The sequence below is a fragment of the Lemur catta genome, chromosome 6 (genome assembly GCF_020740605.2).
Source record: "Lemur catta isolate mLemCat1 chromosome 6, mLemCat1.pri, whole genome shotgun sequence".
Lineage (NCBI taxonomy): Eukaryota > Metazoa > Chordata > Mammalia > Primates > Lemuridae > Lemur > Lemur catta.
The window spans coordinates 80,987,907-81,564,622 of NC_059133.1; the positions used below are offsets into that span (position 1 = coordinate 80,987,907).

A 576,716-nucleotide genomic window follows, 5' to 3' on the forward strand; every position below is an offset into this window, starting at 1 on the left:
TTTAAAAGAGATATCTAAGCTGTATGACAAATTTTTGATTCAGAATCTCTGGAGTAGGTATACAATCATATTTCTTTTTTAAAAAAAATTTCACAGTCAATTCTGATGCAAAAAGAATCCTTTAACCAATTGAGAATAAAAAACTACAACCTTTGGTATTCATTGTAATGGAGTGGCTGCTACTAGAAAGTACAATATTTGAATATTTGTTTTCATTCACTCTATTTCTTGTGCTGCTTATAGAGATGTGAAACATCTTTTTGTGTACCAACACTAAACAAACAAAAAAACTTATAATAATGTGATAGCTGATATATTATCTGACATAGATTTCACTTCTCCCAGAGAATAGGCAGATGGAATGAAGTCACATCTTTTAAAGGAGTATTGTACTCTCAAGTCAAAGACAGTTTTTCTTAACCCATTTCCATAGGTCCAATAGAAACTTAATGCATTCTGCAATATCTTGTCTGAAAATCACAGCTTGAAAATATTTGAATATCTCTATTTCTTCAGCAGTTTTTAATGGGAAATTGGAAGAAGATGCATTAGCATTGCTAGTCAAACACAATTTCAAATAATAAATTTAAAATTCTGTGAAATATATGATTTAAGATAAATAACAGATATCATAATAGCATACCTCCATCAGGCTAGATTTCAGGCCTGAGTAATATGGTCCAAATTGGTTTTAAAAAAAGACATCAGGCTTTTCTCCTTATTAGGCTATTAATCTCTCTTGTCCATTTTTTTTTCTTTTACCTCTACCCATACTCTAGTCACTGGGCTTATTAAAAGTTACAATTACCTGAGCAAATACTTTTTCTGTATTACATACTAATGATGCCTCTTGCTTTAAATTTATATGGATCATATATTCTAATCTTGACACATATTCTTAATTTTGCCCTAACAATGAACACTCCTGTTCCTTTTTATTTATAGTTTGTTTTATTATAAATTCATAGGCTTATTCATTGTTCCATCATAAGTAAAGAATGTGGGAATTCTCAATGAAAAGAGCAGGAACTACTCAAAAATAATGTCTTATTGAATCAATATAAAGTTGGTTGGAAACATAGCAACAGAAGTGATTTTCTTTCCCCTTAAGTACATGTTTCCCTGTCTGCTCCAGCAGAAGGTACAAAATATCCATTGTTATTTAAGGATTCCATGTTCACTTCATCTGTGACATTTTTTTCATTTTCTGGTGTCTTGGTATCTTTTCCTTCATATTTTTTCTTCATGGCCAAAATTAATACAATATATAAAATAAGTGCTGGGAATCTTAAGATTACACTCATTCCGAAGTATAACTTTCTGTGAAAAGAGAAATAAAGAGTAGATTATCATTTTAAATTGTGTGAACTTACAATGTTTCTCTGCAGTATATAGACCTTAAAGGAAAAAAAAAATGGAAATTATACACAGAAATAGCTAGAAGACAGCAAGTCTAGTGATCCTTTTCATTGGGACATAAGAATATTTTTATTATTTTGAAAGTATTATGAAGCCACAGAAACTAAACTCCAACTGTCTCTAGCCTTCCTTGTGCAGGGAGGAAAACGCACAGCTTTAGCCCCTCAAGACATCTTGTCCCACCTAAGAGGGAGGGGGAGAAACTGAAAAACATGATTGAAGTTCACAGGCTAGAGGTGCAGGCTCACTAAAGATTGACACCTAATCATAGGACTATAGAATGCTACCTCTCCTCCAACACCCTATACCTCACTACTAAAGGCTTGTTTATAGCAGTTCTTTTTAGCTAATACATTGTGTATAGCTGTCAAGAAAAAGCTATAAGTCATACTAAAAAGCAGAAAACACAGTTTAAAGAGAATGACTAAGCCTTAAAACCAGGTCCAGATATGTCAGGAATGTTAAAATTATCAAAATGGGAATTTAAAACAACTATGATTAATATGCTAAGGGCTATCATTGATAAAGTAGATAGCATGCAAGAACAGATGGGCATTGTAAGCATAACAAGATAAAAATTCTAAGAATCAAAGAGAAATGTTAGAAATCAAAAACTCTGTAACAGAAATGAAGAATGCCTTTGATGGGCTTATAGGTACATAGGACACAGCCAAGGGAAGAATCTCTAAGTTTAAGGATATCATAATAGAAGCCCTCAAAACTGAAAAGCAGAGATAAATGCATTGAAAAACAAAATATCCAAAAACTTTGGGACAACTAACTACACAAGTGTGTGTCATGGAAATACTAGAAAGGGAAGAAAGAGAGAAAGAAACATAAGAAATATTGGAAACATTATGGCTGAAAATTTTCTTTAAAGGAATGTCAGACACTAAACCATGGATTTAAGAAGTTCAGAATGAAGAAGCATAAATGTCAGAAAAATTACACTTAGGTGTGTTATTTTCAAACTACAGAATATCAAAGATATAGAAAACATCCTAAAAGAAACAAGAAGGAAAAATAAACCTTACCTATACAAGAACAAAAGATTACATCAGACTTTTCTTCAGAAAGCATGTAAGCAAGAAGAGAGTGGAGTGAAATATTTAAAGTGTTGAGAGAAAAAAACCACAAACCTAAAATTCCATACCCTGTGAACTTATCTTTCAAAGTGAAGTAGAAATAAAGACATTCTCAGAGAAACAAAAATTGAGGGAATGTTTTGCCAATTGACCTGCCTTGAAAGAAATGTTAAAAGAAGTTCTTTAGAGAGAAGGAAAATGATATAGGTCAGAAACTTGAATATACATAAAAAAAGGAAGAGCATTAGCAAAGAAATAAGTAAAGGAAAACTAAAAACCTTTTTGATTCTAAGTTGATCTAACAGATAACAGTTTTTTCAAAATAATAATGGCAACAATATGATTATATGTAATATATGCTTATACATATGTTTATATATGCTTATGTATAAGTGAAATGAATGACAGCAATGATATGAGGGATAGGAAGGAAGAATTAGGGTTACTTTGGCATTCTAAGGTACCCACACTACGTGTGAAGTGATATAATGCTATTTGAAAGTGAACTTGGATTATTTGTAAGTGTATATTGCAAGCTCTAGGGCAATCACTAAAATTTTCTTAAAAAGAAGTACAACTAATTAGCCAAGAAAGGAGAGGAAATGTAATCATGTAAAGTACTCAAATAAAACTACAACAGAGAGCAAAAGAGTAGAAGACAAAAATAGGATCAAAGAACAACCATAAAAAATAGAGAATAGTAACAAATATGCTCTATACTAATCCAACTACATCAGTAATCACTTCTAATGTCAATGATCGAAAAGTACCAATTAAAAGACGAAGATTGATAGAGGATTGGAAAAACAGAATCAAACTATATGTAGTCTATAAGAGACCCACTTTAAATATAAAGACATATATAAATGAAAAGTAATTGGATTAAGAAAGGTATACCATGCCAATACTAATCAAAAGAAAATAGGAGTAGCTATATTAATTTCAAACAGATCAGACTTCAAAGCAAGGAAAGTTATCAGGGATTTAAATGGGCCTTACATAATAATAAAGGAGTCACTTCTATTATTATTCTTTAAAAAGACATAGCAATTCTTAACATGTAAGCACCTAAAAATAGAGTGTCAAAATACATGAGGAAAAAAATAATGGAACTTCAAGGAGAACTACAGTTAAGTCCTCACTATATATATATTTTTTTTTTTGAGACAGAGTCTCACTTTGTTGCCCAGGCTAGAGTGCTGTGGCGTCAGCCTAGCTCACAGCAACCTCAATCTCCTGGGCCCAAGCGATCCTCCTGCCTCAGCCTCTCAAGTAGCTGGGACTACAGGCATGTGCCACCATGCCCTGCTAATTTTTTCTCTATATATTTTTAGTTGCCCATATAATTTCTTTCTATTTTTAGTAGAGACGGGGTCTCGCTCTTGCTCAGGCTGAGCTTGAACTCCTGAGCTCAAACGATCCACCTGCCTCGGCCTCCCAGAGTGCTAGGATTACAGGCGTGAGCCACTGCACCTGGCCTTAATATATATTTTTTAAATATTCTTTTTTATTATTCAGGATATTATGGAGGTACAAACATTTTGGTTACATGTAATGTGTTTGACCCACCCAATCCGGGGCTACAAGTGTGTCCTTCCACCATACGGTGCATTCCGCTTTCATTAGCTGTGGATTTACCCCCGCAACACCGTGCACCTGACTGGCACCCAACAAGTATCACTACCATGTGAACACTTTAGTGTTGGTCAGTTAATACCAATTTGACGGTGAGTGTATCTGTTGCATGTTTTTCCATCTTTGTGATACCTCACTTTGAAGGAAGGGCTCAACTCAGTCTCTATCCAGGATAATATAAGAGCTGCTAGATCACCGTTGTTTTTTGTAGTTGAATAGTATCCCATGGTATACATATACCACATTTTATTAATCCACTCATGTATTGATGGGCACTTTGGCTGTTTCCACATCTTTGCAGTAGTGAATTGTGCTGTTTATAAATATTCGAGTGCAAATGTCTTTATTATAGAATGTCTTTTTTTTCCTTTGGATAGATGTCTAGTAGTGGGATTGTTGGATTAAATGGTATCTTTATTTTTAGCTCTTTGAGGTATCTTCAAATTACTTTCCACAGGGGTTGTACTAATTTTCAGTCCCACCAGCAGTATAAGAGTGTTCCAATCTTTCCACATCCATGCCAGCATTTGTTGTTTTGGGACTTTTTGATAAGCGCCATTCTCAGTGGAGTTAGGTGATATCTCACTGTGGTTTTGATTTGCATTTCCCTACTGATTAGAGATGTTGAGCACTTTTTTTATATGTTTGCTGGCCACTATTCTGTCTTCTTTAGAAAGTTTCAGTTCATGTCCTTTGCCCATTTATTGATGGGGTTGTTTGATTTTTTTCTTGTTGATTTTCTTAAGTTCTATATAGATTCCAGTTATCAGCCCTTTATCAGATGTGTAGAAAGAAAATATTTTCTCCCATTCTGTAGGTGGTCTATTTGCTCTAATGATAGTTTCCTTGGCTGTGAAGAAGCTTTTTAATTTGATTAGGTCCCATTTGTTTATGTTTGTTGCTGCTGTGATTGCTTTGGATGTCTTCTTCATAAATTCTTTGCCTAGGCTGATGTCTAAAAGAGTCTTCCTAACATTTTCTTCCAGAATTCTTAAGGTTTCATGCCTTAGGTTTAGGTCTGTTATCCATGGTGAGTTGATTTTTGTGAGAGGTAGAGGTGGGTATCTAGTTTCAATCTTCTGCATGTGGATATCCAGTTTTACCATCACCACTTATTGAATGGAGATTCTTTTCCCCAGTGTATATTTTTGTCTGCTATGTCAAAGATTAAATGACAATATGAGGTTGGTTTTATATCTGGGATCTTTATCTTATTCCAAAGGTCTACATATCTGTTCTTTTGCCAGTACCATGCCATTTTGGCTGCAGTAGCCTTGTAGTAAAGTTTGAAGTCTGACAGACTGATGCCTCCCAATTTGTTCTTTTTGCTTAAGATTGCTTTGGCTATATGAGGTCTTGTCTCATTCCAGACAAAGCATAGAATTATTTTTTCTAAATCTGTAAAGAATGATGGTGGTATTTTGATAGGGATTGCATTAATTCTGTAGATAACTTTAGGTACTATGGACATCTTAACAATATTGATTCTACCAATCCATGAACGTGGTAGGGATTTCCATCTGTTTACCTCTTCTATAATTTCTTTTCTCAGTGTTTCATAGTTCCCCCTAGATATGTCTCTTCCCTCTTTTGTAAATATATTCCTAAGTATTTAATTTTCTTTGATGCTATTGTGAAAGGTGTTGCATCTTTGATTTGATTTTTAGGTTGACTGTTATTACTGCATATGAATGTCACTGATTTGTGTGCATTAATTTTGTATCCTGAGACTTTACTGTATTCATTTATCAATTCCAGGAGTCTCTTGGTTGAATCCTTGGGATTTTCTAGATATAATAGCATATCATCAGCAAAAAGTGAGAGTTTGACCTCTTCTGCCTCTTCAGACACCCTTAATTCCCCTCTCTTGTCTGATTGCTCTCACAAGGACTTCCAGCACTATGTTGAATAGAAGTAGAGATAGTGGGCAACCTTGTCTGATTCCTGTTCTAAGTGGGAATGCTTTAAAATTTTCCCCATTCAATATGATATTGCCTGTGGCTTTATCATATATGGCCTTAATAATTTTAAGATATGTCCCATCTATGCTTATTTTGTTAAATGTTTTTATCATAAAAGTGTTCTGGATTTTGTCAAATGCTTTTTCTGTATCTATTGAGAGAATCATATGATCTTTGTTCTTGCTTTTATTTATATGGTGAATTGCATTTATAGATTAGAGTATGTGAAACCAGCCTTGCCTCTCTGGGATAAAGCCCACCTGGTCATGATGAATTATTTTTTTGATGTGCTGTTGGATTTGGATTGCTAAGATTTTGTTGAGGATTTTTGCATCTATATTCATGAGGAATATTGGTCTGTAGTTTTATTTTGTTTTGTCTTTTCTTAGCTTTGATAGTAAGGTGATATTGGCTTTGTAAAAGGAGTTGGGGAGGATACCATCCTTCTCAATGTTTTGGAATAATTTCTACACTATAGGTATGAGTTCTTTTTGTAGGTTTGCTCACTTCTTCCCACATTCAAGGCAGAGCCTGGCATGTCCAGTGCAAAAGTCACTGGGCTAGACAAGGGGTGTTGCCCAACCACCAAGTGCACCAGTGTCTGGGGATCCCAATGATGAGTGCATCCCACTGCTGGGGAACTAGTGTTGGGGGGAAGCATTCAAGTTTGCCCACTGATATAGGCCCAGCTAGCCAAATCAACAGGTTGCGGATGTCTCACGGATGCATGCCAGCTGCACAGAGCAAGTGGCTTATCGCCCTTCTCCTACCTCCAAGGGCAGAGCCCACCGCACCTGGCATGAAAGTCCCTGGGCTGGTGGAGGGGTGCTGCCCCAAACCATAGCACACTGCAGCATCTGGGTTATGAACCCCCAAAATGGTGGCTGCCCATCCACGGAGAGTTAGCACTGGGGACGACTGCTCAAGAGTTGGCACATGCCAGTTCAGCTGGCTAAATCAACAGGACACCCATTGTCTCTTGTGTGTCACAGTCCCACAGTCTCACACCTGTCCGACAAAAATTCTTGCTCTTCTTGTCCTGCCCTGAGCTGGCTCAATTGTCAGCAGTTTCCAGGGGCAGAGCCCCCTTTTCAGTGCTCACCTCCTTTGTTCTGGCCCCACTAACTGCCAGAGTCATGTTATGTAAGTACTGGGACTTGGTGGTAATTGCTTTGAAGAAATTTTAGGGAGTATCTCACCACATGTCCTGGACATGAATGATGATTTAAATTAAAAATGAACCAGTTCTTAAAATCAGTAAGTTAAATTTATTAAGTTTCTGATTGGTAAATTTCTTCCCATGATTTTAGAAAATATCTCCCCAATGGGAGATTTGAATTTCAAAAAACTTTATGGAAATGTCTGGGAGGTAGTGAATGCTGCTTCAGTAGGAAAATTATAGAAGAAGCTGGATCACTATTTATTGAAGATGTTAGTGAATTTACACATCAAATAGAAGAAAATATTTTTAGTAAATTTGATCCAGGGAATTTTCTCCAGAGATCCATCTTGAACTAAAAAACTTACCCCACTTTCATCTAAATGATAGCATGCTCCATGGACACTAGTCAGGTTTTTATTTCACATGACAATATATATTGAAGAGAGTTCCATATCAGTAAACAAACAGGCTTTTCCTTTTTTCAAGATCTCAGGCCGGGCTCGGTGGCTCACGCCTGTAATCCTAGCACTCTGGGAGGCCGAGGCAGGTGGATCACTCGAGGTCAGGAGTTTTGAGACCAGCCTGAGCAAGAGCGAGACCCCATCTCTACTAAAAATAGAAAGAAATTATCTGGCCAAGTAAAAACATATATAGAAAAAATTAGCCGGGCATGTGGCACATGCCTGTAGTCCCAGGTACTTGGGAGGCTGAGGCAGAAGGATTGCTTAAGCCCAGGAGATTGAGGTTGCTGTGAGCTAGGCTGACGCCATGGCACTCACTCTAGCCTAGGCAACAGAACAAGACTCTGTCTCAAAAAAATAAAAAAAGAAAAAAGATCTCAGAATACTAATTTGTCTATATGTACCATTATTTATTTAATTGGTCCCCTATTGAGAGACATTTAGGTTGTTTCCAATATTTTACTATTATAAACAATGCTGTTATACACATGTGTATAATCTTATGTAGGTATCATTTTATATATTTGAAAGCATAGCTATCTGTAGCTATAAATTCCTAGAAGTACTGCTGCTGGCTCAAAGTTACATACTTTTGCCAACACAGTATATAATCAACATTTTTTATTGCTGACAATCTGGGTGAGTTTTAATTGTAATCCTGTTATTATTAATGAATTTGAGCACCTTTTTGTATGTTTCATAGGCACTAGTGATTCTTTTTCATCGGAAAATGTTTGATGATTTTTTTTAATAGATCTTATTTTTTAAGAGCAGTTTTAGCTAAACTGTGCAAATTATGGAGGATTCTCATATGCTCCTTGCCCCACTCATGCGGTTTCTCCTATTATTAATATCTTGCATAAGTGTGGTACATTTGTTATTAATACAATTGATGAACTAATATTAATATATTAAGTCCATATTCTACATTAGAGTTCACTTTTTATGTTGTACAGTCCTGTAGATTTCACAAATGCATAATGTTATGCATCCACTATTATAATATCATACAGAATAGCTTCACTGTGCTAAAAATGCCTTGTGATCCACCTATCTATCCTTCCTTCCTCCCCACTGAGCCCCTGGAAAACCCTGATCTTTTTGTTTTCTTTATAGTTTTGCCTTTTTCGGAAGATTGTAGTTGGAATCAGACAATCTGAAGCTTTTTCAGACTGCTTTCTTTCACTTAGCAATACACATGTAAGTTTCCTTCTTGTCTTTTTGTAGGTTGATAGTTCTTTTTATTGCTGAATAATATCCCATTGTATGAGTGTACTTTAGCTTGCTTATCCATTCACCTAGTGAAGAACATCTTGGTTGCTTCCATTTTTTCACATTCAAGTGCAGTTTTTTGGATGGACATGTTTCCAACTAATTTAGGTAAATACCTAGAAGTGTGATTAGTTAATCAAGTAATAAGTCTATGTTTTGCTTTGTAACAAACTTCCAGATTGTTTTCCAACATGACTGTACCATTTTACATTTCCACCAGTGAAATGAGAATTCCTGTTGCTTCATGTCCTTGTCAGATTATAGAAACATTTTTTTCCCTTTTATTTCCTCATTGACTCACGACCAGAGCCCGAGCTGATCATTTTATGTCTCCCTAGAGAAGCCAGAGGCAATTGAATGTGTGTGTGTGTGTGTGTGTGTGTGTGTGTGTATTTTAGTATGAGGAGAGTTCTGGAAACAAAACAGATCTGAATACAAATCCTAGCTATTTTTCTTTTAGCTCTATGACTTTTGTACAAGTTATTTATTACCCTTGAATCTCAGTTTCTTCATATTTAAAGGAAAAGGAGAAAATATCCATGTCCTAATACTGAATAGAAAATAAACATTCATTAAATGGTGGCTGTCATTATTAATATTATTATTACATTGAAAATTATATATTTTAGAAATTAATATAGTCAAAGGGAAAAATCAATTAAGGAAACATATTTATGACAACTTACCCAAATAATGTAGAGTTATATATCCTACAAGATCCTCGTTTCCCACAGCTGTTCATGGACCACTTCATACATGTTCTATCAATCAGAACCCCAAAATATATTGGAGCTAGAATTCCTCCTACAACATGAGATTAGAAGATGTCAATCCAAGGAACATTTTTTCCTTAGAAAAATATAACTAGGTGACATTTCATATTGATACATTTTGGATTAAGCGAAAGTTAATGATTTTGGGAACTCTTCTATCTGTTTGGCCTAAATCTACCCCCAAATCAAGATTATTAGGAATCTCAAAGGCTTAAATTATATGGTAATATTATAGACATTTTTTAACTATTCTCCAAACACACATGGGGAAGAAGGAACATTATACGCCTATACACTCTGTTCTTATAATAACAATTAACATAAGCTTGATTGGTAAAAAGGAGAACATTGTTAGTAAAACATGAAAGTTATGTTGCTTCATATGTAATTTTTCTTAGGCAAGAGGAGCTCAAATAGTGAAAGTAGAATTATAACTTTATGAGGAAAGGAAAAAAGCTCTCAGCTCAACTGCTGTAAAGGCAGGAGTTTTTCCAAAACTATTTTAAGTGAGTGCTTATACCAGGACTCCCTTCCCACCTTCAGAGAGGGCTCAGCTCTTGGCAGGTTGTACTTCTTTCAGGGTTCAGAGGTCTACTTTCCCCTTCTTCATGTCATCAGAGCCCACAGCCCAGAATTTTCTCTCCATTGATTTTGTGCATTTTTAATACCTCCTGATGTAGCCTAGGTTGCCCCAGCTGGGGTTTGAGGTGCTATATTTTGTTTCCATTAGTGTTCTGATCACATTGATGCATGTGTTTTCAGTGGTCTGTCCCTAAGCCAATTTTTATTTGTAGCAATTTTTATTTTGCAGAATACCAGTCTTTTCAGGGACATATATGTTGTTTAGAGTGCAAGTGTCCATCTACTCTTACTCCTATTTTAATAAACTCTAAGATTGACTCCTAGTTCTAAGCATAGATAATTTGATCAATATTTTGAGGGACATGCTAGTAGAGATCTATCCTTCACATGGTAGAACTAAAGTATTCATGATTTTACTTTGTGCTTTTTTGTATTTTGATGAATGATTTTCAGATTTTATTTTGCATATAAAAGTGATGGGGATTCATATATTACAATTTTACTGATTCCATTTACTTTTAATCAGTCTCAATTTTCTGAGAGTGAGAAATCTTTAGAATGACAAGGGACTGGTGTCTAATGCCAACGTATCTGAGGAAAAGTGGTACTGAGAAAGTGGGTGAGAAATTTGCAGGTTTCAAAAAAAAATCACAACCATCTTTTGAAAAATAAAAAATATATGCCAAAAATTTATTTTCTTCACATAATGCTACTGTTTTCAACACAATGAATTAAATTCTGTAAGTAACAAACTTGATCTTAATTACTAGAATTTTAAAATTCTAATAACCTATATTCTAAATAAATCTTTCAGTTTAATACACTATATAGGCCTTCCACAATTTACACATATATTGTATTCAAGATAATCATTGTGAATTGGAATTTTGAGACTCAGTATGTATTTTTCCCATAGAAGCATTTAGGTTCCATTGTGCCACATATTGGACACCTGTAAATAGGATGTTCACAATTAGGATGGCAAAATTTATTTTTTTCTAGTTTATGTTGATAAAAGAATTTCTTTCATTCTCGTAGTCTCATTTCAACATATCAGAAGGAATACTGCTACCCAGATTCTATTTTTAGCTTCTGTAGCCCAGGTTCTAGGAGTGAGGTGTCTTCATTGAATATGGAGATAGAAATCTGCCAGGATGTGCAGAGGCTGGAAGATTAGGGATACACAAAAGGGAATGCTAGGAAGAGAGCTGATGGGATCCTGCAGCATCTCATTTTCTTCTCTCTCCTATTCCTTTTATTGTTCTTTTTTGCCTTTGAGGATCTGTGACCTTCACCCCAAATACACTTCTTGGACAGCCTCTCCATTGTAATGTGGCCGTAGAATTATACTTCTTTCCTTTGCTTGCAAGAGTCCCGGGGATTGACCTCTCCCACTTCCCTTTCCTTCTGCTGTCTGTGGTTGCCTCTGGGCCGTAATCAATCCTCTGCCCCTATCTCTAGATTAATGATGCCTTTTTCCTATTTCCCATGAATAAGCATACAATGTTTATGGTTCTTACAAGGGGGTTAGGTTAGAAGTTGTTTAACAGTAGCAGGCATCTGTACTATAAAAATGGCAAATGGCAACAAGGGAGAAAGAGTAATTTCCTAAATTCTTTTCTTATCACCTTTGAATATTTAGAAATAGGCCTTTAGCCTCTGGAGTCTACAGTCCTACTATTTGCCAACATAAATCACAATTTCCGGAGCTTTCTTTTATTCAGAACACTCTCTTAATCCAAGATGCCCAGTTCTAGAGTCTGAGTTCTCATTCTCTTTTGCATTTTTAACTACTGATAAAGGTTATCTGCCCAGCTTTCCAAAACTAGGCAGTGGGAAGTGGCAGTTAATGTCAGCTTCTGTTGTTTTGCACCTCAGCCTGACCAGATTCCCAGGCCTCCCAAGCTGCTTTAGGCCTTCTTTAAATAATGCCCCAGTTTAGATGGAAGGCCCTCCAGTCTGAGTGTGTGCAAGAAATATTCCTATTTGTCTGAAAGCAGAAAAACTTGGGGGACCGCTTATCTTTCTGTTAGAAAAAGTATAATACAAATATGATGATTCCTTGGTCTCAGATGGACTTTAACTAGAATTAACAATCAAGTTCTCCTTTAGGTCACTCAGTTTTTGTTTGTCTCTTACCATTTTCAGTTACCACAAAATAGAAATGATTCTTACTTATTCCTTTTTTAACTTTTCCTATAATTGAAAATTAATTACATTTGGTCTTTAAGCTTTGACATGAATATTTATATCTTAAATTTATAATCTATGTATTTGCCTTACCTAGTGTTCGTATAAACAGTGTATGGAAACCCAAGGCAAGTGATTTCAATTCAGGTTGCACATTCCTGAAATAAGATAAAGGCAAAGAAACATTAAACATTGTTAAAATATCAAACTGAGTTCAATATTAAAACATCTCTCTGTATTGTTGGTCTTCATGATAGAATGAAAACCCTAAGGTGAATGGTTCACATTATATAAAGTTATATCTTCAATTGTTTTAAAAAGGCAAACATTTTAATGATAATAATAATTATTTTTTTATTTATTCAGTTCATTATGATTTCAAGACATGGTAACATTTTCACATTTTGTGCTTATGAAAATCCTATGAGAAAGTATTTGGAATGAAGTTTCTTATGGCTATGAAGAAACTAACTTCATATGATCTATCCAGGCAAGACAGCTCATAATAAAACAGCAAATACTTTTATCAAGGTATAGGTCTTAGCAGACCTCTTTTTACCACCTTATTTCTGTCATCAATGCTAACAGAAAAGCTTGTTAATATGATTCACACTTTACATAATAAAGCCAGAGGGGTCAATAAAGTTATCTGTATTCTAGTGTCTAGTGTATTTAACTGTCACCTTAAAAGTGGAGAGCACATTTACATCCTCACTTAGAAATTTGATCACTCTTGAATTTAAAAAGCTATTTCTACAATTCCGTTTTTCTGTCTTCCATGAGCAACACTACAGCCTCAAGCTCATGGTCTCAAGTGATCCTCCTGCCTCAGCCTCCTGAGCGGCTGGGATTATAGGAAAGTGCCTCCATGCCTGGGCAATTTTTAGTATTATTATTTTGTAGAGACGGGGTCTTGCTTTGTGGCCTACGCTGGTCTCAAACTCCTGGCCTCAAGCGATCCTCTCACCTAGGCCTTCCACAATGCTCAGATTATTTGCATGAGCCACTGTGGCCAGGTTTTTTATCCCCTTTCACAGCAGTCTTTTTCCTCTTTAGTACTACGAACAACTTGCAATTATGAATTTTATTTTAAGTTCATTTGTCTCATGTCAGTAAAGAAAGGAATGAATCCTTTTCATATATTTTTCTTTTGTCTATTAGGATATGACGGAAAACTAGATCAAAAGCCATGCTGTGAATGGATTAAAAGCTTTGAAATTCCATTATATACTGAAGTTTACATCTATATCTGATTCTCAAATGTCTTCTTTCAATGAAATCAATAGATAATATACCCTGACAGGCCCAACAAAATGCAAGGCAACTAAAAATTAAAAGTTATTTTAAATCATACAGAGATTATTGTACAATTGAGGCAACTGTCAATCAGTTTGTGTGTTAAGATTCTTGGTAAGAGGAAGAAGTATGTAATCTAGATTTCATAACGGAAGAATCAGAGGCAAAATTATTATTAATAATTATGACATTAAGTATCATTATAATTCTAAGAAAATACATTCTTAGAAAATTGAAATGTAACAAAATGTGAACTTGGGTTCCAAATATATTATGGAAAAATATGTATGATAAACACACACATTAGGTGTGTTTATAATCTAACATATATGTAAATCTTTTAAAAGGTCATACTTACTTAACAGCTAGCAAGATGTAGGTGCTAGCTCCAAGTGCTGAGAAAATAGAATTCAAGACTTGCACTGCTATATGAATGTAAAATTTCTGTTTACAAGTGTTGTCTCTTGGGCATTCACCCAAATGGGCCGAATAATTTCTGTTCTGGAAACCAGTTTCTTCCACACAACTACAATTATAAAACACCTAAAAAATAGTTTTTGAAATATTACAGAACACATTTACAAAACACAGCAAGGCTATAAATGCATTCCATCATATTTAAACAAATTTCATTCATTCAAATTATAATATTTACAGCTTAAAAGAATTCTACAAATGCAGTTGCTTAATAGCTGAAAGGCAAAATAGTTTTCTGGATTCCTTTCTAGACAGGAAAATGCAGTTCACTATTAACATTTAATTAATTCTCAATTTTAAAATTAAGAATGAATTGAAGAAATTAGTATCTGAAATTACATATATGATTTTCTTATTAACATACATCCCTTTTAATATTTCTCTTCCACCTATTTTTACTTTCTATAACACATTTATTATTCTCTTTAACAATGCCTATTAAATGAGAGAGGCATGTCCTGGGGAAGGATTACCCAAAGAATTCAGAAAATACAGCTATTTAGGAGGAGCCAAAATCTGGAACTAGAGTCACTCATGAGACTAGGTAGGGGTTCAGGGAAAATAAAGCCAGGCAGGGGGGCCAGAGTTTTATTTTAGCAGGTAAAAACAACATTCAAGCGCATAATGACAGGTAATCAAATAGATAATGTCATTACCAGTGAGGTTCAACACAACAGCATGTCTTGACTAATGAGTAGAGAGAGCACAGAAGGAGAAAACATAGTAACAAATGATTTTAGAGACTTAATCAAGCAGGAAGCTTATGTAAATAGGTGGCTTTAATAAATACTGTTCTGATTCTAGGATAAACTAAAATTTAAGGGAAGTTCATCTTGAACCTGTTAGTGCGAAAGCTAATTACTCAAGGAGGAATTGTAGAAGAGTTTGAATCCATACATGTATTGTTCTACCAAGCTTAATTTTTTAGTTTTCTACGTTTTTTATTTAACTAGGAATAATATGGAGGAATTCTTTATGGTGCAAACATATGGCCAATAAAACCAAACTTTGGTACAAAGAACATTAATTTAAGAAGAGATGGTTTATTACTAAGGATTTAGTAAAAGAACTTTGCAGTAGCCCCCAAATGGAATTGCCAGGATTAAGAAGGTGATGTCTCCATGGCAGACAGAGCTCTCCTTGGGATTTTAATTTTATGCCTCTTTCAGACCTTCACTAGGGGGCAAAGTGGAACATGGATTAAATGGGGTACACTCAAGGAAAGGCACTATAACCATGAATGTGAAATATGGGCTTTTAAGTACAGCCTTTGGGTCATATTTGTGTGAGGTTATTAAAGTTGTGGCTTATCTTCAAAGAACCTAGGGTGTTTTATTCTTCAAAGTTCTCCATGCCTTTCCATAATGCAATTTGTAAGACAATGGGCAAGGGAAAGATGGAAAATGAAAATCAAACATAGAAGTATGTGGCAGAGAGCAATAAACATAGCTGATTATATTACTAATGTTGGTAATAGGAAAGGGGCCTGAGAAGTATTTATTTATTTATTTATTTATTTAGAAATGTTGAGTGGATTGGAGGTATGGGGACCACCACACCTGATCCCAACTACTGGGGATGATCCAGGAGATTGGGGAGAACCCATAGTCCACATGAAAAGAATTGTTTGGAGTGAAGACACAAATGGAATTTCTGTGGGATATGTTGGCAATAAGCGAGCAGGATATTAAATTATCCTGGGTAGAAGTGCCTGCTTTGGGGAAATCAAAATTGGAAATCAAGAATTGGGCAGTCAAGTGATCATGAAGCCTTGATTTATTTCTTAGAAAGTCAAAAGAATAGTGAGCGCAGATCTAACCTCATCAGAATACAAAATTGCATATAGATTGTTCTCCTAGTGAGTTAGGTAGTACTGACAAAGTGTTAACTCAGGACCTTCTCCTAACTTATGAAGGGTAAACAATTCCAACTTAACAGAGATTGTATGCTTCAGTCAAAAGGAGGTGCTTCTTAGAGAAACTAAACGCTTTCAAATTTGTCATATTCTTACAATCTCAAGGGAATAAGATGGGGTAATCTCAAATTAGAATTCAAGTAACAGAAAAAAACCTTGATTGTGCCCTAAGCAGGATTTTATAGGAAGCTTTGCTTATACAACATTTCAGCCATCATACTGACATAATACTAGAATCTTTTTCTTTTATCTTTTTACTGGAGACCTTAGTTACTGAAAGATTTGATAAATAATTGTTAAATCTAATCTGTGATTTTGATTAAGGAGAAGACAGAAGGTAAAAACTAATACTCGGCCAGGTGTGGTGGCTCACACCTGTAATCCTAGCACTCTGGGAGGCTGAGGTGGGTGGGTCGCTCAAGATCAGGAGTTCAAGACCTGAGCAAGAGTGAGACCCCGTCTCTGCTAAAAATAGAAAGAAATGATCTGGCCAATTAAAAAATATATATAGAAAAAATTAGCCGGGCATGGTGGCGCATGCCTGTAGTCCCAGCTACCTGGGAGGCTGAGGCATTAGGATGGATTAAGCCCAGGAATTTGAGGTTGCCGTGAGCTTGGCTGACGCCACGGCACTCACTCTAGCCCGGGCAACAAAGCGAGACACTGTCTCAAAAAAAAAACCAAAAAAACAAACTAATACTCACCATAGACTTTTTACTGCCAGTTGAAGACTTACATCCTGCTAGACAAGGCGATATGTAAGTTATTCCATTGTTCCCACAGACTGGTTCCCATTGACTTTTATCACAATTGCAGTCTGAGTTGCAATAAGAAAGTGGTACACCTATATGAGATGTCACTGGATTATTTCTGAAAATAATAGGCACACATTATTTCTGAAAATGATAGACACACATCAAAAAGACAGAGAGAGAGAGACAAGATGAAGAAGGAGAAGATGAAGAGGGGAAGTAAAGGAGAAGGAGGGAAGAGAAAAGGGGAAAAGAGAAGAGACAAAAGAGAGTTTTCCTTTCATTAGATAGAGAAATTTGATTGGATCATGCCAAAATGACAAAGTTTTTGGGTTTTTTTTTAATGCTTATTCAATTTTCACCCTCCATCTTTACCAAGAAATGACTTATAACCAGAAAAAAAGTAAAACTTAAAAAGAAACCAAAGAAGTTAGGTCAGACTTAAATAAGAAGTCTTTATAATTCTACCAAGAAATTTCACATTAGATAAATCACTTAATTTTTCTGAGACTCAGCTTCTTTTTGGTAAGATAATGGCCTTAGACTGAGGGTCCTCCTAGCTCACTGTAAATTCCTGTCAATCTATAAATCTTATTTAACTAGGTTGAATTTGAAAATCTGTATTTTAGCTACATAAGAAAAGAATTTGATACAGTCAAAGCAGAACCTCTGGTGATTGAAAAATCAAGAATAATGGAATCAGCTGAAAAATGGCTAGAGTAGCTCTGTATATTTTTAAAATGAAACTATAATATGCTTTATAATGATTTTCTTTATAATATGGTTATAAATTATAACATAATTTTACAAAATGGCTAAAATGATCAAATATATTATGTGGGTAATGAATTTTCTACTTATAGATTTTAAAAATTATTCTTTTTGGTAAAATCTGATAATAATTGAGGGCTGATGAAACTTTTTTGACTAAGCAAGTAATTTAAATGAAGAAAAAAAGAAATACATTTATAATTCAGAAACTACATTATAAATAATTTCGTTAAAAAGCTTCTAACACCTTATTCTGCCTGACGAGACACTACTGGGAGTACTGGGAGTGGTTAAGCAGAATGGTTAATAAGTGCTATGGTCTGAATGTTTGTGTTCCCCAAAATTCGTACGTTGAAGTCCAACCTCTAATGTGGTGATATTAAGAGAGGTATTCAGGTCATGAGGTTGGAGCCTAATGGATGGGATTAATGACCTCTTGCCCCTTCCACCATATCAGGACACAGCAAGAAGACACCATCTGTGAACTAGGAAATGGGCCCTCACCAGACACCAAATCTGCCAATACCTTGGTCTTAGATGTTCCAGCCTCCAGAACTATGAGAAATAAAGTTCTCTGTATTTATGAACTATCCAGTCTATGGAACTTTGTTACAGCCACCCAAATGGACTAAGACAATGACCCAGTCCAGACATCGTAATCAGTCACTACTGTGTTTATATTAGTACTACTACATCTTAGCAATGCGACTACTCTTTCTGAAAACAGTTTTGCCATTTGTAACTCATAGATAATAACATCAACCTCATAGGGACTTTATGGAAAAAAAATTTTGTCGGTTCTCGAACAGTTTGTTTTCAGGAGTTCTTCAAACACTTAAAAAGTATTGAGGGTTCCAAAGGTTTTTTGTTTAAGTGAGTTATATCTATTGATATATACTGTATTAGAAATTAATACTAAGAAATTTTTAATACAGAAATACATAATCACACATATCATGAGCCATTAGATTGATGGCATCATCACATATCTTATAGCCTTAGGAAATATCGCTATACCTTCATGAGATAATGAGAATAAAAAGGGCAAAAATGTCTTAGCATTATTCTAAAAATAGTTTAGAATTTGTGGACGCATAATAAAGTCTTAGGGACTCCTAGAGATGTTCAGAGCACATTCTGAGACCTCTGAAAATCCATACTTTAAAAATTTACCCCAGTAACTGGCATTTCATAAATGTTGAAAATACTGATTCTGTTATTTGCTATCATTAAATTACAAGTTTCATGATGGAACTGATGTATTCTACAAATAGTCACCTTTAAGGAGGCACGCAATAAAATTCCCATAGAACTGTCTATTCAAAAGAGCCTCTATACTTTGAATAGACAGTACAGTTACTACACTTGTTTTTGGGAAATTTGCCTTAGGCTAAAGCATGCCCAGACAATCAGGAAGCCTTAGGAAATAATGGCATGATATAGCAGCAGTCTGGAATCATTGTATGATGGCAAACAAATTACAATTTCTTCAGGTCTCATATAATAAAGGAAGGGATATAAGAAGGTTGGACTGCATGATCTCTAAGGTTTTGTTTTTTTTTTTAACCTCTAAAATTCAATGTTCTGGGTACAATGTGTTTTGATTTGCTAGAGTAGGTGATGGTATATGGGAAAGATCAACAACAGTTCAGGATTAGGAGCATGTGGGGAAATAATTCAAGATAAGCTTGCCAATCCTCCAAGAATAGGATGATATTTAGATAAGGAAATGTGGGAAGATTTGATAAGCTAAAATCAATATCTCATAGGACCCAGAGTTTGAAAGCTTGACACTAACAGAAAGTAGCAATAAAGAACATGGTTATTGACCTGTGATCTGAGGATCTTTGTTTGTGGCTTGAATGTGAACCTTCCTAAGCTTAAATTGTCAGCTATATTCAGGAGATGATTAGATGTCTGCATAGAAATCCTGCCCTTGATTTGGGGTAGAGACTGTAGTATTAAAAACACTTTACAATACATGATAATAATGGAAAAGTAGATTCTCCATAGCCTAATATGCAATTATATATAGGCTATTTCTTAATGCTACTTCCAATGAGGACAATACCAGAAGAAATAATAGTTTGGAGAAAAGGTGAATTCAGTACAAAAGTGTTCTTTTATAATGATAGTTGGTAAACATCAAAATGAACTGTAGATAAAGGTTGTTCAGTCACTTTTGGAGAATGTCATTCGTTAGTCTTATGAACTACCATCTTATTCAAGATGGTAGTGGTTAAGCCTGAGTTTCGGAGTCAAAAACATCAAATTTGAGTCAGAATCTTAATGTTGCTAGCATTATTATCTGTGTATTTCTCTAATCCTACTTTCCCATCATAAAATGGGGACAAAAGTATCCACCACTCATTGTAAGTACCCCACAAATGATAGTTACTATTCTTACAACCTATGTTACGTTTATTTAGGGCAGAAATAAAAGAAGAATTATTTGAGGTCTTTAAGAAATGGACATTTTAGAAATTTGTAAATTGAAATTTCTCTCGATTAAAAGGAAGTTTAGGTAAAGTTGTTTTCTGCCCTATTTTACATAAACAGTCTTTTAATTGTCTGGTTAACATATTACAATTGATTGTAATTGATATAATGATGTATACAAACCCATCATAGGTCAAGGTTAGCCCGGCAACTGATTTGCTTTCACAGAATGTAGTAAAATTTAATAGATAAAAAATAAAGGACATGGAAGCAGTAAAAAATGAAAATTTGGCAATTCCAACTACGGTAAATTTGAATTTTTTAATGATATATCCTCCTGCAAACATTCCAACTCCAACAGTAGGTATGGTTATGGTTCCTAGAAATAAAAGAAGAGAAAAAGGTTGTAATTATGTACATGTAGTTTTCTGATATGGCTTTATATATGAAACACAGCAAATATCAACCAAATTCATCCAATCTTATTACTCCTTAAATAGAAGGGTGACAAGGATGGAGATATTGGACCAGTGTACTATATGAGAGTGACAAAAATAATTTCTTCCTGCTAATGATGAGGATTTGGTTTCCTCAAAGCAAAAGGTGGTGACTGAGAGTATTTGTGTGTCCCAACAGATGTCTATGAGTCATTTCCCCCCCCCCCAGGAAACAGCAACAGCAAAACACCATATTTCTGTCTATAATACTTTGATCCCATCATCCATCTAAAATCCTTTACATCTCTCAGAATAGAGTTCCAAACCTTAACAACACACTACAAATTTTCCCAGGGCTTTAGAATTGAATACTTGAATTAATATCTCTTCATTATTCATCAAAACACACACATACCGTGACATGATAAACAGATCTATATACAGCATTAAAAATGGTTGATCCCTCTTATAAATTTTCCATTTCATTGTCCTATGAAAGTTATTAAATTTGAAAACTTTTCTTAAAAAAATTCAGACTAAGTTATTAGGAGTCAAAACTAATCTTTAGTGTCTAAACTTTTATCTTAAGTTCAACAAGGATATCATACACAAAATACACACACACAATATTTCCAGACAAAGCCTGGCCCAATACTTCAGTACATTCATTTTCTAATAATTATTTTCTTATTTACTTATGACCTAGTTACATACTACTTGACAAATTATTTAATTCATCAAATACTAATTGAATGTCTACAATGTTTCTACAATATTGGCATTGTGGGAAGAATGATACAAGAAAACTTTTCCTTAATAAGCAGGTCTCAATATTCAATTGAAAATTAATATTATAGAAAAATATACTCTGATAGTTGTTTTGAACTATGCATATTCTGATGATTTATTTAAATTGACTCTCTTTTTGGAAACATAGACATCATATTTTTGTAAGTAGCTGAGTCTTGATATCAAAGTTCATGAATTATAAGATTACAATAATTATATTACAAAAGGATTTGTCTCAGAATCTCAGCACTAAATTATAAGATCCAATCATGCATATACCATGTCTAAAAGTTTCATTCACATGCAACTTAAAATGCAGAACAATGATGCTATCCCGATTGGCAAATTTGATAAAGTTTGAGAAAGAGTAAAAGGAAATTATACTAAAGTATGAAATTGCCTTCATAATACAAGATCACTTGAAACGCAATTATCAGTAAGTATTTCACCTATCAAGCAAATAAGTAAAATCATGGCTTACCCAACAAAAAGTTAGCCTGAAAGGCTGCGCGACCATACTGTTGTTCTATGTATTTGAAGATATAAGTAAAAGAACCGATAAAACTGCTTAACTGCAACAATGTCAAAAACAGGTATATAACATAAAGGGGATTGGTGAGGATGCTTTTCAAAGACTGGAAAAAACCTATAAAATTATAAAAATGATTAAAATATTACAATGCAACTTAAATATATATCAATATCTGAATCATAAATATGTTAAAATTACAAAAATACATAACACAGAAATTGAGTACCCTGCAATCCCACTTTTAACAGTTTTTTAATGTATTCTTTCAATATTTTCCATATATACCTTAATATTTGTTTGTTTAGTTCATTTTACCCCCAAATAGTATCATACATAAATGCTGTTTTGTAACATGTTTTGTACACTTAATATTTGGTTATCATTGGCACTTTACCATACTATTGCCTACATATTAAATTGCTTATTCATTAATTCAACAAACATTTGGTTTTTAACTGGGTATCAGGAAACATGCTAAGTGTTCAAGAAACAAAACTGAGTAAGACATGTGATGTCCCTTATTTATTAGCACTTAATAATATAATTATTATAGTAATAATAGAATTATTAAACATAAATTTAAGAAAAATAGCATAATCCAAAACTCATGGAAATAAGAACATTTATGTTAAAAAATGTTAAATATCAATTTAGTATGAGGTCTCAGACCTCTTGTTTACTGATATACAGCTTTTCTACCATAAAATACTGCATCAGTAAATCTGGTAGTATAATATTATACATCACCTGTTTTAAGATGCAAGGAGAGACAGGAGGATATAATGATGTAATGTCTCAAGTGAAAATATAACAGTTATTACAGCTAACTGTTGTACAGTTAGTACAGCAACCTATGCATAGAATATTTTTTCTTCTGACTATCTATTCTTAGTTATTTTATCCATTCCTAATAAGCATGTAACTAAGGTTCTCTTTACTATCCAGGTCACTACCCTACAAACACAGTTGCTAATATACATAATATTTACAATTGTCCTATTTTTGCACCTTCATTATCCTCTCTATTCTTTTGGGGCTCACAGTCAACCCTGGCCCTTAGAAATTTAGACAATGCACTAATTTTTGTAGAGTAGAAGCATACCATATACAAAATAAAAATTTCTTGGTATGCTGCTTTTAGTATGCATGTTAAATTTCAGAAACTTTTAACTCAGTGGTGTGTTGGTAAATGTTTAAGTGACTCTTGGGGAAACAAGCCCTGCTTTGTAATACTTCGCAATTTCTGCAGTAATAAATGGTGACAAGTTATCCTGTTATGGACAATTTCAAGCTACCAGTGTAGATGAAATTTAACAATTCTCTCTAATGAGCCAATACAAAGGGCTCCAGCCCATGACTGCTCTTAGATTAGCATGATGGAGAAGTAGAAAATGATAAAATGGATAAGTGAAAGAATTGATGAAAGAAGAACTTGGGCTACACCTGAGATTTTTAAATCTTACTTCAATGAAAACTTGAAAAATTTGCCAAGAGTTTAGGGGTTACACTGTTTTGGCTTTTACTTTCATCATTTCTTTCCAATCTGAAAACTGCTGTCAACACCTCACTATTTCAAAATGAAAAAGGAGAACATTACAACTGATACCACAGAAATATAAAAGATCATCAGAGACTATTATAAACAACTATATGCTCACAAGCTAGAGGAAATGGATGAATTTGTAGAAACACAGTCCTCCTGAAATTGAACCAGGAAGAAACAGAGCTCCTCACCAGAACTATAATAAGTAGAAAGATTGAATAAGTACTAAAAAAAATCTCCCAACAAAAGAAATCCCAGGACCAGATGGATTCACAACCAAATTCTACTAAACGTGAAGAATAACTAATACCAATCCCCCTGAAACTGTTCCAGAAAATTGACTACGAGGGAATTCTTTCCAACTCATTCTATGAGGTCAGTATTACAATGATACCAAAACCAGACAAGGACATAATGAAAAAAGAAAACTACAGACCAATATCCCTGATGAATATAGACACAAAATCCTCAAAAAATACTAGCAAATCAAATCCAAAAGCATATCAAAAAGATGATACACCATGATCAAGTGGATTTTACACCAGAGATGTAAAGATGGTTGAATATACACAAATCAATAAATGTGATATATCACATAAACAGAATTAAGGCCAAAAACCATAGGATCATATCAATAGACACAGAAAAAGCATTTGATAAAATTCAGCATCTCTTTAATGATAAAAATCCTCACAAACTAGGCATTTAAGGAACATACCTCAAAATAATAAAGGCTACACACAACAAACCCATAGCCAACATCATATCCAATGGGGAAAAGTTGCAAGCGTTCCCCCTAAGAACTGGAACAAGATAAGGGTGCCCACTCCTATTCAACATAGTACTTGAAATCCTTGCCAGAGGAATCAAGCAAGACAAAAGATAAAAGGAATCCAAATTGGAAAAAAGAAGGTCAATTTGTCTCTGTTCACTGATGACATGAACTTATATATCAAAAACCCTAAAGACATCACCAAAAAATGGTTAGATTTGATAAACAAATTCAGAAAATTTCAGGATATAAAATCAACGTATAAAAGACAGTAGCATTTCTGCATGCTAATAACAATCTAGCTAAGACTAAAATTAAGAGGGCAATCTCATTTATAACAGTTGTAAAATAAAATAAAATAAAATAAAACGTCTAGGAATGTATTTAACCAAGAAGGTGATAGATCTCTACAAGGAAAACTACAAAACATTGATGAAAAAATTGCAGATGACATAAACAAATGAAAAAATATCCCATGCTCATGGATCAGAAAAAATTAATAGCATTAAAATGACCATACTGTCTAAAAAACCTTACAGATTCAATGCAATCCATATCAAAATACCAGTGTCATTTTTTTCACAGAATTAGAAAAAAAAATTCTAAAGTTTATTTAGAATCAAAAAACCTGAATAGCCAAAGCAATCTTGAGCAAAACAAATAAGCTAAAGGCATCACATTGTCTGACTTTAAATTATACTACAAGGCTATGTAGTAACCAAAGCAGCATGATACTGGTGTAAAAACAGACACATAGATCAATGGAACAGAATGGAGAACCCAAAAATAAAGCCACATAGTAATAGCCAACTGATCTTTGACAGAGTCAACAAGAACATACACTGGGGAAAGGACACACTTTTCAATAAATGATGCTAGGAAAATTGGATTGTCAATTTTCCTCTATGCAGGAGAATAAAACTGGACCCCTATCTCTCACCATATACAAAAATCAACTCAATATGGATTAAAGACTTGAGTGTAATATGTAAAACTATAAAAATAATAGAGTAAAACCTAAGGAAAACTCTTTTGGACATTGAACTAGGCAAATATTTCATGACTAAGACAAAAAAATCACATGCAACAGAAACAAAAATAAACAAACGGGACTTTGTAAAACTACACAGCTTCTGCACAGCTAAAGAAATAATAAACAGAGTAAAGAGACAACATGAAGAATGGGAGTAAATATTTGCAAACTATATATCTGACAGAGCACTAATATCCTGAATTTATGAGGAGCTCAACAAAAACAACAAAATCCACAATTAACCCCATTAAAAAGTGGGCTAAGGACATGAGTAGACATTTTTCAAAAGAAGACTTCTTAGTGGTCAACAAGTATATGAAAAAATGTTCAGCATCACTAATCATCAGAGAAATACAAATTAAAACCAAAATGAGATATCACCTTACACCAATCAAAATGGCTATCATTAAAAAAAGCTAAAAATAACATATGCTGGTGAGGATGTGTAAAACAGGGAACTCATACACTGTTCGTGAGATTATAAATTAGTGGGAGATTTCTCAAAGAACTTAAAATAGAACTACCACATAATGCAGCAATGCCACTGCTGGGTAAGTACTCAAAGGAAAAGAAATCAATATATAAAAAAGATAGCTGTACTCAAATGTTTATTGCAGCACTATGACAATAGCAAAGAGATGGAGTCAATGTAAGTGTCCATTAACAGAGGATTGGATAAAGAAAATGTGGTAATATGCACAATGGAGTACTATTCAGCTATAAAAATGCAATAATATCTTTTGTACCAACATGAATGGAACTAGAAGCCATTATCTTAAGTGAAACAACTCAGACACAGAAAGACAAACACTGTAAGTTCTTACTTATAAGTGGGAGTTAATAGTGTGTACACATGGAAGCAAAGTATGAAATGATGGACAATGAATATTCAAAGATGGGCGTGAGAGAGGTCTGGATGATGGGTGGTTGCTTGGTGGGTACAATGCGCGTTGCTTCAGTGTATGCACTAAAGGCCCTGACTTCACCATAATGCAATATATCAACACAGCAAAATTGCAGTTATATTCCATGAATATATACAAATAAAAATTAAATGGGGGGACACCCCATTCTTTCAATTGTCTTGCTCTGTTTGCTGCTAGATCATTCTCCTGGTTATTGCTTCTCAATGGTTCTTCATTAGCCTCTAGGGCTTATATTAGAAAAAGAAGGCACTATCAAATGGTGAAGGATCCTAATTCATATTACTGACTCCAATTATCTTAATTACTACTGTTCCATTTCATTATTGAATATTTAGGTAAGACATATATGCATATGTGTATATATATATAAGTATAGATATATATTTTTAAATTATCAAGAAAAATAATCTTAATTTATTATTTATTAGGTAAACTTTAATTAAAGCAAGTTATAATTAAAGTTTACCTAGAGAGAAACCTCTCCTGACATCCTACTTATTCTCTTTCTCTCCACCTGAGAATTGTTAAGTTTAATCTTACCATAGTACTTAAAACACTTTACTGCAATTGTCTATATACTTCTCAGTACTACCTGCTATGTTGTAAATTCTTGAAAAACAGAGGCAATCTCTATCACCAGGACAAAGCATGGTGGCTAGTGTCATTTGTTGAGTAAATGAATGAATGAAATATTATAATCTTTTTAACCCTCATAGTTTACACTATATAATATTGAAATGAATATAAATTCTTTGGCTTATAAAGAATAGATGTTTTTAGCCTTTGGTTGGTTTCTCCCTGCTAAAGAGCAGAAACCTTATCCTAACCAGTTTGTTATGTTCTCAGGAAATATTTACTAATTTTAACATGAGTTTTAGAGAAATAATTCAACTAAATTTAGTGCAGAAGAAAGATAACTCCAGATAGTTTGGGTAGTATTTATTATTAATATTTTGGAGTGTCTATTCTTTCTTTTCATGACAATTAAGAATTTCAAGTTGACTATGAATGTAAAATACTTACCAGTCATATTATCAGCAACATTGTTTTTATGGTTGAGCAAACTAGCCGTTTTATTTCTTTCTTCATTTGTTTTGAGCACATGTGAAGATGTTGAAACTCTCCTTTCTTTTTGTTGTTCATATGGATTTTTGGGCAAGAAAAAGAATGGTATGGAAGAAATAATGGAAAATAGTCCAGCCACAAGGAAACCAAGCCACCAAGCACCAACCCAACGGGAGTCCTTAGGAGTTATTCTGATAGTGCCTAGAATAAATAATTAGAAGAAGCCAATCAACAATCATTTTGAAAACAGTAATTTTGAGGAAATAATGATAGTGATTGTTGTCCTTCATAGCTGAAGAAAGTAAACTATATATCATCAATTCTAGTACATTATTTTTTCTTTTCATATTTTTTTCATCTCTGAATCCAGGATAAGTCTACCATTAAATGACATCTTGCTATTGCTATTGTCTAGGAATCCATCATGGCATTTTTTGTAATCGTCTGAGCTTCTGTGAACTTGGTGGCTTTTCTGATTACATGATTGAACAACTGCCATCATTGGATATTTAAGCCTGCAGACCATTTAAGAACTATTTATGGAAGGAATACAAATTCTCATTATTGTTTGCAAATGTCTATGGTACCATCTGATGAAGTCAAGAATGCACCATTTGTTTAATACATAAATGAATAAAATATTACAATCCTTTTAACCTTCATAGTTTACATAATATTTAAATGAATATACATTCTTTGGCTCATAAAGAACGATGTTTGTAAGCTTTGGTTTAAACAAAAGTAGTTTTCAAGAAATCCTGAGTCAATAAAGGGGCTCTCCTCCGCAACTCGGAACCTGCATCTCCAGCTCTCTATACAGCATGAAAAACATACACACAATGAAAATTTGAGTTTAAAAGTAACCCAGAAGAGATGAACTCTTAATGTCATGGATAATTTAATCATTTTATTTCAAATACATTTTCCTTTAAAGGATGCATAAGAAAATATGTAAATGCTATATTTCAAGTATAAATGAGCCATTTTAATAGATATAAAATAAACAGTCATGATAAGAAAGCATACGTGAGATCTTAGCAAGATAGCAGAATAGGAAGCACTGGACTCTTTCTACCCTCACAAACACACTGATGAAATAGCAATACACAGATCTACTCCACTTGTGAGAAACCCAGAAACGAGTTGAGAGGCTCCTGTACTTCAGGCAAATGAAAAACCAGACACATTGAAACCCGTAAGAAAATTGGAGACACCCTCCTGCCATAATCCCCTACTCAGTATAGTGCCATACAATTGGGAAGAACTAGCAGTTTGAACTAGTGTGTGGATACTTGCCACAGCTCTTCTACCTAGCTCAACACAGAGTGAGTGGGTGAAAGAAAAACAAAACAAAACAAAACAACTCCCAGCTTATCCCTGGGAAGGGAAAGAGTTGGACTACACATCCAACATTGCAACTTTTCCAAGTGCTACCCAAGGGACATGCTTCTATCTCACCTATCTCAAAGTGCTGACAGGACCCAGAATATGCTAGACCTCTGGAGGTTACAGAGAACAAGTGTGGCAGTTTGAACTTGTATGTGGGCACTCAACACAGCTCCTGCTCCCTGCTCTAACTTAGTGCAGAGTTGGCAGGCAACAAAACAAAACAATGAAAACTGAGCTCTCACCTTCTGTATGGGTAGTGAAAGATTTTATATTTTCTGAATTTTACTCAAGGAACTGGCTTTCATCTTGCCTGTTTGGGGCCAGGTATATGCCAGACCCTGGGGGCCACAAAGAACAAAAAAAGTAGTTTAAACTAGCAATGAGCACTTGTCATATCTCCTCCTTGCCCCAGATCTTTGCAGAGTTAGGAGGTAAAAAAACCTCAGCTCCCAGATTCTTCCTGGGAAGGGAAAGAGTTGGGATGGCATGCCAAAAGTTCAAACTTTTCTGGGAGTTGACCAGGAGACTGGCTTCTGTCTCAAATGTCTAAAAGTGCCAATAAGATCCTGCATACTCTAGATACCTGGGGGCTCCTAAGAAAAAGACAGCAGTTTGAATAATCATGAGGATTTGAGAGGCCCACAGAAGCTCTAGCTGGGTTCATTGATAAATGTTTTCTACTATTCAAGGCCAGTCCATGAAGATTTGGAGAGGTGGAATTTTTTCATAATGCATAAAAAGTTATGAAAGATGAAGAAACAGGGAAATAAGATCCAAAGAAAGGAATAACAAAAAAACTCCAGAAACAGACCCTAATGAAATGGAGATATACAAATTACCTGATAGAGAATTTAAAACAACCATCATGAAAACAGTCAAGCACAGAAGAACAATGCATAAGCACAAAGAGAATTTCAACAAAAGAGACAGAAAATTTTAAATAGAATTAAGCAAAAATCTTAGAGCTGAAGAATGAATAGCTTAAGAATACTGAACTAAAATATTCAATACAGGATTTCAATAACAGCCTAGAATGAGCAGAAGAAAGAATCAGCAAACTTGAAGATAGATCATTTGAAATTATCCAGTCAGAGGAAGAAAAAGAAAAAAGAATGAAAGAAAATGAAGAAAACTTAAGTATTTATAAGATGCCATCAACAGTATAATCAAGGTGCTGAAAGAAAAAAACCCCTTTCAGTTAAGAATACCATACTCATAAAACTATCCTCTAAAAGGAAAAGGAAAGAAAGATAAAGACTTTCCAAGACAAACAAAAGCTGAGGGAGTTCATCACCTCTAGATCTGTCTTACAAAAAAAAAAAACTAAAGGGAATTCTTCAACTTGAAACAAAATGATCCTAAATAGCAATATGATGGCATAAAAAGAATAAAACTCGTTAATAGAGGTAAATACATAGACAAATACAGAATACTAAATTACCCTATTGGTTATGGGTTAATGATTTAATTCTAATATAAAAATTAAAAGACAAAAGCATTAAAAATAAGTATATCTAAAAATATATTAATGGGTACACAATATAAATAGATGTATATTGTAACTTCATTAAGATTAATTATTTGTGGAGGGGGTAGTAAGTATAAAGTTTTTGTATGCAATTGAAGTTATTATCAGCTTAAAATACACTGTTATCTGTTAAGTAAGTTTCATGTTAACAAGAAAAAATCTATGGAAGTTAAAAAAGGAAAAAAAGAGTCAAAGAATCTCAATATAAAAAATCAATAAATCACAAAGGAAGAGAGCAAGAGAGGAAAAGAGGGTCAAAGTTACTACAGGATAAACAGAAAACAGACAATCAACAAAATGACAACAGTTAATCCTTCCCTGTCAATAATTACGCTAAATGTAACTGGATTAAACTCTCTAACCAAAATACATACAGTAGCTGAATAGATAAAACAGAATACAATTACATGCTCTCCATAAAACTCATTTTAGGTCTAAGGAGACACATAGACTGATAATGAAGGGTTGGATAAAAGATATTCAATGTAAATGATAACCAAAAGAAAACAGGGGTGAGTGTGAATATATGAGACAAAATAAACTTTAAGTAAAAAAATGTCTCAAGAAGCAAAAAAGAATATATAAAATGATAAAAATGTTAATTCACCAGGAAGACACAACAACTATAAATACATATGTGCCAAACATTGACACATGAAAATATTATATATAAGCAAATATTGACAAAATTGAAGGGAGAATAGAGGGGAATACAATACAGTCATCCCTTGGTATTTATGCGGTGTTGGATTCAGGAACCCCCCCATGGATACCAAAATCCATGAATGCTCAAGTCCTTATATGAAATGGTATACTATGGTCAGCCCTCCATAATAGGCTAACTATACTAGTGGGAGACCTTAATACCCAACCTTGAGTTATAAATAGAACAACCAAAGAGACTATCAATGAGGAAACAGAAGACATGAACAACACTATAGGCCAAATGGACCTAACATGTAGAAAGCCCTTTATTCAATAACAGCAGGATATAAAATCTTCTCAAGCAGAAATGGAACATTTTCTAAGATAGACCACATATTAGGCCACAAAACAAGTCCTCAGTTGTTTAAAAGTGTGTTACTATTCTCATATTTGTAAATTTTCCATTCTTTCTTCTGCTATTGATTTCTATTTTTATTCCATTGTGGTTGGAAAAGATAATTGGCATGATTTTAATATTAAATTTGTTAGGACTTGTTTTGTGGCCTAATATGTGGTCTATCTTAGAAAATGTTCCATTTCTGCTTGAGAAGATTTTATATCCTGCTGTTATTGAATAAATAAATTGAATAAATAAATTATAGTGACAAATGCCTACAATGGTAGGGTAAATTTTATTCCTGTAGTCTACAAGTAGAGCTTATTTTCTCCAATTGATGGTCACCAACAGCATCTGGCATATGGTTTACTCTCAATAAACACTAACAAAATGTATATAATTATAGCAGTAAAAAAAGAATAGTGTCAAATACACAACCAAACTTTATACCTCAACAAAGTATAAAAAGAAAAATAAACTAAACCCAAAGTTAGCAAAGGAAAAGAAATATCAATAATAAAGATTAGAGGAGAAATAAATGAAATAGAGAATAGAAAACCAATAGAAAAAATTAACACAACTAAGAGTTGGCGTTTTTTGAAAAGATAAAAAAGTTGACAAACCTTACCAAGGGTGAGGAACCGAGGGCCTTAAGGCCACATGTGGCCTTCTAGATCCTTAAGTGCAGTCTTTGGAGTCAGTCAAAAAGTCAAAAGGCCACATTTAAGAATCTAGAAGGCCACATGTGGCCTTAATGCCACAGGTCCTCCACCCTGAAAGAAAAAAGAGAGAAAATTCAAACAAATAAAATAAGAAATGAATGAGGAAACATTACAACTGATTCCATAGAGATAAAAAGAATCATAAGAGACTACTATGAAAAATTATACACTAAAAAACTGGATAATTGAGAAGGAATGAATAAATTTTTAGAGAAATAAAACCTACTATGAATAAATCATAAAGAAATAGCCTGAACAGACCTACAAATAGGTCAATGCAAGATCAAAAACCTCCCAAAAATAAAAAGCCCAGGACCAGATGGCTTTACTGATGAGTGTTAATAAACATTTACGGAAAAAATTAATACCAACCTTTCTCAAACTTTTTCCAAGAATTGAAGGTGAAGGAAAAACTTCAGACTTATTTTATGAGGCCAGCATTACCCTGATGCCAAATCCAGACAAAGATACCAAGAGAAAAGAAATCTACAAGCCAATATTTATAATAAATATAGATGCAAAAGTCCTCAATAAAATACTAGCAAACCAAATTTAACAGCACATTGAAAGAATATCACATTATACCATAAGCAAGTGGGATTTATACCTGAAATGTAAGATTCAACATTTGAAAATCAATCAGTATAAAACACCACATTAACAAAATAAAGGACAAAAACCACATTATCATATCAGTAGACATATAAAAGGCAATGATAAATTTCAACAGTCTTTTATGATAAAAACTGTTAATGAGCTAGGGAATTTGCCTTAATATAATGAAGGCCATATGTGAAAAGCCCACAGCTTACATTAAATTCAAGGGTGAAAAACTGAAAGCTTTCAGGAACAAAGCAAGGATGCTTATTCCCACCACTTCTATTCAACATAGTCCTGGAAGTCTATGCCACAGAAATTAAGCAAGAAAAAAGAAATAAAGGCATCCAAACTGGAAGAAAAATAAAATTATCTATATTTGCAGATAACATGACTTTATAGAAAATCTTAAAGACTTCAAAGATACAAAAAAACCTGTTATAATTGAACAAAAATATTCAGTAAAGTTGCAGGACACAAAAACATCATAAGAAACCAGTTGAATTTCTATACACTAACCAAGAACTATATGAAAAGGAAATTAGGAAAACAAGTCCATTTACAATAAAATAAAAAAGAATAAAATACTTAGGAATAAATTTAACTAAGGAGGTGAAAGACTTATACACTGAAAACTTCAAAACATTGATGAAAGAAATTATAGAAGCCACAATCAATTGGAAACATATCCCACATTTATGGATTGAGAAACTTAACAATGGAAAATTTCCGCACCACCCAAATATGCCTACAGATTCAATGCAACACCTATCAAAATCCTAATGCAAGATGAATAGCTCTAGGGATTGCTGTACAACATTGTGCCTATAGTTAATCATACAGTTCACCTTTGAACAACGTGGGTTTTGGGGTGCCATATATACAATCTCTTTCATAACTTCCTGGATTGTCTCTATTGTGAATTCTGTGAAATCACACACAACTTCTGGACACAGTTTTCTCCAGCAGAATTTATTGTTTTTGGCTTAATGGCTTTCATGGTTGTTTAAATAACAATTATGGCATCTTCAAAGGTGTAATCATTCTAGACTTTTATGATGTTCTCTCTATTGGTGTTCTCTTCCATAGCATTGACAATCCTTTCAATAGTATCATGTGTAATCAGTACTAAAGGTCCTTAGGATCCCCTGAGCTAGAGGCTGAATTAGAGATGTTGTGTTTGGGGGCAAGTAGAACACTTCAATGCCATTGATGTTGAACTCATGGCATTCTGGGTGGCCAGGGGCATTTCCCAATATAAAAAGAACTTTAAAAGACTGTCCCTTACTGTAAGTACACTTCCTGGCTTCAGGAACAAGGTATCAATAGAACCAATCCAGAAAAAGATTTCTCATTGTTCAAGCCTTCTTCTGGTACAATCAAAAGACTAGCATCTGGTGTTTATCTTTTTCCTTCAAGGCTCGAGATTAGCACATTTATAGGTAAAAACAGTCCTGATCATAAACCCAATGGTATGTGCACGGAACAGTAGAGTTAGCCTGTCCTTTCCCATTTGAATCTTGGTGTTCACTTCTCTTCCATATTTATAAATGTCCTTTGCAGCATTTTTCCAGAATAGGGCACTTGTCTGCATTAAAAACATTCTCAGGCAGATGTCTTTTCTACTCAATGATTTTTCTCATGGCATCTGGGAACTTGTCTGCTGCCTCTTGGTTAGCAGAAGCTGCTTCTCCCGTTATCTTGACATTTTTCTAAAATTATCAAACCTTTTTCTAAAATTATCAAACCATCCTTTGCTGGCATTAAATTCTCCAGCTGTAGATTCTTCCCTTCCTTTTGCTTTAGGTTGTCATATAAGGGCTTCACTTTTTCTCAGATCATATTAGAGTCTACAGATATGCCTTTCTTGTAGCAGTGCTAGACAAACATACCCACATAAAAGCTGCATTTTCAATATGAGATAAAAAGGTATTTTACTAAAAGTGCAAAATTTTTGTGCCTGCTTGCATAGCTGCAGTGATAATTTCATAAATTTCCTTCTTTATTTTTATTTGTTTTTTGCAGTGGTCCTAAGGCTGGATTCATTTATATTGAAATGGTGGGCAGCTGCAGACCTTAATCTACAGTACATTTCAAGAAATACAACTTTTTCTTATGAAAGTAATGACTTTTTCTCCTTCTTAGGAACATTTCCAGCAAAACTAGTGGTAGTTCATATGATTCCCATGTTGTTATTTAAGGTTTACAGTATTGCACTAAAAAGGATGAAAAATATGGGAGAGCTATGAGATATCACTTTTTTGCCATTCATAATTTACTAGAGAGATCAACTGCTCATATGAAGATGATTAGTGTTATATGGTATTTTAAGCAGATACACTAAACACTTGAATTCCCCACAATAGCAGTAGGGGTGGCTACAAAATTATTACAGCAGTATAATATGTACTATCATTAAGTTTATGCAGTTATGATTTAATAATGAATCCTTTAAAATTTTTTATTTCAAAATATTAAGGAGGTACAAAGGTTTTTGTTACACGGATAGCTTTCATAATGCTTGAGTCAGGGCTATTAGTGTGTCCATCACCCAAATAGTGTTCATTGTACCCATCAGGTAGATTTTTGCCCCTTTCTGCATCCCTTTTCTTGATTTCCAGTGACTTTAACTTCCTTCTGTGTCGATGTGTGCCCATCAGCTAGTTCCAACTTATTAGAGAGTACATGTGGTATTTTTTTTTCCATTGTTTAGATACTTAACTTAGGGTAATGGGATAATGGTCTCTAGTTCCATCCAAATTGCTGCAAAAGACATTAATTCATTTCTTTTTATGGCTGAGTAATACTTCATAGTATACATAAATCACATTTTGTAAATCCACTCATGAGTTGATGGGCACTTAGATCGATTCCACATCTTTGCAATTGTGACTTGTGCTATAATAAACATATGAGTGCAGGTGTCTTTTTGATAAAATGAATTCTTTTCCTTTGGGCGGATACCCAGTAGTAGGATTGCTGGATCAAGTAGTGGGTCTACTTTTAGCTCTTTGGGGAATCTCCATACTGTTTTCCATAGAGGTTGTACTAGTTTTCAGTCCCACAAACAGTATGTAAGTGTTCCTTTCCCTCTGCATCCATGCCAACATCTACTGTTTTTTGACTTTTTAATATAAGCCATTCTAACAGGGATAAGATGATAGCTTACTGTGGTTTTAATTTGCATTTCCCTGATGATTAGTGATGTTGAGCATTTTTCATATTTTTTTTTTTTTTGGCCATTTGTCTATCTTCTTTTGAAAAACTTCTGTTCACGTCTTTTGCCCACTTTTTAATAGGGTTAATTTTTTATTTCTTGCTGACTTGTTTGAGTTCTTTATAGATTCTGGATATTAGCCCTTTATCAGATGTATAGTTTGCAAATATCTTATCTCATTGTGTAGGTTATCTATTTACTCTGTTGATTATTTCCTTAGCTGTTTAGAAGCCTTTTAATTTAATCACATCCTGTCTATTTATTTCTCTTGCTGCTGTAATTGCCTTTGGGGTCTTACTCATAAATTCTTTGCGTAGGCCGATGTCTAGAAGAGTTTTTCCTACATTTTTGCCTAGAATTTTTATGGTTTCATGCATTACGTTTAAGCCTTTTATCCATCTTGAATTAATTTTTGTGAGTGGTGAGAGATAGGGGTCCTGTGTCATTCTTCTGTATGTAGCTATCCAATTTTCCCAGTACCATTTATTGAATAGGGCTTCCTTTCCCTAGTGTATATTTTTGTGTGCTTTGTTGAAGATCAATTGGTTGTAGGTAGATGGTTTAATATCTGGGTTCTCTGTTCTGTTCCATTGGTCTATGTCTCTATTTTTGTACCAATACCATGCTGTTTTGGTTACTATAGCCTTGTAGCATACCTTGAAGTCTAGTAATGTGATGCGTTCAGATTTGTGCTTTTTGCTTAAGATTGCTTTGGCTATCTGGCATGGTTTTTGGTTCCAAAAGAAGTCTAGAACTATTTTGTCTATAATATTGCATCTTTATATTAGTTTGCATTTCTCTTGATTGCCAATGGTAACATGTATTTCTGTATGTACTGTTGTGCATAAATTTTGATGAATTTTAACTTTTTATAATAGGTTTACATATATTTTATGGTAGTAAATGATAAAGTAGACTAGTATCCACATATTTAATATATTTTATGCATTCATGCATACTTGGATTTTCTTATTTTTTTCTGTTTCATGTCTATGTGGTTTGCAAGTTTTTTCAAATTGTCAGAAATCTCCAAAAATTTTTCCAATATATTTATTAAAAAAAATCTGTGTGTAAGTGGCCATGCATAGTTCAAACCTGCGTTGTTCAAAGGTAAATTGTACTTTTAAAAAACTGTCAAGAGGTTAGATCTCATGTTAATTGTTCTTACCACAATAAAATGAAAATAATAAAAAATAAGAGGCCAGGCGCGGTGGCTCATGCCTGTAGTCCTAGCCCTCTGGGAGGCCGAGGCGGGTGGATCACTTGAGCTCAGGAGTTCGAGACCAGCCTGAGCAAAAGCGAGACCCCGTCGCTACCAAAAATAGAAAGAAATTACCTGGCCAACTAAAATATATATAGAAAAAATTAGCCGGGCATGGTGGCGCATGCCTGTAGTCCCAGCTACTCGGGAGTCTGAGGCAGTAGGATCGCTTGAGCCCAGGAGTTTGAGGTTGCTGTGAGCTAGGCTGACGCCACGGCACTCACTCTAGCCCAGGCAACAAAGCAAGACTCTGTCTCAAAAAAAAAAAAAAAAAGAAAGTATATGCACACAGAGACACACACACACATACACATACCATGAAAGTTTGAAGCATGATTTAATGGTGCCATTACTTTTTCACCTATGAGAAAACTCATTAACATGAGAAAACATTGACTTGATTTAAAACTATATGGAAATAAATTATTTTTAACTATGCACAGATCTGGGTTTAAAATTGATTTACATAATCATACTGTTTTATAGTCAACAACACAAGACAGACTTCAGAAAATGAGTGGTTAAATCAGTGACTCTATCTACATGCTGAATATTCATTCATCACCTGTCAGAAATGTAATTTCGATGACATTTTTTTCTTTCTTTCACTGGTCTACACATAGGAACTAAAGGTCACAACCTAGCTAGATATGGTGTGGCAAAGTGTTTTCCTTGGCTCACATACATCCTAAAAATTGGAAAATTCTACATAAAAATATTGGTAACTGGGTTTTCTTGAAAGCCAGTCAGAAGGGCTTGTCAATGCTTGGCCCAAATTTCTGCATGAAAAGAATAGGCCAGTGCTAAGGAGCATATGTGCTTTAGGGTGCACAGATCGAGCAGTCCACCATCACCAATTCTTCCCAGTCTAACCATCACATCCTAATTTCCTGTACCTGACACTCTTTACTCATTTATGTTATCTTTTTGACTCCTCTAGGAATTGGAGTTTGACAAAGTATATTTTATAATAAGTTCACTTCATACTCATCACTGAATTAAAGAAGATGTAATAAAGTCTGAATATTCAGTGGTAGAAATTGAATCATGAATTATAAGATATTATGAACAATTATTCCTGAATAGAATAGAGAAGTTACAAAACTATTACCCTAAAGACATTTACCGCTTATTTTTGCACTCTTAGTGATAAAAAACAATGATGAAATTGGAGATCAATGAGTAGAAATAATGTACATAATGTGCACCTACTCTAAGTCACATGTCTAAAATAAAAGATATAAAATATTTCATCAGGTACTTGCTTTAATTTTATATTAGCAAACAATTTCAGATTTGTGGCTACTGTTGGCCTACTGTGATGTCCACTTCATTATGGAAATGAATCCTTTGATCTCTTTGGAGTGATCTATTGAAGTCTTGGTGAAATAGTAAGTCATATTTGTATATTCACAAACACTAATTACTTATTATATGTTAAGATAGATACCATCTGTGGTATTCTAGAAGAGATGGCAGGTAAGTATTATAATATTTATGGCTCATTGTGATAAAGGCTACTGCAAGAGCATGCTCTTGGTGATTAATAGGAACACCTAATTTGGTGGAAAACACCAGTGGAAAATGGTGCAATAAGGCTTCTCTGAACAGGAACCACATTTTGGAATAGACTTTAGGAACAATGCAAATGAAAAAGAGAGAAAAATATTTCCAAGTGTAAGTAAATGCAGGGAAGTGTGAGATTACAGGGCATATTGAAAGACATGCAATTAATGTGGTGTGACTAGCACATAAGGTATATATTAGAGAAGAGATGGAAAGAAGTAAAGAGGTCAATAGCAAAAATGTAAAAAAGATCGTAGATTCATGCATGCCATTTTAAGGAGTTCTCCTCTTATCCTTAAGTGCAATGTGAAGCCATTGAAACATCCTAAACAAGAGATAATATGAATCGGGTTTGCTTAGACAGATTATTCCAGGAGCAAAAGAATGAATAAGACTGGAGGCAGAGAGTTCAGATGAAAGGTTATGCAGTAATTTAGTCAATAATTGAATTAAGGTAAAGATATTCATCAAGAAAGGGAATATAGGGAATAAAGTGTGGGTAAGATGATGAGCCCAGATTTTGACACATTGTGTTTTAAGTGTTTATAAGACATATAAGAAGGAAAAATACAAGTACTAGAAATACCAATTAAAACAAATCAGAGAAAAGTATTCATTAGGATTAGTAAATTTAGAAATTGATTGTATTTCATCAGTGGTAGAAGCCAGATTATAGTGGATTGAGAAAAGGATGGGAGGTGAGAAGGTGAGACATCTAATTTAGACAATTTTCTTCTGGGTGCTTGGCTCTGAAGAGAAATAGAAAAAACAGAAAGTCAGCCAGAAATTTGTTTGGGGATATCAAAAATTGTATATATGTAAAAAGGTGAGAGAAACTTCAGTGTGTTTGCTTATGAGAAAGAGAAGGGTGGAGATATAGGGGTTGAAGATGCAGGATGGATCAGGCCAAGGACTGATGGTACTAGATCTTGGAAGAGGTAGGAAGACGGAGTCCAAACCCCAGGTATATCTATTAACATTGGCTGAAGATGAATACCTTTTCCACCGAGCTGGAAAAAAGAAAGATGGATATGGTACAGGAATATTTGTAGGAAGGAAGGCCTGCAGTTGAGACAGTTTTAATAACATGTCCTTTATTTCTTGTATGAATTAATAAAGAAAGCATGCTCTTGAGAGCGAGGAGGAAGGTTCATGATGTCATTTATGTGTCCTCTTATGCCAAGCTCTCTGCAAGGACCAGGAAAATGACCATAACCAAGTGGGGTCCCACACAGTGGAGTCTCTCAAACCACTCCAGCCATAAGTCAGGGCAGCAGCCACAAGGAGGCTTTAGTAAAGTAAACTCTAAGCTCTGCACTTCTACATTCAAACCACCAACTGAAAAATGAAATTTACCTGACTGGGAAGTCAGTTATGGGAGAGGGGCATTTTAAGTTGGGTTATTTTGAATTAAGTAATCTAAATTAAGTTTGTTAAAAATTTTCTCATTTGCTACTTAGTTATAAAAACATGATATAAATAGGAGCTGGATTTTATTGTTTATCCTTATTATTAATTCATTTATTTCCTACTTGTAATTTTTGAAAATAGTCAGAAAATTCTATTGAAAGAGTTACTTCAATTCTTTGGAAGAATGGTGCCCTCTACTTGAAAGACACTATCATGGCAACTTGTTCTGATTGATTGTACTTACTCAAATCGACATATCCAATGTCCACGTACAGTTTGGCAAACACAGATCCCATTGTAAAGCCAAGGATTGGACCAATCATTCCTATTCCACCCAAAAAACCTGAAAATATTACAGAGCAATTTTTATCAGATGCCAAGAATACATGGGTCTTATTCAACATATTTTTATAGTAATATTACACAATATACTTCTCCAAATAATTTTTCCATTAAGTAAAAGAATGAGTTTAGTACACTATTATTTCAAGGGTAGACCCAGAGAAAGTAATGAAACAATGCAATATTTTCTGTATATTACCTATATAGACAGAAGAATATCCATCCTTAGCAAAATCATCAATGTAAGATATCCCCAATGGTCCTGTGGGAGTTTCCCCTATTCCACGAAGCATATTACCCAAGAAGACATATATCCACGTGTATGACACAGTTTCCCTTCCACAACCTATACAGACAAGAGAGTGTTTCATTTTAAACATCAATTTTAGCATTCTTATTAGAAATTCAACTACTTTAAACCGTTAATTATTCCATTTACTTTTTTTATTTATAATTGATTCATATTCACTTTGCAAAGTTTGAAAATACAGAGAAGCACACATCAAAACCAAACAAAGTAAAAATTATCTGTAATCACACTACACACAGGTCACATCAAATGTTGTTAAATGTCTTCCACACTTTTAGTGCACAAAAATATGTAGTCTTCATTATGTACATTATATACTTATTAATAAATACCCAGTTCATATTATAACTTGCTTATACAGTTAACACTATATTATGAAAATTTCCCCATGTTGTTAAGATTTCATTTATATCAAAATTTTAATGACTCTACAGTAGTGTGTTGAATAGCAGCTTCATAATTCATCTAATCAATCTCTGAATTTTAAATTGCAAAATATTTCTAATTTTTTACTTTGTTAAACAGGGTTGTCATGGTTATAATTGTAAATAAGTCTTTGCACATATTCCTGATTGTTTCCTTAAAATAATCAATAAAAGTAGAATTGTTAAGTAGGTATGTTTTTGTTCTTTAATATATATTGAAAATTAGTCTCCAGAAATAGTTGCAAATTTACACACACCCAGAAACACATAAAATGTAATATCTTTTTTCCTCCACCTAATTTTTTATTTTAATCTTTTTTATTTAATAGGTAGAAAATTTGTGTTGTTATCATTTGTAATTATAATTTATGATTTTTGTTATAATAGGTAAAAAAATTTTCAGTTGGCATAATAATTCACATTTTTCACAAAGAGCAAATTTTACATTATTTGCATATTTATGCCACTTTCTGCTTTTCTATTTTAAATGCATATGCTATTTGCCAATTTTCTACTGAAATCACTCTCTTTTCTTATCTACTCCTAAAAACTCTTTATATAAAACACAGTTATTCCTAAGTAAACACTGGGAATTTTTTCCAGAACCACCCTTGTGTACCCAAATTCAGACAAACTCAAGTCCTGCAGTTGGCTATGTGGAACCCATGTATAGGAAAAGTATAACCTCAGCACACACAGATTTTTGTATGCTGTGAATACTGTATTTTCAATTCATGTTTAGTTGAAAAAAATCCGCGTGTAAGTGAACTCATGCAGTTCAACTTGTGTTGTCCAAGGTCAACTGTGTATATTAAAACTATGATTTTGTCTGTATGTAAGGATCAAATATTTTTTTCTATTGGCTTTTAAATCAATTTTGCTAATGAATATCACAATAATTTTTATAGATGTAATTAAATTTATAAGTTTTAGAATACTTTTTATTGTCACTATTAATTCTTACCTTTTCCCACTATCTCAGGTGAGGTTCTATTGAATGACAAAGTTTGATTAGTTAAACAAGTTGCTAAGCTTGATGTTGAATTTTCCGATGGATCAGTATAAGTTTCTTTAGAATACCTGTAACTATAAGAACATCATTGGATTTAACATTTTGCTTATCTACTGAATATTTTCACTTTTCCCAGAAATACAGAGAGGTTTTCCCTTTTATCTGCACCACTCTCTTCTCCAAATCCAGAATCTTCTTTGTCAATTTCCCAGCCTGTATTTTGGGAGATGTTATGGGAAAAAGTGAAATGGGAGTGTCCACTAAGAAAGATCATTCAATACTCCCCTGGTAAGATGCATCATCACCTTGCTGTAATCCTGGGAGATGGTGCTAGAATAGGGACAAATGCTGATATCCAAAAATACTGAGATACCCTGTGAGCTTCAAAGGCAGCCTACTAGATGCCAGGCATTATGCTCAGTTTCAAAAAGCTAGAAATGAAACACAGTTGTTGTACCTAGGGAATCTCACACTCCCTAAGATGAACATATATGATAAAAGATTTAGTAAGTTTAATATACAGGGTACTGGGTTGTCACAAAGGAAAAAGAGATGATCAGCTTTGCTTGGAGGTGAGGCAGGTAGATCAGAGAAGACTTCACAATGAGAGTAATATGTAAAATGCATCTTGAAGATGGATAGGAGTTTAATAAGTAGACAAAGGAAGAAAAGTATTCAAGGCTGTAGAAACAGCAGGTACAAAGGTATGACATATTATGGCACATTTAGAGCAATGGTTCCCAAACTTTTTGGCACCAGGGACCAGTTTCATGGAAGACAGTTTTTCCACTGACTGGGGAGAGCGAATGGTTTTGCAGCCACTCTCCAGTGCTAACTAGCATCAGCGCCTCAGCTCCACCTCAGATCATCAGGCATTAGATTCTTATAAGGAGTGTGCAACCTAGATCCTTCACATGTGCAGTTTACAGTAGGGTTCACAGGCCTATGAGAATCTAATGCTGCCACTGGTCTGACAGGAGGCAGAGCTCAGGCAGTGATGCAAGCAATGTGGAGCAGCTGTAAATACAGATGAAGCTTAGCTCGCTCACCCACCACTGCTCTCCTGCCATGTGGTCTGGTTCCTAATGGGCCATGGCCCAGTATCAGGGCTTGGGGAGCACAGATTTAGAGAACTGCAGGCCTAGACTGTGGCCCTCAATTGAGTGAAGCAATGAAAGATGAAGTTGTGATAATTGCATTTATGGCATATTCTCCATACAAATCATGAAGAATAAGAAATTAATAAGATTAAAGAGGGAACTTAGGTGACACAGACATTAGAGTGTCAGAAGCAAAAGCAAAATATGGACATGAAGAAGAGGACACAAAGATAGGAAATGAATCCAGAGAGTATAAGATGATGAAAATAAGAAGGAGCAGTACCACAAATAAGAAAAGTTCTTATAAGGGTGAAATGTAAGGTAAAAAATAGAATTAATATTGCAACTAAAAGGCGTGATTGCTGGATTCGGCAATAAGCAAATAATTGGTGTCTCTGGCAGCAACTGCTCATTGTCCCTCAATATCCCTTCTTCTCTCCTTCCACAGTAACTGAAGTTGGGATTATTATCTGGGAACATGACAATCTGGAATAAAGTCTATTTTTTAAATGTCTTTTTATTTATGTGTAAAATGTAACTAACTTCCGGTCAATGTGAAGTCAGTAGAAGGGTTATGCTTCTGAAAATGTTTTTTTAAGCCTCAGCCCGTGTGCACTTTTTGTTTCTTCTTGTTCTTCTCTTCTTCTCTCCTTCTCTCCTTCTTTCCTGTTATCTGGAAATACATTGCCATAATTTGGACCATGAGGTCAAGGCCATGCAAGACAGAGCAATATGGTGATAAGAAGCAGTATCGTATAATCCTTGGGCTGGCTACATTAACTTTTGTGAGAAAAATAAGCTTCTGTCTTACATAGTGATTGCTATTTGAAGTTTTCTCTCATTATCATCTGGCTCTAATCATAAATACACTGTGACATTAGGAAGAACATCCACAGTGAAATGGTGGTGGGAAAACCTATGCCAACATGTTAAGCTGTGAAGTCTTATTGAGTATAATCAAAATCTTATAGGCAAAGACATGAAGTATATTATGTTATACTAAAAAGTCATAAAGAGCTTATTTATTCCAAATGAAACTATACACCTATCTAGTGTTATTCTTATTTCAAAGTCTGTGAAAACCATGATGAATAAAGCAATAAATTACTATGTAGAAAATATACTCCATTTCTATGCATTGTTAGCGGGTATCCTTCTCAAAAGGTAACTGCCTATTTAAGAGGAAAAAAAATGAAATTCCACTACTAATTTACAAGCTAATGATAATTAATGACACAGAGCTGTTTAATACTTACCGTCCCATGAAGAAATGTGGTAAAGCAATCAAAATACCTCCAATTCCCATAACTAAACAGCCAATTCCAATTATCTTTGGTCTGTGTAGTTTGGATCCAAAGTAACTTACAAATACAATGACAAGCAAATTTCCTAGAAAGAGCATAAAATTATGTTGATATGACTTGGTTCAATTTTGTGTCTAGCAGATTTGAAAGCCCCACAATGAATATAAATAGAGCCTAAGACAGTACTTCCCTCAAAGATCAATAATCTAATTGAGAAAGAGAATTCATCTGCATTAAGCCACTCATGGAAAAGTTGAATATCATGGTAGGTACATAACAGAAATTTAAAAAAAAACATGGTAACTGTCCTTAAGAAACTTACATACCAGTGATAGAAATTGATAGATAGAGGTGCTATTAGACCACAGAAAGGGGGAGCTTAGATTAATTAGGGGCTTCAGGAAAGTTTCCTAGAGGTGAGGCCACTTGAGATTTAATGTTGAACATAAATTATTTAGATTAAAAAGAGAAAGAAGAGCATTTCAAGTGGAGGGAGTCATGACCAATTCTGATCCACCTAGAGCCTCATGTATAACAATGACAGACAACAATGAGGAATTAGTGAACAATGATGGAAAAAAATAGCATGAAAAGTACCAAAATGAATCAGTAGATAAAGTAACGCAAGAAACACTTAAATAAGGATTAAACTAAAAGTAGTAGAAAATTTTTTTAAAATCCAGTTAGTATGTTTAGAGATACAATGGCATGTTGCTGCCATAAAACCAGAACTGGCAGACTAAAAATAATAAGAGAACAATAAAGTCTTGTTGTAAATTTAAAATATTATAGAAAAATGTACAAATTAGAACTGGATATGATAAGATGGAACATGGCATCTGAGGAGATTGATGAAATATAAAGGAAAAAGGTAGAAATTTAGAAGAAAAAAGTTTAAAGGCAAAAATACCCAGAAAATTTAATATTCATCTCATGTATGTTTCAGAAGGAAAGAAATAAAAAATAAATGAGGAAACAAATAAGAAACAGAAAATAAATTCCCATGATAGTCGCTACATCTCTCCAGCAGAAGTAATGTTTAAAAAAGATAGTATTAGACATAAACTGGTAAATTTTCTGAGATTCAGAAATAAAAAGGAGATGCATATTAGTGCATGAGAATCATACTTGTAATAATTTCTTATACACAACATTGAATGTTATAAAATGACAGATAAATGTTTTAATGTTCTGAAACAAAAGATTTTCAATGTTGAATTCCATGCCCAAATTATCACTTTAATATTATAGTAAAATAAATACATTTTCCAACAAGCAAGGGCTTAGAAACTATGCCATGTGTTCAACTCTTTCTTGACAAAATAACTACAGTCATCCCTCAGTGTCCATGAGAGATTGGTTCCCGGCTGCCCAGCAGATACCAAGATCTGCAGATGCTCAAGTCCCTTGTGTATAATAAAATGGTGCAGTATTTGCATATAACCTACACACATCCTCTTGTATATTTTAAATCATCTCTAGTTACTTATAATACCTAATACAATGTAAATGATATGTAAATATCAGTTGTCATACTGTATAATTTTTTATTTGTATGTTTTATTGTTGTATTGCCATTTTTTATTTTTATATTTTTTAAGTATTTTCCCTCTGTGGTTGAATCCACAAATATGGAACCCATGGATAGAGAAGGCTGACTATACTTGAAGATATACCCCAGGAAAACTAAAGATGAGACTTGAAGTGACAAGATTCAAGCAAAAAAATCAGTCAAACTTATGATAATGTTCAAATAGTTGCTTTAAACATTGCAAAATTTCACAAAAATATTGAGAATCAATTTCTTAATAAAAAGAGAAATATAGTGAATTAAAATTTAAAACTAATTACATTCTAATTCTAAAATTCTAGATGCATGAGAAGTGGTAGAGTGAGGGACATACGGTGTAATATCTTTTGAATCACAAAAATTGAGAATTCATAAGGAAAAGATAAAGAGGTCTTCCTTTAAACAATTACTTTTTAAAATACTTATTAGTTAAGAATACTATAAATAAAGTTAAAATGTAAACAGCAAAACAAATAATTTTGGGGTCCCTCAAATAATTAAAAAGTGAAAAGAAAAATCATGCAGAGGCAATGAGCTACCAATTCATAAAATCAGAAAGATAATTTTCAATAATTATATAAAACCTCACTATTGTTGAGGAAATCCAAATTTAAAATGGACACAACAAAACAATATCTTTAATGTTTTAAAAACACAAAAAGACTTTTATCCCCAAATCCTGTATCCAGTTAAAACAATAGAAATGTAATGTAGGTTGCTCCAAAGTGGTTCCTCTCTCCTCAAATCATAAGAATCATAGTCCTCACTTAACCTTCTCTTCACGCTAGGGCATCTCGAGAGAGGGGAGGTAAAGCCTCACAAAGTGCTAGTTTGTGAGCAATCATTTTGTGTCAGATCAAGGTTTTTCAACATCCTCACTATCAACATTTTGGGCTGGATAATTCTTTGTTGTTGGGTCAGTCCTGTGCATGGCAGAATGTTTAGTAGCATTCCTGGCTTCCAACTCTAGATACCAGTATCATCGCCTTCCATCCTCTGCCCAGTTATGATAACCAAAAATGTCTTCAGATATTACCAAATCGCCTCTAAGAGACAAACTTACAATTGAGAACCAGTGGTGTAAAGCATGTATGAACAGTTGTGATTTTTTTTTTAACCTCTGCAAGTCTGGCTATTAAAATAGAAAAAGGAATTAAATTACCAATTTCAAAGCCTCCATCAATTAAACCAGCAAGAGAAGAGGATATTTCAAATCTCCTTTCTATTTGAGTGATGGAACTTTTCATAAGGCTTCCACCTAGTCCCTTAGCAATATTGCAGAGTGATAGGGCTGCCAAGAACATCTAAAAAAAAAAAAAAAGCAGAAAGAAAAGGGAAAAATGGTTAATCAAAGGACTAAATTTTGTTTATAGGTATATGGAATTAAAACAACTTTTTTTCTTTACTTAAAGACATTATTTTTATCACAAAAAGCATATCCATTTTTCCCCTATGCCAATTGGTACTTCTCAGCCCTTTTAAAATTATTAGCACTATACTAAGAAAGCATCATTTTCTAACTTGGTTACAACATCAGATTATTAGAGCAGTACAGTTTGGTTTGTTATTTTAAAATTAATGTCATTAACTGATTTCTAGGAAGCTCGACACAGTTCTCAGGTGGCCATGACGGCGAGCATCTTTATGCCAGGCACTGTTCTTAAGCACTGGGGACACAGCAATGAAAAAAGAAAAAACCTCTGCCCTGATGAAGTTTACATTCTAGTAAAGGCAATGTACAATAAACATATACAGAAATAAAGTGTAAGGTGAGCAGAAAGTGGTGCTAGAAGTAGAATTATTGGGTCAAAATGTATATGCTTTTTTTTTTTTTTTTTGAGACAGAGTGTCACTCTGTTGCCCAGGCTAGAGCACCGTGGAGTCAGCCTTGCTCACAACAACCTCAAACTCCTGAGCTCAAGTGATCCTCCTGCCTCAGCCTCCCGAGTAGCTGGGACTACAGGCATGCGCCACCATGCCCGGCTAATTTTTTCTATATATTTTTAGTTGTCCAGCTAATTTCTTTCTATTTTTAGTAGAGACGGGGGTCTCACTCTTGCTCAGGCTGGTCTCGAACTCCTGAGCTCAAAGGATCCCCCCGCCTTGGCCTCCCAGAGTGCTGGGATTACAGGCGTGAGCCACCGCGCCCGGAGCTGTTCTTTATTCTCAAGTGAATAGCATATGCTGTGAGGGGAGGGGAAGTATATTCTCAAAGATAGCATTTCCAGGAAGCCAGCTGAAAAATAAACTTTGAGGAGGCAAAGGGAAATTCTATGATAAACAAAAATGACTGGCATTTGGTCTATGATGCAGTGGTTATAGATTTTCAATTTCATTTTAACAAAATGTATTGATTCATTCTTTCTCTTACAGCTCACCTCCACATCCATTATCAAATTTCTCTTTGTTCTACTATTAAAATCTTACCCTATTATAGGCTGAATGTTTTGCGCCTCCTAGATTTATATGTTGAAACTCTAATTTCCAATGTGATGGTATATGGGGCCTTTGGGAAGTAATTAGGTCATGAGGATAAAGCCCTCATGATAAGATTGGTGCCCTTGTATGAAATGGGATCTCTCTTTCTCTCTCTCTCTCTCTCTCTCTCTCTCTCTCTCTCTCTCTCTCTCTCTCTCTCTCTCCATGTGAGGACACAGCAAACCAGAAGAGGGCCCTCGCCAGAACCCAACCATACTGGCACCCTCATCTCAGACTCCCCAGCCTCTGGAAATATGAGGAATAAATTTCTTTTGTTTAAGTCACCAAGGCTATGCTATTCTATCAGCCTGAATTGACTGGGACACCACTTCTCATTGCCTTCTACACCCCCAGTGGTCTCCACCACCATCATATCTAGCCTGTTATTGCAATAGCCTCCTGATAACATCTTTCTACTTCTACTCCAGTCTGCTTAAGAGCCTCTTCTCAACATAGTAACTAACGAAATCCTTTCAAAGTGAAAATTAGATCATGCTGCCATTCTGTGTCTTCCCACATGCCTCATAGTAACATCAAATCTTTCCAACAACCTACAGGGCCCTAAATAATCTGTCCTAGCCTCTAAAGCTCTTTACCCACCATCATTCCTTTTTACCTTTCTAATGTTACCTCCTGTTACTCTTGCCCTACTCCTTACTCTTCAGCTACATTAGATCCTTTTGCTATACTTTGAACACTCCGAGTTTATTATATGGCCTCCGGTTCTTTATTCTTGCTTTTTGATTTGCAGGAAAAGCCCTTCCTCATAGTCATATTTCTATCACTCCTTCACATACTTAAAGTTTTTGTTCAACGTAACTTTCACAGTGAGGCTTTATTTGACCACTCTATTTAAAATTGCACCACTTTCTGCTCACATTAAACTTTATTTCTTTATATGTTTATTGTATATTGCCTTTACTAGAATGTAAACTTCTTCACGGCAGAGGATTTTTCTTTTTTCATTGCTGTGTCCTCAGTGCTTAAGAACATTGCCTGGCATAAAGATGCTCAAGAAATATTCTTTGAACTTTTATCCAACCAGAACCTTCCATATGTCTTTACACTAGGCTATGGTTGGGAGACAGAAATAAAAGGCCCCCGAAAATTCTTTGATAGCTATCAAGATGTGGCTATGTTCCTTTCTACATAAGGAACTGTCAAATGATATATACTATCAGTGAAGGTAAAAGGAACTAACGTTTTGACTCGGGGGGATGGGAGGTGGGGGGAGGGGATGGGGATATAACTACATGATGAGTGCAATGAACACTGTCTTGGGGAATGGACACGCTTGAAGCTCTGACTCAGGGGAATGGGTGGTACATGGACAATATATATAACCTGAACTTTTGTACCCCCATAATAAGCTGAAATAAAAAAAAAAGAAGAGTTGTTAAACGATAACATTTTAGAGACATCTAAATTTTTTTAGACAAAATATAGGAAGTCATCTAAGAATAAAGCATAAAAGGTAGAAGGGCATCAAAATTAGTTTTACTACGTTGGTGGTGGGAAGAACAAGACTCATACAAGAAAGATACTGAATTGGTCCATGGTAGTTAGACAAAAATTATGAAGATTTTGTTCAAGGAGAGTCAGTTCCATATATCCTGTAGAAGTACGTACATCTTTGTGTCATATAACAGTAATAATCGTTCAGGTCCTAATTATTTCAAAAAATCTTGTTATTAGTGTCAGAAATGAAGAACTTTGAGAGGAAATGACATCAGCCAGATGTCCAAATAGGAAGCCATGGATCTTTATTTCCCACAAGAAACATATTTAAAAACAACAAATATACTAAATGTTTCTACGAGAACTCCAGAAACCAATTACAATGTTCTTGCACCCCCAGGCTAGCATGAAGACAACCACATGGAAGCCTAGAAAGAAAAGTCAGGATTCTCTCCATTCTCTCTAACCAGAGCCCCTCCCACCCCACATTGTGCAATGCAATTGGGAGGAAATATCTAAATATGAATCTAAAAAACTCAAATTGAAAAAAAACTGCATGCAATGTTTTGACATTTAGGGCAGCTGCCCAAGGACTGGTTTCTGTCTTGCGTAAATCCAAATACTGATAGAAATTGGGCAACAGGTTGAGTTTCTCTCAGAAGATAATCAAATGTGTCATAATTTGTAGTACCAAAGAAAGAGGCTAGGTGGAGCTCTAACACCACAATTTACTACAGCATAAGCAAGGCCACAGTACTGCAGGCACCAGCAGAGGGTCCTGAGTAGAACCCAGCAAAACTTTTTAAATAGAAAATTACACACACAGGCCCAGAGGAGACAGAAAGGAATGCCTACTCAAAAAAGCTTGAGAGGGCTCCAGAATCTCTAGCCAGGGTCAGTGGAGAAAGTCCTCCCTATAGAAAACCAGACCACAAAGTCTGGGAGAGATGACCAATTCTTCAAATGCTGAAATCCCAACAACCAAAAATGAAAAGATATATAAAGAACAGGGAACCCTGGCACATTTAAAGGAGCAAATTAAATCTCTAGAAACTGACCCCAAAGAAATGGAGACATAGTAATTGCCAAAGAATTCAAAATTACTATCAAGTATGCTCAATGAACTAAGAGGGGACAGATAGATAACTAAATGAAATCAGGGCTGAGTGCAGTGGCTCACACCTATAACCCCAGCATTTTGGGAAGTTGAGGCAGGAGGACCACTTGAGGCCAAGAATTCTAGATCAGCCTAAGCAAGGGTGAAATCCCTTCTCTATGAAAAATTTAAAAAGTAGCCACGTGCACTAGCATGTTCCTGTAGTCCCAGCTCTTCAGGAGGCTGAGGCAGGAAGATCACTTGAGCCCAGGAATTTGAGGTTGCAGTGAGCTATGATGACACCGCCACACTCTAACCTGGGCAACAGAGTGAGAACCTGTTTCAAAAAAAAAAAAGGCAAAAAATAAGACATAATGAATAAACTAAATGAGAATATCAACGAAGATGTAGAAACTGTGAAGAACCACACAGAAATTCTAAAATTGTAGAATATAATAACTGAATTGTAAAATCCACCAGAAAGACTCAATAGCAGACTTGACCAAACAGAAGAATCAGTGAAATAAAAGACAAAACTTTTAAAATTACTGAGGCAGAGGAGCAAAGAGGAAAAAAAATATGAAGAACAGTGAAAAACCTAAAGGAATTATGGGACATCATCAAGCAGAAAAATATGTGCATTATGGGAGTACCAGAGGAGAAGTAAATGAGAAAGGTGTAAGAACTTATTTGAATAAATAATGGCCCCAAATTTTTCAAATCTCAGGGGAGAAATGAATGTAAAAATTTTTAAAAACTCAAAAAACTTCGAATAGGATAAACCTAAAGAGATCTACACCAAAATACATTATAATTAAACTGTCAAAAGCCACAGAAAAGGGAGAAGCCCAAAAGCATCAATAGAAAAGCTACTTGCAGCTGGGCATGGTGGCTCACGCCTGTAATCCTAGCACTGTGGGAGGCCGAGGCAGGCGGATTATTTGAGCTCAGGAGTTCAAGAGTAGCCTGAGCAAGAGTGAGACCCTGTCTCTACTAAAAAAATATAGAAAGAAATTAGCTGGACAACTAAAAATCTATATAGAAAAAATTAGCCAGGCATGGTGATGCATGCCTGTAGTGCTAGCTACTTGGGAGGCTGAGGCAGGAGAATCACTTGAGCCCAAGAGTTTGAGGTTGCTGTAAGCTAGGCTGACACCATGGCACTCTAGCCCAGGCAACAGAGTGAGACTCTGTCTCAAAAAAAAAAAAAGGAAGAAAGAAAGAAAGAAAAGAAAAGCTACTTGTCAAATATAAGAAAGCTCCTCATAGGTCATCAGTAGATTTCTCAAAGAAATCTTAAAGACTAGAAGAGAATAGATTATATAGTCAAAGTACTGAAAGAAAAAAACTGTCAACTAAAAATGCTATATCCAACACAACTGTCCTTCAAATTATTAGAAATCAAGATTTTCCCAGATAAGCAAACACTACAGGAACTCAGTAGAAACTACAGGAACTTAGTAGACCTGCCCTGCAAGAAATGCTGAAGGGAATCCTACAAGCTGAATCAAAAGGATGATAAATAGAAACATAGAATCACACAAAAATATAAAATTCTCTGGTGAGAGTAAAGATACAGACAAATATAGAATCTGGCAGTATTATAATATAGGTGAGTGAGTAAATCACTTATAAATCTGATATAAAATTTTTAAAAAGCATAAAAACTAATTATAAAGCTCTGTTAATGAATATATAAAATGAGGTAATTTGCGTCATCAATAATGTAAAGTGAGAGGGGGTAGAAATGTAAAGGAGTAGAGTTTTTATATACAATTGAAGTTATCAGTTTAAAATAGATTATTATAATTTTAAGATGTTTATATAATTGCAATGGTAACCACAAAGACAATATCAAATGAACATAAAAGAAAATGAGAAGGAAATCAAAACACGTCACTGCAAAAAAATCAATGGAACCCAAAAGAAGTTCCCAAGAGAGAAAAAGAGGGACAAAAACTTATAAGACAGAAAGAAAATAGTTAACAAAATGGCAATAGTAAGTCCTTCCTTATCAGTAATAATTTTAAATTTAAATGGATTAAACACACCAATTAAAGACATAGATTGGTTGAATGAATTAAAAAAGATGCACCTACAAAAGACTCAATTTATATCTAAGGACACACATAGGCTAGAAATAAAAAATAAGAAAAAAATATTCCATGCAAACATGAGCCTAAAGAAAGCAGAAGTGGCCATTATCATAGCATACAAAATAGATTTTAAGACAAAAGCCATCCTAAGAGAAAAAAAGAACATTAGATAAAGATAAAGGGTCAATTCATCATGAAGATATAATATTAATAATTATAAATATATATGCACCTACCATAGAGCTCCCAAATAAATGAAGTAAACATTGATAGACCCAAAGGGGAAAACAGATAGTAACAAAATAATAATAATAGGAGACTTCAATACTCTACTTTTATTTATACATAGAATAAGCAGAGAGAATATCACTAAGGAAATGGAGGGCTTGAAAAACACTATAGACCAATTGGACCTAACAAACAAATAGAGAACATTATCAAAAAAGAGCAGAATACATATTTTCTCAAGCAAAGATGGAACATTCTCCAAGATAGACCACAAGACAAATCTTAACAAATTTAAAAATATTGAAATCATACCAAATTTTTTTTATGACCAGAATGCAATGAATCTAACAATTAATAATGGAAGAAAAACAGAGAAAGACACAGATACGTGGAATTAAATAATGCACTCTTAAATAACACATGAATCAAAGAAGAAATCACAAGGGAATTTAGAAAATATCTGCAGACAAATGGAGACAAGAAAACAACATACCGAAACTTATAGGATTCAGTGAAAGCAGTACTAAAAGGGATGTTTATAGTGGTAGGTGATTAATTTAAACTAGGAGAAAGAATTCAAATGACAATCTACTGCTCAAGGAATTAGGAAAAGAAAAACAAACCAAACCCAAAGGTAGGAAAAAATAAAGATTAGAGATAAATGAAATAGAAAATAGAAAAAAAAAATCAATGTACCCAAGGGTTGGTTTCTGGAATAGATAAACAAAATTGACAAACTCCTAGCTAAGCTAAAAAGAGAGTGAAAGAAGATTTAAATAGCTAAAATTAGAAATAAAAGAGGAGACATTACATTGGATGCCTCAGAAACAAAAAAAGTGTTATAAGAGATTACTATGAACAATTACAGGCCGGGCACGGAGGTTCACACCTGTAATCCTAGCACTCTGGGAGGCCAAGGCAGGTGGATCGTTTGAGCTCAGGAGTTGGAGACCAGCCTGAGCAAGAGTGAGACCCTGTCTCTACTAAAAATAGAAAGAAATTATATGGACGACTAAAAATATATATAGAAAAAATCAGCCGGGCATGGTGGCACATGCCTGTAGTCTCACCTACACAGGAGGCTGAGGCAGGAGGATTGCTTGAGCCCAGGAGTTTGAGGTTTCTGTGAGCAAGGCTGACGCCATGGCACTCTAGCCCAGGCAACAGAGTGAGACTCTGTCTCAAAAAAAAAAAAAAAAGAACAATTATATGCCAAAAAGTTGTATAACCTAGAAAAAATGTATAAATTCCTAGAAACATAAAACCTACCAAAACTTAATCATAAATCAATAAAAAATCTGAACAGAAGTATAACTAATAAGGACGTGGACCAAGAGAGGAGGGAGGAAGTCATAGCATTCTCATGGAAGGATATGGATAAATTTGGGTAACGTGAAAAACTAAGATACAAACAAACTCAAACCAGATATTCAACATAGAAGACAAACAATCAAACAACAAACAAACAAAAAGAAACAGAAATTTAAAAAACTCTCAATAAAGAAAAACCTAGAATGAGATTCTCTGTGGAGAATTTTACCAAACTCTTAAGGAAGAATTAACACCAATTCTTTTCAGACTCTTCCAAAGAATTGAAGAGAATGGAACACTCTCAAACTCATTCTATGTGGCCAGCATTACTGATACAAAAATGAAATAAAGACACACAAAAAAGAAAACTACAGACAAATATTCTTGATGAATATTGATGCAAAAATTCTAAAAAAAATACTACCAGACTAAATCCAACAGCATGTTAAAAGGATATTACACCACGACCATGTGGGATTTATACCTGGAATACAAGGATGATTCACTATACAAAAATAAATCAGTATAATACATGACATTAGCAAAATCAAGGACATATGCCACATGACTGTCTTAATCAATGCAGAAAAACATTTGACAAGATGCCCACTCTCACAACTAATGTTCAACATAGTGTGGGAAGTTCTAGCCAGAGCAATTAGACAGGAAAAAGAAATAAAGGCATTCAAATGAGAAAAGAAGTAAAATTATCTCTGTTTACAGGTGACATGATATTATATGTAAAGATTTCACAAAAATCTTTTAGAATTAATAAACACATTCAGCAAAGTTACAGGATACAAATCAACACTTAAAAATAAGTTGTGTTTCTATGCACTAATAATGAACATTCCAAAAAGAAAATTAAGAAAATATCATTTATTACATGGTGAAAAAGGATAAAATACTTAGGAATAAACTTAATCAAGGAAGTAAAATATTTGTACACTGAAAACTATAAAACAGTGATGAAAGAAATAAAACACAAATAAATAGGAAAACATTCCAGGCTCATGGATTGGAAGACTTAATATTGTTAAAACATTCATACTATCCAAAGCCATCTACAGATTTAATGCAATCCCCATCAAAATCCCAACGGCATTATTTATAGAATAGAAATAGAAAAAGAAAAAAAACCTAAAACTCATATGGAATCCAAATATACCCCAAATAGCCAAAATAATCATGAAGAAGAACACAGTTGGATGCTTCAAGTTTCTTGATTTCAAAATATACACAAAGAAGGAGTTATTAAGATGGTGTTGCACTGATATAAACATAGGTACATAGACCAATGAAACAGAATAGAGAACTAAGAAATAAACCCTTGCATATATGGCCAAATGATTTTTAACAAGGGTCCCAGGACTATACAATGGGGAAAGGACAATCTTTTTGACAAATGGTTTTGGGAAAACTGGATATCTACATGCAAAAGAATAATGTTGGGCCATTAACCTCATACCATATGCAAAAATTAACTCAAAATACATAAATGTAAAACCTAAAACTACCAAACTCCCAGAAGAAAACACAGGAGGAAAGCTTCAGGGAATTAGAAATGGCAATAATTTTTTGGATGTGACACAAAAGCACAGGCAATAAAGTTTAAAATAGACAAATGAGACTACATTAAATTTAAAAACTTCTGCACATAAAAGAAAGCAACAGGGTTAATAGGTAAGCTATGTAGAAAATAATTGTAAATCATATATCTGACAAAGAGTTATATTCATAATACATAACGAACTTCCTATAATGCAACAACAAAAAACAAACAACCCAGTTAAAAATGGGCAAAGGACTTGAATAGATATTTCTCTAAAGAAGATATATAAATGGCCAATAAGCATAGGAAAAGATGCTCAACATCATTTATTATCAGGGAAATGCAAATCAAAACCACAATGAGATATCACTTACTCCCATCAAGTTAGCCACTCTGCAAAGAATAGAAAATAGCAAGTGTTGGTGAGGATGTGGAGAAATTGGATCCCTCATGCTTGTTGATGGAAACGTAAAATGGTGCAGCCATTATGGAAGTTCCTCAAAAAATCAAAAAGAGAATTACCATATGGAACATAAATCCTTTTTATGGGTATATATTCAAAAGAATTCAAAACAGGATCTTGAAGAGGTATTTGCACACCCGTGTCATTCACAGCATTATTTACAATAGCCAAAAGGTAGAAGCAATCTAAATGTCCATTGACAGATAAATGGATAAAGAAAATGCATTAATAGTATGTATATACGATGGAATATTATGCAGCCTTAAACATAAGGAAATTCTATCATGTGCTACAACCTCAAGGATATTATGCCAAGCTTATTAAGCCAGTCACAAAGGGACAATACTATATGATTTCACTCACGTGAATTCTCTAAAGTAGTTAAAAACATAGAAACAGAAAGCAAAAAGGTATTTACCAAGGGCTGGGAGCAAGGCAAAGGGAAATTAGCGTTTGGTGGATATAGACTTTCAGTGTTGGAAGATGAGGAACTTCTAAAGATGTGTTGCACATCATGTGTATATACTTAACACTATTGAATTTTACACTTAAAAATTGGTTGAAATGGCAAGTCTAATTTTATGTGCTATTTACCACCACAACAAAAGGAAAATGCATTTTCCATAGGAAAAAAATAATTTACAAAATAAAATTTGCCATGGTAACTATTTTATATATACAATTAATCAGCATTATTTACATTCACAATGGTGTGCAGCCATCACCACTATCTATTTCCAAAACTTTATCACCATCCCAAACAGACACTCTGTAACTATTAAGCAATAATTTCCCAGTATTGTTAACCTCTGTTAACCCCTAATCTACTTTCTGTCTCAATGAATTTGCCAATGCTAGATATTTAATATAGGTGGGATAATACTATACTTGTTTTTTTGTGTCTGATTTATTTCACTTAGTATAATAATTTCAAGTTCATCAATATTGTAGCATGTTCAGAACTTTATTCATTGCTATGCCTGAATAGTTTAACATTGCATGTACATACCATATTTTGTTTATCCATTCACCTGTTGTAGAATACTTGGATTGTTTCCAACTATTGTGACTAGTGCTGCAATGAACATCATGTACAAGTATCTATTTGAGTCCCTGGTTTCAATTACTTTGCATATATATACCTAGGAATTGAATTGTTGGGCAATGTAACAATTCTGTTTAGTTTTTTGAGGAGCTGCCAATTTTTTTTCCATGGAAGCTGTGCTATTTTACATTCCCATAAGCAATATATGAGGGTTCCATTTTCTCACATCTTTACCAACGCTTTTTTCCCATCACAAAATTATTATATAGTCATCCTACTAGGTGTTAAATGGTTTCTCACTGTAGTTTTGACTTACATTTCCCTACTGATTAAGGATGTTGAACATCTTTTCATGTGCTTATTTGACTATTTACATATATTTTTGGAGAAATGTCTATTCAAGGCTTTCATTCATTTTTAAACTGGTTTGTTTGTCTTATTGTTGTTGAGTTATAGGGCTTTTTAATATATTCTGGATGTTAAACCTGTACCAATATATAATTTTCAAATATTTCATCCTATTCTGTAGGTTGTCTTTTCACTGTTGTAATAATGTTCTTTAATGTACAAAAGTTTTTTTAAATTTGATGAAATACAATTTTCTTTTATTGCTCATGCTTTTGGTATCATGTGTAAGAATATATTACCAAGGTCATGTAGATTTACCCTATATTTTCTTCAAAGAGTTTTATGGTGCTAGTTCTTACATTTAGGTCTATGATCCATTTTGATGTAATTGTATGTGGTATAAGGTAGGAGTTCAACTTCATTCTTTTCACATGAAAATCTATTTATCCCAACCCTATTTATTGAAGAGATCATTATTTCCCAGGTGAATGGACTTGCCTCTTTGTCAAAGATCAATTTGCCATAAATGTATGAGCTTAGTTTTGGACTCTTGGGTGTATTCCACTAGTTTATATGTCTATTCTTATGCTAATATCACACAGTTTTGATTGCTGTAGCTTTTAAGAAAGTCTGAAATAAAAAATGTGAGTCTTCCAAACTTGTTCTTTTTTCAATATTATTTTGGCTTTTCAGTAACCCTTAAAATTCCGTATGAATTTGAGGATTGGCTTTTCCATGCCTGCAAAAAAAGGCTGCTGGAATTTTGGTAAGGATTGTGGTGAATCTGTAGAAGAATATGGGTAGTATTGACATTTTAACAACAATAAGTTTTCCAATCCATGAACACTGGATGTTTTTTCATTTATTTAGTTCTTTCATTTCTTCCAGTAATGTTTTAGAGTTTACAATGTACAGTTTTTTTTTTTTACCTCCTTGTTTAAATTTATTCCTAGGTATTTTTTTCTTTGAGATGCTATTGTACACAGATTTATTCTCTTAATTATGTTTTTGAATGTTCATTGCTCGTACATAGAAACACAACTGATACTGTGTGTAATCTTGTACCAGGCAACTTTGCTCAATTTATTTATTAGCTCTAGTAGTTTTCTTGTGGGTTCCTTGGGATTTTCTATGTTTAGAATCATGTCATCTGCAAATAGAGAAAGTGTTCTTTCTTTCTTTCTAATTTGAATGCTTTTATTTCTTTTTCTTGTCTAAATTCTGTGGCTAAAACTTCTGGTATAATCTTGAATAGCATCAGTAAAAGTAGGCATTCTTGTCTTGTTCTTGAACTTAGGAAAAAAAACCTGCAATGCTTTAATATTGAATATGATGTCATCTGTAACTTTATAATAAATGTTCTTTATAATATTGATAAAAGTCCCTTATAGTCCTAATTTTTAGAGTATTTTAATTATGAAACTGTGTTCAAATTTTGTCAAATGGCTTTTCTGCATGAATTGAGATGGTTAAATGGTTTTTTCTTTGTTCAATTTATGTATTCCATTATATTGATTGATTTTTGCATCTTAAACCATGCTTGCATTTCCGGAATGAATCATATTTTGTTATGGTGTACAATTTTCTAAGTATGCTTTTGGATTTGGTTAGTATTTTGTTGAAAAATTTTTTAAATTTAATTAATAGACTCTACTTTTTTAGAACAGTTTTAGATTTATAGAAAAATTGACCATAAAGTACACAGTTCTCATGTACTCTCTCTCTCTCCACACAGTTTCCCTTATTATTTATATCTTGTATTGGTGTAGTACATTTGTTTATATCGATGAAACAATATTGATATATTATTATTAATGGAAGTCTATATTTTACATTAGGGCTCATTTAGTGTGTCATATATTCTATGGGTTTTGACAGATGTATAATAATATATGTTTTTCATTACTGTATCACACAGAATAGATTCCCTTTCCTAAAAATCCTCTGTGCTATGTCTATTTGTCTCTCCTTCAAATCCTTAGCAACCACTGATCTCCTTTCTCTTGATATAGGCTTGACATTTCCAGAATGTCATATATTTGGAATAATACACAGTATGTAGCATTTTAAATTGGCTTCTTTCACTTAAAAACTATGTTTTTCCATGTATTTTTATGGCTTGCTGTCCCATTTCTTTTGAATCACTGAAAAATATTCTATTGCATTAATGAACCACACTATTTTTACCCACTCACCTATTGAAGGACATTTTGGTTGCTCCCAAGTTTTAGTAATTATGAATAAAGCTGCTATAAACACCTGTGGCAGGATTTTTTGTAGACATGAGTTTTCAGCTTCTTTGGGAAATACCAAGGACTATGACTGCTGGATTGTATGGTAAGCCTGTCTTTAGATTCATAAGAAAGTATCAGACTGTCTTCCAATGGTGGCTGTACCATTTTGCATTCTCACAAGCAAAATTCAAGAGTTCTTGTTCCTTCACATTCCTGCCAGCATTTGGCATGTTCTGTGTTTGAAATTTTAGTCATTTTAATAAGGATATAGTGATAGCTCATTATTTTAATTTTTAATTTCTTAATGACATGTGATGTTGAATATCTTTTCATATGCCTATTTGCCATCTATGTACTTTCTTCAGTGAGGTGTCCGTCCAGACCTTTTTCACATTTTATAATTGGGTTATTTGTTTTCTTATTATTGAGTTTTAAGTGTTCTTTGTAGATTTTTAATGTCAGTCCTTTATTAGTAGTAGATATATCACCCCACTGTCTTCTGGTTTCCATGATTTCTGATGAAAAATCAGTTGCTAATCTTCTGGAAGAGCTCTTAAACATGAGGATTTCTTATTCTTGCTCTTTCAAGATTCTTTACTTTTCTTTGCCTTTTGATAACTTGATTATAATGTGCCTCAGAATGATCTCTTTGAATTTATTCTATTTGCAGTTCCTTGAGCCTCTAGAATGTTGAGATTAATATCTTTCATCAAATTTGGGATGTTTCAGCCATGATTTTTTCAAATATTCTTTTTACCTTTCTCCTTTTCTATTCTCCTCTGGAACTCCCATAATTTGTATGTTGGTTCACTTGATGGTGTCCCATAGGTCCTTAGGCTTTGGTCACTTTTCTTCATTATTTTTTCTTTCTACTGCTCAGACTAATAATTTCAATTGTCGTATCTTTAAGTTTGCTAATTCTGTGTTCTGCCTGCTCAAATATGCAGTTGAATACTTGTCTTAGTCAGTTCAAGCTGCTATAACAAATTACTATAGAATAGGTGGCTTAAATGACAAACATTTATTTCTCACAGTTCTGAAGGCTGGGAAGTCTGAGATCAGTAAGCCAGTGTGGTCAAGTTCTGGGAAGGATCCTCTTTCAGGTTGTAGAGCTGTCTGGTATTTTCTTACAAAGGCACTAATCCCATCATAGGGGCTCAACTCTGATGACCTATTTACCTCCCAATAGCCTCCAAGTACCATCACACTGGGATTAGAGTTTCAATATATGAATTTGGGGGGGAACAGAAATATTCAGTCCATAATACCCTTTTTATAAATTTTTATTTCAGTTATTATATTTTTTAGCTCCTTTAACCTTTAAGTAGCCTTGTGCTGAGTGTGGGGATTAGCTGAGGTGAAAGCTTACAGTCTTCTCAGGTCTTTTGTGAACATGTGTCTTGTCCTGGGCATATGCATGGCTTTCTAAATACCACCAAGTTCATGGAGTGCTAGCTACATGGTAAGCTTGATAACTGTCTATATTATCATTGTGAGCTACCATCCTCCAGTCATGTGCTGCAAGCTCATTCAAATAAAAACAAAACTGATACAAATGTTGACAATCATCAGGTTTTAAAGTGTCACTGGCAGAAAGAGACAACTGACATTGAGATAAAAGGTAAAGTCTGTATTTACTTGCAATCATTGCAGGTCAGTCACTCATTTATTCTGGCAAGAGTTCTGGACTTGAACTTAGAAAACAACTCCAGGCTTCCCCTTTATCACATGTATGGCTTGATGAACTCAGCCCATCTAAACCTCACCTGATTTACTCAACAAACATTTATCGAGCAACAGCAATGTGACAATAATTCTGCTAAGCCTTGGAGTTGAGACAGGTTCAGCAGAACAAGAGCAGTAAAATAAATAAGACATAATAAATGTCCTAAAAGAACTAATAATCTCCTAGGAGCAATAAACAAATAAGGACAGTATAATATGTATTAAGCACTATAATTGCCATAGGTTTATAATGTTATGAGTCCACAGGAAAAACCCATTAATTCTGTTTTTATCAATGTGGTAATATTTGAGCTAAGTCTTTAGGGACTAATATAAGCTTAAAAATTGATGAAGAAATAAAACATTTAAAACAAACTAAGAAGTACATGAAAAACCCTTAAGTAGTGAAAGAACATAGATTATTCAAAAAACAGAAAGAAATTCCGTGTGGGTGGAGCATAAGGATAGAAATATGCCAAACATTTTGAGGGCAACTTACATTTTTAAAAGCTACATAAAGAGATTACATTTAGAGATTAATTATAGTTTAAATTAAATGTTTGTAACATAAAGAGATTAAATTTTAGAGGGTTAATTTGGCAACCATGAGGAAGATGAGCTTATGGAAAAGAAATCTGCTAGAAAGCTGCATTCAGAAGAAAAAAAAACGAGTAAGATAGAAAGAAGGAAACAAAGTGACAGATACACTAGGAAGAAGTTTAAGGGGAAAACCAACAGGATGTGGGGATAACAGAAAATGAAGATTCTGATTTTGTTTTCTTGTTTTCAGTTTGGATAACTCTGTGTAATACTTTTATTTGGGGTGAGAAGTATAGGAAAAAGAGAAGACTATATGAAAGACAATAAAATGATCTTTTCACAAGTCAAATTCGAGATGCCTAAAAAAAAAAAAACGTATTCAATAGACACAACTAAGGCAGCTCTGGTGCTTGAGAGAGAGATTATTTGCTTGGAGGTAATTTTGAGATTTATTAGGGAATAGTTGTACAGTTAATCCAAATTCACATTTATTTGATGGTGGGGGGAATCTTTTTCTGCCCACTGGATACTCTCTTTCCTATAACTCTCTTAATGTCCTTTCCAATAAAAATTAAAAGAGTTGACTATGCTTGCATGGATCAAATCCTATGTTTTGCATCATTTCTCCCAAGTATGCTTAGCTTATGTTATTCTGGCTATTCCATTTTTTTCAGGGCTTTGTTTCAGAACCTCTTCTATTTTTCTTCTACATACTTTTGCTGGACAAACTCATCATAGTGACATGTAGGAACCATAAATGCAAGTCATTAAGTGAAAGAAGTCAGTCTGACAAAGCTATGATTTCAATTATATAACATTGTGGAAAAGGCAAAACTATGGAGACTGCAAAAAATTAGTGATTGCCAGGGATTAGGTGGGTGGATGTGTACGTGGAGCACAGAGGAAATTTAGGTCATTGAAACTACTCTGTTTGATACTGTAATGATGAATACATATCATTATACGTTTGTCTAAACCCACAGAATGTTCAATACCAAGAGCAAATCCTAATGTAAACTATGAACTTTCGGTGATTATGATGTATCAATGTGGGTTCATCAATTTTAACAAATGTACGTCTCTGGTGGGGGATGTTGATGCTAGGGGAAGCCATGCATGTATAGGGGCTGGGAGTATATAGGAAATCACTGAGTCTTCCTTTCAATTTTGCTGCAAACCTTACACTGCTCTAATAAAATAACAATTTTTAAGAAGTCAACAAGTTGAAAGGTTAAACGTAATAAACATATGTCTAGGAAAAGATAAGTTTCCAACACACATACAAGAAATCAGGAAACCTTTCCAAAATTTCAAGGAAAAAATTCATTCAAGTGTATGTGAACTATTCCATAGAATATAAAAAGCATATTCCCCAACTTATTCTACAAAGCCAATATAATCCTGATACCAAAACCGGCAAAAGATACTGTAAATATGGAAAATAGCAGCTCTATTCCATTTGTGAATATGCAAAACCTATAATGAAATGCTGGCAAACCAAATTTAATAATGTCTAACAAGAAGATAATATTCCATAACCAGGTTAAGTTTATTCCTGGAGTTCAAGTATGTCTAGTATTAGAAAAAAAAAATCTATCAATGTTCCTCTTCAACATTATCAAACTAGAAGAGACTAATGTTTGATAAAATTCATAATAAATTCCTGATTTAAAATAAACCCTTAATAATTAGGCATGTAAGAGAATATCCTAAAACTGATAAAATATGTCTCAAAAATAAATGTGCCAAAATCTGGGAGTAGGCAAATGTAAACACAACTACTTGCATTCAGCATTGGATTTCACAATAATATGATGTTTATAAAGATTGGAAAATATTAAATAAAAGTATAATTTAAAAATTATATAAGTATCTTTTTATGCTTTCAAACTTTCAAAAGCGTCTATACACAAATATTTAGAAATAATAGGTGAGTTCATCAAAGTGACTGGATATATGATATATATTTCAATTATATTTCTATACACCACTAACACCAGAGAACTTGATTTAAAAAGAGGACACCATTTACAATAGTCTTAAAAAATACCAAGAATTAAGAAATAAATCTAAAAAAATATATATAAGATCTTTCTGAGCAGAATTCTAAATTTTTTTTTGAGGAACATTTTTAAATGTCTAAATAAATGGAGAGTTATACCATATTCATGAGCAGTAGACTTAATATTTAACAGATTTGAATTATCCCCAAACCAATCTACAAAGTCATTGGGTTCGATCAAAATCTCAACAAAGTTTTTCATCAATCTATTCAAAAACTTTGAAAGGCCAAGAATACTGAAGCCATATCTGAAGAAGTGTAAAAAGAGATGATCTATACTAATAGACAATGCTTCATATAATGTTCCAGACAATATCTATCCCTAGTGTAGGAATAGACAAACTACCAAGAGAATAGGAAATAGAGCTCAGAATAGACTCATACATATAAGAAACTTTGATATGGGACAGAGGGTCATGACAGGTAAGTGGAGAAAGGAGGTACAGAGCTAGAAAAAGTGGTTTTTCATATGGGGAAAAGTTGAAATTAAATTTTTACTCTACACCATATGCAAAAATTAATTTTATATAAATCAAAGGTTTTAATTTCAAAAGTAAAGTCTAGCTATAAAGCTTTCTTATCTTCGAATAAAAAAGTATTCACTTAAATAAAACTTATATTACTTATGTTAAGTACTCAATTATAAAATTACTTGATAAGCTCAAATACATTAAAATTAATAATTTCATCTAAAAACCCAGTTAGAAAGTGAAAAACTAGTTAAAAATCAGAAAATATTTCTCTCACATATCATAATACATTAACATTAAAGTATTATATTAATAAAAAGAACCCATACAAATGAAGAAAAAGACAAATTATCCAAAATAAAAATGGTCCAATATATACATAGATTTCCACAGAAAACACAAATGGCTAATGAACATATGAAGTGACATTCAACCTCATTAGATATCAAAAAATGCAAACCAAGACCAAAACAAAACACCATTTTATGCTCACTTAAATTACAAAAATAAAGAAGTCTGACAATATCAAATGTTGAAGAGAATGCATATCCAGATTTTCACTTATATATTGTAGTGGTCAAGTAAATTAGTGCAGCACTGTAAAGAAATTTAGCATTATCTTGTAAAATTGAACATTTATATACTTCATGTTGTAGTAATTTCAGTTCTAAATGTTATCAAGAAAATTTCTGGGAACACCAAGAGACAAAAATGGGAATATTTCTACCAAAGTTATTTCTAATAGAAAATCTCTGAAAACAATTAAAAAATCCATAGCAAGTAGAAAAATAGAGTATATTAATATAATGGGATTTTATATAGCATTCAAAATACATAAAGTGCTGCTATATGAAATAATATGGATGAATCTTAGCATTACAATATTGAATAAAAAGCAATTTGATAAACATTAAGAATAATTTTACATAGCTAAATCAATTAAACTTAGCAATATACATTTTAAAGGAATGCATATATAGATATTACCAAGTTAAAAAATAGTAAAGTAAACATTTACACAACATTTAATTTAGTCTTTAGCTCACATGAGAAGACACAGAAGCTAGGAAAGTAGAAAACAACATAGGAAATATAAATTTCTGTATAGTTTTAATTTCTGTCTTAAGTAGTGATTTCATGGGTGTCTGTTATGTTATTACAAATATATAGATTAATGAGAAGCAGAAAAAAGGGACTCCAATAAGCTCAATCAGGAATGAAAAAGAAGAAATTACAATCGATACAATGGAAATACAAAATATCATCTATGAATACTATAAAAACCTCTGTGCACATAAACTTGAAAACGTGGAGAAAATGGACAAATTCTTAGAAACATACACCCTCCCTAAGCTCAATCAGGAAGAAATAGAATTCCTGAACAGACCAATATCAAGCACCAAAATTGAAGCAGCAATAAAAAAACCTTCCTAAAAAGAAAAGTTCCAGACCAGATGGTTTCACACCTGAATTTTACCAGACCTACAAAGAAGAACTGGTGCCTATCCTGCAGAAATTATTCCACTGCATTGAGAAGGAAGGAATCCTCCCCAGCATGTTTTATGAAGCCAACATCACCCTGATACCAAAACCAGGAAAGGATGCCACAAAAATAGAAAACTACATACCAATATTCCTTATGAATATAGATGCAAAAACTCTCAACAAAATCCTAACAAACTGAATTCAGGTGCTTATCAAAAAAATGACACCAATTGGGTGTCGGGCAGATGTGGGGGGGAGGGGATGAGTGTATACCTACATAATGAGTGCGATGCGCACTGTGTGAGGAATGGACATGCTTGAAGCTCTGACTCGGGGCACAGGCAATATACATAACCTAAACTTTTGTACCCCCATAATAAGATGATACAAAAAAATAATCCATCATGACCAAGTGGGCTTCATCCCAGAGATACAGGGATGGTTCAACATATGCAAATCTATAAATGTAATTCACCACTTAATAGAAGTAAAAATAAGCACCATATGATCCTCTCAATAGACACAGAAAAATCATTCGACAAAATTCAGCACCATTTTATGACAAGAATGCTTAACAAAATAGGCATAGATGGGACCTACCTAAAAGTGATAAAAGCCTTTTATGACAAATCTCACAGCCAACATCACACTGAATGGGGAAAAATTGAAAGCATTCCCTCTTTGAACTGGAACCAGACAAGGTTGTCTCTATCACCCCTTCTATTCAACATCATGCTGGAAGTCCTAACCAGAGCAATCAGACAAGAGAAGGAAATCAAGGGCATCTAAATGGGGACAGAAGAGCTCAAACTATTGCTCTTTGCTGACAATATGATCTTATATCTAGAAAACCCCAAAGATTCTGCCATGAGACTACTGGAATTGATCAACAAATTCAGCAAAGTCTCAGGTTACAAAATCACTGTACACAAATCAGTAGCATTCCTATACACCAACAACAGTCAAACTGAGAACCAAATCAAAGACTCAATATCCTTCACAATAGCAACAAAGAAGACAAAATACCTAGGAATATATTTAACTAAGGAGGTGAAAGACCTCTACAGGAAGAACTATGAAACACTGAGGAAGGAATAGCAGACAATGTAAACAGGCGTAATGAAGGTGATCTACAGATTCGATGCAATCTCTATTAAGATACCAATGTCATTTTTCACAGATCTAGAAAAAATAATTCTACATTTCATATGGAACCAGAGAAGACCCTATACAGCAAAAGCAATCTCTAAGCAAAAAGGACAAATTGGGAGGCATCAATTTACCAGACTTCAAGCTCTACTACAAGGCTATAATAACTAAAACAGCATGGGTCTGGGTGCGGTGGCTCACCCCTGTAATACTAGCACTTTGGGAGGCCGAGGCAGGCGGATCGTTTGAGCTCAGGAGTTTGAGACCAGCCTGAGCAAGAGCAAGGCCCTGTCTCTACCAAAAAAAAAAAAAAAAAAGAAAGAAAGAAATTAGATGGACAACTAAAACTATATAGAAAAAATTAACCGGGCATGGTGGCACATGCCTGTAGTCCCAGCTATTTGGGAGACTGAGGCAGAAGGATTGCTTGAGCCCAGGAGTTTGAGGTTGCTATGAGCTAGGCTGACGCCATGACACTCTAGCCTGGGCAACAGAGTGAGAGGCTCTGTCTCAAAAAATAAATAAATAAATAAATAAATAAATAAATAAATAAATAAATAAAACAGCATGGTACTGGCACAAGAACAGAGACATAGACCAATGGAATAAAACTGAGAACCCAGATATAAAACCATCCTCATATAGCCATCTAATCTTTGACAAAGCAGAAAAAAACATACACTGGGGAAAAGAATCCTTATTCAATAAATAGTGCTGGAAAACTGGATAGCCACATGTAGAAGACTGAAACAGGGTCTGCACCTCTCACCTTTCTCAAAAATCAACTCATGGTGGATAATAGACTTAAACCTAAGCCATGAAACTATAAGAATTCTAAAAGAAAATGTTGGAAAACCTCTTATAGACCTTGGCTTACGCAAAGAATTTACGACAAAGACCCCAAAGACAATCACAGCACCAAGAAAAATAAATAAATGGGTGCTAATCAAATTAAAAAGCTTCTGCACAGCCATGGAAACTATTGCAAGAGCAAACAGACAACCTACAGACTGGGAGAAAATGTTCGCATGCTACACATCTGATAAAGGGCTGATAGCTAGAATCTATATAGAACTCAGGAAAATCAGTGAGGAAAAATCAAACAACCCCATTAAAAAGTTGGCAAAGGACATGAACAGAAACTTTTCAAAAGAAAGACTAATGGCCAACAAACATATGAAAAAATGCTCAACATCTCTAATCATCAGGGAAATACAAATCAAAACCACAGTGAGATATCACTTATCTCCAGTGAGAAAGGCCTTTATCAAAAAGTCCCAAAACAATAAATGTTGGGCTGGATGTGGAGAGATAGGAACACTCATACACTGCTGGTGGGACTGCAAATTAATATAACCTCTGTGGAAAGTAATATGGAGATACCTCAAAGATCTAAAAGTAGAACCACCATTTGACCCAGCAATCCCATTGCTGGGCATCTACCCAAATGAAAAAAAGACATTCTATAAAAAAGATTATCTGCACTCGAATGTTTATAGCAGCACAATTCAGAATTGCAAAGATGTGGAAACAACCCAAGTGCCCGTTAATATATGAGTGGATTAATAAAATGTGATATATCTATACCATGGAGTTCTACTCAGCCACAAAAAACAATGGTGATCTAGCACCTCTTGTATTATCCTGGATAGAGCTGGAGCCCATTTTACTAAGTGGGAAAAAAAAAAGCATCACATGTACTCACCATCAAATTGGTATTAACTGATCAACACTTAAGTTCACATACAGTAGTAACATTCATTGGGTGTCAGGTGGGTGGAGGGGGAGGGGATGGGTATATTTACACCTAATGGGTGTGGTGCGCACTATCTGGGGGATGGACACTCTTGAAGCTCTGACTCTGGTGGGGCAAAAGCGATATATGTAACCTAAACATTTGTACCCCTGTAATATGCTGAAATAAAAAAACATATAAATACATAGACAAGTAAATGAATGAGTATATAAATAAATGAATAAATAAATAAATTAAGATGGTGCTGTCAGTGGACCACTGATGAAAGTCTGTCAGGAATCAATACTCTGCACATGATGTCCAAAGGAAAAAAAACTAAATAAAAAAAGAGCATACAAGATATTTTCTGTTTTTTCTTTTTTTTTTCACTTTAAGAATAATAAGGGTGGATATTATGCCCTAGGTTTCAAAATGTGTTAAGTCCATAGTAAATAAACCAAAGTAACACTAACACAGTTACAAAAGAAGAAGAGGAAGAAGAGGAGGATGACGAGGTGGGGGGTGGCAACAATGGTAGCCACCATGAAACAGGATATTGAGCATGAAAATGTTTACATATCTGTACTTTCAGTAATATACACACACACACACACACACACACATATATACATACATATATATGTATGTATGATGGGTTCTTGCTCTGTGACCCAGGCTGGAGCCTGGAGTGCAGTGGCATGGTCATAGCTCACTGCAGCCTCCAATTCCTGGGCTCAAGCGATCCTACTGTCTCAGCCTCCCAAATTGCTGGGATTACAGGTGCCAGCTACTGCGCCTGGCTTTCAGCAGGTATATACTGAATGGTCATTATATTTGAGGCAGAGAACACTGACTCAAATACCTAAGATTTCATGGAGATTACTTTACAATATAAAGAGATAGATGATAAGTGACATATATATATATACATCAGAATAATAAAAACATTATTCTGCCTACTGCTATAGTGGTGGTGCAGAACTATGACCCTCAAAGACGCGAAGGCCCTAATCTCCAGAATTTGTGAATATATTCGGTAACATGGCAAGGGTGCATTAAGTTTGCACATGGAATCAAGGTTGATATCAGATGACCTTAAAGAGATTGACCCGGCCTGTCCTGGTGAACCCAATGTAATTACAAGTCTCCTTTAAATGTGGAAGAAGAAGGCAGAAGAGTCAGTGCCCGTGTGATATAATGTGAAAAAGACTTGATAGACCACTGCTACATTGAACACAGAGGGAGCCACGAGCCAAGGAATTCAGACAGCCTCCAAAAGTTGGAGAAGGCAAGGGAATGTACTGTCCCCAGAATTTCCAGAAAGAAACACAGCCTTGCCAACACCCTGAGTTTAGTCCATTGAGATCCATTTCCAACTTCTGAACTTCAGAACTTTAAGGCAATAAATTTGTGTTGTTTTAAGCTGTTAAGTACATATCTGTGTGCACACACACATACCTATACAAGTGTGTTTTGGAGTATTGGTATCAGTTGATGATAAATGTTATGAAAACTCAAGCTGGTTAAAGAGTTACAGGTAGGGAATACTATGCTATATGGGGTGGTCAGGGACGAAGTAATTAATGCTTAAACAAAGATCTGAATGAGATGAAGGCCCAAGATATCTGGAAGAAGAACATGACAGATGAGGAAAGAGCAAATGCAAAATTTGCCAAGTCAGAACTGCACTTGGCATGTTTGAGGAATAACAAAAAGGCCATTCACTATGATCTGGGAACAGTGAGCCAGAATGGAAACTGTGGGTTATGGATACTGTTGGTGGTTGCATGTGGGGGTGGTTATTCTGGAAGGGGAGTGGCAATGAAGGTAGAAAAAAGGACCTTTTACTTTTGCTCTGTCTGTTATTTATGTTTTTTCATGATAATGCATTACGTTTATGTTGTTAAAGAGTTTTCATTACAAGAAATATGAACAGAAATGACATGTGTAAAGGTGAAGTGTACACTGGCAGGTTCTACGTAGCCTGTTGGCTCAGTACACAACTTGAGGGAAAAAGAGTAGAAATGAATCAAATTATGTTTTTTATTTAAATGTGTTCATTATCTGTTTGCACTTTTATGCATTTCCACCTGCTAAGTCTATATATGCACATCAGTAACAAGATATGTGTTTGTGTGCGTGCATGCATGTAAACAAGTGTATGGATCCCATGGTTGCTTGATACTGAATGATTTGGTCTGAAGGTGAATTTTTAGAAGTATGGAATGAGGAGGATCTTTAAATAGCCCACTTATAAATCCCTGTTTACCATAACATCATAAGGGTACTAGCATTATGGAAATCCATACTGTAGCAATATGGAGTGGAGCTGAGAGCATAGGATTTGGAATCAGACTGCCTGAATTCAGATCTTGGCTCTACCCTTTACCAACTTTGAGACCTAGGGGATGTCATTTGTTCTATCTATACCTAGTTGTTTTTTGTTTTTTTTTTCATAAACAGGAATATGTACTCCTAATCACAGTGTTACATGAAGAAACCAAGAGGGAGATAATAGGGTTGGGTTGATAGAATTGGGATAAGGAATAAATCTATTAACAGAAGTAAAATAGTAGGCCAAGATCTGGCATATAGTAAGTGCTCATTAAATGTTAGTTATTATTACTGTTTCTCCAGTCTTCTTTATTGGGCTGCGGGTAATGTCTTTGACATACACTGCTAACTCCCTACCAGCCTTTTCTTCAAGTGTGCTGTAAGGGACCACTCTGGAAATCTTATTTGCCTGTTTGTTGTCACTTTGCAATGTGTGTACAAGTGAAATCACTGTAACAGTAATTAAAAGCAGAAATAATCCAGCACGTTGTATTACCCCTAGACAATAGAATGTAATCCAATTACATTAACCCACAATTTTTCCTTGTGACTGCCATTCTGCTTAAATATTATTCAAATATTTCATCAGAACACATTTTGCCAGTAATCTCTGAAAACAAACATACTTCATGTTCCTTGGACAAAGATAAAAGGAACCTTATATAACATCATTGTAAATGAATCCAATCTCTGTGGTCTTTATTGAGCTAAGTAAGATTAGAACTCCAACTAAATAAAAAAACTTAAAATATTGGTAGAAGGTGGCTGTGATTGTTTTTTCCTTTCCTCGAGACTTCCTCATAGGGCTTTAAAGGTTTTGACTTGGGTTCCTGGGTTTTCAATTTACAACACAGGTTACTTCAGGCAAATTTTTCAATTTTGCCGACTCTTGACTTCCTTGTGGAGCACTGTACTTAGAAGCACTTTTTCCAGTTTATGAAAATGCCAATATTATTTAATGTCCCACAGTTTTGTGACAAAATCAAGAGGCAGAATGATTACTTTTATCACTTGCAAATGGAAAAATTAAATGGCTTTCCCAAGTTAACAAGCAGGTCATTGGTCCAGATCTGTTTTGACAGATTTCTTTTTCCTTCAGATCGTGTTATTATCAGAATAAAAAAGTGCTGTTCTTTGAAAAAAGAATATTTAAATAGGTCAAGATCATAAAGTGGTTCACAAGACATTAACCTTCTAGATTTATAGGTTAATTCTAAGAATATTTTTATATATTATTCATTATACAACATCTTCTATTTTAGTCACATTTGTAAGTCTCTCTTGGTTCATCAAGAACCAAAGAGAAGATATCAAAATATTAAAAATATTTCTAACTTTTCCATATTAATAAACTCTTAAGCATCAGAAATTTCACCAAAGAAGTACTACTCATCCATAAAAAGGAACAAAATTATGTCTTTTGCAGCAACTTGGATGGAACTGGAGATCATTATCCTAAGTGAAGTATCTCAGGAATGGAAAAGCAAACATCACATGTACCGTCTCATAACTGGAACTAATCGATGGACACACATGGGTGCAAAGAGATACACAGGTCATAGGAAATCGAGACGAGGGGGAGGAGGGGCAGGGTAAACACCTACCTATTGGGTACAGTGAACGTTATTGGGTGATAGGCACACTAAAAGCCCCTACTTAAGCATTATAAAAGGTATCCATGTAACAAAAACATTTGTACTCAATATTTTGAAATTAAAAAGAGTTTACCAAAGAAATATCTTAATCAGATTCAACAACGGATTTAAATAAATGTATAGATCATTTATATTTTAATATATGTTTCAATTAAAAATTGTAATTTGAAATATAATGTTCTTTTTAACAACCGATCGCCTTTCTTAAATAAAAATTCCCCATTTACTTATTTAGAAACATGGAATTCATTCTACCTTGAATCCATCACAGGATCTAGTTTTCTTTTTCTCTGAAGATGTTGCCTTTGTTGTCTTATTCAAATTCTGATTTTGGTCCATGATTGAACTACAGATATGTAAATGTTTTTGATTGTTATAGATGCTTGGTTCAAAATGATCACCTATTCAAGGAAGAAAAAGTATAATTTATTTTACTTTAACAATATACAATTTAGAAATAAGAAAAGCAGCAAGGCCAACATCAATCAATCAATCATTCACTACTATTCATACAGGGCCTACTATGTCATGACCACTGATCTAGGTTAATGCCAGACACAAAAGGAGGAAACACACACACAAAGTCCTAGCCTAATGAGATTATAATTTAGTTAGGGAAATAAATTTATGGAAAGGAATTTGAAACAAGTAAATGAGATAATATGCAATCACACAATAGTTTATATGAACAAAAATTTTAAAGTACAGAAATTAAAATTTTGATATTTTCTATCTACAATAGCTTGCAAGATTTATAAAAGCAAATATATGTTTAATTCATCCTTACAGTTTTACAAAGTGCCAAACAGTGCCCTGCACATAGTAGATACTCAAAATAAGTAGAAAAATAATGTCATGAATTGTAATTAGAATGGCCTAAGATGGTTTCAGAGAGGAGATACCTTTGGAACAAGGCTTGAAAAGCAGATAGACTTTAGATTTGTTAAAAAGAACAAAGGATACTCCAAGTACCTCTCAGAGAGACTCTGGCCATGCTTGCCCTTGGCACCATTATGGTCTTACTTTATTTTAATTGTGTTCATGTATCTTTCAAGAGAAAATACATGCATGTAGTTGAAAATGCAAATAAAAAAAACAAATATTCTTCCTCTAACCTTGATTCCCTTATCTAGAAATAAGATATACATTTTTAATTAAATGTATAAAATTTTCCTTTTTTTAACACAGATGGCAGCATACCAGCAACACTGTTCTTTGCCTTTTTCCACTGCTGTATATACTTAACTTCAGAACAAGGTCCTCCTCATTTTTCTTGCGGTGTCAGGGTTTTGTCATCCATAATATATTTAACTAGTTCTATGTTAATAAGCATTTAGTTTGTATCTAATTATTTCATATTAGAAAACTTTCTCAATATGTCATATGTTGTTTTATTTATGTGTGATCATATTTGTAGGATAAATTCCTAAAAGTGGAGTTTCGGGGTCAAAGTGTAAGAGAAATTATAATTTTGACAGTTATTAAGCCTTTATTTTAAAGACTAGTAAAATAAGTCAACTTTTTGCTTTAATTCACTCTTTTATATGGAATAGTAGGTTCTTCACTGAGGTTTAAAAATGTATTCTAGTTCATACATATGTGCATAATACATAATATATAGTTATATATCTAAAATATTCATATATGCAGATATATAAGCATAGACATCTGATTTTTAATGGGGCATTAATTATACAATATGTTTAACATATGTCATATGTACAGTTGATTCTCATTATTTGCAGTAGTTATGACTTATAAAGTTTCTGGGGATTGGATCATTTTTCCTAGGGGAGATAGAGGGTTTGGTGCCTGCCTCACTCTGGTCACAACACTGTCCCCAGTTGATCAATACATAACCTTGTTTTATGTATGTTTCTGTTTAAAGACACTTTATTTAATATATACTATTGAGTCACTAACATCAAATTAGTGGCCAATAGCACTGTAGTGCCTTCCTTAGGGAATCTTATATAGTACGTGTATTTTTTCCATCAGGTACTCTTGCATGCAGGAACACTGGACAGCACTTCAGCACTACGATCAGGGTCCATTTTAAACAGTAAACTCAGCAGCACAAAGCACAAAAATGCAAAAAATGTGGCACCAAATAGACCATTAAAAGAACATTTGTTTGCAGTATGTAAGCTGAAACACAAAGGCAGAGCGTCACCTCAGCTGGGAACGTGGCAACCTAAGTTTTGTGCCACTTTGGGCATTCAAGTAAATGACCATGAAAGCCCAACAGTATTGATTTTGGTGTTACAAATACATTTGAGTGAGGCGGCAAATTTGTTAATACAGAGTCTGTGGCTAATGAGGATCAACTGTATATTTTATTCATTAATTTATTCAAAAATGATTTAATTCTCTATACTATGAACATATAAAGACCATGACTATGGTACATATTTAATGGATAATGTATAAATGTGATTAATAAATATTCAAGCATATTATCACTTATGTATAGTGAGTGCATATAAACATATGCATGAACACAGAAACCTACACCTATGTATATGGAAATGAACCTCAATTATTCCATTTTTGTGTGTGTGTTTTATACATGCCTGTATCTGAGTATGTTGAGTTCATGGGTAGGATGGAGTGAGGAGAAAATCGATAGCTTGATGGTCTCAAGGCCATAAGCAGACCTTTGATAAATTTCATGCTACTTTTTCCACAAATACCTCCTTCTGTTTCTTCCCCCAGAATTTAAATGTTAGGACATCTTTTTTTGTTGTTGTTCTATCAATTAATCCTATAATTGCAAATCTCTGAATGACTTGCAAAGTGGATAGTCTTCCTTTAGCTTTAGACTTTTTTTTTTCTTTCTAGTAAACAAATATTCTTGAAGGCTTGAAGGCTATTGTCTCACCACTCCTAGCCTTGTTTATTTCCGTTGATTAAATTTTGGTTGTCCTGTCTCCTAGCCTTCTTTCTATCCTATGTAGATTACATTCATCTTCAGAATCATTCAAAGATCCCTCATATTATATAAAATAAGATTCATGCTTCCTATTTGAGGGTCTTCACAACCTAAACACCATTCTTGTTTTAGCCTTATTTCCCAAGACAACCATAAGCACCTTCAGATGTGTGGAACCATTATCCCAAGAAAGCTCTCTGTTCTCCTATATGTTTCTTTTCAACCTATAATGTCCTTCCTCATCTCTTGGTTGTAATGGTGCTCCAAATCTTACCTCTTCTATATTTTCCAAGTTATTCCCAGTTTAAATAACTTCTCCCACATGGCTGTACCATTGGAGAATACACTTGAATAGTCATTACTTTTCTCCATATTTCCCCTACTTTCCCTGATAACTATTCCACATCTCTCTCCCAAGTCTTGGAATGAATTATCCAGCAAAAAATTAGAAATATGAGTACTTTGTTCCTTATTTCTCACCTTAAATTATAACAATTATCTATAAAGTAACCAGGAAGTTGAAATATCAACTTAGGCTTGACTTAATACCATACTTTCTATTTCATCATAGCATTTTAATTAAGCCTTATTTGTAGGCATTTAACATATTTTTTCTGGGTTGCAAATAATTGAGATACACACACACACACACACACACACATATATGGGACACAATATATTTATAAGACAGAGCCATGGGCATTTGGATGTAGCATTGTAATCTTTCCCTGAATAGAACAGGTAGGATTTTCCCAGGTTGATTGATGTGGAGTGGGGAACAGAATCTTATCAGCCTCTATTATCCGTGTTAAAGTTTTTCTATTCAAGGGGCCATAGCAAATCACTGCAGGCCAAATGACCCAGTGTCTAGATGTGCCTATGGAACTGAGGAGGAACAAGGAAAAACAGCATTTACTAATTTCTTACACATTTGCTAGGGGGACTTTCCCCCTCCACACCTTACTTTGACAATAAAAATATTGTTTTTAAAGGCAGACACCTCCCTAAATAAGAGAAGGAAACTAATATTTATTGAGCCCTTAGTTCATACCAAGAACTGTGCTGAAAAGATTTTTTTTTTCTTGTTTAGAGATAAAATCTCCTCCTTTTCCCTTACCCTGAGTCAAGCTTGAGTTGAAACAAGGAGAGTAGAGGTGGTTAAGTCACTTTAAGACATGTTCAATTTCTTCATGTTTGTCAAGTAACTCCCTCCCTCTGCCCCTGTTATCCAGTGAGATGAAATCAAAGAAATAGGAAGTCTAGTCTAATAATTCTATGTAGTTGATGAAAATAATTGTCTTGCAGCATATTTTAAGATGGTAACTAGAGGTTCATTTTTTCATCCTTTAAGTTCCACTTGTCTAGGAAGTAATAGGAACAGGATTTCAAACTTTATTTTTAAATTTATAAATGTATGATTTTCTGTAATTTATCCATATTAACCTAAGGCTCATCTATCTCCAGAAGGGATATTTATTAGGTTTTAAGGACTAAGAACATAAGTGTGAAGAAGACAGCATAATATTTAAAATATTTATCATGACCATCAAAACACTTTTCCCTGAAATTTGTGAAAATTTCTTACATAGAAGAATTGTTGAAAGTAGAGAATCTCAAAAGTTCTTACCTGAACTTAGAATCCCATAGCAACTGCAACAAGTCTATCCTTTATCTGTTAAAGTCCTTCCTTAAATATTTAGTTGGCTTTTTTTTTTATCAGTTCAATGATGATTAACCATCTTATTAGGTAATTGTCCTAGGCAAATAGAAAAAAATTACCTAGCTAATTCTGGGAGTTCACTCCAGACTTCTAGATTGTAAACGTTATTTAATAATTTCTCAGAATTTGCACATTATTTTATGGTAATATTTAACAAACTTTATTTCTGAGAATGACTTTTACTTATTTATTCAATTAAACTGGTTGCATGAGGTTTTTTTTTTCTTTAAACATACAAATAGAACAGATTATCCGAGGTAGTTAAAATTCTTTCAAATGGAGAAGAATCCAAGACATTTTTTTTAAATGTGCCTACAGGACACAATTGCATTCAAAAGATACAATATACCCTCTTTGCTTGGTACCTGGGTACAGTTCTAATATGTGTATGGATACTGGATGTCCCACATGGAATAGTAAAGGGCCAATTAACTACATGATAGGTTTTCTAAATAGCAAAAGTCAAGACTGCTTTGCATGGCAGATTTCTTTCCTCAAAGCCTGAGGAAAGAATGTCCACATAATTTCTTTTTATTGACTTGGTTTTTAGAGACTCAGTTGAAAGTTGTCTGTAGTAAGGATGAAGTTTAATTAACCAATTCAATAATTTAAACATTTCTGACTCTGAATCATATCTCAGGCATTGGGCTCTGTTCTAAAAGTGTACTAATGTAAATAAAGTACACACCCGTCTGTCACACAAATATATATAAATATATGTATACATATATATTGCAAAGTGAGGATGCATATGTGAAAACATTGTTACCCTTTATCATTCAATGGACAATTGTTGAAACAGTTGCAGCAATATATGTTTAATTTCTGTCTCAGTTATTTGATAGATTGGTTCTATCCCTGGTAAATTCTTTAAAAACATTGGACTTGTGGAAAGAACCAAAGAGTGTGGAGGGGGAGAAGGATTAGGAAATGTGAGGAACATTGAAATGTAGATGGGGGTCAGGAAAATTAGGGCAGAAGTTACCAAATACTCCTCTGCTGAGTCAGAACTATTGGCAAGTCTTTGTCAAAATAACAACCCAGCCCCACACCCAGGAGATTCTGACTCTGTAGGCCAGAGATTATGCTTTTTGAAATCAGAACTTTCAATTTTTTTCACATACCACCAGATTTTGAGAATCATTGTAGCAGAGATACAGAACATTTTCTATCATTTTTTATGGACTTTCTTTATTCAGAGTAGGAATAGTTTGGGAGTTCTCGCGATAATGGTTTTCTCCTCAAATATACATTCCATCCAAGACACATTAACTTGTTTTGAGACAATATACACGTAGAATGAAGATAAAACAGTACAAATTAACTGAGAACGTTTCTAATCCTTGAACTAAAGCTGTCAGCGGTGAAATTCTGGAATGTTTTCAGAGGTCAAAGAGCATTTTCTGTGCCCTTTTTTCTTCCCGATTAAGTAAATTAGACTGCTGTTGTGCGACTTATGGAAAGATGAGAGTGGTCAGAGGAAAGACATTGCAACAGTTGTTTCAAGATCAATATTATGCTAACAGCCATGGATCAATAGAATTGCAAAATTTGTGTAAAACAATCTGTTGATATTTAGTCCAGGGATAATCATCACAGTTCTGATGAAATATCATGATCATGAAAGTCCAATAAACATTGATGCAAATATGTCTCTGCTTGTTGCCAGCAGTATGAATTTAAGGAGGTTATTTAATCTCTCTGAATGTCAATATCCTCATCTATAAAGTGGGAAATCAATATTTGGGGTAAGAATTTAGTGCATGTAAAGTGCCTTATGCACTTCCTGGTACATTATAGATTCAATACCTAATTAAATTCATTGTTTGATATTTGCATAATTTTTAAAGCAGTTAGTTTTTATTAAATGCATAAAAATAAACTCTCTCAGATGTCTGCCCAGAAGTTTTTTGTCCCAGAGTTCTCAGCTGGATGCCACAGGCACACCTCAAGAATGATCTTTCAGGCTTAGGGCAAACCTGACTTTGCCTGCCCAATAGCTCCAGAAATCCTCATGCTCCTGGAAAGAATCCCCAAGTCTCCATACCCGTCAATGCTCAAAACTCTCACATGATCGTGACTAATATTTTTTAAAGTTTCAATAGATTTAGGTTTTACAAGTGTAGTTTTTTACATGGATATGTTGTATAGTGAAGTGTGGGCTTTTAGTGTATCCATTACCTGAACAGTGTGCACTGTACCCATTAGGTAATTTTTATCCCTCACCCCGCTCCCACCTTTTGGAGTCTCCAATGTCTATGATTCCACTCTGAGTGACCATGTATACCCATCGCTTAGCTCCCACTTCTAAGTGAGAATATGCAGTATTTGTCTTTCTTTTTCTGAATTGTTTCACTTAAGATAATGGCCTCCAGTTTCATCCAAGTTACACAAAAGACATTTTTTCATTCTTTTTTGTGACTGAGTATATATACCACATTTTCTTTATCCACTCATCAGTTGATGGACACTTAGTTTCATTCCATATTTTTTGTTATTGTGAATTTTGCTGTTATAAATATACCAGTACAGGTATCTTTTTGATATAGTGCTTTTTTCCCCCTTTGGGTAGTAGTGAGATTGCAGGATCAAATGGTAGATCTACTTTTAGTTCTTTGAGAAATCTCCATACTGTTTTCCATAGAGGTTGTACTAATTTACATTCCCACCAGCATATAAGCGTTCTTTTCACAACATCTGTGCCAACATCAATTTCTTTTTGAGTTTTTAATAACAGCCACTCTTCCTAGCTTTCTTAGAATAATACCCAAGTCCTTTCTATATTACACAAGAATCTATAGAATCTGTTCCCTGGTTATTCCTCTAATAATATTTTCTACAATTTTGCTACTCGGCCATTACTTCCCAGCAACACAAGCCTTCTTAATATTCCACAAACATTCCAGTTATAGTCATGTCTCAAAATCTTTGCATGTATTCTTCCTCCTACTTGGAATACTTTGCCTCCAGATGTCCATTTCTCACCTCAGTCATTTTTCTGCTCAATTGTTGTTGCCTCATAGATGCTTTTTCTGACCTATTAAAGAATGTAACATTTGTAATTTTCTAACATCTTGCTCTATTTCCTCCCATCATCTCTCTTAAAATTACATGATTTTATAAAATCTGGTTGTATGTTGACTTCTCCCCACTAAAATATAAGCAGGAAAAGGGCAGGGACTTCATCTTTTTTGCTCAGATTCTAATATAGTGCTTGGTATGTTGTAGAAACTCAATAAATATTTTAAATAAATGAATCCACTATGGCTTCAAGAACTCATCTCTTCTTCTACCTTATCTTTTAATGCTCTAGCCCAGTGGTCTTCAATCCGTGATATGCGTTCTCTTAAAGAGATGAGAAGGATTTACAAAAGATATGCAAGCACAGATGTGTTGAAAAGGTTAACAGCTTCATGGAAGAATAATTGATACACAGTAAACTGCACATACATGAAGTGCACAATTTAATGAGTTTTGACATATGCACTCACTCATGAGACAAAATTAATATAACAGTCGCCTCCAAAAGTTTTCTCCTATCACTTTCTACCGCTCTCCACCTCAAACTCTACCACTAAACTACTTTCTATCACTATAGATTATACACTGTATAGGATTTTATATTAAGGTAATCAAACAGTAAGTACTCTTTTTCGTTTGACTTCTTTCAGTCAACATAATTACTTTGAGATTCAATCATGTAGTGTATATTAATAGTTCTTTCACTCAATGCTGGTTAGCATTTTCCTATAGGAATGTAGCACAATTTATTTATCTACTCACTTGTTTATAGACATTTGGGTTATTTCCAGTTCAGGGCTATTACAAATAAAAGTGTTATAATGTTATAAACATTAATTTATAAGTTTTTATGTGGACATATGCTTTCATTTCTCTTTGATAAATACCTAGTAGTGGAATGCTTGGGTCAGATGGGAGTTGTATAGTCAAGTTTTTAATGAATTTCCAAATTGCTTACTAATGCAGTTGTATTATTTTACATTCTTAGCAGCAGTATATGAAATTTCAGTTCCTTCACATCCTCACCAACAGTTGGTATGAATAGTCTTTAATTTTAGTCCTTCTACATGTGCAGTGGTAACTCAGTGTACTTTTAATTTAATTTTCCTTAATGTTAGTAATATTAAGTATTTTGTCATGTGCTTACTTGCTGTTCATATATCTTTTTTTTTTATTTTTTGGTGAAACGTCCACTCAAATATTTTACCCAGTTTTTTGAGGATGTTTGTCTTATTATTTAGTTGTAAGCATTCTTTATGTGTCTTCAAACAAGATCTTTGTTGGATATATGTTTGTAAATATTTTCAAAAGCAAAAGATTAAAATTTTGATAAAGTCCAATGTATTAATTTTATCTTTACACTGTGCGTTTTGTGTTTTATGTAGAGAATTTTGGGGAGTACAGTTTACATTGCCAAAATCGAGGTCAGTAAGATTTTCTCATTTTATTCTAAAGGTTTTATATTTTTGGTTAGAACATTTAGGTCTATGTTCCATTTTGAGTTAGTTTTGGTGTAAGGTATGAGGCAAGAGTCAAGTTTCATTTTGCCTATTGCTATTCAATTAATTCAGCATCATTTGTTAAAAAGATTACTTTCCCTATTAACTTAGAATATTTATAAAATATCAGTTAAACATAAATGTTTGTGTCTATTTCCAGATTCTATTCCGTTGCATTGATTAATATGTCTATGTCAATATCATTCTATCTTGATTACTGTGGCTTCATAGTAAGCCTTGGAATCAGATCTTATAAGTATTTCTACTTTGTTCTTCCTTTTCAAAAATATGGCTATTCTAGGTCCTTGACACTTCCATATAGGTTTTTAAAATCTGCTTCTCAATTTCTGAAAAAAAAATTTTGCTGGGATTTTGATAGGGTTTGCATTGACTTTATAGAAGAATTTTGGTAGAATTGGCATCGTAGTAATATTGAGTCATAAAAATCCATGAACATGGTGTATCTCTCTTTTCTTGAAGTCTTCTTTATCATGTTGTATAAAAATAAAGACAGTTGCTTTTTTTTTTTTCCAATTTGAATGTGTTTTTTCCTCTTGTCTTATTCCACTATCTAGAACCTCTCATACCTTCTCCATACTACCAAATCACAAAATCGAAGTAGTGAGAGCAGGCATTCTTGCCTTGTTCCTAATCTTAGGAGAGAAAGTTTCCAGTCTTTCAAAATTAAGTACAATGTTAGCTATAGGCCTTTGTAGATGTAGGTTGAGGAAATTCTATTCTATTTCTAGTTTTCTGATAATTTTTTATTCATTTGTTTGCTTTTTGGTCATGAAGGGATGGCTTAACATTAAAAAATCACTCAATGTAGTTTGATATCAACAGAAAAAGGGGAAAAACCTTAAACTTATATTATCATCTCAAAAGATGCAGAAAAGGCATTTGAAAAAATTCATCCATTCATAAAAACACTTGCAAACTATAAATGGAAAATAACTTTCTTAAGGTGATAAAGGGTATGCACCCCAAAACTCTACAGAATTATCATACTTTTTAATATTTTCATTGAGCATCAATGTCTTAATGGAGTTAAAATGGAAGAGTAGATAGATTGGAGGTCCAATGAAGCAGAAGAAAGGGTATACTGAGGGTAATTGAGGAAACGAGATGAAGGAAAGTGGAAATTTAATTTATTATTTTGGAGCAGTTCCAGATAAAGACAAATACCCAAAAGTGGTTATAGGATAGGAGGATTAAAGTGAAATGGAAGAGTAATTTTTCATTTCTCAACAAGGCATAGCAATTCTATTCAAGTCTGTCTGTGTTGAGTTTTTAGAGCAGTGCTGTGCAAGAGGACTTTCTGTGATGATGAAATTATTCTATAATGGCACTCTCAAATGCAGTGTCAACTAGCTCCACATAGCTATTGAGCGCTTCAATGTGGCTAGTGTGATTGAGGAAGTAAATTTTTACTTTAATTTTATTCACTTAGTTTAGATTTAAGTAGTCACTTGTAGCTAGTGGCCACCATATTGCCCAGCATAACTTCAGGTTATCAATCTGCACCGTGGCTGAGACGAAACCTTTTCCCTCATGTCACAAATCTCACTTAATTAATTCCTAACTAACTTTAATCTAACTTATTCCAAGTTCTGAAATACAAAATCATTAGGCCCTTAGAAAATAAAAAGTGACAATGCTTTATTACTACTATTTTCTTATATCTTCCTCCTTTTTCTTTTTTGTCTCCTTCATTTTCTCTTCTCAGGGTCAACCACCAAGCACAATGTAAGAAACATTATAATCACTCAATACATTGTAGCTATTTGAATAAGTTTTTTCTAAATTATACACGTACTGCAATTAACATCTTTATATGTAAATATTTGAATACAGCTATGATTATTTCTACAGTAAACCATCTTAGAATTGAAATTACTGATTCAAAGAGGGTAAATTTTTTAAAGTTCACTTTTCAAATTCCTTTTCAGAAAGATTTTATCAATAACAATCCTTTCATACAAATTGTAACTCTTAACTCATATCTACCAGTCATATGTATTTTTAAATTTTAAACAATTAATTGTAAAACAGGATCTAATTCTTGTTTCATTTTGCATTTATTTGATTAAAGACCACATTCATGCTAATTTAACAGGACTTTATGATAGAGTCTTCTCATATATTTCACATAATACAGATTTTTCTTTCCTTAACTCTTGTTAGTTTTCCTGGGATCAAACTCAGAATAATATTTTTTTCATACTCAAATGGCAAAAATGTGTTCTCTTAAATAGCATAAATATAACATTGGTTTTCTCTAATAGGAATTCTAATTAGCTTATAGTTTTCTGATACATTTTAAATACGACAAATAAAAAAATAAGTTTTTTTCTGGAAATTACAACTTCAATAGAGAATTCTCAAGTTATTTGCTCTCACATGACATAACAAAGACCAGTCACTTTCCCCCAAATTGTCTTTGAAGCAACAGAATACTCCTGTCCTCAACTACTGCTAATCGAGTTATCTCCTGAAATAATGGTTGTGACCATACCTCGTTGGATCATCTTGCCTATTTTCCTTAAGCCTCTCTCAATATGTTCTGTGTCCTGAGGACTTCTTTAAGCCTTTTAATATCCTCTTAGATTTATTGGATATCGATAGCTGCCTAATAATTTTATAACACAATGTGCTAGCTGGTTTAATCAATCACCCTGGAAGCTAGGACTGCAGAGAGCTGGTAGGTTTTGGAGTAAAGGAGAAGGCGTAGGTGAAAAGGAGCTGATATTATGTCTATAAATCAGAAACAAATATAAAGATCCAGGTAGAAATTACCTGTATAGCACTGATGATTGTGAAATTGTCCAGCCAGTAGGTGGAAGTAGGCTCCTGTCTGTTGAGATGGATACTACAAGCAGTTCATACATCTAAGTATGCTAAGTTATTTAGAACTTTGCAGCAAAGAAAGCTTCCATTCTTCATCATTCAGGAATCAGCTCTTTCTTGGGGCAATATTTATGCAACCACTAATCCCTACTCAAAGGAGATTAGAGGGCTAAACTAGTTTAACCCATCCCTAGGTTATTACAATATTTTTCCATGAAATTTCATGCTAGGTGAAGTAAACTTAATAATTAAGGGTAAATTATCATCTGGGTAGGTTTTACTGTCAATAAATTGTGTTACAGAGGTTTCGTGGTAAAATGAATTCTGTTCTCGTTCTATCCTCTCTGAAGAATACTCTTATTTGGCTAGAGTTAGAGAGATAGGACTGGACTAAAAAGGGCAAGTCCATAGCAGCAGGGAAGGAAGGGAGTAGGAAGGCCTATTTGATTTAGTAAAAGAGATGATCCAACCTATAAGCTCCATAAGGGCAGAGATATATCTATGGCATTTGCTTCAAAAGCTAAAAAAGTTCTGTATACCTAGGCAATATTTATGAAATATTTGTTGAATAAAATAGTGTGATAAAATAGACATTTGAGTGGTGTCTGTTCTCAAGATTTGATATCTCAGCAGATTTCTTTTAAAAATTATGTAATGTATAGAAGAAAGTTGAAAGGCAGTGTAGAATGGTGGTATGGTAGGCAGAATAATGGCCCTCAAAGATATCCGTGTCCTAATTTCTGAAATGTGTCATTGTTAACTTATATTACAAAAGGGACATTGCTGATGTGATTAAGTTGAGAATCTTGGTTGTGGAGAGTATCCTGGATTATCTGCATGGGTCCTAAATATAATCTACAGTGTTCTTACAATAGAGGGGTAGGGGGAGATTTGACTACAGTCAAAAGAGAAGGTGATGAGATGATAGAAGCAGAGACTGGAGCTTTGTACTTTGAACAATGGAGGGAGGAGTAAAAAGCCAAAGAATACAGAGGAGACTAGAAGCTGAAAAAAGCCAGGAAACATTCTTCTCTCAGATTTTCCAGAAGGAACTAGCCCTGCTGATGTTTGACTTTAGCTAAGTGGAATGGATTTCAGATTTATGATCTTCAGAATTGTAGGAGAATAAATTTGTGTTATGTTAAGCCACTAAGTTTTAAATACTTTGTACAGCAGCAATAGGAAGGTAAGACAGGTGGTAACTGCCTGCTTCATTCCTCATCATCTCTCTTCTTTTACTGGCCTCCACACTCCTACCTCTTCCAGAGTGTTGATAATGAAATGTTGAATAAAGGGCTCCTTAATATTGTATACATAAAGTCGTCTGAGGTTAAGGTTTGTGAAGTGTTGCTGTATTATACCCAGGATTCAAGGCCTGTAGGGTGGGTCCCAGGTACCTATGCTTTCAATGAACTGATATTTCTGCTGTTAACAGCTGTTCTAAACTCCTTCCTATGATGTTGGCTGTGGGTTTGTCTTATATGGTTTTTATCATTTTTAGGTAAGTCTCATCTAGGACTATTTTGTTAAGTCCTCTTATCATAAACAGGTGCTGGATTTTGTCAAAGGCTTTTTCTGAGTCTATAAAGAGGATGATATGGTCTTTGTTTTTACTTCTATTTATGTGGTGAATTACATTTATAGATTTGCATATGTTGAACCATCCCTGTATCTCTGGGATGAAGCCAATTTGGACAAACCCACAGCCAACCTCATACTAAATGGGGAAAAGTTTAAAGCATTCTGAATTAGAACTGGAACCAGACAAGGTTGACATCTATCACCACTTCTATTCAACAGAGTGCTGAAAGTCCTAGCCAGAGCAATCAGACAAGAGAAGGAAATCAAGGATATCCAAATGAGGGGAGAAGAGGTCAAACTATTGTTCCTTGCTGATGATGTAATCTTATATCCAGAAAACCCAAAAGACTCAGCCAAGAGACTACTGGAATTCATAAATAAATTCAGCAAGTCTCAGATTACAAAATCGATGTAAACAAATCAGTAGCATTCTTATATGCCAACAACAGTCAAGCTGAGAAACAAATCAAACACTCAATAACTTTCACAATAGCAACAAAGAAAATAAAATACCTAGGAATATATTTAACTAAGGAGGTGAAAGACCTCTGTAGGGAGAGCTATAAAACACTGAAGAAGGAATTAGCAGAGGAGGCAAACAGATGGAAAAACATATCATTCTCTTGGATCAGCAAATCAACATTGTTAAAATGTCTACGCTATGCAAAGTGTTCTACAGATTCAATGCAATCCCTATTAAGATACCAACATCATTTCTTGAAAGGTCTAGAAAAAACATTCTACACTTTGTATGAAACCAGAGAAGACCACATATACCCAAAGCAGCCTTGAGCAAAAAGAACAAATTGAGGAATCGATTTATCAGACTTTAAGTTATACTACAAGGCTATTATAACCCAAACAGCATGGCAATGGCACAAGAACACAGACATAGATCAATGGAACAGGATCAAGAACCCAGATATAAAACCATCCTCACACTGCCATCTGATCTTTGACAAAGCAGACAAAAATATACACCGGGGAAAAGAATCCCCGTTCAATAAATGGTGCTGGGAAAATTAGATAGCCACATGTAGAAGATTGAAACAGGATCCACACCTCTCACCACTCACAAATATCAACTCATGGTAGATAACAGACTAAACCTAAGGCATGGAACCATAGGGATTCTGGAAGAAAATGTTAGAAAAACTTTTATAAACATCGGCCTAGGGAAAGAATTTATGAAAAAGGTACCAAAAAGCAATCACAGGAACAACAAAAATAAATAAATGGTACTGGATCAAATTAAAAAGCTTCTGCACAGTCAAGGAAACTATCATTAGAGAAAATAGACAATCTACAGAATGGGAGAAAATATTCACATGCTATACATTGAGAAATGGTTGATAACTAGAAGTATTATAGAACTCATGAAAATCAGCAAGAAAAAATCAAACTACCCCATTAAAAAGTGGGAAAATGACATGAACAGAAACTATTCAAAAGAAGATAGACTAATGGCCAATAAACATATGAAAAAATGCTCAATATCTCTAATCATCAGGGAAATGCAAATCAAAACCACATGAGATATCACTTAACCCAGTGAGAGGGGCTTTCATCAAAAAGTCCCACTACAACAAATGGTGTGGATATGGAGAGAAAAGAACACTCATACACTGCTAATGGGACTGCAAACTAGTACAACCTCTATGGAAAATAGTATGGATATGCCTCAAAGAACTAAAAGTAGAACTACCATTTGATCCAGCAATCCCACTACTGGGGCATTCTATAAAAAAGACATCTGCACTTGAATATTTATAGCAGCACAATTTGCAATCACAAAGATGTGGAAACATCCCAAGTGTCCATCAATACATGAGTGAATTAATAAAATATGGTATATGTATACCATGAAGTACTACGCAGCCATAAAAAATGGTGAACTTCCTCTTGCATTATCCTGAATGGAAAAAATGGAAAAACAAACACCATATGTATTCACCATTAAATTGGTACTAACTGACTAAAACTTATGTGCACATATGGAAGTAACATTCATCAGGTGTTGGGAAGGTAGGAGCAGGGAGAAGGTGATAGGTAAACTCACATCTAATGCATGTGGTGCACACTATCTGGGAGATGGTCATGCTTGTAGCTCTGACTTGGGCGGAGCAAAGGCAATTTATGTAACGAAAGCTTTTGTACCCCCATGATATTCTGAAATATAAATAAATAAATAAATAAACAAACTCCTTCCTTTTCTTATTCTTATGATGAGAATAAATTACTGGTCTCAGTGTCCATGAAAATGCACCTCACAGAACACTAAATACATGAGCATAATTGACTAATGGTCTCATGTACATTTAATCCCATTGTGTTATTTTGTTATTTCCTTCTTTCCTTCCTCTTAGAGGCCTAATGTATTTGATATACTAAACAAAATCAAATTTCTTATCTTTAATGGTGCCCCATTCTGGAAATGCTCCTAGTTGTCTAGACCATTAACCATAGTTCCATTCAGGCTATTTTCTTACAAGAATTTTAATCTGCTTTTTTCACCATTACTTCAGATTGAGATCCTCTTCCACAAGAGAATATCACAATATCATTCACTCAACCATACATATTATATTTTCACACAGACTCTTGTTGCAATTCTGATCACTTTGATCACCATCCTTGATCACTTTGATGAATATCCTTGGATGAGGGAGAAAACAGGGTTATAGTTCAGATCATAGACTGAATACAGATTGCCTGGGCTTAACTACCAGCTCTTCCATTTAGAGCCAACATAGTAACCATGTCTTCACTTTTCTCATCTGCAGTACAATAATAATAATAATAATACCTGCCTTATAGGATTGTTGTGAAGATTAAATAAATGAATTATTTGAAGCATTTAAAACAATTCTGGCCACAAAAGTCACATACTTGATAATTCCATTTATATGAAAAATCCAGAATAGGCAAATTCATAGAGACAGAAAGTAGATTAGTGGTTGGTTACCATGGGCTGGTAGAAAGAGAAAGTGACAAATTACTGCTAAAGAGTACTGGGTTTCTTTTAGGGATGAAGAATATTCTAAAATGAGGTAGTGGTGATGATGCACAATTCTCTGAGTATATTAAAAGCACCACTAAATTGTACATTTTTAAAGGGTGAATTTTATAATATGTTAATCATATCTGAAGGAAAAAAATAATGATTGCACTGTGTATTAGCTATTATTTTAAATTATTATTGAGATCACCGTTTTTGGTCATCTTCTCCAGAGCGTACAGCAAAATGAGGAGCCATGGACTGAATTTTGTTTCCCCAAATTCATTTTGAAGCCCTAATCCCAAAGTGCCTGTAAGTAGAAATAGGGTCTTTTAGAAGCAATGAAGGTTAAATGAGGTCATCAGGGTTTCATGATTTACATTTAACTCTTTAATCAATCTTGAGTTAATTTTTGTATATAGCAAGAGATAGGGGTCTTATTTCATTCTTCCACATGTGGCTATCCGATATTCCCAGCAACACTTATTGAATATGGCTTCTCTTCTCCAGTGTATGTTATTGTCTGCTTTGTCAAAGATCAGTTGGCTATAGCTATATGGTTTTATTTCTGGGTTCCCTATTTTGTTCCATTGGTCTATGTCTCTACTTTTATATGAGCACCATGTTGCTTTAGTTACTACTGCCTTGTAGTATAATTTGAATTCAGGTAATGTGATGGCTCCAGATTTGTTCTTTTTACTTAAGATTTCTTTGGCTATTTGGGCTCTTTATTGGTTCCTAATGAAGCTTAGAATTATTTTTTCTAGATCTGTGAAATATGACACTGGTATTTTGATGATCATTTTGTTGAATCGGTAAATCACTTTGGGCATTATGGACATTTTAACAATGCTGATTCTAATGATCCATAAGCAGGGGATGTTTTCTGCATTTATTTCATCAACATTTTGTAGTTCTCCTTGTAGAGGTCTTTAATTTTCATTGTTAAGTACAATTCTATGTGTTTTATTTTCTTTGTAGCTATTGTGAGTGGTATTAGGTCCTTTATTTGGCTCTCCACTTGACTCTTATTAGTATATAGAAATACTATTGATTTGTATATTGATTGTGTAACCTGAGACATTGCTGAATTTATTTATCAATCTGAGGAGTCTTTTGGTGGAGTCTTCAGAGTTTTCTAGATAGAAGATCATATCATTAGCAAACAGGGATAGTTTGATCTCTTCTTTCCTGATTTGGATGCCCTTTATTTCCTTCTCTTGCCTGATTACTCTGGCTAGGACTTCCAATACTATGTTGAATAGAAGTGGTGACAATGGGCATCCTTGTCTTTTTCCAGTTCTTAGGGGGAATGCCTTCAATCTTTTGCCATTCAGTGTGATGTTGGCTGTGGATTTTGTTATATGTGGCTGTTATAATTTTGATGTAGCCTCCTTCTATGCCTAGTTTGTTGAGGGTTTTTATCATGAAAGGATGCTAGATTTTATTCAATGCTTTTTGTGAATCTATTGAGATAATCATATGATCTTTGTTTTTGTTTCTGTTTATGCGGGGAATCATTTTTATTGATTTGCATATGTTACCTCTTGAGCCATTGTGCAATCAGGGTTCTGGACTTTAACTCTTGAGTGATTTTACATTGGTGGGTAACTATTGCTCTGTTCCATGTATAATGCAGGTCTGAGTATTTCCTGCAGTGCAGATCTGGTCTTTGCAAATTCCATCAGTGATTGCTTGTCTGGGACAGTCTTTATTTCTCCCTCATATATAAAGCTTAATTTTTCTGGATAAAAGAATTCTAGGTTTGTCATTATTCTGTTTTAGAAGATTGAGGATGGGTCTCCATCCTTCTGGCTTGTAAGGTTTCAGTTGAGAAGTCTGCAGTTAGTCTGATAGGTTTTCCTTTGTAGGTTATCTGCTGTTTTCATCTTACTGCTCGAAGCATTGCCTCTTTTGTGTTTACTTTGGCCAGCCTAATAACTATGTGATGTGGTGATTGCCTTTTCACATTGAGTCTCTCGGGAGTTCTGTGTGCTTCTTGTACCTGTATATCTAGATTTCTAGCCAGGCCAGGTACATTTTCCTCCATTATTACAAGAAATAGATTTTCCAGCCCTTTTAGATTTTCTTGTTCTCTCTACAGGATGCCTATGATTCTTATGTTTGGTTTCTTTACATAATCTCATGTTTACTATATGTTTTGTTCATGTCTCTTGCTTCTGTGTTCTTTTTCTTCATCCAATTTGTTTAGCACATAGTCATTATCTTCAAGCTCTGAGATTCTTTCTTTCCTCTGTGTGATCCAACCTATTCTTAAGGCTTCCCACTGTATTTTGTAGTTCCTTAAATGCTTCTTTCATTTCTAGTATTTCTGTTTGGTTCTTTCATAATACTTTAGTTTCTTTTGACAGTTTTTAATTCATTTCCTGTATTGTTCTTGTGGTTTCTATTTCCTCTTCCATTCCATTGAGTTTTCTTACAATCCATATTCAGAATTCTTCCTTTGTCATTTTAATCATTTCATTTAAGTTGGTATCCATTGTTGAGGATCTAATGATTTCTTTTGGGGGTGACGTTTCTCTATGATATTTCATATTTCCTATGTTCTTTCGCTGATTCTTTCTTATCAGGCTTCTCGGTTGAGAATTGGGGGTGCTCTGATGGTTTATGGCCCTATCTCCAAGTCCCCACTGGTCATTCCTTGACAATGTTGGGGAGAGGTGCCCTGGTCCTGTATTGCCTTAGGGATTTTTTAGCAAGTTGGGTTACTTCTGACCTGTTGTCTTCACCTCTTGCCAATGGAGGCTAGTGAGTTTAGTCCCCCAGCTTAAGCCCCAAGCTGGTGGATTGCATTTGTGGGTATTACTCTACTGCTCTCTAATAGCTTTAGATAGAAGGCACTGTGTTAAGCTATGGGGTTACACTCTCTGTCATTGATTGTAGTTTACATGGAGGAGCCAGTTATCAAGGCAATCTGGTGTTAGTCTCTGGCCCCCCAAATGGGGTATATGAATGCCCCAATATTTGGAGGGGCCTTGCCACTCCCGAGGGCTGCTTGGACCCTGTTCCCCCTTAAGGTGGGGTAGACGCAAGATAGATCACAGCTGTTGTGCACAAGCCTGGCTGTGTGTGCTTCTATGGCTACTTGACCTGCCACTAGGGGGAGCCGCTAATATGTTATTCGGGGCTCTTTCACCACACTTGGAGGGCTACTCCTGGTGGGAGGGGTCAATTGGCACTATTGCTGAGGTCTCTGGCCAGGTTTTTCCTTCCCTGACCATAAACCCCAATGCTGGTGGCCGCCTGGACCCGAAGAGGAAGTCCTGGAGTTATGCTCTTATTAGATGGCCTGAGCAGGTCTGGTGGGCCAAATCAACAGGCCGTGAACTATTTCTTTAGTTCCAAAGTCCTGCAAATTCACACTTGCCATGGAGAGAAAGTGGGTTTTCTTCCTTCACCCCACCTCCAAGAGTGGGGTCTACTGTGTCCATCACGAAAGTCCCTGGGCTGGGGGAGGGGTATTGCCCGAAATCACCACTGCTGCAGCATTTCCAGGCTGGGGCCCCAAAGATGGGGCCATCCACCCCTGGAGAGCTAGCACTGGGGGTGACCACTCAGGAGTTGGCAGAAGACAGTCTGGTGGGCTGAATCAACAGGCTGTCAGGTGTTACTTAGGCACCACAGTGCCACAGTCTCACATCTGCCTAGCAGAGGACCCTACTCTTTTTGTCCCACCGTGAGCCAGCCAAATTGCCAGTGGTTTCCAGTGGCAGAGCCCCGTTTTCGGGATTCACCTCTTGTGCTCTGGTCCTGCTGACTATCAGAGGCAAAGTTCCTGTCTCCAAACTCCCTCCTGTGGTTGCAGGAAGTAACCAGTCAGACCAGTCCCTCCTCCACCCAGTGCGGTCCTAGCACTGAACACTGGAGAATTCAAAATGTTTCCCGCTATTGTCTCCTCTCCACAGCGCCTGCTGTCCCATGCCATGACTTTGCACCAACTTCAGGCACGTCCTTGTCTGACAGGATGTGGAGGTCTGTGGGGGAACTGGGTTTCCTCCTGTAGGTAAAATCACACTGTGCTGGCTGGCCAGGCCAGTGGCCCACCTGTGCTGCTCTCTATTCCCTATTGTATTTCTCACACTCTCCAGTCTTTGCGAATGTATCTCCCTTTCATCTATTTTCCTGTGCTGCGTGTCCTAAGCTGTTTCTCAGCAGATTCACAACGCTGTTCTGGGGGTGAGGGGTATGATCCACTCATGTGTAGATTTCTAGTTTTATTTCACTGTGGCTTGAGAAAACACATAGTATTTTTTAAAAATTTTCTGAGACTTGTTTTGTGGCCTATGATATGATCAATCTTGGAGAATGTCCCATGTGCTGATAAGAAGAATGTATATTCAGTAGTTTTCGGTTAGAATTTTCTGTACATGTCAGTTAGGTCCATTTGTTCTAGAGTCCTATTTAAGTCCAGTATTTCTTTATTCATTATCTTCTTTGATGATCTGTCCAGTTTTGTCAGTAGTGTGCTGAAGTCCCTAGCATTTAAGATGCTGCTGTTTATTTCTTTGTTTATATCTAGAAGAATGTGCCTTGTGAAACTGGGAGCTCCTGTGTTATGTGCATATATGTTTAGGGATATTTTATCTCCTTGTCAGATTGCTCCCTTTATCATTATATAATAGTAATCTTTGTCATTTTTTTTACCATTGTTAATTTAAAGTCTGTTTTATCTGACATTAAAACAGTTATACCTTCTTAGTTTTGGTTTTCATTTGCATGGAATATTTTTTTCCATCCCATTACCTTTTGTCTGTGTTTGTCCTTGTGGTTTAAATGTGTTTGTTGGAGGGAGCAAATATTTGCATTCTGTATTTTCATTTAATCACCCAGTCTATGACTTTTAAGTGGGGCATTGAGATTGTTCATATTGAGTGTTAGTATTCATATGTGGGATGCTGTTCTTTTAAACATGTTGGATGATGTCTTATTGTTTCCCCTCTCTCATGCTATTGTTTTATAAGAGATGTGAGCTATACCATTTGACTGTTTTTACACTGGTTGGTGTCTATTGTGTTGTTGCATGTAATATACTTTTGAACATTTTTTGTAGGGCAGGTCTAGTAGTGACAAATTCCCTTAGTGTTTGATTGTCTGGGAAAGACTTTATTTCTCCTTCATTTATGAAACTTAGCTTAGCAGGATAAAAAAATTCTTGGATGAAAGTTATTCTATTTAAGGAGATTAATGATAGGACCACATTCCTTTCTGGCTTGTACAGTTTCTCTTGAGAATTCTACTGTTAGTCGGATGGGTTTTCCTTTTTAAGTTACTTAATATTTTTGCATTGTGGCTCATAGGAGTTCCTTTTTAACATTGACTTTGGTCAGTCTGTTGACTATATGTCTAGGGGATTCACTTTTTGTAATGAATTTCCCAGGTATTCATTGAACTTCTTGCATCTGGATGTCTAAATCTCTAGCAAGACCAGGAAAGTTTATCTCAAATAAGTTTTCCAGGCCTTGTACTTTTTCTTATTCACTCTCACAGATGCCTGTGATTCTTATATTTGGCCATCTTACATAATCCCATAATTCTTATAGACTTTGTTCATTCCTTCTGATTCTTTGTTCTTTAGTTTTGACTGACTGGGTTAATTCAAAAGAGTTGTCTTCAAGTTATGAAATTCTTTCTTCTGCTTGGTCTAGTCTATTTTTGAAACTTTCCACTGTGTTTTGTATTTCCCTAAATAAATGTTTCATTTCCAGAGTTCTATTTGGTTTTCTTAAAAAATATGTCTATCTCTTTAGTAAATTTTTTATTCATATCCTGATTGTTTTTCTGGTTTATTTGAGTTGGTTTTCCATTTTCTCTTCAATTTCATTGCACTTCCTTATCATCCATATTTGGAATTCTTTATCTTTCATTTCAGTATTTTCATTTTGGTTATGATCCATTTGTAGAGGGCTAGATTTTCTAAGGACTTTCTTTTTCCCAGGTTAGTGACATTAAGACATACCTTATCCTTGGTTTATGATCCCATATAATAACAGCAGTGAAGTCTTTTTCTTATAGGTCTTCCAACATTTGCAAAAGCCACATGTGCACATAGCAATATAGGGACAGTTTCCTTACAGAAAAAATAAGTTTGAGATATCTGTGATTTGGTAGAGATACATACTATTGGATTTGGTAGCGATGTGTTCTATTAGCAGCTTAAGATCTGAGCTCAGGAGAAAGTTCTGCATTGGAGAGGTTACTTTTAGGAGTCACCAGTAGATAGGTGGAAAAGAAATCTTTGAAGACAAAAGAAATTTTTTAGGGAAGAGTGCAAGTATAACCACAAACACATGGAAATTCAGAAGGCATAGCAATGAAGAAAAAGCCTGAGAAATTATCAGAAATGCAGGAGGGAATCCAAGAGAGAAAGTAGTCATAGAAGCCAAGAGACCAGATTACATATAGTTAAAAAAGAAAGATACTGAGTTCTGGTGACTGAAAAAAATGAGGACTAAAATTCATGTATTGAATGGGCAACTTTGTTATCTGGAAATCATAGTGTATTGTAGAATGAATGTGTGTTGAGCTCAGGCAAACAGTATAGTCTGGCTATTTTAAAACATGACAGCACAGGAGTAAGAGTGTGGATCTGAAGCCCAGCTCTGCTGAATACTCTCTTTGGGACTTTGCAGAAATTAGTTAACCTTTCTAAATCTCAGTGTCCTCATCTGTAACCCAGGGATAATAACACACACATCTAGGTTATTCAGATCATTAAACTTGATGATCTATTTAAAGGAGCTAACAGAGTACCTGCATATAGCATTTAACAAATAGAAATTATTAATATTGTTCAGTAATATTCTTGGGAACCTGGTTATAATTTTAAAAAGGAGGATTAAATGGTAACTAGAGGGAGCTCTAGGATTAAGAGAGAGTTGTTTTTCTTTTTCATGTCTTTTTTTGCTTTTGTTGTCCATTTTAATGTTAATAGCTGAAGAGATATGAACTTACTTCTTAGAGGGAATGCAATGTAAAAAGAAGGCTGAAATTATATAAGCACTTTATTTCAGACTCAGAGCTTTAAAATGTTTCCTGTGTGCAGAAATTGCTTAAGCTACCCTGAGTCCCCAAGTTGGAAGAATAGGAGGTATGAAAACACTAGAGTTAACTGGTTCCCATTAAAACATCAGGAGCACATCAGTAGCTCATGATGTCCCTGGGTATCTGAGAAATTCCTGGGAATAACAGAATGTTTTGCGAAGGCCAAAGAATCAGGGAGCCCCTGTCATGAGAGTAACTAGATTCCTTGAGAATGGTGAATTGGGCAGGAGGGTAGGTGGTGTCCAACTATAGATATGACACTTTGCCAACTGCCAGGCAATCCAGGCCCAGATTTGAAATGCCAAAGAATCCATTTGAAAATATACACATTTTAAAATATTCAATAATAAACACATCACAAGCAGAATTGCAGTAAACTATGTACTTTCAAAATGGCCAGGGTTCTGGCAGAATTTTGTTTTGTTTTGTTTTGTTTCAATATGAGTTTCAGAATAAGGCAAAACAGATGCACTTGTTAGTCTCCTGAATACTTTTGTGTCTTGAAATTGGAATCTTTCACCGCTTTAGATTTTGCTTATGAAGCATGGAGTATGTTCCAACTGCATTGGCCTTAGGCATGAAATAAATTAATACCTGAATTTTTAAAGTATGGATTTAATCCAAGCCAGACCTGGCCTAAAGCACTGTATAACCTAAGATTGAGTTGTACTAATGTTGGAGGCCGAATGTTAAAAAATGTAATTTATTAAAGGATCTTATGTGTAGAACCACCTGAGTAATTTCAATGCTAAAATCTAATTAATTATAAATAATACCCAAACAAAGACATTCTGTAAAAAGCCACTCAGGTAAAACTTATGGGTAAAAAGTTTGTTACTTTCCACTATGTGACATCTACTTACACAATACAAAATTTTTAGGGGCAAATTGATTCTTTTTTTTTTTTTTTGTTAACCTGGCATATTTTAAAATATATTTTTATCAATATAATAGTCATACATTTTTATGGAGTACATGTGATATTTTAATACATGCATACAATGTGTAATGATAAAATCAGGGTATTTAGGATCTTCATCACCTCAAACATTTATCATTTCTTTGTGTTGAGAAGATTTCAGATTTTCTTTTCTAGCTATTTTAAAATATAAAATAAATTATTGTTAACCATAATCACCATACTGTGCTATTGAACACTAGAGCTAACTGGTAGCCATTAACCCATTTCTCTTCATTCCCTTCTCCTCCAAAGAACAACCCTTCCCAACTTCTGGTAACCATCATAATATATTCTACCTCCATGAGATAGACTTCTTTAGCTCCCACATATGAGTGAGAACATGCAATAGTGGTCTTTTATTGCCTAGCTTATTTCACTGAACATGATGACCTCCAGTTTCATTCACGTTGCTGCAAATGACAGAATTTCTTTCTTTTTATGGCTGAATGTTATCCCATTGTGTATATATGCACAACATTTTCTTTATGCATTCATCTGTTGATGAACACTTAGATTGATCCCATATCTTTCCTATTGTGAATAGTGCTATGATAAACATGAGAATTCGGGTATCTTTTTGATATAGTAATTTTTCCCCCGTTTGGATAAATACCCAGTTGTGGGATTCCTGGATTGTATGGCAGTTCTTTTTTTTTTTTTTTTTAAAGTCCATACTGTTTTCCATAGTGGCTATACTAATTTACATTACCATCAACAGTATATAATTATAATAGTTCCTTTTTCTCTGCATCCTCTCCACCATTTGTTATTTTGTGGGGTTTTGTGATAATAGCCATTCTTATTGGAGTGAGATGATATCTCACTGTGGTTTTGATTTGCATTTCCCTGATGATTAGTGATGTTGAGCATTTTTTCACATGCCTATTGGCCATTTGTATGCCTTCTTTTGAGAAATGTCTATTTAGATTCTTTGCTCACTTTTTAATGGGATTTTTTTTTCTGTTATTTGAGTTCCCTGTATATTGTGGATATTAGTCCCTTGTAAAATAGTTTGTAAATATTTTTTCCTGTTATACAGGTTGTCTCTTTCTTTTTTTTTTTTTTTTTTTTTTTGCTTTATTTATTTATTTATTTTTTTGAGACAGAGTCTCACTCTGTTGCCCGGGCTAGAGTGCCGAACCATCAGCCTAGCTTACAGCAACCTCAAACTCCTGGGCTCAAGCAATCCTCCTGCCTCAGCCTCCCAAGTAATTGGGACTACAGGCATGCACCATCATGCCCAGATAATTTTATATATATATATTTTTAGCTGTCCATATAATTTCTTTCTATTTTTAGTAGAGACAGGGTCTCACTCTTGCTCAGGCTGGTCTCGAACTCTTGAGCTCAAAGGATCCTCCTGCCTCGGCCTCCCAGAGTGTTAGGATTACAGATGTGAGCCACCACTCCCAGCCTTGTCTCTTCCTTCTGTTGATTATTTCCTTTTCTATAGAACAGCTTTTTAGTTTAATATAGTCCCATTTGTCTATTTTTGGGTTTGTTGCTGTGCTTTTGCAGTCTTAACCATAAAATCTTTGCCTAGACCAATGCCCTTTAGCATTTCTCCTGAGATTTCTTCTAGTAGTTTTATAGTTTGGGGTCTTACATTTTAAGTCTTTAAGCCATTTTGAGTTGATGTTTTTATATAGTGAGAGATAGGTGACCAGTTTCATTCTCTGCATATGAATATTCAGGGTTCCCAGTGCCAAGTGTTTTTTCCCCTGTATGTTCTTGGCACATACTATATAAAAAAATCAGTTGGCTATACATGGATTTATTTGGGTGTTCTCTATTTTATTGCATTGGCCTATGTGTCTGTTTTCATACCAATACCACGATGTTTTGGTTATTATAGCTTTGTAGTATATTTTGAAGTTAAGAAGTGTGATGTCTCCAGTTTTTTTCTGTTTACTCAGGATTGCTTTGTCTATTTGGGGTCATTAGTAGACATTTATTGCTATAAACTTTCCTCTCTTAGCACTGCTTTTGCTTTATACCAAAGGTTTTGGTATGCTGCATTTTCATTTTCATTTCTTTTGCAAATTTTTTTTTAATTTTCTTCTTAATTTCTCCATTGACCCAATGGTCATTCTGACGTTCCTCTTGTTATTGATTTATGTAATAGTTTTAGTCTACTGTGATCTGAAAAGTTACTTGAAATGATTTTAGTTTTTAAAATTTGTTGAGACATGTTTTGTGGCCTAATAAATGGTCTATCCTGGAGAATGTTCCATGTGCAGTTGAGAAGAATATATATTTTGTAGCTGTTAGATGAAATGTTCTGTAAGTGTCTGTTAGGTCCATTTGGTTCGTAGTACAGATTAAGCCTGATGTTTCTTGACTGAATTTCTGTCTAGATGATCTATCCAAGGCTGAGAATGTGGTGTTGAAATCTCCCACTTTTATTTATATTTTGGGGTCCATTTTCCTTTTTATCTCTAAAAATAATTGCTTTATATATCATGGTGCTCTGGTGTTGGCTGCATATATATTTCAAGTTCTTATATTCTCTTGCTGAATTGATCACTTTATCATTATATAATGACCTTCTTTATCTCCTTTTATGTTTTTTGGCTTAAAGTCTATTTTGTCTGATATAAGTATAGCCACTGCTGCATGCTTTTGGTTCCATTTGTATGGAATGTTTTTCTCCATCTCTTCACTTTCAGTCTTTGTCTATCTTTACAGGTGAAGTGAGTTTCTTGTAGACAGTGTATAGTTGGGTCTTGTTTTGCATCCATTCAGCCAGCCTATATCATTTAATTGTGGAATTTAAACTGCTTATATTCAAGGCTGTTATTTCTAGGTGGGTCTTAGTTCTGTCATTTTCTTAATTGGTTTCTGATTATTTTCCATGTCCTTTGTTCCTATCTTCCTCTTTTTGTTGTTTACCATTATGATTTGGTATTTTTAAATAGTGATAATTTTTGCTTACTTTCTCTTTCTCATATGTGTATGTGCTCTACCAGTTAGTTTTATACTTTTATGAGTTTTCACAATGGTAGATATCATTGTTTTTCTTCCTGATTAGAACATCCTTAAGCATTTCTTATAGGGCTGGTAAAGTATTGATGAATTTCCTCAGTTTTTGCTTGTTTTGGAAAGATTTTATTTCTTGTTCATTTTTGAAGGATAGCTTTGTTGGGTATATTATTTGTGGCTGACAGATTTTTAATTTTCTTTAAGCACTTTAAATATATCATTTCATTCTCTCCTGGCCTGTAAAGTTTCTGGTGAGAAATCTGCTGTTAGTCTGATGGAGATTCTCTTATATGTGATTTGGTACTTTTCTCTTCCTGTTTTTAGAATTCTCTCTCTTGACTTTTGACAGTTGGACTGTAATGTGTCTTGGAGAAGACATTTTGGGCTTGAATCTACCTGGAAACTTTTGAGTTTCCTGGCCCTGAATGTTTATATCTCTTGCAAGACTTGGGAAGTTTTCAGCTATTATTTTCTTAAATAGTTTTTTTATGCTTTTTGCCCATTTCTTCTTCTTTTGGAACTCCCCTAATTAGAATATTTTGTCACTTTATGGTGTTCCATATGTTATGTAGGCTTTCTTTGTTCTTTTTTCTTTTTTATTGTTTGACTGGGTTATTTCAAAAGACCTGTCTTCAAGTTCAGAAATTCTTTCTTCTGCTTAACCTCGTCTATTATTAAAGCTATTGATTGTATTTTTTAATTCATTGAATTCTTTAATTCCAGGATTTCTGTTTCATTCTTTGTTATGATATCTATCTCTTTGTAGAATTTCTCATTCATATGAATTGTTCTGATATTTTTGTACTATTTATCTGTGTCCTCTTGTATCTCACTGAGTTTCATTAATATTGCTATTTTAAATATTTTTTTTTTAGTCATTTCATAGATTTTCTTATTGGAGAATTATTGTATCCCTTTGGAGGTTTCATGTTCCCTTGCTTTTTCATGTTTCTTGTGTCCTTGCATTGACATCTGTGCATCTGAGGTCACACTCACTTCTTCCAACTATATGGATTGGCTTTCATATGGAAAGACTTTTTATATGGATTTAAACATAGTGTTGGTTGGGTAGGGTACTTTGCCTTTGATTCTGAGTGGTCACAGTAGTGCAGTATCCTTGTGATTCCTTTGGCTGCCCTCAGTATCAGTGATATCTTTGAGTTCCTTAGTGACTTTGGTTTTAGTTGGTAGTAGAGACGATGGTGAGACTTTGCGGTGGAGGGGGACTCCAGAGAGGCTGGTTCTTGTGCATTAGTGGTGGTGGTAGTGGGACAAATGTGCTGGTCCTTGGGCCCCCAAGTCACATATAGGGATGTTAGCAGTGGTGGGTACAGGTGGGCTGGTCCTCAGGCCTCCAGGTGGCATGTTTTGAGTGCCAACAGTGACAGTGGTAGGCTGGCTGGGTGGCACGTCTGGCATTGGTGATGGCTGCAGTGGTGGTGGACCAACACTTAAGTTCCTGAGTGGTGCACATAAGCACCAGTGGTGGTGGTGACAGGCTTGATTGGCTGGTTCCAGAGCCTCTGGGAGGCACCTGCTGGTGCCAGTGGTGGATGGGTTGGGCCTGTCCCTATGTCCCTGGATGGCATGCATCTGCATTGGTGGCAAGCAGAGTGCATCTATCTCCAGGTCCCTGGACAGCCCATGCATGTGGCAGTGGCAGATGGGGTGGGCCTGTCCTGAGGTTCCCCAGTAGTGTGCGCAGGCACTGGCTGCTACAGGTAGGGCAGCTGTCAGGAGGCTACCAGATAACTTCAAATAGCAGAATATTATAAGCAGAATTTAGTTTTAGATACTTAACCGTCACTGAATTTTCTAACAGATAAGAAAAAAATATATATATATATACATATAAGAACTACCAACTTTGAAAATGAGTTATACTCTTGCAGATACTCTGATTATCTCCCTAGAAACACCTACAGAATCAACTGAACAAATTCTAAAACTAATAACAGTTTGATTAAGAAGACATTTACATTATAAACATGAAACAACTAATAGCTTTGCTAAATTTTTTTTTAATTTCAGGATATTATGTGAGTACAAACAGTTTGGTTGCATGTTATGACTTTGCCTCACCCAAGCCAGGATTAGAGGCGTGCCCTTCCCCCATACAATGCTCACTGCATCCATTAGTTGTGAGTTTACTGCCCACACGCTCCCCAACCCCCCAGTGAATATTGCTACCATGTGAGCACCTTAGTGTTGATCAGTTAGTGCTAATAGAACAAAAATCCTAAACTTACCTTTTGGATGGAATAAAACATTGCAAATCATAACACAAATAATGAACTCTAAAAGTAAACTTAATACAAAATATTCAGAGTTATGGTTTAAAAAAACTGCTAAATTTTACTGAGAAACACAAAAGAAAGCATCAAGAAATGGAGACATATATCCTGTCCCTGAAGTCTCAATATTATAAAAATATACACGTTTTTAAGATCAGGACTATGAGATTAATAGTCTCAACTGGATACTTTTGAAACCTGAAAAAAATTTTGAATGTATCAAGAAAAAAAGTGAACAGATATATTTAAGAAACTTTTCCAGAAGTGAAAATATATTTTTATAATTTATACATATAATTCTTATATAGTATCATGGGCAAAAATAATCATATTAATAAGAATGGGAAGTCTTCAAAACCCATAATATAGTAATTCTTAAATACACAGATATGGATTAAAACATTGAAATGCTATTCTTAATTTATAAAATTGATAAATTGGTGAAAGTTTGGAGAAAGCTAATCTTTCACAAGCTGTTTGTATTACACTCTATTTCCTTTTCTTTCTAGAATGGTATTGGTTGGTATGTTTGGAATATTTTCTCTAGGATTTTATTTTATTTATTTTATTTATTTTTTAGAGATAGAGTCTTGCTCTTTTGGCCAAGCTAGAGTGCAGTAGAGTGATCATAGCTCACTGCAGCCTCGAATTCCTGGGCTCAAGCCATCCTCACACCTCTGCCTCCTGAGTATCTGGGATTACAGGCATGCTACCAGGCCTAGCTAATTTTTTAAGTTTTTTTTATAGAGACTGGGTCATGTTATGTTGTTCAGGCTGTTCTCTAATTCTTGGCCTTATGCGATCCTCCCACCTCAACCTACCAAAGTGGTGGTATTATAGGCATGAACCACTGTGCCTGGCCTGCCAGGAATCTATTTTAAATAAATAAATAAAAATATAGAAAAAGATACACTCATGAAATGTTCTTTGTAGATTTTTCTATATAGCAAAAATAAGATACATAAAATAAGATAATTAATTAACAATTTAGGTCTTAAATCCTTGATTATGTTAGTAAAAAATTTTGGAATTGTAAGTAGAAGAGGAGAAAGGAGGCAAAACCATTTAAAATTTTTAATCTTACACAAAGGGAGTCAATAGGCAGTATTTATTACTTGATTCTTGGTCTAAGTAGAGCAAAATAGTATCAATATGTATTTTCATAATTTTTTGATAAGTAATTACAGAATAATTTCCAGGTTGCTAAAGAAGTGGCTATAACTTCCATATTACTAGCAAAAATAAAAAGCAAAAATATAGTACATATAGCACATGTAAGAATAAAAGGAAAACCATAAGGAAACAAACAAACAAAAACCCAATGCAAAGGAAGTAAAACCAAACATCAGGTGTGACAATTAAACTTCTTTAATAATAGACAAAAGTTTAGATAAAGTAAAAATAAAATACAATTTCTTACTTCTTAATATCTAAACTTGAACAAATACAAAAAAATTTTTAAAGAGGGAGGCCCAAAGATACATCAAGTAAACACCATCAATAAAGAAAGAAGAATGGCAATATTAATATTAAAATAAAATTCAAAGAAAAGTTATTAACAACAGTTTTTAAAATTAAATTTATACATCATCATAGCACAATAGTTATGAGACATAACATTAAAGTCTACAAATAAAGATGTTTTCAATAAAAACAATTCACAAAAATTCAATCATATTGGAAAATTTTACATACCACTAGTCTCAAGCCTTGAGAGAGAAAATGAAAAAAAAAATAAGTAACAAAATATATAAAATTGATTAGTTTGATTTGATAAATATATTTCTATTATTTTCCTCTATGATCAAAGAACACACTTTATTTTCAAAATCCAGAATGTTTTTACAAATTAATGGCTTGTTTGGCTTTCAATAAATTTCAAAAAGTATAAATTGAACAGTTTACATTCTGTAATTATAAATGTGATTAATTTAAAAATTAAAAACCAATTTTAAATTAAAATATCCAAACATAAGGAAATTTTAATGCATTCTCCTTCTAGGGCAAATAGAAATTTTGAGTCAATTAGAAAATCAAGAATGCATTTGTAAACAACTAGGGAAACATCACTGGTACTGCAGCATGTCAAACCTTATCAATCATAAACAAAGCAGTATACTGGAGCAAATTTATGTTTTCATTAGCAGGCTAGAGCATGCAGTTACAAGCCTACAAATCAAGAATTTAGCGCCTGTAATCCTAGCATTCTGGGAGGCTGAGGCAGGCGGATCATTTGAGCTCAGGAGTTCGAGACCAGCCTGAGCAAAAGCGAGACCTCGTCTCTACTAAAAAAATGAGAAAGAAATTAGATGGACAAGTAAAAATATATAGAAAAAATTAGCCAGGCATGCCATGCCTGTAGTCCCAGCTACTCGGGAGGCTGAGGCAGTAGGATTGCCTGAGCCCAGGAGTTTGAGGTTGCTGTGAGCTAGGCTAACTCCACGGCACTCTAGCCCAGGCAATAGAGTGAGACTCCGTCTCAAAAAAAGAAAAAAAAATGTAGGTGAAGACTTTAAAAAATCATGTCTAAAAAACAGAAGGAAGAAAGTAATGAAATTACGAACAAAAATTAATCAATTAGGTAACAAAAAAACAGAACTCAAAAGCCATTTCTTTGGAAAAATTAAGCGAAATAAGTACTTGATAAGCATAATACACAAAAAAGACAAACCCACGTACACCAAATTAGGGATTAGAAAAGGAACATAATGATAAATACTAAGTTTACATGTTCTAAGTTTATAAAACTAAAAATGTTTTTTAAATATCTAGAAAATTTTCTGAAAAAAATTCAAATTTTCAAAGTTGAATCAGTAAGCATATATTTTTTTAAAAAGCTACAATGACCGATCAAAAACTTTCCAAAGTATTTTTTACCAAAAAGGTTTAGAACATTCTTTCAAATGTAAAAGGAACAGGTAATTCTTATGCTATAAAAAATGTTCCAAAATATTGAAAATTAAGCAGTTTTCTAGTTAATTTTATAAAGCTGTATAGTCCTGCTACCAGAATCTGACAAAAATGGGAAAAAAAATGATAAAATTGGATTTTCTAAATACATTACATTGTAAATTAGGTCTAAACCTTGTTAAAGAAAAATGGATTCTGTACCAAATAAATTTGAGATACTTATCTTCTGTGTGAGATCAACAATGTACACCACCATATTGAAGAATCTGAGAGATTCTGCAGTTATAAGAGATATTAACTCAGTACATTTCAAAATTATTTATACCCCAGACTCTTTTTAAAATTACACTTACTAATGTTTAAATGTGTTAATGTGCCTCTAATGCCTGAGACATAGTAGGTCTTCAATAAATGTTTTTTCTTTCTCTCTCTCATTCTTTTTTCTAATGGTAAGCGTTCATAGCTTTGACAGTGGATGGCATTGATCTTAAGCATGACCATTCAAGCCGGGCCTAGATCTGGTATGATTATAGAGCTGACTAAAAATGTTATCATTCCTGGCAATGTGAAAGTAAAGGTACAGCTAACAGAAAGGGAGATGGAAGAGAATTTGGAAAACTGGAGGGAAAAAAGGAAGTTCTAAGTTCTTCATTTTGCAAAATGAAAAAACATATCATACTGCTTGTGTCTGTTGAACAAAAATGGCGGTACTGAAGCAACGTTTGAGGAACTCAGAATAGTAATGTCACTACGTATAGATTATAGGAGACTAACAACAGAGGATGTGTGACATTAGTCATAATCTATCAGAGTAGGCAGTCAATATATGTTGCCCAAAGTTGAGTCAAGAAAGTGATATGAACATATATTAATATTTGAAGATATGAAAATGACCATCAGAAAAACCAATAAACAAGCTGGGTGCACTGGTGTGGGCCTGTAGTACCAACTACTTGGGAGGCCAGGAGGCAAGAGGATTGCTGGAGCCTTAGAATTCAAGGCCAGCCTGGGCAACATACGGAGACCCTGTTTCTTTTAAAAAAAAGAGAACAAGAAGAAGAAATTAAAAAAAGAAAAAGAAAAAGAAAAGAGAGAAAAAAAAGCAACAAACCAAACTGGTTAGTGATTGCTTTTGAGCAATATAAGTGAAGGCAGGGTGGGGCACTGTTACTTCTCATTTTAAATAGTTTTGTATCATTTGATCTTTTGGAACCAGGTGCATGTTTTACTGTGTTAAAACTTTCCTAACTTAAATGTGCAAAATTGACTTTTAGCAGAGTTATTGAAAGCCAATGATTTAGGATGCAGATTAATACAGGCACAACATGGCTGTTTGAACTTGAGAAGACTCAGTTTAAATCGTGGCTCTGTCGAATGCTAGAACTTGTTGGCTTTTGACAAGTCACTAAAAGTCTTTAAGCCTGTTTCTTTCTCTGAAAATATCAGTAATAATACCTAACACATAAGTTTATTTGGATCTTTGAAATTGAGAATCTCTAAGGCACTCAGCATTGACACAGAAGGTGCTTAATATAAATTGTTATATTTAATAGTTTTTATAAAAATTATAAAATGATAATTATTGTCAAGTATATGTTATAGCAAATTTATTCCTTGAATCTTCCCTTATGTACAAGTATAGGCTTGTAATATTTAAGTGGAAATTCCTTAAATGCTAAATGCTCACAAAAGTTCTTCCAGCAGTCTTTAGAGGTTTCAGATCGTTTGTTTTTATTACCTGCTTCAGAGGCGACATGATGTAACGGAAGAACCCGGCATTAGTTTGCCTGCTTCCACCTTGGGCAAGTCATCTAATCCAATTTAATTCACTCCATCTGTGAAATGTCATTGCTGGAGCTTTAACCTGTCGGAAGGTTCTAGGGAATCAGATGTTCACTGGAGATGCTGATCATCTCTAGGGGCCATAGCCGTAGAATAACAGTATAATGTGGTCCATTGAATGTGGCACAATTATAGGATCCCATGCATCAATCAGGGGTTAATGTTTGGCCTTAGGACTGATGGAATTTTTTGGACCTCTGAAATGGGGTTTGGTTTGCTTAAAAAAAATTAATCATGTGCTTTCTGAGGCATAAAAAGCCTTGCTTACTTCAGTCAGCTGAGTTTACTTATCAAAAATATCAGGGTACCTCTTAGTAAATTCAATTCCACACTAAATAATACCCTTATATGTCATACAGCTGAGTTTAGTATATATAATTCCACTGTTAAATTAATGGGTATGCATAAAAATACGCTTTCTTTTAAATGTCATTCAGTCCTTTTATGAAAAAGACCATCATTTAATCATCCTTCATAGCTTTTTATTTTCAAGTCATTTAAGAGAAAATTCAATAGGATTCTGTTCAGAAATTTACTTCAAAGAAGTTATTTTTCAAGATATTATGACGAAAATCTTAGGAAAATAAAAAGAATGTGGGAGACAGGATAAGGAATTTGAATTTTAATTACAATTCTACAAAGAAAACTCTGAACAAGTGTGCTCCCTTGTAAAGATTGATACAGAGATGACAAAAAGGACTCCTGCTCACCAGCTAACAGGGCAACACCAGGATAAGACAGCTGGTGACAAAACATAAGTCTATTTTCATTTTTTAAAATAGCAAAATATGAAACAATCAAACATCACCAATTCAAATAAAAAGACAAGGTTAATATATAAAGGACATTTCCTCTTCTCTCCATCCCCAAACTTTCCATCTCTATTTTTTCCATTTGTATTCACCAGACTGGTATAGAAAGAGGAAAATTAAAAGACCGCAAGCCATTTTGTTTGTCCTATTTGATCCCTTCACTGTATGAGTAAGGCTACTGCATTTTTGAATTGTCCTTTTTTGTTGGACTTAGGTTCCAAGAAACACTTTAAACAGACTCCTCTGTTAGGAGTGTCCTGTTGATATTTTCTGTTCATCCTAAAGGCTACTAAGAACTGTGTTGCAATTCTAAGTCTCCACAATTCTAAAGGGTTGCCCTCAATTATCTGACAGGGTTAAATAGCATGTTTTGAGTATAGTATATTATTTCAAACAATAAGTCAACAACACTTGAAGAAAAGAATATGCTAAATAAATTCTTTGTGTGCTTTATAAAAGTTGTTGATTATCTACATGTTGTTGAAACTGATCTAATGAAATAAAGTAATGTAGACATTATCAATAATAGAAGCAGTTTATTTAGCATCATGTTATTGAGTCAGGTTGGAAAGACAATTTTAGATTTATACCTGGGTTGAATCCTGACTGTGCCCCTCCAAGGTTAAGCAATTTATCTACCCTGTCTCAGCCTCAGTTTTATCATCTGTAAAATGGGGATTCTGATACTAAGACTGCTGTAAAGATTAATACAATTTTTAGAGTGTTTGGTATATTATTGAATTATGGGTCTCCATTTTGACCTTGAAAATATCCTTGGTAAGTATAAGTCCTCCTCTAGTGTATTTGAGGAACTCTGTGACTGCACTCATACCCAACGTCCTTCAGGCTTTCTTTCCTAACCCAACTTTTTCTTTCACCTAGTATTTTCTGGTTTGTACAGGACTAACAGATGCAGATAGTATTAGATTGTGGGCTGGTGGTAACTGAATAGGATGCCTCACTAGGGTGGTCTCTGTCTTAAGTCTGCTTTTCTTGGAAGGATCAGGCCCCTCTTTACAGCTATGGTGGAGGAAGAAAACTATAGTACATGATAGAGCTGAAGATTAAAGATGGTGGACTGCTGAACCTACTAACCCTAGTCAGAGGAGCGCCATGGAGCCAGGAAAGAGGAAATGGAAATGCCTGGCTTGAGTTTTTTCCATTGCAGAGAAACAGAGCCACCTAGCAGGCTGTACCAGTGGCAGCTTCTTATCCAGGAGTCCTCAGACCCTGTGCTGGATGGCAAGTGGAGCACCAAAATGTACCACGTCTGGCCTTCCCATTGCTCATCCACCACTCTCCATTCCTGTTATAACACCTAAGTTTATTGTAGACTTTCAGAAATTCAACTTTCAAGCATCTTTTAGGAACACATCATGTGCATAAGTAGGGAGCTTATGTACATTAAAATATGGGCAGTATTGTATTTAACAATATTATTTAATCCACTGAACTCATAGAAGGACAGTAACGCATGTTAACATTAATTTTATTACTTTACAACCACGGTCACTTATAGTATCACACAAAAAGCACATGCAAATTAATAGTAGAAGAGCTAATAATCCAAAATTCTAACCTCCAAGATCATTTGCTACTACACATTTCTATGTCAATTATTATATTTTGAAGAAAAGGAGGAGTTTAAAATGAAATCTTTCTTTCTGTGTTCTGGCTGAATCCTAACATCATCATTAAGATGATACTTGAAGAAGCCCAAGACTTAATTTTTTAACAGTGTTCTCTTACTCTGCACAAGTAACTCAGTTTAGAAATTTCTTTAAATCTAACCATGTATAAGACAATAGGGACAATCGTTCTACTAAAAATACAGGTAATACATATCAATGGGCATGAGGCAAAATAAGCAGGATAAGTAAATAATGTAAGAAATTGTATATAAATTAAAAGATTTAAATTAGTTTTATCATCTGCATCTTCTGTTAGATGTTTAATTATATTTGTTATTGAGCATATTATCTAATGCCTAGGGTCAAAAACAAAGTAGACATTTTTTGACAGGAGAAAGAAATTACACATTTAGAATGCTTTTGATTAAAATTTATTTGTTTGCAAAATGTCCACCAATTAGAAAACCTGGCTTCAAGTCATTATTTTTCTAAAGTCGCGTTTCCTTGCCTGGCCAGTAGTTGGGTTGTAGCAAATGGTCACTTGTAGTACAATTTTCCTTCAGGAATCTTGCAGACACCATTGTTCTGTCTCTCTTGGTTATGAAGCTTCTATGTTTTGAAACATAATTTTTCTTTAAAATGAAAAGTACTGCAATGCTTAGGAAAATGGACACTGTGCCCAATATCACAGTCAGTCCCAGATATATGTGTCTGGAAGAAGAGAGAATCTGAGTCATAATTATTGCAACTACCCAACTCGAAATACAATGTACAAAGAAGGTAATAACATCATTCTGACGGTTTTCTTTAAGAATGCAGATTTGTTGGCTACAAAAGACTTTTCTGTGAATATTGGTAGAGTATTGAAGGCACTTTATTAATACAAAGTAATTTCTTATTGCACCATCATTATCAGTTACTAATTATCTAACTGGTTCCGTTCTTTCTGTACATCATTCCCTTGAACCAGATAACCATATCCCTGATTTCCTAGAACAGTCCCAGTTTATGCCAGTATCATCCCAGTGTAATTTTAGTAGTGCCCCTTTTCACTCTCAAAAGTGTCCAGGTTTGAATGATAAATTATGTGGCTACTCTATCCTCAGACCTTTCCCAAATTCACTTTTATGGAAAAACTGCGTAAAGCAATGTTAAGGGGAATGGGAACTCTCAGTAAAGCAGAATGATTTAAAAATACACCAGAGGCTTAAATCAACTTCTTCCATGAGAAGCCCATAGTTCTGCACTGTGTCAGAAGATGCTAAGGTGTGGAAGGACAGGTTGAATGTTTCATTTTGGTCACACTGAAAATGCACTCTCAGTCTCTGCTTGAGTTACATTGTCTCTACATAGAGATGAATACAGCTTTAGGAAAAATGTGAAGAAAGCCTAAATTATACTCACAGATCAGGTCCCTTTCAAAGACCAAAATAAATTTCACACACAAGATCAAAGCCTATTAAACCAAACACACTTATGTGAGATGGTCTGCCCAATTCACATCCAACTTAGATGGTTCAGCACCAAGTTTATTTCTCTAGAAAATGTTCAGCTTGTAAGTCTTAAAAAAAAAAAATCCTTCTTCCTTTTAAGCAGTTGAAGCATTGCTTTAAGCAATAAGGGACTAAATGTTTGATGAATGGAGCTGAATGACACCCTAGTGAAAAAGCCATGCCCCTCACCCCGGTACACACTCACCCACACAGAGAAAACCTTTTACTTTTATGCATTTCAAGTACTGGAATAATTGAACATCAGTTTGGCAATAACAGCCGGACAGATTTAGAGCCAAATCCAACTCTTGCCCAGGGGGATTATATCTGACGTAAATGGTACAGTTTGGCTCAGTTTGAAAAAGAATAGAATTCAACTCAAAATGTGACCTAAATGTAAATGCTTCTGAATTTCAGGGAACTACTTGCCCATTTGTGTGCATAAACTTTCAAAATTCTACTCTATTCTGGACGCTTCGTCATATTTTTAAAATGATTACTCACTTAAAATAAGAGTCGAGGATAGAAATGGGGAAAAATATCAAACATTTAGCCAAATAATCACTTTATTCTATGATACAGATCACATTTTTTGATTAGACTATCTCTACCTTACAAGCAGTGAAACTACATGAGAAATTGTGTCAGTGGCATTGCATAAACCTGGGATATTGTGGCAGTGAGACGTGGGAATGCATTGGATTCGGTACCTGAAAGCGTTCGAATCATATAATCTGCAGGATCCTCTACTTCCACATCTTTTAAATCCCCATTTGAGGCATGAAGTGTCAATCAAAACTCCAAAATATACCGGAGCTGGGATTCCTGCTGTGAGAAAAACAAATGATTGCCATTAAAAACGTATGCACATCTTTTCAGTTATGAATGATTATCCGAAACACTTAGTCTGATCCTTTCTGTTTTGGAGATGAAAGGCTGAAATGTCCAAAACCTCTCTGGCTAGCCTAGTCTTTTCTCATAGGTGTCAGACTCATGCAGTAACTGCCATTTGTTTGTTTACCTCCAGAAGCATGTCTCCAGGTACTTCAACTCACCATGAATTAACATCTTCCTCCCCAGACCTGTCACTTTTCAGTGGCCACCCCATTGCTAAAGTTACAAGGTTGGGCGTCATCTTTGATCCCTCTCTCTCTCCTCTCTTTGGTCATCATGACATTTAGTCTATCCCCAAATCATGCCAATTCCAGCTCCCAGGTGTAGCTTAAAGACACTCTCCTCTCTCCATACCCATTGTCACTACTTCTACCCTAATTTAAAACAGACGCTGATTCATGACTCTTTGGCTTCCTTCCTTAACCTCTCCAATCCATTCATCATACAGATGTTGAATCATTCAATTAAGTAGATGATTTTCCCAGACATCTGCTCCCAGACAAGAGTAGCTAATTGGATATTGGGCCCCATCTCCATTCTTGGCCTCATTTGGGGCAACATTCATTGTCTTACATTTCAGACTCCAATATTACTAGAGTCTTTCAGTGCTTAAAATGTTCTTCCCTCTTGCCTGAATGTCTTATATAGTTTTCTTTATCCCAAACACTTCTTTCCTTTCTCTTCTTAAAATACATTCACTTTGTGAATCTCAGTTTGAATGTTTTCCTTCAGGAAAGTCTACTTTGATGGCCTAAACTACATTAATTCCTTTTGTTCTATATCTGGTAACATTTGTATTTCCTTCAAAACTTTATACTCCTGTAATGGCTTGTTTAATTGCCTTTCCTGCTAGACTGTAAGCTGTATAGGGGAAAGAAATGTGTTTTTCTTATTCATGCTATAAACCCTAGTAGATTCTCAATAAAAATTTGTCAAGAATTTAATCCCTCTTCAGGGAGAAAAGGTATCTCTCATATATAAATTTTAACAAAAGTATTTTAAATTGATTTCAGTCTGCTCAAATCTCAGTTTATATTTTTTATGTTTTCAATTGGTGATTCATTAACATCTGTTATTTAGTCTGCATAGGTTTGGGCTTTTGTTTTTTAATTAGTAGCCAATATTTAAAAGCCAGGAGATTTCATGTAAAACAACAGATGTCCAAATTCTTTTAAGAGCCGCACTATCTGGAAAACCACGGTAATGTTGGCTGGAGTTGAGTAGCAGCTGCCTCCATCCCCTGTTCCTCTCTTCTACACGCACTTGGAGTCTACTTTCCCAGCCTGTACAACTTTCTCTCTGCCTTCTTCACTCATTTCTATCAACTGCCTAGACTTTTCTTTGCATTTGAGTTTTAACCATATATGCTTTCTTTCTTCTGTTATAAAATTGCTTTGTATGCTTATATTGAATGAAGTACTCTCATTAAATTATTTTTAAAGTCGTCTAAGAATATTCATGATGCATCTAAATTTCAGAGATTATCCATTTGTTCTTTGATAACAAATGGGAAATATTTCAAACGATTTTCTATTCAAAGGTGTGCCTAAATTTTACAATTACCCATGTAATAATTGATTTAATCCAGAATCATTAGTGGTTGCTTAAACTTTGGGTAAAAGATTTTTGGAAAATGGAATATTCACATAATCTCAAAATGTCATATTACACGTTACATATTAATTGCAAAAGGATTTTTACAATAGAAAAAACTGGTGGGCACTACTTTCACCAAGACATCAAATTTAAAATTTCCAGTGATGGTATAAACCATGTACTTCCCAATGTGATTTACTAGTCAGCACACAACATCACCTGTGTAGTATTCTCCCCCAAAATATTTTACCTGGACATACTCAAAAGTAAACAAACAGACAAATCCAGATGGTGGGATATTCTACAAAACAACTGGCTTTGCCTCTTGAAAAATGTAAATGTCACTGAAGACCAAAGAAAACAACAACAACAACATCAAAACACCACAAACACAAAAGATGAGGAATTGTTGGACACAAAAAAGATAATTAAACTTATAATCCTGGACCAAAAGGAAAAAAATGTTATAGAAGACATTATTATTATAAAAGAAATTTGATGTGGGATATATATTAGAGTATCATACTAATGATAAATTTCTTGAGTGTGAGAATAGTATTGTGGTTATATAGGACAACGTACTTGCTTTTGCAGGAGAATACAAGCTGAGGGCCTTAGGAGTGAAGTATCAGGATGTCCACTATTCATTTTCAAAATATATGTGTGTTGAGAGAAAGAGAGGTTTTATAATACAAGCATTTGTTGTAATTTTTTTTAAACTTTTCTGTGGGTTTGAAAATTTTCACAATAAATGGAAGAGAAAGGTGAGAGAGAAGTGGAACCTATAGATCAAAAAAGATTTAAAAGACACAGCACCTAGATGCAATGTGTTGACCTTGTTCAGTACTTGATTGAAAGAAGCATTTGTAAGGAAACATCTGATAATTTAAAGAATTTGAACATTAATTGGATATTTGCTAATATTAAAGAGTTATTTTTAAGATGTGATCATCATTAGGTTAAAAGAAGTCATTATGTTTTAAGATTACAAGTACATACCAACCCAATATTTTATGGAAGAAATGAGATAGTCTGAAATTTACTTCAAAATAAGCCAGCGAGGGGAAGTGGATAGCAATACAGCTGTCCTAAGATGGGTTGTGTGTTGATAATTGTTGAGATTGGGTAATAAATACATAAGAGTTCATTATATATTCTTACTACCTTAGTATATGTTTGGATATTTTTTAATAAAAAAAGCAGCTGATCCTAACTTGCATAAAATCCCATGGACTAAAAAAGCAGCAAATATATCTAGCAATCAATTTGGATTATTTGATGCCTCAAATAAGTTTTCTATGTATATGGTCCAACCAAACAGATGATTTCCACTGAGAAAATCCAAGTGACAACCAGCTTTACATTGCCCTTAATGGTGTCAAGACAAGCCAAAAAATCCAAATGTATATAATTTTCTGTGTACGATCTAACATTTTTATAACGAAAGATTTTCAAACAATCACAAAAGCAGAGAGAATGAAACAATGAACTCTCATATGCCATCATTAGCTTTAACAATTTTTAATGTTTTGCCATTCCTGTTTCCTCTCTCCCCCAACTCTGGACTCTTTTTTTGGTATTGTAAAGGCAATCTCAAACATCATGTCACTTCAATTCAATGTATTTCAGCATGCACTTCTAACTGATGACATTTTAAAAAACATATGCTATTCTCACACTTAACACATTTTACAATAATTTCTTAATGTTACCTAAAATCTAGTACATAGTCAAGCTTTTCAGATTGTCTCCCAGGCATCTTGTTACAGTTGATTTGTTCTTTTCAGGATCCAAACGAAATAAACACATTGCATTTGGTTGATGACTCTTTATGTCAATATCTTCCTTTCACTTTTTTCCCATACTAATGGTTTTTGAGAAAAAGATATTTGTCTTCTAGAACATGCCACAGTGTGGATTTGTTTGTTTGCTTCTTTATAATATTATTTAACTTATTCCCCTACCCATTTTTCCTATAACCTGGTAGCTAGATCTTGTTAGACTCAGGTCCAATTTATTTCAGACAGGAGTAAGCAAAGGCAGTTCTACGTACTTCTGATTGTGTCCCTGTTAGGGGGCACATGCTGTCTGGTGGCCGCTGTTAGTAACGCTAAGCTGGATCTGAGGTTCATGCTATGCCATTCTCATTCCTCCATCACTATGAAGTTCCTCATGAAATTTCACCTAAAGCTTTTAGCAAATGTTGATGAGGCTACAAGACAGGAATTTTAAAAAAAATTCTGTACCTCCTATACTAATTATTTGGGATTTTTCTATAAAAGAGAATTTTCCTTCATTAACTATTTAATTACTTTGAAATGCAGTTAAATAGAGGAAAGGCAAGATAAATGATTGATTGTTTCCCCTTTATTTATCAATTTTCAGAATGAATTGGTGTCCTGGTATTTTTCAAATTTTTAAAGTATCATTATGAACTCTCATGTTTTTATATATTTGATATATTTCAATAAATTATGGCCATGATTATTATTATTATTGCTACTACTATTTTGATTCTGAAATTATCTCACCTTGAGGTTAATCTTTTCAAATTGATTCTGTGCCCTTTGATATATTCTTATTAGCTTTTGATAGCTTATTCACTTTCTAGTACAAAAAGATGTCCCATAATCATTATGCAATCTCTATTCTAGTCCTTGAATCAGTCATTTCTCCAAGGTGCCATGGTTCTTTTACTGGGAGATGACATTTAGATATCACAGACTGAGTACTATGGGGCTCATTTCTGCTGGGTTTCATAGTTTCTGGATTTCTCAGAAGAGAGAGCTATAAAATATACATTATTTTAAAATAAAAATGTCAGTTTATATTGATATTTTAAATTCAAATTTAAAAATGGGTTTTATTTAAATTCTTTTATTTTATACTTGTATCACTTTACTATCAAGATCTATGTAAACTAAATTTAATTTTAAATTTTTAAAGCTCTGAATTTGTTTTCCTTCCTGGGTAGTTCTTTTTCATCAAATTACAGAGGATCATTTACAATTATTTCATTTTCTGCTTTAGAATATAAACTCTTTAAGGAAAAAACCTTATCTGTCTCATTCATTGTTTTCTATGGGTTTTAACCAATGCATATTAAAAAAAATGTGGTAGTCAAAAAAAAAATTCCAACTACATTTTTAAAAATCCCTACTCAAATCCATAGACTTAGGTTGTTGAATGATCTTATCATTCTACCTAATGATATATCCTAGGAATGGACACTGAGAATAGCTCAACAGAATTCTTTCCATTTTAATAATTGAAAAAATATATATTTAGGCTTCACCCTTTCTTAATGACTAATTTTTGGTTTCCTCTGAGAGCTCTCCCCTAAGAGCAATGGATTTTGTGAGAACATACGAGTAATGAATGGAAGAGACAAAATTGTTAAAAAAATTGTGATTACTCTCATAAAATCTCTATTATATCTAGGACACAGCACAGGCACTTAATAAATATTTCTGGAACAATGGAAGGGAAGAGTCAAGGAAAGGAAGACGGGAACAAAGAAATGAAGAAAGGAAGAAAATAAAAAGATTATAGACTTAACTACCTACATCATTTAGCTATGCATGGGAATTCTGTAAAAATATTTAGAAAAGTCTTCAAAATACACTTATGATGGCTACCATAAATTAAAGCATAAATTATACTTACCAAGAACTCTTATGGCTAAGGTGTAGATACCCAGGGCAAAAGATTTAAGTTGTGGCTTAATGCACCTAAAATCAACAAAAGAACCATTACAAAAATATATAATTAATTAAAGCAAATAGAAATTTGAATGATAATCTGCTTAACACACATAAATCACGTTAGAATTCAAGTATCATTTATGGAGAACCCACTAGTGTACTAGAACAGGGAAGGCAAAATGTGCAAAAGCTATGTTCCATTGCATGCAGTGCTTCAAGGAGTTGATAGTTAATATTTCTAGAAGGTAAATCACTTGTACATGACATATTCAAATGGTGCTGGATAAAGTCAAATCACAAGTTTAATCACCAAAATAGTAAAGACAGAAAAAACCCTATAAATTCCAAGAAATTGTAAGAATTTGAAGCAACAATAAAGTATTAATAACCTATAACTAGTTTTTGTGACTTTGGTCTAAAAGCACAGGACCCAATTGATCAGGGTTGATATAATCACAGCATGCTAAAAGTTATTGCTAAATAGTGGGGACCTGAATTTCTCAGAAAAAGAGCAAAAACACATAAAATAACAAGAGCATCATGAATATGACTGAATAGCTTTAACTGATTAACCTGTGGATTTTACTAATAATAATCATGATGATATATAACAATTATTGAGTGTTAGCCATGATATTAAGTACTTCCTATATATTATATCATTTAGTCTTTGCTTTAAAAGAGGCAAAAATCACAATGTTTCTCCTTCAAACCAAGGGAGTCCTTCTGATATCAAAATTGACCATGGTTAATTTGAGAGACTGGTAGTAAAGGAAAATGCTTTCTATAGTAAGCAACCTGATTTTTCATTTGTCCCAGGTAACTACTTGGCACAGTATAAGATGTTGAATAGTCACACTTCTCCGGAAACTCCAGGACAATGCTTTCACATTTCTCAAACGCTTGCTCCTATTTGTAAACATAAATGTCTCATGTTCTCCTTAAACCATTTTAAGAATAGCAGATTTGGCCAGGTGCAGTGGCTCACGCCTATAATCCTAGCCCTCTGGGAGGCAGAGGCGGGTGGATCGCTCGAGGTCAGGAGTTCGAGACCAGCCTGAATGAGACCCCTCTACTAAAAATAGAAATAAATTATCTGGACAACTAAAAATCTATATAGAAAAAATTAGCCGGGTATGGTGGCACATGCCTGTAGTCCCAGCTACTCGGGAGGCTGAGGCAGGAGGATCGCTTGAGCCCAGGAGTTTGAGGTTGCTGTGAGCTAGGCTGACGCCGCAGCACTCACTCTAGCCCAGGCAACAAAGTGAGACTCTGTCTCAAAAAAAAAAAAAAAAGAATAGCAGATTTGTGGATAGTAAATTCTATTTTTACCCTTCTTAATCAATTTCCATAATAAAAACTGTGGGAAATTAAAAATGTACACAATACTGTTGATTAGTCCCATTCTAGAAAAAACTAATATTCATCCTTGAATATATGAATTAATATGAAAACCACTCAATCCATCTCATAAAAGATTGATTTCTAGTAAATTTTGACTCTTCGTGTTTAATAATGTCATTAAAAATTATATCCTTTTAGGGTTTTTTAATCAATTGTACAATAGAGATATTGATATTGCAAAGCTAATTCAATTGGGAAGAAAATATTATCATTGAGAATCCTGGTTATAAAATTATTTCAAAATTTGAATTCATATGTAACTTTTATAGAGATGTTTGATATGATAATCAATAAAAAATATTCAAGCACAAATTATATTATAATAGGAGAAAAGTCAATAGGGAATTTGAATGAAGATATAAGCATAAGAAGAAACAAGAAATAGGTAACATTTGTGACTGTTAAAGATCTTTTCATATAATTTTTAATTAGGTGATGTTGGTAATCTAATAACTATATTTTAGATCCCATTAATTACATTTGAAAGAGTGACTTATACCTAAAATTGTTATATTTATAAATGAAAATATTTACAATATACTGGAAATGAATGCTTAGTCATTATTTACACTTATGATAAAAATTTTTCCATATCCATTTGTAAATATGCAAGGGGCTACATAGTTTTTAAAATTCAGAGTTTTATAAGCAAAGGTGTTTGAATTCATTGACATGATGTTTATGGATTAGGATCCTCAATTGATCCAAAACCCATAAAATCCCCCACAATTAATTCCAGTCATGGCAAGAATATACAGAAAAAGTAATAATCTATATATCAAAATAATAAATGCAAAATATTGTGGCATTAAATGAGCCATTAAAGTGTCTTACAAATGGTATCTCCCATAATTTGGTGAAACTATTATATATTTAGTTTAAAATATCTTATCTATACTAGTTAACATTATCACCAACGTTAGAAGTAGCATACTATATTTATTGCATGACTATAGTGATGTAGGTACAAACATTGCTCTCTAGATTAATGGTTTGCAAACATTTTCAACTAAGAAAACTTTTGTTCAGCCACATTTTTGTATAAAAATTTAAGTACAATACAGATAAAAGTAGAACAGGGTGTGGGACAAGTTCCCTGAAAAAGCTACGAGGAATCACCATGATTCCACAGAAAATAATTTGAAATCACTGTTCTAGATGACTATGTCTTACATTAAAATTGGGTTGGGGAGAATCAGTATTCACCTCAGAAGTAATATATATCCAGGTATGCCACCTAGGGATAACGTATAGGATGTGATGACTGAAATTACAAGGAAATAGAGAAACATTTTGGGACATTCATTATCTTTTTGACATCTGCCCACTATGCCTGAGGAATTTCCTGATTTAGAGGCTGCAATTCCCACACAGGTGCAGTTATAAAATATCTGTAACACAATAGAGAAAAGTCTGATTATTGTGGTAACATTTAAATAAAATTAAAGATAAATATCCATTTAAAATGTTTTGCAGTACAGTAGGCATACATTGTATAAACAATGGGGAAATATTCTTTTTTTGTATTATAGTATATTAAGCAAAGCAAAATCTATAGAGATACAACATTTCATCAACCAAACACCAGATGATTGGTCTACAAACTACTAATCCTGCAGAACAATCTCCCAGCAAACCCTACCAAATCCAACCATACTTTTCCTCCGTCACTACCACTTCCAAGTCCTAGTCACCATTATTTCCTGCCTTGATTATTACAGTGGTCTCTTCATGCTCAATTTGTTTCCACTCTTATCCAGCTATAGTATATTTTCCATCCAGTAACCGATGTGAACCCTTAAAAATGGCGTCAGATTGCATCACTACCCTCAACCTTCCAATGGCCTCTCATTATACTTGTATGAAATCCCAAATCCTTAGAGTGGGTTACACATTCTCCATGATGTAGATCCTGGATCCCACTCTGATCTACTGCTCAATGGTCTTCCCTCTCTCCCTCTGCATCAGCTACACACATGGCCTTTGCAAATTTGCTTTTCCATTTTGCCTTTGCCAAACCTCCCCTCAAACCTGGCAAGTTTTTTACCCATGCCTCATGGCCCTGATGTTTTCTCTGCTTGGCAGCTCTTCTCCTAAATAACCACATGCCTGGCATCCTTGCTTCAGGTCTCTGTTCAGAAGTTTCATTAGAAAGAACTTCCATGGCTACCCATTCAAAAAAATGCCCCCATCTCTCCATCCTTTTATCCTAACTTATTATTTTTTTCACAATGCTCATTACAACTTATCAGGATATCATATATGTATTTATGTTTAAAATATATTTCCCCAGCAGAGTAAACCTCTATGAAGGTAGAAACTATATGCTTTGTCATCATTTTAAGCATTCAATAAAATTTTGTTAAATCAATGGGCATCTGACAACATTTTATAGGGGCTACTAGGTAAAAATAATCCTGATGCATAGAACTCAACTAAATTTTGCTAGAGAGGCAACTTTTATAACTGTCAATAATTTATTTCTGTAAAGTTCATTTATGAATGTGTATATAAAATAAGTTGCCATTTGCATCACAGAAGAGTTTGTGATTTTTTTAGATAAAGAACAAAAATAAGCTGACATTTCCTCTTCTAGAAAGAGTAGCAATGTAGATTTTTTAAAATGTCAGGTTGAAAGCTATTGAGTCTTGATTCTTGACAATTACTAGATAATTGAATTAGGCAAGTCTTGTATCTCAGTGCCTCAGTTCTCACATGAGAAGAATAAATAAAATACTACGTAATTATTTGAGGACCATGAGATTTAAATGTAATTTTGTTTTTAGAGTACGTGTCTTTAGCCCCTGGCATGTAATGTCTTCAAAAATGGTAGTTCTGGTTAAGAAAAACCTTCATGCAGTTGTGGGTGAAAAGAAAAGAAAAAAAAGGGGAGAAAGAATCAAAAGCAAAGGAAAGAAAGGAAGAAAAGAGAAGGATGGTGAAGCTCAGATTTCAGATGGTTGGCAGTCGTCTTCGCTGTTGCCAGAGATCCATCCTTTCTGCTCTGAATCAAATGTCAAAATAATAGCATAATAAACAGAAAATCAACAAACTACTGTATATTTGCAGACGGGTTTGCCTACGCCTTCATATCTAGTTGATACGTATGTGTAAATATGTATGGTCTAATTTTCAGCCCTCTAAGACTGTCAAATAAAGGCAGATTTTACCAGTTACAAATGGGAAGCAGTCTGACAGGGCGAGTATAAGGAAGAGTCTATGTTTGGGACAGGAATGTAAATGCATGCTTGGAAGGGCAAGTCTGTTCATGATTAAAGTACATTATATCTTCACAATTGGTATCTGTTATGGCCTGAATGTTTGTCCTAAATTCATATGTTGAAATCCTAATCCCTAATGGGATGGTATTTGGAGGTAGAGCATTTGGGAAGAAATTAGGTTATGAGGGTATAGCCCTTATGAATGGGATTAGTGCCCTTATAAGAAGAGACAGGAGAGCTTGCCCTTTCTCTTGGCCTCCTGCTGTGGGAGGATAAGAGAAGATGGCCATCTGCAAACCAAGAAGACGGCCCTCACCAGGCCCAGATCTGCTGGCACCTGGTGTTAGACTTACCAGTCTCCAGAACTGTGAGAAGTAAATGTTTGTTGTTTAAGCTACCCAGTCTCTGGTATATTTGTTATAGCAGCGTGGACTGACTAAGACAGCTTTCTACTTAAATTTCCACCTTCATCTCCCTCTTCTACTCTACAGAAACCCTCCATTCCAGCTCACCTGGTCTTTTCATTATCACACAAATTGACTTGATTTCCCAAGCAGAGTTATATATTATAGCTCTGGGACATCGTTGTAATCAGATCCCTGATCCCTGGACCTAGACCTCTGGAGCTAGACCTCCTGATATGAGCCTCCATTTGTCTTGCCCCTAAAACCTCCAAGGACCACTGGTCTTGAGGTCAGGAGACATGGATCTCAAAGCAGATCTTATTATATGATCTTATGCCTGGGACTTTCTCATTCAGGGCTAATTACTCTTTATAAGCAAAACTAGAGAATTAGGCTACGTAATTACAAAAGCTTCTCCACCCTGTTTCATAACTTTAATTCTTACCCTAATTCTTTCAACAACTCTAGCTCCACTAGGGATGGCTATAAATTTCCTGTGTCCACACGAAAGGACAAGGCAAAGGTAAGAGCCAGGGCTCCTACCAGTGATGGTTTGCTGCTCAGCCCCCACAGTGCCATGTTGTCATATTGTAACAGGCCCATGGGCGTATACGTTAGAGGAGGAGATTTCTTACAATATTTTTTCCACTTCTGTTGGAGGTTTGACAACCAGCAAGACAAGCTGATGCATATGTGATTCCATTTTCACCGCACATAGGTTCCCATTTTGTCTCTGAACATTTGCACCTTGAGTTGCAATCTGAAAAGAGAGCTCGTTCATGAGAAGAGACAGGTTTGGTTCTGAAAAGAAATACAATAGTATAAAATATTACCTCTTAGCAGGTAGCAACCTAATATTTTCAAAAATCAACGTTCTTGAGTGATATAAATGATACTGCCAACAAAATTTGCCTTTTGGAAATACAATTGTCATCAGAAATGTCAGCTTGTGATCATAAAATGTGAGTCCACTATTAAACAGCTTTCTCTTGAAAGTTATCTTCAGAGGTTTCAAAATTCACACAATCTCCAGTTCTTAGCTCATGGCTTTTACTAAAATCTATTGCCTCTAGGATCTTCTAATATATTTATTTCTATGCAAAGGTGTATAAAAATGGCTAACAAGGGAGAAAAGTAAACTTTTAGAGCAATTTATGACATTACTTGAATGCATCACAGGTGGGGTGTTTGTATGTATGTGCGTGTGTGTGAATGTCTTTCAGAACTGTCTGAGCATCAGTAGAATGGACATTGTTAATGGTCAAAGAAAAAATAGCCAAGCAGTTAACATTTAATACACGTTCAATGTGCGTAGGAGCTACATACCCTTCTTGTGTTATCTCACCAATAAATGCATTCCCAGTTCAACTAAACTTCCTCCCGTATATCCCCCCACTGTATGGTGCTCTTCCATATCGTATATCATCCTTTCTTACTTAATTCCACATGCTATTTCAATGACTTACCCATTCATTTGTTCATAAAACTTTACTGGAAACCTACTAAGTGCTAGATTTTGTAAGATAGGAGACAGTTACAAATATGAATGAGACAATATTTGCCCTCAGGTGTTGGCTTTTTTTTAAGTTATTTTACATAATTTTGTTTGTTTTCTGTCTTTTCCCTCCCTTTCTTTTATTCTCTGCCATTCTCTTTTATATTCTCCCTTCATCTCTCCCAGAATTTACTCTCCTTCACTTTTTTCTCTCACTTGGATTGCCTAATCCTTCTGCTCTTGTCCTTTTGCACTACGCATATTCCACTACTCTTCTCAAAGGGAACTTACACAATGGTATGTTGTTTCTATCTGCACCATATATGCTATCCATTGGCCCTTTGTAATCCATTTTCTACTGCCATTTTGAATTTATTTATTTGCTTGTTCCTCTCACCCTTCCCCCATTGTTTTTTACAAAGATATTTGAGGACCTTAAACAAACAAAAAGTACACTGGAATATACGCTCAGTGAGGGCAGAAACTATTTGTTTTATTCACTCCCATATCTCCAGCACCAAGAACAATTCCTGGCACAAAATAGGCTAAGAAACAATATTTCTGGTAAGTCAATCAATCAGAGAAAAATAGTATTTTATTTTGGAGAAAAAAATCCGTCATTTTGGCCCCTGCCTCTGAGAAGCATTTCCTATGATGGCATCCATAATTTCTTACTTGATGTAATATTCCATCTAGTAGCACTGCTATTTATAGGTTTGGTCACCTTTAAAGTAAAAACAGAAGACCTCTGAGATGTCTCCAAACAGTGTGAAAGGGTATTTAACTAGGCCTTCTGAGAAATTCTACAGGAATGTTTAGTCCTATTCCATAAAATACTAATTGTTAATTGAAACTGTTCCGTAGTATCTGAAAGTATAAAAATGTACCTTTGACAGTCTGGAATCAGGCCACTGAGAATACTGTAAGGCTGAGAGCACAGAAGGTTGGAGCTGAAAGGAAACTTAGCATGATCTAGGATTTTGGTAGATCAGGAAAGTCAAATCCAAAGCAGGCAGATAACTTCCTCAAATTCACACTGTTTGTTAACGACAAACCTGGAAGTAGAAACCTTCCAGGCCTCTTGCTTCTAAATTCTTATCTCACAACAGTTATTATTGCAGAAGAAAGATTTCTTCCATTACCATATCTAAAGCTTGTCTACAGCGTACCTGTTAATGTCCAGATACAAAGCAGCCTTTTGGAACAAAGAAACATGGGATAATCCATGATGAACATTTTATATTTCATAAACCCAATTACTTTATATTACTGACAGTAAGCCTAATTTATCTTGTAGGACAAAAATTAATTGCGTACATATTTTCTGAAGGATTTATTGACAGCAGAGTTGTGATTTTAAATTTTAATTATAATAAGACTTTTAACAAATATGCCAGAATGTTGATATCCAAATGAGATTTTCTTTGAAATAGTTAGGCTGAGAGGTGAGAGATTTTCCCAGTGATATTACCATTTCTTTTGGCTACTACCAATGGTAAAGCTATACTTGAAGGCTAAATTTTTGTCATTACTAAGGATATCCTAAAAAATATGGAAAGCAATTTCAAAAGAGGAGTTTTAGAATGATTTAAACAATGACAACATTACTACAATGCAGTGATAGTCTTTCCATGTGACCGCTTTGAAGAGACTAGTACTCAACGAATATGTTTTGTTTAAAAATATTTCATCTTTGCTTATATAGGTTTACTTTTCATGTGAACCCCAAAATTTCCTGTCTTTTGTTTATGCATTTGCTTTTGGCTTAGAAACAGTATAATGCTGTAGAAAGAGCATTATACTTTGAGCTGTGCCTATGTTCAGTTTCCAGATCTACCTTTTATAGACATTTAAATTTGGGGAAGCTAATTGACTTTTCTAAAAGCAGTTTCCTTTAAACAAAGATAACAAAACTTGGGCTATAAAGGTGTTTTGAGGATACAAGTGAGATAATGAAAGTTAAATGTTTTGTAAATTGTAAAATATACAGTATTCTACCACTGTCCCCTACCATGGGGATCACTGGGACAGTTAAAAATGGCACAGGGCTTCTGCTCTCTCCATAATCTCCTTGCAATTTGTATTGACAACTAACATTCTTAATCAACATCACTCACTGTCACCAAGGTAACACCACACTCAGCTTAGTCTAACAACATGCCTGCGATAACTCCCTGAAGCCATAATTTATGAACTTTGCATTCACCAATTTTCCTGAACATTTTAGTTGGCAATAATTATAACTGGTGTTCATTTAGCAGCAGTAGAAACCAGGTCATTGAAGGTTATGGAGGTTAAAACACAGAGACAAGACAGACAGAAAAGCATGGAAGGAAGAGCAGGGCAGTAAGCAAGAAGCCGCTGAAAGGCAGGAAATATACAGTGTCAGAGCTGTTTGCTTTGAGCCCCAGGAAGAGTTTCAGGCAGTCAGGTAGAAGTCTGTCTGGAACAAGGTGGGGGCTCAATAATTATTTTAAAACAAATAATGCACAGACAGGCGAAAGGATGAAAAAAGTCATGCTGGAAACTCATGTTTGGAGGTACAATCATTGGAAGGATTCTTGAAGGCCAAGGGCAAAATAGTGCCTACAAGATCTAGCCTTGCATTAAGAGATACAGGCTCTGGAAACAAGGCAATCTAATCATCCCCCTATACAGGATGGCATAGGTCTGAAGGCATCAATGAACATTCTGACCACCTGCATGCCACCCAGCTAAAAAGAGCTGTTTGTTGTAGGGCTCACTGGGTTGAAGGATGCCACTCTCTCCTGAAACTTCATGTGATTCGAGCCCAACAGAAACCATGGAGGATTGCATTAGAGACCACTCCAGTTACTCAGGTGTCCAAAGGGGAAAAAAAAGACAATTATTTCCACGAATGGCTCATTTGTTTTATGTCAGGCAAGTACTAATCACTTTCATGAACATTATCTTGCTTAACACATTAACTGCCATGCAAGTTGTATTTAACTCATGCTAGTTTTGAGCCCGGGGCCTCATGAAGCATATGTAATTCACACGTGTCTTCACCTTGGGGGCTGCATAAACTATTTCAATTGCATATAACTCATGCACAGAAAACAATAAAAAATAACAAATTTTTCATTAAATTAGAAAGAATCATTTTGTTTTTGAAGTTTTTATTCTATTTTTGTAATAAAACACCGAGGCCCTAAGGAAAAAAATTTTTTTCTAGTGTGGCAATGTGTTACATCTTATAAAACCTTAAGGGGCAGTTATTACTTCTATTTTAATGACAGGAAAATTGAAACGGGGTTGGTTTAAATAACATATAATGTCACTTCACTAAGAATAGGCAGAAGCAAGATTTAAGCTCTGTATTTCCACTATGAGGTTGTTTCTGCAAACTAATCAGGTTGATTAATGTAAAATGTGGATTTAGCAATCTTTATATTTCTCAAAGACATTCAATTTCAAGGGAGATAAATTTTGGTGACAATAACAGATTCTAAGTCATAAGTATTATCAGCTATTCCACAATAGAACAATAATCCCTCTCCCATTGTTATAATAGTTAAAAATCAAATTATCTCATTATCTTACTAATTTTGAAACTCTACCAATAATTAATTTGATTAAACAAGCCAATCACCTCAAACCATTTAATGAGGGGACATACCCTTGATAGGAGACAGTTAGTCCTGCCACATCAGAATTTTCACAGCCCAGTGCAAACAGGGAAAGGAATAGGAGGTAACCAAAGACAGACGATCCCAAGTAGAGTTTTGCTGCACCACATACACTGATTCTGAACTTTTTCATGACTATCCCCCCAGAGAATATTCCAAGGGCCACTGCAGGTATGTTGATGAGCCCTGAGGGACAAGAAAAATATATTATTTTGTGATCTCTAAAAGAAATCTGAGTGCACTCACACAAACTTTCTAAGGGATTAAACAGAACTATGCAGTAGGTCCTGACGTATTATCAGACTATTTTGTCAGTTTAAATTATAGAAATATTCAGTCACTACCAACTGACATATATCAAGAACTTTTGATGAGTGTCTCAATATGGATTAATAGCACAACTGCACAGTCTCAGAGTTCTCCTTAACACAGTGTCTAGCACAAGGTATTAAATCAATAAATACAAAACGAATCAATAAATCTTTCTGGTCCAATCCCAGGATTAACAGGTGCAATTGGGTAGCAATTAGGTGTCTATTAATGTTCTTTAAGATTGTGCATAAAAAAATAATAGGCACATGGAATGTAGGAAATTAAAAAAAAAAAAAGTCTTGTTTCTATTTTCTGGCCCAAACAAAATTTGCTTTGTTGACCCAGTCTCTTAGCCTTTGAATTTTGTTCCTTCCTAACAACAACCTATACTTTATATTATTTTCTTATAATGGACCAGCTACTCAGCTAAGTATTTGATATATTGTCTGTCACATTTACTTTTCATCACAACCTTAAGAATAGGCATATGATTATTCTCATTTCAGAGAGCAATTTGTTTATGGTCACAGTTAGTATGTGGTGAAACTAGATTTCAATGCAAAGAGTCTGAAGTTAAGTCCCATGCCTGTTACATTGCCTCTCCTTCAAGGGATTTGGGAGATACTATCCCTGATAAATAGATGTGCAACCTCACTAGTAACCAAATAAATATGAGCTATAAACAACACTAGGAAGAGGTCCAACTTGTTGGGAGTTTGGACTCTGGAGACCCAACTGTTTGAGTTTGGATCTCAGTTCTACCAATTATTAATAGTAGTTGTGCAACTGCAGGTAATTCTCTGAATGTCTCTAAACCTGTCTCCTTGCCTATAATATGAAACTAATAACAGTGCTGTTGAGGTGATTAAATGACATTATTCATGAAAAGTTCTTAGCATGTTATCTGGCACAAAAATATTATGCAATTAATTTCTACCTATTATATTTATAAAAATGAATATATTGGAGGTGAGGTGGAGAGTGGAACTTCTGTGTTGGAAAAGACTTGGGGAAAGAGGCCCCTTGGTGCCTTGTTGGTCAGATTGTACATGGTATACTCTAGAGAAGAGCAATCTACACTCAACAATAAACAACCTCTCTGCTACTTAGAATTTGTTTCTCATACTATCTACCTATCAGTCACTGGTGTCCCAATTATCTTCAGGTTTTGAGATAATGCATTTCTGTCAAATAATATAAGGCTGAAACTGGTATAAACTCTACCCAACAGGCAAGGTTCAAATACAAACTCAGCATTTGCTGTGGTAAACAATAACCCCAAGTGCCCATTATCTCTGACTCACAACCCAATGTCCAATTGTTAAATAGAAATGAAAACATTGACATCTAATGATAATGAGATGCAAATTTTCTTCCTTTCTTCTTTTCTTTTTTATTTCTTTATAAATTTATATATCCAATCTCTTAACTAAGCTTTGTAGAATCCCAAGTATCAAATATATAATGGTCTTTGGTTTGCTCTTACATTATTAAAAAAAATGTTTTCACTCTATATAGATGATAATAAATGGCTTTTTTTCATCTCTTTTGATTTGATCATAGGTTGTATAAGTTAACATTAAAATGATCATATTAGAAATCAGCCCATCTCAAAGGGGTCATGATCATGAAATTAGTGAAGTGGAAAAGAGAAGAAAGGCTAATTTTTGCTCTTCCAGCTGACCTGATGTTTGTGGGTATGGCAAGTGGCAGAGATTAAAATGTTCAGGGACCCCAAAGAGCCAAAAATCAGTCAAGAGCCACCTGATTACTATTTGAAAAACAATGACTAGAAAATAGGAAAAAAAATAACAAACCTGGTTTTTGTGACCCAAGTTATTAAGTTGGTGCAAAAGTAATTGTGGTTTTAGAATTGTTGAAATTTGCCATTTGATATTGGAATATATTCTTCAATAATTGTGGTTGTGTTATACGTCATTTTAATGTGCATTTCTTGCTGTATTTTTTTTGCTAATGACTTATTACTTGCTGTTTATTTTATGTTTATTTTAGCCTATGGAAACGATGTTAGACAAAAAGCAAATTCGAGCGATTTTTTTATTTGAGTTCAAAATGGGTCGCAAAGCAGCAGAGACAACTCACAACATCAACAACACATTTGGACCAGGAACTGCTAATGAATGTACAGTGCAGTGGAGGTTCAAGAAGTTTTGCAAAGGAGAGGAGAGCCTTGAAGATGAGGAGCACAGTGGCAACGACTAGTTGAGAGCAATCATCAAAGCTGATCCTCTTACAACTACAAGAGAAGTTGCTGAAGAACACAACATGGACCATTCTATGGTCATTTGGCAGTTGAAGCAAATTGGAGAGGTGAAAAATCTCCATAAGTGGGTGCCTCGTGAGCTGACCAAAAAAAAAAAAAAAATCGTAGTTTTGAAGCGTTGTCTTCCCTTCTTGTATGCAACAACAATGAACCATTTCTCTCGATCGGATTGTGACTTGCAATCAGAAGTAGATTTTATACAACTGGCTATGACCAGCTCAGTGGTTGGATTGAGAAGCAGCTCCAAAGCACTTCCCAAAGCCAAACTTACACCAAAAAAAGGCCATGGTCACTGTTTGCTGCATGGTCTGCTGCTGGTTTGATCCACTACAGTTTTCTGAATCCTGGTGAAACCATTCCATCTGAGAAGTATGCTCAGCATATCGATGAGATGCACTGAAAACCGCAATGCCTGCAGCCGGCATTGGTCAACAGAAAGGACCCAATACTGCTCCATGACAACATCTGACTGGGCATCGCACAACCAGGGCTTCAAAAGTTGAAGGAATTGGGCTGTGAAGTTTTGCCTCATCAGCCATATTCACCTGGCCTCCCGCCAACGAACTTTCACTTCTTCAAGCATCTTAACAACTTCTTGCAGGGAAAATGCTTCCACAACCAGCAGGATGCAGAAAATGCTTTCCAAGAGTTTGTTGAATCTTGAAGCACAAATTTTTATACCGCAGGAATAAACAAACTTATTTCTCATTGGCAAAAATGTGTTGATTGTAATGGTTCCTATTTTGACTACTAAAGATGCGTTTGAGCTTAATTATAATGATTTAAAATTCATGTTCTGAAACTGCAATTACTTTTGCACCAACCTAGCTAATATTTTCTTATAATTTTTTTGATTATTTAAAATATGGATATAGATAAAACTAGTTTTCCTTCTGTTCTAGGTTCTATCCTCCTTCTCCAGAAGTAAGCGCTGCCATTACTTTAATATGTACTTTTTAAGTCCCTATTTTTACACACATACATCCAATAAACATAGAAAACATAGTACCTGACTTTGAAACCCTTTCCATAGACCCAAGACTGACACAACAAGAGCAGAGTCCTACATTCTCTGTCTCTCAATCCCACCTCTCAAAATTGGTTTATAGAAAAAGTGTCTTCTGAAAACCAGACTCTGAACTGAAAGCTTCAGAGCATGCCCCTATCAATTGCATCCCAGGGTATAGCCAAGAAAAATGAGTGTATTGACCCACCAATATACATGGAGAATGGTCACATCAGTTTTATTTATAGTAGTCAAGAGCAGAAAACAACCCAAATATCCATCAACAATAAATAAATTGTGCTATATTCATGTAATAGGATATTATAAAACAATGAAAAAGAACTACTGCTATATACAACATGAATGAATCTTAAAGATTTCATTTCAATTGAAAAAACTAGACACAAAAAAGTATGTAACATATTATTCAATTTATATGAAGTTCAAAAATAGGTACGACTGGTCTGTAATGATAGAGTTTGGAATAGTTATTAGCTTTGTGGAAAAATATTGACTGGAAGGAGATTTGAGGGAGGCTTCCAGAGTACTAAAGTGTGCTATATGTTCTAGATGGTGGTTACTACGCAAATATATATGTAAAAATTTATCCAGCTTAACTATACATTTAAGATCTGTAAGCTTAACTGTTGATTGTAAATATCTCAATAAACATATGAAAAATTTAACATAAAATAAAAAGAATGTCTCTCATAAGCTTTCATTCCTCATCTATTCTTCTTGAAGTCAATATAAAGCTTTGATTGGCATGAATGAAGTGTTGGGGAAAAAAAAAACCTAAAACAGTTTTTCAGATCAACCAATAAATAGTAAAATTAATGAACCAATTCTTGTTGAAAGTCAAATAGTTCAGTGATCTAACCTTAATATCAAGAATTATATTAGCATCTGCTAGATGCTCATCACTCAGGATTGTTGTAGAAAAATTATATTTCCTAAAATATACTCAGCTGGGGTCCCTCCCCAACCCCTGCCCTGGTCTCTTTCAGAGATAGATACATAGAGTGATTTTCACAGTATTTTATGAAGAGGAAATTATTTTAAACCATTGCATTCTCCTATCATAAAGTAATATGTCCAAAGAAATAGAATATATTTTGTGTCTTGAAACAGTAACATTAAAAAACATCTTCTTGAACTAAAGGAACTTCATTTCAGGTTTTAAAAATATCCAGTTGCTTCCAGGGTGGTGGTTATGTATTTGCGGATTCTGGTTCCTCTTCATTCATTTCTTCATGATTTTCTTGGCCCTTGAATATCTTTCTCACCACTGACAGCACTGCTGTGCTAGAAACATGACCCTTTTAATTAATCCAGTTGCCAGGAGTAAGAGAAGTCTTTTGATGCTGAGCAAATACCAGTTTTCTTCTGTGATGAACATCTTTTAACCTGTCCAAATGCCCATTTTAAATAATCCTAAAACTTCCTCATGTAAAATGGCCAGTGTTGTGAGAATTGGGCTACACTCAAAACACAAATATCCAGTATTAAGAATCTCCTTATAAAATGCATGTTTGGTCTCTATGATGTGACTTCTTCAAGGACAACTTTCTCTCTGGGTCCCTCACCCACAGTTGTGCATAATTCTTGTTACAAAATTGTGGCACAGTGTAAATATTTTACTTTGCTAGACTCTTTTACACTTACTTTTTGAGTTCATCTAAAATGCTCTAAATTACCTTCAGTCTAAATATTGGAAGAATTTTCTCTAAGATTACTAAGCATTAAAGATGCATTTAAAGAGTGGGAGAAGATGGCTGACTAGAGACATCGGTTCCCATATTGTCCCAGAAGGAAGGAAGAGTTTCAGATAGAGGAGAGAGAGCAATGGGAACAGCTAAGGTGTAATTCAGGGGGAAAAAGTGCCAGAGCCTACCAGAGACTTCATGGAAAGAAATGATGAAGTAGAACAAGAAGAAAAAAGATAACGACAAAAATTTACCTCAGAAAAGCTCAGAGCCCAATGAAGGCTGTAGATGGGAGTTTCATTTCTCCTTCCCACACACCTCCAGTGGTGGGCGGACTGCCAAGCTACTTGGGAGATTTTCTAGCCCCACAAGCCCAAATGTTGCTACAACCGTTGAACAGTGACCATCCTGAAAACAAAGCATTGGGCTTCCAGCCACTTTGGGGGTCAGCCCCCATAGCCACAGCCACGAGCCAAGAGGGTAGACACCATATGGCTTCCTGCCCATACTGTCCCTTTCTCCACCCCAGGGAGCTCCAGCTCTTCAGTTTTCCTATCACCTGTTCCCAAACAGACAGTTCCCAACTCCTGTCCAGATTGTGGTGGGCCCTGGAGAACTTCTGTGATTCCAGAGCTTGGACATTTTGGATGGGACTCCTTCCAGGGAGAGAGAAGGGAAGAACTGGAATACTGTCTCTTTTCCATTCAGACTCTTTTCCTTCCCCTCTACTCCCCCAGCCACTGCAGCCAAGAGGGGCCATTGACCCAAGACTATCAAAAATGGTCCCCTGCACTCTGCTGGTGCACCCTCCAGTCTGAGGCTTCCACAAAGAGAGGGGTCCACATCTTTCCCCTTGAGGACCTATAGTGGACCTACGGGGCCAGGTCTGGGAGTTCCCTGCCTGCTGACACTCCCTGGAGATGCCCACCAGAGAGACAGGTGCACAGCTGGATCCCATACCCCCAAGGACTCCCTGGGGTTATTTGGAGGCACAGGAAAGTGGGGAGAATTGAGAACTAAACTAGAGAAGTGGAGAGGCCCATGCAGGCAGAACAGACAGGAGAGAGCACTGTGGGTCCAAGCTGCTGCAAACTGGTAGAGCACCCATCCCCATGCAGGAAAACCATGCCTTCAGACTGGGGCAGGTCCATGGGTAGGGTGATTCCCAGCCCAAGGTGCCACTGCTGGCGAGCATGGTGAATTCAGGCACCCATTTACAACCGGACACTGGAAGGAGTTTCCTGGGGCAGGGGAAGAGCAAGGGAGGGAGGGGCAAAAGTCACTCCTGATAGCCAGTTGTTGAACTACAGATGACCCCTTCCTCACTAGCAGACTTTCCAGTTTGGTAAGGCCACAATAACCCCCTTCTTGGAGGCCTTCCCCAGTGGCCTGGGAGCTGACCTTTGATCCTTGCCAGGACAGTTTTAGGGCTATCCCCAATGACAATCACAGCAATAACAAAAATAAATAAATGAGATTTTATTAAACTAAAATCTTCTGGGACAGGTAAGGAAATAATCCACAGAGCAAAGAGACAACCTACAGAATGAGAGAAAATATTCTCAAACTATATATCTAATAAAGGGCTATTATCCAGAATCTACAAAAAATTCAAGCAAATCAGCAAGAAAAAGTCAAACAACACCATTAAAAAGGAGGCAAAAGACATGAACAGAAGATTGTCAAAAGGAGATAGACAAATGGCCAATAAACATATGAAAAAGTGCTCAATGTCACTAATAATCAGAAAAATGAAAATTAAAACCACAATGAGATATCACCTTACCCCTGTTAGAATGGCTTTTATTAAAAAGTCCAAAACCAAAAGATGTTGGTATGGATGTAGAGAAAAAGAAATGCTTATACACTGTTGGTGGGACTGAAAATTAGTATAGCCTTTATAGAAAACAGTATAGCAATTCCTCAAAGAACTAAAAGTAGACCTACCCTTTGACCCAACAATCACACTATTGGGATATCTGCACTCAATGGTTTATTACAGCACAATTCACAATTGCAAAGATGTGGAATCAATCCAAGTGCCCATCAATTCACGAGTGGATTAATAAAATGTAGTATATGTATATCATGGAGTACTACTCAGCCATAAAAATGAATTAATACCTTTTGCAACAATTTGGATGGAACTGGAGACCATTATCCTAATTGAAGTATCCCAAGAATGGAAAAACAAATACCACATGTACTCATTATTAAACTAGAACTAACCAATGAGCACACATGCACAAAGGAATATAAAACGTAGTGGAAATCAAGCAGGGGGAAGAGGTAGGAGGGGAGGGGCAAAAACCTACCTAATGGGTACAATGAATACTAGTTGGGTGATGGGCACACTTATAGCCTTGACTCAAGTATTACAAAAGTGATACATGTAACCAAAATAAATTGTACTCCCTTAGTACTTACAAATAAAAAAACTGCAAAAAATAATAACGATAAATAAAATCACAGGAAAAAATGCATCTAAGATAGTATCTGAGAAAACATGAAGGACAGATAAACATACCGATAACAAAGTTGGCCTTGGAAGATGACTGCCCATACTGTTGCTCAATGTACTTTGGTTTATACGTCACCATGCCAAATAAAGAATTGAATTGAACAGTGCTTGTGCACAAATAGAGGAAGTACACTGGATTTCCAAAAAGATTCTTCAGTGATGGAAGAAAATCTATAAGACAAAAATAATGTGGAATAATTAAAGAAAGTGTCACACTTGGCAGAAGATGCAGCTGTGGTGGCAGGACTGAGATGGCTAAGTTCCATTGTCACAGTGTTTGGGAGTAGTCATAGTGTGGTGCATACACACACTATGCATCATAAACCACGGGCACACCTCAAGGCTGCCATCTGGCCAGGTTCAGATCCAGACATAAGAACTTGCTTCTATAGGAATGTAATATAGATTCCATTAGAGGTAAAAGTTAAACAGGAAGAGATTCCTTAAAAGACAAAGGTGATGAGAATGGCCCCTCACCATCCAGCTAGGAGCCATAGGCAGGACATCAAGAACTTCACTTTTCTGGTCTCTGTTCTTCTAACTTGTGTCATGGCCACAGGGAAAGACATATAAAATTTATCTCCATTTAATGTATGAATGTTGGTTTTGGAGATGAACTTTGGTATTCTCCCTTCTTCCTATTATGTAGCCAACCAATTAGACATGTGAAGGATTTGGATAAATGTAAATATTGTCTGAGAAGAAGGGGGGAGGAGACCAATCTTTCGTCTTCACCCCCATGGAGGGGATTCATTGGAACGCTCTGGCCTTTTGCCCAGACCACACTCACTCAAATCACTGGTGGGAGACTTGCAATACTCACATGGGTGGATCTCATCTGTTCAAAGGCCACCAACCCTTCAGGTCCCCTATTTTCTATTCTGTCCACCCAACCATACACAAAGCAGCAATCCTGGGTAGAGGCTATTGCAGGGTCTAAATCGAAGGGATGTGAGAGGGTGGAGATTTCACATACTGCAGTCAGTTTTCCAATAATAAAGGTGTCCATTAATAAAGGTTCCAGTAATATTGATGTCCATTTTGCTTCCTATATGGTTTCTCAATTTTTTGGGGGGAATACACAATGGGAAGTGGGGGGTATTTTATAGCATCCCTAAAGTCTCAACAGGAAAACTGAAAGTGCTTCCAAATCTTGGAGAATTTGACTTACCTCTTGCCATTTCCATTATTTTTGCCTTTTCTCCATGGGGTGTTTTGTAGTCTGTATGATCATCTATAATAAACTTGGATTTCTCAGTGGAGGAATTAGAATCTTCTCCACTTTGGGGTCTTGGTAGACTCTTTGGTAAACACCAGAAAGGCACAGCTGCAAGAAGACTTATAATTCCTGCTATTAGATAACCAAGCCACCAGGCCCCTACCCATTGGGGATCCTTTGGGGTAATGGTTATGCGATCTGAAAGATAGAGAAGACGGCTGAGTAACACATATAGCAAACTAATGCGATGAAATAAGCTACTTTAAAAGAATGGAATCCTTAAATAAGCTCTACGACATCATAAAAATACCTAATAATTCACGCATGATATTTTAAAAAATCTGGACATTATTACAGGCCTACCTTGGAGATATTGCAGGTTTGACTCCAGACCACTGCAATAAAGTGAATATTGTAATAAAGCAAATCACATGAATTTTTTGGTTTCAGGGTTCATAGAAATTTTATGTTTCTACTATTCTGTAGTCTATTAAGTGTGCAATGGCATTATGTCTAAAAAGTACATATCTTAATGAAAAAATACATTATTGCTAAAAAATACTAACAATCCTCTGAGCCTTCAGCGAGTCATAATCTTTTTGCTGGTGTGGGGTCTCGCCTCGATGTTGATGGCTGCTGATTGATCAGGGTGGTGGTTCCCGAAGGCTGAGGTCACCTTGGCAGCTTCTTAAACTAAGACAACAATGAAGTTTGATGCATCAATTGAGTCTTCCTTTCATGAGAGATTTCTCTGTAGCATGTGATGCTGTTTGATAGCATTTTACCCACAGTAGAACTTCTTTTAAAATTGGAGTCAGTCCTCTCAAACCCTGCTGCGGCTTTATCAACTGAGTTTATGTCATATTCTACATCCTTTGCCATTTCAACAATGTTCACAGAATCTTCACCAGGAGTAGGTTCCATCTCAAAAAAACCACTTTCTTTGCTCATTCATAAGAAGCATCTCTTCTTTTATTAAAGTTTTAAATTGCTGAGATTGCAGCAATTGTCACCTCTTCGGGGTCCTCTTCTGATTCCAGTTCTCTTTCTAGCTCTCTTGCAGTTACTTCCTCCACTAAAGGCTTGAAGCCCCCAAAGTCATCCATGAGGATTGGAATTAACTTCCAAACTCTCATTAATGTTGATATTAGACCTCCTCCCATGAATCATGAACATTCTTAATGGCACCTAGAAGGGTGAATTCTTTTCAGAAGGCTTTCAATTTACTCTGCCCAAATCCATCAGAGGAATCACTATCTATGGCAGGTATAGCTTCCTGAAATTTATTTCTTAGATAATAAGACTTAAAAATTGAAGTTATTTCTTGATCTATGGAGTGTAGAATGGATATTGTGTTAGCAGGTATGGAAATATTTCTCTCCTTGTACATCTCTATCAGAGCTCTTGGGTGACTAGGTGCATTGTCAATGAACAGTAATATTTTGAATGGAATCTTTTTCCTGAGCAGTAGTTCTCAACGGTGGGCTTAAAACATTCAGTAAACTATGCTATAAACAGATGTGCTGTCATCCAGACTTTGTTGTTCCATTTGTAGAACACAGGTGGAGTAGACTTAGCATATTTCTGAAGGGTCCTAGGATTTTCAGAATGATAAACGAACATTGGCATCAACTTAAAGTCACCAGTTGCCCTAGCCCTTAACAAGAGAGTCAGCCTGTCCTTTGAAACTTTGAAGCCAGGCATTGACTTCTCTCTCGCTATGAAAGTCCCAGATGACATCTTCTTCCAATAGAAAATTATTTTGTCTACACTGGAAATCTGTTGTTTTGTGTAGCCACCTTCATCAGTTATCTGAGCTAGCTTCTGGATAACTTGTTGCAGCTTCTCCTTCAGCACTTGCTGCTTTACCTTATACTTTTATGTTATGAAGATGCCTTCTTTCTTTAAACCTCAGGAACCAACCTCTCCCAGCCTCCAACTTTTCTTCTGCGGCTTCCTTACCTCTCTCAGTCTCATAGAATTGAAGAGAGTTGGAGCCTTGCTCTAGATTAGGTTTTGGCTTAAGGAAATGTAGCTGGGTTGATCTATCCAGACCACTAAAACTTTCTCCATCTCAGCAATAAAGCTGTTTCACTTTCTTATCATTCATGTGTTCATTGGCATAGCACTTTTAATTTACACCAAGAACTTTTCCTTTGCATTCATAAGTTGGCTGACTGGTGCAAGGGCCTCGCTTTCGGTCTACATCATTTTTCAACATGCCTGACTCACTAAGCTTAATCATTTCAAGATTTTGATTTAAAATAACACTTTGACTTGAACACTTAGAAGCCACTGTAAAGTTATTAATTGGCCTAATTTCAATATTGTTGTGTCTTAGAGGCCCTCGGAGAGGGAAAGAGACAGGAGAACTGCAGGTCAGTGGAGCAATCAGCACACATACATTTATTAAGTTTACACCTTATATGGCCATGGTTTGTGGTGCCCCAAACAATTTCAACAGTAACATCAAAGATCAGAGATTGCAGACTACCAGGAAAGATAATAATAACAAAAAATTTAAAATATTGCAAGAGTTACCAAAACACAACACAGAGACAGAAAGTGAGCACATGCTGTTGAAAAAATGGCCCCAGTAGATTTGCTCGAGGAAGAGTAGCCACAAACCTTCAATTCATAAAAAACACAGTATCTGAGAAGTGCAGTGAAACAAAACACAATAAAACAACTATGCCTGCATTATCTTTCTGTCTTTCTTGTTGAAAGAAAAAGGGTGTTTCTGGAACAATATATTTCCTTCTTTTGTTCACTACTTTAAAAATATAGCATCTAAATTCTGGAAGAGATTTTTCAAACTGTGCTCTGGGATTCTGAAAAGGGACCCCTGGCAGGAGGAAGGTAACATGCAAGGGAGAATTATGAGGGCTCAAAACCTCACATGCCAGCTACTTCCATTCAATTTACATGTTGAACGTCTAAGATTTTACTTGAAGAAATAGTTATGCCCTGCACTCTCCAGTCCAATCCTTGTGCAAACCTCACATTATACTGATGGTAAATTTAGGACTCATTGAGGTTAAATCAGCAGAATATTTTTCATTAAATGGTGGTTAATAATACTTCAGAGCTATTCTAGAGCTGAAGCAAGATTTGCATATGTAAATAAAACTTCAATATCTCGTGCATCATAAAAACTTTAATTTTGACACCATTTCTCATTTGACCAAAGAGTAATCATTGATGGTTTTTTGAATTAAACTAAGTGGGGCTTTTTTCTGTACAAGAATATATAAAACAAATCATTATATCTCCACCATACTCGATGAGAACAAAATAAACACGTCTCCTGACAAATATGCTCAGTTGCCACTGCATTATACTTGGTAAGATGTTTATATTAGTTTATCACTACATGTTAATTGCTTCCCCTTCACAATTTTCCTCTGTACCACTCATCACATCTATAATTTCTTACCTACATCAGTCTTCACAAGTGGATTTTAACCTTTATGAAGTCCAGGAGCTCAACTATTTGTTTAGTGCTATAGAATAGCACCTGGGATAGAATAAATGTTAAATAATTTGGGGGGGCAGTAATTAATGAATAAATGAAACTTTTGAAATGTGCCTTAGAGGTTATTCGATTTAAAATGTATGAGAATTTTGCATTCTGTTTTCACATATGATAACTTCAAAATGCAATTCCAGATTTATTTTTTTTAGTGAAATTTATTTTCTTGTTTATAACTGACTTCTTGGAGTTCTTTTTAAAAAAGATGAACATCATCTGTTCCTAGGAGGGGCATCTCACAGAGATAGAAACAAATTAATAGCTATATAAATCAGGTCCCCTCATTTATTTCCTATATAAGCAATCTCCTGGAAGAAAAGCCAGTCCTGCCATAATATGCCTCCACCCAAAAAAGATTTGTATTGTAAAAAAAAAAGAAGGAAGATTTGGTTGCCAAAAGGCTTTCAATTCTTGGTCTTTGTGGCAAATGCCCAAAGACATTATCAATTGATGTAACTGTAATAAATGTTGACACACCTGAAATGAAAAGGAGCCAACAAAGAGCCAGTTTTCAGTCTTAACTACACTGGAATGAGTTTGAACTGGCAAAGCAGAAGTGGAAAAGGATACCCCTTAATAACATGTGGGTTATCCAGTTTTAATCACCACCTATTTTCCATATTCCATTTATTAATGCATGTGAGCATTATACCAATAATAAGATTCCCATGGATTATTTTCATTTACTGAAAGATTACTATCCTACCGTTTTATTTATTTTTAATTAATTAATTGTTAATTTCAGAATATTACAGGAGTAAAAACGTTTTGGTTACATGGATAGTTTTTGTACTGCTTGAGTCAAAGTTCTAAGTGTGCCCTTCACCCAGATAGTGTATGCTGTACCCATTAGGTGTGATTTCACCCATCCCCTCCTCCTCCCTCCCACCTGCAGGATTTCCATTGAGTTTTACTTCCATCTGTGTGCGTAAGTGCTGATCAGTTAATTCCAATTTAATATTGAGTACATGTGGTGTTTGTTTCCATTCTTGCGATACTTTACTTAGAAGGATGGTCTCCAGTTCCATCTAGATTGTTGCAAAACGTACTAATTCATTCTTATGGCTGAGTAGTACTCCATGGTGTGCATATACCACATTTTATTAATCCAGTCATGAGCTGATGGGCGCTTGGGTTGATTCCACATGTTTGCAATTGTGAATTGTGCTACTACAAACATTCGAGTGAAAGTGTCTGTTTGATAAAATGACTTTTTTTCTTTTGGGTAAATACCCAATTGTGGGATTGCTGGATCAAATGGTAGGTCTACTTTTAGTTCTTTGAGGACTCTCCATACTATTTTCCCATAGTGCTTGCACTAGTTTGCAGTCCCACCAACAGTATATAAGTGCTCCTTTCTCTCTGCATCCATGCCAGCATCTATTTTGGGACTTTTTGATAAAAGCCATTCTCACCGGGTTTAGGTGATATCTCACTGTGGTTTTGACTTTTATTTCTCTGATGATTAGAGACATTAAGCATTTTTTCATGTTTATTGGGCATTTGTCTGTTTTCTTTTGAAAAGCTTCTGTTCATGTCTATTGTCCACTTTTTAATGGGGTGGTTTGATTTTTTCTTGCTGATTTGCTTGAGTTCTTTGTAGATTCTGGCTATTAGCCCTTTATCAGATGTATACCAAGCTAATATTTTCTCCCATTCTATAGGTTGTCTATTTGTTCTGTTGATTGCTTCTGTGGCAGAAGGTTTTTAATTTAATCAAGTCCCATTTATTTGTTTTCATTGTTTCTGTGACTGCCCTTGGGATCTTCATAAATTCTTTTCCGAGGCCAATATCTAGAAGAGTTTTTCCAAAATATTCTTCTAGAATTCTTATGGTTTCATGTCTTAGATTTAAGTGTGTTATCCATCATGAATTAATTTTTGTGAGTGGTGAGAGATATGGATTTTGTTTCAATCTTCTACATGTGGCTATCCAATTTTCCCAGCACTATTTATTGAATAAGGATTCTTTTCCCCAGTGTACATTGATAACTACTTTGTCAAAGATCAGATGGCATTATATGGATCATTGTGTATCTGGGTTCATCGTTTTGTTCCATTGGTCTATGTCTCTTTGTTTTTGTGCCAATATCATGCTGTTTGGGTTACTATACTCTTGTAGTATAGTTTAAAGTCTGGTAAAGTGACGCCTCCAGATTTGTTCCTTTTGCTTAAGGTTGCTTTGGCTATTTGGGCTCTTTTCTGGTTCCAAATGAAGTGTGGAATTATTTTTTCTAGATCTGTGAAAAATGACATTGGTATTTTGATGGGGATTGCATTGAATCTGTAAATCACTTTTGATAGTGTAGACATTTTAATGATGTTGACTCTGCTGATCTATGAGCATATGTTTTTCCATTTGTTTACATCATCTTATAAAAAGGCAATTTGATATTTTTCACACTGTCCCCATTTAAAAAGTTGCAGTAACTAAAATAAATAAATAAATAAAAATAAGCTCCCTTACCTAGGTTTACAAAGCCAATGTCAACATACAGTTTGGCACATAATGAGCCTAACAGGAAGCCAAAGATTGGTCCTATAATTGCAACCGTCTGCACACACCCTGCACCAAGAAAAAAAAAAGGAAAAAGAAGCTGCCATTTCTTTGCCTGGATAGACTAATAAAATTTTAAATAAGAAATGTAAGTGAGATCCAGTTAGTGGCTCAAAATGTTTCAACTCCTCATTTGCTTGCATTTAATGTGTCAAGTTTTTAACCACATTGAATCAAGAAATAAGTGCCTGTCTGCTTTGAGAGAAGGATGAATGTTTTAAGGCATTAATTACCTCTTAATAAGAAAATAACAGCAAAATGCTGAAGTTAATTTTCTAAAATGAAGCAAACTTTACTCCCTAGGATTAGATTGCCCATTGATAAAAATTAGAATTGTACTAATTTTGATAGTCTTTCAAAATTATTTTATGGACAGTTAAGCATAATACTTCTCTTGACATTCAGATTGATTTCTTCTACCTTAGTGAAAAAGTGCATGCATTCATTCTGAGGTTCTGGGGGATCATTTGTGAGAGCAGGACCTGTGCAGGACCCGATGCAGAGAGCGAAGGAGCTAGAGTTTGTAGCAGGGAAAGTGCTCTCTGAAACCCTCATGACCAACCATGGTAGCCTTCACAGGTACGTGGTACAGACGGCCTAAAGGATATCATTTCTAGTAACCATAAGGTAGCTCTTCCATGCAAAATATCTCCCATCTGCCTTTCATTTAGCCACAGAGCTTAAAACGACATATATCCCTGGAAAGTTAATTCAAATTACAATAACTGGAGTAGACAGTAGTTATCAGATTCTTTCCAGAAGAGAGGGCAAAGAGATCGAGCTCTGTGTTCCTGGAAAGAAAGGGGACACCTGGGCACCTGCAGGCTTCTCCTGGCTGCCACCTTTCCTCCAGTTCTTAGAGTGTGATGGAGCATTTAATTCCAATTCTACTTCCTGATTTATACTGCAGTTTTCCATTAGAGTGAGAACTCTGTTCCTAATTATAGCCTGCTTGGGTATAATCAGCACACCTCTGAGTTCTGCAGAGCATAGCCGGGGCAGGAGTATACAGTGGACCTAGCTGTAGCCCCCCCTCAATGAATTTAAATCTGGCTTCTCTGTCCCTGAAGGCAAGGCCTTCAAAAGATCAGAACTACAAGAAATCAAGACTGATATGTGAAACAGAGAACAAGTCTTAGTTATCCCCAGAGTTCTAGTTTCTGGCTTAATCTCACAACCTAAGAGATGCTCAGTAAATGCTGTTTAAATGTTCCCAATCTTGGGAGATTGCCTATGCTATATTATTCTGCTTCTTGTGATTTTAGCTGCTGGTCTACTTATTGGGCACTGTCCTGGAGAAGAGATATCCTCAGGTGTTGCTCCTAATTTTTTAAATACTTTTCTTTATTCATTCCTACCTGCTATTAATATCTCAGGAGTGCTTGTTGCCTATCCCTCATAGAAAAAAAGATACTTTAAATAATCAGGGCTTATAAAATACAATGCAGTTTCCAGGGCTCTAGTAGCAAATTTTAAAATAAATTAAAATCCCTAAATACTTTAGCAGCATAGTTATTCCACAAAAAAGAACCTATGAAATCTGAAGCCCATGAAGATACTTTCACAATGTCATATGTCATTTCAGTTGAGCCCCCAGTCATTTTCTTTTAATCTAGTGTTTCTTCCCTAATGCAATAGATCCTGCTAACTGAGGTGTCAACATCCAAATCCTAACTGTGCACTTCAGAAATGTGTGAGCTGAATAAAAGAACTGGATGTGAAGTATAAAGCCTTCCATACCCTATTTACTATAGGATGGAATTGAGTAAACCAGGCACCATGCTTCCCAAGAAGATGAGAGAAGTCATATACCAATATTACCAATATAGAAAGCTGCGTTGTCTTCACTGGCAAAATCATCCAGGTAGGCAATGCCCAGAGGCTGAATGGGAGTTTCTCCTATTCCACGGAGAAGGTTTCCCAGAAAAACATAAACCCACATGGAGGAGCTGGCATCAACTTCACATTCTTAAAGGGAAAACAAAGAAGAGGTCTGAAATCAGATCACTATCAAAGTTAAATATTTATTCTGCATTTCTACAATGTGTCCTAAAACTGGATTAGAATGCAAAAATGTTTGCAATAGTCATAATTTGATAGGACTTTAGGCAAGTTTGGAAAATGTTTTATACCTTCCCTCTTTTTGTCAGCGTAAATCCCCTGCAGACTTCCCCAAGGAACTCTATTATTACTTCTTGTTCCTCTTCCCTTTCCTGCTTACTTTGTCTCTTCTTATTTCCCATCTACACTGAGCTTTTTGCATTCCCGCACTTCAGTACTAGTCAATATCCTATCTGGGGCAAACATAAAATTTTTAACAAAGGCTTTCTCTCCTTAATTTTTACACTTTTCTCTTTTTCAGTAGAAACCACAAGTAATCTTATTGTTGACCAAGTTTTCTCTGAAATTCAAATTTGTATTTGGCTGATACTCAACATTGGGCAGTATTGCCTACATCTACATTTGTTTGTTAGTGATTAATCATTTTTAGGACTCCAGAAACAAAAATATATAAAAATTTTAAACCCTATGTGCTTTAGCAGTATAGCAATTCCAACAGAAAGAAACTTTTGGGCAGTATTTTTGGAGTAAAATTTAAAGCTAATTATTTTTAAATGCTTTCATAAAAGTAATATCTTGTGATATCTTCCTACTTCACATGATAATAATCATGTGCAGGAAGTAGGAAAATTGCCCCCATGATAGATAAAATATAGCTTTGAAGAGTTTAGCTACTTTAATAAAATCAATAGTGTCTATAACCTCCAACAAACACCACTTGGGAAAGCTCCCTGTTTGCCACTTGCTGGGCTAAGTGGTTTGCAGGCATTTTTAAGTGGAATCCTAACAATCCTATGAGGTAGGAGCTGTTTTCACCTATTAATAACCCTTAAAGTCATTTTTGTTTGTGAAGAATGGTTTATGTGAAGAGCTGATGTGAACACCTTTGGGCAAGTGAATCAGATTGTGTGACAGGATTTTATCCTGATTCTGCCTCTTCTAGAAAAGTAGCCAAGTGATCACGGAATTTTCACCTATCTTCTCTGGAATTCTATTATGCTCCCCCAAATATGATGTGAATTCCTTTTCTGACAATTAACTGTAATGTTAATTCTAGCCCTTGCAATTGTATAATTCTAAGAAGCTTGTCGGTAAGGAGGTCTTATGGTAGGTAAGTGTAGACAACTTAGAGCTGTGCATTCCAATACAGTAACCAGAAGTCACATGTGGCAATTAAGATTAAAATTAATTAAAATTAAATAAAATGAATAAAACAGTTCCTCAGTCACACTAGCTGTATTTCAAATACCCAATGGTCGCATGTGGCTAGTGGCTACTATATTGTATATGTCTATAGGACGTAGATATAGAACATTTTCGTCATCACAGAAATTCCTGTGGACAGCTATGCTCTGGGGTGTTGCAGGGGAGGTGAGGGCTGTGTGGGGGGCACTTTTGAGAAAATCCTTATCATCATCTTTAGGGTGAGCCTTGTGTGTCCACTATGTCTAAGGAAAAGGACTTTAAAGGAGCAGGACGTCACCCAGAGTCTACTGCTCTGTATCTGTCTGGAAACTTGTCCCTTCACATCAAAACCATTTTAATTCCCTGACTCTAAACTCTATGTGTCACTTTTTTACACTCACATTTAAATATTTCCTAACTGGTTGTACTGCCATGTATATCATGAGTCTTCTCTGATTGTCAAAAACCAAACAAAACATCTTCACTGACTGTACATTGTGTACAAATGAAACTCCAAACCCTTTAGTCAGCTCCCTGCCTTTTTATATGGACCTAAATTAAATTTATTATCTGTTGTATTCTTACATAAACAAGCGCTCTGTTCTTGTCTGTTGATTTGTATGTGTCCTCCTGAAAGTATCTATTGCTCTCTTTCACACATTCCTCTTTTTCTCTTCTTCTAGAATGTATTTCTTCTTCTTTTTATATAGCAGGAGAGGGTAAACTTTTCACATTTAATGTTCTCCCCTTCCCGCCCCTCCCCACATTTCTATGTTTCTGTCAGCTCCTTGACCTTTCCCTTCATTTGAACAGCCAGACCTTCAGTGTTTATTGCACAGGGAAGGGCCATCTCAGCAGTAAGTATTAATGAGGATATTATGGGAGTGAAAATGTTTTATGGGCGAGATACAAGATTTGGAGCAATGGCAGGTATATAAAGGAAAGGCTTCCATTCTGCCTGGATAGAAATTGATTCCACACGTTAGGCATAGGGAACGAAACGGGTGGGGCAGATGATGCTGGAGGGAAGAGGGAGGGTTTGTTCACCTACTTTTGCTGAGTCCTACAGATGTGGCAAGCACCTGGGGATAAACTTGTGAACTCTGTGAGCAAAGGAGACCTGTGCCATCTTGGCCAGGTAGAGCCCAGAGGGGTAGCAAGATCCCAACTATGAAATGGCTGGACAGCACAGCTCAGCATCCCTGCCTTCGGCTCCTCACAGGACTGCCAATGTCTAGAGTGATATAGAAGAGATGATTCCCATGTTCCCAAGGGTGGCTCCAACAAAGCATTGCCATGCCATCGTGCATCAGCCATAAGGAACACTAGACAGTAACAAAATTCCTGTATCCTACCTCGTGTAGAAAGTAGAATTAGTTCCATGAATCTAGGATTGTCACTTCTGAACCAGAGAAAACTGTTGTGCTAAAAAAATATGTATATGAATATGGATGTAAGATGACCCCATGGTGACAAGTATGACCAAACACTGTGACCTGAGGGTTTGAGATAGTTAACTGACAAGGAACATCAGTAACCTTTCTGACTATTATGTAAGCTCCCTAGAACATAAGCAAGCCCTAGGGTAAAGGATGGAAGTTAGGGACAAGTTGAGATTAAGTTTTTGCCATTCTGATGAAAAGGGGCTGAACACAGAATTTAAATTGACTTATGGGGAAAAATTATGTGTTTTTCATATCTGAGCAATGGACTAAGATTTGTACATGCTAGATTAGTCTTGCACAGCTTCCAAGACCCACTGGATGATTTTCCCAGTCACCAGCAATTAATACTCTTTCTTTCCACGTTATTTGATTATCTGTATATTTTCTTTAGATCTCATCACATACTGCTTTATATTGTAGGAATTTTTATGGCATCATAATATCTCAATTTAAGTAGTACAGCTTTTGAGAGCAAAAATCATATAGATATTTTTGTCCATACTAAAGCACATATAAAGTCTTTTTAAAAAGTTTGCTTAGTCAAGGAAAAAAAAAATCATCTTACCATTGCTTATTTTGGATTGTGATTTTTCCAGGACCGAGATTGGTAACTGACTGCTTGACTCTAGGAGACACGGAGAGATGCTGAGAGTAGAATTGGAGAAAGGAGAATACCTCTCATATCTGTACCTGCGTAAGAAGAACGTTTTCTTCATGATGAACTTATTAATGTCATACTACTGAGTTGTGTATATTACAGAACTCAGAAAGGTGCCTGGTTGAGCTTGCAACTAACTGTCTTTGAATCTGAATCACCAAAGCAAACCAGCATTGTGCAGCAGATTTACAAAAAAGGTAACCAGGAAATCTGGTTCATAGGTTTTATACAATCCCTGGGTTAGTCAATTAGTGGAAATAAAAAGTAAGAATTATTCACAGAGGCTCATTTTAATATAAAATAATGACTATAAATGACCTTCTTTCTTGGTGAAAAAGTATTCAACACTTGATAAAATCATGATTACCTCTGGGTCAGAGAAAAAGCAATAATTTAAAAACTCATAGCCATTATCACACTGCATTCAGAGTTGTAAATTTAGTAGAACAACTGCAAGGCTGATTCTAGGGAACAGATGATGATACATGGCTATTTGAACCATTTATCCAGATAGTATCCTGCTTTTCCTTTATAGTTCATTCATCTGGCTCCAGGTTACTTCTAATTCCATTTTTACCTCTGTCCATAAGGCTATGATGGCAGCTAGGTTAAAAGGCCAATGCTGGGACATAGGACTGTGGTAACACTGTCTACAATCCCCTAGTTCCACTTTCACATTCAAACTATCCTTCATGTGCCAAGTTCCCTACTCCATTTGCACCCTGCAGGGAAGAAGGATCTAGCAAGAAGTTATCACATCATCTTGATTCTCATGTTGTTCAGGCACTGTGAGACCAAAGGCTAGCAATCATAGTGACATATTTGACATATTAATAGTAAAAACCTGTTTATTCAGCATGGTAAGGAAAAGATGTATTGCATTATCAAAATATTCAAGTTGATAAATGGGTTTCCTTGTGTCTGTTTTGTGTAATCTACACTTCAGTGGGTTCATGAACCCCATTGACAAAGTAAGAACATTTTGTATGTATATTTTTACAGGAATGTTTAAGGGAAGTTTTAATTTTGAAGTTTTTAATGCACAAAAATAACATCCCAGAAACAGAACAGGTACTGACTTATTAACGATAAAGCACTATGTAAAGGAGACCCCTCCCCACTTAGTAAATGGGAGTATAGTGTACATAGGTATGAAAGGAGGTGAACACTTCAGGGTTAAATGAGAACCCTAAAGTTGTATACAACATTCATATATGGCTTATCTCATAGCAATAGTATTTTCATAATGGTGTATATGACATTTATCCTTATTGGTAAGATGCTTTTTTTTTTGACTCAAACGAAAACACCAAAGAGGTAGTTTTACCAATGCAAGGTAAGAAAACAGTTTACCTTGCTTTGGTGGTTTCCTCAGGGATCTACAAGCATTTCTTTTTTGTTCTGATTTTCTCCTGGATCAGCCAAGAAGATAATGATGCTTTTAGAAAAAGCCAATTCACAACCCGCTAAAAACTGGTTCCCCCAGGTGGACAATGATGGATATGATTGTCCACAGTTTTCATCATTTTAGCAACTGGTTCCCTGACCAAAATAGGTCAATAACCACTTAATGAGGTTAACTGTTTTCAATTCTTAAGCTACACAGGAGAACATTTAGTCCTGAAGTCATGGTAAATATAATTTTCTGTTGTTAATAATGACAGAGATACCATAGACTGTCATTATGCTTCAAGGCTATTAAAGTGAGCATCAATGTGATTAGATAGTATTTTGAAAAATTTTAATTATTTGACCTTTCTCAATTCCTTCTGTCCAAAAGTTACTATTGCAAGCATAATAATTATGTAGACTTGGAATAAAAGGAATCTTATGTAAGTGTCATTTTTGTCACTATTTACTATTTGTAACACTCTCAAGAAAAATTAACCTTTTGGTTTCAATTTGCTTAGTTGTAAAATGAGAGCAATAGGTGTGGTCTGTGCCTAGGTGAGACTCTGTTAGATGAAGAGACAAAGAAGTTATTGAACAGGGGACCGATGGTATAAATGTTTTGAAATTCGGTGCTTTAGTCCTGACCTGCATTCAAATCCTGACTGACACCATCTTGATGGATGTATAAAATTCTACAGAAGCCTCCTAAATAGTCTCCCTGCTTCTAAGCTTGCCTCACCAGAGTCAGTTTTCCAAGCAGCAGTTAGTATGGTCCTTTAAAAATATAATTCGGATCATGTCACTTTGCTCAAAACTCTCCACTGACTTCCCATCTCATTGAGAGGAGAAGCTAAAGCATTTGCAATGGTCCTAACCTTTCTACTCAAAGGGTGGTCCGCAGACCAGCGGCATCAGCTGCCTCAGCCCCAAACCCAGAGCCACTGAACCACAATCTGCAGGTTACCAGGGGCCTCAGGTGATTCAAATGTCCATTCAAGTTTGGGAAACAACCTTGACCTATTCTCCCATTCCCTTTTGCTTCTAAGATTTAATCTTTTGTTCTTTCCCCTTGCTCATTCCACTTTAGTCACCCAAGTCTGCTTGCTGTTCATCCACACTCCTTCCTGCTGCAGAAACATCACATTTGGGCTAGAAGTTCATTTAGGCTAGAAGTCTGCTTCCCCAGATATCTGCATGGCTCTCCCCTTTCCCTTTTTCAGTTCTTCCTCAAATGTCCCCATCTTGGTGGGCCATTTCTCAACTATCCTGCTTTAAAGGGCAATGCACCCCTCACCCGCCACCCCACCGCAACACACACTCTCATGTGTCTTCAGTGAGTTATTTTCCTCTATTGTTCTTATCTATCTGACATACTGATTCATTTGTTTATTTTTGGTCTTCTCAGAAAATACATGAGGGCAGAGATTTTTGTCACTCATCCCCACTACATAGAATAATGATCAATATATTTGTTAAATTCATGAGTTAGATCAGCTGACCCATGCAAAGCTAAACTCATTCTGTTGGGGGTAGTAGGACCTCAATAATTGATATCCATGATTAATAGGTTTTGTTGGACATCAAGGGTATTTCTGCAAAGGAGACAGAGTATAGTTCTCTTTTAGAGAACAAAAATCACATTTTGGGTAAGGACTCAATTAGTGACTAATGCTGTGAAAAACTGAAAAGAAGTTATTGTAATAATCCTTAGTAGAGAGCAAGCTTCTTGAAGGAAGGAATTGTGGTTTTTGTTTTCTTTTGCTTTCTCACTGAAATAGCCCCATTACCTGGCATAGTCACCTGGCAAGCAGACATTGAATAATGAATAAACAAATATATCCTCCAACATAGAAAAGGCGGTAGATAAGAATCTAAGTTTCTGACCTTTTAGCATCCTTTGTCAACACTAGCCTGACTGTCTGTCTGACCTTCTCTCAGATACTTTTCTTTTTTTTGTTTTTTGAGACAGAGTTTCACTTTGTTGCCCCTGGCAGAGTGCAGGGGCATCATCACATCTCACTGCAACCTCAAACTCCTGGGCTCAAGCGATCCTCCCTCCTCAGCCTCCCGAGTAGCTGGGACTACAGGCGTGTGCCACCACGCCTGGCTAATTTTTCTATTTTTGGTAGAGATGGGGTCTCACTCTTGCTCAGGCTGGTCCTGAACTCCTGAGCTCAAGAGATCCTCCTGCCTCAGCCTCCCAGAGTGCTAGGATTACAGGCATGAGCCACCATGCCCGGCCTCAGATACACTTTTCCTTCTGATTTTCTTGCATTGTATTCTATATTTGTCATTAACTTGAAGTAATAAAATTATTCATATGAATACAGCATCTTTAAGACAAAACCATTGCTGGTTAAAACCAGGTGGCTTAGTTGGCTAAGGAGGATTGATAACAACACACAACAATGATGACACAGCTACTAGTTATGCTGGGAACCTCGATAAGCATTTTACCTGTGTCATCTTGTTTTAATATTTGCAACAACACTATGAGCTAGGTATTATTGTTAAGGTCTATTTTAAGATTCATAAACTGAGGCCCAGAAAGGTTAAGTAACATAACCAATGTCACATGTTAGAGCGACTGATCCACAGCAAAGTGAGTTAATTCAAGAGTCAGAATTTATTAATCCTTTACAAATACTTTCAAATTTTTAATTTTTTTTAGTAGTGGAACTATTTTTCCCCTCTGAGAAAACTGTTCCACGAAGGCCCAATGAGTCAAATAACTAAAAGTGGCACAGATATGGATCAAGCAGGGATTAGACAGATTTGAGACCCATTTCCTCAGCCTTTTCCTTTCCTTCCTCCTTACCCATTTGACCCATGTAACGCTTCTATGGAATCTCAGTGAGCCAAGGAAACTTCTTCCCTGTGGAAGGAGGCCAGAGAGCAGGCGGAAGTCCCAAAACCACTGATCCCTCTCCAAGTAACAATTAAGGGTGCAGGAAATGCATCCAAATGGATAGGAAATCTCCCATTCAGAAGATTCTGTGTTCTACCTTTATAGATTGGCCAGGGAGGTCAAAAATCTAGCTGTCCTTACATAAGCAATTGGAGAATTCAAGAAAAAAGTTCAGATTAGATCATTGTAAGTCTCTCCAGCCCTAAAATGTCATAATACAATGAACTAGAGTAGACAATATTCAAAATATCACTTGATATATAATTTTCTAAAGTATTCTCTTGCTTCAAAACCCTTTGATAGTCATTTTTCTATATCAACAGGTAAGCACAGAGAAGACAGGCAGTACGTACGTGCATAAAGGCTGCTGCCTGAGAAGTCAGAAGACCTGTTTCAGGATACTAGTTTCATATTTGCAAGACACCTAACCTTGAGAAAGTCACCAAACTCTCCAAATCATGGAGTCCTCAGCCCTAAAGTAAAAAAGATAAACTATGTTCTCCTATGTGACAGGTTGCTATAAGGGTAAAAATGATGTAATAAAGGTGAAAATATTTGGAACTACTAAAATTGCATGCAAGTACTAACAAAAGCACAAAAAGTAGACTTTAGGGTTAGAGGATACAGACACCCTATTTCCGTTGATAAGGGTCTATGAGATACTGTTTGGACACTGAATAGTTGTTTGAGTTCATAATATATTCCTGAGCCAGTTATCTGCCACCCAGTGTACCATGATCGAGCATTTATTATCTGTGGTATTCATTCATTACTAATTTGACATTAACCACATAATATAGATTGTCATAAGGAAAATTATAAATTAGTATAGTAAATTTATAAAAGTGTTCTGAAATTTTATCCAAAGAGAATGTAATAAAAATAAGACATAAAATTATCATGAGTCGAGCTTAAATTTAAATAACTATAATCATAAAGACAGAAATGCAGTTGTTTGATAAGGCAAGAAAACAATGATTGTTTTAGACTTACTGCTCCATGAAGAACTGAGGCATTGCAATGAGCAATGTTCCAACTCCCATGATTAGGCATCCTGCTCCAATTATTTTTGGCCTGTGAAGTTTGGCTCCAAAGTAGCTAACAAATGTTATAACTAAGAGATTCCCTTTGGGGGGAAGAATAAAGCATTCATAAATTAGAGAATGTAGAAAAAACAGCATAGCTATTAATAAATGAATTAATGTATACAGCAGGCCTAGCAAAGTTTTGTTTTGACTAAACCATCTCCCCAAAATCTTTCCCATCATTTACCCTATTTTTCTTTAATCTTAGGTGACTCTTGAAACTGTCTTCACATTCATTACTTCAATCACCTAATCCCTTTGTCAAAATATTTTAATTAAATCCCTTCTATCTCATTACATGCAACCTAATTATTTGTCCTGTTAAAGTGTTTTATCAGTGAATCAAATTGTAGAAGGCTTCCTTTAGTTGCTTTGTTAAATTTTCTTTAATGATTTTGAGGTAAACTTATTGTTTCTTCATTCATTTAAGTTTTCTATTAAAACTTCTATTAGTTTCCTAATTGCTCTTGAAATGTACATTACAAATTCTCTTTTTCCCTAATATCCCTTATAGAAAAGGTAAAACAAACACAACTGTATGTCACTTTAAATGAAATCAGATTATGAAACTTATATTTACACAAATGATACTTTACAATTTGTTTATAAACTCTTTACAAAAAGACTCAAAATAGAAATAAACATCCTTCCACACAGACAACTTCAGCTGTATATCAATTATATAACCTCAAAGAATACCTATAACAGAACTTTTGTGGAATACAAAATCTCCATAAAATATGCCCATCTATCTCTTTCTTGAAAAATAATTATAGAAAATGTGGTTTTTGAAGGTAGGAATTATGCCTTTTTAAAATGTCTCTAGTGAAGCATGTGTTAAGTTACTTTTAGTTGATGATGGTGATAGCTGATTAAAGGGAAGAGTTCTCACGCTTTGCTGTGCATAGGGAAATGGAAACTTGTTAAAATGCAGATTCTTGGCAGGTCCCAACAGTTTCCAATTCCATGGATCTGGGGGCAGGCCAAGAAATCTGCATTTCCAATGCTAGTTCGAGTGTGTTGATGGGCATGGTTCCTGGAACATGCTTTGATAAACATGTTTTAGGGTCTTACATTTCAAGGGGCTTTAAAGTTTTAGCTACGTTTATCTGGAATATTTCATGTCTAAGAATTACAGTGCTAGATAAAGCAAGAACTTAACAATCTCCAGCAATTGATTGTGATGGCTGACAGTTGCCCTTGTTTTGAAGTTCTCCTGGATATTTCCAATTTTCTAGCAACAGTGTGTTTCCTTACATCTGTAAGCAATCATCTAATTCACTACTGTTCGGTCACATTGCCAGGTTTCGTCAATTGGAAAAAAGATCAGTAATTTTTATAGCCTTGAGGATAATAATAATGATAGTGAGAAAAGTAACTTGCGCAGTGGCTCTCATCTTTAGGGCTCCAGGAAGAATTAAGCTCTTTTCAACGTTGATATTAAGAAAATAATAATTAAGCATGAGGTTTCCCATTTGACATTTAAGTATTTAGTAGAAGACATTTTGAATCACATCATATTGATATTTATATCTATGCCTTTGTTAATGTGCCACAGTTAAATAAACCAAAATAAAGTGAAAACTGACTTTCAGTTTATGGGCAGCCCCACTTCCACCTCCACCTACCCTTCACCAATACGACACAATAAAGGACTAATATTTACAGGCTGTTTCTGCATTATGTTAGTGGGTATGTCAAATACAAGATGATATGATTTCAACATCTGTGATATCCATAGAAGTTTTTGCTTCCTTCACCTAGTATCCTTTCTGAGTTCTCAGGAGATACACTTGGAAAATGAATAGTGATAAATCATCTTAAAAATTGAATTGGATACCAAAATTCTTTCATACCTATCATCACTAGCCTTTGACAAAGAAAACAAGTCCAGAGAGTTTTACAAATATCTCTTGCCAAACTTTAAGAGAGATTCTCACTCCATCCTTGTCTGTCTCTCTCTGCTTGCACACTACACACACACACACACACACACACACACACACACACACACACACACAATTTCACATAACAGAAAAGAAAGCTACTCAATTCATCCTATAAGATGAACATAATAACCTTGAAACTCAAACTGGACAAGGCCAATACAAGAGGAGACAATTAGCACCCAAACTTAATTATGAAAATAGACGTAAAAATCCTGAACAAAATATTAGCACACTGAATACTGCATAAAAATAAACACACCCTGACCAAGTACAGTCTATTACAGGAGTACAAGGTACCACCAAATTTAAAAAATTATTTATTAAATAACTATATGACTAATGGAAGGAGAACAATTCCATGGTTATCTTAATAGATGGTGTAAAAGCACTCAGAATTAACTACTCATTACTGATAGGAAAAAAATCTGAGCAAAACAACTTTTAAAGTGCATCTATCAAAATCACACAGCAGGCATATTGCTCAATAGTAAAATTTTAAAAGCATTTGCATTATGGTCAAATACAAGAGAAGGATGCCCATTATAACTGCTTCTATTCAACAGAGTACTGAGGCCAATGCAATAAGGTAAGAACAACAAAAACATATCTAAAAGTTGGAAAGAGGGATTAAAAATTATCTTCTGTTTTAGACAATATGATTGTCTATTTCAACAAAGTTGTTGCATACAAAGAAGCCAATGTTATTCCTACATTGCAGGTGTTATCAAATAGAAAATGTAGGAAAAATCCTTTTCACAGTAGCAACAAAAACTTTAAATATGAAGGAATAAATCTAACAAAGATTAGTAATAAATTTATAGAGAAAATGAAGAAAAAAATATTGAAAGCTATGAAAAAAAAGTCCTGACTAAATGGAGAGCTAAACCATGTTCATAGATGGGAAGACTCACCATCATAAAATATCAGCTGTCTGATGTGATCCATATCCAGATTGGGTTTGGTTGGAATTTCATGAAATTTCAATCAAACCCAAATAGGATATTTCAGATTTCAGAAAACTTATCCAAGTATATCTAAGAAAAATTTGAAAGACAAAGTTGGAGATTTTCCTACCTGAAAACAAAGCTAATTATAAAACTATAATCATTAAGATAGTCTTATACTGAGTCAGGAATAAGCAGATTTATGAAACAGATTTACATGGAAGTAGTAAGTCAATGCATGATAAAGAAGGCATTACAAATACTTGGGCCAAGTACATATTCAATTAGTGGTGATTGGACACTTTTTTATAATAATATAAAGAGACTGCCACATCACACCATCTAAAAAATCTATTTCAAGTGGACTAAATACTAAAATATAAAAAGTAAAACTTTTTTATATTTAGAAGAAAGTACATAGAGAACTTTTTAAAACAAAGAATTAATATGTGAAAAATATTAGGAGGTCATGATACGAAAAATCTTTTATTTTCTTGGTGACTCTGTCATTTTTAGAAAAAGTCTTTGTTATGAAAAGCATACTTAGGGGAGAATTTGAGTCTCTGCTATGTGGGCATTAGAGGATATTGTCCAGAGATGTCAAAGGAAAAAGGACATCGTTGTACAAAATAGAATGACTGAGAGCTAGACATGGAGGGTGGTGATGGGTCCAGAATCCTGGAAGGAAAGAATGTGGAAAGAGGCAGGAGAAGTAAATTAAGATTATAGTCAGGACTCTCACTTGTCTGGAAATCTATGGATTGCAAATAACTGGGGCAAATCTGTGATGTTTGGAATAAAAGTTTCCAATGGAAGTTAGAGAACTTTTAAGCCATTTTGAGCCATGTAATACAATAAATAACTTCTATCCTTAGAGTGGTCTAGAAGAATTAATATGAATTTGGAGTCAGCATCCCTTGCCATTTCCTATGAAAATTTAGCACTCTTTAGCAAATACAGACTCTCTCTCTCAGGTTGCATTGGGACCTGCGATTCCAAGAAAAAGTTTGGATCAAATCATTTCTAAATCTCTTCAGCTCTAAAATTTTTTTATATGATAATCTAGAGTGAGGAAAAAGAGTCAAAGTATCACATGATATATAATTTTTTTAATCTGCTCATATCATATCTGCTTCTTTCTGTGAGTTCACTTTATTCTTTCAGTCTGGACCAATTGCCGCTTCATTCTTGTTTCCTCTAATGATACAGTCTGTCACCCTTACCTTGACACTCCATGGCTCCTTATTCAGTCCACAGCCATTGGCAGAACAGGGATCAAGGAATAAATGAACCATGTGGGCCTATCTAAGGAGATTCCATAAGGGTCAGGTGTTTTAGAACCTTGCTACACAAAGTGTGGTCCACTGATTAAAAGCATCAGCATCATCTGAAAGCATATTAGAGATGCAGAGTCTTATCCCCTCCCTACAGAATCAGCATCTGCATTTTAAAAAGATTGCCTAGTCATTGTTACAAACGTTAATACTTGATTGGCACTTAGAAATTTCATTCTGGTAAGATGACAAAAGATGGATTTGGGAAGCAAAAGCCTGGAGACAAAAGACTCCCTATTCATTCTTTTAATTCTTTCTGTGATATTCAGAGTAAAACAAAAATATAGAGTATGAACTAAAATAAATAAATTGTTAAAGAGTTGGAAAATAATTCTTCACTCATCTGAAAGTTCATCAGGTAAAGCTAAAATTAAAGCAATTAGAGGTTTTGAGCATATATTTGAGTCCCAATGGGCATTAAGAACCACAGAGGGTACTATTTTGTTTGCTTCAACAAAGAATTAAAGCTTCTTAGTTTATCAACTCAGGAAGCTGACTAACTGGGATTATACTCTTTAAAGTACTTCCAAACAGTGACTAAAATCACTTGGTATTTTCAAGTCCTAAGAGGGAGTCAATAGTCAATTGCTAACCAAAGACACCTGAGTGTAGAATTTTTATTGCCTTCTCTGATCTGGTGTTCTTGTAAATGGAATCCCCTTTTTCTTCTTTCTAAGCCACTGGGCAGACAATCCCTTTCATGGTTCAACTTCTTAAATCATTGCAATCGATTTTTGTAGAGCCCACGTGGATTCTTTCAAATCTCTAAAATTGAATCAAAGGGCTCCTAGGATATATCATTCTTCTGTAAAGACACTTTCTATACACTTATAACTCAAAATACCAGTCAGCATCTCCCCCTCTCCAGGAAAGTCTCCCACTCTGACTGGGAACTCTGAATTGTGTGAATCATATAATAGTGAACACCCGGAGAGGTGCATTTTTCGTTGGTTGCTCTGAGAGCAAATTGCTCCGACTGCAGCATAAAATTATAGCAAATTTTGTCCAAACAAGATTTTACAAATAGAGTCAGATCCCAGCAAACCACCAAAGGCAGAGAGGATGTCATTTAGCCATGCCTAAAAGACCTTGGGCTTAAAAGTAAAGTCAGGCATCTGCAATACCTACCAATTTCAAAACTACCATCAATAACTCCCACCAGTGAAGAAGGGATATCAAACCTTCTCTCTATCTGAGTGATGGTGCTCTTCAGATAGCCTTCTGCCAATGCTTTGGCAAAATAAACGAAAGACAAGGCACCCAGGAACAGCTGGAAAATATGAGAGGTCCCACTCAGTTTGACTGCAGGTTGGCACACAATTGGAAACTTGTTAAGCAAACAGACAAATGAAAGTACAAACTAAGAACAATGTATAATATCAAGTTTGTTAGCATTGAAGATTTAATTCAAGCATTACTACAGGTTTCCTTCAGCCTCAAGCAGATGGAGATTTCCAAAAAGTCAAATTCTCTTGGAATTTGAAATGTATGTTGATTTTCATTGAAAATGTATGCTGAGTTCCTCTTTGTCCCTTTCTCTCACCAACCCCAAAAGGACCCTCAAAAGGGTCTTGCTTTGAAAATAAGATTCAGTGTATGGTAGGTAAAGAGATGAAAGAGCCATTCATAGGTAAGAAAATAAAACAAATGAAAACCATAAGCCAAACGCTTGACATGTTATCACAAGTCTTAGCATTCATGGTTATGTATTTCACAGTGATGGTGTTTGCACCAGCAGGGAACATGATGCATAGACTGAAAAAGTGGAACTACTATTCCTTGTGTTTAAGTGTATACTTATTAAATTCATACTCAGATTCTTTCTTAGTGGAAATCATTTCTTTGATATCTGGCTTATGTATTTTGCTAGACACGGGTCTGTGATGGAGCATTATATAACAGGTTAGCATTTATACAAAAAAACACATAAATATTGGTTGAGTGACTATGTGGTATAAGGAAAGAGAAGGAGTCACGCAGAGCACCATGAAAAGCAACCCTGCCCTGTACTAACGTTATTCCCATTTGTTATTTACTTTTATTTATAAAATGGGAACAATGTGGGTGTTTAATAGATTAAATGTTATACCTATGCTTGGCACAACATCTGGTACACAGTAGATGTTCAATAAATATTAGTTTCTACTATCTCTCTCCTTTCTGTTTAGGAAGGGCATTCAAATGAGCCCAGGAAAATAATTTAAACTACATGGTCAGACAGAGTTTCCTTGCATGACTTGGCAAAGGGTGGTTTTAGTAAATTGCACATAAGATCACTTTGTAAAAGGGAAAAAATTTCTCTCTCTAACTTCATCATATAGAAGATACCTGGATAGAAAGCCAAGAACATCAACTCCACCTAATTCTTACTCTACCTTTAGTTCACCACAGCAGGGTTGTTTTTCCTCTGAGGAGGGATATTCTGCTTTTAAGGAAGACCTTCCAACAGGTTGCACTGAATTTTTGCAGAATAACTGGATATTTTCTTTGGATGAAGTGTCCATTATAAAAGTATTCCTTGACTCGGATCTGTCGAAGTTGATTTTAAAAGTAAAAAAAATGAATTCAATACTATGCAATTTATTAAATAATATTTTTTATTCAGTACTAGACCTCAAGCCTATAGATTAAATTTGAAGTGAAGCTACCTTTTGTTACAACAGTAAGTTGGCAACATTTTTCAATTAAAATCAACCAGAATATTTGATTAACTAATCCTCCTATTGGGACTTGGTAGTCAGCATTCTTTCTCAATCCCTCCAGTTTAAGCCTCTTTATGGCAAGGAATAAATTTAAATGTTGCCTTTGGAATAAATAACAAGGCAGAATTTTGCTAACTTTGTGGTCTTGCCAGTTTAAACTAGGAGAAAGCAAGAAAGGAAGGAAAGGAACTCAACCATGTGAATATTGATTCATTAGAATTAAGTCTTTTATTAAAGCCTTCAAATATATCTTCCTAGCAGAACAAATAGAAAAAGGCTGATACCCATCAGATCTCGATAGCACCTTATGATTCCTGCAGCACCCAAAGCAAGGCTCAAAATATGGCAAAAAGGAAGAGGTCCAATTCATTTATTGTTTTAGTTTGAAAACTAAGAAAGCAGTGTGATGTTGTACCTCAGGCTTAGATTTAATTCAGGTGAAAGGACAGTCTTTTGGCTGCCTTATCTAAAAAGTTATGACCTTCCTTCCTATACTTAATCTCCCACCTCCCCTCACTCTTAAACTGAACAAACCCTGGGCAGTATCACTCACAGAACCTATTTTCTCCCTGTTCACATCAATATTTACATATCCTGTGCCCCTACTGCTTTAGGATTACACACGGTTCAGTGCCTGCTTGCTTGATAATCTAATCTAAATCAAGGGATTCAAAAAATAAAATAACTTCTGGATCTCCCTAGTAATATTAGATGACACAATTGTATGTTAATAGAGATCCTCTATATTTACATAAAACTAACTAAAGGAATGGCACTAGGAGTAAAATCTCATGTATTGTGGTAGGAATTTTGGCTTATTCTGCCTCTGTGTATATCACCTTGACTTTACGCAATGTTTGTTTTATGTTTACTAGCTTCAACCTTCGTAGTCTGAATTCTTAGATAATATCTCAAACTGAAAAATCAAGTGATAGTAGTATAAAAAATTGCTTTAAAAATATGAAGTCAAACATCAGAAGACTTAAACAATTTAAAAGTAGAGTGGATTCTTCCAGGGAGTGGGACATGAGTAAAGAAAGGGCGGGGCAAAGGCTCGTTAAAAAATTATTATTAGGTTTGTAGAGTGTTTGATTTCATAAACATGCATAACTTTAATTTTTAAAAAATAGACAAAGGAAATAAAACTGAGTGAAACAAAAAAAATTAAAAATCAAAAAATTAAACAAAACAAAGAGCTTATAATGCTAGTCAAGACTAAAATACAAAGATATAAGGATATAATATTAGTGAGATAAAGACAGAGATGTTTAGGAGCATAAAACATTAAAATTATGTACAATATGTAGAAATAATTTTAAAATCTTGACAAAATGGATACATTTCTAGCAAATATTAATTACTTGCTTTGGCACAAGCCAGAAGAGAAAAATAGCCAAGGAAGACATCATCAAAAATACTCTAAAACTATCCCCTAAACAAAGATACTGAGGATGGAGGATGCAACAGGAGTGGCTTTATCAAGGGCTATTCTTCAAGGAAAGATAGCAGATAATGGAAACAAATGATCATTGTCTCCATTCATTTGACAAAACTAAAATTATCTTGGTAGCCAGATCTCATAAAGGAAAACTTCAGATCAAACCCATAGATTATAAAATTCTAAATAAAATACTAGCAAATACAAATTAATTAAAAAATATTCTATAATTAGGACTATCCTAAAAGATGCAACAATTAATAGTAGAAACCTTATTCACCTAAATTATCCATGAAGAATTCAAATTAAAAAGAATAAAATCTCAGTAAATGAAAAAATCAGGTGATAAAATTCAACATCCATTCCTGACTTTTAAAAAAATTCTAAGAAACTATGAATATAGAGATTCTTCTTCATCAGAATCTGATACCAACAGCCAACTTCATACATGCATTGAATCACTAAGACTGCTTTTTCAGAGCAATATTTTGCCAGAACAATGAACAGAGAGTTTGGGTTTGGGAAACACTGGATTATACAATGTTAAGTAGGTTTTTTTACTGCAAACTACTGAGTACCTTTAATTGAACTTGTAGAGAGACTCTCTTGCTTATAATGAAAAAATAATCAAAACAACCAAATGACCTGAATGTCATTTATGCAATGAAATTTTTTAAGCTGTTAGAGAGTAGTATGAAGAAGTAAATGTAGGTATATAGATCTACATTCATTATTGATTGATTTTTAAAATATATGCTACAAAACAGACTATGTAATAAACTATTTTATGAAAGCAACACACATATTCACATATGTATATACACAGAGACAAAGCTTCAGAAAGTTTATAAACAAAAGGTTAGTACATTATTTCTGGTTGGTGGCATTGTAGATGATTTTTCAAAAAATGCCTTCTGTATCTCATTTTTCTACAATGAACATGTATTTCTTATACAAAGATTTTAAAATATTAAAAATATCACCAACGAAGGAATATATAAAACAAAAACATTTTAAAATACAAAATATTAAATTTATAGCTTAAAATCCAACCTTCTTCCAAGAAATTAAACTGTGTCATTCAAATTGGCCTTCTGTTTTAAGGGTCTAGATATCATAGTATTTTATATTAGTTATAATATTAAAGCCGGTGACCAGAAAATGCAACTAAATTGTTTAATAAGAAAATATGCTATCACTTATGCTAAATTTATCATTAATAGATTCAAAGGGTTACATCTGAAATGCTGCTGCTAGTGTGTAAACCAATCATGTTGAAAACAATATTTAAAAACTTGCAACCCTAAAACACATTTTAAGTCTCCTTCTATTTGGAGGTGTTGATACAAAAATCACTCTAACTGGAATTCAGTCAGAAACACTAACAAAAGAGAAATATAGTCATCTTAATTAATGTTATGTTAGGGCAAAATAACACCCAGCTTAAAATATTGGCATTGCATAGTTTTGCTGAAGACATAACTTCATCTTGATGGCTAATGTGCAGATCACTGTCAGTATAGTATGTTCCAAGGAGACTGCGGTTCATCCCCAGTGAAAAGAGGTGGAAGGAAACTCAGTGACATGAATGGAAAGATCCTTGGGGCATGCAGGCTCTCTCTCTTCATTTGCAACTGCAGAAGTAGAGCAAGCAGCACACAGTTATTCAGAAGGATTTGCATTTGGCAAATCCTTAATTGATCTCCAGCCACTTGAATAGATTCCTCCAGAAAAAAACATACGGCAAAGTTTTCATCCAATACCCTGGGTTGGAGTATAACTTATTTTGAAGGCCAAAGAAAAACAAGCCAAGCAGTTTTTCTTCATTGTAGTTTGAAAAAAATGGAGTTCTCTGTTCACATGGGTTTGAAAATCAGCCCTGCAGATTTTAAATGTAGGGCACAGGTGGCTTCGGAGGGTGTAGTTGGATCACACAGATGCACTCAACCCTGGGGCTCCGAAACAGAGACTCAGACTCTATCCAGCATCCAGCTTCCAAGGACTGCAGAGAGCCCCTAAAGGCAGCCACTCCCCTCTCTCGTCTCTTAGCCACCTCTCACGAGGAAAACCTCTGCCCTGGGTTGGCTTCTGGACACCAGAATCCCTAAGGTCTAAAAAATAACTTCCCGGTACTTGCTGAAGAGGGGTGTGTGTTGTTCACAGACTAATCCTCTCCCATACAAATTATTAATTGTGTGAGATTCAAATTTAATAAGTGCTAGTTTTGTGCCAAGGAGTGTATGTACTTTTTTCTAGTCTTTAAAACAACCCAACAAGTTTAGTATTACAATTCTCATTTTTCAAAGTGATACGACTCAGAGCAGTTAAGTGACTTGTGAAAAGCTATCAGCTAATAAGCATCAGAGTCAAAATTTGAACCCAGATTTGAATTTATCTGCCTTTTTAACCCATCTCCTCTCCTATTTCCATCAGACTAACAAGGGGCCCATCAACTTTCATTGAGAATTCCTATGGACAGAACACAAATAGTGCAGAAATGAAGGGTTCATTAACTTGGAATCTGATGTCCTAGTCACAAAATACAAAAGAAGGGAACAAAATCTTACCTGGAGGTGGAGATCAAAGACACCCAGTTCCTCTCAATGTGTTCAGCAAGAGACTGGACCACACGCCACAGACTGAAAGGGGAAACCGAGGTAAATTCCACAGTAATTTTGAACAGTTTTGCCCGGTGGGGAGAGCTGGACACAGACAGAGAGGATTAAGGGCAGGCAAAGATGAAGGGCATGGTCTCACCCCGGGCAATCTCTTCTCTTTCGTCTTTCCTCCTGGCCTCTTTTTTCTGGCAGTCTGCAGAGAATTGGCCCGGCTGGCAAGGCCACTGACGCGCATCTCAGCTCCCAGGGCACAGAAAGAGCTGAAGCCTTTGAGCCATTTCCTTGCAATTTGCTGCAAGTTTAAGGCCACACGTGATAAAGCTTTCTTTATGGGAGAGAGTGAAAAAAGAAAAGACCACTTGTGATCTTACTTGCTGATTCCCAGAAAACACAACTCTGCAGGGGGCAGAGGGTAAGGGAACAGAAGCCAGAGGAGGGACGGAAGTTTGTAACAAAGACCCCTCCTTCTCCTTCCAAAAAGTTTTTAAGCCAACCATTCCTTAGGGACGTCACTGGGATCCTTGTGTCTTGTTTGTTTGTTTGTTTTGTTTTGTTTTTTAAAGGCTCCTGGGCTAAACCACAGCATGGTTTCCTTTACCATTGGGATTCTAGAATCTTCAGGGACCACATATCAAGTCAGGGTCAAAGCACTGCAGGGCTCTCTACAGAAAGTTAATTCTCAGAGGCATGATCAGTTGCTCATATCCACAATTTCTCTGGGTCTTTAAAAGAGAGAAAAAAAAAAGAAAACAGGTTGAAGTTTTGGCATTCAATTGTTTATTCTACCTAATTCTGAGGAGAAAGAAATCCTTGCACTGAGAAATTCTATAATTCTAATAAATTCTTTTTCTAAGAGGATGATTTTAGAGGATTTTGAGCAGTATTAGTTTGCATTTGGTTCCTACCAATAAATGAATTTGCTACCAGAATTATCCGAGATTTACCCTATTCTTTTTTTTTTGAGAGAGAGTCTCACTTTGTTGCCTGGGCTAGAGTGAGTGCCATGGCGTCAGCCCAGCTCACAGCAACCTCAAACTCCTGGGCTTAAGTGATCCTACTGCCTTAGCCTCTCGAGTAGCTGGGACTACAGGCATGCACCACCATGCCCGGCTAATTTTTTCTATATATATTTTAGTTGTCCAGATAATTTTTATCTCTATTCTTAGTAGAGATGGGGTCTTGCTCAGGCTGATCTCGAACTCCTGACCTCGAGCAATCCACCCACCTCGGCCTCCCAGAGTGCTAGGGTTACAGGCGTGAGCCACCGCGCCCGGCCCCCCTATTCTTAAATGGCTGAGACTCTGGGCTGGTCACTCAATTTTACTGAGTCTCAACTTCTTTCTTTATAAAGCAGAAACTTTGTTAAAAAAAATTAAATAGATTTACAGGATTATTTTATGGGTTAAATTATATCATGTATTCAAAAGCACATTGCAAATAAAGCACTAAATAACTGGAAAGCATCATCATTACATACATAATTTTAGTTCACATAATAGGATGGTTGATCACTATTATTAAAAGCACATTTTACTATAAAAGAAAAAAAGAGGATGCAAGGAAAATAGGGTATATCTTAAACCTTACAATGAAGCAATGGTATATCCAGACTCCAAAAGACCAAATATTTTATCTTAGCAATCAAACCAGCCTTTGCAATCAGAAACAGCGAACAAATATCTTAATCCTGTGTCTGACTTTTCAGTCTAACAGGTGGCCATTGGCATATTAAAAGGGAGATAGTATTTAACAGTCAAAAGCACAAAGGGTCTACTTTTCCTCACCAAGAAATGCAATTCTCCCCTGAGGATGTAATTTGGTCTATTCCCAACTTGATCAAATTCACTCTCTAACATGATTCCTTTTCTTACTTCTGAAATCCACAGTCAACGTTACTATTCTGAATGTACGTAATGCTGGTTTGATGCAATATTCAGAGGCTCTTAATGTATACCCTTGCATTGGATTGTATCCTGCCTCAGCCTCTCATTCCCACTTTCATACTCTAGACCAGGGGTTAAAACACTTTTTCTATAAAGCGACGAATAATAAATATTTTAGGTTTTGCAGAGCCATACAGTTTCTATCACAACCATTCAACTCTACCATTGTAGTGTGTAATTAAGCATAGACAATGCATTTTAATACAAACGAATACATTTTCTAGAGTTGCAGTAACAAGGCACCGCAAGCTGGGTGGCGTAAAACAACAGAATTTTGTTGTGTTACAATTTTGGATGTCAGAAGTCCAGCATTAAGGTGTTGGCAGAACAATGCTCACTCTGAAACCTGTAGCAGAGAAAACTTCCTTGCTGCTTCTACCTTCTGGTGTTTGCTGACAACCTTTGGAATTCCTTGTTTTATAGATGCATCACTTCAATTTGCCTTGGTTATCATATGACCATCTTCTCCCTGTGTGTCTCTGTCTTCTATCCTTAAAAGGACATTCGTCATATTCAATTAGGGCCCACCCTAATGACCTCATCTTAACATCATTATATCTGCAAAGACCCTATTTCCAGAAAAGGTCACATTCACAAGTACAGGGGGTTAGGACTTGAACGTATCTTTTTGGAGGACACAGTTCAACCCATAACACTCATTCTCATTTCCCTCTTTACTTGAGTTGTTTCATGCAATCAGTTTAATCACTCCCTTCTGTACGCCCTCAATTCCTCTCTTCCTCTTTTAATTTGTGGTTCTTCCCTGGCAAACCTCACCTGGGTTGCTTCCAACTTTCTGTCTACTTATTGTCTGCAACCACACTGTTTTAAATGGTTGGAGAACAACTTACTAACATGCCCCCAGGGCTTATTTTATAACCACTAACTTCACTGGGCCATAGAAGTATCCTTAGACATAATACCTTTTAATGACCCAATCACTTTATATCTCTCCTGAATCATTTCTCAAATCTTCTTTTCTTTCTGTATCTTCATTATTAGCTGACCACCTTGTTTAGGGTATTAACTAATGAAATGGAGAAAATCAGGAGGAATATCACAACCTGCCATCACAACACCTACTCTCTCTCCACCTACATGTATGTTCATATTATCTGTGTTCCCTCCTGCTTCTGTGGATGAACATTTCATGCTTCTAAACCCAAGCTTTCATCTATTCCTTTTACCTAAAATTCCTCTCCTCTAATTCTTTTTTCACCAACTCTAATCAGTTTTTGCCTCTACCACTCCACTGCAACTATTTTTCATCAAGAACATCAAAGACATTCACATTAACAAATCCAGTATCAATATCCAGACCTTATTTTAATTGATCTATTAGGAGAATTGTATACCTTTGATGTACCTTTCTCTTTAATACATTTTCTTCACTTGGTTTTCAGAACACCACACTCGCTTGGTTTTTATCCCACCTCAGTCGTCCTTTCCTCTTAGTCTTCATTGCTGGAGTATCCCACTATTCGGTCCCTGGGTCCTTGGAATCTCTTCTTTGCTTTCTCTACATTTACTCCCTTAATGCTCTCATCTGATCTTGTGGCTTTAAATATCATCTATAATATCAGATCAATGAGATTTAGGAAAGCTCTGTAGACCCAAATTTGAATTGAGTTTTTCAGTCTGGAAAAAAATCTCTGTCTGTCTGTCTGTCTATATCTATCTATCTATCTATCTATCTATCAATATCTATCATCTGTCTATATCCTACCTCTCTCCACTAAAAAGATGTAGACATAATGACCAACTATGTAGCAATGAGTGCAACTAGCACTGAATTTGCATCTATAAATACCATAAATAAAGGAACCATGGCTCACTGTTATGTGACTGATACCAGATCTGGGGATATAAGAAGGGACTGAAATATCTTGTTGTAGAAAACAACTAGGAGTCCATGAAGAGTAGAGTGTGCCAATAGAACTCAGGAGTCAACCTGAACAAGCTCCTTCTGGTCAAATATAGGAAAATTTGAGCATTAACAAGAATAACAACTATAATGATTGAAACATAAAAAATGTTAAAATTCATGATTTAATAATAACAACACTATAAAAACACCTCATGGTCACTTTGGATGATTCTAAGTAACAACTTCAATATATTTAAAACTTGTGGTACTTAGAGAAAAATTGTGCATTTATCCTATGTTTCCTATTCAATACATTCATTAGAGTTATTAAAAAAGACAAATTTCTATCTATAGAAGAATTCTAACTAATAAACAAAAAAGGAAGAGATAATTAGAATATCATAATTTTCAAACTCCTAAGGAATCAAAGAATCTAGATAATGGTCATCAATGGCCAATAATATCTCTCTCTCTCTCTCTTTCTCTCTCTCTCTCTCTCTCTCACACACACACACACACACACACACACACACACACACACACTGAAAAACCAAACCCATCCATATTGAACAACCTGATGGAAGTTAAAAGCTTGAAACACCACCTTTGACATCATCTTCCTTTTTACTTCTAAACAGAACTAAGCTTATCAAACCTCAGATTATATTTAAATACCAGTTCATAAGAAATAGAGGGAAGAGAAGAACATGTTAAATGACACAAGAACATGTTAAATGATGTAATCAGCACAATCAAAAGTGAAGAATCTCATTAGGACAAACAACCCAGTTTTTTTCCAACCAAAAAGTGCAAGTAAAAAAGGAGATGAGGGAGAAATTATGTATTAAAACTTAAGAAATGAATCAGCCAATTACAATGTGTGGACCTAGTTTGTACCCATATTCAAAAAGAAATAAATTGTAACAAGAAAATTTTATAATCTTCTTGAAAGATTTATAACCTCAGAAATATAAACACTGTGCGGATATTTGTTGTACTGAGGAATTTGTGTTAGGTTTTTAAGAGATGATAATGGTGCTTCTGTTGTTCAAGGACACAAATCTTTTAGAGGAAAATATAATTTTTTACATATTATTTACAAATAAAAGGATAAGTTTTGTTGTATATTTTCAAAATAATTTGGGGGAGAATTCCTAAAAGTTTGGAGGTATATATAGAACAGATTGGCCATATAGTAATTGTTTGAGCTGGGAATAGGCAACTAGTGTTCACTATACTGTTTTCTCCAATGTGAATATATTTGAAAATTTTCACAATTGTGTTTTAAATAAATGACAGATATATAGATACATAGATAGATAAAAAGCATTAGTGGATAAATTGCAAATTCATTTCTATAATTTGTTACAAAGTCAAAATTGATATCAATAACTTTTGTTTTCTATTATCCCTTCTATGTGTTCTTTGCTCTAAGTTAGGACTTCAGTTGGTTGAAGTTTTTCACTGATGGGATAACCTAAAACTTCATTCTTGCAGAGTCAAGCTCCTTAGTGGTCCTGCTTTTATTGGGTGGCTCTAGTTTCCCGTTACACTTAACTATTTCACATGGAAGAATAAAAGGCCCCACAAAAAATTCTTTGTGTTCCAAACACAATCTTTCTTGCCACAATTTTGTATCAGAAACCAAATATCAACTTGATAGATTGGGTTCAATCACTTCCAGCATAATGGAACAATTGTGTATTCTGGTAAATGTATCCCTCTATTGGAAGCTATTTCCCCTAAACAAGTAAAAGAAAAAGTTTCAGAGATAGAAAACAAAATAAGATGGTTATTAGGTATAATAGTGAGGAAAACAATTCCTATTTTCACCTTTTAATTCCTATAGCCACATATTGTGACTATAAGACAAACAGCAACATACATTGATAGATGGTTAAAAGCCATATATCTAGCATTATATTATATCATATCATATTGCACCCAAACCTTACAGGGGTTACAACTGGCATTCTAACTCAATTTTCTCAATTTTTTCAAGTTATAAGTGTGCCCATCACCAAGCATGCATTATATCCATTAGGTGTAAATTTACCACCACTTTCTTCCCCCTCCCATCTACTTGGTTTCCATTGAGTTTTACTACCATATGTGCACATCGATGTTGATTGATTAGTTCCAATTTAATAATGAGTACATATGTGTTTGTTTTTTCATTCTTGAGATACTTCATTTAGAAGAATGGTCTCTAGTTACATCTGGTGTGTTACGAAAGGTATTAATTCACCATTTTTAATGGCTGCATACTACTCCATAGTGTACACACACGACATTTTATTAATGCATTCACATATTGATGGGCGCTTGGGTTGATTCCACATCTTTGCAGTTGTAAAATGTGCTGTGATAAACATTTGAATGTGTGTGTCTTTTTGATAAAATGACATTTTTCCATTGGGTAAATACTCAATAGGGGGATTACTTGATCAAATGGTAGGCCTACTTTTAGTTCTTTGAGGTATCTCCATACTATTTTCCATACAAGTATAGTTTGCAGTCCCACCAACAGTGTATAAGTGTTCCCTTCTTTCTGCATCCATGACAGCATCTGTTGTTTTGGGATATTTTGATAAAAGCCATTCTCCCAAGGGGTAGGTGATATCTCATTGTGGTTTTAATTTATATTTCCCTGATGATTAGAGATTTTGAGCATTTTTTTCATATATTTATTGGCCATTAGTCTTTCTTCTTTTGAAAAGCTTATGTCATGTCTTTTGCCCACTTTTTAATGGGGTGGTTTTATTTTATTTTATTTTTTTGTGCTGATTAGCTTGAGTTTTTTGTAGATTTTGGTTATTAGACCTTTATTGGACATACAGCGTGCAAATATTTTCTCCCATTCTGTAGGTTTTCTATTCACTCCATTGATTGTTACCTTGGCTGTACAGAAGCTTTTTAGTTTAATCAAGTCCATTTGTTAATTTTTGTTGTTGTCTTTGGGGTCTTCTTCATAAATTCTTTGCCTAGGCAGATAACTAAAAGAGTTTTCCCAACATTTTCTTCTAGAATTCTTATAGTTTCATGTCTTAGGTTTAAGTTTGTTATCCCTTGTGAATTAATTTTTGTGAGTGGCAAAAGGTGCAGATTGTGGTTCAGTCTTCTACACGTGGCTACCCAATTTTCCCGGCACCATTTATTGAATAGGGATTCCTTTCCCCAGTGTATGTCTTTGTCTGCTTTGTCAGTGATCAGATGGCATTATTAAGAAGGTCTTATATCTGGGTTCTCTGTTCTGATCCATAGGGCGGTCTCTGTTTTCGTGTAAGTACCATGCTGTTTTGATTACTATAGCCTTGTGGTATAGCTTAAAGTCTGGTAAAGTGATGCCTTCAGATTTGTTCTTATTGCTTAAAGTTGTTTTGGCTATTCAAGGTCTTTTCTGGTTCCATATGAAGCATGGAGCTATTTTTCCTATGTCTGCAAAAAATGATGTTGGTATTTTAATGGGGATTGCATTGAATCTGTAGATCACTTTGGGTAATATAGACATTTTAACAATGTTGGTTCTGCCGATCCATGAGCATAATATGTTTTTCCATCTGTTTACATCCTCTGCAATTTCCTTCCACAGTGTTTCACAGTTCTCCCTGAAGAGGACTTTTACCTCCTTAGTTAGATAGATTTCTAAGTATTTTATTTTCTTTGCTGCTATTGTGAAAGTATTGAGACTTTGATTTGATTCTCAGCTTTACTGTTGTTGGCATATATGAATGCTATTGATTTTTGTACACTGATTTTGTAACTTGAAACTTTGCTGAATTTGTTTACAAATTACAGGAGTCTTGGAAGAATCTTTGGGGTTTTCTAGATATAAGATCATATCTTCAGCAAAGAGTGATAGTCTGACCTCTTTTTTCCCCATATGGATATCCTTGATTTCCTTCTCTTGTCTGATTACTCTGACTAGGACTTCCAGGATTATGTTGAACAGAAGTGGAGATAGTTGGCAACCTTGTCTGGTTCCAATTCTAAGTGGGAATGCTTTCAATTTTTCCCTGCTCAGTATGATGTTGGCTGTGGGCTTGGTTTATCATATATATGGCTTTTTAAATTTTGTGGTAAGTCCCATCTATTCCCATTTTGTTAAGCATTCTTATCATAAAAGGATGCTTCATTTTGTCAAAAGATTTTTCTGCATCTATTGAGGGGATCATATGGCCTTTGTATTTGCTTCTATTTATGTGGTGAATTACATTTTTAGATTTGTGTATGTTGAACCATCTTTGTATCTCTCAGATGAAGCCTACTTGGTCATGGTGGATTATTTTTTTTTTTGATGTGCAGCTGAATTTGATTTGTTAGAATTTTACTGAGAATTTTTTTCATCTATATTCATAAGGTATATTGGTCTGTAGTTTTCTTTGTTTGTTATGTCCTTTCCTGGCTTTGGTATCAAGATGATACTGGCTTCACAGAATGAATTGGGGAGGATTCATTCCTTCTCAATGTTATGGAATACTTTCTGCAGTATAGGAAACAGTTCTTCTGTGAAGGTCTAGTAAAATTCAGGTGTGAAACCATTTGGTCTGGGACTTCTTTTCATTGGAAGATTTTTTATTGCTGCTTCAATTTTGATACTTGATATTGGTCTGTTCAGGAATTCTATTTCTTCCTGATTGAGCCTAGGGAGGCCATGTGCTTCCAAGAATTTATCCATTTTCTCCACATTTTCAAGTTTATGTGCATAGAGATTTTTATAATATTTGGAGACCATGTTTTGTATTTCTGTGGTACCAGTTGTAATATCTCCTTTTTCATTTATGTTTGAGATTATTAGAGTCCTTTCTTTTCTGGTTAATCTAGCAAGAGGCCTGTCAGTTTTATTTCATCTTTTCGAGGAACTTTTTGTTTCATAATTTTTCTGTTTAATTCTTTTGTTATAAATTTCATTTAGTTATGCTGTCATCTTGGTTATTTCTTTTCTTCTCCTGGGTTTGGGATTGGTTTGCTCTTCCTTTTCCAGTTCCTTAAAATGATTCATTAACTTGTTGATTTGTGATCTTTCTGTCTTTTGGATGTAGGCATTTAGGGCTATGAATTTTACTCTCAGGACTGCTTTAGCTATATCCCACAGATTTTGATGACTTGTGTCCCCTTTATCATTTTTTGAAGAGTCTTTTGATTTCCATCTTAATGTCCTCCTCGAACCAGATATCATTTAGCAGTAGATTATTTGGTTTCCATGACTTTGTGTGTAGATGAGTGTTTCTGCTGGAGTTGATTTCTAATTTTATTCTAGTGTGGTCTGAGAAGATACATGGTATAATTTCTAGTTTTTACAATTTGTTGAGACATGTTTTGTGGCCTAGGATGTGATCAATCTTAGAGAATATTCCATGAACTCATGAGAAAAATGTATATTCAGTGGTTTTGGGGTAGAACATTGTATAAATGTCTGTAGGCCCATTTGTTCTAGAGCTCTGTTTAAGTTCAACATTTCTTTGTCTATTTTCTGCTTGGAGGATCTGTCCTTCTCTGTCAGTGGGGTGTTGAAATCCCTGACTATTATTGTGCTGCTCTTTACCATTTTGTTTGGATCAGGTAGGATTTGCTTTGTGAATCTGGGTACTTCTGTGTTAGGTGAATACATATTTAGAATTATTATGTATTCCTGTTGAATTGTTCATTTTACCATTTTATAATGATCATCTTTGTCTTTCTTTACTTTTATTTATTTGAAATCTGTGACATCTGATATCAGAATGGCTACACTAGCTTCCTTTGGGTTTCCATTAGCATGGAATATTGTTTTCCATCACTTCACCTTGAGTCTGAATGAATCCTATGGGTTAGATGTGTTTCTTGGAGACAGCAGATATTTGGCTTATTTTTTTTATGCATTCAGCAAGCCTGTCTCTTGAGTGGGGAGTTCACGCCATTCACATCTATTCAGAGAATTGATAAATGGGGTGAATTTCTGTTCTTCCTGTTGAGAACTTTATTGCTCTGTTTTACCTGCTGAGCCACTGTGGCATCTGGGCTCTAACCTTTATCTCTCTGGTAATTTTACACAAGTGAGTGTTTATTGTGTTATCTGTGTATAACACAGTTCTGAGTACTTCTTTCAGGGCAGATCTGATCTTGACAAATTCCGTCACTGTTTCCTTGTCTGAGAAAGTCTTTATTTCCCCCTCATATAAGTACTTAGTTTTATAGGACAAAAAATTCTAGGCTTGCCATTATTCTTTTTGAGAAGACTGAGAATGGAGCCCCAGTCTCTTCTGGCTTCTAAGGTCTCAGTTGAGAAATCTGCACTTAGTCTGATAGGTTTTCCTTTGTAAGTTACCTGATTTTTTTCTCCTTACTGCTCATAGGAGTGCCTCTTTCATGTTTAATTTGGCCAGTCTAATGACTATGTGTCATGGTGATTGCCTCTTTATGGTCAATTTCCTGGGAATCCTTTGGGCTTCTTGTATCTGGATATCTAGATTTCTAGCAAGGCCAGGGAAGTTTTCCTTGATTATTCCTTAAAATAGATTTTCCAATCCTTGTGTATTTTCTTCTTCACCCTCAGGGATGCCTATGATTCTTATGTTGGCCTCTTTACATACTACCACATTTCTTGTAGGCTTTGTTTATTCCTCTTGTTTCTCTGTTCTTTCTCTTTGACTTGTTTTGCTCAAAGTTGTTATCTTCAAACTCTGAGATTCTTTCTTCTGCCTGATCTAGCCTATTATTAATGTTTTCACTGTGTTTTGTAATTCCTTGAATAAATTTTCATTTCCAGAAGTTCTGTTTGGTTTTTCTGTAATAATTTGATTTCTTTAGAGCATTTTTCATTTATTCCATGTATTGTTTTTGTGACTTCTTTGTGTTAGGTTTCTATTTCTCTTATATTTCATTGAGCTTCCTTATAGTCCATATTCAAAATTCTTCATCTGTCATTTTAATCTTTTCTTTTAGGTTGATATCTATTGGTAAGGTGTTATTGCTTTCATTTGGGGGTGTCTTTTCATGTTGATGTTTCATATTTCTGGAGCTCTTTCACTAGTTCCTACTAATCTGGCCTCTCAATTGAGAGGTAAGAGTTCTAGGGCTGGCTTATGGACCTGTCTCAGAGTCCCTGAAGATCAGAGCTTGCCCTTGCCAGTGAGAGGAGTGCTGGTCCTGAGTTGCCTTTGGGATGCTCTAGCAGGTTTGATGAACCTCTTGTGTTATACCATTGTGGTTCAGTGGTGGGCTCTGCCAGGAATGCACCCCCTCTGCAGTGAAAATGGCCTCTGAGCACCGAGCACACTTGCTATTGCTGTGGGGGCAAGGGGCTCTGGTCTCCCTGCACTGCTCTCCTGTCCAGGGGGTACTGGGTTCTGCCTGACTGTCCAAGTCACCAGTGGGCAATCTCATCAAACACTGCTGATGCATCTCTACTCTCAGTAGTAGGCTTGCCTGGGAACACCCCTGCCCCCACAGAGAAACAGGCTTCTCAGCACCTAGCAGTCTCATGGTTGCTATGGGTAGGGGGCCATAGCTGCAAGCTGGCTTGAGCCAAAATTGCTTTCTATGGTACCAGGAATGGAGGAGGTGCACAAGAGGAGGTGTCTAGTTGTAAGAATGCCAGCTTTCTGGTCTCTCATGGCACTCTCCTGGGGAAGGTGAGGGATTTGTGTCTTGCAGCTCACCGGAGTGACTCAAATGGGGGAGGGGAGCCCTCTTACCCTTTCACTAGGCTGTATGCCTCTCTGGATTTGGTCCATATGGCTATCCTCTCTTCTCTCTCTTCCTCTTTCTCAGACTCACAGCCTGTCTCAGTGGGATCCCTGGACACCTGAACTGTCTCTCCCTGTGATCCACATCTGAGCCCCAACTGTTCTCCACTTTCCTCAGTCCAAGTTTCTAGCCTTCAGCCAGCACATTCCAACAAACCATGTCTCTAGTCAGCCATCTTGGTTGGTCTGACCTCTAACTCAATTTTTAATAGGTTAGTCCAACATTCTTAAGGAGCCTGGGGCTCCTTCCTTAAGCCAGCAATGATGTCAGAGAGAATGTTCAGGACATGAAGTAGCTCCAGGACTAAAATAAGCAAGACTGTTGCTTAAATCCATCCTAATGAGCAGAAGTCTTCTGAATTATTTAAGAATTGATTTTACTTTTCCTTTTTTCATTGGTCGGGTATTGTGCCCATATCCCAAGCTGCACAGTGTATGGTTCAGAAGCCATAGGGGTGACCTGTAGAGCTGGGCCAAACGTGGATTAATGTGCCCAAGGACACAGTAATCTGACCTCTGAGGCTTTCTATTTCATGTAAGTGATAATACTTGTCCCTTTCCTCTGGCCTGGATCTCAGGCTTCATTAGAACTTATCCATTGTTACTTCTCATACCATGTAATTTAACTTTTCCTTACTTAAGACCAATTTTGAGAGCACTTAATTGAAGGAAGGAGATGAAGGTTCAGGCTCTACTGCTCAGCTCTCATCTCCCTTCCACTGAGAAACACAGCATCACTGTAAGAGGAAAGCCCTGTGAAAGGGATAAAATCCACAACTCAGAAAGACATGGCCAGTCTTGTTCTGTGTATAGAACGTGTGTGGAGGGAGAAACAAAGTGTATGTATAGAGCATGTGTAAATACTCCACTGAAGTATTTACCTGAGTCAAAAAAATATAAATGATAATGGATGGTTCCTTGTGGGGCAGGGGGGTATAGTTTCAGGCCAGAGTGAAGGGAGCTTTGAAAATACCAGGTTTAGATTTGGGATTTTATCTCATAAGTAATGCAGAAAGCAATATGTGTAGGCTGAAGAATTAATTTCTTGGGAAGTTTAGGTAGAAATCGCAATTATTTTTTAGGACTGTGAAGATGAATGCCAGAAATTTGGGTATGTTGGCCTTGGTGCTATTTGATTAAAGAAAGGACACAGCTTAGTTGCAGAAAGTTAGATGATGGTTAATGTGGCTAAAAGTTCATCAGTGATAGGGAGGTAGATGTGACTATGGGAATATAAGTCCCTAGGGTTTCATGGAAATTGTAGGAAGGCCAATGGATGTCTCCCTACAGAGTAGGTACCAAGGTGAGGTGGCAAGCCACTGTATTTGGATATGAGGGAAAGGATGACTTCCAGAAGACCGGTGTACTTGGGTTGCACAAATAACTACATAAAACACGATACCACAGAATTATTTTTATATTGTACATTATTTTCACATTGTAACATCCACATCGATCATCTATGACAGAATTTTAATAATTTTGAGTATATATTTACTGTAATATTTATATATATATATAAAACCAAGAGGCACTTCCAGTAATTCTGGCAAAAGGAGAGCATCAATATAGTGTCTAAGCTAAAAAATAATAAAAATAAATACAATTTATCTAATTTGTTTTCTGTACAGATTCTACTTTTTACAAAACATTTATCAGCCACTAAATAAGTCACTTAACAATCCTTATGATGGGATGATACTAAGTATTGCTACATATATTAAGTGCGAGATATAGGTGAAAGGGATAAGATTTATTTCAACTGCAAAATGATTAAGTTCCAAAGCTTCACTCTTGTTTTTCTAGAAGTTGATATATTTGGCAAAATTATTCATTAACAAACATATTCAGGTTTGTTGAGAGTGGTGAGAAATTGTTAAAAATTTTCATATACAAATGACATCCCCTACAGTGTCACTTTGGTTGGCAATTATTTGAAAATATTGCTTTTTAGGAACCCTAAATTAAGTTAATCCAATACTCTGTGGTTTACAAATATCCTACAAGGTCAAATATTTGGGATATACTAATTAGAACTTTCCAATGAGAGAGTTTTTTTTTTTTTCTTTCAGGAAGAAGTAATGACTGATCAGAACAACTGCTCTATCAGGAAACAGAGCACATTTTAACACCAAAATTCAAGTCAAATTAATAAAACCAATCAAAACCAAAACCACTCTGGATTTAAAGTTCTTTCAGTTGTACTTAATACCATTATAGAAAGTCAGGAAGAATCTCATTTTAATTATTTTGCATGGAGAGCTCCAAGATAGTTATAAAAGCACCAATTTTCATTTTGTGATTTGCATGATTAAAAATCTCTAGGAAGAAATATTAGGGGGTGGGCGGGTTCAGTGATATTTATTTCCAGTGCTTGTCAACTAACAAATTGTCCTTGTTGGAACACAAATGGTATGCATTCTTCTGTGAGAATATATTAAGACACAAAATGACACTCAAATGAAAAAAAAACACACACACCAGTTATACAAACATAATATGCTAAAAATTCCATGCAAATATTTTACAAAGAGTACAAAAAAATTAGTGATCTGTTAAGCTAATGAACAAATATATATTTAAAGTCAAGCCATTAAAACCCCACTACCAGATAATATATAGATATGTTAGGGTTATTAAAGATAGCAACAGTATGGTGCTAGATTATACTTATAAATAGCTAAAATGAAATATCTGATATAATATGGGGCTTTTGAGTCATAAAAATAATCAGTTGGGACTTTTTAAAAGTAGGTGACAGGGAAAATTATATCAATCAACAAGTTATATACACAAAGAGAATATCTTTAAACAATTATTTTTAATTTCACATTAAACATCTGAGTATTTTGCTATTATATAGGGAGTAAAATTACTAGAATAAAATAATCCTTCTCTTCAAAAGTTATTCAAGCAGCAGTTTTCAAGCTGTATGGGCTAATTCACATTCAGAAACATGTATACAAGTGCTCATTGTCATAAAGGAAGTCAGGGTTGAAATATGGACCCATTAAGTCATTTTTCTTCAGAGTAACTAATAACTAACTCGGTTTGTAACAAAGATGGAGGGGTGTCCTGGGATGTCCTGCAAATTTATACAGTGTTAATTTCCAATCCATATCTCTGTGTTTTTTTTGCTTCTTAGTACCATGCAATCAGGCATGGTGAGCTAGAACTTGAGCTGAAAGGCATTCTTTTTATTATGGCAGAGGGGAATTTCTGATTTTTTTCCTTAGTAATATTGAGTTAGAGCAGTATGATTGAAGATAAGCCATACTTTTTTCCTATGGGTTTACTTTGTCTTTTTTTTTTTTTTTTTTTTGTTAAAAGAGGAAAGGAAGAATTCCCTGATGTAGTTTTTGTTTCATTTGAAATAGGAACTTTCAATGACACTTAAATATCAAAGCACGAAGGCTTTAAAAATTTTTTTTTGTTACTTTTCTATTAATGAATTTCAAATTATAACCTACCATTTGATCATGCCTGGCAGATGAATGCAGTGGGTGTTGTTTGTTGACTGGTCACTGCTTCATCTGTGAAAGTCAAGATTAATGTTTAATTTTTCTTAGTAGGGAAGGTAAGTATTTGGCTTTTTAATTGTGTTAGAATTTAGTAAAACAAAACCTATACTAATAGAACATTTATTTTATAACAATCTAAACCATAAAAAATTGCTAGATAATACATTCCTTTGTCTTGGGATAACTTCAGAGGTCAGACTATAATTTGCACACTTAAGTTATTGGGACTAAATTTATTTTAATTTAATATATTTATTGGACCCCCATAAAACATTTTTTCCCACTAGGCATGAATGGCAGTAGAAAAAGAATTAAATCTTCCTTCTAGTTTTTTTGTTATGTGATATTAGTTCTGATTATATCAAAATATTCATCATCTCAGTACCTTGGAATGTCATTTTGTGAGTTTCATTTTAATTGAATAAAAAAGGTTTAAACAGCTTTGGGTCAAGAAAATAAATCAAATTTAAACATTCTTGATAATACTTACATATGATTTAATATTACTCTTTGAAGCATTTTGTGTGTTTTACTGAATTTTGCATGATTAAAGACCCACTTTTTTTTTTTTTTTTTTGAGACAGAGTGTCGCTTTGTTGCCCTGGCTAGAGTGAATGCCATGGCGTCAGCCTAGCTCACAGCAACCTCAAACTCCTGGGCTTAAGCGATCCTACTGCCTCAGCCTCCCGAGTAGCTGGGACTACAGGCATGTGCCACCCATGCCCGGCTAATTTTTTTCTATATATATTTTAGTTGGCCAGATAATTTCCTTTCTATTTTTACTAGAGACGGGGTCTCGCTGTTGCTCAGGCTGGTCTCGAACTCCTGACCTTGAGCGATCCACCCGCCTCGGCCTCCCAGAGTGCTAGGATTACAGGCATGAGCCACCGCGCCCGGCCAAGATCCACTTCTTGATGTGAAGCAATGAGGATATCTGAACATGGACAAGGTCAACAATTTTTAAATCTATAAGAAGGCTTGACTTTTCTTCTGTGCTCCACAACCCTTCAAGGAAGCAGAAATCAAGGAATACCAATGTGTTAAAAGGTAATCAACCTTAAAAGCATGATATGGAGAACTAGCTGACTTTAGACAGAACATGTGTATTCTTTTTAGAGCCTTAAACATAACATTAAAAATCAATTTTTGTTTTCCATCTATACATAATTCCATATACTGTACTTCATAGTCTTACCTACACTAATTTATACTAGATCAGTATTTTTGAATCAGCAGATTAACATTGAGTTCCATCAAGTAAATAAAGCCTTAAGTGTTGTGTCATCAAACACATTTAGCAAAAAAAAAAAAAAAAAAAAAAGCTCAGTTATCCTTTTCACAATTATTAGCCTGCTGTTAGAATGATTTGCTAGTGGGAACATAAAGATCAATTCACGTAAGGTAAATGCACCATTAGGTAAGGTAAAAGCAACATTATTTTAACTAATGCAATGTGTTAGGCAATAGAACAAATTGCCTAATATCCATGATGCATAATATAGGCTAAAAAATACGTTCTTGTCCTCTCAGCATGGTTCATTAGTGTGAAACATATACTTATGCAAACCTCAATTAATCTAAATCATAGTGTGTAGTCTAACTCATTGCTTATTCTTTAATTCATCCCAAACTGAATTTCCAATACAAATTTGAATATTTTCTAGAGGAACAAATTTATATATAAATATAGGACCTAAAACTGGTTTATTTCTTCTTAATTAGAAAGTCTAAGAATAATTTGATTTCGGAATGGTCTTTACTACCTAAAGTGGCTGACTGGTTTCCTAATCTTAAAATTGAATTTGGTTGGACAGATTTTACAAACAGACTGACAATATTGTAGCCGTATTTCATGGGGAAATCATGAGAGAAATGAGTGACTTACAACAATGGGCATAAAATATTTTGCTGCTTGTTAGATGAATGAAAGAAACTCAGTTTGGTTTCAAAGTACATAGATATTTTAGCTCTCAGTTATCCGGAATTGAGCTATTAGCATTTGAAATATTTTTGATATTTTTTCCACACACTGTAGCTGATAATCTCGAGAAGAGGAGAACCTTAATTTACTCTAGACTATAAAAGTTCACAGAACTTTGTTTTACTGGAGCTTTCTGCTAGTTTGAAAAGGCAGTTTATTTGTAAATAGCATAGAAATCAGAATCAGAGTTATGATGGGAGAAAAGAGCAATAAGACCCTTATTGGAGTTTTCACTATTATTTTAGAAATACTGTAAATAATGAGGATACTGGAGATCCCCATACTGATGTGGAAGCACCAAGAATACCTCCCAAAGTAGAATATAAATGATTTTTGGATTATGCCCTTCTTATTAGTCGGTTGTTCATCACACAAATAGTTCACTTTTATAAATCAGTCATTTCAAACTTTAGACTTTATTTACAATGATAATTTTTATACTTTTATTACTTAGAAAATAATTTATATTTTTCCATCATTTAAACAAAGAATAGGCCTGAGTCTCATGCCTTTTGCACAGCTTTTATCTTGAAAGAAAGTTCTCTGGGTAAGAAAGGCAGAGGACATGGGGAAATTGCAAATTAACAGTCTACATACAATCTAATATGAAACAGTCTGCAATACATTCCATTCCTTTCCTTCAGTTTTACTGGAATTGCAATGGTTAAGATTTGTTCTGGAATTCAACCAAAATGGAAGAGAGAGAATTGGGTATTTGATTTTTAGAAAGTGGACACTTTCTTAAACGTAGTATGTGGAAATTCTTTCACTTGTCAGATGAAGACCAAAATATTAATAGATATATCCCTGTTCAGAGCTGTCTTCATCTTTTACTGAGAGCAAAACCAGATCTTATACAAATAACAAAAAAAATCTACAGTTAAAAAAGCAGAAGAAAAAGTGGTGTTTTCACCAAGGAAACAACATTCTAAAGGTCAGCTTAGTTAACTGGACAGACATTCTATTAGCATGCTGAAAATGGCATTTGTGACACTCAGAATATACCTGGTCTTTTACTTGAGAGAATAACCATGAACATCCAGGCAACCAGTTCTAGCTTTTCCTACTATTGATTTTATGGTCCTCTAAACAATTATCCTTCTCCATAAGTGGGCTAGAAACACTTTCATTTCAAAGACCTGAGTTTATCTAATGGCACCTATAAATAGGCTCATATAAAAACGTAGTAAATTGCAACAAATACATTGGCACCACAGGAAGTAAGCTCCGGAGTTGAAAGGGAACGCAATAATATTGCCAAAAAGGGGGAGAACCCCACAAGAAGAAAATATTTTTTTATGTCCCCAGGCATCCTTTGAGACATACTGGTGTGTATGAAAGTCACACAATTGGTAGATCCCCATCCCTTTATTTCCATTAACTTCTAGTTTCAATATAATGGCAATTTATTTTTGAAGAAAAAATTATCAATCTGCCCGGACTGATGAACACAATTCTGGAATGAAGAGATCCTAACAGTTCTGGTTACTATTACATTATTTCATGTACCTTAAAACAAAACAGACAAAACCAGGCACTTTTCTGGCACCTCCACTATGGCAGCTAGGCTGTCCCCTGCGTGGGTCCCTCAGCTTGAGAGACAGTTACGGATTCACAACTGTTCTGCCATTCCACTCGCTCCACACCTAGCTTTTTCCTCAACTTATATTTACTTTAGAGATGTACAGAATTTGGAAAAGGGGAAAAGATTAGTTGTGTTAAATAATTATATGTGAGTGGCATGAGAATATAAATGTTTTTTTCTTTCTCTTATTTTCAAAGGAAGGAGAAGAGTTAAATTCACCGGGGAAATGTATTTGACTCAGTAATTTTTGCAAACATAGAGACACACAGGTGACACTAAGCAAATGGAAACAACTCAGTAAGTCCTAAATAATAAAGACCTGGTGTTAACTCAAAAAGATACCGAAATATATTGTAATTATTTAGGTAGAGTTTGCATCTGTTTGATCCTTTTTATATGTTCTACTTATTGGAGAATTTGTCCTAAAAATCATATTTATTTTTGATTGTATTATCTTTGCCTTATTTTAAAAAATGCCAGGGATTATTTCAAAATCATGCTTTGCAAGGGGAGAACACAATATCCACTTATGAGAAACAAAGGTATTTTCAATGTAAACATTCCTTTCTTTGACTTCAGAGGAAATAAAAATCACCATCAAGGTTTACTTAGAAGCTAAGATTGTTTAGAGGATAAGCGGGTTGGTATATAACACTGAAGGAAGAGTTATAATCAAAAAGTGTTGAAAAGAAATGGACACCAAGTATAGAAATTTGGTATTGGGGAAGAAAGTCTTTCATCTGGCAAACATGGACCCCAAATCCATTCAGTTAGCAAAAGTTACTAGTGAAAAAAAAAACATTCTTTGCAGCATCCTCATTTAATTGGCAAACATAACTGTATCAGATTATCATTTAAATTAGAATAGGTAGATGAGTGGCTGTTCATAGACCTCCATGCAAATGAATCATCACTCTCTTGCTGGGCTTGGAGACAATTATAATGTATAAAAATGGTGATTAAAATATAACTTTATAAAAATGTTTCCCTTTTCCCCCTTTTTTTTTTTTAAAAAAGAGTTTACTATCTACAGAAACCAAAAAAATCTTTATATTTACATCAAGATAACTATTCATGACATATATAATAATATGAAATAAAATATTGAAGGTGAGTATCAACTTTTTAAATAGAGGTTTGGCTCACAGCATAAACAAGTGTAGATAAACAAACAAACAAACAAGAAAAGACTTGCAGTAATAACCCAACCCCCAAACAATCCCTCTATAATCTTCCCTGTCAGAAGCAGCATGACTGACGACGGACCAGATTGCAGATGGAAATTACCCTATCACCCAGCACAACAGGGGTTGTCCCTGGGACCTTCACCTCCCAAAGCCAAACTTCAACAATCGCCAAGGATCAGGCTTTTCCTATGTCACCACAAAAACCCTGGGTTGAAATTTTCTCCTTCGTCTCTTACTATGTAACCCAGAGTAGGTTTCTGTTTGCCTGCCTTTCTCTTTTTCTTTTTCTACTGCACATTGTGCAGCAAATTCAGAAGACACAGGAGATAACTGTTAAGTGCAATTTCCCAGGCCTTCTCTGGCATCCTTTTGTATTCTACCCTGATTAAAAGACATGACTCCAGCTCCTTCCTAGCTGTTGATATATAAAGAATGCCATCCCCTTAAACGGTGATCTGATCTTCGTTGAGTGACATCCATACTCACAAACATCTCCTATACATTCATTGGGTGAGTAGACTGGAAAAGGCCTCAGTCTTCCAGGTTTGAGGCTGGTGATTGAGCGCCTCCAAGTGGTGCATAGCAGTAATACCAACCACGTGGCCCTCTCCCAGCCAGTGAGTGCCCTCCATCTGCACAGGGACCTTTACTGAAGCTAAATGGAGGAGGTGCATTTGAAATGGCTGCCTCTCAAAGACACTCCAGAGTGAACTTCCTTCTGTTTGTTCACATATACTCAGTCATCGGCTACAGCTATTCTACGAACTACTAAAACCACAAAAATCTCTTTACATATGCACATAAGTGCACACAAATACCCTTTCAATCTGGACCTGTTCTTTCTCTCTCTCACACACACACACACACACATACACGCACACACTCACACAATCACACACAGTGTTGGCAGGATGTATCAGAATTCAAATAATGCTCTGGAACTTTCATCCCTCAGAACTAAGAGCAAAAGCTGCTTAGTTGGTAACCTACATTTGCTGCACTGTTTCCCTGCTAAGCCGCACCATTTCCTTTGTGATTTGGTTTCCTTTATGATTTATTATATCACAGTGACCACTATATATTTTAATACGAATGTTACTAAATCGTGGAGCCAGGTATCCTGGCTTTCAGTGTGTACGTGCGTGCATGTGTGTGAATATGTTTTACACGTATCTATGTGGGAGCTTATATACACACACACATATATATTTCCTCCTTTAAAAAATCCTTAGAAGCTGGTGTTGCAATGTGAAAGCTTCTCTGAGCAAGAGTTTTTAAACAATGTACCTCACTGTAAAAATGAACACATAAAATACGAAGAATCCCAGAATGCAATAGCCATCTGCCCATCTTCTTGTATTTCTACAGTGTTGTGTCTTAAGTGTTGTGCTGGCTTGAAAAGAGTCTGTGACAAGTCAATCTGTTTCGAAACACAGCTCATTCTATCCATTGTCACTGGTTTGGCTTTGGGGTTGGGATCTCCTCTGCTCTCGGTTTCCCTTTCTCTTCTTCTTCTTCCTTGATGGCCTGGATCTGCTCTGAAGAGTGCTGCTGAGGGGTCTGGTCCGGGGACTGATTTTCTACGCCTGCTAACCGCTGCTCCTCTTCAATGACTTTCTTCCACATCTTGTGGTTCTGCAGGAGGTGCTGAGTTATTTGGCAGTAGATTTTCCTCCTTTTGAAAGTTTTCTTTCCTTTAAAACAAACAAACAAACAAACAAAAAACAAAACCATGCTGAGCACATGAAAGTCATTTCTTTTCAGATTAATAATAGGAGTTAAGTACCAAATGGAGATATGTACCTATCTATCTCTTACTTGATTTGTATATCATAATAATGCAGTTTTAGAAAATGAGGAAATAAGAGGAAGACGGCAGTAACCATTAAAATATCGCTGAGAAACAACTGTGAGAAGCATTTAATATTCAGTAATGTCCAACACAAAATTCTGCTTGTGCCTTAGCATTATGTCTACTATATTCAGGCTCTCAGTACTTTTCACCTAAACCATTGGAGGAATTTCTTGTTATGTCTTCCTTTGTCAACCAATTCGTTCACAAAAGGCTGTAAAGACTGATTAAAGACAGTGTTGGGTGTTACTTTTCTGCTTCATAAGGACAAAAAAATTAATTTCAAACTCCATTCAAAGTTCTCCCACAAACTGGCACAAGCTCATGTTTGCAATCTTCCCTTTCTGCAGCCTGGCCTGTATCTATACTTAACTACTCTGCTTTCTGGTACATGCTGAATTCTTCTACTTTCATGCTGGTACTGCCTCTCCTTCTGAAATGCTCTTTCCAATCACTGAAAATTCATATCCATTCATTATTTTAAGACTTTTGAATTCTTCTTCTGAAAAATAATCTCTCTCTCCTAAATTCCTATGTTACTCCATATATACCCCCCAGAATAGATACAGTTTCTTTTTTTTTTTTTTTTTCCTCCTTCTCATTATCTCTTCTTCTGGTAACTATGTATCCAAAATTATTTGGGGGGATTTCCCCCCTCCTTCCTTCAATTATGTGGTCCTAGAAAAGGCTTGCTCTACTTCCTCACTCATTTCCTGACAACACAAGCTGTGTCACAGTGATTGGCCAACATGAAGGTATGTGACCCAAGACAGGCCAATCAAAGTCCTTCCCTGGGATATGTCCTAGTGGCGTGGAATGAATGTGTGGTCGACTTGGGACAAGAATTTAGAAGTTAAGCTAAGATCCTCCCATTAGACTGTAAACTTCCCTAGCACGGAAGCTTCTTTTCATTTGTGTGTATATCTGGAAAGCCCCAGACTTTAGGAAGTATTCAGTAAGAGTTTAATAAATGAATCATTTTCTCTCTAGTTTTTGTTCCATAGTTCCAGTTATATGATGAAGTGTTGATAAGTGGTAAAAATGGAAATGATATGAAAAAGTGGTCCACAGAAATTTCTGATCTGAGACTACATTAAAGAGATAACAGTCCAAGTTAGCAGGAAGGTCAGAAGGGACTACTTAATGAACTAGTTATGACTTACAATGTATACTGTGGGAGGAAGAAGAAAAGGAAGAAGATAAAAAATATTAATAATAAAAAACTACATGGAAAACAAGCACCACATGTACTCACCATCAAATTGGTACTAATTGATCAACACTTATGTGCACGTATGGAAGTAACATTCATCGGGTGTCGGGCAGGTGGGGGCGAGGAAGAGGGGGTGGGTATATTCACACCTAATGAGTGTGGTACGCACTGTGTGGGGGATGGGTATGCTTGTAGGTCTGACTCAGGCAGGGCCAAGGCGATAGATGTAACCTGAATGTTTGTACCCCTGTAATATTTTGAAATAAAACAAAAACAAAAACAAAAATGTTCTTCTAAGTGAAAGAGGAAAGGTGTTAAAAAAACAAAAACAAAAAAAACCAACATGTTCTTCTAAGTGAAAAAGGAAAGCTGCAAAAAAAAAAAAAAATCAATATGCCTTTTGCTGTGTACAATAAAAACTTGGCTATCTAGTTGGGGGGAAAAAAAAAAACGAACAAAGCCAATTGCTATGGGATACGCCAAAGGAACTATATCTCTCAGAGGCTGTCTACCAACATTTTTGTGAAAGTGCTAGTGATTCTTTTAACAGTTTTATTATAATACCCCACATAAATTTCTTGCACTTTACAGGACAATAAAATCAATTTTTAAAACATAGTGTAGAAAAAAGACATTAAATTAAAATAGACTGAATTACTTTTGATCCATACAGACACATAACAAAATTATTAAATTGAATGAATGTCAGGGGAAATGAACACAGGCCGAGTCACAAGGAAAAATTTAAAAATATATATTTACTACTCTATTCATCAGTTATTCATGAGAAGAACCCAAATTTATATTGACCCATTGACAATGACTTTTCTGGATGCTGTGGAAACAAAGATCAATTAGGCTCAGAGCCTGCCTTAAGAGAGATTACGCTCTATATAAGAGAGAGAAGCAGAAGATAAAAACTGAAATCACGTGCTACATTTTATGACAGACACAGACTTATGACCAGGATGGCCTTGCCATTCCTCTCAGTTTGACTAAACTTCAGACTTTCAGACTACAGGACCCTGACCTCCCTCTTCTTAGTACATTTACTTTAGAAAACTTGTAATTGCAAATTCTTTCTCTGCTGCTTTGTGATGGAGATAAATCTGCTCCCAGCCTTTAGCTAATTTTACAACCCTGGAATGTGTTTCTCAGGGACTTGGGAGCCATCTCTTTGAAATGTAATCATTGGGAAAGATAGAACCAATACAGTGCCCTTGACTGTAAATACCGTGTTATACACCAGATGTCTAGAATTGATGCACTTATAAATTTAAGAGGGTAGATCTCATGCTAAGTGTGCTTACCACAGTAAGATAAAATTTTTAAAAATAAGGAGGAAGAGAAAGAGAGACAGACAGATAGACAGGGAAGGAGGGAGGGAAGAGTGGGCCCTACCTAATCTCCCAGTCTCTGTGGGAGAGTAGGAGCCTAACTTCCATAAGCACCAATTAACAGCTGGCCTCATCACATGAACCAACTCCCTCCTTAGGTCCTCCAGTACTTTTTCACTAGCTCACCACGGCACTTAAAAACTGTCCTGCCTTTTGTTTCAACAGAGTTGAGTTCAGTTTTTCTCCCCTATCGCAGTAGTCTTGAATAAAGCCTGCTTTGCCATTTTTGAGAAGTGTCTGTACAATTTCTCTTTCATACATCAAACCATGGCAACACAAAAGACTCAACCTGTGGGAGACCAGGTAGGATTTTTCAAAGGACACAGTACCTGAGCTGGATGGAGTCACGAAGTCAGGAGAATTAAATAACATGTGTGAAGAAGGGCTATGAACATTCCAAGAGTTAGAGGGCAGGGACACAGGCAAAGGGGCAGAAAGGCATGGGCATGACGCCATATACCAATACCTTCATTTGAAAGCTTCCTAGCAAGGGCAACATACACACACACACACACACACACACACACACACACACACACACACTAAAATTTAAATAAATTTGAATTCTTTCTATCAAAGTCAATAAAAATATATTCATGCGTCAGATTTTTATAAGCAAATTAAAAATTACTCTTCTACCAAAGCCATGTACTTGTCTATTTCTACTTTGCTATTGTTGTAGTTAAGTACAAATCAACTTCTGCTGAGAAATTTTTAAATGTTAATATACTTTTGAACCTAATCCTTTGAATCAAGAGACTTCTAGAGGCCCCTTGGCTGAAGGACAGATTTGAATCACAGTTACAAGCAAACGCTCTATTGCTCAAGGTGATTATTCCATCTTAAAGTTATACACATTCATGGCAGTACAGTTAGGGAAGAAGCTAACAAAGCCCAATTTTTCTCTTTTTCCTTTCAGGGCAGCTCCCATGAGAGCAGCTGTTCTCTTATTAATGCTGCTAAACGTTAGCAATAAACCTCTCTGGAATTATACTGAATAAGATGACGTAGAAGAAAGTTTGTACCAAATAAATTTGCGTAGATTAGAGTCTGCAGGTGGTCTAAAACATGCCTGTATGGGGAGCCAAATTGTTCAGCACTGGAACCTTTTGAAAAAAGAACAAAGAGCCTTTCATTGCTCCGATTCTAAATGCAACTTAGTACTTCATTAGAAACCTCTTAGCTCGCCGTAGGAATCTTTCATATTTAATTTTAAGGTACTGTAAAAACCTTTTTTCCCTAGGATACCATATTGAAACATTTTATTTTGTGTTTCCTGGGAGATATCCAAGTTTTACAAATTGCAGAAGTTATCTGTGCATATTTAATTTTTTCTGAAACCTAAGTATTAGGCTAAATCAAAGTAACCATCCCTGCCAATAAGAATTCTGAAATTAAAATTATTAATACTAAGAGTCCAAAGCCATGGAGTTAAAAATTAGGAAACCTGGGTTTTCTTTCTGTTTCTACAGCCTTGGCATATTACTTACATTTCTGAGTCTTAGTTTACTCTTTTGTAAAGTGAGGCAGCTAAACTGGATGAGCATAGATTCCCCTTCCATTCCTAAAATTTCATTGCTCTATGTGGCCAATATTTAGTAAATATTAATATTGCATGAGATTTATCATTTATTTGACTGTAAAGGAATACTTCAAAGATAATATTTCCAAAGCTACAGTATCAAATCATTGTGGATGAGATATTTTAAATTTTGATATAAGGTGATCAGTTAACTTTTGGAAGGTGTTAGTAAACAGAGTTCACAGAATTCTCGTTCCTGCTTTAATGAGCTTGAGAAAAATGGGAAGGTCAGGAGAACAAAACATCAGCATCTGAATATTAGTATGACAACCCACCTCTACAGAACAGAAGGAAATAGAACATATGGTTGTAGCATTTGCAGCTAAGACTCAGGTTGACTAGTTGAGCCTGTTAAATCTCCCAGCCTGGGTCCTTCAGTTCCTGATGCTTGGGTTGTGTGTGTGTTTTCAGTGTTCACTGAGTTCACACAGCCATCAGTCAGGGCTCACAGGAACAAAGCTTTTCCAGAGGCTAAGCTGACAAGACCTTCATTCAGTGGAAAGAACTGTCTTATCCTTACTAAGACAGCAAACTACCTGGCTCTTTGAAATGAAAACAAAGTAAATAAGAAAACTGATACATGTTTATGAAATGAACAAATGAATAAATAACTCATGAGTCCCAAGTCTTGGCTTCTAGCTCTGAATCCCAAGAGCTGCACAAAATTTCTAATGCAATTCTTTTTATAAAAATCAGAGATATAAAATATAATTACTCTGATGGAATTGAAGGAAAACAACTTTTGATTATTCCCCCAATCTGTACAAAAGTTAATGGACAGGACAGCACTTAAACAAAAATCTGACCTAAAGCCAAATTTGCAAAACTCTGTCTCACAAGTTTATAGCTGATAATCATCTCTTTATCTCTGCTTATGTGTATTTACAATAGGATACTCATATGAGGGCAAAATAGATCAACGCGAGGTTAGAGAATCTCCTTAACTGGATGGCTGAAATTAACCACGTCATGCACTTTCCTGATTGTGATGAAAATAGGAACAAAACAATCAGAATGACTTTCATAGGTAATATTTCTGAGAAGGGCATTGAAAATGTTAAGATTGCACTTCCTTTGTGAAGCTAGACATAAACCATGTACTACCTTTTTAGGAACACAGGAACAAACGGTATTTGTGCAATGTCACTATAAGGGTCACAGGTTTTACTATTTATGCTGTTGGTCACTATTTCGTACATGGCAGGAGATACAGGAGAGCATATTTAAAGGCATGAAGAAAAACCATGTTTTTATAGCCAATTAAGTCAAACCAGTTACACTGGCCACATAACACCCTCCAAGCTAGTTATCAGATGGGATCGCTTCTCGTTGTCACTATTGCCACACTGGGCCAAAGTCAGTCATCTCTCACTTGGGTAGTTTCAACAGTCTCCTAAATGATCTCCTACTTCTAGCCTTGCTCCCATCCCAACCCCAAGAGTATTTTCAATACAGCAGCAGAAGCAATCCAGTTAAAACATTCAGTCAAGTCCACTAACTCTTCTGCTCAAAAATAACTGATTTCCCATCTTACTCAGAGTAAAAGCCCAAATCTTTGCTGTGACCTACAAAGCTCTTCCTTCAAACTCTCCATCACCTGACTCCCTACTACCTCTCTCTTGCTGCTCTTCTACCCCCCACCTTCCCCTCTGCATCAGCCACACCAGCTCTCCTGATGCTCCCGGAACACCCCAGCCAATACACACCTCAGGACCTTTGCACGTGTTGCACGTGTTGCTTTCTCCTCTCCTTGGAATCCTCCTTCCATCTTCCCATGGAGAGCACTCCCTCACTACTTTCAGGTCTTTTTTCTTTTTTTAACCTCTATTTAGATCTTCTCTGTCCCTCATTATCTTACCTAAAATTTTAATCTTTCTCTGTAATATTTCATATCTCCCTTTTTTTAACTCTCATATTTATCAGTACCTAACGTACTATAGATATACTGACCTGTCTTGCTTAATGTCTGCTGACCCCACTAGAATGTAAGTCTATAAGGGCAAGGATTTATCTATTTTTGGTCTATTTTTTTTTCATAGTTCTATCTTTACCTGGAAGAATGCTTGGTGCTGAGATTCAACAAATATTTGTTGAATGAACAAATGCATACTACCTCTTACCTCTGTATATGGCCTTCCCCTAACCAAGCCAATGAAAGCCCGTGATTGGTCTATATGGTAACAGAAATTCCTTTTACTTCTACATTATTAAGATACTCTGAAGAATAAGTTTCAACTCTTTAATTTTTTTTACTTCATGACAGAGAACATATCTTTGTATGATACATTAGGTATTATTATAGATTCCATAGTCTGTCATTTCTATTATTATGCCATCGGGGAAGGGAGCTATCCATAATCAAACCCAGAAGATATTTGGACTTAAAAAATTGTATTTCACAAGAAGCATAAAATTCATCTAAACTTAAGAAAACAACCCCAGGAAAAACCCACTGGAACTAGACTTCATAACTCACTTGGGGATTCATTATTTTCACAGGTTTCTTCTTCATCTGGTGCTGCTGCTGCTTCCTCCTCTTCTTCTGGGTCATCGGTGTCTCCTGACTCGTCACTGTCTTCCACCCACTTCCCCGGCATTAGTCCTGCGGAGTCGTAGGAGTTGCACAGGGGACCCACGATGTGAGAGATGAAGGATTCCTGAAGATTGGCCAACTGCGGGGCAGAACGATCCATGAAGGGGCTTATGGGTAACCCAAGGCTGGCCTCCTCATCACCCTAGAAATAGGGATTTAGCATGAATAGTTGGCTAGAAGGTCAATGAAAAGCAAAGTTTAGAACACAAGGAAAGTCGACATTCACCCGGCATCTAAAATGTGTAAATACACAAGAATCCAGACCTTCATATGCAAACTCCCTCTTTACTTGAGGGCTACTAGATTCTACCCTAATCATTAGAATTCCTATACAAATGCTGTGTTACTGTTTAGCACTTTTGTGATCTTTTTATCAAGGGGAAATACAAGGAGTGGTTTAATGTCTCAGCAGATGATATTTCTTATCACATTACTCAGTGTCCCTTATTCAAGAATACAAATGCATCTTAAAACACAATGCTGGGAATAATTATCAAAAAATACATTACCTATTGTGTTTTTCTTTTGTACCTTGGCTGTCAGAAAGCTCAAAATAAATTATCGCACAATTCAAGTGGCTACCTTATCCCAGATTTTGTTTGAATTATATCTTTTATGATTATATGGTTTCTGATATTCATTTATGTGTATAATAATATTATTGTATAAGAATTTTATTTTAGACTGCTTCAAATCTTTTTTAGAAAAAAAATAACAGATTGTAAACCAGAAGTTACCTAGCAAAATAAGTGAAGAAAAAATATGGCAAAATTATCAACAATAGTTATGCTCAAGGAGTGGAATTATTATACATACATTTTCCTTGTCACTTATATTTTTCTGCATTTCAATATTTCAGGAATGATTATAAATTAATCTCATTCCTAAAATAGGCATACGTTATTTTTTAAAATGCATAAACCTTTCATTCTATATATGAATCATGCCCATAGTAACCATAAAAGTTCATTCTAATCTCTATTTCAATATGTCCAATGATAATTTATTACTATTAGTAAGGTGGCTCATCCTATTTTTGCATACCTTTAGCTATATAAATTTCTTTCTGACACTGATCTGAACTCTACCTCCCAATAACTTCCAGAGGCTGGTTATAGTCATACCCTTTTTAGGGCAGTAGAGAGGGATTTAACATTTTTTATGAATCTTGTGTTAAGTACTTTATATAATTTATCTCCTTTAATCTCCGCAGCAATGTTACGATTAACCTATTTCTAAATTTCTATGTCAATCCTTTAAATATCTGGAGACAGTTATATCACCTCTATTTTCCCTCAGGGTAAATATCTTCAATTTTTTTGTTTCCTTTTATGTCAATGATTCCTGTCCTTTACCTGTGTTCCATCTCCTCCACGTTCTTCTTAAGAGAGTAGTTCACATACTAAACAGAAAGCTTCAAGTACAGTCTGAGCAGAGCAGAGTAACATGGGGAGGACCACCCCCTGCTTATGTTAATTGTGGTAGGTTTTTTGGCAGTCTGTTAACTGTCACATTATCATGTCAAATAAAATGCCTATTAGTTTTTAGCTTTTTCATATAAGTTTTTATTAATTCTATTAGAAATATAAATGAACTTAATCTGATATATATTCCTCCATATAAATTTAAACTAGCTTCCATTATAATAAATCAGTCCCTACAACAGCATTTCAAGGGTCTTCCTAATGTCCGACTTACATTATCTAAATATATTCTTTCCCCCAATTAACTTGCAAATAATTTTATCTTAGAGTTCTATGATTATAGTTAAGTACAGTTTTTACATATCATTTTTTATCTCCTGATCAAAACTGGTCAGTTCAATTTCTTATGAAAGTATGAATATGAAATACAGTGATCATTATTTACAGCTTTTGTTAGCTCTAGTGAATTCACGAGCAGCCTGAAAGTGGAGATTAAGAAAGACTAAACAGTTGTTTGTTACCTGTTCATAAAACTCATTGACAATACCCTCTGTCCACTGCAGGTGGAGTTCTTTACATTTAGCTGGCCCATTGATATCAGCCAACTTTATACACATCTGACAAACCAGGAGACGGTCATTTTCATTGGTCCAATCTATGCCAACATCATCATTCACCTGTTTGAGGGGCAAAGTTAACAAATTTTGCCTCAGTGAAAACAAAAGTTGAACAGGAAGAAACAATAGAATATTTATTATCTTCCTTCTATTTTAGAGAGCAGAATACCAAATAATCAAGAACTTCTCAGCTATTTAAAAACAACCTTATTGACCTGCATAAATTAATAGTAAAGGTAAAATAATGAGTAATGCATAAAATAATAATTAACTATGGAACTGACAAATGTTATTTAAAATTTGCAGATATTATCAATTACTATTAAAATAATATAGCTACAAATGATATGAAATTTCCTTGAATTAACATTTGGGTATTTATGTTAGAAGTATGAAATTTTGCTTTAAGTTTTTGACATTTATTAATATTACTGCCGGATAATTTACATGAGTATACCACAGAGATGAGAGCAAATTAAATCAAACAAAAAGCCACAATGATAGCTAGAATTTATTATTTCTCTGTAGCACAAAGTATAATAAACACAGACAACACCTCAACTTCTTAGGTATCTAGATCAGGACCAATACGTGTATATCTGATTCTGGTTAAACGTTTTATTGCATTGCATTTTCACATCTGACATATAAGAGGTGACGGCAATAAGTTTTTTTCAACACTTTGGTCCCATGATATCTTTCAATGTGGCCATAAAATGTAGACTGGTACAAATCTAGTTACCTTGGCATTCAATTTGGCTACGAAGTCAAAGTGTTTCTTCAGGTCAGTGGCCAAAATTGCTTCAATGACAAGGAAACGGAAATGCTTAAATTCCACATGGTCAAGGTTAACTAAGAAGTTATACTCTGGCCGGGACATGAAAAGATTCCATGCAGCAGCTGCGTGATGATTCTCCAAAACTGAACGATCATTATATAGCACCGCCTAGGCGAATGAGAGAGTTAAGAGTTCAATTTTTTTAAGATAAAAAAAAAAAATCACAAAAATAAATGAGAATATGTAATGCTTTGGAAATTGCTCTTTCAGAAAACAAAGAAATGTAACTTATGACTGCTGGTTATTAAGAATCCCTTATTGCTGTACATTGACTCTTGATTATTTTTCTTGATTAAACTTCTTTTTTGTAAGATAAGTTCCTTTTCTTGAAACTTTAGTCCAAACACAAGTGAGGGACACTAGTCCGTCTTTACAGATACATTTTCTTTAGATTTTTTTCTTTAGATTTCTTTGTAGGGCACAGAAATTTAAACACACACACACACACACACACACACACACACACACACACACACACACTTCTATCTATATTCCTAAGAGGTAACTTGGTTACTTTCTGTATCTGGCACAAGAATTACCTCTTCTTAGTTAAACACATATAACTATTAAACGGAAATGGAAACCCTGAGAAGGCCACAATTCAAAATGTTCTCCCTCCACAATCAGCCATAGGAAATATCACCTACTATTTAGTAATTGAAGCTATAAAGTAAGCATCTACTTGTTTGGAATTCTCTGAAAATGCTGAGGGAAGCATTATTAGGTAATGTTTTTTTAAAAAGGGGAAGCTGCCTACAAAATGCTTGAAGATGAGTGTGCAAGATAGCTTTTGGAGGAAAAAAAGGCAGAAGGACAAAAAGGAAACACTAAGCACATGAATATTAATATTAAGGTAGGTAAAAATGCAGACAAGTAGAAAAATCTGCATGGTAAATTGTGCTGGCAAGAGGATTTTTGACAGTCTTCAGGAAAAAAAAAACCCTGGCGTACGGAGGACATGTGCAAAGAGGATGAAATAAGTAGTCAGAAAAAAAAATCAGGATATTTTTATTACATATTGATTCAAGGAAAATTATAAAAAGGCCATAAGAGACATTGTGGAAATGAATGGCAGTGGGGAAGACAAAAGGCAAACAAGAAAACAAAAGAATACATATGGGACCAAATTGGCCTCTAGATCCTATAGAAAGAACAATAGAGGATCTCAGGATGTTTAGTAACTTGGGCTCAGCTGACTGAATTTAACTGTATAGATGGAGATGCCTAGATATTTAATGATTAATTTTTTGCTTAGATTGAAGTATACACCAAGATGAACTTTAAATTTATTCGTTGTTTTTAGAATCTATGTTGGAATCTCCGCTCAGGTTAAAAAAAAAAAAGCTTTCCTTGAATGAATGAAAGAAACTGATGCTAAATTCCTACTAACCAACATATATGCCATAAGAATCATACTTATTATAATGAATATATTTCAAAGGAATGTGGTTTTTATACAAAGAAGCCTTACATTCTTAAAAGTCCAAGAAAGATTTTGTTCTCTAATCTTTTCAGAAAGGAACTTTTGTACAGGTTCTCTTCTCTTTGTTGAGGAAGTTCCATAATATGAATTAAAGTAGCTTTTCTTCCTAACAAGAAAATTGAGAAGGGATCCCCACGGGTAATAAAGTTGCATGCCACCGTTGAGATCTTAGAAGAAACCATGATATCTTTTCAGAATTAGCATGATCTCTAAGGACTAAATATAGTTTGGCTTATATTTACTTGGTGCCTATTATGAATCCAATTTATAAACAATTTTTTCAGAAAAAAAATTTCAATTGAATTATTTCTCCTACCCAAAGTCTAAAGATTTACCTGAGGAGCACTAGTTGCAACCAGGAAAGCATTAGTCCTTCCTGGGTGATCATAATCGTGCATGGCTGCAGCCACGTACAGTGCCATCAACTCTAAGGCAGGGATATTCCCAGACAGACATCCGTATTTATCATCTGTCACATTATACATTTTTGAGAATACATATCCCATATGTCCATGTGTAAATCCACTGTCAGAATCTGAGAAGAGAAAATGAAAGTAGCAGAAATTTTTAGAAGTATTAAACCAGTATCATTTGTCTTGACTTTCTTTTTTTAAAAAAAAAAAACACTCTTCTGTTCCCACCTTTCACAAGGAAGTACAGATATACTTCACACGTACCTGAATCACTTGCTGAACCATGATCACTAATCACAGTGGAAAGGCCCGGAATAGGTTGTGTAGTAAGATACCAAACGGCATGTAAGACATCAGTGGCGTGGATTCGGTTATGATCTGCAACCAATGCAAACAACAGTCATCAATTTGTGAACTTTGGAGTGTAAGGACTAAGAGTGCCATCTACTGGATAAACAGGTTACATCTAACATTTCAATACCCCTAGGCAAGTCAGCCAAACCTTCTATGACAAATAATACCCTTAAATTACTCTTCTATAACTCCATAAGATCCATAGTAACAAGGAAAAAAACTCACTCACATTTATTATGCATGCAGACGTCTGAAGTGGAAAAATCTGTGTGCAGAGTCTACCAGAAACCTACGTATATAGGAAACTCACTATGTGAAACAACTGTGATATTTGCTCTTGCACTTATTTTCATCCTTCTGTATAAGACCATGCAGAAAACCAGAATAAAATTAAGAGCTATGACATACTTTAACTAGATAAGATCTATCATTTCATCTCTGGTAAATATAATCAGGGAATAGATCATAATGCCATTCTTCTGTTTCAATCTTAAAACACTTCAATAAAAGTGACTATATCTTACATATGTAGATTATATCTACAAGCAAAATTCAAAGCCAAAAGCAATTAAATTCTCTGATCTAGAAATTGTAATTGGGAATATACTTCCAGGAAATGCCTAAAAAAAAAAAAAGAAAAAGAAAAAAAAACTTCTTTGTATAGTAATGTAGGAAGTTGAGCCATTTTGAAGAGTAAAAACTGAAAACCAAATCTACTAGTCATAATGTCATTATCATGGGAAGGAAGTCACATGCAGTTCAGCTTCTTTTGAACCATAACCAACCAGATGCCCAGTATGTTCTTGGCGTACCTTCTTTTTTCTGGTGCACTTCTTCCAAGTTTTGTTCTTATTTGTCTGTCCCTTCATAATACTTCATTGATTGGTATGCCTCACCCTAAATGTACTAACTTTACTCATTTTATTCCTATTAACCAGCCATGACATCATTTCCTTCTCCATGCATTATATTTCTGAATGATATTCAACAGACGAGGAGAAGACGGAAAAAGAGGAGGATAATGACAACGAGACTACGAGGGCACACCTGTTCCCTGGCCAGAGAAAAAAGAGGAACCTACGGCATACGTGGTGCTAGCAGCACCCTGGTGGTCTGTAGGTAATGGTGCCTATTTTCCTACATTTCTGGCAACTCTTAGGAGTCAGTCTTTAAGTGACAACATGTAGCTAAATCTGGGGTAAACACCCCAGAAATTCAGCCAAGAGGCCTGAGTGTGGGCTTAAAAAGACGTCCTCAGAAGAGCTTTAAGATACAGAACTCCCAGGCTCCTGAAGAGGAAATAGCAAACCTTATGTCATTGCTAGATGTGAATACTAATACTATTTAGTGTTTCAAAGAGCAATTTTATTAAGATTGAAGTCTATATTCCTGTGTATAGACCATCTCAAGTGACACAAACACATTCCACTTACAGAAAATTCAGACAAGATACGTACAATCACATTTTATGTCTGTACACCTGCCATGTACAAAATTGATCATATTAGAATTTTCTGCATTTGAGACAGATTTGGTTTTGTGTCTGCTCTGATATTTACAATTCATGTTACCTTGTGTGAGTTACTTAAAACTCATTTCCTTATCTTAAAAATATGGGGATAACAATAGTGCCAATTTCATAGCACAGTTGTAAGAATTTCAGATGGGAATATATTTTAAAGTGCCTGATACACAGTAAGCCTGCCATTAGCATAAATATCATTGGTATAAAATAAGTTGTTGCTATAGAACAAGATGGTAAACTAATGCAGATCACTGGCTTTCTCTCCAAATCGAAGCTGGGTTTGTAAGAATGGAATTTAAGAGCTCAAGTAAAAGCTATTCTAAGCCCTTGGGGAAGTAGTATAGGAGGAAAATGGCGGACTGGGCAGAGGGTGCCCCTGTGGGGAGATGTGTGGGGAGCCAGCATCTGAGTTAAGTTCTTTTCTCCTGTTGCAAGCTGGGAAGATTAGCATTGTTACTGCAAGTCAGAGAAACCTGTGCACAAGCCCAACATTACAAGGGTGATGGAGACAGTATGAGGTTGTTGGAGGGCCTGGTTAGGGTCAGGAATAGACGTGAACTTGCAGCTCTTGAGTCCTACTGCTTCCTGCCCTGTTCCCACCACAAGGTCCAGGCCTAGAAGGCGTCATAGGTTATTTTTACAAACTTTCAAAGAACAAATAATTCTATCTAAATAATTTAGTGCTGAAAATATAAGAAGGAAAGCTGCCAAACTCATTTCCTGAGGTTAGTATAATTTTGCTTAAAAAACTAGGTGCAGACAGCATACGAAAAAAAAAATGCTCCATGTGCTTTTTAGTTTAGGTTTAAAAGTACTGAAGAAAACAATAGCTAATGAAATCTAACTGCTTAAATATATATATCTAGGTGTGTGTGTGTGTGTCTCCAGAATTGCACTGTCACCAATCGCTTAAGAAGAATGGAAAACCATCTGTCCTGTCAACAGTCAATAACAAGCTTCTTAGACAAATATTCATTTAGCATGTACTATGTGCAAGTAGTAGGCCAAGTGCTGGTCTCTGTTGCTCTTGCCATTAACTCTCTGATGACCCAACTCGGGAGCAAAGGCACCCAGGAGAGAAGCCAGCTAGGTCAATGGAAGGTACTGACAGGTTTGTATTTGATACATAAACATGCTCAAAGATTCTTCTTGTTGTTCTGCCCACAGTAGGCAACTGAGAAGGATAAGAAATGGTATTTGAGCTATTCTTACTTTATCCTTATTATTCTCATCAGCCCTCGTTCTTCATCTCTGGATTTTGGACAAACCCTTAATTCCCTCGCCCACGTGGCAACCCCCTCTCCCTCTCTGACAACACAGAGACACACATGCACACACCACCATCTGGTGCACCCTACCTCTTTCCCAAAGTCCTCCCATCTCCCCCTTCCATCTTGATACAGTTGTTTTCTCAACTTTCTCCTTATAGCTTAAGCACAGATTTGAAGTGAGCTGATATGAAGGGTTAGAATTATATGTAAAATTCATAGATTTTTAGGCCAACATTTATTTTGACTGAAACAAATTTATTTTGATTGAAAATTCTGTCTATGCTTTCATGCATCACAGGGCTAGAGGAAGCAGTAAAGAATAGACGTGATACTTTAAGCATGTTTTTCTGTTTGGATGATAGCTAATATTCTAATAGTTCTGCCCTTCTAGCTCGTACCATATCGCCTCAGTATCTAGCTTTAAAATCAGTGGGCACATTCTATATAGCCTAAATGAACTGAACTAAACATAGATTGAGCAAGACTATTCTCATTGCTGCCATTAAATAGTTGTATGATCACAGGTACTGCTGAGGCAGTCTCCCCATTTCTCAAACTTGAATAATAAGAATGAGAGGTGTCAGGAATAACATATTTGAGAGATGAAACTCTTTGAAAATAGAGTAAGCACCCTCAGAAATAACTGGATCAATGGCTAAATATGAACTGATGATTTATCTTCTTTACTAGGCAAAATGCCCAATTGAAAGGAGCTACAAATCATATCAAACATTATTTACCTCCCTGTGCAACTTGGTATTAACCATACCTTAATTTATCCTAAGCCACACTGAATATATAAGTGTGATGAAAATATCACATTATTGTGAATTGCCTATATTTATTGCCTTATCCACTGCTACTTCCATGACATTTTCCTTCCTACCTTCCTTCCTCTCTCCCTTCTGTCTCTCTCTCTCATTTTCCTTCCTTCCTCCCTCCCTCCCTGTTTAAATCTAGATTCCTCAATTTTTAGTCAGGGTTCTAATTACAAGTTTAAAAGCCTTCATACTTTCCTTCTTCTCTGGAAAATTGTGAAAGGTGCACTTAGAACTATGATAAAAATTTAGTTTCTAATATTTTCACATACTGTCACATTAAAATTAATCCAACCCCATTTTCACTTTGTTCCTCTTAGGTTTTTTTTCAATTATCATGGATTCACTTACAGCCATTAGAAATACAGTTCTCTAGAAGTAAATGTAAAAATAAGTAGATAACAAATTTTTACATATGCTAATTATAATGAACAATAAGCAAAGATTTTAATAAATATCCATATTAATCTAAATTTACAGCCCCAGCACATATGAGGTATTATTATTTAAAAGTGATCACCAATCAAGCTAGAGCTTTCCTATGAGAAGATATAAATAAATTCCCTTTATGGAAAGTCTCTGGGACTTCAAATAGAACAAGCAGGTTTATTATAACAAATTCTTGGCCGGGCGCGGTGGCTCACGCCTGTAATCCTAGCTCTGGGAGGCCGAGGCGGGTGGATCGCTCGAGGTCAGGAGTTCGAGACCAGCCTGAGCAAGAGTGAGACCCCGTCTCTACTAAAAATAGAAAGAAATTATCTGGCCAACTAAAAATATATATACAAAAAAATTAGCCGGGCATGGTGGCTCATGCCTGTAGTCCCAGCTACTCGGGAGGCTGAGGCAGTAGGATCGCTTAAGCCCAGGAGTCTGAGGTTGCTGTGAGCTAGGCTGATGCCACGGCACTCACTCTAGCCCGGGTAACAAAGTGAGACTCTGTCTCAAAAAAAAAAAAAAAAAAAAAACAAATTCTTTTCAGATGGAATGAAGAACCCACTATTATAGGGGAAAAAATCTATTTACTCATAACATATAAAAATGTAATAAGAAAATATAAAAGTGAATAATAAACTTTAGAATCTGGACACTTCTTTTTATACTTAAATACTGGCCATCTTTTACTATTATTTAATGATATACTACCTAGAGAAAAGTTAGTGGTTATTATATCTCTGCAGTCGAGTATTTGAACTGAATGGAACTTTGCTATAGCTGATTATATCACTAAAATACAATTGAAAATATAGCATCAATTTGGAAATTCTATCTGGTAACTAGCTGTTCTTCAGTGTGGTGGCTTCTTTTCTATAAAAGTTTATTTACATAACTCTTTAACCTTTGAGAAATCACTAACACTTATGTCAATTACTGGCATCCAACCAAGGTGGGCCCTGGGAAAACTGTATTAAGCAAGCAAGGCTTATCTTGAGATCCTTTCAAACTACCCCTTTTTCATATCTCTCTTCCAATTTCCATAGCTCTGTCGGCCAGACTTTCCCAGGGGGCCTGGTACTGTCAAGCTTCTCTCTCATCTACTTCAACTGTCCTATTTTGCCTGCATGTTGGCCCCATATTCTCTAAAAAAAATAAATCTCCTTTGTAGATTCAATTCTTCATTCTCATTTTCTGTCTCACAATTTGTAGGTTCAATTCTTCATTCTTTTCCTATCACACACTATCAGCTGTGCATAGTCATTCCAATGTAGCATGTGAATGTCATTTTAAAAAACAACATGTTAATAATGGATCGGTAGGTTAATGTGCTACCCCTTTCTGGAAATACTTGTGTTTTATCTGCATCTTTATATTTTTTATTTTACTTCAGCTCTTTGCAACTGCAAAAGAACATGGAGTTCTGAAGTCTGAGGGGCATAAAAGCAAATTTAAAACATAAAAGGTAAAACATGATTTAAATAACACATTTCTAAGACATGCTCTAACCAATACATTATGTTTGACTATTTTTCTTTCTCTGTATTTATTTCCTAGAAGTATCACATGATTTCTATACTTTTCCACACTTTCCTGGTTGGAACTATGAACATTTCTTTCAGATCCATATATTGTGTATCATTGTAGTATAACTCTGGCACGTTCTGACTGATGGTATTGGAAATGCTATATACTGAAAATTAAACATTTCCTGATGTGTTCCAGTTTCTCATTATTATAAACGGCAAACTTATTCTCACAATATTCAAAGCTTGAACACTATGTCCTCTTCTTGGGTTTTTCACATTTACCTAATTTTTAAAATGTTTCTAATCATTTTTTCATAACCACTTCTAGATGTCTCTTCTATGAGACCATCATCCTCCTGTCCCTCTAACCATCAGCTAAGTTTATATTATATTGAGAAAACTTCAATATTTAGTGACTGAACTCTTCAGCTGCCATAACAAAAGTTGAATTCACCCAATAAAAGGGGTGGATTATTAAATGGGCAGTAAGTTTAAATTTAATACTTAATTGTTCAGTTATCAAACATTTAAATTTGACTTTAAATGTGCAAGGAACTATTATAACTTCTTTAAAATTATTACCTTGTTTTATCCTAACAATCCTATGAAGTAGATATGATGATTCTTATTTTATGGATTAAGAAATGAGGCATGTGGAGGTTAAGACAGACACAGCTGATAAATGAAGGAGTCAGCTATACCTGGGCTATACGCCCCCAACCACACTATGATGTGGCCATATTGAGTGTCCACCATGTGCAGTTCTGTGCTAGCTGCTAATGATTCACTATCCCCCTACCCATAGCAAATTTGACAAACTGTAAAAGTATTATTTCACAAATCACTTTTACTTACAAGGAATATCCCTGTATCCAATCTCCAAAGCATGAAAATAATTCATAAATTCCCTAACTGGAATTTTAAAAGCTTCAAAGAGGCCCATGTCTTCAAAAAGTCTGTAGGATACCTGTAAAAGAGACAGACAAAAACCTTACAAAACATCCCTAAGTGTGTGTTAGACATAAAAAAAATGAGGAAAAAATAGCGTACATTCCATCAACCACATTAATTTGTTGCCAGTAGAGACACTTACTGCAAACAATTAATCAAGCACATGTTGCTACATATGTGCCTACCCTTCTGTGTGCCTAGCTTTTGTAGTTTCTGACCACAGGGGCATATAATCTATTTTTAACGGTAAAGACTAGACATAGACCCAAGCAACTGCCAGCCAATAGAAAAACCAGTATACACCATGGTAGTATAGGGAGGCACTAAATTGTGTGTGATATTGATAATTAGAGGATGAAATATAGTAAATTGCTAATTGCTTCATACATACGATAAGCACTAAATAAACGATAAGAGAAAGCTTTAATTTAGACTCATTTTATTTAAAAAAAATGTTTTCCGGAAACCAAAGGATTCCGAGTTGTGCTTTGGTGAAGGACAAGGAGAAAGAATTATGGGAGAGAGGAAAAGGGTTGCTTTGACTAAGATATATAAAGAAAAAAGATTTATTCTAATCTAGCATAAATAACAATGTCTAAACTATTTTCCCTCAGTTATCTTTCCTCTTATTCCTCTGAATATCTATTTTTTTTTTTCCAATTTCTTTCCTGGCTCTGATGACTCACATCAAGTAAATACCTTTGGATACAATTAGCATATTTAACATGCAAATGGTGGAGGAAGAAAAAAATGATAACGGAGCAGGAGAAGGTAGTGGGGAGAGAGATGGTTTTTCATGGGGCAGAATGGAGGACAGAACCTTTTAAAATGGCCTCACTGCACATCACAAAGACACAGTGCTGGTTATCATTCAGGAGACCTTAAAAAAGAATTATTTGTCCTTTTTGTTACTTGCATTCCTTCTTAAAATTCTCTTGAAATAGTTCTTCCAAATCTTCAATATATTGCCTTATAGTTAAATTTCCATCTTTTGTTATCATATTTAAATTTATTCAAATTCGCTAGTATTCTAACTACATATCTAATGTTTATCAGTCACATACATTATATGTGTCTATATCTATACTTATATACACACACTTATATCTAAAAAGGGGATTCATTCATTCAACATGTATCTATTGAGTGCCTACTATGTGTCAATTTTTTATGCATGCATTGTCTTTCTCTCTCTCTCTCTCTCTCTCTCTCTCTCTCTCTCATGCGTTGCATGCATACAAACAAAACACAGACCTCTTCTTTCATGGAGCTCTTGGTTTAGCAGGGCAGGGCAGGAACCAATAGATATAATAAGTAAGTTATATACTATGTCAGAAAGTTATAAATCATGGGGAAAAGAAAAAATGGAATAGGGATGAAGGACTGGGATGGCAGGGAAGGCATGGCAGTTGTCATCTTAGATATGGTGGTTAGAGTTGGCATATTCAGTAGGTGACCTTTGAACAAAGAACTTGAAGGAGTTATGGAGTCAGGCACGTGGATATCTGAGAAAAGAGTTTTCCATGCAGAGGAGAGAGCCATTGAAAAGCCCCTGAAATATGCTTGCTGTACTCAGGCCAGTGTGACTGAAACAGAGTGCACAAGGACTGGAGTTAGACTTCAGCAAGCAGGTAACTACAGGGTGGGATTGGGGCCGGGGTACAGTCTTGGAGTGTGAGAGCCAGGTCCACTATTTATAAGAACTTTTACTCTGAGTGAGGTAAGGGGCCATTGAAGAGACTGGTGAAGGGAAATCACCTTATTTGACTTATTTTTAAAAGGAGCATCTTGGCTGCTCATTGAGAAATAAATTGTATAATATATTCATCTCAACTTCTAGGTACTTTCTCCACTCTAAAGGACAAGTTTATTTATTCATTTTCCCTTTTTCCATCCCTACTTCCTCTCTTTTTAAAAATGCAACAGAAAGTAAAGTTTGTGGTTCCTGTCATATTATATTTCAAGCTATTTCGTCTTTTAGTTATTTCCTCTCTACTATTGCCTTGGACTATATTTGAGTTCCTGTTTATACGCACCTAAGGGATTTAACTATGCATGTTACTTCAATAATAATAACAGCTGCAGTAGCTGCTACGCATACACACACACACACACACACACACACACACACATAGCATTAAATAAGTAAGGCGTCTATGCTAAGTAGTTTACATGTATACATAGTGTAATTAATTTTATGTATTAAAAAGTTTACATGTTATAATTAATCCTCACAGCATCTTCTGAGATAGGTACTGCTGATTACAAATATTTGAAAGCAGACGAAACTAAAGCACAGAGAGGCTGAGTGACTCGTCCAAGATCACACAGAGGATACATATGAGAGCATTTTAGCTTCAGATTTTACACTCAGCTTCAAATTCTACCACCATTATTTAAAAACCAATATTGTTAGGATCGCAAATAACTAAAGTTGCCTGTGATTCTCTTAAAACATTTCAAAGATGAATTGCAAAATTAAGACAACAGGATATTTCAGAGTATGATTTTAAAACAGAAGAATTTTCCTCAAGAAGCTGTTAAAATAACCCTCAGTAATTTTACACATGGTAATTCCAAACTCATGAATAAAGACACTATTAACTAGGTAAATATTGGTAACTGCAAAGAATAAACACTATTTCAAAATCTGAAGGATGTTCTTTTGGATTTGTTAAAATAAACCTGATAATCATCAAAAGGCAGGCTGTGTATTGAGACTGAGAAGTCATTTCCACTGTACATATGTCTCTTTTAAAAATCTTTTGAAGTAAGAGTTTTTCTGTTTAGTCTCAGCCAAAAGGTGATTTCTTGGAATGTCCATGTTAATTCACTTCAGCTGTTCTGAAGTCTTACTAAGCCAAAAAGAAAAAAAAAAAAAAATCCTATTCCATAACCAAAATTTCATGATTTTTGCACTTATAAACTCAAATCAAAGGGAAAAAATGCTAAAGTCCTGTTCAACAAGGCATATGAAGCTGTGTTTGCTGCATTTTCTGAAAGTTTAATGTTTGGTAAATTGGGAAAGTAAAGAGTGACTACTAAAGATTATGCTGTAATACATTACTTTTGAAAGATGACTAGAACAGAAAAACACATTAATGAATTTTGTGGTGATCCAATTGCTAATTATCCGTAATCTTTCCAATGTCTGCTGGTATCTACGACTCGCAGAATGCATTTTGTGTCAGTGCTGACCAAGTTCCATTCTCCCACCCCCAGTTCACATTAAGGGGAGCTGATTACCTGCAATGATATCACTACTGTCACTTGCACTATAAAACCAACTGCTGTAATAACCACTTTTCCACTTGGTTAGATGCCCCACTTGGAGAGCTTCAAGGTATAATAAGCAAATGTGCTTTATGGGGATCTGAGAAGCAGCTGAATGAATGTAAGAAGGCTGGGCTTCTGTTGTGGATAAATCTACATTTGAAGCCTGGGTCTAATATTTACTATATGATTTTAGAAGGACACTATATCCTCTTTTAAGACTTAGTTTCTTCTTCTGTAAAATAGGGGGAAAAATGCCTGTATCAAAGTTACTGTGAAGATTAAAGAGTTTTGGCGAGTTTGTGAAATATATATCAAATATGAAACGAGATGAGATTTTTCTCTCCATACCAGGAACACTCTCTCTCTCCAGTAAAAGAGAGAAAATACTTCTTAGCCCGTTGAAACATCCTGTAGCACCATTACAGGTGAATTTCCAGAAAAGTTCACTCCCTCAAAGTCATAGTCTCCCAAGGATTTCAGAAAGTGGGATATAAAACCTCCCAGGAGGAGCCCTAAGGTATGAGGGTAAGGTGGACTGGATAGAATAGTTACCCTTAAAGCTGTCCTCAAGATCAGCAATGAGACCTTGCTTAGCAGTGGGGAGAAAGGAAGAGGAGAAGAATGGGCTCTTAACTCCCAGAAAAGTGCAAGGTCTGCCATTATATTCCTTAACATGTTCATGGATGGAGTCTAGCAGACGCAACAATTGCATGTTAACAGACTTTGTATTTATTTTGTGCTTATATTCCATCAATAATGTTAGCATACCTCCTAACTAGGCCTACTCGTCTGTGTTTGTGGAATTGAACACCAAAGGCAAGGCCCACTATCTTCTCCCTTCAAAGCTTCCCAGACCAGGATGTTCATCCCAAAGTTCCACACTCAGATACTGGCCCAGCCATCTGAAGTTCCACAGGGTACAAATAGGTATTTCAGTGATTTCTCTTCTAGTGTTTTGCAGAGAAGTGTTAGTGGCCTCAATAAATCTGGGCTGGATTCTGAATTTTCAGCTAAGTCATAAATTAAGAAGTTTAGTAGTCTTTAACATCTCTGCTGTAATATTTATTCAGATCTGTAAGAGCTCGCCTAAAACATTTTAAAATAAACTGATGAATATTATAGCATCATTCTTTTTAATTAAGAGTGTATATTTTGACAGGTGTTTGGTAATACAGCAAATCCATCATTTTGTTTTGTTTTTTGAAACAAACACATTCAAAGCCTTAATTTCTGTATGTTTTCTTTCTTCCTTGACAAAACAAACATTTCTTTGGGAAGCCTTGAAGGTGGTCTAGCCTAGAGATAACTATACTAACAGGCTGCTGTTATCTAGCAATAGTTCTCATACTGTATTTCTCGTGACAATAAATGTGTTTTCGATTTTCAAATACAGAAAACTCTATTCGATGTGTCTCTCACAGCACTGGGGGGAAGCATATTTCTGCAAAATATCTTGTTTCTGGTAAGGCCAAGCACTTTCATATTAAAAACTTTAAAAAAGTCATTGGAAATAGTTATAGACAATAAATTAGTTTTTACAAATAGGCAGTTTTCTTCTTTCTTCTTTTCTTCAAACAGACTTGTGTCACCTCTTTTTGTTTTCTTAATTCTATGAATTTTAGATCATTCATTCATCTTGCTTATGTATCCCTGATTCCTCCTACTTTGTCTTAAGACATCTATAATATTTTAATTGTATAATATGGTATTCTACTAGCTCAAAATTCCAGTTTCTTTTGTTAAACCACCACCAAGGAATCTACAGAACGTTGTGTGCTAAAATTTCGTTTCTCCACACAACACCTACCCACAGGTGTCAAGAATGTACAAGCTTTAAGCAATTGAGGAATTGTTTTTCATATATTTACAGTCATATGTATGAATGAATTTCTTACCTGACTAAGAATACGGCCACATGTTTTTCCTATACTTTCTACTAAATCAAAAATTGGAAAATTCCAAGTATTCAGCTGCTCCATAATTGAGTCCAGATTATCCATGACAAGAGGTTCAGGAGCAAGAATCGGTTTGTCCTGTAATGAAGATTAAAATATTTTAATGACATATAGTTTTTCTATAAAGCAATTTGTGCTTTGGTAAATTTAAATTAATAACTGTGGTTACCATAAATAAATGACTTAAAACTCCAGAGTCAAAGAGTGATCTTCAAAAGAAATCAAGATGAATGAGACATTGACCCCACAGTAAGGAGGAAAGTATCCAAGGCTTTCTGTTTCAGACTATGAATTTTGCATTTTTAGATGCATGTGTATCCAGGGTTCATATATACTCCAGCAAAACCATGGATATTTCCTCCACAAATTAACATAACTGCTTTGGGTCTACTGCAGGGTTCTTAAAGAAAGATTCAAGGACTTCAGAAAACTCTGGAATTATATGTAAATTTACCTGTCCACATAGTTAAAAATGTAAATTTTTCTGAGATGAGGGTTCCTTGCTCAAATGAAACTTTTAAAAGAGATCCATGAGTGGAGAGGAGGACTTAATCACTCCTACTGTAATTGATCAAATTTATATTAATGCTTCAAAAGCAGCATTCATTTTATGGAATGACAACTGCCACATTTTTCAGAGATTTTAATTTAATTCCCATGATCTACTATTTTCTGAGAAACAATCACCATGCAAATGTAAAGACTTTTTATAACTGGTCCCAAATGAGGATATTTTTTAAGAGTAAATTTCCAAAAGAAATAGAAAATAAAGATAATGAGGATAAGAAAACATAAATTATTTTACCTGAAAATCTATTTGATTTAAAAGTACAAGTGATAAATACAGTAAAAAAATGATAAAACAGAAAGTGATAAACTCATGACAGTCAACATTTTCTACCATTTGCCACCTCCCTCAAATTAACCTGACTCAAATGTACGCTTCTATCCTCCTTAAACAGATCTCATTAAACACACAAAATAAGTCATTTAAGGATATTTTAATAGTGAGAGAAAGGGGTTCTATGTACTACATCCATACAACACTATTGCACTTGAATCCACTAAATCTATAAAAAAAAAATTTTAAAGGATATTTTAATAGGTAGCAAGTGTCACTATAAACCTGGTTTAATATAACAAGGAAAATAAATATTGGCTCACTTTCTAAGTCAAAGAGGTACTAGAGGAAAACCAGCAAATGCCCTAAGACAACTATCTTCCTCCTCCCTCTCCCTCCCACACTCCCTTCTTCCGCTCCTTCCTTTCTTTCATCTTTCTATTCTTTCCTTTATAAAATATTATTTTATTATCAAAAGAACTAATTCATTTTCTATGCATATTTACACTTTTTAATCAGGTTAATAAATAACTGTAATGATTTGTAAAGAAAAAATACTTATGCTTTTAATCACCAAATAACAGAACCATTAAAAAACCATAAAGGCTTGGATAGAGAACTATATTGGTATATATGGGTAGGGCTCCACCACATGCGTGATCTAAATGAGACAGATCTGTAAAACTAATGATTCAGGGATCTATTTCTAAGCCAATCTCTATAGTAAAAGCAGATTTCTCAAGTAAATGAATAAGTGAAGTGACATGGGCCTACCAGGAACATCATGGTCTCGGGAGCGTAAGTGCCGCACGCTGACGCTTTCCTCAGTGGCTCCCTTGCACACTCAGCCTCATCCTCGTTCTGTACAATATCACTGCTGTCGCTGTTGTTATTGGTTTCATAATCAGAGGTAACTTGAGCAGTGTCATCTGCAATTGAAAGAGAACAGCTTATTATGAGATTTGTCATGGGGAAAAGGGGCTCACTGAAGCACATTTTCCTAAAATACATATGGTAAATATAGCATTTAGGGAAATACTGCTTTCATGAGCTGACACACCAAGAATATGACATCATACAGTAGAGAAAAGCTCATATTTTCTAACCCAATAAAATAGATGGGAATTATGATCTATAATTTGTATGATGTTCAATAATTCCTCAATAATAATTTTTAGATTTTATAACTTTGTATTTCTTTTTTCTCTGTTCCTCTCCCAATACATTACACCACTGAGTAGCTGACTCAAGCACTAACTCTAGAATGGGTACATGCAGTGGGAGAAATTGAGTTGACACGCCCAGGAATAAAGCGGGCTGTAGAACACAGAGGGAGGGCATGTGTTTAAAAGCAAGGGAGAGCCTATGTATCCACTCTGTTCCTTGGGAGTCTGTCACTTCGTCCTTATCTATCCCCCTTCACTGTTCCCAATTTTCAGTCTGCAATAAACTGTGCTAATCAAAAGTCCAGTCAGAAAATACCAAATATCTGAAGAACATGCTCTTGAGGCAAAGACCATGAGAAGCTTCTCATAGCTGAAAAAGCTACCTGAATGAAGTTTACGGAGTGTTGGCTAGGTGTTGGGGACCACTTAAAGAACTTTATTTGTATTAACACATTTAATCCTCTCAACCATCCTGTGGGGCACAGAATATTCCCTTCTCTGTGTCCCTCATCTTCCCTAACTCAACTAGGGCTGGTACAATCAGGGGAATGTTTCACCTTTGTGGGCTCATGGAGAGCTATGGCCTTTGAGTGTGGCTTCTTCATTTTTATTACAGATTTTGGGATTGAAACTTGTCAACTACATTTTCATACTATATCTAATTCTAATACACAAGCAGTTGCTTAATTCTGTGTGTAATGGTGGAAGTAGCAAGATAAAATAACATTTCTGTATAGTTCTATCTATTCTATAAAATGGTCTCCCATGTTGTAAAAACATACATCTGTATGATGAGGCATAGAAACATTTTGGATAGTTTTGCACCAAAACTTCGTGCATGATCAAAATTCTACATAGTAGGATGACAGATGATTTTGATTTTCTTCCTTGTCTTTTCAAATTTGTAATTTAAAATAATCAGAAATGCAGGTTACCTATTTGATCAGGAAAGAAAAAAAAAAAAAAAGATTCTCATTTTGAGGAACAAAATCGAAAACAATGAATTACCTGTTCTGCTTGGCGTCCGAGCAACTGCCCCACTTCTCTCCAGGAGCCCGTCAGCAGAATTCCCTTGGGAATACGGTCTGCCACAGCTGAGAAATATCAAACAGCTATAAGTATATCCTTCCATTTTCAAAAAAAATCATAGGCACATACTATCTATATGTACATTAAGACAGACACAATAATCAAATATTTCTACCTTCTATTTGTTTCGTGGGAAAATTCATTTTGTTTGAGATGTGGGTACTGTGCTTTATTGTGAGAGCATGAGCAATACAGAGGATTAGAAATTTCACTTGCCCCCTACGCTCCCCCTTACTTGAGGTGAAAATGGCGGTAAAATTTTGTCATGCTGTTGAGAGAACACTGGGACAGGCTGCTACCTATCTACAGCAGTGACTTTGGAGGTGTCAACATGTGTTTGGTCAGGAATCTCTTCCTCAGTAGAATCCCTTTGTGCCTACTTAAAAGCCTCATTATTAGATTTATTTCTTTGGCTTAAGACATTTTGTGTTCAAACAGACCTTTAAGAAAAGGCAGCACAGGTAAAAAAATAGAATGATAGTATGCTAATTTTATTTTTTGCCACATAATAAAAATGAATTCTTTTTTTCAGATTGATCAGTCACCTGTTAAGTCCCTAAGAAATGAAGCGAGAAGAGGCACATTTTGACAAAGAGTGAATGTACGATGGACTACGTGGGACGCTGGTTGAGAAAAACAGGCCAAGGGAGGTACTGTGGGAACCAGGAAAAACCAAGGTACTAGAGGTGAACAACCTAACAGAGGGTGTTGGAGGATGAGGGATACTTTTTTCTCAACAGTTTGACTGTTTTATGAATTAAAAAGCAACCCCATGGGGGATATGCTGAAATAAAAAAAAAAAAAAGAAGAAAAAAGCAACTCCACAAAAGGTTTGGCAAAGTTCCACACTGGCTCCTCCCTCTGTATCTTGTTTAGAGATTTCATGATTAGATTCTAATTCTGCACTTTGCTGCTAGGTTCTTTCCTTTTGACTAACATTACAAAAGGACTTAGAGGATTTTTTTGTTTGTTATTTAACCACAGATTGCTCACTCTAAAATGAAAAAAAAATTGAGTGATAATTTATTCTTTAATATCTTCTTAAAAGTCTCATCATTTTTTTTTTTCTGAATTATGCTTGTATATGCAGTAGAGAAAAGCATTTTCTGGCTAGAGAGTATTTTTATACTAAATAAATTTATTTTCAACCCTTGAATGTAAGTAGAAAATCATTATACACAAAATATTCCTAATTGTGAAACCTATCATTTTAACTTAAGGGATCCAGAGAAAATGACGGTACTAAAGGAAAAAGAAAAGTAGATGCAATTAATGGACTTACATTCTCGGATGAAACTCAGTAGAAGTAAAGTTGCTTAGTTTTAAGTTTTTCATTGCAAGATAATACCTAAAAGGACTATTTAAATGAGTAGTTCAAATATACCAGCTCCTATGCCAAAAAAATAGCTTGTTGCATAGACATTACAGCAGCCAAGAGACTAGGACTCAACGCCAAGCCCTTCGAGTTCAGCAGGGGAAACCACAATAATTAGTCGTGTGTTTCTGGAGCTCTCTGTGCCTACATGGGTGGCTGTCTTGAAGGCAATAATAAAACCTGGTTTGAATTATAGGTTTATAAAGCCCAAACAAATAAAACACACACTACTGGATTTATAAACAGTACTGAACAAGTAGACAGTGAAATCCCCTTGTTTTTCTCTGAAACCTCTTTTGTAAAAATCCCCATTACATTCTTCCTGCTGAGAATACAGAAAATAGACTATTAAAAGAAAAGCTATGTGAGTGGTACATCTTTTCTGAACATCCCTATTCCTTTCTTTAGGCAACTTATTTCCCACACGTCTGGCATGCACAGTGGGAGAGTCTCCCTAAAAGGGCTGAAAGCAGATGTCCTTCACGCAGATTACTCCCCTGGGCTTAACCCTGGCTCGGGGTACACACAACAAAACAATGGTTCTTAAGTGTGTTCTGCCAAACACTAGATCCATGGGCAATTATTGGGTGTTAACCAAAAGAAACTGGTTCTGTGGTCAAATAAAATCTAAAAACACCAGATGAAACAAAAAAATCAAGGGGTGGTCTTTTAGCAGAACTTATCAGAGTTTTTAATAACGTGATGTGTATTGTGAATCTCTAGAGGGAAATACTTTATATCTCCTAGGCATGGTACTACAGAATATACTTTTTTGTGGGGAAAAAAGATGTGGTTAATATCCTATAGAAATTATTTTATTTAAATAGCTGTCACGGAAAGGGCAGCAGAATAACTTTTGGATGGCAGAATAACTTTTTACTCTGGCCCTGGCCAAACAAGAATAATTTTTCACTTAATATTTATAAAGAGAAAAGAAGTAAAAATAAAGATTACAAAATAAATAAAATTCATTCAGCTTACAGAGCTTATGTGTAAGGTATATGAAAGTGAAAATTAGGAGGTTTAATAGCAGTTGTCAGTTCCTAAAACCGAACATATTGATAAAATATAGGTCTAGGAACCAATATTTGATACCAGAAAACCAACATTTTACTAATTTATTCAAATAGTTAACCTCATTCACCTTAAAAAAGAAATACTATTTTATTCCAAGGTACTTAAAAGCACTCAACTCTTTTCTACTTAAAAAATACTGTAATGCTTTAAGAGCAATCATTCAAGACAAACTATTACTGAAGAACAGTAAAAACACATTAATCAGTAAAAAGAGGCAATTCTTTCTTAGTGACAATGTTGGCAAAATAATTACTCCAGCCATGCCAAGCCCTTTTTTCTTACCCTCTGTGATAGATAACACTTTATAATTCTGTTTCAACATGATAGAAAAGCATATGCAACTGCTTAATTGCATTCAGAGAACTATTTGAGTCCAGCCATCGTGGCCCATGTATTATTTGCACATTTTCGAAGTATTAAAATGAGAAATGCAAATTTAAGATTAAATATCTTTAAAACCAGTATAAAATACTACCTGGAGAACAAGTAAAAATACATTCCAACAAAATGTTGAATTTAGATTACTTAATATAAATTTTTAATTATCTATTTTCTGCATTCTCCATCAGTAAGCAGACAACATATATAACTAATCGTTTTTTATCATCTCCAAAGATTAGGTATATGGGCTGTATGGACTCTGAACTTTCTATTAATACAAAAACCACTAAAAAATTAAGTTTCTATTATAGCCTATTCAACACAAATCACATTATCCTATACTTTTTTGTCAACAACTTTGGCAAACCTAGTCTAAGCTGTGTGGACTGGTGGTAGATGCTTCTGTGGGGAAAACTATTATTTGTTTATCATTAAATTCCAGTTTACAACATAAAATCCTTACCTGCTACATATAACAGGTGGAGTTAGGATCTGAGGGGATAAGTCAGGGGCGCTCTGAGTGTAACTTAAGGTCCTGTGAGAACCTAGGCCTTGTTTCGCAGTTGTGTTAGAAGATTCTGGAAAATGCACTGAAGAAATTTTGCTGACCGGGCTGCTGGCAGGAGTTGCTTGGAGAGGTGAGGAGCAGGGTGATGAAAGAGGTGAAATTTTAGCTAGGGCACCTGAGAAAGAAGAAGAGTTAAGTCAATAAACAAATGTCTTTGAAACGCAAAATTGCAACTCCTGAGCTTCACCAACAACCATGTACACGCTCAGGCCAGTGGGCTGGCCTCTTGTGCATGCCACCATCTGGAGACAGGGTGTGTGGTTGGGGTGTCTCCACAGCATGAAATGGGAGTGATGAATCATCACGAAAAAATCGGTGGCAATGTTGGTGCATCCAGCTAAAGCCTTGGTGTCCTGGAGTAACTTCAGGACAGAGGGATATTATTTTCTCTTCCCATTTTTGTTTCTTCTTGTCATTCTGACACAAAAATAATAGTTAAAATTTTCTCATGTGTTTGCCTTCTCTTAGGTTGTGAAGTTTTTAGCAGGAACAAGATCTGCTATTGTTTTAAGCATTAACTGGTATCTGGATCAGAGTTTGGCAGGCATCAAATGGTTAAAATATGTACATAAGGAAGATACATTTTTTAGATGCAATTAACCTTCTTAACCATTCACATATTCAGTGAAATGGGACCTTTTTGTGTGAAACAGTACTTTAATCAAAATAATTTTTGAAGAAAACATTTTAAAATGAAATATGATCTATTTCAGATCAAACAATAGGCCTAAAGGTTACATTTCAAGTGCTGGTATTTGTGCCAAACTGTCTGTGTTTACTCTAGATTGTGAGAATTTTACAGGATTCTGGCTTAGATTTCAAAGCGCGGCTGTTGGAAGACAAGGACGATATCTTTTGAAGTTACTCTCTCCCAAACATAGAGAAGGCAGCCTGCACTTAAAATTGAAACAAAAAGAGAGAAATAACTTTTGAACAGCTACCTGATTACTGGTTTTCATGATTTTATGGCTGAACGACCTACTGTAGGGTAAATGAAATGCAATCATTAAAATTCATTCTCTATTTCTCACCACTGAAAGGAAATTTACAGCCACGGACTTTCACATCATCAAATGTTGTGTGTGGTTAACTAGCATCTGGCTGACAGCAAAGTTTGCTTCCAGGGACTAGTTCCCTCAAAAGTTTGATTTGTCACACCCAAAGGTTTTCTGGCCCACTGAAAAGAACATTAAGCTTGTTGAAGGGTTTTTATAATTTTCTTTTTAAATTTCTTGTTGGCATTGGTATTTGTTTTGTTTTGTTTTGTTTTAAAAGATGGGAAATCTTATGCTTCCTTTGCTTAAGCATGGAGAACAGCAAGCCTTCCTCGCCCTTTCTCAACGTTTCCATTGTTGACTCTTGATTGACAGCTTGTCCCTGCTTTTATACTTAGCAAATGAAACCACTTAGACCCAGAGAGTTTAAAAAAATCTTCCCAGTGTCACACTACTAGCAAGTGGGAGAAAAGAGAGTGAGCCCAGCTATTCTTAGTAAAATGTGCTCCATCAGCCAGAACTTCTATCAGAGACTGCTCAAGGGGGAAGAAAAACCCATGATCCATGATCTATTAGGCAGCATCTGTATCGCTCTTTACGTCATGCCTTATGGTTTTTATTTTTATTTCCATTTCTATTTAAAAGATTTAGCTACTTTACCAAAGATACTGACAAACTCTCACATTGCAGTCTCCTGAGCCAAAAGTAAATTAAGTTCACTAAATTTTTAACTCACTTCCCCAGCCAATGTATCATTGTGTGCAGCAAGTGGGTTACATGTGTGCTGTGAAGTATGATATTAAATGGTTGCAAATTTAAAAAAAAAGAAAAGAAATATATTATTTGGAAGCTCTAAAGTCAATGTTTAATTTTATCTCCAATATTTTATAATTAGATTTTCTCATTATAATTTTATAAAATAAAGAAAATCTGTTTCACCAAGCTCTAACTCCTTTCTCATTTCTCCAATGCTATATAATATTATGGTATACACAAATACTATTACACATATATAGATGCTCTGATGTAAACAAGGTTGGAAAGGGCTGCTCTAGTTTAGACAATTTTTTGGATTAAGGCAGAGACTCCAGATAATCTTAGATAGATAGGCAGTGTAACCATTAAGGAACTGAATTCTGGCATGATGTGGCATAAAGGTGACCAAGGTATTTGCACTAAGAATCTCAGTGATTTATTCACCTAACAAATATTTATTGTGTGTCTTTTTCCAGGGTTGGCACGGTGAGTCAAATAAAATCCCTGCTCTCATGGAGCTCCCACTCTTTTAGGGGAGACAGGAACTAAAAATTAAAAATCAATAAAACAGAAGAAAGAAAAGTTGAGAAAGTCAAGTAATTGCAAGCGATGTGAAGAAGAATAATGCAGCGTAGAGGATAGAGAAGGACAGAAATGCTCTTTAGATAAGATGGTCTGGGAAGGTCTCTGGGGGGGGTGGGGGGGGAGGAGGTAAATTTTGAACCGAGCCCTGATGAAATAAGGAAGACATTTAGACAAGTATCTGGGGAAAGCATGTTCCAGCAAGAGGGACATACCTGGGGATGTCAGAGGATCAGTAGGAGGCAGGAGGAAAAAGGGGGCAGAGAATGGGGTCAATGAATGGGTCAGAGAGGTTGCTGGGTAAGGCTGGAGAGGGCTGGGTAGGTCCAGGGCTAGGTTTTAACTGCTATGTCTTAAAAAAAAAAGAGATTCCTGCTAGGCATTGCTTTAGACAATTCTTTAACTATACTGATAGGAAATTATGAATTTTGGACAGTTTTCTACCACTTTTTTTTTTAAAGAGAACTGCAGTTCACAGCCCATGGGAACATTATCCATTTCTGTCCTGACTCAATGGGTTTTCTGAAGGCAATTTATGAGAAGAGTGATTTTTTTTTTCATTGTTAATTTTTAATAGCTGCCAACTGATAGTCTCAGAGACATGCAATTCACTCTCAAATATAAATTTTAAAATCTACATAGCTATTAGAATTCTTAGAGTTATGGATTAACCGAATTTAAACAAATAAGCAGACTTTCAGACTCCAAACTTACTGCCTGGGATGAAATTTGAAATAAACTTGTAACACAGGAGAAAAACTTTGCTTTTATAGCACTACTAGTCTACATATTTTGAACACTTCTAACAAACAAAAGTCTTGGCAACAACTATGAGAAGCAGGGATATATTTATTCTGTAGGTGAGAAGATAAAGTTATAAACGTATAAATTCTTTTTTTCCAGAGCCAAACTACTATTTTTCCCAGTGTGCATTATTGTAGTTTGCTTAAAGTTTAAAAAACAGAATTAGGAGTATTATAGGAAGTAGATACGTATTTATGTATATTAGTCTTCAAATACATGGAGAGATAAATGCAGATAATATTAATAATCAAATTTTCTTTCTAGAAAGGATAGACGACAAATAAATTATTTCAGACTCTGGAAGAGGATTCTCCAAGAAAATGGTAGGGATAACCTTCTTCACAAGTCTTTTAAAACAGATATTCTAAGACACTTTAAGTGTAATCATGTCTAAAGTTGGAGGGATGACTGTTACAACCTCTGAAAGTCTCATTTTATGTTGCACACTCACACACACACATGCAAATGAAGGAATTTAGGTAAATATGCATTCTCTCAAATACACTTATCTTCCTTTTATATTTGAATGATTTTAAGAGACTCCAGCAAAAAGACATAGCTCATGAATTATAAATCTTTGAATTATTCAAACTGCCCTAATATGAAATGCTTAAAATTAAAATACTTAAAAAAAATTAAAAATATAACTTTAAAAATAAAAGTCTAAAATACCAACTCCTTTGAGTAATTGAGCCTTATTCTTTGTTCCTGAGAGCATGAGAAAATGTGTGAAGACGCAAGGAATTTTGGGCAATCAAAGGGAGAAGATAAACAATATTGGAGGGAAATTATTTAAGTGAATCCATCTGTTTTGTGCTATAAAACTCTCTCAGTTTAATTTTAACCGAACAAAAGGGGAACCAGCTTGTCTGATAAATACATGCCTCTTTTCCATGCCCACATGAAAATGGTCAGCCCTAATATTTTTCCAAAACAGAAAATGTATTTAAAGTAAAGAAAATGCAAAAAAAAAAAAAGGGTCACAATACCATAATTAAAGTTCTCTGTCCATTCAAATTTTCTATAGAAAGAACTCAGTCTAGTTTACAAGTGTAGAGATATCTGTTATCACTGTAATAGGCAGCCCAAACTCACAAGAATCTGAGAAAGAAATACTGCAAATGCAATAACTGTGAATTAGAGGAATTTTTAAAGCAGGATGACATCACAGTAGCTCCACATGGTCAGTGACTCATACTAGAAAAGCAAGATTAAAAATGTGCATTTACATTTAAATCTTCTGTTTTATGCTTTAATCAAAAGACTCCTATGTGATTTCATTTATTGATTTTATATTAGTAATTCATAATAATTGGTCGTGCTTCAGCTATTTAAAATTAATGCTGATTGATTGAGCTAGAGGACACACTGTTTACTTGATTTATGCAAAGGACATATTTCACTAGTCCCCTCTGGAAACAAATTATTTATCATTTGGTTTGTCTATTCATTTCTTTATATTTGTCTGCTGTTCTTACATTCCTCCTCAGACTCTCTTCACACTTAATTTGAGAACATTTGCTTCTACTCTTTACCACATAAAGGAGTTTCTCCCAGCCTCTTTCCACGTAGTATTGAAAACCAGGTGGCATCATAGTCAATTGCATGAAACGGGGCACCCCTACCTAGCTCCATCCACCCAAGCATGCCATCAGCCCAGGGGAGCAAGGGCTTCACAACAGAAGGGCATGTTTGATCACAGAGCTGTAATCTCACTTTAGCTCCCTGATTCTTTTTTTTTTTTTTTTTTTTTTTTTGAGTCTTGCTTTGTTGCCCGGGCTAGAGTGAGTGCCGTGGCATCAGCCTAGCTCACAGCAACCTCAAACTCCTGGGCTCAAGCGATCCTACTGCCTCAGCCTCCCCAGTAGCTGGGACTACAGGCATGCGCCACCATGCCCGGCTAATTTTTTCTATATATATTTTAGTTGGCAAGCTAATTTCTTTCTATTTTTAGTAGAGATGGGGTCTCACTCTTGCTCAGGCTGGTCTCGAACTCCTGACCTCGAGCGATCCACTCGCCTCGGCCTCCCAGAGTGCTAGGATTACGGGCGTGAGCCACCGCGCCCAGCCAAGCTCCCTGATTCTTGATGGATGCTTTTCTCCCTTTTGGCGGACTTTCAGGGATCGATTTAGTTGGGTTCAGCATGCATAGGATATAGGTTATTTTACAATATAAATATTTAGCTCAACTCTGACAACAGTTTAAAGGTGCTACAGTGCTAAATCCCCTTCAAAGTAATCACGATAGAAATATCTTACACACTTGATGGCAAGAATGGAGGGTGGGTCTTGCATTGCCTGTGACTCTAATTTCTACTATCTGCACTTGTGGTATCTTATGTGGACATGCTTTTCCTTTTACATTTTGCCCTTTCTTCTTGAGTGTAGTCATATAAATAGGGGAACAGGACACAGGAATATAAGGCTGTTTTACCATTTGCCCTGTTATTGCCAGTGTCTGCCCTAACTATAATTTCCAGCTTCTTGACTTATCATGTTGATTATTTAACAATGTTTATTTTATTATCTAACTGAAGAAACTCAGAGAGAGAAAACCAAACCCTTCCATTATCTTGTACTCAGCCAAAGGCCAAACCAAAAAAATCCTAACTTTTAATTATGTCAATTTGTCTTCAACCTTTTTCTACTATGAAGTCATTAGGACAAAAGAAAGAATTCAGGACTAATTTTGTGGCCTTGGAGTGCTTAACATTTCTGTGCCTCAGTTTTCTTATTTGAACCCCCTTTCTGAGCTACACAAAGACACAGAACACTTAAATTTGTATTTCATCCCTTGAGTTACATATTGTTTGGTATTTTAATTCTGTCTTTAAAAAATCTTTTAAAAACTACCCATGAATCCGGAAACACTACTATTTATGTGTATAACGTTTGTTTGGATTGACTTGTGGTTTTCAATTTGATTTAACATTTTTATTAGATTTCAGACTTTTCTCTGACATTTTTCTTCTTTCTAGAATACGTTCATCACAAATTCCTTTAGTGAAGATCTGGTAGGCGGTCAAGTTTTGACTTCTCTCAAAATGCCTTTTGTGCATTCCTATTCTTCTGAGATAGATTTGTGAGGCACACAATTTTAGGCTGATTATAATATTCTGTCAGAACTTTGAAGAAAATTTTCTACTATGTTCTGACTCTGTAGTTTTGACAATTTTGCTCTCACCTTGACTACCTTTCCTGAAAAGGTAATTTATCTTTTTTTCTGGTAGATTTAGGATTTTTATTTGTTTGTTTTGTCATTGGTGTTGTATAGTTTCATCATTTTGTGTTTATGAGTGAATTTATTTCCATTTATTAATACTTTGCTTCTCTTCAAGTATTTTATGTCCTTCATCTGCTACTAAAATTATGATTATGTATATCAGACTTTCTAATTCCTTCTCTTATACCTCTTAAAATCTTTTATATTTTCCAGTGTCTCATCAGTATTGCATTCTGGGTGATTTCCTCAGATCTTCCTTCATCCAGTCTATTAATTCTCCCTTCAGTTGTCTATTATGCTATTTAATCTCTTTCCTTGATTATATTTCCAAAAGTTTTATTTAGCTACTCTGTATTTATGTATTTTCTCACTGTAATTATTTTTTTATAATCTCATGTTTTTCTTTAAATATGTAAATTTTTAAATTAAATGACATATTTAAATATTTTAGCATTTAAATATCTCAACCCTTTTAGAGATCTAGGAATTTTGTTGTTGTTTCTGTTAACTCAAACTCAAAGTGTTTCTGTGTGTGTTTACTGATCATGGTTGTAACTCCATGTTTGAACTTGATCTGTTAAAAAATCTCATAGCTCTTACCTGGTGATGCTTTCATTCAAAAATTATCTGCACATATTTTTGTATGGAGTCAAGGGTCCTACATGTAGACTTAGGACTACTTTAGTGCCCCTTTAAGAGTCCCAGGTTTAATGTGGAATTCTCAAATTCAGTTCCTCCACCTTGCCGGAGTCCCAAATGATTCCTCTTATCAATTAGCTAATCTGTATTTACCCTCAGGGTGATCTCTGCTCCCAGTAAGTTACTTACCTGGTCGATTTTGCTTTTTGGCCTTTACATGCTTAGCTGCCTACATTTTCCTATATTGCCTGGCCCTGGTGAAAGCTCAATTTTGTTTCTCAAGTCATGAATGACTTCTAAGTCATAAAAGTAGAAGGCTTTTTTTGAAAAAAAAAAAAAAAAAAAAAAAAAAAAAACTAATTGGTTATTAGCATAGTCACCCAAAGATATCTGAGTATAGTACACCCTCAGAATATTTCAACATTTAAGGTGTGATTTACTGTGACTGCACATTCTGAATATGAACTCTGCTCCCCAGCAAGTTACTTACCTGGGTCGATTTTGCTTTTTAGCCTTTACATGGTTAGCTGTAGGCAGTATTTGCCTACATCATTCTACATTGCCTGGCCCTGGTGAAAGCTCAGTTTTATTTCTTAGGTCATTAATGACTTCTAAGTTATAAAACTTAAAGAACATTTCTAAAGAGCAGACAGGACCAGATTAGTTGTTGGAAAATGAGAGTACCTTTAATGGTTTCTTTCAGTAATGTAATTCCCATAAAATCATATAAAAGAGCTATCAAGGAAAAGCACCCCATTCTGAGGAACTAGGTGCCCAGAGAGAAGGGAACCTCATAAAGGTGAGCCAAAATCCTGTAAATGGTTCTTCCCTTCAGCATTATTTACGGACTACTGGCATGGAGCAAGAGGCAAGGATCCAGGCAGCAGGGTGTGGCCATTAGGGAGGCAAAGCCAGCAGGGCTTTTAGCAATATCATGGGGCTGATGACATAAAAATTGGAGTTCGGCACTGCCATGGCAGCCAGAACTTGAATGTCTAATATCTCAGAGAGAAACGGGCAGTTTTCCCCTTGAGCCATTTGGTGAATTCTTAGGTTGCTAAAGACTCACAAGATTCAGAAACTAAGCAGTCAGTTATTGACAATTTCATTAAAGTTTTCTATACTACTGAGAAGTGAAAACTTGGAGTTAGAACCTTCCAAGCAGGAGAGGTCAAAGTAAACACCCCAGGTTCTCAATTTGTAAAACAGGAAAAAGAGCAGGAGTGACTCCATGACAGGTTGGAGCTCCTGGAATAGGCCTAAGTTTCGGTTTCCCAGACGGGGGTCCTCTCCTTCCCTGAAATGATGCTGATAACAACCAAAAGGTCCCCAGACTTGGAACCAACCAATCAGAAGCCAACATGACCTTAGAGCCAACCAATCAGGAGCCAACATGATCAGCCACTCTTGAAGGAGCAAATGAACTAAGGGAGGGAGGGGGATGGTGTGTCCAGCATATGTAACCTACTGAAAGGTATAAAAGCTTAATTTTTACCCCAGGGCGGGGTCCTGGTTCGTGAGGAGGCCACTGCATTGGTGCTCTGGGACTTGGACCCTAGCTTGAGCTAGCCAGTAAACTCCTTTGCCTTTTGCAGCCTCTGTGACTCTGCCTCTCTGTTCCTGAGGCCGAGGGAAACCGGTTCTAACAAATTGAGCTTCTAGGAGAAGGGCAATTCAGAGACAGAATCTGACAAAAACTGTATCACGATTTTGAGACAGCATAGACCCTGATCAAATGAGATAATCTTCCCACAAATCATTTCACTTTCTGACCTAAAACTTTATTATTCTTAATTTTAGTATGCAAATTTTTTATCATAGCTCATATATAGTAAATGAAGCATTTCTTTGAACTCATATAATACCCTACTCTTGGAAAATAATTTTTGTAAGCACCACATGTACTTGCCATCAAATTGGTTTCACTGATCATCATCTAAGAGTACATATAGGAATAACATTGATTGGGTGTCGGGCAGATGTGGGTGGGGGAGGGGATTGGTGTATACATATATAATGAGTGCAATGCTCACTGTTTGGGGGATGGACACGTTTGAAACTCTGACTGGGGGGGACAAGGGCAATATATGTAACCCAGACTTTTGTACCCGCACAATATGCTAAAATAAAAAAGAAAATTAAAATAAAAAAGTATCAAACCATACAAAAAAGAAAAATAATTTTTGTTTAACAGACACTAAAACCTGAAATTTCTATTATAAAATTGTAAGGCTGGTGGCGGGCACCCCTCCCCTCCCTAATGGAAAAAGAAGAAGCCCCCCCTGCTTCTCCATACCCGCCCTAAAGCTGAAACAAAGAAATTCCTCACTCTTCCCGCGGAAACCTTCCCTCCAAAGAAACTCCCCTCCCCCAGCCCTAAAAAATGTATATAATACCCAGACTTCTGGGTGGTGCAGCTTCTCTGGTTCCACTCATGGGACCATGAGGCTCGCCCGGGCCCCTCTCTTGGGACCCGTTACCTCCACCCAGGAGTGCCCCAATAAAGCCTCTTTACTTATCCCTTTCAACTCTGCTGTCTTTCTTTCTCTGTCGGCCACTCCAAAAAACCTTACATTTGGTGCTGAAACCTGGGAGGGTGCTTTGACTTTTGGCTGTGCCTCCCCTCCCGTGGACTCCGGTCTTAAAACCTTATAATAAAAATGATTCTTCCTGAGATTATCCTTAATGGTAATAGTGATTCCTATTCATCCAATAAATTCTCGATAGGAAATCTGGTATGGTAATACTGAAAGAATCTGTATCATTACATAAAGTGGAAATTTAAATAACTAACTGGTTGTTGTGGCTTTTTTTGAAAAAATAACTAATTGGTTATTAGAACAGTCAAATCATAGACATGTGAATGTAGGGCACTCTTAGAATATTTCAACACTCAAAGTTTGGTTTACTCTGTGACTGCGCACTCAGAGCATGAACTCTGTTCCCGGTAAATTACTCACCTGGTCGATTTTGCTTTTTAGCCTTTACATGGTTGGCTGCAGAAACAGCATAGGACGAAGTGAAGGATCTGCTTTTAGTGAGGGTCATCATTGCTGGGTTATTCCAAGAATCAGGACTAGCCGCACTGCAAAGACAGAATTTTTAAAGAAAAATGAAGCAATTATTCATCAATTACTGGGGCGAAACTTGCCAGAATCCAGCCATCATTTTCATAGTGGACTTGCCAATCTGAGTGCTGGGTCAAGTTCAGTGACAGAACCATTTTACTTCCCAAGGACAAGATTATGTCGACAATCTGTTGCAGGGATACAGTAGTCATTTATTGTGTATACTGGGTTAACAAAAGAGGAAAGACAACGTTTCTGTTTATCAAATTAATAAGAATCAAATACCTTCTTGTTCTATTTCTATAATCATATTCCTCAAATTTCCTAAAAGAGCTTTGCAGATTCACTTATTAAGGTAAAGAAGATTTCAAATTAGTTGGAAATATCATAATGCTTACTTTGGTATTATTATTTTTGGTACATCCATATTTAAAAGCTGAATACCTATAAAATCATTCAAAGATAATGTTTTTTTTTCCAGTGTTTACTTGTGGAGGAGTTAGCAGCAGGTCATTAGCCTATGATTTCTCTTTACTGACGATACCTTAAAGAGAAAGTGATGATCAGTCAAATCTCCTTGTAAACATGACAATGAGGGACCTGATGCTAAACATACTGATATTTACTAGGAGAAAGGCAATGGAGAGTCTTCATCTAGGGAATGCTTTGACCAGGATGTACTTGGTCTGTCTAGGTTGCTTATTGTAAATAAATCTGGAATTAACAGATCTATGGAAGGTCAGAGTAGATAATGTTACATACGCCATGTAATTACTGGGAAATTTTGGAGGTATTTCAAGGCAAAATTTTTCTGCATGTATTGCTCAAAACCTTACATGTTAAATCTGAAAAGAATCTATCCTAATTTGGGAGAGAAAAGAGTTTACGAAGCTGTATTGACAATCTTGGACTGCTTCAAAAGAAAAGTGCTTGGTCTGTGTTTTGTTAACACCTGTGTCCTTTCAAGCACTAGTAAATTTGGTACTGGGTAAAATCTATAATTTGCATAAATATAATTTGACAATTTGATGTTGTGCCAATCTTAGATTGGCACTGTAAGCAGGATGTGCCTGGTCTGTCTGGGTGGCTTATTATTAAAAAAAAAAAAACCAAAAAACTGAAATTGATGGAATTACGGGGTCATGGATCTATGGAGATTGCCATATAAGCTGTATATATAATGAAGTATAATTTGGGGAGGTTCCATAACCAAAATGGTTCCCTCTGTGCAAGCAACGTTATGCAAGCATTGGTTAGTACCCTGCATGCTAAATCTAAACCAGAACGTGTGCTAATGTGGAATAAAAGGACTTTCTGGGGACTGCAGTAAGTCTCAGACCTCTCAAAGGGGGAGAATGCTGAGCATGTGTTTTGCTATCGCCTGTATCCTTTGATTATGAGTAAATGAGGCAATGGGGTAAGATCTGCAATTTGTGCTGGGGCCCATTTGACACTCTAACACTTGTAGCATCTCATTTCTTCTCTTTTTTCATCTTCAGAGAGATGTTTCTTCAACTATTGGCCAAAATCTATAAAAACTTCATTCTTTCTCCTTACTTCTGATAGCAGTTTACCAAAAATATCATAAGAGATGATTTGAAATGTGGAATGAACTCAACAATTATCAAATATAATTAAGTAAAGCAAAGAAAATATTTGTTTCATGTCCTTCTTACAAATTTCATCCTAGATATTTCACAAATGCTTGGAATTTTAGAAATAATAAGATCAAGGAAAACTTTAGATCTAAAAAGAATAACAACACTAATTATTTCTTGGTGGTGTGGTCCTTTTCAACTCATTTTGCTGGATTAACTTGATTAGAATTACAGTGAAGAAATTTTATGTAATGTATATGTAACCTAAATGTTTTCATTTCTGAGTACATTATACAATAAATAGGTTATTACTTTTCTATGTAGATTTTTTAAAGACTTTAACATTAACTAAATTTTTTAACATATCAAAAATATATATTTATGAAGGCCAGTTCAACAACTATATTATTTTTTTTCAAATAAAAACATTTAAAATGTGCTCATTTTTAAAAGTTTGTAAAGGGCAATAGTCGCGTCCTTTTAATGTATGGGGATTTAATGAACTCAAGATAAGTAACATCTTAGCCACATCTATACCATTCTTAATGCAATAAATATTAATTTATTATATATTAATACAATATAATACATCAATACATTATTATATTTATATATATAAATACATTATAGTTTACAGGCACTTTCATATATTGCTTTATGTGATCCTCACAATAGTTTTCAGCATTTCATTGCAGCTTATTTCCTAGTTCCTGTTTAGATCTCAGGAATATGTAATAATTTGGATTCTGGAGAGGAAAACAGCCTAAGGAAATCTTCACTTGGTTTCTTCATGTTGACACAGCAGAGAAAAATCATCTATGTGCCTGTGATGAAAGATCTCAATCCTCCCTTATTCTCCCTATAACAAGTCTGAAAAGTCTTCCCAGGTAATAGTCTCTTTTGTGAAGTTTACAGCTTTCTTTTGGCCTAATGTACAGAGGCAGGGGTCAATTCCAAGGTCAACTGGGAATGACTTGAGGTATAATGTATTTTAGCCTTTTTTATTTATCTGAAGCCTATTTTCTTAAAGCACCTACTTGCATTCTTCCATCTAATTTGTCCCTCTAGTTGTGCCATAGTTCCCCTTTTTCCTAATGATCCCTTGCAGAGGGCATGGAGGCTCCAGCAGGCTAAAGACTTGCCTCTCGGGACACACATTTCTAAGTGGTAGAAAAAAAAAATTACCCAGGAGTAAATTTTCCAGCTGTTTCCCTAAAGGAATGTAAGTTGTGAACTGTTTCTAATTTTTACTTCTGACTCTTGTTCTTCTTTTGATCACTGTAGTCCTCAAAGAGCCCCAAGTAGAAGGATAGATATGGAAAGGATGAAATAAAAGGGCTAAAGGGAAGAAACTTTAGGGCTAAAACTCAAGTCAGTTTCAAAATCAATCAGCAGTTTCAGCAATATTTCTCAGTAAAGAGGGTTTTAACTTTGGTTTATAATCAATCAGGGCCCAAACTAGTTGTATTTAATGGTGGTACTACTGCCACTTACTTATACATGGTTTTCCCTTAAAGGGCTTGAATTCTCTTCAGCGTGAATTTCATTTCTCCACAATGGTGAAAAACTGTATCACTTTCAGATTTTTATATCAGGACTTTTCACAGGACAGTGAAATTAAGAGATAGTAAGTGAGACAGTGGGAAGAAGTATACCCAGCCAGACAAGACATCTATGAGTAGTTTTAGGATTGAGAGAATGAGAATGAGTGGGATCATACACTGTTCTTTATCTCTTTTGAAAATATGACTCTGAATATCTATTTTATAAAGCAGAATGACAAGATCCTTGGGAGTTAAGCTCATAAAAGTTCTTGGAACTTTCTTCCATGTCATCATTTCAAGTTTAGCCCCCAATGTCACTTAATTGACTAAGAGATGAGAAAAGGAGAAGTGAGATTTGACCAGAATTAACAAAGAATAACAAGACATCTAAGAAGGCAGGAATGGAGTTTTGGTAGAGGCATTCTATGGAATGAAAATCATGACTCATTAACTATACTATGATAGGAGACTTGGCAAGGTGTGTTAGTAAAACAGGCACCCTCTGTAATCATATACACTGAGAAGATAATTTGGTTTCTTGAGTAATATTTAACTATATTACTATTAATTACCATTTATCAGTATTTGCTGTTGTAGAAATTGACAACAGTCCACATTTTTAGAGAAAAATATTACCAATGACATCCAATTCCAAACTTCAGTTAATGTTCATGGAACAGTATATAACCTCCTTCTTGTGGTAGTATTTAGAAGTTTTACACAAGTCTAGTAATAGAATGGAGTGGAATAATACAGATACATGAAAAAATCATTTGAGTTTGCTTCTAATTCTACAGGTTTATTAGAACACAAACATTTATAGGAATAATCCATTAAATATTTTTAATCAAGAAAGCACAATAAGTCAGCAGTCACTCAATTCTTATCATTTGAAAGGTTTCCATTTTTCTGCCAATCTAAGCATGGTGCTTTATGTACATGTGAGGCAAAGATCAGGAGAAAATTACTCCTCATATTGTTATAATGTAATTCAAATAAGATTTTTTTTGGCCGGGCGCAGTAGCTCACGCCTGTAATCCTAGCCCTCTGGGAGGCCGAGGCGGGTGGATCGTTTGAGCTCAGGAGTTCGAGACCAGCCTGAGCAAGAGCGAGACCCCGTCTCTACCAAAAACAGAAAGAAATTACCTGGACAACTAAAAATATATATAGAAAAAATTAGCTGGGCATGGTGGCGCATGCCTGTAGTCCCAGCTACTGGGGAGGCTGAGGCAGTAGGATCGCTTAGGCCCAGGAGTTTGAGGTTGCTGTGAGCTAGGCTGACGCCACAGCACTGACTCTAGCCTGGGCAACAGAGCGAGACTCTGTCTCAAAAAAAAAAAAATAAATAAATAAATAAATTAAAAAAAGATTTTTTTTTTCATTCTTTAGGTCATTTATTGAACTGATAAATATATATATATATGTGTGTGTGTGTGTGTGTATGTGTGTGTGAAAACCACGAAATCATATGGTAAATATTCTCATAATTGTTAAATTTAAATAAAGTATATTTTAATCCTAAATAGAAAAGGACAAACACAATAGCTCCCTTTAAAAGCACTTCTTTCATTAGCTATTTTCTGCAAAATTCTTTTTTAGATCTTAATATTACCTTTTCTTTAGCTTTGGTAATTCTGACTTTTTTTTTTATGTCACTTTGTGAAATTGGAACTCATAAAGTTTAAATTATCGAATGTTTGAACATATCAAGGTGTTTTTAGGATGATGACCTACTTTTGATTTGCTCCTTTGCCTTTTGTATGAGGCTAAAACGGGTAGTCTGGGGGGCTGGGACAATCTAACATCACCTGCAAGTGTCAGATTGGATACTTTTGATTTAAGGGTCTCAGTAGGAATTTCAATGTAGCTAAAACCTTGCCCTTCCCAGGCAAGGTCGCAGTGGCAAATCACCTCAGGTCACTCTTCCCACTTTATATTTAAGGCCCACAAAAGACTTTAAGCCTAATTATCTGATATCAATCTCTATAGTGTTCTGCATTTAAACCATACACCTTTTCCATTTTCAAAGCTAGCATCCAGGCAACTGTAATTGATCAGGCCTTCCTTCTCCTGTAATCTATAATTCCTTTTTGGTAAGTGACTTCACTAAGAGCTATAAAACCAGCAGGAGCATTGTCTCACCTGGATGAAGGTGCATCGTGCAGTTTGATGCTGGCGCTGCGGTCCCTCCGTACCGGTGCAGGCTCCAGGGTGGGCAGACCCGTGGCTGAGGTGGTGGTTGTCCACGTCGAAGAAACTCGTCTCAACAAGCCTGGGGGCAAACTCCTTCTCAGGCGCTAGGAAAGAGCGTTGATTTTATTACCAAGCATACTTTATATCTCTTTTATGTAATATAATGTAAGAAAATGAGCTTTTAATTGGAAGGCAATTGATAAAACTATATTGGTTGACTATTACCTATCTAAAATTTAGGTGCTTAGAAATGTCATAAAAGACTCTCTGGCCAAAATGAATAAATATTATAAAGATAACATTTTGGGGTCTTTATTTTGATGCTTATGCAAATATGAGATTATAGAGTCAATTACCTCTGGGATAATTTTATACTTATATATGTTCAACAGGATTTACATACCTATATACACGTATCATATTAGTTATTATGAGAAGTTTTTCCTCAAAAGTCACTTGTTTGGGGCATGGATTAATCTATATCATCTTGTACAGTAGTCCATACTGCTAAGTATTATTAATTTTATTAACTTGACCTCAAATGATAGGGGCTAAATTTAAGAATGTCTTTCTTTCGCAAAATACACCACTTTTCTTATGTTACTGTAACAGACATCAGAGATATGGGTAGAGTCACTGGCATCAACTTCTCATGATAGGAGGCCCTGCTGGCTGACCTGCTGTTCCCTCTCTTTATCATTTCTCCTCCCACCATGTCCTAAATGGCTCGTGGGTCAGCTCGGCACTGAGGCGAGAGCCTGGGATCACCAGGAGGGACACCAGCACTCCAAAGAGGGTGTTGACCTTAAGCAGGAAAGTGAAGGTATCCTCCTAACACTCCTTCCGCAACAGTCCTAAGAGGCAGAACCTCAGCCCACTTTGATTTGTGGCTAACGACTCCTAGTAAATAAACCGTGTAGGCAGAGTTTGCAAACACACATGCTGCTCTTCTGAAGAAGGTAAAAACTTTTAAGTATACGGCACCTTGGAATTCAAGAACAGCTCAGCTACTAAAGTTTCCAGTGTCTCTTGAAGATCTGAACATGCATCTTCGAAGGCAATTCAGCAGAAAGAGGAAAGGTCAAACTGGTAAACACCAGGTTTCTTGCCTTAAATCTGTCACTGACCTCAGGTCTGATTGAGACCCGAAGGAACCAGTTAATCTCTCTTTCTTTCTCCATTTCTTTACTGTCATTTCATGCTTAGGTATATCTTTCTTAGGGAAGTGGGCATTTGATATAAATGGAAATGATATAAAAACATAATTGTCCAAGTTATGAAGATCACATTCCTGAGTTAAGAGAATATCACAACAGGAGGAGTACAGATTTTATTAATAATGACCACCAGCTCAAGGAGACAATTGCTTGTTTACTAAATAAATAACTGTGTTGAATGTACCAGAGACCACTGAAATTCTGGTATTTTTAGCCTTTTAATATGACTTATTTTTAATTAATATTGAGGTCTGAACTGGGTGCATGATCCTATTCCTTATAACTTACTTCTGTAGAACTCAAACCTTATATGTAAAAAGGACTGTATATTCTTTCCTATTTTTATATATAAGGTAAGAGTTTATATAGATCACTAAGACCATCTTTTACTTTAAATAAGCTATAATTAACTAAAACCATTCTCAGTTCAAAACTTGTATTTGGAAAAGTTATGAGACTACTTCGAAGGATATCATACAAAGAAATCAAAGAGCAAAGGAATCTTAAATTTTACAGGGCAATGGATTTTAAACAGAATCTGCACTAGAATGGAGCAGGGATTTTTGCTTTTTTATTCCCCCTGCAATATCCTTATCACCTAAAACAGAGCTTGGCACATAGAAGCAAAACCTTCTTGCCAGTAAAAACTTCTTGGAAGTTTAAATTACAAAGGCAATGTAAAAAGGTAAATTTTCTACTTACAGAAAGCTGTCAAGTATAAAAACAGAAGTCTTTATGTTTAAATTTTTATTACTTTTGTCTCCATGACCAAACGTCTTGCCCAGTCACTGAAGTGAATCTGCAGATGAGGTTGGGAGTGACAGGAAGGAGACGGAGAAGGAGTGGATTAACCCTTTCAGGAGCATGTCATTAACACCTACCTTAGTAATAGCCAGCTTGTCTTTTTCAGCGCCCTCTTCAGAATCGGAACAGGTATAGTTTTCACTGAGGGAAACGGGATTCACTCTGGGCTTGTGGATGGCCTGGAAGGTGAGCTGCGTGCTGAGCAGGTTGCTCACAGCCCTCAGGGACGTGCACACGTTGGGTGGCAGAGACGGGTCTGCGAGGAGGTCGGTAATGAGGCCGTGCGCCTCGCCCATCACGGCGATATCCACAGTAATGCTGGTTCCTGAAGACTGAGACACCAAACCAAGAGAAGTCAGGTAAGAAAAGGCCTGAATCTGCAGACACAGAGATAAATTGGACTTTTTCAATAAACGGAGTGGATTCTGGAGTACTTCAGTACTGTAAAATTCGAATCACCTAATTCAAATTTTGCTAAAATGTGTCCCAGCTTTCAACCCTTTTCATGTTCATGGCACATTTTTTAATGCTAGAACTTGGGGAGGAGTATAGCATATTTGAGGCAATTAAAAAGATAAACACTAGTTTTTAAGAGGGAAGAAGTTTCAGAGAACTGGAACAAAACTTCCTAGCATTCCAGATGAAGAGCTCAACATTTGACATGTATGTTATGTAGAAATTTCATTCTGAGTGTAACATTCATATACCATAACATTTTAATTTTAGTAATATTAGTAATATTTTAATGTGACACTTGAGCCTGGTATGAGGTAATTTTTCAACAAATATTAGAGATAGACACAAAAAGCAACTCAATTTGTGTTCAGATTCACAATCCGTCTTCTCTTCTTGTGGTTGTTAAGAACAGATCTCTCAGTTTTGGGGATTCTGTGGCACGTATGTTCTATTCTGCTCAACTGCCAATCCAAACAGAGCCGTTGCTCTGCACCCACTGCAGAAACGAAGAGCACAAACAACAGGGGTCAGGAATGCGCCCCACCCTGCTGGCCAGGCAAGAAGACCTGCAGGAAGAGGTGGCACTGAGGGAGAACTGGGGTAGGATGAAGGCCAAGAGGTTGATGAAGCCTAAGACAGGATGCAGAGAACTGTTACCATTGGAAAGTAGCCAGAGTGGGAGGCACCGGGAACCCTCATAAATTAAAATTGCAGAACCCAGTGAGTGATGAGGGCTGCAGGTTCTGGAACTAGGCTATTCAGATCCAAGTCCTCACTCCTGATCACTCTACCACTTTCTAGCAGTATGATCTTTGGCAAGTTATTAAGCTCTGCCTGCTATGATTTCTCCATCTGTAGAATAGATATAATAATAACCATAGCAGTCCCAGAAGGTAATTATAAAAACTAAAAGAGATAATATATGTAAAACACTTAATATTGAGCTGGCAATTGTAAGTCTTTAATAATGGTAATGATACAAATAACAATAATTCTGGGTTTTTTTCAGTAAGAAGCTATTAGAAGTTTGGCTATATATTTGGAAGAAAATAAAGTTTAATCATTCTCTCACAGTGGACTTAAAAATAAACTCCAAAAAGGTGAAAAACTTAAATGTATAAATTGTAGGGTTATTAAAAGACAATAGAGGGGGCTATTTTATAATCGTGGAATTAAAACCTTTAAAAGATAATGTGAATTCATAAACTGCCAAGGAAACATCTGACAGGTCTGACTAAAGAAAGAGAAGATGAAACATATCCAAATAAAGAGCTTCTAAAAAGCCAATAAAGGACAAAATTGCATAAAATAAATAAATAGACAATTTACACAAAATATAAATACTCAAACATATAAAAAGCTACTCACCTCCCTAATAATTAAATTGCAAATCAATAATATAAAAACAACTTTTGCTTACCAAAGTGGCAAAATAATAAAAGATCGATAGCACCAAACATTACCAATGAGTAGTGAGGGAAAAATAATCCAATATTTTTGGAAGGAAATTTTGCTTAAGCTATCCATTTGTAGTTTAAATGTATATACTATGTTCCAGCCAAACAAGTAGACATCTGGTCCAAAGAAATACTTCTACGTATATGTAAAAATACAAAAACAACAACACAAATGGTATAGAGTGCTCTGGTAACAACAAAAGAGTGTGGTAACTACTAAATGAATAAAAACAGGGAAATTGTTTTTAAAAAATTTGTATTATAATTGCATTATAAAGTTGTATATACACGTTTAAAAGATTTGTGTACATCCATAAATAATTACTTGGAACAATGCTCAGAAAATATTGTTCAATGGGGAAAAAATAGTTCATAGAAAAAGTGAATGTGTATTATTTTTGTATTCAGAAAAATATCATAATTACGAAAACACCCAATATCCATGAAGATATCTAGTCTTCATGGATCCATTATTATAAAAACTACAAGTAATGGATAAACTGTTCTTTAATGGTATCATATAGAACAGTTATGTCTTTTACTGCTAGAATTACAATAATAACCATGATAATAATGGTAACAGCTGATATTTATTAACCACAAGTCTGGAAAGTAGGTACTATTATTAACTTCATTTTTATTAGTCACCAATAACTTGCCAAAATCAGATAGCTGGGAAGTGAAAATACCAGACTGCAAACACAAAGACTTTGATTCCACAACTCAACAGCTGAACCAGTATACTGAAATAAATACCAAAATTTTTCATTTTGTATTACTAAATATGTCTGTAATTATTTAATACATTATTTAAGCACAGTGCCTGTGTTTTCTGCTCATAGGCCTAAATACCTCTTATGAATCAATATGAAAATTTAAATGTAATTTTAACATTCTTAGTATATATAACCATGTATATTTCATATATGAACCTACATTGTCAATTTTGTTTTTTCCAGCCACATTTTATTTACTTTTAAAATAAATTCTATTGTTTACATTTGAGGTTTACGACACTATGTTATATGATACAGGTAGTAAAATGGTTACTATACTGAGGCAGATTAACGTGTCTAACATCCCACATAATTACTTTTTTATGACAAGAATAGCTGAAATCTACTTATTTAACAAAAACCTCAAATATGACATCATTTTATTAACTATAGTCCTCATGCTGTACATTAGATCCCTAGACTTGTTCATCTTACATAACTGCTACCTTGTATCTTTTGATCTATATCTCTTCATCTCCCCCTGCCCCGCCCCACCTCTCCCAGCCACCCCTGGAACACTGTTTTATTCTCTCTGTATATTTGACTTTTCTTTTTTTCTAGGTTCCACATATAAGTGAGATCATATAACATTTTTCTTTCTGTGTCTGGCTTATTTAACTAGCATGATGCCCTCCAGGTCCATCGATATTATGGTAAATGGCAGAATCTACTTTTTTTAAGGCTGAATAATATTTAATTATGTGTACATATGTACACATATGTGTGTATGTATTTGTGTATATATACACACACATATATACATTACATTTTCTTTATCCATTCATCCACTGATGGATGCTTAGGTTGTTTCCATATTGTGGCTATTGCGAATAATGCTGCAATGAACATGGGAGTGCCCATGTCTTTCTGAGGTGGTGATTTCATCTCTTTTGGGCATATACCCAGAAAAGGGATTGCTAGGTCGAATGGCAGTTCTACTTTTAATTTCCTTAGGAACCTTTATACCACTTTCCATAACAGTTATACCAATCTACATTCTCACCAACCATGTACTGTGGTTTCCTTTTCTCTAAACCCTCACCGACATTTGTTATCTCTTGTCTTTTTGATAATAGCCATCCTTATGGGTGTAAGGTGATATCTTATAGTGGTTTTAATTTACATTTCCTGGTGATTAGTGATGCTGAGCACCTTTTCATGTATCTGTTGGTCATTTTTATGTCTTCTTTGGAGAAATGTCTGTTTAGGTCCTTTGCCCATTTTTTAAATCATATTATTTTTTTCCCCTTTTGAGTTGTAAGAATTTTGTATAAAGTTTGGATATTGACCCCTTATCATATATGGTTTGCAAATACTTTTTCCTAGTCACAGGTTGCTTTTTCATTTTATTGATTGTTTCCTGTCCTGTTCAGAAGCTTTTTAGTTTGATACAGTTCCATTTATTTATTTTTACTTTTGTGGCCTGAGCTTTTGGTGTGTTATTCAAAGTCATTGCCAAGGTCAATGTCAAGGGGCTTTTGCCCTATGTTCTCCTCTAGAAGTTTCATTGTTTCAGGTCTTACATTTAGATTTTTATCCATTTTGAGTTGATTTTTTGTGTGTGGTGTCAGAAAAGGGTCCAATTTCATTCCTTTGTATGTAGAAATCTAGCTTTCCAGCATCATTTATTGAAGAGATGATCCTTTCTCCATTGTGACCTCTTGGTGCCTGGGTTGAAAATTAGTTGACCACATATGTTTGAATTTTTTTCTGGGCTCTTTAATATGTTTCATTGATGTGAATGAATGTGTTTGTTTTTATGTCAATATCATACTTTTTTGGTTACTATAGCTTTGTAATATAATTTTAAATCAGGAAGTGTAGTGCCTCCAACTTTGTATTTCCTTCTCATTATTTCTTTGGCCAGTTGGACTTTGTGGTTCCATATGAATTTTAGGATTGTTTTTTCTATTACTGTGAAGAATATCATTGGAATTTTGGTAGAGATTGCTTTGGGTAGTATGGACATTTTAGCAATATTAATTATGATCCATGAACAGGGGATATCTTCCCATATATTTGTGTCTTTTTCAATTTCTTTCATCAATGTTTTATAGATTTCAGTGTACAAATTTTTCATCTTCTTGGTTACATTTACCCCTAGGGTTTTTTTTGTTGTTGTTGTTGTTGTTAATATAATAAATGAGATTGTTTTCTTGATTTCTCTTTTTCAGTTTGGTCATTATTGTATATACAAATGCTACTGACATTTGTATGTTGATTTTGAATTCATTTATTAGTTCTAATAGGTTTTTTTGGTGAAATCTTTGGGGTTTTCTACATATAGAATCATGTCATGTGCAAATAGGGATAATTTTATTATCATTATTGATTTTTTAAAATGTTCACTAAAATGCCACTAAACTGATTAACATTCAATTTTAGAAACAGGTATTTTTAAGTGCATCTCTAATCATTATGCTTCTAAAAACTCACCGAGTGTGATAATCTGAAATAGTAATGTTTATTCCTAGCCATGTGATTCTAATAAACTAACAAGTCACTGCACTGTTTCCATAAAAATTTGAAATTTTAAGTCAAACTTTGTTTTTAGGACATAAATTGTTACGACTTTTTGACAATGAAATAGTTTATTCTTTAGTAATTGATAATTAAAGAATTTTTCGTAAAATGTTCTCAGCAGATAAAATCTACAAATATGAAAAAAAAGTAGAGCATGTCCGTTGATAATTAAAATTAGGATTTTTTAATAAATTATTGGTGAGAGGAAAAGTCTTTTTATAATTCTCTAATTTTGTGTCTTTTTAATAAAACCTTTTCTTTAAAGTAATAGCTGTATTTCTTATATACACAGAAAAAAATATTAATAGTAACATTTTAAAAACTTTAAAATAGAAACAACTGAAAACTCATCCTTATAAGTCAATGTTAGTGTTACATAAGAATTTAGAAAACAAGTACATTATGTATTTCAATGTTACTGTGCCGTAGCTTTTGTGAAAGCAAAGGTCCTTCAGTGAAAACAAAAGCAGCACTCAATTCAATAAAAGAAAAATTATCCATACTGCAATTGGCTAAGAAAACAAAAGGAACATTTTTACTGGTAGTAAAAAACATCTCCTTACTATTAATAAGTCAGGTCAATGCTTTATTGATTTTCTGATTCAAGAACAGATTTGTATAACAGTCAAAAGTTACATCACACATAAGAAGTTATCACCACTTTTTGGCTCAAACAACTAAAAGCTTCAATGAGGCATGAAATCTAAAATCAACAATCAGATTGTTTGCCACAAACCTGCCAAGTCTAACCACACATGAAATGCTGAAAGATGGAAAGATGGGCTGGCTGCTATTTAAACAAATAGAGGCAAGCTATTAATACAAAGACACTGGCATGTCTAGGGAGTCTTTATTAAGGAATTTCAAGGACGGGGGCTTTCACCTGTGGATAGTGGGTCTTATTTTAATCATACACAAAGTAGGAAAAAATTATGTGACTCACAAAGTGTGTTTCCATGCCTATTAAACTTTGAAAAAATAATGTAATTAAATTTCAAGTATACCAATGATACCCAGAAATATTTCCTTTAACTGGTGAAATCTTAGATAGTGATAATAAATACTAAAGGTTAGGTTTATATAAAAGCCACTTTAAAGACAAGTCTCACACTAACAACCTGAAATCATCTCTGAGTGCAGTCATGAGCCACACTGAGCACGGTTGAGTCTTGTTACTGTGCAGATGATCAAACAAATCTCTTTTCCTTTAAAAAGAAGTTACCAGGCAATAGAAAACATTCTACTTCAAGGCTCTCCTTATAATAAAAATATTTAGATTTAGCATTGAAGAAAATGCAAGTGTAATTCCCTGGACACTATTTAAATGACAACCAAATCTGAATTGCCACCTTTAAATAGAAAATCTGGAATCTGTCTGATAAACAGTGGGAGAAAGTGCAGTTTTATATACCCAACCAAAAATAACTGATTCTCTCGGCAAATTCACCATTTTCAACGTACCCAGTTTTTAAACAACTTCCTTTTTCCCTTTATTTCCACCCAGTCTGCTTTACTATCTCCAGTATGTCCTATCTAATGCTGGCTTTAGACTTTCACAAATGTAAACAACCTTGCTATATTATGATCTAGACTGCTTCCAAGTTACTATTTGTTGTAGACCAAAGGTCCAGAAAATTTGGGGGCACAGATAAGTTAAAAAGACAGCAACAAATATACTTATCATCAACATTAAATATAACTCTTAGATTAGACATGTATCTATCAACTCAGTTATAGAACATTTGTTTTCACTGTTACTACTACTATGCCAAAAACTTTGAAATTGCAGTACTGGTATGAGAAAGGGGAAATCTTTGAATATGTCTCGGGGTCAGAAGGAATTTGCACTATACAAAAGGCACTGAAGTTTCTAAATTCTCATAAGGTTCAAATTATAAAAAATTGTAACAAGTAGGTCTATGTGATCAAGTTACTAACAGAATGTAAAATAAAATTACATATCTTTAATAAACATGTCAGTGCTGTGTTGGGTTTATGTCAAAATATTATTCAGAATTGGCAAATTTCTAAAAGATAAAATCTTTAAGAAGGCTTAGGAAATAACTATGGGAACAAGGTACAGGAAAACAAAAAGCAAATATACATCATTTTACTTAAAGAAAGTGAAGGTGGTCAAGGGAAATATCAAGGACTGGGAAAACAGTAGTGTCAAAAGAATTTTGTTGATTAACACGATTAGGGAAATAATCTAGCATGAGGGGTAAGGGTGAAGATAGTGCATCCAATTTTTGATAAATTTCCTTTGAGGTAGCACCAGTATAGTCCAGTTACATCTCTGCTTCCTATATATTTTAAAGCACAGATTAATTTGTTAACTTGATGAAATAGGTGGATATATCCCTGCCCAGAGGCAGAAAATGCAATAACTCTCAAGTCTTCTGACTCAGTGAACAATCTGGTGTGTCGTTTGCTTTGGAAATTAATTTATTCTAACTGGAGGAAAAGGATTAGAAGCAGCACAAAAGCCTCTCTTCATAAGTCTACATGAAACCCAAAGATAGGTCACAAATGCTAAAACGTTAGAATTGAGAAATTATCTAGATAACCAAGTTGAAATGCTATATGCCTCAAATTAGCCCACTTAAAAAAATATTTTAGGTTTTATGATGGTTTCCAAAACTGACCACAGGGTTCCTACAGGCAGTACTGTATCCACTGGAGCACTCAGGCTCTCTTCTTCTGAACTCAGAGAACTGGGCTAGATTTCTTGAAGGTCCCTTCCAATTTTGTAAGTTTAAATCATTTCATTATGTAATATATATATACACACACACACAGAAGAAAAAAGGAAATGATTTTAAAATTATTTCTTGGCATCACTAAACATTGTACAGTTTTTTAAAAAAAGATTTAAAAATTATTATATAGACTTAGAAAAGTCCTTGTTTAATTAATTGCTAATCTTACTCAAGTTCTACCTTATAACATTATTAAGTCACTTACGCTGTTTTCTTCGTATGCTAAAATGCCAAGCGTACACTGAACGCTCACAGGGAATAGACTATTCTCTGGAACTTCCAAATATTTCCCCTCCCAATAGTTGAGCTGCACATTTGCCAAGTGTCAGTTTTGTTTGGTCCCACATCTGTTTACGCCAGTTGTATCTGTCATTGTAAATTACATGTGCTAACAAAATATCTATTATAAACTGACAATATCTGAGTCAAAATGGAATTGTTTCCTTTAAAACTAAGTTGAATAGATTTACATAGACTTCATAAATAGACTTTATAAAGGTGAGGCCCTAAAATTGGATTTCCATTGAATTAGGTAGGGGAGATACAACTGTAAAGATTCAAATAGGAAATCAGATCTGAAAGATTTTCAAGTTAGAATGCCTCCAGGTTCCTAAGTCATTTCCATTATAAAGAAACTGAAATTGAAACCTGCACAATGAAATATGGGTGTGGTGTATGTAAGAAAGACAAGCTGAGACTCCAATCAATATAGCAGACACATACTTAAGAGAAATATTTTTGGCTTTTCATCAAAAGATATGTGGAAAACTGCACACTTGTATGTAAGTTAAAATACATTACTAGATGGCTGGGCGCGGTGGCTCTAGCCTGTAATCCTAGCACTCTGGGAGGCCCAGGGAGGAAGATCGCTTGAAGTCAGGAGTTCAAGACCAGCCTAAGCAAGAGTAAGATCTCATCTCTACTAAAAATAGAAAAAATCAGCCAAGTGTGGTGGCATGCGTCTGTAGTCCCAGCTACTCGGGAGGCTGAGGCAGGAGGATCACTTGAGCCCAGGAGTTCGAGGTTGCGGTGAACTATGATGATGCCACTGCAGTCTAGCCAGGGTGACACAGGCATTTTTTCAGTGTCAGAAAAAATAAATAAATAAATAAAATAAAAAAATAAAATAAAAAACACATTACTGGAAAATATGGAAAATTTGTCATATTTTTATGATTCTCTGCTTTATAAAAATTTTAAATGCCCAGACCAATCACTGGTCCTAATTATGTCCATTAAGAGGGCTCCATAATAGTTTAAACTCAACATTTCCTTTCATTTGAAATGAGATGTAAAATAACAGCTCTGTCAAAGCTATTCATTACCATTCCTACAACAAGAGATAAAAAGTGAAGCTTGGTTTGTGAATTGGCATATGGGGAGCAAAAAGGTACAAGTGCCTATTTTCATCATGTATATAATTTATAAGGTTGTATATGTGAGAAGTTGGAAAGCAAAGTTTTAAAAAGTTGGGATATGGGAGAAAGTTTTATTCATCCATCAGTATCAAATATTTATTTTATGAGGTAGTACATGGGGTCTTTAACAACATAAGATCCGAAGGCAGTTGCCTGTATTCAAATTTCAAATCTGCTAAGATTCTGGGAAATCCATTTATCTCTTTATCTTTTGTTTTTTTAATCTCCAAACCAGGGTTCACAGTAATACTTACTGTGTAGTGTTATTGATGATTAAATGAGATCATGTACATTAAGAGCCTTGGTAGAGTGGTTGGCCCAAAGTATATGTTTGATAAATATTATATTAATATATATCAACATTATTGCACCAAAAAAAACTGTGTGTGCAAAAGAATGCACATTGTTCATGTGGGTATTTGTCATCTGTGTGTACTGGGCCAGTAGTTTCTTTACAAATAAAGACAACATAGAGGTATGATTTCTCTACCAACAAAACCAAAATAATAAAAGCAAAACCTTAAATATTTTCACCTCTTATTAAAGGTGAACGTAGTCACATATATTGTACTTTCTACTCCAAAACACTCATAATAGTTCAGAGATTAATTTTAGGCTCTTAAAAAGTGATTGTACAAAAGTCCTGGTTTCAGTTAATATGGTTGATTGCATTGGTATGATTTATAACACACTATGTGAAAAGAATTTTAAAAGCAGGCATCTTAGCTCCATTGTTGGAAGTATTTTTTTCTTTGTATTTAGTCATCCTGGGAGGCACCCTGGGAGGCAAACATAGCATGGGAAGAACATTCTCAGGGTGAAAAGAGAGTTGGGATAAGAGAAGAATAAACAGTACAAGAGATGACACATAAAAAGGAAGGAGTCACTGGGATGTTTCTTACCCAACTTGGGTCCTCAATGCTGGGAAAAGAAGTGTGATGGGTTTTTGGAAGTTGTCTCCTACATCTCTATAGCACAGTTTGCCACGCTGCCCCCTACAAATCTTTCCTTGGGAGGCTGCCTGTGACACCAGGAAATAGTATCTTATTCTTTTATGTACTAAATTACTTTAGAAGATGAGCTGGTCTCGATAAAACGATGTTTGGTATATCACTGGTTCTGACCTCAGAGCCAGCAAAATTGCATATGTGTTTATACTTTCATAGGACCCATTTATAATTTTAGACTTGAAGTTGGTTGGGAAATTTTTAAAAAATGAAATCATGTGAAAATTTTGCAGTAACTCATTGTAGGCTGAACCTTGGCTAAAGTCCATCCTAAGGAAGCAGATGTTTACGTATTTTAAGTTTCTGGCAGGGAATATGAGATTACGTTTCGACTTTCTCCTTAAGATAATATATTAATATATGTACAGTAGGAGGGAAACATATAGGGCTCTTCATCAAGCCGCTTTCCAGCATCTCTGTTGGCAGGTCCCAGTTGAGATGCGAGACATAGCAGACATTAGCAGTTACCAGAATTCTTAATTTCCTTCTCTTTTGATGTTCGAAGAGCATTCCAAGTCACCAAGTGGGATGTAGTACATGGCCTTATGTCCTTATATACTTCCTTACAATCTATCTGAAAACAAGCCAAAAATGGTTCAAACATTCCCTCTGTTTATGTTTTGTAAGTACTTTCCAGAACTAGCAAATTCACCCAACAACTTGAAATTAACAATTATCATAGAATATGGTTTTATTATTTAGGGAATAAAACAAACTTATTAAATTGCTTACTCTAGGAAGCACCCTATCTTTGAGAAGATAACCTCAGCTGCCTTCCACTTCCAGGCTGGTTCTCTCTTTCTCCTAAGTAGAAAAGATGAGGTAGCTGGCACAGATGTGAGGAATTCAGGCAATAAGCAACTCACATGACTGCTCACAGACATCAATGTGGAAGGCTTGGTTAGGTATGAATTGTCATATAAATAAAAAGATCATTTCTGTAAATGGAAGAAACAAGGAGCAAAGAGAACTTACCTGGACTCTCTGATGTGAGCATGAGTTTTTAAATATTGTAAGATCAATTAAGAATCTCTGAAATAAGTATGAACTCAGAAAGTTAGTGAGTTTTAGGTGGTCTTTTGTTTGTTAAATATCAAGAATTGCTATTAAACTTGAACTGGAAGCTTCTGTTTGCTTAGGTTAAAAACAGTTTCAGTGAACAACAGATGGCAGTGTTCTGCTTTTTAAAGACCTCTACTTGTCTAAACCTCTCTTTTTGAATGAGTGCTGCTCCCTCATGAATAGGCAGAATTTCGTTTCTTTTTTCACAGAAAACAAAAATAAACTAAAAAAAGAAAAACTTACATAAGACTATGGTTAGGAAAAAAAATTAAAATTGTGTTAATATCCCTCAGAAGCATTTTTATAGTGAAATTGTAATTACATAATAATTCATCTACATTACAAACATTTTAGTTCTGTCACCCTTCTCCATTTTTATAAGGCACATTAGAAACATGACCCATTTCCAAACATAATTTGATTAATTTTTTTTTGACATGTCTTTTTCTATTGTTATTAAAATAATCACAACACAAAAAACATTAAAATGTACATAAGAACACAACGGTTTTGGGTTTTGTGAGGCTTCATTGGAATTTGCATTATCTGTGTTAACACTGAACTATTTCCTGCCTAATATGCCATGGGTGCTTATCCAGGCTACTGATTTGCCTCTACTATACTTAGTCCAGGATAGCTTCCCTGGACTGCTGCAGGAGCATCCAAACTCATCTCCACGTTAATGCCTATTGGGGTATTCCTTTACTTCATACACTGGCAGCACCAAAACCAAAAACAAACAAATGAAAAACCATGGGTGCTATAACTTCCAAGAAACGTTGTATCTCTGACCAGTTCTTACATGTATTTATAGACCCTCATTGACTAGCACTTGTCATAGTTCTCAATTCAACTTTTGGTATGTCATTATGTGATGGTCTGTCTTCTTCCTTTAGGCTGAAAGTTGGACAAGGACAAGGACAATGCTAGGTTTCATTCACCTAGTATAGCATCTAGTACTTTTTAGGCACTCAATAATATGAGAAGTGATGAATGCATAAGTAACATACTCTAAGCCTCCAAAGATAAATACATTTCCTCTCTCCAATTCATGCCTTATAGAAATGTAAAAGGACAAATACAGTGTTCAAGGTATTAATATTTCCTTAAATCACTGTATTTCTGGAAGCCATCTTAAAGCATTCAATCTTCTAACACAATTTCATGTTCTAATCTCACACTTAAAATAAAAAAAGATTTTGAAAACTGTTAGACTGGAATACTGGAGTCATGAAGAAAAATTAGACTTAACAAACTAATTCTAGAGTAAGTACTATCCAGAAAACAGTGAAACTGCCAAGGAGAAGTTATGGTACTACTGATAGAGAAAGCAACTCTACAAATTTTTCTGTAATCCGGTACATACCTGAAAAGAGTGAGCAAAGGATTAGGGTGGATGGTGAGTATTTTCTGGATAAAGGGTAGATCTCAACAGGACTGGAGATAAAGAAAGATTGGCCTTCTGGGGACAAAGTTCAGGTGAAGTACAGAGTGCTTCTGGTTGAAAGGATGAGTCTGGAGAATTTAGAGGGAGTAGAGCATGGCAGAGATGTGAACCACATTCAAGAGCTTTAACTCCTAAGGGCAATACGAAACAGCTGTCGAGTAGTGACAGCATCAGAAGGCATGGAGAGAGGAGTCAGGCTGACTTTCAAGATCATGGCTTGGGAAGATGGGTAGTTAAGATTCTTTCATGCATTAGAAATCAAAGGAGAAGGAATCAGTTTTGACTGGCAGGCTGGGGTATTCACCTTTGAATAAATATGTGGTGTCCACAGCATGATTCTAGTTGCATATCAGGCGAGATGTGTGGGCTAGAAAACATATTTGAGCATTGATGACATACACATGGTCATTCCATCAACACGCCGCCATGGAATTGTGTACAGAGAAAGGAGAAGTGGACTGGGGGCAGAGCCATAATCAATACTGACTTTTAAGAACAAAGCAGAAGAGAAACCCACAAAGGAAAATGGGAAGGGACAATTGAGAACCAAAAGAGCAGAGTGTCAAAGGGGCCAAGGAAATATTTTTGTCAAGAAGGAAGGAGTGGTGAGCAGTGATCAGGGCTTGAGAGATTAGGAAATTCTGGAAAACGTCCATTAGTTTAGTATCTGGAAGGTCACTGGTAACACTGGAAAGAACAGTTTCAGTGAAACTGAAAGACTGGCTGAGGTTGGCAGCCACACTGCAATGAATTGCGCAATGAAAGAAAGAAGATCATGGAAACAACTCTCATCAAAACTAGCTGTAAAACGGAAGATAGGGTATAAAGTGTTGAAATGTTGAAGGGGAGAGCTCACTGGAGTGAGAGGTTTAAAACTCAGTAATGACAATAGGATGATTAACAGATAAAATTCCAAGAGAAGTAAGTAAAGGGGAAAGGAAGATATCTTTTCCCTGATAGTGGTAAGAAAGGGGAATGTTTGTAGATCTACAGGTGAAAAGCTAAAGGAATTCTTAGACTTTGACTTTTATTTACTCTGTGAATTAGGCAGAGAGTTTGTTCCTGAGAATCTGATGTGGGCAATGCTCAGGTTAGAGGGATGAAAGAGAATGAAGAAGTTTTGAAAGAGGAATAAGAAAGAGCTGGAGAGATTCTCAGGCAATACCGAAGGCCCAGCTGAGGTTAGAGACTAGGACTCCAACCTGTTGCTTGTGTACTTTCCGGTGTTACTTGGCATACAATTTCACAAGGAAAGGCAACAAAGTGAAAACAGGAGGAGTCTGACAGATAGCAAAGAAAGAAGACAAGCCAATCGGACTGGAGATGCTGGTGAAATGAAAGATCAGGTCGAGAGAACGTAAGCGAGGGGCAGAGCAGAAATGCTGGAAGGAGCAGGAAATCAAACATGGGGTGTTGCATGAGAAGGATGGATGCAGGATTCCATTAGCAGACTGGGCTCTCGGGCATGGAAAGTTTCTGCTTTTCATTAGCAGAAAATGAGGTTGAAAAGGAAGTATGAGGCCAGATTTCAGATGTCCGTGAATGAAAGACAAAATTTTCTAATTCTATCAATTGGTAATTGAGTGCTGAAAGATGTCTGAGAGGGAAAATGATGCAATCAAACAGTATGCAGTGCTTGAGGAAGATGAAGGTGTGGCACAGAAAAAGACAGATTTGGCCAAGGCAGCCACAGTAATAAATGTGGGAAACTAGGACACTTGTGGCATGACCAGGAAGGAAAGAGTGAAAGTAACCTGAAGGAGAATCATTTGCACTTATAAACTGATGAGATATGGGGATATCAAAAATGCAACGTACTTATGCTACAGGTTTCTTTACTCTGTCTACAATATTCTCTCAGTCTCTTTCAAATCTCTTCAAGTGTCCCAGGCCTCACAAAATAATATGTGAAAAATTCACTTGTGAGTGTATAAAATCCATATTGGGTCTGACCAACTGTCTGAGAAAATGTTCTCTTTTTGATACCTCCTGGTAGTTGCCCTCCACAGTGTCAAAAATTGAGCAGGGTAGATGCTTTTAGTAGCCCCAAATTGTTTTAATATAACATTAAACACTTCATAAATGTATTTTAAAAACTCAATAAATTTTATTTTCTACAATTAATCAAAGATACTATAAATTAAATAATAAGCTTTCCAAACTTATAAATAGATCAAATTTCAAAACACTGTAAATCAAAGGTTTTGGAACACGGAATGCATTTTTCTTTTAAAGAAATAATTTAATAAATGGTTTTGAAGTTCCTGACCTAGCTCACAAAACCACATAATAATAAGCACGATAGTATTTTTTTTATTTTCTGTTGCAAGTGTACCCCATTTCAATTATGTTATAAAATTAAAAAAAAATTATCAATGGTGTGGTTCAAAAAGGGAATATGGAGGCACTGGAAAAATATCCATTTCTGACTCATTTATCCAATAAATAATAACTGAACCTCAAACAGATACTTGGCATTGTCTACACACAGGGCTACAGAGAGACAAATGAATCAGGGCTGCAAAGAGCTTGCCGTCTAGTGGAAGCCATTCAGGACAGAAAGGGAAAAAAGGATAAAAGAGGAAACTGAGGAAACCTGTGGGTGTATCTCCCTGGCCTCTGGTTACAGGGAGAGTAAAAGAAGTCGTTTCAAAGAGAAAACAGTTGTTTCTTAAAGTGCAGGTCTCAAAACACCTGACTCTGACCATGTGGTTCTTTTCTAAACAAACTTTGAAAATGGTCACCCTGAACTGAGTCACCATTACCATTCCTACATCTCCTCAAAGTCAGGTCAAAACAAAAAAAAAAAAACAAGCCAATTATCCAGATAAGAAAATTGTGAGAATGGAAAGAGACAGGTAGCAAACATACTCATTACTCAAATATAGAAACCTCTGATTTCTTCACATTTCCCTCAAGATCTTGAGTCCTTAGAACTCTCATAGCTCCAACACCTAAGTCTCACCCTGGAAACATGAACTTCAGGGCTCTCCAGCTTCTCTTCCCCCCAGTAAAGAGTAGGAAACTTGAAGCTCCTTTGCCTCTTGGAGTACTTGAGGGTCTGCTTCTTAACTGTTTTTAAGGGATGGGATGAGCTTATCTGTGAACAATTTTGCTTACAGTGGAGATGTGTACAAAATATAAACAGTTTATAGTATCATTTCTTGATCTGCCATTCCAGGATGCAACTTACAGTTCTAAAAAATTTTCATTATAAAGGGAATGACTTTTAAAAATTTGAAACAGTACACAAAAGGTTAAGTAATTTGCCCAAAGTTACACAGATAGTAAGTGGCAGAGGTGGTGTGTCAACTCATTTGGTCTGGATCTGAAACCCTACACTATTTATGACAGGGCTGAACAGTGGGTACTGTTCCTGTGTACAGCCACTTACCTTTAATGATAGGAAAATATTTTGCCAATTGGCTACACACTTTTCTGTAAACTCTTCCTCCAATTAATCATTATCTACTTAGGCTCTCATTATCAAGGGCAACTTGTAAACATCACCAGTAAACTCCGAGATTTCATGATACACTCCCTTCTTTCACACCTTTTCTGAAAATTTCAAATTAGACTCTTCCCAGAACTAAGTCTTAGGAAACCCCCCACTATTACTATTTCTTCATCAAGAAAAATGCCATGTGTTCTTTCTTCCCGTTTCCAATAGTCAAGCCAGATCATTCACCTTATTTACCATGGAAGGAACAACTTGTGGGTTCTTGTAGAGACCTCTGTTGCTAATAGGAAGGCATTTGTCTTCATTTTCCTCTTAGGTGGTAATGAAAATAAAATTTTATAATGTATCTGGCTATAAGGCTGGGTTAATTACTTCAGTTTAAGAAACTGGTTTCAGTTGTAATTTTATTATATTCAGAATGTTACAAGACAATTAAAAAATATGATTATCCAAAGATCAGCAGACATGGTGGCTCACCAAGATATTTAACAGGCAGATGTCGAGCAGGATCTTCAAGCATTTCAAAATGATACCCTGTTCCACATGTTTAGCAAGAATGTGTTGCTCAATAAAGGAGGAAATTAGGTAAGTAAATAAGTCATTTGGTCATAATGTTGAGTCACTCAGGATTTATGTCATAGATTTGTTTTCTTCTTGTGGACATAATTGCTAGTTCAGTCAATGCTTCCACATGCCATGGGTATAGCAATGATAGCAGATTTATGACACACAAAGAGCCAACAATTTGTAGAGATTCAGCACAAGTTCTTTAAGACAAAGATCTATGCAAAAAAAGACAAAGTAACTTCAGGTAGGAGACTTTTAGATTAAAATCTTATAAGGTTAATAAAATTGCTGCTTAAAAATATTGGATTTTTCTTTCCTGGGGATCAAGAGAAAGGAGGTATGAAAAAAATGGTATTGAATTCTTCTTTAGCTATGATTTCAGTCAATTTTAATTTTATTTCATCTTAAAATAAGGAGATGAGACGTGAAGTAGCGTGTGAAGGCTTTCATTAAAATATGCAATAAAAACAATCAAAGGTTTATTAAAACGCATGAACATAGAGCAGACACAATGAATCCTTTCAGGTGCTGGCTCAGATGGCAAATTAAAGACTATAAAATTAATATAGTGAGGTCTAACTAAAAATAGTTTTCAACTGTCTCCCTGATAGTGTCAATGTTTCAAACAAATAACTTTTTAACTTACTCTATTATCGGCCACACTCTACACAGGCTCAAAAGATTATAAGGGCTGCTGGATCAATTGACAGCCTCAGTAATCGTCTGTGGACTGTAACAAATTGATATTAATAAGAATATGTCCAAGGCCATTCATAAATGCCCCAATTCTGAACTCTCTTCTAAGCATATGTAGTGGATACCATGACTCTATGCCAATCATGACAATTCCAACCCCCAAGCCAGGATGCAGTCAAGGATGGGTAGGCTGCATCAATGAGAGTCAATGAGACATGGGGAACTTAGCTTGTGCTTCTAGAAAAGGAAATCCTTTCCCTACAGAAGGAAGCATGTTGCTGTCAGCAACCATTTTTGCATCACAAGTGGAATCAGCATTAGGGTGATACCAATACTGTAGGCAGTAGCAGAGTAGAGAGAATTAAAAAAAAAAAACCCTAGATCCATTATAACATTGCGGAGCCATTGAATTCACTAACCCTAAAGACTTCCCTCCTCTGGTCTTTTTTTTATGGGAGATAATAACATTTCTTTAGTGCTACAGCTAGTTGGAGTAAAGTTTTCTTTGATTTATAGTTGGAAATATAATACCCTAATACAGTCTATAATTTTTATCAAATGAATATGCAGGAAGTAGATAAATCGGTAGTAATGAAAATAAAATTTTATAATGTACCTGTCTACAAGTCCGGGTTAATAACTTTCAGTTTAGAAAACCGATTTTAGTTATAACCTTATCATATTCAGAATATTATGAGAATATTAAAAAAAAATACGATCATCGTAGGGTCAGCAGAACCTGGTGGCCTCTGAGGGTTGTGAGGTTGAGCACTGGCTAACTTCCTCTACCCGTGACCCACTTAGACACACCAGCACCCAGCACACGATCCATATCTGAGCCTTAGCTGCAAATTGCCACATGCCACACATCTTCAGTGTGACTTGTAATAATCAAAATGTTACTCGCTAAATCTTCCTTTGTAAAAGGCACTTTATGACATGTTCGCATTTGTGACCTTAAAGATGAGAGTTGTTTTATATTTATTTTCCACCCCCACAGCACTTCGCTCAGACACCAGGCTCAGCAAAAAGTGCCTTATATTAGCTCGTATTAATTTTCTTTTCTCCAGTTCTTCGTGGCAGAAAATATACAAAAGAAGTTCTCTAATCCTTTATTGAAGACTTTAATTTGGCTTCCTATATTAATACATTTCTGAATATAGATAGGACTTCACAATTCTTGACTTTCCCTATATTGTTGCAGCGAGCAATATTCTTTCTTTTTGTAAAATCCTGCCTCTGTACACTTAATTTTATCCTTCTAACATGGACAGCATATTTGTTGTTTCAATTAGTGTTTTTCATACTGAGCCTCTTTTCTCTCCTCCTCTCCTTTCTCTCAACCTAGAAACAACGGTTAGCATTTCCCGCTAATAAAATTGTTCTTTCATTCCATCTCAGATGCTATCCATTTAAAAAAAAAAATTCAGATCTATTAAAATGCTGAAAGCCCTTGAAGGAGAGCTCTCCTCTCACAAATTCTCTAGCAAATGTAATCAATATCTTAATTGAAATATCTAATGATGACATTCCTGGCTTTGTCTTACTTCACCGCCAGACGTTACAGACTCTCAGCACCACAGCCTCTTCCTCCTCGTCCCACCTGGCTTTTCTCCAACCTCTCTGAGAACAAACTCTCTGCCTGCCTTGCTGGCTCTCCTCCCCTCCTTAACTGTCACTCCTTTTCATTATTTTTGCTCTCATCTTAATCCATGCCCTTCTCTCCCAGGTCTCGCCCTATATTATAATGACTACGGCACCTGCCAATCTGTGGCTCCAACACGGACCATTCCTCTGAGACACTGGACAGCTCCACTCAGACAATCCATGGTATTTTACACACAGCTGTCCAAAAGAAAGTACTTCATCTCCATCTTCTGAAATCTTCTTTTCCTCCTGTAATTCCTGTCTTGGCTAAAAAACAAAATCACTCACCAAAACTAGACACCTTGGGTTTTATTTTTACTTAATTACATATTTTTTTTTGCTTTCTCACGTCCAACATCAAATTGCTCACTGGATCTAGAAATTCCTACTTAAGATTCTCTGTCAACTACTTTTTCCTTAAAATCCTTTCACTTCTACCTTAATCCATCTCTCATTATTTAACAGAAGGATGGCCACAACTTTTTTCTTTCAGTTTCTTCCTAACCACAAATTTGGTTTTTCCCAATACAGAGATATTAATATGCTGCTTTGCTTATTTTATGGTTCCCCAAAGTTACAGAACAAGATTCAACTGCTTGGCATGGTGTTAAGTGTTCTAACTTTTAACCCTTAGCCTCCTTTTCCCAGTTGCGTCTCCATATACTTAACTGATGTCTCAACTCACCAGCTCTCCCAGATCATCTCCCCAAATATGGTACCACAGACCCATGTCTTTGTTTATAGAGTTACTTCTGCCTACCACTTCATTTCTCTCTTATATGGGTATTTATAATCAAGATCCACCTTTAAAACGTAAAAACATTTTAGCTTCATTCCCAAACTGACACCAGATTAATCACTTCAGCCTTGAAGTCTCCATTGTACTTTGTTCAAACATCTATTATCATACTGTGCCATTACTAATTGTTTGTGACTAAATTCCTTGCCAGATTGTGAAGTTGAGAACAATTTTTATTCATTTTTATAATGTTAGTACTCAGCATACTGTATAAACTCAAAAAACATAATTATTAAAAGAATGAGCTCTAATTGCCTCCCAACACAATATCCTATTCTTACAAATGGTTCTCAAAACTTTAGGCTCTGAATCATTCTAATCAGTCTGAAAAGTGTGGCTTCCCTGGCCCCTGTATTCAAACAAGACCCCCTTGTAGTCCTCATGGCCTCCTACAGAGTATCATGTTACTTAAGGCAACTTCCTGCAATGTACACAACTCACTGGCAATCACAGATTCCCACCCACAATGAACAAAAAAGAACGTTGGAGAAAGAAGAGGCAGGGTGCACCAATCTCCCTGATTTTTCCTGAAGCTCTCTGTGGTTTTCATTAGTCCACTGCTTACTTTCAGAGCTCCTTTCTATGACTAGCATTCAAGTGTAGGTGCACACTTCGTAGAAAGTAGCTTTCCTTGTAGTAATGGCATGCTTACATCACTGGAAAACACCAGAACATGGAAGCAAAAAAGTAAGAGTGAATAGCTTTTGACTCATTGCTAACACAGCAATTTGGTGCCATAGTTTTTGAAAATAGAATGCTTGGATACGATGTTCAAATTCCTTTTATTTAGTGCAGGCTGATCATCTATATCTTTAAAGAAAGGTTAATTCTGGAGATCAATAGTCAGTCCCTCAGCTCCCTCAAGACAAATATTACCTTTTGAGCTTTCCACTGTAACCAGCACACAGACATCCCATTTGCTCTTAAAAGATAATATTTTTTCTTCCTTCTGATTTGAGAAGTTAAAACAAAAAGTCCTTTTAAATAAAAACCACCATCTTTAAACAGATGAGATTCATCACCTTTCCACAACACAACCCATCTAAGATTGTGAATTATTGCCTTTTTGCTTGGGAGACATACTGGTATCTGTGCTGAGATTTTAGGCATAAACTGAAAGTGCCATATTGAAAATTGTGTTTGTCATGAAGACGTTTTGTGGTAAATATTTTTGCTGACTAGTAACGATAAGAAATACTAGAAAGAAACAGCCGGAAAGGAAGAGTTTGTTTCAATACAACCCAAATACTCCTCACTGGCAAACTTGAGTCTGTAAAAGCAGCTGGCAGATAAAGCCCTGATATCGAAAAGGTAGCATTATCATCTAGCTAATGGCTAGATGATAGCAACCATTAAGATTATTTGTTTTCCTAAGACACTTGCACATGAATGTTTATTGCATCACAATTCACAATTGCAAAGATGTGGGATCAACCCAAATGTCCACCAATTCATGAGTGGATTAACAAAATGTGGTATGTGTATACTATGGAATACTATGCAGCCACGAAGAAGGATGAATTAAGGCCTTTTGCAACAATTTGGATGAAACTAGAGACCATTACTTAAGTGAAGTATCTAAAAAATGGAAAAACAAGCACCACATGCACTTTATATTAAATTTGGAACTAACCAATGAGCACACATGTGCACAGAGGGAAGTAAAACTCAGTGGAAATCAAGCAAGGGGGCAGCGGGGAGGAGGGAGTGAGCAAAAACCTATCTATCAGGTACAATGAGCACTGTCTGGGTGATGAGCACACTTATAACCCTGACTCAAGCATAACAAGATTGATGCATGTAACCAAAAACATTTGTACCCCTGTAATATTTTGAAATTAAAAAAAAAAAAGATTTTTGGTTTTCTTTACTCTGGGATTGCACTTATTAAGCAAACTTCTCATACTAGCATCTTCTTCTTAGCCTATCAACTCAGGTCATACCTTTTTAGATACACTCTCCTTTGCTAGGATATCCTTTATCTTCCCTTACTCCCATAGTCTTCTCCTAATCTCCACACCCCTATCTACTACCATCCAACTTCTCTACCAACATTTCTGAAAGAACAGTTAGGATTCGGTGCCTTCATTTTCTCACTTTCCACCCGTATCCCAAGCCACCGAAGCCAAGCTTCAAGGACAATGGCTGCAATAGCTCTTGCTATTATCACCAGTGGCTTTTAATTGCCAAATTCAAAGGTGATTTCTTCAGTCCCTGCACGACTGGACTTCTCCATATCACTTTAAAGTATCAGTGACATACTTTTTCTGCAAACTTCTCTCTTCCCTTAGCTCACATGACATCACACCCTTCCAGCTCTTTTCTTCTCAGAGCATTATTTTTCTGTCTCTTTTCTGGAATTTCCCCTCATTCCCCATCCCTCAACATTTTAAAAGCCAGTTCTCGGCTGGTCCGAAGGTAGTGAGTTATCTCACTTGATTGTTCACAGTCAGTTACAGATTGAACTCTTTGTTCTACTACTTTCCCCCCTCCTCACTACTGCACTTGACTAGTCTTAAAAAAAAAAAAAAGCCAGTTCTCTCAGTTTTACATCTCAGCTCATTCTTCTTCTCATTCTAGAGATTCTCTGTAAATTTGTTCAGACACTTTCATAAGATCTATCCTATCTCTTCCAGCAAATAATTCCTAAACTACCTCCAGCCAAAAACCTCTGCCCAGAGCCTTGTGCTGTCACTGTACTCCCTGGTGGAGATGTGAAGCTCAACTCCTCAAAGCCTAGCACTTCAATCTTGCATTATCTACCTCTATGGGCTCCCTGACTATAGAATCTCACTCAATGGCTCCAACTTCCATCAAATCATTCACACTAGAAACCCTCATTTCTTCTTGTTCATTTCATTAATCACTGACTCCTGCCATTTTAACCTTCTATATAGATTGCTACTCTTTTTTCCCAACTTTTATTCCAATAATACCTACTGACTTATATTTTCCATGTGGCATTTTTAAATCATACTTATCTTGGTGAAAATAGTTACCTCTGCTTAGAAGTTCAACACTCCCTCCCTCACCCCTCACTCCCACCTTCACTTGCTTCATTCCTACTACTCTGCTACTTTTAAGTCTTCTAAAAACACTTTTTCTGACTCCCCCAGTCCATCCAAGAACTGGGTTAGGTACCCACCATCTGTACTCCCATAACGCCCTAATTTGTCAGTTGCTGCACGTAAATTGAAATGATCTGTTTGCATATCTTTCTTTACCAGGAAGGCGTTTTGAATAAAGTGTCATGCCAAAGAATGGCATAATCAATTGTTAGGCTACCTTAGAGTCAAACCAACACCTGATCTAACTTTAAGAACACCATTTCTCAATTAGGAGCAATGAGTATACAATATTTTAGTGTCTGGTACCTCAATGCTGATGCCATGATCCAAAACACAATTACATGTTACAAGAAAGTAGCCACAGAAGCAGCTTCATGCTGCTTAGATATGACCTTCTAATGCCAAAGGCAAATTGCCAAGATATGTGCATTGTTAGGGATCAGAGGAAGCCACGGTGACAGACTGTTCTGTCTGTGCTAAGCCCCATGAGTCCAGTTGAGGAGTTGGTAGAGAGGTGTTATTTTTTTTTTCTCAGAATCAAAAACTGTATACTAAGTTCACCCAGAGAATTCAAGTTTCAGAGAACTTATGCATTTTAACTTATCTCATGAGAGGCTGATTAATAAACCAGAATGTCAGTGTCTTATTTTTCCTGAGAGAGATCATCGCCAAACAGATTATAATACTCATGTTGGCTGTCCAGTATTTTGTTTTCAGAGTATGAAAGTCTACCTGGGCAAACAAATTAGGGAATAAAGAAATGCATTTATTAACTTATTAATTCAGCAAACATTTTTATGCACTTAATGAATACCATACACTGTGATAAACAGTGATAAAGAGGTAAATAAAATGCATGGTCTAGTGGTATATCACCAGTATTTATCACAGTGTGTGGTTTCCATTAAGTACATAAAAATGTTTGCTGAATTAATAAATCAATAAATGCATTCAGATCTTGGTTTGACTCTAGGGTAGCCTGACAACTGATTATGCCATTCTTTGTCATGACACTTTATTCAAAACAGAGTGAAATATATACATCAGACTTTATACTGTCTTTAAACTGTAGCACTATCTAATGTATGCAATATACCATACTGTACAATCAAAAATTTATTTCATGATTTAGGGAGATGAATTAACAAAACATCATTTTTCTATAGCTGCGAAATATATGAGACCTACATTTACTGTTACAGGATTCTGGGAGAAAAAGTATAATATGCCAGAAAGGACTATCAACCTAAAGTTACGTTCAGAAACACATTGTTTTAATTCTGGTAATGTTCAAGCAAACCCTAACATGTTAGAGTAGTGATAATGAATAACAACCATTATGACATTAACAATGGCAATATTTCTGCCTGGTACAAGTGCTCTGCACTTTCAAAGTGGACAGGGAGCTAGGACATGCAAAGTAGGACACTGTTGCTATCACTACAGCTTTCCTAAGGTTTATTCTTGGAGAGACATGATGTGTCACGGACCTACCATGACCTTCATACGCTTGGGACTCAAGCCCAAGTATACCCGGGGTGAAATATTTATTCATACATACATTTCTAATTTCCATCCTGTATGCATAATACCTTGGTGTGGTATGGGGTAGGGGTGTGTAATTTCAATGTGTAACCCCTCCCTCTTTTAATTCCCATCACCCAGCCCATTTGGATTGTGTCTCTTGATACCTTCTTTCTCCTATGGGTTATTCATGGATGTTGGTCTTAACGTTCCTTGCAACTGACCACATGCTCAGATCTGGAACTTGCTCATGAATACAAGATTCTGATTGTGCCCCTATGTGTGTCCCCTTCCCCTGCAGCTGAGATGGGGGAAAATGAGTCAAAGGAAGTTGGAAGGTGCTTCTTAAAACTTATATAATCTTCACCATCACCTAAAAGATCTCCCTGATCCCTGAAGTGGAATCAGAAAGTGAAATTAGAAAGAAAGGAACACATTCCTCAGCAATTCCACTCTTACTTGTTTACATTGGAAAATAATCCACGGTGGAGCCGAGGTGTGCATCTGGAGCAAGGCATGGTAAGAGTGCCTGTATTTGTTTGTTTCATTTGCAGCATAATGGAGCATTTAGAAAACCATTCTAGGTTTGTCCATTACTCAAGTCAGTGGCCTTAACATCCATGTAATGTGTTGCCACTGAGAAAACGGCATAAGATTTTTCACTAAACAGATGATCAGTTGCAGCGTAAGTACCCTATTAGGACTGCCAGTGTAGGCATAAGACTGGAACGAGGTAATACATGTAAACTAATTTTTAAGCCTTTCTAATCTCTAGACTCCAAAGCCCCTGGCATAGTTGCTGCTTCTTATTTCAGCACAACACACAGACCTACTGTCACACAAACTTCTACTTCTGGTGAGTATCATGTCATGGCGTTCAGGCGAAGGTTAGAAAGTAAGCAACCTGGGCAACGCAGCTCAGATGGACCCTAATAGGTCAAATCATTTACCGTGAATAGTATGAGTTACAGCAACCACCACACAAACATTCTTCTGGTATAAATACTTTCTACTTTTTTTCAATTTCAAATTGGCTCTGAAAATCAATTCATCCAATTAACTGTCCCAGAAATAGCTACATAATGAAAAGAACACACTTGATAACCCAGTGAATTAAAAGCTTAAGAAATTTTAGGCATTGAAAGAAAGTAAAACAGGGAAACTTCTGGTGGTGGGAAGGGGTGGGGTCTGAAATGGACGAGTCGGCCTGGCCTGACAGTGTGGCCGTGGGGTCAGTTTCTGAGAGCAGCTTCAGGCATTTCAAATCTTTCTGTCTTCTACACATGGGTCCCTAGATCTTCTAAAAGTTCCATTCTTTTTTTGTCCCCAAATGTGGGGCAGAAGAAGCTGACAAGGCAGGACGGGGCAAGACGGTGTGAGGAAAGCTGTCCACAGCATGCACAGGTCTGTTGTATGTTAGGTACTTTTCGGTCCTGGGACCAATTCCCAGAACCTGTGTTTTTGTTTTATAGGCCACCACTGTCATGTTAGACCCTTCAGGTGACACTGTGTTTCCACGGCTGTCAGGATCCACAAAAGACCTTCTGGAGAGAATATTTATTTTTGAATGATTATATTATAGTCCTAATTGAAGCTGAGTAGTTCATGGCCTCTACAGCTGACAGTAAAACATGCCATTCTCTGAGCATGTGTCCCTTATCAGAGCCACTTAAGGTAACAACATCCTACAAAAGGCCCTCTGGGTCTCTGAAGGTACAGAGCCCTTATTACTCCTACGGATAGGGAAAGCTTTAGACCACTTCTGGGAATGCAAATGAATGAAACCCCATGTGACAGCTGTAATAAAAGGCTCCTGTCTTTTTGCAGAGCATTCAAATGCCATCTGGCAATTTCGTTGACGTCAGCAGGCACAGAAAAACAACTGCCCCCACCGCCTTCTTCATGGTTCCCTTCCACCCCCAGCTTTGCTCTCCCCTCCTCCCTGGCAAAAAGCTCCAACTTTTAGTTACAGGGAAGGACGGGAGCAAAGTAGCCTGTTAAAAAGATTTTCTCTATTTCTTGTCTGCTTCATTTTAAAGGAGAGCTTTAGCATGAGAACCGATGTGGTATTTGGCCCTAGCTCTCCAAATTCCAGTTAGAGATTGTCTAGATTATTACATTAAAAAAGAAATGTTAAAGCCTTTTCTATCTGTGTGTCAGGACTTGAAGTATGTTTATTCTGAGAGTAGAGGTGTTAAAGAAAACTATTAGTCTAACTTCTGATTCGACACATTCTCTCTTTGATCATTGTAAATAAACACCTGGGGTTACGATGAGAACAGGTCTGCAGCCCTGCACTGAATCCATCAGCTTAAGAATTTACACATCATACATACTTTTTTTAACAGTTTGCTAGAAGCTTAGATGGATAGATTTTTTTTTTAAGTGTTGAAATCATATGATATAGTTATCAGGCTATTTTACCTTGGATATATTCCATGATTATATCATTAAACTAAAACATTTTTCTAAATGATTAAACAAAAAGCAAACAGGTCAACAACTGATTAAACCTAAAGTGTGAAACTATTAGAATTCTAGAAGAAAATGTGGGAAAAACTCTTACAGACATTGGCCTAGGCAAAGAATTTATGAAGAAGACCTCAAAGGCAATCACAGCAACAACAAAAATAAATAAATAGGACCTGATTAAATTAAAAAGCTTCTGCACGGCAAAGAAATTGTCACAAGAACAAACAGACAACCTACAGAATGGGAGAAAATATTCGCATGCTACACATCCGATAAAGGGCTGATAACTAGAATTTATTTAGAACTCAGGAAAATCAGCAAGAAAAAAATCAAACAACCCTATCAAAAAGTGGGCAAAGGACATGAATAGAAATTTTCCAAAAGAAGGCAGAAGTATGGTCAACAAACATATGAAAAAATGCTCAACATCTCTAATCATCAGGGAAATGCAAATCAAAACCACAATGAGATATCACTTATCTCTAGTGAGAAAGGCCTTTATCAAAAAGTCCCAAAACAATAAATGTTGGCGTGGATGCGGAGAGATAGGAACACTCATACGCTGCTGGTGGGACTGCAAACTAGTGCAACCTCTGTGGAAAGCAATATGGAGATACCTTAGACAGATACAATTAGACCTACCATTTGATCCAGCAATCCCATTATTGGGCATCTACCCAAAGAACAAAAGACATTCTATAAAAAAGACATCTGTACTCGAATGTTTACAGCAGCACAATTCACAATTGCAAAGATGTGGAAACAACCCAAGTGCCCATCAATACATGAGTGGATTAATAAAATGTGGTATATGTATACCATGGAGTACTACTCAGCTATAAGAAACAATAGTGATATAGCACCTCTTGTATTTTCCTGGATAGAGTTGGAACCCATTCTACTAAGTGAAGTACCCCAAGAATGGAAAAATAAGCACCACATATACTCACCATCAAATTGGTTTCACTGATCATCACCTAAAAGCACATTCAGGAATAACAGTAATCGGGTGTTGGGCAGATGTGGGGGGGGAGGGGATGGGTGTACAGATACATAATGAGTGCGATGTGTACCATCTAGGGGATGGACAGGCTTGAAGCTTTGATTCGGGGGAAGAGGGGCAAGGGCAATATACGTAACCTAAACTTTTGTACCCCCAAATATGCTGGAATAAAAAAATAAAAATTAAAAAAAAACCAGGTCAATTGAATGTTTATACTCCTTGTCAAAGAAACAGCGGAATTCTAGAAGAAACACCAAACACAAATCCTTTCCAGAAGTCCTAGTTATAAAAAAAAAAAAAACCTCCACTCTAATATTTGTATATAGTACAGTATAGAAGGGTTTAGTAATTTTAAGTTATTATTGATGACTATGGGTTTTTTCTTTACAAGGGAGAAGTTGAATACTCACAATACCTAACCTGTTCCTGGAAATGGGCAAACATCATTAACAGCAAGAGTAAAACAGCCTCATTAAAAGCCAACCAAGCGGAGTGCTCCTAAAGGTAAAAGAATACACATGTGAATGAGATCCTGCAATTTTATCCCTATCACTGACCATTATTACTTATTGAGTCAGACCATTATTACATGGAAAAGATTTCTGCAAAGCAATATTACGGATCAAATTAAAGCTAAGCCTAAGTTATCAGTCAATCTTGCGATTGCTTAGATAATGTTGCTACAGACTTAATGCTTTGTCTCTCCTAAGTTGTGCTTTTTCCTTTTTCAAAACAAATCTTAAACATTCTAATATTGAAAATAGCTTTTACCATCATTATTTTCCCATTCTAACTGCTCGTGAAAATCCACTCATCACTTAAGTTAGGTGAGTAGATTTTTAAAGTAGACATAGATATGACTATGTCACTTTTGGGCTAAATTTTTTTCAATAGCTCCCTCTTAGCAAATGAACCTTCAATTCTGTACCAAATGGTTCTAGTAATGTAGACTACAGTCTATAGGAATATAGGACCTACAGTCCCAGTAGTAGAAATAGCTAACGCAGTAAAGGACACATGATGGGCTGGAGTTAGGTGCTGTATAATTTGAAGGTTTGCTCTAACTGACTTCGAAGGGGAGGGTGGCCGCACATCTAAACTGAGACCCGCCAGGACGGAGCTCTCCTTTCTCCATCATTTTCACCTCAACTTTTGCCATTCTTTTTTTTATTTTTTATGAAATCCTTGTGGTTTATTTTTGTCTCTGTGCTTCTGGACCATGCTGTTCCTTTATGTAGAAGACACATCCCCTTGTCCACTCCTTCCTGTGCCTCTTTTAAGGTTTCATCCAGCTATTACTCTCCTCCAGGAGGCCTTTGCTGACCTAGCCCTGCTTTGCAAATGCCTGGTCCACATACCCTCAGTTTAATTTCTACATTTGATTGCACATCTCTATTTTCCTATGAAATTATGAACTCCATTAATGTGGGGATAGTATCATCCACCTTTGCATCCTCAGTGCCTAGCATGGTATTAAGTGTTCAATATATGTGTATGGAAGAAGGAAAAGGAAAAGGAAGGAAAGGAAAAGGAAAGAAAAGAAAAGAAAAGGAAAGAAAACAAAAAGATAGAAAAGAAGAAAAAGCAAGGCAAGCACAGCAAAGGAATAGAAAGGAAAAAGCATCCACCAAAGTCAAAACTAATATCATTACTAGAGAAAGAAAAAAAAATAGAATTTAATAGATAACTTATTATGGCTCAGGGAAAATAGCTAGGATTTATTGAACATATACTATATACCTACTAGCATGCTAGACATTATCACACATTATCCCCTTAAATAATCAGTAAAAACCTGGTAAGTGGGAATTGTTATGACTATTTATATATTGAGGAACCAGGAATGATGCTACTAAACCTTATGTAGATGGAAAATTTCTAGAAAGTTGAGACTTATAGAGGAGCTTCTTTTCTTTATCCTATCTGTCAATGAAGTTGTGCCCAATTTTATAATTATGGTATTCCACAGTTTCTCTATAGATTTTACATTAAGAAAGGTGTATTTATATTATATGATCAATACCAAAGGATGAAAAAAATTGCAAGCTCTGTTACGTTGCTGTGTTTGGAATGTCTATGGATGTATTCAACCTGTTTAGCAACAAATTCTAACACAGGAGAAAAAGGCAATTGGTAAGGTGGTAGTGAACATTTCGCCCTAAGCTATGAAACATGTTCTGCTTAGTTCCTGGTAACTTTCTTTTACAATGACCTGTGTCAATGTTATATAGTCACTTGTTGCTTGATGATCCTTTAGCCAAACAAAACAAACATAAAAACTAGAATTTTACCTCAAAGCCATGAGAGTCTGAAAATTTTGCACAATAACCATTCCATTTGGCATTGAATTTTTACCTGTTTCTATAATTAAATATATTTGTCATGATGAGAAACCATTTCTAGTTTGCCTTTATTCTGCTGGTGATTAAGTCCAATATTCTGAGTGCTTTTCATAATGTTAAAAGGAAATTTAGAAAGAAATGTCTTCTGCTATTTTTCCCAAACCCAGATCAGTTCATTGTAAGGAAGGCTGTTTGAAAATTTCAGTAATAAATAAACCTAGAGGCTGTAATTTTCTTGATAGTGAAACCCTCCATTTGCTTCTGAAAGCAGGAGGAGGGCATGTCATTCTTCCTTGCATTTATTATTCACATTTCACCACTATCTTTTATGTGCTACAGTAGTTTGGAAAAAGCCAGAGCCAGATTCAAGAGGTTAATTTATACCATTAGCTGTCACTTTTAGGAAATGCTTGCATATTTGAATGTCTGTCAGGAAAGCAACATGTGAGCGTGCAGAGGGAGTGGGGGAGTTATTACTTTAATACTCGGCTGTGCATTTATTCCTCTGACTTAGCACACACTATTGCTCTTGGTGTCACAAAAAACAAATAGCAAAATATAATTTGCAGTAATTTGCCTTGTCCCATGATCAATAGAAATAACATAGAAAAGAATCAGAAGGCCCTTGCCTGTCAAAATGCACACTAGTTCATTGATTGCTATGCTAACAGTCCTAATTTGACTAAATGCTTTTGGACCTTAGACTGTTTTTAATATTACCAGTGCGGTTACAGAGTTGAATTTTGAAATGACCCTTTCTTCTCTCCCACCCCAATCAACGTTTATTCATCCTTCCAAGCCACTGGCTTCTATGAAATTATCCCTGAAGACTTCAGCCTATACTGATGTTTCTCCTCTCCAACTTCCACTCACTGTAGACCATTAAAATGTTATATTCTGTCTTCCAATCTTTTATGTGTACCTCATTTTGTTAATCCATGCCATAAATTTTGAGGAAAGGAGCCATATCTTTTGAACCCTACTGAATTACCCAGCAAGTCTTTGTTCCTTCCTCACAATCTCCCACCCCGAAGTCACGTGATCATTAAAATTGGCCCAGAAGCCCCCAAGAGGCAGCTTATTACTATATATACAACATGGGCAAGATGGATTTAATTTGATTAAACATATCACTTCTCTAATGCTAACTATACCATTTTAACTGGTTATATTTTTCTATTTATTTCATTTTGATCTAATGTGCATGATCTCTTTTGTACATCCCCAGCAGTAGGTTGTTTCCTAAAGCCTTTGTAATTTCCTTTATGAATGAAACAACTCTAGACCACCCTTTCGGTTGGTGCTTTTCTTCCTGTCAAAGAGGCCTTCGCTCAGTCCATTTCTACTTGGCTCTTCAGTTATTTTCCCTGCACTACAGATTGAGTCTAAGAACCTTACTTTGATTTTTAACAAAACATTACCTAAGGTGCAACTCTGAATCACTGCATACACTACTTATTGCAAAATAAAAAGACATTCAGAATTGGCACCCAGAAGGGGGATGTTGCTGAAAAAAAATTTCCTGATCTATAAGGGAATGGTGTAGGGGCCTGAGGGCAGGTGGCAGGGAACCTGCCTTTAGCGGCTGGAAAGAGGTGATCCACCTGATGCAGAGACGGAGGATGTAGTAACACTGTTGTCTGCAGCATCTTGGAAGGCTGATGATCAACCTCTGAATTTGTAGCACCACCAGAGAGATCGGAAAACAGGATGTGAGTATCATGTGTTGGTTACTGTAAGCTGTATTGGACAAGGTATGACGAGAAACAAAAAGCTCAGAAAAGACTCGATTTGTTTGCAAGGAAGAAGAATAGAAACAGAATGGAAAGGGCCAAGAACAGGGAAAAGGCAACTGCTTTCCATTCTTAAAGGGAAGCGGAACAACTGAGAAGGACGCTGAGCTAAAAATGTCTATTTCAACTCAGCCTCGGTAATGGTTAATCAAAAATACGGTCATCACACCCATCACAAAACCTCAGACTGGATTAAGATGTCTCAAGGCAAAATCAAATTAAGGTTATAGCTCTCAATATATACTTCCAGTTGGATAAAATAACTCAGGGAAGAGAGACTAAAGATTATTTTCTTGTGGAAAATCTGCCAGGTTCTCCCAACCAAGCTCAAGAGTCTCAAATTATCAGCATCTTACCAAGGAGTGAGAAGCATAAGACCTAAGGAGAAACACAGCAAATCTAAAAGTACATCCAGAAAAAAAATGCACATGCAGTTATTAGGATACAAAGCTGTATGGAATCAATTTGAAAAGCAGTTATGTTTTTGAGAGAGTTATACTACCAAAAGAACACTGTGCAATGCTTAACACAAGTCTTCAACTGCTCAAGATCTATAAGTAGAAAGTGATGAAATGAAGACGCTTATTCCCCTAGAAGGGCATGCTTCCCCAGGCTCCCTTTGCACATGGCCATGGGGCTAATGAGACCAGGTAGAACCTCTGAGGGTAGAGCCAAGGGCCCAGAGAATAATGGACCAGGGCCTTCTCCCAGGAAGCAGAATGAGGGTCTAATAAAAAAGAAAAGTGTGTGTGTGTGTGTGTGTGTGTGTGTGTATCTCCCCCCAGGATAAGAAACTTTAAAATAGCTTTCCAGTAAGATTTTGGAATTGCTTCAGGTTAGTGATTCTGTGTGACTTCCTGTCTTCCCTTTCCCAATGGTAGCACTTACTGTGATGATCCTATTTTCCACCTATTTGTGTGTGTGTGTGTGTGTGTGTGTGTGTGTGTGTGTGTGTGTGTACATTTGCATTACTTGGAGGAGGGTGGGAGGCTGCTAATCTACCCTCCCTTTTCATTTATCGGTCTCTGGATAAATAGGAGCCACATCAAATCTGATATAAAAATGACTGCACATCCCTCCATGTTATGTAGTGAACTGTGTCCCCCTCTCTCCACATTCACATATTGAAGTCCTAACACCCAGCACCTCAGAGTGTGACCTTATTTGGAGATAGGGTGTCTAAGCGGGGATCAAGTTAAAATGAGGTCATTAGGGTGGCCCTAATCCAATGTGATTGGTGTCTTCTAAAAAGGGGAAGTTTGGAAAGAGACATGCACGTGCAAAGAATGCCACGGGAAGATGAAGGCAGGGTTTGAGGTCATGTTTCTACAAGCCAAGGAGCACCAAAGATTGCCAGCAATCTACTAGAAAAAGGGCAGGAGGCAATGCCACGGTTCTCTCTCATAGCCTTCAGAACGATCCCTGCTGGCACCTTCATCTTGGACTTCTAGCCTCCAGAACTGTAGGATAATATATTTCTGCTGTTGAAGCCTTCCAGTTTATTGTTCTTTGTTACAGCAGCCCTAGCAAACTAACAGACTCCCAAATGAGGAAACTACTATGCATTATGTGGATATTTACTGGATGCAACTTCTTGCTGTCTCTCGAGGAGGAGATGAGTGCATTTTTCCTACACTGTGGAGTATAAGCCAAAGAGTGATGACAAGACAGAATGGGGTGGTCATTAGTGCTCTTTGTAAAATATTTCTGAGTCCCCTTCCTTTTGAGCACATGGAAGGATTGCAACTGCCAGAGTCCCCTATGGTTTGACGATGCCATCCCACAAGTTATGGCCACTAAGTCATGAGGAGAAGTGACGTGTGCTACTTCCGGGATTGGCACTTAACTGCCAAAGTCAGACTCACCAGAATTCTCCGTTCCTCTGGGACCATGATCAATAATGTCTTAGGTGGTGGCTTCTGCATCAACTCTGTCTTGGGGTGAGGACAATATAGAACAGAGCCCAAGCTGAAGCATGATCCACAATACATGATGAAGAAATAAACCTCGCAGTTTTGAGGGTTGAGGTCTGTTTAATACTGCAGTACCACCCTGTCTATCCTGACTAATATAGTCCTTGAACTAAAAATAAAGACCATAAGGAACAGGGCTTATTTTTGGAGCCTTCCTTGGGGAGTATATTAGACTAACTCCTGCCTCGTTCTCCCACGGAATGGTGCGACCTCCCGGAGATGAAGTGAAACCTAATGTAAAAGTAATCTCTAAGAATTTCTTCTAACTCCATTGATCTTACGTTATCCAGTTTCTCCCTCGAACAAGTAATGGGATGAGTGAAATTCTCACAGGACAGCATCTCTCCCAATGCAGGTAAATTCTTCAAACCTAAACTTGTTACTAGTTTGTTTATAAATTCACATCTCCACTTTCTGCCCATCTTTTGAAAACGACTGCTTTTTCACTGTCTTTGTATGTTTCACCAGCTTTCACTTAATTATAAAAGGAAACAAAAAGGAAAACCTTCCCTGGATTCCTTTTTTGCTGGTGGGGGACTCAAGGGTAGTTTGGGTAGTCTTTGCTCCGGTTCCCACTTGATACCATGGGAAGATTTAATATTCCCTAAAGTACTTCTAATCCGGTGCTACAGGGCCCGCTGCAGCGTGCCACATTGCAGGGGGCCGTCTCCGCGCTCTCCTCACTGTGTTGGAGTGGCCTCATCTGGGTTAGTGAAAAAAACTTATATATTGCCAAATCTAGTCTGGCCCTTTCTCACAAATTTCACAATCATACGTGCAATTGCCTCTTAGATTGTGATGATGACTAAATGAAACTATGTCTATAAGCTCAAAATTGAATCCATATTGTCCCCCAAATTTGCTACTCCTCTTGCATTTCCTCTCTCTCAGTGAATGGTTACAACATACACCGAGTTGCCTCAATTAGAAAAAAGCATATCTTCTACCTGTTTTTTAAAATGTCTATCTGTCTATCTATCTATGTCTGTAAATATTTATCAAATAGATACTATGTGCCAAATATCTTGCTAGGCTCTGGGAACACAACTGCGAACAAAGCATATATGGGTTCAGCCATTTATAGAGATATATGAGTAAATCAAAAATTTTACAAATTATGGTAAATATTGTAAATAAAACAGAAGGCTGTGGTAGTGAATAATGTAGGGAGCATGTAGGGAGGGAAGTACCTAATTTAGAGAGGGTTGAAGAAGACGGTCTCTTTGAGAGCACAGCATGACATAATCTTCCTGTGAATATCCACCCCACCGCTTGGTCCAGCTCACATTTTATATATATTACTGTCATAGTCTCCTACCTTGTTTCCTGCCTCAAGCCTCTTGCCATCTACTCACCTATTATCCAAGTGCTTGCTGTCAGAATGACTTCTGAAAGTGTTGAGCAATCCATCTTCTATCGATGGTGCTATCAGAATGATCTTCCTAAACTGAAGATCTGATTATGTCAGTTCCCAACCCAAGGTCCTTCAAAAGCTTTAAGAAGTGTCATCTTAAAATATAAAACATCCTGCAAGATGTTACTTCTACCAGTCTTAAGCCACTTCCTAGCCAGCACTCTGTCCTGTTTTACTGAACTATGATGCCATTAAGCTTTGCTTTCATCTGGAAAGTTCTCCAGATCCCTTTCCTTGCCTAACTCTAAACCAATTTTCAAGAGTCAATTCAAATGTAGCCTCTTTACTACTGGGCCTAACTATCTAGTCTATTTACATAACCTTCTTATATGTTCCTATCATTCTCCGAGCATGCTGTTAACACAGTACCAACCACACTGCATCATAGATGCCCCATCCATTAGGAAAAGAACAAGGCAGTTTGATTTTTGTTTTCCCATCACCCATGCCTAGCACAGTGTCTGTCATGCAAAAGAGACAGAATGTTGAATTAAAAGCTTAATGAATGAATAAATGATATGTAGCTCTTTTTTTTTTCAGGTATGCCAAGAATCATGCTTAAACTTGTATTTTATATATAGCACTTAAAACAGACACTCAAAGAATGTTTTCTGAATAAAGACAGGAATACTGGTAGTTGTGTAATACAATGGTAATATAAAAGATAAGCATAATAAAAATTACAAATAACAAATTATAACCTTACGTACAGCTCTGAAATTCAAAGATCTAAATGTAGAAAACTAGAAACCATACTTCATTCCATTTTTGTCAGCTTATCCTTTTCTTTTATTCCTTTGTATAATTTCATGTTACTGTCTCTAGATTGTGGAATCTTGTACTCTAACAATTAGACACGTCTGTCTGAAAAATGAGAAAGCCAATCTGTGCCTATAGTAGCATGTGGCTAAGGAATAATATATAACATTCTCATTATCTTAGATATGTCTTTAGATAACTTACAAGAAAATTGGTTTCTACGTGATAAATTATATTTTTGTGAATTTCCATAAATTGAGCATATTTAATATAAAAACTGTCTAATTTCACTTCCACTGGTAAATGCTTAATGCTGAAAGAGTCAGTTTCTCTTTTCTGTTTATTGCTAGTAGAAGATTTAGTCTTCTCACATTATGTAAGACCAAGGCAATCCTTATTTCCTGTTTTCCAGATATCTTAATGCTTCTGCCAAACTACTCATCCCTCTGTTTTTAATTAGTTGTATATAGTACTGTGTTTATTTCAGGATGTTCACGTCTTTATTTTAGTCAATTTTGCTATCTATTTCCTCCTAATCTAACATTCAGTAGCCTTAATATAAAATTATGACATATGAAATAGTACTCACGATTCAATTAATGTTTGAGACTTTGTACTCAAATTCCTTACTTCAGAAAGGTAAGATAATATTTGACTCTAAAACCACATTTAGAAAATTTAAAGACCAGTTATGTTGAAATTTAAGCAATTCTCTCAGTAACATTCATTTTATAGATTAGTATAATAAAAGTTCAAATTAAGATGTGGCAATAATTTCTAGGTGCAAGTTCTTAGATTTGTGAATGAATATATGCCAATGCTTATCTAATTTATATTAGGGGCTTTTTTTTGCATTTGAGCTTAGCTGTTCATTTAAAAAAATTCTTTCAATCATCATATGTGTAAGATACCAGATGAAATTATCATGTTATAATTTGTAACTAGAGCTCATTTGTCAGGTCAGGTCAGGCTTAAAAAAGAAGGGTGAAAGAGAGAAACAACTTCTCAGTGAAAATTGTGTAAACTGCTAAAATTAATAGGATCTTTTGACCTAACTCAGAATGAAGTAGAAAAGAAATTTATTTTCACATGGATGAATGTCTAGATGATCCTAAACAATCTGAAAGAATAATATGTGTTACATATTACATTATGTGATAATATATATTAGATTTCCAAACACTTTCCATCTATGAAGCCACACGTTACCAGTAGATAGGAGATGATTTTTGAAGTTGCCTGCTTAATCAGCTAATACACAAATTGTGCCTCAAAACCAACTTGTGAGGTTTTCATAAATTCACCTTTCTATGGTTAAAATTCATTTTTCTGTAATGTTTATTTAATCAGAGCTTTGTTTCCCCCTCCTACTTTTAATCAGAGCTTTTTTACAGCTTAACCTTGTTTCATAGCTTAATCTTAAACAATATATTAGCCCTAATGAAATAGTTCAATATATTAGCCCTAATGAAATAGTTAACTTTTAGGTAGGCTGAAATTTACTTAAGTTAACATTTTGCTTGATGCCAAGTAAAAAGAATGTCAATTAAAACGTTAAATCCAATTTTAGCAAGGACAACTTCCTCTGAATTTCTTTTGCAAAATACAGGGCATCACAATTTGTATTCCCACTGAAAATTCCTGAGAAATAGTTTGTGGATGATATGATATTCACCCTCATAAATTACTTCAGAAGCAGGCATTCCAATTCAGACAAATAATTTATCTTACTCATGTAATTGGAGATAACTCAATAAATAATATGTTAAAAGACATTTATAGAAAATTAGAAGGATGATATTTCAATTTTGGAGCTCGGCTATGGTGCCACCTCTCGTATATCAAAGAAATCTGTGTAATGGTGGGCTCCCACTAATCAAAATTTCAGTGGAAGAGTCTGCTAGGAGCAAATCTCCCTTTGCTGAAAGATGATACTGAAATATCTTGCTGTTTTTGGAAAAGAAAGAAAAAAAATGCTACCAAGGGATGAATTAGGGACATTTAGACAAAGGTGACCTTGTAAGTTGATTCTCTACGGCCCAAGGGAAGATAAGTAGTCACGTTCTGAAGAATCAGATGAGATACAAGGCTACATAGCAGGATACCCAGGTAGTGATGGTAGTAGCAAAATGATGATGATGTTAAAAGCTATCATTTAAATGAGAGTGTGCATTCCACATACTCTTTTTTAATCTAATGCCTCACAATGTATCGTATCCACAGAACAAGCCTACAAAGTAGATATTATCTCATTTTCCAGATGAGAAAACCACAACTTCCAGAGGTTAAATATCTCATTAAGGCCCCACATACATTTAATGGGAGAGTTGGGATCTTAATTAATTCAAAGATTATTCTCTTTGCCACCACACCAACCTTTCATTTCAGTTAGCGTGGAATCCTGCAACACTATACTTTAAAACGTGTAGTTTCATGCAATTCCCGGAAAAGTTAATTATAACCTTTTGCTTTCACAGACGTGCAGCTTTAAGAAGATGAGGTATAGTGAATTTTCCCTCCGTGGACTGGTGCTAGTTAAATTAGAGGTTATAGCACTTTTAGAGGTCTTCCAAAGTTCATATTCGGAGGTAATTTCTACTCCATAATAAATAAACTAACTTCCTTAACAGTCCCGCTGCATACGTGGTAAAGTGGAAAGGTTAGAGAGCTGTGTAGGTTTGGAGTGGAACTTCTTCATGTACTGTACACAATAAATCTAATTTATGTCAGGCAGCCTTGGCAGCAGAAAATGCAGTGCTATATTTCTGTTGGCTGACATCACCATTTTTTTGTCAGAAAAGCAATTCTGAAATGTTTGTTTCCTGCACATTTATAGGACTGTTTGGAAAGCCCACTACTTGAAGATCAACCTTGTAGTTATTTAAATTTCTGAAACTCTAAATTTATAGCCTCCATCACAATACAGGGCTTATGTTTCTAATTAAAATTCTAGTTCAGCAGATCATTAAGGAAATGTGACTTTATTTTACATGATGGAAATTAGCATCCGTATTAAAAAATTAAATTTTGACCTTATATGGTAAAATGTTTGATATCTTCACGGGATAAATCCGATCTTAAATATACCTTGGTGAGAGGTAATATAGCACAGTAGAGAGAAAAGCAGCCTTTTCAAGACAGACAGACTTGGGTTTGAACATAACCTTACCTCTTTCTAGCTCTGTGGCTTTGGTAAGCCATAAAAACGATTCGAGTGTGTCTCTGCATTTGTAAAGATTTAATAATATCTAGAAGTCTACAATATGAGCTTCATGAGAGGAAAAAGTTCACCTGCCTATTTTCCATGGAACTGCCTCACCGCCAGTACTGTGCCCACACAGGAAGTGCTCAAACACCTTAATTGAATAAATAAACAACCTACCTTCTGGAATACTTTTGTAGATTAATATAAATTATGTGAATAAAGTACCTAGCATAATACCTGGTAAAACTACATTTCAATGAATATTGTTTTTCTCCCCTTTGGTTAACTCATGGTATATTTTTAATATTTTAATTTAAAGCTTTTATCTTTTGTTACAGGAAGCAATAAGAAAATACTTATCAAGTAAGAAAAACTTAGCCTGAAAATCAATGAAAGGAAAAGATACAAGAAATCTCTAGTTTAGCACTTTAAGATGAACCAACATCCAAGTTTGGAAAGCTCAATGTGTTTAGAAACACAGAATAGTCATTTTGACTGAGAAGGACCAATTAATACCAACCAATACAGTATAGGAGGAAGATATTATATATTGGCAGTTCAAGCTTTGTATTTCATACATTTTCAAAGAGAACTTCTAAGTAAAGCATGAAATACACAACTGAACTACAGCACTGAATTAACCATGGCAGTAAATAATTTTGTCTGAAACATTAAAATCACTTGCATCATTTGCATCTTATATATAAATGACTTGTCTGCTCAAAGAGTTATTCTTTCAACAGATATTTATTATACCCTACTACTGTGACAGGGTATCATATATTAGAGTTTTATGTTCTTCCATAAATTTTAACATAGAACCTCAAAAATTCTAAGTATGTTACTAATGCACAAGAAAAATAGGGGAAAAAAGGCAGAAGGAAAGACATTGTCCATCTTTAGACAAATGTAGATTTGCTACTAGATAAAGATTATAAAGTTTCATGACACTTTAGTATTTTACTTGAGTGGAAAGATCTGGTTTTTATTAGGGAGTTTAGTGAAGAGTTCTAAGCTAATAAAATACTCTGTTTCACATTCTAAGATAGTTTTGTAACATTTTAAAAATCATTCTAGTACTCTGGGAAGTTTTTTTTGGTTTAAGGTCCTATTTTTGTATTCCATTAAAAATTAACTAAAATATATATAAATAAGTCAAACAAGTTTATTATAAACTTGATTGGATTACTTTCTGGATTTCTTGTTAAAATTTCTTCAACTATCCTTCTCTAATATAATTTCTGTTTAAAATCATTATAGAACAAGAAGGTTATTCATACTTTCTGGTTCTACAATTCAGAAAATATTGTCACCATGTATAATCAGTAACTTTTTCTAAAGTTCAGATTCTATCAGAATTATATTTGTTTTTTAAAAAAATATGCTTTCATAAATACTGATTGAAACTCCAGTTATTCTCAAATTAAAGAAAGGCCACACCATAGCCAAATTATGAAGCAGGTTAAATGAAAATTCTGTGTGCTCAAATTTCCCAATGTATAGCCCTCCAGTCATTCACTGATTGACCGTTTCTTGAACAACTCTTGGATGGCAGCCATTATGGGACATTAAAACAAGTTCTTGGACATGAGAAGCTTTATTCTAGTGGGAAATTTTGCATGGTATTCTAAGTTCTATAATACATCCATGATGGATGCAAAATGTGTTACAAGAGCACAGTTAGGGATTAAATAAGAATTGGGACTCAGATGTTTCCACTATACTGAAGAAGAATTGAAGAAGATAAAAAGGGAAAAGGTATTTATTATAGGCAGAGAAATGCACTTAGAACATCATGGAGGAGTGAAATATCATGATGCCATCCAGAGTACAGGAAATTTGATTTATTTTAGATACAGAGGGAAAATGTTAGTTAGAAGTGAGAAAATAACAGGCCTTGTGTCCTTTTCCTGAGAGTTAATCAAAGTGACATGATCAAGTTTAAGCTTTAGAATAGTTTTTTTGTTATAAGTATACAAGTAGATCTAAAGGAGTATCATGTGTGCACCTGTGCATGTTATGCACTGCACAACTCCAGGGGGTATCATTCATGTAGACTACAATTTGAATGACTCCCTTTGAAGTTATACAACATTATTGCTTTGATTCCAGAGGTTGTGAGAAGAAAAACCCATATCAGTCCTCAATGTTGTTTCCCTGTCTTTCAATTCAGTACTTAGTACTTGTTTCTTTGTCCTCATTCCCTTATCAAATGTTATTCTCATATCCTTCATCCATGTTAATGAATAAATGACTGTGATAAATCTAAAATGCAAGGTTCCACAATGCATAGATGAGCAAGCATGGAGTAGTAAAGAAATTCAGCTCTAACACGAGAACTTCAGACAGAAGTAATAGAAAGGAGATTAGGCACTGAAATCCATTCGCCATCCTCTCATGCCTTTCATCACAAGCTCTCCTGTAAGTTAAACTTCTACTTCTTCTGGGACTTCTTTTCTAGTGGGAGTGCATCAGCTTCTCAATGCCCTTCTTGAAACCTTGCATTTGGAACAGAATGTAACACTTGCAGGGGTCATCTGGCCAGTATAGAATTTATTGGATTAATTCTTCTGTCCTGCATGCCACAATGAATACTGTTAATGAAGCCCAAAATAGCACTTGCTGTTAGAAAATCCATATGATATTGGGCTTGAAGTTAACTCAAATCTTTAAGCCTTTTGGTTTCTTCATTTGCTTGTAAACAAATATGCAGGTACTCTCCATAATGGAAGTTTATTAAACATTTAGGTACAAAATTTTATTTCCTCCTCTTCAATTTAACCTTATTAGTTTAGCATTTTAACTGGAGTTTTTAATGAGACAATATTCTAAATCTTTTTTCTGTCATTCACAAATTAGCTACATATCAATGCCAAAATGTAAGAGTGCATTCTTTCTTATATCAATCATTGATGAAAGTATTAAATAGGGTGAAGTCCTAATGGGCTTTTTAATCCTCATCATATCTTGTGATTTTATTCTACAAAAACTATTCTATTGTATGTAAATATGACAATCCTTACAAGGTTATAAAAGAAGAGATAAATACACTATCTGTATGTAAACCTAACGCTCACATAAATGATTAAACTTTTAAAATAAAAATATATAGAACACTTTTGTCTTTTAAGTTATTAAAACCATTAAATATTTATATACAATGTATAGAAAGTAACATTTTTAGAAGGCAGTGTAGCAAGACATAATAATATGAGTTCTCCAATTTTATAGCTTCTCTAATGAAGTTGATTTTAAGAAGTTGATCTGGTGACTATTACAGGGATGGTTTTCTAAAACATGATTTCAAAAAAAATTTAAGTGTAATTATCAAGGCTAGTCTATTTGGAAAAGAGTATTTAATATTAATAAAATTTCTTGTGTTTTTTCTTAACATCTCCAAGGAGATAATGATTTTTTTAATACAGGCCACGCTTATGACAACACTTGTGTATTTATGATAACCTATTTCTGTATATGTCTGTATTAATATAGTTGTTATATACCAGCCTTTTCCACATGGTATTAAAGTAGATATTTCTTATAAGTATATTTATCAATACACTCAGTTCAAAAAAATAAAAATCAATCTTGCTTATCTCCTTGAAAAATTAATCTTTTCCTTATTCTTTTTCATATTATCCAATTCCTTTTCATACTTCTATTTTTTTCCCTTATTCTTTAAATTCTCATGTGTCACATAGTGAAATAAATTTAAGTATATATCTATTAATGAGAATAATGTATACATTATGAAAGTTTAATATGACTATTTCTAAGCAATTTTCTATCAATTAACAAAAAACAATCAAATATAGCAAACTGTTAATATTTATTAAGTTATGAGTATATGGTTTATTTACATTATTCACTGTCTTTGCTGTATGTTTGAAATATTGTATAATACAAAAAAAGAGAAAGCGTCAAACATCTGATATCTAAGGTAATAAATAGGAGCCTCTCTTATGTTTCTAGACATATACATATTAATAATATATACAGCCATTCAATATGAACACTGTTCATTTCAGGAAAATTGTTTACTTCCTATACTGTGTCCATTGATTAAAATTTTCATGACCACCAATGCATAAAATGATGAAAACAGAACATCCTTTAAACATTTGGAAGTTATAGATATTACTTATAATCCTATTTTTCTTATTAATATTTGGCAGAAACTCACTCTAGAGAAAAAGTCACTGTTTTAAATTAGTTAACAATGTCCACAATGCACGTATAAAGAGCATTAGTAGCACAAGTAAATCTTAATGCTTTTCCTTTATGCTAAAAGAATTTGTCAAGTGGAAATAACATCCATAATAAAATGAAAGGTTTCTCCTATTCATGTATAGATACAGAAACTAGTTGAATTCTAATGGAATATCTCTATAAAGTTACATAAAACCTATAATGTTATTTTAAAAAAGATGTTAACATTATTTCTTGTTTTAAACTTGCACTGAATTAGTAGCAATCTGCATTATAGCAGTAGCAAATGAAAACAAATACTTTTTAAGGAAATTTCAGTTTGCTATGATTATTTATCATGTGAAGTTAAAATAATGCTTTTTTCCTCCCCTGTCTTTTTCCATAAACAAAAGCCACAGTGCCAAGACCAAAACATAAGAAATAGTAAAATTATATATTTTTCTTCTTTTCGAACAGAAATAGCAATGCCAAGTTCACTTTGTTCCATTGATTTTAAGCCAAATAAATAGCAAAAAATAGTGAAAAGCCCGGTCACATCATGTGTCATAAGTTTCTATTAAAGTCCTTATGTAAATTTCAGATCCCTAAGCTGCATGAGACAGGATTACTCCTGAGCTTAAAAACTCCATGTGATAAGAGAAAAGAAAAAAAGGGGTGAGGAGAGGGAGTATCCATATGCTTTCAGAATGAGATGGACACATATTCCTATAGGAAAAAGTCTATATTTAAATACTATCTTCTGTTTAATTAATGCCAACATGATAAATTCTTCCTTATACTGTAATGTCAATTTAGAGTCAAAGTAATCAAACCCTATCCTATAAGATGGCATCATGGATATTAAAATGAGGAAGTGCCAACTTACTTGTATGCTTTAGAAATAGAGAAGCCTAAAGCAGAGGAATAGCATAAATAAAACAAAAGGCTTTGGGGCCTTATTATTCATGCTTTAGAAATACTTTCACGAAATTCCAGAGGGATACTATATTCTATTACGAATTAACAGAATCAAGACACACTGGTTCAGCAAAACTTACTTGCATAAATTAAACTCTAAGTTCACAAATTATAACATGTTTTCACTTATTTTAGAAATGTTAACTAAAGATTCACTATGTGCTGGGTTGCCACGATCAGTATGGTATGGACATTTTAACAATGTTGATTCTACTGATATATGTTCCATTTGTTTGTGTCGTCTGTGATTTATTTCCTCTGTTGTTTTGCAGTTTTCTTTGTGGAGATGTTTCACCTCTTTGGTTAAGTATATTCCTAGGTATTTTATTTTCTTTGTGGCTATTGTAAAAGGTATTGAGTCTCTGATTTGACTCTCACCTTGACTGCTATTTGTGTATAGGAATGTTACTGATTTGTGTACATGGACTTTGTAACCTGAGACCTTGCTGAATTTATTTATCAATTTCAGGAGTCTCTTGGTGGAGTCTTTGGGGTTTTCTAGATAGAAGATCATATTGTCAGCAAAAAGCTGTAGTTTGACCTCCTCTTTTCCAATTTGGATACCTTTTTTTTTTTTCTTTCTCTTGCCTGATTGCTTTAGCTGGGACTTCCAGAACTATGTTGAATAGAAGTGGTGACAGTGAGCACCCTTGTCTTGTTCCAGTTCTTAGTGGGAATGCTTTCAGCTTTTCTCCATTCAGCATGATGCTGCCTATGCATTTGTAATATGTAGCTTTTACAATTTTGAGATATGTACCTTCTATACCTAATTTGTTGAGGGTTTTTATCATGAAAGGGTGAATTTTGTAGAACGCTTTTTCTGCATCTATTGAGATGATCATATGATCTTTGTTTTTGCTTCTGTTTATGTGGTGAATCACATTTATTGATTGACATTGTTGAGCCATCCTTGCATCCCTGGAATGAAGCCCACTTGGTCATGTGGATTATTTTTTTTGACATGCTGTTGATTTTGGTTTGCTAGTATTTTATTAAGGATTTTTACATCTATATTCATAAGGGATATTGGTCTGTAGTTTTTCTTCTTTTGCTGTGTGCTTTCCTGGCTTTGGTATCAAGGTAATACCAGATTTATAGAATGAGTTGGGGAGGAGGCCCTCTTCAGTGTTATGGACTAATTTCTGCAGTATGAGTACAAATAAGACTGCTGTAATTATACTATTAACAAAACTTAAAGTATGCTATATATTTCTACATCGAAAACAAAATTGTCCTAGGATTAGATTTCACAAACTTATATAGTAAATTGCAATACTTTTTAAAAATCATACAAAGAGGCCGGGGGAGGTGGCTCACACCTGTAATCCTAGCACTCTGGGAGGCTGAGGCGGGAGGATCACTCAAGGTCAGGAGTTGAAGACCAGCCTGAGCAAGGGCGAGACCCCGTCTCTACTAAAAATAGAAAGAAATCAGCTGGACAACTAAAAATATATAGAAAATATTAGCTGGGCATGGTGGTGCATGCCTATAGTCCCAGCTACTTGAGAGGCTGAGGCAGGAGGATCACTTGAGCCCAGGAGTTTGAGGTTGCTGTGAGCTAGGCTGACGCCACGGCACTCACTCTAGCCTGGGCAACAAAGTGAGACTCTGTCTCAAAAAAAAAAAAAATCATACAAAGGCTTTAATATGCAATAGACATGTATCATATTGCCATATTTTTGAGGTACCAGAAGAGAACTGTCAACAAGTTATGGCACTAAGTCACTGTAAACCTGACTAGGGACAATGAGCAGTCAGACTGGGTTTAAAACATGCCAAACCCCAAATCATTATTCCCAGAATCAAAGAGCCATATGCTTCCAACCTTGTCAACATGGCTTCAATAACTATGTTCTTATCCTGTCTCATAAGATGGTCTTTTCTGTATTTACCAATCCTTTTACCCATGTGTCTCTTCTGCATCATCTTTGATAGACAACTTCTTTCCATCCCTCTGCTCCCAATCCTTTGAGAACTGGAGCTTTTACATCTGTTTGCATTTCTTTTTCTTCCTGACTGATCATGTTGGTTTACTTTTTTACCATCTGTTTGTCTCACCCACAATCTTCTGAGTGTTTTTATCCCAAACTTTTTTTCAAGATTGTTCTTTTAAGTGTGTATCATTGGTTCTGTGTAAACAACTTTCTCTAAACTCAGGGTTAATATGATTTGAAAACAAAAGAACACAGACACAAAATTCTAAAATGGAAATAGTTGTAGAGATCCAAGTGTGAATGGTCACCCAGAATTATTTAACCACAGGACCACAGAACTCAGCAAGCAAACTACTTTGACTCAAGTTTGATAACCTGCAGATTTCCAATAAGAACAAGCTTTAACTTGTAGCACTCAGAGTTTTCAAGGAATTGGTCATTGCGTAATGCATCATCATCACACACACACACACACACACACACACACACACACACAAAAAAAAAAAACCCAAAAAAACACACCAAAAACCAAAACAAATCAAAAAACCATATGATCCAGAAAATCAGACTTGACAAGAAGCTTCATTTTTTGTGACTTTTAAGATAATTCCAGTTCATCAATATCACTAACATTTTTCCAGGGTTTTTCTTTGTAATTATTACCCTCAGTTCCCTGGATTTACTTATACTTACATGATGTCTGCACAAAATGGGAAAACCATTTAACGCTGAGAACAGAACTGCTAAGCAATCTTTGTTTTCCCAATGTAAAACTTAAAAAAATAAAATCAGTACCTTTGATGACAATCAGTCATTTCCCATTGCCTTTGCCTTAACTCACCCCCACTAGTTAACTAGTCTTCTAACTGCCGTATCACCTCCTTCATCTCATCTTACCTTCACTTACCTCTCTGAGAATTTGTTCTAGTCAATATATCCTTAGCCCTAGATTTTTGTCCTCTATGAGAATCTGATTATATTTGGCACAATCTTTTTTTCATCAGTTTTATCTATAAGTAGAGTAACAGTAAAAAATCCACCCCCAAAACTTCCCTTTTGGAGTATGTTTTCACAATTAATGAGAAACAAGATCTATGCCAGAGATTGCATAAAACACCCAGCTTGGGATAAAAATTATTTCCCTTTGTCAGATATCGCAATTCATGATAAAATTAACTGTTCTCAAGTGAGCATATTTTTCTTCTGTTGTTCTAGCAAGTGGAAGGCAAAACTTTAGAGCTGGAAAATTCATTTCCAGAATGTGCATATTTATGTTACAGGAGCTTACATGCAAAGTACTTGAATTAATTTTCTTACAAGGTATCTGGGTAAGAAAGAATATAATAAAAACCACAACTACAACAGTGATCAGACACTGGGGCTTAAAGTGATAGGTATTATGACTGACTTTATTTCTCCCAAAATATGCTTTTGTACACTTAGTAAATTTGACTGTTGCTTAAACAATTGCTCTTGCAGATAAACAGCTATTATCAATGGCTGCTTATTTCATTGCTTTGTTTTGTTTCCTATAAGGTACCACAAGGTTGTGATTTGGTAAAGCAAACACAAGGCAGTCCACATGTCATGTGAATGATGTCCATGGTACCCAAGATAAGAGGGTCATTCAATAAGCATTAAACAACATGTCTACTAATCTATAAACATGGGGAAAAAATAAAAGCATAAGTGCCAGTGGCAATTTTCCCTTTTATTTCTGTGGACTTGTTTCATTCCCGTTTATCAATGTTCTTTCAAAGAGGCCAGGGCCTTTAATAAAGAGTGACCCACTCAAGGTCATCAATCAGTTTCCCCCAAACACATGTTCCATGCAACCATTGTGGGGACAGAGCCACATTCTCTCCCCAGCTGCTCCTGTGAGTCACTTGAATGCATAAGTGTGGGAAGAGTGCATCCCCCTGCTTCCCTGCCCCAGTTTTCAAGGGCATGATTCCACTGTGAGAAAACTACTTCACAATGAAATGACCACGTTGTTTAAAATTGCTGTTTGACAGACGTAAAGAAGAGAACTGAAAGCCTGAAAGCATAAATAGCTGAAAGAATTATTTCCCCATTTTCCTATATGAAGTGTCAAAATTAATCAGTAAATATTTATTTATTATCTTTTATATGCCTGGCGATGAGATTCTGCTGTAATCGCAGTGGTTCTCAACTAGAAGCACTTTTGCCTCCCAGGGGACGTTGGACAATGTCTGGAGACATTTTTCTTATCACAACTGGGCAGTGGATGGGGAGGAGTCGCTTCTGGCATCTAGTGGGTAGAGATCGGGATGCTGGAAAAATAGTAAACTAGGGGTTCAGTTGTTAAAGGGAAACACTGTTTTCCCTTCTCTTAGGACAATGAGAAACATCTCTGCATCCTCTTAACACTGTGTATTACTGTGGATATTGTCAACAGTATCCCTACCAGGATAAATTTTCTAAAACTGTGTCATATAAAGTTTGTCAATGCAAATTAAAGACAGAAAATTAAGCTATAACTATAAGTAATTTCACAGAGTAAGGAAAGAGTAAAAAAAGACTGTCCAACAGTGTAGATCTGACTAAAGGATACAATTTAAAATACCTAGAGGAGGTTCTAACAGAGAAAATGAATATGACATTTAGGTCCCTTCCTGCCTCTACTGAATAATAAGATGACAAGGACACCCCTATAATGCGTGGAGCCCCAGCAAATATTTGTTATGTGGTTCCTGTCTACATAAATAAATTGTAAACAAATTTCACAATACAACAAACAAATAAAATAAACTCTAAAAAACAAAACAAAAAAACTTTTTGGAGAGTTGCCAAAAAGGAAACTTATTGGAACGTTTTCTAAACTAACACTAACAGTTGTTAGGTTAACATATGGAAAAGTGAAAAAGGAGAAAGAAAACCAAGTGAAAGATATTACATTTCTAGAAATGGTAACACTGGTAGCCAGCTCTATCTAAGCATGCTTATTCTCTGAAATGTTGGACACTTGAGAGATGTAATAATGGACTCCAATCTGCTCACATTAATTCCTTGGAATAAATTCCTGGGAAAAACGGCTGGTCATCTTTCTAAAATGCATTTAAAAAAGGTAATTTTAATAAATATCTATGGCATTATTCTAGATAAGTCTGGAAAGCAATCACTCTTTACATTCTCTTATCAAAAACAAATGATTTAACCCAGAAAAGAACTGACCTGTCACTGAATTAGACCATGAGTAGGCAAATGTTTAATCAACTTCAGTAGCTATCATTAACAGATCTGTTCTCCTGAATTCCCATGTAGACAAAAAAGTTACGAGTGCAATGACTTCCCATCAAAATTCATCTTTGAGACTTAACATAATGCTACAAAGCTAACTGATCTAGGTAGCTACTTCTTATTCTAGAATTTTTATAGTTTGGAGCCTCCAGTACTTGGTAGACTATTAAAGACATGCTACTGAACAGGCCATAGATCACTAACAAGTTGACAGTCTAGTGCATTTAATAACTTTTTTTCACCACAATATTCAGCTATTTTCTTGTATTATACATACTTCACTTATTTAGAAACATAAAAACCAGAATTTCATTATGTAAAGAAATACTTCCATTATTTCAACTAGATGGATAACACAAAAATTTGTTGCTAAGTATTTTTAAGTCCATTTAATAAAGCCTGGCTGGTGGTAAAGCATCAATAATACTCTAAATGACTAAAGAATCTGCTAGTATTTAACTATTGATAAATAAAGGCTTTCCGGCTCCAAGTATATTAAAACATTAGAAAGTTTACAAATTGAACTAATGTTTTCCACAAGGGCACTCAACTAAAAGGTAAGTAAATCACTGGTTCCCTAGAACCCCCTCCTACCACTTTTAAGCTTTTCGAAGGACGGCATATATTCTATTGTCTCTCTTCCCACTGGAAAACTTTTCTTCAAGCATTTAAAGAAAAAATTAAAAAAAGTAATTGCCTTCTGAGAATTTCACCCTCTGACTTCATTTGGTATTGCTGGGAACACTGCCAGTTAAAAGAGATCTGCATGCCGCTGGAAGTTTATTTGTCATTTAGCATCTTTCCTATATTTGGATGATCTACTATTTGAGAGTTTATCCTTTAAAAAAAAAGAAGAAGAAGAAAATTCATCTAGAAAGCTATGAGTGAGCTGACAAATTATATCAGAGAATTACTGAGAATAAAGTGAAATAAGTCAACTTGAATGAAATTCTTGCTGAGTCTAAAGAATCATATGCAATTTAATGTTGGAATCTACTTGAAGCAAGATATTTTTCTGTATGACAAGTATTTGATATGAAAAGTACACCTTCTTAAATTATGTGATAACAAATATGTAATTCTGGAGGACGAAGGCAAATTTGAGAAGATCTCTTATTTATTAAGCACCTAGGGGGAAGCCAGAAGCTGAACTCTATCTTAGCAATGATTAAAGCTGACATTAGATAAAACTATATGCTGCTTGAAGGCCAAAGTTGTTTTTTGATTTCTCAAAGGCTAAACAAAAAAAAGTGCCTGACATATATTCATGTTTTTTGTATCAAAGTAAAATCTGTTCAAATTCATCTTGTAAGCCAGCACACTCACATGGGAGTCAGTCCTCTGCTTTCTACTAGACACGCCTTGGTGCTCAGAAACCAAGCAAGTCCTCTTTTCTAGATATCTAAAACAACACTTACTCCTTGTGTTTTCTACCATTCAAGATTTTTCACTGCTCTATCCTAACTTTATACACCCTGTCTCTACCAAGAAAAGTGAAGTCATTAGGTTCATGGTATTTTTTTTTTCATTTTATAATATCTGTCCTTATTTTTTGTTATCTCTTGTTCTGGTAGAGGTGTCTCTATTTCCAAAGCTTCTACATCTGTACTTTTTGGCAAATTTATCTAGTAGTTCACTAGGGAACAGGGCCAGTTTCCCTGAAATCATGTAAATGGGGGATAGAGTGGGGGTGGGGAGCTGGTTGCCTGCGAGGAAAACACAGAAAAGTGGCCCAAAAGGACCACTTAGAAGAAAGCACATTCCCTTCCCTGAACCCGCACTATTTCTTCAGCCCTTAATCAGTTCACCACTGAGAATTTTCAGCACTTTCTTTTTCACACTGGTTCTTTTCATCTGCCAGTAATGAAGACACACATCTCATCTTCACATAAAAAGAAATTTCCCTCACTTTTGCTGCCATCTTTCTATCATCCTAACTTTCTTTCAAAACAAAGCTCCTCCGAGAGAACGTGCTACTATCTTGCACAATTATCTTCTTTTCCACCACTTCTCTCTCAAAACTGCTTTCTCAGAGTTCACCAATATCCTTTTAATCACTGAATCCAGACAATCTCTATATATAGTTTTTTCTTGACCCTCTGTGTTCTCAGCCCTCTCTTTGGTGTAACTTGATAGACACCACTTTTGATTCTGAACCATTTCTCCCCGCCCCCCCCCCCCCCGGGCCCTATTGAGACTGTGTGCATTCATTAACCCCATTCCCAGACTCCTCCAGCTTTGTCAGTGATATTCCCCAAGAATTAGCCTTTCTTCTGTTTTTTTTTTTCTTTTCCTTTGAATATTCTTCTGAGCATCTATCTACCGATGCAGTTCAATTCTCACCTGTATGATCAGCATTCCCAGGTTTACATCTTCTGCTCTAGTCAGGCTACAGAGCACCAGAATGGCCCTTCGAGCATTTGGCTGAAATTCCCATTTGGAATTGTAATCTTCACTTCTCACTTCACATTGTTGACACGGAACTCACCATCTTCCCTCTAAACTGGTCTGTGTTAAAGGCCGTAATTCCTCTAGTACTCAGTTTCAAACTCCTGACCCTCCTCACTTCCTCCTTCTTTCTAATCAATAATGTCTGGCATTCTCTAGATCATGCCTTCACAATAGTTTCTGCAACAGTCCCCACCTAATAAGTGTTTATAAAGTTCTTTAAAAAATTGACACATAGCCAAACGTATCCCACAGTCTTCCCAGTTCAGACTTTCACTCAAGTTTTTCCATCCACCTTTCCCTCTCCTTGCACTTTTGAAAGCTTACCCATTCTTGCAGCCTTACCTCAGATAGCATCACTTCTAAGTATTTCTTAGTTCCACTAGGGAGAAAGGAATACTCATTTCTGTCTACATTTCATACCACTTTATTTATACACAGTCATGTATTACTTAACAACAGGGATACTTTCTGAGAAATGTGTCTTAAGGTGATTTTGTCATGCAAACACCATTGAGTGTACTTATACAAACGAGATAAGGCTTTGTATAACCTTATACAACTTATAAACCAGATAAGGTTTGTGTTGTACAGCCTACTACACACCTAGGTTATAAGGTATAGCCAATTGCTGGTAGGTTACAAACCTAGACAGCATGTTACTGTACTAAACGTTGTAGGCTACTGTAACACAATGGTAAGTATTTGTGTATCTAAACATAGAAGAGGCACAGTAAAAATACAGTATCATAATCTCACAGGACCACCATCCTATATGCAGTCTGCCATTGACAGTGATGTCATTGTGTGGTACATGACCATATTTAATATTGCAACTACCACACTGCCTTATATGTGAATTACATATACAAGTATAGCTCTATTTCCAACTACAATTTGTGAGCTCTTAGAAAACAGTAACCTTGTCATTCAGTTTTTCTTCAAAATTAAACCTACCACAGTGCTGTACACATAGTAAATGCTTAAAAACCCATCTAAATTTAACTAAACTGAGATGGGATTTGACAAGACCTTGGAGGATTAGCAAAATATTTAGAGATCTGTGTTCAAATGCAGCCTGTCTGAAATTCCCTTTAAAAGGCTGAAAGGTTTTCAATGTATTATCCCAGGCAATAATAGCAAGATAGGATGGGATCAATTATCTAAAACATACAGTGTCTTTTTGTTTTCCAGCAGGGAACTGGAATTAGATAAGAGGTTATTAGTTAATAATTAATTTTTCTACCTGGAATTTCCAAAGAATAACTTTTTTGCTGAAGTTATTGATTTTATTTTTTGGTGTGTGCGTTTTTGCTTTTTACTTTGACAGTTTTTACCTGAGTTGGGGAATAAAAGTGGGACAAACGTATACTACATTTAGAATATGTTTCTAGCTGAGAGAGCCAAGAAAGACCCTGATGCTTATAACGGTAATTCATGCAAGCATGTTCTAATGGCTTTGCTTTTCAGAACCACCTCAGGCTTTTAAAGATTCAAACTTTATTTATGAAAATATTTTGTGTGTATATGTGAAATTCTGAAGTTTTCTAGCTATGTAGAATATTTGGAAGTTTGAAAATTTTCATTATGGGTTTTTTACATTTAAAGTTCACACAAACAATGTCGTATTTTTATGAGTTTTTTTTCAATGTATATATTGACAGAGTGACTAACACAAAGTGAAGATGAATTATATCAAAGTAGGCCATATATATGGAGTAAATACTACATATTTTAAACAATAATTTATATATATAAAAAACAGTACATTACTTCTAAGGGATATGTCCTCAGCAAGTTGCTAGCCATATTTTAGATATCAAAATGCCTTTGGTGACAAAAATCAGAAACCATGACTTTCATCCTTGGGCTCATCTGCACTTTTTAACTGGTGTAGAATCACAAGAATTTACTCTACATTAATTTCATCATTTTATTACCAATGCAGAAGGAGAGGTGAGAGGGAGGGAAAGAAAACAAGGTGTATGTTCTTTAGAAAAATCCAAATTTAACTGGCTTGGTTTATATTATTTACTCAAATTGATAATGGGGAAAAATAAAATCAGTTATTAAAATCTCAACTGAAACAAGTGATTGACCTAAATTAAACACAGTTATCCATCTGAACATGACAACATAAGCACACATCAGCTTTGTAAAACACTTGGGAGAAGCTCACACTTCACGATGAACTCTGAAATACAGTACTGCACGTTCGACTCTTTTTAATTATATTTTTAGTGGCAATACAAAATGTGAGCAGTGAAAGTAAAAATTTCCACCCACTTAATTCTTATTTTGCATGTTTACAGTCAGGTAAATGTAAGCTGCTATGAGATAAATTATTTTTCCCTTTTCTTCACAAAGTACCCTAGGAGGAGAGAGAATTTTCTTAGTGTAAAACTCAGCCTTTATTCTGTCAGGCAAAGTAATTATGGAAGCAAAACAAATCCACATTGTCTAATTAGGTCATTAAAAAGCATAAATGCGTCATGGAAGCTTTTCTCCTTGCCTAAGACATCAAGTGAGACAATGAAAACAGTCTGGTAATATAGAAAGGTTCAGAATTTGTTTCTTTTCAAAAATAATAGGTCTTTTCATCTTTCTATTTCCCTTAGATGAAGACAGTTAATTTAGAGACAAAATCTTCTAATTAGTTCAGAGTTTACTCTGATTATATTTCAAAATATTTAACCAAAAACAGGAAGATAGGGAAAAAAAGAAAATAGATGGAAAAATTATCAAAGGAAATAAATAAAATCAAGAGAGTGGGTTGCTGATCCAAATGTATTCTACAGAGACAAGATGAATATAAAATCTATATTCATGTAAACACAACCAATTTGGGATACCAGAAAGCTCTTAGGAGGAATATGCCGGCATCTGCCTTGGGGATTTGAAATCCAGACTTTAATTATAGCTAACTTAAATAAAAACAAATGCCACGATTGTCTTGCTTCTTCCTCTCTCTACTTCTTATTACTTCTTAAGTTTTAGAAAACTCATGGCCCCAAGTGTTAAAAAACAAAATAAGAAAAAGGAAGGGAAAATTAACTCACCTGTGATCCTCTTGGCCCGCGTTTGTGGTCCCATTCTGAATGCCCCATGAGCTGTAAAGATAATGTAAAAATGACAATAAATTAAATGATTATTTTACTTGGCAAATATTTCTAATATTTCTTTTAAAGAATAATGATGTTGAATCTTTAATAGTAACATATTAAACAGCTACCATGAATAAATTAACATATCTGAAGTAATAAACTTGTTTGATAGCTAATATTTCAACTTCTAATTTTTTGAGGGTATATTAATATCATTGTGACAAAGAAAGTCTGCTAATGTATATGTCTACTGCTCTTTGTCAGGAACATGCTAGATAGACATTGAACCATGTAAAGCTTTATTTGCATATCATTAACCTTTCAATTCACTAGTAAAATATGCTGAGTAATCCACTAGTGTAGTTTCATCTACAGTCTTCAAATGATGAAAACCAAAAGGCCAAAATATTTTGATTATTTTTAATCCTATTTTGATAATATCACAAAAACATGAGAGTTCTAAAGAGTATAATTACTTAATATGAAATATGCCCCCAAAATCACAAAATGCAGACTTTTTAGAAAAATAGAGACTATAAAATATTATCAAATTATTCCCATAGTTGTAATAGCCCTGAGCTACTTTGCTTACAAAGCAGGATATTTATTTATGGAAAATAACATTTAACAGGAAGAATATTAAGGAAACATAACACATCAACTGAGAGGAATGAAACTCCATTCATCTTTCCAGTATATTCATTACTTATGAGTACCAACTGATGAACTCTTTACAACTGATCACCTAATAACCTAGCGCAGTAACAAGTGGACTATAAATGTATTTATATACATTAGCTTTTCTATTTAACAGCAATGACTCCTTAGATTTAATAACAAGCAAGTAAAGTGTTCACAATAGCAACAACAAAAAATAATACTCCTTTGAACATTATCAAGAAGTGTTTAATGATCATATACAGAAAATGGCAAAACTTTACTGATGGACATACAGTGCTACTAGTTAAAAAGACTGAATTATATAAAATTATTAAGTGCTCAGTTCTATGTAAACAAATTTACAAGTTCAACTTAATTTAAATGAAAAGCCAATAGTATTTTTAATTAAAAAATAAAGAACTTAAATTTCATCTGAGAGAATAAACATATAAGAATCAGTTACGTAGGATAAGTCCAGAGATCTCACATACAGCATGAGGGTTATAGTTAATAATATTGTATTGTATTACTGGAAATTTGCTAAGAGGATAGATCTAGGATACTCATCTAACATACAAAAAAGAAAAGTAATCATGAGAAATGATGGATTTGTTTCTTTACTTGACTGTAGTAATTGTACTACTTCACTGTGTATATTTATAATCAAACATGCATACACCTTAAATATATACAATGAAAAAGAATCAGAAAATGTTACAAGGGATGAAAATACCCTTTAGGTTATTAAAATATATTATAAAACTTAACCCAAATTATGGGATAATCATTTAACACTCAAAACATAAATGAAATGAGATATAATGGCCATTTGAAATAAACACAAGTATATGTATCAACAAAAAGGAAAAAATATCAAAAATCAATAAGTATTTGATGAATTATTCTATAAATGAAAAAGAGAAATTAACTTTTTGGGAAAAAAATTCAACTTTAACCTTAAAATAAATGCCAGTATTAATTCTAGATTTAAAAGGCAAATTTTAAAAAAGATGAAACTGTACATATAAAACAGAATAAATCCAGGTAAATATTCAACCTACCTTGGAAAAGAAATGATGTTAAAAAATCTAAAACTTTTTAAAAATAATTTTTAAAAACTTTAAAAGTTTTTAAACCAACCAATTGTTCTGGCTATATAAAACTTTAGAATATCTGGACAAATGTCACATTAGTAAACTATCTACAGCAAATGGCAGGTAAGGGATAATATCCTCAGTACATTAAGAGCTTTTACAAATTTGAAAAAAACACAACCCTAGTAGAAAATTGAGGGAAGGATAAGAACAATTTACAGAAGAAATATCAATAGTCCATAGATTTATGGAAAAAATTAACTTTAATGGAAGTGAAAGAAACTCAGTATAAACAATGACATATATATGTATAATTTAATATATGTCCAAAATTCTCCGAACCAGTAAACCAAAATGTAAAAATCCAGTAACTACCATGTGCTAATCACTATAGCCAACAAAAGAAAAGAGAAACTACCCAATAAATTATAGCATAGAAATGAATACTACACAACTATTGAAATTTGGCATTCAAGGCCTTTGTAAAACTATTACATGAGAAATGCTCATGGTATAGCAAGTGAAAAATATAGTAATTTTAAGCAACTCAGTTTTAATAAGACATAGTCAATAATTTTAAGTTTGGGATTATTACAATGATTTAATTATAGTTTGCCTAGGATACAATTTTGAGTATATTAACTGAGATAATCATTATGTATAACTGAATGCTTAGTTATTTAATGCTTTATTTTTAATGTCTAGATTTATTGGCACTACATCTGTTAGTAAATATTAATGTGAATTTAAAGTTGATTATAATAAGGTTCATAAACAGTAATCAACTAATGAAATAAATAATATGATTTAAGAACATATAAATTAAGACCATTTAATTAGTTGTTCACTAGACCTATCAAAAACAATTCTTGACACATTTCAATCATCTGCCTTATTGAGGCCTGGAGAACACCTTACATTAACAATAGGAAGACTAGATGCTTGTTTTTGGCAACTTTAAAGAGATAGTAAAGTTGAGCACTAGCCTGCTAGTGAAATGAATTATCAAAATCTTCTGAAAAGAATACTTTATAAAAGATTGGCTGTTTTGACTATCATCCTCCATACTAATGAGGATCGGGATAACTTGGTAAATTCTACTAAGCATGGGTATCACAGTAAAAGAGGTAAATAAATCTCACAAACACAAATTGGAATCCACAAAATATTGATTTAGGAGAGAATATTTGACAATGACAATCAATCAAGAAGGTAACATTTTTATGGGACCGGAACTAAAATAAGAAAAGCACAAAATTCATTGCCCTCTGCCATTAACTATTTTGATAATGATTTTTAGTCAAAGAACAAAAACATTCAAAATGACTCATTTGGGTCATCACTTATTACAGAAGAGAAAACCAATTTGATAATTTGCAAATCAGACCTTATAAAAATAAACCTCCAAAAATTCACCACTTAAATCTTTTTCTTTCAAAGCATTAAACAGTGAATTTGCCAAATGTGTTACATATCAGAGAGTTATTTCCTTGCATTATACAACAAACTAATGGAAAAAATTTAGGGTCAAGAAATTCCATTCTTATATATTTATATGTTATATACTAATATCATTATATTTGAAAGGTAGGAGTTGACCAAGAATGTGGCAATATTTTAAAATATACACTATAGCTACTTATTTCAAAATAATAAAAAAGTTACAGAAATCTACATGCTATGTGAAATGTGATCAAAAATAAATTAACTGCATATGATAAATAAGATATGTTCTCAATAAGAGGAGCATTTTACCCTTTGGACTTGAAATCATACAAAGCCTTTACCATTAAAATTCCATTTTTAATTAAAATAATCTGAGCCAAAATGTTGAGTGTATGAAGTTTATTATAGTATTCTTTGTCATTTTTTATTTTTTAAGTGCTAAGAAAGAGGCAATGGTGTGGGCAGGAGCTAGATGAGGTGTCAGGGCTTCGCTGCTCCCTATGAGCATAGCACCCTGGGCAGTGGATGGGGGGTGGGTAGGGAGTGGGGGAGTGGGGAAGCAAGTAAAGATAAGCTTCATATTACCACATAATAGCATATGAATTGTTATCCTATTTGCACCTAAAAGTGTATAAGACAGTTATAAGAATACTGTCCTCAGATCATGGACCAAAGACTAAAATAAGCAGTATAATTTTAGTTCTCTTTTTAAAAAAAACTATTCATAGTGTGATAAACTGACTTTTTAATGAATAAATTACAGACTATTTAAACTAAAATGAAATATTTGGCCACTTGTAAATATTCCTGTTAAAATAGAACCATAAGGCTAAATATTTTTACAAAGATTGGTCATTTACAATAAATAGTAAAAAAACAAAACAAAACAAAAAAAAACCTCATACATTGAGGTCAATGAGTTTCAGAATGAAGTACAAACTGATGTTGATTTCATATCAATGAATCAATGAGAAAGTCAAAACAGCCTCTCGATCAAGTAGACAGGATTAGTGTTAAATTGCAAAGGACCAAAGCAGTCATTTGACATTATCATGGGATTAGATAAAAGACCTTAATGAATGGGTCATGGATAATGAGGAACAGAAGTAGAAACTGTGGAATTTTTTCTTTTTGCAATTTTATTTATCTGGACTAAACTTTCAAGGTACATGAATAGCAGCATGCTACCTAGGCAATTCCAGGAAAACAGTCAGAAAGTTTAAGATGATATGATACTCTTTTTGGAGGAGGAATGCTCATGATTTTAAGATTATTTATATGAAATTGCTAGAAATTTGAAACAGAAAGAGGGAGGGAGAGATTGAGACTGGAAAAATGAATAAAAATACAGGAAATTCAAATATATTATTGTTGATAAGAGTATATGACTTCTTAATTCAGGAAGAAAAAAAATGTTTGTCTCTCACCATCTATAAAAAATATCCTTCTGGCTATTTAATTATGATTACTCCTCTGGGTAATGACATTTTAATAAGTATCTTACCAGAAGGTCTGGGGATATATAGGTCACCAAGGTTATGCCTACAAATGGCAAACAAAATCTTTCCATCTGATGAAGAAATTCTCTTAAAAAAAAAAAAAAAAAGAGTATCCTTCCTCTCCTCTCAGTTCCCATTAACCAAGATAGGCAAAATGAAGACGATTAAACTTATTGCTGGCCAAATAAATTATACCTCCTTAAAAAGAAACACAATCTGTTGTATAAAGCATTTTGAAAATCCTTACTTCTTTGACATGAAGTCATTTTGATCCTTATGGAATAAATTCTTCTCTTTTATTTTTAATAATAAATTTCTACATCACAGCCTTCAGCTAACAGTATGTTACACAGTACTTAGCTCCAAGAAAAACAAAACTGCTGCCAAACACAGAATTGAAAAAGTTCACAAGAGAAGCAAAGAAGAAGTCAGCATGGAAACAAAAAGGTTCTATCCAAGCAGAGATATTTTTAATAATAGCATGTGAAATGAAGATAGCTGAAAAGTATATTTCTGTAGGTAAAATGTTTTCCCTCCATGTTTATATACTTTTCCCTGTGCTATTTTCTCCTGTTATTTGTTTATATAAAAATTAATGCTTTTAAGGAGATTCATGGGAGAATAAAAATCCCAATAACTATTACAAAAGCGATGAAAGCTGCAGGACAACCATGACTAGAGGGGAAATAAAAAATTATTCTTTGCATGTGCTTCAAAAGAGGTAAGAGGTTTTAGATTTGAACAAAGGTAATAACCCAAAGTAACAGTCACCACTGCTGTCTTTGCATTACTCTTAAGAAAACCATTCTTTTCCACTTGTTGAGAAGTACTATTTTTGAAAACATAGAAATGATACACATAAGAAGGATATGAAAGATATCACATAACCCACTTTTTATTTCATCATTTTTTCATGAAGCAAATATTTATTATATGCCTATTACGTGCAAGGCACTATTCTAGGCACAATTTATATGTATAACAAAACAAAATGTATCTCTGCTTTCCTAGCTCTTACATTCTAGTGAAGGAAGACAGAAGATAAACCCATAAACATAATATACCAGGTGATGATAAAGCTATAAAGCAGCTCAGAGTAGAGTACAAGGATGAAGGATGAGTGAGTAATAGCGGGTAGGGACTGGGAGCAGAGCTAATTGTAGAATTTACAGCAGATCAGGGAAGTCGTTTCTGAAAATGGGACATTTTATCAGAGAACTGTATAAAGTGAGAGAGGCAGACACACATACCTGGGGGAAGAGCATGCCAGACAGAGGAAACAGAAATTGCAAAGCCCCTGAGACAGGAGCAGAAATGGTACGTTTGAGAAGCAGCAAAGCATCCTTACGCTAAAATTTAAAAAGGAGTTGGATCTCTGTGATCATAGATATATATTTAGTATTTAACTCTATTCATTTAGTATGCAATTGGTCCATAAGGTACTCATGAGCTCCATTAATTAAAAATTCCAGAAAGAACATTCTCTAGAGAAATACTAATGCATCAGGGATTCTTCTTTCCCAAAACTCTTCCTCTAGTCAATACAGTAAGAATTTACAGAATGTGTAACATATTCCACAAAGGCAGCCTTAGACTAGTCACAACACATAGCACAATTTTATTGTCCCTTTACATATGTGTTTTGTGTGTCAAGAGTTAAAAAATTCATGGGAGCAGGGGCTGTCCTTTACAGCAAATTTAATGTGATGTGCGTGGAGTTTTCAGTTTGATAAACAAATTAAAGTATTTTCTTTAATCTTGGTATGTTGCTTTGGATTCTTCCCTTGGCATATTCTTTTCTTTAATCTTTTTACTACTTTCATTTTCTCTCTCCAGAATTCCATGGAAGAAGAGCCTGCAGGCTCTACTGGAGGGAAGTACCTGGGACTTGGAAGATCCGTGGTAGACAGTTTAGGCCAGCTCAACCCTTGTCTAGTCCTTTTAGGGAATTGCCCTTATTTCTTGGTGTTTCTTTCCTTGGCCTCTTCTTATCAATGGAGTAAGAATGTCAAGACTGCATTGCTTTCTTTAGGAAAGGGCCACTGGAAATCTGCATTTGGTCTGGGGTTTGGGCCAAAGGTGCTAACGGAATCCTTGAGGCTCATTGTCACTCAGCCCTCCAGGGTTCTACACTGGAGTTTGAGGTCTAGAAAGACCTATATAGGCAGTGCGGAAAAGATTTGCCCTCCTTTATAATTTAATTTGCAAACTGGTAGACTACATCAGCTTCCTTTGGATAAACCAGCTATGATCAGCAGCCACAGTCTCATAAACAGCCTACCTTGATTACAGCTGCTTCATCACATGTCTCCACTTCCCAAACCCACCCCTCTCCATAAAGCATTATCAAGTGATGCTGATTTCATTGAAGATATCACGGGGAGACAAGAGGACATTGTTACATCATACAGAATGCAGAAGAGAGCCATGAGAATAGTCATTGGACATGACCACAAAGCACTTTTTTCTTTTTCTTTTTTTTTTTTGGCAGCCATCACCTCTTGCCCTTTACTCTTGGGGTGGGGCAAGGGAAGTGAGTCTTTTTCAGCATATTGGTTCCAGCCTTTCCTGCCTCTGGGATCTTTCCCAGGATCTAAATCTCTTATGGTTCTCTGAATAATTCAGCTTTTGCTTATACTTCCCATCTTAAATCTTCAAATTACCAGAAACAAAAAACATTCTTTACAAACTGACCCTCCTTAGAAAGCACTGGGAGCCTGAAAATACAGCACTGAATGACTGAAATTAATGGATACATTTTTTCCTTTCACAGTTGGTGATAACTACCTAAATTCCATTCACTTGGCAGATATTAAATTCCTGATCTTGACTCTTAGCATTCCAACCTAGCAGCCAGCATAAATTTCATAAACACCAGGGAATGAGAAGGCTTTGGATAGAGAGAAATTCAGATATCCCAGCCTCTCTGCTACAAGTGCTATATCTATTTCTGATAATGATGATAATGATGTTCCCACACTCCAGTTTAGAATGTTTCCATAATTCTATTTCTGTCTTTGTTATCACAATGACAATCATTACCCTAAACCTATATGCTGCCGCTAAACTTACAAAGCTTCCATTATTTTCACTTAATACATCTTGCCTATCTTGATTGCAAGGAAATTTTGCAACTTTTATTGATAATTTGTATTGTTGCTATTACTAATAATGCAGCCACATCAATCTCATGCTTAAACAGTTCCTCTGTGAGATATTTTATGAAAAAAAATGCAATAAAGGATAACAAGCTTGTGAAATTCTGCAAAATACAATTCCTCCTTGGATATTTCCAGTACATATGAGCATGTTAAAGTTTGGGAAGTCTTAAAGCAAAGGAACTTAAACATTTTTTCTAGAAGTATTTAGAGAACCTTTTGTTTCAAGAGAGATTTATAGTTTTCTGTGGAACACAAACACATTTTGAGAAATATTTTTTACAGTTTTCTAAGTGCTTTTCTTTTTTTTTTTTTTTTTTTTTTGAGACAGAGTCTCACTTTGTTGCCTGGGCTAGAGTGAGTGCCGTGGCATCAGCCTAGCTCACAGCAACTTCAAACTCCTGGGCTTAGGCGATCCTACTGCCTCAGCCTCCCGAGTAGCTGGGACTACAGGCATGCGCCACCATGCCCGGCTAATTTTTTCTGTATATATTTTTAGTTGTCCAGATAATTTATTTCTATTTTTAGTAGAGATGGGGTCTCGCTCAGGCTGGTCTCGAACTCCTGACCAAGAGCGATCCACCAGCCTCGGCCTCCCAGAGGGCTAGGATTACAGGCGTGAGCCACCTCACCTGGCCCTAAGTGCTTTTCTTATACATTATTTTATTTCATCATCAAAGAAACATAGAGGCATATGATCCTTATTTTATGGATGTAGAAATGAGTTGAAAGGGGTGAAATAGTAACATATTTAGTCAGTGGCTAAACATAGATCAAAATTTAGGTCCACTGGTTGCAAATTATGTACTTTTTTATACCTATAGTGCTACTTTTAATAGTAAATAATTAAAGCCCAAACTCAGTTTCAGGTTCTTGACACTAAAATATCTTGTAAGGAAAAAGAAAAAGACATCAGATTTGAATTGTCTTCAAGTAACTCATGGTTGTAGTTAACGTGATGGATTTATTTCTCCACAATCAATTTTCTACTCTCTAATCTCCACTTACTTTAAAACACTGGAATAAGAGAAAATTTTAATTTCTCTGAAATTCCTAAACATATGTATTAATTATGGTTTAAGATGTTGGCTATGGAATTACCTCAAAATGTGAATTACATATCAGATATTTAGTTTTACCAAATTCTCTATAAGCACATCTCATCAATACAAATTGTTCATTTCTGTATTCACTCATTCATTCCTTCAAGCACTCTTTCAACAAATATTTATTGTGTGTATATATATATATATGTATATATATATACAGCTCTATGCTCTATGTAAACTTAACAAATGTTGAAATTGCCAACCCAAAGGTACCATAGGATCTTGAAATACCTTTGGAATCATTAACAAAGTACAGTACTGTGGTTATGCACGTGAGCTATAGAGGCCAGATTGGTTTAAACTCCACCTCTGACGTGATATTCAGTCTCACTAGACATATGATCTTGGACAAGTTATTTAATGTCTTTGCGCCTCATTTTCCATGTCTCTAGTATTCAGATAATAATAGCATCTAACTTGTGTAGTTTTATAAGCATTAAATGAGACATTATATAAAAAAGGCTTTGTGTAGTACCGGGTGCATAGTAAGGAAGGACTCACTAATATTAGCTGTTATTTTCATCACTATTAATGATTATATAATCTAATTTAGACATCACATTCTAATTCTTTGAGAAAAGTATAATTCAGAGAATATATATTATTTTCTATTAAACTAGAATGGGAAAAACTTGTTCCTTGACCACACCAATATACAATTCACAAAATTTCATTAAATTTATAATTGAAACAAAACTTCATGCATAATTCACAGTAACATGTAACACATGTGCATGACCATGGAGTCTACTGAACCTACTAAATCAGATTCAGATTGATTTTCTGAATAATTTTAAAATCCAAATTTTAACATTACGAGGTTTCCTTGGTGATAAGAGAGCTAAGATAGTTTAATCTTCCTAAGGCATAAAGAGTAGCAAAAGGCTGAGAGTCCAAAATAACAAATGTTTGAAAAGATTAGCTGGGGAAGAAGCTACGAGAGAGAATATGGAAATGGCTTGTCCCTTCCAGTATACCATTTGTTAGCTGGAAACACAATCAAATTTCCAATGCAATTGATAATCAGGCCTAAAAGAACAAAGCAAACCAAACCAAACCAATGAAAAAACCCCAAAAAGTCCATGAAAATATGTCTATAACAACCACAATAAAAGAGCTTTTAAGTTTTTCTGAGCAGACAAAAACAAAATGCTGTTTTCTTGTGAAATATTTAAATAAGGCATTATGGCTTTATTAACTCTATGAACTTTTATTCAGGTGAAACTCAAACCTCTGAGCACCACTGAATGTGACTATAAATCTATATTTTACAGTTTGTTAAACTACCTCTTATATTTTTCTGCCAATTGAGTAGGAAACATAAAAAATAAAATAAATGCCTCATTTATTATTTCCAGTTCTTCACCTGTTGTTTTTAGATTGGATCATGCTAATGTTTTTCAGCTTCCCTATATATTTGAATTCCATTTATATAAGGCCTCATGAAAGAACTCATTCAAAGATATTTTCCCCAGAAAATTATTAAAACTCAGTCAAACCTACTGGGGCAACTTCATGAGACTAATCTATAAAATTGATCTCTTCTCTTAGAAAAAAAAATGGAACTCCTAGGAAAAATAATGAAATTCAGACATAGCCTCAGTTATAGCAAAAGCTTTAACTCAACAAGATTTATGAGTTCTTGCATTTGGATAGATTTAAGTTGTTTTTTTATTTTCCTTTATCAAATATTCTGATATATTGCATTTGGTGTAAACAACATACAATTTCTTAGACTATAGCATTAAAATTAATAATATATGCTGAAAAATTGAAAAATTACTTTGGTCCCCAAATAGTTTACATTATGGCCCTATTAGTTTATACACACACACACACACACACACACACACACACACACACACTTAGTTTTTCAGCTGTTACATATAACAAAACTAAATCAGAGGAAAATTCTTTGCTTAAACTTTTACAAAAATGGTTTTAAAAATTAATAAATAGGTGACTTTTAAAAATAAATCTCAATAATTCATGTAACTTAAAACACTGAATTCATTTTAGGCCTTAAAAATGACATAAAATACTGAATTCATTTTAATACAATTTCCTCTTAATGTGAAAGATACATTTTTCCAAAAATGCTTTTTGCAAAATGTTTAGTCTTATTTCATTCAATGCTTAGCCACATTTTTTCATCAGTGCCAAAAAACTTCAGCAAAAAGACAAAACTCCAAACATTTCCCATGCTACTTCCTCCTCCCCAATCAGCTAGACCTTGGGGGTTGTTGAGAACAGCACAGATTGACCAAGTGGCAGAGAACAATACATGCCAGTCCCATCAGATATCCCTTGGGTTTCTTCTTTTTCCCTGAACTTGGTTATTGCCAAAATTACTTCAGTTCTACTTTCAATTAGTAGATTTTAACAAGACATATGCATTTCGTCTTCAGCTTCTTAAATGCTGCTGGAAGTCATCTACCGCTGCCCCTAAATTTGAACTTGTCGCCCTCAATTCTTCTTCATGGCTTCAAGACCCGTTTGATACACTTAAAGTAATGTCATGGGTTTGTTTATACTAAAGCCAAGGTTCTTTTCCAGGAAAAATAAGTTTTAATGGAAATTTATTCTTTTGGGAGATATATTACATGGATCTCTATTTAGGGGCAAAAGAAAAGAAACTAGAATTCATAAGATGATGTGGCAAGGAAAAGGGAAGAAACACAAAAAAGGAAGGGCAGCATATGTTCTAAAACTGTATTTAATTAACTGAGGTGGATAAAAATGCAGGTGCAGACAGGAGTACCACACGTTTCTCTGTTCTTACTTCAAGTACTAGAACGAAGACACTTACTCACTTTTTCTCTTCTTTTTAACCAACCACCTGTACCAGACCCTTGATTAAAGGCAAAACATTAAACAAAAAAAAGAGGAAGAACATAAAAGCAAGTATAGAGAGAAGAAACACAAGGAAATAGCAAAATAGCTACTTAACAATGACTATTAAAAAAGCATCATTCTGGGTTGTATAAGAGGAAGCTTTATCATGTCGATTTTACCACTGACCTTGTCAATTTCAATTAATAATATACAGTGGATGGGACTCTTGGCTTATTTGATTATATGTCTAAATTGAAAGTTGTCTGGATTATTTTCAAAGATGTGGATCTTACAGGAAGTATGTGATTTAAAAAAAATCTATTGATCACATTTTCTTTGTTTCCAACCATAATTTGAAGTATTAAATGTTTTACTTCTTCATGGCTTCAAGACCCGTTTGATACATGTTTCACCACAAATTGTATTCCAGAAACACGGGGGAAGAGTAGAATATGGCAAACAAAATATTTGTACATTTTTGCAATATCATACCCAAAATTTTTGAATAAAATTGGCAAAGAAAATTCATTAGTTTCTCACCCTTTCTGGAGGAATGGAAGAGTTAGAATTGTGACATTTAAAACTGATCAGAAAGTCACATTTGAAAAGTAAAAGTTATTGTCAGTTTACAGAAGTATTAAGGTGATTTTCCTGTTAGCCTGGAGTTATACTTTTTTGGAAGATGTCATGAGGGAATGACTATTCTTATATTGTTTATGGTTGCAGGGTGTGCCTCAAATATCCAAGATAATATTCTCAGAAGATGGTGAATTCAGTTTTTCAGAATCAATACATTATTCAAGGTATAGTCACACTTCAAAAGTATAGCCAAATTGGACTGTCCAGCTTGAGTTTGTAATGTTTTTCTTCTTTCAAGCTATTCTTATTCTAATAAATTTATTTTTTGGAAGTTCCATATATATTCAGAGTTCATTAGAGCCATAAAGTAGACCCCTTATAATAATTCAGTTCATAATTTATTGCAGAAAGACAATTTTGACTTTGAAAGAAAAGGATGGTCAGAGGAGGCTCTGGGAAACTGTGCTATATATTCAAATAATAAGTTGCTATCAACGAATGCAAAAATTGAATCCATTCAATTGGCAGATTTCCTATTTTCAGCCTCTCTTTCTTGCTGATTTAACAATCCATGTCCTGTTATGCAAGTTAATGTACATTTCATAGTTTCCAACATGGTAGAGTGGTTAAGGGTGGACTCTGGAGCCAAATTTCTTGAAATCAAATCCCAATTTGACTCTTACCAGCTCCGTGAGTCAGGGCAAGTTACTTTATCACTTCTATATTCAGTGTCCTCATTTGTAAAATGTTGGTAATAATAGATTACCTACTTTCCATAATTTTTATGAATCTCAGTTGAGAAAATCAATGTAAAATCATTTAATGGCTTCTCATTTATTTTAGAATTAAATTTGAACTCACTGCTATAACCTACAAGGTTTGGATGCTGTTTACTCTGCATGAAATAAGTGTTCGTATATCTTAGCACTATTGGCTCATTCTAATTCTTCAGGTTTCATCTCAAATAATACCTCCTCAGAGACACTTTCCATGAGTAATCATCCATCCATACATCCATCCATTCATCCAACACCAACAAATCTACACTAAGTACCTACCCTGCCCCAGGCTTGGTATTAGCTGCTAGGTTTCAGGAGTAAACAAGAGAGGCCAGTCTTACCTTCATCTTCCCGTTACTCTTCAGCATATGACCATGTCTGCCTCCTGTGCTTAGTGACATTTGAAATCATATTGTCTTGCCTAATTATTTCATTATAGGTTGAGCATCCCTGACCCGAAAATCTGAAATCTGAAATGCTCCAAAATTTGAAACTTTTTGAGTGCTGACATGATGCCATAGATTGCCCACACGGATGGCTGAAATAGTGACATCTTTGCTTTCTAATGGTTCAATGACACAACTTTATTTCATGCAGAAAATTATTTAAAATATTGTATAAAATTACCTTCAGGTTGTATTTTTAAGGTATATATGAAATATAAATGAATTTCATGTTTAAACTTGGGTCCTATCCCCAAGATATCTCAGTATGTATTTTCAAATATTCTAAACCTGACAAAATCTACAATCGACAACACTTCTGGCCCCACGCATTTCGGATAAAAGTATTCAACTTGTACTTCTATGCATCTGCCTCCCATTCTAGAAAGGAGTTTCAGGAGAGCAGAAATCTTCTTGGTTTTAACCAGCATCAGTTGGGGGACTCAATAAATATCTGTGTAAAGAATAACTTAGTGGTTTTTGCCCAGGAGAAAAATTAATAAGTCAATTAGTTAGAATTTTAAATAATGAATTAATCAAAAAATTCTACTGTTGTGGAAATACGTGTTTGTCTTTACTTTCATCCTGCCTAGAGTTCTCTTGCTATGAAAAAAAAAATCTTGTAAAAGTTATAGGTTTGGAAAATTATAATAAATAACATGCCTATTGTTTTCATTCTAAAATCCTGTGGCACCTCTCGATGGACTTTGTGGTGCTGCAAGCTCAGGGATGCAAAGAAAAGTATATGGGCAGTAAAGACGCTCTGCCCTGCCCCTTCACTCTAACTCAGAATTTTCTTTTTTTTTTTTTTTTTTTTTTTTTTTTTTTTTTGAGACAGAGTGTCACTTTGTTGCCCGGGCTAGAGTGAGTGCCGTGGCATCAGCCTAGCTCACAGCAACCTCAAACTCCTGGGCTTAAGCGATCCTACTGCCTCAGCCTCCCTAGTAGCTGGGACTACAGGCATGAGCCACCATGCCCGGCTAATTTTTTTTGTATATATATTTTTTAGTTGGCCAGATAATTTCTTTCTATTTTTAGTAGAGACGGGGTCTCACTCTTGCTCAGGCTGGTCTCGAACTCCTGACCTCGAGCGATCCACCCGCCTCGGCCTCCCAGAGCTAGGATTACAGGCGTGAGCCACCGCGCCCGGCCTAACTCAGAATTTTCTATCTGTCATCCCCTGCCTTGTGTGACAAAGACTGCTAGTTGCCCATACTATGTACATCTTATTCATCTTCCTTACTGACAGAACCCCAGTTTTCATAAGATGGCAATGGGCCCAGCTAGGAAACTACATTTTCCCACATCAACTCCCTTACAGATCAGGAGGTCATGAGACACAGTCCTGGACAATGAGATACAGGCAGAAGTCACTCTGTGAAGATTCCACGAAAACTCTTTAAAGGGGCAAAGACTTGGCTAGCTTGTCTCTTTTGCATTTCTGCCTTCCCATTCTTCCTGCCTGGAAGCATTACAGGATTCTGGAGATGAAGCAATGATCATCTGACACAAAGTGACCATGAGGGAAAGATAACTGCCTCTGCCCCAATGTCCTGAAGCCATGGAAACGTCATCCTTGAGTTCTATTGGAGCAGACATGTACAAATACACACACACGCACACACACGTACAATTACTTATGAAAGAGTAGCAATAATGGCAGGCAACAAATACATACTGGAAAAAGCCCTGGAAATGGAAGAAAAACAGACCTATACACCTCAGCTGACTTTGGATTCGCTAAAAAACAACAACAAAAAAAGCACACCATTCTAACTATATGATTGGTACACAGAAGTATATAACACATATATCACATTCAATCTTGTGAGTTAAGCAAAAAACTTGTGAGTATCTCAGTCTCTTTTTTTGCTATATATCTGAATAGAATTTCAAAGAAGACTTTAACTGCTTTAAAAAAAACTGCACACAGTGCTATGAACCAGGTAAAACTGCTTTAGAGAATAGAATAAAACAATGTTTCTGAAGTGTGTATTACAGAACCTGGTATTAACAGCTGTTCTAGGGAAAAAATAATTAAAACAGATTTTGGAATGCTGGGCTAGATGGATGTCATCATGGAACGTCACAGGGCCTTTAATACTATGACTTCAGAGTAATAAATAAAGCAAATAACATTTCTCAATCTACCTTAAAAACTGAACTCATTTGTCATGGAGCAGGTTGTGTACCATACAGCACAGTTTCAGAAACAATAAAATCAAGAATTTTGTTATGCAAAACTCTATAGCTTTCATTCAAAAAATTAATAATTTTAGAGAATACAAAAATAACTACTGCTAGATAAATCATGAAAATGAACATTAACTTTAAAATCTAGACTTTAGAATAATTTGTCTGATTTTTCTCTTAAAAGTAAACACACACAACGATGCCATTAAGAAAGGAAAAAGACAATCCAGGGAATGGGAGAAAATATTTGCAAATCATAAATCTAATCAGGGACTTGTATGTAAAATACAGAACCTTTACACTTTAATAATAAAAAGAAAATAACCCAACTAAAAAATGGGCACAGTATTAAATAGATATTTCTCTAAAGAAGATATACAAATGGCCAAGAAGCAGATGAAAAATGCTCATCAATATTAGCTATTAGAGAAATGCCAATCAAAATCACAATGAGATACCACTTCACACCAACTAGGATAGCTATAATATTTTTTAAAACACACAAACAGAAAATAATAAGTGTTGGAAAGGATGTTGAGAGAGGGGAATCCTCATACTTTTCTAGTGGAAATGCAAAGTGATGCAGTCACTTTGAAAAACCACTTGACAGCTTCTCAAAATGTTAAACATGTAGTCATCATATGATTCAGGAATTTCACCCCTAGGTATATACCTAAGAGAAATGAAAACATATATTCACACAAAAACTTGAACATGAACATCCACAGCAACATTATTCATAATGGCCAAAAAGTGGAAACAATTAAAAAGTCCATTAACTAATCAATAAATGAAACATAGTATATCTATACAATGGAATATTATTTGGCAGTAAAAAAACAATGAAGCATGCTACAACATGGATAAACCGTCAAAACATCATGCTAAGGGAAAGAGGTTAATCACAAAAGACCACAGAGAGTTTGGTTCTTTTCATAAGAAAGTTCAGAATAGCAAAATCTATAGAGACAGAAAATCGATTAGTAGTTGATGGGAGCTGGAGGTGGTAGGGACACAGGTGGGGACAGGAAGGGACTGCTAATGGGCATAGGGTTTTTTTGGGGGGGGTTATAAAATATTCTAGAAGTAGTAATGGTTGCAAAACTCTGTAAATATTCTAAAAAACAGCGACTTGTATACTTTAAAGGGATAAATTACATTGTATGTGAATCATATTTCAGTAATACTTCTATGTCCATATACACACCTCACCTCAAGGACTCCTTAAGGAAAAACTGATTAACATTAGACTCATCATGTCTATTTAAATTTGAGAAGCGTTGACAATATTACAGAATAGAGAATTATAATTAAGTTTATGTGTAAGATATTTTAGCTGTATTAAATAGTACAGTACAAATAAGCATGGCTTATTTCTAACAGAAATAAGTATGTGCATGGTAATCATTATTCTTGTTAGTAGCTACTCCGGAATTATTTAGGAATCTTTCCACATATACTAGTTCCACCTGCAGAGTCTGAACCAAAGGTAGATTTTATAAGTACTTAACATCGTTTTTATTTCTAATTGGCACCAGCAGTAATTCTCCACTGAAGAGATGCAATATCTAACATTCCTGGACTTGTTATTTTAAACTGTGGTTCACACAGTAGCTTTCATTTTCCTTTTCTCTGTAAGATCCACCCTCAAAACATTTAAGTGTCAATTTCAGCATTAACATGGACATTTAAATCTTATTTTAATAATCTTCCAATAATTCTTCAAATAATTATTGTTTTGACCAACATGTGATTTTTCATATATTAATAAATTAACAATAATCATGTAAGCTAATCTCTAAAAACTGTTGGATGCTACTTCTACAATGAAGACAGAATTCTGACCATTTCATTTTAACAGGGGAGAGACATACATAAGCATATTAAAATAAAATGTAAGCCCACAAAACATTTTTTTTTCCTATTAGTGGTTGAGTCTTTACTGTGTGCTAGGCTTGCACTAATATTTTTTTATGGATTATTTTAAAAATCCTCAAAATAACCTTCTGGAGCAATATCATTTCCCCTGTCTCATAAACAATGAAACTGTGATACACAGAAAACACTTTACAATGTGGAATCTTCTGAAGATCCTACAGACAGAATGTGAACAATAAGCAAGGTCTGCCTTTGAAGTACTAGCCCTTACTCTCTATATTTTATTCCCCCATATATGAATCAACACGTGCTATTAAATCACATATATGGAAACAATGAATTCTCCCCTGAGAGGTAAGGGCATCTGTGAAAGCTGAGCTAAAGATAGAATGCGATGCTTCAGTTGGGTTTTAGGCAGGTGTAAGAGATTATCAGGGATGGGGGAGAATTCCAGGTAGGTTTAGGTCAAGATCTATAGACACTTGTCCATGAAGTTTAAGAGTTCAGAATATGTTTTAAAGTAAGAGGAGATGACCGGGGAGAGGGGAGAATGCTAGTTAAGAGGGAGTTAAGATATATAGAACTTTGCACAGAAAATTCAAGAGTTCAGAATGTATTTTAAAGGCAAGAGGGGAGAAGACAGCAGACACTTCAGTGTAAGAATTATATGCACATATCTGTATTTTAGAAAGAAAAGTCTATTATTAATAACATAGTAACAGCTTGTTTGTGTGATGGGAGAACTTGTGAGAAGAAAATTGATGGCTAGATTACTTAGAAGACCCCTACCAAATGTGGAGTTAAAATAATATTTTTTATTAAAGTTCATACTCATTCCCTTTTTATTTCCACAGGGAAAGATCTAGTCAATTCAAGAAACATTTGTATTGGGATAGAAGCATCACACCCATGATTTTGCAGAGGTTGCAACTGTATCAACAGGTATAACTGACCAAAAAAAAAAAAAAATCAAAGCCTAATAAATTAGAGAACTCAACAACAAAAAAAAGGAGATGAGAGGATTGACATTTCAAAGGGGGAAAGGATCTTACTCTTTTCTTCCCTTAAATAGGTAATTTAACTCAACTCCAGCCTGAGCCCCTGTAGCAGCCACTGTGTCCAAAGGTCTCGAGGGGTTGCCAAGCACTGAGATTTCCATTTCTTTAATTACACAGATTAGTGTGAGGGCTCATTTCACTCACAACACTTGTACTTAAAGTATAAATGTGAATATGGACGAAAAGATAAAAACACTAATCTCATGGCATACATCCTTTCAAGGGGATCAACATACAGGCTTTGCCATTGGGGTCACTGGTACCCATTAGAGGTAGATAATACCCACCTCACCAATTGGAGAGGACCAAAAAAGGAGGCGTTGAAAAAGCAAAGGATGAAGTCCTCCAGAAGGCCAAGGATACACAGGCTTTGATGAGGAGGCTCATATTACATACTCATCATTCAGTAATTCAGTAATCATTGGGCACTTACTACCTGCCAGACACAGGTTATATAAGAGAGAGAGAAAAAGTTGAATGAGTCACCACCTTGAAGGAACTCTCATTCTCTAGAGGGAAACAAAATATGTAAATGAAGAATTGCAGTATAATATTAATATTATAATTCTTAAACTTTCTGTTCCTCGGTGACAGGAAAGGCTGCATAAACCATTCAAAATGTGGTTTGAAGGTTGAAGAGGGTTTTATCAGAAAGGCATGGAGACAGTTGCTGGGAGGATGATGCCAGGTGGATGGGCACCATTGGCGAATACTCAGCACGTGAAAGCACACAGATGATTTTGCTCAGGAAAAGCCAACAAGTTCACTGATGACCTGTACTTAGGATGCATTAAAAAGGGGATGGCAAACTTCAAGTGAGATTTTGAAGGGTTTGATAGGGCAGGCTAAGAACTTGGAAAATTTACACCATGGGTTAAAGACAGTCTGGCTTTGTTCTGATTTGTTCTTTAGAAAGATACAATCTTTCTTTAGAAAGAGAGTAAGTATGACAGATTGGGGTCAGGGGCAGGTGGGGGCCTACAAGCAGGAAGACCTGTTATGAAACAATTCTAAACTCTAGGCAGGAGATAAGGAGAACCTGAGTCAAGGTAGAGACAACAGGATCAGAAGAGACAGGGGCGATGGAGATGGAGGGACATTTCTGAGATGCAATTTTATTTACTTAAAGACAATGAATAAGGGCAGCCTGAGAAAGAAGACAATACTACTTTCAATTGTATGCTTTTCATACTCTACTATAAATATCTACCTAAAAGAAATGCAAACTCCTGATGGCAGGCCTGCCTTCTTAGCCTAGCATGGTGCTTGGCACCTGGTAGGTGCTCTAGAACTGCCAAGTTAATTAGCTAGTTACATAAATGCTGAAATGTCAGGTGGTACAGCTTGAGTTCTAATATATTGCCAATAGCATAATTCTACAGTTCTCAACCTCCGGGTCATGGACCGGTACCAGTCGGTGGCCTGATAGGAACCAGGCTGCACAGCAGGAGGTGAGTGAAGCTTCATCTGTAGGTACAACTGCTCCCCATAGCTCACATCACGGCCTGAGCTCCGCCTCCCCCCACCCCCACCACCCATTGAAAAATTGTCTTCAATGAAACCAGTCCCTGTTGCCAAAAAGGTTGAGGACCGCTGTTAGACTTTGTCTAACTCATTTTATACACAAAACAGTACTGCTAAGCTCTTAATAAATGTTGATGATGGTGATTAAACATAATTGCAAAATGAAATTTAAAAAAAAATCTAATACCTATACAGCATACTCACAAATTATTCCATGTGAAATAAGAATGTGACGAATGCCCAGTACTTAAATCATATTTCTTACCATAAATTTTGTCAAAGTTTGCCCTTTTTTGTCTTATACATCTATCACTACTTTTATTTGTATAGTAGCTCTTTAGATAGTAGTTGGGACAGATGACCCTACGTGTATGATCACTTTGTATTCAGAGCATTTATTAGTAAATGAACATAAGCTAATTTAAAATAAAGTTCCTTAAAGTTTCCAATATTTGCTTCATATTTTGCTATTTGCCACTTATATCTCTGTGAGCAGAGGTTGGAACTTAAAAGTATAAATCTATCCATTTAGCAACCACAGAAAACAGATCTATCAGTTTTGCATGTGGGACAGAGTTATTTTAAAAAATCAAATCTTTTTTGGTAGTTCCTGAAAATGAATAAAAAATAGAAGGCTAAGAGATGGAATAAACAATTTAACAATCACTCAGAATTTTCAGTGTAAAACAAATCCTCCAATAATTGTCTCTCTCAGTGTTCAATTAACTTCTTAGGTATTTTACAAAGTACTACTCCTGTCAAAATAGTAGTATCATTTATTTAATAATTGCCCAATGTCTTAATTGACACTATAATTCCCTAATGAGGCTATTTTGCCCAAAGTTTAAATAACGTACTTTTTTTTTTTTTTTTGCTAACAGAATAAATTTCACACTATGGTTTAAATCTTGGTCCTACTACACAAGTGACCTTCAGAAATTCATTTCACCTCTCTGACCCTCAGTTTTTAATGGAGGCACTATTGTTTTACCCATTCAATAGAGATTTTTATGATGGAGCAAATGAGAGAAAAGGAAAAGTGCTTTCTTGTCTAATGTAATGATTGTAAGTAGAAAAAATCTACATAAATTGTGCAACAATTTGTAAAACAATTGGCTATACATTTTATAATGTTAATATAAGGTCAAGCATCATGTAGAATTATCTTTAATTTCAAGATTATTCCTCTTCATATCAAATAAACATTATTTTGCCCTGTAACAATAGAATAAAAGGGATAACTGCTTATAATGTGTTATAGACAAGCTGTAAGAACACATGTGGGGAAGATGTTCACACAGATGCAGTTTTCCTGATCACAAGGGATTGCTTTTGCTGAGGTTAGTAGAGCAAATAATGGAGCAAATTTTGTTTTAAGATATCAACATAAATAGAAACTGGTATAATAGGATGAAGCTAAGAGGACAGTTGTGTAGGTATCAGAAATATGTCCTGATAAGGCGAACCCTGCTAGCTTCTAGGAACTTCAAGCAGCCTAGTTTTGGGTGACATTTCAAAGGAGCCAACCTCAGGATTATCCTAAAATAATCTTGGCTGAAACCTGAACCAGACAGATGACAATAAATCTCTTTTCGTTTTCAGGATTCCAATTTTAACTTACTATAAGGTAAGTGAGTTTAATAAAATACAGTCAGAACTCACATTGCATGGAGGTATTTAAAAACATGGTTAATTTCTACAAAGTGAACAGAGCATTATTCCAATCAATATACACAGATCAAAAGGCCTGGGAGAGGACTTGATTGATCCTTGTTCCATTTTTTAATTTGTTGAGCTTAGTGAGGCATGCACATTTCTTTTTTAAATTTGCTAATTCATTTTAACTTGAAAAGAGGGATTTTTTTAAAAAAACAAGATTTTTCCATTGGGCCAATTCTTAATAAAATGTATTTATAGACTCATAGTCAATCTTGAAAAGTTATATTTGAAATCTATTATTTGGTACCCATACTAGATGTACCTCGTGAAATGTAAACCCTGAGTCTTGTTTCTACTATCTGGAGAAGGGTGTGCCCATGAGATATGGTAATGTGGTCAGGCTCCGCTGACTTCTTTGACTACTGTGGATTGTAACATAGTTTGTAAGTTACAGTTTAAGTGTTTACACTAAGCAAAGAAAACGATACAACAATTACAATGTTCTCTAGATTTCATTAAGCAACTGGGAGAAGTGAAGGAAATGAAGAACTTTTACCTCCTCCAGGTTGAGCATTTGCTTTAACAAATGAAGTCTGTGCCTGAAATTATTAGGTTTCAGGAATTTGTTATAAATGAAACAATTCATGTACAAAGATAATTAAAAGCCAAAAAAAAAAAAAAGAAAAGAAAAGGAGGGGCGGAGGCAATACTAGATGACAATTTGTCCTAATAATTTGTAGAATATTATGCATGTATCTTTATAGGAAAAGAAGTGAATAAGTTACATTTGTGGAGGCAGGTTCTGAGCACTGAGCATAGCAATCCCACTGGGGTCCAGACTTGACTACCTTACTAATTAGTTCTCCAGGAGATCAGGCCCAGGCACATCTATGATGTATCAGTTTGATAGGGCAGCTGCAACAAAGTATGAGCTTATAACTACAATAATTATTATCTCAGTTCTGGAGGGTAGGAGTCTGAAATCAAAGTGTTGACAAGGCCATGTTTTCTCAAACCTGTAAAGGAAGAATCCTTCCTTGCCTCTTCTGGGCTTCTTCTGGTGGTTTGCTGGCAATTCTTAGCAATCCTTGTTCCATCTGTCTTCAGAAGGCCATCTTCTCTTAGTGCCCATCTCTGTGCAAATTTCCCCTTTTTATAATGATACCAGTCATGTTGGATTAGGGGCCACTCTAACGACCTAATTTTAACTTGGTTACAACTATAAAGACCCCTTTTCCAAATAAGGTCACATTTTGAGGTCCTGGAGATTAGGACATCAACATACCTTTTTGTGGGGACACAATTCAACTCTTAACATATGGATCTTAGTTTTTTCAACTATAAAACAGGAAGACAGACTACCTAAAGGGGCTCTCCATCAATTATGGATGGAGCAATTTTCATTTTCTCAAAATAAAATATACACTTGGTAAGTAGTAGTGGCAGCACTTGTTGAATGAAAGATCTTGGCATGAGCTGTGCTGCCTTCTGCACTTTCTAGAAAAGCCTACTAGGATAGTCGTGTGTAGTGACTGACCATACATTTCTTTTGGTAGATTTGATTTAGAGATTTAGGACTCCTGGCTTAGATGATCTCCAAGACTTTCTAGCCAGGACTTTTATGATTCTTGAACATATTTGAGACTTGCATTCTTATTATATAGATTATATCAAAAAAATGAAACAAATATATCTGTCTTGTCCAAGAATTTTTAGCATGAAAACCTAAAAACCAGGGGAAAATGTCACTCATAACTCAAAGTATTTCCGATATTCTTATTAACACTTTTACAAATATTCTTCAGTTTTACAAAACCAGAGTCTATTTTTCGTAAACACTATGCCTCTTCTGTAAACATATGCTTCTCCAGATATATTCACTTTGATCAATCATAGTATTCATAAATTTGTCAGGGAGCACTTATTAGCTAGATGTTACAATCCCAGTTCCGCCTGCCTGTGCCATGATGTATGTATGCTCTGGGAAAGGTCATGTACCTCCCTGCCTCAGTTTTCTCAGTTGTCAAATAAAGATGTTAATTAAAATCCCATCAGGTATGTACAATGAGCATACCTTATTTGGCAATAACTTATTACTAAATTATTATAGATGCAACAAACACTAGGAAGATAATGGCCACATCAAAGATTTTGAACATTGTAAACATCATCAAGGTTGCAAAGAAACCACAATGAAAGGAGATAGATAATCTCTGTTAAAGCAGAAGCTTTCATTCATTTACCTTGGCTAGCCACTAGATTGAATTTATCTGTTCCTGGGCCTCTCATTCAAAGTGTCATCAACTACCCAATTGCCGCCACCAGAATATTTCACAATAGGTTATTCAACACCAGTGTGCTAGTGCAGATCACAAAACACAACTCCGTTCTTCATAATGCTAGTAGCTGGGGTTTAAGAAAGGGAGTAAAATGAAAGCAGGACTGCATTGAAAAGACTGAGAAATAGCAAATCAAATGTAAATCAATGTGACAACCTCCTAGGTTGCCAATTATTCCTAGCCTAAATTTTTAGCAATTGAAAGTTAACTACTCCTGATTAAAAAAAAAAAAAGAACAACAACAATGACCAAAAGAAACTATTAAAGTTGTCAGGGCATTGCAAAGCCTATGTACCCTTTGATCATCATTTAAAATCCTTCTCAAAGGGACTGAGTCCATTCTCACAAACTCCCTCACTTTCAATATGAGTCTGGGCCTCAGAGAATCCACCACTTCCAGCTGGGTAGGCAGAGCCTGAGAAAGTTTTGTGGGTTTTGCATTTTTTTTTCTTTTAAAGTTATACAGACACACATAAAATGTTTGCTTCTACATTTTAGCCACCTCAACATATAAAATGATGGGGTTTAAACAGCAAGCTAACAATATAATGGGGGAAAAAAAAGTTTTGTCCCTGGCATCGGGTATTATAAACATCAAGGAGTGCCAGTGTAAACCTTTATTCAAGAGACTGGGTTCTTTGTCAAGCAATGCCTTTCTTCCAAAACATCCTTGCTGCCATATGTCTGCACCCAGCCAGCTGCAGATCTAATAAGAAAGTTCTTATTCATGTTGTATAATGTTTTACAGGTTTGCCACGGGGGTCACTCGCTGTGAGTCCTTTACGTCAGAGTCAGAACTCTAACAAACAGCGGAAAGATGCCAAGAAATGTAGGTTGGGAGGGGGGAGGACCGAGGGAAAATAAAAGAAACGGTGCATCAAGGCACTCATTTAATGCCAAAAGCAATGTTTTTGTTATTAGGGAAGAAAAAGAAAGGAGCAAGGGGTAACTATTAGGTTGTATAAATATTATCATCAAATATAAGATCAGAAATACTTAACTCTCCCGACTATCTATTTAGAAAGGGGAGATGCATTAATCTTCTCCAACATTCAGTAGCTATTTAATTATGTTTCTGCTGTCATATTCATCATGTTAAAAAATACAAGGAAAAATGTTTCCTAATGGCCTTAAAATATGAAGATGCCTTATTAGCTCTGTAGTTTACTTCAATAAGGGATTTGGCTACATCATCAATTATAAATACTCTACTATCAATACAAACTCATATTGACGTAAAATGAAATTCAGCAAGTAAAGAAAATAAAATCAGTTTAAGACTGGCACTATGGTAAATGGCATTCAATGTTTTCAAACACGGAATGGATGATAGCTTTTTACTAAGTATTCGCTATTCCAAGTACCACATGCCTTGTTAAGAACTCATTAAGTAGATTTGTAGATCATTCATGGACCATGGATCTCTGCTTCCAGATGCTTAGAGGTTTAGAAGGAACATTACACATGCTTATATTACTTTCTTTTCCTATGTCGACTTGCTTTAATTGCAACACTTTTTTTTTAAACAAATTTGATAGGAAAATGAATTTTCCAGTGAGTTTTTAGATCCTGCATACAGTTTAAAAATGTAATCCCAGGCAAACAATTTTTTAAAAAGATAAAATGCAATCTCATTAAAATGGAAATATTGCTGGCTCATTAAAATACAGAAATTTAAAGCCAACAGACATGTGCCTATGGAGTTGCTAACTAGAAGTCAACTTGAAAATAATATCAGTGGGGAGAAAAATCATTTCATTGGGGAAAAATGACACCAACTAAATAGAAGGTGAGAAATTTCTACTGGGCTCACAAGCCAATGTGTAAAGAAGGGGGGGTATGTATCAACCCTCAAGTGTGATGTCCATGTCAACACAGAGATCTCAAACAATAATCTTTGCATAAATTGAGAAGAGAAAGAAAAGTGGCATTAAGAGTTTCAAAACACTTTACTGGTGAATTTTATATTAGCAACCAAAGCCTCACCAACTTCGGAGCAAAGTCCAAGAATATGAGGGTATTTTCTTTTACTTGAGAAAATTATGATTGTTTTTCATTCTTGTTTATAAATACTCAGAGAAAAGCAAAACACTCTAAGTGAGAATTTTTTCTTTCGTTATCAGTATTAATAAGATAGAAACTTTTGGTTACTCATTCTCTCATTTTATAGTCTTCTGATTTTGCCAATTCTCTTTTCTCTCAATCCTTTATCCTCTCCTACTACTAGAAGTACTCTTTAGTAAACTCAGCAGAGAGCCCAAAGCCTCCCAAAACAAACTAACATTTTGCAAAGTCTGTTACACTTTAATATCACCCTTCACTGTATCCAATACAATCAGTCTGCACCAATATTACCTAGCAAAATGGCAAAACCCTGCTAAGAGTAAATCATCAGTACTTGGTGATTACTGGCATTACATTTTGAAATCATGACTCTGACATTAAAAGGTATGTGTTTAAAACAATTTCCAGTTTGCTTCAATGGAAGTATCTTAGAAAGATATTTTGAAAGTACACAGTGATGAGGCTGTGATAGGAAGTTCCACAACCAAACATGACAACAGGAGACCTGGGCTCAAGACTTGGTTCCCGAAAGATAGGGAATCAATCTAAGTGTCCATCAACCAATGAGTAGATAAAGAAAACGTGGTGGAGATATGTGTATGTATATATATATATCTTGTGGAGTATGACTCAGTCATAAGAAAGAATGAAATAATGTCTTTTGCAGCAACTTGGATGGAACTGGAGGCCATTATCCTAAGTGAAGTAACAACTCAGGAACAGAAAAATAAATGCCACATATTTTCACTTATACATGGGAGCTAACTATGGCCATGCAAGGGCACACAGAGTGGTATAATGGACAGTGGAGACTCAAAAGGGCGGAGGAGGAAGGAGAGGTACAATGGACACTATTCAGGTGATGGGTACAAAAGCCCCAGACTTCACCACTATGCAATATATACATGTAATGGGAAAAAAAAATACTTGGTTCCCCACTAAATAGGTGTGAGTCTTTAAGTAAGTCACTTAACCACTCCTTTTTTCACAAATTTGTTCTATTAAATATACGAAGGCACTTTTTATCAATGATACATACATCTAAAGTTATCATATATATACCAACTGTCTTCCTAGAGAGGGATGTACAATTCGAATAACATTTTAAATGTTCCCAGTAGAATTTGATGAATCACTTTAAGGCAAAGGACTTCTCTACAAAGTGAATCTTTCACTGATTATTTTCTTTCGTAATTCAAATTTTAAAGCATTTTTTCACTTTAAATCATACATTTCTACATCATAGAGGTATGGTTTTCTGAAGAAATCCCAAGAACCATTTGTCCAGTTAGAAATTATAAATTTCACTATTGCTTTGGTCAATAGCTCAGCACATTCAAATAATCACATCAAAACATCAAGTTCTAGGACAGTAAAAATCAACATTTGCATTCAACATTACGACTGTCTAGGTGTACTAAATAAGTCAACTGCCAAAATGATCCAAGTACTATTAACTTAAAAACAAAACAAAGAAAAAAGAAAACCTTAATTTTTCTTTTGTCTCTATGGATCAAAGAATTTTCCTGTAGAAAGTTTAAGAGAGGGAAAGGAAATGAGAGAAAGAAGACTGAAGTCAACTGAGGCAAGAGGAAAAGGAGAGCTCTCCTCTCCTAAGCAGAATTTTGTATCCTGTCTGCATGACCCCCAAATTTCAAGGGGAGCCTGTAGCAGACAACTGAAGGAGCCAGGAGTCTGGATTCCAGAAACTGAAAAGGTAGAACACCTGTCTGCAAGGCAAGAAGCCCTGGCCTATGAAAGTCAAGAGGGAAACTGTGGCACCAGGACACCCAAACAAAAAAGTGGCAAATCCAAGGAAAGTGTTAAACTTGGGGTTGGGATAGGGTGCTGCCACTTCAATGTATCAATCTCAAAATACATATATAAAAATATTATTTAGCAGTCATTAAAATTTTCTAATTTTAGAAATTTTGCCTAACACTCCACCCTCCCAGGTATACCCCAGGACTTAGTCTTCAGACCACTTTCCTCCTTTATGTACCTTGATTCCCTTGGTGTCCTCATGCTAGCTTATTTCTTTAAATACCATTTATATGATGATGACTCCCTAGTTAATATTTCCAGCCCCAACCTCCCCTCTGAATGGCAGAGTGATCGCACAGCTTCCTACATGGCTAATGGGCTTTTGAAACAATGTTTCCAAAATCTAATGTGTTATTCTTCTCTCAAAACCTGTTTTTCCCTGCCCCTCCCCATTCCCTTGTTTCCCATCTTACTAAGAGGTGCCACTAGTCACGAGCTACCACCAGACATCTGTAGGGACCATCAATAACCTTGGAGTATCCTGCACTTTCACACCACATTTCCAATTAATTCGACAGCAAATTCTGGAAGTTCTGCCTTCAAAATACATCACAATACCAACTATGCTTCAACTCACTAAAATCTCTAACCTAAAACACTGCAAAGCCTCCTCCGTCCCCAGTTCAGATGCTCAAACACCCCAGAGGCCGCCCCTGACATGCTGTGTAAAACTGTATCCTTTTTACTACCTTCTTCCCTGCTATAACTTTGTAGCATTCAGCGTTTCCCAATGTACTTAATCATCAATTTATTACGCGTCTTTTGCAGTAGTTCTCAAACTCTTCACAATCACTTGGAGGGCTTATTATTACTTTTTTTTTTTGAGACAGAGTGTCACTTTGTTGCCTGGGCTAGAGTGAGTGCCATGGCGTCAGCCTCGCTCACAGCAACCTCAAACTCCTGGGCTTAAGCGATCCTCCTGCCTCAGCCTCCCGAGTAGCTGGGACTACAGGCATGTGCCACCATGCCCGGCTAATTTTTTCTATATATATTTTTAGTTGTCCAGATAGTTTATTTCTATTTTTAGTAGAGACGGGGTCTCGCTCAGGCTGGTCTCGAACTCCTGACCTCGAGCGATCCACCAGCCTCGGCCTCCCAGAGGGCTAGGATTACAGGCGTGAGCCACCGCACGGGCCAGTGGAGGGCTTATTAAAAGGCAGATTGCTGGACTCCACTCCCAGAGTTCCAGATTCAGTAGGTTTGGGCTGGGGCCTGAGGATTTGCATTTCTAACAATTCCCAGCAGGCTAATACTGCTGTATCCTGTGGTTCCAGGAAACCACACTTTGAAAAACACTGCTCTGCAGAGTGTAAGTTCCTTGAGAGCCAGTCCCTGGTCTTGATTGCCACTGTGTTCCCAGCACATGGGAGAGCTCCTGGCCTAAAATGGGTGAATCATGCTCAATTACACTAGTTGAACAAATGAATGATTTTGGAGTTCGGTTTTAATATAATAGACATTTTCATGGGCATCAGATTCTAAATAGTTTATCCCAAAACAACAAAAAATAGTACAAATACCCAATATCTCTTTTTTAAATGGGCTATGCATCAAATTGGAAATTTGGGCAATACCAATCATTATTAAATGCATTAATAATCAGGACAGTTACATGTTCAATACCACTAATACACAACCGAGTACTCAATTTATTTAAACTCGCTTACCTCTCAAAATGACTAGCTAAAATGTTTGTATTCCTAACATCTATGGTTTCCCAGACTTTAAAAAAAATTTTTCTCTATTACTCACATCACCCCTACTCTTTCCGAACATAAAGTCTTACCCCATAGTAGCTAGATTGTGTAGCAGTTCACAGTAGGTAGATGTGTACAAATTTGAACCTATGTCCACCTGTTTCCTTCTTGTCCAGCCACCAGTTTCTAGATGCCTTATTAACCTGATTCTTATAAGTCCAAGAAAAGGAGAAAGATCCGAGAGAGACAGCCAGGAGTTGGGCCAGGAATGTATTTGAGGCAGAAGGGGAAGGAATACAACAAATGAAAGAAACAACACTTGCAACACTTGGAACAAAGTATGTTTTTATCTACAGGAGAAGTGGGGGCCATTCTTTAGTGTAAGCCATGGGTGGACATAAACAATGGTCCATCAGAGAGGTGGGGAAAAGGATGTGCAAGGTCTCCCCTTTGGGTCTTCTCCCTCAATCTGGAATCATCTACCCCTTTTGTAGCATGAGTCCCACATGGGCTGCAGAGTACAAAGCAGAGAGCTCCTCAGTGCACAAAACACATGCTAGTATTTCTCAGAACAACACTTGGCTCTGGTTCCTGCTTGCCTAACTCTGACCCTGTTCCTCGTTTTGCCACAGGGCTGACAGCTGATGGTGGGTGCTTTTGAGCACATGGAGCCAGGAAGCAGCAGAGGGATCAGCAAACCTTGGGCCAAATCCTAGAAATAATTTGGCAACTTCATCAGATATCTGTCGTCCTGTTATTTTATGTTTTCATGAGCATACATTAAAACAAACCAACAATCTAAAAACACAATATAACAAAAACTTCCCATGCCATTGGCAGACATGGGAAAAGCAATTATAAATATTTCTTAAGCATCTGCATGTGTCTCTTGGCTGACTATTCATGGGGAGTTTTTGCTCCTATGTTGGCTGACAGCCAGCACACAACAGGGTGGAACTCAGTCACTTCCCAGCAACTGTGCATTCAGGAAAAAATAAAGCCCAATTCAAGTCAAATAATTAGCTAAATCTGCTGTTGATTTTAACTCCTGAATTTCTTTAGGAATCATGACGTCATTGCCCAGCCTAAATCTAACCCAGCCAGGGGTCCACATCACTTGCAGAAAAAGGCTTGCAAATGTATTTACCGTGGCACAGATGGTTCTTTATTACCTTATGCCTGTACTCTATCCCTTCAGTTGCTTCTCTTTGTATCCTGTGGTTCAGTGACACTGCAGTACTTGAATTTCTCCAAACATGTTGGTTGCTCATTACTGATACCAATGATTTATGGTACAATGCATCGGCTTTGGCATTAACCATACCTAGGTTCAAAGCTTAACACCTCCACTGAATAATGATGTCACCTTGGGGAGATTTCTTAAACTCTGAATTTTAGCTGCACTGTCATTAAAATGAGGATTAAGGATACCTACCTTTCAGGAGTATGGAGAGAACTGAAGGGAGATGATGCCTCTAAAGTTCTTAGCAACGTATCTGGGGTACAGCAGGCCTTCCCTTACTGCCCATCCCCACACCAGCTCCTACTCGTCTCTCAAAACCTGCCTCAAAAGTCATTTCCCTGACTCAGCCTTCCTTGCCTGTGCCCCCTTCATTTTGCCACAGGACCAAGAGAATCACACAACCAGACAAACATCACTTCCTCTTCTTTGCTATTTGAAACTATGCACACAGGTCAATTACTGTACAGTTTCTTTTCTTTTCTTTTTTTTTTTAAACAACGCAGCACATTTACTTACATTCCCTCTTCATTAATTTGTAGTAGGCATGGTGTGTCTAAATCATCTTTGTATTCTAAATACTTCATATTTGCCATAGAGTAAATACTTCGTAAGTGCGGAACAAGGTAATGAATATAGATAGAGACTAAAGGCAAAACTCATGCAATGTGTTCTACTAACATGTAATAAAAGACAATTTTTAAAAATCAGTAACCAGTATTGTACATGTCTAAAATTGAGATACACATTCCTAATTTACCAAAGATTTATCAGGAACTGATTGCATACCAAGGATTGCAGACATAAAAACAAATACAGCATTGCCTTGAGGAGTGGCACAGCTTAGAGGGTGGCCAGGGACGCTGCACGTACAACTCCAGGGGGCGCCATTCATAATTTGTCCACTCTTGGTGTTATGTAAAAGGAGTCTCCAAACTCCAGGACATCTACTTGCTTTAAAAGAGGGACTTTCTAACTGAAAGTAGAGGGAGAAATAATAACCATCTCTACAAGTATATCTAAAGGGCTGCTCCAGAAGAAGCCACCTTTAGACATAAACTATAATGTCAAACGATCATATAGCTTTTTATTCTCATAAAGATGTCAGTTGCTACTCCCAAAGTTATGAAAAAGTATATTGCTGCACTTTCTTCTATAGTGACGCAGATCAACAGCCACTTGCCACATGTGGCAACTTACATTAAATTAACTGAAATTAAATAAAATTAAAAATTCAATTCCTCAGTTATACGACCTACACTTCGTGTGTTCAACAGCCACATGTAACTGTGGCTACCAGATTAACCAACATGGACATAAAGAATTTCCTGCATTACAGAAAGTTTTATTGAACAGTGCTGCACCTAAAGAACTAAAATGAAAATCTGTTTTTTTATAAATCTGATTATTCACCTCTGTTTACTTAAATCCATTACTAATTGAGTTTTTGACTCTGTTACTTAAAGATAATTGGTCACTATTATCCTTTATATGGAAAAGAAAAAGATGGAAGGTAAAAAATTTCAGATCTGAAACATCTATTAATCTTGGTTTACAAACATGAAATTATTCCAACTCAATATTAGGAAGGCTTTTCTTAATGATAAAGGAGTTTACCTAATTTTAAAAAGCATCCCTCTATTCATAATCTCTATTGCTTTTGGTTTTTTTTGAAGTCAGTTATTGTCTTAGGCATAGCACAAGTAAAGGGCTAACATTGGTTATACTTGGAGATCTTCTAAATGGGTCCTTTTTTTTTTTTTTTTTCATTATTAAAGATCCTTGAAGCTCTAACTCCGAACCCTCTAGGAGCTCAATCATTGTCATATCAAGGATTAGAAAGCTCTCAAAAAATGCCCCCTCAATCTTTAAAAATAAACTGATCCTTAGTCTTTATTTATTCATGCAAAGAGTTTCTACATCTGTAATATATTTGAATATTGAGAAGATCTCTCTTTACAAAGCAGTCTCTGATGAATGAACAACCAGTCCTTTCTGAAGCACTGGGAAGTTTTGTCTGCAATTTACTCTTGTGGGGCAAATTTATTGGGTCTCCCAATTCTTAGGGAGATATAAACATTTTGATATTCAAATAATTGTGCATAGAAATTACCCCTACCAGAGTAACTGCTGCCAAGGAGGCAGAGATGGCTCTCTGCCTGTCTTCAGAAAAGAACATGGTGTAGAAAGTGTTTCTAAAAATGTGGTCTTAGACCACTCGGATTAGGAATCTGTCAAAAAGGTATTACTAAACGGATTCTCGTGGGCCACATCCAGGATTCCATATTTATTAAGTCATATTCTTAAGGTTGGGGCCTAAGAATCTGTATTTGACAAGTTAGCAAAAGTTTGGCATGTACATTCTAGTTTGATATCCATTGTCATAGTGGCAGGGACAAGAGAAAAGGACTCCACACTACATATCCCTGACTTACTGAGCTTAAGGAGAGGAGAACTTGATATTTAAGATATTTGCAAAGTTTTACAACAGACCCGTGGATCATATTCCAGTGACTTTTATTTATTTATAAATACATATATTTATAAACAAATGAATATAATTTTAAAGGATATTCAGTAGAATTAGTTCATAACAAATATATAGTTTGCTGCAAGAAAGAGCTGTAGGAAACGCAGCAAAAAGTATGTAAAGAAACTTATTTATGTCATCATGATGCCTATTATACAATGGAGAAAAATTTTCAGAATATGAGCTGCTGTAATTATACAACACTTGTATATCCAAGCAATCCAAACATATTCAGAGTAAAAGCTTCATCTCTTTTCCTCACGGTTCAGAGTCACAGTAATCCCCACTGTACAACCCCTTCCTTCATAGCATCAATTGGCCAGCAACCAAGGCCAAATCTTCTTTGGTTAGTTGTGTTTTATTCATGGTACACAGATCACTTTTGTTATTAAGTCAAACCTTGTTGAATGGATGGGTGGGTACATTAACATTAACTAGAAAAACAAATTACACCTGCTGCTCTGAAAGAAATCAAACAGCTTTCAAAATTATTTGCCCATTTCCTAGAACTGCATTAGAAAATATGAACCAGAAGAAAGAACTCCATGTTGCTGATATAATCAAACTATTACACCTGGCCTTCCTGGCAACTTTGCCATTCACTAAATGCCTCTGAGATACTGAGCAAAATCACGCACTCTCCTGGGGCACAGCAAGAGGCAAGACAAGATGATCTTCTGCTTTGACATTCTATAATTTCCATTGGGAGTAAGGAGTTCCTCGTTTTAGCTATAGCTTTCAGCTTTGCAGAGTAAAATAAAGTAATTTAGCTAAATTCTTTTGAATAAAATTTATCTTGATGTAATTTACCTTGGTGACTTATTAAAATTCCTACTGGTCTCTGTAGTTAGTTAAGCTTAACTACATAAAGCAAAATACGACTTAACAACTTAGAAAATAAGAACATTTGACTTTTGTAAATATTTTCACTGTTAATCACAGTGAATACCTTAAAGAAACCTCATTAGGCATTAACTTGAGATTCCTGTATGATGAAGAACAGAATCAACATAAAACAAAAACATTTGATGCTTAATTTTTCACATATGTAAATGTTTTGGTGTTCTACATACCAGGTAATGACAATGTTGATTATAGTGCATTTGAAATATATGGGAAGTAGAAACTGGCCATGTAAATTACCTGGTTATTTCACTAGCATTTTGAAAGATACAAATCAGATGAATTATAGTTGACTTTTACATTTCCACTGACTTTAAGTGCTACTCTATTAAACAGGAAATAAAATTTATCAATATCTCACTGACTGATTTCACATAAAGCAAGACTGAGATGTATTACTATCTAGTAAAGTCAGAGACTGCACTAGAATAATACTGATGTTAAAGGGAATGCTCAATTTTCATCTTTTATTGAATGGGGTTGAATAAAAATCCATGAAAAAACCAACAATCTCCCTTTCTTCATGTTTCCATGATAATTATTACTTCTTCTACCACTACCTTAGCTAAGAACAGATCCAAAACTTTCCTTGGCATGGCCTATTGCCCAGAGAGTACTAAGCAAGCCATGTTCTGCAACAAATTGTGGGATTCCATATCCTCAAGGAGGTCTGAGATACTCTAGTCTGCTTTGGATTTCTGAGTTAGTTAGAACACTCCAAGTATCCAGTAAAAGCTCCGTTTATTTTAGATTCTTTCTATTGCAACCCAATTCCTACAGTTACAGTTCGGGTACCCAGAGGGCTAGCACCTTCCAATCTGGGATTATCCAACACATCGCACCAATTGTCCTGTAGAAACTTCTCAAATCACCCTCTATGGAGATTTAAAAGACAAAGTTTTTAGCTAAGGAGTCTTATGTATCCATCAACACTTTGTTTCATTGAAAAGGAATCAATGTATTACATACTTGACATGTATTCGGAGGCCATGCATTCAGAAACACACTTAGCATGTTAGTGGTATCCATATTTTATAATCACCATCAACAACCATTTCTTTGGTATCTACTATTGTGCCAGGCATTATACTAGGCTCTTAACACATACTGTATCATTAAATTCTTACAATAACTACTAAGACAGTGCTATGCTTTGAGTGTTCTTTCCAAAACTCATCTTGAAATGTAATGACCATTGTAACAGTATGAAGATGTGGGACCTGGAGCTGGAGCCCACTCTACTGTCATGTCACAAGAATGGTAAAACAAGCACCACATGTACTCACCATCAAATTGGTACTAACTGATCAACACTTATGTGCACATATGGTAGTAACATTCACTGGGTGTCAGGCAGGTGGGAAGAGAGAGGAGGGGATGGGTATATTCACACCTAATGGGTACAGTGAGCACTGTTTGGGGGATGGGCATGCTTGTAGCTTTGACTTGGGCAGGGCAAAGGCAGTAACCTAAATATGTGTGCCCCTGTAATATTCCGAAATAAAAAATAAATAAAAATAAACAAAAAAATTAAAAAGATGTGGAACCTTTAAGAGGTGAGTAGGCCATCGGGCTCTGCTCTTATAGGTGGAATTAATACAGCTATGACAGGGCAAGTTTGGCCACCTCTCGCCTTCTAGTTGCCCTTCTGTCACATGACGCATCCACCATGTGATGGCACAGCAAGAAGGTCCTTGTCAGATGCTAGCACCTGAAGCTTGGACTTCCCAGCTTCTAGAACACTGAGGAAATAAATTTCTGTTCTTTATAAATTCCCCAGTGTCAGGTATTCTGTTATAGCAGCACAAAATAGAATAAGACAGACAGATATTATTGAAACCATTTTACACAAATTCAGATTAGGTCACGTGCCAAAGTCACACAGCTAGTAAGACACTAACTGAACTAATGTTTGAAGCCAGGTTCACTTCCAAAAAATCATATTCTTTCCACTATGCTTCACTGCCTCTCTATCTTTTCCAGAATGCTTAATTCTCAATAAGTTTATAATCCATAGAAGTTAACACTGAATATATCTGTAAATGAAAAGCTAAAGTAACAGTTACAGGCCTGGAAACTCAGAATCAGAAAGTTTAAATGACCTCCTCAAGGTCATACAGCTTCAAATGTGTTAGGAACAGGACTGAGAGTGTTTATACCTTTGGACTTTAAGGGTTCTAGTCTTTTAGAAGCAGTAAACTTACTGTCACTGCAGAGATTTTCATACCAAATGTTATCAACTGTACTTTAAATACAACACAAAGAGTAAAATTCACACACGTGATGTGTGGATTTCTTGAGAGCAATAGGTTTTAGGAAATTTAATCAAATTGGGATGTTCACCCATAGTTTATAAAAAAACAACTATATTTCTTCCAAAGTACATTATTTCCTAAATCATGTCAATTAGTTCAGTGATCAAAGATGATATCCTAGGATGATTTGAAAATTAACCAAAATATTTGGTATAGACTAAAATATGTTATTGACTTATTTGATTATGCCTTGAAATGTGATATCCTCTGAAAAATTCAAGCACAAAAAATAAACATAAGAAAAACACTTGACAACCATATTCAGCAAAGTACTAAAAATAATAAGAGTACAGCTAGAAATCACATAACTGAAACATTTTATAGATGAGAAGATGAAATAACTTGCTATAAGACAATAGTTCTCAACCTTGGCTGCATATTGGAATCACCTGGGGAACATTAAAAATACTGATGCCTGGGTCTCAGCAAATGAGATGTAGATTTACTTGTTTTAGGGTGCAGCCTGGGCACTGGGATTTTCACTACTCCCCAAGTGATTCTAATGTGCAGCCAACATTGGGAGTTGCAACTGCCAGAGACCTACAGATGGTTAGCAGCAGAGGCGGGACTCACAAATTAGTTTTCTAAGTCCCAGTTGTATGCTTTATTCGCTACCTCTTCTTTCCTTTCAATTAAAACAAACCAAAAAAGTAACAGTACTTTAAGCTGATAGTAGTATAATTCAGAAATATTTTAATCTCATTTAATGGCATTATTTAAAGTTCTATTGACTGACCAGTTGACTAAAATTAACCTGAATTGCTTACATCATTCAGTAAAATTTCAGTGCAATCTGTATCTGGTATGTTAAAACTGCTTTCTGGGCTCCTAACAGAGTTTATTACAAGAAATACATCAACACAGTTTCCTAATATAAGAGACAGATAAGAGGGTCATCAAAATCTGAGAATCTTGAAAATGCTAAGGCAATTTTTTAGTGTATATTTTCACAAATTCCATGAGAAATTCATACAATTGGGAAGAATACATCCGATAGTTTGTAAATTAAGGAAAATAATATAATACAAAACCCATCTTGCAACCATTCAGAGCTGATACCTTTCTCCGGAGAAAGTAAGTGTCATTGATGAATTTTGTAGCTGTTACAAAATTGTCGGTGGCCATTACTAATGAAATAGTTTATCTTCTGCCATTCAAAGGCAAGTTCTTCTTAGAGATGTTGCAACATGGAGGGGTGGCTACCACTAAAAAATACTGTGGTTTCTCATGATTAAAATCATGTAACTATTTCAAAAGTTTTTCAAGTTTGCTCATTATGTTCCTTACAAGTGTTAGGAAATGAACAAAAGAAATACCGAGTGTCTTTTCAATGCAGTGTTAGGGGATTTCTATCGATTCCTCTGGGGATTACATATAAGAATCTGTATCTCTGATTGTTTTTGACTAGGCTATTTTACGATTCTGGGGATGGACCTTAAGTTAAACAAAGCTAATAGCAATACAAAGGTTTTCTGTCCATAGCAATGCAAAAGATTCCTGTTCATGGCAATTCAAATTAATTTTGTCTGATTAAGAATATAAACTTCTGAGAGTCAAATTCTCATTTGACCCAGGTTTAACATCTTCCTGGTTCCTTTGCTAATTAATGAGTTAAAGAAATCTTTGACTTATATTAATTTTATGTTTCTATGAATCATGATTTTACCTTCTGAAAAGTTATACTTTAACAGAGGAAAAACAGTCTCTAGAATTCATAATTATGGTTTATTGCATATCTTCTTTTAGCTATCAGATTAATAGCAAAAAAAGAACTCAAGTATTATTTCAGGTTTTTCTATGTTTTAAGTGGATACAAATTATATCATAGATGGCCCCTAACTTACTAAGGTTCAACTAAACTATTTTTCTATTGTACTTTATGATAGTGTGAAAACAATATGTACTCAGAAGAAACAGTACTTCAAGTACTCATACAGCCATTTTGTTTTCACTTTCAGTACAGTATACAATAAATTACATGAGACAGTCAACACCTTACTATAAAATAGGCTTTGTGTTAGATGATTTTGCCCAACTGTAGGCCAATACAAGTGTTCTGAGCACATTCAAGGTAGGCTAGGCTAAGCCATGATGTTCGGTGGGTTGGGTGTACAAATGCATTTTCAACTTACGATATTTTCAATTTAGGATGGGTTTATCAGGTTGTAACCACATTGTAAGTTGAGGAGCATCTGTATAAGCACCAGACTCTTCAAACATTTTTATAAGTCACTGGTCTACAGTAAACGACCACGTGACATGAAGGTCAAAAGAAAAAAAATCTAGACCTCTTCGACAAAGGTGATATTACCCTCAATATTTCTCATTATTTTCTAAAGTTGAAAGACCTCCATCTTGAACTTCATCTTCACCTAAGAACTCTACTCCCACTCCCACTCCAGGAGTGGAGGAGGGGAAGACTCCTCATCAGTCCCATGGTTTATGTCAATTATTTTCCAACTGATTTGACTCCCTCCAAACGTCCCATCTCAAATTTGTGGTTCTCGTTGATCACTGAGCCAGACAGTTTATTGGATCAGAAACACAACTTTGACTTTGGCAGAGCCTGGTTCTCCGTGACAGGACAAAGGATCCTGAACACAGAATGGAAGATGCCACGATCGGCCTCCTTTCGCTCTGCGGCCTCATTTTCCATCACGTGAGCACCAGCGGCAAACAGGGTGCAGTTTCCTTGCATTTTCATTATTTCTTGCTTCTTACTCTTTCTGCCTTAAATACTTTCTTGCTCCCCACTTCTCTGACTACATTTTTAAAACATAATTCAAAGCATTATCACTTTCACTTCCTTAAACAGAGTTCTAGGCCCTCCCCCACTCAAACACCATGTACCTACTTTTATTATTGCACTAAAAAAAACTCTCTTGTAATTATCTGCTTAGATGCCTGGCTCCTCACTGAGCTGTGAGCATCTTGAGGGCCTGATAAAAAACCCATTACAAATTTTACAGTTTGTTATATATGTTTGGGTTCAGCTCAGCTAAATAAATACTTAAGCACAGAAAATATATATTGAAGCAATGCAAAAACTACAAGGTTTTATCTCTTTCAGATTCCTGCCTAGGATTTTTGCATCAAAAAATGCAGGAAAAATATTATATAAATATTTATCACTTAACATGACAAATGTTCTCAGTGTAAAGACTCTTTTGTTGTCATTAAGTAACCCCCAGAAACAACTAGTAAATTGATACATGGTAACAAGAAATGGTGTCCTAGAATCTCTCTCCCAATAACATTCACACCACCAGAGGGACACAGAGGAAGCATGAATGGGACACAAAGAATTTTTATAAATATTACTAAGATCATTTTTCTCAATCTCCATATTCTATGCTTTCTCTTTGCCAATTTTGCCCATCACATATTAAACTGTGATCTTGTTTTATGTTGGTCAGTGGATACTACTTGATAGACACTAAATATTTCCCCAAATCCCCTGTTTTCTCTGGTCTTACTCAACTCCCTCAAATATTTCTAACATGCCGTATTACCACAGTATACTGCTAAAATTATATAAATTTATACTATGACTATAAAATATATATGCATTGAATGACTATAAACATGGTTTGATTCTATAATAGTAGGACCCAGATTTTTCAATAGTATAAGTGGTAAGATGTAAAACACAAAAGATTGAGAATCACTGCTCAAGGATATACATCACATTGGAAGAGAAATAAATAGACAGAAGAGGAACAGGTCTTTGGCAATATCCTTTTGTAAAGTAGAAATGATTCTATGTACTTAATTCTGCAAAAAGAAAAAAACACATTTATTCAAAAGAAGCTCAAAGGAAAGGACTGAATGAATATAATCTGGTGACTCCTACTGTGAATAATGTTGCATTATTAAATGGACCAATTTATACAATAATAGGTGTTGCCAAAATAATGATAAATAATAAGCTTTATATTGAGTCTTTTTCTCCCAGTGAACAAGTTCCTTGGAGCCTGGCACTTCGAATCTGTCGCCACTCTCAGGGTGACAGGACACTACCTAATATCATGGAGCTGCAATTTACTAAGCAGTTCTCTGGTGCCTCTGATAATGGTAAATATAGGCCCTAACATGCTCAGAAATTCCTGGAAAGTCATTTTGTTTATAGCTTAAAATGTGCTATATTCTGTCAGATATTCCATTATATAATTAAAAATATGCTCAATGGGCCTTTCTGGGAAATGATATTTCCTAAACCCCAAGCACTGATGTTGGGTTCAACACTGATGTTGACTATTCCACCTGCTTCCTCCATTGAAAGATATGAAAGAAAGAGTAGATATCATTCCGTCAGCTTTGGGGGCCTCTACAGAGGGGCACTCAATAGATCAAAATAGTACTAAATGGATTTGTCTTGGTCTCTTGGTATAAGAATGGCTTCATAATAACAACCAAACAGTATATGATCTGCAGTGTGGCTTCTTTTCTAAATAAACTTTCTATTTTAGAATAGTTTTTGATTTCCAGGAATGTTTTAAGATAGTATGGAGTCCCACATTTCACTCCCTCTCTACCAACCCTCCCAGTTTCCCGTTACTAACACGTTGTATTAGTACGTTTGTTATAACTAATAAACAAATATATTATTATCAAGTACAACCCAAATTTTATTCAGATACACTTAGTTTTTATCTATTGTATTTTTTTCTGTTCCAGGATCCTATCCAGGACACCACAGTATGTTTAGTCTTTATGTTTCCTGAGGTTTCTCTTGGCTGTGACAGTTTTTCGTGACTTTGTTTTTGACGACTTTGACAATTTTAATGCTGGTCATGTATTTTTGCAGAATTTCCCTCAACTGGGGTTTGTCTGATGCTTTTTCCTCCTGGTTAGACAGAATTATAGATTTGGGGGAAGAAGACCACACGGGTAAACTGCTATTCTTACCACATCATATTATGGGTATATACCATCAACACAACTTATCATTGTTGATGGTCACCTTGATCAACTGGCTAAGGCAGTGTTTGTAAGGTTTCTCCACTGGAGAGTTATTCTTTCTTTTAGCCCCTTGCATTCTGAATGCTGTAGAAGGAATCAGTCTGAGGAGCCCATGCTTAAGTGATGGGGAGTTATGCTACACATCTGTAAGGGGTGGGGGACATCTACATAAATTATGTGGAATTCTTTTGCATGGGAGACTGTCTCCTCTGTCCATCTACTTATTTATTTAATCATTAGTATTAGTGTGTTCTCATGAATATTTATTTTATACTTTGAATCATAATCTAACACTACATTATTCATCTTGTTTCTCAGGTTGTTCCAGCTCTTACCATTGGGAACTCCTTCAGTTGGCTCCTATGTCCAACCAACATACCCCCATCACTGTGTGTGCGTGTATGTGTGCACGAAAGTGCACAATTCCTAAATTATGGGCACTAAAAAATACTCCAAGCTTTTCTTGTATATTCCCTGAACCAGCCCTAGAAGAAGCCACTTTTTCACAGAGCTCTGGTTCCCTGTATTTGTGAAGGTATTAGAAATCAAGATCTCAGCGCTGGGTGTGCTCATTGCTTCTGGGCTATAGCAATGAACACTCCAGTACTCGGAGGAGGAAAATATGTGTGTGTATACCAACCCCTGTAAAAGAGATAGAGGACATGTTATGGAAACTCCCTCAACTTCAGGCCCTCCTTTCTACAAATATACCCACACTATAACCATCTGTATCTTCTATTTCTGTAGTGGAAAAGGTATTCGTCTTCAGCCCATGTTATTAATAATAGATCCACCTAGGGGTTAGACTCCCTCCTTCTGCCCCTTCCAAGATCTAGTCCCATCAGTCTTTCCCTGATCCACCTCCTGTCTTCAACCTCCCCATCTCTGCCCTGTATTTGTCCTCGGTAAACAGTGTAGTCTCTCCCATCTTTTTACAAATATAGATTTGTATCCCCAAAATCACTTTCCAGCTATTCCTCTCTTCTCCTATTTCTCTACATAGCCCAGAACTTTGAAAAAAATAATCTAAATTAGATTTTCCCACATCTCAACTGCCATCCATTTCTCTACTTCACTATCTGGCTTCTATCGCTAATGAAATTTCTACTTAATTTGTTAATTCCAGTGGGTTCTTTTTTATAATTTATTTTAATTGATCTATAATAGCTTCTAACAAGTCAACAGAAAAGGCATATACATTATTCAATTAAACTGGCTGACAAATTTGTATAGCAATTTAGGAAAAAAACACAATTTGCTTATTATATGCAAACTACCATTAGTTATTAACTGAATTCCAAAAGTATTCAACACTCACATCAAAATCAGTAAAACAAAAATTTAGAAGAAAATACTAATAAAAATTAGTAATTATCTGAGTGGAGAAAGGCTATCTTGGAATTTTTAAAGAATAATGTCTAACTGCAAAATGATAAAAAATTTGCATTTCAAAAATATATTAAATAATTATATGCTAAGTAAGACATTTTAAATATTTTATCATCATATAAAATACGTAAATATTATTAATATTTAAAATGTCAGTGAGCAATAGGACAAAATACAAATGGCTAAACAATATAAACATTCAGCTTCATGAGTAATAAAATAAGTGAGCTATTTTTTCACCTGTCAAATTGGTAAGTAATTCAAATATATCTGTCAATTCTAGTAACTGTGAATTAAGACCAGCATAATAGTAATGGTTTCTAGAGAGGGGTAGGAATAGGTATCATTTTTATGTTTTGCTCACTTTTAGATTTTCTAAAATGTATTGAAGAAAAGACATTTAACAATTAGAAGGAAAACATTAAAAGTCACCTAGTAACAACAAAAGGATCAGGAGATGCATAATCATAATTTCAGGGCTAAACATTATAAAATCATGGAGTAGGCTGAGATACCTGCTGGGGTTATTATAATGTCAAAAAGGCCCTTTCAAAAATAGTTCTCCTGCCAACTTATTCATATCTACATTTTAATGGAAAAATGCTTTTTTTTATTTAACTGAAAATTAAGCTATCATGACAAATACTTCTAGGGTAAATAGTTAACACTAAGACATACATGATAGATTGTTTCTAGAAAAGAGGTTTTAATGAGGGAAACACAAAGTAATGCAGGTGGTACCCAAAAGAGACAACTAAAGTGAACACTCTACTCTGTAAGAGGAAAATGCTTGGTAAACCAGAAGCGCAGAACATTAAAGACAAGGCTTTGCCTGATACCTAAAACTACACTCTTTCAAAGGCCCTTGGCCAGAATATTATGCTTTGGGTCCTGCTTAAAAGGCAGCAGCTGTGGACACAGATGTGGTCTCCCTCTGTGATCCAAGCCCAGGCTCTACAGGATAGAAGCAGATTAATATAGCTTTAATGGTGGTAGATTAGATATTTGGCCTGTTTGCTAGACATAATTGAATCTGCGTTTTTGAGAATAGCTCTCGATGACGCACAATGTCACAAATCCAACATAAGAAGGGTAGTTTAAGATCTGGTGACAGAATACATGTGTTAGTGAATAAAAAAATGCTGCCTATATATGCAAAACACATACATAGACAAATTATGATGGAATGTTATGTTTTCACTTGGAGATATAATTCCTAAGAGCAAAGCTAATGATCATATTTATGATTTTTGAATGCTTAAAAAATCAAGTACTGGGGAAAAAATTCAAAAACAAAGATTTTTTTTTTTTTTTGCATCAGTTACTTGGCTAATTATTTCAAGTATTCGGGCTGACAAAAAGAATCAGAAAATTGATAATCACAATGAGGTTTTTATGTGGTAGAAACAGAAATCAATCCCAGGCAGTCCAATCCCAAAGCTACTACCAAATTTCTAACTGTTTCATTTAGGTTGCTTCCAAGTTGTTTTGCAAATTGCAAACAGCCTACTCCAAAGGATATGTTGCCTAAATAGTTTCCTTTTAGATAACAGTATGGGATAAAATGTAAAGTAAAGGACTCTAGGAATGCATTTTCCTGATCCAATTGTTGTTTATCCAATTCATTCCACAAATATTTATTGAGTACCTATTATGTGCCAGACACTGTCCTGGATGCTTGGGAAATATCAGTGGACAAAACTGAACAAAGTAGCTACCATTGTAGAGCTCAAATTCTAGTGAAGGAGACAGAAAATAATGGATATAAAAAATACGTAAATTCTATCATGTATTAGAGGATGATAAGTGCTTTAGAGGAAGAAAGAGTAAGATAAGGAGGATAGGGTAGAGGAGAGTAGAGGGTGAGTCAGGATAAACCACAAAAGGAAGGTGCATTTGATCAAAGACTTGAAGACACAGGAAGAGAGGAAATGAGCTGTGAGCATATCTGGAGGGGAAAGTGATCCAGGCTAAGAGAACAGCCAAGTGCAATGAGAGTGTGCCTGGTGTGTACAAAGAATAGTAAGGATAAGCGTAGCTGGAACAGAGTGAGGAAGGAGAAAAATAATAAGAGGTGAAGTAATGACAAAGATAAAGGAATGCAACTACACAGGCCCTATGGGCAGTTACATGGTCTCTGACAAGAGAAGTCATTGGAGAGATTCGAGCAGAGGAGCGACAATAACTGACTTGGGTTTTTTTTTTTTTTTTTTTATTTCAGCCTATCATCATGGGGGTACACAAGTTCAGGCCACATACACTGCCTATGTCCCGCCCATCCCCCCGAGTCAGAACTTCAAGCCTGTCCATGACTTGAGTTTTTAAAGGATCACTCAGCTACCTTGTTGTGAACAGACAGTAAGGAAGCAAAGAAGGAAATAGAACTACTGAGAGGTTTCTGTAGCAATCACAGCTAGGCATGATGCTAGCTTCCCTAGAGTTTCATCAGCAGAGATGGTGAGAAGCTGTCAGTTTCTGGATTATTTTGCAAGTAGAACTAGTGGGATTTTCTGGTAGATTGGATGTGACATATAAGAGGGAGAGAGGAATCGAGGATGCCTTCAGGATTTTCAACGAACGATTGGATTGTAAGTTGCATTTGGCACATGTGGAGTTTGAGATGTCTGTCAGAGATCTAAGTCAAGAGGTAGTTATTACAATTGGATATATGAGTCTGGAATTCAGGAGAGGGATCTGAGCTGGAGATACAATTTTAGGCATTGTCAGTGTGCCAATTAATAGATCAAGGGATGTGAAGTCCTCACTGGTCACATGGCATACGCAACTTTCACAAACTTTCACAAACTTTCTGCCATTTACTTCTTGTAACTTTCCTATTTTTACAGGCTAGAACTTTTTAGGGACTAGTAAATTAAATTGAGAAAATCTCAGCAATTCCCTGTGGCTAACCAACTTCCTTTATGGCAATGAATTTTAGAAGAGGCAGAACTTGGACCCATATGTAGGTTTTTCCATTAGCTATACACACTACAATCTCTCAAAGGCCCAGTGCAAACAAAAATGTAGCTTACAATCTAGCTGCGATAGAGGAAAAAAAACAAATCCAAACAGTAGATGCAGAACTGTGCATAATTACCCCCAGTATCAGACTAAATGCCCTTGATGTGAATTAAGTTTAATAGCCCTTTAAAAGGAATAAAAATGTATAAGGTCTTTTAAAATTTTAATCAAAATGCTTAAAACATTTTATGGTTTTATTTCTTAAACAAGTAAATAGTCTTGAGAAATCACCTGTTTCTCACGAGATACCTTATTTTGATGTCAAATGAGCTAAATTGTGTGCACATATGTGGAACTTTAGGTAGGTAACCTATTTCTCTAAAACAGAACATAAAAATAATGGTTTATTCATTTGATTCCATGCTTTTCAAAAACAAATAGTATAATTCACTCTCTTCCCACATAGTTAGCTTAATTCTCTTGTACATTTTAAGTGTATTATAGTTGCACAAGATCTAGATCTTAGATAATTAACCAGGTAAAAGTATAACATAACATTTCTGAATATGTTTAGGAACCAAACTATAAATTTCCTATAAAATTATAAACTTAACTATAAAACATGCTAAATTTGAGAAAATGATAGATCTATAAGATTTCTTACTACAAACTAAGCTACATGTTATGACAAAAAACCTTGCCAAATTTTCCTCTGATATGATTAATAAAAATGTCTCATTTATACATTAAATGCCCAACACCATAACCTCTATTTTTTCTGTTCATGTTAGACAGATGCAGAAAAAATTTCAAAGTTATACCAAATGTTACAATAGAATGGAATACTAGGTGTATAATGCATATGATTATAGAAACAACATATATATTAATAAAGACCTATTTTATGAATTCACAATATAACTTTCAAGAAAACAATTTTCAATGTGAATTTTCAGGAGTTATGGTTTTATAGGAGAGGCTAACTCAAAGAATTAACATGGACTCAGTATCAGCATTTACACAGTAAATTTGTTTAATCTGCTACACACATAGACATACCCCTTTATATTCTCCAAAGCTTCCTGATCTGTATCTAATATATATTATCTTGAACACTGTAATACTTATTAAATATTTTTCATATGAACCACCCTGCTCACTAGGCAGGTACTTACAAGGGACCTTAACAAACCCTGGAATGCGTGTTTTGAAGGGCACTAACTCATGGACCTGAAGGCTTATCTTCCTGTTCAACCAGAATAGCTTCACATATATTTGTTTTGTATATGGCAGCTCCATGTACTATTTTCTTGCAAAAAGGTTTCTACTGCTTACAAAATAACTTGAAAAACTACTGTCCTGGAGACTTCCTAGTTAAAAATATATTTAGGAATTATTTAAGCATCAGAGTTTCACATTTATTTAACAGAACTAAAGAAAGAAAAGTGAGACCGTTAACCAACCTTGGATTATTAACATTACTTTTCCATAAAGAAACATGGCTAAATAATTCTGCTCTGTATAATTTACTATAAAGTTTAACATTTGAGGCAGGACTAAGTATTATTTTACAAAATGCTGAGTTATTTTCGGTAATGTGCAAAGATTCACCACGGTTCACATTAAAGTAAATAAAACACTTCAGGACAAAAGGGCCCTTTATTAAGGCCTAGAGAAATACCATGTATAGAAAGAGAGCTCTACACTTTATAGAACATTTTTCATTGCAATCTTATTAGTTTTAAGAGTTGAGTAAGACAGGCTAAGTTATCACATGCAATCTACAGATGAGCAAATGAAATGCAGTGACAAAAATGATTCGCACAGGCTTACAAAGTTAGCAGTGGAGGAGAAAGGAGCCTCCTAGGCCAAGTTCCACAAAATTTGCCATAGAACCACAAAGCACCCTGTCATTGTGTAATGACCTAATGTCTTATGAATTTACTGTATTAAGATCTCAAGTGATAGGCCATAAATATAGGACTATAGAAAATCATTGCTGGTTATGCATTTGGAATAATGAAATCTAAACTTAAAGAATGGAGCTCTTCTTTTTAGCTAAGACCTCAGACAGGTTTAGCCGAAGCACTTGCATTTGGTAGACAAGAAGCAACTCCCTTGCATAACTACAAGGAAAAGGCCTCTGGTACTTTCAGCTACTGGCATACCCTCGGTGTGCTCGGCAGAATAACGGCCCCCAAAGATATCCACGTCCTAATCCCCAGAACTTGTGAATATGTTACCTTACATGGCAAAAGCAACTTTGCAGATGTGACTAAGGACACTGAGGTAGGGAGATTGTCCTGGGTTATCTGGGTGGGCCCACATTAATCACGAGTGTCCTTACAAAAGGAAGGCGGGAGGATCAGAGTTAGTAGCAGATGTGAAGACGGTAGAGATCAGAGTGATGTGATGTGAGCAGGTACCAACTCATATTTGCTAGCTTTCACAGTGGAGGAAGAGGGTCACAAGCCAAGAAAATCAGGCAGTCTCCAGAAGCTGGAAAAGGCAAGGAAACAGATCCCTTCTAGACACCGGACAAAGGACTGCAACCCTGCCACTACCCTAATTGTAGCCCAGCGTGAGCCATGTCAGTCTGTATAGTCATACCAAACCATAAAATAATAAATTTGTATTGTTTAATGCCATTAACTTTATGATAATTTATTACAGCAACAATAGAGAATTAATAGAGTCATTTTATAAGAACATGCTTATACATGAAGAGACATTTTAAAAATTATTCAAGAAACATTCAGTAAAAGTCTAAAATATGCCACATTCTAGGATCTGGGATTAAAGAAGACTAAGATATGTTCTCTGAGGTCAGGAGTGAGTAGCTCTTCAATGTCTATGACTTGGCTTATGTGTACATGTTACATGTGGGTACACAAATGTTCTTTTGCATGCAGAACGTCAATAGGGTGACAAGAAGAGAAGGAGAAGAGATTTTAGAAATCACTTAAGCCAATTGTTCAAATGAGGAAACTGTAGTCCAGTTCAGCATTCTTGAAGTTTGGCATCTACTTTCTCAGGTCCAACTAGCACTTCTTGTGCTTAATTAATAAAGTGAAAGCATTAATAAATAAATTAATTAATTAATAAAGTAAAGTTTTCCTTAGATTCTGAAATGAACCGTCCCTAAATTTAGATTATCAATCAGTCCCAGACTATTCTGAAGACAATCAGTTGTCATGGCATTTTCTTCTTATACAAAATTTTTAAGCTAAAGAACTGATTTCTGTTTTCTACTGGTAACGATAAATTACAGATTCTATCATTATACATTTGAAAAAACTGCAATTTAAAGATGGTAGATTTTAGAATATAAACTCTAATGAATATAAAAAAATGCTATTTATTTTTAAATTAGAACCTAAAATGAATGAGCAAAGCTACCACACGTGGAAATGTATTGATACAGTAGTTATGACAGAATAATATGCATCTGGAAAATTTGGTCTCAAGAATATTTTTACATATAACTCTAGTCTCAAAAAAGATATTAAAATTAAATGACACTATGAGAATGATCAATATGTATCAATGTAATTTATAGACCATTACCCACGTCTTCTCCTGAATGGTTCCTGACTGATGGAAATTTTTCTATTTTGGATAGGAAATTGACAAGGAGAAAATAAAAGAATTTTCTCTTGAATTTTTTTTCTTTTTACAGCTTCAACCTCTGTGGCTGAACTTATACCCTGCTTATTTCTAAAATCTATTAGGGATAAAAGAATAGTCTTTCTGTGGAATACCTGTTAAAGCCCCAGGAGTCAGAAACACTAGATTGATGAATATTTAATATTAATTGGTATTGTAAACTAGTATTGGAACAAAACATCCTATTAATATTATTTAGTATTCTAAACTAGCATATCAACCTAGTAAACTTCATAGATCATTTGTAGTAAACTAAGTATCTCTAAATATATTAAGTTCAGGAAAAAATACTATAGTGACATTATAGGAAATAACAGACTAAATGCCTATATAATTTATATGATAATGACTAAATGGTGATGATGATGATGATGATGATGATGATGACAATGAGAGCCATAAGAATTTGCTTTGGGTCAGGCTCTGTGATACATTATGTCATTTGGGCCTTCACAAGAATATAATGAAACACACATCATCTCCATTCACAGTTGAGGAAAATGACTTAGAAAGATGAAGAATCTTTTACAAAGTCACATAGCTAGTAAGTGGCAGAGCTAAGATTCAAACTCTGGCCAAAGCCAGGTCTATCTAGTTCCCAAACATCAGTTCTTAACCCATTAGTTTCCTTCATAAATAGGTACAGTTTCCCTTACATAAATTAAAAAGATTAGATTAGATAATGTTAAAAAATTCTTATTAGATCTATAGCTCATTCATTTTTTCAGGCATGTACTCCATAAACACATGCTGAATGCTTGCTAATTGCCAGACCCTCTGCAGGTGGTAGGGATACAGCAGCAAAGCAGAAAAGGTGTCTGACTTGATCTCATCCTAGAGAAGAAGACAGAAAACAAACACTTTGGGGGTGAACTACCTCAGGGCAGGTGTTTCTGATAAGGGACATTTGAATTGTGACCTGAATAAAATGAGAGATTTAGCTATAGGCATATCCTGGGGGAAGAGTTTTCTAGGTAGGGGGGCTCATTCCAATGGCTCCTTCAAAGTCTAACCATGCTGCGCATCCTTTTGACTAAATGCTTCCTCTGTCTGATTGCCATCCTTTAAGTGATAAATTTTTAAGATGACAAAAAACAGAAGTGATTAGTAGCATTCATCTGATCCTTACTGTTCCCTAAACCCTCTAATCTATAGACTGAAAATCTACCATTCGGGAAAAGAGCCAGTCATGTGATTCAGTAGGAAGTACCAAACTGGTAATAGTAATTTCTGCAAAATATATCTGAGGTATTAACCTCATATATATCCTCACAAGATATAATAAGTGAAGATAATCTTTTGGATTAGTATTACTCTGTGAATATCATTTATAAATGAATGAACAATTATTTGAATTCCCCAGTGTTTCAAAGTTCTTTCCATACAAAGTGGAAACTTTAACAAATACAGAATTTATAAAAATCAGAATTGAGTCTCTATATATTTAATATGATGTCAGGATGAACTGCATAAAGCTAGCTGAATTATTTAGCCTAACACTGGAATAATGACAGCTTATTGTATTAAATTTGATACAAGAAAAGGAATAACACAATCATTGCTATTTCCATTATGTTCTTAAAATCTAGCATCTTTTTTCAATTTTATTACCATAGGATCAAATCAACTTGGATTTCGTAAAATAGTCTATAATGATCACTTAGAATATTTAAGATCACTACAAAATAACTTTGTTTTTATAAGTGCTCATTAAATGCATAGAAAGCAACTCTTGGTAGGATTTGCTAGGCAAATAAGAAAAATAAAATTTAACAACATTATTCTATGAATAATTTCAAATCACTTATATAGAACTAAATAGAAAGTGTTACTCCATTTAAATAACCAAAAAGTTGACACAAACAGGTTATGAGAATAATTTCATTTCTATTTTATTTTTATTTAATTTTATTTCTATTATTTCATTTATAATATTGTATATAACTAGTCATGCTAAATCATTTATGCTTTCATTATTTTAGTTTTACAGATACTATATTTACTTAGCACTTTCCAGGCAATAAACCCTGATTTGATATTGAGGTTGCACAGATTATAGTTTTGTAGAGATTTATCTTTATAGAGATAAAGAAAATGTTACTTTGACTCAATGAATATTTTCCCTTTTCTGATTTAATTATTCTAGCTTACTGTTTCAGAATGTTTATAAGTGAAAAGAGCAAAGTACTACAACTCCCTGCTCACAAAAGTGTGAGAACAGTATTAAGAGGGAAAATTTCTATGCTTGAGCCATGATTCCATATTAATATTTTATTTTCTCATTTACAGATAGTACCTATAAGTTCTCTACAGTGAAAGAATTCAAGCCCTTTACACTTTCATCAAATTACTTTTAAAAATTAGGGAAATAAAGCCCTCTAGCAAAATACAATATAGATATTTCTTAAAAAACATGAGTAACATATCTGAACAAACAACTTCTATACAGATTTCTGCTTAGCAAACTGGCTGAAGAATGGTCCAAATACCAAACAGGAAAAAAAAAATTCCTGAAGAAATACTTTTAGACCATAACACAGAGAAAAAAGATTTGAAGTCTAAATAAAAAATGATTAGGGACCAAGTTTAGATTTATGGTCTGTTTTTCAGAAATACAGGCAATTATTCTCTTCAGAGTATAAATATAAATCATTTTATTCTTTTAAACAATTTATAAAATGCTTCTATTTGAGTATCAAAATATATTGCCAGTTAAAAAATAACAGATAATGTTCCAAATAAAATGCACTAAATTCTAATTTGAATATTTTGTGCATGATACATTCCACTGTAACATATATCATGTATAATATGGTTTCTGGGTTTTATGTTTTCAAGAGGACCCATTATTTATAGGAAAATTCTTAAATATCTCTCTCTCTATTGACCTGGATCCCATTTTGATTTAAATATTCTCACCAAACAAAATGACTGAGACCTTCAAGTAAGAAAATCTGTGTCAATTTTACCAGCATGAAAAGAAACTGTGGAAACCTAAGCAAGAGGCACAGATTCTTGCTTCTACAGTAGTGATGGAAAGACAGTTTGGTATGGTAGTTAAGAGCACAGGCTTGTGCCTTAAGGTACCCTTTTTGCCACTTACCAGGGAGAATGACCTCAGGCAAGTCACTTAATCTTGCTAAACTCAGTTCTTATCTGTAAAACTGGGTATATTAGTAGTGTGAAACAGAAGGGGTTTTGAGGATTAATAAATGCATAAAATGCTCCATATATATTTGACCCTGCTGATCACACAGTATGTGCTGTATGCTGCTAATGATAGGAAAGAAACCAGTAATACGGGCCAAGAAAAGATATACAGGTCACATGCATTTGTCAAACTCATTGAACTGTACACTTAAGATCTGTGTGTCTTACTGCATACAAATTGTACCTCGATAAAATAACCAAAGGCAAAATAATATATATAAAGGTAGGAGAATGAGGGTGGAGAGAGAGAAGAAATGTAGACTACTTGATTCTATTAAACTAAACAAGGTTAATAAGAATGATTTGTTTGAAAATGTATGTCTTTGCATTATTAAATTACATGAGCACCAACAGTTGACTCAAATATATTTTATATATTCACAAAAAATCAACTTGTTAATCACATTTTTTGTCATTATAAATTCTGAAACAGACATAAGACACCACCTCAGTAATATCTCACAGCCAAATTATAATTAGAATCCTTGCAAAATCTCCCCATTCATTGCTTAGCTTTAACCATTTTATAAGGGACCATGCAAATGACATATAACCAAGATTACTAAGGATTAATCCCTTCAAACAAGCCCATGGTAGCTAATGAGAAGCAACTGCACATCAGGCACAATGTTAATCAGTTTAAAAATTATTTCTTCTTATAATCTTCTCAACAATTCTACAGAAGTATAGTCTTCAATCTACCATACAAATGTGGAACTGTAGAACCGTTAGCCTAGGTAAGTTGTCCAAGGTCACAGAGCTAGTGGTGTCAGGAGGGACTGGGACCCATCTCAGACTCCATGGGCTGTGATTTTAATCATACTTTCTGCAAGGCCCAAAGTGCAAATATACCTGCATGTGCCAGTTTTCCATCTAAGAGTCTAACATACATATGCTCTTTGGTCCTCTTTCATAACTCAATGTGAGGCTGCAATCAGTCACTTAGGATTTCTGTCTTCACTGCTGCTCCTTTTTGTGTCTGTATTAGAGAGAGAGAGGCGGGGAGAGGAAGAAGAAAGGAGAGAAGAAAAGAAAGGAAAGAAAGAAAAAAAGAAGAAACAAGAAAAGAAACACTGTTTTCCATTATTACATTTTATTTTAGAGACACAAAGTTCAATTTTATAGGTTCTACCTTGTAAGAGATAAAGAAAATTTAAGACAAAGCTTGAAGAAGTAAAAGCCTTTTATTTTAAAAAAGAAAACCTTATTTTGAAATAATTTGAGATACAGAGAAGACTTACAGAGTACAGTCATTCCTTGGTATCCATGGGGCATTGGTTCCAAGACCCTGCAGGTACCAAAATCCACAGATGCCCAAGTCCCTGATACTAAATGGCATAGTATTTGTAGATAACCTATGCACATCCTCCCTTATACTTGAAATCATCTCTAGATTACTTACAATACCTAATATAATGTAAATGCTATGTAAATAGTTGTTATACTGTGTTGTTTAGGGAATAAGGATGAGGAAAAAAAGTCTGTATAGTTCAGAACAGAGGCAACCATTTATTCATTTTTTCTCAAATATTTTCGATCCAAGGTTGGTTGAATCCACAGATGCAGGACCTATAGGTAAGGAGGGCTGACTACACAGAGTTCTAAATATCCTTCAGTCAGGGAAGCCTTATATTTTAATCTACAAAATCCACAGTGCCCACCAATCTATGAGGCTTGGATTTTCACATTATTTAACATCAGGATAAATTTTCCTTTATCAGCATAGGTATACTTATCAGTTTACACAACAGAGATTATAGTGGAAAATGCTTAATATGGATAAAAAGGTAAAGCACAGGATACAGGTTATATGATGTTTTTGTCCAGTGTTCCTTTTGGCCTGCCATATAACTCCAGTAAATCTTTTCTGCTACAACACACATTTCTGCATAGCTAAGCAGCTCATACACAATTGCTAAATAGCAGGATAGCAAAGGACATACTGACTTACATGAAGTTTATTTTTACCCCCTACTTGGTTAATGTTTATGTTCCAAGGTACAGCAGAAAAACATAAAGTGTACTAGCACAACTGAATGGAACAGGGCACAGAGAAATACACAGAGTAACACATAATGCCCATTTACCTCCACTCTACCCTTCCTTGTTCAGCTTGATCAATGACTTGCTCCTGGAAGTGCCCAGTTTGGGTTTTGCCTGATTTTGATACATTTGCCTTTGCCTCCATCTCTCAGAAGCCTCAATTCTTTTCTTCTCTTTCCAACAACCTACCTTCATCTTTTCTTTTTTTAAAGTAGGGTTTTACATTTAGTGTAGTATTCATTATTTATTTATTTAGACTAGCATGTCTTCCTAATGCCACTAGTGTTTTGTTTAGAACTGTTATTATTTCTGTTAGTAATCTGCTTACAAAATTGCATAGCTTTTGGGTAGCCTGTCCCAACACTATTTTTCTCATGGCCCTGTTTCTTTTCTTTCTAGTTTTTTAAGAGCACAATTCACAGAGCTTACATTTTTCAGGCACTCATATACCACATTATCACAGAAGCACCTACTCATGGCTTTATCTTATTAACAGTGAAGGAGTGGAGACTCTTGAAACACAACCCTTTATCCAGTTAAAGAGATTATAAAGAATTCATTATATTTCAAATAATCAGTTTACACACAATTTATTATAATTTAAACATAAATATGTATGTCAATTATAATAAATTATAAAATTATCATATACTTTTTTCAATCAAGACAAGTTATATTTCTGGGATTGACAGGTATAAAGTACTAAGTCAGTTGTACGAGAATCACAATAAGTTGTTTTTAGTTTAAATCTCATGAGGATGGTTCCTAATAACAGCATCTTCTTTAGGGAACTACTACTTGCAGTTTCCATTCTAGTGACCTGGCATAGCTCTTGAGAAGAAGGATCTAACAATACAGCTTCCATTATAGAATAAGTACCCACCTCAATATGTAGCATAGATAACCATGATGACATAGAAACGTTCAGATAATATGGCCAGCAGAATTCAAGGACAATGCTTCCTGATGGAACTTCTCTTCCATGTCCTGGGCTCCTCCCCCTGCTGAGGGCATCACTAGTAACATGAATGAGTCTCTTCTGGAATCCTTCCCACCTCCTCTGTCACTTTCATACGTGCTTCCATTTGCATGTCTTTCTTATATTATAAAAATTCAGCCATAGTTGAAGACTTTTTTTTAAACATAAAGCCATCTCCATGAGAAACAGAAGCTAAAGTTCAGAACCAATACCTTTTCTGTCCAATACAAAAAAGCCAATCAAAATCTAACAAAGTAAGTTTCTTTAAACTTAAACCAGGCACTTAATTTTGGATGAACTCCAACAACTGAATGTAGATATCTGATGGAGAAGAACCAAAATAAATTCTTGGTGTGGATCTAAAAGGTCTTTGGCCCATGAGGTGGTAGAGAAATAATCTGGGAGACACCTGTGTTCCTGAGGACATTGGGAATAAGAGCTGTCATCTCAGATTAGGTTTGTTGGTGAGGGTGGTTCCGCTATAGTGACCTGGAAGGCCTTTTAAATAGGTTCTAACAAGCATAATTGTAACTGGCCAAACATGCCTTCATCTGCAGTAGGAGGGATTGGCCACCTATAACAAATGTCAAACGATAGTTTCCACCTTTCAATATCAGCAGGTTTGTGAGTTTATTGCTTCAACACTTCATTTATTTATCCATTTATGTATCCATCCACCGAGTACTCAGTGTCAGGCACTCAGCTATCACTTCCCTCCCCACTGATAAGGCAGCCACTGTGGGTCAGGGCAGCACAGGCTCTCTTGAGTGACTGACACAGAATCAGTCCCCACTCCTCACCACGGGTTCCAGGCCAAAGGAATGGAGGCAGGACCCTGGCACAGTATCTTTGACCTCTGCTTATTTCTACTGACATTAAGAGTACCAAAGAGAGGGAAATCTGAGTCACATTCAAGACATTATTGTAGTCTGATGACTTAATGAGAATAAAAATTATATAATTTATTTTAACATGTACATTTCCTGTAACGCAGTAACAGAAATTCAACAGACTCATCTTTGTTTTAATTGATTAGTTAAATGTCCATTTCGCCTCTAATCAAAAAGAAATCCAATTAAAAACTTACCAGGCACTCTCCTACATTTCTGGTGAGAGTGTAAATTGGGACAATCTTCTTGAAAAGCAATTTGTCTTTTCAGCCAAATATATACAGGAAGCTTAAAAATATTCATGCTATTTGGCCTAGTAATTCCACTTCTAGGAATATTTTGTAAAGAGGTCTTATGCAACTTGAAATGTTGTATACAAAATTTTTATGTCAGTATTATTTGTAATAGGGAAATTTAAAAAACAAGACACAAATGTCTAACGAGAGTAAGTTATGTCGTAGTCACAGAATTGGCATAGTACCATTAAAAATATTTTTGAACACTTAATACCAGGAAAAATGTTTGTGAAACAGACAAGCTTAAAAGGAATATTCAAAAATTAAATATAGTATGATATTCTATGTAAAATGTATAAAATGGTAATGAAGATACATAATATCTTAGAATCTTATCTTAGAATCAGAAGATTTTAATTATGCTTCTTCTTTGTATTTTTCTAACTTTCAAAACATTGAGTTTACGGTTACAAATTAGAGAAATCCAAAATCTGGGATACTGAAAGCATTTTAAGTATTTAGATGTCATGCTAAATGCCAGGGATAAAGGTTCAAGCCTGAACTCAGAGACATATTAACAGAGCATGTGTTATGGACCACAAGAACAGTCAAGGAAGCAGGAGAGGGAGGGAGAGGTGAGCAGAATTCTACGCAGACACTGAATGAACACATTGCAGACAGGCAGACCAAGGGCAAAAGGTGGTGCATGAAAATTCTCTTTTCCACTGTCCATACAGAAGAATTCTTAAATCAAATGCTTTTAGACAGAAGGTATGTTAAAATAAATGCATAATGTTGTAGAATTGGTTTCTTATATTAATGACATCTGTTCTAAGTCACTTATTTGATGAAATGGAGTGGTATTATATTCAGGATATACTTTTTTTGGCTTTTGTTTTTACAGAATTTTCTAAAACATTATTTTCTCCAGTTATCTTTTGCTAGGTGGAAACTTTTTCTCAGTCTAAATTCGTTACAGGGCAAAATATTCTTAACTATTTCAATGCAGAATGACACATACTGCTTTGCACCCCAATTCTGCCCCAAAGTAGGAAAGAAGTAAATATATGCCACTTTTTTTCACACTTGGTCAACTTGAGTTTGATAAAATTTACTCCATAAATTTTATAGGAAAGGGAGGATTTACCTCATACTTCATCATGTAAGGAGAAAAAAGTTTTAGATATATATATATCAAACACATTCACAAGATACTTTATTCTATTAAAAAAAAATTATGCACACACAGCATGAGATTCAAGTCAAACACCCATAATTGTGCTTCTCTGACCTCACTGCAATGAAATCAACTACAATTGACCCTTGAATAACTCAGGGGTTAAGGCCACAGGCCCCCCTCACAATTGAAAATCATAGTATAACTTTTGACTTTCCCAAAACTTAACTCCTAATAGCCTACTGTTGACCAGAAGTTTTACTGATAACAAACAACACAGATTTTATATGTTATAGGCATTATATACTGTATTCTTACAATAAGATAAGCTAGAGAAAAGAAAATGTTATTAAGAAAATCCTAAGGAAGAGGTGTATATATTAACTATTCATTCAGTAAAAGTGCAACATCATAAGGGTCTTCATCCTCAACGTCTTCATGTTGAGTAGGCTCAGGAAGAGGAGGGGTTCCTTTTGCTGTCTCAGGAGTGGCAGAAGCAGAAGAAAATCCATTTATAAGTGAAGTTCAAACTTGTGTTGTTCAAGAGTCAACTGTAGTTCAAACATTTGTCCCTGATTTTGATTACACAGTTATCAATATTTTGATAAACTATATGAAACCTAAATATAGGTCATATTGTGGTATCAAGAAAATATTTAAAAAGCTGTCCTTCAATAAAGTTAAAGGTCACGGAAAAAAATCTATAAACCTTTTCTTTCTTTATAAAGTTGAGTGAGGACCTAGAAAAATAAAAGGCTTCAGCTACTTCTTCAACAGTTGTCCTAATGTCACTCATTTACATTCCTTCTCATCAGAGTGTGGCTTGAAGATGATTTAATCTAGATGACTCAAAGTATATAAAACTCACTTGCTTCTCTTGAATCCAAAATTAGGGGTTAAAAGATCTAATGTTTTTACAGCATTCTGCATTACAGTACAATATCAAAAATAGTCTGAATCTCCATCTAAAAGGAAAAGTTTAAATGGAGTATGGTATACCCATACAATGGAATACTCTGAAGCCACTAAAAAGTAGAGTTTGTGGCTGTGTGAGTGTGAATGAGTAGAGAGAGAAGTCAGGTGCATCTGTGTAGGTGTTTGTGTGCTTGTATACCTCTGTAGAGCCATCCCTTGGTATCTGAGAAGGGTTCGTTCCAAGACCCCCACAGATAAAGGGCCCATTATTTGCATATAACTTAGGCATATCCTCCCATATACTTGAAATCGCCTCTACGTTATTTAAAATACCTAATACAATGTAAATGCTATGTTAATAGTTATGCTGCATTTTTTGTATTATTTTTATTGTATTGTTATTTTTTTACTGTTTTTCCCTAATATTTTAGATCCATAGTTGGTAGAATCCATGAATGCAGAACCCACAGATATAGCAGGCTCACTATATGTGTGTACATGTTCATACAGAAAGAGAGAAAAAGAGCTGGAGGTGATCAAGATCTATTGCTAAGTAAAAATCACAGCTAGCTGAATAGTGCATGTAAAATTAATCCACAAAGTATTAACATTACTATTAAAATATTCACTGACCAATTTCTATACAGGTGGTACTCACCTACACACTTTGTACATATTGATTCACTTAACCTTCCCAATAACACTGTATTATTGGTTTTGTTGTTTTCCCCCTTAAACCAATAAGGAAAATAAAGCACAGAGTAACTCGTAAATAATGTGCCTTAGGTCAAACAGCTAGTAAGCATTTTTGCTTGTAATTCTCCATTTGCGCCTTCCCATTCCTACTCCCTCTTCCTTCTATGCCCTAAAGAGGCTGATTTCTACACATTCCAACACCTGCATTCCAGAGTCTATGGCTCTCATCTGGATTAAGGCCATGGGAGTGACCATCAGAGGATGTGGAACAGAAGAAGAAAAGAGGCTGACCCTCTCCCTGCCATCCTACCCGCACCCACTCACTGCCTTGTGGTGGTGATGGAACAGTGGCTGCATTTCTCTACCCAGGCCCACAGCTCCTGTTCAGGAGTCCCCTCCCCACAGGTACTGCTCTCCCTGGGCTTCCCTCTCCTGTGCCTTTAGGACTAGGTTTGACAATAGCTTTGCCCTCTCTCTAAGCCAGGTTGCCTTACCATTCCTTGTTGCTTCCCTTAATAGTTCCATAACTAGTTCCTTCCTCAAACTCTTCAGTGACCCCTTTGATTGAGTCATCTATTTCCTTCCAGGAATGTGGCTGTTATAGCAGCAGAAACAGGATTCAAACCCAGGCAGGCAGTCCAGCTCCAAAGCCTGAGTTCTATCTCTACCCCCCGTACAATACTGACTCCTCACTCTGCTGTTCTAAGTCTCTTTTTTAGTATTGAAAGACTATGCACTAAATTATTAATAGGGACTTTATCTAGGAAGTAGGATTACCAGAGGGAATTTATGTATCTGTATTTTATAGTTATACAATGTTTAAATTTTATTATATATTTTTCCAATAAAAACACAGTGAAGTATTATACATTAAACATTAATGAGATCACAATAATGGGATCTGATACCACTTACTACTACTAACTACTTCTTTAAAGAAATTTATTATACCTATAGAATAATAAACTTAGGACAGATAGCCCACTTCGTAGTTAAAATACTATTTGACAATCTTGACTGCAAGGTTTTCTTATAAAATATGAATAATCATTCTCTAACATAGAGGTCTAGACAATGTGTTGTCTATTGATACTCTTGGGCTACAAAAAGAATTCTTGACTAGGAAAATATTTGAGGATTATTAAATTACTATTCCTCCTATTGTTGATAATGTGCCAATAAAATACTGAGTTCTAGCTCTTCAAATGGGTTAAAAACCAACAAAAAAGAATGTTCAGTATATACTTTTAATATTTATACTTCAGATTTTAACCACCACAGAATTGTATAGTCTTCCATGGGACATTACTGATGTACAATAGAGTAAATTTGCTTCAGATTTCATCAAATCTCCATAATCAAACTATATATGCTATATATTTTTCTTTTTTTATTTCAGAATATTAGAGGGGTACAAACGTTTTGGTTACATATATTGTCTTTGCACTCCCCGAGTCAGAACTACAAGTGTGCCCATTCCCCAGACAGTGCACACTGCACCCGCTAGGTGTGAATTTACCCACCCCCTCCTCCTAACCTCCCTCCTGCCTGACATCCAATGAATGTTACTTCCACATGTGCACATAAGTGTTGATCAGTTAGTACCAATTTGATGGGTGAGTACATGTGGTGCTTATTTTCCATTCTTGTGATACTCCACTTAGAAGAATGGGCTCCAGCTCCATCCAGAATAACATAAGAGGTAGTTTGCCATTTTTTATGGCTGAGTAGTACTCTGTGGTATACATATACCACATCTTATTAATCCACTCATTTATTGATGGGCACCTGGGTTGTTTCCACATCTTTGCAATTGTGAATTGTGCTGCTATAAACATTTGAGTGCTGATGTCTTTATTTTATAGGGACCCGGATTCTAAGTCACACTATAGCCTGGTTATGCATGCATTGTTCTGCTTAGCCACAATGCAGAGAAGCCTTGTGTTCTCCTTTTCCATGCAGCAAACACAACATTCTCATACAACTTCTCCAGTGCTCACAGTGAGTTTCCCACAGCATAATGACCTCTAGCAAGAAAATGAAATTCAATATTAATAATTTTGTCTCATAGCTAAACAATTTGGAATGCATCCTTTCCAAACATTCAAGGATAACTGTTGTAATTTTCTTGATAGGTAAAGGAAATTTCAATTTTCATTTTTAAATGGCAATCAATAACTAATAACAGATATGTATGCCTGACGTCTATATAACCCAAGAAATGTTTTACATTAGCACCTAATATTAAACTAACCCAGTCCATTAAGGAAAGGAATAATAAGAGACCAGTCTTTCTCCTTCAATTCTTTCAATCTTTCACTCCCTCTCAATGTGAAATGTTAAATCCATCAATTACATATGTGGTATTTCCTAAAAGCCAAATCTAGTTCACTAGGAAAAAAAAAAAACACAAACCCAGAATTATTTCTGCACCTCTAGGTACAGAAAGCCTCCAGATGTCACTCAGATCTAACTCTCTTACCACAGATTTATTAATGAATGACTGCCAGCAGTGAATATGCCCCGGCGCCAAATCCTTCTGCCTCTATGACGTCAAGACCTTCACAGCCCTATATTCCTGGGCAAACATGTGGAAAAAAAATCCAGGTCATTCATTACTGGAGCATAAATGTTAACAATCAATGTTTCCCAGCCATAGCTGTTATCCTGACCTAAGACCCATCTGTCATCAACATCTAAATCAGTGAACATTATTTCAGACCTGAATAAAGCTATTTAGTCTGTAGGTGAGGCAACAACAGGAATTAACTATACATTTTAAGTTAATGCTGTATGTTACGATTATGCATGATTATATACAAAACCATTCAATTAAGCGTTAATATACTTAGGCACAAATTATTTCCTTTCCAATACAGAGACTGGTGGTGAGCTATGCAGTGACTTTTCATTCTTCAATATAAATACATGGAATACATGTAGGACAAAACAAATGTTTATCTTGTCTCATTATCATGGCTACAGTAGTTTGCTAATACCCCAAACAACATTTTTAAAATCAAAATGATCATAAGTCTCTGGCATAAGGAAGGCCATCATTTTTTGTGCTCACCTCAAGGTTTGCTCCTATTTGCAGAACCTGACTGCCAGGTTCGCTGGCTATGTGAGCTGTGACTCTACATCACAACCATACTCAGTCTTCTCTATGCATTTTCTGCATCAATCTCCAGAAACAACAAAATGAATGCATCCCTTCTCTTACCCATGCACGCAAATGAAAACAAAATATAAAAATCCTTAATGACATGACTAAAGGAAAGACGTGACTACAGGAAAATAACTGTGAGTAAAAATCTATACTTAGAAGTAAACAGAACGTGAGTTCTTTTTTTAAAAATAGCCATATTCAGATTCAGAGTGTGTTATTGAATTTGGAATATAGCATTTGGAAGAGAACCTCTTTGATGATCCCAAATAACTTATCAATTCCAGAAGAATTATTAGTCTATAAGCGAAGAATGATTAGTTTCAAATATTTACTAAAATATAAAATATTACGTTGAACCTGGAAGCTTCTGGCAAAATAATGTGATTAAACTCTGGGAATGACATTTTGCATTTGGTGCTAAAGAAGCTAATTTTCTTAAAAGCCTGTTCATTTAAGAAGAGACATTTGTCTCATGGAAACTAAAGCAAACATTTTTTTTTTAAAGTGAGCAAAGATCAGCCTAATTTAACATAGCTCTATAATTAGTAAATAAAATCTTTAAAGGTAAATGTTAAGAATTCATATTTACCAACACTGAACAATACTCGTGCATGCATTTTTTAAATGATGTGACCAGTATTATCAATTGAATCAAGCAAAATCTCTGATTCCAGGATCAGGGTTGGACTGATTGGAGGGGTGAGAGGAGGGGGTGGCAGAGTGCATGATTAAGGGAAAGGTTAGGAGGAAGGAAAGTGAAGGGGTGATATATTGCCCCCTCCAGGAGTAAAGAGCTCAAGGTAAGAGTGTTTTTGTTTTATTTGTTTAAGTGTTTATGCATTTCATAATGCTCCTGGGTATCTATGTGGGTAGTATCAATGTCAATGAAAAGGAATATACATTATGGTTTTATTTTCAATTATATTTGTTTTAGGTGAAAAAATACAGAAACATAATTCCAATTGGTGAAAATAAATATCAACATAATCTGCCTGGAAAACTTGTGAAAGACTTCAATGGGAAAAAAGACAAAACAAAACAAATTAGTGGGTGCCCTGACCAGCTCAAGCATTCTGGTTATCTCTAGTTTTCATTGTCTTTGAGCCATTTTACAACTCTATAAGCAACAGAAACTGACAGAAATCTAATTTACTATCAGAAAACCAATAGTAATAGCAAGTAATGTTATGTCCATCGGAATGCAATTGATTAGTGCCCTGTGGAAATTGATCAGTTTTGCATCTTTTTGTAAATTCATTTCATCATTCCTTTTCTGACTTTAAACGTGTGTAATACTTTGACTTCTCATTTGAATCAGTTATAACAACTTAGTGGTTCCCTCACTAATCAGTTAAATAAAATCTTGGGCATGCATTCATTTTATATTTGTGAAAGAGTCATGATTTAATTTTTTAAAATTATCTTTTAGTGTTACCCATAGGCATATGCACACACACTCTAAACAGACACATACACCAGTCAAATTTAACAGTATAGTATGCTTGGATTGCAAGTACTTTTTCCCATATACTTCTCTATGTTTTCCAATTACTTCAATAATTAAGAAAAAAAGTTTATAAAAAGAAAAATCTGGAGTAATTCTTTGAGAATCTCTACACTTACGGCTAGCTCTCAAACAAACATGATTTTAATATCTGTAATTAACTAAACCACTCAAAAGCAGCCAGTTTGTAAAATACCATACATATCTATGTTTTCATTTTTAAAAACGTGAGAAACACATACACTAGGAACTAAGTATTGATAATCCCAATGAATGTATTGCTCTATTAATATAAATGTCAAGGACATATATTTTTAAAGGCCTGTCAGAAATAGGGCAAAATAAGAATTTATACATGAGTTTTTTAAAAATAGAACAACGATCTCTTGGATTTTATTTGGAAAAACAGTGAAATACCAACAAAACCTCAAGCAGTGGTGTCTAAGTATTAGTGAGGTAAAGTCCATAATCTGGTTGGTCAGGCCACAGTCTTGTTCAGTTGTTCCAAAAAACTTATCTCAATTCTTAGATTTATAGTTTTGGTTTTTGTTAATTCAAAAAAATTAAATTTTTGCACTCCATTGCCTGTCATATCAAAAAAGCACACAAATGCATTGAAGCCAGTATAGTAATAATGCTTAAAAGTAAAATTAAGTAAATCATACATGAAGGGAAGTATCACTGATTATAAGGACACTAATTCCATGTAAATGTAGACAGGTAAATCCTTAGAATTTACTAGTTTTCATAAGATATCAACATTACCACACAGATGACAGAAAACAGGTAACTTTATTATGTGTCATTATGGAATCTTGGCCCATTTTCTTAGTAAATACATCAATGTACCTGAATGAATTTTTTGGCTTGTCTTACTCCGAGCACTAACAATAGAAACAAAAGGTACTCTGAAAATTTTTTTAAAAAGTATTCACAAAAGGGCAAAACAGAATTGCTGTGGGTTGAATTGTGTCCCCATGAATAATACTGAAGTCCTAACCGCCAGTGCCTGTGAATGTGATCTTATTTGGAAACAGGGTCTTTGATGATGATCAAGTTGAGGTCATTAGGCTAGGTTCTAATCTGATATGACTGTCTCTTTATAAAAGGAAGAAATTTAGACCCAGACACAGGCGTATAAAGAGGGCAGGCACAGGAAGATTGTCATCCGCAAGCGGAGGCATGCCGGAGTCCACTGAAAGTGAGGAGATGGGCACAGAACAGATCCTGCCCTCACACCCTACTGCTCACACCTTGATCTCCAACTTCCAGTTCCAGAACCGTGAAACAACACATTTCTGTTGTTTAAGCCACCAGTTTGTGGGATTTTGTTACCACAGCCAAAGGAAACTAATACAAGAATTAACGTTTCATTGTCTAATTTCATGTTACTTAAGACACCAATAAAATACGCTGAAACTTTGCTATTCTTTAAACACAGGAATTACAAATCACCAAGATATTTTCTTAAGAGTCATTTTTTCATCCCCAACTCACCCTCTGTCAACACACACACTTACCAGAAAAATAGTAAAAATAAAGAAATCTTTGAAGAGGCTACAGTAATTTTTTAAATACAATTTACAAATGATTGTCATAGTCATCCATATATCATTACTGCTATTAATGATGTTCTGTTAACACTAGTTGTTTCATACTCTCTGCCATAATGTTAAAGTTTAACAACAATTCAGTTTTTGATATCTCAGATATCATAAAAATAAAATGGGATAATGGAATAAAGAACAAAAGGTTAAAAACAAAGTAGAAAGTTTAAATAAAATTCAAAAGTTTTCTGAAATGTCAATTAACATTGTTAACATTAATTAACAATCAACATTAATGGAGCTCATTATTAATAAATACCAATGTTAAAGTTAGCAAGAATAAGCATATGAACTATACAGAAAAATGCCTTTCTTGCAGAGATCAGAGATAAGCCAAAAATCACATTTTCCTTTACGCAAAAAGATTGGAAACTGTAAAAAGGATTCATTGATTTTGAGGAATACTGACTACAGCTAACTTAGTTATTGTAAGTGGGTTATTGTTTAATAAGTAACAATTAAAATATTAAAGAAAAATCTTACATAAAAATTAAAATAAACTATTTTGCTACTGAGTTATATACTATGCCACTACCATTAAGTATAATGTATTATTAAGAGATAAAAAAAATCAAGGTAATTGCAGTAACTAGTTCATTGTTAATTTTAAGTCTAGGCAATAACTAGATAACTAGGAGGGACTAGTTTGGGATGGGGAACATTTATTACAGAATTCTATCTGCATTACCTGCTGTATAAAATAATTAAGTACTTAAGTAACAGTTACAAAAATACTCTAATACATATACAAGGAGATTTTTAAAGCTGCTCCCACAAAGATGGCATAACTTCTAAAAAATTTCATTGCTAAGCTATGAGTCAAGTGTGCACAGGAGTGAAGGAACCGGTAGGCTACGAGGTCCCACTCAACATGGTCACACACTAGGAGCCGTCTAGGCAAGTCTTGCATGAGGAAAGGTTAAGAGTGTAAACATTTTTATAAACTCACATTTTATTTTTATTTTTTATTTTTTTATATATATTTTTTTTATTTCAGCTCATCATGGGGGTACATAAGTTTAGGTTATATACATTTTCCATGTCCCACCCATCCCCCCGAGTCAGAGTCCCAAGCGCGTCCGTTCTCATTCTCCAGACAGTGCACCTGGCACTCATCATGTAGTCATACCTCCATCCCCTCCCCCCCCACCTCCCCGGGTCTGCACCTTCAAGCATGACCATTCCCCAGAGGGTGTGCAACGCACTCATCATGTAGGCATACACCCGTCCCCTCCCCCCACCCCCCATCCCAGTCTGATTTAAATGTCTATATAGCTATACTCACAGTTTTATCTGAAGGATCAAAGGCTCTGAGGTAAAAGAATATTGTTATTGGGATAAATATTATTCTAAAATTAAAATTTACCTTTCCCTCCAAAATTTTCTGAGTTTAAAAAAGACTGAATTTTAAGGTATGCAGCAAGACAATTTCTCCATAGCGATTAAGCCTGAAAGTAGATTTTTACATGATATAGCAGAAACAGAATATTATAATGAGACAGAGAAAGGACATCATGTGTTTTACATTTTAATTTAATGAAGCACAAGATACAAGTATCTCTGTGTATTAAAAAGTCAAAGTTCTAATTCAAGCAACAAACACATGAAACTGGGCTATTCTCAAAGTAGATTACATTTAAAATTAATAGATGTGATATTTTTTCTCAGTTTCAAGTCATTTACAGAATTTGTTCTAGCTTATGGTGTTTTCTAAGTTTTGAGATGACAGGCATCAAACATCTTTGTTGATGTGATCTGAAAAAGGATGTCTAAGAGACGCAGTACTATAAAGAGAGGAAATAGCATTTTTATGTTTTAAAAAATCAAGCAGAAACTTTCATTTGCCTAATTCCTACTTTATATCATACTTTGCACTTTCTAGGAACAACACCAAAAAACCCTTTCCCTTCCACAGAAACATGAAACATTGCTTTTGAAAGACTGGAAGCAACTGACTAAAAATTAAGCAATTGCTGCAAATCAAATCTGTAGTACAGCTGCAGCCATTTAAAAAGAGCAGCTGTTGAAGAAATAAAAGTACACTCTCGGCATCAAACTACAAAACATTAAAAAAAATAGTGACATTTGATTAAATGGAGATTTATTAGAGACAGTTCCATATGGCTTTTACACAGATTCTCTTCCATAAACACCAGCTTCTCTTTTTACGTTAGAAGTTGAGAAGTGCTTATCTCTGCAACAGTCAGACACACTTTGCTCCAATTTTGTCCTTCGAGAAACAATTTTTATTTCAATTGAATGTGTATTATATCTAGACCACCCTGATTATGTATAATTGGACTTTAATGTTTTGCATCATTTTACTTTGTGTGCCAGAATCTGTTTCCCTTTATCTAAAACTCAGTTTTCCATTCCTCAACTAATACATTATTTTTTCTTTCCCCTGTTCATTCAAGAAAAAAGAAACACATAGGAATCGAGAGAATCTCTCTATGCCACGGCTTTCTGGTCAGTTATTTTGGAACAAAAATATTTGTATTTCTCTATGGCTTAGGGATTTCTTTAGTGTGTAAGAAAAAAAGAATGCATGTGTGAATAATAAATGAACAATTTTAGTCACTAAAATATTTTTCATTTTCCAGTTAAATGATCAATTATGTAATCAAAGAATCAAAGCAACAAGGAGAAATAATCCAGTGATTTCCGTACTTGTCAGAGAAAAATCATTTGGAGAGCTTCACTGGGCCACTTTCTTGGAAGTGTTCAAACCAGAAATCTGGGCAGAGTTTGGGGCATTTGGGAAGAGATGCTCTGAGCAATAAATATTTATTTTATTATTCTTAATAATATACAAATATCAAAATGCTTTTTTTACTTTTTGTAGCTGTTTCATTGTGTTACTTTATATGTAACCAGCAAAGACTAGGTCCCATGGTACCCCAGATTTGGTTAGGATTAGATTTAATATGGTGAAAGTCTTTTTATCCAGGGAACTAGGACCAGTAGTTGATTAAAATATCAGTTAATATAGTTGAAAGAGTCACTTAAAGCAGAGAATCATTTAAACAAATTAAATGAGCATATAATAAACATTCAATTTTAACTTGAAACTTTCATTATTCATACATTCATTCACCAATCTTTCTGTGAGGGACTAAAACCCCTCAAAGTTTAGGTCTCCTACTTGGTATTCTGTGTCATCTTTAAAAGGAAGATAATGTAAACATTTGTGATGCAGCAGAGTTCTTTGATTTTTATACTTTTCCCAATATTTCACAATCATATCACCTATACCTAAATTAACATATATGCTATACCCACTTGGCCTTCATCAAGTCTTTCAAAGAAAGCATTCAACCAAGTTTTCATATAAACAGCAATCGTATCTTTCAGCTTACAGTTCAGCAGTTTATATAACTTTTAATTAAATTATGTAATTACAATAGTAAGGACAAGTGAAGTAAACTGGCTTGGGGAACAAACACAGTTGATGAGTATCAGTTGGTATTTTTAACGAAAAGACTCCAGAGCCCAGGTTAGTCAGGTTAGCTAGTTAATTAAGGTCAGGTCAACGAAGACAATTTCTCCTGTGGTTGGTTTCACTTCAAAAGCTGAATGCTGTTCTGCCTTCAATATCAATGCTAGTTTTGTTTGTTTAGTTTGGGAGCTTCTCCCACTAGAACTCATCTTTGTGAGAAGATGGTAGAAAAAGTTATTCATAAATATTTCTCTCTTCACTGCCCTCCTATGGTTTTTAAGCTCAATGGAATAGCTTTGGGGCAAATCACTACTTAAAAGAAAAGATAGTTATGTAATCCAAAGCAAACATCAGAGGAGGGAAACTTCTTTCCATGAGATGAAAACGGTCATTAGACCAAGTTAAGCAAAATTATTCCTAATAGATTTGCAATTAATCAAGGCATTTCTTTAATAATCAGATCCTCTGTGTTAGTTTTGCAAGTGCTATATTTTATTTCTTTGAGAAATAACATTTTAGAAGCATATTTATTATGTTAAATTATACAATGCTTAGCATACACAGCAGCTCATCCACAGTCAGAATTTTTTAATTCTGAATACTATGTCATGTAAAACGATAAAGAAGTTAAGGAAATAATTTTAAAAGCCTTGAATGCAGAGGACCTATGCTATAAAGCTAAAAAAATATAAGCATGATGGTATTCTATTGTTCTACTTTGTAGTTTTATCCTGTGATGTTTCTACAATAAACTGTCATTTTATAGCAGTGACACACTAATCGCCAAATCTCTCCTGTTGGTCGGTCACTGACACATCTTAAAGATGTGTCAAAGACTCAAAGATTTTCTTTTCAAAAATCATGGCGGATTTGGCCTCATGGCAATTAAATGAGGCCAGAAAGCAACAGCAAGAGCTGCATGGGCAGTTGAGCTCATCTTTATTACTGTCCCTATAACCAAAAAAAATATTTTCCTGAGATCCTTGCTTTTGTCAACAGTGATGAAAAGAACTCAGAAAATGATTGATTAGTGGAAAGCAATATGGAGGGGATGGGTGTATACATACATAATGAGTGTGATGCGTACAGTCTAGGGGATGGACACGCTTGAAGCTCTGACTCAGGGGATACGTAACCTAAACTTTTGTACCCCCACAATATGCTGGAATAATAAAAAAAAGAAAGTAAAAAATAAAAATAAATAAATAAATCCTTAACAAACTAAGCTTTTGATCATTTCAGGGACTTCAGGTTTAGATCATCAAACTTCCCAATTTTGTCCTTTTTTATACCTCCCAATTGCTCTGCGGCACCAGATCAACTTAAGATTTTGTTATACAATGTTCAGCTATTAACATTTCAAGTTAGAAACATTCATAAAAGATTTCGAGTAATGGCGAGAATCTTCTGAGCAACTGCAGCTGTCTCTGGTCCAAGCGTCCTCAGTGTAATATGAATCACTTTCTAACCACAGTTTTTGCCACGCTGGCCCAGGAAAGCATTTTATGAGTGTGCTCATGTTTGATCATAAACTCAAAAGAGCAAGATTTAGATAGCAGGATAAGCAACTGGAATATTTTTCTGCTGCGAGACTCATTTTCCTAGACTTCTTTTTACCTGCCAACCAGGGAAAGTTCTGCAATTCAGGACCTCAACAAGAGACATGAGATGTGCTCAAGGTATAGCACTGGAGAACATGCTAAGAGAAATTAAGGTATGGAGGTAATGTATGAACTTCGGCACTGAAACAAGGAGAAGGAATAATGGAAAAAGTCCCCTGGACTCACCAGTACAATCACATCATACCCATAAAAAGAGAGCAGTCCAACAGCACCCATTGCAAGGAATGTTTAGCTCTGATGGTATTTTTTAGATTACACTTTATTTGATAAATTTCATATAAAGGAAAATGATTGATGCAATGTTTTTCAATTTCTATTCACTTGTTTACCTTCTAAGGGAATAACTAAAAACTTTTTAAGAAGGAAGAATATTTAGAAGGAACAGATAGGATTGCTCAACAGTTACTCTTGAGAAATATTACAACACTATCTGAGAAATCAAAAGTCAATCCCAGCTAACTGCTATTTTTCTAAGTGTAGATAAGAAGACTGGCCATGAGAAATTGAGGGTTTTAATAAATGTTGAAAATATCACAAAATATACATTTTCAAATTAGTGTAATTATTTTCAGCTCTTTCATCAAGAGGGTGAGGAAAATGCGTGAGAAAATTCAGAGGGATGGTAAACTTTTCAGCTATCAAAAAATCTAAGCAAAAATGCATGTGCCAAAATTTTGACCTGGAAACAATTTAAGATTTATAGTAAAAGAGGGACTTTTTAACATTAGAATTAATAATATTGAAATGCAACCCCCAAAATACTGGCATTATCCTGGTTTTAATAAGGATTTAGTAATATTAAAACTTGGTCTGATTATACAGAAGGAAAATGTCATTTAAATTGTATTTCAAAATAGGTAGTTCCTCTGGATGAAAATTGTTAATTCCTGGAAATTTTAACACTTACAATAAATATTTACATCATTAAATTTTCAGGCAGGTTTTAATTTTGCTTAATACATCCAATGTTTATCGAGTTCTTATTGAATGTCAAGCACTGTGCTAGGTGGGTACCGAAAATGCTAAAAACAAAAAGAGTTAAGTCATCAGGAGATCACTGAAGGCAGTGTGTATAGTGGAGAGAGTTATGGGTTCTGGATTCAGTACTTATTAATTATGTAACCTAACTTATGTGTTTCCAGAAGCTTGATCTAATGAGCTTGTATAAAATGTAACTGGCTGCTTCGGGTATTTATGTCTGATTACAACTATAACTGTTGCAACTATACAATATATTGGTATATTTATTTTCTCAGTATCCTCTTTTGAATCATTGTTCTTTCCAATTTAGCATGCTGCCTGCAAACGTGCCCCCCCCTACTTATTCTACATGGACCAAGCTGTCAGTAGGAATCAACTATCCTTATTCCTAAGAGCACTTTATAAAAATTTATATGAAGAACAATTCCTCAAGCTAATTGTCCCTCCCGCACAATCATGTTGTGATTACTGCCACTGTTGACAGACTATTTTGGAAGAACATAAGTCATCTGCAGAACCTTAAAGTTTAAACATTTTATTTATCTGTTTTAATTCATTCCTTGAGAAACGAGAACTTCTGAGATTTCAAGAAGCCAGACTTGTGGCTTCTGGCAGAAGATTTGATCTGGTGAGAAAGGCTTACTCTGGGGACCAGGAGAAAGGCAAGCCATGGAAGCAGAGAAATCAAGTTCCATGTTTGGTTGTTACAAGGGAGGTGGGGGTGGGTGGGGGCAGCGAAGATGTTTTTCAAAAAGTATTCAGTTGTTGCTTAAGGGTCTCATTCCCAAGGCTAACATACTCAATGAAAGAGGGAAAAAAAAGTCTCTCTAGGTTTCTTCCTCTTATACACAACGGTGTTCCTTTAAATCAAGAATGTTTTTTTCACCTTAAAATATAAAAATCCTTCATTCTCTTTAAAACTCTCTAGCATATTGAGTAACTGTGGAATAATACATGGATTCTGCAGGGATTGTAAAGCATGACACATGCACCAGCTATATAAGGTAGGGAGGGAGGCTTCAGAATAAAGGAATATGCATAACAATACACATGCTTGTTTATTTTTGGTAATATTTAAAAATTGGCCTTTGGTTTACTCAACAGCATTCAGCATCTCTTCACACAGGATTGGGTTGACATTGCCTTATTAGACATCTTAATTCATCACATATTCATGCAATATTAGCTCAACAATCATAATTATATATTAATGTGTTAGAACTAGCTCCCCATCACCACCCCCAAAAGGCCTCAAGCTGTTTTAGAAGCTTCTTTGCTAGAATTCAATGAAACAAAGCTTACATATGAAATGAATTCCCTCAGTAGAAATTACATTGTTCCTCCTCCTCTTAAACCTCAGAGTCAAGTAAGGAAAATGCTGGTAAAATCTAATGATCTAAAAAGAAAAAGACATTACTTTTTCAGTATAATAAGCAGTGTTTCCCTTAGGAATACCTACGACTACCACATGGATATAAACTTAACATTCATAATAATTTAATTTACCAATCCTAAATTCAAATATCGAAAAATTTTTAAATTTTTTTTTATTTCAGCATGTTACGGGGGTACAAATGTTTAGGTTATATATATTGCCTTTGCCCCACGTGAATCAGAGCTTCAAGCGTGTCCATCCCCCAGACGGTGCACACCGCACCCATTTGGTGTGTATACACCCATACTGAACAGTTTTTAAAAACAAATGTAACTAATGTCTTTACTGCCTCATTAGCATATCAAGAGGACAAAATTAAGATATTAGACATCAGTATAATTGTGAACAATAAATTCTATATCAGAAATAATCTCTCTAAGAGATGACTGTCAGGCTGCTACATTAATAGTGGAGATTAACTTTTATTTAACATAAAACACTTTGGTTCCAGCCTATAGACCAAAAAAAGGAACACAAATTAATTAAGAATGGTACTTTTCTATCCATACTACAAAATGAAGGAGAAGCTTGTATTCTGAGTGTCATAGCCACAACTGGAAGAAAATGTAGCTTATCACTGGGTAATTCTGAAAGCATGATATGTATTTAAAATTTTTTTAATGAACCAAACAGGATAAATACCCCAATGCATTATTTTGTTTTCATTATCAAGATGCTGGCTTTTTAAAAACCACAGGTCAAAGTCTAATACATGTGAATTCCAGCCCTGACAAATCCACTGGGCAACTGCTTTGACCTCTACAAACCTCCATTTCCTTATGAGTAAGTTGAAGGTAGCAAAACAAATTTATAGTGTTGTTGTGTGGATCAAATCAAACAGTATACTTAAAATGCTTAGCATGGTGCAAATACTTGAAAGCTATTATTAATCCCAGATAAAAACTGCACCTTCCCAGCCAATTCTCAACTGCTCCTACTTTTGGCAGCTTTTCTCCCCACAAGTGCTTTTTCCAGCCAAGTAGCTCTAGACTAGTTCAGTTCAAAACATAACTACCTGTAAACAAACACTGAACTTTACTTAATGCTACGCATGCTGACAGATTTCAGGGACATGTACCAATGTCTGTAACTAGCTTTGAAATGCACCCGTGGGTGGATAAAGGGTTGGAAAAATAAATGGATACATGATTAAGCAAATATTGTAAAATGTGAATGGTAGAATCTAGCCACTATATATATGGGTGTTCAATGTGATATCTTTTCAACTTTTAAGTATGTTTTAAATTTTCCATATACAAAGTTGGGGGAGCAACATAACTACTCATCCTACCTCATTGAAACCTCTCTTAATCTTGAGAAATTCCAAGTTCCAATTATTACAGATAAAGGGGATGGGGGAAAGAAACTGAACTGCCACCTTCTTCATGTCAAAAATAATGTTTGGAAGATGTTACGAAGATATTCAAAATTTTAACCGAAACACAGGAAGCCTGAGTTGTCTAGCTAATGTATGAATCACACAGATGAAATCAATAATTGTTTTCCTCTCTCCCATGATGTAACACATCATGGCGGTTGGTCATGAGATTCCCTCTATGTTGATCTGACCCCATGGAAGAACATGCCAAAACTTGACAGTACTAGAGAGAATGTGTGGTGGAAAAGTGATTCTTTGCATCTTATGCATTAACTTTTAGGAATCAGGACATGTGTCTATAACTCTTAAAATGTCCCCACTGCCACTTACTCTACTTCCCTCCCTCCAACCCCAAGCCAGCAAGTAGACAACCTCACTTGTTTTATGTTTAAGGGAAAAGACTTTGGCAGAAAGTCAAGATTCTTTTTTTAATCTCACGTTTAGCTAGATATTGAATTATTCCTTTGATTTGTGTCCTTAATAATTTGCATCTTAGCTAGAAGTACTGATCTTTATGATGCTACAAAAGTAAAGTATTTACCAATGAAGCAGAGGATTACTATTGCTGATCAGAAATTGGAAGGCTAGAAACTCTCTTCTTTCAAACTGCCTCATAATTCTCATGATGACTAGGGGTATAAATTTGTTGGCACACAGTATTTGGTTTTTGCTGTGGTATTTTTAAAAGCATGGAAAAGAGGTATTTATAATGAAATATTAACTCTTACTTTGCTATTAGCAGTTCCAGATTTCATAGGCAATCCTCATCAAAAGTATAGTATTTCTTTGCTCCAAAGGGTTATTCAACGGACTTTAAAATTCTTGACAATGTCAGAAACACATCTTTCCTTTTTTGCACCCTAGCAGTGAGGAAGCATGCCCTATATATTTGCTGGAGAGAGGTATCTTCTCAAAATATGGCACAGCAGTGACTGCATGGCCGGGATGAAGGTTAGCCCATCTGCACTAAATTCCCAAACAGCAGCAGTAGTTAACAAGGCAATTTTTTCATGTTCTGTTTTTTTAATTCATAACCAACAGCAACCCTGTTAGACCAGAAAAATGAGTGATCAGCTGCCACTTCATTGCTAATGACAGAAAGGAATATAGGACATTCAGCAATTATATTCTTAATAATTTTCAATGTATAGTTTAATAAGTACTGACATTTTCAGCCCACAGATTCAAAACAATTTGATGGAATTTGCCAAGGGTTATAATTTTGTTGTCATATCTTTTTGCTCTTTGGGGAAGGACTTTTCATCTAAACCCCCCGGGTATTGGTTTGAATCCCTGCAGACCCAAACATATGTTTCAAGGGACTCATACTCTATCCTTCTTGGATAATTTAGATAATCACATGGAATAAATTCCCCTACGATGCCAACTGTATTCTGCAGAAGGTTTACAGGAGGTATGGTGCCACAGAATGGAATGGGTGGGCAGTGACCAAGACAGGGTAGAGATATGAAACTCTGTCTAAGTTCCCATCTTTAGGGGAGGGTAGAAATACTGTTGAATCACTTATTTTACTCAGTCAAGTTTCTTTGAATGTTCTTTGCAAGTCTTTTATAATTTTTATATAGCAAACACAGAAGAATTAAGTCTCTACTTATTAAGATCATAACCACCATCAAATCTATCCCACAAAACTCAAATATCATAAAATCAAATATTACATAGCACAACATAAATACCACATGTCTCCTCGTTACCACCTGGCATAAATATTACCAAGGCATTGATTTTTCCCAGTCTAAGGACATGATAGATTCTAAGTTTGTGACGTTAGTGTTTTGCTTGTCAATCCTAGCAATATTGTGCTAGTATTTTTCTACATATTTTCCCAATCCTCAAAATAACAATAAAAGCCAGAAGAAAACCTTTCTTTTATATCCCAAAGAGACAATAAATTATTTAAAATGCAAATAACTAAGGCAAAGAAATTTAGGTAGAGGAAAAACACCTGATTTTAAATTCCATAACTTCTAGCACAAACTAAAATGCAAACTGAAGTATTTAAACAACTCTTGTCCTGTGGCTTCTTGGCTCCGAGTCATTCTCCGCCTGTTTCTACTTGGGTGCTTATCTAGCACCAGCCTCTGGCATTCCCCACCACTGCTTCCAAGAACATCTGCTTCTCAGTTTCTTCCTTTATTAGGAGTACACAGCCTGTGTCTTCAGCCCATTTAAATCCCATTTTCTTTCCAGATACACAAAACCAAAGGCATTTCCTTTGTTCATTATATACCAAGCATGCTTAAAGTTAATGAATCATTTAATTAGGCAAAGGGGTTGCAAAAGGCCTTTGTATCTTTTTTTTTTTTTTAACTCTTTACTAAGATTTTGCCATAGGACAAAGCTCACATGGAAAAGCCAGTGTGAGCTCACTGAAGACACTAGGCCCAAAGATTTGGACATGTAGGGAAAAGATGAGGAGCTCAGAAATATGAAAAGAAAGGGAGGGGAAAGAAAAAAGTACAAATATATATATATACAGGTATATTGTATGCTTACCTTTGGATAAATGGTAGATGGGAAGAAAAAGGGAACATTCCCTCATCCTTAAGTGACAGAACTGTTTTGTCACTCATTTCCGCTCAACAGTGAGCTAAAAAGAATACCGAACGAATCATTTAGCTGATCTGGCTACGAAGATTTGACAATCACAGCCCCTTATCACCACCAACTCCACCTCCACCACCAAAACAGCAAAAGAAATTGATCTGCTGTGCTGGAATGAATAATGGATGGCCCCCTAATGATATCTACATTCTAATCTCTGGAAACTGTTATTTTACATGGCAAAGGGCTTTTGCAGATGTGATTAAGGATTCTGAGATGGGGAGATTATCCTGGATTATCTGGCCCTAAATGTAATCCCAAGTGTCCATAGAAGAAAAAGGCAGAGGGAGGCTGAAGGACAGCAGAGGCAACGTGAAGACTGAGACAAGACGCCAAGCTTTGAAGATGGAAGAAGAGGCCAGGAGCTAAGGAATCCAAGAAATGTAGCTCTAAATGCTGGCAAACAAAAGGAAAAGAATTTTCCTCTAGAGTCTCCTAAGAGAAAAAGGCCCTGCTGAAACCTTGATTTCGGCCCAGGCTTCTAACCTTCCAGAACTGAAAGAGAATAAATGTGTGCCGTTTTAAGCCACTGAGTTTGTAGAAATTTGTTATAGAAGCCATAGGAAACTCATACACCTACATTAAAATTGAAAAATAACTTTTGTCATCAAAATGACTTTAAAGGGAGTGAAAATTCAAGAGTATCCTAAGAAAAAAAACACTTGCGACATATACAGCTGACAAAAGATAATGTATCCAAAATATATAAAGATTTCTTATGCAATTATAAGATGACAAACCACTAAGTTTTAGTAAAGTGGTCCAAAAAAACACAAAGAGGCATTTCATGAATGGCTCATAAATATATGAAAAGAAGTTCGGCCTTATTATTAATCATGGACATGAAAATTAAAACCACAGTTAATTTCATTTCGCACCCATATTTGTTGGTATGTAAAACAACACCCTGGGGCAGGGGGAGTTTATATTGGTCCAACCATTTTGGAGAATTGTTTCAATCTATCCAGGAAAGCTAAACAAGCACATGCCATATGACCCAACAATTTCACTTTCAGATATACACCTTGGAGAAATATTTGTACATGTGCACCAAAAATGTGTGTATAGTTTTATTCATACTGTTAGACAGTAATATCCAAAAAGTATTAAAGACAATCCAAAAGTCCATCCCTACTAGAATGGATATGTTATTGTATAGTACCTTCATACACTGAATGAATACACAGTGGGAAAATGAGTGAACTATAGTTATACAGTAACATGGTTGGATCTGAAAAACGTTGAATGCAAAAAGTCATGAAAGAACACACACAGTATGATTCTAATGTTATAATGCTCAAAAATAGATAAAACAAAACATTTTTTAAAAATTATATTTTTAAGAAATTCACGTTATGGAAAAAAATCTAGGGAATGATTTTCTCAGAACTCATGCTATAGGTTAACTGCATAAAGAAAAGAGGAGCATGGGATCAGGGTAGAGCACTCAGGGAGATGTATAGTCACTGAAAATGTTCTATCTCTTAAGCTGAAGAGTGGAATAGGAGCGTTTGCCATTCTTTAAACTGTACATACCTATATACTCCTTCATGTGCATGATATTCACAAATGAAAGTTTTTATCTATAAAATTCAGTAACACAACTCACCAGAACTGTTATAATAGGAAATTAGATACCACTTCCAAGATCTACCTCTTCATTTTAATTGTTTATTACTGATTGTTGAAAAAGCTAAGAGTCTCATACTTTACTACATGTAAGATCACATACAACATGCTTATATAGGGTATCACTTACAATATGTTAATTGAAACACATTTAAAAGATTTACCCTGTTGGTAAATGATAGTTGCAATTTACTTAAGATGTCAATCTAAAAATATGCACTCTTTAATGCCTTTAGATACCAAGCTGTTTATGTTCCCAAAAATTTTGCCCTTTAATCCAAGCCAAATTTAAAAATTCCCCAAAACAAGATTAAAAGCTACACATTCCAACATTTAAAAAAATTTCAGCGGAAACCCTGATAAGATTTAGAATTTAAACTGTTCTTTATTTTTTTCTCAGTATACAGAGAGATCCACTAGCTACTTACTGTTTTTCTGAGAAATAGTTCTTAAGATGAGTTGCAGCTGTGATAATGTGGTCATTTAGATTAATGAAACCCCTGAGGAATGACTAGATTTAACAACTGAAGAGTGTTGGATTTTAGATCTAACTAAACGGTTGCACCTTTAACAAGAAAAACAAAGTAGTATCACTCTTCAAGCTTCCAGAATTTCCTATTGATTGAGGTTTGCAGTGGGAGTGAAGGGAAGAGCTCAAGTTGTAGGAATGTACAAAAGCTAACTCTCTATAAAATTGACTTCTAGGATGCCAACTATCAGACAGCAGAGAGTTTCCACTAAAAACACCCTGAAAGAAACAAGAGAAAAATGCATGGAGTTGGCTAGAGTTTGTTAAAGACACTCTGAATTGCTTTACGGAACAACTGAGTAATCCCTTTCTGGTTGTCTTTTCCCATCCAGTCTCCCAGAAAATATGTTAAAAATGCAGATTCCTGAGCCCCAACTCTGATCCACTGAATCAGATTCTCTTAGGATGGCACCCAAGAATAACCCAGGTTATGTCAACATATATTCAAATATAAGACTCTACAAGGGACTATAGGCTTTGAGAGGGTAGGGATGCATCTCTCTCAGTGTTTAATTCAGAGCCAATGTGCACCAGCATGAACATAATGGCTGTTTATAACTGATGTCCTTTCTGACCAATCACGTTAGTGCCATACTGGTGAAAACTATTGCAAACGTTACCATATACCAAGCGCCAACATAGTAGCCAGCCAGCATTAAAAAAAAAAAAAAAGGCATTCAATAAATACTTCTTGAGTAAGGTCAGAAAAATAACCTGGAGAGAAAAATGTATCACATATCAAATATTGTTTTGGTATAAAATCTAAAATCCATTACTTCTTTGAAATGTTCAGTTTTACATAAATAATACTAATTTACCCAGAATCCAAAAACCTAGAAAGCCAACTTACTTTCTTACTTTTTCAGTACTGATACTGGGATTTTAAGTACTGATGAACTTGAGGCAACAGAAAAAAAGATGTCTTTTGAAACTATGGATATGCTGTGCAGAAAAGAATAGCAGTGTTGCTTTGAGATGTGGCATGGGGAACCCAGAGGGAAAAAAGAATATGATCAGACTCTGTATCTCTGGAAACTGGGATTTATGGAGCAAAAGCAAAGAGCAAAGGGGATTAATTCAGGCCAGTGGCTCTTTCCTTTGTTTGGCTGCATGTTAAACTCACCTGGGGAGCTCTTTAAAAAATACCACGGCCTGGCCCTACCCTAGATTTAATTGATCTGGAACAGAACTTTGCATCAATCATATTGGAAAGCTACAAAGGAGCTTGTAATGTGCAGACAGGGTTGACAACTACTCGTACACAGATTAAAAGTTAGGTTGTTCTCTACCCTAAATGTATAATACAAAATCCTTTGGAGACTTTGAAGAATTCAAATGCTAGGCTGCTCTCTAGATATCTTAAATAAATCTCCAGGGTGAAGCCTGGGAACATGCATGTATTAGTCAACTCAGGCTGCAATAATAAAATACCATAGACTAGGTGGCTCAAACAACAGAAATTTATTGCCTCATAGTTGTAGAGACTTGAAGTCCAAGATCTAGGTGCCACCAGGGTTGATGTCTGGTGAGGGCTCTCCCCTGGGATTACAGACAGCAACCTTCTCACTGTGTGCTCATATGGTACGGAGAGAGAGCTGAAGATCTCTGGTGTGTCTTCTTACAAGTGCACTAATCCTGTTATGAGGGCCCCACCCTCATGAACTCAGAAACCTAATTACTTCCCAAAGGCACTTTCGCCAAATATTACCACATGGGGGATTAGGGCTCCAACATATAAATTTGGGATGGGGAGAAGGAAACAAAATTCAACCCATAACACTGCATTTTAAACGTTTCATGACAATTTTGGTGCCTATTTAAGGCTCATATTTACAGATTCATAATTCAGAGATCGCTTTTTAAGAAGAAAGGAGATAAATCTCATTGCTGCCACTTCCACATTCACATCCTTAAACCATCCCCCAATCCTGTTTAAAGTACTTTAAGTGAAAAAATATTATAAACTATAATAATACACTTTCCTGACCATTTACACATTTTTATGAGAGGTAATCCAAAATAGCTATTTAAGAATTTGAGCTTTGTAATCAGATAATTTGAGGCCCTGACTTCTAATGACAGTGGTCATACCTGATACCTTGAGACACAACCCCCTCCCTAAGTGGATACCCAGCTCAGACATCATGAATTCTTACTTACCTCTTTCCCACTGAGCTCATATACAGACTCAGAGTCCTTCTTAACACAGCATTACAGTTCAAGTAGGAACAACACTCAGGATAACATCTCTTTTCCATTCTTACTCTAAAAGCTCCTATTTTGTGCCATGAAGTCCACCAACAAAATTATTTCTTTATTAAGACAAAGTTTTGGTACATTAAAAAAAATCACCCTAACAATTAAGAAAATAATGGATGATACTGAATGATTACTGTTATGCAAGTCAAAAAAAAACAATCTGAGCTTTGTTAACACATGTGGCACAGACAGAACAAACCAGAAAAGAGATTAAATTTAAAATATGATTTCCAAGAAGAGGTGGAGATGGAAGTAAATTCAGAAAACAAGGAGATGCAATTTCCAAAGTTGTTATTGGCAGAGAATGTCATTTAGAGTTTCCCGAAAGCTCATAAAGCTTCTGCCATGGAAATATCTATTTTGTCTGCCTTCATTCTCCACACTGACCTGTAGCTTCAGAACTAAAGTGTTATTTACAATTACAGCACTATTAAGCTGTGTTAAATAATTTATTCTGTTTTTACTTCCTAAATAAATTAGTATTTCTCTGTTCCTCCCTCATAATATTTACTTTCAGACGCCATCAAAAATATATACTGTACCTAAAAATATTATGCTTCTCTAGACGTTATTCTATATGTAATGTCTTTTAAAAACATATAAAAAGCATCTGTATTTATTAGAACGGGATTTGAGATGTTTCTAAATGGAAATAGTTCCTAATTATTATCAACAATGTAGGAAAGGAATGAATTTATCAAATCCAGGAAGAGTCAGTTTCCATGCTGAGTACCCTGCGTATATGTATATCTTAGGAAAGTAACTCTGAAGACAATCTGGAAGACTGATTGGGGTGAGCCTAGCGATGAAAAATCACGAGGAGCCATGACCACCATCTGCATGGGGAATAACTGGATGGCCTAAGGCTGCAGGAATAGAGAGGAGTTGAAAGATCTAAAACTGGCTGAACATTAACGATATAATAAAAGTAAGAAATGAAGTTCAGGAGGCAGGCAAGAATGGATGTTGGATGTCACACCCAGGTAACTAGAAAAATACTAAGTATTAGGATGGCTAGGAAAATCTGAAAAACGTCAGTCACTCAGTGTTAAAGAATGGCTTGGAAGTCTTTCAGTGTTAAGCATGAACAAATGTGCCTCAAAAGCTGCCAAAACATTAAAAAAAAAAAAAAAGATAATGGTGTGGAGTGATCTCTGTTTGGCATCACTGACTTCTTATACTGTATGACTCACGGTTCTCAAGCATTTACCATCTCTGGGTTCTGAAACATAGAGAAGAGGTAGTGAGCTCCAAGGCTTCCAACCTCACTTCCTAGTTCACTATGGAATTGTGAAGACACAAATAATTGGACCACGTAATGATACACCCGGTGACAAAGTGGTATCCTCGCAGTGTGCAAATAAGCTATTTAGTAACCTCTCTTCTAGAGTTATTTCACAACATAATGCCTGCCAGAAAAGACATTTGAAACTTTGAGAGGATGCTTAGTGGTTCTTAGATCCTTTGTGTGGAGAAGTCCAACAAAATCAATTACGGTGCTTGACAATCCACCACTAACGTGCAGTGAACAAACACTTCTTAAGGGCTCGTTTTTAACTTCTCTCAACAGCAGTTAGGTGAAAAGTCGTAACAACAGTGAAATAATTCCCTTAGGTCTGGCATGCTTGAAGCTGCATACGGAAGGGGAAATACAGAGATTACGAGTGTAACCTGAAACACTAGGCAGCTCTTAGTGTCAATGTCCTTTGAATTGCCTCTTGTATCTCCATGTAACCATGATCACCAAGAATTTACTAGGTTTCTGATGTCCTGCCAGGCATTTATCTTTATCATTTCATTTAATCTTTACAATCAATCTTATAGATACCACTTTATTAGGGCAATTTTACAGATAACGAAATGGGATCCAGGGAAATTAAATAACTTACCCACAACCACAGGCTAGTACAGACCTTAATCATTAGCCATTCTAATTTCCAGACAAAAAACAAATGGTAATATGCAACACATAAAAATATGACATATATAATATGCAAATTGTTATTAAAATGAAAGAAAGCAAGATTCTGAGACAGCTCAGAGTATAAAAGGGGTATACTCAAAAATCAACTGCAAATGGGAAAATAAATGCCATAATGAATTTATGAATAGAGTTCAATCCTTATAGAACAACGTTGCTATTTTAAAACCTGAAAAATGCTATTTAGTTTGCTTGAGCATAAGGGACAAAATCACAAAGCTGGCTACAAAAGACAAACTTGGTATTAATATGAATTTAAACAAGTGTTTTAAGAAATGTTCTTATCCATTGACCAACATTCCACTGTTTAATTAGCTCAAATATTTGGATTAAAGTGGCTATCTTAAAAATGTGTAAAGAATAAGTCCAAAATCTAGTAAAAGATGCCAGAAGATGTATACTCAATGCTTTTAAGAGAGTACCACATACTTAGAAAAAAATAAATTAAGATGAGAAATTTTTAAAAATCTTCCTTTATATAATAAAAAGTAATGATTCATTTTTTACAAAACATTTAATGCTGAAACATCTAGACTATGGGGTAACGGAAAAGGTCCAAAGCAGGAATATAGGAAATCATTCCTAGACTATCATTATAGTTAGTTCATTTTAGAATTAAAGATTCCTACATACACAAACAGAAGAACAGCATTATCATTGATCCCTTTTCTTTTGTTTTCTTCCTTAAAGAATCTTCCAGACTTTTCACATATTTATAAGCTATCATTTTCAACCTAGTCTGTCTGCCTTTCCTGAAATCAGAATTTTTTAAAAAATGAAAAACAAATAACTTAGAATTCATGTTTAACAGCTCTATTCTTTTACTCCCAATGATATAAAAATTGAACGTGTTTATTAAAATAATACCTAAGTCAAGTAGTTCAACAACCAAGAAAAAACTCTGGAAGGCATATTGAACAAAGGCTGTCTACCCAACAAGGAAAAAAACAAAGAAGTCTCAAAAAGTTAATGAAATTTGTGCTTCCTTCCTAAAATTTTGAATTCAACTCCAGTTCAAATGACAATTTATTTTTAGCCCTCATAACTATAAAATGAGAAGGACACACTTCATTCTATTTTTCAAACCAAAAATTTGTGATGGGAAAAGACAGATACCTTTAGTAACAGGAGCAGGGGGTGATGGCTAAAAAGAAATGAAGAAACATGTACCTTAAAATTTGAACTTCATCAGACACAAAGCCACAATCAGGTAATCATACTTATTAATGGATTAAGTGGTATCTCTATTCAGATTGGATTTGTCTAGAATATCAACTACACAAAAACAGAGCTAGAAATGCAAAAAGAGACAAAATGGCCTTTTATATGTGACATTTTTAAATAATACAGTAGATATAATTTAGTCTTTAAATAACTTCTTTAAAAGTACACTAAAAATAAAAAAGCATTAACTTTCTTTTATTCACCTTCAAAGTATTACTCATGGTTAGTCATTATATTACATTATAATCACCAGAATACAACTCAGGGCACCCTGTTAGACGATCCATTAACCGGCACCCGTCTCTTGCTACCTCCTCACCTTCTTGAAACACATGAGAATTGTTACTTCCCATTCAGCAAAGATTCATGATTGTTAGAACTTTTTTTTTTTTTTTTGCTTATACGTGTTATAAAATTTGAATTTTTACAAAAGGTTATTTGTTCATCTAATAGAAAATAGCTGCATTCACAGGTCATAGCTGTCAGTGCAAAGTGTCTGTGCTTCACAGAAGCATCTTGTTTCCTTGCCTGACTTCCAAGAGTCTGGCTGTTAGGAGCTGGAAAGGGGAAAATTTCCATGTTGCATAACACAGTTCAGTGTACTGGACAAAGGGTGGGGCTCAGGACTCCCAGTGACTATTTGTATAGATCTCTAGGGAACATGCTTTTCAAGAGTCAGAAGAGAGAAAAATAAATGGGCCAGAGGGTCAGCTTTTAACCTGCTGACTTAGTTCACTGGCTCTTCACACTCAGCGATGGCCTCTGCACCACGTCCATGTAAACATGGTTCCTAATTGATTGGAAATCTCAGAAAGGGAGATGTAAAATGAGTAATATTTTTGGCACAAATTGGTATTATTTATAATGGTTCCCTCTTCTGGAACATTCTTTTAGATATAGTCCCTCAAGTTCTAAAAAGTAGGAACTGTTTGTCCTATCTGCTGTCCCCATTTCATACAACTACAGGACTTTCAACTTTTATATTTTCTATTTTATTCAGGACACGCTACCATTTTAAAATTTTTAAATAAAAGTACCTAAGATATTTAATATTCCAGAACACATAAGTACCTGGTTTGAGGAGTTGGCATAAGGTCGATATAATACCAGAGTTGTGGCCGGGCGCCAGGTGCAGTGGCTCACGCCTATAATCCTAGCACTCTGGGAGGCCAAAGTGGGAGGATCGCTTGAGGTCAGGAGTTCGAGACCAGCCTGAGCAAGAGCGAGACCCCCATTTCTACTAAAAATAGAAAAAATTAGCCAGGCAACTAAAAATAGAAACAAAAAATTTAGCCGGGCATGGTGGCGAGCTTCTGTAGTCTCACCTACTTGGGAGGCTGAGGCAGGAGGATTGCTTGAGCCCAGGAGTCTGAGGTTGCTGTGAGCTAGGCTGATGCTATGGTACTCTAGTCCAGGAAACAAAGTGAGACTCTGTCTCAAAAAAAAAAAAAAAAAATACCAGAGTTATGAGCATACCTAATCCAACAACTTAATATGAACTAACATAAGGGTTACTCTGTTCTTGGAATACATACACTGCAGAAATGAAAATGATATACTAATGAAGAAAAGAAACTGCATAGAGAAACTTACAATTTCATTGACTTTTATCCTCAGATAGGAAAGTTTGATGAACTAAGAAAAACACCCAGAATTTTTATAAACTATATATAACTTTGAATTTATAAAAAATTAAATAAATAAGTGGGGTATCATGAACTTAGAAACACAGAAGTAAAGAGTTATGCACAATGTCTAAGCTTCTACTTGTATTCTCGTATGTTATTAACTGCTTCTTAATTCATAATAACGTTAATTCATAATAACGAGACTTGCTTGGTGGTATAAATGGAGTATAATATTTGATCAGTTCATAATGTGGTGAGAGTGTTTAGCCCAAAATATTTGGTTTCCCCTCTATAAGATATAGTTTGATGGTAATTAGTTGGATATGTCTGGAAGGATTTGGATAAACAGACACCAGAACTTATCCACACATGAGAAACTAATGTCTCCCATATGTCTCATTTCATTCAATACAAGATCAGCCATTTGTAGTCCTGCAGTCAGTCTTCAAGGAGATATAAAATTTGCATAACAGACTACCCTGGTCTTAGAAATTAGTGTGGGCTTAGGACCCTATGTGAAAACAGACTGGCTTTGAGAGTAATCACGATTCAGCCCACGGTAAAACATCTTACCATCATAATCATAAAGAATAAGATCTTACATATATAGCATATTTCGTGGGCCTGTAGAATGATACTGTTACCATAATAAATTGCAGAATGGAGAATTATGATAAAAATTAGCTGAGTAATGGAAAAAAATAATCATATATTTAAAATCATAGTTATGAATTTAAAAAGAGAGACCTGAAAAAAATATCTAGGTATTGGTTTCCTAATTGGCAAGTGGACCTTGTTAGGTGAATACATTTCTTTCTAAGTACATAAACACCCATTTTGAAAGGGCATATTAAATTTGTGGATCTACTGAAATACCATTTAAAATATCACAGGCCTACTTCATTGAATTATTATGCAATTACATTTGTGTATATTTAATATAATGCTAATAAGACCAACAAAATTTCCCATCAGTTCAACATAATTAATACAGGGCACATTTTTATAGGAAAAAGTCACTCCGAGAACAGAGCCATCTAGTGGCAAGTGCAGAATGAGGATGACAACACCAAATTAACAGTGAGCATAACATTATTAGTAAATATCATCCTTAACAACCTAAACCAAGCAGTGACAAAGTTTAAATGGTTCTGCTTTTCAGAAAAAAAAAATTCAGTGAAAAATTCAACTATAAAGAATGTACACACTCTTATATAGTACGGTCCTTATTTTTTGAAATCAAAAAAGACTAAAACAAGAACTACACACACATGCACACACAATACATACAGACACATAGGCACACACAAGGTAAAGGAACTGGGTTAAAATATTAATAATGTCCAAGCTTCAGTAGTGGATTAAGTGTGGTGTTTTGTACCCTTCTTGATACTTTTCTGCATTGTCCTCAGTGAGTATATACTTCTTTTATAATTAGAAAATATAATATTTCAAAATACTTTAGGAGAGTACTAAAAACATGAAAAATAAATATCAGAATAAAGTCAGGAATCTTTCAGACTATATGATATTTCCCACTTCTAATTGTACCTCCTTGTAGATCTAGAGATTATTTGCTGTGAATAAACAAAATCCTACCAACCTAGATCATTCCTCATGCGGGAGTAAATCACAATACACTTACATATAAGCCATATAACCTTGAGATTTTGACTGAGCAACAAATAACAAGTATAACATATTTATGTAGAGTTTTAAATATACATACAAATTACTTTTCAATATACTTAATACTGCAAATAGCACACTGAGGTAGAAAAGGAAAAGATAATTATTTTCACGTTATAGAAGAAGAAATGGAGCTTTAGAGAGATCACATATTTATCTCCAGCTCTGTCACTGGTACGTTAAAATTCTTCTGACTCCTAGTCTATTGTTCATACTATAACAATTCTGATGCCCAGAACTAAAATGATCTGTAAGCTATTACATATATCTTCGTAAAAAGTCTCATTGGCAGCAATAGCAATTGTTCTTATTCCTATATCTATAGAGACATTGGTTATGTACTATAGCTGAGAAAATTTATTTTGGGTATAATCTGAGTATAGATTTTACTATCCTAAAATGTGTTGATATTTTACAAGAGCTTTTTAACTAAATGAATACCAAATTGCAAGAAAGCTTGAAGTAAATGTTTAAAGTAAATGGGGAACAAAGGGAAACTTTAGACATCGAAAATAATAACATTTTGAAAAATCTAAACAAATCAAACTAAAATTAAAAATGGACCTAGCAAATCACGTTGTATAAGGCAACCCTGAGCGGAAGAAAACAATTCCAATAAGAGACCAAATCCTAACTCTATTCTTCACAAATACCCAAATAGTAGTTCCATTTTCAATCTTCCTGATAATCAAAGTTGATTTGGAAATTCTGGGATCAAGCACTTGTCAACAACAATAACCACTTTTAGCATATTTTCTACCTAAAATTACAAGATATGTGCGAGATCGAAGACTGGTAATAACCCTTGTTTGGTGGTGCCAACTCTATCTATATATGGGTTGCCTCCAAAGCAGAGAAGTTCAGCAGGTAGATGGCAAAGGAAGTACTACTTCGTCTCTTTTTCCTTCCTTTAGCATTCCTTTTTTATTTATTTATTTATTTATTTATTTATTTATTTTTGAGACAGAGTCTCGCTTTGTTGCCCGGGCTAGAGTGAGTGCCGTGGCATCAGCCTAGCTCAGAGCAACCTCAAACTCCTGGGCTTAAGCGATCCTACTGCCTCAGCCTCCCAAGTACCTGGGACTACAGGCATGTGCCACCATGCCCGGCTAATTTTTTGTATATAGATTTTTAGCTGTCCAGATCATTTCTTTCTATTTTTGATAGAGACGGGGTCTCGCTCTTGCTGAGGCTGGTCTCGAACTCCTGACCTCGAGCGATCCACCCGCCTCGGCCTCCCAGAGTGCTAGGATTACAGGCGTGAGCCACCGCGCCCGGCCTAGCATTCCTTTTATTCCCATGTTAATTGCTATTTTTTCAATCGTCTGATACTATATCTATATTTTGATGTACTGTAGATAATAATAAGCCACTTTAGGAATAAGACAGGATATTATATACTTGTACATTGACATTTTGACTAATATCTGTCTTTTGTGCATCTGGTGAAGCAACTGCTCAAAATTCATTAAAATATGCTCCAAGGTTATGTTAATAAGAATTATAGTTTTTAAAAAAAATCTTCATCATCATTATCATCATCCTTTTCACTTACTGGGTTGACCCCAAACTTTAATGTAGATTACTTAGGAGAAAAAAAGTAGACAAAAATAATTATATTAATCTAGCTTTTCCAGATAAGTCTATCATTCTATGTTTTATATCTCCATGTAAAAGTAACTAGAAAGAAGGAAAAAAAACAGATGTAAATGTGGTATATATCACTTTTACCAGAGTTTCAATTATTCACATAGCAATCACCTCAGCCATGTTATGGACCAACCACCCACACACTTAGTGTTTTTCTTTAATTTCAATTTTCTTCAATTGGATTTATTTTTTATGACTTTATATTACTACTTAAATGGAAACTCAGTAACACTTTATATAAGTACAAAGTGGCCATAAAAGTAAAATCAATGAGAAACTATGCCATGCTATCAAATTCTCCCAAGATCTTATTTCTTGACCAACTCTCTGAGCCTAAGGCCTGCTCTCTGTTACCAAGGAGTGATGTTAAAGGCATACTAGCTCCACATTGAGATCTGCTCCCCTCACCTTAACCAGAAAAATTAGAGTAGAACCGAAAAGCAAAGAACTTATTAAACATATTATTTATCAGCATTTGTGGTTGCATCTAAAATAATCTTCTATACAACCACTGATAGGGACTCTATGTTTCAAGAAACACTGTAGTCTATTATACCAGGTATGCATTTCTCAAATAAAATGTTACATTTTATCAAGAATGATGGTGGTTAAGCTAAAAACAGAATGGCATTCATGCACGATCTGAATGAGTGAGGGAGGGTAGTGTTTGACTATGTGAATGGGAGTAGTGAGTCAAAAGGAGGGCGGAAATGTAGAACTCCTTTGAGATCACCAACTCCCACTCCCCTGCTTAAACTGATGAACTATACAGTCTTTAAAATAATTGTGCTAAAGCCATCTTTTCAAATAGCAAATATTTTAAAGAAGACTACTAAAATTATTTTCCATAATGAATACAATAGCATTGTCTTTGTTCTAACTAATCAGTTATATGAATTCTACCATACTATTAACATGACCAACTTTCATATTATTCCCAAAGCTTAAGGATCTCTCTAATTTACCAGCGTTTTCATTTTTTTGTATTGCATTCTTTTTATAAACTATGCATGAGATTCATCATAGAAGTACAAATATCTTTCTTGATACCATCTTATTTCTCCAACCATTCACTTCCTAACAAGATTTTGCTTTTAATAAATTACAGTACATGCTTTCAGCAAATGAATTACCATTATTGTGGATTATATACTTGCAGGTCAGTTATTAAAACAAGCAGTATGAAAGAAGAAAATTACTAAAATGAGTAAATGAACAAACATGTGCAGATTGTCTATTGACTTTGAACTCCATCCCCATCATTCTCATTCACAGGAGGCGGGATGATTCTAAACCACATTTTTCTTGATCCTTAGCCAGCTGGCTTCTTGTCAGGTTATGCCAAAGGGAGGCATTGGTTAGAGATTTGAAGGTGGAAGGAAGGGAAGGCTATTTTTTTTCTTCTGCTTCTAGCAGAGGCAACAGCGGCAGAGGGATACTGTGAACCACAGCAGGTGACTATGGCATGCACCAGCCTACTCATTTTAGAAGTATTAGTAGTGTTGGCTCCTGGGGGACTACTCGGCAACAGTAGCACAATTCCGTTCTCAGAGTGTGTCAAAAGCACCAGCCCCTCCTGCAACTCAGCATCAAATGCCATTTCATGGTCTCCAGCCCTGGGTGGTTACAGCTTTCTGATTTTTGGATAGCAGCCCTTTCTCCCTTTTGCACCTCCAGTTATCTTTGTAATTGATTTTTTTCATTCAGTATCTTACTGTTTATATGAGAGTAGGTTCTGACTTTGTGATTGGGCACTGCTGATACACAATAAAACCAGTATGGCTCAAAAGTATTTTCTCTTCCTATCATTACTGGCATTAAATTGCAAAGTTTTGAAATATATATTTCAGATTAATGCTGCAAAAACCTTTTAATATATAAGAATGAATATACACACTAAATACACACTCAACACAAATCGGAAGAACATACTCTAAAGTGATAAACAATCTCTTGATAGTCAAATATATTATTTTTTCTTCATATATTACTTTACTAACAAAAAACACATTAAAATGTACATGAAAAAATTTAAAAAGATAGAAATTATGCTAGTTAACTTCAAAAGTGTCTTTAAAATTTTTACTCTATAAGTATAGTATACTTATTATGTGTGTATATATATATATATATATATATATATATTGCCTTTGAAGTTTTCCATCAGGATGATTTTCTGCTTGTAACAAGGTATAGAAGGAGCATGGGGTTTGGAGTCGGACAGGTAGCATGACTATCCTAGTCTGACCACTTCATAATTGCATAATATCTATAAAAGTCTACCTCACAGGGTTGTTGAGAATTTTGCATGAAATTACAGTTGCTAAAACTGGGGTAGCATTATACCTTCCAACCATTCTTTTGTTTAAATAGCAATTTGATACATACACAGTCACCAAATTACAAATAACAGATGTTTATTGTAAAAATTGTGAAAGTATAAGCAACACTGAATTGGGGAAAAATTTCTCCATCTGACAAGGAAGTACTGTTAACATTTAACATATTTCCTTCACCCTTACATCGAGGTACTTTTATTTACATATTATTTATTCCTTTAATACTCCTTTTGTAAAAAGTAAATTTTTCCCCTCCTAATGTTTTACCATAAACATTTTTTGATCACTCTATGAGCCACTGTAAGTAAACATCATGTTATTGACTATATAATATAGTATACACAACATTCCAACGACCCCAAAATGCTGCATTCATGCAAAAGACAGACAGCATCCTACCTGTGTCTTTGCTTTCTACTGGAATAACTCTGTTTCTGAATCTTAGGAATGACAGTTTGGTTTCCTAATTACCTTCGGACAAGTATAGCAAAACTAGGGGACTGATGGGTTTCTTCTAGTTCTATCTGCTTGCAGTAGTGAAACTCTTCCCAGAGGCAGGCAGTAGGCTGAATGCTAACTGCAGTTTTCTGCATTCATCTTTTCCTGTTTCTAAGGGCACATCAGTAAGAAGGTGGGAGAGGGCTACTGACCAAATATCATTTCTAAACTAAAACCCAGCCCACTCTTAAACCTATATAAAAAGATTTTCCCAAAATATTACATCATCCCTAAATTAGTTTTCTTGGGAATTAATATTTATGCACCTTGAAAAAATTTAGGATAAGTAAAAGATTATTGAAAAAATGGAAATAGTGGCATCAAATTCAATAGTACATTGGACAAAAATGGAAACTGCAGAAGCACGTATGAATCAGTCAATAGTAGGACTCTCAAGAAACATATTAACAACCTTGAAGAAAAACTACAAAGTCACCAGGCAGTGCTCTTTGTACTTTTGCGATAAGCGGGACAGCTACATGGTGTGTAAATAACAAATGTATCCATGTGAAGAGGAGCATGTACAAAAAAAATGCAAATTCACTAGCATATTAAAGGATCCAAGTTTCTAAAATCCAGAAAAAAAAATCTGGAAATATTTTTGAAGAAAAATATGTCAAAGATCATATTGGCTAGAGTTAGTAAAATTAATATCTAAAGGAATCACCAGAATAATCATACCTAACTATATAAAGAACATTGTGAAAACTTACAGAGAAGTTCAAGATGCAGAAATTTTAGGGAAATGAAATAACCTTTCTAAATGGTAATTTATCTGACATGTTTATTAATTTAATCAGGGCATAGTTCAGAAGTTCTTTTTTAAAAAAATATTTTCACAACATTGCCATATACCAACTATGACAAATTTAATAATACTATAAGTTATTAACAGATATAACAACACAGATAAGAAAATGTTCTGGCTTTTAACCTGCCAAAAGTTGATTAACCCTTACCTATGAGTAGAGACATTATACCCTTTTCTACCAGTTGTGTTGATAGTTTAGGAAATCTGTATTCTGTTCCAGATCAACCACTTAGATAACATTATATAATAATTTATATATAAAATGTGTGCATATAGAATTGCAGTTAAAATATTTTATATAAGGACAAAATAAAACATACATGAATTAAGGAGTATATATTTTATGTTATGTCTATGCACATACAAACCCATGCATATATAAACTTTAATTTGTATATGCCTCATTTTACTTATAAGTAAAATACTATAAGTGCAATACCATTGGGAGTCCTAGAAAAATCTAAGATACCTATATAAATGTGAGGTCTAAGTATAGAAGCATTAATATTAAGACTAAAACTAAGTGAATAAATAAAAAACTTTCCCTGCACAGAATTAGAAAATAGAATCTTTTCCCTGTAGTGTCCTCCATATTATTATAGAAGGGGAATTCCTTCTTCACTCAATGTCTTTCCAAAGATTTTGCTTGAAATTTTCTCTCTCTGTGAATTGCCACGTTTGTTTTTTATGTTTGTTTGTTTGTTTGTTTTTTGTTGGAAATAGATGCGTTCATGGGAATCAAGTGACTGGTTTGCTTTGTATAAAAGAGGATTAAAAGGATTTCCTGGATGAAGGCTTTGGCATAACTCAACCAAAAGAGGAGAAAGCAAAAATTAAGTCTAGCTGACAAAACCATTTCTATGCTTAGTCTGACAGAGAACACTTATTCTCAGGATAGTCCTCATGAAAAAGCATAGGCTCTTTGCTCGATTCTTGTGGGAAAGTCCATAGCTTTAATTCTGTTTCCTGTCATTAAGTGCTACTCTATAAAGAAACAGGGGAACTATAAAGGATTATTAGAGTTCTATAGCAACATACTGAAATGACCAAATCACTAGTTGTTCACCTACCATATGATGCTTGGCAACTCTACCCACAGACACACACATACCTAATTGGATTTCCAGCAAAATTTCTGGTAATAACTATAACAGTATGAACATACTGGAGTATTGTCCTGAGTTGGTCATGTTTTTAATTACTGTAACTCTGGCCTATTATTATAAATTAGTTTAGCTTTGTAACTAATGATTTAGGTTATGTGAGGTTTGTTTCACCCTGCAGCACAGAAATGTGCATTTCATCGACATTTGGGGAATAAAATTTGTTAAGTAGTAAACTTTAAGGTATAAACATTATGGCTTAACTGTGAAATATTAATACTTATTTTGCTAAATTTTCCCTAATTGTTTGTATAGTATCTCTTCTTTGGTGATGTGACATATTACACAAGCAAACTAACTCCTAGGAAATATACTACCAAGTTCACTGTTTTAAAATTCTACCTGCTTCTGTCTTTTAGTATACTTAAGTTATTTGACTTACTCCTGTCACTCAGCAAATTTATTTGGGGCAGAACATAGTAAATGCCTCCAATTCTGTTTGTCAAGATGCCTTGGATATAAATGTTTAAATGGGCAGTTGATTTTTAGTCATCCCATACTTTTAAGGATTTTCTTCATGTAATTTTTGTCAAAGAAAAATATTATCTTTGGTGATCAAATGGCAATGTCTTTATCATTGAAAATGTTACACTGATACAAATTTGATGCTTTGATGTCAGAAAGCAACACACAGTAACAGTCCCTAAAATCTGCTTGCGCAGGTTCAAGAGGAGTTATCTGAATGGATTATTCTACATCCCATCTCTTAGACCCTTCCCAACCCTTTCAATATTTGAAAATATTCACCTGCCCTCATACTACAAAAAGAAAAAGAGAGGAATAGGAGAGCAGCCAAGCACCAAGAAGATGCTTATCTATATATTTATAATTAGAAAGCTTACCAATTTTAGCATAAACATATAGCAATGACAGGGATCTGTTGAAAAGCAGCTCACCATTTCATAGTGCATATTTAATACCATAACATACAAGAAGGCTTGCTCAAACATTCTTCCATCTTTACTTACTTAGCAAGCATCTCTTGTTGCATACCTACTATGTGCCAGGAACTCTGTCACCAGCACTGTTCTTTAGCAATGAATAAGATTTTTTAAAAAGTCCTCCTTTTATTGACTGTGCATTCTGGTTGGAGAAGGCAGACAGTAACAAAATCACGTATGTCAGATGGTAATATCAACAAGGCAGAAAACTATAGTCAGGTAAAGTGGTGAGGGTAAGTGTATATGAATTGCTTTAAATACAGTAATATGGGGAAGACTCTATGAGGAAAACTGGAACAAAGGCTGCAAGGAAATGAAAGAATAAACCACATGAGTATTCAAAGCAGCACATTCCAGGCAGAGGAAACAGTAAGAGCAAAAACCCCAAGGTAAGGACATGCTTCGGTTCAGACAAAAGCCAGGAGCAGATGTGACTAGACTGAGTAAGAGGAAAAGTGTCAGAATACGAGGTCAAAGATACCACAGGTAGACAGATCATGTGAGCTCATTGGCTGGGTTAAGAACTAAGAATTTTATTCTGAATGAGAGGTGACACAATTGAAAGAATGCAGAGAAATGACACGATCTGATTCACCTTTCAAAGGATTAGTTCTGCTGCTGGGTGATAAATAAACAATAAGGAGGCAAAGGTGGAAGCAGGAAATCTTTAGAAGGCTATTGCAGTAATTCAGGCAACAGATGTTGGTAAGATGGTAACTGTGTAGGTGGTAAGAAGTAGTGAGACTCTAGATATATTTTGCAGTTAAGTGGAATAGGATTTGCAGATAGATCAAAATGTGAGATGTACGAGCGATAGAGTGGGGAAGGGTGACTCCAAAATGTGTGACCTGAGCAACTGGAAAAGTGTAATAGGATGATCAACGTGTCAATAATATGATTTCCTGAACATGATCCCTATTTATATTAAAAAAAAAAGAGCAAAAAGTTTCTAACATTTTATGGGTTTTCTGCTTTCTTTAACCAAAAAAATGGACCTTCATGATTAATTTTACTCAGTTCTTAGATACTCTGACAAATCATGATTCTCTTTCCATTGTTTTTGCTACCTATATGCCTTCATTTCAGCAAATGCACATATATATTAGCAAATTTGTCATCCAAAACCAATAAGTCATAAATCTGGGAAATAAAACCCCATAAGCCTGCCACCTAACTTCCAGGAGGCTTTTAAATTCTTTGCAACTGCTGATTCAAACCAGTGATGTAGGCAGACATTAAATGAGTACCATGGTATTCTTTCCAAAGGTGCCTGAAGACAGAAGCTGAAAATTCTTTTACATCTTGTCAAGACAGCATTGAGGAAAGCAGGCAGGCCACGGCACTGTGAGAAAAAATAGCAGCGTCCTTGGCAGGTGAGTAAGGTACACATCTCCCTACATAGGGCCTCATCATCTAATCAAGGTAAACCGGTGCGAGTTGCCAAAGGAGTGTAAGAGTCAGCAGTCATTTGATGTCGGGGACTGGCAGGCTTCCCTTCCACGTGTTTGCCGTCTATGGCTGATGTCTATCATTAGGTTAAGCCCAAGTGATCCTCAGCGCATGATGAGAGGGTGACTGTTCCATGATCTCTGCCAGCATTTCCCCAGGTGAATTCTGTAGATCATTAACTACGTAAGATGCTCTGAGATGGAAAAAAAGTTTCTCTTATCAGGCAAATATAGAAAATGTTCTATGCTACATTCCTCCTATAGAAAATTACAATATTACAATATTCCTTCAGTAAAGGTTTTGTCAGGTCCTGTGGGTAACTGCTTAACTAGCTTTTCTCAAACGTATTTTACCAACAGGTAAAGAAAACAAGGACCTTAATTAGAACAATGAGAAGAGGATAACCATTTGGAGACACACTGCAAAGGAAAATTGTCAAAATTTGGTGGACTATTTAATGAATGGATTAAGGAGAGGTAGGTTTGAAAGAGGACTTCAGTTCTTCACCTGATGACCAAAAAAGGGGCAAAATTACATATGGAAACAATTGACTTCCAAATTAAAGAAATTCTTTTGTGTTAATCGTACTCTTCAGGCACGATTGCTATGTTCCTTACACTAAATCAGGCACCAAGAACAAGAACAATGAACGAGAAAAAGACCAATCTTGCTTTTGCAAGACTTAGTGTACATGAGGCATTAGGAGAGCTAGTCTGGTAAGTGCAGAGGAATGCTATGATTTGGAAGCACTAATACTTAACTTGGGTTTGGGAATGTGGAAAGCAGTGTTGGGGAAAGCATTCCAAGAAGAAACAACATGTAAACTGAGACCTAAAGCAGCAGGCATTCTGGTCAGGTGATAAGAGAAAGAAGAGTGTTGAGATACAGGAAAAAGACTGACTGATCAGATGAAGGGCCCACTGAGTCAGGGATAAGCAATGCCACAAAGAAAGATGTGGTAAGTGTGCATATCACGCACAAAATGAAGGGCTTAAACACAGTTAAACAAACAACTGTCCGTGTGTCACTGCTGCCCATATTGTAGGCACAAATATTTCTAAATGAATATAAAATTTGGATCTTTCCAAAAGAAGTCCAACACTCCTGTCTAGTGGATGCCATGTCATACGGTGTAATTAAAGAGAGGGAAATAAACTCCCTTATGCTTTCGGATCCCTCTCACATTCAGAAAGATCATCAGTCCCTTCTCCCACATACAAAAAATTAAAACACTACAGGTGAATTGGAGACCACTGGACAGTGTATAGGAGAACCGTTCATACACTGAGGTCTGAGGGTTGGAAGTTTGAACTGTGTTCTTAAATACCTGACATTTTACAATGACTCTTTCTTCCATAGCTTTTTTCGAGTGATCAAGGCATACTTCCAAATACTAGAATTCTGCTGACATATCTATAGGGATTAAAAGGTAAATACTAGATTAAAGCAACATGCCTTGTAAAATTGAAACTCCAAGTAACTTTCTGCAGGTAACTGGGCTTTTCCTTCACTCCCCCTTCACACTCTGACTCAGCTTGAGTTAAAAACTCTTTCCTGCCTTGAACATCTTCTCCAAGTCAGAAGGCAGAGTTCCCATGCACCCAAGTAAACTCTTAATTTCTGTTTAGCATCCACTTGCTATAATGCTTTACTTCTAATCCTCTATTAGCTCAGCATCCTGACATGCATCTTCATTTGTAATAAAAATATATTTGATGTATTCATTAAAATATGAGCACATACCAACAAACCATTTTTGATATACCACGATGGAGCCAAATTTTAGATGAATCTTTGTTGATGGCAACTTGAACTATTGCTAACACTTTTATCAATTTGGCATTTGGATAGAATTCTATCAAATGTTAAAATACTATGAAGAGGACCATCTACCATTTTAGGCACCAAACTCATGCACCTTTTGTAATATTCTATGAATCTTTTTCACTTTTCTCAAATAAAAGACAGCTTCACACTAAACGAGTTTGCCATTTGAAACACAAATCAAAGCACATTGGTGCCTAGCAGGCACAAGAGAAGGATGTGCAAATTTATTTTTACCTGGTTGGGTAAAGGAATTAGGAATATAGCACTGTCTCCTCGACAACCCCTCTAAACTTGGAACTCCTAAAGTCAGGAAGAAGAGTTAATTCATGTCCCTGGCCCACTGGCCCCTGGATGGCAGGAACTACGTCTCATTCACTGTTCTGTCCCCAGTATTTAGCATAAATCTCACAATTTTTGGCAACTAGATAGCCCTAGTAAATGTTCAATATATAACTGTTGAATGAACAAACTAGTAAAAGCATAAAATGTAACTATTATAAATAAAGCATAATAACCGGCAATATTTATAAATGAAACAAACTCCTTGGTTGGAGAAAGAATGTGGTGCTGAACTATTTAGCTGCATTTTGCCTTATAAAACTATTTTCTAAAAGAACTACTAAAATGAATTAAGGATTATGCAGCATTTAAAAGATGTGGAAGAATACAGATTGTTATTTAATCAAAGGGCAGAATGACTAGGAGAAAAAAGAGGATTTCCCATCTTCCCTTCCGAGTGGACAACTTGGGTAAAAGATCTTCTCACTCTCTAGGTCTGGACTGTCCCATTACTAAACTACAACATTGAAATGGCTAAATCAAATTGTCCGTTACACAATAAATTAAACTTCTGAGCTAGAGCATTGCCTTTATAAAGGAGAACATACTTAGCAATCCAGCAAGTGAAAAAACATATGTTAAGAAGGATAATGAGTCTTAATGGAGGAAGTAGAATATCAAAATAAATCCCATTTAAAGACAATAAATGAATCCTGTTACCAAAAACCATTTTTTTTAAATGCATGGAAATAGATATTTATATACTCTGTCTTTCAAAAATGTAATGTGGTAGTCCCAGCTACTTGGGAGGCTAAGGCAGGATGATCACGTGAGCCCAGGAGTTCCAGACCAGCCTGGGCAATACTCTATCTCAAAAAAAAATTTTAAATGTTTAAAAATGTAATACGATTACGCTTTACAAATAATTTTTTTAGTGAAGTTGAGAAACAGTAGCATCATCAATATTAGAAATTTGAATAAGTGCCTGCATTCATATACAAATTCATGAAAAGATATTGGAACCACTCAAGTTGGGAAAACCAAGGCATAATGTGACTCCAAGTTTCTTTGAAGTACTTTATTCAGAAATGTCTTCTATCAAAATTTTTATATGTTATAAAATTGTCTTCTTCACCAATTTTATCCCGTTTTTGCTTAGAGGTAATCCACTGTCTACTTTGAGAGGATAACGATCAATTTCCTAGAACTGATGGCCTTAATATTATCAATAGAGTTTTAATGTATGGCTAACCTGTTCTTCCCCATGTCTCCCCATCTCAGTAAATGACAGGTTCATCCTTCCAGTCTCTGAGAACATAAATCCCTTGATGTAAGAAGATGTAGAAAAAAAAACTAAAGCAGTGTTTCTCCTACTCTCACACATCTCTCAACGCTCTGACACCAGATTTGCCAACAGATGCCACCAGTGAGGTATCCTCCAGTGCAAATCAATGCCGACACATCTACGTGGAGACAGCATCAGATGCCACCGTTTGAGGGCTCAGTACCACACGACTGCCCCCACTGCAGATACCAATTGCATATCCCAGGTTGTGACTTGTACTACTGACTGACCAGTTATAAATCAGAGATCCCATGATCCTCATGTTCAGGTTGAATTAATTTGCTAGAGCAGCTCACAAAACTCAGGAAAACACTTTACATATGGTTACCTATTCATTATGAAAAATACAAAGCATACAGAACAGCCAGATGGAGAGATGCACAGGCAAAGTATGGGAGAGGTGGTACCCTCTCCTGGCATACCACCTCCACATGTTCACGACAGCAGCTCTCCAAACCTGTCCTTTTGAATTTTTATGGAGAGTTCATTATGTAAGCATGACTGATTCAAGCATTGGCCATTGGTGATCAACTAAACCTTTAGTCCCTTTCCCCTCCCTGGAGGTTGATGGGTGGGGCTCAAAGTCTCAACCCTCTAATCAGGCCTCGGTCCTTCTGGTGGCCAGAACCCAACCAGAAGCTACCTAGGGGCCCCCAATCATTGGCCAACTCATTAGCATACAAAAGATACTATTATTAAGGGTTTTAAGAGCTATATGCCAAGAGACAGAGATGAAGACCAAATATATATTTCACAATATTACAACTAGCAAATGCAGTTAGCTCCACTTTTAGACTATCTTCTCACCACCTTCAATGTCATCTCCAAGCCACCATTATCTCCCACCTGGATGGTCTTCAAGAAAAAGACTTGTTTCGTGCTTCCATCTTTGCACATCTACAATCTAATTTCCACCCTATTCTTCCAAAGAGCAAGTCAGAGTGTGCCACTCCTCTGCAATGTCACATCTTGTCAGAATAAAACCCAGAGTCCTCAACATGTCCCACAAGGGCCTCCATGACCTTCTGTCATGCCACTCTTGCCCTTGTTCTCCCACTGAGCCCTCATCTGTGAGATTTACACTCACTGTTCTCTCTGCCTGGAATTCATTTCCCTCAGACATCCAAAACGCTCCCACTCTCTTGATTCTTTCACAGAAAAAAGCAATTGCTCCCTTATTAGTTTGCTCTTCCCTAACCAACCTATAAGAGAAAGATAGCTATGGGACATGTGTTCTACCTATAGATAATACTCAGCCTGCTTGATTTTTCTGCATAGCATTTATTCCACCAGATATATTAACTATTAGAATGAAATTTAAAATGAACAGAAGAGTCATCTACTTGTTAACTGGCATTCTAAATGCTTAAGAGTCTGGCACATAGTAGGCACTCAGTAAGTGTTTACTGAATGAGAGAACTAATGGTTCCTAAAAAGTATTGACAGACCAAAAAATGAACACCAGCATGATGTATACCTGGGATCCAAGACACAAACGCAAATGGCTACAAGGGCAATGTCCCCACTACTCACCAACTTTGTTCCCAGCCTTCCCCAAATGTGACATTACCTCTGGGAATTAACCTCCCTGGGAAGTGCTGCATTAGATATCATGAATTTTAAAACGTAGCAAAGCTGGAGGAATACAGAAAAGTAAGGTCCTCCCTCACTCCATCTCAACACACTCAATACACTGCTCCTCACTCAGTAGGCACTCAATAATAAATGACTGTCTGGAAGCATGATAATTTTTATTTTACTGGAGAGTAAAGAGGAATAAGAGAGATGACATTTTCTCATGACTTGCGCTTATACAACTGGACAAAGGGAGAGGGCAGTAGTAGTAGCAGAGGCAGGCTCTTCGAGTTCTCACAAAACACAAATTCCTGGTTATGCTGTGCATGGGAAGGGCTTCATTTCAGGCATGTGGGGGAGAAAGGGTGGAGGGAGAAATGCTCCGACTATGCTATTTTTAATTTATTTGGTAAGAATGGCTATTTTTCCCTCTGATATTCTTGAACCACCCAAATGTCATGTTTCCATGTGCTGCTGTCTGGATGCTATCAAAGGCATGGCTCCGAGGTGAGAGGAAGGAGTCATATGCTCATCTTCTCACATGCTGCTACCGCTGCTGATTTTTTTAAAAGCTTTGTGACCTAGAAAGGAGATGTACGGTATGAATGATGCACGGACTGCAGAGAGCATAGGGCGTCATCAGTCTATTTATACCTCCAGGAAGGAAAAAATGAGTACAGGGCAATGACTCTATATTCCAAGGACTGGGTATGCAAAGATCGTCTGGAAGAAACAATAAACAACAGAGTGAGGGAGGCATTTATGCCATCAGTGAGAAATAAAAGGTGAGGCCATATTCCCATTTTCTCTGGTCTTCCAGAAATTCGGTTTGCTTTTAAAGAATTTCAAGTTGATCTCCTGATATTTCCCACCACTGTGTAAAGTATCCTTAGTCTGAGTTAAATACACTGCCACCCACATTTCAAAAATTGGCTTCACTCCTTATGTGCATACACACTCACATTTGGCTATCATCTGCAACCATTTGGGTATACTGAAAGTCTTGGGGGAAAGTTTTTCAGGGCTAAGAAAGTATTTGGAAAAGCCTTACAGTTACTCGTGTGACTTAACTCTGAGAAAGCAAAAAAAAAAATGAGATTTACACAGATTTGTACAATACGGGAGAGATTTTTTTTCCCCCAAGGTATGGCGTTTGTTTCTCTTAAACAATGAACTATTTCCAGGACAAAGCAGGGGAAAAAAAGCACCCAAGCCCAGCTGTTAACACTTATCTCTGCATCACTAGAGAATATAACACCAGGCTTTACTTCTAGATTCCATTTGTTTCTAATGGAAGCAGAATAATGTGGAGCCCACTAGAAATGATACTGTGAAACTTATCCAGCTTGCTTTTTAGTGACCCGTTTGCAATTTCTGCCAACTTGATTTGCTTTCGGAGTTATTTTACTAGCAAGGGTGATGGTTTGCTGACAGTTGGCCAGAGTATGAAGTTCTAAGGCTTGATCTTAGGTATTTATTTCCTAGTGCAAAATTTACTGATGCACACAGTCTCACACCTGGAGCCAGGATTCCTTAATGGAACACAAACTGATTTGCTCTGAATATACCCAAGGCTCACAGCAAACACTTCCTGTTTCTATCACTAAGTCTTCTCAGCATTTCTGAGGCAGACAATTTAAAACTTGCTTCACCCTTTCCTTTCATCCGCTGAAATCCCGTTTGGTTTTAATTCACTGAGCACGCACTATTATTTCATCTGTTCACTTCTTCCACAGCCTGACCTATAAAAGGGGTGAGGCTGAGTCTTGCTCAGATCAGAGAGAATTAACGCTTTTAATTCTTCCCTTTCAAAGACTTCCTAGGTCATTTTTGAGCTTGTAAATGTCATTAATCTGTTGTCAAGTCAATGATACTCTTAAATCAGTTGCTACATGTAAGAAACATAGTGACTGATGGATACAGTCAATGGATTTAGAATTAAAGTAGTAAACTTATCTGATTAACTAGATTTCTCAAAATGTAAATGGCTGATATAAATCAATCCAACCAATTTGTTTTGTTGTTTTTGTTTTATGCATGGGCTATTGCTCTCTGTTGTTTGTGTGTCCTCAGTGCCAGAAAGGAAAAGTGGGCCGAGTGAGGCTTATTAGATGAAAGACATATGCACAGGGAAAGCTGATACTCATGATGGAGAGGCCAGGAGCTGGAGCAGCAGGGATAAGAAAGCAGGACAGACACGAAAACTCAGCCACAGGTACTTTAAACTAACGGCTACTTGATAAATATGTGTGGGTTGCTCACGCAATAGAGGGGACAGGATCATGTCCTGTATTGTCTTTGAAAACTCCTCTACATGCATCATGCTACCAGAAATAGGAACTTGATTTTCACGTGCTTAGTAATTACAAAGGTCTCTTATCTCTTAACTTTCTGCTACATAAACCCCTACAGCATGATCGGCCCTCCTCCTCCTCCCTCTCTCTTACTGCCACAAGGAAGTTAACAAAATGAGCCCACCTTTCAATGGAGATAAACCTGGCACACACAAAACCAGTTGTCCTTTTAACAGATTATGGACGTACCAACATTCAGGGGAAGTTTGGAACAATTTGGCACATTTTCTGAGAGGCAGAGCAATGGTGTTCCAAAAGAGAATTCGCTAAATGAGAAAAGCAGACCAACAGTTAATATCTACTTTTCTCTGTAAAAAGGAATTTCATTTTCATGGACTAGGGTTTCTTATGATTTCCACATTTAATCTTTAACTTATGCTAATGCATCTCTTCATAATTGTTGGCATAATTACTGTGAAGCAAAAGAAAGCAAAGGGACTTCTTATTCAGACATATTTAACTTACAACAAATGGAAGGAGATAGTCTTGTGCAATTTTTAAAAAACACCACAGGAATTACTGATCAGATTTTTTGAAGCAAACAGATACTTTAGATTTCCTTTTTTTACGTTTGTATACTTGATCACACCGACAGTCAACATTCCCTCATCATTCTAGCAAATAATGAGGTATTACCTAAATAGCTTATATCAGCAAGTAATTCTGGTCTAACTGTATTTGTAATTCCTCCTCTCACCAACATCCTCTTATGTATCTATGCAGGTAGTCAAGCTCCTATACCCAAGTTTGGGGTAAGGACTATAGTGATACAGTTTAGCAATAGCCATAGATGGGACAGAGTAAGATTTTTTCTCCAATGGTACATTTATATTAAATGTCCCTTAAATCAATTTCTATGTAACTTCTTGCAAAAATAAATAAAAACTAGCGATTAGTATTGACAAAGCTAAATCAAAGATGAATATTAAGAAAAATATTTTGTTTCTATTAATATGACATTCAGTACACCTACAGAGAAGCACTTCAATGTGGAATTTTGACTCATTCAAACTCTGCTCATTACCACTGACTGATAAATTATGAAAGATAATCATGGCCTCCCCTTAAAAAAGGATCCCTCAAGCATGATACACACACACACACACACACACACACACACACACATATATATTCAAGGATAATTCAACCTATTTCCTGTGACACTTTTTGTTCAACACTGTATTAGTGGACAATATAATTTTAGCATGTTTTTGTGCATGTTTTTGCACATGTTCCCATTAAGTTTAAACACATGCTTCAATATTCAGTGTCTTAAGTTGTGATAATAATTTTAAAGATACATAAATCACACATTTCAAGGGTTTTTTTTTTTTTAGTTTTGACTCCCAAACTGCTAGATTTTTACAAACTACTAATGAACATCAGTTTCAAAAGAATTGTCTTACCATTTCTGATCTTTTAACACATTGCAGTGCTGTTAATGAAATACTTCTATTTGTCTCCCACTTTCAGCCACATGGTGGGATTGCACTTCCCTGTCTCCTTGACATTTAGTGAGGTCACGTGAGGTCAGTGAAATGTATGCACAAGTGGCTGCATCCCTACGGCCAGAAGTGCTGAGAGCCGGTGTGTAATTTACCATGTTCACCCCCCCCCCCACTCTGCCATGTAATTGTGAAAGCACATGGCATGTGGTGCTTCCGTCAGAAGTAACTATGGGAAGCAGATTCTTCCTCCCAACCCACACAGGCGTGAGGGAAACCTTTTTTGGTATAAGCCATCAAGACTTTTGTGGTGATTGTTACTGCACGCTAACTTAACCTGTCCTGACCACTACACATACCAGGTTGTGATTAGGAGTCACACACTGGATGTTTGATAAAAAATAACATGAAACAATTTTATAAGTAAAATCCATTTTAAGATGGACTATGTAGTGTCAATGATTGAATTCCACTTTGGTGGAGAACTACATGTTTGGACGTAGATTGTCACATTTTGTATGAAGTAAAGGGTTAACAAGCAGTTCAATATTTAACAATAAATGAGAAAAATAGAGGTAGACGAAGTGATCCAAAGGTGCAGAAGGGTCAGTCAGAAGGAGGAGCTCACCTGGGGAAAAGTAGAAGAATGAGAAGACAAGATTTTAGAGAATGGACAGTAGTTCCAAATGAAGCTAGAGAGGTTGGTGGGGCCTTGTACATCATGGGAAGGAGCAAGAAACGAATGCTGAGGCCCCCGGGGGGCACTGTAAGATTATAAGCATGTGCACTGTTTGATCATATCTGTAATTCCCAAAGGTTTCTCTCTGTAGTTTGAAGGCAGAGTTGAAGAGAGCAATGGGCGGAAATACAAGGGTGAGATGAGACAAAAAGAGTAACTGGGAGGAACACATTACTCATCCTGCTCAAAAACATCCCATGAGTGACTACAGCTTACAGAATGAAATGTCCTCCAACAGCAGGAGACAGAGGTTAGTGGTAAATGCCCCAGGCTCTGATTTCAAATTCACCTTGTGCCACACACTAGCTGTATGATGTCCGGGGTTCTTTATCCATAAATTTCTACTTCTTGGGTTTATCATGAAGATTAAATAATATACGTAAAATGCTTAATTTAGCAAAGCACCTGGCTTTTAGTGAGAGCTAACTTGGTCATCTAGTGCATTTTATGACCCATGACATAAATAAGCCATTATTCTTCAATACCATATTTTTTTCCTTCTTCCTGTACTAATGATGCTGCCTTTGGCTATGTCTTTCCCCAGTCTCCATCTGCTCAAATTCCCCTCATCCTTCAGGTCCAGCTCAACTACAGTCTACACCATGAAGGCTTCTCTGAATGCTCCCTATGCCCCAGGAAATAATTTCTTTCAACTCTGAACTATACCACAATTTGTAACTGCTTCGTGGCACTTAATTATAAATTGTTGGCAGGTTTTATTTTTCTCAACTGTATTTTCCTTTAGCCAGTATTACTTCTTATTTATCCATGTATATTCCTAGCAATGCTTAGTTGTTATGCCTTCAGCTTACTGATCTTCATTGAATAATTCAAGGAATTCAAGCAAATCCTAACATATAACTTGATGATAACTTATTAGTATACTATCAACACGTTTTTATTCATAAAGTGTGAGAAACAATAACTATTTCACAAAACTGGTAGTTTTCTTCCCGCTTTTACCTATAAATAATCAAAAGTTAGACAGGTTATATCCTTCTTTTAAAATGGCATGGCATATTGATAACAAATTCGAAAGGAAAATTTATAATCGCTGATATAAACCTCTACCTCCCATGTTCCAGGAGCACACAGGGAAGAAAGCCAATCTTCCACAACTGGTCAGATAGCATTCTTCACTTCCACGGCCATAGAGGTATCACAAGGCCGATAAGTATCCTTATAAACAACTGGCTGTTGAAAAACAATTTGAATTTTCCCCAGACTCCACCAACAAGTAAACCTACTGTTCCTGGGTACTCTCTGTCTAGGCTGTAGTAAACAAGCATTCAAGAAGTGTTACGTAAGTGATGTGACTTATTGAGAAATAGATTTGCACTTGAAATGCAACTGGCTCCTGTAGTTTGATCATTGTAATCTGAAAAACATATGGCCTAGCCCAGGCCACTTGGGTTAAGTGATCAAACCAAATTAAAAGGGACTTAGAGAATAGTTCTGGCTTACGATTCTGATTTCAACTTTTCTGAAGTAGGCTTTGACTTTTAACGTCTACCCCATGAACTTCTTACCAGAGCCAGCTCTAAGCAACCCGTAGGATCACGGATCCATCCCAACAACTTGTTTTCCCTTATAAATTACTTTAAGTCTTTTGGAGGCCAAAACTTAAAAATTAAATGCTAACTACTCCTTGTAAAACAGGAGCAGTTATCTGTCTGGGATAATAACCTACTTCACAGAACACATCACTTTAACTTTTCATACCTCAACACAAATAAATGTTAATTCTTTCAAATGTCCTTCACATAGGCTTCTCTCATACTCATTAGACTCAAAGCTTAATTAGATTTCTTTGGATCTTACACCATACAATGACTTTTAAATTTCTTTAGTTTTATACAGTGCCCAAATAAAGATAATCAGAAAAAAAAGCAAAATGATTACTAATTTTGAAAGTATGTCAAAATAGGTAGGGAAATTATCATTTATGTATAATTCCTTTAACCAAAAAATGTCACCAAAGCAAAGCTCTACTAGGTAGTGCTAGCTGTCTGTTCATATTTTTTCCAGACTGACTTATGCAACATCCTGATGTTTAAAACCATTCTGTCATGGAAAATCTGTCTCTGGGGTGGGATGGGGGGAGGGTGTCCCATTTTCTTTTAAAGTTATAATAAGAAACAGAGAGTTAAACAATACAATAAATTTCTTGTATTTAACATTTTGAATTATGCATTGCAAGGCTACAAGGTAAAGACAGAAATATGCATTAGAAAGTAAAAAATTAGCAGAGACCCCTTTTGCCCACAGCATGAGCAATACAATAAAATCAAAATATTTTGCCTTGTAAGAGAAGCAGTCAGCTATACTCAGTGATCTGAATATTTTTCAAGTGCAATAAGTCATACATCAAATGGAATTTTTATTTGGTTTTCTTCAAATGTTACTGTAGAAATTTAAAGACTGTTAAGAGATAATAATTTTCCCTTTCATGAATGTAAAGAATCAATAGTGTGAGTACAACTTCATTCATGTTTCTCCTTTCCCTATGTTGACTAGAAGATAAGTCAATATAAATAAACAAAATTCATACACCATGTCATATATGAATGTTAGGACAAAAATAAATGTAGAGTACTTTTCCAATTGAGTCTTGGTGTTTCCGACAATTAAATCTTCTTACTGATTTTACATCTCTTCTTCCAAAGCTAAGGGCTTCTAAATTCCTGTTGTCATTTTTTTGGATAATTATAGGAAAATTTTATTTTGAAACTAAGTGAAGATTTCCATTTTTTAACATTTGAAACTGCCTTAAAAACAGGACATATTAAGGAACAAGAGAAGCCAAGAGTCACGGGTCTGGCTCAGTGATTAAAGGCAGTTTCTGGACTGGAAGCAAGGCACATCTCTGGACTTTGGTTTCATCATAGGAAACAGACTAACTTACAACACAGCACAGTCCACATCCTACGTGATGAAGATATTATGACAGAAAGCTAAATCACTCCAACATTTCTACATTATAGCATGTGCCTGAATGCACATATTTTTTCCTACTATATTTTGCATTGCTTTTTAGATGAATAACTTTTGAACCATATTTTCTCATATTACTAAATCACTAAATGCAATGTCAACATCTGAAAATAATTATTTCTGTGTATTCACTTAACCTTGGAATGCTGAGAGATGTATTTGGCTTAAGACACAGCATAACAGCTATGACAACTCTGCCTTAACATTATATACAGCAGGCTTCTTTAAGGGAGGAATTGCTCTGTGGTTAAAGCCTTATAGTAAACACTGAAAAGCTGGCTGCCCTGAAGATAAATTAAAATTTAAGGAGGCTGAACACCTGTGGATAGTTAGGAGCTTCCTTAAAAGAGAAATAGGGGTAACTTGGAGCATTCTGATGAACTAATTCTTCCTAACAGTCTACACCCAAGAATAGGAAGTCTTCTTTGCTAGATAGAATTAGCGATAGATACACCAAGAAAAGCCTTAACACTGGCAATAGTGTTTCATGGGTCTGCTTTTTAAGAAAATTTTAATAAAATGATTTCCTAGTTTAGTAGTTTAGTAGTTGTATTGGAAAAAAAATTCCTTTTTCTTTACATAAAAAGAGGTTTAGCTAAAATTGGAAAAAAAGGTTTAATATGAGCAACTAACCCTCAGTTGTTCATCTCAAACTTTTGAGCTATGGGCTCACAGGGATGTCTGCCAGGACGAAACGTAAGCTGTGTGAGTACAAATCTGTTTTCCATTCTAGGCCTGGCACCTAGCACATAACAGGCATATAACTAATATTTGTTAAATAAGTGAATGAAGGCTGAGTCGGGTGTAACACCGGTTCTCAAATGCTGGCCATTACAGAGTGTTGCTACCAATTTGTAGCAAAATCGGAAAAACAAAGCCTGAAATTTTGTCGTGAGCCATCTGCTTATCTCTGGCGTCAAAGCTGATTTATCTCACATCACCCAACACTCTCAACTTTTTTTAGTAGCACAGTCCAGATGTGTAGTCAACACTCAAAATCGGATAGCTTCGGGCTCAGAAAACCATCTTAAATTTTATCCAGGACTCCAGGCAGGAAGGAAAGAAAGAGTGGGAGAAGGAAAAGTCACAATTATTCTAATTGTAGAGGGGGTATGATTAAAATTTAGCTCTCTTCTTCTAAGGGGAGAGCTAGTTCAGTATGATTTGATCCTAAACCTTGCCAAGGCTGGAAGTGAGGGCTAATTTATAAAGAAAAGGTTTGGGTAACTGAAGAACTAGTTCCAATTTTGAAGTATGCATGCAATCTTTATTGAGAATTTAGGCTTCTCTTGGTCTCAATTCTCTTCTACAAGAGAGAAAGAATACAATATGTATTACAAAACACCCTGATCCCCTGAGAATGTATGTCTCCTGGAACATGGAACAGGCAGAGTAAGGCAGCCCGCATTCACTTCCCCCCGAGAGCAAAGGTGACTAGAAACCACAATCCTGGAGATGAAATCATACATGTCTCCTGATAAATTCCCAGTCCCTCTGACTAAATATTTCCCCCCTTAATCCCAGACACTATAACTGTCAGTCATTTTTGGTCTGTTATTCCAATATGAGATGTCTGACTTAAGTGCCATAAAAGTCTTGGGAAAAAAACATTTTTAAACACTGGTGGGCTCAGGGGACTGATAATGGAATATGAACCTTTCACCCCTAAAATGGTTCCTTGGGAACAGAAAGCAGCTTGTTTTTTCAGTATAACCCGCCTCTACCCTCTCCACATTCTTCCAGGTGGTGCTAAAACATCTAGCAGCTGCTGTCATGGAAGCTGTAAGAGTCTTTTGGGGTGATAAGGATAGTTTTAGAATCTGTCAACCCGAGTGCTTAGGAAAATTTGCAAATGATAAGTTTGGTGATTTTGTTAAATTTCAGATTTTGATGTGGTAGTCTGGAGTGGGACTTGAGATCTGGCATGTCTCGTGGCTCCCAGGTAATGCCAATGTTGTTGACCCATGAACCTTACTTTGAGTGGCAAGGATCTATTCCACCACATTTACCTATGTAGTTTGAGGAATGCCACAAAAATTCCTCCCCCACCAAAAATCCCAATCTCGCCCATCTCATGCAATACAAGAAATACCAAAAAAGGTGGGGTGGGGAAAACAAAGTCTAGTTTCCCTTATTTAACTTGTTTGCCCAGATCTGACATTAGATTGTACTAAGAATGGTCAGACCACATTTGCAGTGTAAAATTTGACCACTTCTAGCTTTGTGCCTATACTACCATATAAAAGCATCATCTGTGCATTTCTCACATGATCCTTACAATCACTAGGAGCTAAGCAAAGCAGACAGAATCATTACTTTAGAAAAGGAGAAAACAGATTGACCAAGGTAAGCAACTTACTCATGGTCTTCTAACTGGCAGGAGTCAGATCCAGGAATCACACTCCAATTTTGTGACCCCCCAAGTCTAGAGTCTGTCCATTCTAACAGTGCCTTTCACATCACCCATGTTCTTCCCCCCCAAATTTTCTTTGATATCATTATACCACTATTCCAGCAGTTGTATAACTGGGGGCAGGAGGGAGCTGGAAGGGAATATCAATGGCATATGGGGTTGTTTGGGGTTCACTATTTCACTACATATTGTACCTTAAGTGAATTTTTTTAATCTGGAAGGTAAACCTAAATTCTGTTGGATGACATATAGCTAAACAGAAGGAATGAGATTGATTTAACAGCAGAGATATATTTTTAATCAACCTGAATACAAATGCTAGTCACAGATCATCAGTGTTCACAAGTGGATGAAAATGCTCCACGATCAATAACCTCAAGTGACTCCATAGTCACAGGGAATGCAGTGGGGATTCCCTATGGCAGAGTGAGCAATGACAAGTTCCTTCTGTCCATGCTAGTCTCAAAGAGAAGCTCTTTTGGAGGTCAAGTTCATGGCCCTCCAGGCTGTTTGTTTGCTGTTGTAACCTGGTATGTAAAGGGTGGTCCATAAATATCTTTTAAAGCAAATGAATAACTGAAGTCTTATTATAACAATAAACAATGTAGTAAGTGCTAAAATGTGTTTCAATGTGGAACCGTCATTTCTTTCTTTGTGAGTGGATTCTTTTTCACAGTAATATGAATTAAAAGTTCTTTTAAAATTTTTAATTCTTAGGATAACTAGAGACATTTTGTTCTTTACAAACTGACTAAAATTTACTCTTTAGTTTTTGAAAAACATAATCCCAACCCAATAAATCTCACTCTATACAAATTCCATAATGACTCAAATGAGAAAAATACAGCCACTGGCTCTTATTTATTTCAGGTCTACTCTTCATGAGATTGTGGAAGTTTAATTTCTGATTTTCCTTTAGCTCTTGGCTCAATCAGCATCTCATGAAGGAAGTCTATTACAGGTTTTTCTTAGGACCATGTGCTTCTCTTTCATAGAAGTCATATAATTTTATACAAATTTGCTTTACCTGTCCCTGGCAGTAGACTACACTTCCTCTCAGCACAGGGATCTTTTGCACCTGCCTGGCCATGATCCTTACCAGGTCCAGGAGTTACTAAAAACTAGCAGACCCCTCTCTAAAAACATTTAATTCTAAATAGCCTCTCTGGCTCTACCCTCATATGAAGAAAGATGAGCCCAGAGGTTTCTTCAACAGTTTCTATGGAGGTACGAATGCCACATAAATTCAAAGCCCCCATACAATTTCAATGGAAACAAACTGTAAGCGTACAACATTGCTAATGCATGTTTCCATCCTGGTCCAGAAATGATTCAGGGCACATGCAGTCAGCAGGCATGAGCAAGGAAAGGTTACAGTCAAGACTACGGCAAGTGACAGAAACTCAGCTGAAATGCAGAAAGGGAAAAAAGTCATCTTCAATATTTAAGTCTTGATTTGACAAATAACAAAGATTAAACACTTTAATGATATTTTAAAAGAATATCAATGTCGGCCGGGCACAGTGGCTCACACCTGTCATCCTAGCACTCTGGGAGGCCGAGGTGGGTGCGTCACTCGAGGTCAGGAGTTCAAGACCACCCTGAGCAAGAGTGAGACCCCGTCTCTACTAAAAATAGAAAGAAATTATCTGGCGAACTAAAACATATATAGAAAAAATTAGCCGGGCATGGTAGCACATGCCTCTAGTCCCAGCTACTCGGGAGGCTGAGGCAGTAGGATCGCTTAAGCCCAGGAGTTTGAGGTTGCTGTGAGCTAGACTGATGCCATGGCACTCACTCTAGCCCAGGCAACAAAGCAAGACTCTGTCTCAAAAAAAAAAAAGAATATCAATGTTGACATTATTTTTAACAATGTGGGAGCCTCATACCACCTGCATCAGAAACACTGAGTCTGAGGAAGAACAAATCAAAGTTAAATGAGAACTGATCTCACAGTGGGAACAAATAATTGATTACCCAAATTTTCCACTAGCAATTCTTATTCAATGTTGGTCAGAGTGGAGGAAGACAACCACACTTAAAACGCTGGGACCATCTAGGAATTTCATCTATATATGCTTTCTCCATAATCTATCATGAGAAATTTCATTATCTGTGATGCCTATAAACAGGAAACATTCTATTAATATAGAAAGGAAACCAAAGGCAAAAGTGTGACAGAGAAAACATATATTTTACCTATGCAGCTACAGAAATATACTTCCAGTCACAAATATTTTTCTCAACTTTACTAAAATTACATTTTGTGGTTCTCTTAAATTTTTATGCTGTTCTTAAAATTCTGATAGTGAAATATGGTACAATATTTCTAAAAGGTCTACTTAATTGGGTTTTGGATTTATTAAAAACTAAATGGCAGTCCAAATTGGAAATAAACAAACAGCTGCCCTGAGAGAATAATGTTAACGTTTGCTAAAATTTTTACATTTTCTTAAAATCATCCTGCACATAGAAAACTCAAGCAAAACCTGCAAAGATCATAACACGTATCATCACCAATTGATGTGATATCCAAGGCTGCGTGCCACTTATGCATGCTATATATTTCAACTTTTCTTTCTACTTCACAATATACCCTCAAGAGTTACAATTAACACTTGTCTCCTTTAATATCAGGAACACAAAATCTCCAGTTTGTCTAAGGGGTAGGGTGTTCTGTCCAGCATCCTCCTACTCTTCCTCCTTTCTAAGAGAATCCCCGTTTGTAGAGGCAGCTACTTGTCTCCCATGTGACCCAGTGTCACAGGTCTGCTGTGTCCCACAAAAGGTCAGTTTGGTCATGGAGTGATCCCACTGCCCTTTGCAGGGAATAATTCGGAAAAAGTCATTGAGGCTAATAGCAGGAGGTTTTCTGGAGGCTGCTAGGAAAGTTCTGCCTCACTCTTCATCTACTTATTATTATGCTTGGACATGAAGGCCCAGAAGCATATCAGTTTTAATACTTCCCAATGGAGGAGGGCAAAATCAAGAGAATTCCAGGGAAAATGGAGCCACAACTCCTTGATGAAATCATCCTGAGACCTTTTAGACTTCCACTTGTGAGACAATATACTTTTGTTATCATCATAGATATCATTTTCAGTTGGGTTTTCTACTGCAGGTACACAGAAGCTTACTAAAAGATAAATTTTTATTATTTAAAATACATTAAATAATTTAGAATTATTTAAAACCTATCTAAGTTTCAAGAACAATTTTATATAATAAATGGCATGACACAGAATTAAATTTTTCTTTTGAAATATAATGCAGGTTTTAAAAAGTGTGGCTCAGCTAAATAAATGAAGGAATTAGCCCTCTGAATTTTTATGAAAATATGGGAAAAAAGGAAGAAGTGCAAATAATTGAAGCTCTTCCTTTTTATTGGTCCTCTTTATTGAGGTATGATTGACATATAGCAAGCTGTACATATTTAATGTATACAACTTGCTAAGTTTGGAGATAAGTAGACACTCATGAAACCATCACCATAATCTATGCCATACACCAGGGTAGGCAACATTTTCATATGAGAAGACTCCATTAAGTTAGCTGTAATCAAATAAGGCCACATTCAAGAAACTTCAATGAGCTATACTTAAAAATGTACATTATTTTATAAAAATCTAACTACTATGTAGTGTAGGTTATTTAACTATAAAATGTCCAATTTCCTTAAGTATTGTTTGATAATTGATATCACTGATATTTCACTTTAACACTTCTTGTTTTATTTTTATTGTGAAGGCGAATCTTCAGTCTGTCAAATGCATGGTTTGGTTTGGTATTATCCTTCAATTTTTTTTTTTTAGAGCAATTTTTGTGCGGCCATGGATAAATCAAAAATTCATGTTATTTTCAAATATGAGTTCTGTTGTGGAACCAATGTAGTGCAGACAGCTCTAAATATCAACGAAGTGTTTGGGAAGGATGTATTTAATGAGCACACAGTACCTCAATGGTTTGAGAAGTTCCATTCTGGTGATTTTAATCTTGAAAATGAGCCACATGGGCAACCAGAGACCAAGGAGGACAATGATGAGCTGAAAGCTGTAGTGGAAGCGAATTCATCTCAACCTATGCATGAATTAACAGCAAGTTTGACATTACTATTCCAACAATATTGGACCATTTGAAACAAATTGGCAAGGTAAAGAAGCTGGATCAATGGGTTCCACATAAATTAAATAAACATCAGAAGAGAAATCGTCTCGAAGATTGCCTTTCTTTGCTGTCATAAAGGCGAATGATTTCTGCACTGTATTGTTACACGCGATGAAAAATGGATTTTTTTTTACAATTGCAAGCATTCAGTGCAATGGCTGGATAAAGATGAAGTGCATAAACACAGTCCAAAACTGAATATTCATCAAAAAAAGCTAATAGTGTCTGGTGGTCCAGTGCTGGCATTATCCACTACAGCTTCGTGAAACCTGCTCAGTTGATTAAAGCGGATATCTACTGCAACCAATTGGACAACATGATGAGGATGCTTGCGATTAAGCAGCCAAGATTGGTCAATAGAGACTGGCCAATCCTCTTGCAAGACAAAGCTCAACCACATGTTGCACAAACAACACTGCTCAAACTACAGAGGCTGGACTTGGAAACTGTCTATCATCTGCCATATTCACCAGATCTTGTACCAACTGAATACTACTTATTCCATTTTCAACAAGCCGTGGAAAATGCCTTTCATGATTTCATCACCACGCACTCTCCAGGCTTCTTCACTGCTTGCATAAACAAGCTACCGTTAAGATGGCAAAACTGTGTTGAGAGTTTAGGCACATACTTTGATTAATTGTACTGCTTCCTGTTTGAGATATAATAAACTACACTTTTGATTCAAAATCAGATATTTCATATTTAATGACCTAAATACTTAATTTCAAAAAAAGAAAACTATTTTTTTAATTTTAAAGTTCACTAACCTTTTAATGACTTTGTTGTGTCTGCTTTTTGTGGGAAAGCATTTGAATATTTGGTTGCAGCATGGAGGTCCACAGTTTCAGTTGATCTTCTAGATGGGTATCTGTCATCTGTGACCTAAAGGGTGTCTTGATATTGGTTAAAGAGAATAGAGATTTGCAAAAAGTGGTTGAAAAGCCCATTTCTTGGGATGCTGCCAAAGGCGTGGGTATTCTACCACATTTTTCCATATTTCAACTGGATCTTTCTTAGCATCAAACAATGACTTTAAAATGTCATCTACTGAGAGGTCAATCAATTCCATCTCTAGTTCTTTAGGAGCCTTAGTGATATCAACTGGGTGAGGTTGAAATACTAATTTGAGTGTGATGCCATGATTCTCAAAGTCAGTGAAACTTTCATTGTATTCTCCAATTAATAGGTCTATAACAGCTGCATATTCTTCAAATGATTCACATATATCATGCTGCTCATCAATAACCTTTGCTAACTGGGGAAAATGTTCATCTGAAACTTCCTTTTGAAGAAGAGTTTTGAAAAAAGATAGCTTTTTTCAAAATTCTTGGATTTTTTGCCACATATCCTATATAGACTTAGTTTTACCTTGCAAAGAAATATTCAAGTCATTTTGATTTGACATGGTATCACACAAAAATGCTGCATTCCTATAGAAATCTTCTTTCAATAATTCACATTGCTGATTCTGTTCTTCATAAAATTTAACTATCTGTTCTCACAGAGATTAAATGTTGGCTAACACCTGTCCCTACAATAGCCAACACACATTAGAATGAAACTTCAAGTCCACACTGAATACCTCATAGTTCAACTTTACCATGTTATGAAACTGATGATGCTCTTGCATATACATGAATATATTAAGAGTTAACAATACTTATAACTTATTGCAAAGTGTCACTTAAAATAGTAGCTTTAGTACAGAGATTTTGCTGATGCAAGATACAATGAAAAGAAATAAGAACATCTGGATCTGTTCATACTTTTTTTAATCTGTGCAATAAACCCTTCTTGTTTTCCTGTCATAGAAGGTGCACCATCTGTTCTACACTCACTAAATTTACCAAATTCAGTCCAACTTCATGACAATTATCTTGAAAGTTGCTGAAGATATCTATTCCCTGTGTTCTGTTCGCAAGAGTACCCAAAGCGAGCAACTCTTCATAGCAAAGAAAATCTTCTGTTATGACCTGAATGAAGTATAAAACCTGTGCCACGTCAGTAATATCAGTTGATTCATGGAAAGCAATTGAATAACATATATTTTCCTTTTGAAGTATTGCATGAAGTTGTTCTCTTAAGTTGAAGGCAAATTCATGTGGCCAATCAGTTATGGTTCTCCTTGAAAGAGGCTGTTGTTTGTATTTTGAAACGTTATCAGAGTCTAAGCATCCTACAGTTTCAACAATGCATTCTTTCACAATTTCTACATCATTGAATGGCTTCTCTTTTTTCCCCGAGTATATGAGCTACCTTATAAGTTGCTTCAGTGGCATTATTTCCAGGTCTTATTGTTACTTGAAAGAATTGTCTTTGCCTTTGATTTTCATCTTTTAATTTCTGCAATATAACCTTTTACACCTCTCCCTCTAATTTAAAATATGTGTGGTCCTTATAAGTGTTATAATGCTGATGAGCACTGAATTTCTTTAATGTTGATATTGCAGTATCACAAAGCAAGCAAATCATCTTATCATTAGCAGAAACAAGATAATATTGCAATTCCCAATCCTCACTAAAAAATCTGTCTGCTTCCTTCAGTGTTCTCTTGGTCTTCTTTGACATGATGGGCTGTGAAGCAGACAGAATTAAAAAATACTGTCGAGCTGTGCAACTATTCACAAATTCCACTTCAAACAGAAACACAGTGCACCCTTGTCAAAAGCTGATAACAGATTGGCATACTCAACCCCCATAAACTCTCACTAACCAGCCTCATGGGGTAGCAGCCCCAGTCAGTCGGGGGAAGTTAAAACTAAATCATGAGCATAGCAGCCGTCAATTTAGCCCTTATGAGTTACTAATGTTCTAATTGTGCCGGTCAATCTGGGAGGGTTATTTTGTTGAAACTTAATGTATTCTTTGGTACTTTAAATACATTCATTTTAAAAATAAAATTGAAATATAAACAATGAATAAAAATGTATTAGTAAAAGGATTGGTTTGTAAAATTTGGATTCAGTCAAAAGGCCGCATTTAAGGACCCAGAAAGCCACATTTGGCTTTAAGGCCACAGATTCCCCATCCCTGCCATAAACCTATCCATCACCTCCAAAAGTTTCTTCCTACCTTATTTATAATTTTTTTGTGACAAGAACACTTAACATAAAATCTACCCTCTCAGCAAATTTTTAAGTATACAATACAGCATGTACTGTTCACTGTAGACAATATGGTGTACGGTAGATATTTAGGACTTACTCGTCTTAGATAACCAAAACATTGTACCTTTTCACTAATACCTCCCCACTTCCCACTCTTCCTTTTTTTCTTTAAGAAATTTTCCAGCATCTCATGTGATCCTAGAAACATAATAGAGAATTCAATAATTTTTAGAGAGTAAATCCTTTGCTTTTTTGTCATAGAAAGGAGTACCTACGTATCTGGTGAACTGGGAAATCAGGGCTACTTCTGCGTGACTTTAAGCAAATCATTCAACCACCTTAGGCCTCTGCTTTTTCATCTGTAAACAAACACATCTTTTCTAGTTCAAATGTCTCATTATCATTAGTGTATTATCATTGCTTTTTCCAAATGATCTGTGAAGAAGAAAGAAATCATGCTGCTAACTGACTAAGCATTTTAAAAGTGCATACAGATTAATCATTGAAGTCTGGTCACCAGGTCACTCAGTCGCATTTGTTTTAAAACTTTGCTCTAATTCTCAGTAAGCAGAAACTTTTGAACCCTATAGCAATTGCAAAATGTATTATTAAACTAATGTATTAAAAGAACACATTTTCTTTGCAAAGGTTTATAAATAACTGAGACTATAAGGCATACAGATTATCTTTGATTTCATGACTTGTTAGCTTAGTTTGGTTTTTTTAATTGAATTCCAAAGAACTGAAACATGATCTAATACCATGGAAAATTTAGACATAGTATAGCTACATGTGTGTCTAAATAGCAGTGATGTGTGCGTGTGGTTTTTTGTTTGTTGCTGACCAGTCACTATTTGACAGGCACGGTGCCCTAACGCTTAACTAACCCTTTTGATTTAATTTAATCTTCACAGTAACTCAAATGTCCCCATCTTAAACATAAGAAACCCATCTCAGAGAGGCAGCTATGAAAATTATTAATACTTTAAGGCCAGGGAGCTAGCAAAATCTTTTATCTACAACATTATATACATTATGTACAGCATCCTCATCTTCTCAAATGATGAAAACCTTTTTTTCCACACATGAACCTACAGGGCAGAACAATATTTCAGTGAACAACAACAAAAAATCATCTTATAAACCCTCCGGGAGAAACTTTTTAGGAAATTAAAATATACAAAACTTATTTTGTTGTTTTTGGTTCATTCATTCTCCCTACATAGCCTCATCTCATTCTGTATCTTTTATGTTCAAAACATATAATTGACCTGTTTTAGACAGAATTATAGAATGGCAAATAAATTAATATGCAAACTTTACATACAGGTAGGAATGAGGATAGGCACATAATGTTTCCTCCCAGAAATGAGACAATCTGAGGAGAGTAATACTCTCTTAGAACTAGAAGGATAGAATAGAGATTTTTATTTAAAAAAATCTTCCAACAAACCAGAATATTTAAGTATTGCAGCAGTAACTGCAGCCCAGAAAGAGTGATTTACCTGGAGCTAAGGAATAAGACATCTGCAGCCCTGTTCAGAACATGAATTTAAGGTAGATTTTACACCAACCTTATCGCTCTCCACATAGCAGGCAAAGCAACAATAGAAAGAGGCCAAAACTATTACCTTTACTACAATACACTTCTTTCAAGTTGAGTGCAGTTGTGTTTATATATGCTAAAAGTAGGGAATGGAAGTACATAGGGACTCAGGCAGCAGCTAATGCTTATATAAACACCAGGGAATGATTCCTGGCAAAATGCAGTATTTTTTAATAAAACGCTAAATTTCTGTACAGCAGCCCATTTCAACTTTGCTCACTTCCATGGTTTTACAGATCTTCCTTCCAGCGTAGTGCATTACTTTTGCTCTCCACTAGTAAATCCAGTGCCTCCTATCCCCAAAACAAAGAATTGAAAAGTTGGGTCATTCATCTCCAAAACAAAACAGACAATTTTCCTTCAGACAAAACTTGTTAGAATATACAGGCTTCACTTAAGGCATGGTGTCTAGAGAGAACTAGGAGATTATGTCAAGTTATTAATCAACAAAAACTTATTTGATTAAAACAAATAGCTTTCTAAAGACCATCGTTTGTGAATTTGCTCCAGCAAGAATCATGAGTGTTTCCTTCCACCCTGGGATAGGTATCTCCACAGCACAAACAACAACAAAGTGAAGCATTCATGTGTTGCATTAGAGTTTCATTGAATATAGACCTCGTTGTAAGAGTCTCTGTGTGTGTGAGCACTGATGTGGTAGGAGAGGCAGAAATAAACACAAACACAAAAGAATCTTCTCAGTATAGCATTTAAATATTAGTAACAAAGGTTTCCAATTTTATTCTCTGTCTTCACTAATCACTGGTATGAATACCATCTTCTAAATTTCAGCAAGACTGTCCTTTTCGACTCTATATATTTTAAAGCAGTTTTTCAGAACTTGTGCCCAAGGTAATATATAAACCAAATTATATCAGTATGGGGTTTACCCTCAGCCACTTTCCCCATTGTATTATTACAATCCTTTAAACAAAAATACATGTGGGTTTTCTTCTCCTTTTCTGATAATTTGTTCTTTTCATAAAGGAGGAATAAAAGCAGAGATAAAGAGTGCTTGGCAGTTAACTACACTTTCAATTACAGGCCCTGTTACTGTTTATCTCTGAGACAGACATGGAAATTTCCAAGACTGTAATGTCTGCCAGGCCCATTAGAGGGAGCTACAGGGAACGTTAGTTTCATGGCATATGGTATTCAGAGGAACCACTGGCAGAAAATGCAAATGACCCAAGAATATTAATATAGGGCATGGAATGCTTCAAGCCACTGAGATCCTGAGTCTGTAAAGCACCTGTGGATCACCACATCCCTTCGCGGCCAAGAGCCATTTGTGCACACTAACCTTTGTTAGAGCTTAGACATGGGGAGACCATTGGGCCACCTGTTCTTACGAAAGCAGCACAGTGTAAATCACTCCCCAGCATTCAGAACACCTGGATGCAAGCTGACAGTTTCCTGGCAGCCTTCAATGCTTTTCATACTATGCAAGATGATGCAGCCAACTGCATGAGATGACACTTAAGCATGCATAGGAAAATCCCAGAATGATGCTGGGATATGAGGGGTTAATAGTAGTTTAAATCTAGACATACAGAAATAATTATTAATTTTCTCCTACATTATTAAGTAGTTCATGCTGTGTAAAATGTTTAAACATCTAGAAAACACTTCTTAAACTAGTCGTTTTTTTAAGCTTCCATATTTGAAATGATTTAAGCATGTTCTGCTTTCCAAGGCTTGAAATCTGACCTAGTGCTAAAGACTAAATGCTCACATCGTCTTCCAAAGCAATCAGTATCTGCCTTTTACTGAAGGCATTTGACTGGTGTTTAAGCAAAAGAGCAGCTTCCTAAACATAACATAAACATTTTCCATTTGGGTAAGAAACGGATTCTCAATAATACCAAGGAATTGTATCAAAAATTTCAAAATGAATCACACTGTCCCTTCCCCAAACATTTAGTAATCGTTAGTTTTATGTTTCTTTGATTTTCTTAAAGGTAAAAGTTACCCCCACGTAAATATAAATAGCTAGTGAACCAATAAATTGTCTGATGTGTTCTGATTATCATATATGCCTATGATAACATTATTGTGCCATTTCAGCAGAATTTTAACAAATGACTTAAAATATTGAAATGGCTTAATAATCATTTTTTTTTACACTTTCAGGAGAAGTTGTTGCTGGTATCACTTTTCAAAATTTAAAAATCATGCACGATGTACTGTGGTAGGTGCTATCTATACAGAGTCTCTAATTCTCACCAAAACATTGCAATAAGGATATCTGAACCCTTTTACATTTTATAGACGAAGAAATTAGAGTTTGGAGCATTTAAATGACTTGCCCAAGGTCACAATTCTAGTAAATAGCAGGGCCAAGATTGAGTCCAGTCCTGTCTAGATCCAAGGACCACACAAGACTCCACTCTCTAGCCATACTACCATTTTGTTGTAGGTCAGATAAGGACAAATATAATCATTACCTTTGAGCATTTCAGCCACTAAATTCCTCCTCCAAGTTTTGAAATGCTTATTTTATAGACATTTTATGGCTGAAAAGATCAGAATTCACACACTTGTTTCATTATTGCACACTGGGTCCAATCACCTGATTTCCCAGGACGAGCCCTAGACCACAGTACTAGAAAACCTGGGCAATGATCATGACACGGCCACTGACTAGCTGTATGTTTTGGAGCAAGTCTCCAAACTATTCTCTGACAAACATATTTGATTTACAAATGGCATCTATAATCACCCTCTAAATGTTTGCAGCTGTGTTTATGATTCAGCTAACATGCCTAACACTTCATACAATTGCACTCTCAGAAGCCATGATTAGAATAGTGAATATGCATTGCAATATTAGTATGAATTTGTTGTCCCAGGGCTAACAGAATTAAAAAATGCTAGATGCCCGTTCTTTGTGATAATCTGGATGAGGTAAAAGATGTGAGGAATTCAGTAGATTCTTTAAAATATGAAAAATGACACAAAGGCACAATTTATGGAAAGCAATTCATATTCTATTGGTCAGAAAATTCTAATCCTAGAATTATATTTGATTACATTTTCAAATCACATGCAATAGATGGTTTTTAAAAGTGCATCCTGGTTGAGGGTAAAGCCAACTGATTTGATTCTCTTTTGTTAGGGGCAGATACTTGGAGACAAAAAGTCAAAAAGGTTATTTTGCCTTCAAAACTTTTAAATGCTTATTCTTTCCCAGAGGTCACATATTTTGATGAACTTTGAAAGACAGTGAAACAATGTGCTAAGCCAAATATATTTTTGTCTTTATACCATGTTTAAGCAGTAGAGTCACCTTGGAGGAGTTTCTCTGATTAAGTGCACTGTTCTCTTAAAATGCCTTTGTACAAATATGTTTACTTAAAAAAGCGACACTAGCAAACAGTTAAATACCATATGCTACAAGTCATGGAAAAAAGAGTTTAACTACAGTTCACATAAAACTGAGGACTCAAAGGAAGGTTATTTTGAAAATGTACACAAATAAATTTTAAAAACATTTGGGGCATTTCGGAGTTCAAGCCTAAAACCATACGGCACAACGTAGCAGATGTTGGCATTTGGGTGTTGGGTGGATGTCAAAATAAGAATCGGCCTCCAAGATACATGGAACATGGATTTGATGTTTCAGTATTTGAAAGAAAACAAGAAAGTGAAATGATGGCAATAAAAACCAAAACATCAACAAGAACAACCACAGAAAACGTAAACACACTCTTTCTACTGGCCAAATCTATCTATATATCTATATCTCTATATATATCAACTCTCTCTTTTAAAATCCCTCCCTCCCAACATGTTTTGAATATAGTAGGTGCTCAATAAAGTGATCATTCAATGCAATTTACCTTTCCATTTAAAATGAGCCCACATAATACTTAGGATCATTTTCCCACCTTACAGGGTGAAAACTGATCTTGGCTTAGGAGAGCATCTCATAGAGCCTCACAAACACAGATGTGACCAACACAACATGCACATCTAAACAGCCTTGCATTCCAAGATGGTCTTCATATCAGAAGGCCCATACCCCTATTCTCTTTAATTTTTAACCATTTGAAAAAGGACTATAAGTTGCAGCCCTCTACCAGGAAACAATTTGAGAGAAGGGTTAAGAATAAGACAATATAGCCAAAAAAGTAACTGTTTGAAGAAAAGAGAAAGAAATCAAAAACCAAACCTATGTATGCTATTTTTCTGACCTACATTTACCAGTGCCAACATTAAGCAATAGAACTCAATTATACTCAAAATCATTACTTAATTAAATGCTTATTTATACTATCAACTAATATCATTTTCCTCAGAGATCCTAATGAAGCATTCATGTGGCAGAATTTTAAGAGGACAGGAAAGGGAAAAGTTAATGACATCAATGTTATTTACAGTTAACATTTTCCACATGTCCCAGTTACAGTATTTGCCTAATAATCTTTTCATTTTACAAGTGAGATTATTTTAAAACAAGTTTGGTTTTTCTTTTAGAAAATATTTTAGTAATTAAACTCCTTTTTATGGTGCTTATTTGACAGGTTTGGATCACAATCCCAAAAGACACAATCCTGAATGCCATAATCCTGAATGTTGATATCCCCAAAAGTCAAAATCCCTAATGTCTAAAATCCTGAAATCACAATCACGGGATAGTTGCATCGTGTTAGGTAGAACTATTACTTTGTTATTGCTTTTATTTAGAAATTAAGAATGGTTTAAGGAGATACGTATGGGTGCCAAGGGGTATATTTATGGACTTAATTTTAGGTGTCAACTTGACTGGATTAAGGAATACCTAGAAACCTGGTAAAGCAATTTGCTATGCTATATATTCCATCTTCATACCATTTCCAATACTGGAGATATAAATTGTGTAGAGACTTTTATAGGGCTCTAATTCATTTTATGTAGTTTTTGCAAATTTGATACATGAAAGTGCATTATCACAACGTTGACTTTGTAAGCATTGTGTGTGCCTGTAAAAACACTGAGACTTTCTTAATAAATGAAGAGATGTCCTTTTGTATATCTACACTTGTGAAAAATAAAATTTCTCAAGATCTTGACTCTTTGGGCAACTGCGTATGTGGTGGTGACCCACTGCAGTTTTTCACCGATCTCATCAAAAGACTTTTTCAGTTATCTGTCACAGCATTTCAGATGACTGCAGTTATAAAGCTGAATGCACACAATTATCCATTTATGCCTTTCCCTTTTTGACCTATTTCTTTATGAATATGGTTCATCTGCCTATAGCTGTTATATTGGCACAGCTGTCGTTAGTATATCTGAGTGTTTATGTTTGCAAATATATGTATGGTATTATTGCCTACTTTATTGTGTACTGTGACCTATGAAGTGTTCTGTCATGTTTTTATCATATATGTTTCTCAAATAAAAGTCCCTTTTCAAAATGTAAATAAATTATCTTTTAAAGACCTTTTAATTATTATATTCCAGAATTATATTTTCAGGATTTCAACATTTGGGATGATAGTGTTTGGGATTGTGTCTTTTGGGATTATGATCGCCTTCCAATTTCGACACAACCACATAAGTGGATGCATAGAAACAATTCCTAAGATATATATACTTCTGTTTCAAAGATGAGTAAGAAATTCTTTATTGACTAGAATGATTTGGAATGACTACAATATGTTCCAGGTTATAACAAACTCATTATCAAACATTACCAAAAAAATACAAATGTGCCTTTTAATTCTGGGTTTAGATAATATTTTGTTTTACACAGACTATCTTATGTGGAAATACATACATTATATGGTTAAATTTGCTGAATGAAATTAAATTACCTTCTCTTATGAAAAAATATAAAATTATGAAGTCTATTTTATTGTTTTGTCAAAAAAATTATAATAAACTGCACAAATTGAACATAAGCTAATATCTGAAACTTGGTAACATTAACTCAATAAAGACTGATATTTTGACAAGATGAATTTAAATCAGTTCTAAGATCTAGCGAGCACACACCTAGCCAAAAGAAGAGTGTATTTGAAGATACAAGAATGGAATACCAAAACAGCTACATATCTATAAAACACAAAGTCAGTTTCCAAGGCCGTACTGTATCCTCCAGACTAGTTCTAACTGGCCCTACTCTGCTAATAGTGAGATGTCAAGCTATTTTACAGGCACTGAGCCAAGAAGTTGCAAGTCATGCAGCCGGAGCATGTGCAGAAGACTTCAACCTCAAATAACACCCAGACCTATAGTCTCACCTCCTCCCTACCCAAGAACCAAAAGATAAGACATGACCAGAACCTGAACATTAGAATACTTTCAAAAGCAAGGGGTCCATTGTCTAGGATTGTCTGGTGGTAAGACCCATATCCATGTCTTACCATACGTAGTCTTGTCTGAAGTCCTTCCAATTGAACCTGCCCTGCCAGTGCTTCCACATGTCAACCTGTCCTCTCCCTAACCCATAAAACGTTCCAAAATCCCAGATAGAAGAGGCAGATTTGAGTTTTGTCTCCTGTCCTCTTGCCAGTCAACTTGCAATAAAGCTTTTAATTCTCTCAAAAGCTGATGCCATAGTATTGGCTTCTATGTACATTGGGCAGTGAGCCCACTGCTCAGTAACAATACCATAGCTACCTTCTATGACATTTCCCAGTAATGCGTTCATTTTACTCAATCCTTAAAGAGAACCCTTAGTGTATTGGTATGAACCTCAAATATTGTCCATACATAAAATTCAAAGGCACACAACATTTCTTTCCTTCTTAGATTAAAAGCAACTAGAGATTAGAGACAAGCACTATGCGTTTTCTCTGATCAGATCCCCAAACCATACAATTCTCAATTAGTCCTTTATCAAACTATTTTTGCTGACATACATAGAAAGAATTCTTAATAACCTCCTGAACCTAAATTAGAAGATTTTCTGAAATTTGGGAAAATTTCGTATCTCCCTGTGTCCCCTGACCATGCAGTGTTCCTTGATCCACCCTTAAATAAGATTTCAAAACTAGACCAAATAAAAGTAAAGCAATCGTATGGACTTTTTACTCCTTTCATGGAGTGACCAATCGTGTGCCATCAAGTCTAAGTTTAACCATCCATGCAATCACATAACAGCCTTTAAATCTTAATGAATCTTCCAGGAATCTAACTTCTTTACTTCCCAAGCCCAATGAGGATATGAATGCATAAGTTTTACTTTAGTGAATGTAATTGAATCTAAGCTTCAACTATATACAGGAATTCTTATAATATTCCAGCAAGACCCAGTATTGGTATCCATTATTAAGGAGAACAGTGAGCTAGCTACTCCTGTTTTCCTTTAATATTGAGTCAAAATATACATGTTACTTTCATCATACTGATTCTATGTTTGTTTTCTAGAATACATAAGTGTGTCCTTTTTTTTTAATGACAACCTTATAAATAATTGGAGACAGGTGTTTGAGTTCCTGTTAGTCTTCTCTTCTCTAGGCTAACAGTCCCACTTCCTCCATTTTTTACATGATTTCCAGACTTCTGGCACTCTCATTTGTCAATGTCCTTCCTAAAATTATGGTGTCTTGGACAGAACACAGTATTCCAATTGTGGTCCGGCCAGTGTGAAGTACGTCAAAGATATTACTTCCCATGATGTGGACACTCTTATTTCTATTTATACTGCATAAGGAAGTCTTAAGGGTTTTTGTTTTGTTTTTTTTTTTTCTTTGAAGCAGCTGCATCATACAGTTGGCTCAAATTAAGTTTGTAGTCAAGTAAAACCTCCAGATGTTTTTCACAAACTGAAAATTTTCATATTCACTTCTTACTCGGAGCCAGCAGCCACTAGCTCCAGTAACAGGTAGAGAGCTCAGATGTGTAGCTGCCCGAGAGAAGGATAAATATGTCGGAAAATCCACTATATTTTGTTACAAAATCTCTTCTAGTTGCCATTCTAATTACTTAAAATGTCATCAACAGAATTTAGTATTTTCCTTTGAAGAAGTTTCGAATATTCAAGTACATACATATTTTATTACTTATTGCTATATTTTGCTAGTCGCTATTCTAAGGGCATTAAAATTATTTTTTAAAAATTATTTAATCTGGTTAACAACTTTATGAAGTGGATGTTATTATTATACACCTTTAACGAATGAAGACACTGAATCATAGACAATCTGAGTAACTTATTACAAATCACATAGCCTGTAAGAGACAGAGCCAGGTTTTATAACCAGGTAGTTTAGTTCCAGAATTGAGGCTTATAATCATTATACATGCTGCCTCTTTACCCTTAATAAAAATGTGGTGAAATAAGCACTGTGTCAGACACCGGGGAAACAAAGTAATAGATCATATTCCTATATTTCTATGTGGTTTTCTTAGTTCCCTTAAATAGAACCATGATAGGCAACACAGAAATAGGTCATAGACATTCTAAGCATGACTCTACATTCAATCCTAAGTACAAAGGTCATTTTTTTGGGTGGTTGAAAGGATTAGAAAATTAATATCTGTAAAGCTCTTAGAATAATGTTTGGCCTACGCTAAGTGCTAGCTCTTTTTAAATGTTAATTTTATAAATGAATTTATTCATAACAAATGTGCATACATGTAAATCGTACTTACAAGTCACAAAGTTCCTTAGAGCAAGAAAACAAACCGTTAATTAAATCATAATGAGACTTCTTTTTAAAAAGTGAAATATTCTCTAAGAAGCGAAACATGGTGAGATTGGAAGCAGGCAGGACAACCAGAAACATTGTATGATGAAAAAAAAAAAATCACTCAACTTCTTTAGTACTAACCTCCTGGTGAAAAGAACCCCACCAGCTTTATGTATGTCACCACTTTGGTGATTAATGATAGAACTACTCCAAAAAACATGCATTACCACGAGACATTATTGGTCACTTACACCAATCCAGAAGTATGCCTCTTTAAACGTTCTAAATTGATATTTTTGGCAATCCATATGTGTTCCTATTAATCCAAGGTTATCTAAAAACATGTTCTTTTGTTAGTTCTTTCAAATGAATGACACAGGATTCCATAGTCTGTCATTTTTGCCTAAGACTAAGTGCTACATATTGTACCAGGAAAACTAAAAGCATCTCATCACTAGAATTTCCTGAGCATGCTAAGTCCTCATTTGGCTTTGAAGTATGATCGCTGTGCTGTGCACAAAGTACAACATGGGTACCATGATGAACAGCGTTCAGGATGGAATCCTACTGTCATTGCATCATGATCTACTATCTTAAAATGGCAATAGAATAATTGTTGGTATTCTGGGGCTTACTATAAAACATTGTTAATATTTATCGAAGTTTCTTATTGGCTGTTTGGTTTACTCTACAGTGTGAGTAATGGAAAAATATGATGGAATTATATTTTTCTATGATTTTCCAATAAGTACATATTCTGACATGTATATCTAGAAGTTCTAATGTAAATCACCCATAAGGCAGGTGTACACATTATTCCATGCCACTTCGCAAACAATTTTTTGTTTTTCAAGGGTAGGACCACATCACTGTTGATTCACCTGTGACATTATGTAAATAATTTACAATGATGGAATTTGTTTTATAAAATAAAATCATGAACGCATGTTGGATTCTTAGTTTGTACAGAGTAGTCAGCAATTCACATATACTCCTCTCCATCTATTTGTATTTATGGAATAATTTCCCTACTAAAATAAAAATCTGTGATCTAAGGGAAGTAATTAAAAGAGAGATGGAGGGAGAAAAACAGGAAGGAAAGTGAGAGGTCTACTGGTATAAATTATCCGCCCCCCCACAATCAAAGGGGCAAAACACTTTGTTCCAGCTCATGTCCCCATTAATACTCCCTCTTCCCCTTCCTACTCTTTCCTTTCTTAACAACTAAAAGCTGACCACCTTATTTTACAGCCATTCTATAATACAGTAAGAACTAATATGATTACTACAATGTATTGAAAAATTCAAGCTAAAAATTATCCTTTAAAAGTTTTCCTTTGATAATATCTACTTGTTTCTTAACACTATATTTATGGTTATGGTAAAAAAATACAAAAATCCAATACTCTCTACTTCTAGTTTGCATTGTCTCTCACCAACTTCCACTTCACTGACAGACGCTGCTATTTCTTCATCCTTACACTAAACACAATTGCTCTACTCACACCCCAGTCTTTTTTCATTCGGTTATTAATAAATGTACTATCTGCTCTTTCTACATCTCTAGCATGCAAATGCATAAAAAAATCCACCTTCTAGTCCGACCTTTACCATCGGTGGCCTTACCTTGGGATGTGCCAGGGCAGCAGCCAGCTGGCCCTGCATACCACTGGGAGGCTACAGGAAGCTGGAGGGCTGTCTCTGGCTCACTTGCTACAAAGGGAATCAAACTTTTAAGAGGAGGCACGGTAATATAAGTGGCATAGGAAAGGTGAAAACAAGAGAGAAGCAAATCACAGATCCACCCCTCGCCAGCTCGAAAACCTCACGCATGAGAGTCCACTTAACCTTCGTAATTATTTCTAAACCAGAATTAATGATTCTGAAAGTCTGTTTTTGAAGGAACACCTTTGTTTGTCCAGGTGCATGAGGTTGTTTTCCTCTGCCACAGAAAAACAAGTTCAAGGCATTATGAGAAGTGTGCTCTTAAAAAGAACACTTTAATCTTAGCTGTATGCGTAGTGTGAAACATTTCAGGATTAAAGTCTCAAGAAGTAAGCCAAGACAGACATGTGTGCATATGCTTGAGTATGTACATTGTACCCATTGGAGAGAGACAGACAGAGAAAGGCTGAGACAGAGAGACAGAAATTGGGGGGGAAAACTGAGTTCCTGACACATATATCTAATTCTCATTATTTTTCTAACTTTCATATTTAAGAAGATACAAGGATTTATAGGGCTATATTTTAAATCTGCACCCATTTCCTCTGTATATTTTATAAATACATATACTTTGTTAAAATCTTATATAGAAATACATTTGGATAAATGAAAGGCCACATTTTTTTTCAGAGACCTGAATACAGAGTATGGCATTATAATTTAGCACTATATAAAACCAAAAATAACTAAAACCAATGCAGGCTTTGTTGCCTGTACATTCCAGTGATTTCTAGTATTTCAAGTTTAATATCATGCCACTGAAATGTTAAACTATTACTCTAACATAATTGCTATAACAAATTAAAGTTATCGGTATTAAAAAATTGTATTTTCCAAAAAACATCTATGTGTCATAGTCTGACAGTCACCACTAAAGAATAAACTTTACAGTTTTATGAATTATCTCCAAAGCAGGATATAAATATGCTAATAACTGAGATTGCCTTTTAAAATTCATATATTCCTAAACATATAAAAATATTCATATTATATCTTCCTTTGGGACTAGTTAACAAAATTTGCTTGTTTTTAGTTTCTTAAAAGGAGAAGACAATATAGTCTTGGTGCTGAAAGATTCTCTAGAATTCACCTAAGTCTATATGAAGCTACAGTCATGTCCTTCTACTCGTTTTTTAGAATGTGGCCTTGGTGAAAATAAGTCTTTATTGAATTATGGCTTTTTTCTGACAGAAATTAGTATTTTCCAAAATAGGACACTATATATTATAATGAGTATACTCATTAATGACAAATAGAATAAAATGTTTAGGTTATTTTTATTCAAAGGTTATTAGATCCAGTATATAATGTAAAAATTATATTAGATTTCTTTCTCTGATATCCATTTGTACTTACAAAAAAAAAAGCACTTCATGGGCTAGATCATCTTTTTAATAGACTAGACAGTTAGTGCTACCCTAAAATTTAAAAATAAATGTAGCATCTTAAAAAACACAGGAAAAGTTGAAACTTTCAATGAGTATTATACAGAAAATTTATACTATTATATTAGTAAAAGTTCATAATTTAGCTGGGAAAGGAAAATATAGCTATAACCCAGTCTGAGCCAAATTATCCTAGACAGGCTATTCTCAGAGCTTGAATTTTCCAAATATTTGCCTACTCTTTACTTTACGTTGCTCATTACCAATCTATGTTTTTAGGACTTCAAAGGCCAGCTATTGAAAGGAACAAGAAGCTAGACAGAAATGAAACCTGAATACCACTCTCAGGAACACAGAGTGACCTGGCCCAGCCACAAAACCAAGCCTCATTTCACCTCTCCCACTTCCTGTTAATAGCAAAGGTTAGAAACAGATTCTGTTCCCAAGCACAAAAGTGAGCATGTCTTTTTTTTTTTTTTATTATTATTACCAATAAAATTCTGAGCAGCACACACGGGTCCAAGTGTTTTATGCTATTTGCTTATTCTATACCAGAGTTATAAACTCTTAAGACAGACAGCAGCATAATTGTTAAATTCTACAGATTAACTTGGCTGCAGTTAAAGCAACAAACCTCATAGCCAACAGAATAGTCTCACAGTCTGGAGTTGTTCTCCCGTATGAACACAGATTTAAGTCTGATAAAGACATGTAAAAAACATTAACTTCTTTGATCATCAAAGTTAGAGCTCCTATTAGTAAAAAATGGCTCCTGAACATCAAAACACTAAAATTATATTTACACAAAGGCAAAAGTAAATAGCAGAAAAATCCACTTTAAAAAAAACACTAGAAAGTATACAAACATATGTGCCTAAAAATCAATGCCATAGTATTTTAAAGTGGCTAATTTGATACTTTTAACAATTTCAAGACTCACAGAACATATACATTTATCCAATATAGCTATTCTATTTATCAACACTATTACGGATTTACCATTTCAATGTCCTCTATTTTATCCCCAGTAAACTGTGTTTCAGCTTTTAAACACCTCCAGGGACTAGAAAAAAGAAAAGAAAAAGCATCTATTTTTTGGTCCTAGTTCTACTCCTTGGGATAATATTTAATAAGTCTAACTCTCATATACTTATTCTTCTCATATTTCTTTTAAAATATACAGTTCAAAAGACTGTCGGATTTAGAACATATGAATAAAGGGCAAGACAGTCATCCTTTTGTTGCCCAATAACTTATCTAGAATCTGAGGGCAAAGTGGAATGATCACACCTTAACCCAGAAACGTCTAAACGCTTGTATTTCTAGAGATAAACCTGGCACACATTCAGGGGGACCTCACATAGCACCGTGCAGCCAATCCTTCGGGGACTCCACTCCATACAACGATGACAAGTAAGGCTTGTGCTGCCTCCGCAGCGCTCTTGAAAAGTCACATAACCAAGCCTTCACCTGGGCCTCCCTGTCCCTTGCGATCCATGAAGAATTTCCTTGAATGCCCTCACATTCCACATTCAGCTGGAAGTTCCTGACCCAACTTTACCCTTGGCCAAGGATGCTAGCTTATTCCAGGGTTGCCTCTACCCCACATCACATCAACCCCAGTATGAAGCTCAGATCATTCTCCCATGTTAAAAATAACATAGAACTTGGAAGCAAGCATTCATGAATGAGACTTGACTGAGTTTGGAGGGTGGAGGATGGGGGGATTTGGGGGTAAGAGTCACACAGCAGTTTTCTGCTGTCCTCTATAGTTCTCCTCCTCTAACTCTTCTGCAAATTGCTAAGAATATTCCAAAATAGTCTCTCTCTCTGTCTCTCTCTAATGTAGACATTTTCTCTCTTCTCTGAAGCCCTGGCTTCATGTGATACCCAAGCCCTTTGGTAGAAGGCTGTTTCCTCTATGCTTTCACCAATATCTAAATACTTTCCATACTTTTTCTAAGAGGAATTTTGGTGACAGTTAAGTCAGTAAAATATTCTTCACCTGACTAAAAAAAAAAAAAAGTTCCTAAAACTACCCCATGCCACTGTCTCTTTCAATAATATTAAAGTTACTTGGATAGCTGATGTATAGTTTTAAATTATTTATTAAATAAATATACTTATGTGTGGTGTTCAGTATCAAATGAGCATTTAAAATAGGACAACAAATTTAATATTTATATTTTATTATAAAATGAAGCAAAACATTAGCTATATGAAGCAACCCACCCACCTTGAAATTTTTTGTCAAATCTGGTATTTTGAAATGCATCCTTGTTATTAAAAAACAAAGTTTCACTTGGTATAACAAGAAAGAACATGAAAAGAGGTTACCTTCAGGGTATAGCTCTCTTCTTTCAATAGCAACCCCAAAGGAAATGTCACCGAGTGCTTTAAAAAATCACTGCTCTAGGATTTTTAAAAGAAATTTTCTTCTAATATTATTAGGTTGTAACCCATTATTTTAAAGAACAGAGGCCTTAGTTTCTTTAATCTATAACCCCACATGTAGAAATCTATAGGGAAAAAACATCTGAAATGCAAATAAGGATTTATTAAAATAATCACTTAGGTATTATTTATACTGACAAAACCTAGAGATAATAGATAAGCCCAACAAGAGAAAAAAATGCTTAAATATGACACAATCATATGTAGAATATCAAGAAGCATAGAGGTGATATCTGTAGACTTTTAATGTCATAGAAAATGGTTATAAAATATTGTTAATTTAAAAATATACAACACCAATCAAAATACACCATCCCAATTAAGTACAATATAAAAGATTTGAAAAAAGTACTGCATAAAAATTGACAAAACGTTATTTTCAGTTATTTTTTGTTTGCTTTCTTAGTTCAGAAGGAATTTAAGTTAATCATCTTTTTAATATGTAACTATATTAAATAAAATTTAAATGAAATGGATGAGTATATCACCAGAATATTAGAAAAACATTACGATGCAGCCAGAGGTGAGGTTAGTTCACAAAAACCTACCATTGAGTTTGGTGCACATGACTGAGCTAGGCATAAGCTGAGCACTAATAACCAGGGCAATCAGTCATGACGCACAGACCTAAAGCAACAACAACTAACCTTTATTGAGTGCCTGTTACGTGCCGGGCTTTGTGTTCAGCAATGCATATGAATTATCTCATTTAATCCTTGCAACACATCTAGGGTTGGTATTTTTAGTGTTCTCACTTTACCGAAGGCCAAAGGAGAAATTGATCTAAATAACTTGATCTAAACCCAACAACTAGTGAGAGGCAGTTACAAAAAGGTCATAAGCCAACTTTTTTCCATTTCAAAAGTCTGATGTGGAAGATCACTTACAGGGAGGGGCTGAGGACCATTTTTGACCATCCTAGATTCTTTACATGGGAAAACTAGAATTACTCCGTGAAATGGAGAATGAACTTAGGAGACAGGCAGTCTGAAATTCAAATCCAGGCTCTCCCACCTACTAGCTTTCTATTATTTTAATGGTACTCATTTTTAATTAAATCAATAATAATTGACATTGTTTTTGTAGGTAGATAAAATTTATGTGCAAGGCACATATGTGCTTTATATGAACTTTGTTTAATCTTTATAACAAAATTCAAAGATGATGTAAGTAAATTGCCTCGAACACAGACACACTCTACGAATATCACCGTTTATTATCCTACATTTTTCATTAACTATTATTGCTCTGTATAACACTTGACTACTTTCAGAGTTTTAAGAGGGTAATCACAATGTTTTAATGGCCTAAATGAGCCATAGGACAATTCACAAGCAGTTCTAGCTGGAACTGGCTGGGCAAACTCATATGCTTCTTCATGTCCTTTCAAGTTTTAAAAAACATTTGCCAGACAAAAGTCCATGCTTTTGGCATATACACCATAATTTTCATTTAGGAGTTGCTACCATAGGAAATTAAAAATAGGGTTAAGTCTTACCTCTCAAGATTATGGTTGCTATTGTAATTTTGTAAAATATTCTTAAATATATCGGTTTCTGAAGATATTAATTTATGCTTTACTAATCTTTTTCCAAATAAACCAATTTTAAAAATCAAAGTAAAACAGAAAAGGAAATTATATCATTCTAATGTCAGACTTAAAATGACCTTTTTCTATAACAGTGTACTGCCGACTTATTTTTTGGAAAAGTAAACTTGTTCTAAAAATTAAAGACTGCCACATGATGTCACATAAATAACTCAGCTAAGTAATGACATATCATGTATAGGGGTAAGGGTTAAATTAAATATATTTAGTCACAGTATCAATGTCCAATTACAGCATTAATTTTAGTTGCAGAAACGAAGTTTCTCATCACTTATACACATTACATACACTTTAAGGGTTTCCAATCATCATTGGTAAAATTTATTTTAAATAAAAAGAATCAATTTTATTGCCTTAATACAATAAATTTATAAAAAAAATCACATTTGATCAACGTAGGTACTTTGAATATAAAGTTGAAGAATTTCATATGAATTTAAATAATTTTATATCTATACAAAGTATCAATTCCTAAAGGAGAATTCTTTCTTAATTAAAAGTGACCAAGTAGTATAGCCCACATTTGTATGCCTGTGTCCATTTATGTATATACTTGGGCTAAGAGGAGTTTTCACATAATCTAAAGACATTTTCTAGGAAATTTAAGAAATCAGAGAAGCTGCATTCTAATTTTTCATAATTTTTCAAGGGCTTTAAGAAGTGATGAAGTCATTCAGAGAAAGCCTAAAAAAGATGTAAGTGAAATACACACCAATAAAAAATTAAGTTGTTCTATATAGCATGTGAGAAGTACTGCTAAATTTGGAGTACTTTAAAGTACCTGTAACTTCAGAAAACGTTATTTATTCTACTATTCCTGGCATATGGTGGCTGCTTAATAAATGTTTTTTGAATGTTTAATCCTGGCCTTAAGTTGTAACTATTTAATGACACAAACATACATACACATATGCACTCACACACAAAGGTGGGTTGTATCCCATTAGGTCTTAAATTTATGAATTTAAATTTGTGTCTTAAACCTATTCAATAGTTTACTTATTAAACCATTATTTTTTTCTTCCTTGAAGTACAATGTATTAAATAGCTGTTGGGAATAACAGGATGATAAACATAACTCACAAGAAAGCAACTTAATTTAGTTGTCAATTATACTGCACAGAAAACCAAACCTAACATATTTTTTTTGTTTTTTTTTTACAGTGTAATTTAGACCACTCACTATCAGATCCATAAATCCAAGGGTGGTGATGCCCACAAGTGAGAATTTAAGTCACTTACTCCTTCCATGTCCACCCATGTCCATGTTCACACACATCTATACATCAACCTGGGAAGTGTTCTTACAACTAAAGTTGACACTGTGCTGTGGATATTGCTGAGCCATAGATGCATTTTATTAACACTTTAGAACTGATAACCTCGGTTATACATTTCTAAATGAAACAGTGATGAAGTCCATCACATATTAGTTTCAGATCTACCAAAATGACTCCTTTTGGATCAAAGTTTCAAAAGGCACATAGTCTTTACCCTTTTTATACATAAGGACATTGAAACCCATAGAAACAGAATATCCCACGCAAAATCACAAGCTAGTATGCATCTGAGTTTGGACTGAACTCCATTTCTGTCTAACACTGAAGCCTCTTTGTCTCTGTCCCCAACTCTAATATCCAATGAGCTTCACTCACACTGACTCTACAGAATCTGTAAGTAATCTGCCAGCATGTTTACCTAGGAATGAGGCATTCAAAGGAGGTGGAAGGCTTATCAAAGAGAACTAAATACTTTATCACAAAACGATCAACTTGTTTGGGGGTAAAATGAGCATAATCACCCCTACGAAAAACCTGATGGATTGCAGCTTGGCTGGAACTACAATTCAGACACGTGTTTTATCTGTCAAAGTCAGGATCAGTGCCAAATGGGAGCCAAAAAAGGAGCGTGGGAAAGCCTGTGGTTTGGGGTAAGGGTTAGGGAAACAGCTGCTATGGGCATGATACAAAAAGAAAGAAAAAAATAGAAAGAGAGTAATCAGCAATAAATAGTATGTAAGTACTCAACATTCTGTGGTTAAAAAAGGTCTTTAAATAAAAGATATTTTGGAGGGTTAAAAAAATGTGCCATTAACTTTATTAGTAATCCTGTAAGGTTTGATCTTTTAGGATCCAAAAGTAATGAGTATTTATAGTCAGAGTCTTACGTTTGACATACTTTTATGTCTAATAATGGTTTATATTTGTTTATTAGACTAAAAACATCAAGCTTTTGCTCTTAAAAATACCAATTCCTGTCCTCAGTTTAAACCATGAGAAAAGATAGTTACTAGAAAGAAGTAGTAACTGGTATGCAATATTTGTACTTGGCCCAGAAGAAAAAGATAAATAATTGAGTCTCTGTCTTTAAAAAATTGATTGTCTCAGAAATCTGCATGTTGCATTCATTCAGCTAATATTATCTATTTTTTGCCAGGCTCTGTGTTTCATATTTTAACAAATTTGATTACTCAAGAGGTATCTTAAAACTTGCTGTCACCAAAGGGTGTTAAATATATACATAGGGAAAAAATTCTTACATCCTCACAATTTATAAACCAAAGCAGACAAAATATCAATAAGAAGCTGAACCTGATTGTAAAAGCTTACACTAGAAAGGTAGATTTAGGAGACTTCCTATGCCATGATTTAGAGAAAGTCACTTAGTCTGACAGAACCTCATTTTACTCATCTTCATTTTGATATCAGATTGGATGATGTAGAAGATTTAATCCTGTTATATGATTTTAAATCTACAGTTATCACCCCTAAATGTATTGTTACTCTCTTGCTAAATATTTATGTTCCCAAGAGCACTTCTTTTTCTACAAACTCTCAAAAAATTGTGTCTACAGGCATGGCCTTACTGGCCATTTGCAAAGGGATGATTCCAAAATCTGTACCCTATAGGCATATAAGAACATAAATGTATATATAAATATTACACTATTTTAATATACATAATATATTAATGTATTTTGGTAGATAATAAACACCACAGAATTCCTCATTGCCCATCTCTGTTCTTTTGCTGGTTTTCCTTATCTCGGGGATCATATTTTATTTTCCACCATCTTTGACCTAACTATGCAAGGTAGAAAAACTTCAAAGCTATTTTTGCCTCCTGCATTTCTGTCACCCCTAAAAGTCTAACAGAACTTACAGAACATGATTTCTGTTTAATAGAAACATCTCTGAAATCCCCCCTACTTTCCCGCTCCCCAGCTACCACCCTGGTCAAGGCACTCTCCCCTGTGGCCCCAGCTGCTGGTCTTCCCACATCCACTCTTGGCCTCCTTTAACTTCATTCTCTGTAATACAGGTGAATGGTCACTTTAAAATACAAATTAAACCAGATAGTTTCCTGACTAAACCTATAAATAGCCTCCTTTAGGGTTCAATTCAAAATTCTTATCAAGTAGAGGTAGTTCCTGCATCATTTGGTGCCTACCTGTTTCTCTCAGGACTGCTGCTCAGCTCCCTACAGCTTTCCCTGCAGTCATGCCGACTCCACTCCATGCTCTCTGTTCCCCCAGGGTTCCACAGGACTCCACAGGACGCCTCTCTCTTGCCCAAGAGTGTTCACACATGTCATTTCCTCAACTTGGAAAACTCTTTGAATCCCTTCTTGCCTGGCTACCTCCTGCTGAACTTTCAGGTCTTAGCTTAAAGAACAGTTTCTCAAAGGCTTTCACTGGCCCCATAAACAAAGTAAAATTCCCTTTTTATTTGGTATTTTTCTCATTTTAATCATACTCATGTACTTGTAATTACCTAATATATTCCAACTAGACTATGAAATTCTGACTATGAAATCCACAAGGGCAGAATGATGTTCCTTTGTTCATCATGTTATATCTAGCACAGGATGCAACTGGTGTTTCAATACATCATTACTGAATTGTATGTCTCCTTCTTGCCATATATGTGGTATGAGCTAATGTATCTACAGACTGTAAACATACACTGTCTCACTCCTATTACACTATTTGATTTTTACAGTTAGTATGATGTTCTTTAATGTTAACAGAAAGAAGGGAAATGAAGGTCAAGCTGATAAGTCCTATCTACCTAGGATGGCTAAGAATTATCCTTCCTGCTCAACAATGACCTTGAGTTTCAGGACATTCAGAAAAGGATGAGGAGAGTTAAGCAAAATAGAGTGCTTTCAAAGAAACATAATACAAAAGAGCTAAAAATATCCTTGACACATCACCCATATTCCCATCTACGTAAGAGATCATTTCACATGTTGTAACAGCAGTCTATATTCTGTTGCCAATATTATTCACTCAGGTGGGTTTTTGTTTGTTGGCTTGTTTTTTTTCCCTTTCTTGGATATACGTGTAATGATAATGGCTTACAGATGTATCAAATACTTCTATGCTAAACTAAACATAGATTAAATCAAAAAAGTTGCCTGTGTGCTTCTCAGGAGGAAAAAAGAACACTAATGACTTTCTCAAATGTTTTCACACTCGAAAACATTTTCAGGTAAATTAAACGTAGGAGGTTTGGAAACAACAGTAAGGTAGAAAATGACAGTTGTGTCGTGAAAGCTTTTATAGCACATATTTAATTTATTCTATCATTTATACTAACATAAAAATACCACTAAGACAACAAATATTTATTGCCCACTTGATATATATTTGCACTATGCTTGCTAATGTGGAGCTATAAAAAATAAGCATAAATTTTCAAGAAACTGAAATCTGGTTAGGAAACTACTAACCAGTACAACACAATTTATAATAATATTGTTTAAGAGTAAGAGTGTAAACTAAGTGAATTATATACAGGGATATAGCAATTGTGAAGTCTTAATGAAGAAGGTGAGCTATGCAGAACACATGGTCTTTGGATAAGTCATGAAAAGTTGAAATTTTTATCTGTGAGAAATTAAAGGCAAAAAGAAGAGGAGACAAGTGTAAACACAGAGTAGGTTAAATGACTATCTGATGGAATTTTGAAATCAAGGCCCTTGGCTAACAACGGGGACATGTAAATGTAGGCACATAGTAATGAGATAATTAAAAGCAAAAAGTCTGACAAAGTTATAAAGGTCTCAGATATTAACTAGAAGGAGCTAGACTAGTTGGGGAATATCAGGTGAAAACATGTCATGCTTTTTAGCAAGAAGGGGGCTATTTAGGGCCTCAGTGTTGCACCAGCCACCCATGGAGCTCCATTAATGGTAGTCTTGTGGTCATCCACTAGAGGAAAGCCATATTTATGAAGATTATTCATCCATGATAGATTATGGTTGTAAGCAGGGAGAGACTCCTCAGAGACCTGTTAAGATATTATTTCAGTAACTCAAGTGCAACGTGACAAAGGGTTAGACCCTATGGTTGTCAACAAAGGGATAAAGATGGGGGGAAAAAGTAGCAGAATAATGTCAACATAAGAAATGCCAAAATTCTGACACATACTACACTATGAATGAACCTTGAATACATTATGCTACATGAAATAAGCTAGGCACAGAAAGACACATACTGTCTGCTGCCACTTATATGAGGTACACAAAGTAATCAAATTCATAGGGACAGAAAGTAGAATGGTGGTTATCAGGGGCTCATAGAGGGGAAATGAGCAGTTATTATTTCACAGGGACAGAGTTTCAGTTTGGCCAAATGAAAATAGATCTGGAGATAGATGGTGGTGATGCTTGCACAAAAATGTGAATGAACTTAATACTGAAATGGACACTAAAAAATGGCTAAGAGGGTAAATCTTATATGTATTGTACCACAATTTAAAATATTAACTAGAAACTAAATGCCAAAACTGGGAAAAAGGAGAAAAGAATTCCAAATTACTCTTACATCACTAGCTTAGAAGACTGGGGTAAATGGGGTTGTTATGGAAGTAAAGAAAGGGGATCTGGCCTGAGAGAACAGTATGAATTGTGAAATATGCTTGATGGGAATATCTAACTGTAAGTGTTTCATGGGCCTCTGGAGACAATGGATAAGGGCTCTGTGGACAGAACAGGAAATATGCTAGCTTTTATTTTAGTGTCACCATTTTGAGGGGAGGGGTGAGAGGGGAGCCAGTCATCATGTTCAATTTTTGGTCCTAAATTTTAACAGAGATGCTTTTAAAATAGATTGCTATGTGAAAATATTTTTCACATTTTGATATCTTTGAATTGGAATGGCCTTATAATGAATACCATCTTTTTTAATAGCTTGAGATATAATTAACAAACAAAAATTGTATCTGTTAGAAGGGACATCTTAATTGTTCTCAACAACAAAAACCCACAAACATCTTTTGATGAAAAACAGTAGTTGTAAAAACAGAAACCAGAAACTAATTCTAGATAGCTTAGGGCAGGGTTATTCACAGAAGGAAGGTCAGGGGCACAGTGCAGCCTCAGGGAAGAAGCAGAACCCGAATATGAGAGCCCTGAGGTCACCAAGATCTCTCTCCCTCTCCCCACCCCACCCTCATGTCTGTTTCATTCTTTCTGTAAATTGACTTTCTCTGCTCCTTAGCCCTACAGGTTTTACACTTTGGAAAATACTGACTTAACTCATCCTTGGTCTCAATACTGAATTCCTGGATCAGAATCTCACTTCTCAGCTTGGGTCCAACCGAGCACAGCTATGACAACAGATCCCTGTGAAACAAGTGTGGCTTCCCAAGATGGCTACAATGAGGATAGCCCAATAGCCCAGTAAGATTAGACTAGTGCATCCCAGGGAAGAGGAACGATGTCAAAAGCTATGGAAAAAGACAGTTGAATTAAATGGGTATCTTTAGCCGGGAGAGAAGACTTGAGAATCCTAACAGGCATATAGAATACAAAATAAATACTAGGAAAAAGGAGTCAAAGTTACAACAATGAAGTTTTTGGCTCAACATAACAACAATCCTACAGTAATATTTTATTAAATACTTTTTTTATACAAGATAATTCATCTATATTATTACTCAACAAACCAGCAGAGCTGGAATTTGAGTTTCCATTTAGTAGACAGAAAACCCAATGCCAAGAAACTCAGACTGTCCAGTATCAGATAACTCATACGTAGTAGAATCACAACTTACACCAACGTGCACTTGTATCCAATGCCCTTTTGTTTCTCTACAACCCATCACTAAGTATTGGTTTGACCATGGAATGCTCTCTTTCGTACAAGGTATTCAAATAGTGGCTAAATAAACAGTTGTTACAGAAATACCATAGGAACAATTACGATCTGGGATGGGAGACATTATCTCACCTCTCTGATGATTTCCAACTATAATATTTCATGCATTTACTACTTTATATTCGGTGACTTCATTTTGAAAGTATTCATTACAAGCAAAGACAAATAGTTTTCCTATCTATCAAAGATTTTGCAATCTTGATAATTTCCAAAAAGAAAATATTCCCTATCTATAGCATCAAAATTGTTGGTAAGAATTTTCTTTTTTTGTATTTTGTTTTTAAGGAAAAGAGATCTAATTCATCTTTAACTAAGAATGCTAGGAATAGTAAATATAGTCAAATCTGAGAAACAATGTTTTCCAGAAAGAGTTGTAGAAGTGACCACATTTTTTTGATAAAAAATAGCTTAAAATAGAATTTAAAACTATAAAACCTATTCAAGGTTTAATATTGCTTGTGGCTTCCAGCTGTGTCATTGACTTACAAACATAACAATGATTAAGAACTCAAATGATCTATTAAACATTACTTTCAAGCTCCAGATTTCGGATACATCTGTTCATGAACCTACATGAGGAAGAATTCAGTTAGAGGTGATAATGAAGCCTGCCCTCAGTGCCTTCAATAGCTTCGATCAGATTTGTTTGTTTTGCTTATCCAATTCACTGAGTTTTCAATTGAAACAAACATTCCATTGGCAGAAGAGAGGGAGGAAGGAATGGAAGGAAGAAAGGAAGGAAGGAAAGAACGAAGATACATAAGCCACTCTCTCTTTCAGAGCCTTCCAGAATCCTCACTCTCAACGGATTCTTCATTGCACTCTGAGAAACTACACAGCAGAAATAATATATGTACACACAATTAATGTTGTCATAGAGTTTAAATTTTTTATGGTGTTTAGGAATGTCTATTGAAAGACTTGAGAAATGTTTTAAATGAAAATTATGATAAGAGAAAGAATGGCAATAAATTATATAATCATTTAGGATTACATATTTTCCTTTAAAACTTGTTGTGTTTGTAGAGTTTACAGAATACAAGCATGGAATACTTGAGAAGGAAATCCTGAATAGGGAAAAAATAAGAACAGATGTTATGTTAAAAAAATTATGCATAAATCCACTTAGTCTTTGAAATAAAAACGAAGAATGACCTTATGAAAAGAAACACTTTAATGAACACCATCTGCAAATTAAAGTCAGCTTCAGCCAATTTACCACAAAGAAAAATGTTGCACTTAATAATGAAGTGTTTGCTAACATCTATAGAGCCAAACAGCAGTGTAAATACTAGAGTACAGAACATTGTTAAGAATATCAACTTTTGTAACTATAAGTTTTCATCTGAGGTATATAGGTCCTACACTAATATCTTATGAAGGGAGACTGATAACATATGTCTGAATTTTTAAACTTCATCCATGCTCTTATACATTTTTATATTAAGTTATGTGACTTTTCTAATAAAGTTTTACTTGAAAGAAAATACATTTTACTAGACTTCAGTACAAAAGAAGTCCTAAACATAATGACATTTCACAAAAAAATTTTAAGAAAACTTTTTATATACAAGTTGCTTTTCTTCATCTAGTCAGTATAGAAAATAATATGGAAAATACATGAAAGCCAACTGGAAGTAATCTTTTTAAATTATCACAAATTTACAAAAATTAACTTAGAAACTCTAAAATTAAGTACTCCATAATCAATTAAAATTTAATTCTAAGCCACAGAATCTTAGTAGTAGAAGGAACTGGGGAATGCTGGTATATCTTCCTGCATGTATCCAATCCAATGCAATCTAATAAACTAGAACAAATAACAGCACCAATCCCTTTCTGGGAACCTTGGTAATTAGCTACAGTACATGATGATAGAGCTCATTTGGCTGGATTTAGAGTAACTACACTTATAGACCAAGAATACCTATATGAAGACATGTCTAACTATCTCCTGCCTCTTTTGCCTTTCTAATAATTCATCCATTCAATTGAAATTTAACCACTTAGTTGTTCAATTAAAAAAAAAAGTTTTTAGTGAATACCTATTCTGAACCTAACCATGTACTTATGAGGAAAAGCAAATAATGATGAGTCCCTGCTATGTGCCTGGCACTTTGGAAGACGCTGTAAGCAAATTATCTTAAGATTAGGGAATAACATCAGGAGATAAGAAATTTTTTTATCCCCATTAAACAGATGAAGGAAAAGATGCAGAGATGCTAAGTAACTTTCTCTAGATCAACATCTGCCTTGATCCCAAACTGCATGTTATACCACTGTGACTCCTGCCTCCAATAAGGCAGAGAAGCAGATTAAGACAGGATGTCCACCACATAGACCAATGGAACGGAATAGAGCCCAGAAATAAACCCATACGTATACTAACCCTTGACAAGCACACCCGAATACACAAGGGGGAATGGATAGTTTCTTCAATAAATGGTGTTGGGAAAAAGGGATATCCATACGCACATAATAAAATTGGATCCTTATCTTATACCACATACAAAAATGGATTAAAGACTTAAACCTTAAACCATAAAACTCCTAGAAGAAAACAGATAAAAGACACTGGTATTGGCCATAACTTTTTGGAAATAACACCAAAAGCAAAGGCAACAAAAGCAAAAGTAAACAAGTAGAACTACATCAAACTAAAAAGCTTCTGCAAGCACAGTAAAGGAAATGATCAACAAAATGCAAAGGCAACCTACAGAATGGGACAAAATATTTGCAAGTCATATATCCAATAATTGGTAGCAAAAAAAAAAACTTGATTAAAAAGTAGCCAAAGGTCCAAATAGACAGTTTTCCAAAGACAACATACAAGTGGCCAACAAGAATATGAAAAGGTGCTCAACATCACTAATTATCAGGGAAATGTAAATCAAAATCACAATAAGATATCACCTCAGATCTTGTTAGAATATCATCAAAAAGATGAAAGATAACTAACTAGTGTTGGCAGGGATGTAGAGAAAAGAGAACCCATGTACACTATTGGTAGGAATGTAAACTAGCACAGCCACTATGGAAAACAGTAGGGATGTTCCTTAAAAAATTAAAACTACCATATGACCCAGCAACCCCACTTCTGGGTATATATCCAAAAGAAAAGAAATCAATACATCAAAGAGATATCTTCACCCATATGTTCATTGTAGCATTATTCACAAAGCCAAGGTATGAAATCAATCTGAGTGTCCATTAACACATGGAAAGATAAAGAAAATGTGGTGTGTGTATACACACACAATAAAATATTAGCCATTAAAAAAAGGAAATTCTACCAGTAGTGACAATGTGGATGAACCTGTAGGACATTATGCTAAGTGAAACAAGCCAGACATGGAGAGACAAATATTAACACCACAAGATCTGACTTATATGTGTAATCTAAAAAAGTTGAACTTATTTATGTGTAGAATGGCGGTTGCCAAGGGCTGGGAGGTGGGAGAAATGGGGAGATGTTGGTAAAGGGTACAAACTTGAACTACAAATCATCATAAGTTTTGGGCATTTGATGTACAACATTGAGACTACAGTTAATAATACTGCATCATTTACTCGACATTTTCTGAGAGCAAATTTTAAGTATCCTCACCACACCCACCCACACACATACACACACAAAATGGTAACTGTGGGATGTGTTAATTTGATTGTGGTAATTGTTTCACAATGCATACACATATCAAATCATCACATTGCACACTGAACAGATAAAACTTCGTCAATGATATCACAGTAAAGCTGAAAAGAAAAGATGATGTGATATCTATGATGTGGTCAGGGAAAGAAGACTACACAACAAGTAAGGAAATGCTTAACTGTGAGACAATGTGTGTGAGGAGCTCAGGGAAATGAGAATGAACTCTATAGGTCCAGAAAGTTTTGTGAAAGATGTAGGTTTGGAAAGAGGGCATGAAGGATGAACAGGATTTTAGTAAGTACAGAAGAGAAGTTAGGTCATCCCAAGGGATAGAAGAGCCTGAAGGTGGGCAGGGACCCAGCAGGCTCACAGGAAACAGGATGAGGTACCGATCAGGGTTAGAAAGTGTGCACAAAGAAACCATGAGGGGACTGGGTAGGTGTGAAAGGGCTGGGTAGACTCTCACATAATAGAATGGACAAAATAAATATAACAAAGATGGAGAGAGAATTGCTGTGGGGACAGAGGAGGATCAGTAAGAAGCAGTCACTTAAATTTGGATCATACTACTTCTTTCCTATTTCTCTGTTTCCATTTCCCCTGACACTTCTCCCTCCTTCACACCAAATTCAAAACTTTACACAGAAAAGCTGATCTCATATTCATTCTTTCTCTGAATAAAATGGTTTATCAAAATAAATGTTCAGGAAAGAAATATAGAAAGCCAGCAGAAAATTTTGTATTTGAGTCAGCAAGCAATAGGAAACCACTATCACTCCTGTGTCAGGTATTATCTTGAAGAAAGGATTTATGTCCTAGTTCCTGTTTTAAAAAAACCATGGTAAGCCACACAGATGTGGAATGGCAGTGGTGCATGGCAAGGGGCCAACAGCTCAAGGAATATGAATCATGCCTGGCAAGGAAAACAGTCTGGATATACATGAAGAAGGTGATCTCAGGTAGATGTGTCAAAGAGTTAAACCTCCGGGAATTGCTATTTTCATAAGAGAAATACTAGATAAAGCCAGATCAGTAGGGGGAAAGCTAGAATTGCTAGTACTATTCAATATATTTATTTTGTAAACAGTAAGTTGAAAATATTTAATGAGTATACTTTGTTAGGTTTAATTCAGGATAAACAAAAAATTAAGAGTTGTGGTTCCTGACCTCATGAAACTTAGTGTTATATTTTTAACTTTGATATTACTAAAGTCCCTTTCCTTTTTTTTTTTTAAACCTACAAGTATACGGCTTTCTATATAAGTGTTATTTTATTAAGTCCAGGACCCAATTTGCTTTAAGCAGCATGTTTAAACCAAAATTATATTTGTCACTTTTGCTAAAACTTAACTCAGAAAATGAAGAGAAAAATAATATTTCCCCTCTGAAATAAAGTTATAAACCTAACAAATTTATCAAAAGAAACAAAGAAAACTTTAATAAAATATAGTGTTTAAAAAACAGCACATATTCCTATAAATACAGCATATGATTTCTCTATGTTAGTTTCTCTTAAAGTCCTAACACTAGAACACTCAAGAACCACCCTACATTTTTGTTTTAAAGTATTCCCTTTCAGAAATCTAGCTAAATGATGTCACTTTAGATATGTAAACTTACCTGCCAAAAAGAGAGAAACCAGGTAGAGCCTTTGAAAAGAAATAATTCATTAGGAAGTTCAAGTAGAAATCTGAAGACTGAATTTTAACTAAATTATTAAGTTTTGGAATTAGAAATTTTTTTAAAAAACTGAGTGTCTACCATGTGTATAGTTGCTCAAGATAGATGTTGCTATGTATATATCTACATATATAACATACACCCTTGATTAAATTTCCAATTTCTCCAAAAAAACTAAACAAAAATGTATAACTGATAGTCCTCGTGTTTTTTTTATTTGAAGCTCAAATTTGAAATAGCCCTGAGATGAAAATGACAAGTCATACTATTTTTTGTCTTATAAAAAAAGACAAAATTTAGTAGTCATACTTCTAAATCTCCTTTATCATAGAATTATCATGTTGAGCATTCTGATGTTAAATGTGTTCATTTCCTTTAGGAAGCAATTCCAACAAGCTCTTCCACTCATAACACGGTTGTAAATCTAGTTGTCATGGAGAAAAACTTCTGATACAATTGTGCTCACAAATCCTCACACAGGATAGAAATATTGTCACCCTCAGGCCCTCACCTCATGCCTGTGCCACTGACTCCAACTAAGAAAAAATACAACTGTTAACAAGCATGGTTAAGTGCTCTCCCTGAAAACTTGCAATTCTTCCAAACAGAATCAAAGATATCTGCTAAACACATTGGTCAGCCAACCGTAAGGGAGAGAATAACAGTTTTAAAAGGCACACATAATAATATAGAAGCATGGAAAGTAGAGCCGTTCAGCATCAGGAAAATATCTCTAAACATTTTAATTGTCTCTGAAGATGTTATTGCAACATCTGCTACATTTTAAAGTAATTCAAGTTGGTAATGAAGACCTTGAGCAAGCAAGAAAAAATTTAATTAAAATCAGTGTATGCACTCACCCACACACTAAGAAAATGAAATAAATGTGGTTACCAATTCAACAGGCTACAGTAAAAATTCATGTGACAGTATTCCTTAATGAGAGAGAAAAAGAAGATGTTACACTATAAAGAGTAGGAGTTAATATATCATTTCTCTATTCCCATATAACTTCCTTTCATCAAATACTTTTCATATACAAGACTTTCCTTTTTTTCTGTTTTAAGTTTTAAATATAATCTTTACTGGTAGCTAAGCTTGCATTTTCCAGAAACGTGAGCTGACCCAGAGTACCTATCATAAAGTATTTAAATCTAATAGTTCAGCATTAGGATTATATCAACATAATCCTGTGCCTCTGAAGGGTTAGTCTCATACAGCTAGGATATAGACCTATTTTTCAACCCAGCATCAGAAAAAAATGAATTTTTGACAATACTATAGAAATAAAGGGAAAATGGAATTTCTATTTTACAAAAAGAAAAAATAGTCTGTGGATGCTTTGCTCAAAATTTTTTAGTGTGTTTATAATAGAAATCATAAATTTCTTCCATAAATTAAATACACTAAAAACAAAATCATTACACTTAAAAATAAAAATACCAAATCTGGGCCCCACCTCAGACCATCAGATCAGAATCTTTGGGGGTGCAGCTTGGTAAATAATTGCTGATTTCCTGAAGATGAATCTAAGGTACAATCAGGGTTCAGAAACCCAGGATTCAATTGCCTGTGAGGTCATGGTAGCTCCACACTATTAATACTTAACTTGAAGTCCTACCTTACAACTTCCCCAGGTGCAGAATTATTCACAAAGCTCCATATATATTTCCTGAACCTATGTCTGTGAAGTTCCAAGTATCATCCATTCACTGAGGATAACCACCAAATTCCACACTATTGTTGTCAGATGTAATGTGATAATGTATACTTAAGACGTTATCTAAATTTCCAAGCACCATCTTACAAGCAAGTTACGATGGTACCTCATTTACTCAAAAACACTCATTAACCATCTACATGGCATTGTGGTAAACAACGTGGGGCACAGGAGAGGCAGGCTCAATTATGCGTAGATCACCCTGAAGGAACTCACTCCCATTTATAAAAATGTTCACAATCCAAGGTGGAAAATATAAGTGCCATAAGAGTGTAATCAATATAGTGCCATGGAGCCTCAGAGAAAGGAGAAAGAACTTCCAGTGGGAGTGATCAGAAACTCCATCATGAAGCAGGTAAAAGACGGTAAGATTTCATGGTAAGGTGGCTGGAGATCAGGACAGAGACATAAGCATTAGAGACAGGGGGCACTAACACAGCAATAAAAAAAAAGGAACTCAAGAGATCCATCTACCTATCTCTTTCTGGTGAGAGAAGAATGCACCGTAAGCAATTCAAAGTCACTAGAAACTTGATGTGATGAAGGCAGCAGCAGTTCAAAAGGCTGCTATAGAAAGGGCAGATGAGAGAGGGTCATGAATCCCAGATGAAGACGTGTTCATTTCATTTGAAAGGCAACAGGGAACTATGAACTACTTTTCAATCAAAGGATTGACATGGTTTCATATTAACATTCAACAAAACTGCTATCATGATTGGAGCTGTACATCATGAAAATGCAGTGTAGTAGCACAGGGAACGAATTAATATTCAGAAAGCATGGGGGCAGGACACCCGCAGTAGCCCATCCAAGTACGATGTGATGTGGCCGTAAACTAGGACAGTGAGAGCAGAGAAGGGAGGGAAGGCCTGGACATAAGGATTATCACTTTGAAGAAAGTTATATCCTGTAAATTCCAGTGATGTTTTTGCTGTCTAGTGTAACAGAAACAGGAAGCCATCAGCACCAGGCAGACCTGGACCAAAACCCAGGCTCTGCATCTGACAAACAATGAGATCTTGGGTAAGCTACTTAATCTCTTTGAGCTTCAGACAAGAATAATAACACACACCTTTAATCTTGTTGGGAGAATTCATTGTGCTGTCTGTAAAGTGCTTAGCATATTGGGGGAAAATTAGCAAAAGCAAACAAGAGAAGCAAAAATGCAGATTAAAATATTAACAATGGTAAGAAGTCAACATGAGGTTTTATAATAAAAGACTCAGCTACTGCCTCCACCCTCATGAGCCTGGCTGTACTACTCGATTAGACAGCAGAAGTCTCAAGGCTTTTCATTCTTCAGTATCTCTCTGGCTTCAGGTAGCAGCTCCTTCCTTTTAAAAATAGAACTCAGTAGGACACGTGCCAGAACACAGAAATAGACCGCTAGCAGGTAAAATGACACCTGCATCCCTGGCTCCTGGACTCGTACGTGTTTGGGACAGGGAAAAGATCAGTGTAAAAGTATCTACTAATGGATGCCTCAAAGTAGAAGGAAACACGACAGGACTAATGGACAACTGTGCAAACAGTGCAAGCAGAGGATTCTTACAAAGCTTTTAGACAAGAAAAATTAACTTGCTCTTTTTCCTGTCTAATTTAATCACTGCTACACAAAACTTTGTCTCATTTGGAGTGATCAGACTGCAAGTTAATACGCATACACAACTGAGTGCTTAAAGCAACATTCAAAACAAGGTTTACCAAATATGGTTATACACTCCTTACAACAGCCTTGCAAATTCAGAATATAGCTATATTGATTTTATAGCCTCTTATTAGGCTGTATCATTTTAAGGAATGCAGAGAAACCAAGGCTAAAAAATAAGCACAGTTCTTTAGATAATCCTTTTTTTCATTTTTCTTAAAATATTAGGCTTTTTATAACTCAGAGACTCACTATAGATTGTCAAAACCATATTGGCAATGTTATCAGCATAAAAGTTTTGGAAGTGGATGTGAAGGAATCGATTGATGACACAGAGGGAGACACCTGAGATGCCTAAATTGAGAAAATGCAAATAATTTATTGTTATTACCCACATTATCAGTAAGGGCAAAGAAAAAAGTGAAATAATAATAGTTTTGCAACTGGACCATGATCTTTCTCCTCCAGAATAATGCTAACTTAATAATTCCTCCTCTCATGTACCCTTTTATTTCTCCCCTATCGGCCACCAGGTATTTTCCCACTTTCCCCTAGACTGGTTTAGCCTTATTAATTACTCATTTGGAAATAAAAGTCAGAGTTCCTGCCCTGGCCAAAAAAAGATATTGGACTGAATTAGATAGAGATTGCCAGCATTCCTTTAAAAACTGACATTCTCACGGAGAGATGGATGTCAGCAAGTTTCTATAAAATGATTTAAAGAATCAAAGTTCAATAAGTATTCAACACATCCTGTACTCATTGTAAGCCTGCCCATATTTAATTAACACTATTGTAAACAATCCTTTTTTAAAATTTTCTTTCACTTGTAATCTCCTCTTTGTCAGAATTCTTATAATTAGCTTTGTTGGCATTTATGAAAATGAGCTGATTCTCTTTTTGACTGAGTTTCCTATTTTAATAAATTTGCATTAACGAGTATAGTTCGTAGGCCATCTTGAAAATATACACCCAGGAGGCAATTATTGACACTTCAAATTTAAAAGAAAATTTTCATTTTGTTCAAAGCATATAGAACAGTGCAGTGTTTGGGAAATATTTTAAAGTTTCATTTAATAACGCTATTTGAAAACAATTAGCATTTTACTAATTATGCTATAGTAACTTGATAATACATTGTCAGATACATCTTACTATATTATATATACTTACATAGTATACTATTCTATTAACTTGAAAAATTGTATTTAGTGTTATTATAGCAAACAAACTTCATTTTAATGTACATTGTAAATATAATTCTTCTAGTTTTTACAGGTACCAATAGATCCCAGAACCTTTCTTGAAATAAGCCCAACTTCCTAATTCTGGCATAAAGCCATAAAGGTATATAAAACATATGACACAGTGTTTGGCAGTATATATGCGCAAAAATTTTAAGCTATGATTTACTAATAGAATATATAGAGACATTATTCTCACTGTGCCTGGTTTCCTCAGCTGTAAAATGGAAACAGTGGTACCAACCTCAGAGAGTACTAATAAGGATTAAAAGCATTTATAAATGGGAAGTTTTTAGAATTAAGCCTGGCTTAGAGCAAGCAACATACAAGGTTTAATAAATTATTGTTAGCATCATCATCATCTCAGTTAATCTCTAAAACAGCTCTATGAGGTAGTTAAAAAATTTTTATATAAGAAAAACTAAGCTTTGAGAGATTAAGCATAATTTACCCAAAGCCACAGAGTTAATATATGGCAGAGCAGGGATCTGACTAACTCCAGGCTTTCTGACCACTTTATAGTGGTTAATATTCCTCTTAAAATATGGCAAGGAGAACTGGTCACAATGCTATAAACATACGAGTAGGATTCTGGAAATTTTGCTGTCAAAACCTAGGACCAGGCAGTTAATTCTTTGAATTTGCAGCAATCTAACCCTTAGGTATTTTTTTTATTTAAATGGAAGTTAGATAATGGTCCAATCCCTCTCATCATGAAATTATAAAATTATTTCTAAAACTAAATTTACAGGAATTTACCTTTTCTCCTGTTAAACTTAATATTTTTAGTGTTTGCTCATTGTTCCGATCTATGTACATTCTGAAACTGACATTCAATCATCTAAACTATTAACTTTGCTTCCCAGTTTTTGTCAACTGGAAATTTAATATCTATTCTTTCAATGTTTTTATTCAAGTTCTTAATATATTATTGAAGAGGACCTGGTCAAGGACAGAGTTCTGGCTTTGGAGATTCAAGTTCTAAATTCTCCTGTGCTCTCTCCCTTTCCTCACTGCCCAGACCAAATTTTACTGGCTTCAGTGACAGCACCTCATGCCAACCTAGGAGATAAAGGCATCAACATGACCAGCTTTATCGTGCCAGTAAAATGTTAATGGGTCCCACAGCTTAACCACTTTTAGAAAGGTGACTAAAGAGGGAAACCAACAAATAGAGATAAACTAGCAAACAAGGGTAAACCTATAAATTAGAAGAGGAATGTTTCAACAAGTATCATACTTTTCAACATTTGTACTGGGAAACTTAATGAGGGTTTTGTTTTTTTTTTTTTACTTGTAATGTTTGTCTTCTTAATTACAAAAAGAATATATGTTTTTTGAAAAAAAATTAAGCAACATAACAATATAGAAGAATGTAAAATAAAAAAAGAAAAAGGTTTCTTCTTTCTAACAAAACTCATTGGTAATCTCTGTTAATAATTTGGCATTTTTTAATGTTAGTTTATAGTGTCTTGAAGTTTGCATCTCTATAGATCTCCCCAGGTTGTCAAATATTCTTTTCTAGTTATACACACATAACTATTCTTTTCTAGTTATATACAGTATATGTGTATACATATATCCATATGTTAATATTTAAATACTACATCTCTTCATTAAATTGCAGAGAAATTAAGATTCAATTAAAAAATTCTTTCTACTGTTAATATTTCTACCATCTCACTCTCTATATAACTATATAAATACTATGCTACCATTCCCAAACAACATTCTAAACAAGTAACAGTGGCTACCATTTATTGAACATGTAATACCTTCCAGGTTGCAAACATAATTTTATTTATCAGAGCAAGCCTGTAAGGTAGAATTTATTATCCGCATTTTATAAATGAACACATTCAGTCTCAGAAGGATTAATCATTTTACTCAGGCCAGATGGCTACTGACTGCAGTGAAGCTCAGAACCCAGATCTGATAACAAATCCTACATCTTAATCACTGCACAGTACCTGAATCCCTCCATCAAAAGATCCTGCTATCACTATTTCCACATCTAGAAAAAGGAAAAATTCCGTTTCCATTTATTTCATCCTCCCATCCATATGGAGTACTAATAAAAATAAAATCATAATACTACAAGTAAGATTGTTCCCAACCTTGGCACTATGGACATTTTGGGTCAGAGAACTCTTTCTTGTGGAAGCTGTCCTATGCACTACAAGATGTTTAACAACATCTCTGGACTTTACCTACTTGATTTCAAACTGGCAGTACCCCCCAAGTCCTAGCAACTGAAATATATCTTCAGACAGGCAAAATTAGCCTCACTTGATAATCAAGGCAGTACTCTACTTAAAAACTTAAAAACACAGAGGAAGCAGAATAACAGATTCAAGTATATTTTATTTACATTTTAAAATCGTATTTTCTTCTGTGGAGATTATAATTATAAAATTGACTACTTCTGGAAGAATACATGGAGCTTAACATAATTACAATGCTTTTCTGAAAGCTCATTTATTATACAAATCAATGCATAATTAGATAAAAATATTTCAGATGCAACTTTTTAGATTAGTAATCCATTTAGTGTAATGTTAAATAAAAGTTTTTTTTGCCCAAAGTGCCACAAAGAAGTTTCTTATTTATCCCAACTCATGAAAAAGTAATCCATATCACCTTTAATGCAGAGATATCCTTTTAGAACATTCCGTTCTCTACTCTCTGCCCTACTTTTTATGATTTCCCTATAAGTTACAAGCATGACCCCATAAACTATAGAAAATAAATAATGAAGCATAACTTTATGGGGCAAAATTATGAAACAGTCTGCCATTCAAGGCTAGAACACCAGTAATTAAAGTCCAAAGGAAAATTCAAACGACCAGTGAAAATGCTGAGTCAAACATTGTCCCTTGAAAGAATATTTCACTGATATCAAAGGCAACTATTGAAAAGGCCCTTCCTCTAGGCTATATTTATTTAAATCTCTCCTTACAGGAACTTTGTACAGCAAAGTAAATGCTTGTTCAGTCCACAAATGAGGTTCATGCCCTTCTTGTATCAAGTTTATAGAGCTGTGATTTGCAAACTTTTTTTTCTCATGCCAACGTATCTGATGGATGTGACACACACATCAGTAACTGTGGCCCACTACAGCACTGATTCAGGAGGTTGGAAGGTCCCCCTAGAGAGAACATATCATAATCGAGAGCAGGTTAGTGTTTGAAAAAGCCTATCGTGTGATAATCACCCTTGTAGAAAACAAAGAGCCATCTCAAAGAGCGTACCTAGGATGAAAAAAGTTCATCATTGACGGTCCCACCCTATGCTAAAAATATTTCCAAAAGCACCCATAATTTAGTGCATCAAATCTCAAGCTTTCCTTTTCCAGCTACATTTTATTATTCATTTTGTGGTATTCATTTTTTGTACTTTATTGATCTATCATAGTTGTATATTTTGGGGGTACATGTGATGTTTTGATACATGTGTACGATGTGTAATGGTCAAATTAGGGTAATTGGAATATCCATCACTTCAAACATCTATCTTTCCTTTGTGTTGGGAACATTATAATTCTCCTAGCTATTTTGAAATATACAATAAATTATTGTTAACTCTAATTTCCCTACCATATTATTGAATACTAGAATTTACACTTTCTACCTAACTGTATGTTTGAACCCATTAACAAACCTCTCTTCATCTTCCTCCAATCCCCTTTTCCCTTCCTAGCCTCCAGTAACCATCATTCTATTCTCTACCTCCATGAGATCAACTCTTTTAGCTCCCACTTACGAGTGAGAATAGGCAGTGTTTGTCTTTCTGTGCCTGGCTTATTTCACTTAAGATAATGACCTCCAGTTCCATCCATGTTGCTGCAAATGACAGGATTACATTCTTTTTTATGCCTGAATGATATTTCATTGTATGTACCACATTTTCTTTATCCATTCATCAGTTGACGGACACTTAGGTTGATTCCATATCTTTGTGACTGCAAATAGTGCCGCAATAAACATGGAAGTACAGACACCTTTGATGAACTGATATCCTTCCTTTTGGATATATATTAATACTCAGCAGTGGGACTGCTGGATCACATGGTAGTTCTATTTCTAGTTTTTTGCAGAACCTCCATACTGTTTTCCATAATGTCCAGCTACATTTTACTTTTTTAAGAGATAAGGTCTTGCTGTGTTGCTCAGGCTGGTCTCAAACTCCTGAGTTCAAGCAATTCTCTGGCCTCAGCCTTTTGAGTAGTTAGGACTACAGGCGTGCACCACCATGCCTGGCCCAGCTACATTTTAGACCTATACATTATAGACCTCCAGTGATAGTTATAAATTTGTCAAATTGTTTTAATATTTGTATGAAGTATTATATACAAAATCATGAACAAAATGTCATATTGCTATATTGGTTCTTTTGCTATCTATGATTCTGTACCTGGAAGAACCCAAAGCATTATTAAACTCATTGCAGAGTTCTATTGTGTTAAAGGTGTACTTTGAATAAAGAGTGTATAAATGAAACTATTTTTTAATTCCTGAAAATTTGCCCAAGTTTCACATAATGTTTCTTCCTCCCAGTTTTTGCTATGCTAGACATATGTAAATTACCAGAAGATATTTAAAACAGCAGAAACCTTAGCTATCTGTTTTCAACTAAACTAAACAAGAACAGAAGGTTCAAAGTCCCAAAGGCACAATACATATAGAGCATAGTATTAACTGATGTGAAGGTCTTCAAAGTTTTAGCCGAAAAGAACAAAATACAAATCTGTAGATTATGGTGACAAAAAAAAAGGAATTGCAGTCTTAACGTATATTAAGGGTCCCACTAACTAGACAGTAGCTCGTAAGTAGGTATATGACAAAATTACATATCCTCTTGGCTGCTCACGCGCATTTTGGTATAATGTAGGTTTAGGGTCAATGCTTAGGCAAGTATATGTTGAAAATAGGTCCATAAATTATTTTTGTACAAAAAAAGTGACAATCACACTCTATTTTGTTCCAGTCCAACCACAACTAAACCACTATACCAGACTCTGGACTTCTCAATTTCAAAGGACTATGATATCCAAAAAGAGAGGAAAGGAAAAGAGGCAGCATGAAAATGGTACAGAAGGAAACTTAGTTCCCTGTCATAGTAGTGATTGGGCAAAAGCTTAATGAGGATCACTTGTTAGAGAATTTCATAGAATTTGGCCGTACCTTAAATTTTCCCCCAACCCTATAACAACAGTGATATTTTCCAGGAAAAGTAACACACATATAATCAAGGAAAGAAAAAAAAAACAGCCTTCCAAAAATTTACTATGATATACAAAGACAAGTCTAGAAGAATACTGAGAGCAATGGAGATTTTACCATGTGGGAAACTTCACCGAGTGGGCAAAAAAGAGCTATCATATTGCACTTACAGAAACTTGACCCACAGTGCTAGCTGGCACCACTGAACACAGCCTAATTTTTATACATATATATATATATTTAAAAAAAAAATAGACAAACCATAGTAAGCATCTAGGATACTCCGAGAAAAAAAAAATCAAGGTGGAACTAAACCTGATAATTTTATAAGGTTAACTTCTCTAAACTTCCTAGATGGTCTCTATTGATAAAGTAAGCTTTTAACTAGCCATATGACCCAGCATTCATCTGTTCAAGGATAAGAACCTTGCCCATGTACTTTTAAAGTGTGATCAGAGGTTACGACGGTATATTGCCGTGGGATTGTCAGAGGGTTACACAGGCGCTGCAATCTGTACTTACTCAACAATCTCTTCCAGTGGGAAGATTCAGCACCAAGAGTACAAAGTCATCTGCCCTGTAAGATTTAGGACCCTACTTAACATCTAATCTTAAATAGGGTGATAGTCTTTGGACTTATTATCATGGCCAAAGCCTACAAGCTTTCTGTGTTTTCAGTTATAATGTGAGCGCGAGAGGCTTCCAGTTCTAAAAAGCATGTACCTACTAAGGAGGGGAACACGGTGGGCCAACGTGACTCTGGTATTAAAGTATTTTTTGCAAAACAATGAAATTGGGTGCCTTCAAGCAGACAAGGAAGGTCACATGAGGTTGCAAAAAGTAACACCCACTGAATACGTCCAAACAATCATCTTCCCTCCTTCACCCCGCAACTGAAACAAACAAACACTGACATTCTGATGCTTTTTCCTTCAAAGAGCAGCATCACTATCTGGTTTCTCAAGTTCACGTCTTTAAGTAGTGTTCGTGCCGTTTGTTAACAGCCTCCACCATCAATCACTGACTTATCCTGCCGACTGCAGCTCTTTTTTTTTTTTCCCCTTAAATCATCCTTCCTTTCCACCACCACTGTCTTAATAAATCTTCAATGTCTGTAACCAGGACTTTTACAAGAGCCTCTTAAATGTCTCCTTGTGTCCAACTGGACTCTCACTTGATCCATTGCTATCAAAATTATGTGTAATCTGTTCACTATCACTCTCCAGTTAAAAAAAAAAAAACCGTAACATTCAGTGCACACAAAATAATGTGTGAATTCTTCAACCTAATCTTAAAACACTGCATTTTTTCATCCTGTCCCGCCCCAGCCCCACACCTCTCCTATAGTATTTCTTAAAATTTCCAACCACCTGCCTTTCTCCTCACCATAAAAACTAGGCACCTGCACCGTGTGTCTTTTCCAGAACACAGTATGTGTTCCACACCTGGAGTCTAGCCTTTTACTCCTCCTCCCACATATCCTCAGGGCCTCAAGCTCACAGGGGAAATACAAAGAAACACTCCTTTACAGATATATTCTTTTTTTTTTTTAAGACTGGTCAAGCTCAGAAGTGAGAAGGGGGGAGAGAGTAGAACAAGGAGTTTGATCTGTAATTTACTGTTAGATACATTCTTTCTATTGCACCAGAGTTGATTATAGTCAGCTCACTACTAACATAAACACATGAAAACGTTAAGCATAAATCAAAAGGAGATATCAGAAAAGACAAGGAGACAGAATTTTACCAGAAATCCATGTTAAGAGGGTGATGGTATTTGAGCATTAAATTTAGCTATGACCTTTCTAGAGGGCAAAGTTCTCATGACTTTCTGTATTTCCAAGCATTTATTCCTTGGCACTGTCATCATCTGTTCCTGCAGTATCTTTTCTGGAAGCTCGGGGACTGGGCCAAGGGTGGTCCATTTCTGAATCTTCCCCGAACAATCCCCCCACTTTCTGGCATGTTGTGGGCACTCTTCAAACATTCTGGAATAAAAAACGCAAATAGTGCAAGTTTTCCATGAAGAATTCCCACAAGCCAGAGATCCCCAGTTAGCAGTCTAGGAGCCAACCATGCTAAAGGTGACTTTCCCACTAGGAACAAGAAACATTTACTAGTAATAGTAAGCACTGGCACTCTTCCTTACAGTTAAATTCCCCAGTGCCCACGAATACCCTGACATCTGATTGATGGTTATAGTTTTATTATTAGTATCCCTCAGCAATGGATAACCTCTGGTTTTATGGAAAAATTGCATCTCTGACCTGCAAGGCTGAGATCTGGATTCTAGCCAAATGCTAACTTCAGTATGACCCCCACTTTCTCCCTGGCCCACATACACACACTCAGAAAGAAAATGCCTACCAGTCCCTGTCACCTTAACTCAAACACCTCAAATATAATCATCTGTGCTAACCTGCTAACTCTCCTTGGATAGAACAGTAAAAAGTGGGTAGAATGCTTGAGCTAAGATTTGTTTTTTTTCTTCTGTTTAACTATCATCTCTGATTCTATCATATTTTTTTTCTGGAAAGAATTTTTTGTTGTTAAGTACGTAGTTATAGAAACTGGTTTAATATTCTCAAATTAATTTCTGTAGAAATTGACAACTCTTTGAATGAAAAAGCATATTAATAATCTCAGATGGGGAAGTAGTTTTTAAAATATCATATACACACTGCTTTCTTTCCCTATTTATTTATTTAAACGAGCAATAGCAAATGGAAATGTACAAAGTTTTTTAGTCTTTTGCAGGAAATGTAGCGGATAATCAACAAAATCCTGACAAGCAAAACTGAAATTAATCAATATTATATATAGTATAACTCAGACACAAAACAAGCAAAATATAGAAATAACTCATAAAATTTCTGCCTATGACTTGTGTAATGAAATTTGAAAATGTAAAATAAAAACACACGTATAGACAATGTATAAACTCTTAGGAAAATTATAATGTTTAATAAGTACTTTGGTACACAGAATTCTGTCAGGCAAAGACTTTTTTTTTTTTTTAATATGTTCATTACTTTGAAAAACAATCACTATGAAGCTGTTATTTGCAATTTTACTGGCCTGGTAATCAGTGAGGTAGGCTTAATATTTTCCATATACATGTTTTATAAAAAATTTTCTCTCCTTAGTAGAACAATATTTGTTTTCATGTTCATCTCAGTATATCACAGTTGTGGTGACAGAGTTTTGTTGCCACCTTGTAAACAAAAATAGGCCAAAAAGCCTTTGTAAAAAATGAAACATATTTCTGTATATGTGTATGTACTGCAGCACAAGCATATCTATATATTTTCATAAAACCATAACTTCAGGTAAAGTTACAAAATTGTCTGTATGCCTATCTAAAATTTCAGAGACCTACCGTGGAGGATCATTGGCCAGTTAGTTAGACCTCCAAGTTAAAGAAACTTCAAGCCTGTCCAGCCATCTGGGCCAAGAATCAGGAATGCCAAAGGATGTTACTTCTAAGTGTGTTTTACCCAGTATTGAATATCACATCACCATTCAGAAAAGCACCCGGAGGTGCAACTCCCGTGTCTGCTAGCCAAACTACTGGGCAAATGGCCCTAATAAACGTTCTGTGAATATATCCAAACAGACAATGTCAAATGACTACATTTCTCAGTAAGGCTTTAATGGTTTTTCTGATTATAAAATATGTGCAGCACTGAAGATTTAGAAAATGCAGAAAAGGATAGAAAAATAAGTAAAAATCACCCATAATTCTCTATAAACAACAATTAACATTTAGACAAGTTTTCTTTCTGCTATGCATTTAGGTGTTGCAGATGACAGCATACCTTACCCTCAATTTTGTTTCCTGATTTCTTTCCACTCATCAAAAGCATTTTGAAGACTAAAAACTCTTAATTTCATACATTTTTAAATCCCTTATCTTTCATTGCTCCCAAGCAGTATGTAAAACATTTCATAACCAGAAATTAACCACAGCACAGAGTTAGCAAACTCTGAAAAGTAATAGCACAATCAAGCTATTGTAATTTAAATATCTATATAGCACCTATCGCTGAAGTGCTCTGTAGGTTGACAAACAGTCTGAGTTAATATGAAAACAAAATAGAAGTATTTCCTCTACAGAAAGGCCTGGGATGTATTGGCAACACGTTTTTGATGGAAATGGGATTTGTCAGATTGTTCAAAGACCAATAAAGAAAGAAAGCTTTGAGTTTTCTTTGAACAATCTAATGTTTTCGCTATATTAGAGCTTAAGATATCAGAGCATCACCTACAAATACATCCATTTAAGAGGGAGAGTATGGGAATGACACAAACGTATAAAAAATTATCTTATTAAAATTTATTTTAAAATATAAACACATTTATATCAATATAAAATTCAAAAGCAACATTTAGTATACAAAATATTATAATATCCTAACAAACTAAAAACTTTTGAAGAGTTTGAGATGTCTCATTAGAATTTATTTCCACATAACGGGATTTGATAACTTCCCTGAAAGTCAGGCCCACAATCTGTACATCTTCTGGAAGGTGTGGGCAAAAAATAAAATTGGAAAACAAAAGTCACCCCGTATTTTTTAAAAGCAAGAAATAAAGGTAAATATTCCCTCAATAGTATGTCCCTAAGAGAAAATATTAAAGGAACTTACAATCTGCCCTCAAAGAGAAGATCAGCCAATCAATACCAACCTTGGTGGTGCTGCTTTCAATATGTATTCATAATCTTCCCACTGACATTACCATTTTGGTCCAACTCTCAATCATCTCTGGATTATCGCGACAGTCTTTTAATTGTTGTTCCTTCTTTCATCCTAACACCAGTTCTTACTCAACACAGAGAATCTGAGCTCTCCTAGTCAACGTAAGTCTGATAACATCCTTTCTTTGCTCAAAATTTTTTTCAGGGGTGTCCCATCCTCCTTGGAGGAAGAGTCTTGCAATGAACCCCCACCCCAGGGCCAATGTGATCTGCTGTTCTCCCCCTCAACACACACCTTTCTACAGCTCCTCCTATATTATAGAAGTAGAAATCAGAGAACTCTCTAAGACCAAGATAGGAAAGACATGACTACCCCAGGCAGAATTTCTAAATTGAAACCAATGGTGGGCAACTGAGACTATACAGGACTCCTCTGTGGCCAAACCAAAACCACCTCAGACCAGACTGAAAGAGCATTCAATGAGTGGAAAAATCTGGAAAAAAGGTGGTCTGAGGATTGAGGCCTAGAGTAAAGCCCCGTGAAAGCTGGTAAAAAGAGAGCACATCTTGAGAAATAGCCTCATGTGATAAAATAAACACTCAGTATCTTCCACGGAGGGCCACAGCTGAGTGTGCCAGCTCCTAGCTGCTTCATACAGATAACAAGCAAGAAGTTCCTGTTATTCACGAATAACAGCACCACTGGTAAATAATGAAAAAAGGAAGGGTATGATTGCAATTTTACCATGAAAAATGAAATTAAAAATTTTGAAAAGAATTTTGTTTTTCTAAGTCAAAATAAGAGTGATAATGGTTCAAATCAAATTTAAAGCATGAATCAAGTTTCTGTAAATGGAGTTATATGACACAATGCACAATTAACTCCCAGTAACATCATCAGCCATTTTCACAAACATGGACAAAGTCCATCAATTTTCCTAAATCTCTTTCTTAATCCTTTTTCACTCAGATCATTTTCTTCTGAAATCCCCGAAACATCTGAAGTCCCTGTCAGATTTCTCTCCTGCCATTACCTTACCTGGCTCTCAGGAATCCTTGTGTGTTGGTAGCTTTGGTTACAATTTAAGCAACACTCTAATATCATTCTAATTAACTTCCATAAAATCTGTAATTGCATATTTTGTAACACTTGCCAGTCTCTGTCATCAAATGCAAATGTGTTTGCATTGTTTTATATTGTGCTTTATGATATTTACCCTACAGCCTTCAGCAACATGGCCGTGATGGGCAAGAATAGATATTATTCATGTTCAGCTGGGAGAGATATTTGACAAGAATCTCTGCCCATTATTTTTATTAATTTAACCTTCACAACCTTAAGAAATAGATTGCATCATTCCTATGGTATAGATACAACTACTAAAGTTCTGAAAATTCAGGAAACCTGTACGAATTACAAAACATTAAATCTCTCTCAGTCTAGTGAATAGGGCCCATTTTCTACTTAACATTTGTGTGTCAATTTATTTTATTTAAGCTTTATAACAGCTATATGAGATAGTGACACTGTTATTCCTATTCCTGTTTTACAGATGAGGAAATTGTTATAAAGACTAGTCAAAAAACTTCTCTGAGATATCCTCAAAGGGGAAATCAAAATGAAACAAAATGTCATATGTTCATAAATATAGTGTGTTTGTGTATAAATTAGTTTTTCTTCATAATACTGAGCCTTCTTGTCTGAGCCAAGCACTTTTAACTGTTTGTTAAACCAGATTGCGAAAGCCATAACTTCCTGCACAGCTTTAGTAGACAGAAGTTTACAGCCCTATGTTTCTCAACTGAGGTACCTGGGGTGCTTCCTAAAACTGCAGATTTCTGGACCCCATGCTACACTTAACCAATCAGAATATGAGGGTAAAATTTAGAAATCTGCATTTTAATAGGTTTCCCAAATGATTTTGATTCACACTAAATTTTCAGAACTACATCATACAGCTCAATTTAGAAAGTGCCAAATGATGTGTAATTATAAGTAGGTGAAATCAGGCAATCTCCTCACAGACTTTGGAAGTATCTAAAAGTTGATTAATCTATTAATAGATGTTTATTATTATAATTCATAAACAACAGTTAATTAACAGCATTATAGATACATAAGAATAATTATCAACGGGAAAAGTCAGAAAAAAGAAGATAAGAATCTAGGCATACTGAAATGCTTAGAATGTAGCAAATATTCAATATACAATAAAATAAAATAAAGAGAGTTCTGGGATTTTAAATAAGATACACTTACTTGCTGACATTTTCAATCAATCCTGGTCACACAGAGGTAAAAGTTCACATAAGATTGCCATTATGGTACATTTAAAAGTCAAAATGATAAATTTGCAAAGATCCAAAGAATAAGAATCAACGTCTTGGAAAGTAATGAATGTCAGAAAAGTTCGTGAATAGCATTAGGGCTTCTTACATAGATCATCACTTAGTGCTTTTGGTTTAAGGACAGATCCTGAGCCAATGCATGGCTTGACTTTCTGCCCAGGATACAAGAATGACTCTCTCAGGCTCTTCCCCTCTTTCTAAATCAAAATGAATTCTAGATTTTAAGTGAACTAACATTATGTCCCCAAAAGACCATAAAATAAATATTTTTTGAAAACCGAGGAATTACATATTTGATTTTGATCTAATCTTTCTGCACAAGCAAAATACAAGCATCAGTTTTTTGCACTCACTCTCTGTGGTAGTTTTCATTTCTGAATGCCACTTTATTTTTTAGATAATGTAATCAGTGTTCATTATATCTGTATCCAACATTCCCAACCTAATTCTCACATTTTTTCATTAACACTAGTTAATTGCTTAAAGAAGTTCCACCAAAAACATTTAGAAGTTCTAGTTGTAGTTCTCTAAAGGAGTTAAGAAGAGTCAATCTAATTGTTACTCCAGTAAAAGGTATGAAAAGAAGTGGACAAAATGAGACTACCACCTTAATAACTGTGCTGCAATATAGGTCCCATTTATCTAGCAAAAACAATTCCAATTATAGCAAAAGCATATCATTAAGAGTAAAAACAAACACTGTTCATGATGATGCAGACACATACTTATTAGCTCCTTGTTCTAAAATGAAAATACAGTTAAAAGATTTTGCTTCTAAATTCTTTATAAAAATGTCAAATTCACAAATGCCTTGATTATATTTTGATTATTTCAAATTAACTTATAACTAACTTCTAGTTTACAATTTATTTTCTCAAACAGAAACCATATTCAGATTTTTAAAAATAATATATTCAAATAACTCCCAAACTCAGGAAGTTGTCAGTAATGGTAACCTTTCTGGAAAATCTACCTATGAGATCATTTGATATCTACAGACAAAAAGAAGCTTGTCACCATAAAGTTGGAAATAACATTTTTTCTAAACATTGTACTTCTAGTTTATTTAATGTCATGATATTCTGTCTAATATATTCAAAAGAGATGCCTCTGATTTTAGTAAAAGGATATGATGATACTGTATCTTCACTAAAGTATTAAAATTGCAGTGATAAAATGTTCTTATTTAACTTAAAGTTTTTCTGTTTTCAGAAGTTCTATTCAAACCTAGGTGGACCAAAGAAAAAATGACTGGATAAGCTAAAATGTGTTATTCAACAAAACTTTATAAACTTCTGATTTCTCAGTTCACCTTGACTCAAATTATGCTACCAAATTTCTAGATCATTTCACAGGATTCAACCAGCACTGCATCTGGATGACAGTTCAAATATGTAAATTTCACAATGTCTCCCTGGAAGCAACTGTCTCAGAATGTATTTTGTAATTTAATGCAATTAAGAGATAAAGTAGACACAGTATTTACATTAGACTTTTCAAAAAATGCAGCTGTTCAGTAAGAACCTCTAACAAGAATAAAGACTAACAGAGTAAAAAGGAGATAGCTGAAGAACACCTGTCAGATCTTTGTGGGAAGTAATGGGAGAAAATAAAGTCAGAGTTCACTCTTTCTTAATTTATTAATTGAATGTGAAAAGCACTTCAATTTTTATTTTTCTAAAAAAATGTACCCTAATTTCAGAGATCTCTCTAAAGTTACACTACAATGATCTTGGGGGTAGCTTTGGTTATATTCAATTGAGAGTGAGCTAAAAATAAATATCTAGGACTCATGCTGAACATGGGATTTTCTACCAGTAAGGGCACAGGCAAATGCAGCCCCTTAAGTGGCACATGCAAAAAAAAATATATATATATATATATATTTTTTTAAAGTAACAAAAATGCAAACATCATATTAAAAATGCAACTCAAAGACTTGTTGATAGTCTATTCCTTTTCTTCTCTGCATATTCCTTAAATCAATGTAGTCATTAACTTAATGTCAGGAGAATGGGGAGATAAATATTTCACGTTAAAAGTCTTTTATTTCTTTTCCATCCATTTATTCTGCCAGCCAGCCAGCCAGCCAGTTAGCCAGCCCCTACAAAGAGCAAGACACTGGGCCAGGAAATGTTTATGGCTGGGACAAGGAGAATAAAAAGTTTGATTCCTTTCATAACGGAAACTGTCATGATCTGAGTCTGACTTCCTTAGTTCCTGAGCCTAGAAAGCAAATTCTCAGGGTAGCATACGCAGATCAACAGGCTCGCTCCTTTCCAAACTTTCTGAGGGACTGCTGAGGCACGACCCCAGAATACTAACTCTCCAACAAGGGGATGTTTCAGACCACAGGCAAACACTGCTTCCTAAGGAGTATTTCTTAAGTGGACCTCTAAAATACTTAGGATAAAAATAAGAACTATTTCCTTTACTGGTGTTTCACGCTAGCTTAAAAATGTGCTAAGGATGCTGACTCCACATAGCAGTACAAATGCCGCAAAATAAAACATTCTCCCCAAAATAATATCTCAATGACTCCAAACTTCCAGTAGGTCTATTTAAGTGGCTTAAACCTGGAGAGGAGGAAGCACTTGCCACAGACACAGCATAAATATTCAGTGATTTAAACTTACTTCGGAAGATGGAAAATTTTTATTAAAATCCTATTAAACCAAAACCACAAGATTCTTGCACAAAATTATTTCATTTCAATATCCTAACAAGGTACTATGGGAGATAGAAAGGTATTCCTTCACATTTTAAACACACTCTCAGGGAGAAGACTCTATTAGGCAAGAAGAACATGAAATAAAATGCACATATATGAGGGCAAGAGAGAAAGTGAGAGAACAGAAAAAGAAGACTGGCCCCAAAATAAATTTACAAGACCAACATTTACATTAATTCAAAGCAACTGCAAAATATCCATGACAAATGACTAGTTACATTCAAATACGAACTCTTTCAAGCAGCAGATGTGTTACAGTGGCATTTTATTCTTCAGCTAGCTTCTTTAAGAAGTCTGAATTAAGTCAGTTTTACCAGGAGTAAACCTGAGTCTGTTATTTCATTTTATCCAAATGTGCTTCTTAGTATGCCATGATTCTATTTGCTTTTGATGTTTTTAGATTATATCCTAAGTGATTGTGAAAATCTATGTATCTTAGAAATTCTATCTATTCTCATCCTGCAACGCAAAGATAAATATACCTTGTCCCAAAAGATACTATAAGCATCACAAAATAAGTGCATTTTAAAAATCAAGCTCTATATTTATGTGTGTGTATATAAAGGAACATGCTCTATATAAAAAGTAATTTCCTCATTAATTCTTGATGTAACATTGGAACTATGCCTAGAGTTAATGAATTCACAGAGTTTGAGGAGAGGTGATATAAGGAATGTGACATTAAAAATTTCTAGACTTTTTCATCTCAAATCAGTTTGAAATCATAAACGGCAGAGTGAACTCAGAAAATGGCTTGAAAAGTCATCTAATCTCAATTTCTAGTTTAGAAATTCCACACTACCAAAATTTCCAATCCTTCCTATACACAAAATGGAGCCATTTTCATTTTTCTCCATGAAAGTGATATTAACATAAGCAATAGTGAGAAGTTATCTTTATATACACTGTTATAATTTTCATCCATTAAAGCTACTAGCAGTTTTGTCATTTTAGTTTCCTAAATTACAAAGATAACAACCTACTATACAAACATAAGCACTTTCATTTCTAAAGCTACATTGGATAACCCAATTACAAACTAATCATCATTACCATGTGATGTGTTCACACTGTATACATAAGCAATCCCTGTTATATACCACACTCTGAAAGGCAAATTTATAATTAACTAGAAATATTGATACTGTGTTATAAATCATGTTAACATAATGGGCTATAATTTACTAAGGACTCTGCTAAATTCCCCCTCACACTAAAATAACCATATTTTAAAATATGTGCAGTAATATGTGATGAAGAAAAGAAAAGAAAACAACTTGGCAACTATTAGAGTGGTACAAAAATGAGCTATCAAGATTACAGATAAAATTTTAAAGATTGCATATTAAATGCTATCATTAAATCTAGATTTTCCATTATAACTGAAGAGGTGGTATTAGTATTCAAGTATTTTATATCTTTAAAAATATATAGCGACGTTATCCAATATGGTAGCCATTACCCACATGTGTCTACTGAATAATTGAAATGTGGCTAGACCAAATTGAGACGTGCTTTAAGTATAAAACACACAACAGATATTTAGATGTAGTACAAAAAAATTAAATTAATGTCTCGTGTTCTATTTCTATTGGACAGTGCTTATCTATAATGTTTACAGGACTGTTTTCATAGAAGCCACTGGGTGACACTGTTTCTCCATTAAATTGATATAACCCAAGCAATTTCCTGGCAAGGGAAAATCACACATGCACACACAAATACACACAGGTCACAAACGTACACATGTACACATATGCACATGTACACACACACACACACACACACACACACACACACACCCTTCGACAGACAAAAGGTGTCCCTTATAAACTACTCATCTTCTTAGGATGAAACATGAGTATCCTTAAAGCAATTTTTTTACTATGTTAGTAGGACTGGCTATACTTGAAAACTTTAATAATAATTCAGATTCCTTAATAATAAATGACAGCTCTAATCAAATAAACATGTAGAAGATGTTTAGTTTGTGACTTTTCCCAAAGAGCTTTCCATCTTCTAAAAGGTAATGTTCTTCACGACCTCCTCTAATATTACATCCTATTTACTTAGATTTTAATGGCTTCCTGAGTTAACAGTAAAAATAATTTAGATCAAAAAAAAAAAAACCAGCTATTTTTGCTAGTGCAGAAATGCTTCACTGATTTTCACACTATATTTCACTGGAATTTAGAAATCCTGAACACATTAAAATCAATTTACCGAAAAACTAAAGTAAAAGTAATCAATATTTAAGCCACCATTGAATACTTTTACTTGATAAGACTCCACATTTTCAATGCAACTGATTTTCATGTATGGGACAAAGTCAAGAATAACACATTCCAGAGGCTGCCTGGTACTATTTGATGACCAGAAAACTCACTGTCAAGGGCTGAAAAAAAAAGTATGTCATTGTACGTCTGCTCCTCAATCTGATTGCTCAATCTTCTAATTCTGAATGAGAATTTAGAGTTGGGTCCATATGTAAAATCACAAATGATACCTGGGCTTAAAAGTACCAGCCTCTCTTCCTACTTACTGTCCCCCAGCAACAACATATTCAAGGTAAAGAGGAACTGGACAAAAGCCATCTTGCCTCAGGCTGACTGTTGCCAGCTTCCTTTTCTCTAAAATCAGACTAATTCCAGTCCACCAACTAGAGCCTGCCACAGAAACAAGCATTTTAAGATATCATTGCAATCGGCTACTCACAAACTACCTCAAGACATCAAAATAATCAGTGTGCTATACTGAAGTGTAACGTATCCTAAATCCAATAATATTCTACCTTTATTTCAAAGCATACTATAAATTAATTACTATAATCAATTACCACAATTAATTTCCATTTCAAATAAAACTCTCCCTGTCTTCAAAATGTCAAGTTGCTTAAAATCTAAACCATTACATGTTGAGGACCTTCTGAAAATCTATGACATTATAAATTTTTTCCTCATAGAAATGAACAAATGAAAGTTTGCACATAATTTCAGAGAAGAGATGGATGAGTTCTAGATTCAGGTTAAAAACCCGCCCTAAGCTATTACGAGCATTTCTCCAACTATTATCCAAGAGATCATTTAGCTATTTTTGTGTGACTTCCCCTTTTCTATGTTCATGTCTCATTTTCCTAACTAGGCTCTAAGCTCTAGAGAGGAAGATGCTGTGCCACATCTGTGTATAATTTGTATAATTTTCAGCACAAGGCCTAATGCACAGAAAAAAATGTATTGATTTGGCATTGGATAGGTTGACTGACCAAAGGGCCTTCATGGATAACATGAGCTAAAGGTAGCATCTTCTTTTAAAACAGTAGTATACATTCACAATGAACAGGTATGGCCAACTAATATTTTGGACAATTGTTACCCAACAAATCTCATGCGGTACTACAACTCAGGTATATCTTTCAGACCTTTTTCCTGGTGTTATGTTGATAACAGCACAAACATATATTCTCAGTTCAAAGTTAAAACAACTCCCAAGGGTAGCCTAACTACAAAAACTCCTTCACAAAAAAATACTACCAATAGTAAAAGTATATATAGGTAATTACCAAAAGGATTTAGATTTCAGTGTAAAGGAATGATGTTCATTTGAAAATTAATAGGAGTACATCTTTAGGTACAAGAATATGGAGACTGGACTTCCTGAGGTTCTTCAGAATTGTTTGATAGAGCTTCATTAAACACATGACTGTAGAAAATAAGCATAAACTGAGTTTTCAATATATTTGAGGGTTTTTTAGAAGATACAATTATAAACAGCACAGAGAAGAGAAGGAGGCGGCGGCCGCCACTGAACAGGAGACACATAATAATTAAGTAAACAATTCACCATAAACATGTAGGGTTATGCATCATTTCACAAAGTGTAAGAAATTTTCCCCATGGCCCAGTGCAAAGGTGCTGTCTCAGCATGGCAAAATCTCTTAGAATACTACATGATACAGTAGCTGCATTGATTTCTTCACCCATCCAGGAGGGTACAACTCACAACAATAACTTTTTCTGAAAAATGGAACTCCCACCTTAATTCCCAAATAAACTCACTATTCTGATAGATTAAACAACACAAGTTTTCAAGAAGTCGACATAGACTCTATTGGGCTGTTACTGACACGAACCATATTAATGGAAAATCTTAAAATATAATATATAGGCATACTCCTAATTTTGAGGTTTATAAATATCCTACCTCCATGTAATAAATGAGAACTTGCCTAAAATAGAAGTAAAATTAAATTTGGCAAAGCCTTTATTCAACTAGAGCCCTGGAGAAATTATTCTTAGAGCTGAATTTTCTAATAGAATACAGCAAATTCACACAAATGTCACTACAGATATAATGAATGTTTTTTCAGGCCAGTGTCACTCACCCTTGCCTGCCTGCACCCCCTCCCCCCAGGCTTTTCAAAATGTATTTCATACACAGAGTCACTGTTCTGGTTGTTTATTTAATTAACATGACAGCCCAGCATACACAGCATTTCTTTCAGTTCTACAGTTTTAACTTTTTACACTTTTGACTCAATACAGAAAGAGTAAAATTACTGTTTTCAGTCCTTCCAACCTCTGTAAATTTATATAGATTCACTGACTATTTCTGTCAATTAAAACAGTTTTTCAGTATGCTTTAAATATCTGTATTCACAAAGTAAAATCATAATTTTTCCCCACAAAAAAAAAACAAAACAATCTTTTCCCTACCTTTCCCAAGGGACAAGAAAATCTTGTTTTTCCTTTTCAGTATTTTCAGAAGTTGACATTAATTAATTTTAATTCTGTCACTATGTCATAAATAATCAATATTGTTCTTTGTAGCACCATGAGCTGAGTAATACTTCTAAAATGTGAGGGAAGCTACAATTAAAAGCCCATGATCACTTCTGAAATGTATTCGATTTGAGAAATATGTTACATTGAAATGTATTTAGGAATTTAAAGAATAATATATTCTATACATTCAGAAGAAATACTTCTATATTTTATACCTGTACTATAAAAGCAAGTTATACTTTTTACAAAGACATAACAATGCCTACCATTCAGTGCCTATCATCAAAAACCATACCCATTTCTCCTATTTTTGTTTTGTTGTTGTTTTTTTGCTTCAAAATGTTTTTCTCACATCGGTGATGAAAAACTTGATTCTTCTTTTGATAACCAACTTACATTCCTACAATAAGCCATTCATTTTTGCTAAAGATGTTTAAGAGCTTAGGGAAATATTTATAGAAAACAGTTTTGGTTTTTACTTACATAATGCAACGTATGTAACATATACTTCTGACTGATGTTGTACCATCCCAAAGAATTTTGTCATTAAGTGGTACAAATGCATTAATGGAGAGAATCATATCCTTTATGTTTATTTTTATCTGAAATCATAGGTAAAAGTATTAAATTCTTCTTAACAAGTAACTAAAATAAAATTATATTGGTTTGGAATCTTTCAAAAGTGAATGTGTAAGGTGGCCACAGTCATTGGAGAGGAATGCACCACCAACTGCACTCTTTGATGTATAAAGAGAATAGACACCCCTTCAAATACAATTTCCATGTGTTTTAAAATTGCATAATATTGTGTTGAAAAATAACATATTAATCATGCACAATATCTAATAATTCAAGAAATTCTAGGTACTTCTGTATATTCGTGTTTGGTGGGGGAGGGGGATACAGTGGTAACTTGAGAGAGATATATCTGCTCTCAGATATGAAATTCTACTTAAAGATACATACACCTTAATGGACACTTACCTTCTTAATACTGCCAGCCAAAAAAGTACAGTTTAACACATTCATCTACAAAATCAGCCTCAGTATTGAGGATACTAGGCTGGCAGGACTAAACTATTAATAAAAGCCATGCAGGTTCTATAAACTTTGTCATATACTGAGAGTAAAGATATCTTCACTTGCATTCACAGACACACCAGTGCTATAGACTTACAGTTCTGGAAAAGGAAGGAAGGAAGGAAGGGAGGGAGGAGGGGAGGGGAGGGGAGGAGGGGGAAATGTATATCAATGGGTTTGTGTTATGAGAATTTTGTCATATAGTCTCTTTGCACTTTTAGAATTAAGAGCCATTTAAGAGGGGTAGTTCATAAGCAAGTGGCCACTGTCATTCATACAAAGAAAATGATGTTAAATTCTCTCACCTTTAAATCTCACAATGAGCAAAGTCCACATAAATTTTCAAGAGGCCACTGACAGACTCTCTGAGCTCTACGATTTAAAATTCACTTGTTGCCTGTGAGTATTGTCTTGAGCCGAGGGCAGACATTCTTTCAGAAAACAAAACAAATCAACTAATCAGGCAGCATTCAGAGGGGTGTTATATTTGCTTCATAATTATTTTGATTCTTGGCTTCGTAAAGCAGGCAAATGACAGTGTACACTTTGCACCCTTAATCAGAAGTTTGTTTCCTTATGATAAAACAGATAAGCATTTACTGTGTAGCTCCTGAACTTTTCACACAGTTAGGCATGGGATATTGCCCTATCTTACACTGGTCCATGTCAGTTCCCACCCACTTCCCACAATTATGCTCAGCAACAACTTTAATGGGTCATATATAAAAACCAGTCTTCAGTGACACGAATACACTCACCCACGCCCTTATTAAAACTTCAAGGATTTCAATTTCTGCTAAATATATTATTGTTTTTCCATCAAACATTAGAGATAAATTCTCTCTTTAGAACATTTTTCATTTACACAGCCTTTAAAAAAAAAACCAAAAAAATTACCAAAATATATTATAAATATGCATTTTTCAACAGCATTAATCAGCAACACATTTAAAAACGCAACGCTCAGTTATTTTCTTGTAAGTTTCCAAATAATTCAAATTCTCCATTTATCAATTTAAACCAGAGAAAACCAATAAATATTTACAGGTTAATTAACACTCCTGGTTAATTCACCTAAACACCTTCTTATCATAAATCCACCCTTAACTCCTAACTTCTAAATATAAATATAAAATTTCAGAAATTTAATTATAGAGGATAAATAATATGAATTTGGAGTCAAGTTATTTACCATTAAATCCCAGATTTTCCTTAAGAATCATGGTTCAATTTTGCAATGGTCATATCACATTTTCCTGTAAGTTAAAGAATGTTCTAAACATTTTAAAGCAGTGGTGTTTTCATTGAAAAGAAATTCTCTCCTGTAACTGTGGGAAAAAAATTAAAATCTTTAGTTTACTCTTAAATACATAATTTTACTTTGTTTTGATGATTTCCAAATTTCTCCCAAAACTAAGTATCAGTCAGTGGCCTGTTTTTTCCTTCACTGTTAGAGTAAGCTTAAACCCAAGAAACATTTATTTTATCTAAACAAAACGCCAAATAAGTACATTTGTTTTAAAATAAACACAGAGACTATGGCGCTGTCATGTATTCTGCTAAATAATGTCAAACAACCACATATCTGTGTAATCAACTTCATTTCAGAAAGAAACTAGCACCCACACCATATGGTGACTGCTATTTCTTAGAAATACCTAAATGATAATCCACAGAATAACCTCAAAAGAAAAAGCTTACTATATCTTAGGATATTCCCTAACTCCCTAGAATTGTCCTTGTGGTACCATAGTTAGACATAAATTTACATGGGAAAAGTGTAAATTTCCACTTGCTGTACACAACCAGCTCCCTCCTACCACCATCAAGTGTCAAATCTGCTTCAAGTAGGAAGGTGAACACTTACGAATGCTTTTTCAGATACAATTTGTGTTTAAATTTGGGATTTGTCTCTTATGTCCTTTATAGTAACTATCCCATGGTCTTAAAATGTTTAATAACAATAACAAGATTTATATCCCAAATTGACTAAACTTGTATTTACAACTTCACTCATAATTCCAGGTTCCTCCTCCACTTCCTCCTCTGAAAGATACAGATCACCAGCAATCTTAGAAATATTCTCCCAAATTAATATTTCTGTAAAACCTGTATAAATCCACTTGACTTTCTAAATATCCACTTAAGTATGCACATACTCGAGAGAAATGTTTTTAGTTGACACTAAAGCACAGTTAAACCATTTTGAACAATTCAGACATACTATTCCCCAAATTGAAGTTTATGATTGTGATACAAACACACCAGCATGTAATACTGTATGCCACTAAATAATGTTTAAAAACAAACTGGGCACCACTAGATGCAGTCTCTCCAAATGAAACTTATTGCAAAACCAGAAAGTGTGTATCAACACCTCACCTTTAAAAATGCCTTGCTTTGCTCTAGAATCTTTTTACTGCTTTTCATAAATGTTTACCTATCACGTGATAACAAGGAAATTTCACAAAAAAAAAGAATTAGAAATCTAGCAAAATCCACGTATTGAAAAATCACCCACTGCTAGAAAACTAAACTTGTTTCTAAAATTTCTGGTAAGGGAGGAAAGTGTGAGCGTCCTTGAAAGTGTAGGGAAGCCATACACCAGGTGCAGCAGATCTACAAAGTTAGCTCAGCTGTGGAAGACCCTGGAACTACCACCTAGTTTTGTTAAGTTATTCGTCTGTCAGTTGTCCAGGTTATAAAATACTGTGTGAAAGGGAGAGAAAAACCCACTATTTCTTAATAAGTCTCAATTATACCACTTTCCTAGCCTCTCTTCCCTTTAGTTCCCAAGCGCTCGGATTCCCTCCACTTTGCGGCGGTTCCCAAGTGTTTCCAGTTTCCCCGGGAGCCGAGGGAGCGCAGTTGCCCGGTGCTTACCTGTTCCCTCGGAATACACGGTAGCGAGGTCCTCCGATGGGACTTGCTGCTGCAGCCGGACATCTCGGCGGACACCACGGAGCTGGACCGCCTCCGCCTCTTAAACACCGGGGTATCTTCCTTGGTCCCAGCAATCAGCCGGGACCCAGAACGCTCCCTCGGAGCCGCCTCCGCGGACTGCGGCAAGATTCGCTCCACGTACCTGGCCAGGAGGATCCCCAGCACGCCGGCCAAGTACGCCAGGTAAGGTCTCCAGGCGACCTTGAACCTCTCTAAGGAAATGAGGGACACGGTCCTGACCGCGCTAGTCAAGGCGATCATGAGGACGCCCAGCCTCAGCCTCAGCACCAGCCATGTCGCGGCGGCCAAGCAGCTGAGCACCACCCCCGCGGCGGGCAGCGAGAGTAAGTGATCCTCCCCGACGCCCAGCCCAATCTGGACGAGCGCTTCCCCCCCGCAGCAGGCGGCCAGCAGCGCGACGGCCAGAGGCAGGCGCACCCCGGCGCGCAGGAGGTACAAGCCCATCCAGAAGAAGGCACACAGGAGACTGAAGAGCAGCGCCGAGGGCTGCAGCCAGGGGCTGAGCGGCGCGCCGCCCCCGGGAGCACCTCCCCGAGGCCCCGGGAAGACGCCCCCTTCTGCTCTCCCGGCTGCTTCCTCCTCCTCCTCCGCCGCCGCCGCCGCCTCCTTAGTCTGCTCCGGGTCACAGCCGATCTCCCCGCGGACCAGCCTCACCAGCAGCGCCAGCAGAAAGGACAGGGAGCCCGCGCACAGCGCCGAGGAAAGTTTCCGGGAGCGCCGGAGCGGCCGCAGCACCAGGTCTCCCCAGCAGCCGCGGCAGTCGGAGCCCCGCGGCGACGCGGGGCCGGCACGACGGTGGCAGTCTCGGCCCGCTGCGGGGGCTGCACTCAGCCCCCCGTGGCCGGGCTTGGCCCTGGTTCGTGCAGCCTCGCCGGGCACTGCCATGGTGTTCCCTCTCCACCGAATCCCCGGTGGCTCCCCGACACACGCGCGCGCACACACACGCTCTCCCGGTCCCACCCTCGGAATCCCTCCTGCTCGTCCCCAGGCCCACAAGCCACTGAAACTTTCAGCTTTCGAGTAACTCCGGGAGAATGCTAGATGCTCCAAAGAGACTTCTGCAAGTTAAGAGCCAGCATGCTCAAGTTGAAAGCTAGCACAGGCAGAAACGATCAGGCTTCCCCTTTTCTCTCTTTGAATGGCTTTTTCAAATTCTCTGCTCCAGCCCCACCCCCGACTTATATCCTCCGGGGTCTCTTCCTACTTCAGGATTTTAAAAATTGCCCAATGCGTTCCGCGCACAGGGGCTGCTGACGCTGGAGGAGCCGGGGGCGCAGGGCGGGCTCGGGGCCATTCCGGACGCTGCTCCGCGCTGCCCTGCTGCGCGCCGGGCCCGCGGCAGATGGAGGGCTCCCTTCTCTTCCTTCCTGCAGCTCTTTCTCTATCACTCCTTCTTTCTCCTCGGCCGATCCTCCCCGGTACGGCCCCAGGACGTAAATCGCCATTCCCTGGGGCAGAGAGCAAAGTCTCCCCCGCGTCTGTCGGTCCAGTTCATGGCAAAGGGTGCAAAAAAATGGAAGAGGAGCTGAGAAATAATCAAAGTTGCTAAGTCCCGTCGGAGAGACACAGACCGAGAGACGAGCGGCAGCCGTAGGAGAAGGGAGGGAGGGAGAGGGAACGGGCAGCAGAGGAAGGGAGGGTGAGAGGAAAGGGAGGGTGAGAAGAGAGAAGGAGATCTGGTTTTTTGTTTTTTGGGTTTTTTTTTTCCTCGTCCTTCTTGTTGGTGCAAGGTTGGTGGCGATTTACAGTTTTGCAGAAGGGAAGCGAGTGGAGATGGCTGCTTAAAACTGTATAAAACAGGCAGCAGGAGCGATCTGCAATTCCGCTTGCTTGCTTGCTTTAAGGCAACTCCCTAGGAAAGCTTTCCCAGCCGAGCTCCCGCCTCCTGCCCCGGAGGAGGCGCTGCTCTTAGCTCCCGACGCTCCTTCGCTGGGAGAGCGACCCCCACACCCTACGTGCAGAGGAAGGGGCTGCTGGGCGGGTCCAGCTCGCAGCTCGCAGCAGCCCAGGGGTGTGGGGGTCTGCGGCTCGCCCTGAATCTGAGCTTCCTAGGACTTTGCAAAAAAAAGATTGTACTTGGCTACTTGGCAGGCCAAGGGAGCCAACGTACTTCCTACTGTCATTGAAAATGACAGCCACATCTACTGTCTGAGTGATTCAGAGATATTCATAGGTTCTCAGATCAGGTACAACAGCAAACCAATTTCAGGTGGCGTTGTAATGCTTTAGCTGCTCCTGCTTGAAAGACTGTTTTCACCAGAGAACCCAAGCCTTGTCCTGTTGGTTCAAATGATGGTAGACTCTCAAAGAGTTATCTAGACCACAATAGAATTATTAAAGAGAAGGGAGAGAGGGACAGCATTCATTTAAATCCAGTGTGTAAGTATTATTCATCAGTTGTTGACTGTGGATGGTAAAATTACATTGAGATTAAGTGACCATATCCTCAAAAAGGTTTACAAAGTTAAGAAGCCCAGTTTATCAGAACATAATATAAAGAAATATTTCCAGCGAGAGGTGAGGATAGGAGGGTTAACACTAGGAAAGGTCTTAGAAGACTGATTATGGCTGTGAAATATTACATCTACAAAGAAAAAAGCATATGAGAAAAAATAATCAGGATCCTAGTTATTAATGATTGCAGGTACATGTGCTATAGTAATGTGGTGTTTAAGAAACTAAAGGAAAATTTTCAAGTTAACTTTTTTTGGCAGATTATGCAAAATAATTCAGTATGTGTTCAAATGGCTTTAAAAAACTCTGTTCCTTGGAAGCTAGTGTCTTTTTTAAGCTGAAACAAGGATATGATCGTCCACTCTTGTTCACTTTTAATATGGCTATCTTAGATGTCATTTGCCCTCACTAATAATATTAATAATAATCCAATTTTGTCTTAATTATCTTGACATTCCAGGTTAAAGTGTGTTTATAGCCTGGAGTATTTGGATAATTGGTTCAATATGCCACTGTATTTTGTGTGTAGAAGTGAAGCAATAAAAAAAAAGCCAGAAGGAGATACTTAAGATAAAATAATTAATTCATGGGACTTAGGGGAGAAGATGACTCAAGTTTTCGACATAGCTTCATGGGAAACAGCCTGCTCTAGTTAGAATCAGGTATTAATATTATGACATAAGTGGAGATGAGGTGCTGTGATAGTACAGCTTCTCTCTGTCAGATGTCCAGAACTGTGCTAACACACAGGAGTACAAGTTGGGCAGCTAGTCAATGGCAGTGGGCACCATCTGTTTAATAATTAAGGGAACAGGAGCAGCAATGTCTTTGCCAAAGACAAATGAGCCCCCTAGCATGCACACATACTTTCATGAGTTTCCTTTTTAGACATATGATTCATGTGCCAGATCCCACCTGGAACACGCCAGAGTGAAAAACCTTGATTGGAAAATCATGTTAATATCTGTTGGCATCAAAAATAGCATATTAAAAGGAAAAATTGTAAAACTTGGGGCATATACTAAGGTTAGAAAGAAAAGCAAAGTAAGGGAAATTTTACAATATTTTAATTTTCTCTGTCTTCTACCCCTACAATTAGCTCAGTTCTTTAGAAAAGATAACATAATATTACCATCAAAACTGGACTAATAAGGGATGGAAAGTAGACTTTTTTTTAAGTTGCAACAGAAAAAAATGGCATTTGCCATTACTTGTGAACAAGAATACTAGGTTCACATGTTAAACAACGACATCCTGGAGCTGTTCAATAGTATAACAAAGGCAATGTCCTGGCATCCAAGTTTCTTCCCATTTCCAACAAAAATCATAATCGAAAAGTTATTTGTCCACCAAAAGGAAAGAAGGTAAATTTTTCTCCCGATTACCATCCAGAATGCAGAGGCAGGTGAACAAAAACAACAAAAAGCTCATGTTAGACAGACACAGAAAGCTGCAGGCAGGGCTATAGTAAAAGCAGAGACTAACAATGTACATAAACACTGAGATACATACAGTGGACATGGAGCAGTCACATGTAAATCCTGCTCATTTTTGGCAGATAGTGATGAGTCCTAACTCAAGAAAGTGACAACATGGCCAAACAATAAGGAAATTGTTGGACACACAGAAAGATAATGGAGTTTGGACAAGAGAAAGAAAAATTCAAATTTCCCCTGATAAAACTCTCCACTCAGCCAAATCTAGGTAATATGTTTTTATTAGCTCTTTGGAAAGAGGGCCTAGAAATTAACCCCATTGTATTTGTACTTTACCAAATACAATTAGGTTTAAAGGGACTGTATTATAAAATTCAAAAACCTGACACTCCATAGTATGGGTTCATTCATTCTCTACTACCTACCTGACCTCTATGCTTTTATATATACAATAGGTACCTAAAATATATTGTATCCAAACCAGAATTTTCCCACCTCCCTCCCTCCAACCCCTGCTCGCTACCCACCCAAACTCTTCCTCCTTCGTCTTCTCTCATCCCAGTAAAAAACATGACCTTCTACCTAGTTGCTCAAGTCCCAAAAACTAGCATTGCTCTTGATTCTTTCCTCTGTTTATCTCACTTTATCAATCTATTAGCAAATCCACTTGATTCTATCTCTAAAATATATCCTGAATCCATTTACTTTCCACCATCTCTCTCATAATAACCTACCAAAGACTCATCATCATCCCCAGCCAGGACAAATGCAATAACTAACTGGTCTTGCCCTCCTTACAATTCATCTACACAGCAGAGTAATGGTTTAAAAATGTAAATTGAATGATGTCCCTCCCCTGCTTAAAACCATGCAAAGGCTTCCCATTACACTCGTGGAATCCAAAGTCCTCATGACCCCTGCAAGGACCTTCATGATCTTTCCAAGCCACTCTCTCTGAGCTCTCTTCCTATTCCAATGCTCTGCCTTCACTAGTGCAGCACTACTTCCTAGGACTTTCTTCAGTGATGCAAATGGACTCTGTGCTGTCCGGTATGTAGCCACTAAGCACGTATGGCTGTTGAACACTTGAACCATGGTTAGTGCCACTGAGGAACTGAGTTTTTCTATTTTATTTTAATTAATTTAAATTTTAATGGTCTCGCTTGGCTAGTTCTACAGTAATGGAGACTATATCTCTTGTTACTTCAAGACATGTTTGTGTTCTTCATACACGTGAAATCGAAAACCCTGTCCAGGACCTTGGAGTCTGCAGATTTTCCCATGGCTAGCTCCTTCTGCTCCACTATGTCTAACCTCAAGTGTCACTATTTTTTTGGAAAGGGTTTTTTCCAACAATCTTATTAAAAACTTTTGGGACACTGTCTTAGTTTTGTGTTGCTATAAACGAATACCTGAGGCTGGGTATAGTTTGTTTGTTCCCACATTGGTGCGAGGGCTTTCATGTGGTGTCACAACAGGGCAGAGAAGGTCAAAGGGGATGGGGACAAGTACAAACGGGGAGAAATCTAAGCAGCGTCCTGGCTTTTTAACAACCCACTCTCGAGAGAACTAATCTATTCCCACAAGAACAAATCCAGTCTCCAAGAGTGAGAACTTACTACTGCCAGAACAGCACCAAGCCATTCATAAGTGATCTGCCCCCATAACCAAAATACCTCCTGCTAGGCCCCACCTCCCAACACCACCACACAAACATCAAATTTCAACGTGAGCTTTGGTGGGAACAAAAAAACCCATAACCAAACCATAGCCAAACTCAATACATACTTATTGAATAAATACTTGATGAATTAATGAATGAATGAAGTAGATGAATAAATGATGGAATAAATGACAAGTATTTCTATCTTTATAAAGTCCTAAATTAAAGATAATCTGCATATAGTTTTTCCATATATTTCTACATATAATCCCTCTAAATCTTGTATTGAAGAAGATTCTGTTGCCCAGAGTGGACCGATGGGCAAAATCATGCAAGCAGCACTTTTACAGAATGCTTTAAAAATAGATAGATAGATAGATAGATAGATAGATGGAGTCATGGTTTGCTTGATGACAGGGATATGTTCTGAGAAATGGATCATGAAGCAATTTCATCATTGTATGAACATCCATAGTGTGTACTTAAACCTAGATGGTATAGCCTGCTACACACCTCGGCTATGTAGCATAGCCTATTGCTCCTAGGCTAAAAACCTGTACAGCATGTTATCGTACTGAATACTATATGCAATTGTAACACCATGGTATTTGTGTATTTAAACATAAAAAAGGCACAGCAAAAATACAATACTATAATAATATGAGACTATGGTCACGTATATGGTTTGTCATTGAACAAAAAATTGTTGTGGGGTACATGACTATATCTCTATTTAAATTATTTAACTATTAATGAAATAGGTAATAGTCAAAGTTTGAAAACTGTGTGTGAATTACCTTACGAAATGTCCATAATCCATAGCAGTTTTCTGGTAGGTACAGGGAAAAAGCAATGTAAACGTATGCATTTGGGTAGCAAGTAAGCTGAAAAATTCAGAATTAGATATCTGAATATGGGTGACTAAAATGTCATCATCTCACATCACGATGTGTAACCTAGTCTTCAACTATGCCAATTAATAATACTACTTTAAGGGATTAATTTAAGTTTTAAAAAAAGTAAGCATTTTGCCAAGGTAGACCTTATTAATACTTATTATTATTTCACATACAGTCAGGGGAAAAATGCAGAAAGCTTGTAGTTTTAAAAGTGTCATCCCCTTCTCTTTCTTTGGAGTGCTGCCCTTCTTTGTAATTTTCAAAGAATTTAAGCAACATCTTTGGATATACAATTGTGACTTTGCAATTAAAAAAATACAGAGTAAAAGCAAGGTGTAAGGACTGTTTGCTACCAACAAAGGTATTATTAAAGAATCAGACTGTTTACAGCACAAACAACCAGGACAATTCAGTTCACTTTTCACGTCCTCTATCCTGACGTTGTCTGCACAGAGTTGGCATTCCCTACTTCATGTCATGGATGTAGTCAAAGGCTGGCTCTGCCCTTTCTGAACAAATTGTTAAGGAAATCACAGTACTTTAGGTACTGGCTTCCCAACCTTGTTTACTTTGTGGCACACACAGAAGATGATAATGTTTTGTTGTCACATCGAGATAAAGGGACAAAGCTTTTCTGCAAATGAAGACTTCAGTCCCAAGGCCTGAGGAGATCATAATCTCAGGTACAACTGTAACCTGTGGTACACTAGCCGGCAACTTTGGAAACACCTAATATTTGACTCACTAATAAAATATAGGGCCTTCATCAGAAGTCTGTTAAACATAGGACAAATTTGAAGATCTTAATAGCTTGCTGATTACCACACTCACAGATCTTTGCACTTCTTTCTAATCACTTTCACATACATTCCCTCAGTTGGTCTACAATACAAATGCACAATTTTTATCTAGATTTAAAATTTGGAAATGAGACACACTAAGTTTGATTGGTAAAATAGACACTATTATAGCTGAGCCTAGAATCCAAATCTTTCCTACCATACACTGACATACTGTTCATCACATCCATAACTCTTTCCTCTGAATGTGCAAGTATGGTAACTCTTGAAAACCTGAATTATTCTGTAATAATACAAATATATTTTGTTAAAGTCCCCAGAATAACTTGTTTTTGAAATCAGCATGCTTTAGTCCCATGTACGTATATATCAAAAGGTGTTGTTCCACATGAAAATGAAGACTTATGCTTTCAGTTCTAGATTTTCTACGTCTCAATACCAGTGGACAAGGCTATTAAGGAGGAAGGAAATACTTGTACAGAGCCCAAGTCAAGCAAAATAGTTATGAGCAATGCTTTTATATATAAATATGTTTTTAGACAAATAGCAAAATACAGGTTGCTTATCCCTTATCTGAAATGCTTGGGACCAGAAAAGTTTCAGGTTTCAGATTTTTCTGGATTTTGGAATATTTGCATTATATACTTACTGGGAGAACACCCCTAATGCAAAACTCTGAAATGCTTCAATGAGCATTTCCTTTGACCATCGCGTCAATGCTCAAAAAGCTTCAGATTTTGGAGCATTTCGGATTTTGGATTTTCAGATTAGGGATGGTCAACTTGTGTTAGAACTAGTATGAGTAATGACAAGAGCTTTGAAATTTTGTCCTGGCATCCTTCTAATTCTCATAAAGAATTTTATTAAAATAAATTATTCCATTTCTCAGCTTTAGTAAGACCAGGATGACAAGTTGAATTAAATCTTTCTGTGCTGACTCAAAATCTTACAGCATTTCAGACTCACCATTATGAATAGTAATTTTCAATGTGTGTAGAAGTAAATGGTGGGGTGAGGATGGGGATTGGACTGAATCCGACCTGATTTCAGTTATAATTATTTTTAGAATAATCCGAATCTTAAAATATAAGCAATACATTGGCAAAAGCCTGAGAGTAATAAAGATGTGTCATATTCTTTAAGGCCGTTAACTTTAGAAACAAAACAAAATTCTCTTCCACTAGACTCTGAATAGAGCCATACAGTAATAGTATAAGAAAATCAAAGAAATTGAATACTTTGTTATCGGGGAAGAGAATGGGCAGGGATTTTCAGTAACATTAACTTCATAAATGAATTACAACTCATTTATTATAGTCTACAAAAATATGTGTCTCTATTAAAGGAACACATCAGGTATTATTAATATTTTATGGAGAAGAGTGCATTTTACTAAAATTTAATAAAAATATGTAATAATGTGAAAAATGCCTACTTTGGTGGGAGAAGTAGAAGAAAGAAAATGCAGTGCCTGCCAAATAAATTGCCAATAAACACCCCAAGACTGAGCTATTATTGACTTTGTGAGTAAATACTTCAGGTCTACAGCGGCTGCTGGTGAGCAGACCATTCTAAAATGTTCAAACTTAAGGATCATTTGCATTTTTCAACCGGAGCATATTTATTGAGAAAAATTCAAGGTTTATTGATAGAAAGGAAAATATATTTAAATAAATAGGTAGCCTATTTCTGTTTTATATTTCAACACCACTGAATTCCAAAGTTAGTTTTTACTTACTCACAAGAGTTACAATAGCACCCGAACTGTTACTTTTCATGTATAGGATAGTAGGATGCCAGGACAAAACATATAGACAGTCCAGAAACATCTTTGGTCTGTAAATTTAATGCTCTTTTATATGCAACCTACCAGTGTTTCTAAAGGTTAATGGAGTGTTTTGAGCTACCTTATCATTTTGGAGGATATTCTAATAAGCAGCCAAATGTCTAGAATTAGGCAATTGATGGAAGGGGAGATAGAGAGAACACAGATAATTTACTAATTGAAAATCTACCCTGAATAATCGATCACTCACTGCTTTTTTCCTTTACAACTGTCTAAGGAGAAAACATTTTTAAAATTAGAATGAAATTTTAAAATGGATTCAAAAATCACTCATAAAAAGAGTATATTACGTAATTCTGAAAACTTCCTAATATAATATCTATGTTGTGCTCTGCAGCTTTAAAAGTAACATTATATTTATTACACTAATTTTCATAATGTATATGATGTCCGTAAAGCTTATATTACCATCCCTATTTTATATCAAAGGAAACCAAAACTCAGAGAGGTTGAGATTTGGTTCATCCATGTTGTAGTGTGTATTAGTGCTCATACCTTTGGGTGGCTGAATAACATTCCACTGAATAAATACACTGTTATAAAATCTCTTTATTCTGGGTACAAGTCCTTTATCAGATATAATTTGCAAATATTTTCTCCCCTTATTTGGTTTGTAGTTTTTCTTTCCTGATACTATTCTTTAAAGGACAAAAGCTTTAAATTTTGATGTAGCTCAATTTACTGATTGTTTTCTTTTGTTTCATGTTTTGTTGATACAGTATCTGAGAAACCATCGCCAAATCCAAGGTCATAAAGATTTACTCCTATGTTTTCTCCTGTGAGTTTTATATTTTTAGTTTTTACATTTAGGCCTTTGATCTATTTTGAGTTACTTTTTTGCATATAATGTGAAGTAGAAGTCCAATTTCATTCTTTTGCATGTGGATATCTAGCTGTTCTGGCACAATTTGCTGAGAAGACTATTTTTTTCTCACTGAATTATCTTGACACCCCCACTACCTTTAAGAGACAGATAAGAATTAAAGAGTTCTTAATGCTAGAAAGCACTTCTCTTACATTGAGGTAAACTCTGCTTCTCCTCAAATGTATTTGCCCCTTCTACTTTTAAAGAAATACAAAATAAAACGTTATTAATGTCTATACAAAATAGCATTTCAAACATTTGCTATCTTTTTGAAGTCTTATTTTCTCCAATAGAGGAATTCCCAGTTTGTACAATTTATTGGACAACTTGTTATTAGTCCTTCAACGTCTTTGCAACCTTCATGGGTACGTGTCAATACCATTCTGGAATATCCTACATCTTATTAATGCAAAAGAGAACAAAACTACTGTTTTACTTCTCATGATCATGGCTGCACATTTATATTAATGAAAACTGAGACTATGTGAACTCTTTTTTCTATGTTGTTGTTTCTCATGGTTCATTAAAACTAACAAAAGTTTAAAAAATAGATTTCAGCATGAAACAGCTCTCTCATTATGTGTTGTGATTATTTTATGATGCACTTTAATAAAAAACAAGAGTCCCCAGTGAAAAAGAACAAACTATTTATATACACAATAACCTGGGTAAATCTCTAAAGAATTATGCTGAGTGAAAAAAAAAAAAATCCCACAAAGTCCCATATTGTACGATCCTACTTATACATCATTTTGAAATGAAAAAATTATAGAAATGGAGAACAGATTAGTGGTTACCAGAGGTCAGGAAGAGGATTGAGTAAAAGGGAAGAGTGTGTGTGTGTGTGTGTGGCTATGAAAGGGTGGCCGGAAGGATCCTTGTGGGACTGAAACTATTCTGTATCTTGACTGTATCAATGCCAATATCCTGGTTGTGATATTGTACTATAGTTTTTCAAGACGTTACCACTGGGAGAAATCAGGTAAAGCTTACATGGACCTCTCTGAATTATTTCTTACAACTCCATATCAATACACAATATAAAAAGGAAAAAAGTATATTTTGCATTATCTCTGATACTAAGGGGAATCACTATTATTTCTTTCTGTGCTTAGTTAGGCATGTCATTTAAAAAAAAAATCTACTGATTTCCTGATTACTGTTCCCACATTGAAATTCTTTTGATGTTTGGTTAATTTAGTTTGAAATAATAGCTATGTAGCCTATAAATTAAAATGGAAAATAAATTTATAACTAAAAAATACAAAATATGCTATTTTAGTCTTTTGGCTATTATAAAGCAGTTTTCCTAAAAATAAATGCTTATAAGGTAATTATAAGCATTAATAATTATAATTAAGTAATTATAAGCAATAGTAAGGTATTATTTTATTCTTTGCTGTCAAAGACAGTTTATTAACATTGTTCACTATGAAATATATGAAATCAGTAGAGTAGATAACAGCATCCTAATTGGATAAATATAGAAATAGAAGCACAGTTGTCTCACTTAGGATACTTCACAATTCAGTCTGGATGCCCGGTGGTCCAGCAATTAAATACATATATTTATATTTAAGTAATTATAACTAAAGAATACTGTCACATGATTAATTATCCCACATTACTTACATTTACAATTCTCTTTTTATTTGTGGTTGCATTGGACCTTACAGAATCTAGGGCTATTTTTGTAGTCTCTCAAATTCTTACCTCCCCCAAAGCACTAGTCCCAAAGAGGGCTATACAATATCGAGCTGGCTTTAATACAATAACTATGTTGCAAAAGTAAAGTGAAAGTAACAAAAGGTAGCATTTAAAAAATGATTACCTGTAGAAACTAGAAAAGAGGTAATCGGTGACTATAAACACCTATTATTTACACTTACAGACTTAGACTCAAATACAAAATTCAAAATGCTTAATGTCTATTATTTCTCCCACTAATATGGAGTTCTGAAAAGAAGGCATTATCTAGGATTCTCAGTGTAATCAATATCTAGCATTCAGGGACTGAGAGAGAAGTGCTCATATTAGTTAATCTGAGTTGTCCTCTGCCTGAAACTGTGAGGCATTTTTTTCATTCTACTGGAGCCACAGAACTATGGTAACTTTCCACAGAAATGGCAAATTACATACAGAGCTTAGGTTCAATGATTTCCTTTAGCCAAAATCTAGAAATGGGGCATTTTGAGCTCAGTAAGAACAGTAAGTGATGCATGGGAGATGTAGTTCCCCCAGTCCAGAAAAGGGGGGACCTCCAGATATATATAAGAATGTTTGTTTTCTCAGTCTCTTTTTCCTGACCTAATCTTTATATTGAATTTTTCTTTTTTCTTTTCCTTATTCTTGTTTTTGTTTTTCTAAAGACTCATCAATGAACTTCCAGTCCATTTACTATTGAGAATTAATCTGACATTGTTTTGATTCTTGTTATTATGATTACTATATTGCATGTAAAGTTATAGGTGACGCATAACTAAGAGTTCTGGAAGTTATGGATGATGCATAGCTGAAAGGTATCAGGGAAAGATCTAAGATTATTCTAAATTAAAACAATTACTATCATTTACCATATATCTTATTCCATTTTTTATATCAAATATAAAATTATTCAAGAAACTGAATAAAAGCCCAGAAGAAACCCTCAAAGTACAAGTCATTTCATCACCTTATACTATAATAATACTGGAGAGCTTTTCAAATTTACACTTATTATATAGGTTTATTTGAGAAAGGGGATTTCTCATCTACAAATTCATTTATACCCCAATAAGAGAGTTACTCAAACAGGTGTTTTATTTTGCTATTTGGTAAAATAAGAATTCAGGATAAAATTTTGAGTCAATCAGTCTGAATTTTCTCCCATAGAAATGTTAACCATCCTCCTGAAATTGCCATGCATCTTCTTTCTTCTAGACCTTACTAAAAAGCCAATATTGCTACCCAACTGGAACAGGATTGTAGAATACAAGGATACATCCTTAACCTTATAAAAATGCCCTGGAATTTTTAATGAGCAGAAGTGGTCAGAACCTCAATCTTACATCCCATCCAATAGATGGTTCTCCTGTAGCACAGTGCTCCATAACCCAGGGCTGGGAGTTGGCTCAGGACCATGTTGGGATGGAAGAGGGCCACCTACTGAATCACCGCCACCACATCCTGCAGCATCTTCCATCCAAGTCTTCCCTGGGCCCACCCCTGCTGAACTCCCAAGGTCTGAAGAGATCGCAGCTTTAGAGCATTTCATTACAAATTTTAAATTTCCAGTCTCTGGCTTTCATATTGCATTTCAAGATCAACATCCTTATTAGTAGTAGTATATTTTTTATTTTGAAATTTTATAACACCTTTTCCACTGGGAAATTCCAAGCAGGCTACTGAACTTCATTACCACACAGGCAGAAATCCTCACAACACCCCTATGAAGGAGGTGTTAAATGAGAGAGAGGGAGAGAGAGGTCACCATCACCTCCTCTTACAAAAGCCCAATCCTTAATAATTAATGAATGAAAAGACATCTTGAGTCCAGTGGTCACTGGCAGTAATTGGCATATATTTTCTCAGCTGCCTCTAAATGAAAATGGTAATAATTTAACCAATATATTTGGGCTGACGGCTAAAATAAGTTCCCTCTTGCACCCAAGCAGTAGAACTAAGTGGGACCTGAACAGACTACTCTCTGTTACCACTTGATTGCGGAAAACTCACATGTTGTGCTCAGTAACTGAGTATTTCAAGTCCTGCTCACATTAACAACTGCCTTTCTCTGTCCTCATTTAAGAGGTCCTGAAAATTGGGAGGATACCAGGTTATATTTGTTTTATTTCCTTTTCTCTGTCCTCAGTCCTTTCTTACGTAAAAACTTTTGGTGTCCAAATGATAACATAAAGGAAGGATACTTTGAGTGATAAAATCAATAAAGTCCAGTGATTGGATGAAATTATGTGACACAAATGTATAGTTCATGGTATAGCACAGTAGTTCTCGGTCTCATACCTAATGCCTCCTTTTATAACAAATATTTGGTGGTATCACTGTAGCAGATGCTCTGGGGCTCCCCTCCCACATCCCCTTGGCTGTATACCAGTGACAATCTACTGCTTGTCTTTGGGGACTTTTTCTGGCTGCAGAGAGTGCTAGGCTCACACATGTCATGGCAGGCCAGAAGATGCTAGTCTGACAGGAGACTAGATGACCTCATATGAGTGCAGACAATTGGGGAGGGGAAGGTGGTTGGGGTAGATCTTCTGCCAGGGGACACAGTGTTTCACTACACATAAAACTCTGACTGCTGCATAGACATAGTGGGCATCTCATGCCAGTAGACTAGCAAGCAAAGAAAGGAGTTACCATTCTGATTATCATGAGCAGATGGGGTTGCTGCTGCACGATGGGAGCAGGAAAGGACATGACTGAACTCAGAGAATTCATTGAGGGGCCTCTTGGTGCTTTCATCCCAGGGAATAACTGAGAAGATCAGGGCAACTTAGGGTCCAGAGCACTCATGGACCTAGGTCCGTGTGCAGGCCAGCGACTCAGGCCAGCAGAAGTGCTAGCTGAAGGTGAGGATGAGGAGACCCTAGAATGGGTCTTAGAAGAGGGGGCTGTGAACATCAATGATAACCTTGGGCCATCTGCAGTAGCTGAATTTGTGGTTTATCCCACTAATCCTCCTGTTGTCTTTGTTTTAGAAAGTGTGTGTGTGTCTGTGTGTGTGTGTGTGTGTGTGTGTGTGTGTGTGTGTGTGTGTGAGAGAGAGAGAGAGAGAGAGAGAGAGAGAGAGAAGGGGCATGGGGACTGGCTACCCCTGTGTAGAATTAGTAACAGAGCACCTCGACTTAAAGCAGGGCATGAGTGTATCTGGATGGTCCAAGGGGTGGACTGTGGCAGATGGTGGCAGTGCCCCATTCACCAGCATTCACTTTCCCTGTAAATGCCTACAGCTGCTTTCTGCAAACACTTGTGCCTTCCTGCCCAGAGTCTTTCTTTAGCTGCAGGTGCATGAATGCACAACCATATTGTAGAGTACACAATTCTGTGACCCAGCTACAGAGGAAAGAACTTGCTAACAATTAAAACCACTTGAAAATGAAAAGATGAACAACTTTGGGAGTTAGTGATGCTCCTTTGCCAAGGGTATTTTAGCAAAGAGAAGACAATTCCATTCAGTAAGATCTACCAGACAGTCAATCAGCAGGTGTCGGGAAGGTGGAGAGTGGGTGTGAAGGTTGCAGTCAAATGAAACACAGGGAGAAGCATCCAGTAAATGAAAAAAGAAAGTTAAAATAAAGGAATAAAGGGTTATTTCAGTACTGAACAAAGTTACATTCAATGGACAGAGCACCCTAGGACCCAAAGTAAAGTCCAAGGAAGCTCTCAATCTCCAAATAATGCAAAGAAAAGCAAAATATTGCTTATGCAGGTCTGCAATAGCTTTTGCTTTAAAGACCATGCTCATCTTGTATGTAAGAAGAACGCTGTGGCTGACTGTGAAATTGTGTACCTCTGTGTGCTTCCGGATCTCTCCTTGATCCATCAGTCTATTTAATGTCTATGGATCCCATTATCCAACCAATGGTTCTAGGCTTCTTCTCCACTGCAGTGCCCCATGCAATAAAATATTTTACCTATTGTCTTAGGTCTTGATCTTGTTATTTAGGTTTCTGCACTTTAGTGATGTTGCTTTTCTCTGGCACAGCATTTTTGGGTACCAATAATCAAGTAAGAGGCTACCATGGCATGCCTTGAGATCCCTTCACTCCCAAAGCTAACTTAGTCTTGCCTTCCTCTGGGCCCCAGAAGGGCTGACCTAGATAATGACTATTGAAATTATATAAATGGTATTTTCTAAACAAAAAACTATATTTCTCTATGCTCTCAGAGTCACAGTGGAAGGGCCTACATTTGCTACAAATTTAGTTATCTCTGGCTACATTTAGGAGGGTTGGCTAGGATTATATTTTTCAAAGGCATAATTATCCTCATGAGAGTGGCAATGGCAGAATACACTGAGTTGCCAATTTTTTTTAAGCATTTAGGCAAAAAGGGTAACCTCTTTACCTCTTGGGCCTTATGTAAGATGGAAAAGGGACTCATACTTGATAAGATTGTTTTTGATTTTGGGCTTGGACACATTGGAAGTTAGATGGGAAGAAAGAAATAAAATATGCCCCACAAATTATCTTCTGGAACAGCCCTCAGGAAATGTGTGCCATATTTTTTGGGAAAATGAGGCTGTAAGGGACTAAATCAGTAAGTCAATGGAAAAAAAAAAGGTGCCATTATGGAAAATGAAGGAACAAGTCTATACAGTTTAATCTAATAGAAAGAAGGTATCTCTCTTTATCTCACCGTAATACCATTGAAACTGAAATGAAGGCGCCATATGGTGGTGTGAGTGATGCCAACACATGGAGAGGTGAACAGAGTCACGTGATGAGCACAGAAGGGCGGGTAACTAAGGAAGACAGAAAGAGATGCCATGAGACACTGCAGCAGCTAGGACATATTTGCTAGAAAACACATTCTTTATTGGTATCATTATTTTGACCTGTATTCTTCAATTGTAGCACCCTATCTATGGCCCTGACTGATGTGTCCTGGGAAAATAAGATTATAAATATAAACTTTAACAGGCATCCTTTGTCCCTTTTCCACTTCCATGTTAACTATCAATATGTCACCACATTTTTATGTCCTACCCCAGATTAGTCCCTTCCTCTGAAGGAAGATATTGTGCAAAATATTACAGTAACTAGGCAAAAACTTCAGGCATACATCTAACAGCATAAATTGTAAACACTTCAAAGAAGAATAAGACTTTGCATAAAATATTCTGATATAGAAGTCATCCTTTAGTTTTAAAAATAACATGACCTAAAATAGCTAAAAGACTTTTTTAGAAGAAATCTATAAAAATGCTCCGATTATATTAAGACACATTTATCTGAATAACAATGGTAGTCTGGTAGGTTTGGTATATACATGTACCAAAGTAAGTACAACACTATAGATTTCTAAAGAGGTATTACCCCCAGATGATTTGAAGATTCCAAACAGGCTATAAGTAAAGTATTATCCAACCCAGATTTGAACTCACCAATTCCCACTGAAACTTTATTTTTAATCCTATTTATCTGATCTCAAATCAAGACTTCCTGGGAAAGATCGTTTAAATATTCCAGAAGAAATGAACAATTCTTCACCTGAGTGTTTATTTCTCTCTTCTTGGACCGTGGCCTGAAGCTGGTTTGGTACAAAGGCACAGTTCAGATTTTTCCACAGGCCTTCTTGACCTACACAAGCTGGCTTGCTATAAACCAAACCCCCGCAGCTTTTCCTATCCTGGCAAAGCTGGGAAAGCCATAAATATTTTTGGCAAAGCAGAATCCTAAAATAAGACAAGGTTTTTTATTTCAAGATCATATAACATTGGTCAAAGTGGCATACTGAGGCAAATAGCTAAAACATATTTTTAAAGCAAATATGTGGTGATATCGAAATATTTCTCACACTAATCCATGTCAACGACCCAGCTGAGGTTTTAGAACACTGGGCCATATAGGATGCACTGTTTCAGGTTGAGATTATAAACAGCTCTAGATTCTGTGAAATGAAAGGTATAGGTGCTAACGTACATGAGCCACTCAGAAACAGAGATCCCACCCAGACAGGCTTCAAGTCTCAGAGACTTAAGGATACTCCTCGGCCCAGTGGTTTCCAAACTGTGGTGCATTTCATACACCATAGGTGGGCCTCAGCTTCAGAGGTTCTGATTCACTAGGTCAAAGGTGGGCCTGGAAATGTGTATTTATCACAAATTCCCTGGTACTGCTAATTCTCCTGGTTCCAGAACCACATTTCAAGAACTATTGCATTAGCATTAGGCTGACTTGGACATCACAGCAACAATTCAGAGGAAAGACAGCCTAGAGGCCACATTAATATTGCATTTTCAGATAATGTTTACTTGTGCTAAATCTACTAAAATCTTGCAGCAGTTATTTACATGGTGAATATTTGATATTCAGTTTGTTGAGGGTTAATCATTGGTACCACCCAAGTTCTGAATTTGGAAAGATAATCGGGAGAAGTCAGAAGGATGGGAAAGTCTTAAACCCAGGGCTCCCGTTTTTTTTTCCCTCACCACGGATTTCATCACAATCCCCACCTCTACTGAATTGCAAAGAACCACAACTGATGATTAGTTTGCATTGAACAAAATGGAGACATTTTGACATTATTTTTTTCTGAAAGTGAATCCATGTCCTTAGCTACCCTCCGATTACGTCTATTGTCTAACTAAATGTAATACTCAAAAATAGTATTATGTATTTTTTAATGTCATGTTATTTCACATAAATAAAGTGATATAAAATAATATGTGGAAACATAATTTTAATGTACTTGGACAGTGAGTACCATGATAAATTGTATTGTTTTCCCTAAGTCCTCCCTACCTGTCCCTGTGAGAGGATTACATATCCCAGTCCTTTGCCACATTCTTGCCCTTCTCAGTGACACTTGCCTTGACCATGTGACTTGCTGTGGTCAATGGTATGTGAGCAGAAGTGACCTATAGGACCATGAGTTCCACCATTATCCTTCCCTCTGCCATCAAGCTGACTTTCCCTGTGTAGAGGCTGTTCCTCCAGGCTTGTGCTTGAAAGAAGATGATATGGAGCAGAGTCCCAGCTGACCTGCACTGTGAGTGAGAAATAAATCTGTTTTTCTAAGCCACTGAGATTTGGGATTTATTTGATACTACCTGATAACTCAGCAAAAGTGTAATATAAATATATATAATATGTAAAATGAGAGAAACTTTAGTAACCCCTTTATTGAGAAAGTATTATAGAGAATATGAAAAGAATGCATGGAATTTAAATAACCTCATTTGCAACTGATAAATCTGAGATCCAGAGAGGTTAAATGATTTGCCTAAGATTATACACTTCATAAATGGATTATTATCATTTTCAAGAAATGGAAGAGAAAGACCAATAATTGAGTGCTATGTTAGGAAATGTACCATCTGTAGTATCCACTGATGTCTAACACACAAACATGAGAGTGGTGTATTAGAATTCTAAGATTCATCTGCTAGAAACTGGCTGTCTCAAATTTAAAACTGACTTTGCTTAGCCAGCTAGAATTTTCATCATAAAGCTTGTGTGAAGGATACATATAGGGCTACAGCGAGGCGCTTGGCAAGCTAATGCCAAGATCACTTAACAGATCTACAATTAGTATGAAAGTAAAGACAATATAGGTTGCTGCTACAAAGTATCTGAATCATATAATTAATTTCTCTTAATCTAATTCCCATTCATCAAAAAAAAATTTCTGATAATTTGTTTCCTTATTTTTAGCTTGCTTGGGGGGGCGGAAATAATATGCGGATGAGGCTGAAGTGAATATCTTATTCAGTTGTCTTTCCCGTTGCCTAATGCATTGCTCTTCCCTTCACCACCCTCAGCATCTTTCTTACTTTCTAATGACACGTGGCTTTTCCTTTGAGGAATAATCATTCTCTCCACTCAGTCCACACAATCAGGGTGGCGTTGACCTCACCTTCAGCTTCAGAACTGACTAATACGAATCAGCACCTCCCATCTCCCTGGCCTGGTGATCCATAGATGGGTATGTGATCCCTTACGGGCCATGACAGCAAGATGCAGGATGGTTGCAAAAGAGAGGCCATTCCTTCTACACTGGATATGAAGTCTGGAGCTGTAGAGGTAAGTTTTTAATTAAGAAAGGAGATCATATCCGCAAATCAATCCAACATGTATGTGTGTGTTGGGTGGGGCGATAAATCCAAGATGGAGGACCAGGTAATTGTGATGTGTGAAACTTCACATCAAGCCCGGCAAAATTCCAAACTTCTTTGGTTATTTGAATCCCTAAATTCCCTTTCTGCTTAAGCCAGCCTGACATTGGGATTTTTCTCACTTGCCACTAAGAGTTCTAAGTTATAACACAGTAAATTAATAACATTGGCATTTTGCAGCCTTATTTGCATTCAGAATATACAAGTTAGCCTCCCTGACATTCACAACCCCTGGGTAACTGACAAGATTATTTTGGCTGGGATGTCAAGCTCTGAGCCTAGGTAAACTGACCAAGGTAAATGTCACCCTGCAAGGCTTATTAACAGCCAGCTATTTTTCTCTTTCACTTCTAAGGTTATCAGGCATCCAACCTCACCCTGCCTTTTTCTTTTAAATATATACAGATTGTTGGGTAGCTTTATCCTGTTTTATTTTAGAGATGAGCTCAAAAGAAGAAATCCCTATATTCATGATATTTGGGGTTGTTAAACAAATCAACAGGTATTTGTTGAACAAACCGTGTTTGCCAGCCAAATGTTGGTGTATTGTATCCTGTAAGAATAAGCTTTCTTATAGCAATCCTCTATAAAGAAGGCTGTGTTGGCATGTATAAAATAGAGGCCAGGATCATGCTAGGCCTCTATTACTAGGTGCAGATTTTTATCATTATTGATATCTACAGGGCTTCTTTAACTCAAGGCGCTATGAGGAAAAGTATTAAATAATCTTTAGGGATAAGTATATGTAATGAATTAGAAATGACATTGAGTAGAGTCTGGAAATTCTTTTTCAATTCTATATTATTGGCTCAGTGAGATTAGTGAAGTGTCTCTGATCAGGTATGGCACAGATTAATTTTCTTCATCTGTTATCAATTTGGCACACACACCCTCTTCTTTATACCCCTAGCTCTTCTATACTGGGATAATTACTTCTTTGCACCAAATTCCATATTACTAATAGTAGAAAAATCTCAGTTTATATCTACAGTTGCTTTTCAGATTTTAATACAGAGTCCTTCATTAACTGTATATAGTTAAATATGAAGGCTGTTTCGCTCCTTGCTGTCGGCTGAATGGCTAAGGCTCGTATTTATTACACAGGGACTGGCTTCTGTCTCTATTTGAGCAGCCCGGCAACTTTCTGTCTTCTCTGAGTGCTCTTTGTCTGCTGTTCCTGTGTTCTGCCAGAGCCATAGCAGTTGCAAGGAGGGGGTGTATATTCTACTGATTTTTGGCTGGGAAAATAAATTCCAGCTCAGGTCTAAGTTGAAAACGTATCCCCCAGTAGGCAAAAACATGGACTCTAGGATACTTCCTGTGCTCCCCATTAAAAACACCTTTGGCCTCAGTAGCCTGGAGTTTTACAGTGGAACCATTTCATGCTTAATAACACGTTATGCATTAGGCACCACGGGAAATACAAAAGCACAAGGCCTTACTCTCCGCATTGAAAAATGCAGGCTCTTGCATGGGAGACAATACTTGTATGTACACAGGAACACGCAGGCACACACCTTGAAACTAATACCACACGGTGTAAAGAGAAGTGAAAAAATGTATGATACGGAGAGTTGATTGGTGAGAAGAAATCAAGGTAAGTTTAATTAGTCAAGAAAGACTTCATCGAGAAAACCTAACTTGAATGGTATTTTGGAGGCCAGGGAAGACTTAAAAATCTGTGTGAAGTCTGAGCTGGCCAAAGGAAAGCCTCTCCGAGTGAGTTGAGTCCTGATATCATTGTAGCTTAAAACCCTGGTCCAACAATTGCTTGTCATAATGTAGGCCACATGTGTATACAGCGAATTCTTCCCATTTTAATTGCTTATTTTGGCCCCGTAAAGCTCTAGTCTGTATCTTTTTGGCTTTCATTTGGTAATGTATATTTAAACAAGTGTCTAATGTTGCATCTATTGAACTCTAACAGAACAGTGGCATGTATTTTAAACCCGATTGTCCTTGTGTGCAAAACCACTAAAGCTCCTAAAAGCTTCAAAAAAATATTTCATGTTCAAGAGTCATCAAGTAAAGCAATTCTATCAGTTTTCTAACAAAACCCATAAGGGTGCTGTGCTCTTGGTTTATTAACTGATCTGTTTGTTAGAAGCCTTTATTATAAATCCAGTCATTCTGAAAATATTTCTCTAATGCTTTTAAAATAAATAAAACCCAAACTTTGCCTTTAAGCAGCAATAAAATCAGGAATGCATCAAAGCAAGAAATTCAAAGTACGGCTGAATGTGGCCGTGAGAGAGCTCCACTGTTCAAAGGCATTGGAAAATGCTCTTGGAAAGGTGTAATATTTATACATCGAGTCTATCTTACCACAGCTTTAGATCATATTCGGAAAAAAAATTTCCAGCCAGTGGCCATTGATTTTTTGGAATGTGTTCGTTGACTTTGACTTTATTTGTTCCTTAGATGTATTTCTAAATATTTTCTGCATCCTACTAGTTTACTTTTAAAAGTGAGACTATCTCAAGAGTTTGTTTTATAGTAATACAAATAAAACAAACACAATGTCTACAATTTACTTAAATAGAAGTATTCTACTTGTAAAGTCTAAAAGAAGTATTTTGTACTTCATGATTTTGACACAACAGCCTGATCTTACTTGGCCAAATTCCTTTCACAAAACAGCCTGGTGAGAGGGGTTAAGGGTGAACTTGCTACTCACTGAATCTAGGAATGACAAATTATTCATCATGCTGAAGGAAATATCACACAAGCCTGTAATATAAACTTCTTTTACCCATTTAGCCCTGATTTCTGCGTCAGCTCCTTCTTCCTTTCTCACAGATACAAGACTGTAAATGAGTCATGATAGGATGGTTCCTATGAGAATTGTTTTTCTCAGTAAGAATGAAGGCCAAATATAGCCTTATGCTTTCATTCTAAGGATCACAAAGTTTTTAACTAAGATACTCTTACTGAATGAGCTACTTTTCGTTGACTCTAATTTAAAACATATCTTTTAAAAAACATATTTTCCAGAAAACATCTGGTAGTATAACCCTGCCTGCATCTAATAACAGAATATAAAGCTAAAACCAAGGTTAAGCAAAATTAATCATCTTTTCTTTCTCTTCCTTCCACAGTTATACCTTTTATGTACAAAAAGAATTTCTAATAATCTCATCTTCCATAAAGTTATGTGCTTACGTATAAAGAGAATTTCTAATAATCTCATCTACCTAATTAGAGATTACTTTTAGAAAACAAATACTGGCTGTGGGCATTGATGAATATTCAAACACAAAAAAACTTTTCTATGTTTTGTCATTACAATTCATTGTAATCTGTGACATCCTGAAATGAATGGAACAAAACAACTGATTTAAACTTGAGTTCAAAACGTTGAACCTATCAGAATTGGCAAGTATAGTCAGTTGCCTAATAGATGTGAATATCTTCAAAAATACCTAAAAATATACCAGTCACATTTTTTTCCCAAAAATATGTTAATTGATAGACCCATTTTTTAAAAACAAATTTTTTTGAAGATGAGTACCTGTATGTGCTTTATAATCTGTGCATACTAGTTACCTGATTTATACCAAGTACTCTGAAGATACTACTTAATGATAGTTGATACCAAATAGCAGTGTTTGTGACGTAATTACCAAGTGAAACACAATTATCAATTTTATGATAATGATTGAATATTGGCTGCTGAACCATATAGGTATAAATTATAAAATTGAGTATAACAAGACAGTTTCATGAACAGTCTCATTCATGTGCTCACCAACGTGAGCATTTGTTTCTACCTTTCTGGATTCTAAGTAAGCCCACCTACTCACGGCTTGGCTTTCCTTCATTTAGGAAAGGTCAAGAAGGTCATTTTCTTGTGTTCATATTTCTAGATATATGTACTCAATATTCTTTCCTTACAGAAAATGCTTATTCAGTTGTTGAAATGGAGACTCCCAGTCATTTCATAACTTCTATAAGGCATTAGCATAGAACTTCACTTGAAACAGTAACACCTTTTTGCTCATTTATACCCTTCGTTTCTAGAAGACTTTACTTTTCAATTTCAAAAGAGCCAGCTTCATATGACCTTATATAAGATTGCTAAGACCTTATCTTTGTGTGCTAATGAATCACTAGAGTGAGTAACATATAATAAATATTGTAAAAGGATCAATATTTTTAAAAAGAAAATCATAACTCATACTAACATAAAATGGACACATTTTATTTCATTCCTTATTTAGTGAGGGAACCAGTAAGATGTTACAGTTAATTCCAAGGAGGATTGAAAGAACCATGCTTATACAGGTAATAGGGAATGCTGAAATGAATTTGCAAATAAATGCAAAAGTAGTCTATCCACAGGAAAACAAGCAATTGCATTCTACCAGACACATTTCACGTGCATTTCTATGGGTAAGATTCACCTGCATTGTTATCAGTTTTCTAGAACTTAGAGTTGTAAAATAACTCAAACATAATAAAAGGTGGTGAAAACCAGGAAGGGTATGCTAAACAGGACACTCAGAGTGGTGGGTAGAATTCTAAAATGGTCCTTATGATTTCCTCTTCCATTGTTATTCCACGATTATGTTATGTTACATCACCACAGGGGTTTTGCAAATGTAATTAAGGTTACTAATTAGTTGACCTTAAGCTAGGATGATTATCCAGATGAACCTAACTTAATCACATGAGCCTATGAGCCTTTTAAGAGCAGAGGTTTTTCTCCATCTGGTAGTAAAAGGAGAAGTCAGAGATTTGAAGTATAAGAAGATTTTGACATGTTGTTCCTGCCTTGAAAATGGACAGGGCCATGGGGAAAGGATCTGAGCTGGTCCTTTAGTTGCTGAAAATGATTTCCAGCCGTAGCCAGAAAGAAAACCAGGACCTCAATCATGCAACTGCAAGGAACTAGATTCTACCAACAACCCAAATAACCTTGGAGAGAATCTTAAGAGTTTTTAGATGAATACTCAGGCCAATTGACAACTGGTTTTGGCCTTTTTGGTACCCTGAGCAGAGAACCCAGTGACATTGTGCTGGACTTGAGATGTATAGAACTATGAGCTAATATAAGAATGTTATTTTAAAGTGGTAAGTCTGTGGTAATTTATCATGCAGCAATAGAAAATTAATACACACCTTATTTTTCTTTTCCCATTTCGTAATACTCATTGCAATATTAATAAGTATTAGTTAAGCATATAAAAAGAAAATAATCATTCATACCTTGGAGATTTTTCCCTTGAAGTTGGCATTTAATTTTTATAGTAGAAAGTTTAAAGACTTACGCAGAGGGTCATATTTGAGAGATAAGTTGAAAGTGGAAAAAACTCTAATCATATTTACTGTATATGAATCCACAAAGGGACCCATAGCCAGCATCCACATTCTTCTTAACTCTCTGACCATGGTTTAAAACTTAATAAGTGCTGATTTTACGACTAGTTGTCAGTTTTTCCAAACAGTGCCCTACATTGATAAATACTTTTCTTTATAAAAGAAAGGCACTTGTGAACATATTGACTGCAGTCCCCTTTTAGAGAGAAGGCAGCTTGCTCTCTATCACCTGCAGAGGCATTGGAATAAAAGCATAATCATTTGTATTGAGATTCCAAATCAAATGCGCCAGGTTTGAGGGTTTTCACCTCCCATGGCTGGCCTTTGGGAGTCGGAAAACAGAAAGAGGACATGTCCCTGTTTGAGCCACGTAATCCTTATCCAGCACTGTCAGGGAAACTGCATTTGTATAGGCAACAGGTTTCTTAGGCCAAACTAAGATGACTGCCTGAGTGTTTTTTTCTGGCCCCCTGGTTAGCTGGCCTTCCAGGGGAGGAGGGGGGAGGCGTGAGTCAGCACACTTATGTAACCAAGGTGTTGCCACTATTGTTCAGAGCCATATATAAGCGCTAGTCATGTTCTCGGCCATGTTTTTCGCCACTGCTGTATCCCCCGGGCAATAAAGAGTAAGTCTCACACCGCTGCCACTCGCCTTTTCTTCCACTTCTAGAAGCCTGGGCCAGAGCACAAGCTGGCCACAGAGCACCCTCCTCACAAGCGCTGCCAAGTCCCTGCCTTTGGAAACCAGCAGCCATTGTGCGGTTTGTCTGTGGGTACAACCATAGGCCAAGGAAGTATGCCTTATGCACAGGGAATATCGAAGAGCTAGAGAAAAGATTAAAATTTTCCGAATACACATATACCCATTCTTAAAAATGAATGTGTCTCCCAAAGCTATGATGTAATACATGTGTTTTTTTTCTAAGAAAAATCAGGTGAATATTTTAATTTCACCTTTACATTTTTATTATATTGCCATGTATTGGGGCGTTATGCAGCATTTTTAAAAGATTACCTGTTTGTTTTTTCTTTTAGATAAACAGAATTAAATGGAGGTGAAACATATTTTTCTAACTGATTAAAGCTTCTCCCCTCTCCCTCTCCGTCCCCTTCCCCCCACCCTTTTTTTTAGGTCTAGAAACATCACTTTCAATATCTTCCATCAGTATAAAATAACATGCACAAAATAGAAGTTATTACGAGTAAGCATTTGATATCTTAACAGAGTAGTTTCAGCTTTCCAACACAAACCTACTTTTAATGGCATGTTTCTAAATGCATGTGCTATAGTCAATGCGTGGAAACATGCCCAGTTACAGACACTATGTGTGCACCAGTGCTCCTCACTTTGCACAACTGTGTTCAAGAGCAGCTGTGTATGTAAATCATTTATACACATTTATAAAATTGAAACATTTAAAAATCCACTAGGAGAGCCTTCTATTTCAAGAAACCTTGTATTGATCCACTTTATGGCACAAATAATCATTCCCAGATATTATCTCCTTTGAAAGTATTGTGCCTGACACATAATAAGCATTAAAACAGTAGAGAGGCAAAATCAAGCTCAAGAAACAGGACTTTGAAAGTGGAAAGAAATTTTAGGTCTTTTTTTAAAATAGTGTTTAGAAAATATGACACTCAATAATATTAGCATAGTGAATCCTTTTTACTTGCTTTTCAAGGCTATATATATTTTTTCATTATTTCATTCTTCTACTCCAGAATGTCCAATTTAAAATTCCTCGGGAAGAATACCCAATTCTTGTCAATTGTACTGATGCTGAGTTGGAAGATTAGCAAGGAAGTAGACATGATATGTTCATCTAGGTAGGTCTAATTGGTCAGCTAATGCAGAAAAATTTCTAAATTGCTCATGTGATGGAGGCCAAAATTAATTCAATGTTTTTTTTGGAAAAGTGCACGCAATGCATATTTACATATTGAATTACATTTTTCGTTTTAAATTTTAGAAATTTGCTTGCCTGAAAAAGAATAAAATAAATTCAGACCAATCTGTGTATATTGATTTCCTATTACTAGAACAAATTATCACAAACTTAGTGGCATAAAACCCCACACATTTATTATCTTACATTTGCAATAGTTAGATATCCAAAATCATATGCCTTGGGCTAAAGGCAAGTGGATAGGAGAGAATCCATTTTCTTGCTTTTTCCAGCTTCTAAAGGTCCCCTGCATTCCTTGGTTCATGGCTCCCTCCAGCAATGGCATCTCTCGGACCTCTGCTTCTGTGGTTATGTCTCCTCCTCTTCTCTCTGAACTGTCTGCCTTCCTCTTATAAAGATCCTTGTGATATAGTACATTGGGCCCAGCTGGATGATCCAGGATATTCTTCTAATTTCAAGATTCTTAATCACATTTGCAAAGTTCCCTTTACCACATAAGGTAATATATTTTGCATTCTGGGAATTAGGATCTGGACACCTTTGGAGGGCCATTATTCTGTCTACCATGCTCTAGGATATTAATGCCAAATTTATTACACTGTCTCTTCTTCTCAATGCACAATCTAAATTATTTAATTCTTACCTTTGGAGGAAAAATCAGTCTCTAAGAATGTTTACTTAGCATTTATTGAACACATGCTATCTGGCAGGTATAATGCCTACTGCTTTGTGTAAATCTACACATTTAATCCTTACAACAGACCTACTATTAATTTTACCTCATTGCATTCATGAAGAGACTGAACTACAGTCTTAAATCACTTATTCAAGATTCCAAATCTAGCAAGTGATGGCCAAAATGACCCCAGAATTTATTCTCCTAACCCTTTTCTATTTGTCTTCTCAAGAAATTAGCAAACAATTTACATGATTTTCATATGCATATTAAAGTACACTTACAATACACTTAGTTACATTTAGTTATCTAGCAAATTGTGGCCAAACTAGCCACTGGAGGTAAGGTGATGCCTGTCCTGAGAAGCTAACAGTCTGTAACCAAGAAAGCACATCAGGAAATAATGTTACTAAATCAACTGCAATTGTCTGCAATTTAAATATGTTCATTGCAGCATTATTCACAATAAATATGTAATCAACCTAAGTGTGCAACAGCAAATGAATGGATAAAGAAAATGTGGTATGTGCATACAATGGAATATTATTAAGCCTTAAAAAAGTAGGAAATCCTATCATTTATGACAACCTGGAGGACATTATGCTAAGTAAAATAAGCCAGGCAGAGAAAGACAAATATCACATGATCTCACTTACATGTAGAATCTAAAAAAGTCAAACTCATGGAACCAGAGAGTAGAATGCTGGTTGCTAGGAACTAGGGTAGGGGGAAATAGAGAGACCATGGTCAAAATGTACAAAGTTTCAGTTAGGATGAATAAGTTCTGAGATCTATTGTACAGCATGGGTGAATGTGGTTAATAATAATGTCTTATACACTTAAAAATTGCTAAGGGAGTAGATCTTAAATGTTCTCAACACACTCACCTACAATAATGATAACTATGTGAGGTAATAGATATTTTAATTAGGTTGATTGAGGTAATCATTTCACAATGTATACATATATCTCAAAACATCATGTCATACACCATAAATACAGTTGACCCTTGAACAACATGGGTTTGAACTTCAAGAATCCACTTAGACATGGATCTTTTTTCAATAAATACAGTTGGCCCCCGGTATCCACATCCACAACAAAACACTGATGGAAAATACAGTATTTGAGGGATTAGAAACCCACAGATACGGAGGGCTGCAATTTCCTTCATGCAGGTTCCATGGGGCAGACTTCAGGACTCGAATATGCACCAGTTTTGGTATCCTCAGGGGTCCTGGAGCCAATCCCCTATGTATATTGAGGGACAAACTATATATAGAATTTTTGTCAATTATACCTCAATAAAGAAAAAAAAATATTAATATATGAAAAGTGACAATTCTTGAAACTACTTTTGAAAATGTTCATGTGTATGGATGTGTGTGTGTGTTAGGGATAAATTGCTAGGACTTCAATACCTGAATAGTTTCATCAGACTGCTTTATTTCCAACACTACTCAGACACATTGAGGTAAAGTGTGTTTGGGGAAGCAAGAGCAGAAAATTTCTGTGACCATGACACACCTGACACCAGCAGTGCTCTCAGAGAATAGACCAGAAGCCCGGTCTCCTCTTTTCCTATTTGTAGGTGCTCAATTAATATTTGTTGACAGATGGAGGGAAGGAAAGAAAGAAGGTAGCAAGAAGGAGGAAAGGGAAAAAAGAAGATCCAGTCCCTAGTTTGGGACTGAATAAGACATAGCGACACATATGAAAACTAAAACTGAGACCAGAGCGGTCAGGATGCCTTCCAAGTTCAGAGCCATAAGCCGGATACACAGCACGCAAGGAAGAGAAGTCAAAAACCCATTGTTTAACTCCCTTTATACAAAGCCGGGCTCATCCTCTCCAGAGTTGGGGGGTGACTTCATAAAACATTTTGCTGGCCTAGAAGGAAAAAAGAAAAGCGAATTTTTGAAATGGAGCCCTTGGAGGTAGGAAAATCACTGTGAGGAAGCCAGGCAAAGCAAGAGAATGTGAGGTCTTTGTATCAGCATTAAAAAGGCCTGCTTTTGGTGGAACATTTATGATACACATCTTTTTAGTTTTCCCCTCATTGAAGCATAAGCAAATTAAAAGCATGGATGAGTCTTGTATCTTTGGAGTTCAACATTCAATAAATATTTAATAAATGGATCATGGTGCAAGTGGATGAAGGCCATGATGGAAATGAGTCAGGGCAATATGGTCACAGAACTTGGGACGGTCAGCGATGGAGATGAGCTCAGTAGAGTAATCATCACAGAGGAATCGAAGCCTGGGCCAATTCTTGAAGCACAGCAGAAGTTACCCAGGCTAAGAAAGAAGGAGGCATGTTCTTCCCAGAAGAACTGGGCTGTGCAATGGCAGAAAGGGTTAAGCCGACATAGCGTGTTGTGAGAACTCCATGAAATTTGGAATAAAAGGAGTAAATAATGGGAAGAAGTGATTGGGTGGGTGAGGAGTGGCAAGGATGAGGCTGAGGTTGAGAGAGTTTGGGTCTTATCCCCAAATCAGTGGAGAATATTTAAGGTCAATTAGGTAACCAACATGACTGGATTACTGCCTCCAGCTGTACAGCAATTGAATAGTAAGGGGGTCAGGAATGGAGACTCTTATAGATTAAGAGAGATAATTGCAATAGTTTTGGCAAAAAATTACGAGCACCCGAGTCAATGCCCCTCTAGTGAGAATGCAGAGGAGATGATGGAGGTTAAGTAGAAAGGTAAGAGAGAGGATGAGGGAGCAGGTGGAGTCACTGATGTCTCCCAGGTTTCAGATTGGAGGGTGATGGCAAATCAGGTCGGAAAGAGCAGAAAGAGATCGGAGGTGTGGGTGAGTGGGTAAGCAGTATAGATCGGATACATTGAGCTTGAGGCACTGCTGGAAAATAATAACAAATAATATTATTAACTACCCGCCTTGTGCCAGGCACTGTTCTCCATGTTTTAGATGTAATTGTGAACTTCAAATGAGGTAATGTATGTATATAAACACTTCGGGGGAAAGCATAATATGCAACGTTATGTGAATTAGTATTTATGCGCTCATTTCTATATTTATCATATTTGAGAGAATAAGGCATCAGGTTTTTTTCATTTTTTTTTCTAAACTAAGAAAATCCCATTACAAAAAACTTAAAAAGATAGTAAATCAACAAACTCACGTGTAATTCTTTTTTTTAATGACTTAATGGCACTGTATTTTAAAATGCTTCTAAAGTAATACCTTTCCATACAGCTAGTCTCATGAATTGCAAATATGTTGTGTTATTTTAAAATGTTTCATTGGTTCAATACCTAAAATATTTGAATAAGAGTTTTAAATAATTACTTCTTACCTTTGCTCAGTTCTCCTAAGCGTGAATCTCTTTTCACCGATACACAGCTGACTCGTAAGAGCTGCCTGACCACCATTAGCTACTTCAGATGTTGGCTCACTATAAAAATCAGTGTCTTCCTGTAGCAACAGTATTCATTTCGCCTGTTTACATTTGCAGGTCTTTATGTTTTGCAGTCTGTACCCTAAGATGTGTAGCTTTCGGTGTTTCAATGGAACACATTGTTCTAGCACTACTGTGTTCCATGTTAAACTGATAAACTCACTAAAGTTTAAAATATTTTCTCTTCCTTTGAGCTAAACTGGTATATTGAGTGAACTGTTGACCATGGAATGAGCAACTTTACGACAGAAAAAGCTGTCACATTACAAGTGAGATACTGAGTATGAAAATAATGAATTCTGCATTTTTCTCATTCGAAGGCAAAGGTCATGAAAGTCCACTAATGTGGCAAACAAAATTATCTTGTGCAACCTTGTCCTCAGGAATGCAAATAAGTGAGTGAAAAGGTTAGTAATAGGTATTTAAAAATTAAAAACTGCACAGTATAGCCAATTAAATATATTATAATTTGGGTTGTTTAGAGGAATGAAAAGAATCCTGAATTTAGAATCAAGAACCTAGGTTTGAGTGCTATAATTTTGGACATCTTTGAAATCCTCGATTTCCTAATCAGTGGTATCTATGTATTTGTATACATTAAATAGATAATATGCATTTTAAAATTATTACTATGAACACTGAAGTTTCACATGACTTATATCATGTTAAAAATACTCTTCATAGGATAAACTCTATATTAATTTTTTTAATGAACACATGAAAATGACTGAAATGACAGCATGTTTTCTAAATGCATTAGTGCACTATCAAAAGGAGATAATTATCATTACTCTAATTTTTATCAGAATAATACTGGTCAATACCAAATGCAAATCTTACTTCAAAACATAGTAAGTTTTAATTATATGTGATGATACTGGCATTCACACTGTACATTTATAAAATTTCATTTACTTTTTCATATAACTTGGGAAAAAATGAACCTTGTCAGACAAGAGACTTCCTTGACTATCTTAAATGAAATAGGATGACATCCTCTCTTCCAAAATTGTTATTTTCATTCCTGATTTTCACTACTTGAAATAAACCTGTTTATTTGTACATTTTCTGTCTCTCTTCAACAGAGCACAAACCCCCCGGGGGAGCAGGGACTTTGTTTAATTCACTATTTCATCCCTAATATCTAGCCCAGTGTCTGGCACAGAAGCCCTCAATAAATATTGTTGGATTGATGAATTTCTTTCTGCTAGATATTGTATTATTTCAAATGTGCTTTCTCAATTTTTATATTAACCCTTTGAATTAGATACTAATAATAGAAAAATACTTAAATAGTGCTCTCTAGATGCCCGGAAATGTTCTCAGGGCTTCACTCAAAATAATTTAATTCTCATCTATCTCATGAAGTATTCTCATTTTGCAGATAAGAAAATGGAGGTACAGAGAAGTTAAATGACTTGCCTGAAGTTATTTATCTAGACAGTGGTCGAACCTAGTTTTAACCTAGCCAGTATGGCTCTAGTTTCCATGACACTAACTGTTACGTTACAGGCCTTTCTACATGTTTATCTCCCATGTTCGATAGCTAAGGCTGAGAACCTTGCATAGAAAGTGTAACGTTTCCTTATGTTTGCTTTATGTTTATCATTGATTTTAAAATGTCATTTCATAATAAGTAATTGCTATGATATAATAGAAAATGAATATAAAAAATTGCAGAAATATGTTTAAAGCTAGCCATTTTTAGAGTTATTGAATTGTTGATGGTTAGAGCTAAAAGAGAACTTAAATGTCAACCCATATTCAAACTTGTCGTCTTACAAATGAGAAACTGAGGCCCAGACAGGTACAGTGGTCTGTGGTCTCTGTCTGAGGTCACTGAGAATATTAATTATTATTCTGGATTGAGGTTCTTTCTCTTGGGTGGAATGATTTCAGATGAGCAGTTCAGAGGGCTTAATTTTTCAACTCCTGCCTTTCCTGCTTGCCTTTTGCTAATGAAACATAGATGCTATGGTGATAAGCACTCTACAAATAATAAATGGAACAGAAGATAAACTATACAGAAGGGAAGAGGCTAATGGTTTCTTCACCTCCTTGTGTTTAATGATTAAGCTGTACATCCCCACAGAGGCTTTTTGGAAATGTCCACTGAATCTATTTCACCGTCTTTTAGCCATATATTTTCAGGTTCTGAGATGACTGAATTTATTGCATTAGCGACTGCTGTACTATTTATTTGAAAAAAGAAGTCAACTATACCTTCACTAATAATTTTATTTTTTACTTTTTCTATCATTTAGTCTGAAATAAATGACAAAATTAGACTTAATATAAACATTGAATATCCGCAAGTCAGATGTTATCATGGACATTATTGTTTCATTTGCTCATAGACGCCAAGTACTGTTCCATGTGTTTGATATAAAGTGGTGAACATGTTAGACAAATAAATACAGAGCATACTATCAGGAAGGAAGAGCTGTCAGGAAAGAGAAAGCATGATTGAGGGGATAGAGAGAAACCGCTTCTGAAAAGGTGGTCCCATCAGGCCACTTTGAGGAGGTGACATGCAACAGAGACTTGGATGCACTGAGGGACTGATCTGTAAGAACATATGGGGAGGCCGGGCGCGGTGGCTCACACCTGTAATCCTAGCACTCTGGGAGGCCGAGGTGGGTGGATCCTTTGAGCTCAGAAGTTCGAGACCATCCTGAGCAAGAGTGAGACCTCGTCTGTACTAAGAATAGAAAGAAATTATATGGACAACTAAAAATATATATAGAAAAAATTAGCCCAGCATGGTAGCACATGCCTGTAGTCCCAGCTACTTGGGAGGCTGAGGCAGGAGGATCGCTTGAGCCCAGGAGTTTGAGGTTGCTGTGAGCTAGGCTGATGCCACAGCACTCTAGCCCGGGCAACTGAGTGAGACTCTGTCTCAAAAAAAAAAAAAAAAAAAAGAGAACATATGGGGAAAGTGTATTCCTGAGAGATGGAAGGGTGACTGCCAGGGCCTAGGAAATGGGAATACACTCACCAAGTCTGAGAAGCAGCAAGAGGGCCAATGTGACAGAAGGAGTGTGGTAGCAGGACAGTGAAAGGAGACAGTCATGGAGGTGTGTAGGAGTCAGACTGGAGAGGCACTTGCAGGCCATTGTAAGAACCGTAGGGTTTGTTATAACATGGGAGTCCATCTAGAATAAGGACATGCCATGGAACTAAGTTGTACATTTTGTTCCAACAGCAGATAGCGTTGGATTAACTGTGTGATGGTTGATTTATTTCATGTGTCGATTTGACTGGGCTAAAGGATGCCCCTTGGGTGGTAAAACAAATTTCTGGGCATGTCTGTGAGGGTGTTCCCAAAAGAAATTAGCATTTGAATAGGTAGACTAAGTAAAGAAGATTGCCCTTATCAACATGGGTGGAGAGCCCAAATAGAACAAAAAGGCAAAGCAAGGTGAATTTGCTTTCTGCTTAAGCTGCCCCCTGGTTCTAGGGGCTTTAGACTCAAACTGGGACTTACACCCTTGGCTTCATTGGTTCTGAGCCCTTTGGGTCTGGGCTAGAACTACATCAACATCAAATTTCCTGGGCTTCCAGCTTGCAGATGACAGATGATTATAGGATTTCTCAGCCTCCATAATCCTGTGAGCCAATCCCTCACAGTAAATCTCTTTCTGTATATCTATGTACATCCTACTCCCATTTATCTGAAAGCCCTAGTATACCTGACCCCAGACTTTGCAAATTAGTACAATCTACAAGAAAGGATCCCGTCATCAAACCAGATATGACAAGGAATTCCAGAAAGCAGACAACAAATAGCTGCTGATTGATTAAAAAAAAAAAAAAAACCTGAAAAGATAAAGCAGATGAGATCTCCTGGACAAAGAAATCAGAAAAAAAAAAAAAAAAAAATAGTTCAAACATTTGGAGCAAGAGCAAATGGTCACATGGGAGCCCTGAAGGAACTCCCATCTCAGAATCAACAAATGCAAAGAGAATTAGACCATGAAAATTAATTTAACCGCTTGCGGATCACTTGAGGGAATTGCATCCTTCCCCTCCTTGACTGCCTGTGTATTCAGCATAGCTGCCACTGATTGCTTTTGGCTTAGGGTAAACTTCAAGAACTTCTCTCTAAATAAAGTGAGATTGCAACTCCTCGACTTGGGGTCTGAGAGAGATGCAAACGAGAACTTAAGGCATCTCAAGAGACACAAGGAAGGGGGGGCGGTGGGAAAGTACATCAAAGAACCTAGTTATAAAACACTGTAAACCTTCCACTCCCAACATGAAGCCCTCCTTATATAGACCATTGAAAGGGTCATAGGCCAGCCTTCCTGTATATTCTTATGGGTATCTTGATTTTTGACAGACACCATCCAGGTACACAAAGTTCTCAGTCTGTCTTCTGTCCACAACTCTGTGGGGATGGACAGGGCATGGGGGATGGAGAAAATCCAAAAATATTTCAGAGAAAAAGACAAAGGGTAGCAATAAGGAGTGAGAAATTAGCATCAGACTTCACATCAACAACCCTTTCTAATAGAAGACAATGAAATGGCATCTTAAAAATTTACATAAAATACCATATTTCTGACACATCTTGAAAATTCAGAAAGCTTTATAGAGTGTTCTGAAGGCTCCTTCTGGCAGAACGTGACTGGAACTCATAGAGCCAAACCCATAGGTTTGGGACCAACACCTGGAGGGCCAGCTAAAGGTGGGTTGCTTGGTGCCACCCCCAGAATTCTCAGAAGGTCTGGGTGGAACTTCTAAGAAGTTCACAGGTAATGCTGATGCTGCAGGGACCACATTTTGAGAACTACACTTTGAGAACCACTAGATTAGTTCATGTTCTCCAGTCACCACTATCCTTAACCTTTCTGAATCACTCACTTAACGTTATTTAGCTGGCCACTGTTTAGTTGTGATTCCAGCTTTAAATCTTACTTGCAATCATTTTTCCAATTAATAGGCAGTATTTTTCATTTTTAAAAAAGCCCATCTTTCATGATTGAGGGGAACTACCAAATATTTGGTCATAGTTGAGTATATGGTACAAAAGTAGCCTTTGTTTGGAATAGTTTTTGTTAACAAATAAAAGAAAGTTACTAAAAGATTAAAAATGCTTTACTAAATTTCTTTTATATATCCTATGCTGTGCTATGAATGTTTGTGTCCCTCCAAAATTTATATGTTGAAATATTAACTCTCAAAACAATGGTATTAAGAGGTGGGGGCTTTATGAGGTGATTAGATAATGAGGACAAAGCCCTCAGGAATGGGATTAGTGCTCTTAAAAAAGAGGCACAAGGGAACCTGTTTTCCCCTTCCATCACATGAGGACATAGCTAGAAGGCACCATCTATGAGGAATAAGCCCTCATCAAACAGTGAATCTGCTGGCACCTTGATCTTGGACTTTCCTGTTTCCAGAATTATGATAAGTAAATTTGTAAGTGCCTCAGCTCATGGTATTTTTTTTTTTACAGCAGCTTAAATGGACTAAGACATTCTGGCTAATTTTCATTTATGTAAAGACATATATGTCATTCTCTAGTTGCAGATACACCTGGATTCATAGCCTGTTTATCCTTTTACCAGCAACTGTGCTTGGGTGTCAGACTACATTTATCATGCCTCAGCTTCCTTATCCACAAAAATGAGGATGGAGTACCAATGGCTTCTCTCTCACAAGATGATGTCGGGAAGGATTAATTGAGCTGATGCCCTCAAAGCTCTTAGCTGAATGCTTGGCACCTATCTTAGTAACTATGAAATTGATGATTCTGATAAAAGTCACGTTGCCCAATCTCGTTTCTTTTTGGCTTTAGACGTGTTAGCAGTAGTGCATTTTTTATGACTATAATAGCAATAACCAAGTGTTACTGAATTTTTTTTTTGTATAAAAGAATGTCTGGATTTCTTGGTTTGTCAGACGCAGATTTAATGCTTATGTGAATAATTCCAATAATGGTGGGAAACTCTAGAATTTCATAAGAGAGAACAAATTTGTAGAGAATCAGAAAAAAATAGGTAATAGCAGAAATAGCAAACAGAGGTTGGCATAAAGCAATAAAGTTGATGGCTGACATTTTGCAGCTCAGAAACCAAACTTATGGAAAGGCAAATTTATTTCTGTCCATTTTACTATTGGTGGCAGAAAGGTGCTTGAGAAAGCAAGCCTGTCAGTAAACCTCATAGCTGCTAAGAGCCACACTCAGTAAGATGGAAGGATCTTAAGTAGCTGAGTCCACAGTGCATAAATATGAGTTCCACTATGAAACAGGGGGCATGATTTTCAGTTTTACTTTGTTATTACTTCTATTGAGACTAGCAATTTATAAGACTTATGGCATATGTTAAATAGTGGTATTATTTGAGCACCTTTTAAATCTCATTATGCATATGAGTCTGTGGGTAGAAATGCTACATTTGGCTTCCAAAGGACATTTTGCAAAATAGAAGTAATAGTAATAAAAGTCAACTTAGTATTTTGTTTATTTTCCTACATTGCTGTGCTTAGAAAAGATATATTTCAAGTTTTTTCAGCAAAATACTTGTGTTTAGTGTCTTAGCCATTAAATGATCTGGGTTGTATAAAAGCATATCCCTATACAGGGATATTTTCTTCTTTCTGGGCCTGAGTAGTACTTGAATAGAGCATAAAGCTCATTAGAATCAGCTTGTGACTAATTTTCTTACCCCTTAGAGAAATATCAGTGAAGTGCTTGTTTTTGCCCTTTGCTAAACTTGGATTGCAAATGAGAAGCTTCCTTATCAGAAATATTAAAACAAACAGCATATAAGAATACAAGTTAAGGCATCAGAAGACCTGAGTTGTAAATTTGGTTCTATTACCCAGTACTATGTGGCCTTAGTCACTTTTTCTCTGCAAACCTTAATTTTCTCATCAATGAAATAACGACTTTAAGAAAGTGATTTCTAATGACCCCTCCAGTGATAAAAATTTTTGATACTAAAAGGATTGCAAATATATAATGCTAATTGTAAAAGAACACAAGCTGACATCCTTAAAACTAGATAATTAGCTTGAAAAAAGTTAATATTCCTGCTTACAGTTCTTACAAAGCATTTACCTTAAGATGACAGTATTATTCATCAAGGTATAGATCTCTCACCATTTAAAATAGTGAATGGGGCTGAGATTATGGTAAAAAGAACTATAAAATTCTTACCCACTTTAAGAAATTCATTAACATGCTCGCTTATTGACATAGCATGCAGAATTATTGCTCCCAGCTCAATATTTTTCTTCAGTTGGTCATAAGGAAACTTCCTGTGAGCCACAGGTACAGACAGAATGAGAACCTAGCAGAGAGGTACAAGTGGGCCCATTGAGATTCCTACAACCTGCTTGTACCTTCAGAACCAGACTTTTGAGATGCCATTTCAAACTGCCTGTCACCTCCATTTAGTGGGCTTTGAAATAAATTTATTGGTTTACAACCAGAATTTAAAAATTGAATAGAATAAAATAGAATAAAAAATGTTGCAGTGCACCGCACACAGTAAAGGTATGTTTAGTTTTGCAAAATATTTTTTTTTCCAAATATGTTTGACTGTTCCTGTGGGGGAAGGGTACAGAGAGATGATAATATTAGCCAGACCAATTTGAAAAACACTCTTCTTCATGGTGAAATGATGTTGAGCATGTCTGAATGAGTGATAAATAAACACAAGATCTCGTAGTACCTAATTCATGGTGTTAAGTTTGAATCCCTTGATATACTGTGCACAAGCATTCAATTAACACCTGAGCCCAGTAGCCAGCCAGAAACTTTCTCAAAAGAAGTACAGTTACTAGTCATAAAGAAGTTGGCTCTGCTGAAGAACTCCAAGGGATACTGATTCTCCTTTAGGGCTTGCTGTAGTCTGTACAGCAGCATCCTGAGACTTCCAACATGATTGTACCTGCTGGGTCATACGGACCTTGTTGTGAGCCTGTTTGTGTGGCAGGCTGGCTAATGAAGAGTCTTCTCTTGCTCTGAGCACCACTGAAGGCTGGCAGCTTTTCAGGCCACCTGGTAAAAAGGTCAAAGCAGGACACCAAATGTGGTAGAAATTGCCTCCAAACTCTAAAGGGCCTCACCGATAGAGTGTTCCTATTCCAACTTTTCTGTGTCCTTGTGTTTTAGCTGTCTCCTATAAATAGCGTGCAAGTGGAACATTCTAATAATTGTGTCTCTTAAAAGACAAATGTATATACTGATATACATTTGTATGTTTCCATTATTCTCACTATTGTACTTTGTATTTTCTATTCATTTCTTGACTCTCATTTTTATTTGTGGGCCAATAGCGAATGAAATCTGTGTTAGTCCACCCAGTGTACTGTTGGAATCTTGGTTTTCGAGTTGTTGTATCATTATTGGTGAATTGAAATTATCTAAAGTTGTGCTCTTCCCTGTTTAGTTGAGTATCCTAAAATTTCATTTCCATACATATTCCTGAGATAGGTTCTGATATATTTTAAAAGAGTTCTACAATTTTTGTGCGAGTATTCTCCTCCCGGGTGTAAATTTGGATTTGACTCCCAAGGGCATTTTGGGATATAACTTTATTAAATTGTGAAAAAAATGAGAACCAGCTTCCTTTTGGAAGACTGTTATCTCAGGTAAGGGATTGATGGTGTCCTGATGCTAGAAGAGGAACTAGCTAGTCAGGCAAACAAGAGACACGAGCAGAAGAGGTAGAGGAACAGCTGCTTTCTTAGGCATGGAAAACTCAGAAGATAGTAAATTTCGCAGTTCTGTAGTTACTCTTCTGATTTTCTTATACATCCTCATTTCAATTCTCAGGGCCTCATCTGTTCCAGATCAAGCCCGTGTTACATAAGAAATCTCTCAAGGTAAAGATTGATTTTGAGCTTTTTTTTTTAGCCCTTTCATTGTAAGAGTTAGGAAATTCTTTCACTATGATCATAGGCATTCTCCTAGACATCTATCTTCTATTTCTGGCATTATAGTGGGTTTGGCCACCTGGAGTAACACAGTACAGAACAGCAGAAGAGTTTTGAACATATATTGGGAATTTGTTAAGAATTCAATAAATATGTTGAATAACAGATTAGATACAAGTTAAAATGGAATTTATAAACAGGAAGGGAAAACCGAAGCTTCCACAGAATGTACTAGAAAGAATCAAAGAGATGGAAAATATGAAAGAGAAGTTAACTTTTTGTGGGGCTATAGTAAATTGTTTGGTATATAGCTCATTGAAATTTTAGAGTAAGAGGTTGGAAACAATGGTAAGGAGGCAATATTAAAAGACACTATGGTTGAGAATTTTCAATATTGAAAGATAACAGACCAGTAGTCTTAAGATTCCAAGGAGACATAGACAAATTTTGTTTTTGTAATATAAGATTGCAGAATACAATTTACAAACACAAAAATGCCAAAAAAGAAGACCTTAAAACCATCCAGAAAGAAATTAGATTACCTATAAAAAAATAAGAATTACAACTAACTACTAGTACTACACAGCAACAAATAAACCAAAAGAATAATGTCTTTAAATACCAAGAGAAAATAACTATCATTCTAGAATTCTATTCCCATTGAAACATGTTTCCAAGTTTGAGAGTGATATAAAGACAATTTTATGCAAACAAAAACTGTGAATTTTAATGCTACTGTACATTGCTAAGGGAACTTCTAAAGGATGTTGGAATGATGGAAATTATTCACAAAGGAAGACATGAGATATAAGGACTGGTGGACGAAGAAAATGGAAACTTTTGCGTAAACTTGACCAAATACCTAATAATACCTAATTTGTGAGTTAAACAAATAAAATAGAAATAAAATCTTGGATAGGTGAAAATATGGGATCTATGGGTCAAGTAGGAACTATAAATAAACTTATTTTGAACAAATGGAAATAGACTACAATTTCTAGGAAAAAATGCAAAGATGGACAGACTGGACTAAAATGCCCGCTTTTTTATGTCACTTAATCTAATATGCCACTGAATGAAAGAGGCACTATTATTTCACAGCCTATTAAAAAAATAAAAAGAAAACACTGCCTATTAAACTATGAAACTATGCTTTAATGTTAATCCCGTGTGATGAAAATTCTCTGTTGTTACCCATTAATTAGGCACACCAGCCTCTTTACTTGGAATTTTTTTCCATTTATTCAGAAGGATTTGAGATTGTTTCCACCTTCAGTTGCATTTATTGCTGTGTGATATATAATCTCTCTGCATGTATCTGAAAATAACACATAACAGCTTTCTTATAAATATCTTTCTTAAGTCACTTCCTATTGATAAAAGATTAAATGTCTCAATAGGATATAATTTTAAATCCATATGTACTCAATAACACATTTTTAAAATATATAAAAGCAAAAGAAAAATCTGCCATCATATTAGAAAATTAATAAACCTTTAATAATTGATAAATCAGAAAAGAAATATGGATTGATATAATATTAAAAATGTAATGATAAATTTTGCTCAAGCAGATATACATAATTAATTAAACCCTAAAACTGCAAAATGTGTTTTTTTCAAGGATACATGGAACATTTGCAAAAATTGCCAAGTGCTATGTAATAAAGCAAGCAAAATAAATTTCAAAGAATCAATATTTTAGGAATATATTCTGTTTTAAAAAATGCACTTAATTCAATAACAAAAAAGATAGCTTCAAAAAGTCAATCTGATGAAAAATTTAAAATACACTCTCATAACTCCTAGGCCAAAAAAAATTAAAAGGAAAACTAGAAAATATTGAGTACCAAAGAATAATAAAAACCCTTTCTATCAAAGCTTGAGGATTAAAGTTAAAGTAGTATTATAAGGAAATGTATATCCTTAAATATTTACATTACAAGAGAAGAAACTTAATAATTCATTATTTATCTAATTAAAGAGGTTTAAAAAATGAACCATACTTCCATAAAAATCAGAAATGTAGGATTAAAGATTAGAGCAGAAGTTAAGGAGACAAAAAACACACAAAGACAGGATCAAAAGCCAAAAAAAATAGTTATTTGAAGAGATTACTGCATTGACAAAGTTTAGAAAGACTGATCAATTAAAAAAGTATAACAATATTAGTAAGGAAAAGAGAATTTAACTGCAAATGAATCAGGTATTAAAAAGATTAGAAAAAAATAAAACAAGTTCATGCCAATAAATTTGAAATTGACTAAGATAAAATAACCTTAGAAAAACATGAACTATCAAAACTAACTGAAAAAGAAGACATTAATGCTACAATAACAAAAGTTTATCCCATGAATAAAATATCAGGCTCAGATGATTTTACAGGTGAATTCTATCAATAGTCAAAAATAATATATTTTAAAACAGTCTTCCAGAGAAGAGAAAAAAAGAGACTACTTCCCAACTTAGTTGATGAGGGTAGTATAATGTTGGCATGAAAATAAAATAAAGAATAACAAAATAGAGAATAATAAAGAGTACCCTCACTCCTTAATATAGATAGAAAAATTCCAAATATATTAGTAAACCAACTCTAGCAATTGTTAAGCTTTCCCTTTAAAATCAGGAACAAGTCACTGATGCACCTTATAACCATTTCTGTTCTATTACGCTTGAGATCTTATCTAATATAATAAAAAAAGAAAAATAAAGCATAAAAATTGGGAAAGAATAAAGACAACTTTTATTATTTGCAGATTATATAATTATCTCTATAAACAACCTCAATTTTCTGCAGACAGATTATTAGAATTAAAAGAGCATAATAAGATTGCCAGATATAAGGGTAAGATGCTAAAGGCAATTAAATTTCTGTATACCTACAAATAATAATTAAGAAATTTAATTTAAACAAGTATTTAATTTATAATAGGAATAAAAAGTATATGGTAGTCAGGAATAAATAGAAAGTAAAAAACAGTAAATTGAAAAACTAAGACCTGCGTAAATGGAAATATATACCATGTTTATGAATAGAAAAACTCAATAAGTATGTCATTCTCTCTAAATGTATTAATAGATTTAAGAAATTTCAATCAAACTCCCAAAAGGGTTTTTCTTGGAATTTGACAAGCTGTTTCTAAAACTTGTATACAAGAACAAAGGATCTAGAATAGCTAAAATATTCATGAAAAAGATGAAGGAGGAGAAAGAAGAAAAATGTCTTACGAAAAATACAAGTCATTATGAAGAAAATTGAATTGAGAAAATGTAGTACTGCTATACAAAAATAAGCCAATGGAACGAAGTAGGGGGTAGGCCCAGAAATAGACCTATATATCCATGGCTATCTGATACAGAACAGAGATAGAATTGCTAGTCAGTTAGGCAAGAATGAACTGTTCATAAATAGTGCTGGAGCTCTAATTCGGGGGGGGAGGGGAACGGGGGGGCAAGGGCAATATACATAACCTAAACTTTTATACTCCCATAATATGCTGAAATAAAAAAAATAAATAAATAATTTAATTGGGAAAAAAAAGTGCTGGGACAGTTTTCTACCCATAAGAAATAAAATTTGAACTCTGCTTTTCACAAATACACACAAATCATTTCTACATAGATAAAACTTGTGAGAGACAGACTTAAGAAGTTTAATGAAAGCGTAGGAAAACACATCAGAGTGGGAAGGATTTCTTAATTAAGGCATATAAAGTGCAAGCCATAAAGAAAAGGATTAATATATTCAAATACATTAAAATAAAAAACTTCTAATCATTGAATGATACTATAAAAAGAATCAAAGGTAAACAACAACTAGTTCAGGAAAAGATATTTTTAAATATATTAAATGACTGAGAAAAACCTTATATCCAGAATATGTAAAGAATTCCCACAAAGCACTATGTAAGAGCAAACAATACATTATAAAAGTGGGAAAATATAAGAGGCATTTCACAAAAGAAGAAATAGGAGTAACCAATATCCATATGAAAAGATGCTTAACTTTATTACTATTTAATAATATACAAAATAAAAACAAAATAATCATTTATAGCCACGATATTGATAAAAACTTAAAAAATTGATAATTCCAAATATTAGAAAATATGGTAGAACAGAAATGTACAAAGTACTGGTGAAAATGTAAATTGTTGCCACCTGTCTGGAAAACAATTAAGCATTAATTAGTAAAGTTGAAGTTATGCATACACTACAACCCAGTCATTCCTTTCCAAGGATCATACCACAGAGAACTATTTCTACATATGTATCTGGAGATACATACAAAAATGTCAATGGTTTGAAGTAGATAAAAACTGTATATAATCAATGGATGGGAGACTAAATAAATAAATCACCTTAAATTCATATAGTTGTTTGTTATACAGTTTTGAAAGTGATTTAACTGGGATGTCAACAGGGATGAAACTCAAAACATAATATTTTGGGGGAAAATATCCCTGAAGTACATATAGAAGTATGATTTATTATCAGCACATAAAAGTGAAAAGCAGACAAAACTAAAAAATATATTTTTTAGGACATAAATTCATGGTAAAGCCATAAAAAATATCAAGGGCATGATTAATGCAAGTTTTAGAATATTGACTCCCCAAAAGAGTGGACAGGAATGGAAGTGCACTTAAGTCACGGCTTCTTTCCCAGTTTGTAAGCCAGGTGGTGCCTATTCATCTTATTATTCCTTCTTAAATTGTGCACATATGTCGTATGGTCTCTTTTTAGGTATATGTCATAATTTTTGTATCTGGAGTCCAGAATAAAGCAATTTGAACTTGATTTTATCTAGATAAGTTGTCGAAAGCAGTCAGCCTCCTTGCCATCCTCGTGTTGAGCTCAGTTTAGGAGTGGGAGCCACTCTGTGTTTTCTAGTCTTCCACTGTTGGCACTTGATTTGACATAATCACTGGGAATAATTTACTTGTCTTTCACCACTCATGCCAAAGGCTAAAGGTCTAACATTTTTGGGATGCTCACTGCCTTTCATCCCATGTTAGTCTTAACCATCCAAGTCTCTTGCATTTCCTGAAGCATTGCTAGTTGAAATCTACCCTTCAATATCACCTTTTTTTTGCATCATTCAGGGTTCTAACTAACCTGACATATATTTTTTTTTTACTTAAAACATGTTGATGCTTATTAACTGTAGCAAAATACCATACAAAAAACAGCTACATATTTTGAAAAGATTCACAAACTAGATTCCAAAGACCCAGAAGAAATTGTAGAAATGGATGGTATCAATTTCAAATAGGCCCCGGTATAAAAAGGGAAATTAGAAAATAATAAATGAATATAAATAAACAACTACCAAAGTGAAAGACTGTAAAACATGGTTGACAAATGTAATGGAACTTGTAAGATTTCTACCCTAGTGGACTTTCTGTGACACCGTGAATAGATTGTCACTATTCCGCCTTTTATGCCGCCACAGCTCCTTGCCGTTATATTTTGAAAACAAGCAAATCCACTGTGGCTGGAAATGGATTGTTATTTAAAACAGTGAAAGGAAAGCCCAAGAGTAATTCTTTTAGGTTAGACAAAGAATGGAACATTTCAGTGTTACTTGAAAGCAGTATCAGTCAGCAGGTGAATGGAAGTCTTTTTTTTTTTTCCTCTTTCTTAGTATTGATCACAGGAAAACTGACATCAGGAGGAGACAGAGTCACTCTGGGAGCTACTAGACACTGTCTGAGACAATTCCTGATTACTGCCCTACGGCAGTGGTTCCAAAGGACTGTTCTTTCTCTTGGGGCAGGTGCTGATACAATTAGCTGGAATCAATTCAAGATAAAAAGAACAGCTTTTTGAAATGGGTCAGAAGAAAGGAATAATCACTGCAAATGAGTGAAGCCTAGTTGACCAGAATGGAAAAACAAACATCACATGTACTCAGCATTAAATTGGAACTGATCGATCAACGCATATGTGCACATATGGAAATAACATAGGAAATTAAGCCAGTGGTGGGGGGAGGAGGTAAATTCACACCTAATGGTACAATGCACACTATCTGGGGGATGGGCACACTTATAACTTTGATGCAAATGGCACAAAAGCAATTTATGTAACCAAAACGTTTCTACTCCCATAATATTCTGAAAAAAGAAAAAATAGAAAATAAAAAAAAAGACTAAAATAAAAATATTCCTGGCCTGAACTTTACTAATCTTTGTAATTTTAGGTTGAGCGTTACAGGGCCATGGTGAAATTTTAATTTTTAATATTGTATATAAACAACTATTAAAATAAAGTGTTGGAAAAGTAGCTACAGTAATCATTTCCCATAATCTTCTATTAACAGCTGAAACTTTCTGGGGATATTTTCCTTCGAGGTCTTCTTAGCATACAAATACACATATGTATCTATGTTTGTGGATAGTGTTTAGTTGTGCTTTGTGCTAGATCTGCTCTTCTCTTGTACTTTGCATTTAAAAAAATTGAATAAATCTTATTTAGCCATTTAAAAATTTAGCTATTATTTAGCCAGTTCAACATTATATGATTAAGTCCATAGCCTAGTTTACCTATTTGTTTGGTGCAAAAGTAATTGCAGTTTTAGCATTGTTGAAATTAAAAATGTGTTTAATGCATAAATAATGAGGGGATCTGTGTAATAACAGGAATGTGGGTTGTAGACTATTGTGGCTCTCTTCTGATCCCACAAGCGTAAATTCCTCCTCAATCTGTTCAAGCTTAAGCCTGGAAGAAATCATTTTATACAGCAGAATTCTTACTGGATTAGGAGGGAAGCCTAGATTCTGCTGCTTACTTAGGTAATGTAATGAACTTCTCTGGGCCTTAGTTTTGTCATCTGTATAATGGGCAGAATACTTGCCAGAGGTTCCCTCTCAGGGTTCTTGTGAGGAGTAAAGAAATTAATGCCATGTAGAAATTATATTCACTCATGTAGCCAAAAGGCCTACAGTTCCCACTGCTACCACCACTGCCATCACGGGAGTCCCTGGGGAAGCGCTCTTCTGCTGTTTCATATAATTCGTTCTAGGCACAGAGGTTCTTCACAGGAGTCACTTTAATGGTCATGGTAACCCCTGCTTGAGCCTCCAGTAGAAATAAAGGGCGAGGAAAGAAAGTACATTCCTTTAAAATGACATTTTCTGAAAAACAACATAGTTTCTGATTTGCCCTTTGGAGTTTCCAAAAGAAAACTTCCCATAGCGCATTGTTGAATTATTGCCTTTTAATGAATTTTATTTCTAGAAATGCTAGATTTGTGGATGATGACAATAGGGCCTGAATCTTTGAGTTCCATTCTATGGTAATTCCTTGAACATAAATTATCTCCCAGAGAAAATGCATCTTGTCTTATTTTTGTTTTAAGAGTGAAGAGTTTTGAGACCTTTTGAGCACAGAAATCAGTTTTTAAATTATGCTAAAAGATTTGGAATTATATTTCTTTTATTGCAGAGATGTTTCCCCTTCAACTGTAAATACATTACCTCTGATAAAAATGCATCGTCAAAGATGTTAACTACTGAGCTCATCATAGTTCTTTGGTGTAAGAAAACAAGAAGTACTTTTATGAATTAAATTCTCCACTGGAGTGTTTAAGTTTATGCTTTGTAGCTTCTCCCTGTTTCTACACAGTAAGTGATTACTTTTCTTAGAAAGTTAAAAGAATAAAGTATATATCTTAAAAATTGAGCTTTTTCTTTTTACTTACAAGTTGTTGAGGTGAATAGGTGTTTTGTTGATTTATTTTAACAAACAGAAGCTTAGAGATGACTAAGCATGCAAACATTTTGGGGTGATAATATCAGAAAATTCTGTAGCAGCTTCAGCTCACTGTATCTTTAAATACAATTGAAATACATCTCAAAGCTGACTAATATTTTGTAAGTGTACTTTGGAACAAGACTCGTGGAGCTAGTCATGATCATTATCCACAAGAGACTTTTTTAAATGACTACCAAAAGGTCCTGCATAACATTGCTTTAAAAAATTTTAAAGGACACAGTTTGCTCAAGAACTTTCTAACCCTGTTGATAGTGTACATGTGGTTAAAATTAACTAACAATACAACGGAGTAATTTCAGTGAAAATACCAGACTTTCATCAGAAGGGTCCCAGGTGTGATAGTTTTAAGAGTTTGGGTGGATTGCTCAATGTTATTTGATCTTTATTTCCTTGACTGTAAAATGGGGGTATTGATTATTCATGAGATTTTTATGGATTCAAAATTGCACTTTTGGATGTGAAAGTATTTTTTAAATTGCAAGATTTGCACAAATGCTAAGTTTTATTTAAATATAACCTATACTAGTACCACAAGCACAGTTTACATAATAAATGATATAGCGGTTCAGAGGAGGAAGCAAACAGCTTGTACTGGCAGGACATGTTTTCAATGAAGTATATTTAAAATTCATTTAAACCTGAAATTATTAGGCAAATTATGGAAGAGCACTCCTTTGATTATGCTTATGTACAGAGTCCCTTTCTCACCAAATTAATGATACAGCTTTTTCTATTCTTTCCTGCTTTTGCACTAACTGAAACCACATGTAGCTTTGAAAACATAGTTTGAAATTCACCATCATTTAAAATTTATTTTCCTTTCTAGAGATACCTCAGTTAATTTCAGTGGGAAGTGTTGTGCAGGCATATGACAGTATACTGAGAGATGAGTAGAATGTGATCAGCAACTGGTTGGATCTGAGCCCAAGACCAGCCATCAAATAGTACCACTTTGACTTGGGTCACTTAGTTTCCCGTGACATCTAGGCAGCTCAATTCCCTTGCAGACAAAGTTCTACCTGAGTTCTTTTCTGTTTTGTAAGTTCTTGACTGAAACATGTAAATCAGAGCTGAAATGATTAAACTGACAGATCTAAAAAAGATTTTCCATTGTTCATGTCTCTATGCAATTCAACTGCAATCTCTTTAGACTTTTATTTATCATTTATGTTTTTATTTTCTAGTAAACAAAATTTTTCTGTGCAATTGTTATCCCTTCCCAAAAAGTGATGCAGTTTTATTATTCCACTACTACTTTTCAGACTGATTTTTTTTCATGTTATAAAAAGCAAGTGTATACTTTTCCTTACATTTTGTAGGCATGCTCTTTCATGGCAAGAAAAAAAAAGGAAAAAGGAATGCTAAATAAAAGAAAGTGCCTTTCACAAATAGCTTAATTTTTCAAAAGAAGAATTTTGTAGAATATTTTAATACTCAACTGGAAATATTAAAAATGGATGTTGAGTCATGCCCTTAGTTACTAAAAGGCAAAAGAATAAAGAAGACAGAAATTTAATTAGTGTATAATGAGTATCTCAGATTTGCAGAGGATCTTTTACATGCAGTAGTTGTAGCCAATGACATGTGACTAGCCTACTTTTATATTGGCAGAAGGTACTTTTATTTTAGTTTTTAGTTTTCCTCAGGTGGTCAAAAAGAGCAAATGTTTTAAAGTCTGACAGACCTGGATTGAAATCCCTGGAAACACTGTATGCTGTCTACATATTCTTTCTTAAACCAGTGACTTAATCCCTTTAAATGTCCTTTTCCTTATCTAGAAAATAGAGACATTCATGAACACCTTGTTATTTATTTATTTATTTATTTTTTTGTTTATTATTTTTTTTTGAGGCAGAGTCTCGCTTTGTTGCCCAGGCTAGAGTGAGTGCCGTGGCGTCAGCCTAGCTCACAGCAACCTCAAACTCCTGGGCTCAAGCAGTCCTCTTGCCTCAGCCTCCCGAGTAGCTGGGATTACAGGCAGGTGCCACCATGCCCAGCTAATTTTTTCTATATATTTTTTTAGTTGTTCATATAATTTCTTTCTATTTATAGTACAGACAGGGTCTCGCTTTTGCTCAGGCTAGTCTTGAACTCTTGACCTCGAACGATCCTCCCCCCTCGGCCTCCCAGAGTGCTAGGATTACAGGCGTGAGCCACTGCACCCGGCCATGAACACCTTGTGAAGATCAAAATGAGGTAATACATATAAAGATCATGGCTGTACACCTAGAACATATTATGTATTTAATACTTAATAATTATGAGTGCTCTGACTCCTTTTTTGAAATAGTCATTTATTATTATAGGTCACTAAGATGGTGGGGTTAGTATACTAAAGCATAATCTATTTTATCATGACTAATACAGAAATTGGTACCTAGAATTGGGATTATAGATACTAAATAACCTATCATATGTGGCATCAGACTAGGGCGCTGACAGGGAGGAAAACAATATTTCAGGGAGGGAGGATAATAATCATGCTATGCACAATTGGAAGAGTTTATGTCTTGGTCTGTATAGACCACTATAATAAACTACCATAGACTGGGTGACTTAAATAACAAATATTTATTTTTCACAATTCTGGAGGCTGGAAGTCCAAGGTCAGAGTATCAGTATGGTTGGATTCTTGACGAGGCCTAGTTTGCAGATGGCTGTCTTCATGCTGTAGCCTCACAAGGTGGAGAGAAAGAGCTGTAGGCTCTTCCTCCCCTCATAAGGGTCCTAAGCCCATTGTGGGAGCTCCATTCTGTTGACCTCATCTAAACCTAATTATTAATACTTCTCAAAAGCCTAATTACTTCCCACCTCCAAATACCATCACATTGGCGATTAGGTTTCAATGTATGAATTTGGGGAGGGAGGCCACAAACATTCAGTCTATAGCAGCATAGAAGGTAGACAAAGTATTTAATGAGCTTGTAGTTCTAGAAGTTAGAGAAAACAATGTTAGTGCCACTGGTGATTGCTATTGTCTACATGTGGCAAGATGTAAAAAAGACATGATCTTAGAAAAGAAAAGACTGATCTGCAGAAAGGATTGAATGGAAATAGAGGCCACAATTTTAGAGTCTCATATAGATGGAAGAGACAACCACTTCTTAAGCCTACACAGTAGAAAATAAAATTAAGAAATGTTCCGAGGCTAAAGGCCGGTAAAATCTTGGCTTTGTTGTAAGAATTAAAACAAGGACCTATTGGGCTCACCCACTGTTAAAATCTCTGCATAGATTAAGGTGGCACCCACGAAATTCTTAAAATTGAACAAAATGATTCAGTGAATAGAGACTAAAGCTGTAGCTCTTGCAAAAAATTCTCATCTCTAAGGAACTCAAAATAAGTCAAGAGAGAGAAGCATAAGGGAAAAGAAAATATAGACTTAAATTTACATAGACTTAAATATTTATTTATCGAATATATATGTCTAGAAATTCATTAATACATATAGTATGTCTGGAAAAGAACTGTGGCTCCTAGTACTTGAAACTAACTGAAATTTAATTGATAAGAAGTCAATTATTTTATGAGAACTTATAGCTGTAGATAACATAGGTCTGGCCTAAGAAAAAGTATGTTTTTGAACAGAAAATGATCCTTGGGGCTTTATCTTTCTACAGATAGGAAGCAGGCTGAGAATGATTCTAGTCTCCAGGAATGGCATACTTGCAGTGGTCACTTCAGATGGGGCCGAGTAGGATAACGAGAAAAAGACTAAACATACTGAGGAAAAGAACAAAGGCCACCAGAGAACAATGGACTGGGGACAGAACTGGATATAATCTAGGAATGTTCTCATCTCTGGGGCCCAGTGGGAGTTCAGAAACTAGCATATCCAAGTATTAAAGAATTTAAAATGGCTGATTTCCAATTCTAAGACATCATAACAGGTATAAACAGCGTACCTGACCACATTTTGCCTATGGACTGCATTACATTCAGAGCGCATTTGCAGAATCTTACAAGAATGCCAATTCTGATTCCTTTTCAGACAGAAACTCACCACCACCATCCACACACATACTGCAACAAGATGGTGAGCATGAGGATGGTTGGATGGTCCACATGTGGTATCATCTAACCTATTGCAAGTCATATAACAAAGGTTTAGTAGATGAATCCTTGCCACATTTACTACCTATTCTTCATAAATAAACCTACAAAGCAGTCTCAATTTAGACTTTTTATAACTAAAATTCCACTTATTGAAAACATCATCAACTATGCTATTACATTTTCTGCTGATTTTCTTAAAGGTCAGCTTCAATCCTGTGGCCATCCTACCCAAAATCTTCCTATGCCTCCCCACTCTTGCCACTAGCATAATTACATGTAATTGCCACAAAGGTAGGCAAGTGGAGGGGGTGTTGTCTTCTACCACAGAGTAGAGAGCAATTTCATATACCAGGAGTTGAAACTGGAGGTTTTTATCCCACAGAATTTTGGGGGGTTCTTAGAGTTAATGATGTCACCTGATTTACACTGTCAAAACAATTTGACCCTCGTGGATTCTCTGTTCTGCCTGATTGGCCCTTGTTTCAAATCTTGTTCCTGATGGTACTCACCAAGAGCTCTCAAACCCAGCTGGGCTACTGGACTTTTGCCTTTGGAAATTTGCCCTGCTCCTGTGCTGACACCATGGTATCCATCCATATCTGCCTATTGGTCTTTGTTTTGCTCTCAGATTTCCTTTTGGCAATTGTCTTGTTCCTCTAGCTTTGGCCATTTGTGACATCAGTCCTTATGTGACTTTGTCCCATCTGTCATTCAGTCATCCTCTACTCCCTTCTTGGCTTCAGCTTCTATTGACCCAGACTCATATCTTCAGGTGGTGTTTGGAAAAACCCTTCTTGGGAGTTGGCAGGCAATCCTCACACTACACCATGTGTTGTACAGCCAATCTAGCCTAGTCATATAGTCTGACGAATTTCCTTCTGTCCACTGGGGTTTTGAAGGAAGAGAAGATACTATGTGTTCTTCTGGATCTATCCTAAATATCATCTCTTCTGTGTAGCTTTCTTTATCTGACTCCTCTGGGTGCAATTAATCCATTCTCTCTCTGCACTCCCATAACACTTTTTGTTTCTCCTAATTTTTATTAATTTCATTGTTTCATATTTCAAGCCAAAGAAATGCTTTATTTGTTTTTATGGATCTGCTCAAATACCACTGTCTGTATTTATTTATCTCTTTGACTTTCTTCCCCCTCTCAGCAGAAGAAAACAATTCCTTCCTCTGTTTCTTTGACATTCACAGCAGATCAGTTTCTCAATGGCAGGGATACATTTTATTCTTCTTTGTGTTCTCTAAGCTGAGCTCAGTGACTGGAACAGTGGGTTGTCAATAGGTTTCTGTAAAACCTCACTGTTGACATGGACTTTACCTACATTATTTTGTTTAATCTTCATAATAACAAATAAGAAATAAATAACAGCTATTTTCCTCATGAGAAAAGGAAGCCAAGACTCAGAGTGGCTAATTAATTTAGTCCAATCTCCCATAGGTATAGCTACAACCAGCTTTTAAACGGAATTTAAGTCTAATTGACTTACTACTCTTATTTTCTTCCTTCCCTCCCTCCGTCCCTTCCTTCCTTCCTTCCTTCCTTCCTTCCTTCCTTCCTTCCTTCCTTCCTTCCTTCCTTCCTTCCTTTTTTTCTTGTCTAAATGTCAGAAATTCAAAGGCAAATAAAACATGTTTTTACCCTAAAGGGATTCATAATTGGTGAAGTTAATAAATTAGACATGTAATAAAAATTGAGATATGCTTTGATAGAAGGAAGTTTAGAATTCTATCAGAACACACAAATGGATATCTACCCAGATTAGCTGGGAGTGGAGAAGGGTCAGGAAATATTCTTACATGAAATAAATCCCAAATTGGATTAGAGTATAGACAGCTGTTAGTAAAATGAATAAATAGGGGAAAGAAGTTTCTAGATAGGAAAAAAGCATTGCAAAGCCATGGAACTGTGCAAGGACGTGGCTCTTCCAGGGAGCTGCAAGCACATTAGTGTGGCAGCTGCACAAGGCAGAAGGACTCGGCAGGCAGAGAGTGGACACACTTCTTGGAATAAGTGGTTTATAAATAATAAAGCAGAATTATTCAACCCTTATTTGGCTTACCTGTTCTTTGTGAAGGCCGCTGACTTTAAAACAACAACAGCAAAGACACTGTGGTCTTCATCAAAACTTCAAGCTGAGAGTAGGTACAGTCATGCGTCACTTAATGATAGAGATACATTCTGAGAATTGCGTTGTTAGATGGTTTTCTTGTTGTGTGAACATCACAGATTGTACTTACACAAACCTGGATGGTCTAACCTACTACATGCCTAGGCTATATAGTGTAGCCTATTGCTCCTAGGCTACAAACCTGTACAGCATGTTACTGTCCTGAATACCGTAGGCAGTTGTAACGCGATGGTGAGTATTTGTGTATCTAAACATAGAAAAGCTGCAGTAAAAATACAATATTCCAATCTCGTAGGACCACCATCACATATGTGGTCTGTAGCTGACTGAAACGTTGTTATGAGGTGCATGACTGTACAGCAGTTGTGGAAGTGCTCAGACACATTTGCTACTTCAAACGATTTAAATTTCTCAGTCTCAGCCAGAATACATCAGGTGATGGGAAGAACTCAAAGAAAGTGATTTACAGAATTCTCTTCTCACCTCCAACTACCACATAAAACATGATGAGCCAACACCATGATTTTGAAAGGAATTATATAGCTTTTATTTCCATTCTTCTTAGAGGTTTCCTGGTAGAGATGCAAATTTTAATTAGGGAATACTACTTTGCTTTAGGAATTACTCCTTAGTATCATGTGGTAGGTAGAATAATGTCTCCCCAAAGATATCCACGTCCTAATCTCTGGAATTTGTGAATGTGTGACCTTATGTGACAAAAGGAACTTTGCGCTTACAACTAAGTTAGGTATCTTAAAATGAGGAGTTCGTCTTGGATTATGTGGGTGGGCCCAATGTAATACCGACGGTCCTTGTAAGTGAAAGAAAGAGGCAGGAGATTCAGAGTTAGAGAAGGAGGTGTAACAATGAAAACAGGAAAGAGCTATGCAATTGCTGGCTTTGAGAGGGAAGGAAGCCATGAACTAAGAAATGCAGGCAGCCTCTAGAAGCTGGAAAAGTCAAGGAAAAAGACTGGAGAATCCTAGAGCCTCCAAAAGGAAAGTTGCCTTGCCAACACTGATTTTTATCCCAGTAAGACCCATTTCAGACTTCCGATCTCTAAAACAATAAGATAATAAATGCATATTGCTTGAAGGTACTAAGTTTGTGACAAGTCGTTACAGCAGCAAGAGAAAAGTAAAATGTACTAGCTCTCAGTTTCAAAATGCCCTTCATTTTTCAATGTCTGTCATATTCATTATTATATGCTCAGTTCTTAGCACAATACCAGGAACAAAGCAAACACATGATGAAAACATCTGGGCTTAATTAATTAAATAATTCATTCATTTTTAGGGGCTTATATTTCGCCCCTCAGACAGGAGGTTGGATTGTTCTGAAGGCTGTTAAATGGTTCTGTCAACATATTCAATGTTGTTCTACAAATCTCCCGTGTGAAATGTAATATAGGTTCAAAGCAAAAGAGTGAGTGACAGCTGAATGAATTTTTAAGCAAATCTTTCAAAAAATGTGAAATACATGCAGAAAAGTATACGGATCTTGAATGAACAACTTAATAAATTTGTGCAAAGGGAACACATTTATGTAATCACCCTCTAGATCAAGAAATAGAGCATTACCACCCTAGTACCCCCGTCGGCCCCCATCCATTTACTGGTTCCCTAAAGGTAACCTACCTGGACTTCTGCTACCCATAGGTTAGTTTTTCCTGTTTTCCAGATTTATATAACAAGCAACAGACAGTGTGCACTATTTCGTGTCTGGCTTATTTCAATGAACAGTGTTTACATGTCATTTATATGTAGTTTATGTCATTTATATATAGTTTATTCATTTTTGTTGTTGCATACTATACCATTTACTAATGTATTTTAATTTATTTTTTTACCCATTATATTGTTAAGAAGCACATATCTATAATACTCAAAATAATTCTTTTATGACCATTCTTCACATGTCCTTTGGTAAGCTTACCTACGTATTTTTAATAGTCCTATACTTAATGAGTAGAATTCTGGGTCATGAGACATTTCTATTTTCAAATATCTAGTTTATAGATATTACCAGTTTCCCAAAGTTTTACCAATTTACATTGGTTGTACCAATTTACAGTCTCAACAGTGATGAATGAGACTTCCAATTACTTCATATTCAAAACAAGACTCAGTATTAATATTTACTTAAAAAAAATTTAGCTACCTTGTAGATACACAGTGTACCTTATTTTTGTATTAATTCTTAATACTCTGAAACATAGATTAACAGCTTTTAAATATATTTATAGGCCTCTTTTATATGTTCCTTGTTCCTTTTTTCTATTGGGTTGTTTGCCTTTTTCTTATGGATTTGTAAGAGTTCATTACATGTCTTGGAGATCCTGGATAGAAATTCTTTGTTGGACATACATACTACAAATGCTGTCACTCTCTATGTGGCTTGCCTTTCCACTCTCTTCATGATGTCTTTTTTTTCCCTTTTTCCAAAACGTTTTAATTACTATTCTTTTTTAAAAGAAATAGACAACATAAATTTCACTGTGTCTATTTAAGGTATACAACATGATAGGATACTCTTCCTAAGACAATAAATGGTGACTACAGTGAAGCAAATTAATGTATCCATCATCTTGCATAGTTACTCATTTTCTTTGTGTGTGACAAGAGCAGCTAAAATCTACTCATTTGACAGAAACTCCAATAGAGTACAATTTTCTTAACTGTAATCCTCATGTTGTACATTAGACATCTAGACTTGTTCGTCCTACATAACTGTGGCTTTGTATCATCTGACCGACATCTTCCTATTTCCTCCCTGCTCTCAACCACCCCTGGCAACCACTGTTCATTCTCTATTTCTGTATACTTGATTTTTCTTTTAAGATTCCACATATAAGTGAGATCGGGCAGTATTTTTTCTTTCTGTGTCTGGCTTATTTCACTTAGCATAATGTCCTCCAGGTTCAGCCATTTTGTGACAAATGACAGGATCTCATTCTTTTTAAAGGGTGAATAATATTCCATTGTGTATATATAGATGCTGCAGTTTCTTTATCCATTTCTCTGTCAATGAACACTAAAGTTGTTTCCATATCTTGGCTATTGTGAATACTGCTGCAATGAACATGGAAGTGCAGATATCTCTTTGAGATACTGATTTCATTTCCTTTGGATATATATATCCAGAAATGAGATTGCTGGATTATAATTCTATTTTTAATTTCTTTAGAAATCTTGGTACTGTTTTTCGTAAGGACTGCACCAATCTACATCCCATAAACAGTTTACAAGGGTTCCCTTTTCTCCACACCATTGCCAACACTTGTTATCTTTTATCTTTTTTATATTAGCCATTATTACAGGTGTGAGGTGATAGTTTATAGTGATTTTAATTTGCATTTCCCTAATGATTAATGATATTGAGCATCTTTTCAAATACCTGTTGGCCATTTATGTCTTCTTTGGAAAAATGTCTATTCAGATCCTTTGCCTATTTAAAAAAATTATTATTTTTTTGCTACTGAGTTGTATGAGTTCTTTATTAATTTTGCATATTAACCCCTTATCTAATATATGGTTCGCAAATATTTTTTCCCAGTTCTTAGGTTTCCATTTTATTTTAATGGTTGTTTCATTTGCTGTACAGACTTCTTTTAGTTTTATGTAGTCCCACTTATTTATGTTGGCTTTTATGTCCTGAGATTTTGGTGTGACAGCCAAAAAATAATTGTCAAGATCAATGTCAAGGAGATTTTCCCTTATGTTCTTTTCTGTGAGTTTTCTGATTTCAGGTCTTGTGTTTAGGTATCTTATCCATTAAGTATATCTTTGTGTATTGTGTAAGATAAGGTCCAATTCCACTCTTTTGCATGTGGAAATCCAGTTTTCTCAACACCATTAATTGAAGAGATGATCTCATCCCCATTGTGTCCTCTTGGTGCCCTTGTCAAAAATTAGTTGGCTGTATATGTTTTGATTTCTTTCTGGGCTCTCTATTCTGTTTCATTGATCTATGTGTCTGTTTTTATGCCATACTGTTTTGATTACCATAGCTTTGTAATATGATTTTAAATCAGAAAATGTAATATTTCCAACTTTGTCTTTCTTTCTCAGCATTGCTTTGGCTATTCATGGTCTTTTGTGGTTCCATACAAATTTTAGAATTGTTTTTTCTCTTTCTGTGAAGAACTCCACTGGGATTTCTGTAGATACTGCATTGAATCTATACATTGCTTTCAGCTGTATGGACATTATAACAATATTAATTCTTCCAATCCATGAGCATAGGATATCTTTCCATTTTTTCATGTCTTCTTCAATTTCCTTAATCAATGTTTTACAGTTTTCAGTGTACAGATCTTTAACCTCCTTTGTTAAATTTATTCCTAATTATTTCTTTCTGATGATATTACATTGGGATAATTTTCTTGATTTCTTTTTTCAGCAAGGTTGCTATTTAGGTATACAAATTCTATCAATTTTTAAATTTGGTGTCCTAAAACTATACTGAATTAATTTATAAATTTTAACCATTTTTTATGGAATCTTTCGGGTTTTTATATACAGGATCTTGTCATCTGGAAATAAAGATACTTTTACTTCTTTCTTTCCAGTTTGGATGTCTTTTCTATATTTATTTTTTGTCTGTTTGCCCATAATAGTTATTCTAGTAACACGTTAAATAGAAGTGATGAGAGTGGCCATTCTGGCCTTGTATTAATACAAGATCTTAATGAAAAAGCTTTTAGTATTTCAGTATTTAGCTGTGGGTTTTTCATAAATGGCCTTTATTATGTTGAGGAAACTTCCTTCTCTCTCTAAACCATTGAGAGTTTTTATCAAGAAAGAATGCTGAAGTTTGTCAAATGATTTTTCTGCAGCAATTAATATGATCACATGGTTTCCATCTTTCCTTCTGTTTAGTGATGTATCACATTGATTTATACATATTACACCAGACTTGCATGTCAGGGATGAATCCACTTGGTCATAATGCATAATCTTTTTGATGTCTTGTTGAATTTGGTTTGCTAATATTTTATTGAGCATTTTTGTATCAATGTTCATCAGAGATATTGGCCTGCAGTTTTTTTTCTTGTGGTATTTTTGTTTGCCTTAGGTATCAAGGTAGTGCTGACCTTGTAAAATTTGTTTGGAACTGTTCCCTCTAGCTCTGTTTTTTGGAGTAGTTTAAGAAAGACTTGTATTAATTCTTTTTTGAATGTTTGGTAGAATTCAGCCATAAAGCCATCGGGTCCTGAGTTTTTCTTTGTTGGGATGTTTTTAATTACTTCTTCAATCTCTTTATTTGTTATTTGTTTGTTCAGACTTTTTATTTCTTTCTGATTCAATTTTAATACCTTGAATTTTCCTAGGAATTTATCCATTTCCTCTAGGTTATACTATATAATTAGTTGGCATATAATTGTTCATAATAGTTCTTTATGATCCTTTGCATTTCTGAAACATCTGTTGTAATGTCTCTGCTATCATTTCTGATTTTATTGATTAATTTCTCCTTTTTTCCCTTAGTTTAGCTAAAAGTTTATTCATTTTATTCAGTTTTTCAAAAACCAACCCACAGTTTTATTTTTTCCTATGGTTTTTCTACTATTTATATGATTTATTTCAATTTTGATCTTTATTATTTCTTCCCTTGTTAATTTTAGGTTTAGTTTTTTCTTTTATTTGAGTTCCTTGAAGCATAATGTTAGGCTACCTATTTGGGGTCTTTTTTCTTTTTTTAAGTAGGAATTTATTGCTACAAACTTCCCTCTTAGAACTCCTTTTGTTGCATGCATCCCATAGATGCAGATTGGTACGTGTATTTCCATTTCTGTTCGTTTCGAGATATTTAAAAATTTTCCTTCTGATTTCTTCTTTGATTCATTTGTTATTTAGAAGCATGTTGTTTCATTTTCACATATTTGCAAAGTTTCCAAGATTCCTCCTATTATTTATTTCTAGTTCCATACCATTGTGGTCAGAAATAATACTAGATATGATTTCAATCTTCTTAAATTCATTAAGACTTGTGACTTAGTGTGGCTTAACATAGAGTTTATCTTGGAGAATGCTCCATATGCATGTGAGAATGATGTGTCTTTTGCTGCTATTGGATGAAAAGTTCTCTATGTGTCTGTTGGGTCCATTTGGTCTAAAGTGCCCTTCAAGAGCAGTATTTCCTTATTCATTTTCTGTCTCGTTGATGTGTATATTGTTGAAAGTTTGGTACTGTATAATAGGGAATAATAGAGAATGCTCCCCTATTATTTTTGTGTTATCTATTTCTCCCTTTGTGTCATTAATATTTCCTTTTGTATTTTGGTGCTTTGATGTTGAGTACATGTATCTTATAACTGTTGTGTTCTCTTGATGAATTGACCCCTTTTTCATTAGAAGATGACCTTCTTTGTCTCTTGTGAAAGTTTTTACTTGAAGTTTTTTTCTTTTATCTGAAATAAGTATAGCCACCACTGCTTTCTTTTCATTACAATTTATAAGGAATATCTTCTTCCATCCCTTTACTTTCAGCCTATTTATTTCCTTAAAGTTTAACTGGGTCTCTTATAGACAGCACATAGTCGGATCTTGATTTTTTTTAATCCATTCACCCACTCTATATCTTTGATTGGAGAATTTAATTCATTTACATCCAAGGTTATTATTAGTAGGTAAGGACTAATTATTGCCATTTTGTTATTCGTGTTCTGGTTGCTTTGTAGATTCTTTGTTCCTTTATTCCTCTTTTGTTGTTTAACTTTGTGATTCAGTAATGTTCTCTAGTGCTAAGCTTTGATTTTCTTTCTCTTTATCATTTCTGTATCTGCTGTAGGTTTTTGTTTTGTGGTTATCATGAGGCTTATGTAAAACATCTCTTAGTTATAATAGACTATTTTAAGCTGATAACAGCTTAATTTCAGTCACTTGTAAAAACTCTAGACTTTTATCCTCCCCCGCCCAATTTATAGTTTTGATGCCCCAATTTGCATCTTTTTGTATTATTTATATCTTAACAACCTTTTGTAGCTATAGTTATTTTTTACTGTTTCAACCTTTATACTAGAGATTTGAATGGGTTACACACTACCATTACAATATTGTTGTATTCTGAATTTTACTTCCATCAGTGAGTTTTATACTTCCATATGTTTCCTTTAGTTTTCATTTGAAGAACTCCTTTAACAATTTCTTGTAAGGCAGTCTAGTGGTGATGAATTCCCTCAGCTTTTGCCTGTCTGGGAAAGACTTTACTACTTCTCTTTCATTTGTGAAGGCTTTTTTTTCCCTTTCAACACTTTAAATATATCATCTCATTCCCTCTTGGCCTACAAGTTTTCTGTTGAGAAATCCATTAATAGTCTAATAAAGATTTCCTTGTATGCAACAGGTCACTTTTCTCTTGCTGTTTTAAAAATTCTCTTTGTCTTTGACTTTTGACAATTTCATTATAATGTGCTTTAATGAGGACCTCTTTGGGTTGAATCTATTTGGGAACCTTTGAACTTCATAGATCTGGTTGTCCCTATCTCCCAAGACTTGGGAAGTTTTCAGCAATTATTTCATTAAATAAGGTTTTTGACAATTTCTCTATCTCTTCTCTTTCTAAAAATTCCAGAATGAGAACATTTGTTTGCTTAATGTTGTTCCATAGGCTTTCTTCACTCTTTTCCATTCTTTTCTCTTTTTTTAAATCCTCTGCCTATCTAATTTCAAAAGACCCGTCTTTTAGTTCACAGATTCTTTCTTTTGCTTCATTTGGTCTGCTGTTGCAGCTCTCTACTTTATTTTTTATTTTATTCATTGAATTATTCAGCTCCAAAATTTCTTTTTGGTTCTTTTTATGATATATCTCTTTGTTGGATTTCTCATTCTGATCATGAATCATCTTTCTGATTTTGTTGAATTGTCTACCTGGATTCTCTTGAATCTCATTCAGTTCCCTTAAGGTCATTACTTTGAATTTCTTTTCAGAAGTTTATAAATTTTCGTTTCTTAGAATCAGTTACTGAAGAATTATTTGACACCATCCTTTGGTGGTGTCATGTTTTCTTGCATTTTTCATGTTTCTTGCATCCCTGCATTGATGTCTGTGCATCTGGCCCAGCAGTGACATCTTCCAAACTTCACAGAGTAGTTTTATAGGGAAATACTTTTGCCTGCAGATGGATCTGGCTCTGGCTCTGGGTGGGATCAGTGGTGTAGTCTCCATGCAGCTTTCTTCAGTTGTGCTCAATATCAGTGATAACTGCAGATATCTCAGGGGTCCAGGCTACAGGAGTTTGTGGCAATGGTGGTGGCAGCATAGGTTATTTAGGATCCTCAGTGGCAAGGGCTTTAGAAGACCTCCTATTCTTTTCTTTTCCATAGTGGGGAGTTTTAGCTGGGGGTTCTCTCTTACTGTTGGGTCTGCCATGGCCCATAGGCAGCTGCAGTGGTGCTGGGATTCAGGGCACAGGTGTTCAGAGTGGCTGTGGACCTGGGATCCTGGGTTCAGGGTCTTGAAAAACAATTGCGGCACCAGGGACTTGAGGCACAGATTCACTTTTTGAGGCCTAGGTGGATATAGATTGCTTACGAATCTGGGGTCTGTGACTCTGAGGTACACCCCAACATCTGAGGCACAGGGGGCAGGGACGTAGCTGTGCCTCTGACCTTGGGGGGCAGAGTGTAGTGCCAGAATGGCTTCTGGGAAGAAGGGGTACTTTGGAGGCTTGGACCCAGAGAACAGGTCATAGCTGCAATTCAGGTTCTGGAGTCAACAGTGCACAGTGGCACCTCAGGCCCCAGGGAATGAGGTAACACGTAGTGGATCCTAGGGTGGGGGGACATGGCAGTAGCCCAGTTTTTGTAAACTGGGTGTAGTGGCAATAAGGCCCCAGGAACGGTGGAACACAGCTGTGGATTGGGTGGAGACCAGCACAGCAATGGCTCAACTCCTCTGGGAAGCAGGGCACTTCAGTAGCTCAGACTGCAGGTGGCTAGTCCGGTTTCACAGAAGTGGGGCTCTGTGGCTGTTTGTTCTGGAGGGTGGGGGGGGTGGACCAGCTCAGCCAAGGTTCTCATTCCCTGGCACATGGGGCACCACATAATCTCTGCTCCAGAAAGTGAAGCTACATGGGTTAGCCAAGGCTTTAGTTCCCTGGGGGGGATGGGTACTGAGTCAGTGTGGGCTCTGAGGGGCAGGCCAACTGGGATAGAGGGATGGAGTGGCTCTGCAGCAGCTGGGCCTCAGGAGTTAGGGCATCACAGCAGTTCGGCTTGGGAGTGCTGTGCTCCTGGCTTGGTATGATGCAGTAGCAGCAAAGCCTTAGGGATGGAAGAGTGCAATGGCTACTTATCCCCAGAGCAGGATGTGCTCTAGTAGTGGCTCCAGTTCTAAGATGTTACGGCATAGGGAGGGACACAACATTGGCTCCTTTTCTGGGGATATTGCAGCTGTGTGGATTCTGGGCAGCTCCATCAGCTGGGCTCACAGCCTGTGAGCATTGCGGGAGTCTCCACTGGCAAAGACTTCAGGTGTTCATGGTGGTGTGGGGGCTGCTGGGGTCCTCTTGTTCACCTTTTCTCCACAGGGAGAGGTCCCTCCTGGTTCCAGACTGATCCTGACTGGGGTGGGTGGGGTGGCAGAGGCAAGGTGTTTTCATCTTTCCTGTATGCAGCCATTTTGAGTTTCTGTTTTCTACAGGATTTCTGCTACTCCTTTGCTGAACCCTGGTGCTCTCCTTTAGTTTATTTTCAAAATGCAGTTGTTTGTTTATTTTTTATAAGAACCTCCAGTTGGCCATCTGGCTGATGTCACTCCTCTTTATTGTGTCTTTTAATGAACATGATTACTGCATAATGGTCTAATTTATCAATTTGTTTTATATTCCCAATTCTCTGTCCTATTTAAGAAATGTTGACTATTTCAAATCCAGGAAGATCTTCTCCATTTTCCTCCTAAAATCTTTTATTTTATTTTCTACTTTTAAATTTATAACTCACCTCATTTCACTATTTGTTTTACGAATATATCTCTGATCCCACATCATTCATTAAAAAAAAAATTCCCCTTACCTGCTGCACTGTCATCTTTATGACATGAGAATGTACATGATAGGTCTGTTCTAGATGACTTTCTCTTCTGTTCTATTTGTGTAGTTGTCTTTCTTTACGTGACTAGCACAATGTCTTAATTGACATTTTTTCATATCTTAATATCTGTATAAGTACTCCAGCTTCAATCTTTGTCTTCAAGATCATTTTGACTATACTTGGTCTCCAATCATACAAGTTAGATCTTTTCGTCATATTCCATATGTATTTTATGTTTTTTGTCCTATTTTCATCCCTTTTGTTCTCTGTTTTTTAGCTGGGTATATTTTACTGACTTATTTTTCAGGACACTAAACATCTATTCTGTTGTGATATTTAATTCATCTATTGAGTTCTTAATTTCAATTCTTCCATTTTTAAGTTCCAGAAACTTCACTTGATTCTTTAAAAAACTCAATTCCAACTTACTTAGTAAAATTCTCTATGTTTTCAATTATTTTATTGAACATGACATTAAAAATTACTTTAAAGTGTATTTCTGATAACTTCAATGACTGGGTCGACTATGAGCTGTTTCCCATTGTTTTTGTCTTGTTTCCCCATATGTTTGCCAACTTTTTATTAAATGCTGGACATTGTATATAAGAATTTGAGAGGCTTGTGATGATGTTGTCTTTTGCCAGAGAGTACTCACAGTATCAGCTGGTAGACAGAAAGAGGAACCAGAGTACCTTCACCCAATTTGGGACTGACCTAACTCAAAGTTACATTGCAGTTTTACAACGCTGTGTCTGCCTCACAGGTTCTACTGAGAGTTTCACCTTGCCGTGTCCCAAACAATTTCTTTCTCTATTTACCACTGAAAGACTGCTGACAATTATCTTCTCCTTTGAAAAAAACTACCAACTTCCAGGTTAACTTTTCTGTACCTCCTTTCTTGCCATGATCTTTGCCCTTTAAATTCTGATTTTCTTGGCATCCTAGAGCTCCATATTTCCCCTCTCTAACCCTGACAAATTGCCAAAACACCTGATGGTTTCTTTCCATTTTAGTGGTGACCTTCTTAACAATTCCTGACATTTTGTCCTGTCAGTAATTGGCAAATGCCCAGAGAGAAGATGTGCGCTGCTTGCAGACTTATCTCCTCACCTCTTTGTGCTTTGTGGTTTCTTTTTTTCTAGGACTGTGGCTCCTCAAGTCTTGGTTCCCTCTGATGCTCTCTGATGCCTACAGGCTATACATGCAAAGCGTGTGTGTGTGTGTGTGTGTGTGTGTGTGTGTGTGTGTGTGTGTAATTTGTTTTTTGAATTGTTCTTGGCAGGAGCATTGTCCTGCTACAAAATAATTCCATCATAGCTGAAAATGGAAGTTGTTATATCTGAATGATATTTAATATCAACAAATGAAGTGAGTAAACAAAAATAATTTGGCTAAAGTGACATTGGGACGTGAAAATATTAGAAAAGAATTTACACATTATTTTCAAATATTGTCAGATCTCTGTAGAATTATTTAAAAAGAGTTAACAATTACTAGAATATAAGAAATATTCTCCCAATAAAAAGAACATAAAAAGTTTCCCAAAATACAGGCCATTAAGCTTTAATTTTGATACTCTTTAAAATTTGAGTATGCAGTATACATTGTTTTCTGGCTCTTATGAAAGGTAATGACTAGAGTCCAGTATAGGTTTACTAAGAAGAGGCCATGCTGATGAGAACGTACTTGCTTTTTGATAGCCTGACCACACAGGTAGAAAATGGTAATTCTATGGTAATGCCTTAAAATATCTCCATTAAATCAAAACAATTGGCATAGACTGTCATAATAATTTTTTGGACATGGATGATATAATTGAGTATAGAATAATTTTTCAGCAGTTGAATTGTAGCCAGAGTGTTGATTAATGGGGCTGGATACCAGCTTACGGTGTAGTGTCTGAGACATTACTTTCCCCTATCCTGTCCAACAAGTTTATCGGTTAGGTTCATACAACACAGAAGGCATGCTTATCGCATTTTCCCAATGACATTAGCTGAGAAATCTGGTTAATCTAGTGTAAGGAAATCAGGATTCCAAAAGTCTTCTAAAGACTGTAAACTGCAAGACCAAATATTTAATTAATGTGATTTAATATAAATAAAAATGTGAACCTATGTTTTAAAACATAATTAAGTATGTAGGAAATGGATATTTTTGTAAGAATGATTATTACATTTTTACCAAAATAAAGGTTAAAATAATTTTGGAATACACTAGTAGAACTATAATGTAAAACTAGGACAATGACAGCTATATGGCATGTTTGCCTGGCCTCACATGTTCTAAACTGAATATCAGATTTTAATAGGAATGCTAGCAAAGTGTGATACCTCTAGGGAGAATGACTGAGATGATGGTCAGGAATCACTGAAAAACTTGAGATTTTTTTATTCAGATTATTTGGAATAATAAATGCTATTCTCCCATCTGACGATTTTTCTACATGAAAATTGAGGGGAAAAAATAGAAGAACTGTTATGAGCAGAAAATAGACTTATAATGAGTGCATTTTGACAGGGAAAGGAGAATGTGAAAAGCAGATTTTTGACTTGCTAAAAGGTATAACTTTCTAATAATTACAGGTGTTGAAAACTAAATGGACTATCTTGTGAGTGTGAGCATGTATTCATTCATTTGTAATTCATTTGCTCATTCAATAGTTATTGAATGCCTATTCTGTGTCAAGAATCATATTATGTATTGAAGAGACAACAAATAATTAGAAAAAATACCTTCCCTCAAGGCATTCATAATTTAGTAGGAATAGGGTAGGAGTAAAAGAGAGAATGAAAGAAAAATAAGTGATTATAATGGAATGTAAAAAGTTCTAACTGTTCTCAACAAGAGTGCATAGAATTACTGATTCTGTCCCAGGCTTAAGTGGACATAAAGAAATTTTTCATTCAAACAAAATTATTAATATCTATGAATAATTAGCCTTGTCTATATGCATAGTTCTGCGCTAAATACCTTATACATATTATCTGATCTAATCCTCAAGACCGTCCTATATATTCCTATTCCTTATTTTACAGACTAGGAAACTGACACACAGATAGGTTGTGTAATTGTCAGAGATACCCAGCTACTAAGTGACAGACCTGAGTTACAAATCTAAGAAATTTTATTCTAGAGATTATATTCTTAATCAGTGTTTTTCAGATTGTTTCAACTTATTTGTGGGTCATGAAATCAAATCAGTGTCCCTATTATATAAAAAAATTAATGGAACAGAAAATATCTGAGTTCATTATATAGGAACAGTAAATACTATTTTATGAAGCTCTATAAGCATATGTATGGGTGTCTGCATGTGGCCACGTGCATGCTAGGTCACAGAAATCATCTTGAAATACGCTTGAACGCTGTGCTCTTAACAAGATCTGCCCTCTGGAGAAACTAGTTAAAATGTATTCCTCATAGTTGTGCACTGGTTATCTACTGCTGCTTGACAATTAACCCACAACCTTAGTGGACTAAAAGAGCAACATTTATTATCTCACAGTTTCTGTGGGCCAGAAATCCAGGCAGGCATGGCTTAGCCAGGTCCTCCGACTCTGGGTCTCTCATAAGACTGCAGTTACCTCAAGGCTTAACTGGACATATTTGCTTTCTAGCTCACTCATTTAGTCATCGGAAGGATTCAGTTTATTTCAGGCTGTTGGACCAAGGTCTCAGTTCCTCACATGTTGACTAGAAGTCTCCAGCTTCTTGCCACACGGGGCCTCTCTATATACAGCATCTTACAACATGGGATCTTGCTTCATAGAGCGAGTGAGAGGGCAAGAGTGCAAAGAAGAGTGTCACCAAAAGAGGGAACGTCTAGCAAGACGGAAGTCATAGTCTTTTGTAACCTAATCCCAGAAGTGATATCCCATTACTTTTGCTGTATTCTGTTTGTCAGAAACAAGTCACAGTATCTGGTTCTGCATATATGGAGCTTGAAAGTCAATACTCTATCCTAACAAAAAGTAAAAAGCTGAACAAACTAAATAATTAATAACTCTTCTTACATCTGTAACAAAAGTGAGATCATAGGGCAAACTGCTGCCTCCCAAACTGGATAGACAGATAAGCAGACATAGAGAATCACAACATACCTGAGCTAAAACCACTTTGGGCACAAGTGGAGGGGCAGGAAAGCCTGAACTCTGAATGATGAGCTGCTGGAGGCTAGTTTCAGGCAAGTCTGAGAGGTCAAAACTCTGGGAGACCCACTCATAGGAGGACACCCACACTTTTGTGAGTTTCTCCTCCAGAAGCTCAAACAAATTCTCATAGTAAATATCAGAGAAAGAGCTCCTTCTGCTTCCAGCAGGGGGAGAAGAAAAAAGACATTTTGAAATATACCAAGGAAATCTGTTCTTCTTAACAAGGTCTGGCCTTAGGAAAAACCAATTAATCATAGCCCAACCTACTGGAGTTTTACCAGAGCCTAACTGACCTGGGGGATGGGAAATATCCAACTCCAGCAAGCTCTAGCCTTCCTCATGGGAGAAGGGAAATACCCAACTGCAGTCCTCTTTAGCCATCCTGTCCCACGCAAGTGGGAGAAAAAAACCTAAGAAACAGTTGTGAAATTCATAGTCCAGAACCATGGGCTCACTAGAACACTGAGACCTAATAACAGGATTGTAGAACACTTCCCTCACCCTACACCTTACCAATACATTACTGAAGGCCTATTTACCACAGTCCCTTTTACCCAGTACATCACATCCAGCTCCAAAAAGAAATTACAAGGCATACTAAAAGACAAAACACACACGCGCGTGCGCGCACACACACACACACACACACACACACACACAACAATTTGAAGAGATCAAGCAAGCATCGGAACCAGACATGGCAGGGCTTTTGGAATCATCAGACAGGGACTTTAAAACAAATATGATTAATATGCTAAAATCTATAATAGATAAAGTAGACAACATGCAAAAACAGATGGGCAATGTAAGCAGAGAGATGAAAATCCTAAGAAAAAATGCAAAGAAATGCTAGAAATAAAAAACACTAACAGAAATAAACAATGCCTTTGATTATTTGTTAGTAGACTAGACACAACTGAGGAAAGAGTTTCTGCCCTTGAGGAGGTTTCTATCAATAGAAACCTCCAGAACTGAAAAACAAACAGAATATAGGTTGAAAAAAAGGACAAAATATCCAAGAGCTGTAGCATATATATAATGTGAATACCAGAGTAGATAAATTTCAGACACAGCAGGGAGCAAGTAAAGCTATTAGGAATAAAGAAGAGCATTGCATAATGATAAAGGGGTCAGTCCTTCAATAAGACACAACAATCTTTAAAATGTATGTGCCTAACAACAGAGCATCAAACTACATGAGGCAAAAACTGATAGGACTTCAAGGAGAAATAGATGAATCCATTATTATACCTGGAGACTTCAACATCCCTCTATTAGAAACAGACAGATCTAGGAGGCAGAAAATTGGTAAAGACATAGTTAAACTCAACAACACCATTGATCAACTGGATACAGTGGACGATAACAACAGAATACACATTCTTCTCAAAGTCATGTGAAACATTCACCAAGATAGACCACATTCTGGGCCATAAAACATACCTTAACAAATTTAAAATGATGGAAATTATGCAATATCTCTTCTCAGGTCACAATAGAATTAAACTAGAAATCAATTATAGAAAGATAACTGGAAAATCCCCAAATACATGGCTATTCAAAAACACACTTCTAAATAACACATGAGTCACAGAAACACATCTCAAGAGAAATTTGAAAAATATTTTGAACCAAAGGAAAATGAAAACATAACTTACTAAAATTTGTGGAATTAGTGAAAGCAGTGCTTAGGGGGAAATTTATAGCATTGAATGTATACATTAGAAAGGAAGAAAGATCCAAAAGCAATCATCTAGACTTCCACTTTAGCAAACTAGAAAAATAAGAGCAAATTAAATCCAAAGTGAGCAGATGAAAAAAGATTAGAATAATAAAAACATCACATTTCATACCTTAAGTATATACAAATTTGTCAGTCATACCTCAATAATGCTGGAAAAATTAGAGTATAAATCAATGAAATTGAAAACAGTAAATCAATAGAGAAAAATAAATGGAACCAAAAGCTAGTTCTTTGAAAAGATTAATAAAATAGATAAGCCTTTAGCCAGGGTGAGAGAGAAAGAGAGAAAGAGAGAGAGAGAGAGAACAAACTTATTAATATCAGAAATAAAAGAGAGGATGTCTCCACAGGTCCCAGGGACATTAAATGGATAATAAAAAATATTATGAACTAATCCACACTCACAAATTTGATAACCTAGATGAAATGGGCCAATTCCTTCAAAGACGTAATCTGACAAACACACAATAGGAAATACAGGGATAACTCAGACATGTTGTGGGTTCAGTTTGAGACCACTGTCATAAAGTGAATATTTCAATAAAGTGAGTCACATGAATTTTTTTGTTTCCCAGTGCATATAAAAATTTACATTTATACTATAGTCAATTTAGTGTACAATAACATTATGTCTAAAAAAGTACATATTTTAATTAAAAACACTTTATTGCTTCTGTGATTGCCATTTGTGTCCTATTCATAATTTCTTTGCCTAGGCTGGTATCTAGAAGCGTTTTTCTTACATTTCCTCTAGAATTCTTACGTTTCATGCCTTACATTTAAGTCTTTTATATATCTTGAATTAATTTTTGTGAGTGGTGAGAGATAGGGGTCCTGTTTCATTCTTCACAACAAAAGTAAATAAATGGGATTTGATTAAACTAAAAAGCTTCTGCACAGCTGAGGAAACAATCAATAGAGTCAACAGACAACATACAGAATGGGAGAAAATATTTGCAAGCTGTACATCCAATAAAGGGCTAATAACCAGAATCTACAAAAAATGCAAACAAATCAGAAATAAAAACATTAAAAAGTGAGTAAATGACATGAACAGAAGCTTTTTAAAAGAAGATAGACAAATGGCCAATAAACATATGAAAAAATGCTCAACATCACTAATCATCAGGGAAATGCAAATTAAAACTATAATGAGATCACCTTACCATAAAATTGTTAGAATGGCTTTTATTAAAAAGTCTAAAAACAACAGATGCTGGCATGGATGCTGAGAGAAAGGAATGCTTATACACTATTGACGGGACTGCAAATTAGTACAACTTCTGTGGAAAGCAGTATGGAGATTCCTCAAAGAACTAAAAGCAGACCTACCATTCAATCCAGAAATCCCAAAGGAAAAGAAGTTTTTGTATCAAAAAAGACATCTATGCTCAAATGTTTATTGTAGCACAATTAACAATTGCAAAGATGTGGAATCAACCCAAGTGCCCATCAATCCATGAGTGGATTAATAAAATATGGTATATGTATACCATGGAGGTCTACTCAGCCATAAAAAAGGATGAATTAATGCCTTTTACAACAATTTGGATAGAACTGGAGACCATTCTCCTAAGTGAAATATCTCAAGAGTGGAAAAACAAACACCACATGTACTCACTATTAAATTGGAACTAACTGATGAGAACATATGTGCACAGAAGAAGTAAAACTCAGTGGAAATCAAGCAGGGGGGAGAGGGAGAGAAGAGGAAGTACAAAAACCTACCTAATGGGTACAAGGAACACTATTTGGGTGATGGGCTCACCTATAGCTGCAACTTAAGCATTACAAAAGCAATCCATGAAACCAAAACCCTTTGTACCCCCTTAACATTTTGAAATTTAAAAAAAATACTTTATTGCTAAAAATGCTAATCATTATCTGAATCCTCTGGAGTTGTAACCTTTTTGCTGGTAGAGGATTATGTCTCAATGTTGATGGCTGCTAACTTATCAGGGTGGTACTTGCTCAAGGTTGGAATGTCTGTGACAATTACTTAAAATAAGACAATGAAGTTTTCTGCATCAATTGACTCTTCCTTTCAGAAAAAGATTTCTCTGTAGTATTCAGTGCCATTTAACAGCATCATATCTGCAGTAGAACTTCTTTCAAAATTATAGTTCTCTCAATCCCTGCCACTGCTTTATCAACTAACTTTATGTAATATTCTATATCCTTTGTTGTCATTTCAACAATATTCACAGCATCTTTACCAGGAGTATATTCCACCACAAGAAATCACATCCATAAGAAACAACTCCTCATCCACTCTTGTTTTATCATGTGATTGCATCACTTCACTCACATCTTCAGGCTCCACTTCTAATTCTGGTTCTATTTTTGTTTCCCCCACATCTGTAGTTCCTTTCTTCACTGAAATACTGAATCCTTCAGTCATTCATGAGAACTGGAATCAACTATTTCCAAACTCTTGTTAATGTTCATATTTTAACTTCCTCCAATGAATCACAAATGATCTTAATGGCATCTAGAATGGTGAATCTTTTGCAGAAAGTTTTCAATTTACTTTGCCCAGACCCATCAGAGGAATCTCTATGTATGTCAGGTATAGCCTGACAAAATACATTTCTTAAATAAATAAGAATTAAAAGTTGAAATGACTCCTTGATCTATGGTCTAAAGAATGGATGCTGTGTTAGCAAGCATGCAAACAATCATCTTGTACATATCCATCAGAGCTCTTGGGTAACCAGGTACATTGTCAATGAGCATTAATATATTGAAAGGAATCTTTTTTCTGAGCAGTAGGTCTCAACAATTAACTTAAAATATTCAGTAAACAATGTCATAGACAGATATGCTGACATCTAGGTTTTGTTTTTCCATTTATAGAGCACAGGTAGAATAGATTTATCATAATTCTTAAGGGCCCTAGGATTTTCAGAATGGTAAATGACCATTGGCTTCAACTTAAAGTCACTAGCTGCATTAGCCCCTAATAAGAGAGTCAGGCTGTCCTTTGAAGATTTGAAGCCAGGCATTGGCTTCTCTTCTCTAGTTACGAAAGTCCTAGATGGCATCATCTTCCAACAGAAGGCTGCTTTGTCTATATTGAAAAACTATTGTTTAGTGTAGCCACCTTCATTAATTATCTTAGCTAGATCTTCCGGATGACTTGCTGCAGCTTCTACATTAACATTTCGTGTGCCACCTACACTTTTATGTTACAGAGACGGCTTCTTTCCTTCAACCTCACGAATCGACCTCTGCTAGCTTTCAGCTTTTCTTCTGCAGCTTCCTCACCTTTCCCAGCCTGCACAGAATTAAAGTGTTAGGGCCTTACTCTGTATTAAGCTTTGACTTCAGGAAATGTTGTGGCTGGTTTGATCTTTTATCCAGACAACTAAACTTTCTCGATCTCAGCAATAAGGCTGTTTCACTTTCTTGAGATTCATATGTTCACTGGAATAGCACTTTTAATTTCCTTCAAGAACTTTTCCTTGGCATTAACATCGAGGCTAACTGTTTGGCACGGGATGCATAGCTTTTGGACTATCTTGGCTTTCAACACGCCTTCCTCACTAAGCTTAATCATTTCCAGCTTTTTATTTAAAGTGTGAAACATGCAACTCTTCCTTTTACTTGAACACTTAGAGACCATTATAGAGTTATTAATTGTCCTAATTTCAATATCGTGTCTTAGGGAATAGGGAGGCCCAAGGAGAGGAGGAGAGGGAATGACCAGTCCCTGAAATAGTCAGAACACATACACATTTATCCATTAAGTTTGCTGGCTTATATGTGGTGCCCTTATACGTGGCACAATTCCAATAGTGACATCAAAGATCACTGATCACATATCACCATAACAGATATAATAATAATAATAAAATTTGAAATATTACGAGAATTACCAATCACCAGATGTGACATGGAGACACAAAGCGAGCACATGCTGTTGGAAAATTGTACTGACAGACTTGCTCAGTGCAGGTTTGCCACAAAATTTCAATTTGTAAAATATTCAATATCTACCAAGTGCAGTAAAATATAAAACAATAAAAAGAGGTATGCCTATAAATATTATGGGTAGGCTTATATCTATCGAAGAAGTTGAATCAATAATTGATAACCTATCAAAATAGAAAGCATCGGGCTCTGGAAATTTCAAGTAATGTAATAAGACAAGAAAAGGAAATAAAAGGTGTACAGATTGGGAAAGAAGAGATCAAACTGTCTTTGTTTGCAGATGACATGATTGTCTATGTAGAAAATCTGAAAGAATTGACCAAAAAAAAAAAAAAATCCCTCATGGAAATAATAAGTAATGTTAGTGAGGCTACAAGATATAGATTAATATATAAAATTTATTCATTTTCCTATATACCAGCAACGAACAAAAGAAATTTGAAATTAAAAACACAATTCCATTTACATTAGTACCCCTACGATGAAGTACTTACTTAGGTATAAATCTAACAAAATATGTGTAAGACATATAAGGAAAATTATAAGACTCTGTTGAAAGAAATCGAAGGAGGACTAAATCAATAGAGACATATTTCATGTTCATAGATAGGAAGAATCAATATTGTCAAGGTGAAAATTCTTGTCAACTGGATATATAGACGATTTTTAACAAGGAAATAAAGGTAACAGTGGAGAAAAGATAGTTTTCAAGAAATAGCACTGAAACAACTGAATGTTCACATGCAAAAAATTAATCTAGTCACAAATCTTACACCCTTCACAAAAATTAACTCAAAATGAATTATTGACCTAAATGTAAAGCACAAAACTATAAAACTCATAGGAGAGAACAGAAATCTAGATAGCCTTGGGTTTGGGAATGACTTTTTAAATATGATGCCAAAGTCATAATCCATGAAAGTAGGAACTGGCCAGGCACAGTGGCTCACACCTGTAATCCTAGCACTTTGGGAGCCCGAGGCAGGAGGATTGCTTGAGCCCAGGAGTTTGAGGTTGCTGTGAGCTAGGCTAATGCCAGAGCACTCTATTCAGGGCAATGGGGTGAGACTGTCTCAACAAAAAAAGAAAGAAAGAAAGAAAGAAAGTAGGAGTTGATAAGCTAGACCTCATTAAAATTAAAATTTATGCCCTATAAAAAACACTGTCAAGAAAATGAAAAGACAGGACACAGATTGGGAGAAAATATTTGCAAAAGACATAGCTGATAAAAGACTGTTACCCCAAATATGCAAAAAAAAAAACTATTAAAACTCAACATTTAAAAAAAAAGGGTAAAAACACAGGCAAAAGATCTGAACAGACACCTAACCAAAGAAAATATACACACAGAAATAAGTATATGAAAAGATATGCCACATCATGTCAGCAGAGAAATGAAAATTAAAAAAACAGTGAGATATCATTACAAACCAATTACAATGGCTAAAATCTGCAACACTGACAACATCAAATGCTGGTGAAAATGTGGAGCAAGAGGAACTCTCATTCATGGCTGGTGGGAATGCAAAACGGTGCAGCAATTTAGAATAGAGTTGGCAGTTTCTTACAAAACTAAACATAATCTTATTACACAATCCAACAGTTGTGCTCCTTGGTATTTACCCAAAGGAGTTGAAAAATTCTGTTTATACAAAAACCTGCACATGAATGTTTACAGCAAATTTATTCATAATTGCTAAAACTTAGAAGCAACTAAGGTGTTCTTCAGTAAGGGAATGGATAAATAAACTGTGGTACATCCAGGCAATGAAATTTTATTCAGTGCTAAAAAGAAAAGAACTATCAGGCCAAAAAAAGACATGGAAGAATCTTAAATGCATATTACTAAGTGAAAGATGCCAATCTGAGAAGGCTACTGTATGATTCCAAATATATGACATTCTGGAAAAGGCAAAAGTATGGAAACAGTAAAAAGATTAGCGGTTGCCAGGGGTTAGGAGGGAGGGAAAGATGAATAGATAGAACTCAGAGGACTTTTAGGATAGTGGAACTACTCTGCATGATACTATAATTGTAGATACATGTCATTCATTACACATTTGTCCAAACCCACAGAACATTCAGCATCAAGAGTGAACTCTAATGTAATCTATGAACTCTGAGTGGTAAAAATGTGTCCGTGTAGGTTTATCAACTGTAACAAAGGGACCACTCTGGTGGGAGATGTTGATAATGGGGAGACTACGCATGGATGGGGGAGGGGGCATATGGGAAATCTCTGTATCTTCCTCTCCATTTTGCTGTGAACCTAAAACTGCTCTAAAAAATAAAATCTTAAAAATAAAGGAAGAAAGCCACTATGTTCAGCCAACACTCTGGGGAGACGATCCCACAAAGCAGTGAATGCCAGGAAGCAGGGATCACCAGGCATCAAGCTGGAAGCTGCTGAACAGGAGGAGGTTATAGTTACTAAGTCTTAGTATGTGCTGCTTCCCTTAGACTCGCATAGCTAAACCTGAGGAGCTGTATGTCCTCTCACTGGTAAAATGTCAACATGGAGAAACTTTGTTATTTACTCCTTTTAAAACTCTTAAAATGTGCGTCCTTCCCCTACCACAGTTTTGATAACAATAATAATTGACATTTCTAACATACAATGGTTTATACTACATGATAGACACTGTTTTAAACATATTACAGATATTTTAGCTCATTTAATCCTTACAAATACCCCATGAGTTAGTTACTGTTATTATCTTTTTTGTCTTTCAGAGGAAGAAATTGATAGACAGAGAGGGCAGAGAGTTACTGAGCGGCAGAGCTGAGATTTGAACTTAAGCAGTTTGAATCCAGAGAAAAGTCTTAGTCACTGTACGTAACATAAGGCCTCCCACCGAGTCTCCACTGAATCTCCTGAAAGCTAAATCCAATACCTCTTCTCCACCTCACCTTCCTTTATCTTTCTGTAGTATTTGTTCTGTCCATAACCCTAAATTTGGGGGGATTTTCATTTCCCTTGGCTTTCCGAACACGACTGCAATCATGATTTTCATTCTATAGATCAGACAACTCCTCCCACTGCAGCGTATTGCAAAACATTGGCAAATATTTGTTGACAGTGGATCATGGTATGTTTGCAATTGCTCTCCTTTATCAGATTTTAAATTGCTTACAGGTATACACTAGTTAAAATTATATGTGCAGTTAGTAGAGTGAGTGCATAATAATTATTGGTTGAGTAATTTTAGAAATATTCAATTTTGCCAAAAACATAGGAATTATGCTCTCATTGTATGTATTCACTCAAGGCCTAGGTAGTTGGCAGCTACTCTATGTCAGGCACTGTCCTAAGTGCTGGGTAAACAGCAGAAAACAAACTAAACTCCCAAGTCTTCTGGAGCTTGCTTTCTGCTCAGATAGGTTTAAAAGAAATGAATATAGCAGTAAATACAATACACAAAATGGATTCTGATTAGCTTGCCTAAATGTACACATACACATATGGCATAAATACATGAATCATCAAAGAAAGATACAGTTGTCATAGTAAATCAGAACAGAAATTTGAAGAAAACTAAAAGCCTTCTTATTTTTATTCTTGGCTAAGTGAGAGCTTGTGTTGCCTGCCCTTACAAGGAATAAGAGATAGAGCTTTGTAATAATGTTCTTTTCAGAAGAATTCAGGGCCTATTTTTTGCATTCAGACTCTCACTTTGTCAGGTTTCCTGACTTTCTCCAACATTATTTTCACATGCAACACTTAGCTTCTGCACAACTCATGTTTTCCCCAACCCATTCAAAAAAAGTTTTTATTTTACTAATTCTTAAGGCCACCCTGTTGCCTATTTCAGCTGCTCTCAGTTTCAGCCACCACAGCACATCCTGGAATTATCTTATAATAGTCCAGAAATGTGTCATAAATTAGGGTTCTATTGTGTTTAATAACTAGTTGTAGCTATAGAAAGAATTTCACACGAGGTGAAGAAAAGATTTGATCCTGGGGTTGGGGGGGCTACTTTCTCATTCATTTGCAAATTCCCCAGTTCTTTTCTAAAAGGTGGTTTCTAAATCCTACAAGGTGTAGTCTACACAAGTAGCTGGGAACATCCTATCATGAGGCTGCAATTACGCTTACGTCATTTGCTTCTTACCATAATCTGTGCCAAGTAATATTTCTGGGACATGAGAAGCACCAAAGTTACCCAGGTCCTTTTTAAATTAGAAAAGAATCTATGTTGCCACCCACGAACTTTGTTAAGTGTGGCTTTGATGAAGCCTAAAGGTTTTTCAAATAAAATATACTACCGAAGACGATGCCCTGTTTTACATAACAAATGCTTTCTTAGGCACCGAGGAGTCCAGTGTGGAGACAGTCATTGTTCATTTTCTCTTTTTTGGCCATTCAAACAATTGACTGTATTAAGAGGGATAGAGGAACACAGTAATGAGCTGTGCTAGAGAGCAATGAACAAAATGCTTACCTTGTGTATAAGTGGAAGAAAAACAAATTATAAGAGATTTGCTTTTGAAGGTTTATTTACAATAAAAAAGTTCTGCAGTACTTGAAATATCAAAAGAGAAGTTGATGTTAGAATTATTTTTTTACACATATCAGCTCTCTTTCTATGTTCATATTCAATGATTTTGCCAAATGTGGATATTTTCCTAGGGCAGATCTGTAGTCAAGATAATTTTAAGACTGAATACTTGCCTTTCTAGATCGAAGACTTTTATTAAAGTATTGAATTCATACTTTAATGATGTTTTTAAGTTGTCAAGAACATTTTAGGTATCTCTAGGTCATTTGAATTCAGTCGATATTAGAAATTATAAACTTACATCTGGGTGGATATGAAGCCAGTTGCTAATGAGTATACCCTTTTATAAACTGACTGCTTTGTTCCTGAAAATAAGGAAGATTTATCCTAATAAGCACAGATGAAGTTAATGAGAAACCATGGTCTAGTTTGGTATATTCAACTATTCCTAACCTTCCAAATCTCTTTACTTACAAATTGGACAAGTTAATGCCACTGAAAAAATGACCTGGAAATATTTTATGACTTAGCATGTGTCATTAATAGAAGAGACACCAAAAATTTTCGTTGAGTGTCATAAAAATATTTTCCTGTTTATTTTGCTCAAACTAACTGCGCTCTTTTGGACATATGTGTAATAAAAATAAATTTTATGAATTTATGAGAAACACATATTCTTTGGGATTTATGTTAGACCTTTATTTCAAGCATCATGTAGAGAACATGCAAATAAATGTGGTCTATGGCTTTTCAGTTATAGCATGTAAATCCGATCTGTCCTTCTTTCGGGGTTCCCACTTCATTAGATTTCTCTGTAATCACTGCTGCTCCTTCAGGCTCTTTTAAAATTCTACACTCCTCCTGACACTCTCCTCCCTGCTCACCGCCACTCTTTTTTGACTAAACAAATCTTCCAGAAAGAAGATTTATGGTCAAGAAGTTTCCAGAGATCTATGATTGCAAGACCCTCCCCGTCTATTTCTCAAGGTTTCACTATTAGTGGTATCCATGCAAGCACAATATTAAGAGAATGCAGACAAACAGAAGGAACATGTCTTCATTGGCTTCAGAAAAACTTTCCTTGAATTCATTTTGCCTTTTACTTGCTGAAGAATCACAGAGAACATGACTATAGTTTCTTTGTAAGTTTCACATTGCAATTTTTGCTTTCTCTAACATTATATTAAATTGTTCCTATCAAGAAAAGTGAAATGAGGGGCCTCTTGGCTAAGGAAGCTGTTGTAGCTCAAAAACAAACCAAAAATGGACTGGCCAGCTGCCTCAGCACATGTCTGCAGTTGGACAGTGTCTTGATGGGGTGATCACCTCACGGAGTCTAGGCCAAAGCTTCAAACGTTAGACAGAGGGATTTGGAAGGACAGACTCCTAATAGCCCACCCCTAAAGAGAATGATCTATAAACAAAAAGAATTAATTTAGAGTTGACATTTTAAGAGAAAGGGCTAGATTTTTTCCTTCTCTGAATTGCTGAAATGAAGCTCCTATATTTCTCTTTGCAAAAGGTATATATGAACATTGTTGTTAGGAGCTAAATCATGTCCTCCCATATTCACGTTAAAGTCCTAACCCTCAATATTTTAGAATGTGACTGAGTGTATTTATACTCTTGAAGAGGTAATAAGGAAAATTAGGTCATGAGGGTGGGCCCTAATCCAATGTGACTGGTGTCTTTATAAGAAGAAATTTGGGTATAAACACACAGAGCGAAGACCATGTGAAGACAATGGGGAAAAGACTGCCATCTACAAGCCAAGGAGAGAGGCCTCAAAAACACACCTTGCTGACAACTTGATCTTGGACTTCCAGCCTCCAGCATTGTGAGAAAATAAATTTCTGTTGTTTAAGTCACCCAGTCTGTGGTGCTTTGTTATGGTAGTCTTAGCAAAGTAATACAACTGTGGGGGGAAAAAAATCAGAAACTTAAAAAAGGAATAAAGACAATAAAGAATAAATGTAATTTCCAAGGAAAGCTGCATTACAAGATTAAAGTATGTCCTTTAATCCATTCTTATGTGTATATATATTGCAGTTTTTAAAACAGAATAGTAACTTTAGCAGGTATTTATAGCTTGCTTTCTTGTGATTTCTACGTCAGTAGAATGCCTTTAATAGCTGGATAATATTTCATTGCATGATTTTATCTTTTATTATTTAGCCAAATACTTAGAGTTGAACATTTAGGTTATTTTCAACATTTTCACTCTTATAAATAGTCTTCAATTGAAATCCCAGTTCTACAACTTTATGACTTTGTGGAGTTAGATGATTAGTGATAAGTTTGGGAAAAAAACAAGTTTATTAAAAAGTTGGACTTTAAATTCTGAAATATATGGACAAAATATCATAACAGAGTTTAGGGTTTTTTTCTTAGAAGCATTTTCTTTTTTTACTGCTCAAAATCTCTAGCACCATATCATGCATCTGGGTCATGCTGACATTCTTTGCCAAAGTCTGATGGCTTATACATTATTTCAGGATTTACATCCTACTTTGTATTTCAGACTTCTTATCACTCAAAAATTTGAAACAAGCATTTGATAGATAAATTATTAATTTAATTTTTCAGTGTAAGCTTAATCTAAAAGTTTTCTTGGATGCAGCATTCTAATAGTGTACAACCATTCAACCTTTAAATTTGGTCTGGGATCACAGACATTTACTTTAATATAAATTAAAGATGTTCAAGTTCTTTTTCAAATTAGCAGGAAAAGATATTGGCTAATAAAAAAGAGAATGATAAATGAGGAAAAATTACAAGAATTTGAAACACCCATTGATGTGGTCATATTAAAAATTATCACCATGTTCTTAAGTAGCTTCAGCTTAGGTATTATAAGATTGAAGAGATTTTCAATTTATCTTATTTTCCATTTGGAAATTATTTGAATCAGATGTCATTTTGTCTCATTCTCCTATAGCAAAATTGTGTTTTAGTTACTTTTTTATTAAATAGTAACTAGAAAAAAGAAAAAAAAGCAGCATATTTTGTAAGTCTATTCAAAAAGACTTGTATGATTTATTTATATATATTTTCTTGTTTAATAAAACTTAGCCTTTAGGTCTTACTTGAAGGGATAAAAGCAAGTACTGGACAGCTCACTTTCTCCAGCTATTTAGGAAGATTGTGGTGTTTGATGTCACACTGAGAACAGGGAAACCCCTAAGCAGGTTGAATGCTTCTTTCCAGAACTTAAATTTGCACATTAGGTAGCAATCCCAAGGTGAGCTGTGGTAGATGCTTATGGACTCAAGAAATAGGCTTTGGTCAGGCTTGAAAAAACGAGAGAAACAAGTGCATAGTATAGAATTTTTCCCTAATTCATTTGGCACAAAGTATAATTAATTATATTACTAGAACATATTTTGATTGATTTCTAATTTTTACATAATAAAACATGCTATGGAAGTCAGAGCAAGGTACAAAATAATATAATACAAAGGTTCAAGTTAATAACCCTTGTTACTAGGTGTCGCTTAGCTTTGCTCTTACCTGCAGAGTTGCACTAGGATTTCTATTTTACTCTTTCTAGTTATGATACACACTCATTATAAAAAAGTAAAAATTTAAAAGGCAATTCAAAATATAGGAAGTAGAAAGTAAAAGTTATGAAAATCCCACCACCCAGAGGAAACCTCTATTCACACATTGGGGAAAATCTCTCTATTCATGTATGTCAAGCAGATGTAGGTGTGTATCTTATATACATAGGATAGCATTGGGGTTAAAATGTGGGCTTTGCAGGAGTACCTATTTCATAGGGCATTATAGGAAATAAATGAATTAACAAACAATAAATTGTGCCTGGAAAAGAGTAAATGCTCTAAAATATTTGCTATTAACCATATCTTACTCTGTGGCAGGCATTTATTATAAGCACATTGCATGTATTAACTAATCCTCACAATAATCCCATGAAATACGAACTATTATCCCCATTTTTTAAGGGTATGCATATTTATTAAATAGCATTTTCCAGTTTTCTTGAAAAAAATGATTGAGACAATTCACATTCCAGCTAGCCATTATGAGAATACACTTTATCTAAATTTTTTTTATTTTTTATTATATTAGAATATTACAGGGGTACAAACACGTTAGTCACATAAATTGCCTTTGCAACACTAGAGTCCAAGATACAAGTATGCCTAGCCCCCAGAGAGCATGCACCACACCCATTAGGTGTGAATTTACTCATTCCCCACTTCCCTTCCCCACCTGCCCAATCTCTAATGAATGTTACTTTCATATGTGCACATAAGTGTCGATCAATTAGTACCAATTTAGTGGTGAGCACATATGGTGTTTGTTTTTCCATTCTTGTGATACTTTACTTAGAAGAATGGGCTCCAGTTACATGCAGGTTAATATAAGAGGTATTAGTTCACCATTTTTTATGGCTGTGTAATACTCTATGGTATACGTATACAACATTTTATTGATCCACTCATACATTGATGGGCTTTTGAGTTGTTTCCACATCTTTGTGATTGTGAATTGTGCTGCTATAAACATTTGAGTGCAAGTACCTTTTTCATAAAATATCTCTTTTTATTTTGGGTGAATACCCAGTAGTGGGATTACTGGATGAAATGGTAGTTCTACTTTTAGTTCTTTGAGGTATCTCCATACTACTTTCCATAGAGGTTGTACTAATTTGCAGTCCCATCAACAGTGCATGAGTTGTTCTTACCTCTCCACATCCACACCAGCATTTGTTGTTTTGGGACTTTTTGATAAAAGCCATTCTCACTGGAGTTAAGTGATATCTCATGTGGTTTTTATTTGCATTTCCCTGATGATTAGAGATGTTGAGCATTTTTTCTCATGTTTGTTGCCTATTAGTCTGTCTTCTTTTGAAAAGTTTCTGTTCATGTCCTTTGCCCACTTTTTAATGACAGAGTCAATGCAATCCCTATTAAAATACCAACATCATTTTTCACAGATCTAGAAAAAATGCTTCTACACTTTGTATGGAACCAGAGGAGACCTCGTACAGCCAAAGTAACCTTAAGCAAAAAGAACAAATTAGGAGGCATCAATTTATCAGACTTCAAGGTATATACTACAAAGCTATTGTCACCAAAACAACATGGTACTGGCACAAGAGCAAAAAGAAAGACCAATGGAACAGAACTGAGAACCCAGACATAAAACCATCCTCAATACAGCCAGCTGATCTTTGTAAAAGCAGACAAAAACATACACTGGGGAAAAGAATCCCTATTCAATCAATGGTGCTGGGAAAATTGGATAACCACACGTAGAAGATTGAAACAAGATTAGCACCTCTCACCTTTCACAAAAATCAACTCACAATGGATAACAGACTTAAACCTAAGGCATGAAACTATAAGAATTCTAGAAGAAAATATTGGAAAAACTCTTATAGACATTGACCAAGGAAAAGAATTTATGAAGAAGACCCCAAAAGCAATCACAGGAACAACAAAAATAAATAAGTGGGACCTGATCAAATTGAAAAGCTTTTACACAGCAAAGGAAACTATCATAAGAGCAAATAGACAACCTACAGAATGGGAGAAAATATTTGCATGCAATACATCTGATAAAGGGCTGCTAATATAAAGAACTCAGGCAAATGAGCAAGAACAAATCAAACAACCCTATTATCCCCATTTTTAAAATGGGGAAATTTTAAAATATGTGCTATACACTGTTATGACAGCATGAAGAGCTTAGCGGAACTGTTCTCAATGAAACTAGTGAAAATTATAAAAACACAATCATTTGAAACCTTTGGAAATTTTCCTAAAAGAATACAGCAAATTAATAAACATCTATTCAATAAAATCTATAAAATCCTGTAAGAAAAGCAAGAGTCAGTGGCATCTGAACCAAGGCCACTCCCTCTCTCCTCCTTCTCAGCTTTGCAACCAAAGGCTCCACTCCAGTCTGGTGCAGCCAAGAGCTCAAGGCTTTCTTGCAGGGAGAAGCATGATGTCAGCATTTCTCATCTTGCCCCCAACTAGCTGTTGCTGAGGCTGTTTCTGGTTTATGTTGTCATGAGGTGGTTGCTTCCTTCTAATGCCCAGCTCCCGCTAGTGCATGGGAGGCCTTACCTTGGGTGTAGGGTCACTGAGGATATGGGGACCCTGTCATCCTTCCTCCAGTGCACGAGGTGGTAGTTCCATGACAGGAGAGACAAGCTGAGAAGAAAGGCTACTGCCTTTTTCTACCTAGTACTCAACTTCTAAAGAGACGGTATCAGAGAGAATTGTGCCATTGTCCCCACCTCTAGCTTCAGAACCCTGGGCCAGAGATTTTGCCTGGGAGAGAGGTGGGCCATACAAAGCTATTAACTTCTTTCCAAAGGAACTGACTTCACTTACAACAACCAGAAAATTAAGTTAAGAAAATTCCACTTACAGTAACATCATAAAGAATAGATAGGCTAAATTAAATACAAGAAATGCAAATCTTATACTCTTAAAATGACAAAACAATGTTGAAAAATTAAAGAAACTCTAAATAACTGGAAAAAATATACCACAATTATACATTAGAGTGCTTAATATTGCTACTGTTATGATGGCACTATTCCCCAAATTAATCTACAGAGCCAATGTGATTCCTATCAGAATCTCACCTGATTTCTTTGTAAGAAGTTGACAAGCTGATTCTAAACTTCACATGGACTTGAAAGGGACATGGAATAGCCAAAACAATGCTAAAAAAGAAAAACAAATTAGGAAGACTTACACTTCAATATTACAAAACTTACTACAAAGCAACAGGAATCAAGACAATGCCGTGGTACTGACACAAGAATAGACATATAGATCAATGGAATTAAATTGAGAGTCTATAAGTAAAACCGTGCGTCATTCATTAGTTGACAGTCTTTTGACAAGGGTTCCAACAACATTTGATGGGGGAAAAAATAGTTTTCTAAACAAATGGTGCTGGAAACAACTAGATAGTCACATGCCAAAGAATGAAGCTGGGTCCTTACTTTACACATCTACAAAACTTAGCTCAAAATGCATTGTAAACTTACATATGACACCTACAACTATGAAACTCTTAGAAGAAAACCGAGGTAAATCTTTATGGCCTCAGATTTGGCAAAAGATTCTTGGATATAATATGAACAACAAAGGAAAAATATAGATAGTTTGTACTTCATCAACATTTAAACTTTTGTGCTTCAAAGGACACTATCAAGAAAGTGAAAGACAATGCACAGAATGGCGGAAAATATTTGCGTATCATATATTTGATAGGAGACTTGTATCCAGAATGTATAAATGACTCTTATAACTCAATAATAAAAAGGCAAAAAACCAAATAAAAAATGAACAAAGGCTCTGAATAGACATTTCTCCAAGGAAGATACACAAATGATCAATAGGCATGTTAAAAAGATGTTAGTTTTCATCATCATTAGTCATCAGAGAAATGCAAATCAAAACCATACTGAGAGATACCACTTCATGACCACTAAAATGGCTAGAATCAAAAATTCAGATACTAACAAGTACTAGTGAGAACATGAAGAAATTGGAACCCTATACACTGCTGGTGGGAATGTAAAATGGTATAACTGTTTTGGAAAACAGCCTAAAAGTTTTTTGAATAATTAAACATAGAGTTATCATATGACTCAGTAATTGTACTTCTAGGTATATGCCCAAGACAAATAAAAACATATGTCCACATGAAAAACTTTTACATGAATGTTTATAGCGGCCCCCAAATGGAAATAACCCAAATGCCTCTAACAGATGAATAGATAAACAAAATGTGGTATAACCCTTTAATAGAATATCATTAAACCATAAAAAGGAATGAAGTACTGATACATGCTCCAACATAGATGAACCTTGAAGACATTATGCTAAGTGAAAGAAGTCAGTCACAAAAGACTGCATATTACATGATTCCATTCATATGAATTGTCCAGAATGGGAAGATCTATCTAGACAAAAGGTAGGTTGGTGGTTGCTTGGGGTTGGGGCAAATGGGGGGACAGGAGGATGATATATAAAAGGTATGAGGTTTTCTCTGAGGGTGACAAACATGTTCTAAAATTGACTGTAATGATAGTTGTACATATCTGTGAATATACTAAAAGCGATTGAACTGTATATTTTAAATGGATGAACTGTATGGTGTGATGGTTGATTTTACATGTCAACTTGGCTAGGCCGTGGTACTCATGTATTTGATCAAAAATTATTTTAGATATGAAGGTATTTTTAGATGAAATTAACATTTAAATCAGTAGACTTTGAGTAAAGCAGATTAAGCTTTACGATGTGGGAGTGCTCATCCAAGCAGTTGAAGGCTTTAATAAGAAAAGATTGACCTCCCCAAGCAAGAAGGAATTCTGCCAGCAGATTGCCTTTGTACTGTAACTGTAACTCTTCCCTGGATCTCCAGCCTGCCAGCCTACCCTGAAAATTCTGGACTTTCCAAGCCCCCACAGTCACATGAGCCAATGCATTAAAATAAATCTCTCTCTCTCTCTCTTTCACTCTAAACATGTGTGTGTATGTGTGTGCATGTGTGTGTGTGTGTGTGTGGTGTGTGTGTATGCACACATTCTGTTTGTTCACTTTCCCTGGAGAAGCCTAATGTACATGGTATGTGAATTATGTCTCAACATAGGTGTTTAAAAAGTGCAAAAACTCAGGCAAAGTGAACTTAATTAGCTGCCCAAGGTTTCAGAGCTGGAAGGGAAAGCTACTCTATTTAGTACTGTGTAACAATTCTGTGCCCTTGTTAAAGTTGGGCCAGGTATGGAGTGGTGTTGAGAAGTTTGAGCTAAGTCTAGGATGGAGGTGTTGTCAGTAAAGAAATGGGGGCCTGTTGAAGGAGGGATATTGAGTAGGAGGAACCGGCTCGGCTGAAGGGATGGTATTCATTACGTTTAGCAACTGGTATAACACAGATATCAGCCTACCAGAATGGGCCCCGACCCCATCTAGCTGGAACTGAAATAGACATTCACACTAGCTTAATGTCATTCCTGTCCTCCAAAAGGGTTATTAACAGAGACATTCTTGTTTGAATGCCAAGTACACACTGTGTAGTGGATTTCTTATTTACTATTTTCACTGATATATCACAGGGATGCCAAGTCACAATCAAATAATTTCTGCAACTGACTACTAATATACACACATATCTTATTATAGTAGGAAACATTGCTCTAACAATAAGACACATTTAGTTCTTTATATTTTAACTGTTTTGCAGATATTACAAATTTTATGTTTTTTGGAACCCGGTGAACAGAATATAAGATTTTCATGTGTCATCAGATCAGAATGATAGAAGAATTCTCCAGCAAGAAGAAATGCCCTCAGGGTAATATTGAGATATTCTAGGCTTGTTGCTTATATAATAAATGGCCCTGATGCCTTTTGAGTTATTATGTCTGACTTGGAAAAAATAATTGTTCTATATCTTACCTCATTTTTGGACTGTTATGCTTTCAGCAGTTACACTTTCTTATTTTTACTATGTCTTTCCACTGTTCGGCCCTGAGAGATTATGAGAGAGATTATGAATGTAACACATCATAATTTTGAATAATGGGCCTCAACTTTAGCACCCAGTTTCTGTGTCATTTGTGCTGTTCACTCAGGTGCCTTTGCCTGCCTTTTCCAAAATTCTTCTTGCATTTTTTTGGTAGGCAGGACTTCCAAATAAAATAAACTTTTCTGGTAGTTATGCAGAATTGATCAGCTATTTTCAGGTAGCATTTCACAAGGTAGCAATCACTTTTTAGAAGCACTTGTGAATCAGTCTGCTTTCATACATTCTGTGACTCTATTTTCAACCACTTACAAGTATTTAGTCTGTGGGAGATTGATTGACATTAGCCAAATCCTCCAATGACAGATTTAATTATTTCCTATATTTAGGTAATAAATTTAATGGAATACCACAATGCATAAGCAATATGGTAATCCTGGAGAATGCAATGATTACGATAAAAGAGTGCCCTTTTGAACCCAAAGAAAAGAAAAGAAAAAGGAATTTATTTTTATATATTACAGAATAAAACTTTACAGCAATCAGTATACTTATCCTTCTTTTCCAGAGCTCACAAGGTCAGGCTAGCTGGAAACCAAAAAGGTAATCAGAAAGTTTTCTGATGTTCACTGAATGGAGGAAAAGTGACCTCTATAGTCTTCTGGGGGTCTTTTATCTGCAGTAAAACTTTTACTCTAGTTTTAGTAGGATAAATATCCTAGTATTGCTTCTTCCTGGAAACTATAAAACAATTAGAATGCCTATGTTTTTACTTATTTATTCATTTACTTATTAATTCCCTTAACATAGGACATTTATTTATTGATGTACAATTTGTGTAAAGCCCAAAGGTGCTGGAACAAGAGACAGGTAGAGTCTGAAATCCTGCTTGTGTTCTGCTCACCAACCTGCTCTCTGGACAACTGCAATCTCTGAGTGGGGCAATTTTTTCTAATTCATTGCCCAGAGGGGATGCCTTTTTAAAAATCTGCCTACTTAGAGGTCTGTTCGTACCATCTGCAGTCCTGTGGTTTGAACTTAGACATAAATAAGAAATAGTCATATCCTTAAATAAGCTTGAAATATAACAACATTTGTTATATTCTCTCTTTTCTTTATACAGTGTTAAATAAGCCCTGATACATCTGTCCTAATTCTGCTTCATTTTATCTAATACTCCTTATCGATTATCAAAAGTTTCAGTCATTCTGTGAGCATATAAATTTTACCATGTTGCAGATAGGTGATAACTTACTTTATATGAGTTCTAGTCTACACTGATGTTTCAAGATTTACTGTCTTAATTAAGCCCTTTAGGAGATGTCCCTGCCAATGAGACATTTCTACATCGTTTAATACTGTGGATCACTTCTTTGGAAGGCATAACTATACAGAAATGCCTACAGAATGCATTTCTCTAAAGCTGGACTTCAACTTCAGAGAGATGCATTTTCCTTGAATTTTGTATTTATCTGGGGCCTCCAGTTTTCTATACCTTGACAAGCCTTCCACCCTAAAAAAACCCACCAGGGGAAAACTGTAGGTGTTTCTGCAACATCTGTGCTGAGTGACTGCCTGGCTTCCGTAACGGTTCCATTCATGGAAAATTTCACATTGAGAAGCAGATTGTTTCCTCTTCCAAATGTGACCTTAGGATCTTTCTTTAAAATGTGTCATTATTTGTTTCCTTACTGTGCCTACCTATATTGGTCCTGGATGTATTTCATGGGGTATGTGCATGGCAAGGCTAACCACAAATCAACCTGAAATGTCCTCTACTAATTGAAGAGTTGGAATACACCCTTGTACCTATTCTTTGCTCCAAATTTCTCTTCTTTCAAAAAATATTAAATTAATAGGTAATTATAAAATTATTGGCTTTGAAGAATATCTCATTAAATCTTATGAATTAAATATATGCATATCTCCTTAGCACTGTGAATTTCAATCATTTGAATTATTAGTAAAAGCAGTAAAAGGAGAATCAATAAGTTCTTCTCTAAGGTATTGAAATTATAACAGATTACATTATAAAATTAGTTATCTATATTAGCTCTACACACTTACACAAGTGTTTTGGTGTTATTCATTTGGCCATTGTAAGTAAAGGAATAAAAATATAACACAAAATTCTTGTATTGCATACCTCTGAAATGAGGCTTAAATAGCCAGTTAATAGCAAAAGTATGTATATGCAACTCTTTTTCTTCTCTGTGATCTAACAATTAATGTACATCTCTTACACCAAAAGAAAAGTTCTTTTTGCATTCTCTATTCTAAGAAGCTTTCTTAATTTCCATCACTGGGAAATTTGGGGGTTTTTTAATCTTTAAAACTCTACACATCTGTGCTTCTTGGCTTCTGACATTGCTGAGAAAATATCATCCAAATACTATATTGCACTTCAAAATAATTACATTAAAAGCAACGTCTGTGATTTGTATAATATCAAACTACATGCCTTTGCCTTTGTTTATGTAACACTCACGTTTAACACCTTGTCAATGTTACTGTGACCTTATGTGAATAATCTGCTGGCATAGGAGGTAAACATGCCTTAAGTCATTTGACTTTATCATCAACATATCAGGCTTGGATATTAATACAAGTCACACTAAACGGGATTTATACCAATTCTTGTTCCATCTCAATTCCTCTGTAGCTTAGTAGAACCTAGCAACACATCAGAGCTACTTAGGAAGAAAACCCCTCTACACATGGATCTATTAGAAAATTTAAAAAAGTACTTTAAGAGAAGATGGTAACAGTACTGTTTTACTACTTGAAATATTTTTTTCATTACAAAGATTGATTATATGTTGTGAAAGCAAGGAGGCAATATATTTTGGTCTTAAATTCCAAAATACAATATGAATTCTATTTTTTAGTCATCTGGTGATTTGTTAAGATTGTTGTTAAATGACCATATGCACCAAAAGATGTTGCAAATAAATTTGACTATGCAGTCATACTCCCTAGTGGAAAGTTTGGAATTTTTTTTTTACTAAAAACTTTGGCTCAACGTGTATAAATATTTGGAAATGTTCTTCTATCACACCTTTCAAGCCAAGACTGCAATCATCACCATATAAAAATAATTAATCACCAAAGCCTGTAAGGTTGCTAAAACCCTTTTGGATAGCCAAGAGGCCTTTCTCTGGAATATATTTCTTGTTTAAATTCCAAAAGCCCTAGTTCCCACTTATCATGCTACTTTGAGTATCGCAGACTTTAGTAAGTTAGTTTTCTCACATTCCGTGGTCTTGTAGTAGGAGCAAATATGTCTACATCAGTGTCACCTTTGGTCACTTAAAGCCTGTTGGAGATCATCACCTGTTCTGTAATGTGATGTTTTAGGCTCTAGTTCTGTTGTTGGAAGGAAGAATCAAATATTTCATGTTGGACAATGTGACATATTCTAGCAGATGCTTTTTCTTTCTGTGGATGCTTCTGATTTAATTACTGTATTAGGATATGCCTATATTTGCTGCGCTAATGGTGGGGATGTCAGAAATTCTTTCTGAAGTTCGAAGATGAAAGCCTGAAAGAATAGTTTTAATCTCTGGATTTGTTTACCAGTGGAGAATATGATGGGAAACTACATTCTGTTCATCATCTTCACATCCTGTGTATGCTTGGGAAATGGAATGAGAAAACACTCTCAGTTTTGCTGATACCCAGATTCTATTCTTAGAGGTTAACAAGCAAGATGTGAAATATAAAAGCCATGGCAGAACTGCTAACAAAAACAGGGTCAAAGTTCTTAATAGCAAATGAATGACTACAACAAAGCTCCCTAATCAATGTTATTTCAACTATGGAAGCTTCCGGTGTACAGACAGCACCTTCTTGCAGGACCATCTGCAGCCCAGATGCTGGAGCATGTAACATCTCAAAGCACATTTGCCTGGGGTTCTAACAAACTCTCTGATATATGTGAAGCATGAGTGCTGCTGTTCTATATCTCAACAAATGGAGATGAGGAGAGCACTTATTGCAAAATAGAAAGGTTTCTATGAGGAGAAGAAAGGATGGAGATACGGATAGGTGCAAATAGGTCAACCAATGGAAGGGATATGAAAGTGATCAACAAACAGTTGCATACCCATTTCTGTCCAGCGTATAGCTATGACTAAAGAGGGGATGTGAACTTCATGTGTACAAATAAATGTGGATTTAGTATGTAGAATTAGGTCCCAGTTCTGCTTCTTACTCAACTCCACATAGCCTCAGTTTTCTCATTTCCATTTTTTAAAGTTTAGAAATCCATACTTTAAAATCCATATTTTAATTTTTTTTTTTTTTGAGATAGGGTTTCACTCTGTTGCAGTGGCCTCATCACAGCTCACAGCAGCTTCCAACTCCTGGCCTCAAGTGATCGTTCTGCCTTGGCCTCCTGAGTAGCTGGGACTACAAGCGAGCACCACCATGCCTGACTAATTTTGCTATTTTTTGTAGAGATGGAGTTTCACTCTTGCTCAGGCTGGTCTCAAACTCCTGGCCTCAAGTGATCCTCCCACCTTGGCCTCCATAGTGCTAGGATTATGGGCATGAGCTACCATGCTCAGCCCATTATAATATTTTTTTTTAAGCACATAAACAAGAAGGAAATGTCCAGCAGCAACCCCCTACACACACATATGCACATACTTGACACATTTCCAAGAGGAAGCTACTGCTAAGATTGCATAACCCCTTAGTTTCTTCATATGTAAGTTGGAGATAAAAATAAGTATATCATAGTGTTGATGAGAATAAAAGGAAATAAAGTATATAATGCTGAGAACATTGGGAAGTCTTGCCATTCTTTTTTTTCTCTACTTCTCCTTCCTTGTAATTTTACTTAGAATGCTTATTCATATTCAGGCCAATTTTTAAGTTCATAGGTATTGTATTAATCACACTTTGCCAAAAACAACCCAGGATCTTAATGTCCTATAACTGCAAACATTTATTTCTAGTTCATAAGTCCAGGGATTGAGTTTTCACTGAGGGGTGTGCAGATTGGGTAGGCCTGGCTGTCTCAGACTCCAGTTGGGTCAGGTCTCCTCTATACTTTGTTTATTGCTGGACTCAGGCTAAGTAGTGACATCTACATGGGTGTTCTCTTCTCATGGAGGATGGCAAGGGAACACAGGAGGAAAGTGAAAACACATCATCCCCAATTTTGAGAAAGATAAAGATGCATACAAGACTTTTTAAGTAAGTTTTGTTGTATAATGTAAGTGTGACTCTTCCCTCTCTTCTATTCCACTGCCTAAGAAAATTTTATGTACTGTATCTCACTTCTCCATGTTGCCTTTTTGTCCCTTGATCTTCTTTAGGAGACCAAACAGAAATGCTGAGACATATTCCAAGACTGATGTCAGTGGAGAACAGAAGCTGCTTGGGAGGACAAGTGTACGCTGAGTTAAATATGGAAGAAGAGCAAGATGGTGTCAAAGATGGCAATGAGGTTTCTAAAAGGGAAGGATCGCCACTGAGCAAGCTACAAGATAGAAGGGGAATGGGTATTTGGGGAAAAGAGAGGGAATTAAGGCCAATGGTAGAGTTACAGTGGTCCTGAACAATGCTACAAATGAAGAGGGTGGAAGGAAACATGCTAATCAAAGCAGGAGGAAGTAGCTTGGATTGCTTAAACTTCCTTGGTTCTTTTTCTCTCCAACTTCAAAAAGAAAAACATAGAAAGGATGGGAGAACAGATGATACTATGTGCAGATTATCAAATGGAGAGGGTTAGGTATTTTAATAAACTTGTATTTAATTGTTTCCCAATTCTAAGAACAGTATAATCTTTTACACTCTTTTACCCCACACTCATTGAGACCTAGGCCAGGGGAATGAACCTGGCCTCTTCTACTAGCTTCTGTTGTCTTATCACTTCCCAGCCACCACTATTTAAAAAGAAGTTTCTCAGTTTTGTGACCGAGATAGTATCTATGACATTTATTTTCAAAATTGTCAATAATAATAAAGACAGCTAAGCATCTCACTTAAAATATCTCTTTCTACCTGTTTGACCACTTCCTAATAGTCTGGAATAATCTGTTTCATCTTGGAATATTTTATGTAATCAGCAGTCTACAAATAATCTTTTTAAAAATGTACTTTGAATTACAATGTTTTAGTAAATTCCAGGTTTATGCTCATTCTCTGTCTACATATCAGTGTCTATATACACACACACATATAGATGTATACACTCATGTGGCCTGTCCTTACAGCTTTAATTTCAATTAATAAAAGGTAATGGTAAATTATAGATGGGATATTAGATAGCGAATTTCCTTCCAGAGTAATATTAGTTATATTTAAAAGAATGCGACTCATTCTTGTCATTATAATTGGGTTTATTCTAACTCAATTGTCAATCCTCCAGTGTCTGTGAAGTCCTTCTTATTTAAGATATTTCTTCTGGCATTCTAGTTACTAGAGCTTTCTTTAATTCTCTCCTCTGTATTTTGTCATCTCAATTTCTCACATTTAATTGGGTAATATTAATAATTTTAGTCCAGGTAATCTTTAAACAAGACTGCCCACTGGAAATGTAAAACCATCATTTGAGGTTTTTTAAATTTTTTTTATATACATACATGAATATGACCATGTTGTTCATAAAACTGGCCCCAAAGATACTTTTCTGGTTTAGAAATCTCTTTAGGAGAATTTTCAAGTACATAGACTATAGTGTCAGGAAAGCCAAATGGCCCTCTCTAGGAAAGGAAAACTTTTAAGTCTTATTCATTCTACTCATTTTATTTTCACTTGAAACAACTTTGCTTGCCAAGCCTGTTGAAAGACAAATTTAAGATTCAGCATTATAAGAGAACACCTTTCAAAGGACTTATGTCGCACTCTACTTCTCTAGATGAAAGGAATATCAGAGGAGAAATATTTCTCTGGTTTAGTAACTTCAAACTTTATTTTGCATTTTTACTTATAGAGAACACCTTTAAAGCAGACCTTTACTGGATTTGCATCTAGAAGCACTCACTAGATGTAGTTTCTCACTGAGTTAAAAGTTACTTTTAGGATTAATTTAGTATGTTTCGTAATCAGTCAAGCAACTTTAGGAATCAGCTACTGTCATACTGAGTATTCATAAATTATTCAGAGTGATGGTGTTTATTAGTTTCAACAATAGAAGGGGAAAAATAACTCATTATTTCATCTTCAAATTAGATAAACTGTTAGGCCAAAACTCCAAGTACAGTGAGCCTGGTGAGAATAACTGATGAAAACAAGGAAAATCATTAATCATTTTGGTCAGAAAAGACCAGCATAATTTCAGGAACAAATATTAGTTATTTCTTCCCACTGTCATTAATCAAAAACAGTAAGTTTTCTGTAGGTTATTTACTATTATGTAGACTCAGAAATATTCTCAATAAAAATATCCAATATCAGAAAATATCCCAGGTTTTCAGAGATGATGAAACATCAGAAATAATATACAATGCTTGTATTTCTATAATCCTTTATAAATTTTAGAAGACTTCACATGTATTATCTAACTTAATCCTTGGAATAATCTATTTCAGGTAAAATTGTTATTATTAACCTCTGCTCAGAAAGTCATGGGACTTTCTGAGTCCATAGGTTATGCAGATAATAAGTGGCAGAACTTATTTGATTCTAGGGCTTCAGTTTTGAAACATTATGCTAGTTCTATTTAACTCACTGCTTCCCTTATTTTATGAACATATTTTTTCATTAACCACAAATAGTTTAAAAAAGAAAGCCACAAGGACATAATAATTTGTACTTGGTACTTAGTTTTTTGTATACTTCTTGCTCAACAGTGTACAGGTGGCACATCATTAATTCCATTTTTCTGTAATATTTTTTAAAATCATGAACTTTATTTAATTTGCATCTAATTACCTACAGTACAAGCTATCAGCGGGATAATTAAATATAATAATATGTCATCCATTGATTCATTTAACACACATGTATTTCTCACAGTCTGTACGGTAGTTCTTGTATTAAATGCTGGGGATATGAAGTCCATTAAGACATAGTCCCTGCTCTTAAGGAGCTTCTAGTCTTCTGGGAGGAAGGCAAGTAAATCAAAGATTACCATAGTCAGATTAGTGCTCTCGGAGATATTCACTATGTCATTAATTCATTGAAAAGAAGCAATACATTGCACTAGAACTGAGATACAGTCATCGGGAAGGTGAAGGTCAGGGTAAAGTTTTTAAGATTTAACAATAAAAGGGAAGATGGAGGCAGAGTGGCTAGAAAGGAGGCCTGAAACAGGATGACCCATGCCAGGACACCCAGGCTCACTGAATCATGCAGTATGATGCTGGATGGGGCTTTCCCTGGGCCCCAGAATCAGCCAGTAGGGCCTATGGGGATAGTGAAGTGTTGAGTTAAAAAGAATAAAAACAGAATGGTGAGAGAGGAGAAGGTGGAAGAGTAGCATTCGTATGGACAGGTTTTCCTTCCTTTCCTCTGCAGAGAAGGAAGGCAGGATAGTCCCCATCCTCCAGCAGAAGTAAAATCCATTGAAAAAGGGCTCCAAGAGGATCATTTGTAGAGATCAGGGCTGCCCGACAAGAAAGAGAAACTGGAATCTCACCACCTGCTTGGACATGTGTGCAGGTTGTAGACTGGTTGATTTTCCAACCTGTGCCTCTTTGAACACAAGAACAAGAGGGCTGGATAAAGATGCCAGGGCATGGGGGAAGGGAGGTGGTCAGTGTGGAAAGGCTCTGAGCCAAACATTTGGCATGATAAGAATGTGGGAGCTGTTTGTGGACAAATTAGAGCTGTGGAAGATAGCTTGAGCCATCTGCCCAATGCCACACCAACAGGACACAAGGATGGGTGAGGGGACCCAGGCAGCAAGAGGCCGGTGGTGGAAGAGGCCCAGATGGAGCTGGCTGTCTCACATCTGGACACTGTCAAGTTTAAGGGCCCCCAAGAGAGCCTGCTGAAGGGCTTAAGCACTGCGATTTCAACAGCAGAGAGGCTCTAATGGCCTGTCACTGTTAGCCAGGGGAGCAGCAACCACCAACAGTGAACTATGAAAGTCTCGCTCCTACCTACCACAGTACACTGGGAAAGGAGCTAGTTCCAGGAAACAGGAGGGAAAGGAAGTGTCCTACAGGCAGACAAATCATTCCCACTTTCCACTCTAAGATGACGGAGTGAGAAGTAAAGTCATGACTCACCATCCCCAAACCACAAAACCAGTGATCCTTAGGGGAGGAAAGTAAAAGAGATTTAAAATACATTAACTCTGAATTCTAAAATAGAGATACTTTAAATTATCAAAAGTATTAAAGAAGTAAGTAAATTTGTAGTTTCTAATGGGATCTACGCTTCAGTGGGTTAGGAAGTTTGATATACTGTGTTTGATAAGAGTGACAATCCCATTAAAAAGTGGGCAAAGGACATGAACAGAAACTTTTCAAAAGAAGACAGACTAATGGCCAACAAACATAAGAAAAAATTCTCAACATCTCTAATCATCAGGGAAATGCAAATCAAAACCACAGTGAGATATCACTTAACTCCAGTGAAAATGGTTTTTATCAAAAAGTCCCAAAACGACAAATGTTGATGTGGATGTGGAGAGGTAAGAACACTCATACACTGCTGGTGGGACTGCAAACTAGTACAGCCTTTATGGAAAGTAGTATGGAGATACCTCAAAGAACTAAAAGTAGAACTACCATTTGATCCAGCAATCCCACTATTGGGTATTTACCCAAAGGAAAAAAAGACATTTTATAAAAAATACACTTGCACTCAAATGTTTATGGCAGCACAATTCACCATCACAAAGATGTGGAAACAACCCAAAAGCCCATCAATGTATGAGTGGATCAATAAAATGTGGGATATGTATACCATGGAGTACTACTCAGCCATAAAAAATACCTCTTGTATTAACCTGGATGAAACTGGAGACCATTCTTCTAAGTGAAGTATCACACAAATGGAAAAACAAACACCACATGTACTCACCACTATATTGGAACTAATTGATCAACACTTGTGTGCACATATGGAAATAACATTCATCGGAAACCTAGCAGGTGGGAGAGGGGAGGAGGGGATGGGTAGATTCACACCTACTGGTACAATGCACACTATCTGGGTGATGGACACACTTATAACTTTGACTCAAATGGTACAAAAGCAATTTATGTAACCAAAACATTTGTACCCTTATAATATTCTGAAATACAAATATATATATATATATGTGTGTGTGTGTGTGTGTGTGTGTGTGTGTATGTGTGTGTGTGTGTGTGATTAGAGAAAGCAAAAATTGGCCCCTAGACTCTCACCACTAAACGCTGAATAATTAGATGATTACAGATAGACTTATGGAGACTAGCAGGAGATAAGCCTAGAGAGGTGGGCAGGAGTCAGCAAAGGCTATAATGTGCTAAGCTAGGGAGTTGGAACTTTGGACTGAGAGCTCTGGGAACCACTGAAAAATTCTAGACAAGAGAGTCATAGGATCAGAGTGCAGAAGGCACCCTTTGGCAACACAGTACAGACTGTTTTGTCTTTACTCATTGAGTTTAGGTAGGTTTAAAAAACAATAAATAAAACACTGTTTTGTTAGCATTTGCTTGATAACGATGTCAATAAATTATAATAATTTTCTCTCAATGTAAAAAAAAAATCACCACAAATCTAATGATAAAACAGTCTCCTATGTCTTCAGTGTTAACTTCAGTAAAATGCGCTGTGTTTTTCAGCAGCTCTAATATGTTGTGTTAACTGGCTTAAATTTTATGCCTGTGGAAGACTGAAGCTGGAGAAGGTGTAACTTCAAAGAGTAGGGACTACAGCTCATTGTTAGATAATATTCTTATAATTATCATGCAACCAAAGCTCATAAAAATACTTGTGTGTTCAGTAACAAATATATTTGTTCAAAGGGATATCTTTTTAGCATCATTGCTTTAAAACTCTTTAGAATGCTAGAGAGTGTTCATCTTTCTAAATTCCATCTTTTACCCCCACCACTGACCTGAAAGTATTCGATAGTATGAACGTGGTACTTCAGGAAGCAAATTCCCCAATGCTGTTTCTAAAAATTCATTAACAGTATGGTCATAGTTAAAAATGCCTAGTAGAAAAACGTTTCTACTTAATGTTGAACATGGACATTTTTACCGCATTAGCTCGTCACTTGAAGCTAAAAACTGAACCTGGTTCCAATTTTCTTTTTTTTACTTTAGGGAAAGTAGAATATGTTGGTGAAAATTTGACTGGAGAAAAATGGGAGGAGATTTGCAACCCTCCACATTAAGGAAAATACATAAGTGAATCTTTTATATGCAACAGGTGTTTCTAAAAGTGCCTTAAATTAGGAAACAGGAGAGAAAAACTCTACTCTTACCCGATAACTGACTTTTATTTAAACTCCCTTGTCTTTATATGGGGAGCCAACAAGAAGGTGAGACATGCTTGTCTTCTCATCTAACTCTAGACGATTATAACATTTATTTAGTATTTCATTTCAGTTTAGCAGACAAAAAAAAAATTTCCAAAAGAATAAATAAAATTTAATCAGATGAATCATGTGTTTTAGTTAGGGAGCATAATAAATAAAGAATTTCTTTTCTTTTTTTTTCAAATTTATTTTTAGCTGCTTTATTGAAATTTTACATACAAAGTTGACCCCTATCAAGTGTACAGTTCAGTGATTTAATTTATCAAGCAGTGGAAACATCACCATAAAGCAATTTTAGAACATTTTTATCTCCCAAAAAGATCTCTGCTCCTACTGCCACCTTGGGCAACACTAATCTTCTTTTTATCTCTCTCTATAAATTTGCCTTTTCTAGGTATTTCCTATAAATGGACTCATACGATATATGGTCTCTTTTCACTTAGCATAATGTTTTTAAGGTTCATCCATGTCATAGCATATCTTAACAGGTTGTTGTTTTTTATTGCAGAGTAGTCTTCCATTGTTTGGATATTTTACATTTTATTTATTTATTTATTTTTGTTTTGTCTTTTTTTTTTTTTATAAAAACAAGTTAAAATATAGTAGAAAGACCAAAAGAAAATAATTAGGGATTGCAAATTAAAACATTGCTTAAAAATATTAAAAAAAACTAAAATGTCTAAAGCCTTATAACTCAAAATGTGGTCTGCAAACCACCAGCATCATTGTAATCACCTGCAAGCTTATTAAGAGTTTATTAGAAATGTAGAATCTCAGGCCTCAACAAGACCTACTGAATTAGAATCTACATTTTAACAAGATCTTTAGGCAATTTTTATGCCCATTGAATTTTGAGAAGTTACAAAAAGGCCTGTGGAATATTTTAGATATCTCAAATGGTTTCTAACACCTAACTAAGGCAATTAATTTAGCCAAAGTCCACTTTCAAAAAAGGAGCAGTTCTCCTTATTGTTTTCTTTTTTCAAATAACTACAAGTGTAAGTTGGCTTGTTTACATATATTTTTTCTCAAATTTTCAACATATTAATATATTTCATGGGGACTAATTTTGTTTTTTCAAAAGTGATCTAGTCAGCTGATTGTAGGAAAAAAGATTCTAGAAATAAACACCATGGTTTAGAAAGCACCCTCATAAATTGAAAAAAATTCTACTCTCCTTGTTGAGAACTTTCCCTGGCATGCTATAATGAAACTCTTGTGTTTTTTCTCCAACATACAACAAAACCCAGTTCGCATCCCACCATTCATTGGCTTTTGCTATTTTTTTTCTTTTACCCTCTTTCTCTTTTAAAATTCACAGCACCTCTTCTTCAGGAACTGCTCCAGGAGTGGAAAGCCTGCAAGAAGGGGATGGCCAACACTTGAAAAAAAAAAACAAAAACAGGAAGAAGAATCACAGAGGACGAATGTGATGATTAGGATGAAGAAAGAAGGATGGGACAAGGCCAGGGGACAGCAGAGAGACAGTGTCAAGGAAGGCATTTTGTGAGCAAACTCACATGCATAAATTTTCTTTTCTTTTTTTTTTTTTTTTTTTGAGACAGAGTCTTGCTTTGTTGCCCGGGCTAGAGTGAGTGCCGTGGCGTCAGCCTAGCTCACAGCAACCTCAAACTCCTGGGCTTAAGCGATCCTCCTGCCTCAGCCTCCCAAGTAGTTGGGACTACAGGCATGCACCACCATGCCTGGCTAATTTTTTCTATATATATTTTTAGTTGTCCAGATAATTTCTTTCTATTTTTTTTAGTAGAGACGGGGTCTCGCTCTTGCTGGTCTCGAACTCCTGACCTCGAGCGATCCACCCGCCTCGGCCTCCCAGAGTGCTAGGATTACAGGCGTGAGCCACCGCGCCCGGCCCATAAAATTTCTTAAAATTAAAGCTTTCCCTTTGTTTTTCTATTACTATGTCATCTTACAATTCATACTAAAGAACTCTTATTCGAGATTATACTACAGTTTTGTTTATTAAAAATGTATAGTGACTTTCAGATTTTAAAATGATAAATGCTATTGTTTATTCATTCAAACATACATTCATTTCTTCAAGAAATATTTATTGAATAAAGTATGTTCCAGGAACCATTCTAGATGCTCGGAGTACATCAGTGAACTAAGTAGACAAAGACCTTGCTCTCCAGGAGCTTGTGCTCTAGCAGGGGGTGAGGGGGTAGGGGGAAGAGAGACAAAAATTGGCTATAAACAAAACAAATAAATAAATGCTAGAAGATTCCATTGTAAAGTGACAATTCACTTCCATTCTACATCATATGCTTTGAGAATAAGTATTTCAAGCAGTGAAGGGAACAGAGTGTACAGTAACATACAAGAAGAAGCTAAGGGTTCCTCTTAAAGTCCTTAGCGATCAAGTGAAGGAGACACAACAGGGACATAGGTAAATATTATAAAAGGCAGATTATTCCAAGTAGGAAAAAAGCATTATAAAGAGTTTCAGAGGACTCAGGGGAAGAATTTTGTTTTTTATTTTAATAAATGAGATGACAAGAAATGAGGAAATGGAATATTCCATCAGAGAAAGGAAGTGCTAATTTTAAAGCACTTAAATAATAGATGTGACAAGTCGTGCTTAAAGAAAATATTTCAACTGCGTAATAAAAATACATTTCCCAAGTTGAAAAATATATTTTAAAAATCTGGCTGATTTCAAACTTCAAAGAATGAAAGCTCTGAGCTTCGACTAATCCAAAAGGAATATTTATATAAGGTTTTATAAACGGCCAGTATTCTTGTTTTGAGACTATTTCCTTTCTGTTATGCACCTCTATTTTCACTGTTGAGATCACTCAGCAATTGTATTTTTTTGAAGTATAAATTAAAACCCAAATTTAATTTTCTTAGTTGGATTAGAAGTTGTTTCCCTTGTTAGTGAAATCGCTTTTGAAATATAGGGCAATATTAGATAAAGGTGGAGATGGCATTCAAACTGCCAATCAAATAGTAAAACAAGGTTTAAAAAGGATAAATCATCAGTAAAACACCCAGCAACAAAGGCCTCCATTGTTAGGTTGATGTTTTCTTAAGGGGTTTAAGAAAAGATGAATTCATTCACTCTTATTCTCTAAAGAAATGGGCCTTACCTGGGTCTTTTTTTTTTTTTTTTAAAGCAACAGAGGGACAAACAAGGAAAGTCAGTGCAGTGACCATGGAAAAAACCAAAGGTGCACAGGAAGAGTACAGACTTTCTGAATTCCAGGAGGCAATGGATGAGGCAATAAATATTAGACCAATACAAAAATAATATTGAGTATTAACAGTTACCTTTTGTATTATGCCTCACAACTTACAAATGTTTTCCACATACCATAAGTTATTTAACCCGAAACAACCCTTTACTTTCATTAATCATTAATTATCCATTAGTCACTGTTATTCATGAAGTAGACTCAATTAAATCCTACTGTTGCCTGTGGCTAAGCCTCGAACTATGGCTGCTTTGAGTTCTTTCTTAAGATGGAAGTGTGGAAAGAAACCTCCACATGCCTCATCCATAAAATCTGATAACGTGCAATGACATGGATGATCAGTGAAACAAATTGATGTACAAAAATTCTTTCAATTGCAGAAAACCTAGCCCAAACGGACTTCAATCAACATGGCTCCAAAAGTATAGAGGCAACGCTTGATTCAGGGCTTACAAAATATCACTAAGATCCATCCATAGGCTGTATGGATTTTGAATTTTTCAGGCTGTAGTGGGAATATCCCAGAAACTTCAGGCTCACATCGTGGCACTACCTAGTCTATCAGAACATAGTTTGCTTTCTGGCTGATTTTAAACAAAAGTCCCAAATTGACTAGTTGTCTGGTTCCTCTGCCTTGGGTCATTGTTCCTTCTAGAAACAATCACTGCAGACAGGGGTAAAGTAAAAATGTCCTAATTGTCTAGGCTAAACCTAGTTCAAATGCTCCACCCTTTGAGCTAAACGAGAAGATATAAAATCAATGTTTTCTTGATACAAAAATGGTGATACCTGGCAAAATTAACAAATATCTATAATATTTTATATCTAACAAGAAAAAAGCTTCAAATAAAAGTGTTTCACATTTTGCTACATTGTTCTCTCCACTACTAGTCTATTCTTTCTCTAATCCATTTCATCTACTGATCCCAGACTAATTGTCCTAGCAAAAAGTCTTGCTATGTCACATCTTTGTCCGGAAACCTTAAAAGCTGCCTATGATTCATGGAACAGATGTCAGACTCCTTAGCCTGACATTTAAGGTCTTTTGCAACCTGGTCATGTACAACTTACCTAACATTCTTATCTCTAGCCTTTGTTTGTGCTGCATTCTTTACAAAATGTGTTTTCTTCACATCTCTGCTTGTCTACCTTGTACTGATAGTTTAATAATTGAAGGAAATGCCATGTTTTCTACGAAGCTGAAAGTAATTTGTCTTTTCAGCTCTCAGAATCCTAAACCTCTCCCACAGTACCCACTACTTTCTACCCGAGTCTGCTATTTGTGGACCTGCCTACCAAAGTCTATATTTCTCACTGCAGGTGGGGTGTAGGTCTTAAACATCTTCGCTACTTTTGAATAAACAAAGTACCTTATACTCAATAATATGTGTTTTTACTTAAACAAATAAATATAAAATACTCATGAAAAATAACTCATCCTAGGTCTTTTCCATGTAAGCAGGAAAAAAAAATTTTTTTTACATTGGAAACAAAATGTTGGCAAATCAATCATTCATTTGTTCAATCAGCCTTTCATTTATTTGACCTTTGTTAACTACAAACCATGTGCTGGGTACTGTGCAAAGTGATGGAGACATGAAATCCAATGATTTGGTTCCCATTCTCAAGAAACTCATAGTTCAGGTGGAAAACAACTGAAGTAATTACAGTGCACCGGAACAAGATGATGTGCAAACACAGAGGAGGAAAAGATGAATTATGTCACAGAATTTCTTTAAAATGTTTGCAGAAAAAGAAAAATTTTAGGTGGAAAGAAAAGGACAGAAAAATAGCAGGTATAAAATCAAAGACACAAGTTGTTTTGGGGAATTGTGAGAGTTCAGTGTAGTCCATGTAGAGTGTATTTTGGGGTATAGACGAAGATGAGGTTGGAAAGATTTATCAAAGCCTGCTTGGAAAGGCTTTATATTGCATTAAAAGGAATTTACATTTCTTCTTGTAGATAATTGGGCATTAGTCAAAATTTTGAAGCTAGGAATTGATACCAGCTTGATAGACCTTGTAAGGTAATATACAGAATGGCCTGGGAATAGGAAAGAGAGAACAGAAGATGGTTTGAAAGCAAGTGTAATTTTGAAGATTCTATCCTGGAAAATAAGATACATTTTAATGTCATTAATTGAGTCAGGGAGTATAAAAACATAACAGATTATGGGGACATGGAAAATGTGATCACATTGAATTTGAGTTTCATGAAACTTTTAGGTGCAGGTATCTAATAGGTGAGATAAGTGACTAGAAATAATGACTGCCTTATCTACTCCTGTACAGGAATAATAAAAATGAAAAAGTTTTAAAAGTAAAACAAAAAGTACATAGTTTTATATACAATGCAAATTATTAATGTACAACAAAAATTATTTTTGTATATTGTCAAGGTAGTTAAAAACATAATTTGCCATTTGGCTTATTTGGCTTATGTTTCACAAGTTGGAAAGGAGAGTAAGAAACTGACAAGTAAATTGATAACTTTTAACATAAGGTTGATCCAAGTTGTTGGGGGTGGTGACTCCAAGTTCCCGGACTGGATAGACTCTCACCCGGTTAGGAAAGCCCAGAGGACTGATATTTCGCAAAACATTTTCCAATTTTTTCTGTTGGGACTTTATCATGTTTTTCTTCACCTTTACTCTTTGGAATTTCATCCCAAGTGCTGTCGCTTTCTGCGTACCACAAAAACTTAGTAGTTTGGTTGTTTGAAAGGGTTACATTAATGTTAAGATATTTTCGGTTATTTTTCCAGAAGCCATCAAAACCACAAAAAAAGATAAACTGAAAGTTAAGAATTCTTTTGGCTTCTCTGAAGAAATCATGTTACTCTTGTATATTATATGGCAAGAAAGTTTCATATGCAGGTTAAATATTGGTCACTTACAAACCTAAAATGATGATCTCTCATTTCATTGCTTACACACACTCGGAAAAATAATCTTCTATATTAAAATACACTCTTGAATAGCTAAGCCCTTGGAAATCATTGAAAACTGGGCTCTCAACTGTTCTATACTTCACTGAGGAAATTGTGTTAGCAGTAAAAGCTGAAGTCTAATGTAAATGTTACTGGGCTTGCCAAGTTAATTAATTTCAACCAGAAAGATTCCTAAGACAAAATCACACTCCACAGGACATCATACTCAACTATAACATTTGATTAAATATGATACAAAGTTAAGAGAATAAAAAGACAAGCCACAGACTGGGAAAAAATATTTGTGAAACATGTAACTGATAAAGGACTTGTATCCAAGAACCCTTAAAAGTCAACAATAAGAAAAAAAACAGCTCAATTAAAAAGTGAGCAATTGACTTCAGCATTATAAAATTCATCCATGTAAAACAAAAAAAAACTTGTACCCCCTATATCTATTGAAATAAAAAATAAATATTATCTGGAAAAAAAGTGGGCAAAAGATCTGAACAGCAACCTCACCAAAGAAGATACACAGATAGCAAATAATTGTATGAAAAGGTGCTCAATATCATATGTCATTAAGGAATTACAAATTGAAACAATGAGACACCATTACACGTGTATTAAAATGGCTAAAATCCACGACACTGACAGTACTAAATGCTAGTGAGGATATGGAGCAACATGAACTCTCATTCATTGTTGGTGAAAATGCAAAATGGTACAGCCACTTTGGAAGATGCATTGGCAGTTTCTTATAAAGCTAAACATTGTCCTACCATAGGATCTAGCAATCATAGTCTTAGGTCTTTCCCCAAATGAGTTGAAAACTTACGTCCAAAAAAATCCCTACACACAGATATTTATAGTGGTTTCATTCATTATTGCCCAAAGTTGGAAGCAATCAAGATGCCTTTCAATGTGTGAATGCATAAATTGTGGTACTCCCATACATCGAAGATTATTCAGTGATAAAAAGAAATGAGCTATCAAGTCACAAAAAGACATGGAGTAAACTCAGATTCACATTTCTAAGAGAAATAAGTCTGTCTGAAAAGGCTACATACTGTATAATTCCAACTATATGACTGCTATGGCTTACATGTACCCCCCAAGGTTTAAACGTTGGAAACTTCATCCCCATCATAACAGTGTTGAGAGGTGGGACCTTTAAGAGGTGATGAATGCCAGTACTGAGGGAGTGGATTAATTATCTCAGGCCTTGGCTCGTGATAAAAGGATGGGTTCAGCCCCGTTTTCTCTGTCTTGAGTGTTTGCTCGCCTTTTCCCTTTCTGCCGTAGGGATGACGCAACAAGAAGGCCCTCACCAGATGGCCGAGCAGATGCTGGCGCCATTCCTTTGGTCTTCTCGGCCTCCAAAATTGTGAGCCAAATAAATCTCTTTGATTTATAAATTGCCTAGCCTGTGGTATTCTGTTATAGCAGTAGAAAACAGAGTAAGACAATGACATTTTGGAAAAGGCAAGACTATGAGGACAGTAAAAAGATCTGGGGTTAGGGAAAAGGGAGTGATGAAGAGATGGAGTGCCGGGAGTTTTGGGGGCAATGAAACTATTGTGTATGATGCTGTCATGGTGTACACATGACACCATGCGTTGGTAAAACCCATAGAACTATACAACACAAAGAGTGAACCCCAAGGTAAGCTACGAACTTGAATTGGTATCAATACTAATTCATCAATTGTAATAAATGTACCACACCAATATAAGATGTTAATAATACATGAAAATAAGAGTGGGGAGGGGGGAATATTTAGGAACCTCTGTACTTTCTGTTAAATTTTTCTGTAAACCTAAAACTGCCTTAAGAAATAAAGTCTATTAATTTAAAGATAATGACACAAGTAACTGTATTCTTTGTGCTCTAAGAAATATAAATAAACAGTATGGTAACGTGGGGGAATTCCATAAGGATTTCAATTAGAGGTATTTATGAAGACTTCACAGAAGTCATGAGATTTAAGATATGTGTTGAAGTGTGAGCTAAATTTAATGAGAACAATTAAGACAAACCAGAAATATTTTATCAGGTAACATTTCATAAACACTACTCTGTGTGGAATGATAGTCATTTAGACTGGGTTGTGTTGTGCTACACTGAGAGACATAGATGGCATAACAGGAAATGACAATGTTTGTGTTAAGTATTATTTTCTTACATATAATTTATTCCAATGTAATTATATTTTTTCTTACTTGGCATTGGGCTGTACAAACACTACTGTGTTTTGGGAGATGTAATAGTCATGAGGGCTGTGGTAGCCAGCCACCATGCTGACTCCAATGATCCCCTCCTCACGACATTTATTAGCAAGCTGCAAAAAGCAGGGACAAAGTCGAATCAAAATTAAAGGCATCAAATACACAAGCAGAATGAATGTCATAAGAAGTATAGGCTGTCATCAATAGAATAGGCAGAAGTGAGGGAAAATTTAAGATTGTTCAGGATGAAACTTAAGTCACCTTAATACATTGGTCCTTATGTCGAAGTTATACCATTTGTAATAACCTAAGGGCCAGAACACTGACAGATACAGTTTTCCCTGAGTGTCCTGCTGACCTCCCTGAATAAGCCTTTCATTATCTTGTTTCCTTTGTCACTATGGCATATTTTAGCTTGAACGGTTTTCTTCCTTTCACCTGACCATCTGCTTGGCATATTATTCTGCTCTAGCAATGCCCTGTTCCTCCTTTATGCTTATTCAAGTCTCAATCATTTTTTACGATCTAACTGAAGTCATACTTCTATTAAGCCTTCAACCAATAATTTCTTGGAACTCTTACTGCAAATTATATACATGATAGACTAAAATCCAAAATACACTGTGTTGGCAAGGCTGTAGAGAAACAGTACTTCTCATGAATTTTTGGTGAAAGGATAAATTTGTACAACCCCTATGAAGCCTATTTGGCAGCATTTATCAAAATTAAAATGTGTATACTCTTTGGCACCATAATTCTACTCCCAGGATTTTATCTTAGTCATATACTATC

The 576,716-nt window shown here is 35.5% G+C and overlaps 3 protein-coding genes across 4 annotated transcripts; all 3 read right to left on the minus strand.

The window, feature by feature from the left end:
* Positions 1 to 928: 928 nt before the first annotated feature.
* Positions 929 to 78,161, minus strand: SLCO1B3 (solute carrier organic anion transporter family member 1B3). Its single transcript, XM_045554233.1, has 15 exons — positions 78,106 to 78,161; positions 73,802 to 73,947; positions 47,245 to 47,386; positions 44,465 to 44,597; positions 42,061 to 42,182; positions 40,561 to 40,707; positions 40,264 to 40,362; positions 27,246 to 27,488; positions 21,898 to 22,062; positions 20,374 to 20,569; positions 16,933 to 17,098; positions 14,195 to 14,379; positions 12,634 to 12,698; positions 9,682 to 9,799; positions 929 to 1,320 (listed from the first exon to the last, which is right to left on the minus strand). The coding sequence occupies exons 2-15, from the start codon at positions 73,883 to 73,885 to the stop codon at positions 1,107 to 1,109; spliced, it is 2,079 nt and encodes a 692-aa protein (XP_045410189.1). The 5' UTR covers positions 73,886 to 73,947; positions 78,106 to 78,161; the 3' UTR covers positions 929 to 1,106.
* Positions 78,162 to 110,836: 32,675 nt separating this feature from the next.
* Positions 110,837 to 165,638, minus strand: SLCO1C1 (solute carrier organic anion transporter family member 1C1). 2 transcript variants are annotated; one of them, XM_045555255.1, is made up of 15 exons: positions 165,495 to 165,638; positions 165,305 to 165,376; positions 160,973 to 161,126; positions 159,726 to 159,867; positions 154,279 to 154,411; positions 148,893 to 149,017; positions 143,547 to 143,645; positions 137,500 to 137,745; positions 136,335 to 136,499; positions 128,490 to 128,685; positions 123,990 to 124,155; positions 120,936 to 121,120; positions 118,288 to 118,352; positions 112,842 to 112,959; positions 110,837 to 111,349 (listed from the first exon to the last, which is right to left on the minus strand). In XM_045555255.1, the coding sequence occupies exons 3-15, from the start codon at positions 161,099 to 161,101 to the stop codon at positions 111,127 to 111,129; spliced, it is 1,992 nt and encodes a 663-aa protein (XP_045411211.1). In that variant the 5' UTR covers positions 161,102 to 161,126; positions 165,305 to 165,376; positions 165,495 to 165,638; the 3' UTR covers positions 110,837 to 111,126. The 2 variants fall into 2 exon arrangements, with proteins under 2 accessions (XP_045411211.1, XP_045411210.1); XM_045555254.1 differs by lacking the exons at positions 165,305 to 165,376; positions 165,495 to 165,638 and adding an exon at positions 145,458 to 145,604 and having other exon boundaries at positions 111,127 to 111,349; positions 160,973 to 161,101.
* Positions 165,639 to 182,793: 17,155 nt separating this feature from the next.
* On the minus strand, positions 182,794 to 469,181 carry PDE3A (phosphodiesterase 3A). The gene is made up of 16 exons (XM_045554234.1): positions 468,154 to 469,181; positions 290,105 to 290,155; positions 234,687 to 234,941; positions 232,538 to 232,692; positions 227,146 to 227,270; positions 217,082 to 217,301; positions 213,705 to 213,790; positions 212,305 to 212,459; positions 210,630 to 210,767; positions 205,363 to 205,474; positions 198,843 to 198,956; positions 198,501 to 198,700; positions 196,587 to 196,790; positions 195,749 to 195,904; positions 193,687 to 193,945; positions 182,794 to 186,860 (listed from the first exon to the last, which is right to left on the minus strand). Exons 1-16 carry the CDS (start codon positions 469,117 to 469,119, stop codon positions 186,619 to 186,621), a joined length of 3,438 nt encoding a protein of 1,145 aa, XP_045410190.1. The 5' UTR covers positions 469,120 to 469,181; the 3' UTR covers positions 182,794 to 186,618.
* Between the last annotated feature and the right edge of the window lie 107,535 nt (positions 469,182 to 576,716).

Excerpts from the sequence above, each read along its gene's own strand:
- SLCO1B3 (XM_045554233.1), bottom strand. The coding sequence starts at position 73,885 with ATGGACCAAAATCAGAATTTGAATAAGACAACAAAGGCAACATCTTCA. Across the intron at positions 40,708-42,060 it reads ACCTGAGATAGTGGGAAAAG|GTTGTGGAAGGGAAACTGTG; the intron begins GTAAGAATTAAT and ends TTGTCTGTATAG. Across the intron at positions 1,321-9,681 it reads TATAACTCTACATTATTTGG|AAAGTTATACTTCGGAATGA; the intron begins GTAAGTTGTCAT and ends CTCTTTTCACAG.
- SLCO1C1 (XM_045555254.1), bottom strand. The coding sequence starts at position 161,101 with ATGGACACTTCATCCAAAGAAAATATCCAGTTATTCTGCAAAAATTCA. Across the intron at positions 128,686-136,334 it reads CAAGGCCAACTTTGTTATCG|GGCTCATCAACATACCTGCA; the intron begins GTATGTTTATCT and ends CTTGTCCCTCAG. Across the intron at positions 124,156-128,489 it reads CTAACTGTCTCCTATCAAGG|AACCAAACCTGTCTCTTCTC; the intron begins GTATGTCCCCTC and ends ATTTCTTTTCAG.
- PDE3A (XM_045554234.1), bottom strand. The coding sequence starts at position 469,119 with ATGGCAGTGCCCGGCGAGGCTGCACGAACCAGGGCCAAGCCCGGCCAC. Across the intron at positions 213,791-217,081 it reads CCACCTGTTATATGTAGCAG|CTGTGGCAGACCGTATTCCC; the intron begins GTAAGGATTTTA and ends GATATTTCTCAG. Across the intron at positions 186,861-193,686 it reads TGAAAATAATGAATCCCCAA|GAAAGAAAACTTTCAAAAGG; the intron begins GTGAGTTATGAA and ends TTTGTTTTAAAG.